At 43.3% G+C, this 558,489-nt stretch overlaps 3 protein-coding genes and 1 long non-coding RNA gene across 13 annotated transcripts; 2 read left to right on the forward strand and 2 right to left on the reverse strand.

Annotated features, from left to right (window-relative positions):
- The first annotated feature begins 1,957 nt into the window (after positions 1–1,957).
- ARHGAP32 (Rho GTPase activating protein 32) lies at positions 1,958–383,549 on the forward strand. 7 transcript variants are annotated; one of them, XM_044997056.1, is made up of 24 exons: positions 1,958–1,991; positions 171,024–171,132; positions 198,506–198,597; positions 199,647–199,688; positions 200,071–200,155; positions 254,704–254,790; positions 279,283–279,420; positions 282,087–282,179; positions 283,913–284,035; positions 286,024–286,101; positions 297,024–297,105; positions 339,518–339,667; positions 359,477–359,579; positions 361,199–361,343; positions 362,149–362,231; positions 365,292–365,399; positions 366,796–366,941; positions 368,570–368,626; positions 370,337–370,538; positions 371,256–371,401; positions 373,067–373,141; positions 377,294–378,157; positions 378,824–379,773; positions 381,019–383,549. In XM_044997056.1, exons 2-24 carry the CDS (start codon positions 171,025–171,027, stop codon positions 383,263–383,265), a joined length of 6,204 nt encoding a protein of 2,067 aa, XP_044852991.1. In that variant the 5' UTR covers positions 1,958–1,991; position 171,024; the 3' UTR covers positions 383,266–383,549. The 7 variants fall into 7 exon arrangements, with proteins under 7 accessions (XP_044852991.1, XP_044852992.1, XP_044852993.1 ...); XM_044997057.1 differs by lacking the exon at positions 199,647–199,688; XM_044997058.1 differs by lacking the exon at positions 368,570–368,626 and having other exon boundaries at positions 1,960–1,991.
- On the reverse strand, positions 352,434–438,796 carry LOC123354801. 4 transcript variants are annotated; one of them, XR_006574886.1, is made up of 5 exons: positions 438,687–438,796; positions 438,280–438,384; positions 427,862–428,002; positions 353,473–353,681; positions 352,434–352,907 (listed from the first exon to the last, which is right to left on the reverse strand). It is a non-coding gene; the product is annotated as an uncharacterized LOC123354801 (long non-coding RNA). The 4 variants fall into 4 exon arrangements; XR_006574888.1 differs by having other exon boundaries at positions 438,608–438,691; XR_006574887.1 differs by lacking the exons at positions 352,434–352,907; positions 353,473–353,681 and adding exons at positions 375,196–375,288; positions 376,536–376,752.
- Positions 438,797–459,714: 20,918 nt separating this feature from the next.
- Positions 459,715–547,643, reverse strand: KCNJ5 (potassium inwardly rectifying channel subfamily J member 5). The gene is made up of 8 exons (XM_044996921.1): positions 547,119–547,643; positions 510,484–510,675; positions 504,823–505,014; positions 500,367–500,538; positions 489,603–490,549; positions 468,689–469,011; positions 466,201–466,287; positions 459,715–460,495 (listed from the first exon to the last, which is right to left on the reverse strand). Exons 5-8 carry the CDS (start codon positions 490,540–490,542, stop codon positions 460,418–460,420), a joined length of 1,428 nt encoding a protein of 475 aa, XP_044852856.1. The 5' UTR covers positions 490,543–490,549; positions 500,367–500,538; positions 504,823–505,014; positions 510,484–510,675; positions 547,119–547,643; the 3' UTR covers positions 459,715–460,417.
- KCNJ1 (potassium inwardly rectifying channel subfamily J member 1) lies at positions 526,200–550,866 on the forward strand. The gene is made up of 2 exons (XM_044996922.1): positions 526,200–526,539; positions 549,545–550,866. Exon 2 carries the CDS (start codon positions 549,566–549,568, stop codon positions 550,682–550,684), a length of 1,119 nt encoding a protein of 372 aa, XP_044852857.1. The 5' UTR covers positions 526,200–526,539; positions 549,545–549,565; the 3' UTR covers positions 550,685–550,866.
- The last annotated feature ends 7,623 nt before the right edge of the window (positions 550,867–558,489 follow it).

The following is a 558,489-nucleotide window of genomic DNA, read 5'->3' on the forward strand; positions in this document are numbered from 1 at the left end:
ATACAAAATGAAGAGGTGGCAAGATTGTGAACGTAAATCTTTACTGCAGCACGCCAGGAATTTTGATTTAATAAAATACTTGCCTCCTATTAATTTTGCATTGAGATGGAAGATATCTGGAGCAGAGAGGAGGAACGAATGCATTTGTTTAATATTAAATCAGGCTGACCTTTATGACTAGACTGACCCTGGGCTTTATGGCTAGATTTCTTTGATAATTAGGTGGAAGACATTTTACTTCAAAGTTTCATTATAACCCTGGTGCAAGTAGTAAAAGTAGGGATTAGTGGCCCATAATTCAGAGAAAACAACTGCCAAATGATGGACTTACTTTCTGATCTCACTTATACAAGTTTTATGCTGGTGTAACTTCATACATTTTATGGATTTACACCAGTTGTAAGATCTGAATCAGCCCCTTTGTGATAGAGGGAACAGTACACTCCATCTTTGACAGCAAAACAAACAAACAAAAACAAGCAAATCCCAAAACATTCCATAGTGCCAGATTTTCAGATGTTTAGCAGCCACAAAGGGGTAAGAGTTTCCAAAGTGTTCAGTAATTAATGTGTCAAACTCTTTTTGCAAACCTGTCCTTTATTTCTCTTCCTCAGGAACTAAGGGAGATCTCTTCTTCTCTTGTGTATTCAAAACAGCAGCAGCCCAGGCACTCATACACCAATAACAGGTACCAGTTTATAATGTGTATTACTGTAGTGCTAGGTGCTGTACAAACAGAGAGCAAAAAGACAGTCCCTGTCCCAAGAGGCTTACACTTTAAGTATAAGAGAACATGGATATAAACACATGGGGGAAACAATGAGACAACTTTGGTCATCATGATAGGCAGTCTTCTCTTTACATGTCTTAGCGGCCCAGGTTAGCGGCACTCTCATGCACAAAAACACCCGTTGTTGTCCACTCCCAACCTCATTCAAACTCGCGGGCTGACCCCCAGCACCTCCACCACCAAACCACACCCTGTTGCCCAGCCCAAGCCTCACAAAAACAAACAGCCCCAGCTGCCCAGCCCCTCCCATACAGCCCCACAACACCCCAGTGCCCCCAGCCCCCTCCCAGTGCCCATACAGCCTCCCACTTCCAGTACCCAGCCCTTCCCATACAGCCCCCCACCTTCCCAGTGCCCAGGTCCTTCCATACAGCCCCCCAACTCCCACCCTATAGTGCCCAGGTCCTTCCAGACAGCCCCCCAACACCTCACCCCCTCCCATAGACCCCCAATACCCCAGTGCCCAGCCCCCTCCCAGTGCCCACACAGCCTCCCATTCCCAGTGCCCACCTCCCCATACAGCCCCCCCCACAACTCCCACCCCATAGTGCCCAGCCCCTCCCATACAGCCCCCCAACACCTCAGTGCCCAGCCCCCTCCCAGTGCCCACACAGCCTCCCACTCCCAGCTCCCCATACAGCCCCCCCCACAACTCCCACCCCATAGTGCCCAGCCCCTCCCATAGACCCCCAACACCCCAGTGCCCAGCCCCCTCCCAGTGCCCACACAGCCTCCCACTCCCAGCTCCCCATACAGCCCCCCCCACAACTCCCACCCCATAGTGCCCAGCCCCTCCCATACAGCCCCCCAACACCCCAGTGCCCAGCCCCCTCCCAGTGCCCACACAGCCTCCCACTCCCAGCTCCCCATACAGCCCCCCGGAGACCCCCCCATCTCCGCAGTGCCCGGCCCCCAGCGCCTCCCGCGAGGGCTGGGCGGGGCTCCCGGCCCGGAGTGCGCATGGGCCCCCTCCCCTGGCGCGGCGCAGCCCCGGCTCCGGCCCCTGCCCCTGCCCCTGCGCCGCTCGCAGCCCGGACGGTCCCTCGGGCGGAGCCGCCAGCCGGGCTCGTTCACCGCCTGCTCCCCCCCGTCAGGGTCCAGCCCGCGCGGAGCCCGCCTGGCCGGGGCGGGAGGATGCGGCGCGCCGGGGGCCCGGCCAGGCCCGGCTGCTAGGCGGGCGGAGCGCGGCCCGGGCACCGAGGTAAGCGAGCGGGGCGAGGGGCCGGGCGCTCTGCAGCGGGCGGGGCTGGTGCATGGCCGGGAGGCGGGGTGCTGGGCGCACAGCGGGGCAAAACGCCGCTTTATGCCCGAGCGAGCCCTGAGATTGCTCCCGTGCCGCGTCCGGGGGATCCGCGGGCGGGAGTCCTCGGCTGCGGCCCGCGAGCACTTTACGCGTTTCCAGGGGCCCGGCGACCAGCCTGCGGATTGCAGTGATGCCGGTTACCGAGCGGTGGGACGGGAGTCCCTGCATTGTATCCCTCGGCACCACCGTGTAGTCTGCACCGGGCAGCCCTAGCTTATACCGGGATGAATGGACGTGCTGGATTGTTCCAGTGCATCGCGAGAAATGTGCCTGTGGCAGTGCCGGTTGTAGTGGGAAAAAGGGGTAGGAGTCCCGGCATCGTAGCCCAGCGCATCATGTGCCAGGCAGCCCTGGTTTATGTAAGCGTGAATAGAAATCCTGAATTGTTCCAGTGTATCGCAGGCAACCTGCATAGGTAGCACAGGGCTGGTTGCAGTGAGGAAAGGGGCAGGAGTCCCTGAATTGTGTCCCTGCCTTGCTCATTAGTGTGCACTGAGCAGTCCTAGTTGACTGCAGAGCGGAAGGAAAGTCCCTGCACTGGCAGCCTGCAATCTGCCATTCTCGTGCTAGAATTTATTCTTTGAAGGTAAGAAAAAAGTGACTTCCCTTTACTAGGGCTTCCGTGCGATTCTTCTGCAGTGAATCGGTGCCCTTTGCCATGACTCAGTAATAAGTTTTCATTGAATTCTAGCTTGTTTGTTTTGTTTTGTTTGCCCTATTGACTCTGGGTAATGTAAATATTTCTTTTATTATTTATAAATAAATCTGAATGTTCAAGCACAGCTAGTGCATTGTATACTTCCTTCTGTTTGTAAAAAAAAAAAAAAAACCAAAACAAGAACAAAGTTTGTTTTGTATTTATGTTCAACTCCTGGCTCTTGCTTTTAATTTTTTCCATCTAGTCCCCATCCTGTGCTCCTCAGTAAGCAGAGGAGCAGCATCTCTAGGATGCAATAGAATTATAAGCCCCAGGAGTTTATTTGTTAAGAAAGGGATAATTGGGATTTCAAAGTGCATGTGTTTAATTTTAATGATTTTTAAACATTGGAAGACAACATTGTACTCTTTGGCTAGCACGCAGCTGGTATGTAGGGTTTCTACATAGCTCTTCCTTTTTTATTGTTTAAAGTGTCTTTTGTGATATTTTTTAAATTGGTTTCTTCTGAGAGCCTTTTTAGTTCTTTTCAGCTGCATTCAACATCCACAAACTGTTTTGGATTATTAGGGCATTTTATAGTCAAGATCTGTGCTATGAAAAACACACGATATGGAAGTGCACTAAATGGGCATCTCACTGTTCACACACACACACATTTTTGAGACAGAGAGAGAGAGAGAGAGTGTTAGTGTGTGTGTGTGTGTGTTAAATCAGTAGACATTTCTTAGGGTACGTCTTCACTACCTGCCGGATCGGCGGGTAGCAATCGATTTCTCGGGGTTCGATATATCGCGTCTCATCTAGACGCGATATATCGATCCCCGAACGTGCTCCTGTCGACTCCGGAACTCCACCAACGCGAACGGCGGTAGCGGAGTCGACATGGGGAGCCGCGGACGTCGATCCCGCGCCGTGAGGACGGTAAGTAATTCGATCTAAGGTACTTCGACTTCAGCTACGCTATTCACGTAGCTGAAGTTGCGTATCTTAGATCGACCCCCTGCCCGCCAGTGTAGACCTGCCCATAGTTAGCTTTCATATTGAATTTGAAGCACTTCTACTGACTTACAGGATTTGAGGAAAAAATAGAAATTTACAGCTCAGTCATTGAAGATGCTGAGCACTTTCAGCTCTGGGTGGAGTCAGGCAGTTGCTTCTGTCTGAGCATAAAGGAAATTGGGAGTTTAATTGCCATTGAGACCTCTACTGAGCATTTTTAAGGCTGTCGTTGTCTTCTGATTCTTTTGCTGGCTTTGGCACTTACCCAGACTTAAAGTCCTATCTCCCGCCGCTTTGAGGATTTGCCTGGAGCCCTGCTCTGTTGCATCAAACTGAACATATGTGCTGATACTGATAGACTACAATAATTTTTCTTCCTCCCCCATTTCTTCCCCCCTTCTTTCCATCTGAGCCAGTGCAACAAAACAGCACTTTGGACAGAGACTCACGAGGCCTTAGCTGGGGATAGGAGCCCAGTTTATTGTAATGGCTAATATTGTGTATGCTGGGAGTGCTATTAAGTGGAATGAAGAAATGACAAGTAGAAAATTCTCTTTAGTTCTATAACTGTTGCATTTTTAAAGAAGAAGGTTAAAAATACTACAGTATTTTCCAGTGTGGTTACAACATTCTTCTTTCACTGATACAGGCTCCTGAGCTTGGGCTTCCAAGGCTATTGTAACAATACCTATTCAAAATATTCAAATCATGGTAATGTACTTGAGGATTGAGCATGAGATAAATGCATCCATTTTCTTAGGATAGACACAGAGCTCCTAACATGCTTATTTAGTAACATACAATTTATTTCCTTCCACAGAGATGGCTTTTTATTCCAGTTTTGCAAATATGTGCTGGCTCACCCTAGGCAATTTATTTTGACTGGCGAGTAAAATATCATACTTTTTTATTATTATTATTGTACTCATTGTAGTAAGGAGCAAGCAAGCAGATTTTGAGCCCGGGCTGCTAAATTTTCATGACCATTTTCCAAGGCCACTTTATGCTATATCACAATCTACTCTTGTCTATTTGATGGTTTTATAATGTTTGAACATATTGTAACCATCTGGAAGAATGAAAATTTATTCCTTTGAGGTTATTTAATGATTGGGAAGATAAAAGGAGAAAAATAGAGTGACAGTCTTGCAGTATGCATTGTGTAAGACCTAGTGTTTGGGGGCAATTACATAATTAAAACAATGTGATGTACATAATGTACTGGAATATTGCTGCATTGACAGAAGCAAATTAGTTTCACTGAATTAGCTTGCAGTTCAATATTGCAGCATGCTGTCGTGATCTGAAAACTGTGTGCTCAAAATAAAGTTGCTGGTCAAGTGTCTGAAGTTGCCAGTGATCTGCACAATTGTCGCTAGGGCATCTATCTTAATCCGAATGGTCACTAACTTTACCTTTATGCATGCTGTTAACAAGACATTGCAGTCTAATATGTCACCTGAAAATGGATCATAAACTGTCACGATCCTTCCTGGATTTTAGATTTGAGCCTTCCTCTGATGAGAAGTAGGCATAAATACAATTGTCATTGAACATCTGGGAAAAAAAACACCTTGACTGTGACAGCAATTAGGTTATGGAATAGACTCCCAAGGAGAGTGGTGGAATCTCTTTGCTTGGGACGTCTTATGTCTTTGCTTGGATAAAGCACTAATAGGGAACAGTCCTTTGTTGACTGTTATCCCTGGTGCTCATATAGCACAAACATATTTGAGAAGCAAATATTTTGCCATTTGAATGCACCAGATTGCACCAAATGTCAAAACATATCATGAGGGAGGATCCCCATGACTTTCACCTCCATTTCAAAACATGCAAGTTGAACACTGCGCTATGCTTTCAGTATATTAATTGTATCTTTCAGGTATAATGTTTCCAAAAATATATGTTTGCTGGGTGGTGCTCCCCTCTTGCTTTGTTATGGTCATGAGAGAGATTTTGTTTAAAGGAGAAAAATAGGAATAGATTCCCCAGGCTATCCAGTCCTCATCAAATTAGTGCCCCGAGGGTGCTGGTTTCATTGTGAATGGGGGGATTATTTTAATTGCAGTTGTCTGCTAAAATATTGGCAGCATATCAGTGTGTAATAGTTCTTTTCCATCTCCAGTGTTCGTGAGGTTTGTAAGAGCTATGGATCTCGGTTGTTAGTTATGAGACATTTAAGATGATTCAAGGTCTGCCAGCACACCTCTGAGTAATGGAAAGGTATAAAATGGTGGAAGGTTTAAAGAGACATGAGTACATTTTTCTTTTAAAAACCTGAGTGGATTTTCTTTTAAAAACTTGAGTGGTTCATGTGGGACTATCACCGTGTGGTTTCAGCCAGGGATAACATGGACATGTGCTTTATAAGCTCCTCACACAGCTGTACTCATGTACCTCAGTCCTGACTCTCAGTGCTTCCTGCTATTCCAGTCATGGGACTCTAGTGAGCTGAGGCAGTCATAACATTATATTGCTTATTTGGTACCTTTATGATGGGCTTGAATGGGGTGAGGGCTGGGATGAATCCCACCAAATTGATGTTTTCCCCACATGACCTAAGTAAGAACTTGAACTCTGCATCAGTAACTATATGCTAACCCAGGGCTCTAGTTGGTTGAAATGATTCATTTGTAGTATTAACATTTAAATTTTTTTAAAGTAGGTAACGGAGAGAGGTGAAAACAAATAGGTGTGTCTTTTGATTGTCTGGATGTATTAGGCAGAACCAGTAAAATGACTTAATTATTGTGGAGGAAAAAAAATCAATTTTAAATACTCATAAGTGGAGGAGTAGGAAGGCAGAGGAGAGCTAGAGCTAGCATTGTTCAGTTCATGGGGTACTGCACTGCTAGTCGGGAGACCTGGATTTTATTCCTACCTCTGCCAATAACTACGAGTGTTACTGCCTCATCCTGCCTCAGTTTCTCTATCTGAAAATTGGGATAGTGCTATTTACCTAGCTGTGTAAAGCACTTTAAGAGGTACAGATGAAAAAAGCTCTTAGGTGTGTGTCAAAAAACGAATATAAAGTTTGAGTAGAATTTTTATTTCCAAGAGATAAAATTTCAGTTTTAAAATTGAAACTTGTTAATAGAAAAGTCTGAGTTTTACTTATTAAAGCTTTACGTTTCACATGTTACACAAACTTTTATACGTGGTGTAAGCCCCTTGTGAGTTGCCACCTACATGAGCGCAGAGATCTGCACCCATGGATTAAGTTACCAGATTGGGACCACTGGTTGTTTGTGGGACTATTACCAGACCTTTTTGAGTTTTATTTAAGTTGCTTTCTCTGCTGCTGGGATCCATGGGTACTTTACTAGACCATTATATCACATTCATGTACATCTTGTGTTGTAATATGTTTGACCCTTGAGAAGTGAGTATGAAGTAAATACAAACTGCCCTTTCAGATAGTTACCAAATTGGAAAAAGTCAACACAAGCTTAAACATGATTATCTTCCTGTCCACCATTGGTGAAGTAAATCCAATCTGATTTTCTCCAGGAAGAAAAATTGTTACCTAGTCATGAAATGCATTGTTAATTAGCTACTGATTGTTTAAGCTGATAAACACTGTAATCAACCCAATAAATTCTCCATATATACTGTACTTGTGTGCTTATTTGTCTATCTAGTTTAATTTAAGCACAGCAATAACTACCAAGAGGTTAATGATTGGGATAGAATTGATTTTTTTTGAATATTCACATATTAACCATAGGTTATAGCTATTACATGCTCACTGAAAATTTACTATTGTTGGGCAGGGTTCTTATTTCAGTTATGCAGGTGTATGTGTGAAGTAGCTATGTATTTGCAGTGGTGAAATTGAGATCAGAAACTATCCCTGTGGCTTTCGTCGATGAATAGTAATAATTTTATTGCTTTAGCTTATTTTAAAAACCCACATTTGTATTCCTGTCTGGCTTCTGTGGCTGCACAGGCTGTGGCTTCTGAGCAGTTCATCTTATTGTTGGTGGTTTGTGGTAGGACTGCTAACTGAAACAATATTTCAACATACATTACTGATCAATGAACTGCTGTGTTGCTCCGTATATTGTTCTTGCAGCTTCTCTGTTATGGTAACAGTAAAACAATTAGAAATGATCATTCTTTTGTAGCTGTTACAGTAATGATAGAAACGGGAAGATTATGGATCTTGGCGTCACTTCAAAGAGCTGAATTCTGTTTCAGGTTCTGCCACTAAGAGATGTTAGGCAAAATCACTTTGCCTCTCTCTAATGCCGTTTCCTCATCTATAAAGAGGGCAGATAATGATCCGTATCTACATTTTTGTAACATGCTTTGAGATGTCTGGAAGAAAAATGCTATGCTATGTGTTTACTTAGATTTGCCAATTAGTATATAATAATAAATCAGTCTTGTTAAAAGTTACCCTTAGTAGTATTAGCTTCTGAGCAGTTTTAATATTACCTCCTGAGGAAAACAGTGTTTAATCTTCTATGTAGCTCATTATTGGAGTTATAGTGATCGCTTGCTAAACAAATGTCTAAGTTTTAAAATTAACTTTTCCATTGGATTGTAAAGATTTCTGGGGCTCACTTAAGCAAGATACTTAGGGCTTGTCTATGCATACAGCGCTGCAGCTTGTCTGGTGAGGACGCTCTGTGCCAGCGGGCGAGAGCTCTCTTCCGTTGGCATAATAAAACCACCTCCTGAGCGGCAGTAGCTGTATTAGCGGGGGCAGTTCTCCTGCTGACATAGCGCTGTCCACATCAGTGCGTATAACTTGTATCGCTCGGGAGGGGGGTGGTTTATTCACACCCCTGAGTGACATAAGTTCTGCCGACATAAGCTGTACTGTAGACATAGCCTTAGACTTTAAATTGCCTTGATTAGCACAGCAAATAGCCTCATAGAATCCTTGCTGCTAGTCAAGAAGCAGTTTTCTCTGATTTATTTTGCTAACAGTGTTATCTGAAAATGATCAGATGAATTCTTCAGTCACTGTGCAATGTCACAGTCACATGGGAGCATACTGGAAAAATAGACACAGTGCTTAGTGTTAGAGAAGTAGTTTGATGTCTTTTGGCGCCAGTGTGAAAACAAGACAGGCAGCAGGATTTTGGAGAGGGAACTGCCTTGATTTTTGCAACTGGAGCTCTCGCGTTGCAGGCTGACCTCCTCACACAAGGGGAGGAGAAGAAGAGAGGAAAAAAATACAAGTAAAGCAGGTAGGAGAAGAAAACAATATAGATATAGAAGGCAGGTCTGTGAGGGGAGGGGAAGGAACTTATTTAGTTTAGGGAAAAACTCACTGGGAAGAGACTTTGGGGAAATTAAGATCAGATTTTCAAAGTTTTATTTAGTCATCTAAGAGGCAGTTAATTTCCCAGTGGGATTTTTGGAAGCGTCTAGGTGCCTAATTCATGTTAATGTCAACAGGAGTTGGGTGCCTAATTGCTTTTAAAAATCCCACTTGGTGCTTATCTAATAAATGAAAATCTAGCCCTTAGTGTTTCCTGGAAGTGAGATGTATGTCTAGTTATGCAAGTATAAATATTGCTCACATCATCCTGATGCTGAAAAGAAAAAAAAATACAACTGCTGTAGGCCAGGTCTCCTCTAGGCACTTTGCCTGTTCCTAGTGTAGACTCAGTTTATACCAGCACAACTGTGATTTTTGCCAAGATAACTTATTCTACATTTCCTCTCCTCTCCCCCCCAATGAAACAAACTATACTGGCAAATGTTTTGTTTTGCCAGTATAACTGCATCTATACTGGGTGCTTTTGCTGGCACATCTATGTTGGTCAAAGATCACATCTCTTCACACCCTTGACTGACATTCCTATTGCCAACAGAATTCTATACCTCAATCAAAATATGACTTGATCGTGTTCTATTGAAGTTCTTGGGAGTTTTTTTTGTTAACTAAAGTGGGAATGGAAGCAGGGTTGCAGTGAGGAAAATGTACTTAAGGCAGTTTTCAGAAAGGATTTATTTACTTGTTGGTAGAACCCTTGAATGTTTGCTGGGCTTTACCCTTTTGCTTATGAATGCTTTCCTTTGATTTCATAATAGCTAATCTATATGCTCTAGCTCCGAGGTATGATTTATTTTTAAAATTGCTTTGATATCTTTGTGTTGTACTTCGTGGGAGATGCATGTCTAGAGATTTGACTCACATATGCTAGGAACAATTAGTCTTTTTAAAAGTGTAGTCTGAATATATTTTTTTAAATTCAGGAAGCTTTTTCTTTTCCTTAGAAGTGCAGTTTTTTTTTTTAAAATATCAATTAGACTTTAGAAACTGAGTAAACTTGTTTGTTTCCTTTAAAAATTGCAATCGAAATGACTGACAGTATATTTCAAAATATTGTTAAAACTTCCATATCTGGAATTGAGGAAGTGTGATTATAGTTGAGCAACTGCTTGCAGTAACTTGCAAGTATGGTTGCTATCCTCCCAGACTCAGACGTAAAATAAAAAAATAAATAAATCGTTTTGAGTTACATTATTTATATACATTTTCTTTTCTGGTGTGTGTGTGTGTGTGTGTGTGTATATGTGTATATCTATAATAAATGTAATAGAACAGTTGCATTTTTCTTTAATATTGCAAATATGCTATTTAAAAAGTCACTATGAGAGCTTATCACTTTATTTTTTTACTCTAAAACAAATGAGATTTATGGTATAAAAATATGAATGAGTGAGCAATAATTTAAAAAATGTGTTCCAGAAAAACAGCATCTCTCAAACACCATGTTGTTAAGCATTTCTTAAAAAAGAATCTACAATAGATTCTTCCTTCACATTTATGTTCATGTAGAAATGTATTATGTGTTCTTGCAGTTGACTCAATAAACAATAATTGATTTTATTTTGTAGAGTATTCTGATGATTTATTGCTGAAGTGTAAATGAGATTCCAGAGTCCTTCAGCTGAATGATGCACATGCAAGCCTCAGATGTAAAGTTCAGTCGTTGTAACTGCCGCAGCTTATTTCATTGAAGAAAAAGGAACAAAAGTTTGTTTGTAACTGCCATAGAATAGAGTACAAAGGCTCCAGTGACCTTTGAACCTTTGTGGCTGTGCATCTGAAGGAGGATTGTTAAAGAATGGGAAAAGCTGCCAGGAGACCAGAGATCTGCTTTTCCCGCAACTTTCTATAGCACTGTTTAATTATCTTATACTAAGGAAAAAAAATGTTAATTGGACAAAATTCTTGGTTTTCATACAGAGTCAGTACCAACCACACTTGAATTTGATATTGACATACAAAAACACTGTCCTGTAAAATAGTTGCTTCTGTTTGGGGCGGGGGGGGGGGGGGAAGAGGAGAGGAAGCAAAACAAATGGCTACCCTTTTGTCTGCTTTAAAAGACGTTTTGAAGACTGTGGTTACATTTCTAATATTCCCACTTTTATTTTTTTGCATTATGTTTTTTGCTCAAGTCCTGGTCATGGAAACTGTTTTTCCCCTTGTATATTTAGCTCATGTTAATTTCTTAGCTATTCTATTTTCTCGAATATGGTTATCACTCATAACCCGCAAGGGGAAACAGGAATAATCAGTGTTCTGATTACATCACTACCTTTCTATAACAAGAGCTGGCTGGCTCATTGTCTGTGTCCTGTCTCCAGCAAATGGAAGCAGTATCTTGGCTGGCTGTAAGAGATAATTTGTAGACTACACAAAGGTAAAGTATGTCATACAGGTTTCAGGGTAGTATGGGCTATGTTGGGGCAATAGGAGCTTCTTTTATCACGTATTCATGCAGAGAGAGAACATCCCCTTAAGTGTGCAACAGTGTAGGGTTTGAGTAAGGAACTCATAGTAAGACAGATCTTGAACTAATGTACTGTGTGTTTTTTGATTGCTCACTTGTAGTTCTTGGCGTATATTTGCATGTGTATACGTACGCATGTGTGTATAATCTATCCACCTTCTTCAGAAGAAATATTAGATTTTCCCTGGACTGTTCAGACATCGGGAGGAGGGGTAGGATTACCCCCTTTAGCCTTTGAGAGATGGAGAGCAGTTCTGCTCCAGAACTCGTGGCTCTTGAGATCTGCAGAAGGCCAGAGCTGTCTGAATGGAGGCACTGTGCTGGTTCTGGGGTCCCCTGCCCATTCCTTCATGGTTACCTGAGAGTGTAGCTACATCAGAGGGTGACTGCTTTAGTTCACAGGGGTGTGGTGCTCAGGCAACTGCAGCTAGATTAGCCCTGGACGTCATCAGTCTGGTATTTTTTGGAATTTGAGCCAGTCACCAAGAGACTTTTAATTGTATCCTCGCCATGCTCCAGAAATCTGACAAAAGAACAGGAGTGGCAGGCAGAAATATTTTAAACAACAGATCAGCATTACAAGCACTGGTTCCTGTTATTGCTTCAGAAGGCATGAATTGCATTTAGTTCATGGGCACAAGTTGTTGGGAATTTTTAGACCCATTGCTCCTCGAAGGTGTGGACAGAACTTTGAATGGTAATTTGGAGAAAGTATTTAACATCCATGGATTTGCATGATAATTGCCTCACCATGCCTGTCCTCCTTTAGCAGGATTTAAAAAAAAAAGAAAAAAGAAAGGATTAGGCAATTCCATGGTTAACAAGAACATCCAGAGTTGCTATAAGAAATTATTTAAACAGTCGTAGAAGGAATATAAAGTCTCTTGTTTTAGGGCATAAGTCAAGCTCTAATTATTGGGATTTGGAGGAGACTTTCCCTGGGGGCAGGTTATCCAATAATTGGCTATTTCTTCAACCTTCCTCTGAAGCATTGTAATGGTCAGCATTGGTGTACTGGACTGTAGTGGATTAGGTGGACCGTTGATCTGTATAGGCCTGCAAATCTGTGGACCATTTTTCTGGATCACAGATCGGTTGCAGATACAAATTTTATATTTGTGCAGGGATCTATTGATCTGACCCAGTATGACAGTTCCTTTGTTGAATAAAAAACAACTCACCAAATGATAACCAAGGATCCAAGATTCTGTCTTAGCTACTGACCTCTACAGATGCCAGAGGAAGGGGCTGGATTTTACAGCATGTCCAGAAAGCTATTTCCAGACCCTGACATACCAAGACAAGAGGGTCAGTTCCAGAAGCCACCTTCTTGATAAACCCAAGAAGCAGGTGGTTGAAGTTTAAAAAAAAATAAAAAATTAAAACTTCATGCACCCAGGAGGAAGCAGCTTGAAAACAGAAACTTTAACTAGTCTACATTTGACCAGAAAACCTGCTAGACAAGTACAGAACAAGTCAAATCAGAACCTGAATGAAACAAGCAAACAAAATAAATTGGACGAGTATCAGATAAGAACAACTGACAGTATGCTAAGCGAAATAAAAGGTTCCAGCATTTTGCCCTGAAATTTCCAAATCCATTCGGACTCCAGTGGGGAATAAATTTCAAAGGTGGTACTTCAACTGAGAGTGCCATGAGCCATATGAACATCTGCCACATGAACTGCATAAAAAACGGTCCTTAGGATTCTTGGTTAATTCTTTCTGTGGTAAATGTTACCTTATTCCAATGAGTTGTCTGAGGTTACTGTTTTGCACCTTCCAGAACATCTTCACCCAGCCCAGAAGGAAGCTTGTTCATTGCCTCACCCACTTTCATCTAATGTGTTCCCTGCTCCCATTAAATACCAAGTTTCATTTTTTTAAGCACAGTTAAATTTTAAGAATTAAAAGTGGAAAATTATGAAAAATTATAGGCCTCTGGTTTAAAAATTAATGTCAGCTCTTATTGCTAGAAACCACGTGTGTGGAGGAGGGAGACCGTATGGCTGCTAAATATAATACATTTTTCTCTTGAAAGCGTTCTTAAAAGTACAGAAGTTCACAATCTGGTATCTGTTTTAATAAGACAATGGCACACAGATCATTGAAGAACCTTGTGTTGTGGCAAGTAGGAGCTCAGGTAATTGGATGACTTTTTGGCCATGAGCCTATTAGGTTTCAAGTACTTCCTGTGAGGAAGTTGAGGATATCCATTGTGTCTGATGAAGTGCTCAGCGCCTGGATTGGGGCCTGTGAGAGCAATATGGGTGTAGACTAACATTTCTATCTTATTTATTTTGTGCATTATTACATTCCAGTTCTGAGATGCTAGGGAGCTTGATTCCTTTATACAGTTGTTTGTCTCTATTTAAATAAGGTCAGGTAAACATGATGGTGGTAGGGCCATCAGGAGGGCTTTGTGTGTTATGTATATTGTGCTTTGTGTGGAGTACATTTTGTTTTGATGCTTTTAACCTTACATATTCTTGGAGCAATATTGTCAGGGTACAGCTCTCCAGTGGCTGATTGGAGGTTTAGGAAAAGAAATATAGTTTAACCAGGGTAGTATTTCTGATTTTAAAAATCTTCTAAAATACTGTAGTAACTACTTGCTGGGAAGGAGGTGAATACTAGCAAAATGTATTGGTGAGTTATTTTTCCACTTAGATTCTAACAGTGGACGCTTCTGATATGTTTTGACATGTAGATCAGCTAAGTTCTGGCAGGCAAGGTTGGGAGGAAAATAAGTAGGTCCAAAATAAGAGTGATCTTTGTTTCCCCATTCCATACTAACAGTGCCTGCCTCTTGTAACTAACCCATGTGTAGTCGGCTAATTGAAGATCGTCTGTGGAAAACCAATATTGATAGTTAAATTTCCTTTTTGAATGAGGTTTTTTTAAATTGCAGTAAAGAGAAAAAGAGCCTCTTAGAGTGGCCATGGAAGAATCCAAAATAAGAATTCAGATCCTCATTTTACCAAAGCACTTCAGTCCATATTTAAATTTTACCATATGAATAATCCCTTTTGACTTCAGTGGGACTACTTGTGTACTTTAAGTATGGGCTGAAGGGCTTTGCTGAATCAGAGCCTCACTATCTGATAAGGAAAGCTTACCCTGGAAAAGAAACAACAAAACAAAAAATAGTGCTTGTGTTTCTTTGAGAATTTTAGAATTCATCTTGAGGCATGTGTCTACAGTTATCACCTCTAAGGTACAAAAGGGGACATCTGGGATGATCCTGAGCCCATAAAACTGGATAGCTAGCAGTGTGTGTTGAGCATCCTTATGAATTTCCCGGGACAGCTACCTCAAAAAAGGGGTCTACCCTGGAAAAACCTGGACAGGTGACAACCCTAGATGGGTGCAGAAATATTGATGGGGTATTGTTAACTTAAAAATTACGGTTAGTAAATTCATAGCTTTATGGAGCGCTGAGGATTAATTTTATGCACCCTTGCACATGTCCTTTCTTACAGGGTCCCATGTCATGTTGCCTTATAGCCTCCACAAGTGTGGTAGCTAAATATTAACCCCATTTTGTAGATGAGGAAACTATATAACACCGATTTGCCAAGGACCAAGTTGCAGGTTTTTGCTGGGATGGTTGCTCAGAAGTTCCTAGCAGCTAGTGATGTGACTAGTTCATTCACTGAAATCTCTCATTTAACTTGAGAAGAAATATAGCTCCAAATTCTTAAGAAAAAGAGTGTGCGCAAAAGTAGGTATATGACTTGCATATATGTTTAGCACTCATGTATACACAGAGTGAAGTTACTCTTGTGCATAGCTCTGTGTGTGTGTGTGCGCGCGCGCACAACATTTCATGCAGTTCTGAAAACCTTGGCCACACCAGTTGGATTACCTGATTAGCAAATGCATGGAGCATTCCAATGGCTTGGAATCTAAATAACCTGCATGACATTATATATTATTGTATTATTTAATGTGCATTCGGAGACATGAAGTGCCTTGCAATTCAATTTAACTAATACTTGTTAGTGTAATATCCAGTTGAAATAACAGGGAGAGCAAGAAATGATACAGCTGCTCAATTTTCAGAGTTGCTTCTAGGTAATCAGTTGTTAATTTGCACTGTAGAACAGAGATGTGGGGACCTGCAGTCTGCTTGGGGAATATGAAGTAGGAATAACAGAATAAAAATAAGATTGTTCAGTCCATCTGGAGAGATGAATCATCAGTGAATGGTATTTAAAGGCAGTGATCATTGTAAATAACTTTGTGCTGTCGGTGTCTGGAAGAAAACAGTTTAGCTTCTTAAACAAGGGTATTTTTCACAAGCAAAGGGAAGAGAAGTAGTATTGTATAATATCATTGAGTGGTTTGTTGTTCCTGAAAGTGAGGGACTGAAAGCACTGGCTAGGGTAAGAAATACTATGGATGTGCTGCGGAAATATTTTCTGCTTCTCCCCGCGAGTTCTGCCCCAGCAGGCCAAGATCAAAGTGTGTAATATTCTTTAAAGGCTGGAACTAGACACGCATCCCAACACACTCTGGGACACTCAAAAGTATTTAATAGCAGTAGATATACACAATAAATATACAAAACTCACTTTCATCAGTGCTCTCATCTGTATCTGGAAACTAATTCCAGGGGCAGTTCCAGCCTTGGTGTAAGGATGTGCAAACTCATGCTAGAAGTTGCATCTGTTTAGGCCGGGACTGAATTAGGTACTAGGTCTCCAAGGTAGAGAGTTGCAAGCGGGACATCTAAATCAGCTCTTGCTCTGTTAAATTGTGAACCTGTTTTAATAACCACTTCTTATTTAAAAACTGCGGTGTCAACACATTGGACAAAAGCCTTTCACAGATGCCAGAAACGCCTGTTATGTTTAACCTTGGTGGCCTTGTCCTTGTGGAGAGACTTGGCTAACCGCATGATGCCGTCAGCATTACTTAGGTGAAGTGGTAAAGGGGCCTTCACCTTGCTGTCATTCCAGAGCAGCTGATCATGTGGGCTGTGGAGGTCTCTCTGTGGCACCTTGTGATTTTTTCCCCTTTGGTTATAAATGAAATGCAGTTTCATTTGGTTTAGCTTGACTTAAGGACACAATGCTAATTTGACCATTTGTTTTGGGTACAGGAGGCAAATGATGTTCCCACCTGTGAGATGTAGCGATGACGTTCAAAGGTTCTGAACTAGCTGATTTTTTTTCATTGTTTTATGTTGCTTTATTGAGATTCATAGCCCACAAACATGTTTGGGAATAACTCATTGGAAAAATGAATTGCGAGCATAAGTCTGACTACTTGTACATCTTTCCACATCTATGATGGCAGCATTCAGGTTTGGCAACTCAGTTTGGGTATGTCTGCATGGCAATTAGACACCCATAGCTGGCCTATGCCACTGACTTGGGCTTGGACTGCAGGGCTGTTCAATTGTGTTGTAGACTTCTGTGATTGGGCTGTAGTCCAAGCTCTGGGACCCTGCACTCCAGCCCGAGCTGGGAAGTCTACACCGCAGTTAAACAGCCCCTTAAGCTGAGCCCCACGAACCTGAGTCAGCTGGCATGGGACAGCCGTAGGTGTCTAATTGCTGTGTAGTTATACCCTTAGTGAGTGCAAAAATGTACATTCAGACTTTTTCTGGTGACACTTGCACCTGCCAAAGTGCTGCCTGCATTCTGAAAATGTATTTCTTCGTGTTGCTAGGTGAGAAACTTCATTTATTCTGTACTTGGACTTCACAAGTCTAGACCTACGTGACCCTGCGGTGAGTGTCTCATTAGATGTAGGTTTTATTTCACTTTATATATCAAAGATATTACTGATACTTCACACTCCTACCCAAAAGCTTTTTTGAAATTAGGAAATATGCATTTGGTGTGTGTGTGTATGTGTATGTATGTAAAGTGAAGCAAACAAATATATTTTCAAAATGCTCTTGTTCTTGTTTTAAACTTGCTGGATTGTACACCAATTTTTATCTGCTGTACAAAAGACAAGACAGTAACTAGGTTTTAAGGTGAAATTTGAAAGGACTTTGCAATGACCATTCAAAATGCCAGTACAGTAGAATTGCTCTTTTATTCCAGAAGGTTGCATATACTAAAGTCAGCCAGCCTGTCTTATTTTTAAAGGTTAAGGGATGAACATTTAATTTTGGGCCAAATGTTGCCTTTTCCTTCTGTAGGTATGGACAACTCAGACTAAGTGCAAATTCAAAACACGGGGAGAGGAGTCAAAGATTTGGGAGTCCCACTAGGTCCATATCGCCGTACCCACCTTGTAGCTGGTTAGATGCATGAGGGGAAGGCCTACATCCGGCTCTGTGCAGCAGCTCTGCATCTGCTCTGTGAAGGCTGGTTCAGCTGAAGTAGCCGTCAGCTACCTCCCATGTGGTGGGATATTGTCTAGTATGATCTGTGGGACATTGCTTTAAATCTGCTAACAGTTTAGATCTGGTTATCTCTGTAACTATCTGGAGTTTTGAACTTAGCTTCACGTTATTTTTGAACCTGAGAATCTGGACCAAATGGTTAAGCTAGTAATGTTAAGCGATCATTAGAACTCTTTCACATTATTTAAATCACATGCTCCACAGTCCTAAAGCTAAATATGTTACTGCAGTTGTTCTCAAGCTTTTCAGGTTCTAGACACTTCTTGAAATACAGATGCTCTTGTACTGCAGTTCTTGTTCCAAGTTCTTCAGGTTTCTTTGGTTAGGCTCTGATCCAGCAAAGTACTTGAGTCCTTACATAACTTTATGCATGAGAGTATTAAGGACTAAGTTGCCCAGGGCATTAATTGGACTGCTCACACACTCACTTGTGCGCACGCTCAAGTGCTCTCCTGCAGTGAGTCCTCATTTTATGTGATTTACAGTCTCAAGCATGTTGGTGCTTAACAAATAACCTCCCATTCCTGATCTTACATCTTCCCTGTGGCAATTGTTGTGTATGTTTTCAAGAAATAATATAGTGATAGTATTAAGGAGATGAAATAATCTCTCGCTAGTGCTGTGGGGTGTTGGATATTTGGTTAGGTTCCATCACCATTGTGCATTGGTGCTGTTCTTCCCTTGTTTGCATTCAAAATGATGCGTCCTTTTAGGACTGAATCCTAATGTCCATGCCTTTATTAGGGCTGTTGCCTGCTTGCCAAGACACATTGCAGCTTGGTGCTCTTCTTCTGTGTTGGCTGCTCCTCCTATTTGGCTGTACGGTAGTTTTTAAAATTTGATCATAATTTCTCTCTCTCACACTCGCACACGCACACACAACGAATGTGTAGGAACACTACATAGTTGCAGCAGGACGCCTTATGAAAAGGGTTTCACTTGTTAGGAGCATATGCCCGTCAACATGGGCTAAATTCTGTGACATATGCAGTGGTTCCCAAACTTTTTACTAAGGTGACCCACCAACTGAATTTTCTCCTGCCCCCTCCCCCTTTTGCATCCCATCATGAAGTATATGCACCCTCTGACCTGGCATTGCGACCCTAATCCCAGCCCGCTGCAGAGAAGAGGCACAGAGGAGGGTTGAGGGGTAGAGCAAGTCTGCCCTTTACTCACCCCGTAGAGAGAACTCCTGTCCCATGGGATGGCTGGGCCTGGCTCCCCTGTCTGAGCATCATGAGTGGTGCTGCAACACCAAACGCCAGGTCAAGTTGGGCCCGGCCACCGTTCTGTCGAGATGGAGGCGTGGCCAGGCCAAGTCTGAGTGGTGCCCAACCCCATGTGCCAGAGTGGGGAGACGGGGCCAACCCCATGGGACAGGAGCCTCCATTGCAGGGTGAGTGTGAGGAGGGCTCACTCTCCAAACCTCTTCTTTGCCCCCCTCACATACCGTTGTCTTCCTTCCTCACCTGGCCGGGAGGAGTATATATTTGTTTACCTGAATGTCTGCATGTGAGCAGTAGCTGATTATCTTCCATCAACATCCTGGCCAAATCTGTTTACATTTTACTTTTGTGTTTGTCTGACCTGCTTGTGATCCATTTTGTTGGTATTTCAGATACCTTATGGTGGCTTAAGGGTCCTAGATTCTTAAGAGTGGCTAGAAGCCATTTTAGGGCAGCGTAAAGCTTTCGTTCTCTTTAACTGCTTCCTTCAAGGTCCTACATCTGACTGTCTTTTATTTTCACACCAATTGTAAATATGGGCTGGGAAGATAATCTATACATTTATTGGGAAAAATAAATAATCATGAGACAAAGTCTTAAGAAATGTTGGGTTTCTAAAGATTAAGATAGATTGGGTTAGTGGAGCTTCTGGAAAAACTGAGATTGGTGATTGTTTGCTTTTTTATTATTCCCTAGACACATGAACAGTCACAAGATTTAAAAGCATCAAAACAACAACGACAAAAAAGATCAAATATTGCTCCTATCAAAGACTGACACTAAAACAGCATAAGAACGGCCCCTGGGTCAGACCAATGGGCCATCTAGCCCAGTGTCCTGTCTTCCAATAGTGGCTAGGGCCAGATGCTTCAGAGGGAATGAACAGAAGAGGGCAATTGTCTAGTGATCCATTCCCTGTCATCCAGTCCTAGCTTCTGGCAGTCAGGTTTAGGGACACCTGGAGCATGCGGTTGCATCCCTGACCATTGATAGTCATTGATGGACCTATCCTGCATTAACTTATCTAATTCTTTTTTGAACCCAGTTATACTTTTGGCCTTCAAAACCTCTACTTGCAGTGAGTTCCACAGGTTGATTGTGCATTGTGTGAAGAAATACTTCCTTTTGTGTATTTTAAACCTGCTGTCTATTAATTTCATTGGGTTGACCCCTAGTTCTTGTCATATGTGAGTGGTAAATAACACTTCTTCATTCACTTTCTTCACAATTTTAGAGAGCTCTGTGATATACCCCCTTAGGTGTCAGAGTAGCAGCCGTGTTAGTCTGTATCCGCAAAAAAAACAGGAGTACTTGTGGCACCTTAAAGACTAACAAATTTATTGTAGCATGAGCTTTCGTGAGCTAAAGCTCACTTCTTCGGATGCATAGAATGGAACACACAGACAGGAGATATTTATACATACAGAGAACATGAAAAGGTGGAAGTATGCATACCAACAGGCAGAGTCTAATCAATTGAGATGAGCTATCGTTAGCAGGAGGAAAAAAAACTTTTTGAAGTGATAATTAAGATGGCCCATAGAAGGTGTGAGGAGAACTTAACATAGGGAAATAGATTCAATTGGTGTGTCTCTTTTAATCTGAACAGTCCCAGTCTTTTTAATCTCTCCTCATATGGAAACTGTTCTGTACTCCTAATCATTTTTGTTGCCCTTCTCTGTGCTTTTTTCCAATTCTAATAGATCTTTTTTTTTTTTTGAGATGGAGCAACCAGAACTGCACACAGTATTTAAGGTGTGGGTGTACCATGGATTTATGGCATCATGATATCATATTGACTTTCCTGGCCTGGTTAAAATCTTACCCAACTGAAACCCACCTTCCTCAGAAAAAAGCTTGACTAAATAGATGCACCTTTTAACATGCCTAGAGGATCAGATAAATCTGGCTCATTCAGACCAAGGGGAGGAAGTGCATTCCAGAGGAGAGACCCTTGGCCCTCTGCTGAGAACACTGCCTCTAGCCTCATTAATTACACATCTTGTGACAGTCCGCTCTGCTGTTTAGTCTGATCTCAACTCTCAGGTCAGAGTATGGAGAGGTGGATCTGGAGGATCTCCAGGATACATACCATAAGGGTTTTAATGGGATTGCACCTTGAAACAAACTGGGAACCAGTGCAGTCTGTAGAGCACTGGTGTGATATGCCCCCATCTGACATGCTGTTCAGAAACGGGCATTGCAGTTTCCCATTCTTGGGGAAAGGTTCATTGGGCTACGCTTGGTACAGAGCATATATCACAGTTGTTGAGTTGTGGAATTGGGAGGATAACAAGGAAACTGCTGTGAGAATACAATTTCAACTCTATTACGTCCCACTGGTAGAGTCAGAAAACATCTGACTGGTGAAAGCTGGATTTCACCCTGCTAAGTTAGGGTCTTACTTTGGAAGTCACATTTCTCTAATGGATACTATAATCCTTCTGTATCAAGAGGAGACTAGCAGCACCTGAACAGCTTAAGAAATTGCCTAGGAGGGCCTAGCTATTTAGCCTGATTCTGCTGTCACTTACCATAGTGTAAATTGGGAGCAAGCCCATTGAAGTGTGTTGAATACATGCTGGTATAAAACTGCTGGGAGATCAGGATTGGCCCTCTTACTTTTGTATCTAGCTCATTGGCTCCCTGTAGTTGGCTGACCAAACTTCTAACGAGTCCTTCGTTTTAAGAGACAAGAATAAGTGTTCATCTTTTCTATTTTATCTTGCTCGTTTCATTGAACAAAATGATGATAGCCTAGTTTAAAGTAATAGATTAAAAAACCCCTCGTGTTTTAAACATAACGGTGGCAGTAGATAGCTCCAAGGTGAATTTGTAAAGGGTCCCCACCCACCCCTCAAAATATATTAGAGGGAAATGGGGATGTTATCTGGACTTTTAAGGCAAACAGTAAGAAATGCCTGGAGATGGGCTGTGTTGTTTGTTGTCTTTTACTCAGGTTGTAAGCTCTTTGAGTCAGAGATTTTCTTCTTGTGCTGTTCGTACAGTACCTAGCACGATGGGACCATGGTTCGTAATGAGGAGTCTACCGCAATACAAATAATAAGTCAGATACACACCCAGAGGCACCCAGATCTATCCCACATTCCAAAATGAAGCCAGTCACAACGTACAGGCGAGGAGAAGGTGGGAAAATAAAATAAAACTGAGCTGATGGAACTATGAATTAAATGACTTAGATATTTAAAGCCAAGTCTTGCAGATCTTCCTTAAAAGTCCCGTTGGTGGTGCTGCCCAGCTAACGCAGGCTAGTGCCTACTTGTTCCGACATGGCGCTGCGCCCCGGAAGCAGCCAGCAGTGGGTCTGGCTTCTACATAACGGGGCCACAGGGCTCCGTGCGCTGCCCCCGCCCCGAGCACCAGCCGTGGGGGGCGGTGCCTGCGGGCGAGAGCCGCGCGGAGCTGCTTGTGAGCCTTCACCTAGGAGCTGGACCTGCTGCTGGCTGCTTCTCGGGCACAGGGTGGTCTGCGGTGCCAGGACAGGTGGGAAGCCTGTCTCTGCACCCCGGCTGTGCCGCTGACCAGGAGCCGCAGGAGGTAAGTCCACACCCCAACCCCATCATCCCTGGCCCCATCCCAGAGCCTGCACCCCCATCCCAGAGCCCTGACCCCCCTCGTACACCTCAAACCTCTCATCCCCAGCCCCACTCCAGAGCCTGCAGCCCAGAGCCCTGATCCCCTCCTGCACCGAAACCCCCTGCCCCAGCCCAGAGCCCCCTCTTGTTCCCAGAGCCCCCTCCCACACCCTGAATCCCTCATTCCTAGCCCCACCCCGCAGCCCTCACCCCTGTACCCCAACCCTCTGCTCCAGCCCTGAGCCCCTTCCACACCCCAAACCCCTCATTCCTAGCTCCGTTGGATCACGGGCATTAACAATTTTCTTCAACTGAGTCCCCAGAAAAAAAGTTTGAAAACCACTGACTTGGACTGTATGCTCTTTGGAGAGAGAGGCGTCTCCAGTGGTTAGAGCACTAGACTGGGGCTTACGCGCTCTGGTTTCAACTCCATTCTCCACCAGAGGCTTTCTGTGTGACCTGAGGCAAGTTGCTTAGTCTTCTCCATCTGTAAAATGGGGATAATAGTACTTTGCTACCTCACGGGGGTGTTGTGAGGATCAGTGTATTTAAATTCAGTGTGAGGTACCCAGATACTACAGTAATGGGGGCAATAGAAGTCCCATCAATAATGTTTGTACAGTGCTTTGCATAATGTGGCCCTGAGCCTCTAGATGCTACTGTGATACAAATAATAATAGACTGCAGACTTTTTCTCTTACTGAGAGGAAAGGGAATGAAGTAAATAATTGAAAAATGTTTAATATTTTATAGACCTGGGTAAAGATCAGAGGGTGCAAAACTGAGAAATCATAGAGATTTGTCATTTATTCACATATCTGTAGGTATTAAAATCCTTCTTGGAATAAGGAGAGAGAGTTTGAATAAAGGACCCTGTCAGATATGGAAACAACCCAGATGACAGCTGCTGAGCCTTTTATATGGTTTTAAAGACATTAAAGCAAAACCTTAGAACCAGATTTCTCCTGACACCTAGATTAGTGGGTGATTTCAGCTTCCCCTCCCAAACCACAAACACAAACAAACAAATGTAGACTTGTTTCACAGATGGCAAGGAGACCCACACAGTTAAGGAGGATGTCACTTTAAGGAATTAGCAAATAAAGTTTAAACAAATGGGAGCCTCTGTTTTTCACCCTCCCTCCTAGGGGCAGACACAGTCATTTTGATAAAGCATAAGGAAATTTAGTGTGACAGAGAGGGAGCACTGAGGTGGAAAATGTGAGGGGGTCAGGAAGGTTATGAGGGCTGTAACAGATGAGTGCATTAGCCCACTACATCACCTTTTGACCCCATATTTAGGGCATTTCTACATCTGTTTCTAAACTCTAGCACTTCATCAGTTCCATATATTGAAAAACAGCAAAGATGAATATTATATTCAAGGCTTTTGTTTGCCCCCTCATGTGTGCTATGCTCCCAAGAAATCACATTACTTGATGAGGGTTGTCAAGTCAACATGTGAGTGAGCATCTCATCTCCAGCATCTCTGCCAGCCACCTGACACTGCCGTTAGTTTCCTAGTATCAGTGGTAAAATTCCTAATTTTGAAATTGGTATTTCAACCAAGTCTGCTTAATAGCAGCTGCTGTCTGAAGTGGCAGAAGGCATTCTGGTTTTGATCTAGGAATGTGGACTCATTTTTCACCCCGCTGACCTCATGGCCAGGACATTATACAAAAGAGACCTTGCTTATTTAAGGCACTGATTTGGCATATTGTTCCCTTGTCCTTAAGTTTGAGTTTAATATTTTATGATGTCAGGTTGAGATTTTCAAAGAAGTCTAGGGGGGGTTTAGAGACACATTTTCTAATACAATATATAGAAAATGTTTAAAATTTTCCATTAAAACTTATGGAAGATGTATCTTAATTCCATAGACCTGGTGTAGGCAACCTGTGGCACATGTGCCAAAGGCAGCACGCGAGCTGATTTCCAGTGGCACTCATACTGCCCGGGTCCTGGCCACCGGTCCGGGGGGCTCTGCATTTTAATTTAATTTTCAGTGAAGCTTCTTAAACATTTTAAAAACCGTATTTACTTTATGTACAACAATAGTTAAGTTATATATTATAGACTTATATAAAGAGACCTTCTAAAAACATTAACATGTATTACTGGCACCCAAAACCTTAAATTAGAGTGAATAAATGAAGACTCAGCATACCACTTCTGAAAGGCTGCCGACCCCTGCCATAGACTGTCTTAAAATCCAAACCCAAGTCTATGCCAAGAATCATTCCTCACCCTTGTTCACAATAATGATAGAAGCAGGGCTATCTTTTGGTCTTGTGTATTTAAAGTTGTATGTCTAAATGGGGTTATGTTGTGAATCCCGTTACATGTTGTGTTTTTCTAGGGTTTGTTTTTCCACTCTCAGTATAATTTTGTTCTGTTGTATGGTTGCCAAGCGACACCTTTGACTTTGATCAGATTCAGAGAAATCGTAGTAATATGAAATGCCTCAGTTAGTTTTATTTGTGTACTTAATCACACACTCCCAACTTTGATCACTGTCAACCCCCCAAAAATACCTGCTACTATGATAAAATAAACAGTGCACATGCTTCACAATATTTTCCACTATAGTAATCTCCGTAGCCACCCCCACAGTCACCAACCTGCTCCCTCCCCAAATGCTAGAGGACAAGTATTTGTAATATGTCCAGAAAGTTAGTTAAGGGGGACATGGAGTTCCACAGCGGAGGGACCTTCCCACAGACGGCCTTGCTAGAATCCTCTCCTGTTTTTAAATTGAAGGTGCAATATAGCTCAGGAGGGGAAATTCACTCCTCTGTTGAGGACCAGCACAAGCCTTGTTTGCCACTTTGAGTCCAACTGACGCCATATTTTCATCACTTCTGTGTGATAAAAATGGTACGTAGACTTTGTGCTTGCCCTCCATGCAGGGGTGAATTCCAGCCAAGGATGAGGCTTTCTCCCAGGTGACCAGCATGGTCGCTAAACCTCCTAGGTCTTTATGGATTACTGTTCCAGGTCTGATACGTTTTATGAAAGCATGCATTGACTCACTTATTTTAAAGAAGGATTAATGTGTATGAAGTGACAGAGAAAAGGTGTCGTGAGGCTGAGAATGCTCTGGTGCTTACCCTTTGTGGTTTGTCTAAAATATTTAGAGTTAAACTTTTTTTTTTTTTTCTGCTCCACCTGATTCTTTTTCTGGAAACCTTTTATCTCCCAGAAATCTCCTTATTAGAACATAAAGGTTACAATAAAACATTCTGATCTTTCTAATGTAGTGAAAATGACCTTCAAAGCTGGTTGGTGAGCTGCATTTTTATGCTACGTATGTGCGCGCGTGTGCATGTTATAAACAGACTCCTTTTTTTTTCTTTTTCCCCTCTCTTAATGTAGAATCAAGAGATGAAATAAACTGATTCTGGAACTAAATCTCTCTGAAGTTGCATTAATAGAGCTTGATTCATTTTTGATGTCCATCCTCTGGAGGAAGTGTTGACAGAACAGATGAGGGTTTCACCTCTTTTGATGTATGAGAGATGTGAGATCTCTTCAAAATTATTGTTGCTTTGAATAGCTCCAAAGGTTACTATGGAGAGAAATGAGCAGAAAATGTGAATAAATGTGGAGACAAATCTACTGAGGAACTTCACATTTAAACTGACAGAGAAAACTGATTTTCATCTGTTAACTTTACCTAATTTTACAGTAAGATTGATGAACAGGAAAAAGATATGTACAAGCATTCTTGTATGTACAGAAAAAACTTAAGCTGCACTCCATAAGAAAATAGTTTTTTAAAAAAAGCATATGTGCTGCTGTAGATGAAAATCTGTGAGGATTTTTTTTTGTTGTTGAAAGGGCTCATGTAGATTGAAATTTTGGTTTTTAGGAAAAATTGTGTGGAAAATATTTTCTTAAACTGACCTCTTGTTTCAGTACTACTGTTTGTTTGTTTTTGTTTTTTCAATACATGCTGGTGAAGAAACCTGGGTGAAACTGATAGAAAAACTGGTTATATTGCTCAGTTTCCATCTTCTTGTGGCAGTTCCTGCTAGATTAAAGAATCAACTCAATTTAGGCAAATTGCCATATGGTAACATTTTACTGTGTTTTAAAAACAAAATGCACTTGTGTTCTACCTAACCTTGCATTTGTTTCTAATACCAATATCATCTCCAGCAAAATAATTCGCGTTTATCTGATTAATTTTGAGAAATAATATTCTGCGATCGCTTTGAGAAATAAGCTATGATTATGCAAAAGACTTATTTACATAAAAATGTTCAGAAATCACATTCAGAGTTTGTCTGTAAAATGCCATTCTAAAAGTTAAGTGCATTAAAATGTTGGGGCAATAGACTTTTGCAGTAATTTCATTTACTGCTTTTTAAACTATCTTGCCTGTTTGAAAAAGGAATTTCAAACAGATTATCTGGAATAGTTTGCACAGTACCAGAGTAAACAAACTATTTGCCCATTGATTTAATCCCACAGATTTAATTTTGGGGGCAGATTATTCTAAATGGAAAATTTGCAGGCTTTTTTTGCATGTAAAGCATCCAAATAATTGCGCAGGAAGTATTGTGCCTGATTCTCTGTTAACTTCAACGGAATTATTTTAGATTTACACCTATTTCATTGAGATTAGAATTTGGCTCAGTGTTCTTTGTGCATTGAAATTTTTAGTAGGATCTTGCAGCACTTGGATTTGAGTTTTTATAAAATCTTCAAAGAGTGCTGATCTGGCCAAATTTTTATTATGATAAAGGTCTCAAATCACCCCTTTTCATGAAATGTGCCATGACCTTCAATGTAATCTTAAAATAATACAACACCAATATGAATATTTAGGTTAAATATCAAACCTCTTCCTATGAAGCCTATACTGATGGGTAGCTTTCACATCTACCCCCATCTTTTTTCTTATTAATTTTAAGTTGTTTTGGGGACAGGGGAGTGGAACTCTGACTTTTTATTTTCATTGAGTAGATAAGGATTTTCAACTGTGGCTCAAAAAAAGCCCATCAATGTTGCTTATTCAAAGGAGTAGGTTATTGCTTGTACCTTGCTCATAAGAGTTTCATAAAGCTGTAGCTAATTGAAGGGTAAGGCACTCTACTGACTAAAATATAACTGTCACAGTAGAAGGAAATAGGGCAGCTTCACTGTAGAGAGGAGAATTAACCCTCTAGATGTTTTGTTGGATAGCCTCTCAGTTTTTGTGATTATATTATACATGCTGTGGAGGAGCTGAGCTGCCATTTTGACTCTTTAAAGGCCAAGTCTTGGTCTGTAAGTACAGAGCCAGAGTGAATAGGCTTTGGGTAGGGGAGCATATATGGGGTTGTATGACATTTAACGCTGTGGTGGGGTTCCTAAACTCCTGCAAATTCACTATTCCATTCACTTCAACAGAGAAGTGGCAATTTACGCCGGTTGAGGATCTTCATCTGTATCCTTAGGGCGTGCAAAGCCATGAGCTGCTGCTGCTATGATTTGCTGTCCATTTACTTCCTTTGTCACCGATGTTTTATCCAGCCTGTTGGAATAGTTGTGGACTTTCTGACCGTGCTCTCCCCATAATCCCACTGCACAGCCCCGTCAATCTTTTCTTGCACCTTGAATGGTGGAATCATAGCAGTTCTACTACGTTTAGTGTCTTCCATGCCCATAGGTGCTGTGTGGGGAGGCAGGATTTGGCCGTATAAATGATGATGATGATATTTATCATTAGTTGTATTGCGCTAGCACAATGGTTTTCAACCTTTTTCCATTTGCGGACCCCTAAACATTTCGAATAGTGATGTGGACCCCTTTGGAAATCTTAGACGTAGATGTCTGCGGACCCCAGATTGAAAACCACTAACACCTGGAGGTTCCAGTCTCATTGTGCTGTGCATTGTATAAACATAACAGCAAGACAGTCCCTGTCTCGAAGAGATACCTGGTAACCGCAGTTTCTGCATAAATGTAGTTGTAAAGAAGTGCTTTGGGTCCTCCCCCAAATCTTGTCTGTGAGGCTGAAGCTTAAATTCTCTATTGACTCCTTCTAAAACTCCAACTTTCTTGTAGCTGCGCGTGGCCAGGTTATTTCCTGGCTACCATGCCTCTTCCTGAGAATCACAATCCTGCGTGAAAATGGAAGCACTTGCAACTCCATCTCGTTCTGCCTTTTTAGAAACCAAATTGTTTCTATGACTGCTGATACCTTACTTCTGAATAACCTGCATACAATGTGATTTATTTATTTTTAAATCCTCAGCGAGAGATGTTAATTTTCAGTGAAGTACAACTTAAAATAGTACAGGATGGTAGGGTAGGCCTACATTTGTTCTACCTTTAATATTACATTTCTGTTAGGAATTTCCCTCCCCAGCTCGCCCCACCTCAGTGTCTATGGGTGAGAATAGACTTAACCATAAGTGATGCCCTAGGAGCATCCCAGAAGAGAGAATTGTGATTCAGAGAGTCACAGTTCCTCAGGCTTTTCCATTCTTGCTGTGGAGGAAATTGTTGCCCTTTGAAGGGTGCAATTTACTTCCCTCCTCTCTCTCCCCTCGTCACCCCCCCAAACCCCTGGTTAGCTACCCCGTAGACCAGGGGTCGGCAGCCTTTCGGACGTGGCGTGCCGAGTCTTCATTGATTCACTCTAATGTAAGGTTTTGCGTGCCAGTAATACATTTTAACGTTTTTAGAAGGTCTCTTTCTATAAGTCTATAATGTATAACTAAATTATTGTAGTATGTAAAGTAAATAAGGTTCTTAAAATGTTTCAGAAGCTTCATTGAAAATTAAATTAAAATGCAGAGCCCCCAACCCCCCCCCTGCGCACCGCTCCCTCCGCCCCCCCGATTGGTGGCCAGGACCCAGGCAGTATGAGTACCACTGAAAATCTAGGTTGCCTACCCCTGCTCTAGACAATGAGTGTAGGGGTGGGGCCAAAGCTGAGCCCACTTGCTCATAGAGGGAAGAAACTGGAGAATGGGGGATGTGCTCTGCATCACATCGATCTGATCGTGGCTAAGAAAGAAGGTAAAGGGGAAGGGCTTACTCTTCTGCTTGGCTGAGTTAGAAAAAGGCACAATCTGACCCTAAATATCTAGTTTTTTGAAAAGTTTGTTTTCCACTGAAAGGTATTTGCTTGTTAACTGCTACAGCAGAAACTGAGCAGTCTGATTGTTTGCTCCCATGTTCTAAGACCTTGGGCAAGTAGCTCGTTGAGTCAGTTTCCCCATGTGTAAAATGGGACCATAGTACCTACAAGCTCAAAAAAGTGTTAAGGCTTATTTATTATTTTGTGTGTGCACGCATGTGTGCGTCGCAGCACTCAGAGATCCTTGGATTAAAAAGTCCTAAGTGTTATCTCTAAGACTTAACAGATTCCATAAGGAGACCTTGATAGAAATATCCTATAGCACTTAATGGGGGTGAAACAGATTTTTATAGAAATTAAATAGGATTCTGTAGAATTACTATGAGAACCTATAGAATTTAATAGAGGAACAGTCTCCTTCCTATAGAATGTTTAAGGAGTACTGCATATAGGATTTCATAGAGAATTATATGCCTGCTGCAGAATACTTTTGAGTTGGCTTACAAAATCCCATACAAAGATTCACATTCTCTGTTTAATTTTATAGGGCTTATTCATTGGCAGGCAGCAATCATTGAGGATGTGTACAATCAAGAAAATAAGAGAGAGCAAGGATGGTTTCAAATCTCGGCAGAGGAAAAAAAATATTATGTTTGCCAAATGCAACAGGACAATTAGTAGATTAGCGTTTCTCTCCTGTTTACCTCTCTGCTGGAGATTCCTCCTCCATTTTAATTTTTACTGCTTTTGGCTTGTCTTGACAACTTTGGTTCTCTAGCCTTGATGGACTAAATACAGTTCTTTCAGTTTCTTCCTCAAGCCCTGTGGTGCTCCCAGACTTGCTGCCAACAGAGGTTGAGTCAGAAACTAGTGTGTCTTCAGGACTGTAAAAAGAGTATTGTAAAAGCTGCTTTAAAAAAAAAACTATTTTAAGAGAATAATTGGTTCTTGCTTTAAAACAGTTTCTAATTAATGACAGTTGTAGAATAGAGAATTTAAATTGTGGGATGATTTGTGTAGAGATAGCAAAGAATCCTGTGGCACCTTATAGACTAACAGACGTTTTGCAGCATGAGCTTTCGTGGGTGAATACCCACTTCTTCGGAAGTGTAGAGATGGTTCTCAACCCAACCCCCTGGCGCATCACTCAAGTTGAAAGAAATCTGTATCTAGATCCAATTCCATGGCTAACCCCTAATTCAGAATAGGCCTGTAGAGAGTCTTCCAACATAGAAGAGACAGGAATTGTAATAAATATCAGTGGGATTCTTACTGAGGCTGCTGGACACAGACCGGCTCTGTGGTTCTGGCTTGCTTGCTCCCACACCCAGACAGAATCAGCTACCCAGTGTCACCATATGGGGTTTCCTGAAGTCCTGGCTTGGACTAGTCAACTGTAGAACGGGCTGAAGGGAAAACCTGGATCCAAGCACTCGCAAGTATTTGAAGGCCAGACCTGAACTTGTTGGCTTGGGCCAATCTCTAGTTAATAGGTGTAATATAGATTAATATCCACACTGACCAATTTAATTTATATAATTATATTGGTAAAAAAAATTCCCTGGTTATTCAGGGCAGTAGTGCAAAATTGCATTAGAGTGACATAACATAGCATCTTCGACAGGATCTGGGGGGAACATTTGCACATCTTGTGGGCTTGTGAGGTTCGGTTCAGCCCTCAATATGATAGTCACCCATGCAGAATCTCAAATATTTTGGCTCCTCTGAAATCAGTGTGTAAAAGGGAAGAGAGGAAGCACGTAACATGTGATGTGATTGCTGAAATATAATTTCTCAACCTCAAAAACGTATTTCCTGTTTTCACAATGATAAGCTACTGCTGAAAGTGTAAAGATTAAGTAAATATGTGAAAAAAGCACTTAAAGGAGAAATGTGTTTTACTTTAAGTTTTTAGGAGCTCATAAAAGTTTAGTTTGTTTTGTTTTACTTCTAGATTTGTTTTTCAAATGAGTTTTTCTTGTGGGAAAACTGCATGGCTTTGTATGCATTTTTGGTTAACTTTCAACTTAGTGGTCTTGTTGCTTGTCACTGCGAAAACTGGCCACCCAGTTTCCTTCAAAGATTGAAACAGAAGTATTGTACTTAGACTGTAAGCTTGTTGAGCCAGCATCCGCCTTTCTGTTCTTTGTAAAGCACCTCAGACAGTGGGGGCATAGTTAATTTCTGGCGCTCCAGGATGCTACTGGATACAAATAATATCTGGAGTACCTTTCATCTCACACAAACTGAATTTGTTGGTGCATCCTCTTGTATTTCTTATATCAGAATTAATGGGAATAGACACTGCAGCATGGCCAGTAGGTTATAATAAGATATTTTTCAAGGATTTCTACTGGTGTGGCTCACTGATCTTCTTACAGACAGTGTCTGATAACATTTTGCTAATATGCTTTATTTATTGCTTCATAAAATGGAACAAGATAAGGTCAGTGACTGAATCTAACATTGGTGAGAAGTATATCGACTATTTCCTTCAGGGTGAAAGTAGCTAAAATTCTATTACTACTGGGGGAATTTCAGTTGCTGAGCAGTGCACAGGGTATCTGCATATTAAGGCAAATGATTAATTCTCAGTGCTGTTTGCTTGTAGAGGATATTTGTAATGTTAATTGTTTGTCTACAGCTAAATGCGTTTTGTGGCACTGATTTTTCTGAATTGACTCTTTTGGAGGAAATAATTTCCATCCTTGAAAGTTAAACTGTTATAATAATTAAAAAAAAAATGCTTCCTCCAAGAATTTATTTTTATTGCTCTGAGTGACCCTTTAATTTTTTCTGTGTTTATGGGAATTAATTTTTTTTTCCTAGAGGAGAATTTTTTTCAAATTGAAATCTATAGTAGGGCAGGCAGATTTCTGGTTAACAAAAAGAATTGAATGTATGCTCCATGTCTAATTCCATTATGTGATGTGCCCTTGGCGAAACATCACATTGTGACAGTCATACAAATGCATTTTAAAAGCAGGCTATTATTATGAATCCTTCCCCCTCCATTTTGGTTTGATCAGTCTTGCCACACACATTGGGTATTTGGTTGGTGGGCGTTCATTTCCAACAGCAGGGTTTTTATAGAAAATCTTTCTTTTAACGAGTTCAAAGTGATGTGCAGTTGTTGCTTGTTTGCCTTCTGCTGCAGTGGTATTCAACATTATCACTGTGTAACAAACCCATGATCTCTGATAGCATATAGGTTTCTATTAGAGACCCAGAAATAACTAGCGAGGGGGAGGGAATAGATCTGACCAGCAGAGAAAAGCAGCATAGGTCAGATGCTCTTACTGTTGTTTCTTTGCAGGCTCCTGATAAAATGAACACTCTCATTATTGGCTTCTTCAGCAGATATGCAAGAATATATTCTTCTGCATCCTTGAGAGCCTAATTAGTGTTAAAGTCAGTAGCAGTCTGCTGTGCATCTCTCCACTAAGCTTTTTAATGTTGGAGAGAAGAACAAAAAAGTTTGCCCAGCAGTTGAGAGTCAGTGTTAATTCTCCCTCTGCCATTCTCTCACGCCAGTCATCATAGTATCTGAGTGGTAGTATAGGATCTAGCCCAGGGGTCTCAAACTCAAATGACCCCGAGGGCCGCATGAGGACTAGTGCATTGGCCCGAGGGCCGCATCACTGACACGCCCCCTTGCTGCCCCTGGCCCCACCCCCAATCCACCCCTTCCATGAGGCCCCGCCCCTGCCCTGTCTCTTCTCCACCTCCTCCCCTAAGCGCGCGGCTCCCCGCTCCTCCCCCCTCCCTCCTGGAAAGTGCTAAGCGCCACCAAGAGCTGTTTGGTGGCTTGGCGGCGGGGCACTTAGGCGGCAGGTCCCGGAACAGAAGGGGCCCCCCACCGCCGAAGACCGGGCTGCACGCCAAGGGGATCTAGTCACATAGGGTGTTGGGTTCTTAAAGATTGGCTTGTTTTAGCCTCGTTTTGAAATGGGATTAGCTTGATTTTTGGTTTATTGTGAACATCGGGGTGCTTATTTACCACTGAAAGTTGGCAACGGTGCTTTAAGGCAAGCGCAGTCACGTTCAGAGGCAGTAGACAGCAAGAGCAGCAGCCCTAGATCTTGTACTGTCTGCAACTCTTGTTGCAGCTGTAACCCTCTGCCACCCCTGCTGCGATCTGTCTGGTGTACACTGTAAGCGCCTCCGGGCTGTGGCTTGCCAACGGCATTTGTAACGTGACACGCACACCGGGCCTGCAGGAACAAACGCTGGGGGAATAGCGGCGGCGGAGGCCGAGGGTGGGGAGCCAGCAGGGCAGAGCATCTGCCCCACGAGCCTGCCCCCCCCGTCTCACGCAGACTGAGGCCACTGGCTTGCGGGGTGGCCCCATTACCCTAGAGAAGCGCGGCTGCCCCTGCGGCTCCAGGAACGCGTGACTGAGGCGGGGATCAGCTCCCAGGCCCCACACCAAGGTTGGTGGGGCCCACAAGCCCGACTCGGCCGCTGCCCCCAACAGCCAGGGAGACACTCCCGGAAAGCGGCCGCTGACAAGCCAGGCTCCAGCAGCGCAGCACAGTCCCCCTGCCGCTGGGCCCGGCTGCATTCCCCCTGCTAGCGTGACGGGCGCCGGCGTCCGGCTCCATCCTGAGTCCTGCTGTTCCCTCGGCTTTCCACCTCCCCCCGCCCCCAGCGGCTCGCTCACTTGGCGGGCTCGGAAGCCGCTGGCGGCTGCCGCGCTCAGATCGGATTCGGGCTGAGCCCCGCCTTCTCGCTATGATTGGTCGTGGCGCCAGAGGCTCTTCCCTTGGCCCCTGCCCCCCAGATCTCCTGGGTGACAGGGACGCTATTAGCCGGAGGGGCCGCGCTCCCCCTGCCCTCGGAGTGGCAGCGCATGCGCACATGAAATATTGACTCGGGAGGCCCTGGGGAGCTCCTTGGGCCGCAGGGAAGAGCTCCATGCGGCCCGCGGGCCGCATGTTTGAGACCCCTGATCTAGCCTAAACATTATAGTAATCTTAGCATTGCAAAGTGTTCCATGAGCTTTAAAACGAATAAATAAATAAAATAAATGTTTCATTATTTTTATTTACCTTCTGTTTTTTGAGCCTTAGGGTGTCCTCGAGTCATGTTTTCAAGCTTTTCTCCACAAACCTGAGAGCTAAAACTTTTTAATTAACTTAGATTATTATGTAATCACAAGATTCCAGGAACTGGGCTTTAAGGAAAAAAAAACAGATATCACGAGACTTGTGATGAAATTGAGAGTTGACCACATTATAATCTGGTCACAATTGGCCTGATTCAGTGATTCTGAACTTGCTTCCACTAGTGTTGATCAAAAGTAAATCCACTGAAATCAGTAGAGTTACTAGGGGTCGTACCAGAGTAAATGAGATCAGAATCAGGCCTGTAGTAGCTAATTACTGCTGCGAAAAGTTTGTGTAACTATTTGCAAAATTGACCTTTCTATAACTAATTCAAAATGCACACAAATTTTAGACCTGGGGACTTACACTTTGTTTTTGTCAGGCATGCAGAGAGTGCTAAGGGAAGTGAAAGAGACAGTACTGCTTTCTAAGATGTTTGGAGTAGTGGTAGTACAGCTCAACAAAACAAGACAAGGAGCAAAGGGTTTATCTTACTGGAGCCCCTTTTTGTTTTTAACAGTACACTTTTTCTAAAAAAATCTCCAAAGTATTGGATGGTCCTAGGTGGATCTCGATGTATCAGATAAGACAGAAGAATAGCGCAGAGAAAGATGCCCTAACCATCTATTGTATTTATTATGAGTAGAGCCCTTCGGTTTCAGTTTTTATTTTATTTAATTTTCCCAGGAATTTATCAGTGTTTTTTATCACAATGAAAAACAGGTGAAAATCAGTGCAAAAAACTAAATAACTTTTCTGGGTAAATATCGGGGTTTATTTTGGTGGATGGAAAGATGGGGTGGGGTGGGGGAAATGTATTCACTGGATTAATGCTTTGAATTCCACTTATCAATGTGGTTTGCTGCAGAACTAGAACAGAACTCAAAACACAATGCCACCTCTGAGTTTAAGAAAACAATACATCTCTAGTCCCCAAATAACACTTTTTATTTGAATAAACAGTTTACTGTTCTAGACTTAGAGCTATAAGCCTATAAATATTTACATTTAATAATTGGGCGATACCGTTTGCAGTGTATACACTCAACTTCATCCTTTTATCCTGTTTTTGTTTTTTTAAAACTTTTGAATACTTCCTTGTGTTCAGAAATGTATTCTGATACAGATTTTTGTTTTCTTCCCATTTTAGTGTGTCAAATCTTTAAACCGTTATCTGCTAACAGCTTGAAATGTGTACATGGTGGGTGTGAGATTTATTAGTATGTTCAGATGCGCACGCACTTCAGAGCTTGCGTGCTGCCTTTTATTGTATGCATCTTCTAGACTAATGCATAGCCTTACTTCAACACGCTGCTTTGCATATTCACACAGACTAATGTATTACTGTAATACATGCATCTCCTGCAATGTATTGTATTTTCCTAATAAAACAAGGTTTTTTTTCCCATTATATTTGAATGATACAAAAGTAGGATGAAAATCAGAAAAAACTAAACAGTACTTTTTGTAAAACCTGAGAATTTTTTATGGTTTAAACTGAAAATGAAGGGATTTATTTATGAGCTATGTTTCATCATCATCATCACCACCACCCGCTAGCATTTTCATCAGCAGATTTCAAAGCACTTTACAAAGGAGGCCAGTATCACCACCTGATTTTACAGATGTGGAAACTGAGGCATAGAGATGGGAAGTGACTTATCCAAAGTCACCCAGCGGTCCAGTAGCAGAGATGGACCCAGAGTCCAGGTCTTCCAAGTCCCAGTCCAGTGCTCTAGCCGTTAGACCACAATAACTCTGCATCATTATCTGGCTATCTATCATACTTATATGGCTCCCATTACTGCAGTATCAGAGCACCTCGCAATCTTTAATGTATTTATCCTCACGAGCTCCTGTGAGATAGGGAAATACTATTGTCTCCATTTTACGGATGGGGAACTGAGGCACATGGAGGCTAAGTGACTGGCCCAAGGTCACACTGGTGTCTTGTTTCACAACAGAGAATTGATCCCAAGTCTGTTGAGTCCTAAGCTACTGCCTTGGCTACTGGAGCATCCTTCCTCTCTAATCTTCCTTACACTCTTATTCTGGTTTTTAGTATTCCACCTCAGTTGTAGTAACCTATTGGTGGGAGCTACCGTTGCTCCCCTAGAAACTGACCAATCCACAGTGAAACTAGGATTATTTCCACTGATCTCAATAGACATGGAATTTGGATCTTGGATACAAGTCCTCTAAAAGTGCTGTGCACCCATAGCTCCCCTTGATGTGGAAGAGAATTGAGGGACCGCTGCACTTAACAAGCACCAATGTTTCACCTTGCAGGATCAAGCCCTAAAACAGCAACAGTAGTAGCCGTGATGTTTTCCCAGCTTCCACACTGAAGATCAGAATAGAAGATCAGCTGCTTTCCTCAAAAGCTTGGGGGAAAAATAATGAAAATAATCATGAAGATTAAGATTTTTTTTTAGAAGTGAGGAGTAATTTTGGGCGCTTAGCTCAAGACATTTTAAAGGGGCCTGATTCTCAGAAGGTGCTGAGAGCTTTAAGATGAGTTGACAGTTTTTGCAAATGCTTGGCTGCAATTAATGAATTAAGAAAATAAAATAACTTCTTATATATTTTTCTTTATAACTACATGGTATATTTCTGCAAAATGAACATTCCGTTTTGGACCATTGTTTTCATATATGTTTAACATATTTGAAAAGAGAGCTTTCATGTTGCTTGGCCTTTAGTAGAGTGAGTATGGTAGAACATGAAATAATAGGATCGAAAATAAAACGGTCACAGTGAAGTCTTTACGACTAAATAATTTACTCCTGTTGTGTGCTACCTGCTATGGACCGTGTAAAGATAAGGTTATCCTTGATGATGAAGATATTTTGGAATTCCTAAGAAAATATGATTCTGTTGTATGTTTGGTTTACTCATTTTCAGGTTAGCCTGAGGGTGGATGAAGGTTTAAATGAGATTGACTTTTTTTGTGGGGGGTGGACAGACGGAGGGGTTGTAAATATATACTACTTCCTTGATTAGATGTAGGGTCTTGCCTTTTAAAAGGTGAGGTCAGGCAATGTTCTGTAGCAGGCTATATTTAGCCACTGAATGATTCATTCTTAAAAGTTTCCCATATAACTTAATATCAGTAAAAAGCAAAATGACAGCAGGACTCTGTTAGATGGCAAAAAAGATTGATTCAGACCCATCACCTCTAAATAATAAGGGATTGTTTGGTGCTATGACTCAATGAATTTTTTCACGACTGTGATGGGATTTAAGCTCCAAATACCCTCTTCAAACGCTGTGCATACTCATTATAAAGTTGTTTGTGATAAAGGTACCTCTGACAACAGGCTGGTGTATTTTCCTCCAATCTCCATTACAGTTCGTTGTGAACACTTTAAGTCTGCACTTTGGTATAATTTGTACATTCCTTGACTTTGAAAAACAGCTCAATGGGAAAACAAGCTGTACTTAAGTCAACGGCAGTTAAGAAAAGAAAAAACCCTTGTAATCAAAGCATTGCTTATAAATCTGATCCTGTAACTCAATAGCTGTTACTAATGGGCAGTCTTATCAAAGAATGTTTATAGTCCATATAGATATATTTATTTATATTTAGTGAGTAGTCCCTTCCAAGACTTTATTGTCCAGGCCAGGACACAGGGAGATCGTGTTTGGCAGCACAACCTTTGTTTAGCTAGTCTGGGAATTAGAGAGCCACGGTCTGAATGTATATAGCAGCCTCAGTGAAGAAGAATAATCTTGATATTCATTCCTGCTGACTTCTGTCTCTTATATGCTGTGTGGGACACCACAATATTCACATATCAATGTGTCATTTTTAAAATCAATGGCTACAAATTACTGGAGTTCTTGTATGTTGCATGTACTGCACCTGAGTCTTCTATTATTTGTATTACCATTGTACCTAGGAAGCACCAGTCAAGGTCCAGGATGCTATTGTGCTAGATACTGAAACAGAACATACACACAACACAACATATGCACAACAGAAAGACCTCTGCCCCTAACTTAGTGTACAATGTAAGTATAAGACGAGAGACAACAGATGGGTACAGACAGATGGGGGAGTACAAGGAAACAGTGAGACGGTATTGGTCAGCATGATCGGCAGTGGTCTCACCATGCCAGCAGCCTAGCTTGTCACTTGTTTTGTAGGAATCATGGCTAAGGAGAGATTCAAAGCAGAGTAATGAGGTAGCTTTGTGGCTATTTATGGGAGCTCCTCCCAAGCGTGGGAGAAAGCAAGAAGATTCTTGTTTGGAAATTTAACCAGTGGGTGAGGGAGGCTGGCTTCATGAGCCGACGTTAACATCCTGATAGCGATTGAGAGGGTGGGGATAGATTAGGGGTCTGCAGCCTTTCAGATGTGGTGTGCCAAGTCTTCATTTATTCACTCTAATTTAAGGTTTTGTGTGCCAGTAATACATTTTAATGTTTTTAGAAGGTCTCTTTCTCTAAGTCTATAATATATAACTAAACTATTGTTGTATGTAAAGCAAATAAGGTTTTTAAAATGTTTAAGAAGCTTCATTTAAAATTAAATTAAAATGCAGAGCCCCCCAGACCGTTGGCCAGGACCCTGGCAGTATGAATGGCACTGAAAATCAGCTTGTGTGCCGCCTTCGGCACACGTGCCATAGGTTGCCTACCCCAGGATAGCTCATGAAGAGTTTTGAAAGGGAAGAGAAGCAGCTTGTGCTTGATGCGATTTGAGAAAGGGGAGCCAGTGGAGGGAGTAAAAAGGGCGGAGGGGTCACGTAAATGCTAGGAAAATGATCTCTGCATTAGCATCCTGAATGGAGATGAGCAGGGCAAGATGCGTGTGGGTGGCTGTGATGAGAGGAAGAGAGAGAGAGAACCAGGAGTCAGAATTGTAGAAGCAGGTGTTGGAGGGTAGAACCTGACCCCAAGATGGGAAGGGGAATAGAGAAGAGGCAGATGGGATGCTGTTTACAAGAGGGGAAAGACTGGGAAGAGGGAGAAGGAGCTGGAAGCAGCGGAAACAGGAACACGCCTCCACCATAGTATAATTCAGGACGGAGCGTGAGAGAAGGAGAGGCCTCCATAGGAGAGGCAGCTGCAGAGGAAGTGCCTCTCTCGGTAAGTCTATGCTGCATTGCTGTGAGACCTGGGCTTTTGGACTTGGTGTTTCTAAGCCTGCACTTGGGCATCCTTGACATACTGTAAACCTGGGTTTACAGGTGCTGGACCTGGGCTCACAGCCTTGCTAAAGCATCCATACTGCACTATGCAGGCCTCCTGAGTTGGGTCTGCAACTTGACCTGCATCCACACTACAAAATGACAGGGTTTTGGCTGGGTCAGTGGGACTAGGGCGCACCCCCCCCCCCCCCCCCGGTGCTTGCTGATCCAAGTCAGACTGATTTGTGTGTGGATGGAAGTGGGGCTTGGGCTCAAACTTGAGTTTAGTGTGCAGTGTAGACATACCCTGTGAGAGCCAGGAGGGAGAAGAGGCAAGTGTGAAGAGGTTGTGTATAGCTGGGAGCATTTCAGGAAAAGGGGAGGGCAAAGGGAAGGTGGGTAATGTGCCTTGGATTAGAAATGGTGGCATAAGAGGCATGGAGGTGAGTGGGGGGCAGGTGTGGAAAGGGAAAGAGAGAGAGAGAGAGAGAGAGGTGGGAAGGAGGGCGGGCCATGGGTGGGGTAAACATCACCAGAGGTGGAGAGGAGGATGCAGACTTGGAACCTAGGTTTGTGTTGGTGAGAGAAGGGGGGAGATTGGGGTGGAGAGCCGTGAGGAGTGGGGAGGAGGAGGATGGATTCTGTGATGAAGAAGAAGGGGTAAGTGGCCAGTAGACAAGTTCAACAGGGCTACTTTCTCTGCCCTTTGGACCATCACAAAGAAGCTGGACGCTTTCCAGGTTTGTAAACACCAGTGTGATATTTATTAGGTCCACTCCACCAGTTCATCTGGACAGCCTTGTGCAGCAACATACAAGTGGACCTAAACTTTTTCCTTAATCCCCTCTCCAGGGAGCGAGAAGGGAAGATCTCCTCATCCTGCTGGACTGATTGCTTTTGTTAGCCCCCTGCCTAATTAAGCCATTTAACACCCATCTCCCAATTAAGTCCACTTCAGGGGGGGAATAGCTGGTCCTTAGAGCGCATCTACACTGCAGTAAAAGACCTATAACATAGCCGAGGCTGGCCTGTGGGGCTATAAAATGGAAGTGTAAACGTTTGGGCTCAGACTGAAGCCTGGGCTCTGAGACCCCATGAGTGGGAGAGGGTCTCAGACCTTGTGCTCCAGCCGGAGTCCGAACATCTACACTGCAGTTTCATAACCCCACAGTCCGAGCCCTGCGAGCCTGAGACAGCTGACCTGGGCTCTGAAACTTGGTGCCGAGGATTTTTTTATTGCAATGTAGACTTTCCTGTGTTGTGTTATCACTAGGCTCCTTGGTCTCTGTCAAAACAAGGTTACCGAGAAACCCTCAAAAACCGTCCCAGGGAGGGTCTGAAGGCCTGTTCCTGGCTCCTGCTTTGAGTCTAAGCTGGCTGGGAAGTGCCCCCATTACAGGCAGAGCCCTCCAATCATATTCGCTGTCTGAATTTGTAGCATTTTGCACCTGTTTTGTGCTTACTTTGCATTGGTGTAAATGGCTACAAAAGGTGCATGGCAAAACAGACTGGCCTCTGTTGACTAGATTGAACAAACAAAATGTCCTCTGAAGTACAGTGCTGAGTATTCATTATCTTTTCTGCTACAGTGTGAATCCATGTATTGTCATTTGGCATCAGATCTCTTAACTGCAGTTATCTGGATGGTTCATCGAAACCCTTGTGATAGTTTTTCTTAATTGGGTTTCATTAAATTAAAAGTAAATGATATAGGTAACTTACTAGAAGCATAGTCAATTCTGTAAAATCCCATGCATGAACCAGCAGTAGTTTGCCTCCTGAAAAGACAGGGGTCACAATCTCAGCTGCCATGTCGGGGCAGTTCTGCATTGGCCTGCACTCTATACGCTCTGGTGGGATTACATTGTAGGTCACTGGTGACTGTGACGGGTTTGGTCCCTTTGGAGTGCCACCTGATGTGCTGGCCTGCCACTGAGTCAGCCTATTCTGCCAGCCAGGGTCCCCTGGCCTTGCTGGGATAGGCTCACAAACCTCTTCCAGCCAAACACACAGGCAGGGCCTCACCCAGCTACACAGAGCAACGGACAGCCACGCTGGGAAGCTTCAGCCTTAGGGGCTTTCTCCAACACTCTGGTGCCCACTTCCTTTAAGGGGTGGGGTGGGGTACAAACCCCAGACAGAACAAAGCAGGTTACTGACCAAATAAAACAACATACGCAAACTAAGCTCAATATACTTAAGAAACAGGTTACAAAATGTAAATTCTCACTCTAAATGTTGTTTTAGGCAGGTTGTAAAGTTTCTGTGGTTCAGAGTTCCAGTTATATTTCCTTTCAGACTGGACCCCTGTCGCAGTGTGGACTCCCCCCTTGCCTTCCCTTCAGGTGACTTTAGCAGTCTGTCTTCTTGGGCAGGCAGCCATGGAAAGGAGGAGCCCTGTTTACCTCCTCCCCACCCATAAATAGGATTTACATAAGGCGGCAATCCTTTGTTTCCCAAACTTGACCCCTCTTCCAGTGGAAAGTTACAGGAAATCCCAGGTAATGTTCGGTATTATCCGGTGGCCAGACCACCTGACTCTGTAGTATCACAGCGTCCATGAGTCAGTCTCCTTGGATTTCAGTGCTGTAATATGTGGGATGGGAATAAATGGGACTTTCTCCATGCTTATTTTATAACATCATGAATCAGGTTTTCCTTTTTAAATTAAAAAGTGAGTCTTGAACTTCTTCTTCATCCATATCCAGAACACTTATCCATAAGCTTAAACAGCTACATACCAAAGTGCTTATCTACTGAGATAAACAATCACTTCAGAAAAAGTAAGTATAATTTGGGGGGCGGGGACGTGGAGGGAAACAAAGAAATTCTCACAGCCAGACAACTTACATTGTTAATGCTAAGTTAACACACAGAATTCAGGTACAAACAAGTCAGGAAATTCTTACTTTAGGTGCCTCTGTTGATTCGACCTTCTGTCCCCTCCTTTGCCACCCGACCTCTGTACACAGGCTGGAGAGCCCTTGCTTCTGCCCGTCTTGCAGTACCAGAGTTTCTCCTTACCCCTGCCCGTCCTTTCTTTGTGCCCTCAAGGTTTCCTTCTGCCTCTGGTTGCTTTTGCAATATAGAATGGTGATCACCACCTATGTCCTCAAACATCTTTTTCCCCACCTCAGAACATCTCTTCCTATATAGATCAAAGCTCTCCTCCTAACACTTAAATCCCATGAGTTTGCTGGAGACCCTACTGCCCTGTGATGTTGAAGGTGATGAAATGGTCAAGCAGTAAGAATCTACTTACCACACAATTGGAAGGGCACGTAGCACAACTCCCAAATGTGGTTGTGTAGCACTGTGTGTACACACAGACTCCAAGTCTGGGAACTGAAATTTTGTTTTGGTGGCTGTAGATCCAGCATTGTTGGTCTGTCTTTATTTTTAAATTACACTAAAGCCTATGGGAGTATGGGAGAAATTCTCCATATTTTTAAGGGCAATTTTTTTGAGGCCTCTAGAGTTTGATTGTGTCCCTTTAAATGTAGATTATCAGAGTTGAAAATCCCTGGGTTTTGGCTGCATCTTCTCTTTGGAGGCTTGTGTATTTAAGAAGAGGTCACCACTTGAGCGTGAGAAAAGGGGTTTATTGAATTGCAAAAGAGCGTACTTGTCTCTGTGAATTCCTTTGAGAACAGGCATACATGATGTGTAATGCTCTTTTGAATGGGCTCCATGCATTTGGCAAGTACGAATGGAAACAGATAATAGAGGTAGAATATTGTACTTTTAGGGCCAAGTTCTGAGGTGTTTGGCTCATTTTGAAGTCAATAGGATTGACAGATAATAGGAAACAGATAATAGAGGTAGAATATTGTATTTTTAGGGCCAAGTTCTGAGGTGTTTGGCTCATTTTGAAGTCAATAGGATTATTCCTCTCATAAGGAAAGGTGAGAAAACTCGTAATAGCCAGTTTTCTACATTGACCATTTTTTGATCATTCATAATTTCCATCCAGAATCTCTCATTAAAGGTTCTAGCAGTAAAATGCTTTGACTCAGCTGCTGTAAACCATCACAGCTCCATTGGAGTCAGTGGGGCTACGACCATTTATGCCTAATGAGGATCCTGCCCCTCTATTTTGGATGATTGCCTTTTATTTTCCATAAAATGTTTCACCAAGAGTGAATGGTCTCGTAGTTTTATAAGATATGTTAACTAAAAATGAAGTGTATGATCACCTTAGTTACAAAAATAACTGTCTTTAGCAGTAGAGGAAAAAAACATGTTCACCTGGGAACCTTCAAAGTTGTTACAACACTTAAGGCCCAATCCTGCTCCCATTGAAGTTGGTAGCAAAATTTCTGTTGATTTCAGTAGACCATAACGTGCTGACAGAAAAAAAGATCAAATTGTTGTTTGTAAAGTATTTCCTTTCCTCGCTGGCTCCCTCTCACCTTCTGTCAGTGAGAGTGAAATGGCTTCACTTTTGAGGTGGAGAAGGGAGTTTAAGGTTGTCAGGGCTCCCTCCCCACTCTGAACTCTGGGGTACAGATATGGGGACCTGCATGAAAGACCCCCTAAACTTATTTCTACCAGCTTAGGTTAAAAACTTCCCCAAGGCACAAATCTTTTCCTTGTCCTTGGACGGTATTGCTGCCACCACGAAGTGATTTAGCCAAAGATTCAGGAAAAGGACCATTTGGGGTTCCTATTTCCCCAAAATATTCCTCCAAGCCCCCTTTCCTGAGGAGGCTTGAGAATAATATACCAACCTTTAATAGAAGTACAGACTAGACTCTTTATCTTTAGGGCACTAAAATCAATCAGGTTCTTAAAAGAAGAACTTGATTATAAAGAAAAAAGTAAAAGAAGCACCTCTGTAAAATCAGGATGGATGGTAATTTTACAGTGTAATAAAAAGATTTAAAACACAGAAGTTTCCCCTCTAGGCTCAACTTCAAAGTTACAAAAACAGGAATAGATCTCCCTCTTAGCATAGGGAAAATTCACAAGCTAAAGCAAAAGATAATCTAACACATTTCCTTGCTGTTAATTACATCTAAAATTACAGAAATTGTATCATTTCAGTATCTTTTTAGGAGCTGGTTTACCTGCTTGGTCTGTCTCTTTGCCCCGAGAGGGAACCAACAAAGAGAGCATAAACAAAACCTTCCCTCCCCAGATTTGAAAGCATCATCTTTCCCCATTGGTCCTTCTGGTCAGATGCCAACTAGGTTAATTGAACTGATTAACCCCTTACAGGTAAGTGATTCTGTACCTCTGGTCAGGAGGGATTTTATGTTACTGCATACATAAAGGGAAGGGTAACAACTTTTATATTTATGACAGAGGTTTTGATCACATGCCTTCTCCAGCTGCAAATATATATGTGTTAGTAACTTCCCCTTTTTGATTTACTGAGTACAGTTGCTTTTTCTGCCTTGATCTCCAGGACTCACCATAAATGTTGGTTTAAAAGAAAAACCCCAGAAACAAACAGCCATATACCCAAGCTCTTCTCTGCTTTAGTTTTAATCATTAATACATCAACATATACAAACGATCTCACACGTATATCTTGGGAAACAGGGCCTAGAGGTTTAGAAATAAAATAGTTCTGTGCATTAGCTGAATTGGAAAACCTGAGCTGTACATTCTTATAATCTCTGTATGGCAAGCTTTCTGCCTCTTAAGAGCTTCAAAAGATACGGTGGCATTGTCACGATTGACAACCTAATCAAATCATCCTAGTAAGTGCTGGTCTTTGAAAGGCTTTATCTGATTAGGCTGGTGTACAGAAACAGCATTAATAAAGCATTCCAGCCAAGACAAGCATCTTTTAAAATAATGGCAAAGTGCTATGAAATATCAATACTGTTGTGGGAAAGCAGGTGAACTATGAATTTGATCACACTGGCACAGTGGAAACCTATTCTGGAGTGTAAATAAAATCATAGGCTAATAAAAATGCAGGGCTGGAAAGGACCTTGAGAGGTCATCTAGTTCACTCCCTCTCCCCCCTTCTCTGAGACAAGACCAAGTATACCTAATCCATTCCTGAGAGGTGATTGTCTAACCTGTTCTTAAATACCTCGAATGATGGTGTTCCATAACCTCCCTTGGTGTAAACTGTTCCAGTACTTAACTTTCTAACTGTAAGGATAGTTTTTCCAAATATGTATCCTAAATCTTCCATGTTGCAGATTAAGCCCATTACTACTTGTCCTAACTTTGGTGGACGTGGAGGACAATTGATCACTCTTTATAGCAGCCTTTAACGTATTTGAAGACTGTTAGCAGGCCCCCCCCCCCCCTCCCGGTCATCTTTTGTATTCAAGGTCTGGGCATACCATGGATTTATATAGAGGCAATATGATATTTTCTGTCTTATTATCTATCCCTTTCTTGATGATTCCCAACATTCTGTTTGCTTTTTTGACTCCCGCTGCATATTGAGTGGATGATTTCAGAGAACTAGCCACAATGACTCCAAGATCTCTTTCTTGAGTGGTAACAGCGAATTTAGACCCCATCATTGTATGTGTATAGTTAGGATTATGTTTTCCAATGTGCATTTCTTTGCATTTATCAACATTAAATTTCATCTGCCATTTTGTTGCCAGTTTTGTGAGATCCTTTTGTAGCTCTTCGCAGTCTGCCTGGGACTTACCCATCTTAAGTAGTTTGGTATCATCTGCAAATTTTGCCACCTCACTGTTTACCCCTTTTTCCAGATCGTTTATGAATATGTTAAATGGGACTGGTCCCAGAACAGACCCCTGGGGGACACCACTATTTACCTCTCTCCATTCTGAAAACTGACCATTTATTCCTACCCTTTGTTTCCTATCTTTTAACCAGTTACCAATCCATGGGAGAACCTTCCCTCTTATCAATTACCCTCCCATGTTTTGCAAGTGACACTCCATTTAATAGACCCCAAAATGATACTAGCCCTTTCTGCAGCTGCATCACACAGTTGACTCATATTCAATTTGTGATTTCCTATAGCCCCCAGATCCTTCTCTGCAGTACTATCACCTAGCCAGTTATTTCCCGGTCTAATACTTTGCATTTACCTTTATTGACTTTCATCTTGTTGATAGATCAATTCACCAGTTTATCAAGGTACTTTAGAATTTTAATCCTGTCCCCCAAAGTGTTTGCATCCCCCTCCGAGGTTCGTGTCATCCGCAAATGTTATAATCATGCCTTCTGCTCCATTATCCAATGAAAATATTGAATAGTACCAGACCCTGCAGAACCCTACAGGCTCCCTGCAGATGCATCTTATAATTTTAATATACTGTAGTTCTGAGTTGTTCTAAAAGTGGAAAACCATTACATTAGTTTGCAAGCAATTTAAATTTTGCAGTCCCTCAGGCCATATGACCCACTTGAGTGGGAGGATGTGAAACTCCTGACAGTCACTAGACCTGTGGAGGCTTTCTGGTCCTTGAAAAATATTCCAGTTACGTAAGAAAGATGCTACGATAGTTCTCATGGATACACAGGGCTGGCCCCAGGGTTTTTGCTGCCCCAAGCAGCAAAAAGAAAAAAGAAAAGCTGCGATCATGATCTGCAGCTCTGCCGCTGCTGCTTCAGTCTTCAGCGGCAATTTGGTGGCTGGTCCTTCGCTCTGAGAGGGAGTGAGGGACCCGCTGCCGAAGACCTGGACGTGCTGCCCCTCACCGTTGGCCGTCCCAAGCAGCTGCTTGCTGGGCTGGTGCCTGGAGCCGGCCCTGTGGATACAGAAGCATTTTCATTTTCTCTTCTAGTGGAGCAAAACCTTACAAACACTTTCTGACTGTCTTGTCAGTTCAGCGTTACGCTAATAAAACTTTGCTGTAACATACATACACTCAGAAGAATCAGTTTAAAGATGACTTCATAAAATATGTGAAGTCCTTCACTTCCCTTTCCAACTCAGTTAAGCAGAACTAACTTCCTTTAGGGAAACCGAGAGCTGCTTTTTCTGTGATGAGGTAGGTATATTTTAATTTATTATATTTTTAGGTGAAATCAAATAGGAATGAATGTTGAAGTGGAGTAATCTTTTTGGACTTGATCTACTTTGGATTTGCTAAATGGTTAAAATAAATGATGAGAATTGTAAGGTAGACAGCAGTTGCCACAAACCAAGTACAAATAAAATGTGAGAATTTCCCTTGCAAAAATACATTTCCAGATTAACAAACTCCCTTTCCCACCCCTACCTCTTCCTAGACCTATGTTTAAGTTTATTTTGTTTAACTGAATAGCATCATTTTTGTTTTGAGTTATCTGCCAAATGTTATCCAGAAGTTGGTATAGACCCTTCACTGAAACTTTGATATTTAATTAAAAAGCAGTACTTAATTTTATGTATAAAATAATGTTTTGAAAATTGCTCCCTAGAGCAAAATTGTTGACAATCTGTCTCCCAAGTCCCTTCCCTTTGGCTTACTCTAGAATAGAAATCTTTTGGTTTCAAGGAACCAAAATCCTTTGCTGTACTTACAATGACATGATCTTAAAAAGAAACAATCAAAACCATCAAACAAGTATCTTTTGGGTGAAAAACATTTTGCCTCAAAACTATGTGGAAAGTAAGATTATGAATTAGTGCAGTGATGGCATATTTTGCCTGGTAACTAACTACTAATTCTCAAAAAAGAGTCTGAAAGAACGAAGGAGCATTCTCTAAACTTTTGCAAATGGAAAGGCTGAAATCTGTCTTTTTTTTTTAAATAAGGATAAAATGTGTCCTGAAACATATTTTACTCTCTCTGAAGAATTGGAATTTAATGGTGCTGTAAATGAAGTGATAATTGCCAGTCATGTAGAGAGCCCAATATTTTAAAACTCTTTAATATTGGCCTATGAATAATTTAACAAAATAAGGTCTGTTCTCTTCCATTAGCATCAAATGATCGCCAGGTGATGAGTTTAATGTTTGATGACAGGAAAGAAACTTGTTGGACTGAATGCTAAGAATAAATATTTTAGCTCTTTGAAATACCTGTTGCATTTATTTGAACTCTGGGTACATGTTTGCATTAAATTCAGTTTTCTGCTATGCTGAACCATTTTAATTATTACACTTGAATATAGACTTCAACATTTTCTGTTGAGGAGAGCTTGGAACATTACTCCAATGTGACAATGTTCTGAGTTCCGTTGCCTATTAATATTAATCTAGTTCAGTGCACTGATGCATACTGTAACTGAAACCGCATGAGTAATCCTATTAGAAGCAGGGGGATTGTCCGAGCAGGGCACTTGGAAATAAAATGTGGTATCTGATCTGTTTTTGTGTGAGTACGTTGCTGTATGCAGCACAAAGACTGAAGTTTTTAACCCTTTGTAGGCATCGTTATCATGATTTCTGAGGTAATGGCTAAAATGTTCAAACTTGGGAGTGGAGCCTGAATGTAGGCACCTACATCCATATATCTGCATGCATTCCCATTGTATTCCGTTTTTAGAGATAGTTGTATGCAAAAAGGCTGCAACTTATGCTCTGTACTGAAATGCAAAGAGCAGTTATTAAACATCTCTCTGAGCAGATATGTATTTAACTTTTATACAATGTTAAAAATTAAGTGTTTTTTACTATAGTAAAAATATCTGAGGCATAGAATATCAGGGTTGGAAGCGACCTCAAGAGGTCATCTAGTCCAACCCCCTGCTCAAAGCAGGACCAACCCCAACTAAATCATCCCAGCCAGGGCTTTGTCAAGCCAGGCCATAAAAACCTCTAAGGATGGAGATTCCACTGTCTGTTCCCCCCCTCCCCCCCGGTAACCCATTCCAGTGCTTCACCACCCTCCTAGTGAAATAATTTTTCCTAATATCCAACCTAGACCTCCCCCACTGCAACTTGAGACCATTGCTCCTTGTTTTGTCATCTGCCACCACTGAGAACAGCCGAGCTCCATCTTCTTTGGAACCTCCCTTCAGGTAATTGAAGGCTGGTCTCAAATCCCCTCTCACTCTTCTCTTCTGCAGACTAAACCATCCCAGTTCCCTCAGCCTCTTCTCATAAGTCATGTGCTCCAGCCCCCTAATAATTTTCGTTGCCGTCCGCTGGACTCTCTCCAGTTTGTCCACATCCCTTCTATAGTGGGAACCCCAAAACTGGACTCAGTACCCCAGATGTGGCCTCACCAGTGCTGAATAGAGGGGAATAACCACTTCCATCCATCTGCTGGCAGTGCACCTACTAATGCAGCCAAATATGCCATTAGCCTTCTTGGCAACAAGGGCACACTGTTGACTCATATCATCCACTGTAATCCCCAGGTCCTTTTCCTCAGGACTGCCGCTTAGCCAGTTGGTCCCCAGCCTGTAGGAGTGCATGGGATTCTTCTGTCCTAAATTCAGAACTCTGCACTTGTCCTTGTTGAACCTCATGAAATCTCTTTTGGCCAAATCCTCCAATTTGTCTAGGTCACTCTGGACCCTATCCCTACCCTGCAGTGTATCTACCTCTCCCCACACCTTAGTGTCACCCATGAACTTGCCGAGGGTGCAATCCATCCCATCAATCCAGATTATTAATGAAGATGTTGAACAAAAACTGACTCATGGGGCACTCTGCTTGATACCGACCTGTTGATCACTACCAGTTGAGCCCAACGTTCTAGCCAGCTTTCTATCGGCCTTATCGTCCATTCATCCAATCCATACTTGATTAACTTGCTGGCAAGAATGCTGTGGGAGACCGTATCAAAAGCTTTGCTAAAGTCAAGGTATGTCATGTCCACTGCTTTCCCCATATCCACAGAATTAGTTATATTACCATAGAAGGCAATCAGGTTGGTCAGGCATGACTTAGATAGCGCCTGTTATGTTGAAGGACCCCTAAAACATTTTACATGCTTAACAAACAGTTGTGCAGATGCAAAGATCACTTGGTTCATCAAGGAAGTGCATCCCCCCTCTGAGATGGAACGTGGCAGCTGTTGAATAGCGCACAGCAATGCTGTGTGTATGCTCCAGCTGAAGCACCAGAGGGAATTTAGGGAGGCAGAATGTAATTATTAATTTATCTGTTTTGGCACTGTTCTGATTCTGATAACTTTAAATTGCAGAAGTTAAATGTGATGGCACGCTCACGCTTATTTTTAAAGAAAACAGAATGCAGTTGATGTCACTGGAACAGTGTTTAACTTACTCCTTTCTCCCCTGCCAGCATGCCTTTCTGTAGGGAATATGCTCTCCTCAGCTCCCACTGTGGTCTGGACTCAGAGTAGGAGTTAGTGCCGCTCATGAGTCTGTGGTGTGCTTCGGGGAGCAGCTGTTCGCCAGTGCCATTCCCGTGAGGAGTGTTAGGGGGTTTTCCCTTCACCCCCTCCCATGTTTCTTGTCACAAAGACAGAAAGCAGAAATCCGAAGTGCAGGCAATGCAATGTTTATTGGGGTTAGTTTCAAGCAAGCGTATCCATAGCTCTGATGCTGCAGAACCTTTACCAGGGTCCCCATTTCCTCTTCCTTAGCCGGCATAATTGTACCTGTAGTGCACGCCCTTGCAATTTCTGGTCATGTTGTGTTTTGGAGGGCTGTGAGTCGGGGGGCATTGGTACCACCTCTTTTGTATCCCATTGGAGGGGTAGGGAGTGAGGTTGTGCTTTGGTCAGGGACAGGCATTTCTTTGGGGTTTAGTGTTTCTTATACCTTCCCCCCCGCTATTCCTCTCACCCCTCCCAACTGGTTGCTTGACCTTTTCTTGGGAGAGGAGTTGAGGCAGGACTGTTCTTCACGTGTATGCTCGTATATTACACTGCCACCATACCCAGCAACACTTGAGCTCTGTTCCTTTATCTTTTCTCATTATACTAACAAACCCATCTGGCCAGGCAGAAGCAATACAGTGTCAAAGAGAGACTGCTGAACTTGAATTAATATGCCAATTAGACACAGTTAACTCAGGCCTAAACAGAGACTGGGAATGGTTGGGTCATTACACTAATTGAATCTATTTCCCTATGTTAAGTTCTCCTCACACCTTCTATGGGTCATCTTAATTATCACTTCAAAAGTTTTTTTTTCTCCTGCTGATGATAGTTCATCTCAGTTGATTAGACTCTTCCTGTTGGTATGCATACTTCCACCTTTTCATGTTCTCTGTATGTATAAATATCTCCTGTCTGTGTGTTCCATTCTGTGCATCCGAAGAAGTGAGCTGTAGCTCACGAAAGCTCATGCTGAAATAAATTTGTTAGTCTCTAAGGTGCCACAAGTACTCCTGTTCTTTTTGCGGATACAGACTAACACGGCTGCTACTCTGAAACCTGTCTTTGTTCTGTGTTCACACATATTAGTAAGGATATAAGAGTATCAAAAATCAAACCCAAAATTATATCTCAGGCTAACAAACAGGCCTATATTCTAGCAAGGGGTCCTGACCACGCAGAGTTTCAGAAAGGAACCTCTGTGTGGGCTCAAAGGCACATGGGGGAACCTCAGGTGGAACTGATGTTCTCTCCCTTCTGTGACCTTCACTGCAGTTATACTACTACTGTTCTCCTTCACCAGTGGAAATGGCAGGGAGCATCAGGCTGAACAGAAGTAAGTATCCAATAGCAATATATGTAATGGATTATCTTCAAAGATTATGCTTTTTGGCCTAGCCTTGGATATACTGGTAGCATGTTGCCCTGGCACTGAACCACAACTGAGTTATGGGGGTCCCGGTCCATACTTTATACTCTGAGCTGAAGGGGTGGTGCACATTCTATCTCTGGATTGTGTTGCTGCTGTTACAACTAATGCTCAGAGGACAGCGCTGTCAAGCTGCAGCGGGAGCAGCATCTGGTCCACTGTGGATGAATGGAGGTGCAGCTTGGAGTCCTTAGTGAGATCCTTAGCTGGTCTAAATTATCATAGGTCCTTGAAATCAGAAGAGTGGTGGTGGTGGGCGTTAAGGGCAGGGGTTGGGGAAATGGAGTGTTGTGGAGGGTTCCCCTTTCCCCTAAAAGGAGTGGCTTGATTATACATTATAGTCACCATCTGATTTGATTTTATTTCTCTGTGTATTTCAGAAGTTTCACTTGGGCATAAGTTTTCATGGGCTAAAACCCACTTCATCAGATGTAGGCAGGTAGAACTCCTTGCCTGAGGAGGTTGTGAAGGCTAGGACTATAATGGGGTTTAAAAGAGAACTAGATAAATTCATGGAGGTTAAGTCCATTAATGGCTATTAGCCAGGATGGGTAAGGAATGGTGTCTCTCACCTCTGTTTGTCAGAGGGTGGAGATGGACAGCAGGAGAGAGATCACTTGATCATTACCTGTTAGGTTCACTCCCTCTGGGGCAGTTGGCATTGGCCATTGTCAGTAGACAGGATACTTGACTGGATGGACCTTTGATCTGACCCAGTGTGGCCATTCTTATGTTCACGTATATATACACAGTACATGAAAAGATGGGAGTTGCCTTACCAGGTGAGGGGTCCGTGCTAATGAGACAATTCAGTTAAAGTGGAAGTGGGCTAATTTCAACAGTAGAATACCAAGGGTGGAAAAATCACTTTTGAAGTGGTAATGAGGCCAGTGTAAACAGGGTGGCCCATTTCTAACAATTGACAAGAAGGTGTCAGTAACAGTAGGGGAAAATTAGTATGGGGAAATTAGTTTTTGTAGTGACATGGCTACCACACTGAAACCTGTCATTCAATTATCTGTATGTGGTACATGTAAGAGGCTTAAGAAAAACTAGTTAATCTTAACATGGACTCAGGGGCGGCTCCAGGCCCCAGCACGCCAAGCGCGTGCCTGGGGTGGCAAGCCACTGGGGGCGCTCTGCTGGTCGCCGCGAGGGCGGCAGGCAGGCTGCCTTCGGCGGCATGCCTGCGGAGGGTCCGCTGGTCCCACGGCTTCGGGCGTGCCGCCAAAGCCGTGGGACCAGCGGACCCTCCGCAGGCAAGCCGCCGAAGGCAGCCTGCCTGCCTTGCTTGGGGCGACAAAATGCCTAGCGCCGCCCCTGCATAGACTTACTTTGTTTTACTGTTGCTCCGTTGGCCAATACAGCTTCAAATGTTAAGGAGATGCAAAAAATAAACAAATCCTTGGCTTCTGTGAAGCTGCAAGAGAGCCATGTATCTCAGTTTTACATACATATATGCTGCAAAATGGTCTCTCTTCCACAACAGATGCTCTGCTTGATTCTCAAATGCTTTGCACCTTGGGTAGTCTTTTACACCTATGCAACGTAGGTGTAAAATGCTACCAAATCAGATTTCTCCGTTCATGGAAAGGTTGGTGTTTTTACATCCACTTTGCACAGGTATAAATGACTTCATATGGTGCAAGGCTGGGGAATCAGCCCCTTTGTGCCATCTTCCACATCATCCTTTCTGCATCAAATGCCCTCCCTACTCCAGCCTGCCAACCTCCTTTCTTATTTCAGATTCCTTCCCTCCGCAGCACCCACAAAAAGGTAAATCACAGTCACAAATAATAATAAAGTAATCCAGCCATTCTGTACTTTGACTTTTCCAGTGTGATTGGTTTATCTACTCTATCTTGTTTGTTAGAATGTTAAGGTCTTTGGGAAAGACTCCCCTGTATTTTGTGGCTTGTTTAGTAGTGAGTGCATTGTTAGGGTTTTAATAAATACTGATGAGCTATAGCCATGCATATTTTTTATACCTTACTTGTAATCATTCACTGAAATCTGTCTACTTTTGGCCTTTTAACGCAGGAGCAAACGATACTGCTTTGTGACTTAAAAAGCTGCTTCCACAAAATATGCCTCAACAAATCTGTATTTACTTATAAATAAGGAAGGTTTTGCTTATGAAAGCATTGACTTAGAGGTCAGATAATAAGGGTTATATTCCAGACATGGCCATTGACTTGCTTTGTGGCCTTAGGAAAGTTACTTAACTCCTCTGTGCCTAGGATTCTCATCTGTCAATCGGGCGAGTTAGTAGGAGGGTGAGGTTGTGACACTCATTTCGTTAATATCTGCAAAGGGTTTTGAGATCCTCAAATGGAAGGTGATAAATATTATTGTAATATTTATTTTATGATATTTATAAAATGTTAATATTTAAAAAGGCTTTTTCCACAGCACTGGTGAAGCCTGCATGTAATATCTAATACTTTAAGAAAGGCATCTTGATTGAACATTGTTGGAGCTGTTACTACCAGCAGTACATGGGCAGTAGAATGAAAGTGCTTTGCATGATGTGATGCTTTATCACTGATTTTATGCCTGTCTTTAAGATGGAGTTTCTTTATATTTCCTTCCTCCACTGTGTCATTAGCTATAGTGTTGAGAAATAGCATAATGAAGCAACAGGAGGTATGTATAATGCGCTGAGATTATCAATAACTGTTACTGTACCTCATTGGAAGGAATGTAACAAGTGCCTCATGTACTTTATTCCCAGTTTTGTAGCGGTTGTGATTCAGTGTGGCTGCCTGTAATGATCTGTAGTATCAGGGTATACGTGCACGGGCAAATTTAACAATGATACAGGTGTTAGTTGAGCACGTCTTTTTGTATCTACAATCCAGACTATCCAGTTTTTCTGTAATTGGGTGATGGCTATCTTAATCTTTCTTCCTTTACTGCTCCCCAGTGGCTACGTCTGTCCTCAGGCCAAAGAGAAACCTAGCAAGAATGGGATGTATTGTGATCAAAAGATTGCAGAAGAAGAAATGGTAAGCTGAGCTGTGTCCTATCTTGTTTCCCTGAGCATATATTCAATAATGTTGGAGTAGAAAGAAGACCCGAAGGAAACAGATGCCTCCACATTAGACATTAGGAATTTGTAGCTTCCAAATACTAAACTGCAGTTTTGAGGCATTTGTATCTTTCTGCTTGCTAGACACAGCAAGCCAAACAGCACTGATGTCGGTTATTGAGTTTGGTGAGAATGATGGAAAAGGATGTGGAGGCACAATTCTGTTCTCAGCCTGCAGAAATAACCAAGCCAGTGAGGGCAGAGTTTATGGGCCAGAGCCCACCTGATGTAAGTAATTGTAGCTCTGTGGACTTCAGCAGAGCTATACAAGTTAACACCAGCTGAGGCTCTGGTACTGTGTGTTTCTGGATAGAATATAGCCCTTTACTCTGATGACACAAAGATCACTACCGAAGACTTTCATCATAAAGAATACCATGTGGCTATATTAATATTTAGTGCATGCATAGTTATACATTCTGCATAATGTGAAGATTCTGATGAATTTGTAATCTTCTATAGGCATGCAGACTTGGAAAGGTGCTTTTTGTTTGTTTAAAAATTGAAATAAATGGAGAATAATTAAGTTAAGGAGAACATGTGACATTTTTTCTACTATGTAGAAGTGAAGTTAGAAAAGGGGAATGTTTCTAGTGCTGAACTAGGAATATTTTATCTCCTAGAGGCATGTTGAACGTTTCAGGTGGAGTTATTAATCATTTTAACAGCCACTGGGATTTGATTGGATTATTGTATCCATGAATATTCCTGATGAGTCATAGGGTTGAAAATGTTGCTTTTTGGACAACTGTAATATTCATTTCACGTTTGAACTAACTTCTAAAATATATCATCAGTAAGATCAGAAAGAGGTTAATAATGAGTTCAGTTTAAAAAATAATAAAAATGCCTTCGGACTTCCTTTTTTAGGATAACTTCTAGACTTGAATACAGGTACGTGAGATACATACAGCATATGAGGCCATGAATAGGAAACAAGGCTGGATATCTACAGATGAGTCTGTTCGTAGTTCTGCCCACTTACTCAGTCTGAGCCTGGACAAGTTAATTAACTACTTTGTGGCTTATTTTATCCTGCTATAAAATGTAAATAAAAATATTTATCGGTCTTTGCAAAGCACTGAGAGATCTACCACTTAAGTGGTATTCAGTCTAGTGTGGTGTGTAAATACCATGCAAAACAGGAAGGAAGATAACGTAGGATCCTTGCCTCCAAAGACAGAAGATGTTTGTTTAAATTGGTGTATAAATACACTCCAGGAGCCATTATTATTTTATTCTAGACATTAAACTTTCAGAATCTGTAAATAATTTTTGCTTAAAATAACCAATTCTTAATTGGGGCATTCATTTGCATTTGGTACATAGTCATCAGAAACGTCTGTCCTAAAATTCTAATCAGCTTTGCTTTTGTAAGAACAAAGTTCTCTAGTTTGCTTTCCCTCTTTCTTTCACTTTATGAAGTACACCTCTACCCCGTTATAACGCCACCCAGTAATAACATGAATTTGGATATAACGTGGTAAAGCAGCGCTCCGGTGGCACGGGGCTGCACGCCCCAGCGGATCAAATCAAGTTCAATATGACGTGGTTTCACCTATAATGCGGTAAGATTTTTTTGGCTCCCAAGGACAGCATTATATCGAGGTAGAGGTGTATATGGTTGACTATGGCTTTTCAGTCTTCAGCCTCTGACTGTAATGCTCCTGTTCACTGTAGCAAGTCTTTTTTCAGTTATCTAGCGGAGAATGAACAATCATTCAGATTGAGTTGGAATTGTATAATTTTAACACCCCATGGTGCATATTTTGACCCATTTTTGGGCATCTGAACTGTTTACAGAAAAAATGTGAACTTTTAATTTGACTGCCTCACTTCCCTCTGCACTTAAAATTGGTACTCCTCCCCAGATTTACACATTTTCTGAATCGTCTCATTTAAAAATTAAGTGGATTTTCTTATTTTTGCTACAGGAATTCACATTCTTTCACAGAGTAATTATAAACCTTGAACACTTGCAGTGGGGGAGAGGAAAATGAAATTGGTCACGCACAAGGGAGAGGAAATGTTGGTAGGTAGGGCTTAAAGAGAAGAGTTTCTCAAGCACCAGTAGCATTTTAAGTATAACTTGTGTATCACCTTGCAGAAGAGCCCATCAGCTTTGAAAAGCATAAGCAGTATATGTGTTAATTTTCCTTTTTTGCAAAGCTGAAATTCACAATCAACAATCAATCAACGAGAGATGCTGCTGAATTTGGTTTGAGAGAAGCTGCCTTTGGTTAATCCTAAGACTTTTTTTGCAAAGGAAAAATTTTTTTTGTAGTGCACCCGCTGAAAATCAGAATTTCATTGCTGTTGATCTGGATATCCATCACTGTGAGGTTGAGGTCATTGTTGTTGACAGCTCCTACTCTTCTACCTATAAAAGTCTTTTGTTACTAGCATGTTATGCTACTTCATAGCTGCTATGGTAACAGATGAGAGAAGACACTGCGCTTGCATACTAACGCTTAACAGCACAGATGCAGAGCGTAGCTGTTAATCTAGCTGGGGGGAAAGAGTTCAGAAACCCACCAGTGATTCTGGGAAATGAATCACCAGTGAAAACCTGGGTAGGGAGGGATTTCCATATTTCCTTACTAATAAACATGTGTCGAATCAGATTTAGGCTGTTAGGAGAGGAGAGCATGACAGATTGCAGCCCTGACATACCATAAATTAGAGGTTCCTCAAAAGTGAGACACTTTCCCAGAGCCACCCCCCACCAGGTTTCAAACCCTGGGCTCCTGCTTGAGCTCAAACACAAGCACAGCTATTTTTAGCCCTGTAGCATTAACCTCAGGAGCACAAATCACTTGACCCAGGCTTTTTGACTTGCTGTTGCAGGTCCTTTTTTGCAGTGTAGTCATACCGTTAGTGACATGGGAACTTTTGAAACTCTCGACCAAAATCACAAGTGAAATGGGGAGGTGGGTTGGGGGCAGAGAGAACAGGGTGAAGTGAGGGTGGAGTTCAGCGCGCTGGAGGGTTGTAGGCGGAGATGAGGGGTTAATGAAGATGAGAGGAGAAAAAGGACATTGACCTTTTGGTGGAAGAGGAGATTGGTGATTTCAAGTGAGAGGAAGAGTTGGTCAAGGAAGACCTTTTTCCTTGCATTTTGGATGGAGTGAATGAGAGAGGTGGAAGAGGGGAGAACTGGAGTTGTGGAAGATAATGGGGGAAGTAATTAGAGCCTTGACTGGTGTGTTGATTTGTGGAGAGAGGAAGAAATGAACACATTAGAGAAACTGCTGAAATTGCTCAGTGCCTACACAATGTATAAAAGTAGTGAATGTGACTGTCTCCATGCGTACTCTAAAAGGGAATCCTGATGTCCTGTCACTCTGAAAGCAAAGGGATAGCGATTTATTGCATTCATCTCTGCCCTAGCTTTTCTCTTTATTTTTTCTTTTTATAATTAGATAAAATGAAACTGCATAATTCAGTCCTTCGAATGACTCGGTCATTCTTCTTCCTGCCTGTAATTGGGAGTGCGCCTGTAGGAGATTGCTAGGTTATGATGGGAATGAGTGTTAGTAGATGAGAGAACAAATAACGTGATAGATGTGTGGTCTTGTTGCTTAGTATCAGAGGGGTAGCTGTATTAGTCTGGATCTGTAAAAAGCGACAGAGTCCTGTGGCACCTTATAGAGTAACAGAAGTATTGGAGCATGAGCTTTCGTGGGTGAATACCCACTTGTTGGTTAATGCACTAATAAAAGGCATTCAGATCCTACCATGATGAGTGTGGTATAAAAATCTGTTTCCAATAAATAAATAAAAGGGACAGGAATGCAGCAGAGCGGGCCCTGCCCTAAAAATATTGTTTCATGTACTCTTCAAATTTGGAAGAAGTTTAAAAATAAAGTACATAAACGAAAGATGCCTGTTAGCTTCCATATTTTGGTGTGAATTTATTTAGTCATAACTCTGTACCCTCAGCCATCCTCAGCAGATCAATGTCTTTTGTTAGCCTAAGACACTTTTGTTAATTTCAGGAATCAGAATAAATATTTGTCATTGTTAAAGGGTTTTAGTCATATTAAATGATGTATTTAAAAATAATTTGCTGTATAAACTAACCTCATAGATTATTACAACTGAAACTCTAATTTAGTTTGAAGTGGGTATTCACCCACGAAAGCTCATGCTCCAATACATCTGTTAGTCTATAAGGTGCCACAGGACTCTTTGCTGCTTTTACAGATCCAGACTAACACGGCTACCCCTCTGATACTTTACTCCCTTTGTGATCGTTTTCCCATCTGTATTTCACTCTGTATAAAGACACAGGTCGATTCATAAGCATCTTTGCTTCCTGGTTCTAATATGCTGGTGTAGCATTGTCAGTGGAGGTGAGAGCCCCTTGTTAAAATTCTGCTTCTGAATTGAAAGAGTTTAGAATGATTTGCCCACCTGTGATGGAATGACCCCCTTTCTAGGTATCACTAAACCAACCCTGTAATGGATGACTTCCTCTCTGTGCTTTATAAAAGAAGAATACTTCTGAAGATATTTCTGAACCCTCAAACCATTCACCCACATCCAAGCCAAATATTGATCCTGTTGATTTGAATGGGATTGGGATAGATCCCTACAGATTATTTTTGGTATTTATCTGTTCATTTCAACATCCAGCTGATGACAGTTACAATCTGTTCCTGACCTAAGGCCATGTCTACACTATCACTTATATCAGCAAAACTTGCGTTGTTCAGGGGTGTGAAAAAATCTCCCCTCCCCGCCCCACCGGGCAACATAAATTTTGCGTAAGTGCTCATGTGCACAGCTCTCCTGCCAACATAGCCACTGCCACTTGTTGAGTTGGTTTTATTATGTCGACAGGAGAGCTGTCTCCCATCAGCATAGAGTAGCTATATGAGTGATCTTACAGCAGCACAGCTGCAAGCTTGCTAGTGTAGACATGGCCTAAGGCAGGAGCGAGATAGAGAAAAAGAAAAATGCTTCTTGAAGCTATTTTTGCCTCTGGAATAATCTAAATGGTACGAAATGGCAGGTGTTTTCGAAAAGAGCTATCTTCACTTCCATTCCCCATTAAAATGATACAAGCGGAGCACTCAACTTGCAGGCCCAGTAAACATGCGATGCTCTGGATTCTGCTCCACACTGATGATTTCATGGTGGAAGGGCTTCTTTTTCGTTCCCAAAGCTCCAGAATCATACAGGAAGCTGAAATTCGTGAGACTTTGCACAGCAGACCCATACCTTGCATCAGGAAATTGATTTCTTTGTTTGGGTACACAGGTTCCCGTAAGAGCAGTGATTCTCAAACTTTTGTACTGGTGACCCCTTTCACATAGCAAGCCTCTGAGTGTGACCCCCCCCAATACATTAAAAACACTTTTTTCTATATTTAACACCTTTATAATTGCTGGAAGCAAAATGGAGTTTGGGGTGGAGGCTGACAGCTCGTGACCCGCCCATGTAATTACCTCATGACCCCCCTGAGGGGTCCCGACCCCCAGTTTGAGATCCCCTGCATAGCACTATCAAGAAAGTGCGCTGAAGCAACAGAGTGCTCCAGAACAGTTGATGAGCTTCTGCAGAAGAACTGGCAACGCTGGCTACTTCTGGAAGGACTTTGATGTGGTTCTTCTTCCAGTATTATGGTTTGATAGTGTTCTTATTAGTTCCTGGTATCCAGTGTTTGTTTACAGATGATAGAATATTGAAAATCACTGCATGTACATTTAGCCTAAGACGTTAAAAGGTTTCCCTCTGACTACATTAATTGAAATGAAAGATTCAGCCATTAAACAAATCCTTATTATCATTTGATTTTCACCCTCAACATAGTCTTGAAACTAGACTCTTGAGTGTCAGAATTACTCACGATTGTGCACTTTGGAAGGGCATATCAAGTGGGATCCTGCAGGGGGATCAGTTCTGGGTTCAGTTCAGTTCAGTATCTTCATCAGTGAGTTAGATAATGGCATAGAGAGTACACATAAAGACGATATCAAGCTGGGAGGGGTTGCGAGTGCTTTGGAGGATAGGATTAAAATTCAAAATTATCTGGACAAACTGGAGAAATGGTCTGAAATAAATAGGATGAAATTCAATAAGGACAAATGCAAAGTACTCCACTTAGGAAGGAACAATCAGTTGCACACCTATGTAATTGGAAATGACTGCCTAGAAAGGGATTGGGGGTGATAGTGGATCACAAGATAAACGAGTCAACAGTGTAACACTATTGCAAAAAAAGCAAACATCATCCTTGTGAGCATTGTAAGCAAGACACAAGAAGTAATTCTTCCACTGTACTCCACTGATTAGGCTTCAGCTGGAGTATTGTGTCCTGTTCTGGGCGCCACATTTCAGGAAAGATGTGGACAAATTTGAGAAAATGCAGATATCAGCAACAAAAATTATTAAAGGTCTAGAAAACATGACCTATGTGGGAAGATTGAAAAAATTGGGTTTGTTTAGTTTGGAGAAGAGAGGACTGAAGGGGGAAGTGATAGCCGTTTTCAAGTACATAAAAGATTGTTACAAGAAGGAGGGAGAAAAATTGTTCTCTTTAACCTCTGAAGATAGGACAAGAAACAATGGACTTAAATTGCAGCAAGGGTGATTTAGGTTGGACATTAGGAAAAGCTTCCTAACTGTCAGGGTCGCTAAGCACTGGAATAAATTGCCTAGGGAGTTGTGGAATCTCTGTCATTGGAGATTTTTAAGAGCTGGTTAGTCAAACACCTGTCAGGGATGTTGTAAATATGAGCGCAGGGGACTGGACTAGAAGACCTCTTGAGCTCCCTTATAGTCCTATGATTCTATGATTATTATGTATTAATATTGTATGTGGTATTTTTCAAGCACAAGTGACAGCTCCTGTCCTCAGGATTTTATCATGTAAGGCTTTGAACCTGGGAACACTTAGCACGTATAATTTTACTCATGTGAATAGTCCCATTACAATCAATTGAGACTGTTCATGGAAGTGAAGTTATTTACATACCTAGTTGTTTGTATGACTTGGGGGCTAAATGATTCTGACTGTAGTCAATTCAAATAATCCTGACTGTCTCCTTGTGGTTTTTTCAGTCTGTTCTCAGTTTCTATTAAAGCATGATGTTCCATGATATGTTCAGATGGTTTTAATTAGTGGTTTAGTTAGCCAATATGATCCAGTCTAGAAGTGTTATGTAATTGAGCAATATCATCTTATGTAGATAGTCAAAACATTGGCTTGATCTTTTTGTCATGAAAATAAAACTCCAGGGTTCTAACCCTTGTTGTGTGTCAGGGAAAGATCACAGTAAACTGTATCCAATACTGGGACCTATTGTCCTGTAGTCTAATTCTGTGGCTGATCCCAGTCTCTTCTATAAGTCTCTGTAACCTTTGTAGAGGGAATCAAAATATAAACGATTAATTTTTCTAAAGAATGCTGTCTCGGCATGATGGCAAAGTGCGATTGGTTGAGAAATGCCTCCCAGCTTTAAGAGCTCATTCTTCCTTCTTTTCAAAATGTCCTATGTACAGCATGCTGTTGTTTTTCAGAGACTGTGCTGGGCATTTCAATCCTATTGAAGCATTTCTTTGACAAAAGCTGCAAGGGGAGTAAAGATCGGCACCACATGAAGCCATTCCTGTGACAGTAATTTCAATGAGGCAGAGAAATGGAAAAACTTAAAACGGTTCTTGTTGCACTCCTAAAACTGAAACTTTGTGGCCTTTCTTGTTTGCCATATTTGATTCTCTAATTCTACTGCATTCTTTTTGGTGCTAGATTTCTGCTCATTTTGAGCCTGATCCTGCCAACTTTCAAGTGCCTGACTTCAGTGGGAGTTGAAGGTGCTGGCAGGTTTAGGTTTTTTGTTTATGGCAAACTAGTCATGCCAGATGTTGAGCCCATCTTGGGAGGATCAAACCCCTTTATGCTCAGCATTTTGCAGGATTGGGTCAGTCATTTTCCAGAACGAAGGTGTATTGTGCTAGGTGTGGGCTAGCAATTTGAACTCAGGACCGTTGTAGCCCGGGGTGAATTACTTAAACTTTCTGTGCTTCAGTTTTCCCATCTGTAAAATGAGCATGGGAATACTTCCCTACCTTACAGGGGTGCCGAGACGATTTATTCATATTTGTAAGCTGTGAAAGCCTGAGGTGGTATTAGTTGCCTCATCGAGACAGAATGATCTTTATCTACAAGCATCATTAAGAACATGACCTTGAGCATTGTTGGCAAACAGAGTTAAAGAGTTGAAATTATTTTTGTTTCTGCTTTCTTTCAGAATTTTTCTTTTCCACTTCATCCTGCAGGATCAGAAGTGGTATGTTTTTTGTTTTGTTTTGTTTTTCTTCTTCTTCCAGTGTGGAATTATTTTGTTTTAAGGAAATTGGGTTAATTTTAACTGACATTCAGTTACTTTGTGGATTTGAAACAAAAATGTTTTTGTTTAACTTGCAGAATTCTCCACAATCAAATACAACCTAAAGAAATCAACTAATATTTTTTAAAGGATGCCTAGAATACAACACTAAGTAATGGTGCTTTAATTATATGGCTGGGGAAGAAGGTTAATTCAAGCTATTCACTTTACAGAAGATGTAGCAACTTTTGGACCTAGTCCTTTGGAGGAAGGACTTAACACCCACTTACTTCACTGAATGTTGAGGGGCCTTTTGACGGCATAGGATCAAGCTTGACTATGTCTGCCTTTGATTTAAATTAAGCCTGGTAATCCTCTCAGGAATGCAATTTAAGCATGAAGTCAAAATTAGTGTGGATAAGTCTAACCTCTTTAACATCTCAGCTGTTCTCTTAGCGTATGTCTACACTATGAAATTAGGTCGATTTTATAGAAGTTGACTTTTAGAAATCGATTTTATACAGTCGATTGTGTATGTCCCCACTAAGCGCATTAAGTCTGCGGATTGCGTCCTCAATACTGTGGCTAGCATCGACTCATGGAGCGGTGCACTGTGGGCAGATATCCCATAGTTCCTGCAGTCTCTGCTGCCCCTTGGAATTCTGGATTAAGCTCCCAATGGCTGATGGGGCAAAAACATTGTCGCGGGTGGTTTTGGGTACGTGTCATCAGTCTCCCCTCTCTCCCTCCCTCCGTGAAAGCAACAGCAGACAATCGTTTCGCGCCTTTTTTCCTGGGTTACCCATGCAGACGCCGTAGCACAACAAGCATGGAGCCCGCTCAGCTCACCACTGCTGTTGGTGAGCATTGTAAACACCTCGCGCATTATCCTGCAGTTTGTGCAGAACCTGGCTAAGAGACGCCAGCATGAGGATGATTGTGAGGAGGACATGGACACAGATGTTCCTGAAAGTACGGGATGTGGCAAATGGGATATCATGGTGGCAGTGGGGCTGGCTGATACAGTGGAACTCCGATTCTGGGCCTGGCAAACAAGCACAGACTGGTGGGACCGCATAGAGTTGCAGGTATGGGATGCTTCCCAGTGGCTGCGAAACTTTCGCAGGCGTAAGGCCACTTTCCTGGAGCTTTGTGAGTTGCTTTTCCCCGCCCTGAAGTGGAGGAATATCAAGATGAGAGCTGCCCTGACAGTTGAGAAGTGAGTGGCGATAGCCCTGTGGACGCTTGCAACACCTGACTGCTACCGGTCAGTCGGGCATCAATTTGGAGTGGGCAAATCTACTGTGGGGACTGCTGTGGGCCAAGTAGCCAATGCAATCACTGACCTTCTGCTATCAAGGGTCGTGACCCTGGGAAATGTGTAGGTCATAGTGGATGGCTTTGCTGCAATGGGGTTCCCTAACTGTGGTGGGGCGATAGATGGAATGCATATCCCTATCTTGGCAGCGGACCACCTTGCCAACCAGTATGTAAACTGCAAGGGGTACTTCTCAGTGGTGCTGCAAGGACATATGCCCAACGGCAGCCCGGGCTCGCACATGTATTTTAGATAAGGGTGGTCTTTTGAAGGATTTATTTAAAAAACGATATGTTGGAAGATCCAAGCATTTAAGGCTAAAGATGTGCAGATTGTGCATCTAAAAAATCTATGCAATTATTTTTTAGAGATGCAATTTTATAATCTTCAGCAACACACTAATGAAATATTTTTAAAGCAAATTTTAAACTAAGGTGCTGTAGACTAACATGTTCTGAGTAAATATTACAGTAATACACAAGTCTTTTGGTCAGTAAATTCAGAAACTGACAATATATACCTGCGGGTTGGCAAATGCCTGTTAAGAGGCTTCCTTACCACTTGAATGGCTCTTTAACAGTTTCAGGGTTGTGCTAATAGGTCTGGCCGGCTGGAAGGCTTTTTCACTTTTAAGTACTAGATCCCCCCTGGAGGAAGACTCACCAGGCTGCAGCAGTCAGCTGTGGTAGGAGCCTGCAGGAAGGGTCAGATTAGAACAGGGATAGGAAGAGGGAGGAGGGTGGAGACTAAGACCAGGGATGCCCCAAATTTTCAGGTGCCCTATGCAGTGTATGCCTAAGGGCACGTCTTCACTGGCAACGTTAAAGCGTAAAAATACCATCTCCACGAGGGGCGTAGCTACCTAGTGCACTGTCTGGTGCACTGGTACCTGGTGCTCTGGTGCACTGTCTACACTGGCACATCACAGCGCTGAAACTTGCAGTGCTCAGGGGGGTGTTTTTTCACACCCTTGAGCAAGAAAGTTGCGGCGCTAAGTGCCAGGGTAGACAAGCCCTGAAGTCGGCCCTGAAGCGCACCTTTTTACTGAAGGATATTCTGTAGCCTGTTGCTGAAGGCTCTTGAATAGCTCAGTGAGGATTACTGGGTGAAGAGGAGGCCCTTTTTATATCTAGCGATAAGTAGTCAATCTTGAAAAATGAACGCCAGCTTGCCTCCTCAGGAGTGTCTGGAGTGCAGACAGCTATAGATGATTTAAAAAGCAAGATATCCTCTAATGACGCTTGTATCTGCTGCTTCTGATTTGTCAGAAGTCACAGGATGCATAACTCCATGTTGACCCACTTCTGAAATCGAACCTCAAAAACCACATTTCGTGTGACTGCAGTGGCTTACAGTTATTTGTGCTACTGTAGCAAAATTAAAATACCCATCTCGGTTAATGAGCAGCTCTGTGTCCTTCTTGAAGCACTGAGATTCTCTTCAATTCCCCAGGTTTTACCCTCTTCCCCACCTGATCCCTGGAGGGCCTGTCGCATAGCCACTATCTTCTATCAGAAGTAATTTTCTTTGGAACTTGTGAATCCTGCTCCTTAATCAGCCAGAGGGGCCTCTCTTGGTTGATGAGAGGCACTCTCTTTAGTCCTTCTGGTCCCTGCTGGCTCAGGAATGAAAAATCCTTTTCAACCAAAAACTTATGAAAAATGGATGATAGTTAATGTTTGTCATCTATGCATATAACTTTTAAGGGAAAAGAGGAGGGGGCGGAAATCAAACCTGGAAACATAACAGCTGCCCTTAATTTAGCACGGTATAGAATCTATTTATCTCTTGTACTTTCTTTCCTAAGCAGTTTAGTGAAGCGGAAGTTTAATGGCTCCTGGAAGCCTGAATTTTTAAAACACTTTATCTTAATAGGCAGTGAACCAGCGATTACTGAACTTGTCAGCAGTCTGATTCCTTAGGGGTTCCAGTTACCTAGCCAGTGTTTCCTGCACCATAATACCGAGATGTGCTTCTGGTAACTCTTCATATTGAACAAGTTAGGAGTGAGGTAATAAAAAGACTAGGAAGGCACCGTGGTCCAGTGGTGTGGGCATCAGCCCATGAGTCAAGGTTCTACTTACTACTTTACCTGCCACTGGAATTCTGTGCGACTGCCCTGTGCCTCAGTTTCCCCCTTCTGTAAAGTTGAATTAATGCTTATTAAAGATCACATATTCAGCACTGGCTTAAGATGTTGGCATTGTGGCTGCCTTCTCCAGTTTGACACCAGGGCCACTTACTTTGGATAGGCTAGATGTACAGTATATAAAGCAATGCATGTTATGAAGACCATGGAGCCACTCCTGTTTATTTTGTCCCAATGCTGGAAAAGAGGGCACTTTAAATTAAAAGGTAATGAAGTAACATTTTGTGTCAGGCGGGCATAATTAATGTGTGGAATTTGCTGTTGCATGGTGTTCCTGAGAATGATAGTTTAGAAAGGGGTTATCAGTGATTCTTTAGCTTTTAACAAAGGTGGGCCACATTTTAATAGAGAGAGAGAGAGAGTGTTTCGTGGACACACTGCCCTCTGATTGAATTTTCCCTCACATAACATCCAGTGGCAGTTGCACTAGTAATTGTTCGACATACAAAAGCAACGTTAGGAAAGTACTGGATGCTTTTTTTTAGCAGCTTTTTATGCAATTTAATATCTGGAAACTAAGATGAAATGGCAGCACCATGTGACCAGCCAGCTCTCTGGGAATCACCATCAAAACCACAGTCTGGGAACTTATGGACAAAAGGGAAGGAAGAGAAGATATATGAAATAGCCAGAAGCTATTGGGCAGAAACTTAAATATAATGGAGGTTGATGGCAGAGAAATGGGAGTTATCCATAAATTATTAACAATGCATAAATTACACTTCCAGTAGGGTGGTTAATTAGCGGAGAAACAAGTTTCTTGATCTTATCGGTTCTCTCGTGCACACCAAACAGAGAAATAAACATGGGAATAAAAGCGTATTGCTTGTTTTCAAAACTAAACAATAACAGAAGAATTACTTTGTATACAGTGCCTAAAATTAAATTAGGTGCAAATAAAAACACATGGGCATTGGTCCTGCATTTTGTTCTGTGGAAGCAGACTGCTCTCTTGTCATGTTGGGCTGGGCATGAGTGCAGGGGGTCCCATCTGTGTGAGTTGCAATGCAGGAGTGTGGCCATGGTCCCTGCTTTGAGGAGCTTACGTGCTAATTTGAGGCACAACGAGTGGATGGGAGGGGGAAGCAGAAGAGTTACAGAAAGATCACATGGCAGCTAACTTACGGAGTGCATCCATCTTTTATCCAGTGACCTCTGTGCTGTATAGATATTAATTCACATAACTCTGCTCTGAGATACTGTAGGAAATCGTTATTGTGTCCAATATGGAGATAGGGAAACAAAGGCACAAAGAGGTTAAGGGCCTTGCTTCAAGAAGTGCTGAACATCTAAAATGCCAATGGGAGTTGTGGGTGCTCAGTAAAACAGGCCTATGGTGACTTGCCTGGTGTCAAACAGGAAGTCAGTGGTAGAGCCGGGAATAGAACCAAGGAACCTTAACTCACAGTCTTGTGCTCTGTTCATTCAGCCATGCTTCCTCTAGGATGTAATTAGAGTGTTACTAGGAATGTTTTGGACTAGAAAACATTAATTTCCTGCTTTGCAGCATTTTTCATTTGACTCTGCTTTGGAGTAAATATCTTAACAGAAGAATTATACCCATGACTCTTACATCGGCCACTTTTGTGAGTTCACTCTTGCCACTTTATCCTCTAGAGAAGTAGCTGATTACTAGTGATTTTTTTTTTGGGTGGAGGTGGGGGAGGGTGAACTTCCACTGATAGGTGCTATGCTGTTCATCAGAGGAGTTTTCTGGGAGTTGAGAGTTAACTCCTGACTCTCCCAACTACCGGAAACCCTCTATGTCCGCAACCCTCTTCCTGTGGGGTGTCAGTATTAGAACTTGTATGTCCCAGAGTGGTACATGGTTAGGTCCTATGCTTTGCGCTTGCATCTCTGGCGTGACCTGCCTCTCTAGCAGTTCTTTCTTAGGCTAGACGCCAGCACTTGTGAAGTGAGGCCAGGTCAACAGTGCAGGTTGGTGCATGTGGGAATGAGTGATCTGGCAGGGAGAATGAATCAGCCATTTGAAGACAGGAATGTGGGTGTGATGAGAGAGGCTTTATTTGAAGAGGGAGGCTTGGTCTTGTCTCTGAGATGGGAGGGAGACAGACTGCAGTTTCTTGATCATCTAAGGGTTGAGGGAAGCAAGAGGTACAAGGTCAAAATGTGATATAATATGACAGAAATGTAAAGGATTCTCTTTTGGTTTCTGTTGAATTTGTGACCCTGTCAACTGGTTTTCAAAGGTGCTGAACACCCATGGCCCCCATGACTTCACTTGGAGTTCCAGCTGCTGGGCTCTTCTGAAACTCTGCCCCAAAAGAGTTAAATAGATATTCTTTTCTGGCATTTCCAAAGGGGTTTGACAAAATCAGAACTAACTAATACTTGCAATCTATTCAAACTGTATGAAATGTGGGTGGACAACCCAGTGCCTTTAATAACCATTTGTTTTCTATAGAATGAGAATAGAGTTATTTTAGGTTCTTTGATGTCATTGTCTTAAATATTAGAAGATGAAAGCTATAGAGAAGCAATTTTGTATACTACAGTACAAACATTGTTTATTGTCTGCATACAAAGGCATTTCCCTTTACCTGGAGATTGCTTGAAACAAGCATATGACATCAGGCCTTGAAGGTCCTACAAAGATTAGGCTTGATGCACATGGGAAAAATAATTTTCTGTCTGAACGTGTTCGCAAATTCTTTTTTTAAGAGAAGCTGTAAGGCTGACTCTCTTGAAAAACTTTAGCAGAGTGGTACAGTTCCGACATCTTTTAAGCAACCTTAATGGGATTGCTGATTCCCAGTGCTCAGGTGGGCTGCTTGTATTTTTTTTCTTTTTTAGTACCACTAGGAATGCACCCTCTTTATCCCATTTATTTTTGGACTTCTGTTTCTCAGGCAGGAGATATTTACCGACAAGTAGTAAGGCAAGGTGTTCTTACTGAAGCATGCACACTAAATGAGGCACAAGAATTTTCCCTGAGCAAACCATATATAAATCAAATGGAACACGCTCTTGCACATACACTGGGCCTACGAGAACAATAATGACCATCTGGGAAGACATAAATTCCCGGCAAATAACTACAGGCTGGATGGAGTTAGGACTTACTAGTTGCCTGGTAATGCTTCATCCCCCATGATCATTATTACTGCTATAAGAGATGAAAACATTGGGATCTAAACTTCTGAACACTGACCTCGAAAAGGTTACTGGTCTTGCAGGCATTTGAACAGGTCCACCAAAGTGTTTCTGGCCTTGGCAGATATATGGTGCCATAAAATCACACTATATTGATTACTATTTTGATTCTTCTCCCACTACTTTGATTTTAACATAACTGTAGCTAACACTGTCATGGGCACTGCTAGAAATCAATGCTTTTTATCTGAAAACCTGGAATCCCAGATTTCAAATGATGTGAAGCGTTATTCCCTAACTCTAGCAGCTAGTGAGATACTGGTTAATAAAATTAACAAGATTGTTAGATTTCCAGTACCATGAGATGTTTATACATACATCTGGTGTTTCACGAGATACTGGATCTTGAAGATATCCCTGGTCTGTTGTACTGTTAGTACTTTGATTGGCTGTTGTGGTTAGATGTTGATAGATGTTGGCTTCGTGTGTGTTCCCTCTGTGTGCCGCCCCAGCCTAGCGCAGACAGCTGGCATGGCAGTCCTCGAGCAAACTGCTCAATAACCACAAGATCTGTTAAAGGTCGAAGACACCCAACCATGTTTATTGTCGATGAAACACGGTACTAATATCCTGCAGACTCTACTGGACCACTAATGTGTACCTGTAACAGTGGACCAGCTGAGCAAATGGCAGGACTTTCCATTCCTTCCTAGGCTAGACAAAGATATTCCCTCTGAGATGTATCTTCATACCCTGATACAAACAAGTTAGTACTGCCTCTGAATTAGTTAGTTACTGCCCCCTGACAAGGCTAGTTATTACCCATTACCTTGTACATGTTGGTTCGATCAAACCATCTGTCATCGTGACCTTATCTTCTAGGAGGGGTCAGAGTGTTCCTGTTATCCTTGGGGAATGTTTTTGTATCATCCTTGATATCGGGATGTTTTGGTACCACTTGATATCGGTATATGTTTGTTAGTACTCTGTGACTAGCACTTCTTAGGAATATGTGTTTTTGCAATATCAGCCCCGTTCTTGTCAGATTCTGTGAGCAGGTCCTGCCTCATACCAGGCCTCTGATATATGGGCTTATATTTCAGGCTCTCTTCCTACTACAGCTGTGATCCAGGAGGGAATATCAAGTCTCAGTCCTTGGATCAGTGACATTTTCAATCTCTGAAATGTGAAGAGAAAAATAAGTAATGGGCTTTTTGTGCTGGAAAGTTATTGCATTATTGCCATGGGTAGAGCTCTGTTTTTCCAGTACAGGTATTTTGGTCCTTATGGGAAAGTCCTGTAGAATTTAATGGATAATTTATATCACTGCTATAGAATTGCATAGGGTGATAGAAAGTTCTGTGGACATGTTGTTCTGTATTAATTTCTCTAGGTCTTCAGAGTGATTTTCCTTAACAAAAATATTCTGTCATTATTAATTTACAAGGACTTTCTATAAAAGTATTAACAAATCTTATGCATAGCATGTACTTGTTACCTTTAAAAGACCTGTTTGTGTTTTGTCAGCCTTTTATCATGATCTCTGTGTTTTATTTTGTTCAAGTTCCTGATTTATGTAAGATCCTAGTGATGACTTCATCTTTCTTCACTTCTATAAGGCTCTTTCATTAGCATGGCTCAATCCTATATTTGATTACTACCAAATACAGGATTTACTGCTATGAGTAATACCCATGAAGCCAGTGGCACCACTCACAGGGGTGAGCCCTCGTTGTGTATGTTGCAACATCGCACTCTAATCAACGGAAGAGCAAGATTACATTCTCAAAATTCTGCTAGGCTTGGAATTTTGGCTAAAGGTATGGGGCACAGCTGGGGAACCATTGCAAGTCTTGCCAGAAACGGATAGGAGTGCAGGAGCTTCAGCGCTGCCCTAATGGGAACATGATGATGATGATGTATAGGAATGTAAGTGTTTAAAAAAATTCCATTGTCATTGTAGAACGGGCAATATTTCAACATCTGTCAATTATAAAACAAGTGGAGCTAAAAAGGGGAAACAAGGAAAGGAGATGAGCTCTAACCTGCCTCCAGAAAAAGATTTTTAAAAAGGCTCATCAAACACATCCAATATACAATACATCTAGAGGCTGTCAACTTGTTAAATGCAAATCTCAGATAACCTCAATGTGATATAAAATAGAAGCCTTTGAGCTGACATCTGTTTCTATTCTTTTTCTTAAATGTTTAATCTCTCATGTTTTGTTTTTACTTTTTCTGTAATACCTTCCTGAAAAACATTTCCTTCTTTGCTCACTTTGGGTGAAATTCATCCTCGTGCAGCAGTACTTAGGTGGTGCATAGGCCAGGTACTGGCAGTCCGTACTCAGGGAGATTTCACCTTAACTTTTATGTAGGTGGCAAACTTTTTTTTCTCTTGCCTACTTCTGGACTTCGGATGGAGCTGAAGCTAATGTGGCTCTGTCCTTGTTTGGACCGGCAGCATTGTCTAGTGATTAGCACAGGTGACTTGGGAGGCACGAGTCCTGAGTTCTTTTTCCCAGCTCTACTACTACTCCCAACTGGAGCCCTCACCCCCTCCTGCACCCCAACCCCCAATTTTGTGCACACTCATGGCCTGCCATACAATTTCCATACCCAGATGTGGCCCTCGGGCCAAACAGTTTGCCCACCCCTGTTCTAAATGATGGTTATTGTCACTGAAAATAACCTGTACCATCAATTTTCAGGGTTTGGGTTTTATATGTATATGTATCAGGGTGCCCTGCCCCGTTGTTGCAATTACAGTCTTGCTTCTCCTGCCCCCAAGCACCCACAGCCCCTTGAACAATTTCCTTAACAAAATAATAGTGTGGTGAGAAAAATAGTGCATTATGCAAGCCATAGTGGTTCTTGGTGTCTTCCCCAACAGCTAGGGAAAGATCTTTGTAATTCCAGAAAAAGACAGGTAGGGGAGCCCTTTATAAACATACTGCAACAACCAATTTTCATTTGAGAGAAATTATTCCAGGGTTTGTATGCACTGGAGGGAGGAGAAAGGAAGATTAATGTAATTGTAAAAATACACTTTTAGAATCTGCTCCAGCATAACACTTTAAACATGTGGTAGCCCCATGTGGACTACTCGCATACTTAAAGTTAAGCATGTGCTTAAGTGCTTGGCTCGATAAAGGCTTTAAAGTCTAGTAACTTGTGAGCTGCCAAGGATCCAAGTGTTAGGGCTGTATTTCCATCAGTTTGGTTAGGCGAATCATTAAGCATCAGGTGTTTTTCTTCTAATATTAAATTTGTTCATGGTTTGCGGAATTAGTACACCAAGTAAGCATTTAAAATGAGTGTTTCTTTTTTGATCTTCATAAAGGGATGTGAGTTGCTGGCCTCTGGGGAAAGGAATCTTTCCCAGGCCTGGCCCACTACTGCTTCTCTGGGGGCTTGTTTACACGTCAAGCCAGGGTGAGACTCTACAGTGCACTAGCTTGTTGAGCACTAAATTCACTGTGTGGGCCCTGTTGCTACGCACTAAGAAGTTCCATAGTACATCTTGATATACTCCCATTTCACAACGTAACAACTCCCATTTCACATGGGTGTACAGCAAAGCGTACCATGGAACTTGTAGTGCGTGGTAGCGTGGTCCATGCAGCAAGCTGGTGCTCTAAAAGCTAATTTGTTTCAGGATCTTGAGCCGAACCTCACTGCCTTGAGAAACTGGGAAGTATTATCACCCCCAGTTTACAGATAGAAAACTGAGGCACAGATTGTATTTAACGTGTGCATAGTCGTCTAGCCAAGTGGTGGCATCTTCAGCGGTGTGATGCAGTTCTTCTAGGACGTTAGTCATCAGGCATTCCTCAACAATGTGTATCCTTGTCTGTGTTGTGCCGCAGCTTCACAAAGGGCTGTCACAAAGCCCCCAGTGATACTGGTTGGCTGCAAAGAGACCTTGCCCGGTCCGGAACCTGTTCAGCTGGGACTGTTGGCGATGGGGCAGGCCAAAACCAGGTGGGCAAGTTATGGGGTTGGTGATGAGGGACTGTTTGGGGATTATAACAGATATCTATTCCTCTCGCCAGAGTGTTTCTGCCCTAACATCCTGGCATGGTGTAAGAGACCATAAAGGGTGACGTGATGGCAAACGTGCAGCTGGTGGTTTAAAAAGGTCATTGTGCAGCGGCAGGCTTGAGTTGGCACGTACTTTCTCCAGTAACTTGCAGTGGCAACCTCTCGTCTGATATGAGATGGAGCAATATTGCTCAGAACTGGAAGCCATGGGAGTGGAGTCGAATGAAAGGTGCCGGAGATGATATGCATGGTGGCATGTAACTGCGTATCCACCAGTTTGGTGTGTGACGGTCGACTCCAAACTGGGGCGCAGTACTCCGCCACCGAATACGAGGTGGCAAGAACTGACGTCCGCAAAGTTGGAGCACGAGCACTCCATGATACACCTACCAGGCACAGAGAGACAGCATACCTTGTCTAAGGAAGTGTGTCGCAGAGCTAGGAATTGAACTCTGATCTTCTAAGTCTTAGTCCAGTGCTTTAAGAGTGAGATTGATTTTTCTTTTCTCTAAATATCAGCAAACCTATGCTCAGTAGTGTAGCTGTCCAGCACTGGTTTGTTCAAACTGGGATGCGCAGAATTTTTAAAAAAAGATTTCCCTACTTTTTCTTATGACAAAACCCATCCCTGTATCGGATTGATTCCATAAGGTATGGGCTATGCATGTTTTAGCAAGGTGCTTATTGTATAAAAAAGTTTGAAATTGATTCTGGTGGGGAGTTAGGAGCATACAGTAGACTTCATCATGGAGATGTGTAACAGATGATTTTGCAACATTGAGGTGTGTTATACAAAAGAATAGTTATCCATGGAGTCAACAAGCTGGAACTAGGTAAAATCCGTCTGTCCAGTAACAAAAGCAGAGAGTCTTTTGAGGTTAATATAGCAATTGAAAAAAATGAGTTTGCAGGTGAGGAGTGGTTGGGCGACACTGGTTAAGGTTTGTACAGTACCAGTAGTGATCAACTTGCGGGGGTCTCTTTTAATCAAGAGAGATGACAAAACAAGAAACTATCCTGAAAAAATTATTCTGCAAATAAATCATCTTTTATAGTAACTGAGAGTTGGTCACTGTCTTAATGGGACTTAATTTCAAATTTTGAAAGCTTCAGGCAAAGTGGAAATACAGGCTCCTGAAGAGTTGTTTCTTCTTTAACAATTCCAAGGCCATGAAGATAAATCTGTACTCACAAAACTAGACTGATAGGATTGGTTTGCTTTAGAATAGTTGAACACATTTTGCAGAGATGTACTAACAAATCCTAAACAGCGTTTCAATCTGTTAATCTTTCTATTGGCATGCTTTGTCCAATCACAGACTAAAAGTGTGCTAGGATAAGAAAAAAAATTAATGATCTGCACAGCTGCAAGCTGTACGTTACTACAAGATAAAAACGGACTGATGAGTGACAGTAACTCCTGCAGTCCAGAGTTAGGGCCTAGTGTCCTATGAGCACTATGCACAGCAGGAAGTGTCTACAAGATTGGGTCCTTGGTGTATAAAGTTAGAACCCAGATCTGCAAAGAGAACACTACAGACAGACCCCCACACCTCACCAAAAGCCTGTTGAGGTCAACAGGACTCAGTGTGGGCACAGAGACCTGCCGACATGCTTCTCTTTGCAGGATCAGGGCCTTAGCTTGTTGGATTAAGTTCAGTTGTCAACCACAAGTGATCAAAAATCACGAGTCGGCCCCCCAAAATCATGAGATTTAAAAAAAAACAAAAAACAGAATAAGACATTATTAACTTACATATTTTTATCTGAGTGAGCAGAGTGTCTGCATTTTCCTCTTGTGGTGAAGATGATTTTCGATTTGGAAGCCGTTTTAAACTGTAGCAAAGGTTAGTAGCTAGGTCAGGTTTTATATGGATCTGCTTTGTATCCAGGCATAGCAGCAAACAGATGTTAAGACAGGAAAAGCAAGCTTTCCTTTGCATCAGATGCATTGATAAAAGGTGGTCCTTTCTGATATTGTACAGAATTAAAGTTTGTCAGGTTGATGAAGAGACATTCAAGGAGGTCAGATGTTTAAAAAAAGGTCTGCTCTAAAAAAAAAATTGATTGTGTTTTTGTCATTCTTTCCTCAGTTTTTCATTTTCCATCAAGGTTTTTTGATAAACCATTTCCTTGAATTTCTTTTACATGGACCTCCCCTGGAGTGGGTGGGCTGGTTGGTTTATTTATTTGTTTTTGAATAACTACCTTGCTGGGTAAGATTGTAGACCACTGAGATATTGACATTGTCATAGTAACTAGAACTGCAGCACTGGCAGGCAGCCAGAAATCCTGGTGAATCATGGCTTGAATGTGGATGTCTCTGCAAATGGAATAACTTCTGCTTCTTTCAATAGGATGAATCAATGAAGTAGTGTTTTTTCAGATAATTTGAACATCTTATGTCCCTCTCCCCTGGTGCCCCCATTTTATTTCCATCATTTTAAAACTAGGATGTAAAACCATCTATTTTCCTCCATGTTTCTGAGCAGTAAATACACTATTGTGCAGAAAGTGTTGCAAGGGAATATCTTTTTCTATTACCATTGAAAGATTAATTAAGAAAATAAATGATAAAACCTTCCAACTGGAATTTTGAAATTGAATAATTTGACTTCAATTACTTTTGTAACTTTATAAGAACTCTGTGTGTTGTACGTTTGCATGTGGTGTTACGTAGGACACCAACATGATAATTGCAGGCCATATTTTTAAAGCGCTTCCACCCTTTTTGCAAATGCTGTTTGTGCCCACGATCCCACTGTTTTTGTGTGTCAGCAATTGAAAGTATGAATCTTAACACTTGAATGGCCAAGAACTTGACTCTGGACACACATAAACAATTGTAATGCTGAGATTGCTCAAGGTGTGATTTGCACGCTCACCAAAATGAGGCTGGAGTAGAGGTTTCCTTTTAAAAATCTCCTCCTTCAGGCTTCATTCTGTGGTAGTGTAACCGAGTTACTTGGCTGGCTGGCTGGCTGATTGTTTGGTCCATCTACAGAACCCCTGAAAGGTTTGTGATCCTGTTTATGGGGAAAGGACGTCCATCTCTGGAACTAGTTCTGAGAGGATATTTAGGGGTGTGTGTGTGTGAGCTTCATGTAGGGTGACCAGACAGCAAGTGTGAAAAATGGTGGCAGGGGGTAATAGGCACCTGTATAAGACAAAGCTCCCCAAAACTAGGACTGTCCCTATAAAATCAGGACATCTGGTCACCCTAGCTTCGTGTGTGTGTGTGTGTGTGTGTGTGTGTGTGTGTGTGTGTGTGTGTGTGTGTGTGTGTGAGAGAGAAACTGTACCAACAAAACTGGCAGCAGGAGGACAGCTGCCTTTACCTTCTTTCGATAACACATGGATGTGGTTTTGTTGTTTAACTGACCTTATGCCAGTGTCGTCATTCTGTGTACTCTGCTTTGCTCACCCACCAATACGTAGACTGCAAGCTTGTATAATAATACCAAGGCTCATGTGAAGGATACAAGTTGGTGGTAAGTCTTAGATATTGAGGGACATGAGAACAATACTGCAGAAAGCTTAAAATATTGTTTAATTTTTTAAAGTTGTAAACACTTTCTACAATCTCAGCTTCTTGAGTTACTATGTCATCTAACAATTTGCAATAATAAAAAGCAAGATCATATGATTGTGTGGAAGAGATAAAATGAGGGAAATGTATTTCTCCCCATGAGGAAGAATGTTTAACACCTGTTCATATCATAAATTCAGGAGTCTCTATGCTTAATTATCTTATAGATACTTGGGAGATGCTGTATATTTTAATTTTCTAAACATATATGCAGTAATTTGTGAAAACTTCAATGGTTTGGGTACATCTTTTTTTAAATTACTTTAATGCTGAATGTAAGGGGTGCATTTACAGCATATATTCATGCAGTCTAAGGGCCAATCCTGCAAATGCTGATTCACATGGGTATCCCTGCTTGCATAAGGAATACTCACTGAATGACAATAAGGGTTTGCAGAATGAGGTTCTAAATTTGCATTAAAGACCTGATCCGAATCTCATTGAAGTTTGTAGGAATCTCTGCATTGACTTCAATGGGATTTGGATCAGGCTCTAAGAACTTCATGCTGCATCAATGGAAGCTTTTCTGTCAATTTGAATGGGAACAGGACCGAGCTCTAAATTCATTAGCTTGAGCAAACTGTCAGTGGGTCTCCTTGAGTTTTATTCTGTGGATTTGATGGATGGCTTTTGCTAGGGGAGGAGGAGGAGGGAAGGAAGAGGTCAGGGAGGCTCTGAAAAGTAAAGTCTCTAGCGTCAATAAATTGCTTTTAGATCACATTCGTCAGGAAGGGAATTTGTGGTTTATCTGCTCTATTTTCAGCTGCTGTCACTGAGGTTGAAGAATTACATTGTCGTGTTTTCAGGCTTTCAAGCGCTGTGGGGGTCAGATGGAATTAAGACAGAACTACTTACTTAAAAAGCTTTGAAAGAAAACCTCCCTGAGATTAAAACTTTCCATTGATATGAGTTTTCTGTAAGGATATCGAGACGCGAATGAGCTTTGCCATTCAATATAAAATCACTGCTTTGCACTAATTAAAATTTACAGTGAACTCCTTTTTGTTATAAGTTTTTAACAGGACGTATCAGTTTAAAAATCACAGTCCTCTGAGCTTTCTTTAACCTGCCATTGTTACAACAATGCATAAGATTTTTCCTGTATTGTTTGTTTTTTCTGCTGTTTGCATTTGACAGCACTTTGTGCATAGTCATTTTCACGATTTCTTTTACGTAGTCAGTTTTGCCTGTTTGTTTTTGTGGGTTTTTTTCACAAGCAACAGGGAAGAGAACAAATTTAAAAAAAGAAAAAGAAAAAAGGCAAATGTGATGGGCAGCGAAGCTCAGGGATAACCATAGAACCTGGAACGATGTCTAACTTTAAAAAAAAAAATTGACTTATTTTCTTTATATGGTAATGCCCCATTGGGCTCTATTATTTTTATTATGTTAAAGATCCCCATTGAGGATCCATTGTGCTTAGCACTGTACAGACAGATAGTAAGAGATTGCAAATTCTGTGGGGCAGGAACAGTGTAAGTAGACAAGAGAAACAGAGGCTCAGAAATGCCAAGTGACCTGCCTGAGGTCACACAGCAGATCATTTGCAGGGCTGGGAATAGATCTCAGGTCTCCTGGGACTTCGTGCAGTGCTCTCTGCATTGGAACAAATAGGTTCTCTAGGGCTATGTCTACACTACAACCTTTGTTGTCATAACTTATGTTGCTGAGGGGTGGGAATAAACCATCCCCCGCGCGACAGACATTACACCGACCTAAGCGCTTGTGTGCACAGGGCTGTTGGTGGGAGAGCTTCTCCTGCCAATGTTACTTCTACCGCTCGCAGAGATGTGTTTTTTATGTCGATGGGAGAACTCTCTTCCATTGCCGCTGTAGTGCTGCACATATAGACAGGGCCTAGATTTCAACCAGTGTTATGTAGTGAGCTGCTTGGCGGAGGCTGTGGAGCGTCTCTTTACTCTGTACCACAGTCTTGGGGGAGTCCTTAGGTTTTTTTGGGGATAAGCAGTGCTTAAAACACTCTTAAGTGTTACAATTTTAAAAAAAATCAAGTAGAATAAATGCAGATGTGTTGAAGCCTTTATTGATCTGTATACTTAACACCCCATATTAATTGTGATTCTTGGTAAATGAAGGATAGAGTGAGCTGCCCTATGGGATTGGCTTGTTATAGGTGTCAAACTACGATAGTAAATAGTATCCGTTTGCTAAAGACCAAATTCTAGTCCCATTGAAGTCACTGGAAGTTTTTTGTGACGAACTTCAGTGGAGCCAGGATTTGGCTGTAAATGATGCAGGAGAAGTCCAATAAAAGATAGCCGTCCCAATCTGCTTTCTGTTTCAAGTGTAAACCTGGAGAGGAGAGTCTGAACATTAAGAGATTAGCCCACATCATAATATTCCTATAATTCTTCTATAATACCTTCTCTCTGAGAATCTCTAAGTGCTTTATAAACATTAGGGGATTATACCGTACAACTCTGCTCTGTTTCAGCCCTCCTCTAGGTGGTTATTTTGTTTTAACAGGTGTAAAGAGGTTATGTAACTTACTCAAGTTCACACCACAACCTGTTGGCAGAATCCAGACTTCTCCTGTCTCCCAGTGCCATGCTTTAACCACTAGACTATGTTGTGTTTCATTGCTGTCACTTCCTCATTTGTACTTGGTATTCTGTATTTGACAATTTAACAAAGCACAACAGGAAAAGGCTTGATTTTCAGATTGTACTTTTTTCTGATCAGGTAGCATATTACACTCCAGGCCTGCATAATTTATCTCACTTATAGCCTGATCCTGCAGTCATCATTCATGTTGAGTTGTACTTTACTCTGTGAGTGGTCTCATGAAATCAATGGAGCCTTCACTCACAGAGTCAGATACTATTCAGCATCACTAATAATAGCAGAACTGAGCCCTTGGGATAGGGACCATGTATTTATTCCCTGCCAAGTACACTGATGGATCTCATCAAATAATAAATAACTGCGATTTTAGTCTCCATTAAAAATGTTTAAATTCAGCACAAGGAAGAAGACTGAAAGCAGCTCATGTGTTTTTGTTTTCTTTGGAGGGGGATGTTGATTTATTATTTGATTTCTCCCCAGACTCTCTCCCAGAAAAACAGCTTGTGTTTTCTTTTGCTTTGCAAAGCATGTTCCTAGGTTCATTGAAAAGAAGGTTAGTTAGTTGAAATCTGGTCCTTTTGAAAAATTTGTAGAGACCCTTAAATATCAACCACCTCAGTCCCATGCTCATCCAGCATTGTGGCAGCTTGGAGAGAGAGAGGTATATTTGTCAATTTGCATGTGAAATTTGATAAGTTGTTCCAGCTGTCACCTGCTCGTGAATAATGAGATGAGGACCACCTGGCTGTATATCTATATAAAAAGTACTTGTTCTTAGTTATTTCACATTGCCCCATAAAGTTCACAGATTTGTCTAGATGACTCATTTCACTTGTCCTTTAAGCAGGTATGTGCTAGCTCAGAGCCTTGATGAGCAGTAACCATAATCAGGAATGTCTTTTCTTCATCCTACCTCTTCCTTTGCCCCCCAGATACCTGCCCAAACGGGCAAGCTATGTGGGTTGTCTGGGAAGGAAAACAGTGTTGCATCTTTCAGTGTGTTTCATTGATGGAGAACTTGTGAGATGGACAGAATGGAGAATGTGAGAAGAACATTGCACTGTAAATACAGTCTCTGGTGATGGGCACCAGATGTACATGCCTTCCTGCCACCCCATAACATAATATATTACTATTTTCTAGTAGTCTTAATGAGATAACTGGGATTTTAATACACTCATCTCATATGGAATCCTCAGTTTTTAGAGGTGAAATTTCTTCCTTTTGCCAGAAGTGCTGTAAATTCATGGCTGCATGTAAACTTTTGGAGTAGCTGCTCCATTGATCAGTGTTTTCAGTGACATCCTGTCACTCAAGATGTTTTGATATTTGACATTTGAGATTGTTGCTGCTGAAGTTGTTTATCCTGTGGACATTTGTAACAGGTTTTTTAGTGCTGTCCTGTGCATTAAAATACCACTCTTGAGAAATAATACTTTTAAGCCCACGTTCCAGCTGTGTATAAATGGAGCATTGACATCACAGGTTCAGCTGGGCAATAGACTCGACACGGGTATATTTACTACACAGCTGGAGCGATACTGAGAATGTGTGGAGAAACAAGAAATTTGTTATGCATTGCATCAAAAATGCTCTATTGGAAGGTCTCTCTTGGGCCAAACCGTGGTGTACTTTTCTCCCCCCCTCTTTTTTTTTTTAAGAAACAAAAGAACAAATTTTATTCTAGAACACAATTGCCTCATTATATGCTGACGCTGGCACACTTACAACATTCACAAGTGAGAGATTAGGTGTGGGAGAGAGGGAAAATGAAAACTGCATAGTTTTCGTGCATATTCAAAAGCATCTTTCTCTCCAAAGTGCACTGCAATGCTTCCTCTCCAGCATGAGTTATTCTGTGTGGGTTTTGCCCCCTCTCCTGTATATATTATTTTTTCCATCATTTTTTCCTCCTTAGTTAAAATAATAGGTGTTCGTGTTGGAGTGAATATCTAATAACCAAGATTAATGCCAGCCTCTGAATCTATAATTCCTTTTCCCTCTCAGGCTATGCGTTATGGAAAGCCTCTTGCTTTCTAGGCTGTCAGAAGTTGGTACCCTTATGGATGTAGTTAATGCAGAGGAGAAGAATTTCTTATGCCACTTGTACAGTGTCTCCTCTGACCTATATAGGACCCTGATACAGCTAGGCACTCCGCATTGGGGAATTCAGTGAAGCTTACCGTGCTTGCACAGATTCTTGCATGAGGATCTCATGGCAAGGTCAGGGCCTGTAATGAGATCCACATGAGTGGATCCCCGTTGACTTCAGTGGGGCTTTGTATTCACACACGAGGATATTTGTGATGCTACCCCCCATATTCGCGATAGTAATATTATTGATATGATTATGGCATGATTACTATGCATTTTGTACAAGATGGGTCCTGTAAGGCATCATTGGAAAAGTTATGATTGGCTGAATATGATTACCCTATTTATATGTATGTATCTTTGTATCTGAAGTTATGAATATGGATCTGTATTTCAAATGGGCTTACTCTGCAAAACACCCAGAGCCAGCCTTTCCGGTACAGCAGTGAAGAAACCAAACAGTGCTGATAGCTCATCAACAAAGACCATGGGCTGTGGAATAGTTTAGCCTTCCTGTGGACGTTTTGGCCAGCCTGTAAGTAATGGCTGCTATGACTCTGTGCGGGCAGCTGACCAGACCACATGTCTCTGGTCTCCATTTTGGGTACCTGTATTTTTCCACAGTCTGGGCTGGGAACTGGTTTTGGAACAAAGGGTTCCGCCATATGCTAAAGCTATAGAACACATAATCTGTTGTTCTTCACTCTCCCATAACTCAACACCTAAAAGAAGCTCCTAAGGAAAAGGACTTGCAACAGGGGTGGGGAGCCCAAGCTGCAAAACAACTGCCTCTTGTGCCTTGAGAATCTGCAAGCCTGCTTGTATCATCAGTCCAGGTGAGAAATTGCTAATTCATATTAGGGCTGTCAAGTGATTTAAAAAAATTATCGTGATTAATCACAGGTTTAATTGCACTGTTAAACAATAGTGTATCAATTGAAATTTAACAACTATTTTTGGATGTTTTTCTACATTTTCAAATGTATTGATTTCAGTTACAACACGGAATACAAAGTGTACAGTGCTCACTTTATATTATCATTTTTACAGTGAAAATATTTGTAATAAACAGAAGAAATAGTATTTTTCAATTCCTCATTCAAGTACCACAATTCAATCTCTTTATTTTGAAAATGCAACTTATAAATGTTTTTTATTACATAACAGCACTCAAAAACAAAACAATGTAAAACTATAGAGCCTACAAGTCCACTCAGTCCGACTTCTTATTCAGCCAATTGCTAAGACAAACAAGTTTGTTTACATTTACGGGAGATAATGCTGACTGCTTCTTGTTTACAACATCACCTGAAACTGAGACCAGGCGTTTGCATGGCACTTTTGTAGCCGGCATTGCAAGGTATTTATGTGCCAGATATGCTAAACATTTGTATGCCTCTTCATGCTTTGGCTACCATTCTAGAGGACTTGCTTCCATGCTGATGACTCTAGTTAAAAAAGTAATACATTAATTAAATTTTGACTAAACTCCTTGGGGGAGAATAGTATGTCTCCTGCTCTGTTTTACCCACGTTCTGCCACATATTTCATATTATAGCTGTCTTGGATGATGACCAAGCACATGTTGTTCGTTTTAAGAAGGCACCAGTGTGAGATTTCTAAAGATAGCTGCAGCACTCAACCCAAGGTTTTAAGAATCTGAAGAGCCTTCCAAAATCTGAGAGGGACGAGGTGTGGAGCATGCTTTCAGAAGTCTTAAAAGGGCAACGCTCCAATGTGGAAACTACAGAACCTGAACCATCAAAAAAGAAAATCAGCCTTCTACTGGTGGCATCTAGGGTGACCAGACAGCAAGTGTGAAAAATCGGGACGGGAGTGTGGGGGTAATAGGAGCCTATATAAGAAAAAGACCTAAAAATCGGGACTGTCCCTATAAAATCGGCACATCTGGTCACCCTAGATGCCACCATCATGACTCGCATGATGAAAGTTAACATGTCGGTCTGCACTGCTTTGGATCGTTATCGAGCAGGACCCGTCATCAGCATGGACGCATGTCCTCTGAAATGGTGGTTGAAGATGAAGGCACATAGGAATCTATAGCACATCTGGAAAAAGTACAGAGAAGGCCGACAAAAATGATTAAGGATATGGAACAGCTTCTGTAGGAGGAGAGATTAAAAAGACTGGAACTTTTCTGCTTGGAAAAGAGATGACTAAGAGGGGATATGATAGAGGTCTATAAAACTGTGACTGGTCTGGAGAAAGTGAATAAGGAAGTGTTGTTTACTCCTTCACACAACACAAGAACCAGGGGTCACCCAATGAGATTAATGTGTGAAGTATTTCCTTTTGTTTTAAACCTTCTGCCTAACTCACATTCAACCTGTGCAACTCGTTCCTAGGGGATGTCGTGATGGCCAAAAATATAACTGGGTTCAAAAAAGAATTAGATACATTCATGGAGAATGGGCCTATCAATAGGTATTAGCCAAGATGGTCAGGGATACAGCCTTGTGTGTCCCTAGCCTCTGACTTCCAGAAGCTGCGAGTGGACGACAGAGGATGGATCCCTTGATGATCGTCTGTTCATTCCTTCTGAAGCACTTGGCATTGTCCACTGTCTTGCAGCTCCTGTCTTTGAGCTTTCTTTCTGCCTTAGTTTCCCCATCTGTAAAGTGGGGACAATAACATATTCCAACTTCACAGCAATATTGCAAAATACTTCCAGGTCCTTATTCCAGGGCAACTTATTCATATATTTCTAAGCAAACATTTCAGTGTGGGGGTTCTGGACATTTGGGAGATTTTTTGGTATTTATTAACGGAGGTAAATTAATATAATTTCCATGATTCATATGGGCAGTTAATTTGCTTTTTTTTAAAAAAGTGACAGAGAGTCCTGTGGCACCTTATAGACTAACAGACGTATTGGAGCATAAGCTTTCATGGGTGAATACCCACTTCGTCAGATGCATGTAGTGGAAATTTCCAGAGGCAGGTATAAATATGCAGGCAAGAATCAATCTGGAGATAAGAGGTTAGTTCAATCAGGGAGGATGAGGCCCTCTTCTAGCAGTTCAGGTGTGAACACCAGGGGAGTAGAAACTGCTTTTGTAGTTGGTTAGCCATTCACAGTCTTTGTTTAATCCTGAGCTGATGGTGTCAAATTTGCAAATGAACTGAAGCTCAGCTTTTTTTGGTTGTTGTATTTTGTGAATGGTGGATTTTAACTGCCTGCTCCAGTTTGGGAGTAAGCATAGAAGAGAGGGAATTGGTCTGTTTAGGAATTTTGACTGCACTTAGAGTAAGTTTGCTACTGTGCGTCTACCACCCAGTTGAAAATCCTGTCCATCATAGCTGCAGTGGTCAGCTCCTATTGAAGACGTATTCTAGACATGGATTGCTGTGGGTTAGTTATTGACTCGGGCACTGTAATAGAAGCACAGAGTTGATATAGTGGATTTTACTTGTGTCCTTGAGGGGGTGTGAGAATATTTAACAAGCCTAGTCATGAAATGGATTTATACTTGCCAAAGGGGACATTTCTAAGGGATAATGTCTGAGCTGAACACTGTTTTGACTTGGAGAGAAGGGGCCGCACAGTGAGTGTTTTTGCATGTTTCTACTTGGGCTTGTTAATGCTGGCTTTAAACACTGCAGATGAGAGCAAAATTAATCATCATTTTTACTCTGGAAGTAAGTGTAAAGATCAAGTAAACAAAAGATACAATTGGGGTGATTTTACTTCTTTCCTGCAAACCTTAGAGATATCTGATTAACATGTCTTGCAAAAAGTAAGCAAATCAGTTTAACTGCATAAAACATTATAGGGTAGGGGGCAGAGATGGGCTGATGAGAACACCTGGTAGATTTTACAATTAGGCTGAAGGACAGTATCATGAGGCATAGGTTGAATCGGTTTGTTCCTTGATAACCATCTGAGAGAACATAACAGATGTTCTGGAAAGAACTTGTATGCAGAGAATTTCTGGGAAGTTGTGTTTGTGCCTAGGCTTTTGGACTCTGAGTCCTCTTGATTCAGCTGTTCACAGCTTAAAGAGAACGCTTCTTTTCCTGAGTGTGAAAGCACTGCTTTATGGGTTTAGGCTGTGGTGATTAAGTTGAACATTGTTGGGCTTTTTTTTATTAGCCTGAATCTTAGATTCTCACCTTCAGCTCCATCTGGTATGTATTAAAGGACTTGAGTGATGCCCATGCCTTTTGTTGGTCCTCTGCACAGGGGTGAACTCAGTTGGGTAGAAAGATGAACATTGCATCCTGTCTCTCGGAACATTGGGGTAGAAAATTCCAGAAGCGAGGACGAGTTGCCTCCAGTCCTCAGCCTTTCAAACCCAGACAGAGATCAGCAGAGTCACTCTGGCTACATCTGTCTAAAGTATTTATCTGGTCCAGAGGTGGGCAAACTATGGCCTGCGGGACCGTCCTGCCCTGCCCGTGAGCCCCCGGCCGAAATTTCCCCTGCTGTTCCCCCTCCCCCGCAGCTACGTCGCCGTGCTGGCGGCAGCGCTCTGAGCAGTGGGGCTGCGCGCTCCTGCAGGGCGGCCAGACATGCTGCTCTGAGTGGCATGGTAAGGGGGCCAGGGGGTTGGATAAGGGGCAGGGGGTCCTGGGGACAGGGAGCAGGGGGCGGTTGGAGCGGAGGTTCGGGGTGTGTGTGTCAGGGGACAGGGAATGGGGGGAGGAGGGTTGGATAAGTGTGGGAGTCCCAGAGGGCCTGTCGGGGCGGGGGTGTGGATAGGGGTCGGGGCAGTCAGGGGATAGGGGAGGTTGGATAGGGGGTGGGGTCCCGGGAGGGGGCCGTTAGGGGACAAGAAGATGTGGGGGATGGATGGGTCGGGGGTTCTCAGTGGGGCAGTCAGGGGGTGGGAAGTGGGAGGGGTCAGATAGGGGGCACAGCCTTCCATACCCGTCCCTCCATACAGTTTTGCAACCCCAATGTGGTCCTCGGGCCAAAAAGTTTGCCCGCCCCTGATCTGGTCCCGTTACTAAAGTAACAGAGAATCTCACAAGTTTTAATGTGCTTATCCTCACAACACGCCTGTGCAATAGAGAACTGTTGTTATCTCCATTGTACAGATGAGGAGCAGAAGCACACAGTGAGCATTTAAGGTCGCAGAGGAAATTTGGTGGATGAGAGAATTGAACCAAGTTCTCCAAAGTTTCAGGCTAGCATGCTAACTACAGGACAGTGCTTCCCCTTTGGGTCTGTTATGATGGCTTATGGGGGAGAAAGATGGTCTCTTAAGACCCAAAGAATAAAAGGCTTTCACAATTAATACTAACTACTTGAATTGAAGTTACAAGCAAACAAGGCAGTGTAGCCTTCGTGGAACTGGTGCAATAGGCTCCTGGTGGCTAAGACTGCTTAATGTTAATAGTACTTACCAATTTAAAAGTGTTTCATACATAGCTCTCCAAACCCTTAAAAGGTGTATAGGTGATATTATCCCTATTTTGCAGATAGGAAAATTAAGTTGCAGGGAGATAAGTAAGTTGCTAAGTAATCAACCCTAATTTTCCTCCTCTCTAGCTTTTTTCCTTTTGCTGAACTGTGGAAGCTTTTTCCTTGTAGTCAAATGTGAGGGGATTAAATGGGAGTACAAGGGCTGGGATGCACTGGACCTGGATTGGTGCTGCTGCATGTGTCTCCATGTAAAAAGAGAACATCTTTTCAAGTCACAACTTGTGCAGGTGAGTTATGGTGAAGAAAACAAATCAGCAAGTAAGGACATGGTTTTGTTTCCCCCTCCCACTTTCTTGAACTATGTAACTGGTCAGTAGAGTGCATCTGGTTGTCCTTTGTCCTCCCGAAGCATACCGTAAAGGATATCCTGAAGAAGTGGAGGTGGAATGTATGAGTGAGTTTGGAGCTAGGGTGACCAGACAGCAAGTGTGAAAAATCAGGACGGGGGTGGGGAGCAATAGGCACCTATATAAGACAAAGTCCCAAATATCAGGACTGTCCCTATAAAATTGGGACATCTGGTCACCCTATTTGGAGCCCCTTATTCAGGAGCAACAGCAGATCCTGAGTCAGGTATTGGAGTACCCAAGACAGCTTGGCAGAGATGACTCTATGGATTGCTAACAGTAAAAAGCTTTTTTAAGTGGGTGTTAGCCTTTGGTTGTTTTTACTTTTTCAGTAATGGGTCTTGGAATTTTATTGTGATCGTCCTAAATATTGCTAAAGAGAACATATTCATGGGTAAATACAATGAGGTTTCCTTTAGCTGGATTTGAGCCAGGAACCAGTGGGGGTGAGAATGGGTGGGGTTACTCTACTGTGCCTCGAAATCTGATTAACTGCCACTTGGCTAGCATGTGAGGTGCTAAAAGCATTTCTTGAATTGTTACACTAAATTATGAGGAACCCTGGGTGACTGCAGGCTGTTACATAAATACCAACAATTGATCTGTTTGATACTGGGCAAATTTAACAAATTACTAAATATGGGGCAACATTTTATTTTAAATTTCTAGGCCCAAGGTTTTCATGTGGGTTTTTGTCATGGTTTTGAGTGAAATCTTTGGGCCAAGAGGAAATGACACAAGGAATCTTCTTTGCTGTGAAGCTTTGAAAAAGCTGCTCAGTTTCTAGGAAGTGGGGTAAAATCCTGGTTCCAGTGACTTCAGTGGGGCCAGGTTCTCAACATGGGATGCCTTTTAGAGATTATTTAACATTCATTATAGAGCTCCTGCTCCATATTTGGCAACGGTACTTTAGGAGCGTGGAGAGGAGAAGGGAAAGAGAAGGTAGGGAAAAGCAGCATATCCCACAGCCAGCAGCCCCCATATCTCAGACAGAAACAATTAGTGTAGCATGAACAATGTATGAGAGGTTACATGCATGGTTTATTTTTATATCGTATACAAATAACAATAAAATATAAACATTTTAGTTTGGAGAAAGAGCGCCTCAAACTTTTACGTTCTTAAACTAAAAATGTCTCTCTTTTTAAAACCCTAGGTAAAATTGTAATACAAGTTTAGTTAAAGAGAGAGAATCCTAGCAATTCAAAACTTACATGTCATTGTAAATTTTCAATATAGGTGCATTTCATGTTTTAAAATCTTGCTTATTCTCACAAGTTGGGAAATTTTCAGAACCTTTTCTTCTTGAATTGCATAGTATACTGCATGTTTTAAGCTAAAATGGCTGAAGTCTTCATGCTGATTAAAAGTGATGCCGTTACTTCAATGGGACCAGTCATGGTAGGAGGCACTGTGCTCAGTAGCATTTGCAGTATCTAGTCCACATTTAGAAAGCCCTAACGTTTTGTATCAGTTTGCAAAGTCCATCTGTTTTTTGTTCCTTCCTATAAAGCCAAATGCTTCGGTATTTTGATTTCTCAAAAAGATAGCAGGCCAGCATTCAGAACATTCTTTAATAACAAACCAGCGTGTGCTTATACTTGAGGGCCTGGTGAATATGTTTGATGAATAAAATAGATTTCAGTTTTAAGCTTTCGTACGGAGGAGTTAAAGAGCAGAAATGATTCTGCAAATATACTGTCATTGTTACTTTTAAGAGGAACTGTGTACCTTACTTTTATTATTTCCTAAAAGGATGTTTATGAAGGTGAATTTGTTTTGCATCATTTAGCCGCAAACTCAGTGACATGGTTAGTGTGGCTTAGGCAAAATCTGAAAAATGAGAGTAGTTAAAAACCAAATATCTGGTTCAGTTTATAAGAACATATCATTTTTCTGTGGTGTCTAAGAAGGGAGCCTTTCTGGTGATCGACTTCATGTTTAAACATTAGTGGCACTTCTATTTTCCACATGGCTGCTGTCTAAAATCTGAATTATCTCAGCATCTGTATGACATGCAGAAGTACATAATATAGAAAAATACACTGATGAAGAAGATCTGGTTTCAATGAAGGGGCAATTTGGTTGTTTTTACTTTTAAGAGTTGCGAATGTGTAAAGGGGTAGCAAGATAAAATTGTTTTGGTTTTCCTCAATCCAGATAAGAAGTGGGTAGCTACACTTCAGTAAAAACCACAGTATCCTGTTCAATAGTCTGAAAGTCAAAACTGTGCATGACACTGCAGGATTCAATGTGATGGCCGCTTTTTAATCACTATCTTTATTCTGTGCTTTTATTCTAAAGGAGAAGCTACTAGTATGCCAAAACCGTTCTCTGTTTTACCAGTGGTTCTTGTCAAGTAGCAGTCTACATTTCTAACAAAATCTTAAAACTAGCCTTCTGGTTTTGGGGTGAAAGGTGGGGGTGGGGATTAGCAGAAACACAAATCCCACTTTCTGGTAGGGGGAAGATTAACCCTTAGGATTTATAATCTCAGGTTGTAAATCAGACAGGCTCTAAAATAGTCCCCACCAGAACAAGAACAAAAATTGCAGATCAGAATGTGTATTAGAAAAGGGTGATGAAAACCTGACTTCTGCTACCATTTCTTCCAATGTTGGTAAACAATTGACACTCCATTTTGGAACAACACAGTGGCTTCTTCCAGGAGAGGGAGAAATCTGACTTTTATCACTGAGTAGGCCCATAATGTTTATGCTTGGTTTTCAAAGCTTCTAAAAACTGTTCTGACTCCCAAAAGAGCAACATCTGATAGAAAGGATTGAACCTTGAGCACCAGACAGAGAGGAACAGGCCAATTGTAAAGTAACCCTCCTCACCGTGACTTTTTCACTCCCAGTGAACGTTACGTTTTACATGCACACAATGCACCTTGTGAACTGTTGCTGGATTATACCGCCTCCTTCCCCCTCCCCCGGCCCCCCAGGTCTCTGTGGAATGGCATCTTTTAGAGAAGTAAGTTCCAACCCTTTTTGTGTTGGACTCCCAACTGCAGTGGTTTGTTGGATGGGGATCCCAGACTTCCCATCTCACCTTGCTGCACAGATGTATAGGGGACCATTACAATCATCATGTTTGAGCTCCTGCATAACCCAGACCATAACATCTGGTTGAGCGTAGAGTATATATTTTGGAAAGATATCCGATGGTTAGTTACCTGTAGTTCCTGACTTGTTCAGTCCCATTTTTCCTTTTGTTATTTTCTGTATCTTTTTGTTTTCATGGTATTTTTTTTCTTACTGTTTTTCCCCTCGCTGGGTCCCCACCCACTAGAACGCAATATGTGTTCTTGGGATGATGATGGAGCAGGGAGGTGGATGCTCCTTGGTGGCGCCAAGAAGCCAGGCCCCCACATGCTACTGTGGCTGAGTGAATTGAGTGGCCTGGGAGCAGAGAGAAAGCTGGGCCAGATGCTGTCAGAGCCCTAGTGCACTTTAGTTAGCGTCAACAGAAGCTGCTCTGGGGACAGGGGGGAAAAAAACCCAAAAGTCGTGATCGGCGGCACTTCAGCAGCAGCTCTACCGCTGCTGCTTCATTTTTTGGCGGCAGTTTGGCGGCAGGTCCTTCCCTCTGAGGCGGACCGAGGGACCCACCGTCGAAGACCCGGACGTGCCGCCCCTTTGCGTTGGCCGCCCCAAGCACCTGCTTGCTGTGCTGGTGCCTGGAGCCGGCCCTGTCTGGGGAGAGGGAGTAGGAGGAAGATGGGTGAGAGGTGGGGCAGGGGGTCATGCAGCTGTTTTTGCTCTACACGGTTTCTCACCTGAAGCCTCACTTAAGCTAGTCATGTCTTTCAACCCTGAACCCAGCACCCCCGTGTTGGGAAGCGCTGTTTGAGTGTGTTCGTTGTTATCAGTCCTCTTCAGGACCTTCCTGAGTCCTATCTTTTGTTTCCTGGGCATCAGGAACAGCTACTAATACTGCTAACAACTTGGAATTTCTTTGTCTGAGGTTGTCAAGTCAGGATGGTTTCTTGTTCCTTCTGCTATCTCTGTTCTTTTAGTGTAGTGTCACAGCTATTGTTTCTGCTCTCTCTTTTTCTCCAGTCTTCTATTTATTTTTGCCTTGCCAGTCTGTGAACTAAACCTTTTCAGACTTGCTATCTGTTGAAGTCATTTTTGCTCCAGTCGCATCCAGACTTTACAGTATTGTTCATGGGACATACATGGCAAAAGTCTGACATTACTTATGTGACTTCTGAAGCAGATCCAGTCCACCTCCCCCAATCACTCAGTTGTTTATCCACAGAGCAGTAGCTTCAACGAGAAATTGAGGGAACCCCAACATCGGAATATTCCCTAGCCCAGTGGTTCATGTACTCATCTGATTGTTGGCAGATCCCAGTTCAAATCCTTTCTCCCTCTCAGGTGGAGGAAGGACTTGAATTGGGGGTCTCCCACATCCCAGATGAGTACCCTGTTCTATGGGCTAAAAATTTTGAGGGACTCCCTCTCGCCTCTCCCCAAGGTCTTTGGCTAAAATGGCATTGGTGCATAACCTCCCTGCAGCCTGCACTTCACTATCTTCGAGAGAGAGGTAGGGCTTAGCACACACCCCAGTTGTTGGCATTTTTTTTGTAGGGTATTTTTTTTAGTATTTCAGCTTAAAAACATCAGTAACAATGATTAAAAAAAAGCTTCTTAGTTGAATGGGGAAAAAAGCTCAAGAAATCACTCAGCTTTCCGTTCTGGATGAGTTAATTCATGTATTAAATTGAAATCTGTACAAATTACTATTAATTATAATCATACTGGAGTGAAACCTAAAATAGGTCACATGTCTTATCAAATAAAACACACAGAAAATTATTTTATTTGCTTGAATGGGCTTGCAAGATATTCTGCAGTGTTTCAGCCTCCCTAGGCTGCTGTTCTTCCAAGCCAGGCTCTGATGCTTTTCTTTATGCATTTTATTCTTGTGTGTTGTGGTGGGCCGAGTCTCAGTGGATGGAACATTGGCTAATTTCCATATCGAAACCAAGAGCCATGTTTAAATGTTCTAGGCTGAATGCTTTCTGTATATTTGAGACTTAAGCTCCTCAAGCAAACTGAGGTTTTTGATAGCGATTTGTGCTGTCTCCTTCTTGGAGTTCAGACAGCATACCATGGGGGGAACCCCCTTTTCCAGAATTTAGACAGCGATAATGAGGAACCTGCCTTCGTGAGTCAGCAGAACCCCAGTGATCCTCTCTCAGCAGGATTCATATCTTCTAGTGGGACGTAGGGTTCTTCAGGCAGATGGACAGTCAGTTATGTACTTTTGTTGTATTTCATAGTATTCATTACGGCAGAGTAACCTTTTTATTTTCTGAAAAATAGGATTCCAGATGCTATTTTTGGGAACATTCATCTGTGGCCAGTGAACCACTTCTATTGCACAAGAAACAAAGGCAAACACTTACGAGCTTGAGCTAAATCTAGTTCTATATCTAGCAACATATCGATTGTATGTTTATGCGGAGTAAATAATGCCTTCCTGCTTCCCCAGGCAATTCTGCATCACATACCGTTGTACCTGCCTATATCTAAATCCCCATATGCAAACTACTTGGGGATTTAGTGTTATACAAAAGTATGCATATGTACCTCTGCATTTTTTTGGAATAATACTGCAGTAGGTATAGGGTGACTAGATTTTTCTCAGAGGGAAAACGGGACACCGCACAGGGCTGGAACTGAGGTCCCCCTTTCCCCCCCCCGCACGTGGCCCAAGCCCTTCCTGCCTCCCGCCCACGTGGGGCTGCCCCAAGGTCCCCCGACAGTGAGTCCGGCCCGAGTGCCCCCTGCCCACACAGGGCCATCCTGAGGCCCCCGTCTCTCCCCCACATGTGGGACCGGCCTGAGCCCCGCAGTTGCCCACTCACACAGGACTGGCCTGAGGCCTCTATCTCCCCCCAGGCCCGAGACCTCCCTGCCGCCTGCCCATCTGGGGCTGGCTCAGCCCAAGCCGCTGTTCTGAGCTCTCCCGCCTGTGCTCAGGCTCCCTCCCCGCAGTTCCTTCGTGCCCCGCTAGGGGGTCACACACCACTTTTTTGGCAAAACTGTGCATTTGTTCCATTTGTTTTTGCCAACTGATTGGCAAGAGCAAATGGGACAAATGCCCACTGCCCCCCCCCCCCCAAAGTCAGGACATCTGGAAATGACTCTGAAAATGACCTGGTGGGTTTCTGTGTTGAATGTATCTTTTTGATTTCCACATCAAATGTGCTCAGTTTAAATACGCTCCCAGTAAAACCAAGTTTGGTTTCTTCCCCACACCTTCCCCTCCACAGCTGGCAGCCCTGCAGATTCAGTGAGGGCTTTGAGAGCCAAGAGGTGTTCTTTCTGATTGGTACAACATCAGCAGCAATAAAGATTCTGCAGGCCAGTTTCACGTTACCCTGCTCTCCTCAAAATCTGTCTTCAGTGACTCTAGTGCAGCCCCTGTTGCTCTTGGTGGATTTTGTCCATTTGTAATTGATTGAAACGTCGTAAACAGTTCTGTTGACTATGCCCAAGATGCAGCATTAATAAAGCAGCACAGCCTTGTTTTTGTCACTAAAGTGAGCAGATCTGACCCTAGGGAACAGCTCTGAGTCAGAAGGTGCCATTTGTACACAGTTGTATTTTTTAGAGTAAAGCCGCAGTTTAAGAAAACCCTCCTTTCCTAAGAAGTCTGTTATAATCCTGTAGCTGCGGAACTCATGGTGTAACACACTGTAACCCTGAAGGAAACTGTTCACAAGCGGTGAAATTCATCCTGCTGCTGCATAAGGCCCTGCGTTCCAATTAAGCCTAATTTATGCCTTCATGTGGGGCTTAAATAGAACATAGGGGTTTGTGCGTTCTGCCTGTACTGAGTTGAATTCCACTCAGTTGTGCTCACTGAAAATGTAGCCTGAGTCTTAGAGAATGGTAAGAACAGAGGATTAATTGGATCATACACTTTCTGATTTGTATAGGAAGTCTCTAAGGATACTCTAGCTTTAAAATGAAAAACAAACAACTCAGCTTTTCTTTCAATAATTTTAGGAAACATTGTCCACCAGCGTCCTGCACAGCAAAAGGTTACAGGTGTCTCTTCTATTCAAGCCTAGCAAAGCTGTTAGGAAAATGCGCCATTTGGAGTGATGAATGAAAATAATGAAAGAGAATATTTTACTTGCATAACAAAAATTAAAATCAAATGACTGTACTTGCGCACTTACTTGCTTTGTTCCTCCCGGATTCAGTTCATACAGTTTCAAAACCACAGAAAATCTGGCATTTATTACATTTGGTGTCTTCTGCGTCCAGTGGGGAGATTTTGCTGTCAAATTGCTCAGCACTTCAAGTACTAGACTTGGAGAGAAGGTAGGGATCAGGCAATTGTATTCCTTTCCTTGCTGGAAACAATTTACATTATCAGCTAGTTTACATTACCACGTGGTTCTCTTAAAGCCTGAGTGGAGATCAGCGGAGAGAGGGGCATCCTAAATTTGGTTTGCTTAAATTGTCCTTTTTACCTCCATATCTGTCAGCCGTGCTTTCAGGAGACCCTTTGGGAAACTATATGGTGCAAGGTACTGCATTTTACATTAGAATTCCTAATGATGCTGTAACTGATAAAAAAAAAAAATCCTCCTAGGTTTAAGAGATTACACAAACTGAGGTCCCAACCCTGCAAAGACTTAGGCGTGTGCTTAACTTTAAGATCATTAATAGTTCCACTGCTCTTGATATGGGAATACTCACATGCTTAAATTTATGTGCAGGATTGGGGGCTTTAAGTATTCTATGTTTGGTTTCAAATAAATAAATCAAGGTTATAATCCTACAAGTCATTTCTGTTATGAGCAGTCCCAGAGAGGCCAATGGGACTGCCTTTGTGAGTAAGATTTGAGCTCCCCTTTTTGTGCTTTGAATTTCTTCTGCCATTCTTCCAGCTGTTTGTAGGTCACAGAGAACTGACCCCATGTTTTATAGCTAATACAATTCTGGAAGTGAGCACCTGATGAGACAACTGGTTCAAGAGAAGTGTTGCTTGTAAAAAAGAAATAATTCATGGCTTTTAAAGCCAAATCTCAACACCCCTGCCAGGCTCCTTTCACTGTGAGTAATGGAGAGGATTAGTCAGCATCATCTAATTAGGCAGCAGTAAAATAAAATGATTGTTTAAGGGAAGAAAGGCAGAGTCAGTTTTCTTTCATGGGGTTTGACTGTTGAAACCCAAGTGCAACAAGGGCATTTTGACAAGGGTGGTATATGAGCCATCAGAACAAGTACAGGGCAAGCTTTAGTTAAATGAGCTTTGCAGCAGATAAAGGTAGTCCAAAGTGATGCTTATATAAGCTTTGCAGGCAGCTTATGTGAAATCACTGGGCTGGATCAGTCCTCCTTGTGTTTTGTGTGGGTCTCTGAGAAAGAAAGTGCACCCCTGGGCCTATACTGGTGAATTGGAAGCAGTTGTTCCTCTTCCTCCTCCCACCAGCGTTTCCCACAGAGGAATGCTGTTGAGGAGCCCTCCCTTGTCACCAGCAAGGGATGTGTGGTGACTTTGCTTCTATTCTGTTCTGTGTATGGTGCCTATCCTTGTTTCCATATCCAGCTGTCTTTATGGCTGTGTGCTACTTCATTTGATGTCAAAGTAGCTAGCTGTTTGAGGACTACAGGGATGATCTACTTGCCAGGCAGTATTGCTGAGCAAGCAGACTACTGGATTCTGAACAAGGACACACTTCAGGGTGTGTGTGTGTGTGTGTGTTTTTTGTTCCCAGTTATAGGACATGGCAGTAATGCAAGTTGGAGGTCAGAGTGTGGATGGCTGTGAGAAGCTCTGTTTGTGTCCATATTGGGCATAGTCTTCTGGTGAGGAGGAAGAAAGTGTGTGGAGCAGCAGTTGTTACTTGGGTTTCCAGTGTCAGGCACCCATTCATGAAAGCACGTTTTGAAAACACTTAAGTTACGTGTTCTTCCTGAACAGGGATACTTTTCTGAATGAGGACCTCAGGGAGGAGTTTTGACATTGGGTTCATGTTTTAGGTGTAAGATTAGGTTGGTTCTTATTTCATCCCCGGTGGTTTACTCAAGCCTCTTTATTGCTTAAGAATCTTAAGTGATTAAAATTTTTTCCCTAGGTGTAACTGCTTGCAAAGTTCAGGAAATGGCAGATGGAAAGGTTGGATAAAGAGAGAAGAAACTCAGTTGCTTATTTTTGAGTATCTCTTAGTCGTCTCCTTTCTCTACTTAGATTTTTAAAACATAGTTGCATCATTAAACATTCTCAGTTTAATTACTATGATTGGTGTATTTGAGCTGCGAAGTGCTAGCTTGCAGTGTGATGTCAGGACTGAGACAGTATATGTTTTGGTTGAAGGAAAGAGTTCACTCAGAACTAGAGAAATTCTCTCTCTCTCTCTGGCCAATTTTGAATTCTTAAGAATTTCTCTAGTTCCTTATAGATGTAATTTTAAGCAACTTTCAAGTCTGTAAATGACAGAATGTGATATTATGAGAATGAAGAGAAATCTTGACCGTAGTTACCACTCTGCACACATTTATTCTAGTTCTCACAGTGAATGATGTAGAGATTCAGATAAAGTACAGATTAAGAACTGCATTTATGTGCCATTTGAGGGGGCGTAAGAATGAATAAGATGCCCACACAGAGACAGATCATTAATCGAACCCAAAAGAAAAATGAGACTTGAATAAAATAATGTTTGCTTAGCAAACCTTGGCATGACTTGACCACTGTTATAATTAGTAATTAAATGGAATGGTTAAGGCCTCACTGAACACATGAGAAGAGTATCATCTTTGTGTGCAGTGAAACTGATTATTAGTTCACTGGGTTAGTTATTTCTCTCCATTTCCTTCCCAAGATGATAAATAGTTCTGGGGAAATTCTCAGTAGGATAAAGAGAAAACAATTAAGTATATTTACCTTCAGCCACTGCAAGCCAAGTTAGAATGCCCAACCCTTCTTAGGTTCCCAGCTTCAGCCCAAGTTCTTGTTCGTGTTGGGAACTCCACTGACACAAGCATACGTCCCTCGAGCCCTGACTGCAATTCCACTTCCGTTCCTTGGTATCCATTTGCTGCATTGAAGGGGGCGGAAATAAGATCCACATCTTGCTGCAGAGCTGATCGGCGTCTGTTGTGGTGAAGGAGTTGATGAGAAGCAAAGGCAGTGCTGGCCTGGATTCACTGCAGCCCTTGGATGGGGACACGGAGAAACCTTTTCCCATGATAAGCTGTGTTGAGAAGTGGAGAGACTGGGATTCCAGGCGCACAAGCGAGAGGGCTGCTGGAAGGTGTCTATGAGAGAAGCAAAGTGGGGAGGCAGGGGAGCTTAGTTCTTGACTTTTACCTTTTTGAGTACACCAGGAAGACTGAGTCTGGAGGTGCTTCTTAATCCTCATTCCTGTCAGGATCACCATCTGCAAAATACTTGTATCTTTCACAGACCATGGAGTACCAAAGTAGATTAGATGCTACGTTTTCCAGACTTTAGAAGGGAGGTCTCTCGGGATATGTCTACCCAGGCCTCCAGCCAAACTGCAATGCTTCTCTGGCGCTTTTTTTTTTTAAAGACTATCTTCAGTACAAAAACAGCATCTCTTAAAAAAAAAAAACACAAAAAAACAGTGTGACTACAGGTGTTTTGTTTTTTTTTAAAGTAACTGTTCTGCTTGCCTGACCGTGGGTGTTGCCTCTGAAATTGCTGCACTGCAGATCAGGACTTGGATTTTCTTATTTCCATACACTGCACCTGAACCATGCATGTGTCAATAAAAAGATGAGTCAGGATGAGAGGTTAGCAGATCCAGTAGTTTCTCCTCCCTCCCCCAATGATCCTGAAGTGCTGATTGAACATCCTTCTTAGATAGCTGGGTGTCTTACAATGCACTATTTCCAATGGCAAGAAGTCACAAACAAACACCTTGTGAAAGACCCGACACAGAAGGCTTCAATCTTCGGCAAAGCTCTTGGGCAACCCTAAACCGCATCCGCACAAATCATGGCAGATGCAGATACTTGCTGCACAAATGGAAAATTAGAGAGTCTCCAGGGTGCGACTGTGGTCACCCAGAACGGACCATGCAACATGTAACAACTCAGTGCCCGATTCACAAATACGGAGGAGGCACCACAGCAATACACTCCGCTACTCCAGATGCAATTATCTGGCTTAACCGCCTGAATGTAAAGTTGCTGTACATCTACATCAGACATGCAAAGAAGAATTTCCAACATTCTGAGATGAATGTTTGAAGGGGCCTGGTTCCATTTTATCATCTGTGGTCATGGTTACAGGACAAACTGCGCTGTAGACCCCCTTTTAGTTCCCCATGAGTGCACTGCTTTGGGGATAGGCCTTACTATATGTATCCCCCTCTGAGTGGCAGCCTCCTGGGTCCAACCATGTTAATGCAGCAGGCCCAGCTGGGTTTGGAATCTGTGAGCCCTTTCATTTGGGGGACCTCTGACCAGTGAGCTGATTAAATTGACTCAACAAACCTCTTCAGAACAAAGCATTATGTATTCATTCATCCAAAGGTACAAAGCATATAGAGCAGAGGGGTAAACACCATAAAGTCAGTATGCATATTTTACCTCATTCGTAATCTTTCCTTGAAAGCTTTGATATCTCACATCTTGAGTACTGCAAGGTTCCTCTTTCCAGCCTTGACAAATGCAATCTTACTCCACTCAAATCCATTCAGAAGGCTGCTGCAAAGAGCAGTTTCCTAGCCTGTTGCCTTGACTGTGTCCGCTCTCTCTTTGCGTCCCTCCACTGGCTCCCCCTTCTCTGTTGCATCAAACACGCGCTGCTTATATTCACTTTCAAGGTCCTTCACCGTCAATCCCCACTGTATCTATCATTTCTCTTTTGCTTTTGAGCTCTCAGCCCTCACCTCTGATTGGCCCATGCTGCCACCTCCGATAAGTTTTCAAACAGGCGCTTTCGTGCGGTTTCTCATGCTGCCTCTCATGCTTGGGAGGGGCTCCCTGTAAACAGCCGCAAAATGACCCCTTTCTACTCCTCCAGATCCTTCCTCAAAACTCCTTTGTTGTGATGCCTACAAAAAACTGGACAGCGGTTAGACTGCTGGTGTGTGTGGACCACAGCCTGTGATGCTGAGCAATAACATTGTCTGCGTCCAGCTGTTGTCGCTTGTCAGATACGTAGATTGTAAGCTCCTTGGGGCAGCGACTAACTTTTTATTCTGTGTTTGTACAGCACCTAGTACAGTGGGGTCCTGATTCATAGTCTAGGGCTCCTAAGCGCTACATTAATAATAATTTTCATCTAAGCCAGCTGCCTCCAGCTCTGGATCTGGAGAAGGAAAGTGCCCTTCTGCAGACTCTCTCTCCTTGTCTGCCTGTCAGTTCCCATTGGCACTTCCTGGCAACTTGGTCCCTTTCCTTTTCTAGGCCCCAGGGCCCTGTAATGGTTTAGTATCCTTCTTTGATCCTAGGCTTAGCTTTGGGAAGAGTAAACCATTAGTCTGGAAGGAAACTTCTTCCCAATTGACAGCTTAGTTACTGTAATGTCAACTCCCTTGAAGCTGTTGACCCCAGGTGTCTTATCTTTGCTATTGTTTCGTTTCCTGTGTATTTCCCCCTTACAGCTTCCTTTTGATTTAACTCTGCATTCAGACAGGATAATACTGCACAAGCTGAGGTGCATGTGATCATTACAAAAAATACATGTAGCTCCCTCGTTCTCCATAATGAAGGCAGAAAAGCAGAAATTTATACGCAGTCGTGAGGTGAGTCACACACACATGTATAAATAGTATTGCTGAGAACATAGGATAATCTGAGTTGTGCTGTTGCAGAGAAGTGGAAAAAATGCTTTGGAAGGGAAAAAAGGTTCCTTGTTAGAATGGTTGCATCATTGTAAACGTCTATCCTTTAAGGATGCTGCCAAGGGTCCCTGCCATGTCCCCATTTATCCCTGTAGTGAAGAATCATTCAAAATTATAGGTAATACATTTGTTAACCCACAAGAGTGTCAGTGGTTGGGGGATTGTGGGATAATGTCCGAGGGACCCTCTCCTGGTTCCCTCCTGTTTTGAAGCATTTGCTTGTATATGTAGAACATGACAGCGATGGATAATTTAGTACCTGGAGTATTGCCAAGATAGCAAATACCTTGAGAGTATCTGGTGCTGCTGCCATTAGTCCAATTCTGCCTTAGTTTGAAGGCCTGATTCTTTGGTATGGCAAGTGCCTCTGGAGAGGTGCTGGGCTCCTGCATCTTGCAGTGACATCAATGATAGTTGTGGGTGCTGAGCACCTCTGCAATTCAAGCCTGGGGTTTCTGTTGAGTTCAGGGGTGCAATCCAGACCAGCGAGGTGTTGTGATCTCTTACCCTGTAACCTTTATGTGCTTTAAAAGTTTTGCTACTGTAACTCCCTATCTGGGATGTGTACAGTCAGCAACAAGCGTGCACTGAGTGTCTGTGTATAACTTCAGAGTAGTTGGGAAAATATTTAGAAAGGTGATCATATTCTATTAAATTCTGTAGGACTTTTTTTCATAAGGGCCTGCTTTTCAGGTTTCCAGTATTTTACACTTATGCTTAACAGACACAGTCCCAAGAAAGCGTAGGCTTTTCCTACATCAAATAGAGTTTTTGCCGTGCTCTGGGTGTCCCTAAGCTTCTGACTGTGAGATGCTGGGACTGGATGACAGGGCGATGGATCACTTGATAATTGCTGTGCTCTGTTCATTCCCTCTGAAGCATCTGGTATTGGCTACTGTTGGAAGACAGGATACTAGGCTGGGTGGACCATTGGTCTGACCCATTGTAGCCATTCTTCTGTTCTTATGCTTTCAAAGTCAACATAAAAATGAGGAACTCTGGCACATGAATAAAAGTGCTTTCATGGTAGCAATAACTTATAAGTTCCCTTCTGCTTAGTTTGCCAGGAAAGTTTTCACCACATTGTCTTTTTGTTCATGTAATTTTTTCAACCATAGAAGCCTTTTTTCCTGTGTATTCAGAAAACCAGATTCCATCTTCGTAAGTATTAGATCAATAACTGCATCTCTGATTTCTCTGTGACATATCAAGCTGCCTCCTCAGTATGTTGAAACTTAATGCTTAAGGCACTTTCTAAAATGAGCAGAAGTAAGATTAATTGCTAGGGATAATTAAAAACTTCCATTTTCATGAGATCATTGGGTGAAATGAAAAATATTGTTCAAAAATAGAAAACCTTTTCCATACATTTTCAGTGAAGTTTTATCCTAAATTTAAAACTCCAGGTTAGGCAGAAAGTTGATGTCCCAAGAATTATAAGCTGTTCAGGCCCACCTGTCACAAATAATATTTCTGTTTTAAACAATAAAAAGTTTCAGAAGGGTTGATCAGCTTAAGGTTATCACTCTCACTTTGGGTGCAAGAGGCCCAGGTAAGAGCTACAAGAATGACTGGAGGTCTGGAAAATCTGCCTTACAATGACATATACAAACCTCAGTCTGTCTAGTTTATCCAAGAAACGGTTAAAAAATGATTTGATCACTGTCCTACCTACCAGCTATCTATACGGGGAGAGGGTCTTTGGTAACAGATGGCTCTTAAATCTTGCAGACAAAGGCATAACAAGACCCAATTGGAAGTGTGGACAAATTGAGACTAGTGATAAATTGCAAATTTTTAACAGTGAGGGTAATTAACTATTGGAGAAACCGACCTAGATATGGTGGATTCCCCAACACTTAGTCTTTAAATCAAGGTTGTCGTCATTGTAAAAGATGCGCTCCAGCGTATCAGTGTCCTTGAACCTGATTTCAGAGTAGCAGCCGTGTTAGTGTGTATCCGCAAAAAGAACAGGAGTACTTGTGGCACCTTAGAGACTAACACATTTATTTCAGCATGAGCTTTTGTGAGCTACTGCTCACTTCTTCGGATGCAACTTGATGTTGATGTTGTTAAACCTGATGTTTCTTGTTGTGCAGTCGCCGGATATATTAGTCGCTTCTCTGATCGGTAGCATATTGCACATTTCAGTCTGGTTCTCAATCACCTAACTTAGCTTATCATAGACTCTTCCCTGATTCTCATGAAGGTTATTATGAGCAAAGGGAATAATCATTTTAAAAAAAAGTTTTAATTTATCCTACTTAAGACCAACACTAAGCTCTCCATGGATGACAAAACACCCAGGTGCATAATTAAGCCCCCTTCCTCACTTTTTCCTGTTATGACGTGTCAACTTGCATTATGTGAACAGCCCAGAAACATGAAGATCTACTTGCCTTCCAATAAAATAATCCCAGTCACAATGGAAAGATGTGTGTAACAGCAATTATATAAGTAGGAGAGGAATAGCAGTAATATCCAGCATGAAGGGATGGAGCCTACCGGCTAGTGTTGGGGACTGGGAGTCAGGAGATCCCATCCCTGACTTGCTGTATGATCTTAGGCAATTTACTTCATCTCTTTGTATTGACCTGCTCTAAGACCTTCTGCATGTTACTTCTCTCTTCCTCCATCTGTAAAATGGGGGTAATGATTCTATAATAATCCTTCAGACACCCAAGGTGTCACAGCTGTCACTATGCTGCACGTTTTGGCCATGTGTGGTTGTAGTGGGGATAGCACTCAGATTTTCCTGCTTTGAGACTGCAGGACCTCTGCTATAGTTGAGCAATTTTCATGACATCCAGTAGGAGATGATGGTGCACATACACAATAGCTAGTTTATTGCAATAGTTACCTTACTGGGGAATGTGTGAGCCTTAAATAATGTTTGCAAAGTACTTTGCAATCCTTAGACAATAGCCACTCGGATTGTGCAAAAGATCAATTTAGAAAGCTCAGTGACAGTAATACAGAGGAAAGCGAGGAAGTTAGAGCTAATCAGAGTTGATTGGGGAGGGTGAGGTTAAAACAAAAACTCTAGTGTGTGTCAGTCTTCTGAATTCATGCAGTGTTGTAGCCATGTTAGTCCCAGGATATTAGAGAGACAAGGTGGGTGAGGTAATTTCTTTTATTGGACCATCTTGTTGGTGAACGAGACAACCTTTCCAGCTCAGACAGAACTCTTCTTCCCAGACCTGAAGAAGAGCTCTGTGTGGCTCGAAAGCTTGTCTCTTGCACCAATAGAAGTTGGTCCAACAAAAGATACTACCTCTCCCACCTTGTCAGCCTTCTGAAGTCATTTGAGTCCTCCATCATAAGATGCTCTACTAATAGCATTTGTGGAAGAATGAAGGCATCTGTTCTCGTTAGCAGACTTTCAGTTTGACAAGATAAAACATGTATTTCAAGTCTGTATTCATCATCCTATTTTTAATAGCCATTGATAACTTCCAGTGCCAAACAACATGGTTGCAATCTGGGTGAATTGAAAACTTGACTCATGTTTGCTCATTTAAAAAAAGGGATTGTTATGTCAAGAGTTGCGTGTGCTGGTTGCTCACAAACTGTGGGGTGTTGCTGAAGGAGATCTCTCCCTCATTTCTGAGGAAGGTCAAAATTATTAATTTGCTGCATGCTTTCAGGAATATTTCCTTTAACCCATATCAAAGTGATACTTTAAATCTTAACTTATTTTCTGACTTTTCAGCTGGATGTCCCTATATTAGCAGTTCTTTAATGGCCTTAATTAGAATACAACCATATTAAGGCAGCTGTCTATTTTCTCCCAGCCCCCTGCTGTCAAAAACACACGCTTTTTAAGCTGTTCTCCACAGCAACCACTTTAGTCCGAATCTCCTCCAACTTTTTTTTATTAATATGCGCTGAGTTGTTACTAAACAAATCTGACATTGTTTGATAAGTCAAACCTGTACTTCTGGATTGTGTGAAAATGAAAGTAGACTTGGCCAATCTTGCAGACAGCAGATGTGTCAGTTATGAAGCCACTGGAGCAATTCAGCTTTTTGTTGAGTCAATAATAGTAGAATTTGGGTTGACACCCTTACTGACTGTGGTTTGTTTTTAAATATTTCAATGGTAGCTATTTTTTTTTTAAAGGGAGAAAAATAAAACCACATACCTTACAAAGGAATAGAAACCAAACACAGTGACTTTAAAAATTGTCCATGTTGGCTTGTTGTCTTTTCTGCTGAATGTGGGATGGAGGAGTAGGGCGTGTTGCTAACTCTCGCGATTTTATCACAAGCCTCATGATATTTGATTTTTCCCCTCTCTAAGTCCCAGCTGCTGCATTCATGTGATTAGGTGACAATCTCAGTTTATATTTTTAAAAAATCTAGCCCTTAGTTCCAGGCTTGAAAACATTACCCATTTGCATCCTAATGGCTCACAACCAGAAGACCAAAAAGAAAAAAGTTAATGTATTAAACCCTGTGGGTAAGGTAGTATTTTTATTGGACCAATTTACAAAAACGTAAGTTGATCCAACAAAAGATATTATCTTGCCCACCTTGTCTCTCTAATATCCTGGGACCATTGGAAAATGTATTATTTTAAAAAAATGATTTAAGGTAATCTAATGATTATTTGAAGCCTTTCTTGTGATTTTTAAATGCTGGGGGTAGCAATACTGAGTAGGCTAACTTTTTTGGGGGTGAAAATGTGACAGACCCAGGGTATTTTCTCCCAGTATACTGTTTCTTATTCACGAGTGAAAATTGCTCATGGGCAGTGGGCCAGCATAGTGCACATGCACTATTTTCATCCCAGTTAAGCCCCGTTTGGTAGTATTAGTGACGCTTTGTACTTGTATTGGCCCTCTGCACAGAGGCAAATTTCACTGAGCATTTTTTTTCTTGTTTACTTTGAACACAGAAGGTGGCAAAGCCAGCAGTAAGTCTTGAGACAATTTCTCCTTCATGGCTTTAGGACTGTGTACCAGTTGTTTTTCCAATAGCTCCTCTAACAGGACACCTAAAGTACTATCTTTTAAAACGGACAAATTAAATACTAAATCAATTACTAGGTGAGTCTTCAAAGATATTAATATTGTAACAAATCTGTGGCTACCTTGCACTTCAGTTGTCATGAAGACACATACCATGACTATTCATAACTTCATAGTGACATCAGGATTAGAGCTCAGATTCAGGCCACTTGAGCTAAAGGAGAATCTCTGAACTGTTAGCTGTATAGGGTCTGTGATACAAGTTGAACAATTTTGATTCCATCCCATAGAAGTAAGACGTGCACTTATACACGCTAACCAGCACAGTTTTTGTATGTTTCATCATGAATTTCCTATCCAATTATTAAAATTACCTGGAAAAATGGATAGGTGGAATACGGTTTTCTGACTAGCTTTAATACTTAGTAATTATGTGGCACTTCTCCTTGTAGGTCTTAAAGTGCCGTTACATGCTGGTCTAACATGTATGTGTAGTTCATTTTCCCCCAAGCTTGAAACCCACCCTGTTTCCGCAATCTGGGAAAAAAGGATAGCTTGTAAAAGTAATTTGGTCTAGACGTATATTAGGTTTTGCACTGCGATTCCAAAACCTGAACAAAAATCTGTACTGATCCAGAAGTAAGGGAAAGCGTCTTTTAATCTCTGAAGTAGAGGGCATTCATTTTATTGACCTTGGGGAAACCTCCTGGGGTTGACATCATTGTAGACAAGTTCTACTGTTAGAGAGGTGAGAAACATCGACCAAATTAGGCAACATAGGTATATATTTTCCTAAGAATATTTGGAACTATTTTACTTCATTCCTCATGTGGCAGTTCAGAACAGAAGAAGATGATTCCGCCTCAAAAGATTTCCACTTGACCTTAAGAACATGCAATATCTTCTAATTAAGTATTCTCTCGCTCTAACTTTACCTGCGTTGGTTCCTCCATTTCACGTCAGAAAATGGAATCAGTGTTCTTCAAAACATATCTGTTCAAAGCCTTAAGCTACTGCATATTAAAATTTTGCAGAAAAATTCTACTTTGGCCCCAGGCCTAACCTACCAATTTTGAAACTGATCTGTTTTATAGTTTTCTTTGAGGGCTGGGAAAGAGAAAATAAAACTGGCTTTAGAATGGAAACTGTTGCAGTCTTAACTATGACTGCCATCACTCCATAATTCATCAAAGCTGTGTTTGTGTTATTTATTGAGAAATAAGCATACTGCAATAGACTCACAACTACTATAGTGACTCTCCTGTTGCACCAGATTCTGAAGTTTTTACTTAACCCTTACTGGGGTAGAAGACTTGTTGAAAATAATGGAAACTTTGCTTACATTAAACCTGTTTAAAAATAGTAGCTTGGTATCCTTAGCAAATGATAAGGGGCTTGTCATCAGGTAAGCCGTGGACCTGATGGGGGAGTGACCGGGGGGGAAGGGGGAGGCAAGCTTGTGGGTTCAAAGATGGGGACCCGCAGGTATTCTGCCACCACCCTAACCCTTAGGGTGGGGTTCCTTCTCGCTGCCACCACTCAATCAAGAAATGTGGATTGAGACACAGTCCTTCCCCTAAAATCCTAGGGGATTCCAAGAGCCCCAAATCCATGGAGTTCTTACACCCAGGAGAAACAAACCATTCCCCCTGCTTCCTCCCCCCCCTCCCTTTTCCTAGGAGAGATACCGGGATCCAACTACAGAGGGATACCTCCCCCTCCCCTTTCCCTGAGAATCCACCCAAGGGAAGACCAACAAGTCCTTAATAGAAAAGAATTTATTAAAGAATAAAAAGAAAATACAGAATCTCTATGAGCCCAAGCTGGACACTCATAGGGTCTAACCTTATCAATCTCTGGAGAGAATCCCCTCTCCCCCTTTTCTCAGTAATAAATAAATTTTATTATGGTTGGGTCATTACACCAATTGAATCTATTTCCCTATGTTAAGTTCTCCTCACACCTTCTATGGGCCATCTTAATTATCACTTCAAAAAGTTTTTTTTCCTCCTGCTAATGATAGCTCATCTCAATTGATTAGACTCTGCCTGTTGGTATGCATACTTCCACCTTTTCATGTTCTCTGTATGTATAAATATCTCCTGTCTGTGTGTTCCATTCTATGCATCCGAAGAAGTGAGCTTTAGCTCACGAAAGCTCATGCTAAAATAAATTTGTTAGTCTTTAAGGTGCCACAAGTACTCCTGTTTTTTTTGCGGATACAGACTAACACGGCTGCTACTCTGAAACATTACTTGTATAGACTCACCTGGTTGCATTCAGTCACATTTCCCCATGCCCCAGGTTATAGTGCTTAGCATACTCTGAATCTTTTTCTTCTGAGGTGCCTAAATTCTCTTTAAGTAGGCAAAATGCTGGCCTGTGTCTTTGAAGTCCACAAGTTCTAGTACCTTCTTCCTCTGATGTTGCCTCTTCCAGCATACCTTTTCCTGGCACTGCCTCACCTCACACTGATTGAATAAGAGCCTGTATTTATATGATCCCAGACTCCTCCCACTCCCAGCATGCTTTGCTAAAAGGATACTAATAGCTTAGACTCCCCTTCTCCTCTCCATCAGTAGCAGAAAATCATCTGGGAGAGGGCAGTGCTATGTCCAGACAGACAGATTTTCTAAAGCCTGCTTCCTGTTAAATCCAGGTTTGGGTTTTTCCTTGTTCCCATATGATAGGCTACTCTAGTCACAGTGTTAGAAGAAAAAGAGACTAGAATAATGAAGACAAGTAGTGTGACCAGTGAATATTTTCTTTAAATCTTGGTTAAAACTACATGGTAGTAATAGCTTTTTACATTGTTTTAAAATGTGTTTTTGTAAGTAATGGTTACTTTGAACATTGTCATTTCTCCATTCACAAAGGAGCTAAATGAAGATTATGAAAATGAAATGGACATTTAGATGCATTCCCTTGAACAATACAGTTGGTAATTGGACACACAGTTTACTAGTACTCAAACACTGGATATTTAGCACTAACAGAATTTGAATTAAATTAGCCATGAATTTTCCTTTTTGAACTGTAAAAAACATGTTTTCAATTAAGCATTTCTCTATCCATTTAAGATTGTGGAATGGTCTCTTGATCTTGATTTAATTAAAAAACAAACCAACCAATCCCAGGCTGCCTTGTGCCAAGCTTTGGTTAGATATTTAAAACAAATTCTTGAGCAGAAGCTGTTCTTCTAACAGGGCTCAGAGTGAAATTCAGAGTCCTGTTAACTGGAGTTGGGTGTGGGTCTTACTGATGAAATAAGTGAAGAATGCACTGTAAAAAGCAGTGCTTGGACTTTCCTTACTTTTGACTACCTTAGTTTTTGAAATAATCCAGGACAATAGATGGTAAACCCTCTCTCCCTCCATAAGATTTGGCTTGCAAGTTAGTGTCATTGTGTTTTATAAATTGATGGTCTTCCACAAGTGATTAATAAATAATTTGAAATGCACTAAAATGTGTCTGGCATGTTCCTGCACAACCTGTGGTCAGATCAAACTGGATCTAGGTTTGTTAAACATTAACTTCAAAAGTGCACATGCTTCTATGGTAGACAGTCTGACTATTACTGATATTTTGTGTCTGACAGTATGTGGTGTGTGTGTGTGTGTGTACTCTTTCTTAATAGAAAGTATACAGTGCTCAGCAGGGCGAAATTATCAGGAAACTCCAGCTAACTAGTGTTTTTAACCCCACCTTATATTTCCAAAGGACTCATCACCAGGGAGTTGTTCACATTGTTTGTTCTCTGATGGGAGTAGGAATCTATTTAGTAATTGCACACTACAGGGTTGTGTTCAAAGCACTGTACAAACAAGCTTCATAACACTCCTCGGATTGATAAATTGTTAAACCATTTGCTAGCAGTGACCAAGCCTTTGTATCTTGAACACCACAGTAATCTGCCTATTGTACTGTTTAAAGTAAGTGGATAGCTATGGTTACATAAACATAATGATGGTCATGTAAACACCACCCTATACCGGAAACCTACTGACCGCTATACTTACCTACATGCCTCCAGCTTTCATCTAGACCACCGTCATACAATCCATTGTCTACAGTCAAGCTCTAAGATACAACCGCATTTGCTCCAATCCCTCAGAAAGAGACAAACACCTACAGGATCTCTATCAAGCATTCTTAAAACTACAGTACCCACCTGGTGAAGCAAAGAAACAGATAGACAGAGCCAGAAGAATACCCAGAAGCCACCTACTACAGGACAGGCCCAACAAAGAAAATAACAGAACGCCACTAGCTGTCACCTACAGCCCCCAACTAAAACCTCTCCAGCACATCATCAAGGATCTACAACCTATCCTGAAGGACCATCCCTCACTCTCACATACCTTGGGAGATAGGCCAGTCCTTGCTTACAGACAGCCCCAACTTGAAGCAAATACTTACCAGCAACTACACACCACACAACAAAAACACTAACCCAGGAACCAAATCCTGCAACAAACCCCGGTGCCAACTCTGTCCACATATCTATTTAAGGGACACCATCATAGGATCTAATCACATCAGCCACACCATCAGGTGCTCGTTCACCAGCACATCTACCAATGTGATATATGCCATTCTCTCCCAGCAATGCCCCTCTGCCGTGTACATTGGCCAAACGGGACGGTCTCTAAGCAAAAAAATAAATGGACACAAATCTGACATCAAGAATTATAACATTCAGAAACCAATAGGAGAACATTTCAGTCTCCCTGGACACTCAATAACAGACTTCAAAACCAGACTCCAACAAGAAACTGAACTGGAATTAATTTGCAAATTAATTTAATTTCCACCATCAAATTAGGCCTGAATAAAGACTGGGAGTGGATAGATCACTACAAAAACTAATTCCCCCTGCTGATACTCACACCTTCTTGTTAACTGTTTGAAATGGGCCACCTTGATTACATTGCCCTCATTAGCACTACAAAAGTGATTTTCACCCCTTCTTATCAACTATTGAGGAATTGCCCACTTCCACCTTAATTGAATTGGCTCGTTAGCACTGACCTCCCCACTTGGTAAGGCAACTCACATCTTTTCATATGCTGTGTATTTATATCTCTCTACTGTATTTTCCACTCCATGCATCTGATGAAGTGGGTTTTAGCCCACGAAAGCTAATGTCCAAGTAAATTTATTAATCTCTAAGGTGCCACAAGGACTCATAGTTGTTTTTGCTGATACAGACTAACACGGCTACCACTCTGAAATATGGTACTATGGATTCTAGCGTAATCACTTTTAGTATTCAGCTCTTCAGAGGCTGTCTTACGACGACATCTACTCTATGAGCTAGGCATGTGATTCTCAGCTTGCATACACATACAGAAGAAATCTGATGCCGTTCAACAAGGACAAGTGCAGAGTCCTGCACTTAGGATAGAAGAATCTCACTGCTACAGGCTAGGGACCGACTGGCTAAGCAGCAGTTCTGCAGAAAAGGACCTGGGGATTACAGTGGATGAGAAGCTGGATGTGAGTGAGTCAATGCACCCTTATTGCCAAGAAGCCTAACTGCATATTGGGCTGCATTAGTAGGAGCATTGCCAACAGATCGAGGGAAGTGATTATTCCCCTCTATTCGGCACTGGTGAGGCCACACCTGGAGTATTGAGTCCAGTTTTGAGGCCCCCACTACAGAAGGGATATGGACAAATTGGAGAGTCCAGTGGAGGGCAATGAAAATGATCAGGGGGCTGGGGCACATGACTTATGAGGAGAGGCTGAGGGAACTGGGCTTATTTAGTTTACAGAAGAGAAGAGTGAGGGGGGATTTGATAGCAGCCTTCAACTACCTGAAGGGGGGTTCCAAAGAGGATGGATCTCGGCTGTTCTCAGTGGTGGCAGATGACAGAACAAAGAGCAATGCTCTCAAATTATAGTGGGGGAGGTCTAGATTGGATATTAGGAAACACTATTTCACTAGGAGGGTGGTGAAGCACTGGAATGGGTTACCTAGGGAGGTGTTGGAATCTCCATCCTCAGAGGTTTTTAGGGCCTGGCTGGGATGATTTAGTTGGTGTTGGGCCTGCTTTGAGCATGGGGTTGAACTAGATGACCTCCTAAAGTCTCTTCCAATCCTAATCCATGATTATATGATTTTTCTACATTGAACTCGTGTGAATATAAAGAGTAGTGTAGCCGTGGTAGCACGGGCAGTGACAACAGCTGCTTACAAACCTGCCTGAACACTGTGCTGGCACTGCCTCTGCCTGTGCTGCCACAGCTACACTACCAGTTATACTTCTGCTAGCTCTCATCTAGTTAGTGGAAGTATATCTGTGCAAGCTAGGAATCACTCACGTACCTCGTAGACATAGCCTATGTATAGAGCCCTGCATGGATACAAAATTTTTCCCCGCATCCGATCTATGATCCATAAACATGATCCATGGATATCCACAGATCTGCAGGGCTCTAGATATAAAATTTGGATCCACAAACATGGTCTGTGGATATCCGCAGATTTTTGGGCCTCTACCTATGTGTTTGTACAGTACCCAATGCAGTGGAACCCGAGTCTCAGTTGGGGCCTGTGAAGGCTTTTGTAATACAAATAAATAATGATTGTGCTCAGTTCCTTAGACCACGTATGAAAGGAGAAATGTGGCTTCTCCTTCTCTTAAGTTCTTATTGCCCAAAAAGTATTTTTTTCATTTAAGGCAGCAAATGTCAGTCCATAAATTCAGGTCTTAGGATTTAGGGTTTTGTTTTTACGTTGAGCTGTTGATACATATATAGTCCAAGAGGAACTTCCAAATTCTTTTCATACTTTCGTGTTGACAAGTGTAAGTTCTCTTTTGAAAAATAATGTACATTTGGTAAATATGATTACGATAACATCTTTCCATAAAATTACAACTTTCTGTGTGCCAGGGGCATGATTCACGCACCTGGTACGTAGCACTTGTCACCTAGTAGTCTGATGCTCTTATTTCTTTTTATAGAATTAGACTTGGGAACATGGTGAATCATATTTTTACAGCTAGACATTAAAAATGCAGATCTTCAGACCTCTTAAAAATAAAACCTGTCACATTCTTCTCCTGGGAAAAAATCATCCTGCTGTGGACAGGAGCAATATTCACCTCTGTCAATGATAAACAGCACTTCTGTGAAGCAAATGCTTGTTTGCTTCCAGTGCACATGTGCAAGGTATAGCTGCATAAGGCTAAGTGGATACACAATGACGTGTCTCTCTTGTGCAGCCATAAATGCTTGGCAAGTACAGTAGAAAACAAAATAACATTCTAGACTTTAAAAAGGTGTGGTATAATGTAGGGCTAAGTTATATCCAAACCCTAGCACATAGACATAACCTGTGTGTTTGTAGAGTACCTAGCAGAGGGACCCCACTCTCAGTTCAGGCCTCTCAAGGCTTCTGTAGTACAAATAAATAATTGTGCTTGCCCTGCTGCATAGTATGTGTGGAAGTGGATAAAAGTTGTTCGCAACCATTGAAGTGTTTTTGTTTTTTGCAGGAAGTAGGGATAATGCAAAAACAGAATCCCTATGTTCATAAATCAGGGGAAAAGAAAATGTTCTCTTCTGGATTGTGTGCCCATTCCACTATCTTTTCTGCCTAGGACTCTGGGCATCAGCCCCTTCTCTGACTGGTAAAATCCTGAACAATTGTAGGTTTTCACTGCCTTCCTAGTGATGCTGTTTCTCAGCTCTGTTGACGATCCCATCAGCTGCTGGTTGGATAAAGAGAATCCCGACGTTATTTGATGTGCTGCTGACAAAGGAAAACCAGTAATATTCCACACCAATGGCAGATGCGGGGACAGCACTACAAGCTTGTCACTCTCTGAAAGGTAGATGCAGAGATGGGCAGATGAAATGGGGATGGGTTGCACGCACACAGGTAGATAGAAATTGCTTATCACTTTCTGTGGGTAAATTACACCTGCCACCAGACTTGAGAGGGGACATGTCTGGCTTAGGGTGGTGGTATGGTCATGGTCTTACTCCGCTGCACGTTGGCAAGTAGCAGGTGGGCTGGACTGGAGGTGGGGTTGGAAATGTGCCAACCTGCTGAAAATTTGTATTAACTGCTGCTGTTGCGCATACTCAACCCAGGGCCCCTGGAGACATGCCTGCTTGGATCCCCATGGGATCCACTTTCAGATACTTTGCAATTCAATCGCCTCACCTCTCAAGCACGACTCCTGCTCTGAGTCATAATTGAGCCCTAGTGTGGTTAACTTAATGTCAAATCCTCCTCCTTTTACAGAGATCATGATTTGAAATGCAATTGCAGAGACAAGCTGGGTATTAGTTCCGTGTCCTTGTGGTTGATGTGAATAGTGTATCTGTTGTTGGAGGTCTGTATTCTAGGGCACTTTTGATTCTCGTTTTCATGTAGTTTACCTATGCTCCAGTTAATATTTGCATCAGTTATGTATGGAACTCTTGGACAGGGTTGCTTTGTCTTCAGCCACTCCTTGGAGTTTAGTGCAGAAGATCACCTATTTCTCAGCTGAATGTGTCTCTGATGATGCTAATGTTTCGGTCCTATTAAATTTACATAATGTTAAGTGATTCTTAATTCAAGTTGGATGCAAACATTCTTCCATTGGTGGTGAAAAATATCTGCGTGTTTCTGATTTGTTTTGTATTAATTTTCAGAAAACAGAGTGAGTTTTCTATAGGGCTCACTTATTTTACTTTGTAAGGCTAAAAAGAATCTTTTTGTTACTGTATATATCTACTTACAGTGGGAGAGACTGGAAAGTCTGTATTCCTCTCTGCCACCAATGAGTTTTTCTGCCATTTAAAAAAAAAAAAAGAAATTGTTTTGCGGCAGCATAATCCGGTGTATAGAGGACTGGGGTGAGTGTCAGGAGAGCTGGGTATTATTCCCAACTTTAACAATAACTTGATGTATGACCTTGGACAAGTCAATTCATTCTCCATCCCTCTGTTTCCTGTCTCCCTTTGTCTTGTGTTGTCTAGGCAGTTTGTAAATTTGTTTGGGTAGGGTTTGTCTCTTAATTTTAGGGTGACCAGATAGCAAGAGTGAAAAATCAGGACAGGGTTGGGGGGGGGGCGGAGAAGGGATAATAGGCACCTATATAAGAAAAAGCCCTGAATATTGGGACTGCCCCTGTAAAATCAGGACATGTGGTCACCCTACTTACTGTGTTTCTCCAGTGCCTAATACAAGGGGGCTTTGATACCGTTTTGGATTGCTAGGCACTACCATTATGCAATTAATGTTTGTAATTGGGAAAATACATATATTCGGGTTTAAGTGAATCTAGTTGAAGGTAGGACTCAACTCATGGCCGTGGAATAGATGAAAGACCTGATATTTTTAGGCAGTCAGAAGAGCCTGAGAAATCCCTTTCCCTACACCCCAAATAGCTGGGGTCTTGAGCTAAAAGCTTGAGTTTAGGCAGGTATAGTGCTTGCTAAGACACCGCAACATTGCATCAGGTTTTACCACTTCACTTTGATTCATGACACATTTGGAAATGGCTTGATTCATGCCAACAGTAGAATTCAGGTGATAATGAAAGGAAGCCTAAGCCAAGAGAGAGGTCGGTTTAACCAGGAAGTTGGCTTTAGGGAGACACCCCACACCTGTCTACAGTCTAATGTAACTTTTTTCCAATGGTAACACACATTACTGCAGTGTTCTCAAGTCTTTGATTTCAAAGACATGTTTAATACTGCTGTGAAAGATCCATTTTCTTTCATGATGGAGTAAAGAATGCTATAATGTGTTAGCCAGCAATAGAACCTCTCTGTTATATGTGTAATCCTTACCCTACCAAGGTCTCTTCTTAACATTGTCTCTTGCTTGCTCTGGGAACAATAAAAAGGTCAGAAATGAAAAATATCCCATTTTATCTTTAACTCAATATCAGCAATTAGATTGGGTTAGCAATTTGTATTCTAAAGAGTTGTGCTAATAAAAAAAACCTGTGTAGCAGAAATTGGGGCATGAAGCAAAGGCTCGTTCTTTCAGTAGCTGTGAAATCCTCAATTAGTTCCAATTACTGGTGAAATATGGTAAATACATTTTCCAAGTTTGTGTTTAATGTTACCTATGGATTTCTGCATGTTTGTAAATAGTACCTTGTAGGGATGAAAGGGGGTGGATATATTTGCTTCTTAATTGCTGATTTTACATCTTTCATGCCCATTAAACTGATTAAATTTAATCAGGAAACAACCTATTGGCCTTGTGGGGGCTGTTTCGACTTTATGTGTTAGATCTTTGCTGTCTTTTCAGTGATGAAGGTTCAGGAGCTGAAGGATCAGTAGAGCCTTGAAATCTAAGGACCCATTGCTACGAGATGTTGAGTTTCTGTGGCTATTAACTGAACTATTTTGGAGGCAGCCTATTAACAGATTTCATGGCACGCTGAGTTTATTTTTCTAGTGTCAGTTCTCTGTATTCACAAATACAAAGTTAAGGCTGATAAAGAAATCTTAATAGAGGCACAAGGCATTGGCACCACTAGTGGAAACAAGATGTACATTTTTAACAGCAGGAGTAATTAACCATTGGAGCAACTTACCAAGGGTCGTGGTGGATTCTCCAGCACTGACAAATTTTAAATCACAATTGGATGTGTTTCACAAAGATCTGCTCTAGGAATCATTTTTGGGAAGTTCTTTGGTTTGGGTTATACAGGAGGTAAGACTAGATGATCACAATGGTCCCTTGTGGTCTTAGAATATATCAGTAAGACTGTCAGCCTTACTTTAGAAAGTCACTGATTGTTTTTTTGAGCGTGTGTGTTTTCTTTCCCCCCTCCCTTTTTTTTTTCTGGTTGGGAGTGTTTCACTTTGTGCTCAGTGCCCTATTACATGTAATTGTGTTTTTGCTTCATATCTCTTTCATCTAAGGTCATATGTTGCATATATCACTAATCTAACCTAACAGAGGGTGTTAGATTATTCACATTTGTAGACCACTGAGGGAGTGCCAGCAGTGTAGGAAGAGCACTACTTCTTCCAGCCAATTGTAAGTGCAGGGTCTCTGTGTATTACTGAGTGGAAGGGGGCAGGAGGTTACATGGTGTTGCTGTATTAGCTTGGGAGGAAGGATGGGCTTGTGGTTAAGGTGTGGGGCTTGGGAGTCAGAACTGCTGGGTTCTGTTCCCAGCTCTACCACAGACTCACTGCGTGATTTTGAACAAGACATTTTACTTCTCTGAGACTGTTTCCCCATCTACAAATTAAGGATAATGCTCAGTTCAGATGTGTGTTGGGAGGCCTATCTCATGGCTTGTGAGATATGATTCTGTGGCTTCTGAGATATGATTCTATGTCTGCGGATTGGTCCTGCTTTGAGCAGGGGGTTGGACTAGATGACTTCCTGAGGTCCCTTCCAACCCTGGTATTCTATGATTCTGTGAGCTCAGATACTCATAAAAATGCCGGTACACGAAGAATCCACCATGGCGCTTCTCCTGACACGCGAGCAGAATCTGAATGGCCTTCAGCAAGCCCTAAAATCCATTTTGGGTATGGGTTTGTGACGTGTGAACTAGTGAGGGTCTCTGCTGTATTGGATTGAGATCAGTACCTTTTTGTGTTTGAGGGTGTTAACAGAGTTTGTGTGTCTATAATCAAATACAGGAGTTGGTATGGTTTTAAATCTAGAATTTGCAGTTAGTAGGAACATTTCCCTGAGTTCCATTTAATTATCCAATGATCTAACTGGCAAAGTTTTCCATCATGAAAATCCCCACAAGTCAACACAGGATTTTATGGGGGAGCATGTCCCTAACCGGCAGGAGGATCTACACAGGACTCAGTAACATGCTCCCCACATATGAGTTCTGTAGTAGCATTGCTCTTACCATTGGGAGTAGGGGATCGCATTTTACTTTCTAGTAACTCAGTTCTTCCAGCTCATGAGTAGCTTTGATAAGATCTGGATGACGCTGCTACCGTCTATCAGAACAAAGGACGGTGGGCCATAGGTGAGGGAGGCTGGGTCTAAAGCTAGAAGATGTGGTTGAATGGGTTCAATGGGATGAAACAATCCTGATCTCTGTATGCAAATTTGTGGGAAACAATATTGTAGCTAAGTTTAATTTAACCTTAAAAAATACAGTGTCTAAGCCATACTATGGATTATTTAATTACTAAATCACATTTTTTAAAGATGTTTTGGAAGAGAGTGCGAAAAGTAATGCAAAGCCAGTAAATATTTTTCTTGGAAAAACTGCATTTTTAATGAGCCTTTCTTGCACAAAACTGAAAAAATGTCTAAAAATAATGTTCCTGAAATAAGACTTTGTATATGGAATTACAGCCCTGAGCAAATGTTTATGCGTTTTTCATAAGCTCTGGAAAATAGGATTTATGAGTCTCAATAAAACCTTATTTATATTGTCATGAGACTCACAACTGAAATTATGCATTCTATTTTTATAAATCCATGTATATGTACACTATCTGGGGAGTGTGGGGGTAATACATATATACACTCATTGAAATATGCTCACTCAGATTTCACCACCCTTTGTATTAATATTTTTCTGGTTTCCTGGGTACCAAAACACCTGTGATTTTGACCCCTTGTCTGTCCTGTTTACTTAAACCCAGGGAGGTGTGTGTGGTATTTTTGAGAGGGGATTATCAATGCTTCGGCACTGGTGACACCTGGAGTATTGTGTCCAGTTTTGGTCCCCCCACTACGGAAGGTATATGGACAAATTGGAGAGAGTCCAGTCCTTATTGGGGAAGGCCCCTGGTTGTATTTGATACCTGCTTGAGCCTTGGTTGTCATCTCTGTATTTAAACCAGCATTTAAAGAATTTTTCATGTAGCAATTGCTTTTCTAGGTCTTGGTTCTGCCCATGATGCATTGGCACATGCAGTATCTCATAAAATTAACTACTGTGCTGGTGCACAAGTGACTTTGCAGGATTCACAGCGATGTGCTTTGCTTATAGGACAGAATCCCCAGAATCTTATTAAAAAAAATCTCAGGGAACCATCTGTTAAATCTTTCGTAATGGCTGCTTGTGCTTTATCTGAAGCATTCTGGGCAAGAGTGTGTGATGGTAAGGAAAACAGTTTTGCATTAATAAGGACCTTGACTACTTGACTTAAAATTTAAATCTACTCCCACTGAAAGTTATTTGTCTATAAGGTACCTTTGCTTTTAGACTATATCTTTCTGATCCCCTTAGCCAGTGATTTGAATCAAAGATACAACCAACAAGTTGGCAAACTGGTGGTCTCAACTGAGAACAAGATAACAATCTTGCAACAAAAAAGATGAGAGATTTGCTTCACTAGGAGTAGCAGCATTTGGGAGAGGAAAACAGAAGTTCTGAAATAATGAAGTAGGTCGTAGAGATGGAAAGAAGAATTTGCGGCTCAGAGAGAGACAGAGAGAAGTAGATATTTAGGAATGGGAATGAACAGTAAAATAGTGAGATGATGAAAGATATAAACAGGAAAGTGGAGAGTAGTAAGAATTATGGCATGAAATGAAAGAGTGAGAATTTTAAAAACGAAGTGCAGTTGGGTAGGAATCCAGTGAGGTATAGTGAAGAGAAGGAAGATGTGAACAGAAAGGAAGATCAAATGGGCTGCCTGGTTTGTGTCAATTGAAGTGTCTGAAGATGAGATTTTTGAACTCCAGCATAGGTAGATACTGCAGCAGGGCAGGGTTTTGTTTTCTTTTGTGGGTGAAGATTTAGGTGCTCATCCTGCAACTGATCCATACAGAATCCAACTGAAATGAGTGATGCATCATGCAGGCACAAGGGTCCACCTTCGCAGATCAGATTGCAGGCTCAGGGCCTTAGTTTGTATAAGCTCTTCAGGGCAGGGTCTTTTGTCCTCCTCTTCTTCTTCTTTTTTAAATTGATGTTGTTTAATCTCTGGGAAGCACCATGTAATGTTATGGCACTATGTAAGTGGTGGTGGTGGTGTTGCTAATTATTATTTATTTTATTTGTTTGATCATAGTCATGGACCAGAATCCTATTGTGATTGTATAATCAGTTAATACTAATTAAAGATCTTTAATGTATTGAAATTTGGAAACCTTTGGATCCATGAGATATTTTAAACGATAGTATCCGAGAGATTGAGCATTGAATATAGAGGCAAAACAGGTGGAATAGTTTTATTAGTAATGGCTAAAATTTATTTCAGTGGGTCAAATATTGGAATCATAGTTGGTTAATGTATGAAGAATAACTGCATTTTGCTGGTGTGTGTGTGTGTGTGTGTGCGTGCGCGCTAGAAAAAACTAAAAACCAAACCAACCAACCCTCAAACACCTGAATATCTGGGTGAATGTTGCATTATAACCACATGGGAGCTACCTTATCAAGTTCTGCTCTCCCTTCCCCTTGTACTTCATTCTTTGGAGGACACCTCTTTCCTGCCACAGCAACTGCCTGACAGCCTTCCCCTCCTCCCAGCTCTCTTCCCCACCACCTGCTCCCCAGGGCTCGGGGGAGGTGGCTGGTGCCCAACCCTGGCTCTCCCTTCTTTCTAGAGAGAGAGAGAGAAAACTAGCAGCGCTTTGAGGTCTCTGCTTCCATATCTCAATGCCCTTTCTAAGAAAGAGTTGTCTTCTTCTCTCAGCCCTCTAGCGGTTCTTAAATCTTTTTCTTCATAGAATCATAGAATCTCAGGGTTGGAAGGGACCTCAGGAGGTCATCTAGTCCAACCCCCTGCTCAAAGCAGGACCAAACCCAACTAAATCATCCCAGCCAGGGCTTTGTCAAGCCTGACCTTAAAAACCTCTAAAGAAGGAGATTCCACTACCTCCCTAGGTAACCCATTCCAGTTCTTCACCACCCTACTAGTGAAAAAGTTTTTCCTAATATCCAACCTAAACCTCCCCCTCTGCAACTTGAGACCATTACTCCTTGTTCTGTCATCTTCTACCACTGAGAACAGTCTAGATCCATCCTCTTTGGAACCCCCTTTCAGGTAGTTGAAAGCAGCTATCAAATCCCCCCTCATTCTTCTCTTCTGCAGACTAAACAATCCCAGTTCCCTCAGCCTCTCCTCATAAGTCATGTGCTCCAGCCCCCTAATCATTTTTGTTGCCCTCCGCTGGACTCTCTCCAATTTATCCACATCCTTCTTGTAGTGTGGGGCCCAAAACTGGACACAGTACTCCAAATGAGGCCTCACCAGTGCTGAGTAGAGGGGGATGATCACATCCCTTGATCTGCTGGAAATGCCCCTACTTATACTTGCTCACAGTGAGTGGGTTTCTCAAGCCTGGATGGAAAGATCTTGAAGAAAAGCCAGTGTAAGGAACAAAATACTCCTCATTTTTAAAGCTGAAGATCCATTTCTGGTCATCAGATTGCTTGGTGTTTAGATGTGAAGTAAAGCTGCATTTTTACTATGATAACACAGAATTCTCACTGTGCTAATTAGAGAGACTTATATGAGGCAAATGTGTTTCAAACATACACCCTGTTATGGAGGATAAAGAAACATGAATCCCTGTCTTCAGTTCCCTAGAGGGCAGGTGGCTTAAGACATTTTATAGTACTAAGCAGGTGGATACCACAGACGCTCCTTGAACACAGCATTACAAAACACACGAGTATAGACCTGCACCAAACGGCCGCTCATTCAGACTGCGTTGCTGGGAGAGAAAAGTAGTGTGGAAATAATGAAATTAGTCATCTAGTTAGTGTCTACTTTACAAGGCTTGGTCTCTCTTTGCCCTGGAATAATGTTTCAGCAGCAAAATGTTACAGTAGCTGTTTCTCCAAGGCCCCAGTAGTGGTTGTGGCAGGAAAGATTGTTTTCTTCCTTTAACAATTCAAGTCAAATGCCTGGTGCAGGATTGGTAACCGAACTGGCTACCTGCTAACTCTATTTCCACGTGCTGGTTTTAGTCCAGCTAAACTAAATGTTTGTTGTTTTAACTTGTTATATTTTTGGGAAGTACGATTTTTAACATGTTTTTTTTTTTTCTTTTAAAATACTTTCACTTGCAGCCAGATTGTGGCTGCACAGCTGCTTTCAGCTTTGCAGTGCTGCAGAGGCCGGGCATCCCAGTGGAAGTTCGCACAGGCTGTATGCCTCAGGCAAGCATGATGCCTCCAGGACTGCAGCTGTTGCTACAAGCACGTGCTGTCTGGCTGAGAGGGACCCAACCTCCAGGGCAGTTAGGAGTGATATGTGTGTCCCATCACTTACTCTGCCCACCAGGGGGAAAAGCGTTTGTGTGTCTAGCACAGTGTTTCTCAAATGCGACCGCACGTGGCCACCAGGGGCTTTTCTTCTGGCCACGGCCTCCTGGGCGGTGATTTGGGTGAGGGAGGCACAAAGCGCAGACTCTTCCGTAGGGCCACCAGCGTTGGTTGGGCCCTGCCTCCCTATGGAGGAGCAGGCAGCAGGTGTGAGTTCCCCACCTTCCCAGGGATGGTATGGTTGGACTTCAGCCCTGGGGTGCTGGGTGGCAGGCTCCAGCTGTGGGGCTTCAGGCTCCATCTCTTCCCTCCCCCTGCCCCATCACTCCTGGCCTCCGCTGCCTGGCCCTGGCTGCCTCCATACCTACCTCCTTACTCAGCCCCGGCAAGCCCGAGGACAAATTAAGTCTGCGGTGAAAAGTGATATTTGTATGTTTGTTAATATCACTTTTCACAGCAAACTTAGCAGCTAGCAATTTTTTTTTAAAAAACGCAACCAAAAAAAAGCAAAAGAAACTACAAGAAAAAAGACAAGAACGTGCAAAGCACCTTATTTGTGTTTCTGTTCTATTTAGGTCCAGTAAAGAATAGAGAGCAACTGTACATTATTTTTATATTGAGTCTGGGGAAAAAAACAAAAACAAAAAAACTTACATAAATAAATTACAATGATTTGGATGTGTGTATGTGCATATTTATTTATTTTCCTAAAGTTAATTAAGTATTTTAGGAAAAATGTCAGAGCGGCCACCAGCAAGAGTTGGCGGCCGTACTCCGAGGCCACTAAAATTTTTGTTGTGAGAGCCCTTTAGCACCAGCTAGATTTGTGAACTCCATTGTCCTCTTTGGGCCTCATTCTCACACAGGTGCTGAGTGTCCTCAATTACCACTGACTTCTTTTCAGTCACCAAGGAGCGCAAGGGTGATGGGGAGCCTCCTGCTGTCCTTGGTTACACATTCATTGCTCCATCATGCACCCAAGCAGAGTTAAGCATATTCTGGTCCTAAGTGTTGAGAAGGGTTGGTGGGTTTATTTTCCTACTCTTTTATTTAGATTTATTAACAGTTTCTTTTGTTTTTTCAACAAATCTGTGAGACAATAATAGGCGCCAGTAAGTTTGTTTGTTGCATCGTAGAGGTGATGGAGACTATACCAAGGGGATACTTGTCTTGGTGGAGTAAAAATAGAGAGTGGGAAATGGCTTTTGAAGGTAATTAATTGCTGAGGTCAGTGATGATGGCAAAAGCCGGATGCTCTGGGCAACATTCTTATTATATGCCAAGATGGGAGAAGATCCAGAAACTCAAACCCTCTTTTGAAGGGGCTGAAAGCTTTATGTTGCTGCTTGCTCAGCATTTCCATTGTCTTTGGGCTGGGGATGTGGCTTATGTGAATTGTTGAAGGGTGGGGCTAAAATGTAATCATCCAAAGGAGTGGCTGGCATCCTAACGAAGTGAGGTGATTGGACTCAGTCTGTGTCAATCAGAATTTCAGTGTAGCTTGTCAGAGGCTAACTTTTTTTCTCTTCCTGTAATGCAAGTAGCTGAAATCCGTCCATTGTCATGTTTTAGGGGGCACGAGAGACTGAACAGACCATGAGTGACTATGTGCTTTTAGCATGGTTCAAAATAGGAAAAATGTGGTGTTATGTACTCTCCTAAGAGAGATATTTTGTACCTCTGTCACCAGTTGACAGTGAAATTTTCTTTGATGTTCTAGACGACTAAGTAGATTTTCTTTGAAATATTTAGCTTACATCTGTTCTAGCTGGCCAATTTATTGTCATGTTTCCTGAAATTGCTTCTCGGCTCTATGAGCTAAGATGTGAAAAAATTATCTACGTTATAGCAAAGCTAAAATCGAAGTTGGAATGTGGAATCAGAGAAAGCTCTACTTAAAACATTTTTTAAAATATCTACTCTGAAAATTGAAATATTTTCCCATTAAATTTGGTTTGCGTTTGGTATCAAAAGCAGTCTTACATTATCTTGCCAGGCATAAATTATTAATTACAATCCACTTTTAATTTCATGAAAAATTATGCAAAGAGCAAAGCAGGAAGCTTGTCTTTCAGCATTCTGCTCATTTGTTGCCTAGATAACCTCAGTGATTGCTTGAGGTTAAATTTAAAATCTGGCAGACTAGCTCTGGGTTTGTATCTTTTTAAATGGAGCAAGATTTAAACTCATGGAAATTATCTAAGGAGAGTGGATGTATTGGCAAAGATGACAAATGCTATTCAGGGTTGATAATCCCATTCTTCATGAAGATGACAGGTGCTGTTTTTAAGAATGAATTCTGTGTGTGATAGGAGCACGGGTGCAGTCCTCCCCTCAACAGTTATTGAAGTGGTAGAAAGATGAATAGATATGGAACGCGGGAAACTATCATTCTTGAGAGATACAAATCCAGAAGTTGGGCATGAGTGTGACTGTGTCGGAAAACTGCTTTCTGGGTTGGAGATGAGTTCTTAAATTCTATGTTTTCTCCCCCTCAGGATTAAAAGATGAATGGTTTCCCAATCTGTTGCTAATTTAACAGCAAGTCACAGCCTGCAGTTAATTACATAATTCTGATCCTTTCTTGAGTTTCACATAATACAGTCTAAATATGCCTTTTGAATGTAGCACAGTGGTGTGCTCAGAGTTAATACTAATACTTAGCTCTTACGGTGCTTTTCATCCATAGATCTCAAAGCGCATGACAAAGGAAGTCAATATTTTTTTTAGAGATGGGGAAACTGTGGTACGCAGAGTGACTCTCCCAGAGTCACCCAGCAGATTAGTGGCAGTTAAGAATAAAAGCCAAGTCTCCCGAGTCACAATCCAGTGCTGTAGCCACTGCTTCATTCTGCCTCCCAACAATTCACAATTTGGGATACTTCTTTGAAGCCTCCATAGGCAATAAGCTTAGCTTTGTTTTGCCACCATGGTAATTATTTCAGCACAAATATAGGTGAAACACAGTTGGCCTGCAGCCAAGGCTTTGTCTTCACGGGAAAAATGATCCATTGCAATAGGGATAGTCGCACCAGTGCAGAATGTAGTTTAGCTTCACAAATATATAAAGGCAGACAGAATTCAGTACCATCTTGGAATTGGAGTTTGCACCTGGCTTTCCCACAAATGTTTTGAAGATCAGTCTTAGGCATTGTATTGAGTATTACCAATAATGTCTCTTCATAATTGGTGGCTTGTTGTGTGAGCAGTTCAGATGGAGCCAAAAAGACTGAGATGTGAAAACAAATAGTTGCCATACTCTGATGTCCTCCTAGCATGAAAAGGGACATTAAGGTATAATCTTGTATGTTGAGTGACCAGATGCTACCATTAATTTATTTCAGACTCGCATGTAATTGGAATCTCTCTCAATATGTGTGCTCAAATTAGTTGGCAAGAGCCCCTGGTGGTGTCTTTGCAAGGATATGTTTGCTAAAAGTTCTGTGGCTACTTCTACCACAGTTTCAACTCTACTAGTGAGAGATTCAGAGATTATAAAGCCCGAAGGGACCATTGCGATAATCTAGTCTGACATCTTGCATAACACAGGCCATAGGATATCCCTGAATTAATTTCTGTTTGAACTAGAGCCTACATTTTAGAAGAACATCAGTCTTGATTTAAAAATTGCCATTGATGGAGAATCCACTGCAAGTCTAGGTAAATTGTTCCAATAGTTACCCTCAATTAAAAATTAGCATAATATTTCCATTCTGAATTTGTCTATCTTCAACTTCTAGCCATTAGATTTTGTTATACCTTTATTTGGTAGATTGAAATGCCGTTTATCGTCAAATGTTTTTTCCTCAAGTAGGTACTTTTACACCATGGTCACGTCACCTCTTAGTCTTCTCTTGGTTAAGTTAAACAGCTTGAGATCATGGAGTCTATTGTTATGAGGCATGTTTTCCAATCCTTTAATTATTTGTGGCTCTTCTCTGAATCATTTCCAATTTATCAATATCCTTCTTGAACTGTGGACAGCGGAACTGGGCACAGAATTCATATAGTGGTTGTACCAGTGCCAGATGCAGAGATAATATAATCTCCCTGTTCCAACTTGATATTCCCTGTTCATATATCCAAGGATCGCATTAGCCCTTTTGGCCACAGAGTCACACTGGGAGCTCATGTTCAGCTGATTAGCCACTATGACCCCCAAGTCTTTTTCTGGATCACCACTTTTAAGGATAGAGTCCCCTTCACCCTGTAACTATGGCTTGCATTGTTTGTTCCTAGGTGTATAACTTTATATTTGGCCATATTAAAACACATATTGTTTGCTTGTGCCCAGTTTACCAGCCAAAAGCTCTATCAGTGATCCGTTGTCTTCATTATTGGCTAGACCCCTACACTTTATGTCATCTGCAAACTTTATCAATGATGATTTTGTTTTCTAATCTAGGTCATCGATAAAAGTGCTGCATGTTATAGACCAGGAACCGATCTCTGTGGAACCTCAATAAAAACACACCCATTTGATGATGATTTCCCCATTTAAAGTTATGTTTTGAGACCTGTCAGCTAGCTTGTTTTCAAGCCATTTATTGTCTCCCATGTTAATTCGTTTCTGTTTTCCCAATCAAAATGTTGCATGGTGTTATGTCAAACGCCTTATAGAAGATATTACATCAACACTATTGCCTGTAACGACCAAATTCGTAATCTTATCAGAAAAAGATATGAAGTTAGTTTGACAAGATTTATTTTCCATAAACCTGTATTGATTGGCAATAAATATATCCCCCTTCTTGAATTCTTTATTAATGAGTCAGTCCCATACTGGCCATTCTGTTGTTTTGCCTGGGATCGATGTCAGGGTCACGGGCCTATAATTACCAGATCAACCTGTTTCCCCTCTTAAAATATTGGCACAAATTAGCTTTCTTCCAGTCTTCTGGAACTTCCCCAGTCTTCCCAGTGTTATTGAAAATCAACATGAATGGTCCAGAAAGTTCCTTGAACAGCTCTTTTAAAACTCTAAAATTCAGGTTGTCTGGACCTGCTGATTTTAAAATGTAATGATGCAAATGCTGATGTAGATTGGCTTTGGCTGACATTTTAAGCAATGGCCTCTAACCTTGTGCAGTGCAGGCGTTAACAATATGGTGCCTAAAACACTAGCAGCCACTGACATCTTGTCTGTAGTAGCAACACTATCATCAGGGTAACTATGGTAGCAACACTGGGGAATTCTAATAATGTAGTGTGGACAAAGGTATTTGAGTACCTGCTGGCTGTTGCTATAACTTATCACTTAATAAAATACACATTTGTTTTCTTTGCTTGGTAGTATTGTTATTCATCAGCTTTGAATTGGAAATTATAGCTGGTTTGACAAGGTGGGTTTAGTTTCACTGATATGAGTTCCTCTGTAATCCTTTACCCAAAAAAACCTGTTCTGCAGCTACTTTGAGGTGCAGAAGAGTATTCTCTTCTAGCTTCCAGTGTACTTGTTTGCTGAATCTCAACAGATATTTTCACCTCCTTCTCATTGTACTCTGACTGATAGGGGACTAGACTGTGACCTAGGACAGTGGAGCCCAAACTTTTTCACTAAGGGCACTGAAACTGCATTTTGCCTTTATTATTTTATTTTATTTTGCGATCCACACAGGGTCCAAATTTTTTTTGGAAGGGAGGGGGTGTTGTAAAAATCATAGGCAAGAGCCCTTCTCCTTGCCCCAGTGAAGGGGCACTGGCCACTCCCAGCAGCATCCTCCTCTCTGGCACTGGAACCCAGTGCGGAGGAGAGGCCCCAGAAGATGGGGTGTTGGAGAGTGACCCCATCACACACTAATCCTGCAGTGGTGGCTTCTGTCCTGTGGCGCTGGGTCTGACTCCCCAGTCTGGGCATTGAAACCTGGCACATGGGATTGCAGTGCCCCTTGGGTTTGTCTCCGCTACCCCTCTCAGGGGGATGGCTGGGCCAAGTGCGAGTGAGTGATGTTGCGACCTAGTGTGGTGTCACAACACCACTCAGGTTTGGCCTGGCTTGGCTTGCTCCCTCTATGATGGAGGGGTGGCCAGGCCAAACCTGAGTAGCACTGTAACCCTGTGCAGTTGATTGCAATGGCCAGAAAGGGGAGCTGGGCCCAGCCCTCTTGGACAGGAACTGCTCCTGTGGAATGAGTGCCGTGTGGGCTTGCTCTCCAACCATCCCCCACTCTGCACTGGGCCTGTGACCCATCTACAGCCTTCCCATGACCCACTGTTTGGGAAACGCTGACCTAGAAGACTTGGGTTCCATTTCTGGCTCCGTCACGACTTGCTGTGTGAATCTGGGCAAATCTCTTCACCTTTGCTGTATGCCTCCCCCCCCGCCCCGCCTTCATCCATCTTGCCTAATTAGGTTGCAAGTGCTTTGGGGCAAAAACTCTTCTTCTTAAAGGGTTTGCACAGTGCTTATCACAATGGGGTCCTAATCTCATCAGAGGTCTCTAGGTGATACCATCATAGAAACAAAGAACATTTCCCCTCTTTTTGCAGTACCGGCATGTACATTACAATAACTACAAGCTGCCTAAGGATCCTAGCTTTGTGAATACTGATAAGTAGGTGAGGAGTGTATGTTAAGGACCTAAGAGGTAGTTAAGCAACAGATGGGATTTGTGTGATTTAATCCTTTCTAAAAGAATCCATTTTTGAAAACTTGAAATCTGGCTTTCCCACCACACCCCGAAAGAGATCACTGATCACATTCTCTCATCTCATACAGCAGGGGTCAGCAACCTTTCAGAAGTGGTGTGCCGAGTCTTCATTATTCACTGTAATTTATGGTTTTGCGTGCCAGTAATACATTTTTAATGTTTTTAGAAGGTCTCTTTCTATAAGTCTATAATATATAACTAAACTATTGTTGTATGTAAAGTAAATAAGGTTTTTAAAAGGTTTAAGAAGCTTCATTTAAAATTAAATTAAAATGCATATCTCCTTAGATGGGTGGCCAGGACCCGGGCAGTGAGAGTGCCACTGAAAATCAGCTTGCATGCCACCTTCGGCACACGTGCCATAGGTGCCTACCCCTGCCATACAGTCTATGAAACCATTTATCTGACATCTTCAGCTGAGCTTGGCGAGGCATTTCTCTGTTTGGATGTAATGCAATAACTTCTAAACACTACATCATATCCATTCCAAAATTTCAGGGAATGCTCTAGGGCTCAGTGGGAAGAATCCTATTCATTTGGGGGAAAATTGGAATACTAGAGAGGGGCAAGTGGGGCCACACGGACAGAACTCTCTTCAAGCACCTCTGCAAATGTCTGTAGATCAAAGAACTGGCTGATGGCACTAAATACAGTAATACTTTCCAGTGTAACAATACCCCCATCTCATCTCTGCCCAATCCCCCAATGGACTTTAACATGTTGACACACTGAATGACTTATCTCCCGGACAGAATGAAGATAAATAATAATGGTGAAGAACGGTGGGGCACACAGCACCCCTAGCTTGAGGGTGTTGTGGGTGGGTGGGGGGTGTTGCAGAGAGTCCCTGAAATAGAACGGGATGGTAGGGGTCACATAGAGGGAGCATGTAGGGGATGCAAGGAGCCCCTGATATGTGCAATGAAGCAACAAAGTGTGTAGTCCCCTAGTCTAGGATTCTTTATTTTCATTTATATCACATCTCTGTTTTTTTCCCTCTCCTAGGCATCCTTTGTTTCTCCAGTGGAGTTGGGATTAGCCTATCCCACTTTGTATACTTGCTTTGGTGAGCAAAAATACGTTCGTATTGGTCAGATTCTGGAACAAAGGGCCCTAAGAACAATAATCAGGCTCTCTAAGCACTGAACCGGTCTAACCCGTTTCATTGTTTTCCCCTGTAGCTGTTCACCTCTGCCAAACCTTGCCAATGTACTAGCTAGCCTCCATTCTTCCTGCAAACGATTGAACTAATGCTTATGAAGACCATGCTTAGATATGGGGATTATTAAAGAAATATTTTGCTATTCATTTACACAACACTTAGCAAACATCAGTCAATCTTGTTAATCCTTACAACTGAGTGTAATGCTTATTTCCACAAATAGTCCTGTTGCAATGGTTGCAGTGGGACTGTACTCTGTGATCAGATCTATGATCAGTAATAAGTATTTTCAAGCCATCAGATTCATAAATAAGACTTATTTCCTTCCCCTAAGAGCCTAGAATGGAAGGACTCGGACCTGCAAAAATAAATAAATAAATACAGTGTGAGGACTGCTCGGGAATATAGTTGCTTGTCTCTTTGGGGGGTTAGGGTTCTTAGATGCTAAATAATTACTCTTCTTACACAGTACTTTCACTTGGCTCCCAAATATCATGATGGCAGGTGTATTAAAATGCCTAGATAGATGATGACCACAGTGCCCCCCATGCATTGAAGCAACCCTGAATTTATTTTTTCTGACACTGGGTCTGGTGAGGTTGACTTTGACTAGCTTGTAATGAGGGTGGGGGGAAATCATTAATACTTTCTTATGACTGACTGTTGTTTTGCAACTCTGGTTAAACACCTTTTGAGGTTCTCTTCATTTTGCTGTGATGTGACAACAAAAAGGTGATACAACTTACAAGAAAGGGCTCAGAAATATCCATGGAAGTAGCTGTAGCAGCATGCGGACTCAGAGGTGCCTGCTTATGAGTGTTCTAGCAGTATTCATTACTTGGCTCACACTACGCACAGGCTTTTCATTGCAAGATGTGATCTCCTTCCATGTCGCCCTGTAGTTGACTTTGAAGATTTACCTGTATTTAAATCGGTGAGATTCCATGAACCCTTTGAAACAGACTGGGGGAGCTGTAATTTCTTTGGTTTCAGGCTAATAATTTAAGGGGCACCTGTAATGTTACGTTATCTTCTTGTCTTTTTATGAATTTTAGCTGTCTCTGTAAGGGTGAAAAAAATATAGAGAGTGAAATCCTGGCTCCACTGATGGCAATGGTCAAACTCCCGTTTTATCTGGAGTACCTTCTCAGTCATTTATTTAAAAAATGGCATAGTAGAAATACATTTTTCACATTTTCTAAATTGCATAGCCCAGGAATGGGTAGGCTCCCACAAGGATGTTTGGAGGGCTTTTAACCCATGGAGGTGATTGGTGTTTTTTTGTTTGTTTGGTCTGTAAATCCCTCATTTTTCTAAACTTCCTGGAGTCCAGTGACCTTTGGGGCACCTCTGTCATAAAATATTGCCAAATAAAATCACATTACCTCCTCTAGATGAAGGTCAAGAAGACTCTGGGGCATATTCTGGTAAAGTTTTCAAAGCAGCGGTAGGATTTAGAAAAGATGCCTGATTTTTGTTCCATTGGACCATCGTGGAGAGCAATTTTTAGGGTTAATCAAGTGCTTTGCAACATGGAAGGAGCTGGGTGGTATATGATTGGATCTGTTTCATTCTCTGTGCAAATGCAATATTCTGGTGCATGCGGGTGTTATAATTCAGATATCATGGGAGATTATGCCCTCTGAGGACTCTGGTTTTGGTCACCTGACGTATGTTGTAAACACCTTCCTTAAGGGCAGTTTCTGTCACCACTGTTCACACTGAGTGACATTGTACACTGTGAGTAATCCCATTGAAATCAGTGGGGCTATTCACCAGTGTTAATTGCCATGAGTAAGAGAGGCAGAATGTAGCCTTTAGATTGTAAACTTTGCTTGGAAGAGGATACATCTTTGTATGTGGTGTGTACAGCCCCTGGCACAATCAATGTTTGCTCCTGATTGCAACAGCAACCAGAAGGTCCAGTGTAAACACGGACTATTTGTTAAAGTAATCGCTTGCAGTTTTGACCCAGAGTCTCAGACGATGATGGTAATAATACGAGGAATTCACAGCATTTTACAAAGATAGGAATCAGTCTGCACTTTGTACCACTGGGGAAAGATTAAACAACTTGACCAAGATCACACAGAAGTTAATGACAAAGCCAGGATTACATCCCAAATCTCCAAAGTCTCAGGGCAGGTGTACACTGAAAAAGCTGCACCGCTTAGTGCTTTAGTGAAGACATTTCTGTGCTGATGGGAGACCTTCTCCCTTCGGCGTAGTTAATCCACCCCTGCGAGTAGCTTTGTTGACAGGAGAAGCTCTCCCGTCGACATAGTGCTGTCTACCTGGGGGGCTATAACTGCTTCACTCAGGGGTGTGGAGTTTTCACACCCTTGAGAGACATTATACCAATATAAGTTTGTACTGTAGAGCTGTCCTCAGTCCTATTCAATAAATAGACCGTGCTGCCTCTCATGTATATTTAATCACCTTTTAGAAGATCACTTTCCCGTAGACAATGGTCTGTCCTCACTCTTTTGAATGGATTTGCAAGTTAAGCTCTAAATTAAACTCATGTTTGCTTCCTACTTCATGGTTCAGTGTTAAATTAATAAATGTAACAAAACTGTGCTTGTCCACAGTTCCTTAAATTTAGGACGTCAAAGTGCTTTACCAGTGTCAGTGAATGAAGCTTTAGAGTCGCCCCTGGGAAGCAAGTAAATATCCCCAAAACAGAATGGCAGAGAAGTTATGTCAGTGTGTGGCAGAGCTGGGAATAAAACACAAATTTCATAACTTTTAGTCCTAGTTAGCCATTTTCTGCAAAGTTATTAAAATTATTTAGGAATCAGAATGTCCAACCCAGGTAAGCACATCTCTGCTACATGGCACAGAAACTGTCTGTTAGCCTTTCTGCTTCAGCTTGGAAAGGGTTACAGCTGGAAATGCCTGTATCAGCCTCAGGAAAACATGAATTGGTATGAGTGAGCGAAGAAAGAATGGGAACCCGGGCTTGCAAGCTGCTTCATATTTCTCATTGCTGATTTTTCCCTCCGATGTTTTGGGAGGTGCTTGCACACAGCTGACATTTCTGAGCCTGCCTGAGGTGGAAAGCAGTCTGTGTGTACTGTATCATTAAAGAAGGGGAGGGGGGTTGGGTGGGGAAACAATCTCAGTTTTTAGCCCTTGCTTTCTGCCTCCTCCGCGTTCTCCTTCTCTCACTGCCTTTAGCCAGCCAGCTGCTCCTGCAGAGTGTGTGTGTGTGTGTGTGTGTGTGTGTGTGCGTGTGCGCAACATGGAGGGAGGGACTGGAGCTGCTGCTGCTTTTACCAATATCTGTACAGCTGCTTCCTTTGCAGGGACGGTAGGAACTGGAAGCAATCTTGATGAATCCGAAAGGTCAGTACTATCAATAAATCACCCACAGATTTATGTTCTTGAAAGAAGCTTTTTTTTTTTTTAACCCTCATCTCATAAAAAGAATATTAAGCGGATACCTTAGCTGCTGCAAGGAACAGAATCGTTTCACGCTGTGTCTTAGCCAACAATGTCTAATAAAAAAAATTAGAGCATGACCGTGTTTTTAAAAAAAGCAAGCATGTCATTATCACTTAAATAATGCAAGTTCCTTTACAAATGTATAGAAAGAGCCTAAATTTAAGACTATATAGATTTTAAGTTATAGGATATTGGTATGGAAGAAGGGTAAATTATGTCCTGCAGTCAGATTTTATTATAGATTATACTAGCATATAAAAAGTTGTCAGGTATAATAATTTGGTATTTCTTCATACCTCACCCTTTATATGATAGTCTCTTGTGAAGCATTTTCCAGGAAAATTGGTATCAAATGTAAGAATTAGTATAATTGAAACTTGCATTTATTTGATCGAAAAATGAAATGTTTTGTGTGATGCTATCTTAAATAGGATAAAACACATAATCCTTACCCTGGCTGCATTAAAAGAGCAGTAGTCGTTGATGTTGTCAGTGTACTTTTAATGCTTTTTGTGGTTAACTAACTGCCATTGCCACTGTATGGAAACCAGCTTTGGAGGTCCAGGTTATCATGTAGTTAAAATTCTTGTGGAATGAGGCAGTGCTGATTATCTTCAGGGCAAATCTTCTCCTTCACCCTTGGCTTTATACAGTGGCTGATATGAAATAAGCCTATTGCTATTCCAGTCCAATTGGGCTTTTGTACTTCTGGGCTAAGAGCACAAAAATATTTTCTTGCGGCGAAAGAGGGGTGGAAAGGCAGTTTAATTTAAAACTTGCCTTCTCTGGCACGGCTGTCACCTCCTACCTGGTTTGCAGATTGTTTTGCAAAACCAAAAGTTATTTACGAACATAGCTCCAGGAAGCAGAAGACTGACTCTCCTATTTCAATGTATGATGCATATAAATTAAGTTTAGCTATTTTATGCTGACTCCACCCACTTGTGTTTATACAGCCGTAGGGGTGCGGTGGATAATTCCTACTAGTGTTGCAAAGGAACCCAAATAAACCCAGATATTTCTGAATTTGTTTTCTCTCTCTCTCTCTCTCTCTCTCTTTTATTTTTTTTGTCCTGAGGGAACTGTTAATGTGGTCTCCATACAGTATTGAACCATCCAGGAACTGAAATACCATGAGAAGATTGGATGTTGTATAACATTGGCCCTCTTATTTATTCACTTAAATAGAAAAGCCTGGCAAAAACCTAAACACAAATACCTGAGATAAAAATACTAGAACCCACACACTTCCTAACTTCCATTGGCCATGCAGTAATAAATATGCAGTATTTTACATATTCCAGGTTGCTGTGCCCACACCAGTGTGCAGGGCTTTGTGAATAGGAACGTCATGGGATTTTTCTTGTTCGGTGTGAATTCCTTAGGAAATGCACGTGTTGGGTGCATAGGTTTGTGTACTAAATGAGGCGGCCATTGTTTGCAAGCAGATAACAATGTTATGTTACAATATACTGTTTCCATTGCTTAAGGTGCAAGAATGTGGTTATTTGCTGAAAATCTGTTTTTCCTTATAGAGAATGTGCAGAATTCATCTAAATGGATTCCAAATTTCAGGGTTGTCTAATTCCAGGAGTGCTAGCCTTTTTTCCCCTCCGTTGTGCAAATAGTCCAAGATGTGATGAAATTAGCGTTATTGGCCCTTCAGCATCCTGCTTTTCAGAGTATAGGTGAAAATCTGCATTGATTTTTGGTCAGGATTCAATTTGAAAGGATTATGGGAATATTTTTAACTTTTTGCACTGCCCATCCTGTGCTTCTGACACTGACATCTTGTTTTGCTGTAGTGTTTGTCAGGGAATTCTGATTGTACAGAGACGTGATGCTAAATAGTGCAAACTCAGGGCCTCCCTTACTAGGGGGGGGGAAACACTCCTCCTTTCACGAGTCAGGACTGCAGGATTGGGTCCAGATGTAGCAATCGTTTTGAATATTTTCTTTCTTTTGGGTGTAAACTTGGTGCTGGTGAGAGTGGAACAGCTATTAAAAGATGGGCCAGACAGTAGTGCAGGCAATGATTGCCCAAGTTTCTCTCTTGCAACAAAGCAATATGCTTTATTTCTGACTTGAAACACCTCACGCTAATGCCAGTCTTTGGCATTTCATATTATATATGTGCCAAGTTGTGGGATGCTTTGTGTGATGTGGCCTTGTGTCCATGAAGACCACCCTGAGACCACAGAGCGTGCTTTTATTTGTGACCTGAACATGTCCTCTGCTCCTCCTTACTTTATTTTCTTGCATTTAACTAGTGAGAAGTACCTACACATTCTTCTGAGTTCCCCCTCTCAGGATCTTTGTGCTTTTCTTGGAAAAAGTATTCCAATATCATCACTAGTAAAAACAAATATTGAAAGAGAGGGTAACTTACTATTGTTATGGATCAGTAATGTGAAACGTATACCTTTTCAGTGTGTATGTGTGTGTTTTAACATATTTTGGCAGTCAAATGTATACTTTTTGCAGTGAACAATCAAATGGTTGTCTTTATGTGGCTTAAAAATTCCAATTTAATGTAGAGAATAAAGAAAACTAGTAATTTAAAACAAAATTATGAGTTTACCAATTTAGAATTTTTTCTTTATTAAACTGTATTGTTTTATTACATCTGAAAAGTTTAGAGAAACACAGGCGTTGGCTTACAGGAATAGAGCATGATATTCCAGCATCTCCGAGAGTGGTCAGTGATAGATATTTTAAAGGAAGGTATAAATCTACAAGCTTTCACCTATTTTTGCACTCAGTTTTACAGCACTTGTAACACAAAAGGAAATTTCTTCCTGACCCCAGCTAACGATCGGTTTAAAGCCATAAGGATTGGTAGTTCTTGTGCCTTTTTTCTAGCTAGTGAGAGCAGATGCTATTCTTATTCATAGGTCCCTAATCCTTGTTTTAAATCTTACTAAACCATTTGCTTCAATATCCTGCAGTAGTGAGTTCCATGGGTTAATTATAGGTTTGTACTTTTAAGCGGATACTTGCCCTATATTTGATCTGTAATACCGTGTCCTTTCAGAGGGCTGAGGGCAGAAGGCGCTAAATAGAGGTAGATGGTTGTCCTGGTTGGTAGCAGAACATCCAGCAGAGTATGATCTCCATTCAGCCATTTGGGCCCACAATAGCATGTAGTTGCATGATCTGTGTTGCATTATCATCTTGGTTTCCACTTTGACATATCAGGACAGAGAATGGCGTAGTCCTGCTCTGTTGATAGAGAACACTTTTGTTCTGAAGAATTCCCTTTTATTAAGCAGCATGGTTGGGTAAACTTGTGAAGCATCCTGAAGATGACTGTGCATTACTGCTTGTTAGATTACATGTATTTACAAGTACTGTAGGTTCAGTTGAATACTCCCTGGAGGATTAAAATCTCTGGCTAATCAAACTTAGAGAAGGAAATTAAACCTTTTAACATGACACTTGTCATAACATTAAAAAACGAAAAAGCCCTCTTTACGACAGCATGCTGATTGTTTCACATCACATTTTGTTTTTTAATTAAGACAATTCAAGCTGGAGGCAGTTTTACCTGGGTGATCTCAAATGTTCCTTTTCTTTTGCTGAGATAAGATGATGGCTTAGATGGACACTGAGCGCTCTCTCTCGCACTCTCACACATACACCATTAGCGGTTTAGTTTCTCTTAGCAAGTGAATTCAGTGCAGTGTCTAACCACACTGGAATATACCGCTCTGTGATGGAGCCAGCTCTGTTTTCGTGATTGTCCACTTGATCTGAATCTCTGGGTGCAGCTTGTTTTCATAAACTGAATGTGACATACTAATGGACTCCAGCAACATGTGTTTCCTTTTTTCATTATTTAGTATATAGTAATTTTCCTACTCACAATGCTGCTGAATAGTCAGTGGTTTTTCAACCCCCTCCCCTCCCAAGGGCTTATAAATTAGTGCTAAAAACCTTGCTCAGGACTTGAATGTAGCGGATGAGATTTGAGCCCTGAAGCAATTAAAAAAACCACTAACACACAAAATTGTTTCAATTTCTGGTGGCATTTCTTCAGTTGTGGTACTCTGTGTGTTTTGTCTTTAAAAAGTGAAATGTGACAAGGGGTTACTCATATCACCTTTCTGTATTTTAAAAACACAAAAAGTGTGAAATAGCCAATGTTTCAAAATCTGCTCTCATTCCTACGCTAAACATTTAGACCCTAGAGACACAAACATATTTTTGTTAAGCACTTCACTCTATCACAGCCAGTAATAGTTATTGTATTGGCTAAATATAATGTGTCAACACACATTGTAGTGAATCCATGACCACGTAGGGCTTCAGAATTGTCACTGTGTTGAAAGCCATGGCCACAACAATAGCTGTGTTGCAACTCTCATGACTTTATCGTGAGTCTTGTGATATTTGATTTTTTCTTTAAAGCTCCTGCTATTAAAAACAGGTGATTATGTAAAAAATTCAGTTTTCATTGAAACCCCCTCCCCCCCGCCCCAACAACAACATCAAGTAAATTTCTAGCCTATATGTTTGTGGAGAAGGGCCATAGTTTCAGCCTAAGTGTATCCTGCAGAAGGCACATAAAAAGAACCCCAAATTTATTGTATTTTAAAAATCTCATATTTTAAAATCAATTTCAAAATATTCTGTCTCATGGTTTTTAAATGTTTAGGGGTTGACAGTACTGGTAGAGGTATATCTCAGACACTCGTGCTCTACAGTATAGGTCTTTTGCTCCTATTTGAACTAAAGGGGAATCACAACTGTTAACAATATAGGGCCATTGACACACAGTTGAGCACTTCTGATTCCCTCCAGTATAATATGTTACTATATGAAACACATACCAGCAAGTTCATTAAGATATTTTCAAAAGTTAGAAGTTCTTTTTTGGAAATGTTCTGATCTGGCCAATAAACTGTTCCAGCGTCTCAAAACCTACGTTGAATATGAGATTTCCCATGACCCATTTTATACAAGTTGCTGAGTAAGCACAGTGCAGTTTAGAAAGTATGTGATTGTGTACCGTACTTCCTCAAAGAAGGTTGGAAGGGTTAATATTTTGGGTGGACACAGTGTATCAGAAGTTCTGAAGGATCTTTTAAAAGACTTGCAGAATACCACAAGGAAGATGTGCCAGGTGAAGTGGTTTTTCAAAGGAGGAAATGCATATCGTATTGAAGGTAAAAAATAAGGAGGGGAATTACTGGTGTTCACAACTTTCTGTAGAAGTTTATTTACTATGTACTGTGGGCGACTTTTTTTTTTTAAGGGTCTTACCTTACCTTTATATTTTCTTGGCTTAAAAAAACTTCATTCATCAGCAGTGAGTGGGAAAACTTTACCTGATAAATGAAGGGGGTCATTGGCTTATGTGATTGCAGAGCCATTGGCAATTATCTTTTGAAAACTCGTGGTGATCGGGGGGGGGAGGTCCCAGACGATTGGAAAAAGGCAAATATAGTGCCCATCTTTAAAAAAGGGAAGAAGGAGAATCTGCGGAACTACAGACCGGTCAGCCTCTCCTCAGTCCCTGAAAAAATCATGGAGCAGGTCCTCAAGGAAACCATTTTGAAGCACTTGGAGGAGAGGAAGGTGATCAGGAACAGTCAGCATGGATTCACCATGGGCAAGTCATGTCTGACCAACCTGGTTGCCTTCTATGATGACATAACTGGCTCTATGGATATGGAGAAAGTGGTGGATGTGGTGTATCTTGACTTTAGCAAAGCTTTTGATATGATCTCCCACAGTATTCTTGCCAGCAAGTTAAAAAAGTATGGATTGGATGAATGGACTATAAAGTGGATAGAAAGCTGTCTAGATTGTCAGGTTCAATGGGTAGTGATCAATGGCTCGATGTCTAGTTGGTAGCTGGTATCAAGCGGAGTACCCCAGGGGTCGGTCTTGGGGCCGGTTTTGTTCAACATCTTTATTAAACTGAATGATGGGATGGATTGCACCCTCAGCAAATTCACAGATGACACTAAGCTGGGGGGAGAGGTAGATACACTGAAAGGTAGGGATAGGGTCCAGAGTGACCTAGACAAATTGGAGGATTGGACCAAAAGAAATCTGATGAGATTCAACAAGGACAAGTGCAGAGTCCTGCACTTAGGACGGAAGAATCCCATGCACCGTTTCAGGCTGGGGACCGACTGTCTAAGCAACAGTTCTGCAGAAAAGGACCTGGGGATTACAGTGGATGAGAAGCTGGATATGAGTCAGCAGTGTGCCCTTGTTGCCAAAAAAGCTAACGGCATATTGGGCTGCATTAGTAGGAGCATTGCCAGCAGATCGAGGGAAGTGATTATTCCCCTCTATTCGGCACTGGTGAGGCCACATCTGGAGTACTGCATCCAGTCCCCCTCCCCTTCCCCCCCCCCCCCTCCAAGAAAGGATGTGGATAAATTGGAGAGGAGTCCAGCGGAGGGCAACGAAAATGATCAGGGGGCTGGGGCACATAACTTATGAGGAGAGGCTGAGGGACCTGGGCTTATTTAGTCTGCAGAAGAGTAAGGCGGGGTTTGATAGCAGCCTTCCAACTATTTGAAGGGGGGGATCCAAAGAGGATGGATCTCGGCTGTTCTCAGTGGTGACAGATAACAGAACAAGGAGCAATGGTCTCAAGTTGCAGTTGGGGAAGTCTAGTTTGGATATTAGGAAAAATTATTTCACTAGGAGGGTGGTGAAGCACTGGAATGGGTTACTTAGCCTTAATGGGAATCATTTCAAATAACTCCATGTATGGACACTATTATTCTGCAGTGAAGGTGCCTTGTTCCTGTTAAGTATAACCCCTTTGAAAGTTAAATTAGTGGGTTAAGCGTAACAGGAACAAGGCACTGTTATTTTGGAATAAGAGTGTCTACACATGGATTTATTCAGGAATAGCTGTTCCTTAAGAGCTCTAGATAAGCCCCGACTGCAGTTCAGTGTACTGCATCAGACATCCACAGGCCGACCTTGGTTGTTATCTGTTTAACAATCTTTTCTGTTGGCCTTGCTACCTTGAAATCACACTCAAGTCATTTTAAGGATAGAATCAAGTTATTTCTGCATAGGACTAGAATTTAAAAATCTGAAGTTTAATTTCTTCAGTGTTCCATTTTTCAATACAGAATGAAATCCCTCTTTACTCTCCTGCACCCCAAATTTGACGGACTCTCTCATCTCTCCTGTTGACTGATTTTAAACTTACATAGATGAAAAGTTCTATTTGCAAGTAACTTAGCTTTGTTGCCAAGTTTTAATCCATTATTTGGAACTGCAATTAGTAATTGTATACTAAAATATCTTTTACAGTTAAAACAATTTTTTTCTTGTATATGGATTTTATTTCAGTATGAAATACAGTACTCAGAACTCTGCAAGTTAAGCAAAATGGCTGTTTTCTGCTACAAATTATTTGTCTTATGGTCATGCCTAAAGGCACCGACTGATGTCATTGGGCTAGATATTGTACATATTTGTACTGAGATATAGTTCCTGCCCTGAAGAACTTACAGTCTAAATAGATAAGTCACTGAGTGGGAGAAAGGAAGCATCAGTATCTCCATTTTACAGATGAGTAACTGAGGCACAGAGAGATTGTGACTTGCCCAGAGTCACAGAGGAAGTTTGTGGCAGAACAGGGAACTGAACCCAGATATCCTAAGTCCCAGTCCTGTGCCTTAATTGCAAAACCATCCTTCCTACATATTTGACCAGATTTGTATCTCTATTACACCCATATACACTTAATTCCAGTGTCACTCCACTAACTTCAATAGGTATTCTGTGTGTTGGGCACCTCTTAAAAACCAGATCATCTTCAGGTGTCAACATCTAAAATTTTGACCTGGCAGGACAGGTGGAATTCTAAAACTCCAGGCCTGTCAGCTACCATGATGGTTTTAAAAATTCCCTTCAAGGGATATAAAACTCAGTTTCTTGAATGTGAGTGTTCCCTTGTGGGCTTATTTTTTGGCAAGAGGGTTTTGGTGCAAAGATAATTATTATCTGAATTATTTTCAGATGAGTCAACATGCTATAGGGTTTAGTGTGGGAATGTATCGCTGACCACACTTAGAACAAACAAACAAACAAATAACTAAATGATAGAAAATAATAATTATTATTCCCTAAAAACAGTGGCAATGGAGTAGCTTAGGAACCTTTTGGCTCCCTGTTCTGCATGAAAGAATATATATAGCCCATGCCAGCTGGAAGGCCGCAGCTCTTCAAATCTGGCATCATGTTCTCGGTCATGTCAAAGTACATATTGTCGCTGCAGTCCACTCTGATCATCTGGTGCACTGCAAGGCAGTTTTCGGTGGAGGTTTTACACAGGTGGAAACTGGCATGACTCCAGTTGTGTGTCCCTTTTTTTTTTTTTGGTCAGTTCTGGGTTTGTTTTGTGGAAAATGGAATTTTTCTGTGAAGCGACATGTGGGCCTAAAAAGCATCTAAGTGGGAAAACATACCCTGAATCTCTGAAGTTGAAACAGATGGAGGTTATTTGAATCTAGCAGTGGGAGAATCAGTGTTTAGACATTAACGGTGATTCCAATTCCACCAAAGTCTGTGGCCCACTATTTATCAGTTACCCAAGTTGGTTCCTACCATCCAGCAGGCAGAAGTTGACTAGCACTGTGATGAAGGATTTGTCATGTCTTAGTGATTTTTCTATTCATTGTTTGCAGATGAAAGGTACTATATAAACGCAAACTTACTTAATTTCATTAGCAACCGCTTTTTAAGACAGGACATTAGGTTACGTTGGGGAATTCCACTTGCATGCATGTTAAATATTTTTTGCTTCCTTCAGTCGGTACTAAATAGGTCACAAATACACTTAGGTTCTAAAATGATTTTTATCCGTGATGCTAAATTGCCAGGTGTTTCATAAAAGCCTGGGATTGAAATTGGCCTGATAAACCAATATTTTGTTTTCCTGTGATTTGATTCTTCATGCTTAGCATGTCTTGAAAGATACCGTGGTACATATTTACAACAAACTGCTTCCATTCATTTTCAATGACCTGTTACTTTTTGTGTCAGTGGAGGCTGTTGCTCAGCCTAGTTGAACAATCCTGCTAATTTGTCTTTCTACTGTTCACCTTAGCAGCTTTGGTTCTCCATAAATTGGGGTTAATGAGTAGGGTGTCCTGAAAAGTAATACTACCAAACTGCCATCAGGGATCAGATTGGAGGGGGGAAAGAACTGTAATATTGTGGTGGTAAATAATCATGTGTTTTACAGTTTTTATTTTTCTGACAACTGCTTTCTTGGCTGTTGCCCAGACCTTGGTCCTCTTTTCATGTACAGATGTTGCACAGATGAATGAGATGCAGCCACGTGAAAGGGAAACAGGCCTCTCTTAAAGCTGATGAAAAGATGTCAGATGCATACATACAATACCTTTTTAAGGGTGTGTGTGTGTGTATACAGTACACACACACATACACAAAATATGAGTGAATTGAAAGAGACAATACCCACGCATTTGACTTGTGTCCGCTCCTTGTTTTCTCTCTCACTTTTGTGGAAGGGGCAGAGGAATTTTGGGTTGTGTTCAGTTAAAATAGTACAAGTACTTTAGATAATGTATTTGTCTTGGCATGCCTGTGCAGGAGAATAATTCTAAAAGGTCGATACTGATTTGAGACTTACATCTAAATTGTGGTATACACTCAATGCTTAGGTGCTTTTCATTTAATTTTCCTTGAATTTTGTGTGTTTGTTTTTGACTTCATGGAAGTCTTAGTTTCCTTCCTGTATGTGCTGACACTGATCATGGCATGTGCTAAAATGATGAAATTAAATGTGATACCAGCTTCCCTTCATTTGGGGGGAGGGAGGAGATAATTCATGATTTTATGCTGATTCACAATCCCATGCTGTGAGTAAAATGAGGATAATACACAACCTCTGTCAGGTAGCTGTGAAAAATGCTTTGGGATCCTCAGTAGACAGTTCTGTTTAAGGTCAAAAAATGGCATCATTAAATGTTATTAACATGTCTAGACTAATTCTCATGAATCACAGACTATTCAAAGGAAGATTTTAAAGGAGTATAGTCCAACTCTTTAATTCTGGACTCTGCCTATTTCTTTCCAGTCATAATTCCCACCCTGGGTATGCAGAAGAGTGGCACTCAGTGGTAGCCTGGTTTAGCTCTCATGGAAGTCAGTGAAAGTTTCCCTGTTCTGTAGTTGCCTAATATTCCTTTTAGGAAGGCAGCTGATTTGGTGGCTGCGTGGCGTTTTACCATCAACTCCAATGGGAGCAATTAGGTCAGTGATGAATGCTTTTTTAAAATCCCATCTGTAGCATGTACATGTTGACTGGGAAGGCAAATATCCTCTTGGGGCTTCCCAAGTGAGACTAAGGTCTCTGTGTGTGCACAATCCCCCAGGAGACCAGCAGTCTCATCTGAAGTAAATGAGGGTCTCCCGAGGTTGCTTTTTATCTATAGTATTGATGATCTCAGGCATTAAAAAAAGCCATGAGTTAGGATTCAAAAATCATTATTATTATTTTTTAATTATAGAATTTGGCTTTATTTGTCTTCTGGTTTTTGAGTCTTTAGGGTGCATTTGAGTCACGTTTTCAAGCTTTTCTCCACAACCAGAAGGGTCGGTCTGTCTGTCTCTCTCACACTCACACACACATCACATGATTCTAGGATCTGAGGCTTTTAGAAGAATGCCAAATATTGTGGCACTCTCAATAAAATAATGAAATCCACCCCTTGAGACACAACAAATAAGATTAACAATCTTGTTCCAGTTTATATATATATATATTCTTTTTCTCCATAGCAGCCAATGGAAGACAAGATGTCTCTTGGGTTAGTGCTGTAGGCTGTGCAAATTAGATTACATATCCGATTACTGCTAACAAAATATTGACATTGGATATGGAATTGATTACAAATACCAATTGTGATTAAAAATATTTTGTTGAACACCAGCAGATGTTTACACAGACTTTGAAATTAAAATATGGCTTGTTTTTGAATCAAGTTGGTTTTCTTTATAAGATGATGTTTCTGATGAGTCTCCTATGGCCCGCAAGGGAATACGAGATAATCCCATTTTTCTTTTCTTTCTCACACATACACATGTTGTTCTGGCATTGTGCTAGAAAATGCATTACCATAGACTGAAATCTCCAGAAGCTGAAAGTCGTACTGAGGGATTGTCTACATATGGAAAAAGCCCAAAATAACTAGTGCGGATCAGAAGAAGAGCTGTGTGTAAGCTTGAAACGTGCATCTCTCACCAACAGAAGTTGGCCCAACAAAAGGTATTACTTCACCCGCCATGTCTCTAGTTATCCCTCAGGAGTTTCCTGTGTGGACACTCTTATGCCACTTCTGGAAGGGGATTAGGTGCAAAAAGTCTCTCTTAGTGTGAAATAAGCATGTCCATATGAAGAGTTAGTGCAGAATACCTATTGCACTTTAAATTCACACCTTAGCCTATTTTGCATAGCTTCCCTGTGTAGACAAGCCCTAGAAACTGCAAACTGCTACTTAATGGAAGAAAATGTTTATGCATCTACAGGCAGAATTTCACAAAATGGCATTGCATATTTGGGGTTTATGGAAAAAACTTCTTTGGCAGTTTACCCAGATGCTGAATTACTGATGGAATCCACACAACAACCAGACCAGCCACCTTCCTGACAAGAAAGACTAGGAATATTGCAAATAATGAACAGATGTTGCTGGCTGGTTAAAACAAAACCCATTGGAAATTATGGATTTGTTCATTTACCTATTCATTCTTGAGAGCCTGAATTAAACAGTAGTGTGTTTAAAATTGCAGGATTTTTATTGACCCAATACACACTTGTATAAAATAAATAATGTTGAAATGCAAAGTTGAAGAAAACCAATGAGGAGACTGCTCAACCATGTTGAGCAACAATCCAGGTGCAATGGAGGTTCCTGGGTGCACATGCTAGACTTTCATTTGCAGAGATTGTATTAATTTAGACACCCTGCTGTCACTATGAACAGAAGTTGAAGGGGTTGCAAACATCCTGCCCATCCCATACTGCTAAATGAGGGTGTGGAGTTTCAGGTAGATGGGAGTAAAGCAGCGGCAGGGTCCCGATAATGAGAACTCTTGAAATAGCATATAAATACTCCTGAAGTGCGTGCCTCATTAACGGTCAGCACTAGGGGGAACCAATATTATGGGCAGGTGCAGGAACATGCTGCTTCGCAGTTCGCTGAGGTCAGAAAGCCCTTTAGCTGTAATAATGTGCCCCCAGGTCTCATACCAGGAGCTTGAATTGAAGAGTTGGGATCTGTGACAAGTGCACCCTTGGGGAAATGTCTGTTTAATCTATTTTATTTTTTCCTCTGTCTCTCAGCGCTGTTGCGAAGGTGCTGATCTGTAGATGTCACGGTGATGTGTGTAGTATAAATGTATAGAACAGAACAGGAAATACGGGTTTTATAAATCATTTTCTGTGTCATCCTCAATGCTGTTGTAATAGGGAGTTAATTAGATAGCCACAGGAATTATCTGCCAGTTATTTATTATACACCCAGAAGAGTCACTTAGCAATAGTGGGTTGAACGTACAATATATATTTTGTAAAGATCTAAACATAATGCTTACTTGGAACATTCATTTATGGTACTAATCCTGAAGGAAGCAGGTAAACATTGTTTAGGACATTTATTTTTTAATCTGGTATATACTGCCCCAGAACATGTACAGCTCTAACTATCCTATCAAGCAATATCCTTACTTCACCGATGAGGGTACTGAGGTACGTATTGGTTCAGGCCAGAATTTTCACAATTGTCCACTCATTTTGGGTGCCTTAGTTTTTAAATGCCAATTTTTAGACACCGACGGCCCAAATCTAAGGCAGTCAAAATAGAAGACACTTGTGAAAACTTTGGCCTAAGTCACTTGACCAAAGTAACATGATGAGTTGGTTGCAGAGCTGATAATTTTGAGCGCCACTCCCATGCTTTGTTCGGTTGATCTTGCTTCTTTCGTAGTAATACTTTGTATTTGCTTACAGTAGAACTTACTGTGCTCAGTAGAAAAATAAAATTATATCATTTTAATTAGCACATCCAGAGGCTTCTATATTTATTATAAAACAAGACCAGGTAGAAGGTACTAATTATACACTGTAATGGTAATGGAAGGCAGTATCAATCTTTGTCCAACTAAGAGGCAAGATGATATGCCAAGAAAAGAAAATGTGCTTCTTGACTAAACTTGCTCCCCTGTAGGGTTTTCATAATTTGGTGATGAGACGGCAGCAGATGACATAAAAGTGCAGGATGGTATTGTTCACTTTTTCATTAAAGAGAAAAGTAAAGCGTAACACATAAATGGGTGGTGTTAATGAAGTTGGAGGGCTTTTTAGATTTTGCTTGAAAAGCTTTCAAAATTAGCCTTGAGAATCCTAGGAAATTCACGCTAATTAACGCTGAGAGTTCTTTTGCAAAACTTGTCACTAAATCTTGCGTTTAATGTAAGAATCTGTGGATAATTATCTGATTAACATGATAAATTGCAGAGATTAGGTAAGAACAGAGCAATAGCATCTTCATTCATGTTCCATTTGGTCTTAAAGGAAAGCTGCAGTAGATAGCTCAATATTTTCTAAATAAGAACGGAACCGTTAAACTTGAGTTTTCAAAACAGTGTTGTTGTTTTTTTTAAATACTTGTCATGGGGCCAGATTGTTCCTTTGGGTGGAAAGACTCCAGATAGGAGATAGGAAACTCATGTTTAGATTCTGCCACCTCCTTAGGCCGAGAGCACCTTATTCTGTGAGTTGCGCATTAAAATCATGGGAAATATTCATGGAGGGTAAGTACTATTCAGAAAGAGTTGAGGATGACAGGCTCTTCTTCTCTCAATGGGATTCTGTCACTGACTTTCCAACAGGTTATTCTGTGTGTGTATATGTGCATAGGAGTGAACAGGAGGGGGTGGAGGGTGGGGGTGAGAGATCTCTATCAAACAGTCAGGAGATACAGTCCCAGATCAAAGGTTCCTAGATTTTAAGGCCAAAGGGAAGCATTATGGTTGTCTGGTCTGACCTCTTGCAGTAACACAACCTGAAGAATGTCACCCAATAATTTTTCACCAGGCTGAAGTGCCTTTTTGGGAGATGCAGTTTGCTGAAGGCCTAGGCTGTCCGCTTAACTGGGCCACGCAGACTGAGCTTCCTCTGTGCATAGCTGTCCCCAGGCCCTCTAAAGGGAAGGAGAGTCCATAACATAGAAAGGGGGTGTGCATAAGTAAATACAGCCACCTGCCCATGTGAACCCTAGCACGCCCTTCCCCCTGAGTGTTCTGCCTGGGGGCTGATTTGGGAATGGTGGTATGTTCCTCTTCTGTGCATGCTGGGACAGAGCTGCACAGGAAGGTCCCCAAGGAAACAATCTGGTTTACAGTACCAGTAGCTCCCTTCAGTGGTGTTTGGTGTATCTCAGGGTGGCAGTTTGCAATGGGGGAAGATGTCACCTGAGTGATCCAGCTTTGTATTTCCCTGCAAGAGACCCTGTTTCCTGATGCACAGGGGAAGTGAGAATATTCAAGACTCATTAGAATCCTTTGGAAATCAGCCATTTCAGAGTTGTTTCTTTTTCAAAGATAACTTTCAAACAAGATATTACATTTTTGTAATGTAATAGGGGGCAGGGGATAGCTCAGTGGTTGGAGCATTGGCCTGCTAAACCCAGGGTTGTGAGTTCAATCCTTGAGGGGGCCACTTAGGGATCTGGGGCAAAAATTGGTCCTGCTAGTGAAGGCAGCGGGCTGGACTCAATGACCTTTCACAGTCCCTTCCAGTTCTAGGAGATTGGTATATCTCCAATTATTACCTTAACCATTAAAAAACAACCAAACAAAAGAGTTAAAATTTACCTTAAAAAACTACAACTTTGAGGCCATGTCTACATTAGGGAAATTTTCTAAATGTTTCCCACCTTTGCTAACATCTTGCTAGCATGAGTGTAGATAAGTCACTGGTTACCTGCACCATTTTAAGCACAGTCACTTAATATACTCTGTGCCTTTAACGCTGCTCAGTGTTAAAAAATACTGGTTCACGTGTATGTAGGTGGTCCCAATAATGCTAACACGGAGTAGAATAACAATTTTCACTATGAGAAATGTTTAGACTATGGGTATAACTTTCAAAAGGGACTCAGACATATAGAAATGTAAGTTCTATTGACTTTCAGTGAAAGCTAGGTCTTAAATGCCTCAATTCTTTTTGAAAATGGGGACTTAACATAAGAATGGCCATACTGGGTCAGACCAATGGTCCATCTAGCCCAGTATCATGTCTTCCAACAGTGGCTAATGCCAGGTGCCCCAGAACAGGCAATCATTGAGTGATCCATCCCCTCGTCTACTCCAGCTTCTGGGAGTCAGAGGCTAGGGACACCCAGAGCATAGAGATGCATCTGTGCCCATTTTGGCTAATAGCCATTGATGGATCTATACTCCATTAGCTTATCTAGTTCTTGTTTGTACCCTGTTATAGTTTAGGACTCCTGGCAACTTAGTCTTCTAAGTCACTTGGGTAAAATTTTCAAAGGTTCCTAGTGCCCTTAGTGTAAACAGGGCCTGAAATAGTCTAATTTCCATTGACTTCTAATGGGTCTTGAATTTCCTGTCAGCCTGATGCCCTCCCCTTCGGTTATTAAATTTTTTTTTTTTAGTTCTATTTCAGGCTCTTCATTTTTCTCTAGAGCGGTTTCCCTCTCTCTTGTAATCAGATTTAGTGTTTAGAATCTCTTTTATATTACGCTAGAGTTTTTCCTTTGACTGGCTTGAGACCTGCTGACAGGATGAGTTTTCTTTTCATAGCATTATGGTAATGGGGCTAACAATTCAGGGAATGAGTGGCAGTTGACTCACTTTCCAGAAGATTTTGTTGGCTGTTTGGCTGCTTTGTAAGCATTATTCTTAGCAGAAATCTTTTGCAAGTGTGGTCTATCATGCATTATATTTCCACTTTCTATCACTTCATTTCATTATCTTTTTAACTTTCTTTTGTAAGCTCTTATTTTTGGTGGAGTTGAGTGTGCACAGCATTTTTTTTTTAACCTTTTCAGTTTAAGCCATTACAGCTCCTCTGACCCTTTTTAGGTCTTTAAAAATAAAATAAAATAAAAAAACAAACAGATTTGTGCCGTAAAATTATGGCACAAAACTGTTTTCTTATTTTATGCCCTTTGGCCAGATCACTCAGCTTTTTAACACTTTGTTCATAAAGGCATTTTATGACTGACAATGTGACTCGGGACAATTAACAGTTTGCAGTGAAATATTCCAGCCTCTGGATTGGACAGAAATATTAGCTTCACTTAGTCATTGTGGGAAAACAGTTGAATTGCTGTATGCTACCCATCAGACAGCTCTCTGTTTGCAACAACATTTCCCTCTCGCCTCTCATTATTTTTTGCAGGCTGCCACCTAAGGGAAAATTCGCACTTCTGCATTACGTCAGTGCTGCTCTTGTGTGCAATCAGATTATCAGCATGAAGTTGGGAGAGAGAAGTTATTGCTCAAATCTTATGAAAAAGAGACTGCTCTATGTGAGAGAAGGGAGTGTTCTTTAATGGTAATAAGGAAAGGACTCCTGGGTTCCTTCTATTCCAGACTCTGACTCGGTGCGGGGAAAGGGGAGGGTTAAATCATTTAATCTCTTCTTGTGCAGCATTTCCCCCGTCTACACTACTGCGGTAAGTTGACCTGTGCTACGCAACTCCAGCTAGGTGAATAACGTAGCTGGGGTCAACTTACCTTAGGTCAAGTTACCATGGGGTCTAACGGCCAGGACTGCTGAGCCTCAAGAGGATTACACCGCCAGAGGAGGGCAGGGAGCATTTCCACCTATTCTGTCCATTGGGAAAATGCAGAAGGAAGGGAAGCTTTAGTTTGGGTCTGTTACTCAACAGAGGACCCCCATTGGAGAAGGCTTCAGCAGGAGTATGAGGAATTGGCTGGTTATTTTGCTGCCCTGACAACACCCCCTCTCTGGCTTGATGCCCCCAGGAGAAAGGAGACTGCTGCATCCTTGTTTTGCTGCAACCCCACCCTGTTGCTGGCCTGTGGCCTGATTTGTGCCAGCTCCTCTGCACTAGTGCATGTCTCCTCCGTGCACTCATCTAACTGCTCTCAAATAGCTTTTGTGGTTCAGCTGCTGTATCTTCCTAGCCCATTATTCCTCAGTCAAAGCTTTCTCTGTGTAGAAAAATGCCTTGTAAACGCAGTGCGTTTCCTCTATTTGCTCAGGTATTCAGAGAAGAGCAGTAAGAATGGCTGCTTGGGAGACAGTAGGTCCAGCTGCTCACACAGGAGTCCATAGGGCTGGGTTGAATCCCAAGCTGGGCACTATTTCTGTTTATCTTAATTTATTTTACTTTCTTGTGATAAATACTGTCGGTTGGGGAAAAGACCACGCTGTCTGCAGCTGGCTTTCTTCCTGCTGAGTCATTCCACCACCCTTCACTTATTTCTACGATTGGTTTCCTGGAGTCCTTAATCAGTTTGCATCCTGCACCTTTTCTGTTCCCTTATACATGTAATATAATTGCACTGGTTGCAAATGTCTCTGCATAGCCAATCCCCTTTGATGATCTCTGGTATCTGTATTTATTCGGGTTGAGTGGGGCATGCAATGGTGGCAGACTGTGGCCTGTTCTCAGTAAGTTGTTATTCCTGTAATAATTTTAAAATGATTTTTTCTGGCATTCCCCATGCAGAAGTAGCTTATTAATGCAAATGTATTCTCTTGGGGGAGAAGGAAATGCAAACCCCTTTTGCTGGAGCTTTTTCATACATTCCACCACTACCACCTACATAGGTAATTAAAATTATACCTTTCTCCCCATGAACGCTTGTCAAAGGTGAGCATCCTGTTGTTCTTACCATCACTCTTGCATAGTTTGTGAATATGCAGTTCACCTTTTTTTCTTAAAACCAAGTTGGTGTTTGGAAAGTAATTCAGGGACACTTTCTTTGCCTGCCTGTGATTTAAAATGATAAGGCTTGCAGAAGAATGTAATGGTTTAAAGCCCTCTGTTTAACACTTTTGTTTAATAATGGGTGAAAATTCCTGGTTAATTTTTTCATGGTGGGATTTTAAAAAACTTTTGGGTTTGGTCACACTTTTCTGGAATGTCTGAACTAGTCCCAGTATGCTTAAAAAAAAAAATCCCCCAAATACCACACATCTTCATCTTTACTCAAATGGGTAGCTTTTTTTCTTGGAGCGAATCGAACAATATAGAGATGCTTCATGGACACTGGAAATTATGGTCTTTGGCAGTTAGTAGGCATCAGATGGCCACAGAGCTAGATGAGTGTCCTTGGGATATATGGAAGATATTTCACGATGTTCACATAGATTTCTTCATGAAACCGCCATGGATGTGGTTGACTGAAAAAAGGCAAGTCTGTAGCGCAGTTTGTTTGGGGCCTTGGTGAGGCAAAGGCGAAAATCTTGTTTTCAGCTACTTGCTATATAAAATGTATATATAATATTGATTATTTGGCAAATGCTTCTTGAAAATCAAGAATGCTCTTTGTGGATAAGGCTCTGACAGAGACTCAGGAGATCTGGGTTCAATTCCTGCCTCTGATACAGATGTCCTTTCTGATCTTGGACAAATCACTTGATCTTTCTCTACTTCAGTTCCCTATCAGTAAAATGGAGGATAAATATTTCCTCTTCCTCATCTTTTGTCTGTCTTGTCTATTTAGCTAGTCCTTGCCTCAAAGAGCTTACAATCTCCTACCATGTGTAAGGGCAGTGCTTAGCACAGTTGGGATCCAATCTCAATTTGGGCCTCTCAATGCCACATTAATGTGTACAAGACATAACAGTAAAAGGAATATGGGTCAAGAAGGGATTTTTGAATTTCAAAGCATGCTTTAGATTGTGAGCCCTTTGGGACAGGACTTTCATGTTTATACCTGTCGATAAAATTCCTATCACAAAATGAATACTATACAAATGTTGTAGTAGTAGTAGTAGTAAATAATAGTAATAATAAAAGACTTATCGCAAGGTAGCAACCCTATCCATTTTGGAAGACCTAGAATGCTCAGACAAAATGGCAACAACTTCATGTTGAAGCTAAGTTAATTCCATGGGGGGGAAAAATGCTTTTGCTTTTCCTCCCTCGACCTCCAAACAAAAAGCAACGCTGCCACCACCACCACCAGTGCTCTGGCTTACAATGCAACAAACGAAGTCCCCAAAAATCCTCCAAATGGTTTTTGGAGTTAAATTTTATTTTATGATGTAACTATCCCTTTGTCTCCTCAGCACCACCTCTACCCCCTCCCCCCCCAAAAAATCTAAATTAGATTGAAGCCTTCGCTAATTGTTCTTCTCCTATTTGTCTCAGGAAACATAGCAGCAGGGTTCCATTCACAGCAGACATGAATGCCAGCTTGAATGCTTTGTAACACAAATGCGTGCGTGGGTGTTGAAGGTGAAATGATTGGATAGTAGTGGTTCCAGCTGTACCCTTGAGAATATTAGACAAGAGGATCAGAGTTTCTTTTGTGTGTTTTTCTTTTAAAATAGATTTAACAATAAAAAATTATTCCAGAAGGACAAAGTAATTGCTCTTTGATTCTCTGAGGGGCAGTTGATACTGGAATATTTGTAGTGGTATAGCTATTATTCTGTATTGGAGTAACATAGGAGTAGCACCAGTAATCACACTGGGGCAGCATGTTTGGTACTGGGTCAGCATGGTTTTGTTAGGGGATTTCACCAGTTCAGCTGCATTTGTACAAATTTTCCTGAAGTACACCAGTCCTTACACTATGGCTTTGTCCTTGTTCAGTTACAATATTGAGGTTTGGTTGGAATTAGCTAACAAATATTAGCTGACTCTGACATTTCCACGCCATTTTACCTAGGGTAGACACAAGTTAACACTTTTTCTTCATTTAGTTGGTCAAGGTCAATGTGTGTGCATGATTCTTTAACAGTGCGGAGTTTTAGTAGTAATTTCCAGATTTGGAGAGTGCCAGATAGGTTCCCCCCCGCCACTCCTTATCCAGCAGCAGAGTCACAAAATTCTGCTGCTTTAAGCTTCTCTAGACTTATATAGACTCATAGACTTTAAGGCCAGAAGGGACCATTATCATCATCTCTGACCTCCTGCATGTTGCAGGCCACAGAACCTCACCTACTCACTCCTGTAATAGACCCCTAATCTCTGGCTGAGCTACTGAAGTCCTCAAATGGTTTAAAGCTCAGCAACGTGCCAGCATCGCACAAAAGTCCTCAAATACAGATAGTTCCTGCCCCCCAAAGTATTCTAAGCAAGACACAGACAGCATTTTTTTCCCTTAATTATTTAGTGGCAAATTTTCAAAACAACTGAGTGCTTAACAGCTCCTAGTTAGGCACCTTAACTAAGCAGGGGTATTTTCAAGGGCTCAGTACATAGCAGCTGCTGTTGCTCTCAATAAGAGCTGAGATTTTAAAAAAACCTGGCCACAGGAACCTAGGTGCCTAAACGGAAGTTGAATTCTTTGAAAATTTGGGTCCACTTATGGATGCTAAGCCTTCCCCTGGATTTTAAGTACAAAAAGGCACCTATACACAAACTCTCAGGGCCCTTACTTTAAAATCAATCCATGCAGAAGGAAACCTGGAGAGAATTACTAGTATTTTTTTAACTTTATATATTAGACTATTAACTAACTTCTTATGGGCATTATTTCAGTAGAACCTGCCCTACATTTAAATGAAAGCTCTAAAAAAGAATGTCTGGGCGATCTTCCTTCCCTGTGCAAAGTGATCTTCGAGAGGTCTTTTTTGCAGATTGCCTAGTGTGCACTGGTAACAGTGACCCCTTGCTTTAAGAGACAGTCTAGAGGAATTATGGCGGCTGTCACAGAAGCTGTGATTGTTGGTATGCCACCTTCTTCTAGCTTTGTGCATTAGGCCCAAGCTGACAGCAGTTTTATTTCAGTGTTCGTGAAAGTGATTTCTCCCACCACCGAACTGGCACTTATCCCATCCAGGAATGTGTACCATGCAGTGTGAAAGGTGGTATCTCTGGGATTTTCTGTTTCTCCAGGGTCTTCCAGACTCTGGTTCCCTTAATGTATTCTTTTAAAGCAAAGATTGAGACATGTTGAGGGCTCTAATGCAGTTTTCTTGGAACATTTGTGGATGAGAGTGGGGAAGCGAGGGGAGAATGTCATAATCATGGTTTAACCTGGGTATGTACCAAGGCTAATGTGGTTCTCTAAGGTGGTGCCTTTGCTAGACTTTTATGCTCTGTAATAACATGTTGTGCTGCAATAATGGTGACAAGGGTGGGAGTGCAGGTGTAAATAGGATGCCTGCGACCACGGAAATTTAAACCACCATGCCATCCAGGATGCTACTGCATAGACAGACCACATGGTGGTAAAAATGCCGGAGCTCTTTCTATGCTATAGCCTTCAACGTTGGTTCCACCAGTTGTTGCAATGGGTTGATGACGGGCTCTAAATTTGCTAGTGAATAGGTGGCCTAACATGATTGTCACATTTGATTTTTTCCTCACCATCTCCAGGCACAAAAAAAAATTGGCATGGTTTGCCATAACCCTGATAGAGAGACAAGATGGGTGAGGTAATATCTTTTATTGGACCAACTTCTGTTGGTGAGAGAGACAAACTTTTGAGCTACACAGTGCTCTTCCTCAGGTCTGGGAGAGATACTCACAGTTAAATATAAGGTCAAACAGATAGTTTAGCATAAGTAGTTAACACATATTCTAAGGGGCCATTCAAGGTGAAATGGCCCACTAACACCCCTGTAGTCATAGGACAAAAAGGGTGGTTAGTGGGTTACAGATTGTTGTAATAAGCATTAAGTCCAGTTTATTAAAACATGCTTTTTACTGTCTAGCAAAGTTTATGAATTTAAGTTCCCAGACTCATCATTTGAAAGTGTCGTGCAGGTTTCCGTTGAGGATGAGGACTGAGAGGTAAGATATGGAGTGATCTCTTTGTGAAACAAGTTCATCCACAGGTGACACGGTGATTTTGACGTTTATCACTTTCCTGTGTGAGTTCATTCGCTAACACACTTTTTTGTCCTATGACTGCAGGGGTATTAACAGGACACTTCACCTCAAATGGTCCCTTACAATATGTGCTAACTACTTATGCTAAACTATCTGTTCGACTTTGTATTTAGCTGTGACACTTGGAGTACCGTTTCCAAACCTGAAGAACTCTGTGTAGCTCAAAAGCTTGTCTCTCTCAACAATAGAAGTTGGTCCAGTAAAAGATATAACCTCGCCCAAATTGTCTCTCTATATTCTGGGACTGACATGGCTACAACACGGCTTATAATCACGATACACAGACTAGTCTAAACATGGCTATTTTTGGCTTTGGCTACACTTACACTTCAAAGCGCTGCCACGGCAGCGCTTTGAAGCGCTAAGTGTAGTCAAAGCGCCAGCGCTGGGAGAGAGCTCTCCCAGCGCTGTCCGTACTCCACCTCCCTGTGAGGAATAATGTACAGCGCTGGGAGCCGCGCTCCCAGCGCTGGGGCTTTGACCACACGGGCGCTTTGCAGCGCCGCAATTTGCAGCGCTGGAGAGGGTGTGTTTTCACACCCTGCTGCAGCGCTGCAAATTTGTAAGTGTAGCCAAGCCCTCAGTAGTGTTGATGGGAGCTTATCTGCATAAAGATATGCTCGGTTAAACAATTGACCCTGCAGGAATGAATGAATGAAAGTAACAATACAATTTTTTTACATGGTTTAGTTGGGGATTGGTCCTGCTTTGAGCAGGGGGTTGGACTAGATGACCTTCTGAGGTCCCTTCCAACCCTGATATTCTATGATTTGGTTCAGCTGGAGAGAGGCTTTTTCTGCTAAACTGGCTAGCTGACTGAACATGTTTAAGTGTTGTCTCATGTTAGGAACAGTAATTGTCATTGTATGGCACACAAGGCTAATTGTAACTGATTGCACTTGGTTATTCAGTGTGTTGAAAGCATCTTTTCCCAGTTCACTTTTGGGAAGGCTAAATCTGTTGTCATAGTTTTGCGTTGCCATCAAATGTTTAGTAAACATTTCAAAGTAGAGATGGGCCTGAATTAATTTCCTGTAGCCCAGTTCAGGTCAGAGTTTGCCATTCGAACACATCTTGGACCAAATCTGAATTTTCCCAAATTTAAGGCAGTTTGGATTCAGATTCTTGTTTTGTATTAAGGTAGCACCTGAAGGCCCCAATAGAGATCAGAATACCTTTGTGCTAAATGCTGTGGACACATAGTAAGAGAAGGTCCCTGCCCTTCAGAGTTTAGTATCAATAAACAAGACAAGGGGTAGAGAAGGCAGTAGTAATAGCCTCATTTTATAGAAGGGAAACTAAGGCACAGGATAGATTAATTGACTTGTTCAAAGCTGCTCGGAAAGTCTGTTGCAGAGGCAAGAATTAAATCCAAGAGGCAGCTCTTCAGCTGCTACAAATTACCATGGCTCAATACTTGCCTTGGATCTCCTGAGTCCCAGCCTAGTGCCTTAACAACCAGACTCTCCTTGTTTTGAATCCCCATGCTCAGATGCTGTGCTCAGTTGTGCAGTTTTAGTGTGAGCCCATCCCAAATTTAGAGGTGCCTCACATAAAAAAATGTTATGTTGGGCTCCAATCCTGCAAACATGGATGATTTCAGTGGGTCTACTCGTGGCTGAGGGATGAAAACATTATCTAAAGTAAAGCATGTATGTAAGTGGATTGGGGCCAGAATGATGATTTGTGCTTTGGAAGTTCTAAGGGAACACTCTGGGGTGACAACTTATATTAAACAAAAAAAAAATCTTGACCTTTGTTACTCCGTAAGGCCGTAGATCATTAAAACTGAATTGTAAATATCTATTTTATTTTTCACCATTAGTGCAATTGTACCTTTTGCACTACTTTCAACATGCACAGTGAAATGCACTAGGGAGCTTCACTTGGTACATTCATTTTCTCTCTGACTTAAACTACTCTGAGTTCAGCAAAGCATTTACGTGCAAATGTCAGTGCTTTGCTGAAGAGGGAAGTACTGTTGAATTAAGGCCTAACAGAGCAACAGCGTGAGAGATTAAAAACAGTAAACAAAGCTTCCAAATCTAGGAGCGGTGAAGAGTACAATCCACAATGGACAGCTCTATTGAATCTCAGCCACTCTGGCTCTTTCGTAGCATGATGATGAATTGATTATAGCTACGTCTACACTACAGACCTTATAGTGGCACAGCTGTACTGCTGCAGCTACGCCTGCTGTAAGGTCTCCCGTGTAGCCACTCTATGCCGATGGGAGAGAGCTCTCCCACCAACATAATTAAACCACCCCTAACGTGCAGCAGTCGCTATGTTGGTGGGAGAGCGTCTCCCGCCAACATAGCACTGTCCACACTGGTGCTTTTGATGGTGAAACGGATGGTGCTCAGAGGTGTTTTTTTTTTTCCACATGCCTGACCAACAAAAGTACTAGCTTAGTCATAGCCTATTTTAGATGGTGAAGTGAATCTGTTGCTTTGGGATTAAGATTACAAGATTACATTCTTCAACACAACTTTAAAATTAGGAGTGGTGGCTTTGTTTTTATTTTTATTGTTGGGTTTTTTTGCCTAGTGGACTTGAAAGGCATCTCTTGAAAAATTGGCCATTTGATACCTTGAAGGCACGTGCAACCTGATCAGTGGTGTCAAGGTTCTTCTGGCAGAGCTGTTTTAGCTGACTGAACAAAGTGAGTCACTTTAACAGCCAGTCCAAGTGTATTTACAACTGAAAACATATGACGTGCCAGCCAGCATTGGAATGTGTGTTTTGTTTTTTGTTTTTTTGTCAAGTAGGAGTCTCAAGGAATTCAGTGGAATAAAGTGTGTGTGTGTGTGTGTGTGTGTGTGTGTGTGTGGAGAGAGGGAGTGTACGTATACCTGGAAAATGTGTAAGACCATTACAACGATGACATTTTGCTGCTGTACAGCCTTAGCAATGCTTTTTGCTAAAATACAATCCATCGAACAATAAACGTTGCCCATAGCTACTGAACCCTGAGTGATCTAGACTTCCAGTACAATTTTTCTTTAATGGAAGCATAGAAACTGCCTTTTAAATATTCATGCAAATTAATAAACACTTTAGGCAAATTGATAGATACTTTTGAGTCCCAAAGTTCAACTGAAACTCGGCAGAACATTTAACTAGGTTGGTCGCATCACAGCCTGTATTGAAAGCTTGTCCAGAGACTAAAGAGAGAATGATCATGGTTTCAGAGGGCAAGGAAACAATACGTTGATTAAATGCTGCAATGCTGCTAGCTTACTAAGTGCAGTCAGTAAGGGGTATATTAACAATGGTAGGAATGACCTATTCACCGTGGCATTTTCTAAAATTAATTAGAGTGCCATTACTAGTCTTTAAAAGGGTTTATTTAAAGCTTCTCGTTTTTCTTTTTAACAGCTGCTCTTTTCTAAGAGTTTAAAGTCTCAAATGAAAAGCGAATGCTGGAAAAATAAGACACGCTTTTCCTTCTACAGGAAAGAGATGTTTTCTTATGACAGTCTGTTTGTAGGGAATCTCATCCCTTTAACAGGTGGTGATGCATATGAAGTGAGAATGATTGATTGTTTTTGATTACACAACCAAAAAATAAAAATGTGCGTAAAGCCTTGTTCTTGAAACTTTCACTTAGGGTTTGTCTACGCTGGCACTTTGTCCGCAAAACTATTGTCGTTCAGGGGTGTTAACCCACCTTCCCATCCTCTCCCCCCCCGAACGACAAAAGTTTTACTGATGAAAAGCGCAGTGTGAACAGCGCTTTGTCGGCAGGAGTAAAGCTGCCGCCATTCGTGGGGGGTGGAAGTTTTTTTTTTTCCAGCAGGAGAGCTCATAGTGTAGCCATAGCCTTAGGCCTTGGCTACACTGGTGCTTCACAGTGCTGCAACTTTCTGTGTGAGCACAGCAAGTTACAGTGCTGTAAAGTCCCAGTGCTGTAAGCTAATCCCCACGGGGAGGTGGAGTACCTGCAGCGTTCTTATCTTAAAACATTTATTTGTGAAAAAATTCTAGAAGTACACCAAACTTCTGTTTTCCAGTACATAGTAATGGTAATGATGGAAATAATGCTTGTTCATCTAAGGCCTCAAAAGTGTGGAAGTATCAATATCCCTATTTGACAGAGGGCGAAAATGATGCACACAGTGGTTTGTACAATTGTTTTGATTTCTGATCCCTAATATTTGGCCCATGGCAGTATTTTTTTTTCGTTAGCTTTCATTACTTTATAACAAAAAGTGGCTTTCTAAAGAAATGAATTTGAGTACAAGAGCTGGGGTTATAGTTTGTAGAGCATAAACTTTGTAGAGCATAAAAACAACCAAATTAAATAAAACAAAAATACAACTGAAACAATTTGTTATTCCAGTTTCTCATTTTATATTTTGAAGATGAAATACAATACGTCTGTTTGTTTGTTCTACCTGGATTGGGGGACGCATTAGAACAATTCTGCATTGGCAGGGAGATGGATTAGCTGACCTACTACGTCTTTTCCATCTCCAGCTTGCACGATTCCTCGAGACAGACTTCAACATTCTATTTCACATAATGCAGACAGACATAATGTGATCAGTAAGGTGTTGACAATGCTGATTTAAAATACTTGAAATGAATTAGTCTCCCAGGTCACTAGTCTGAGCCTCCAATTCCCAGCTCTTGTTTCACTTTTTCAGGAGCTATTGTGTTGGCTCTTCTTTCCAAAATGCATGATTATTCCCCGTAGACTAACTGTACTAGTCTTAGTTTTGTGGGGCAGAGGAGGCTCAGGTGTGTTTGCTTGAAGAAACGTTTGTCTTTCCCCCGGGGTCTTGGGTCTGGAATAAAGATAGGTTGAGTACTTTCTAGTTTTCTGTTTAGCTGCTTTGAGAATTGCACCAGCATCACACAAATCATGCTGTAGTTCTAGTTTTCCAGTTTTCTCTTTTCCAATTTTCCTCCTCTTGGAGATAAGTTATAAGCATTTGACATGAAGAGAGTTCTTTTCACTGTACATAGTATACTTTGCATTAACATCTCCATAATTTTTACAGTTTCACCCGCCATGTTGGTCAGCCAGCCCAGGACCCTGATGTTACTGTAACATTGCTCATTTACCCAATACTCCAAATATGTTTTGTTTGCTGCACATGTTATAGTTTGACTCTTGTGATCAGGAGAATGAAAGGCATAGTCTGAGCAAAGGTCTGGAAGCCAGGAGCTCTTGAGTTGTGATTGTGTCTCTGGCACTAACTCCCTGTGTAGCCTTGCGCAGGTCTCTGTATCTCTGAGTGCCTTAATTTTTCCATCTGTACAATGGAAATAATACTTACTTTCCCTGCATAAGTGATAGAAGGATTAATCAGTTAACATTTGCAAAGCACTGGGGAGTGCTAAATTCATCTGGTTTCACTACTTTTAATGTTTGTGCTGTCAGTCTGCTTGTTAATCCCCTCCATACTGCTCTATTCTTGGTCCTGAACTTGTAGAAGGCAATGGTGTTAATAGAGACTCCACAGATCTTTTATTTTGCCCTGATAGGTTTGGCTATGGAAAGGGAGTACCGGTCATTTGAGAGGATATATTTTGTGATATTCTTGTGCTGCCTGTTTGCAATGACCCACAGTGGTAGTGTGTTAGCAAAGCATTGCTACGTTACCCTCATCTTAATGACTCCTGCAGCTGTAGTACAAGATCATACAACCCCTCTAGGTTAGGGAGACCAGATTTTAAAGCTTTTAAGGTGGAGAAGCCAAGATGCCTTAATTACTACTGTCCTCTGGTGTTGAAGATTATTGGAAGGCTTGGGAACTGAGAATGGCACCTGGTGTTTCTGGCTGGTGGTGGCGGTAGATGTCCACCTGGCTTCCTTGGCAGTGGCTTTGCAGCCTCCTTCCCTCAACAGTCACCATGGCCTTCCTTGGTTCCTATCATAAAGGATCGTAAACCCCAGCAGCGCATCCAGTAAGCTCTTATAGCACCTCCCCTGCTGAATTGTGCACTCAGTGTATGGCGGTATTGCAAATCCCACTCTTGTGCTGTCTGGTGTGCTCAAGGATTTGGAGAACTCCTGGCTCCAACATGAGTTGGATCAGGCACAAGTTGAAGAGGGATGAAGCTCCAGTGCAAATCAGAGGCAGCTAGGGGCCTTAAGGGAGGGAAAAAAGCCTGATGGGGAGAATTTGGCCAACTGCCCGGTTATGTTTAAACTGGCACATTTGGCCTCCTGAACTGAACTAACCTTCAGGTTTGGATTGCTGCAAAGCCCTAGGCCGATGGTTCGCCTGTAGTGCAGTCCTGATGGCTGAAATAAATCACCCCTCAGCTGTGACCGGCACAATGCCCTGTTAATGCCAGTTCTGGGATGCCTCACAACTCTGCCAATGCACCTCACTCCTGTCTTGTAGGCCCCACTGCTATTTTAGCCCTGGATCCCTGCTCTGCCAGTTTACCTTCATCCTAATCTGCAACACCTGTGCTATTCTGTTTTAGGCCTCTCTTTAACAGCGACTGTCAACTGTGCCAAATTACATACTAGAGTTATTGTGTGGATGGACATCTCCAATGAGCAAGGGAGAGCAATCAGAAGGAAGTGGAAAATATGTTTCCAGCAAGCAGTGCAAACAAATTCCTTAACACACCATGCTTCTTAGCACTCTGATCAAGAATATACTATCTATGCCTACTATACTGTCCACTTCAACAATGCCAGTTCCAATTCCTATTGAGTAGCATTTGTACTGGCATCAATTTGTACTGGCAGAGACTTTATTAAAGGAGAATTCCTTGGGTAGTAATAAGATCTCAAGAAACATCACTGTCAGTAGAGTTGTAAATCCACTTGGATCATAAATTCCCCAGTGCTGGGGGCCGTGCTTTCTCATTAGGCCGAGAAGTCCCAGGCACAACAATGGTGCTCTATAAATACTAAATACAATAATAAATCAGTTATCAGCAATCCTCACCCCCTAGATTGAGGTCAGAGAGAAAAGTCACCGGAGGGGAAAACAGCATGGATGGCTGAAATGCCTAATGTCTCCTTGGGGGAGCATAACCCAAAGTTCAGGCATGGCATTTAATTAAAAAAAAAATATAGCCACCAAAGAATGAGTATCTGTCAAACAGACAATTAACTGTCTGATGTGAGGAGCCTAACTTTCCAAATGCATAATGCTTCTATGCTAGCACAGAGCTTCCAAACCATCAAACACCTAGGAGTCAATTTGTCATCTCCCTGGGAAAGGAGTGCCATCAGTCTGAATGTTGTCAGCATGCAGTAGTCCATGACCACGATTATGATACGTCTCAGCCCACATGTGTGACAAAGACCAGAGTGTGGCTATTCTGTTAGGAGACTTAAAATGCTGTGGGATTTCTACTGCTAGTTTAAATGACTCTATAACCCCAGTTTCATGAATCTTTGTTTCCAATATAAATAATTTTCAACAACAGGAGTGAAAGGACACCTTATTTGTGTGCAATGTAGGTAGTGCCTAGGACCCCCTCAAAATGGGGGGCATTTAAGATGCATGATGATTTGCCACCCAATGGAAGTAGTGTTTGCAGTATTTCCTGTAGGAAATAAAAGGAATACTGCAAAATCTGGTGCAGTTTCTGTCTTGCCTATCTGTTTGTTAGAGCATCTGTCCTCATGATATGTAAGTGCTTATTGGCTTGTAAAATTCTAAGAGTTAGATCCTTGGTGGGTGTAAATTGGCAAAGTTCCGTTGAAATCAGTGGAACTAAGCTGATTTTTACTGGCTGAGGATCTGGCCTCAAGTATTAAATAAATAAGGCCTTGTCTACACTACAGAGTTTTGTCTACACTCAAAAAGTGCTATTATAAAAATTGGTATTACATGTTCACACTCACTCTGTCAGCAGAGCACGTCCACACTTGGGGCACTAGCATCAACAGTGTGAGCAGTGCACTGTGAGTACTTATCCCACAGGCCAGCTTGACACCTTCTGCCGCTAGGTCTTGTGGGATGGTGGAGCGGATCATGGCGCATCTTGGGACCAGGCTAAATGTCCCGTGATGCATTGGTTTCTGTCCCAGCATTCCACGGGCTTCCAGCTTTCCTTTGCGGCATTTTTCAGTGACCCTTCTTTGCTGCGCACCTCAGCATCTTTGTGAGAAGGGATGGAGCCCACACTGCTCTCCTATGCTCTAACTGTCATGAAGACATCGCGGATGGCTGTACAGTTAATCACAAAGTTCCTAACTGAAGAAGACTTCCAATTGCCTGATATGCGGTGTGATATGGATAGGAGAAACTTTAGATTGCTTTTGGCATTCACAGAGCAGCTGCAGAGGGTGGACCATCACTTCTGGGCTCTGGAAACAAGCACTGAATGGTGGGATCATATCGTCATGCAAGTGTGGGATGACGAGCAGTGGCTATAGAACTTTTGGCTACGGAAAGCCACCTTCCTGGAACTATGTGCGGAGCTCGCCCCAGCACTGCGGTGCAAGGACACCAGAATGAGAGCTGCTCTATCAGTAGACAAGTGTGTGGCAATCGCTGTGTGGAAGCTGGTGACTACAGACTGCTACCGGTTGGTTGTGAATCAATTTCAACTTGGGAAGTTGACAGTTAGGGCTACATTAATGCAAGTGTGCAGGGCAATTTATCGCATCCTGCTACGAAGGACCGTGATTCTGGGAAATGTGCGAGAAATAGTGGATGGCTTTGCAAAATTGGGTTTCCCTAACTGTGGAGGGGCTATAGATGACACACACATTCCAATTTTGGCACCAGACCACTTTGCGGTGGAGTACATCAATAGGAAGGGGTACTTCTCCATGGTGTTGCAGGCTGTTATGGATCACTGTGAGTGTTTTACTGACATCAACGCAGGGTGGTCCGGGAAGGTACATGACACACACATCTTCAGGAACATTAGTCTGTATAGAAATCTACAAGAGGGGACTTTCTTTCCAGATCAGAAGATTACAGTGGGGGATATTGAAATGCCCATAGTGAACCTGGGAGTTCCGGTGTACCCCTTACAGTTGTGGCTCAAGAACTCTTGTATGGGAAACCTGGAAAGCAGTAAGGAGAGGTTCAACAACAGGTTGAGTAGGTGCTGGATGACAGTGGAATGTGCCTTTGGCAGACTAAAGGCACACTGGTGATGCCTTTATGGCAGGTTAGACCTCAATGAGGATAATATTCCCATGGTCATGCTGTACATTGCATAATCTTTGTGAAGCTAAGGGTGAAAGGTTTACTCGGGGTGGAGTGTTGAGGTAGACTGCTTGGCTGCTGATTTTGAGCAGTCAGATAGTAGGGCTAACAGATGACCCCCTGGCCACACAATAGCAGATCTTAAGGTGGCCATCCTGCAGCAAAAAAACTTCAGGACCAGACTTCAAAGAGAAACTGCTGAGCTTCAGTTCATCTGCAAATTTGATACCATCAGCTCAGGATTAAACAAAGACTGTGAATGGCTTGCCAACTACAGAACCAGTTTCTCCTCCCTTGGTTTTCACACCTCAACTGCTAGAACAGGGCCTCATCCTCCCTGATTGAACTAACCTCGTTATCTCTAGCTTGCTTCTTGCTTGCATGTGTGTGTGTGTATATATATATATATATATATATATACATACACACCGCCCCTGGAAATTTTCACTACTTGCATCCGACAAAGTGGGTATTCACTCACGAAAGCTCATGCTCCAAAATGTCTGTTAGTCTATAAGGTGCCACAGGATTCTTTGCTGCTTTTACAGATCCAGACTAACACGGCTACCCCTCTGAGACTTGTCTGTAAACAATCACACTCCAAACTGATGACATAGTTACATTGGTAGAAAAATTGTGTCTAGACCAGAACTTAGAGTAACGGAGTGACAAGACTCTCACCAGTACTATTTCAGTTCATGTTTTGACCCAGGCAGCATCTGTAGGGGAGCCCAAGACATTCAGATGTAATCATGAAAAGGAGAATACTTAATCAGAAAACTTGGTCTATGTAAAGAAGATCCCATGACGATAGCATGTTGCTGCGTAGATGTATGTGCTGCAATAGCATCAAATCCTTGGTCATGCAGCATAGTAAGTGAACCCTGCCAGCAGAATATTGCAGCTGTTAAATAGGAGTGTTTAATTCCTCATTGGGAGAAATAGAAATGCAGTACTTGACAGGATAAGCAAATTAGATTTGAGGATCCCGAAAAGGGCATCACAATGTTTTCCTGATACTGGTGTTAACGTGACATGAAATGTATCCAGCTGTAATTTGAAATTGATAAACTCACGCTACCAGAAATCTTGAAGGTTACCAGAAATAGGTGCAAATGCAAGCTGTGAATTTAGAAAAAGGTCCTGTAAATATTTGTTCCAGTACATTTGATTCTCAATTTACAATGAAGAAGGGTTCATTCATCTGAAGAGAGATTTCTTAATGGCCTCCTACACAGACAGAACTTTTTTTTATTAATGTAATGGTGCCAGATTGCATTTGAAGGGCATTCAGAGATACTAAAGAGACTAAGAAATGCCATTTTAAATAGAAAAGGTGTTTGTTTTCATTATGGGTAAATGCCATTTTATGTTTTGATGCTTTTGAGGCACCTGTAAGACTATGAGGGAAACTTTTTGTTTTGCATTTAATATCTACAATATGTCTGTGTTAAATATTTTATGTAAAATAACACTGAGACTTAATTTGTTCCCCCCGTGTGTAAGAAATCTGTGGAAGGGAACAAGCTAAACAATCTTCCTGTTCACATTTCTGATGTGTGGCAGGTAAGACGTGCAGATTGTGCTAGGTATTCTTAGGTTATGTCTACACTACAGCCTATGACCTCACACTTGGTAAAACAACACCCATTCTTTCATGTATTTATACCTGCTCCTGTATTTTTCACTTCATGCATCTGATGAAGTGGGTTCTAGCCCATGAAAGCTTATGCCCAAATAAATTTGTTAGTCTCTAAGGTGCCACAAGGACCCCTCGTTGTTTTTGCTGATACAGACTAACACGGCTACCATGCTGAAAACTGTGTGGGGCACAAGTCTCCTCCCATTAGAGTCAATGTCAGAACTCCCAGTGACTTGACTGAGGTCAGGAGCAAGCATGCAGTTTATACAGTGTACGTATATTTTATTATCCACCATCTGTAAATCCACTTCCCCATTTTATAGTCTTTGTATGAACTTACTGTAAATTAATTCCACACATTGCACAAAAACTAATCATCTTCTCAGGACTATATTTTTGGTCACTGAAATCAGGAAACCAGAGGGCTGAGCCTCCTGCCAGCTCCTAAATGACACAAGGTGCGTACTGTCATGCCAACAGGAATGTTTTTCTCTCTGTTCACCTGGAACTATCCCGTCATAAATCCTTGCCAAACAAACAGCCAGACCTACAGTGATGTGCCCTGGGTTCACTCTTTGCTCGTGGAGTGTATGCAGTAATTAAAGGGTGGGGTAAGTGATCTCACTACCGCTTGAGGTCTTGAGCAACCAGTGATAACTCATACTGATGGGTCCGTTGACTAATTCCGCTTCCAAGGTTCAGTGACCTGCTACTATAACAATGTAGGTTGGTGGGTTTGGAGGGAAATCACTAGTTAAGCTCTCCTAAATGCTGTGTGTGTGCTAGTTACAGTGGGAGAATATATTCAGTTTTTGTAGACTGGCTCTTTGGTCAAAGTTCCCCATTGATTCCTGTGTGTCTTTATATACCCAATTTGGTTCCTTCACTAGCCTGAGAAATTCCCTAATATCTGTGATTTTTTTCAAGGTAAAATTGCTATTTACTGACTGCCTGCAGACTTCATTAAAACGCTTGTGCAAAATGCGCAAAACCTGCCATGCTTAGTCACTGGAGGGAACTTGTCCTTGGTCTCATATTGCAGGTGAAATCTCAGGCATGCGAAAAAACAAAACACAAAAAAAGAAAACCCAACATTTTTTTTGGCTGGAGCATGATCGTACTAAGAAACCAGCTGTCTGATAAGAAATCAAAGGTGGGAATTGCCATCAGGTCTGCGGAATAGCGTGGTAAACACATTTGTAATCTGAAGTGATCATAAAGATGTAAATTCATACTGTACTTACAAAATGGCCATTCAGTATTTTGCTTGTTTTTAATGGTGTAAGATGACAAAATGCAGTTGTGAAGCTAAGTATTAAATTACACAAAAACTGTCTACAAACAGGACCACCCTATTGCTAGAGGTGTTAGTCATGCACTCTTTACCTCGTGTGTACAGTATGCAATCCACTAGTATGATGTGTGAAGTGTGCCGCAAAACCCGTGTGCAAGCTTTGGAATGTTTAATGTTTAATAGATCTAGATCTGAGGCCAGTGTTTCATTAGCTATCTCTTCTGGCTTCTTCCCTGGCTCCATGTCTGGCAGTTGTGGTTATGGAACAGTTTATGGGGCATTGTGTATGGTGGCTAGGTGGCTTCTGAGATGTTTTGTCCTCCAGGATACCTTTTTATATGGTCTCACTTCTGAAGCAAGGAATTTCCGCCCTCATGAACTTGGGTCCGGGGGTGTGAGAAGGACAAGGGAAGAGAGGATGAGATCCAACAGATATTCGCTAAGATGCCCATCCAAAGCCTAGACGCACAATACAGCTAACCTTTAAGTCTTACTGCTGCTCCAGCTGTAGTGTAGCTGGGTTGTTGGCAACTCTGATAAAAGAAACCAAGGTTTATATTGCATAACTGGTACATGGTGTGTAGCAAGAGGGCAAATAATTGAGCTTTATTCCATGTTTGATAGGCTGTGGAAGCCAGCACTAGCGTAAGGCATTGGTATCCTTGTGTGGTGCATAAAGCACAAGTTAAATGGACATTTCATACATGTGGCAACCCAGTTGTTCTGTACTCTGCATCTGCTCTTACCATCATCCATTGTAAAATAAATACGTTTGCCACCCTGCTTTTATATGCATTCGATGAACCTCTTAGAATTTGTCAGCCCTGTTTTCCATTTCCCTGTACCTCTATTATCTTGCAATGTACACCAGATACAAAATGCTACCAAATCAGAATGGGAATGATTTACACACTCTTTGCTCTGGATGTAAATAGCTACATAAGGTGCAGGACAACGGAATACACCTTTACCCCGATATAACGCTGTCCTCGGGAGCCAAAAAATCTTACCGTGTTATAGGTGAAACCGCGTTATATTGAACTTGCTTTGGTCCGCCGGAGTGGCCAGATCTCCTCCCACCCCCCCGAGCACTGCTTTACTGCGTTATATTCGAATTCGTGTTATATCGGGTTGCGTTATATCGGGTTAGAGGTGTATGTCCATGTGCATGGCACAGTGCTGTGTATTTATGAAAGCTCCTGTACAATGGATTTCCTTTGTTAGATGAATCAAAAACTGGTTTGCCCAAGTGTTGGAGCCATAGGAGCTATAGAATTAGATTATAAAAGTAGATTGCAGTTATTGAATCTGGCTATTGATATCATACGCTTATTTGACTATTTTTATCTTTTTAATGGAATTGTAACTAAAATGTTTTACTTATTTGCATTCTCTGCTTAAATGATCTGCATTGCAAAATCACTATTTATGGAGTGCTTCACGTTTTCAACTATATACATATATATGCCTTTTATAGTTTAAGTTTTTACTTTAGGAAGCTAGCAATTAAGATTGGTGATCTGTTCAGGAAAAAAGGTGGAACATCACTAGCAAATCTTTCTTGATGCTTGCTTAGCAACATTTTAAAGAATTGCAAAGTGCATAGCAATGCTATGTAAAGACTTTAAATATATTTATTCCTTCAGTCAAACTAGATGATTCATCGTAGCTAACATTTGGCTCACCTTTCCTTACTTTGGGTTCATGTATATGCAGTGCTGATTAATGAAATGGTTTGCCTAAATAAATAAATATATGGCAGCCTATTAATAAAGATTAGCTTTGAATTGTGCATGTTGCTAATGAAGCTGGGATGGATCACACTAGACTCAGCAGGATTTAGTGCTTTAGATCTTTGCCGCTGTCCCCTGCAAAGTATCATTTATATGGCCTGCTTAACTCAGTTCATAACAATAGCGATGCCTTAAAAGTGAACTGAAAAGCTTTTGTAAATATTTTTTTTTAAAGAAGATTTGAGCTCGCAGCCAAGTCCATAATGGTCTCTGTGTTGGAATACAAATAAACTGTGTAAGGTGTTTGAAAATGAGATCCTCCTTATCTGCAGAAATTTTTGGCCTGAGAGAGTTAGGTGCTGAGCACCTGTCAAATACTATTGAAATGAGTGAGAGTCAAGGGCACTTCGCACCACACAGGGTAAGGACAAACACTGCAACAACTGATGACCCAGACCTTGTGCTGTGTGTCCAGAGCCAGATTTGAACTGATTTGTTCTCCACTTTTTAATAAATGTGTAGAAGCAATTAAAAAACTCTTGAAACAAGTTGGATTTACAGCAGATGACATTAACAAGGTAGTTAATGCGGTGATTCTGCTCAAATCCCAAAGCTACAACAGCTGATTAAAGACCTCCCAGCTATGGAGTTGCTGAATTCTATCAGTCTTGATATACTGACCTTGCTGGTATGCTGCAAGGGCCATCTTTCCCCCCCTCAAGCATCTGGGGGAAAAGTGGGGCAGGAGATGGTAATAGAAGTGATTATTGACAGATATTGTTATTCATGTGGTTCATTTTGGTTGTCTGGCCAGTCTGTTGAATTCACTGAATCTGCTGAATGTGTTAGAAAATTTTAATTTGTTGTCTGTTTTTTTTAAAAAAAGTTTTTTCAAATGTCCGGTGATTAGGATGAAGGCTTAAAAATAATCAAAATAAACCAATAATTTAAAGTTGGTTTAGGAATGCAAATTTCCAAACTAGATTATGTTCTTGAGCTGCTGGTATTCTCAGGAAAGAACACAAAAACCCACGAATACCAGATATTTAAAACCCTTTGCATTTTGATGTGTGAGAGTATTTCATACATAAGTAAACAAGCATGTCTGTCTTTCTCTCTAGAATGATGAAGTCCTCTGTACATACAGAAGAGGATGACTTTGTTCCAGAGCTTCAGAGAAGCATTCATCCCCGAGAGAGGCCCGATTGGGAAGAGACTCTCAGTGCTATGGTAAAGCATTGTTATATTTTATATATGCCTTGCTTTCTGTCTTGATCAGTGTTACAATGAGCTGCCCATTGGTTCTTTTATAATTATAGATTTTGACGTTATGTTCTTCTATTTCAAATCATTATGCTGATTACACAGGAGTCTGAAGAATAGTGGGATGTATTCCTTCCGCTTGCAATTCACTGATGGGAGAGAAACACACGCATGGAGGTTCTGTCCTATTAATACATGCCCCTAAGCAGGCCTAATAATCAATTAAATGGTCCATAATGTCACAATGATTTTCAATCTGCATTAACCTCTTTTTCAGCAACTATCTCCAGTCTGAGGGGAACATCTAGTAAAAACATGCTCTTTAAAGCCCACAGTGTTGTACAGAGAAAATTAGCAATATGTTGGCTGCGTCTACATAAATGAAACATTGGCTTGAAAACTAAACCCCCACAGTTAGTAGAAAAGTAACCAGCTAGTGCATGGTTTCCATGCTCAGTGAAGCCAGTGGAAAGCGAGCACTGAGTCGGGCCATTAGAGAATTGTGGCCTGATTTTTTTTTTTCAAATGAGCTGAGCACCTTGAGCTCAGGTTGACTCTAGTGGAAGCTGAGGTTGCTCAGCTTTGGAAATCAGGCTGTTACTCTATTAGCAGCTTCAGTGGGCTTCCTTACTTGGTGGCCTTGTTAAGTGATCTTACATCACAACACCATGGCCTGACTTCTGTTAGTGTAGGACTAGCTGGAGCTTGTAGTGTGTGTTCATTTTATAAATTCTAATCTGAACCAAATCGCCTTATTACCCAACTAGTCTGGTGGAAAAATTCTATTCCAATGACTGAGATATTGATTCTTTGTGTGTGGGATGGGTTTTTAATCCTCATGCTTTAGAAGAGCTGGGTACAACACCCTTCCAAGTAAACACCTGGTAGTAAAACATTCACCATCTTCATTTGTGATCAGTAAGTATTTTGTGCTTTTGTTGTGTCCCCTTTGGATTTGCAGGGCTCATTTTGCATGAGTGTCAAGGTGGGACTCTTTACCAACAATGGCAAAGATAGGCGGGTCAATATTTTAAAAGTAAGCATCATGCCCCAATCATTTTCTTACCTTTTGGTCAGATGATTCTGACTCAACCGTGTCACTTATGTAGCTTCCTGATGCCTGAATTGGCTTTTCTGGAGGAGCCGGTGCTTTTTGTCTGGAACCGATAGGCGATGCTATTGCTGGCAGGATAAATATTCTTTGTCTTCTAATTTTTCTCTTCTCTTCGCACGGTGTCATTCTCATTCTCTCTCCTTTCCCTCCCTCTGCATGCTCCTCCCCTCTCAGCACACTTCAAGCATTAGTTGATAGCAGCAGTTCTGACATCTAATAAGCTCTTCCAGCAGTACTTATCTAATGCTATTAGAGCTTCTAGTTGTCCCTGCTGAGAGAGCATGCCATGCTGTCTAGGGGGAATTTGCATTATTGCAGAGGGAGTCTGTATCTAAATCCCACACTTTGAAATGAAGAGTGGGCTTAGAAGTATATTAACTCCTCCTCCGCCACACTAGGGTGGGTGTCCTTGGCTTTTCCAGTGTTTCAGTGACCAGGACATTCAAACAATGACCTTTCAGGGTATTTCTCCATGTAAGGAATCATAATGTACTGACAGGAAGGAGTGAATACTTTGATTGGTAACACTGCATTGGAAACATGGTTTCAGATACTTCTGTGGAGGTCTTGCAGATATATCCATTATATGTTCCAGGCAACAACCCAATGAAGGTCAGAACTCTAAATCCACTGGGCTCTTCTTTAGAACTAGAACCTTTTGTCACTTGAAAAGATTTCTTGAGGTTTTCTTGGTCTGTCTTTGTGGCAAGATAAAGTCATCAGACTCCCGACAGAAGATGTGAGTAACGATGGAATTGTCCCCATCCATAAGTTATAACCCTGTCACATATGCAGCAGTATTTATACCACAACACCTTTCCAAATGACCTTTAAAGCAAGGACATTGGATACCCTGGATTCATTCTGTGCCCGACAGTGAGAAAGCATGCTTTTCAACATCACTTAGTTTCACAGAGCCAACAAGCTTTGTTGAGACTCAGTTCAGGTGAAACACAGGGCTGCTTATGAAGCCATATAAGAATCAGACAGACAGAATAATCAAGCAGGGCATTTTGAATTCAAAATCATATTTGCTAGAAGAATTGGAAGAAGGTATACCTACATGGATCACTAAAGCATGAAAGGTGATTTGATATCTGGTGGTGGTAAATTTTTGTGTTGACTGTTCTTTTATATATCGTTCAGAAAATGTGCAGATAGCAAGAGTATGTAGAAAAAGAGTTGCCATCTACCTCATAGTGGGGTTGTATCTTCATTTTACAGACAAAGAAAGAGAGCACCATGCACACTTAATATGATATTTTGTTCCAAAGTTTATTTTCAAGCAAAAACAAAAATGTTTTGGGTTCAACAGTGTTTGTGCCCCCTATTGTTTTCCTGTATCGTTTTGTCTGTTTGTGACTCTTTACCTCTCACCCATACCTGTCTCCAATCATTCCCTCCTGGATTGTTCTTCCTCTGTATGTCTCTCTTTCTGGTCTGTACCTCATACTGCTTCTTCACTGTAACTTAGCAGGTAGCTGTATAGGTACACCTTTGATACTGCATGCATGAGAACAAGGTCTGCTCCTAATCCATCTTGTTCAGCAAGCAGTGCATGCTTGTGTCCTTAGTTAGCACCATGCTTCTGAGTGCTTCCTGAGACCTTAGAGCTTGGTAGTCTTGCGTATATCACAGGTTGGACGACCCATTGCCTGTAACCTCTAGATGTGTCTCAGGACTGCAGATCTCCATTCATCGTGGGTGGGTTTTCACTTGCGATGCATAGGTGTTTGGCCTACAAAGCCTTTAGTCCTGCTGAATGAATCACAAGCCAGAAAACACACATGTATGCACATGCACGCACACACACAATTTGAATTTCAGAATCCTAGAAAAACGCACTGCCATTGCTTCAGTTATTTTTACAAGTAAATTGAGCAGATTTATTCTCTAAATCATTGATGGGTGATAAATGCAACCTCATGCTGACACTTTTAGTTACTTTTCAGAGTATGTCCACCTTTAGGTATTTGTAAAGTGCTTTGTGATGTAGAACGTGCTATAGAAGCTTTAAATATGCATGTATTTATTTGGGCTAAATTCATGGTTGTCGAATTCTGTTGATTTCAGTTGAGTTTCAACCAGAGATTACATTGACCCATTGCCATTACTGTGTTCAATCTGTGCCTTTGGTACTGTAGCATACTTGTCGTCTTGAATGTTTATGATATTCCTGGGGTGCCATAACAGGGTGACTTCTGGAGGATAGTAAGCAGCACATTTTCAGAGGCTTTTGCTTGAGGCCAAATTATCTGTATGGTAAGATTAATAATGCCAAAGAGTTGTATAATGTTCCATTCATTGAGATGGAAAGGTTGTTTTTTCAGGGGGGAGAGGAGGTTTGGGCAGAAAATCTCCACGTGTAGGAAGCAAAGCAAGCCTACTGGCATACTTTTGCGACTGTTTTTTTTTCTTCCTGCCACTGATTTACAGTGGACTAAAAGATTCACTTTTTCGAGCTTGATACCCTGTTATTTGCACCATGGTTGTTGTCTTGGCTTCACTTTTACTCATGGATATTCCTTACAGCTTGACTGTCTAGTAATTTGTGTTTAGGTAGTATCTATGCATTTTGAATGTTGGGGTGATTTTTTCCTCAGCATGCAGTGGGTGTTCTGATCTCTTGATACATGTTGCAAGGGCTTGAAGACTAGGCACATTTAATTTTAATATGGAACAGACAAAGCCGGTCTTTTATGTCACCTCTCTGTGCCTTAGTTTCCCCACTTATAAAACGGGGATAATGATACTGACTTCCTTTGCAAAGCACTTCGCCTTAGGCAGTTAATTTTTATTTGCTAGGTGAGTAAAATATCATTAGGATTTTGTTTTTCATGATCCTCATCCTGTGACAGGATTGTTGAGAAGATTTTTGCACCTGAGCTGGTAAACTTTCATTACCATTTTGCAAGGCTGCATTAACGTCTAGCATCCAGATGATAATATTACTCTTGCGTTCTTGGAAGCCATGCTCTACAAAACCCGTTTATTTCCCCATCCAGTAGTTTGCATTTTGCCTAAATTTGCAGTGCACTCAAGTACCCATATGGTCTGGAAATAGAAACCAGCAGGGATTATTTGCCCTGAGGTGGCTTTATGATAAGCAGGAGAGGTTGATTTTCATGAACCAATAGCACTAGACTTTATGACTGGCTATTTTTCTTCCTGCCTGGAATGTACCATTACTCACCACCTGACAATTCCCTCACTGCCAGCTCAATGAATCTGATTGAGGTGATCACATCTTCTCTTTGTCTAGCAACTGAATCCTTCCAGCTCAGAGTGCATTACCTACTCATTAGACCATAATGGCTGGCCATCATATTGGAGCAGTCTTTAGCATGGAGCTTTTAGCCTTACCATATAATGTAGAAATTCTGGATGTTTGTATGAAAGTTCAGACACTAATTCCTTTTTGGGACAGGTGAATTTTCCCTAGATTCGTGACAGCATCTTTCATCTAATTTATATGCTTGATGTTGCAATAGTTTGGTCATTCTTAATACACCTGGGATTCCTAGATCTATTAACATAAATATTGAGTGCATATTAACTTGCATCTTTCACATGCTGTTCTCAGCTGCCTTGATAAGACACCAGCCTGATTCTGATCTCGCATAACTTTGATAACTTCGGTGGAATTACACATGATTTACTTCAGGTGTGCAATAAAAATCAGGCCCCTACTCACCATTCAGATTACACTATGATCTTTGCTATATAAAATTAGACATCTGAGCTGGAATGAAAATCCTATCAGGCCCTTTACTGAAGCAGTGATTAGAAACCTGTGAAATCTGTCAAGTGGCTGTCTTAATACTTCCACAAGCGTCAGCTATTAGGGAGAGTATATGTCATAGCATCTGAGGCCAGATTGTTTGACATGCTGAGGCAGCTCTTCAAAGGTGCTGGACACCCCCATCTCTTAGTCAAAGCAGGTTATAAGATCAGGCGGTCTCCATGGGTCCCAGCCAGTGCCCACTGAAGTCAATATACGTGCTCTTTGTTGAGTTAAATAGGCCTTGTGTTCCCGTTGCACTAGTGAGGATGGGAAGGAGGGAGCAGGACAGAAGAGAAAGTGAGGCCTGCTAACAAAAACCTACGGCAGCAGTCCAGGTCCTTCAGCTCATAGCAAAGCTCCTGCAAAGAGCAGTTTTAATATGACACAGAAACATAAAAAGCGTGGAAAAAGCTTAGGGCACCAAAACCCTGAAATTTTCATCTGCTGCTGTAGCTTTTGTAGGACATGGCTGGTCCAACCGTCAGTCCCCAGACTAGAGGATTCCTTCTGGGTGAGAGAATACAACCACCATTGCAGACTGCAAATATATGAGTCTGCTGTTCCATGTTTTTAACTTTTGTTTTTTGTTTTTTAACACAGGAAAGGTTTAGGATGAATGTACGTTAGTAAAGAGAGTAATGTATAAAAGATGCATGTTACGTCACAACTATATTAATGCGAACTGAATTTTAGTGCGTGTTCCTCAGTTTTGCATAGTGCAAAGTTATTTTTCCCCATTTTAAGCTGTGTTTGATTCATTCAGCCTTTCTGAAAGAACTATCTTTTTCCTACTAATAAAGATGTCAGTGCCCATTTCCTGGTGTTTGCTGGGAAGTTTCACTTGAAATCATTGTTTTGTATTTCAATGGCATTTCCTCCAGCTATAGCAATGGTCATAGAAACATTTTTATATGGTTTGACTTTATCTCTCTGAAAGGCCTATTTGTCACTAATGGGTCCCCAGCCGTCAGTGCCATGCAGTGAGCCACGTCAGTCTTGTTTGGCGTGATGGCTGAACTGGCATGACAAATTTTGTTGCACTGTGGGTGATGGTGAGCGTTCATATCATAGGTCAGCATCCAGTTGTGTTTTTCTCAGTGTGTGGAAGCGACAGATGACAGATTATCTGTACGTCCAATATCTGTTAGTGGAATACTCCCATGAAATGCTCTTCGTCCAATGTTATCCAATGTGGGTGAACTCCCTGGGTGGCCATGTGACATTGTTGGAGTCCTCATTGTCTCTCCCCCAACCCAGACATGAGTTATTTCTTGCTAGGACTGAAAACACAGAAGAACAGATTTTCTAAGCATTAAAACTGAGGCTTTTCTTAGAGTCTTCACAAAAATCCAGCATATGATTATGGCTACTCCCCAAAACTAAAACCAAATCTTGTTTTAGTGGGTAAGCTGCAGATTTGTACTTTTTTAAAATAAAATCCACATTTAAGAAAAAAAAATGGGTTAAATTCATCCCTCTGTTACCTGTCTGTAACATCATTCATTTCAGCAGGGTTGCACAGAGTGCCAAGAATAGCAGCATTTGGTTCACTAAGATTATAGAATGTGTTAGCGTTAGGTTTTAGAAAAGGCGATTGCTTCCTGGATATGGTGGAGGCAGACTGACCTGTTTTAAAAAGAAAAGTGTCGTAAAGCCTGATTTCTCAAAATTAAAAATAAATAAAAATAAAAAAGTTGCCTTTGTACTTAAACACCTCCCTCCAACCTTTGCAAACATTGCAACATTGGGCATGAGAATCAAAACATGAAACTGATGAAAAGCCCAACTTTTTTTTTTCTTCATTGTACAAGGTGAGTGAAATTAAAAATTATTCTAGTTTTATACAGAGACTAAAAGCACAGTGGGGTCTTTAGACAAAGGTGCAGATAAGCCCTTGCACTGAAAACCTACCATCTAAGGAACTAATTCTGTAAACTCTTATGTACATGAATAAATTTACTCACATCAGTAGTCCTATTGACTTCTATGGGACTGTTCGTGTGCTTAGTTATCCATGGGCTTAAGTGCTTTGGATTGGGGCCTAACTAGGCAATGGAGGGGATCCAACAGCTGGCAAATGATTTAGTAGTGAAATTTATCTTGTATGTTGTTAATTCACTGTTTCTTCTGTCAGTAGATCTATGTTTTAATCCATTCTGTTTCCCAGTTTATAACTTCTTTGAGGCATTATCTAGGTGTTGGAATTCTTTTTGTTTTATTTTCTATTTAAGAATTGTGTTTGTAAGGAGAGATATGACGGGAATCGTTTTTAAAAACAAGTATAAACGGGAACCATAAAAAGTGAAGAGTTTATATAAAATTATTTGTAGCAGCCTGGGAACACGATCCTGTTCCCATTAAAGTCAATAGAAACTTGACGTCAGGGCTTGAGGTAATAAAACAGGTGAAGACTTTTAAAAAAAATATATATCCTATTTAACCTGTGCTCCATCTGAGAATGGTGAATTTCCAGAAAATGTTGATTCTGACTCTTTTCTTGTTCTAGTGCAGGGGTTCTCAAACTGGGGCTCGGGACCCCTCGGGGTCGCGAGGTTATTACATCGGGGGTTGCGAGCTGTCAGCCTCCACCCCAAACCCCGCTTTGTCTCCAGCATTTATAATGTATCAAAAAGTGTCTTTCGTTCTAGTGTCTTTTGTATGTACAGTTCTCTGAGATCAGGAATAACTATCATTTTCTAATGATCAATCTGAATGATTAGCCATTTGAATCGAAATATTAATTAGCAAGTAGTTGTGAGTTCAGGCCACTGATGCTACAGGAAATGATTAAAAATCCTATAGAAATAGCCTGTAAATTCTGTAGGGATTGTCTGCCTAATGTCACCAAGAACACCCCCCAGGCTCTCCCCTGCACTGATTCTTGAGTAAACACCTTCCCCTGACAAACACTCCAGATGCCCTCCATTTCCTCTACTTCTTATCCCTGCAGGAGAGCTTCAAGATCACATACCTTGCAGGAAAGGAAGGAGCATACAGATGTCAATTGTGGGAAGGTGGAGAAAGAGAGTGACTTCAGGCTAGGCAGCCAATAATCTTGTCACAATGTGTGTCCTGCAGCTAAAAGCTCAGGAAAATTTGGGTCGAAAATGTTGGGCCTCCAGGGTGAAATTCAGAAAAGGCACTAAATGCTTTCAGCTGCTCGCAGGACGTTTCTAGGGGCCCGAGTCACAAGTCCTTAGCCTAAGGAAATGGATGCGGTTGAAGTTTTTGTTATCGTGTTTTTCCAGAGGTGGAGTTGGCTCAATTAGAAAATTAAAAGTTAACATTACTAATTACATCAGTGGGTTGGGTTTCATTGTTCTCTTGAGCACACCACGTAGGCTCCATATAGGGGAACAGGAGTCTACCTGTCTGGAACAACTTGCATGATCGGAGCCTCAAGCATTTTCTCTTAAAACCATTACGACCCTTACTGCATTCACCATGGATTCACTCCCTAGAACCTGGCCTCCTGGACAGCCAGAGATTCAAGTGTCTGTAACAAATAGTGTTTGAGAAGGATGAAGATGAAAATTTGGCTCTAACATTTCCCACTTTATTGCACTGCCAGGTGTGATGCAACCTGGGACAGACATAGGAGGCAACTGAAGCTGAAGCGTGAAGTCTTTGATTTGTATTCATGATGTACATTTCAATCTGATGATCACCTGAATAAATTGTAGACAGGTAGAAGCAGTTTCAGTTACTCATATTTACTCTGCTTGGTGTATAAATTCCCTTTTCCAACATTCCTCCCCAATTTCATCTTAATGGTAGAAGTATATAGAGAGAGGGGTTAATGTTTTCAGGGTGTTTGATTTAGATGTCCTGAACTGTAGATTTCTGTCATCTGTTTAGACGGTGCCATTTACCATATGTTGTATCTTTCAGGTAATATTAAGCCTGGGATTTCCCCCTTTGCTCTTTCTTTTTTTAGAAAACATGTCTTATGAAGAAAGGTTGAAAGAATTGGGCATATTTAGTCAAGAAAAGTGATGACTGAGGGGAGACCTGGTATGTCTTCAAATATGCTAAAAAGGACAGTGATGGATTGCTCTCCAAGTCCACTGAGGGTAGGACAAGAAGTAATCAGCTTCCTTTGAAGCAAGGGACATTTGGGTTTGATATTAAGAAAAATGCTCTACCTATAGAGATAGTTAAGTACTGGATCAGATTACCATGGGAGGTTTTGGAATCCCTACCACTGGAAGGTTTTAAGAACAGGTCAGACAAACACCTATCAGGGATGGTCTTCTAGGTTTACTTGGGTGGTGGGGCAGGGGGGTGGACTATATGACCTCTTGGGGTTGCTTCCAACCCTGCGTTTCTTTGATTCTTTCACTGCATTCCTATCAGCCATTCGGTCTGCTGACTCCTCCAATAGCTGGTTCCTTATTTTATGCATGAGAAGCTCATACTTTCATAAATTAAGATTTATTTTTGGTTAGTATCCGCAGAGGTCACAAACGACAGGTTTTGCTGTTTCTTAATTTAGCCCATGGATAATGGAGGTGCTAATGGATGGCTGTTCTTTGGGAGACGTATTGATTTTTTTAATTTTTATTTTTTTTCCCACCCACTGCTTCCCATGGGTAAATAGCTGGCACAGATATATACAGGACTGTGTCATTGTAAGCAAATTATGCATTCTGCCCAGGTAAGCAAATGCTGACCCTAGCAGCAATACCAAGGGCTTGGAAGGTGCTGTCAAAATGGGTCTGCAGTGCTCACCCATTAGTGCGTCGGACTGTGCTGTTTGCGTTTGTGCATGCATTCTTTTCTCTTGGAATAATTCACGTATTTCTTTACACTAAGATGATCACAATAGTTTTTTTTCCCCCTTCCCTTCCAGAAAGTAATAATAAGCACTTACAAAGTGATTTGTTTTCAAAGTGCTGGACTAATACATAATAAATAACTAAGGGTCTCTGTAGGTGTTTGTAGATTGCGAAGAGGTGGTGGCTTGAGATGCTGTGAACACCAAAAAGAGCAGGAACTGTCTATTTTTAAGGCACCTAACACCTTAAATATAAGTTAATTTGGAGCACCCCAGATACCTGCGCCATCTTTCATTGGAAATTGTTTCCTCTCTCTTTCAAAATACAGTAGAATCAAAGAGTTACGAACATAAGAGTTACAAACTGACCAGTCAACCACACACCTCATTTGGAACCTGAAGTATGCAATCAGGCAGCAGCAAAAAAACCAACCAAACAAAAAACCAAACCCTACTAATACAGTACAGTACTATGTTAAACGTAACGTACTAATAAAAAGGGAAAGCAGCATTTTTCTTCTGCATAGTAAAGTTTCAAAGCTGTTTTAAGTCAATGTTCAGTAGCAAACTTTTGAAAAAACAAGCATAATGTTTTGTTGAGAGATACGAACATTTTAGGATTGCGAACAACCTCCATTCTGGAGGTGTTCATAACTCTGAGGTTCTACTATAGATCTCAAAAAGCAGTCGTCAGTCTTCATGTTTGGATAGAAAGGTAAATGTTTTGGGTTGCAGGTGAAAGGTAAATGTTTTGGGTTGCAGGTTTGGCTGGTTTGCAGCCTTTTGTGGTCACTCCACAATGAGTTTGAAGTCCTGCAGGGTAAATATAAGAGCCCAGCTGAATGAGACCTAGCAATAGGGTGACCAGGTGTCTGGTTTTCGACTGGAAAACCCCATCAAAAAAGGGACCCTAGTGGTTCCGGTCAGCATCGCCGACCAGCTCTTAAAAGTCCAGTCAGCGTTGCTGCAGTGCTCAGGCAGGCTAGTCCCTACCTGTCCTGGCTGGCACCACGCTGTGCCCTGGAAGTGGCCATCAGGTCCAGCTCCTAGGCAGGGGGGCCACGAGGCTGTGTGCGCTGCCCGAGCACTGGCTCCACACTCCCATTGGCTGGGAGCTGGGGGGCCGGGGAGAGTGCCTGCAGGCGAGCGCAGCATGTGCAGAGCCGCCTGCCGCACCTCCGTCTAGGACCTGGGTCTGATGGCTGCTTCTGAGGCGCAGCACAGTCCGCAGTGCCAGGACAGGCAGGAAGCCTGCCTTAGCCCCCCGCTGCACTGCTGACCGGGAGCTGCCAGAGGTAACCCCGTGCCCCAACCTCCTGCCCCAACCTTGAGCACCCCAAACCCAGAGCCCCCTCCTGCACTGCAAATACCCCATCCTCACCCCAAAGCCTGCACCCCCAGATGAAGCCCTCATCTCTTCCTGCACCCCAAACTCCTGCCCCAGCCCACACCCCCTTCCCACACCCTGAACCCCTATGCCCCACCCCCCAACCTGGAGCCCCCTCCTACACCCCAAATCCCTCATCCCCAGCTCCACCCCAGAGCTCGCACCCCGAGCCAGAGCCCTCACCCCCTCCTGCACCCCAATCCCCTGCCCCAACCTAGAGCCCCCTTCTGCACCCATAACCCCTCATTTCTGGCCCCATGCCAGAGCCTGCACCCCCAGTTAGAGCCCTCACCCACTCCCATACCCCAACACCCTGTCTCAGCCCAGTGAAAATGAGTGAGGGTGGGGGAGAGTGAGCCACTGAGGGAGGGGGAATGTAGTGAGCAGGGGTCAGGGCCTTGGGGAAGCGGGTGGGGCCTCAGAGAAGAGGGAGGCTAGGGGGTTTGGTTTTGTGGGATTAGAAAGTTGGCAACCCTATGAGGATGAAAGAGTTTCTGTGTGTTGGATTTTGTCAGTGGGGATGTTGTTGTTTATTTTGGCTGTGTGTTTAGAGCATTAGAACAATTTGTTAGTATCATCAGACGAAAATTTTTGAAAGCAAATGATGTAAGTAAACTCTGAGAGCCTTGTTCTCAAAATAAAGATAACACATTTCTTAGTTTCAGAGTAGCAGCCGTGTTAGTCTGTATCCGCAAAAAAAACAGGAGTACTTGTGGCACCTTAAAGACTAACAAATTTATTTTAGCATGAGCTTTCGTGAGCTAAAGCTCACTTCTTCGGATGCATAGAATGGAACACACAGACAGGAGATATTTATACTTACAGAGAACATGAAAAGGTGGAAGTATGCATACAGAGTCTAATCTGTATGTATAAATATCTCCTGTCTGTGTGTTCCATTCTATGCATCCGAAGAAGTGAGCTTTAGCTCACGAAAGCTCATGCTAAAATAAATTTGTTAGTCTTTAAGGTGCCACAAGTACTCCTGTTTTTTTTACATTTCTTAGTGGATATTTCACATGCAGGTTGAGGTTAGGGTCTCTGTCGTGCTATCCAGGGGGCTAGCCACTAAAAGGGGATCACTCTGGCGCTTTTGTCCAATAAGACTTTCATCTAGACTAGAGAAAGCACATGTGTATGTAATATACTGGTGCGGTGGGGTATACAAACTCAACACTGGCCCGGAAAAGGGGTAAGGAACAACTGTGAGTTCAATCAGCCTCCTCTAGCTTCATTTGCAATAGGTGTCAGCAGGGTAAAAATTCTTACAGAGAATTTTCTGGAGCTTCCCACATCTCCCCCCCCCTCCATGTATAAAAACTCCAGGGCCCAGCAGGGTTGCGAGGGTGTACTTGGGGCTACAGGCTTCAGCTGCAGGGCTGGGAGGGGGAGCTCGGGCCTTCTGCTTGAGGCAGGGTGATGGGGTAATTGAGCTAGGGCAGGGCTTCTCAAACTGGGGGTCGGGACCCCTCAGGGGGTCACGAAGTTATTACACGGGGGGTCACAAGCTGTCAACCTCCACCCCAAATCCCACTTTGCCTCCAGCATTTATAATGGTGTTAAATATACAAAAAAGTGTTTTTAATTTATAAGGGGGGTCGCACTCAGAGGCTTGCTATGTGAAAGGGGTCACCAGTAAAAAAGTTCGAGACCCACTGGTCTAGGGGCTTCTGCCCTGTGAGGAGGCAGGACTCTGGGCTTCAGCTGCACGGTGGGGGGATCTTGGGGCTTTAGTACCGCAGAGGGGTGTGTGTGTGCTGCCCCACAGGTTTGAAAATATGTACTTTCCCTTCTCTGTGCTTTTGAAAAGGCTTTATTTCTCTGTGCATAGTACTTTGCTTAGTTTTAAGAACAGTCCATGAAATAAAAATGACTTTCGCCCAGCATGGAGCATCCCTGGGAGTCTCTGATAATTGGGACAATCACTTAATTGGCACATTGGCTTCCACTGGAGTTTGCCAATTAAAAGGATTCAATTATACCAGAATGGAAACTGTATCTTGGGTAGTAGGCATTAATTTATGACAATCGTTTCATTTTAATTTGCAGAGCTGGAGAACTAATATTGTTTGTTCTTTATACACGCTGAAAAGAGAGCAAACCCATCTTGCAGTGCAATTTGTCACCAAGAGGAAAACTTACCAGTCGTCCAGGATTCCCTTGCATCCTTAGTATGTTGTGGTACGTAGGGTAGTGAAGAGTTCAGGATTTACCCTACGCATCATATTGTTTGAGTGCACTCAGACTTTTCCAACATGTGTACCCAGAGGAGCTGCCTGCCTTCACACATCCTCTTAGATTGTTTTCAAAAGCCCAAAGCTCAGCAATTAATAAGGAATTTCCATTCAACATGGAAGTAGTTTGTTAACTTAAGTTTTGTCCTGCTGACACTGGCAGGATCGTTGTTAAGAAGAAGAATTTGACTTGGAGATGGCTGTGAATGTGAAATGCTTTGAAAGGGAGGGTGTAAAGGAAGGCTTCTGTGATTAGGGAAGGTACCCCCTTTAAAGGTAACAATGTCTATTAAAGTTCTGCCAGAAATGTTTTTCTTTTTCAGATGTTTTCTCTTTCTCATCTGTCTTATTGCTAATGTGCTGGTCACCTATCTTTTGTCATTTGTGTGGATCTTTGCACCTAGAAATAAGCAAAGCTGGGTGGCCATTCAAGGTCTTTTGCCCTCATGGACATGTGCTACGTAAGCCCATGGTGCACCAGTGTCTGTCTTGGAATGAACAACCGTGCACTGCAGTAAATGCAGTCTCTTGCAATGTGAGATAGTTGGGGTCATGTGTTTGCATAACAGCACCGGCAACTCTTCCCTTTTAGTTTTAAAGAGGCAAATAAACAAACAAATGATGGTACTGCGCTGAAATTTTGAATGCACTCTTATAATTCAAAGCTAAGGTTGCCACGGCACCGATAATCCTCTGCCACATTGTGTACAAAGGTATAAAAGTGTTTTAATGTGCATTATGCAAAATGTGCCTATGCATATGGTACTGTACATATACTGCTCTACTAAACGGCATGCATAATTTCCATATTAACTGTAATTTGGCAAAGAAGGCCAAGTTATGATTAGTGTGGGAACTGAGGCTCTGAATTTCATGATGTTTGTGTATGCAGTGTAGTTGTAGCCATGTCAGTCCAGAGTATTAGAGAGACAAGATGGGTGACATATCTTTTATTGGACCAACTCTCACCAACAGAAGTTGGTCCAGTAAAAGATACTGCCTCAACCACCTTGTCTTTATGATGTTTGTGTGTTAGAATCTTTGCATTAAAATACAAATCCTTTCATAGGTCTCTGTTGTATATTGAGCATCTTATGGTTGCTCTCTGTGTCTCAGCCCAGTTTCTTACAGGTGACAACAACCTGAGTTGGGACACATCTGTCATGATTCAAGGTGCAAAGGATGGGATTAACATTGGAGAATGAACTATCCTCTCACCTTTGGAGATGGTCCCTTTTTAGGCACCTTGTAATGCTGCAGTGTGGGAAATGCTGCAATTGTCTAAGAAGCTGTGCTTCCTTGCTAGGTAAGACTCTAGATTTCTAGGGCTGTCAATCAGTTTTCACCAGCACTAGATTGCTTAGAAGAAAAAGAAATCTATGTGGGAGTTGAAGAAATTGGCTTCTTTATAAGGAACCTTTTTAAAAATCAACGTCCTTTGACAAATCATGAAAAGGTGGTGTTTAACTTTCTCTTATTTATTTTCCAAACCTAGGGATGGATCTTAATTGCAATTCAACTGTGGTGGGGAAGTTCAGTATTTTGTAATGGCTTCAAGCTTGAATATTCTATTTAGCACTTGAAATACATCCAGAGAGTGCAGAAAGAGGCAGAGAGCAGTTTCTGTATCACTGTTAATACATTTGCAGCATTTACAAAAAAAAAAAAAATCAATAAACCACTCGTAGTGGGAAGAATTCATTCTCTGGCATGATTCAACAACGGTCAATTGTAAAACAATTAATTAGCCACTGAAAGTTATGGAGACCTTTAGTTTGAACTATTGTCCAGTACATTCAGTTTAACACTCCCTTATTAGGTTTTTGCCAGTTGTGGTGGTGGTGTAATTTTGCATAGTGGTACATATTGTAAAGTGGGCAAGCTATCTTGGTAGGTGTTTGTACAGATAATGTAGTTGTGGAGGATTTTGAGCACAATTCCGGGGATAACTTTCATTTAATAGCCTTAATTTCTTTGTGTTGGTCATAGAGTTTTAGTAACAAAGTTGGCATGGACCGTGCTGCCAGGCTTTTCCATTCATCAGAGTTTTTAAGCTGCTTGATCAGATTCACCCTGCAGACCAAGTTGTGTATCATTTAGTTCCTTTACCCAGGTCTGTATTAAGGCATAGGCACTACATGTTTGGAGGTGTTCTGAAATAATAGCTCGGTGAGGTGTGAACTGCCCTTGCATCTAAGTGGAATGCTAACTCTCAAGAACCCATGCTCTAGCGGAGCCTAGCAATATCGCCCACCAGAGGACTCTGTGTGTGTGGCCGCAGGGGGGCCCATCTCATGGTACGCTCAGGATTCTCTTAAAATTGCAGCCCTGCCCCTTTACCTTTGGCTTTCCACTTGGTCACTTCCCAAGTGGAAATCAAACCATTCACATATAAAGTGTGGGATTTTTGAAAAGGCTTGATGTTTGACTAATGCTGCTGCTGTTGGACTCAATGGTAAAAATCCCACTAATTTCAAAGTGCTGAGCACTTTTGAAAATCTCAGCCTAAAGATCTCATAATGATCTTGTATTGGTGTATCAGGAGAAGAGTTAAATCTAATTTACACTGGTATAAGTGAGATCAGAAGTAGGGCATATGAGTCAAATTTTACTTAAAATTATGCCAGTGCAAATCTGGAGTAACTCCAGTGGTTTAAACGGAGTTACTCTAGGGTTATATCAGTGTACCTCAGAACAGGGCCTAAGATTTTGTCCTACCCCAATACAGTCATCTCTCTCAGACACTCATACTACAATCTGGCCATACATCCTCACAATTGTCTTGATCATTCTGTTTCAAACAAGCTGAGAGCTAGAGAGAAGGGGAACTTTTGGTTCTGAATTTCCTCTTGTTCTAGTATGTGGCCTAAACTGCAAACAAGAAATTACTGCTCTGCTTGAAAGCATCTAGTGAGACTATTTGGCATTGTTAGAGAACAATTGTAACTATTAATTCTTAGTTTGTCGTACAGCATTTTTCCTTCTGTTTATATGTGGTCAGCTGAGTACTATTGGTTACTGAAACTGGATATGACGTACTGTATTACAGCTACATACATTTTAGGGATAGCCTGGTTTTACCTCAGCCTCTTGGTGCTGTAGTCTAAACATGTGGGAGATGCATGGTCGAAAAAGTCCATGATTTAAAACTCTTAAAAATCTAGTCTCTGCAGGAGAGAAGGAGAATTTCCTTGGAGGATTAAAGGCTAAGCCATCAGTTTCTGGAGAATCCCAGTTTTCATTTAAAAAAAAAAACAAAAAAAACAAATGAACAAAATGTTGCTAGCTGCCTTCCTGATTCTGCTGACACCACTACAGCCTCTGTTGCTGCTCTTAGCTTTCCCAAGCAGCAGTAAAATTAAGTTAATTAAACTCTGGTCAGTTTAACTTCTGCTATTCAGAACCTTGTGGATGGTTAATGGCATGTTATTGGTGTGTGTATATAACTTACGTTGCTGTGACATTCAGGTGTGCAAAATAAATGGATCTTACACCAGTTGTACATTCAGAATCTATTTAAAGTGCCTGCAACTCCCATGGAAGTCAAAATCTGGGCCCAGTTTTGCTCTCAGTGGCAGAAGCATATGACAGGGTTGAGTATCAATTGCTTTTCCTTCTGCCATCCCAGCTTCTGCCCCTTCTCTCCCCCTACTGCGTATCCAAATCACTTGGTTTGTAGACACACCATTTATGACCATCTTACTCATTGCCATTTACATCATCACTGAATACGACCAAGGGACATCCACTAAAGTTTCAACTGTTTGTTCTGAGCTGACTTCAGCCCAGTAATTTGATTCTTTTTCCATGTAAAAGAAATTGTATTTCAGCACAACAACCCAAAGCCTCCCTTGTTCTTTTGTATTTAAACTGAAGTAAATCAATTGACTATAGAAATTGTCCTCTTAACAGCGTTTTTTTTATTTAAATAGCGAGTAACTGAAATCAAGGCATGATGTTCATTGGATGTTCTGTTCCCTGTGGTTTGTTCTCAGATACATTCTGTAAGCTGTACAGAAGACTTTAACCCTGGCTGCCTTTCCCACGCATATTGTATGTGAGGTTTTTGTTTCTTAAAGTACATTCCTTAGCCAATATATTGTTAAGTAGGGCAGTGTACTGTATGCAGCTCCCTGTGTTAAACTCTTCTTTGTGAATGGTAATAAAGGGTTCTCACTGTAGCCTGTCCAGAGCAGTGTCAGATCCAACCTTAAGGCTCCCAGGTAGTTATCATGCTCATGTTGTCCTTAGGAGCTAACCAGTCATTTGGCTTGGTGCATCTGTTGTCTCTTTGAAAAAACAAACCTCATCTATGAAATAACAGATAGGAAATGCAAGTGTGGGACTTCTTGTTGGGAAGAACCACCACAGTACAGATGAAATTCACCCCCGTATAGAAGGCCAGCAGAAAGCCTATGCATCATTTGAGTCCCACTAAGTGGGACTTAAATTTTGTGTAAATCTTATGCTTGCCCTCTGTACAAGGATGAATTTCACATACCGTGCAAGGGTGTGTTCGGAGGTGCTGCAGCATATGTCACTCTGCATGACAGGCTCCATTTCCAGGACTTGTATTACATACTATCCTTAGGCCCAGAGCACTGGATCCTTGCTTTTAGTGACATATATGCAGAGCAGATCAATATATGCTGAAAACTCCAACTGAAGAATGAGATGAATAACCATGAGTGAGTGTGAGCTACGTTTTTCATAACCTGTAGAGGTACATGAGGCCAGTAAATGATAAATGAATGACCCACTCCTCATCCAAAATACTACTGCTGCTCTGAAGATAGGCGCATTCCTTAAAATTTGCCTGCTCGTGGTAGTATTTAAAAGTCTATCTTTGGAGAGAAGATGCTAGGAATGGGAAAATGCATCCTGTGTAGTCCTTGAAAGAGAATAATTCACTGTAAATTATACCATGCAATAATTATTGGCTAAAAAAATTCAACCACAGTGACAAAGAATGTGAAAAATGCAGTTGAACATTCTAAACTCCAAAAATAATACAAATCAAAAAAATTTTTTTTTTAAATCTTAGTTTCTGAGTGCCAGAATTGGCAGTGTTTAGAGTTGATGCACTGTACTGACAGCAGGCACCACCCCTTCTTTCACTAGCTCTTTTCTATCATATTTCTCTCATCTACTACGAGCTTTAGAAGAGGCACAGGCAGCTGAATTGCTCTCTTTATTCTCTTGAGCAAAAGGGTTGTCCCATTGTAGGAATAGCTGTCCACAAATAAATAGTAATATTTGCATTTCTCCAGTGCCTTTCATCCAAAAAGAGAGTGACCAGATGTCCCGATTTTATAGGGACAGTCCTGATATTTGGGGCTTTGTCATACATAGGTGTCTATTTTACACACACACACTCTTACACTTTTCACTTTTCACATGGTCCCGCGAAAGTTGCTGCGAGGGAGCTTCCAAGCGTGGGGCCTGGGGCGGAGCTGGAGCCAGGCAGCGACGGGATGAATGAATGGTCACTCTATCCAAGAACTCAAAAGTACTTCAAGAGACTTCGATGACTGTGACCCTATAACATCCTTGTGGGGTCTCTTAGAGCATGTCTACACTTACCTCAGGAGCGATTGATCCAGCAGGGGTTGATTTAAATTGGCCGCCGAGTGCTCTCCCGTCGACTCCAGTACTCTACTGTAGCGAGAAGTGTAGGCGTAGTCGATGGGGGAGCGGCAGCATTCGACCTACTGCAGCGAAGACACTGCAGTAAGTAGTATCAGAGGGGTAGCCGTGTTAGTCTGGATCTGTAAAAGCAGCAAAGAGTCTTGTGGCACCTTATAGACTAACAGACGTTTTGGAGCATGAGCTTTCGTGGGTGAATACCCACTTCGTCAGATGCATGCAGTAAGTAGCTCTTAGTACGTCGACTTCAGCTATGCTATTTTCGTGGCTTTCCCAAGGTGAGGTAATAATTCTGTGACAGAACTGAGAACCGATCCCATGTCTCCCTGAATCTCCAGTCTTGTGTCTTAATCAGCGAGACAACACATTCTCCAATTAAATTGACAAGAATTTCTCGCTCTGCTTTAAAAAACACAAGAAACATGTGGCTTCCCAGTGTGACATAACTAGACCTTTTCATGCCTTTGTGCAGTGGGGATCAAAGAACTCTGCATTGGGTGAGGAACAAGGAGAAGATTTAATAATACTGATTTTTTTTTTGTACAGTAGCTTGTTTTTTGGTAACAGTTTGACAGAGTTCACAATCCTTTATTCATTCCTGAAAACGCCTTTGTGACCTGCACTAAGTTCTCACGGCTATTTCTCTGCACAAAGTGGCATGAGTTGCTGTAATTAAAGAGTATATCAGGACCTTCAGTCCCTACTTGCTGTATCTGGAATGTGAAATGTATTTAATCCTTTCTAACTGCAGTGTGGGGCCCCATTCTTTTCTGTGTGAGGGTGCACTAGATTACACAATTATGCTCCTGTACCAGAAGAGAGCCCTTGGTTAGCAGTTCTGTATAGCTGTAGGTGATTCTTCAGTGTGCAACTGCTGCACTCTGCTGATCACGCCATGAATAGCATCTAAATCCAATGAAGTTTTGCAAACAGACTCAAGTTGGAAATCCATTTTTCCTCCCCTTTTGGAAGCTGCACAGAGGATCAGCTCAAAGTGGTGCATAGGGCTTGCAGTGAGCTCTGCACAGGTAGGAGTAGCTCCATGGAACTCAGTGGGACTAAGACTATGTGTAGTTTGCAGGATTCAAACTTGACACTGCAAGTTCAGACTGTAAAAGAGAAAGTGGGGACAAATATTCTGATAACAGGATGGCACGGTTACTTGGTCATCAAAGTAGACTAACATTCAAAGGTAATATTTACAATTTTCTTTGAAGAACACACGTCACAATTCCACCTTGAGGTTACACTGTTCACAGCAGAGCGTGGAGTGTGGGAGGAGCAAATCTTAGGAAGCTGGTTACCCCTCCCTGATTCTCTGCTGAGCAAATCTCAGGAAACCAGTTACAGCTCCCTCATTCTCTGCTAAGCCCCAGGATGGCATAGAGTAGCCTGGAGACAATCTGCCCTAGGCACCAATACAGCAGCTGACGATTCCTGGAGAGCTTTGTTCTCCAACCTTTCCTCTTGCCCTTCCCCTCCACACCTGCAACATGCGCCTGCACCAGGGTCTGCAGGGAGGGAGATGTAGGAGCTGCTTCTGTCCATGCGGGGCACTCCCATATGCTAGGGGAGGCTTTGAATCCCTTTGTGCCACCTTGTTAATTGTTACCAATGCTGAAACGCTTTTATCAGACTGTTCTCTAATTTTACTTGTAATAGCAAATCGGGCGTCTTGTCTTCTGTGCTTGAAAGGAACATTTTCTGATAAACCTAGTCAGGTTTGTTTTGAGCGAGAACCCTTTCATGCTCTGGTATGCTGTGAACTTGTTGGATTTAAATTATTTATGCCTGAGAGATTTTGTGTCATTTAAATTTCACTTCAGCTACGCTAAATAACGATTGCAGATATCAAGGCCAAACATTTCAAATCTGGGTGCTGAAAATGAGGCAACGCAGGAAGTGAATATTACAAGTGCTGTAACCCCACGGTGCTCACTGAATTTAGGAGTAACATTTTCCAATGCACCCAAGTGACCTAAGTGTTTAAGTCTCATTGACTTCCAGGTGGATTTAGGCATCTAAATCACATAGGTTAGCCTTTTCAAAAGCATATCTATGCCTAAATATGGCCTTAAGTGCCTAACTTAAGGCACCCAAAGTTTGAAAATATTGGCCCAGTTGTTTATGGTGAATGCATGGGTTTTGAGTGTATGAACATCATCTTATGCCATGTGAATGTTTTAGTTCTGGGTTTAACTTAAAAAATGTTATTGGTAAAAAATTTCAGTGTTGGCTTTTGTTCTGCACCAGGATGAAACTGAGACCTCAAAAATTGTTGGGGGAGGGGGCAGGGGAGAGATGCACGTTCCATTCTCCCTCCCAACAGCCCTCAACTAAGTGGTTAGGGCACTTGCTTGGAATAGGGGGACCTCAGGTTCAAATCCTTGCTTTCCCTGCTTTATCCCACGTGAGGGAAGTTCCCTAACCCCCAAGTTGTAGTCGCTCCCTCAATCTCTCCTGTTGTATATAAATAATTAACTCTTCAGTGGGCCAGAGAGAGAGGCAGGCAGAGCAGGGACTTGCACCTGTCCTGTCCACATAGTAGCTAAGTGCCCCAAACTGCTTGGGCTATTGGCAGGTCTGGCAGGGTCTCTCTGGTTTTGACCAGAAATTCCATCCTCGACCTAATGGAAAAATGTTTGTTGGAAAGTTCCCGATTGCCTCTAGTTAAAACCACTCTCTTGCCATGGAAAGGCTTGATTCAGAACCCATAGAAATCAATAGAGTGGGCTTTGGATCAGGCCTTAACTTGTTTAACTTGTTTTGGACCAATGCAGATTGAAACAGCAGTGACATTTAGCCATGAGAATTGGAGTAAATAATTTGCATAAGCAGATTGATTATGCAGTTCCTAGTTTTCCACAGGACACCGATGCATAAAAAATAAGAAATGAAAAGTAGCAGCTGCAGCGGGTCGCTAGCTAATTTTCAAATGTAAAGAATTCAGCTGTTTCAAAATGATATTTAAAAACAAATTACTGTGACAAGGAGCAGAAAAGATGACAAATTCCTTTGTAGCGGATTTTGTTTATATTCGGAGAGAAAAATAATTTAGGATGACGATTTCCATGAAAGGTTTCAGAGCAAAACAAGTGTAAACTGATAATGGGAACTTCAATGTGTGCATGTTTGGGATGGAAAGTAATTGCATTTATTTGTGAGGCACACAGTTATATAATTGCAATAAGTACGTGCTGTTATTATTTATCTCCATTTTTCTTCTTCCATCAACCAAACTTTCTTTTTTCTGGCAGTACTTCCAGTAGTAACTTCTGACATGGATGAGAACCATCATCCCACTAATGCTTCCTGATTTAAGATTTCTCTGTGAGCCCACTGGGTTGCTTTTCTGCAGCAAACCCTTGATTTTAACACTGAAAAAAATATATATTGTATCTCATTGTGGACCATCTAAATGAATAAACACCGATGGGATAGAGAGAGACATGGATCTTTTTCCAGTATGATTTGAACATAATTCAGTTGGGAAGGGAGAGCGCAAGATGAGTTTTCCAAAGATAAATGCTGGCTCTGAAGTGTTCTGTGCTGTGCGCTTTGCCTACTCTGCTTTGAGTCCGACACAGGGTGATCTTTATCTACTGCTGTTATTTGGCTCTGAGCACATCTTTTCCTGTCAGTTTCACTTACCTGGTTTCACATGGCACCAGCTTCTACTGCGAATGGGAGATGGAAAATTATTTTTCATCCCAGAAAAGTTCCTTTCCATGGAAATCAAGGCAGGCAATATATTTCAGGCTCTACCTAAAAAATGCTTACAGGAATGGCTCATTTATTGCTGTAGTTAGTTATTGTATTATGTAAAAGAGCGATAACACATATTGCATTGGCTGTCTTCTTAACACTGGAATTCACGAGACCCTCAAGTGTTTTTTTAACACTATTGACCAAATTAATTGTAATTAAATGCAGATAGGTCAGGGATTGCCTTATTTAAGGAATTAAATATTGTACTTGTTTTTCTGCGATGTGTACTGGATGTTTTACACATAAACTCTTTGTGAGACAATGGTGTTAAAATATTGCTTAGGCTATCAAAAGCTCAGTTATGAGAAGAGCTGAATGTCTTCAGCTCCAGTTTAAATCAATAGTGCCCAAAGGTGGAGGAGGCGTCGTTCTTAATTGCAGTAACCCTTCGCTTTCCAGGGCAGTGCTTAATGCAACTAGAGTGGAATTTGACTCTGTGGGGAGAACCTGTACAGCACTTAAGTCCTACGTGAGCCCTCAGGGATTTCACCCCGTTGCTTAAAGTCCTTATCCTTGTTGCATAGACCTCTTATTTAAAAAAAGAAACCAAGTAATGGATGGTGGATACTTCTGAGTAATCATTTTTCAGCTGTTCGCAGAGGCGATCAGATTTTATCCCCCTTGGTCAGAGATGATTGGTTTCTTGAAGGGGACAAGAACGATCCCCTTTCCCACATCCCATTTATGGTACTGCACAATTTGACAAGGTGCTTCATGGAGGTTGCCTGCTTTTTCTCTGAAGTTTCAGGTGTTGGCGAATGGTAGCTGCAGGGTACTGTGCAAGGGTAGGCCCCTAACCTGATCTGTAATGGCAACACCAATGTTATTGGGAAGATTTGTCTGAAACTGAGTCTTGCGTGTTTCGTATACCATATAGTGTGCCATTACCTTGTATTATAATGGTCTCTTTGGGGCAAAGGCCATGTCTTTTCCCATGTTTGTAAATCACACTGTACACTTCCTCTCTATTAAACTTAACTTCTGGCAGCTGTTCAGCTCTGGTCAGAGACCTCTCTGCGGACATGTTTAGGAATATAAGAATGGCATTCTGGAGCAGAGCACTGGTCCGTCTACTCCCAACATTGGTGAATCGGTTTCACTCAGTGTCCCCGTTGTTCTTGCCTTATGAGAGAAGGTAAACTGAAGTGCCTGCTTTACCATCTCTATGCCAGCCATTGTTTTGGACACCACTCCTGTTTTATAGTTTTGTATGTGAAGCAGGAAATACTGTATCTGACGTCTGCATTCTGCACTGGGCTCTCTCCACTGCTCTTGCCATGGTCACTAATGAGCTGCTCCTGGCCAAGACCAAGGATCATTGCTTTGTCCTTGCCCTCTCTGCTGACTTGGACATAACTGGTTCCCTCCCCTTCCCATTATGGGCCCAACCTAAAACCCATGCAAGTAAATTGAAACACTCCCATTGGCTTGTACTTATATAGACCTCATCACTGTGGTTCCTCACCGTTTTTAATGTGTTTATCCTCACAACACCTCTAAAGTAGGGCAGTGCTATTATATCCATTTTACAGATGGAAACCTGAGGCACAGAGAGGCTAAGTGATTTGCCCAAGGTCACACAGGAAGTCTCTAGCAGAGCAGGGAATTGAACCCAAGTTTCTCAAGTCCTAGGCTGGTGCCCTAACCTGTGGACCATTGTACCTCTCTTATATAGATATATAGCAAATTCTATGTAACAATGAGCACCACTCAGGCCTGATTCTCCTCACACTTAAACACATATTTTTTCCATGGCCTTCAGTGGAGATATTCCCAATTTAGCCTGCTGCAAGTGAGGAGGAAAATTGGGCTTCTCATGACCTTTTGCTGTTGTAGCCCCAGTCCTAGCATTGTTTATTGCCATCCATCACTCTGTTACATCCTTATTTATATGGGAAACTGCTCAGGGCAGGGACATGTTAAATGGGCTGTAAGGTGCTGTGTATGTCTGTGCCACTTCATTCATTTTTCTGCAGTGAAAATAATTTTTAAAGATTTAAAAGCTAGTCATAGAATCATAGAATCTCAGGGTTGGAAGGGACCTCAGGAGGTCATCTAGTCCAACCTTCTGCCCAAAGCAGGACCAATCCCCAATTAAACCATCCCAGCCAGGGCTTTGTCAAGCCTGACCTTAAAAACCTCTAAGGAAGGAGATTCCACCACCTCCCTAGGTAACCCATTCCAGTGCTTCACCACCCTACTAGTGAAAAAGTTTTTCCTAATGTCCAACCTAAACCTCCCCCTCTGCAACTTGAGACCATTACTCCTTGTTCTGTCATCTGTCACCACTGAGAACAGTCTAGATCCATCCTCTTTGGAACCCCCTTTCAGGTAGTTGAAAGCAGCTATCAAATCCCCCCTCATTCTTCTCTTCTGCAGGCTAAACAATCTCAGTTCCCTCAGCCTCTCCTCGTAAATCATGTGCTCCAGCCCCCTAATCATTTTTGTTTCCCTCCGCTGGACTCTCCAATTTATCCACATCCTTCTTGTAGTGTGGGGCCCAAAACTGGACACAGTACTCCAAATGAGGCCTCACCAGTGCTAAATAGAGGGGAATGACCACATCCCTCGATCTGCTGGAAATGCCCCTACTTATACAACCCAAAATGCCATTAGCCTTCTTGGCAACAAGGGCACACTGTTGACTCATATTCAACTTTTCGTCCACCGTAACCCCTAGGTCCCTTTCTGCAGAAAGGGCTTAGGGCTACACCAAAGCCGTGGGTGCCAAACCTCCTGAATTATGGCATATTTCCAGTCAATCTGGATTTTGAGAAAGGGACCCATCTCTATTAAATAGCCAAGGTGGGAATTTCTCTTCTTGATAGGTTGCAGAGCATACAGGAACTATCACGGGGGTGGGGGGGGGGGAATATACACACAGGTATAATTAAAGCTGGAGTAACCCATTTGCCCATGGCTTGGTACATAAACAGTCTTCCCTATAGTGAGAATAAAAAGGTTAATATGAAACAGTACTACACAGAATGATATAGACAGGTACATGTTTTAATTTTATTTTTATCTGTTAAATATAAAGAGAACACGAGAAGAAAACTGGAATGTAAGGTTGAAAGAGAATTTGGTTCTCTGATAATGCTAAAAATAATTCCAGTTTCTCCTGACCTCATTGGAACTCCTTAATGTCTGTCTAGCATCTAGCATTAAAATATGAACAAAATCTATTTAAAAATGTATGGACGGTTATTGCAAATAGCAAAATGAATGTGTCAGCCCTGTTTCCTATGTAAATTTCTGGACCAATGAACATCCTCATGGAGGACTTTCTGAGCACCAGGTCTGTGAGTTAAATGTTTTTGATCCTGAGATATTTCAAATAATCAAAGCCACAACACATAAAGGTGAAATTCTTCCCCAGGTGAACAACTTTGTGACTCTGTGCTATACATTTGTATCTTACTGAAATATAAATTAAATAGAAATCCCACCCACAAACATACCTTTTGATCTGTCTGGGATGTAAAAGATCATTTATATAGTATACTTCTACCTCGTTATAACGCCACCCAATATAACACGAATTCAGATATAACGTGGTAAAGCAGTGCTTGGGGGATCCGCACTCCAGCGGATCAAAGCAAGTTCGATATAACACGGTTTCACCTTTAACACGGTAATATTTTTTGGCTCCCGAGGACAGCATTATATTGAGGTAGAGCTGTATTAGAAATCATGTAAAATTGGCAAACCATTATGGAAAACAGCTCTGTTAAAACAAAATGATTTTAATTCCTATATGTATATACCCAGGAAGCTCTTAATTATTCCAGTGTAAGCTATGTGATGTATCGAGAACTTGCGAGATAACTTAGGTCTTAAATAACATCAACATTTTTTGAGGGAGGCTAAGATGAGAACTGAATGGCACAGATACAACTCACATTTATCCGGATGAGTGGAGCAAAATATTACATGTACATTTCACTCTTTCTTTTCAGGACTGAAATGCCATTAGATGACAGAGTAGGAAAATTAAGTGTCTGGAATGGGTATGGATAGAAGATTATGAATGTTAAACCATCACATAAATTGAAAGCTTCTGCCACCCACAGAATAACACAGATGTAAATTTTTTGATGCCTTTTCATTGCCTCTTTTATTATTGATTCATGGAATTTTTTTAAATATATTTGTTTGCTTAGGCCCAGATTTTTTTTAAGTATTTCAAAAAATTCTTCCATATTTAGGCACACAAGTAGCTAACCTAATTTTCAACAGTGCTGGGTACCAAGCAGCTTCAGCGGTGTTGGAAGTCAAGAAGCTTAATTAGGAGCCTAAATGTGGTTTTGGAAGCCTAAAGTTAGGCTGCTAGTTTTGAAAATCTCATCCTTTTCCCTCTTTTTCTTTGGGTCTATAATGCATTGGCTCTCCCAGTAATTAGTGAGAATTAGCAAGGTTGTATGTAAGCAGCTAACCATATTTTAGGTCGGAATCCCTGGATTCATTCTTTCTGTGCTGCAAGTTACTAAAGTATGTCTTGCATACATACGTGAGAATTGCACAGACAGTGCATGTATTTATCTAGTGTTGGAGGCACCAAAGTGTAATGTTCGATCAAATGTAACGTTTCTCTTTCCTCCCCCCTTTTTTTTTGTGTGTGTATGTGTAGGCGAGAGGTGCAGATATCCCTGAGATTCCAGGGGAGCTGCCACTTCGGACGTGCGGCAGCACAGCGAGCATGAAAGTGAAGAATGTGAAAAAGTAAGAGCAATGCGTTCATTTTGTGAGTTAATTCTGTAGCTTTTCTGTCATCTGTGCTCTAACTTCTGTGATTCTAGCTGTGCTCAAGACTGTCATAGTGCAGTAGAGCCCCAGTGCATCCAGAAGCCAGGCCGTAAGCACTAAAGGATTTCTGGTAGTCTCCTTATCAGAGCAGTGTGGACCTGCTGCCTGTGAAAAGCAAAACTTCTGGTCGGCATGCTCTAAGTATTAAGGCTTGGGATGGATGAAGCTTATAGAGGTGGAGGTTTTGTAAACCTTACACACTTGCTTTTGGGGAGAAGGGTTGCAAAGCTAGTTTGAATTTTGAATCTCACTCTGGCTGTCATTTAAACCGTGGGGTTTCCCCCTAAAAGATGATTCATTTAAAAAAAAAAAAGCTCAAGGCAAGCCTGTGCAAGGTACAAGTGTAATACTTCCCCTGTACTCCTGACACAGAGGAAAAGCTAAATTTTTCTCTCAGTGTCTCTGCTCCGTTTTTCAGTTTCTTTTTTCCACTGTACCTGCCCACTGCTGTTTTCACGCTACTTTTTCCACTGAACTGTTTTTTTTCTCTCTGCCCTTGTTCTGTTCCCTTTTTATGCTCATTTGCCTTCCCTCAGCATAATTCAAACCAATGATCTGTGAATAGGGTCCAAATTAGGCAAAAACGGCTCGGCCCATCCTTATTTAAAGTGCTGGCAGATGGTCCAGAGCTACCAGCATTGGTCTGTGCATTCAGAGCTATCATGCTCTGATGCTGTTAGGGAAAATGGCTCTTTGTTCTATTTCTGAGCAGCGAGATGCTGTATCTCACTTCCCACTTATATTCCCGTGGGAAGAGTGAGCCGGATAAAGACAATCTCATTGGCTCACAACCAGAAGTATCTATAGGAGTCTGCAGCAGCTTCAGCAGAAGGAAGATCCTGTTGCAGAACCAGAGCATCTCCCTGTCAGCCATTGCTGTAGTTGGGGATGCTTGGAGATGATTGTGCCTCACCGCTGAATTTTAAAAAGCCAAAGGATAAATAGCATTTGTTCTGCACCCTCAGATCCATCAACCCGGAACTGATGGGCTGTGATGCCTTTCACAGGTAAAGTTTGACTTTCATACGTCTCTTGTGTCAGGCTGTTTACAGATTAATTTCCCCAATGCAAGTACAGGTGGAACAGCTTGTCCCTGCATCCTTCCCTATAGACACTGGCCTTGGTGGTGATGGAATGCACGTGTTTCCCTAAAAAGACAATGATAAATGTCACTTCGCAGTTTAGTTTACCTTCCTCACCAAATCCCTTTCCTCACTGCTTTAGTGCATCAAAATAAGCAGCACTGTATGTTACCTTAGCTTCAGGATGATGGATGGTCTTGGTCAGGCGCTTAAATGTAGATGGTCTAGCTGCATTTCATCATGCCACGCAATTCTGACAGTTGTTTCAGTGATGTGCATCTTATGGGTTGCTCTTGATGTACTTCAGGTTATCCTTTACCAAAGGCCACTTCCCGAAGATGGCAGAGTGTGCACATTTCCATTATGAGAATGTGGACTTTGGCAACATACAGGTAGGTTTCAGATTTCTTTTACATACCAATTTGGGTTGTGTTTGTCTGACTAGCTAACTAAGCTGACAAAGCACTGAGCAAAGAGCTCCAGATAGGTTTGCTTTGTTTGTTAGAGTGTCTGATAATAAGAAGTTGGAGCAGAAAGGGTCCCTTTTTGGGAGCTGGTTTGATAAACCGGGCTAGTTCATGCCCTCAGTTACATTTGTGCACTCCCTTGAAGTAAACGATAGTATATATTGCACCTGGGTGAGTTGATGGCAGTGTCTGTAAAGACTGCAATTGGCACAGAACTTGAATGTTTACAGACAACTGATTGAATAATGAGGGTGTTTTTCTGTGTGTGTGTGTGTGTGTGTGTGTGTGTGTGTGTGTGACCATATGTATGTATGGGAATAAGCATGTGTGTGCATATTAATGTAGCTCTCGTATACGTTGTAAGAACAGATTTGAGTTCAGGTTTCCCTATTCTGTTCACGTGACCCTAGGCCTGGGTCTTATATTCCAGCAGCTCTGCCCTCCTTAAGGCAGAATACAACAAGGGGCTGCCAGTCAGGTTGAGTTGCAGTCCGTTTGCGATGCCGGTTTACCTTCCTGTGTGAATCTGTAGTTCCCTCCAGGCAGAACCTCCCCTTATTGAACTGTACCTGAGACTTGTCCTGGACCAAGAAGCACTATCAGAGGCTCATAAATGGTACAAGCCTTGTTCTCTGCCTTCAGAGACAGAAAGCATCATTAATGCCTTCAGCATGTGCCAGCCAGAGAAGCAGCCTTATAGATGGAGGGAGGGTAGAATCCTCAGGCCACATCCCTTTGGCATCTAAACCATTTTCTTTCATTTAAAGTAATTTAACGACTTACTTTGAGAGTTGAGATTCTGCTTATGTGCATCTTCTGAGCCTCCGCTGTTGAATGTTCTGACTGCTAAGGAGTGTGACAGCAGTCGAGTCCCATGTGGGAGTTGATTTCTCAAAGGCAGCTGCTGTCAGGTCACAGGGTTGTCCCATTATCATTGGTTGGAGGGACAAGGTGAAATGGTCTTGCAGGAGATGACTTGTATAAAAATAAGTCGTCAACGTTCAGGATTTATTGTTGTTATTAGCACCTTGAGGCCCCAGCTGAGTTCAGAGCCCCATTGTGCTAGACACCGTATATGCGCACATTAGAGCTAACAGAAAAAACAGGCAAAGAGTGTGAGAGGAAACAGGCAGAAAGGTGAAGTGACTTGCCCATAGTTACATGGGGACAGCGGTGAATCAAGGATAGAACCCATAACTTCTGAATTCCATACCAGTGCCCTCTCCCCTCAACCATACCCACTCTCCATGCTATATGGGTACTCCATCTCCATTCTCATTGGTCAGAGGGAAATGTGCCAACAGGAGCAGGATCCAGTCCTTGTACTGCATTGTACTTCTGGAAAAGTGTGGCTATCTCTGCATTCCTACCTATGTCTCCTTTTATTTTTTCAGAAGTGACACTATTAATCTTTTAGTCATTTAAAAAAAAAGGTTTTGTAATGGAGTAGGTGCTAAGTACATCTCTCTCCATCTAGATTTATATTTTACTGCATTGTGCATTCCTCTGAGAATTTTCTTTTCTCTTTTGTCATTCAAAGATAATGAGTACCCGGTCTTCACAATGCATAATACATGTACTTGAGTGAAATTGCATCCTATTGCATATTATTTTTGCTTAAAATATTTTGAAGACAAATGATTGAATTGCATTTGTGGTTTAAGTATATATTGACTTTTCCTAATGCTGCAGGCACAGTTACAAGACTGATGACAGGGAGATGCTATCACAGTATGAAGTGAGATAGATGTGTTCAGTACAAATTTTCTTCATGTTGTTCTTCCAGTGAACCCGAATCCTGATCTAGGATAAAATTTTCAAAAATGAATTTAAGGCTTGTCTACATGTGGAGTTTAGAAATGTTAATCTGAATTCCCTTATGGTGTGAATTTAAAGTGGATTAGGTAAACGGAATTAAATACTTGTGTGGATGCTTTGATTTAGAATTAAAGTGCCCTTAATTTTGTTTATTTTAATTCACTTTGGAAGTGAATTGAGCTAAACTGATTTGAGGTCACTTTAATTATGAATCAAAATGTCCACAAAGGGACTAAATGCAGTATAATTAATCCACTTAAAATTCATACCTTTAGTTGATTTGGATGAACTTTTCTGAGTATCCTCGTGTAGACCGTAGGCTCCTAAGTGCCTACGTTATTTTTGAAAATGGGATTTTGGATCGCATAACGTAGGTACTTGTGAAAATTTCCCCCCATGGTTCTTATTTAGAAAACAGTTAAGCACATGCTTAACTTAACAATGGGACTACTCATATGCTTAATGTTAAGCCCGTGGTTCAATGCTTTGCTGAATCGGGGTCCTAATTACCTGCCCTATTCCTCGTTTGTGCCAAACAGTGACTGCTATTGGAGTCAAGCCGTACAGTGATTTTGTAATGTGAGCAAAAACACATTCAGGCACAGGTTGAGATTCATTGCTCTTGTGAACTAAACCACATTTGAGCCCGGGTCTCTAGCTATGAAAGATTAGGGGCATTATGATGCTTCCTTGGTAGCAGAAGACTGAGTATTAAAAGGCCAAAGAAGAAAAACAAATTAAAACCATTAGTACAGCATGAATATAGTTCCCTGCTGTAGAGAATCGTGTTGGATAGAGCTCACACGTCTTAAGTGGTGCATTTGTGCTAATAAATTGAAGGAGACTAGACAATAGGAGTAGGCTGGAATGACATACTTTTAAATGATAGTTTGACACCTAATAGCAAATTACTAACTTTAATCTGAAGGGCTAGTGGGTGTAATTTCCTTTGAAGAACTATTCACGCTTAAAATTTGCATAGCAGACAGGCAGTATTTTATGGCGACATCAGTAATTATATAAAGGTATCTAATAACAGTTTGGCCAGCTTTCAAATTGATTTTTAATGTTTATGTTGGCTGTGGTAGGGGTTTGGTGGAGCAATGGGACTTGACTGCTTGGAGGCTCACTTCTAGAGAGGCGGTCCTCTCTGTCTCATGGGATGGGTGAAAATGGATTTCCTCTCTTCTGACCATAGTGCTGGATTAACAAAACCATGCTCATTTCAGTATGATTTTCCTGTTGAGAGAGACCCAGGAGTGATATATCTGGCAATAGTACTAAACATTGATTGCCTGGGCGGTGCTGGTCAGCATTCATGTGGCACTAGATATATCCACTGGGTTTTAGGGATTTAGATGTTCAGCCCCCAATGAAATTAATGGGTGTTGGATGCCACAGTACCTAAGGAAATTCTCTAAATCATAGCCGGAAAAGGGTTTTTAAAAACTTTTCTGGCTACTTTCCATAGAACACAAGCCAAGTGAAATTTATTATACAAATGATGATGAATTCTTCTGAGGACTGAGTCACCAGAGGGCAGTAGAGCTGACCATTCATGTAGCCGCTAAATCCAAACAAGGTGCTACAGTTTATTGTTACTGAAGAACAAGCTGCATTAGTTTATTGGGGGTGTTATAAATAATAAATGGGTTTATGGATTGTGTATGTCCAGCCGATGCCCCAGCTCAAAGAGTTCTATGACACCAAGACCCACAGTTACAGGGGAATCTTGTTGCTGGATGAGTTGCTTACCATAGTACTCATAGACCAGGTCCCATTGTGCTGACACTGTACAAACACACCAGCTCTGTTCTGTCATTGCGAGAGGTGGCCTGATAGCTTTTACACATGGTTTATTTATGCATGTTCCTCTGTGGCTGGATTAGCATGTTCTGTCCCAAAGGCTGCGTGGATTAATGGACTGAGCACAGCCCTGGGTCCAAGAAACGTCTGAGTTCTAATCCTGATTCGACTACTTGCTTATTCTGGTCTCGAGAAAGTTAATTTAGCCTCTCTGTGCCTCAGTTTCCCCATGTATAAATAGGGATAACACTTCCCTACCTCATGTGGATGTACTAAAACTTACTTTGTTCATGTTTTCAAAGCTCTGTACAAACCTTAAGTACTATATGAATGTTAACTATTGTCATCCCACCTATCCACTGAAGAACAGGAGGTTCCATTAGTCAGCAGTAAATCAATAAAGAGCCTCTGAAGCATTGCCTTGCTTAGTAACATTTATATTTTCTTCCACATTGAAGCCATGCAGCAAATGCATATTCAGTCTTGATTTGAGGCACTGAAATGAAGGGTGGAAAAATCCTTTCACAAATACTAGTGCTATCATTAAAAAAACAACCTCACAAATCTTTCTGCAAGATTTCCGTAAGGCAAAATGTTAGCTCACCAGGCAACTAATGGAATTTATTGGCACACCCAGTTGGGATCAAAACTTTAGTAATGGGATGCGCTTTGTTGATCTCAACATTGTAAAGAATTTACTGGTATATTGAGGAAATAAATTACATTTAGTATTTCATTTATCCTACAGGTCTGCATCATTGAATTTTTAATTATATGCTGAAAGGTCAGGCTCTGCATCTGAAGAAGTGGGTATTCACCCACGAAAGCTCATGCTGCAAAACGTCTGTTAGTCTATAAGGTGCCACAGGATTCTTTGTTGCTTTTACAGATCCAGACTAACACGGCTACCCCTCTGAGGCTCTGCATGATAAATTTTTTTAAAATCTAACAATGGGTGAGCTTTCACAAGTCTGACTGGTTTTGGTAGGGGGAGGAGGGAAGATATATGTAATGCAGCCCTGTCTGGAGAACATACCTTCTATACCAAACGTTATTATGTGGCAGTCGGAATGTACTGACTCAGTGTCATTAGACTGGTCTGCAATCTCCCCCCTCCCCTGCTTAGCTCCTCTTCCCTTTCCACCCTTCTGGCTCCCTGTCTGTTAATTGTGATGTGATCCCTTGCACATATCTACAGCCCCTCAAAATTCAATTGATGGCACATGGCGAAAAGACTAGCAGGTCTCCTAGCCAACATTGTTTATAGTATTAGGCAGTAGTGGAAAGCACTGAGCTGGGAGTCAGAAGACCTGGGTATTATTCCTAGTCGTTCCACTGACTGACTGTGTGACCTTGGGCAAATCATTTAGAAATCATTGAGTGTGTACTAAAACACTTTAGTACACACTCCATTTTAAAGGTACACGAGTAGTAGAACGTTTAGGGGGTGGCCATTTTCAAGAGATGACTTAACCAAAATTATCCTGTCACTTATCCTGTTCACAACAACTCCACATTCCCGCATCACTTTATCTAAAACTGTACCAACTCCACTTCTCCAAAAGAGCACCTGAAGTTCATTTCTAAAAGCGACTTAGGACTCATTGACCCCGAGTAAAACCTAAAGCTTGACTACACACAAAACCGTGCAGTTTTAAACAATTAATAGCGTGGTGAGACACAGTCCTCCTAGGGTGGATGCAGTAATACTAGAATAAAGGTAAGTATATCAATATAGTATATTCTCGTAAGGCACAGAGAGAGAGAGAGAATGGGCACTGGAGGTAACTTTAATTCTTGTTAGAAATAAAATTCAATTTTATTCTTGATTTTTCATGCTCTTTGGTTGAGTGTGCATTAGAACTGCAATATGAACAGCTGAGCAGCATAATGGTTAGTCAGTAACATTTTTTGTTCTTTCCAAAGGGTTATGATCATTCTCTTTCCTCAGGCGCCCTATTATTTGACAGATTACCCCTTCAGGCCATATGTTCAGTGTGAATATTTATATACCAGCACAATGACTGATTAACTAAAACCCCAAAAGGGATTGCTGCGCATGGAAGGTCCACTCTCTCCCATCCATCAGCCCCTGGCATTGCAAGTGGTATAAGCGTATTATAAGTGTATGATCAGTGGTAGAGGAAGTATTTGAACTCAGAATCACTTCCTCCAGTCTAGGCAGCAGCTGCTAGGAATCTCTATTATAAGTTGAGCAGTTTTGCGGCAGAATGCCTTCAGCAAGCTGAGACTTTGGAGCCAAGAAGACATGCCACGTTTCTGCTGTGGCTGTAGTTGGAACCTGTAAGCGTCTTTTCCTGGTGCGTCTTAGGAGGCAGACCCTTGTAGAGATCAACTTGGTTCTCTTTGTGCCTTTCGTGAGCAAAGCCTGTTGTTAAGGGGTTTTCTTTGTTTTTGTTTTTAAATAATGTTCAAGGGGGAAAAAACCCCAAAACTTCTAAATATATATTTATCTAAGGGAGAAAAAAAAAATCTCCAAAGAGCGTGTGAAAGATTCAAAAGGAAGTACAAATGTTAGGCTTGAAATTCACTCTTAATCTTACATGCACAAAACAGCCTCTCTCTTCCTTCCCTTCCTAAAAAGAAAAGGGGATGTGCACAGTAGAAATCACACAAACAGCCATAATTCTGCCCTATATCATTACCCACAGGAGACTATAAGCCCAGGAATTTGCTTTAGGTTTTGAAAAAAATGTTTGAGAGGCTGAGCAGCAAGAATCCCTGTCGAGTTAGCAAGCTGTGCATGGATGAGCCCTGCTACTTGCCAGTCTGCAAAAGGGATTTCCTCTCCCCATAAGACTTCACCTTGCCTCTCATCCTCTCTGTGGTGCTCTATTCTGTTTCTTCCAGACCAAAGTCTCCTGTCCCTTCCATGTGCTTGCTTCCCTGTTGTGCTTCCCTTCTCAGTGGAGGCCATTGGAGACTTTGCAAGGTCTTCTTTGACAGCCTAGGAAATGAAGAACAGCAGAGCTCACAGTGAATATGGAAGTGCTTCTAATAACTAAATAATTCCGCCAGTGATTCTCCCAAAATTGGCACCAGCTCTTGCCAATGTAAACAGATTATTTTTTTTAAATGGATTTCTAGGCCAAGCTTCTGATGCCAAAAAAGTTAGGAAAATATTCAAGTAGTAAGTTCACCTCAGGTTTTGGATCCTTGTATTTCCCACATGACTTATGCAATTTGCCACAAACACCTCAGAAAAAGTCTACGCTGGAGTAAGCTCACACCTGTGAAATTTCAGCCAGATTGGTTTTCTTCCAGCAAATTGGGGAAAAATCAAACGAACTTATTTATGAAGGAAGGATAATTTAAATCGTAACTGTGCAATGATTGACGTCTCTCCATAATACAGTAAAATTGTTGCTAGTACCTGTACTTACTCTTCTGGGGAGCAAAGCAAATTGACATGTTAGGATCTTTGTCCCTCTCTAGTGGTTTGTCCCCATAAGAGGTTCACAGAATCTCTAGCTTCTGGAAGAGTTAGTCCTCTAGGTCAAGCCACAGTGGCTCATACTTTTAACTCCAAATCCAGGTTCAAATCCTGCTGAAGGCCCAAGTGGAGCCGGATAGGTTAACATTTTTTATATAGCCTTTTACAATGATATTTTTCCATCTGTAGGAGACAATCAAGTCCCTTCTGTTGTTGTACATGTGTAAATCCTATTGCTAGAAATAGGGTTAAATGGAATATGTGGGTCAGATTCTCCAGTGTGGTGGAGCTGATCTCACGGTGTTGCACTGGAGTAATTCAGAGCAGAATGTGGCCATCTTTAAAAGAAGTAAAGGGTGTTTCTGCTTGGCAGTTGAAGATATAGTACTGAAGTGTATATGAATCACCAATTTCATTCTGTTCTGGGTTTCTTTTGAAACCTGAGTATGTTTCCAGCTGCCTAGTCTTCTCTTTAAATGTACTGTATACAGCACCTCCTACCAGACTGACAGGTCCTGGAACCAAAGTGCTGCAAAACCTGTTTATCTTTCTCTTTATAAAAGAGGGATTCAGTTTTCTACCAATACTAAATCTAATGTTGTATGTGGCTACTGAATTCTCTCTCGTAGGAGAGGTTCACTCTGTTACCTTCACTTGGGATTAAATGCCTATATCTGATCCTAAATATCCCCTTCAGTTTAGCCCAAGTTGTTTTTAAGTTTAAATTGAATCACGATGCAGTGTAACCCATGAAAATTTATCACAAGTGAACAAGGAAACTTTAGCTGTTGAGTCATATGACCATAATTCTTCCATCTCTTGCCATGAATAGGATAAGATCATTGGCTAAATACTAGACATCATGAGCCCAAGTTGCAAGGTTTTTGATGTGCATCTGAATGTTCTCAGAGGATCAGGAGGTGATTTCAAACAGAGTTTTGGCCCACCTCTAATAAATATCTATATTTCCTGATGCCCATGTTCCTGTTCCACTTGGTTTGGGTACTTGCAGTTGGTGGTGGCTGAGTATAACAAATATTTAGAAACAGACATTTCTTGGAAAAATACTGCCAGACTTTTTTTTAATAAGATGGTTTATAGGCATATTTAAGACATCAAATCTTTCTTCCAAGCATTTGTAGTAGGGCTGTCGATTAATCACAGTTAACTCACGCCATTAACTCAAAAAAATTAATCGTGATTAAAAATAGTAATTGCATTAAATTACAGTTTAATTGCACTGTTAAATAATAGAATACCAATTGAAATTTATAAAATATTTTGGAAGTTTTTCTACATGATCACATAGATTATATTCTGTGTTGTAACCAAAATCAAAGTGTATATTTTTTATTATAAATATTTGCACTGTAAAAATGATAAACAAAAGAAATTGTATTTTTAGTTCACCTCATATAAGTACTGTAGTGCCGTCTCTGTCCTGAAAATACAACTTACAAGTGTAGATTTTTTTTTGTTACATAACTTCACTCAAAACCAAAACAATGTAAAACTTCAGAGCCTACAAGTCTACTCAGTCCTACTTCTTTTTCAGCCAATCACTAAGAGAAAAACAAGTTTGTTGGAGATAATGCTGCACTCTTTTATCTACAATGTAACCTGAAAGTGAGAACAGGCATTTGCTCAGCACTTTTGTAGCCGGCATTGCAAAGTATTTACCTGCCAGATATGCTAAACAGAAGTCTTAAAAGAGCAACACTCTGATGTGGAAACTTCTTTGGATTGTTATGGAGCAGAACCCATCATCTGCATGGACCCATGTCCCCTGGAATGGTGGTTGAATCATGAAGGGACATATGAATGTTTAGTGCACCTGACACATAAATATCTTGCAATACGGGTACAACAGTGCCATGTGAATACCTTTTCTCACTTTCAGGTGACATTGTAAACGAGAAGTGGGCAGCATTATCTCCCGCAAGTGTAAACAAACTTGTTCGTCTGAGCGATTGGCTGAAGAAGGACTGAGTTGACTTGTAGCCTCTACAATTTTACATTGTTTTATTTTTGAATGCAGTTTTTTTGGTACATAATTTTACGTTTGTAAGTTCAACTTTCATGAGAAAGTAATTTCACTACCGTACTTGTATTAGGTGAATTGAAAAAGAATTTTTTTTCTTTTTTCTCAGTGGAAATACTTGTAATAAAAAATAAATATAAGGTATTCTGTTTTGTAATTGAAATCAATATATCTGGAAATGTAGAAAACATCCACAAATATTTAAATAAACAATATTCTGTTAATGTTTAACAATGTGATTGATTGCGATGATTTTTTTTAATCGGTTGACAGCCATAATTTGTATCAGGATCAGGGGAGAATCGAACCCATGCTGTTTTCCTAAATCTGGGACACTTTGGTGAATTCTGTACCTTTCATTAATTGACTTAATTTGAATCTGCTGTACATGAGCATGCTCCTGCTTTCATTGATAACCTAGAAAATGCTATGCATGCAAAGATCTGGGTGAAATTTTTCAAACTTGGGTGCCTAAAATTTAGGATTTAAATCCATGTATTGAGCCCCTGATGCTTCAGATGTGCGGAACATGCACAACACAGATTGGTGTCAGTGAAATCTGAGTGCTTAGCATCTCTTTGCAAATTAGGTCATTTTTATTTAGGTGCCTAACTTTTGGCAGCCAAGGTTGAAAATTTTGGCCTGCAACATGTGTACAATTTCTTTTCTTTTACCACCAAAGGTATATGGAACTAACTTGAGCAGTTCTTGTTTTTTTTTTCAGCGTGCAGTGGCTATTCAATGACCTGAGTAAATCTTAAGAACTACTAATGCTGGAACTAGCCCAGCGATTAACTTTGGCAATGACCTACAATATTTGCCTTCATCATAAATCATCGTTAATGGCATATCACCGAAATATATATATAAAAAGTTCTAATTAGCGACTGGAGCATAGAAGTGTTGGAAAATTGTTCTTCGCTAAAAGTTAATGACCTGGAAAAACAGAAAAATGTATAATTAAAATATATTTTAAAAATATTTATAAAGAACCCACATACTCCAGAGAAGGAATCATTATTTCATAATGTTACATAGTTTGAGAGGCAATTAAACTTTTGCATATTTATAAACAATGTCACTCTTTTAAGAAGAACATTAAAAATACATTGAGTGACACTTTATGGTGTTTTAAAAATATGCCAAGCTGATATGTTTTTAATATCTAACAAACTTTCTATAGATGTGATCCCTGGCTTTTATAGTAGCAGGTAATATTTTCATTCTCCAGTGGAGACTTGACATGCTGGTGGATGTATTAGCTGTTAACTCAAACATCATTTGGAACATTTGCATTGTGTGTTTACTTTACCTGCTTGCATAAAAGACAGCTTATTTAGTTTTGCTTATGTGCCAGAAATTCTGGTTTTAACGACACAGTTGGCAGCTTAAGGGCCAGCCAGTTAATGCTGCTTTTAATTAGCTTTAGATTTCCAGTGGTATGTAGGTACCTTTATAGTGCACTTCTTGCTCAAGAAATCTGGCTAACAAATGGCCTAATCCTGCAAATTTTGTTCATATGAGTAACTCCATTCACATCATTGGGACTACTTGCTGGTTAAGGGTTATTCATGTAAATAAGGATTGCCAGATTCCATAGGTTGGATCTCTGGGGAAATTATTGACTAGCTATAGCAGTGTAATCTAGTTTCTAGGTTGTTTTCACTTTTAAAAGTCAGCAGTCCCCCCCCCCCCACTCAACAGTGTCATAATCCATTTTCTCTGATGTGTCAATCAAACATTGGATTGTGGTGTCACTGTAAAAACTGGAGGGAGGCAGGGCCTTTAGAATACCAAGAAGAGAGCTGCTCTTTGTGCACACACATTGATAATCTGCACCATACAGCAAGGAAATACGGAGAAAGAGGCACATGAGACTAAAAGGCTGTATTTATATATTGTACATTAAAATGTTTGCATGTATGCCGTGGGTAGGGCCCTACCAAATATGCGGCCATGAAAAACACATCATGGACCATGAAAGGTGGTTTCCCCCTGCGAAATCTCGTCTTTTGTGTGCTTTTACCCTACTATACAGATATATTATACAATACCATACCGTGCCACCCTTTACTTCTGCACTGCTGCCTTCAGAGCTGGGTGGCCGGAAAGTGGCAGCTGCTGGCTGAGGGCCCAGCTCTGCTGTCAGCAGCGCAGACGTAATGGTGGCAATACCATACCAGGCCATCCTTACTTCTGCGCTGCTGCCGGCGGTGGCTCTGCCTTCAGAGCTGGACTTCTGGCCAATAGCCGCCGCTCTCCAGCCGCCCAGCTCTGAAGATAACGACCCTCCAGCAGCAGTGTACAAGTCAGGGTAGCAGTACTGCAACCCCCTCTACAATAACCTTGCGACACCCACCGCCCAACTCCTCTTTGAGTCAGGACCCCTACAATTGTAACACCGTGACATTTCAGATTTAAATAGCTGAAACCATGACATTGATGATTTTTAAAATCCGATGACCGTAAAATTGACCAAAACGGACAGTGAATTTGGTAAGGCTGTAGCCATGGGGGAATCTCTCTCTATGGCGCAGCTATGAATTGCCGTCTTAATAGCTGCACATATCAGAGAGGTTGTTTATAAGATCTTCAGAGTTGAGCTCCAGGGTTTTGTTTTAGCTCTTAGAGATAAAGAACTGTACAGAACTTCTCAGGGTTCCTGAGTGTCGATATATGGGTTTTTGATTTGGGCCCTTTTCTAGATTTAAAATGACACGCACACATGACCATGGAGCTATATGCCAGAGGCATTCTTGCAAGTCTGCTGACTTTGATTTTTTCTTTGTTTTAAATATGATCTGCTTTGTTCCCAGTGTGCATAGGATGCGAAGGCTCTTGTTTCTGGGTTTTTCCTGCATGAAGGTTGTGACCTTAAAAGCCTAAGGGACTTAAGTATTAAGAGGCAGCTTTGATCTCTGTTATAGATTCCACAAGTATCAATTATCGCTCTCCCTTGCTCACTCTTACTTCTCCTTTTACTCCTGGCTATTATACCATCAAGTACTTAATTCAGGTTGCAGTCATGGCGCTAAAGACATTTGAAGCTGAATGCTCCCATTACACACCGGCTAGAAGTACAGTTTATCAATGCACTCAGGACTTGGCTCTGTGGCTCATATTGATGTAATATTTAAACTGAAATGTGTGATGCTACCTCTGCAGGACTCTCCATCTTCAAGCTTTCCTCTGCTAAAGCATTGCTCTTCTCTAATTTCTAACTCCACTAAAGCCCACATAACACATCCCTTGCTCCTGATAAGCAAGCTTCTTGGGGTTTTTTTCCTCTGCCCCTCCACCCAATTAACAGAACTTTAATAAACAGCTAATGACCTATCAGTGTGGTATACATGTTTTCAACACACAAGATCTACCATCTTACCACGTTGACAGACTGACGGTTCCCTATATATCTCCTCGCTATATGTTCCATTCTGTGCGTCCGATGAAGTGGACTGTAGCCCATCAAAGCTTACGCTCAAATAAATTTGTTAGTCTCTAAGGTGCCACAAGTACTCCTGTTACTTTTGTGGATACAGACTAACACGGCTGCTACTTTGAAATCAGTTCCCCAGATGACTTTTACAGAAAGCTGATTTGGAGAGGCTGAGTAAGAGCCTGAATTTGATGTGGTCAGGCACTGAGGTTAACGTGCATACCCTTCTGAAAAGCACCAAAAGCATTGATTCTCAGTGGTCAGGACATACGGTTTTTTTTAAGCCTCATTCAAAGACTCCAGCAACAGAGTAAACTTCTGCATCACTATACTGAGGAGTGATGCCAGTAATAATTCAGAAGTAAGAATGTTAATGAATCACCAACCAACCCCGTGAGTAATGAGCTATTGAAATAAAAATACAAAATGGCATATGCTTCAAAATGTATATGTTCATAATCCATGTGCCTGCCTTAAAATTAACTTTATTGGGTGAACGATAAAGCTTATTAATGTGGTCATAAAGCAGATGATCTATCAGAAAACCTCATTTTCAGGCAGTGTTTATGGTCTTGTCATGCCAGTTTGTGTTTAGATATTAATAAAAATCCTCCCAACTTGCTGTTACACTCACTAGATCTGCATAGCTGTTGAATGTGGGGCTTTAATATTGCCTTTTTTATTGCAAATATGAAACTTCAAAAGGGTCAAACTTTTACAAGCTGACTTAAAAATGATTGTGGGCTAAGTTCTTATTTATCAAATTTCAGCTTGGAGTGTTTTAAAACAAACAAAAAACCCAAACCTTAGTTTTACAGTTTGAGGTCTGATTACCCTGAAAATAGGACTTTATATTGGACGTGCTGGCCGACAATATATGACTTTTGTATGTGGTGAGCGCAGTAATAACTAATTACCGGGACAGCTTGAGGAGTGAGCATTAGGGAGCTGACGCCTGGGGGTCAGAAAGGTTTAGGTGTAAAAGCTGTGAGTTTTATCAGGATGGGGCGCTCTGATAAAGGAGCAATGGGGACCATAGGAAGCGGGGAGGGAAAAGGAGTGCAGGTAGCAGCAGAATCTGCTTCATGAGCTGCCAGCTGTCTATCTTGTTTTGTGGTTTGAAGTTGGATTTCATGTCACAGGTTTTTGACCAGTTTATAGTGACCCCTGGTGCTACTGCACTCACTTTGAATTATTAATGCATGTGCATTTTCACCATATTATTAGAGCTGTAAGTAATGCTTTGAATACACCGCATACTGGTTTTTCTCTGTCCCTTGTTTTTTACTTCTCCTGCTGTGGAGTCTTTGCATCCTGTTTTGAGCTCTTGCGAAACCCCTTCCCCTGTATACCCTGAGTCAGCAGCCATGTGGCTGCTTTCCTGTTAATTCCAGCTGAATGGAGCTTCCTGTAGTCCCCTTTGGGTGCAGTTCCTTAATCAGACAGAGATCGTTTCTGCTGGTCAGGGCAAAGCAGTCCCTGAGCACGCTGCTTCTGCATCTCCAAACTTGGGGAGTTTAGAAACCAGGACTGGAAATCAAAATAAAAGTTCTTAAGCCAGTATGCTAGTTCTTTTTTTTCTTTTTTTCCGACTGAATGAGTGATATACTGCCACCCTCTTCTCCACGGAGGCACATACAGTGTAGCTGCACTGGCAGGAATGTGTTTGTTTCTCTAGGTATTTACACTGCATCTGTCACTGTGATTTGAGTGCCTTCCATGTTTAAAGGTGACCTGGAAAGTAGAAAAAAAAATGGGTTTGTGTCCTGTTTTGCTCATTCCGCTTGTTTTTATGTAAGAAATTCAGGTCTTGTTCAGCGTGGAACTCCATGTCGCAGGAGGCAAGAGTCTGAATACTGAGCACTTGAGAGATGAGGGGATTTTTGATCAGGCTATTTAGAACTCTCTTCTTTTTGTTTGCACCCTTTTAACTGAAACGTCTAAGAAACGTTTGGCAGAAAGGACATCTTTGTGAAAGACTCAGCACCCCAGCCCCTCCAGTTAAGTGGTGAAAGAGCTCTTCCACCAGATCTGAGGCCCCCAGCTCCTCCAGTAAAACCCTGGAAGGGTCAGGCTTGAAGTTCCTGATATTTTGAAGCAACAAAAAAAAAAAAAAAAGGGGAGGGGGGAGAGCAGAAAAACCTAACCTCTTAAAAACAACAGCGAAAAGAGCAGATCCTTCTTAGTGAATCAAAAAGAAGCAAAAACGGACAGAAAAATATTGTGCAGATCATCTTTAAAGAATAAAATATCTTTCTTTTTTCCCCCTTATTGTTCCATAATCTTAGTCCCTGACCGATGTTAATCAGATTGGTAATGAGCACGGTATAAGAACCTGTGTTGACTAGAACAGAACAGAAGACTTGAGTCTCAACTTAGCATCTGTGGGAAAGACCCAGTTTGGTAACTTTAAAGCATGTGTCCCAAGCAAATTTTTTTTCACCTGATTTCTAGGCGTTTTTCTAGAGCTACATGATTGGAAGTTAAGTCAGGCTTGCTAACTTGTGAGTACGGCAAAATTATGTCTCGGAGGTCGTGGAAGTCATGGAATCCATGACTTTCAGAGACCTCTGTGACACTGAGGACCCCTCATCAGCCCAGCCTCTGTGAGCCGCCGCCTGCCGCCGCCAGCGACCCTTGAGTTGCCCAGCTGCTGCCGCTGGCAGGGGTCCTCCCTGCAGCAGCTCAGGCGCTGCGAGCAGCTGGGGCACCCATAGCTCCCAGCCACTGCTGCCAGCAGCTTCAGAGGGACATCGGAGCTGCTCAGTGGCTGCGGGTGGAGGGCCCCCCCCCCTGCAGCTCCCCTGCCGTCGTGAGCAGTCAGCTCCCCCCCACAGCTCCCAGCCACTGGCAACAGCAGAGGGACCCCAGAGCCGCTCAGCAGTGGGGAGTGAGGGGGGCCTTCGCAGGTCCCCAGACTCGGACGCTGGCAGGGACATCCCCCTGCCCCCCTGCAGCTCCCAGCCCAGCAGAGTGGTGGGGGACCCCTCCCAGCCACTGGGCAATGGGGTCCCTGCAGCTCCCAGCTGCTGCGGAGGGTGGAGAGAGGGGCAGCAGGGTGCCAGGTCCTCCCTCCCCATTTTGCCAGGGATGTTTTTAGTAAAAGTCAGGGACAGGTCACGGCTTCCGTGACTTTTTGTTTATTGCCCATGACCTACCTGTCCCTGATTTTTACTAAAAATATCCATGAGAAAATCGTAGCCGTACTCATGAGTAAGTCACATAGAAACTGTTTTTTATTAACAGGCATATTGTTAAATTAAAATCAGGTCCCTTAGTGCTTCATTCTTTTTATTAAAAAAGTCCTTTCTTCTCCAGAATGATGCCATGTCCTTCACTGCCTGCTGTGCTGCTGGAAACTCATCATGAGAACTATGATATTTTTAAGATTAATTATCCATAATTCCAGTTCTAGCCCAGAGAGGCCAAAAAATGATAGCTTCCTCTAATTAAGGCTGGTTTTGAAGCCCGCTAATTAGTAGTCTACCTAACTGCATCCAAAGCTTTACCACCTGTGGGTGTGATCTTGTCAAATGTCACAGGCGAAGCAGGGTTGGACTTGGTCAGTACATGAATTGGGTACCACAGGGTCTGATGCTGTTAATTTCCATAGGTCATGATCTTCCCTCGGAGTTAATGCTCAACCGATGCCCAAGCATGTTGCAGCTGGACATAATGGCCAAGATTTTCAAAAGTGTCTAGTGATATTGGATTGCCAACTTGTGACACCGTAAAGAGGTCCGATTTTCAGAATGTGCGGAGCACAACCCTCTGAAAATCAGGCCACTGTAAGGTATCTCAAGTTGGGCCCTCAGAATCACTGGTCACTTTTGGAAATCTTGGCCAGTTTCTTTTGGACAGACGATATAAATCAGAGACCCCAATCAGTGTGTTCCTTGAAGATCCTGGACCTGACTCTAATTTACATTAAGGCTCCTTTACAGTAAATTACGTTTTCACCCACTTTAAGGCTCCTTTACACTGCCAGAGTGGTGTGCCAGGAGCCTTAGTATATTCTCTAATATCTCTTCCTGCAGGTGTTAAAATATGCTGCTCCACTTCCAATTTTAGGTAGCTAAATTCTCCTTTCTTAAATTCAGTTGATACCGTATTCTGCCTAGTTACCCATCCTAAACTGGTTAGTGTTGATGTGAGTAGTTGGACAGCTTTTGTTAAATGCCACAGATGCAGGGCCGCCCAGGGAGGGGGGGCAATTTGCCCCGGGCCCCACAGGGGCCCCCATGAGAGTTTCCGGGGCCCAGGCCCCCGGAACTTCTTCTGCTCTGGGTCTTCGGCAGCAATTCGGCAGTGGGGGGTCCTTCCGCTCCGGGACCCTCCGCCGAAGTGCCCCGAAGACATGTGGCGGGGGGGGTCCTTCCGCCCCGGGACCCACCGCCGAAGTGCCAGGTCTTCGGTGGCAATTAGATGGTGGGGACCCCCCGCCGCCGAAGACCCCAGGCCCCCTGAATCCTCTGGGCAGCCCTGCACAGATGTGGCTGCCATTTGAGGGTAGGTGAAGTGATTCGTGTGTACAGTGAAATTAGTTATCTCAAAGGTATATGAAGTGGTGTTTGTGCCCTTCCTTGCTTCTCTCTGATGTATATGAAAGGTGGTGTTTTGGAGTGTTTTCGTTCTTATGTGAAATGTCAAGTCTGGTTTTTTACTTGGTTTTGCAGAAGGACTCATTGGAGGTCTTAGCTGTAGATTGTGAGCCTTCTTATCCCTTACTTGAAGGGGTAGTAATGCTGAATCTTTAATAATGACATTCTTTCTCCCAAGTTATTCTCAGCCGTGTTAGTTAACCCCCTCCCCCCCAAAATGTTTTAAACAGTCTGAATAAATATCACTTTCCTCTCTCAATCAGGTTTCACTAGCATAAAGATGCTATTTCTTCAGTCATCCAAAGATCTTTATTTCTATGATGATTTAAAATAAAAAGAGAGAAAGAAAATACATTTTTTTTAAAAACAGAGCACACACACACACCTTTAAAAGCCTTCTTTATATACCATAAAATACTAAAAAGGGGTCAATCCAGGCAAATTTTTATTTTTTCTTTGTAGCTCACTTTTAAACAACCATCTAAAGGGATGAGCCAAATCTTGTTGGCTTGTTGTGTTTTAACTAAAAAAAAATTAACAAAATTCTCCTGGAAAGCTGGGGGATATTTCAAAGTGGCTGCTTAAGATGTGCTGGGGGAAGGGCTGTTGTAGGTGGTCCTCAGTGTAGGATTCACACTGTGTGTAGCTTGTGAATTGCTTGGAGCATGTTCAGGATGAAACAGCTTCTGTCAGCATAAGTTATAGTAGTGATAGTATTTTAAACTCCACTGTCAACATAACATGCCTTTGAGTTCAACACATTAGGGCTGTAGCAGTAGACTTCATAGAATGCTTACACGGTGTCTCCTGATATGCTCGCTCTCTGTTGTACAACAGTCATAAATTGACTTAAGAGACTTCTGCAGTATTTGAATACACAAAGGTCAGTGGCTGAATATAGTCTGGCCTGCACATAGGAGTGTAGTTCTTTTATGTCTGCCACACAGATGGAGGGGCGTTTGTGTCTACTTTCTGGCTGAGATTTACTAAGTACCTGAAATTAATGGGAATTGGCCATCCACATCCGCTGGCTTTGAAAATCTCAGCCTATAAAAATGGTACACCTCTACCCCGATATAACGCTGTCCTCGGGAGCCAAAAATAGGTGAATATAGCAATATAGGTGAAACTGCGTTATAGCGAACTTGCTTTGATCCACCGGAGTGCGCAGCGTGACCCCGCCCCCCCAGCGCTGCTTTATCGCGTTATTTCTGAATTCGTGTTATATTGGGTCGCATTATAACCGGGTAGAAGTGTACATAAATAGGCTTGGCAGAACTTGATTTTTTTTTTTAAATAATTTTGGTGGATAACATAGATGTTTATTTTTAAGCATTTTTTTCTATTTTTATGAGTTAATTTTTCATGGTTGTGTAAAATTATCAGTTTTAAACTTTTTTTTATTTTAAATTTTCACATTGTGGGAAGTGATGGGAGGGGTTCAGACAACAGGGGGATCAGACAATAGTTATTCAGTGACAGTAGACATTGAGATTAAAAAGGTAAGCTTTATGACTGTTAAAACACAAATTGTCAAGATCATGTGCAGTGTAAGCAGCCTTAAATCAGACTCCAATAGGTTCTCAAGCAGCATTTTTCTCCACGGCAGTACTGTTATTTATTTGTTATTATGGTAACGTCTGAGACCCCAGTCAAGCTCAGGCCGCCTTTGTGCTAGGATCTGCACATATTTATAACTAAAAGGTAGTCCCTGCCTCAGAGAGCTTGCAATTTAGTTTAGAACAGGAGGACTTGTGGCACCTTAGAGACTAACAAATGTATTTGAGGATGAGCTTTGAAGTGGGCTGTAGCCCACGAAAGCTTATGCTCAAATAAATGTGTTCGTTTTAAAGGTGCCACAAGTACTCCTGTTCTTTTTGCGGATACGGACTGACATGGCTGCTACTCTGAAACCTGTAAATTCAGAGTAATTCCATTAACTTCAGTGATGTAACTTGAGATTTACACTGCTATAACTGAGAGCAGAGTCTGGTCCTCTGTGTGTCTTACAAGATATCCATCCACACACAAACATTTTACATATGTAACAGTTTCATCACTTTGGAGATATCAGGATGTACTCATGACATACTCCCACCGACGTCAATGGAAGAACAAGTTTCTGGAGATCATGCTACATAAGGGCAGGAATATACCAAAAATCTTTTTTGTAGAAAGCTCGATTCTGCAATACATTGACACTGCCCATGTAAAGCCTGTAGGACCGAGACCTACATATTCACCCTGACCTGTGTGTTGTAATACAAGATCCTCTTTCCCTGCACTGCCTGGTACCTTAATGAAGTGACATCTCTGAACATTAAAGATGAAGTAGAAAAGATTGGAACTGAATATTTTATTCTTCTGCCTTTGAGTGTCTTAGCGGAATTTCCAAGAGCAAAAATCAAAATGGAGCTTCTGATCAGACCATAACCTTTTATAACCACAGGTCGTCCTTTTTGTAGCTATTTAAATTCTTGCTTTGAAGCCAGCCATTTATGGGTTTGACACTTAGATTAAAGAGAATGGGTCAAACAGATGCTTGCTTTTCAAAGACCATTTATCAGTTGACTATTTCCACACATAATCCAATATATTATGCTTTTTCCTTGGCAAAGTTTTCCTCAATACTGAGGTTTCTCAGGGTTTTCCTTTTTCCAGCGTGTCCTTCGCTGTGTCTCATACAGAATTTATCTTTCTCCTTTTTGCTGTTTATATCTGCAAAACTGTCTATTTTTCCCCTTCTTGAATTTCAGAGCTATATACAGTATAGCGCTTTTGCCGTGTGAGATAAATAGTCTGTGGCAAGGCAAGTAATGGGGTGACGTGTGCGTGCCCTTGTTTCCTGGGGATTACAATGTCATGATTTCTTGTTGGAGTTTGTGTCTGAGTATGTAATGTGTATTTACATAAACCCATAGAAAAACACTCATGTTAACAGAGTGTTTATGCTCTCCAGTGACAGGAAATGTCAAAGTTTAGGTCACATGCCCCCCTCGTGCATCATGATACAGTATTTACATGATCACATGCTATTTCTCAAATAATGCAGTATCAGGCAGTTTTCTCTACTGCCCTTTGGATCCGTTGTGCGCGTTAGCAGGTCTGCAGCTGTCTACAGGGACCTAGCAGAGCCTCTCTCTCAGCCCCGTGTGCACCTTACAAAGTGCCATATTGTGGAATCCTCATTCGCCCAAGGCCAAGACTATAACAGGGTTCAAAAAGGAACTAGATAAGTTCATGGAGGACAGGTCCATCAATGGCTATTAGCCAGGATGGGCAGGGATGGTGTCCCTAGTCTCTGTTTGCTAGAAGCTGGGAATGGGCAACAGGGGATGGATCACTTGATGATTACCTGTTCCGTGCATTCCCTCTGAAGCACCTGGCATTGGCCGCTGTCGGAAGATACTGGGCTAGATGGACCTTTGGTCTGACCTAGCATGGTCGTTCTTATGTTCTAGCATGCATTTACCCACACAGATAATGCAACTGAAGTCAGTTGGGCTGTTTGCGTAATCAGAGCTCCCCGGGGTGAGTGAAGGCTACGGGGCTTTGGTCCCTTCTACCCGGGGTGGTGCCCCAGCCCTGAACCCCCCCAAACCTGGAACCCCTTCCTGCACTCCAAACCCTCCATCCCCGGTCCCATCCCAGAGCCTGCACCCCCATCCCAGAGCCCTGACCCCCTCCCGCACTCCAACCCTCGGACCCCTCCCACAGCCCCCTCCCACACCCTGAACCCCTCATTCCTGGATCCACCCCACAGCCTTCACCCCTGCACTCCAACCCTCTCCCCCAGCCCATAGCCCCTCCCACACCGCAAACCCCTCATCCCCAGCTCCTTTGGGTCACGGGCATCAAAAGTTTTCTTCAACTGGGTCCCCAGGAAAAAAGTTTGAAACCACTGCCTTAGGATATCTTGTGTTATGTTTTCAAGCTTTTCTTTGCAACCATGAGAGCTAGATTATAATTTTTTAATGAAAGCTGAGATTCTTGTGCAATCACATGACATGTAGAGCTGGGGCTCTAAAAAACCATCAGATACTGTAAGACTGGTGATAAAATCATCAGAATTGGTCACACTGAATGTAAGGGCCATTCCATATTATGCCACCCGTACTCCCTCTGTTGGTTTCCAATCTGTTTGTTTCCAGTCTGGAGCAAAGTATCAGACATTCACAATTTAAGAACACAAGATAGTTAGGCTCAAATGGAACATATAGTTTTCAGCAAAGTCCTTTTTATTTTTTTTTAACTGAGCTTCTTCTCTGGGTTGGCTAAGCAAGACAAGCAAATCACTCAACTCAGTGTCCAATAGTGGCTTGGCTGGAATAGAACTCAGGAGGCACCATGGTACCAGGACTTTGAGCATCTCTGTTTTTTGTAATTTCCAAGAGAAATTCTAGCACCAGCTGCAGCAGTATAAATCCAGAGTGACCCTATTAAAATCGATAGTTACTCCAAATTGGTACGAACAGAACTTAGCCTTTACTCTCTTCCTTTCTCTCTTTCTCGCTCTTATTCCTTTTTAAAAAACAATTACTGTGCAGCATTAGCATAATTACTGTAAATGTGCTAATAGGCATAACTACAGCTACACAATGTATTCTGTAATAACGTCTTTTCATGTATTGAGGCTAATTTCTTCAAATGATAGAAGTGCTGTAAATGTCGTTGGATGTGTTTATCATAAATACACAAAGGCCTCGCTAGGACATCTAATTGCGTTGTGTAACTATGTAATTATGACATAATGTAAAATCTCTTATAGAAATATAGTGGAGGGGGGAAAAGTGTGCTGCAACTGGGAGACTTTTTAAGTGCCGTGCCAGCTGATTTGTCTTCATCCTAAAACTAGCATAAATGTCTAACTTGCATTGTAAACGAACACTTGATTTTTAAAGAGTGAGGGCTTGATCTTCAGAGGCACTAAATATCCCAATTCTGGTTACAGTCAACAGGAACTGTACGTGGTTGGGACTGAAGCTCATAAGAATGAGAGGGGCTTTCTGCAGGGAATTTTAATTCTTCAGTGGAAATTCAAGTACTGAAATATTTTGGTTTTGGGCATTCTGTTTTTCAAAATAAATAAATAATACATTTTGCATAGAAGCAGACACGTTTTATGGGAAAAAAATGGTTTTGTTGGAAAACTTTCAGTTCGCCCTATATAAGCACATTTGAAAATCAGTTCCATTTTAAAAGCTTCAGTGGGGCTTCGTATGGATACAGTGGGTCTGAGCTAGCCAATCCGAATGCATGTTCAGGGCCTAATATTAGGCATGGTGCAAAGAGTGAGGGTAGGTAGCAAATTGGGTGATGAGGGAAATGGGCTGTAGCCAGACATAACAAGGTTATTTCTTGGTGGTATAATATATTCCATCTTCTGTTTATAATTTAAGTGCTGTAGCAATCAAAATTCATAAACAGTCCATTAATACCTCAGTATGTTTAGTTGAAAAACATAAGTTGACACACACAAAAAAGGAAAAATGTGTGTGTCACTTGAAAATAAGTGACATTTTTATCTGTGAATTTCATTTAATTCATTTTTATCTGTCAACATTAATACAAGATTTTTTTAAACCAAACCCTTTGTTGCGTGTGAATAATGAACTACCTAAAAAACCATAAATGGCACACCATTAGGGTCTGATCTGACATTTACACATGTAAGCGACTTTTCCTGTTGACTTAAGTCGGGTTACTCATGTGTGTAAGTATTATCAGTAAGAGGCTCTTACGAAGTACCACAGCTATAGCAAGAAGTTTGTTCAGCACAAACCCTGCTATTTTCTGCTTCCTGTTGTGTGTCCCCAGCACACATTACAAATGGGAAGAGAGTCTTATGGCTTTATTTTGTCTAGCGATGCACTGTGCTGATGGATGGATTGTCTGTGTCCCAAATCTACTGATTAAGGATGATGAATCATCTTTGTGTTTCCTATGTAAATGTTATAACTCTGGTATTAATGGCTGAGAGAACCAGTGCAGGAAACATTTGGGTAAGGTATTGGAAATCTTGTTTAATGGTTTAAAAAGAAGGGGAGAGGGGAGACAGAATTTCTCTAGATACATGTTGTATTGTCTCTAAGCTTGGAGTTAGAGCAGGGGCTTTGTGCTCTGCTCTTCGACCATTTTCATGTGTGTTTTCTCTTAGCATAGAAGCAATGAGACCGAGCTAGTTGTGCTCTCCAGAGACCACTGGAAGAGAGAGCCCTGCTTGCTTTGTCTTTTACTTGACCTAATTTCTTTCTAGAGGTGAAGAAGACTAGAGCCGTATTAGTAGTTTTCAGGGTCTCTTGGTGCCTGACACACAAATCTCTATTACAGGGGTGTGTCTGGGCTGGTAGTGATATCAACAAGAGGTGGCACTGGATAAGGGTCAGTGGGATGCAAAGTTCAGGGACAAGTTTTTGGCAACATTGCCCATTAGGGGTGTCATCCAAAGCCCATTAAACTCATTGAGAATCTTTCCACTGAGTTCATTGGTTTTGATGAGGCCCTGAAGGCATGTGGCATGGTGGGAGGAACTCGGAGCTGGAATTGAGGGCGCCCTCAGGTCTAAGCCAAGCTCTGCCACTGACTCACCGCATGGCCTTGGGCAAGTCACTTGACTTCTGTCTCAGTATCCCCAACTTTAAAATTGGTGCCCAGCTCATAGGGGTGATACGAGGATTCATTAGATAACGATGGTGCAGTGCTGTCAACATGTCCAGTCCTGTATACTGATGAAGTGTAATTATTTTGATATTTCATTCCACTTGTTTCAGTCCCACTGTTGTCAGATTATTCTTTCAGTCACACCTCTACCTGTAAGAAAACAGGTCTTGGTGGCGTTGGGGAGCAGAACAGGGCACAGTTTGCCCTGCAGATTCTTTGATAGTGATAGCCCAGCTGGACATTCAGAGCACAGGGCAAATATGTGGTGCTGGAAGTGTGTGTGTGTGTGTGTGTGTGTGTGTAGACACACAGGAAATATGGGGCTCTTATGCCATTTTCACATAGTCACATTTTTGGGTAGAATTGCAATTCAGCCCTACCCTGGCAGGTGTAAGTGGCACAACAGCCAGGGAGTAGGGAAAGGAAAGGGACAACACAAGCCCACTTTTAAGAGTTAGGGAAGCCAGTTACTGACCGATACAGAGGCCTGAGTCCCATGAATTGCTGCTGAGGTTATGGTAGCAGCCAGCATATTGCTGCTCAGCAATGGGAAGGATAAGTGAGCCCACCCCAGATGACAGAGAAAAGGAAAAGCACAATAAAGCCCGGTGTTTTAATCTCGTTGAATTCATTTGTCCTGCATGCTGCTTTAGCGGGGAAAGTCGTTTCATTTTCTTTCCTTTTTTCAGGACAGCAGTTAGTCCATGTCTTCCCCCTCCTAACCCCATAAAAGGTGTGGGGAGAAGACTCCCATCCAGTCTCTTCCATGTTCTATCGCTTGCTAGAGTTTCTGTATAGAAATTGGTGCCGTGATATGAAACACACAGCAGTTTCTGCGCACTAAGTGGCTTGGCAGTGTGTACACCTCGGAAGTTACGACGCAGAAAGCTGGTTTACTGCGCATAAACTTGCCAGTGTAGAGAAGGCCTTAATAACAATGAATTTCTTCTTAGTGTAAAGCAGAAAGTCTTGTGTAAACTATAGGCAAGGAGGAAGATGGTGCATAGGGATCCTGGTAACGAGCCTAGAATGAGTGAATACATTTGACAGTTTAAGACCTCTCAGGGCAGGTCTACACTTTAAAACGCTGTACCAACACAGCTGCGCTGACGCAGTGCTTACGTGAACATGCTCCTATTCCAATGGGAGAGAGTTCTCCTTTGCCGTAGTTAATCCATCTCCCTGAGATGTAGGTCTATAGTGTAGACCAGAACTTAGTGTTTTCTTCTTCTCACCAAAACAGTTCTATGCATGTTGCCTCCCACCAATGTGCTTTGCCTGAGCTTTCAGATCTATAATGCCAAATGGAAACAGGTATTTTCCAATGACTTCAAGTCTTGTCAGTGTGAGAAAAGTTAATATTGATTTAAAAGTTAATATTGATTTAAGAAAATGGGGAAGAAGAGAGACTCGTAACCTAGAATGACAAGATGGGTCAGTCTTCAGTTTTCTCATTGTGATAATATGCTTGTTTCCAGAAAATGGAAAACTGGGCTGTGACTAAAAATGTCCTTGGCCTGCCACAGAATGGAATGGCTCCTGGAGTTTAAAGGAAAAGGCAGTCATACTTGAACTCAGTGATTTTAATCCACTTTCCTTTGAAAGTCAGCCGTTTTATAGAATGCTGTATGCCGGAGGAGAATGTATATATCTTGTGGTGCTGTAAATAGTTAGTATTTACTGGCTTTCTTTTTTTGAATATGCAGTTTCTCAATGAGGGTAAACAATTACTGATTATATTTTGCTGGCATATAAAATATGCCCCTTTTTTAAAGGTATCACCAGAAAAAATAAAGCGGTCTCATTCTTGGCCCAGTCAAGTGGCTGCTATAGGCAAATATTTCGGAATGCTGGAGTAACTTTAAAAATGATCACTTTTGTGTGAGGACTAGACTATTGCATTCATACAAATAAATTGGCAACAACTAAAATAAGTACCCTGTCTTGTCCAGAGAGAGACAGAGGCTGAAAAAAAAGGATGCTTTTTTCTTTGTGGTGAAACCATTTAGGGGAAAAAAATCTAGCTCTTAATTTGTGTCTTTGTTTTTGCCCAAAACCACCAAGTGGCTGGTTCCTTTCATAGCTCTGTCTACATTGTCATGACACTGTAAATATTTGCTCAGTTGTACTCAGCACCCCTTTTGCTAAGAAATAAGCATACACGAGCAAGGAGATAAACTTCTGGTGCAAAATGTTAGATGAGTTTGCATAGAAAACATGTCATCTAATATTCCAGGGCTGTGCTCTGTAGCACAGCACCATCTAGTGTTCAAATCTATGAAGAGACTAGAAGCTGAACTGCCATCATGTATTTCTCCTTAGCGTCTGGTTGGTAGCTGTTTTCAATTTAGTGTCTTACATATCTCTTTGGTAGGCTATTGTGAAAGTTAAAAAAAAAAAAAAAAACCTGACAGGAATTTAAAGGAAATTTCTCCGACACTGTGTTGAGGAGCCTCTAATTTGGGTCCTGATCTCCCAGTTTCCAAAACTCCCTCTCTGAACTAGACTTAAGAATATGTTGTGCTCTTTTGTGGGTGAAGTGGCAACTTACTTAACGTGGGTAAGCTTTTTCTCCTGCTCATTGGAGGATTTTGCATCCTTATATGGTTATTCATTGCCGACGTTAGATAGAATTTGATAAGTAAAATGATTTTTATCCAATCAAGATGATTTTAAGCAGCAATGCTGTTTGGTGCCCTTTCCTAGAACTGCATAAATAGATATGCCTGAAACTATTATTCTAGCAAAACAGCCAATGCCGAGATTGGGAATATATTTATATTGGCGTAATCTACAAAATTAATATCTGGATTTCCAAACTCTCCACCTTCTACCTTGAGGATGCTTGTATCTGGTTGGGTTCATCATAAAGATATGACCTACCTGTAATCCATAGCTGGGTTCGGATCCCAAACCTCCCAGAATTTGGAGGTATTTCAATCTGATTTTTTTTGATTCAGGCTGATCTCTTAATATATATGATGCATAAGGAATACTTTTCAGGTCTGATGCTAGCATCTTTCACTTTTGTATGTGTCTCTTTGTTAGGTCCTTTATATTCCATATAAGAAATGTCACTTTTGTGCCAGTGGGATAAAACAAGAGTTCTCTATTCTTTTCATTCTGCATAATACTTCACATGAAAGACCCTCTCCAACCCAACTCCCCTTCAAACACCCCTTACTTCCTCTGCTTGATTCCCAAGCTGTATAAAAATCTGCACATCATCAGAAGGGGCGCCACAGCTCCCTAGCTAGAACTTGGACCTAAGTCTGAGAATCACTGCAAGAGAAGATTAATTTATGAATAATCTCATTTTATTGTCTGTTAATTGGTAAATCAGACTTAATAGGATGTGAAATGGAGCTAACGAGTTATAACACCAGAGGCCTTTATTTACACCTGCATTAGTCAATTGCAGCCCCTACCAAAAATACAGGATACAAACTGAGGGTGCAGTTCTGGTCTTTAAGGTGATTCATGCATTGTTGCGAATCTTGAAAAATCTGCTATTGTGCAGAAGTGTTCAAGGGCAATAGCTCTTCTTCTAAAATGTAGCCAAGGGCAGGATAAAACCCTGAAGCAAAGATCCCAGAATCCTATCGGAACACTGAAGACACCAAATGATGCTATGGAAACCCATCATTACATTGAATTAGTTTCCCTTTGAACAGTAACATGGAAAATATTTTCTTTTCCCTTTCTGAGCATAGTCTGTGGTGAAACGAATAACACGCAAGAGCAGGCATGTGTACTTCATATATCAAAGTGCCTATTTCCACATGTCTGGTATTATATTCACCAGGGTCAATTAACTAGTGACTAAAGGTGGTTTCCTTTGGAGGCAGACTGGGGTTTTTGGCTGCTAGTTTTTCTTCAATGGTAGGCATCAGAATTTTATGGAAATATGTGTTGGAAACATTGTTTGTTACATAGCTGAAAAAGGTTTCCAATTAACTGTCTCAGCCCATTAAGCCATTTAAAAAAGAAGTCCCCTTGTTATGTTGCTGATATTATATAAGTAATGGAAGATTCCTGCAGAAGTACATTTATATCGATTTCTGGCGAGTTTTCTTGGTAGCTCACAAGGCTGATTTAGTTTGTGTTCCTGAAGACTCCAGTTCAAATGTTAGTAGCCTGTGGGCTCAAGTGGGAGATTTATGGATTCTGATGCTGCTTGAAAATTGGTCTCCATAGTGATGAGGAAGGTGATTGACCTAGGAAAGGCTCTTAGTGACGGGAAGGGAAGGAAGCTTTTTACATCAGTCCTGTAAGACCTTCACAATTGAAAGATGCATGCTGGAAGTGTAAAAGCATCTTCTGTGCCAGGTTCATTTAAAAAAAAAAGCTTATAGTTTATTAGAGGTAGGCTTCTATGAGTCATATGACAATGGGAGAAATATTTCAGTGATTATAGGTGTGTAATATAAGCAATAAAAATGTTTCTCCAAAGTGTCTCTTTAGACTTACAGACAACTCCCTGCATCAGAATAAGCCCATCCTCTGGAACGCTGCCTGTGAAAATAGCACCCTCTAGTAAAATCATGGGAAACTGTTTGCTTTTTGGCGTGGAAGCAGCATATTGGGTGGATCTATCCATTCAGCCCATGGACAGCTTTCCCTGGCCCCAAAACAGGTCCAGTCACATGAACTGTTGTTCATTTATTCATTTTGTTGCAATGATGCCCACGAAATGCAAGACACAGAAAACACAGTCCCTGCCCCAAGAGTTAAGGTTAGTGTGGCCCAAGGACTTCTTGATGCCAACTGTTAGAGGAGCCAGGGATACGCATGATAACAGGGATGCCCTGAGTTCACTAAAAAGGGTCATGTCATGTAAGCTGTCTACTGCAAATGTGTCATCATCATCATCATTGTGAGATGTATGTATGGAAAATATGTAAGGAGTTATGTCTATAAGCTGAACATTGTGTTCTCTAGACTGTGTAGTTAAACGTAGGATGCTCAAAGGTAGCGTGTCTCGAGACAAACTTCTTCACACTTGTCATCATGGTGAACCACTGTGTAGTGTGTCTCACTATAGGCGTCTGTTAGCATACTGAGTCAAATGCTAATGAAGAGTTTGTGGAGTCTTCAGAAGAAAATTAACGGGAAGAGACACACAGCAGGGGAGGGAACCCTGCTTTTCAGGCTAAGATCAAAAGATCTAATCTGGTACAGCTGGGGTGCAGATGAACCACCCTCCCAGTCGGTGAGAACAAGCTGCTAGTGGGCTTTATTTTATGAAAGGGGGATCTCAGCCAAACTGTCTGAAAATGCAGGGAAAAGGACTTGGGGTAAACTATCCTGTAGGAGACAAGGAACGTCTTGTGACTTAGGTTTAGGCTCTAACAAGTGTATTATGAGTTAGTTTTTTACATGTAACCATTTGCTTCTAGTATTCTTACTTTCTACCATTTGAATCTCTCTTCTTTGATAATGAACTTGTTTTTGTTTTCACTATCACTCTATCTGAGTGCTGTGTGTTAAGTAGAGTGGTGATCTTGAGTTAAAATTAGTAAACTGGTGTGTGCTGTTCCTTTGGCCATACTGAGTCTGTGAGTTCTGTGAGTGTTCAGTGGAATGGGCTGGCGCTGCAGAGGCACTCTTGGGGGTTGGCGTGTGCCTATCACTAACCTGTACACAGAGAGTGAGGTCTGCAGAGGCCTAGAAGGCAACTTTTGTGATCAGCAACAGTCAACATGGATTCACCAAGGGCAAGTCATGCCTGACCAACCTGATTGCCTTCTACGATGAGATAACTGGCTCTGTGGATGAGGGGAAAGCAGTGGACGTGATATAACTTGACTTTAGCAAAGCTTTTGATAGGATCTGCCACAGTATTCTTGCCAGCAAGTTAAAAAAGTATGGATTGGATGAATGGACTATCAGGTGGCTAGAAAGCTGGCTAGATCGTTGGGCTCAACAGGTAGTGATCAACGGCTTGATGTCTAGTTAGCAGCCGGTATCAAGAGGAGTGCCACAAGGGTCAGTCCTGGGGCCGGTTTTGTTCAACATCTAGTGATCTGGATGATGGGATGGATTGCACCCTGAGCAAGTTCGCAGATGACACCAAGCAGTGGGGAGAGGTAGATATGCTGGAGGGTAGGGATAGGGTCCAGAGTGACCTAGACAGATTGGGCCAAAATAAATCTAATGAGGTTCAACAAGGACAAGCGCAGAGTCCTGTATTTAGGACAGAGGAATCCCATGCACTGCTACAGGCTGGGGACTGACTGGCTAAGCCACAGTTCTGCAGAAAGGGACCTGGGGATTACAGTGGATGAGAAGCTGGATATGAGTCAGCAGTGGGCCCTTGTTGCCAAGAATGCTAATGACATATTGGGCTGCATTAGTAGGAGCATTGCCAGCAGATTGAGGGAAGTGATTATTCCCCTCTATTGGGCATGGTGAGGCCACATCTGGAGTATTGCGTCCAGTTTTGGCCCCCCCCCCCACAGAAAGGATGTGGACAAATTGGAGGGAGTCCAATAGAGTGCAACAAAAATGATCAGAGGGCTGGGGCACATGACTTATGAGGAGAACCTGAGGGAACTTGGCTTGTTTAGTCTGCAGAAGAGAAGAGTGAGGGGGGATTTGATAGCAGCCTTCAACTACCTGAAAGGGGGGTTCCAAAGAGAATAGATCTCGCCAGTTCTCAGGGGTGGCAGATGGCAGAACAAGGAGCAATGGTCTCAAGTTACAGTGGGGGAGGTCTAGGTTGGATATTAGGAAACACTATTTCACTAAGAGGGTGGCGAAGCACTGGAATGGGTTACCCAGGGAGGTGTTGGAATCTCTATCCTTAGAGGTTTTTAAGGCCTGGCTTGACAAAGTCCTGGTTGGGATGATTTAGTTGGTGATGGTTCTGCTTTGGGCAGGGGATTGGACTCCTGAGGTCTCTTCCCACCCTAATCTTCTATGATTCTATGAATGTGAGCAACTCAGGTACTGTGATGATGAGTGTCATATAGGTACTTAGAAAAGAAGGGGTGCCTAGAGATTCCTGCAACGTGCACTGACATTAATATATATTTGTATGGTAATACAAATCAACAGTGCTACAGAATATTAAACAACCGCCTGAAGATTCCATTGCTGTCAACCCTACTTTCTGTTTAGAGGCAGTGAGTTCTTACAGAGTTGATAGGCCTTAGTCAAGGGTAGGAGTGCTGGGGGTAGTGCCCCGGTGAACATAATGCTGAGATTGCTCTAGCGTTGCTGCATCATAGTCTCCTGATTCAGGTTTAGAGCTGCAAAATGTCATCACATCGCTTGGTGATCACATTTTGCTACACTGTCATCACCGCATCACATTCCTGTCGAGCTCCAGCATGTGGTAATTCTAGCTGCAGAGACCATGTGCTTAGTGCATGGTTGGGAGCAGGAGGGTTTTGCGTGCTAATCTGTTAAGGAGTGCGTTGTGATTGATGGAAGAAAAAAAGAGATCCTCCTAGTCATGGCTGTGACATGGGGCTTTCTGTGTGTGTTCAAACCAGGATAAATGTGTGTGTAAGAGAGAGAGAGGGTGGGAGGTGTTGAAGGGAGGAGAGCCTCAGACTCCTAAAGGGATGTGTAAATACCCTGAGATACAGTTTGTTACAGTGCTCATCATTAAATACCCAGCATATACCGCCCTACGGTACTTGAGATCCTGTAGTTATTTTCTATTCTTTACATAAGCAACTACTTTAGTGTCTGAGATCCCTTGGGGCCTGGTTCTCATTTGCCTTAAGGCCTCTTTATACCACTCTGGCTGTGTAAAGGGCCTTAGTGCAAATGAGAATCAGATCTTACTGTGTGCGTGGGTGTGTACAGTAACTGTTTACTGATGGCTGCTTGTACCTCCAGGGTATAATCAGAGTAGTATATGAGAGTCATGTTATTTGCCTAATTGGAAAAAGGTTCCATTTTTGTTAGTTTACTGTCCCTCCTCCTCCTCCTCCTTCCCCCCCCCCCCCCAGCTAGAGGGAAAGAGGTGTGGTATTAGTTATAGGAATAGAGGTGAATGGGTGATATGGTCAAGTGTTTATTCTTTTCTCTTTTCAGTTTTACTGATTAACTCAGAGCACTGATTGTCATAGCATTCATATTTCCACTCTGACCAGAGAGATTTCTCTTCACTACTTTGTGCCACAATCTCCCCTTGCAGTTGAGAGGCCGGTCTACAAATCATTATAAGAGACAGCAGTTCTGCGTGAGGAATTATTTCTAAATTTTATCAGGGAGGACCAGATGCGCTGGAGTGAGCCACATAGGGGAATTGAGAATCAGCTTCACAATGGAGGAAGAGGATGGATAGAGACCAGGAATTGGAAGTCCAGTGCTTGTTGAATAATACCATTTCTTGCACAAAAATAAGACTGTTAGCAAGATGGCTCATGCTGTAATAACTTAAAATTTCAAGGCAACAGCTTTATTCTCTCATGTATATTTGCTTGGCATGGTGACAGCACCCACTAGTCAGACTGTTTCATTGAGTATTGTGGGGGAATTGTCCTGTAGTGTGTGCCAACTTGGCATGCTGTCATTGTTTGTTAGTTTATTTCAAATAGTAACTTCTCAGAAGTTCTCCAGTATAAAAAAATGGCCTGAAAGACACATTTTTGGTGGGAAAGATTTTTCCCTTCCCAATTTCTCCTTGTAGTGAAACACTACATTGTTTCTTAAAACAACAACCCTGAATTATTTGTTACTCAGCTTCATGGACTGTTTGCATTTTTGTTTTTCAGTCTACAAACAAATGCGATAAACTTCACTAGTTCCTAGCTCACATTGAGAGCTGTATATACCGGAATTCATTGGAGTATTTTGGTGTCTGGTAAAATAAAGAGAAACTTCTAAAGGAAAAAAAAAAAAAGCCCAGCTAGTGAAGAAAATGTGGCTTTTTATTATATTTTTGTAAAGAAACAGATCCTCTTTGGAGAAGAGGCACAGTAATAGAGTAACATACGATACATTGAGAACAGTGAGGTGTCTGATGGATTGTCTTTGCAATGAAGCCATTTCAGCTTTGTTTTCCACCCCAGAATTAGCCTGAGTCACAACAATTAGTTTGCATTTCTAGATTATAGAAAATTGATCAGGTTAGTATGGAAGGTTTTGGGGTTTTTTATCCAGTAACTTCAGGGAGTGCAGGAAATGCTCATGGACACTGCTGGTAAGCTGGGGTTGGAAAATAAAACGATGACTTTGACCGCAAGGTCAGTTTTAATGTTCCATGTGTGACACGACTGCATCTCTGTGTGTGGGAGGCAGGATTCCCATGAGAGTTGGACACTCTTAGAACAAGGGGGTAGAGAAAAAGTATAAGACTAACCAATTGCAAAATTTGTTTAAAAAAGCAAGTTACCGTTCAAATATAAATTGAGTTAATTAGGGTGGACAGAGGGAACAAAAGAAAAATGAATTCATATTAAGGGTGTAGAAATGGTTATGGCAATAGTGGCTGTTCTGACTTGTATTTTCAGGTCTGAAAATGGTAGCATTTTAGAGGGATATTCTGCAATGCTTTGATTGGGGGGGGAGTGATTTTTGTGCTGAAATGGCAGCTCTGAGTCACACGGTATTAGACCGAGGAGTTCAGCAGGAAGTAAAGGAATGTGAACTCAAAAAAACAGCACAAAGGTTTCAGACCACAAGGTTGTATATGACATGTCACCACAGAATTTGAAACACTGGAAGTGAAATGGACTGAATCAGGCTCATGTGGCTGTAGTGGATGCAAAAGTACATGTACCACAGGGGCAGGAAAATCAGGTGGCCAAGGATTGGGTGAAGGTGCTGCTTATAGGTTCAGTTTGGATTATTGGCGCATGCTCCATGTAGCTAGGAAATGGGTACAAAGTGTGTGAAAGGAGAGAGTTTATTTGAAATTCATAGTCCATAGAGTTAAGAGCCCTAAGACGTGACTTTGTGGGAAGTTTCTTGTGTGAGTGGTTAGTGAAACAAACTACTATGTTAATATATGGAAGGTGCTTATGTGATGTATTGCCACCATGTACCCTGCCCACTAGCCCACCTCCCCAGGACTTATCCTAACAGTCCATGTGCCAAAGCAACCTCAAACAACCCATCCATACTTGCAGGACTAAAAATGGGGATTTATCTCCTGGAAAGGGACATTTTCCATGTTCCACATTGGAACATACAGGGACTTCAAAGTCATGACATTTTGTGATACAGCAAAGATGCATATTTCTTGATTTAGTCCTAAGTGAATCACGGGAATTGGTCCAAGAGGTGAATTATAGTATAATGTAATTAAATTTTACATCTGTCTGTGTGGATACCTAAGAAACCCACCACACTAGCATTTACCTTCAAAAAAGGGGAACTACATAAGAAATAAGAATGAGAAATTTAGTTAAATGGAAATTAAAAGGAACAATCACAAGAGTCAGATGCTTGCAAGCTGTGTGGTGACTATTTAAAAACACCATAATAGAGGCTCAAACTAAGTGTATACCTTGAATAATAATAATAATAATTAATAAAAAACAGCAAGAGGACAAAAAAAATTGCCACAATGGCTAAACAGCTAAAAGAGGCAGTTAGAGGCAAAAATTTGAAGTCAGAAATAAAAAGGAGCATAAACTCTGGCAAATCAAGTGTAAAAATATAATTGGGCAGATCAAAAAAGAATTTGAAGTCTAACTATCAAAAGACATTAAAAACTAATAGCATTTTTTTTAAAGTACATCAGAAACAGGAAGCCTGCCAAACAGTCAGGCCATTGGATGAAAAAGGTGCTAAGGAAGACAAGGCCATTGTGGAGAACTAAATCAATTCTTTGCATTGGTCTTCACTGCAGACGATGTTGGGGAGATTCCTACACCTGAAACATTCTGTTTAGGTGACAAATCTGAGGAATGTCCCAAACTGAGTTGTCAATAGAGGAGGTTTTGGAACAAATTGATAAATTAAACAGTAATAAGACACCAAGACCAGATGGTATTCAAAGAATTCTGAAGGAACTAAAATATGACATTTCAGAACTAACTTTTGTATGTATTCTGTCGCTTAAATCAGCCTCCGTATCAGGTGACTGGCAGATAGCTAATGTGATACTGATGTTTAAAAAAGGTTCCAGAGTTGATTCTGGCAATTATAGGTCACTAAGCCTAACTTCAGTAGCAGGCAAATTGTTTGAAACTATAGTAAAGAACAGAGTTATCAGACACACAGATCAATACAGTATGTTGGGGGAGAGTCAGCATGGCTTTTGTAAAGGGAAAATCACGTCTTGCCAATCTATTATAATTCTCGGAGGGAGTCAGCAAGCAAGTGGACAAGGATGATCTAGTTGATGTAGGGTACTTGGACTTTCAGAAAGCCTTTAACAAGGTCCCACACCAAAGGCTCTTAGGGAAAGTAAGCCGTCATGGGATAAGAGGGAATGTCCTCTCATGGATTAGTAACAGGTTAAAAAATAGGAAGCAAAAGGTGGGAATAAATGGTCAGTTTTCACAATGGAAAGAAGTAAGTAGCAGGGTCCCCCAAGGATCTGTGCTGGGACCCGTGCTGTTCAACATGTTCATAAATGATCTGGAAAAGGGGGTAAACAGTGAGGTGGCATTTTATTAAGAGTTAAATTTAACTATGTAAGCAAATTGGGAAGAGGCCAACTCAGCTTTATTCCAGAACTCAACTCTGCCACAACATATTAAAAAAAACAACCCAACAAACTCAGCTAATCAAACACAAGACAGAAGAATATCATCAGAAGAACCTTGCAGTAGCTCATGTATCGGGCCCTACCAAATTCACGGCCATGAAAAATATGTCATGGTCCATGAAATCTGGTCTTTTGCGTGCTTTTACCCTATGCATTACAGATTTCATGGGGGAGATCAGCGTTTCTCAAACTGGGGGTCCTGACCCAAAAGGGAGTTGCAGGGAGGGTCACAAAGTTATTTTAGGGGGGTCACGGTATTGCCACCCTTAGTTCTGTGCTGCCTTCAGAGCTGGGTGGCCGGAGAGCAGCGGCTGTTGGCCAGGCGGGCGCTCAGCTCTAAAGGCAACACCCCACCAGCAGCAGCAGCACAGAAGCAAGGGTGGCAATACCATACCTTGCCACCATTACTTCTGCGTTGCTGCCTACAGAGCTGGGCAGCCGGAGAGTGGCGGCGGTTGACTGAGGGCCCAGCTCTCAGGCAGCAGTGGAGGAGTAAGGGTGGCAATACCATACCATGCCATCCTTACTTCTGCACTGCTGCTGGCAGCGGCTCTGCCTTCAGAGCTGGGCTCCCAGCCAGCAGCCGCTGCTCTCCAGCTTGCCAGCAGCAGTGCAGAAGTAAGGGTAGCAGTACTGCAACACCGCCCCGCCATAACCCCCCTCCCACCACCACTCCTCTTTGAGTCAGGATCCCCACAATTACAACACCATGACATTTCAGATTTAAATAGCTGAAATAATGAAATTAACGATTTTTAAAATCCTATGACCGTGAAATTGACCAAAATGGATGGTGAATTTGGTAGGGCCCTACTCATGGATGATCATGAAGGAAGACACTGTAATCTAGCAGCTTCTGAGTGCTGATTTCACCCTTCTATAGATATCACGGAACACCAGAGATTATTTTGGATTGAAGTGGAAGAGTCAAAATCTAATTTGTCCAGGATGCTGCTTGACTAGAGTGTTGAAATTAAGGAATGAAGTTGTGTCAGGAAACCTGTGGTGATCAGGTGATTGTATTTTAACCTGGGAATTTATAATTGCCACAGTAGCAGGTGTTGGAAGAGCTAGCTGCGTTTCCGTCCCTTTCATGGGGTAATAAATAGGTAATGCCGTGCAAGACTGGCTTGCTAGTGCTGCTGCTCGCTGAATGGAAATGCTGCTAAGAGAGTATCAGAGAGCTCATTTACTCTCTCCTGATATCCTGGGCCACCAGCAATGCCATGAGATTGCATCAATATCTGTGTACTGCAGTCTTCAATAGAGCCAGTGGTTCTTTAAACAATTAACTTGTAGTGTACACTTTAAAACTGAGACCAAACCTGTGGGACAGCGGAAGGAAATGATTCTCTTATAATAATTTTATCTGCCAGCAGGTTCTGAATGATACAGTCCCAGCAGTGAATAAAACTCTGTATAATTTGATTTCCAAGCACTTAGGTATCCCCTGCCCCCCTATGGTCATAACACAGATCCTTTGAACAAACTGACATCTTAATATAAACACATTTGGGTAATTATTTGAATGGGACTGTTCTGGCTGCTTCTTGTTTTTTCGATAGCAGATGCTCCATCATTTGAATGCTGTCCATTTTCTTTAATAATCTGTGTAGTGAACAGAGCTGTAATATTGTAAACATTAGAGGGCAGATTCTGTTCTGACTTGCACTCTGTGCAGCACCATTGACTTTAGTGAGATTTCATGAGGTTGTGAGTCTGGGCTGTTAGATATCAGTAGAAATGAAAGAAGAATCAGAAATCAGCTGGAGTTGAACCGTGCTCATGTGATGGCAGTTTGCTGTCACTTTTTTTGCCTTTTGAGCTGTAGCAGCAGACTTTATGCCTACTCTGAACACAATCCCCGCACGCATTCCCTCCCTCTCTGTTTCTCTTGGCTCTTGTTAAGCTCCACAGCTTGTCTTGTGGGACCTTTCCAATGAGAGAGCGGGAGAGAGGGAAAGGAACACCACTGATTTTTCTACAGTGCAAATTGAGCATGAAATGGGCAGTGTGGAAACGGCTAACAGGGCTACAGAGGGAGATCTTAAACGCTATTCATAGGCACGATCATCTGAAGGAGCAGCAGCAGGAAAAGGGGAGAGCAAGTGAGCTGAATGTGGGGAGTTTAATTTGATTTTTTCTAGGCTGGAGTTCTTGTATTTTGGAGCTGATGCCTGGAAGGTTTTTTCAATTAGCTGCTGGGAAACTAAGGAGAGACCTGGAACTGCTAGGCCTTGGCTAGGGATCTCATCCATGGAAAGAATAGATCATTGTAGCAGGGGTAAGTAGAATGCGGACTTGCAGCGATCTTACACATTGTACAAAGGATCTTTATTGTTTATTTTTCTTTCACTGTTGCAAAATCTTAAAATCTAGATCTACAACTAGTGGGCAAATGCATTTAGCTTGGCACCAAATGTTAACAGGAAAATAAAGCAAATGAAAGAGACTACAGCTTAACAGGCAGCATTTTCCATGTAGAATTTTCAGATCTAGCTGAAAGGGGATTTTGAATAAAATCTCTTTATAGCATTAAATCCAAGGATGAAGAAAAATGATCAGATTTCCCTCTCCCTTTTTCTTCCTCCCCCATATTAACCTTTGGCTTTTGGCAAGGTTTATACACGGAGGAAGTCAATGTGAATAACAAGTTATTGCAGTATAAAGGATTTATCTTTAAAAACAGCCTTGTGTTTTTTTAATTTCCCACCCTGTCCAATAAAACTGAATAATTTTTAATTATTATTTTGTTTTTACATTGTAGTACATTCACTAGTATTAATTACAGGAACTGCATTTGCTGCGTTTTATATTGATGTACTTCTGCTCTTAGTTGTTGCTAATAACACACAGAAGGTGTCTTTATTGATGATACTGGATTTATTAGAGATTTTGTGTTTTAATTGATTTAAATGTTAGCAGTCTTTTTTTCCTCCCTACACTAATCCTTTCCTTCCCCTTTCTCCTCCTAGAAACAATCTTTGGAGTAGAGGGTGAGAGGGAGTCCATATACACTCCAAACTTTAATACTCATTAGGAACTTAATTAACATCTTAAGGTTCTCAAGATACAGGTGATACTGAGTAATGCACAAGGGCAACTAATTCAGGGCTTAGATGCCATGCTACAGGACCCATAGAGAAACCTACAATGGACAGATAAAGCTTTCCAGAGGGTTAAGCGCAATTTTTCATTTCATAGCCAATAAATAAGTAGCTCAACAGGATCAGTTTTTGCTTCCTGGACTTCTCAAGAATGAGGCTTTTAAAAATCACGCTATATATGGCTAATTTGGTGCTAGGTAGAACTCTGAGTAAGAGGGCACAGATCGGGGGATAGCTCAGTGGTTTGAGCATTGGCCTGCTAAACCCAGGGTTGTGAGCTCAATCCTTGAGGGGGCTATTTAGAGAACTGGGGTGAAAAAACTGTCTGGGGATTGGTCCTGCTCTGAGCAGGGGGTTGGACTAGATGGCCTCCTGAGGGTCCCTTCCAAGCCTGATATCCTATGATTAGGTGCACTGCCCCAGAAGGTGTCCCGCAAGGAATTGTGGCTCTCTGAGAGTTACCCTTTGCCCTGGGGCAGGGAGGGATAGTAAGTTACTGCAGCTTTTCCAGAATGCAGCTTACTGTCCATCTCCTCCCCCCAGTGCACACACTTTGCTGGGGCTTTCCCTGGAGCCTGCTCTCCCCCTTCTCCATTCCACCTGGATTTGTGATCCAGCCAGATCACACAAGGACAGGGAAAGGCCCTTTACTTCTCTGCCTGTTCACATAGGGCTGAGTGACAAGTGAGCCCTCCACTAGTAGCACCACAACAAATGAAAAAAATCCCCTGTTATCTCTGTCTTAAAGGGACACTGTGATGCAAATCACATAATAAGGAAAAAAACACCTGCCTTCAGATCAGAGAAACCGATAGAACTTTAAACACTGAAGCGCCTTGTAATCCTTTCTGGGGTGTGTTTACCTTTTTGCACTTTGCTCAGCAGTGGGAATGGTGCCAATAGACTTGGCTGATCTAGCTGCTTTTACTCTCACTTGGTTCTCATGCAAGGTTGCATTGTCTGCAGTGTTGCTAACCCCTAAAGTTCCAAAATCATGAGGTAAGTCTGAAAAAAATCATGAACTTGGCTTAAAAATCATGAGGGTTTTTTTTAATTAATAATAGTTTGGGGTTCTTTTTTATTCTGCTTCTGGTTCCTGAGGGTGCACTTGTGTCATGTTGTCACATTTTGAAAGCTGAAATTCTTACATAATCACTTGACTCGGTAAGCCTTGGCCTTTAAGAAATGTACCAATAGTTTACTCATTTCATTGAAAGGGCACTTTCCATTAAAAGTGCGCCAATGTGTGTTTTTGGAACTCTTATTTAAAAACAAAACAATATGCCCCCATATTTGGGGCCTAACTTACCCTGAGGTGTCTTTTTCAGGAAGTGTGGCAGTGCATGTATCTAAATCTTTGTCACTCCTATAAAAGTAATGAGATCATATCTCCCTGAAAGTTTAACGTGTCCTTGCAAATGCTTTTAATAAGGAAATATTTAATTTATGTGATAACTGTTTTATGGGAAATGATTTGAAATAGATTACCCTTGTTCCTCAAGATCATTTTAATTTCCTTTTGGCTGCTTTACTCTTACTGCTTTCTTTGCTTTATGGGTAAGCCGTGATGTCTGCACAGCAGAGCACATGAGGGCTGCAGGCGGTGCAATGAGCACTGCTTTCATCCAGCAGAAATGACCTGTGGTCTTTCAGCGGGTGTCAGCGCTCAGTCACACTCTCATGAAAATACTGTGGCTGCAAAGTAAGACATCACGCACCCCTCCCTTGTTTGTGAAATTGGAATGTTCCATTTTCTTGGCAGAATAAAATGCTTATGTAATCAACAGCATGCCGTAGTAGTGACAGTGTGTTTGGATGTCAGATACCTACCTGACATCTAAAGGTCAGGTCACAAACTTGCCAGCATGGCTGTGTCAGTCAGGGGTGTGATGAGGTCTGATTTGTCACGGACAGAGCTGTATTGGCAAAAGTTAGATTATATCAGCAAAACAGTGCTTTTGCCAGTATAGCTTATTTCATTTGGGGATGGTGGAATAAGGTATGCTGGCAAAAGGAGTTTTGCTGGTATAAGCTATGTCCATGCTACAAGTGCTTGGCTTGTACGAGCAAAGCCTTCCGAATGTAGATCGAGCCTTAGTGTTGAGAAATAACAGGCTGACGTATATTCAGCAAATTGAGGGGTGATTCCTGTATCGCCACATGTCTTACTTGGCACTTACATTATTAAATGGGAATATGATTAAATATAAAGATGCCCAGGAATTTGTGTGCATTTATTTTAAAATTCTACCTCACCCCTCCAAAAATACTTATTCTATCTATATCTCTATTTTTATTTGTTTATGATTTATGAATATCCCCAAAGGTGGCCCCATCTTAAAATCTGGGCACTCTTGCTTGATTTGCCTGACGCAAAATCACACAGTGAACAGCTCTCCCATGGAAAAGTGGTCACTAATAAGTCCTCTAAACATACATGATATTGCCAACCCCACACATGAAAACAATGATGAATCATGCACCCCAAAATCATGAAATTTAAAAGAATAAAAAATTGATTTTTTTCATGGTTTGGTATTTGAACCTTTAACACTCATGTCATATTTCCAAGCTTTTCTCCGAAACATGGGGAATAGAAACTAACTTACTTTAAAAAGGCAGCGAACTCAGATTTTCATGTAATCATAGGACTCCAGGAGGTGGATTTCCAGAAAAACACCAAAAACACATTCATAAAAAGGACCCCCACCAAAAGCAACTAACGACAACTCCTTCTTCTCCACCTCTTCCCAAATTCCCTAGAGAAAAGGAATTCTGCAAACCTAGAATGCTAACAAATCCAAGTGTTAGCATCCCAAGGTAAGAAGCAAAATACAGCCAGTGCCCCTTATAGAGAATGCCCTACTGACATCCACCTTCTCTCTGATACCGAGTAGGCTTCAGCTCCAGCATCTTTGCTGATCACAAGTGCTATAACCTGGCATGGGGAGAGGCAGTTAGCTTCTCCAATAGCCAAACCATTTAAGGTTTTAAAGAAAAGTAATACCAATATATTCCACCCAGAAAACCCGCAAGTGGCAAATGCAGCTCATGGAGCACTGCATGGTGTTATGTACTCTCGTCCAATCAGCAAATGCAGTGCCCAAGGCAATGGTCTGGGCACATCCCCGTGGAAGGCTTGTTTTGAAATGTCACCTATATTAACTTTATGAAAACATTCTGCTTTCAAACTTTAAAAAGGTTTTGATGCTCAATATAGACCAGATCTTGATTGACTGCAGCTATGTAATTAGAAACGTGCATATAAGTGCCTGTGTCTGAAGATCATTCCTCTCACACATTTAAAATGAATGAACCACTAAACCAGGCAAAAAAGTCTACAACTTAGTACAGGTCTGTTCTGAGAAGGGACGCTATAAGGGGGTTCTGTGTTTGTCTCTCAATAACTTTGAGATCAAACACCCTCGGTTTACAAGTAATGTTATAAAGCTGCCAGCACTGATAACTCAACCTGGGAACTGAGAGTCAAGATGAGTTATTTCCAGCTCATGCATCATAACCAGCAATGAGGGTTCTTCAAGTTAAAACATTCTGTCCTCCTCTGTATAATTCCATTTTCTTCTTCCAGTATGTGCCAGTGTGTATCCTGCCATAGGTGCACATTAGCCTTATGCACATGAGATTGGATTTTTTTAATAACTGTGCTACCCTGTGTTCCCATGCCAGGACATAAAGGGCTGTGTGGGAGTGAAAATAATAAAATTCGAAAGATAAATCCAGGTAAATAAGTTCATGCATCATTTCTTGGAAAGCTTTCCCCAGTACAGAAAAGACTTTCCCAGCCAAAACTGCGCATATAATAAAACAGCAATGGCAAATTTACCAAAACCCACTTTTAGGATGATCATCATTTATAAGAAAAATAGATGGAGCTAATCGGCTCAATGCACTCATTTGAGATTAAATAGTGTCTGAGTCACTGGAGTAATTTAGGAGATAGTTAAATTACTGTCTGGTGTCCTTGAGTAACTTGGAATTTGAAAAAGGAGGGAATAGCTCCTGTTTCTAATGTCACCCTGTTGACTATAACATTTGTAATAAACTGAAAGAGTACATTTGCCTTCATGTCTGTGTAGCATTAAAGCTTTGTTTCAATTAATTTTTTAGGGCCTGATATTGAGAAGTGCCAGGTAGTACTGGTTGGGACTCCTTCAGCTAAATGTCATTTCACTGGAAAATGTTGATTTGTTGAAACCAAATCTTTTTGCAGAAACATATTGGTTTCAGCATAAAGTTTTTGGGGAATAATTCTCAAGTCTGAGATGGAATTGAGAGAGCCTGATTATATAGCTTCTTGGGAAGGGAACTTGCCTTGAATGAATCATGCAGAGTAGGGATTTGCACCTGGGATTTCCACACCCCAAGGTGAATGTCCTAATTGGGTGGGTGGGTCTCTCTCTCTCAGAATGAAAACACATTTTCAGGTTTTGCTGAATGAAATTCTTGGTTTTGGCCAGCCCTAGTGCCAAATGCCCTCACTCCAATTGACGTGAATGTAAGTTGAGGGTACTCCGCACCCTACAGGGTGCTGCGATATTACATAAATAATTTAGTTTCCTTTTTAACTGAAATGAGGCTTTTAGGACCATAGTGTATAACCAAGCAACATAGTGTAAAATGAAAATGATTCTTTATCTTCAACAGTGGAAATAAATGAGAAGAGGCCAAATCTTGTAGTGCTTTCTCAGGCCAGCTCTAGCTGGACTCCCCTTGAGTTTTTTGTCTGAGTAAATACGCTGTGTGTGACAGGATTTGGCCCTGGATATTTTTTAACTAGGGATAGAAATCGTTTGCAAGAAAAAATAGCCTCATATTTCTTGCTTTTGGCCATCAGACATAATTTTCACCCAATACGTACATTCCACAGCAGTGGATAAAGGTGGCATTTGTACTGTGGTTTCACTCGTCTGATTTGCTAAGTTGCACAAACATCATAAATTAATGAGAGGAGGACTGACTTCAAGGAGGCATTAAAAGTGTGGTGGTTTGAAAAGGAAAAAAATTAGTTCCAAATATTGTCAGAACAATTATCAAATGTAATAGTGGTTTAGACATTTAATGAGCTTTTTCTATAGCTGAGCATGAGCAGCTGCATATGTCTGGCTGCCTTTGCCAGGGAGTAACCTTAAATTCCATTTTGGAAAAATATAAAAAGGTTACCAGATTTCCTTGGAACAATGACACACTCTTAGCCAGGAAAAGTATCAACCTTTCCACTGACTTATAACTCCTGGCAAGAGACAGTTCATGGTTCTTAAGCATTCTCCCCATCTCTTCTGACTTGATAATTCTATGTTTTGTACAGCAGTGACTAACGGCCGAGTTTCTGAGATGCAGCATGATTGTATCTGGATTGGTTGCCATTGTTGAGAAGGGGAATTGATGTATTATTTGTGATAAATGCATTGCAGTACTTAACCAGACATGTATGAGACCTCCTGAGGGCTATGTCTGCCTTACAGTTAACTTGGCTGATGGTTTCTGGGGTTGGAATAGCCCTGGCGTGAGCAGCCACACTGCAAAGTCATATCCTAATCACCGTGTGCTCACTGGTGCTGCACTCCCCGATGTGTGTCATCCCGTAGTTCCTTGTGCTGCAGCAAGCTGAGCTGCTCTATTCTCTCTCAGTGACTTGTGGTAGAATTTGTCTGTCCTCTCAGCACATGGGGAGCGTGGAAGGAAGAATTGTGGGAAGGCACTGGAGGACTATCAGTTCTGAAGCGATTTAGCCTGAAGTCCTCTTTGGAAACTGGCCCTGATTGAAAGCATCACTTCACTCAGGTCAAAGGGTTTTGTGTATAGACAAGAGAGAGACTTTAGGAACAAACCCCTGGTAAGAGCCCAGCCTAACTCTGCAGTGAAGACACCCGGGGTATGTGTCTGCATAGGCTGGAGGTAGGCTGCCCCTCTGTAATATGAATGTCTGCATCCTCCACTTTCCTTTGCTTTTGTTCTTCTGTGTGGCTCAGCCATTTCCTAATGATGCCTTCCTCAATTTCCCCATGCCCTTCCCGTTGTCCTAGCACAGGTGAGAGGTCACCAATTGGGAGCTCTCTCTTGTGGGCCACTTGCCTTTGCCTTTTGGAAGGGCTGTCTCAAAAGAAACCAGTATCTCACGTTGCCAGGAAATATCAACGCCTATCCCCTTGTGTACATCCATTGGTCGTGTATTAATACAGGTAGTTAAAGTTAGATGAAAGCCAGTGCTACATTGCTTTGCAAAATTCGGCTTGTCCCCTCTTTTGCAGAGAGCGACTTCTTTGGACAATTACGATCTGGGTGGGTGAGTGTAATTTGTGCCTTGCCTGCTAAATCTTCCTGGCACATTTTCTGAGGGTGGGTGCCCAGAATATTGTCTAGTATGTAGATCAAACCCAGTATTATCAGAAACAGAACAGCATATTCAGCAGTGTGTCAATTGATGCCCTTAATGTGGAGGTTCAGGGACAAGGGCATGCTCTGTCAATATCTTGTCCTGAAATGCAGAAAATGGATTTGACCGCATGGGTTGGTAGCAGTTCTGTGATCTCGAGTACATATTCTGCCGAACGATACAAAAGTCAACCCCCTGTGACCCAGGTCATCAGCACCAGAACTTTTCCCCGCAAAGGTTCTGTGAGTGGAACTTTTTAAAGGAGCCATTCACCAGGCCCCAAATACAATAGTACCTCTAAGATACAGGCGTCTCTGCTTATTCCGACCCACAATCATTGCACAGTTACTACAGACATTGGCTTGAGAGATTTACCGTGAAATGCTCCATAAACTCCATTGCACTTGGTCATAAAGATATTCTAAGGTCTTGTGAGAGCTCACACAGTGACTGTGCCGAGGGTCAGATCTTCCCAGGGCTAGTCCGGAGTCAGTGTAGGTTGTGTTGCCCCCACTACATGATGGGGCTTGGCAAGTAGTTCAGTGTATTCAAAACACCTTTCTGTGATGGGACAGGTGAATGTGGGGTTCAGGAGGTTTGATCTTGCTTTGGTTAATTTCAGTGGAACTGGATTTGGGTCTGGGGTAGGCTTTTGGGGTCAAGCGTGCTTTCAGCAGCTTTTTGTACCTCAAATCGTTGTCTTTCCACCCTAATTATGATTACTTAAAGGTAACCTGGACATGTTTTTGAGTAAAATGCAGGTAAACCTTGCTAACTAGGCAAAGCTTTGTTTACTGCTGCATGCAGAAGGATTTATGTCATGGAAATGAAGGCAATCGTTTACAAATTACATATGGTTTCTTTGGCAAAGCTCTTGAAACCTTTTCCTTAATAAGCTCTGTTTTCCATGATGACTCTATGCCAATGGTCCTGTATTATACACTTGCTGGTATAGGGTGTGTGTGTGTGTGTGTGCGTGTGCATCAGACCAAGATGAGCAAAGAATATTCCCGGCTTTATGAAGAAGTTGGAATGAACAAGTTTAACACACAGATGAACCAACCCTTGTTTCCTAATTTTGGCATGAAATATTATTTAATCATGACACTTAGATGATGTGGTCAGCAGTGTGGAATGTGGCAGGTCCTGTGTGCCTTGCGTACAGCCAGCTTCTCAGCCAGGGTTTGTGATTGCAGAGTTCCAGATAAATGAATGAGACTGTAAAATGCCTGCCGTTTAGTCCAAATGCTGATGTGCCACAGATCAGTACAACAACGTACTCATGGAGAGCTACCAGGATCAAACTTTCCAAGTCTCTTCAGAGAGGGCAAATGACTTTTTTTGTCCCATTGCAAGAAAAGCAACATAATTTAGAATTTGTGTGTGTGGTAAATTATTTATAGTATTAAAATACATAATTTCAGATCACACTTCTAGACCGTGTTGTACAATAAGCTGTGAACTCCTGTTTTTTTTATCATCTATTTCTAGAAGAGAAATCCAGAAAGCCAATAAATTCTTCTCTGCAGGTGACTCATTTAATCACTCTGTTTAGCTGCTAGCTTACTAGAGATGAGCTGCTTTCTCCAGACAATGAAGGGGCCAATGAAGTAGAAAGTTTTTTTTTTAATTTTTTCCCCCATTAGCCTTGTCTGTATAAATGATCAATAAAGTCTTGGCTGGCAACCATAATTTTTTTTCTGCAAAATATATGCAAGCAGGCTATATAATTTGGTGTTGCCTTTCAAGATACCAAGGGTGGAACTATTCCCATTAAGTGGACTGATGCAGTGAGATAATGCTTGTTGCTTTGGCTGGTCGTCTAGTTTTGGAATTCTTTGCTGCTATTCAGTTTATTATAGTTAGCTATTGTTCAGTGGATCGTTAAATTAGGAACTGTGGTACTTAGGAACTATGGTACTTAGTCAGCTGTACAGGGTGACGTGTGAATTTGAAGGCAGAAGAAAAATGAATGCCAGCTCTCTGACAAACTACAGCTGAAGCAAACAGAAATCTAACACAGGTCTATAGGATGTTTGCCCTCTTTCATCCTTCATTGGCATGTTCAGTAATGCAGAATGGATGCTCAGAAACTTGTCTTTGCCTGGGTAGCTGATTGATACTATGGCATAAATTTATAGCACTGGGAGTTTGCTTGCAACTGTCAGTGCATAATTTATTCCTAAGGCCATCTTTAAAGTGTGTTCTTGTAGCGTTCTCTTAGAATTCCATTGCTATTGTTATCCATTTCACTTTCTGTAATTGAGTGAGTACCATATTCTGCAGTTCAGTCTTCTCAAGTGTTTTCTTTACAGTTTGGCATCTATTTAAACATTTTGCCCCTTTTATCTGCAGCTCTAACTTTTTTCTCACATGACCTCATAATCTTAGTGTGTCTCATTATAAAACACTGCCATTGCAACGATTATGCTGTCTAATCAAAAAGATTAATGAAGTCAATCATATCTACTTATGTTAGCTGAGCACACATCTCTCAAACATAAATATACCACTACCTAATTGTTATTTTCAGGAAGCTCTAGACTGTGATTTTTGAAGGTGAAAAGTGAGCATTTCAAGTGATACGAAAAATGTTAAACTACCTGTAAATTGTTGGAGACTGCTGTTTCCATTCAGTGCTTGCTCAGGTGATTCAGCTGAAGTCTGGGGCCGGGCTGGGGAGGAGAGTACCCTTTTCTTGTAGCAGTGTCTGTCTCTGTCGTCTTTTCTAAGAAGAATAAAACAATTTGCCCAGATTGGGGTCAGTCAGTTCGGCGCATAGGACCCGGTCCAAAATCCACCAAGGTCAATGAGTTCAGTGGGCTTTGGATCAGGCCCATAAGAATACTGAGTGCAATTCTGATCGCCCCATCTCAAAAAAGGTATATTTGAATTGGAAAAAAATACAGAGAAGAGCAACAAATATGATAAAGAGTATGGAACAGCTTCCATAGGAGGAGAGAGAGAGAAAACACTGGGACTGTCAGTTTGGAAAAGAGACAACTAAGGAGACATATGACAGAGGTCTATAAAATCATAAATGGTATAGAGAAAGTGAATAAGGAACTGTTATTTGGCCCCTTGATATAGCACATGAGCCAGGGGTCACCCAATGGAATTAATAGGCAGCAGGTTTAATACAACAATAAGGCAGTATTTCTTCACACACCACATAGTCAACCTGTGGAACTCATTGCCAGTGGATGTTGTGAAAGCCACAAATATAACTGAGTTCAAAAGAAAGAATTAGATAAGGTTCATGGAAGATAGGTCCATCAATGGCTATTCGTCAAGATGGTCAGGGACACAACCCCATGCTCTGGTGACCCTAAACTTCTGACTGCTGGAAGGAGGGATTGGGTGACAAGGATGATTAATCGATAAATTGCCCTGTTCTGTTCATTCCCTCTGAAGCATCTGGCACTGGTCACTGTTGGAAGACGGCATACTGGACAGGATGGACCATTGGTCTGACCCAGAATAGCCATTCTTACGTTATGTTCTTTCTGCACATGTTCTCTTTAGACAGTTGTGTCTCCAAGAAACACTTGGAGTGAAAAGCTCCTAAATAGGACAGAGTCAAAGCTAATATGACATTTAGTAACACTATTTAGCGAGTTAAAAAAAAATTGTTCAGCCTAGGAAAAGAGTATACAAAATATTGTTCATACTACTAGAATGTTTTGCTGCAGAGCAAGGTACAGTAAAAGATAAACAATGAAACATACTGTAACAACTTCCTGTTCGGTCATCTATATGGACTGAGACATTTCTGCCATAATTTCCAGATTTTTTTTTGGCAATGAGGTATGGGGTAGGGTTTTGCATGAAGAAGCTGCTTCAGAAGCAACTCGTTTTTCCTTACCTCCTATCCTGTTCAACCGGTTCTTCTGCAACTCCAACTCCTTTTCTTTTACCACGAGATGTGGGATTGGCTGCACAGAGAGGAGCATGGCTAGTTCCTATGCCAGGCATTCATTTTGTGAGTTTTTACAAACCAAAATTAGGGCGTTCGCCTATATGCAAGGGAATATGGTACATTTAAAATTTCACTTCTCATTAGAGACACAATTAGAAAGAAAATTACTGGGGAATGACCCGTCATGTCACATCATGTCATATCAGGTATTAAAGAGCAGAAATAATCTGCTAGTTGCTAACAGTATGCAGCCTAATGCACTATTCTGTGCATGCTTTGCTCTATTACCACAGAACATATAAAAACAGCTGGGTAGCTTGTTTTCAGAGACCTCAACACTGGCTCATTGTTCTAATGGCACTAGGAATGGTATCTAGATGACATGCTTGCTCTCCTTGGAGGCTGGATACTATTGCTAAACAAATTGTTCTTAGATAATCCCTTGCCTGTTTACTACAGGGGCATCAGCAATTCAGCAGGCCCTTAATTAATAGACCAGAAGTGAAGTTCAGTAGATAAAGGGCCAAATTCAGAGGTGATGTGAAAGGGAGCTGTGAGTTAGATACATTTTTCCCTGTGACTCCCACCCACCTTACTCTACAGGTGCCAGTGTATGGCAGTCTAAATGGTTGTAATTTAGGGCTTGGCTACACTTACAAATTTGCAGCGCTGCAGCAGGGTGTGAAAACACACCCTCTCCAGCGCTGCAAATTGCAGCGCTGCAAAGCGCCAGTGTGGTCAAAGCCCCAGCGCTGGGAGCGCAGCTCCCAGCGCTGTACGTTATTCCCCACAGGGAGGTGGAGTACGGACAGCGCTGGGAGAGCTTTCTCCCAGCACTGGCGCTTTGACTACACTTAGCGCTTCAAAGCGCTGCCGCGGCAGCGCTTTGAAGTGTAAGTGTAGCCAAAGCCTTACACTCTAAGGCCTGGTCCACACTGGGGGGCAGTGTCGAGGTAAGATACGCAACTTCAGCTACGGGAATACTGTAGCTGAAGTCGAAGTATCTTATCCCGACTTACCTCCCGTCCTCACCGCTCGGGATCAACGTCCGTGGCTCCCCCATCGACTCCGCTACCGCCACTCGCTCCGGTGGAGTTCCGGAGTCGACGGGAGCGCGTTCGGGGATCGATATATCGCGTCTAGATGAGACGCGATATATCAATCCCCGCAAAATCGATCGCTACCTGCCGATTCGGCGGGTAGTCTGGACGTACCCTAAGGAGCAGAAAGAAAAGGTAACGTAAAGTAATCCCTAGCTTAATTTGATTTACCAGGGGGCAGGAAGACACACCAAGTGAGGTCTTATCTACATTCAGAATATGGACACTGATGTAACTGCACCAATAGTTACACTGGCGCAATCCCCTCAAAGTGGAGCATATACTGATGTAGCTTAGTATCTACTTTCTTGATGTAAGCAAGGCCTGAGCTTCCCTTATACTTTGGTAGAATGAGTGTATGTGTGTCTAAGCAAGACTAATTTGCACCTCCTTTTTCTCATCACACTTAAATGTGGACCAAAGAATGGGGAAGGGAAGAATTTCTCCATGAAAAAGAAACCCACTTTTTTAACCGGACTGGAGCACGTATTTTACAAATGTGGAAAGTATTTCAAACTCTTTGGTTTTCCCTTAATTGTGTGTTTTTATTTCTTTGTTTTTGCTGTTACCGTTCAGGTGTACTCCGTACGTTGCAGCACTTCAGATGTTAAATTTTGGCTGCAAAATAAAATGTTAGTGGGGAAAAACCTGGGCACGAATGAAGAACTGAATAACTTTATCATGATATTCAATCATATTAACAGGCAGCAGGGCATACCCAGTGCTGAACAACCTCTTTCAGACAGGGACAGAACTGTTTGAACATTCTTGAAGTTTTACAGTTCCATCTATCCTGCTGGAAGGAAAAGTGTGCTTTGCAGGAGGATTTATAGCTGGAGGTTGTCTGGAGGACAAGAGGGAGATTAGCCCAAGTATTAAGCAGTAGCAGGGAAGAGGGTGTGAGGAAGAGAAAGGGGGAGAAACTCAAAGCGTTTTTTAGGAGCAAGGGTTGGAAAGCAAAGGAAGTGAGACAATAAATGAGGTTGGAGTTGACACCAAGATCAGAATTGTCTTCACCTTCAGGAACTCTCTGAAGATTCTTAGCCTTGATGTGACCTTCCAGCAACAGGAAGAGCAGCTGCAATGCGAGATCTTTTAAATGTCCCTCGTTTTAGGAAGGTTGTTTTCCTAAATTGTCTATTCACCCCATCGGTCAGGCACAAATCCTGGCCCCCCCCCTTTTTCTGATACAAATAATCCCTTAATGGACACTTTTCATTTGCTAAACAGGCTAGACTGCTTAAGAGCAGCAGAAATTTTGCCCTGTGCAAGGGACACGTGTGCGATGAACTCTGTATTTAATACCTTGAGTATAAAATAAATGGTCCAGAGCCTAAGGTGTTTCTTGGCCCAAGACACCTTTTTGTTGCCTACTATAATGTATGTAGCCAGCAGAAGAGTAGTAAAAATTCAGGATGTTATGTCTAGTTAAGGAAGATGTAGAATTTGTTTAATATCTTGGCCCATTTTGTGGATTTTGTTTAATATGTTCTGTGGCTGCCTTATCTAAAAATGCAAAGGGAGCTTGGTTATGGGGAGAAACAAGACTTCATCTGCTGCTGTGAACTGATAGGCCACTCATTTGCTTGATCTTCTCTTTCACTCTTGTCTCTTTCAGTTTTTGCCCGGATTAGTTTTGCTCCTGACTAATTTTGAAGTATTGTAAATGGATCAATTATGTGCAAATTTCCCAGCAAGCAAAGTTCATTTTAAAGATTTTTCTCTTCAAGCCATTCATTACTTTTTTTTTTTAAAGCTGAATTTATTTTTGCTTGAAAGAGGAAGCAAATAATTCTTCTGGCAAGTACAACTAATGCTTCCACTGTTCAACTTAATTACCACCCTGTGAGCCAGCCGGATTATGAGGATGGGCCTCTCTTCCTGGAAAGCGTGTGCATGTGTGGGTGAGAGGATGAGCTATTGCATTAGATTCAATGCCCCTTTCAGAGGAGGTGGTATTGGTTTTTCTGAAGCTCTGTGATTCTTTTATTAACCATATTTTTCAAGGGGTATATTTTGGATGTCTCAAGTAATTGGCCTCAACTGTGGATAGTCTTAAATTGTTTGGGTACAATTTTAAACTTTTATTTTCTCAAAAAATATTTAAGCCATCTTTATTATGGGATATCAAAACCAGTAAAATATACTGCTATTTCTCCCCTCCTCCCAACTTTCATTAAGATTTAAAAATGACCTTTTATTGGCAGTGACTAATTTGGATAAATGTGCAGGAGGTATTTGGAGCAAGCTGGTCTATTGGTCAATGTAAACCTCCTAGGGTTCTATTCCTGGGTCTGCTGATGACTCACTGTATGACACTGGATCCATTCCTTGCCTCAGTATTCCCATCTGTAAAATAAGCAAATAGGGTAAAATGCTTGCACACCTTATAACATTTTTGAAGGAAAATGTTCACGGTACACCTCTACCCCGATATAACACTGTCCTCAGGAGCCAAAAAATCTTACTGCGTTATAGGTGAAACCACGTTATATCGAACTTGCTTTGATCCGCCGGAGCGCGCAGCCCTGCCCTGCCAGAGCGCTGCTTTACCACATTATATCCGAATCCGTGTTATATCGGGTCGTGTTATATCGGGGTAGAGGTGTATCTTGGTGTAAGTGCAAAGTGTTTTCAAGCAGAATGTTTATACGTAAAAATGAATTACCAAACATGCATCTTATGATTTTCTCTCTTTTTCATTATTCCTATTAAGTGAGAAGTTCTTTGATTTTCAATCACAAGCGCTTATTGATTTAATCAGGAGTTTAAATACCAAAGGGTTTTTGTTATTTTCCAACTCCCAGGCTAACAGGCTTTGGAGAAGAGCACAAAGGGAACTGATAGAGGAGTCAAGAGGAGAGGGTTGAGTAGAGATGTCTGCAGAGAGGGGCTTATTGCAGTGTTGGTTGGAAGTGCGAGAATGTTAAGTGAAGATCAGATGATAGGGCCATATTTTGTGCTGTACAGTCAGATTGTACTTGGAGTTGCATGGTAGCGCCTGTCGTAACAGAATTCAGCCCATAATGAGGAAGCTGAGAGACCATCCGTTTGCCATGGGAAGTTGATAGAACATCTCAGATCAGCTGACGGCATTTTCATACTGCATGGCACTACTACATGCTATTTCTATTGGAGCCTCCTGCTTACGTTTTAGAGAGCAGTGGATTGGGAACTGCCAGTGAAGCCAATAGTGGAGAGAACTTCAGCATCTCACTTCCCAGCTTCGTCCATGCAAATGTCTCTTATGAGATTCATAAGAGCTAAAAAACCCACACCCGAACCAAAAATCCAGTACGCCAAGATTTTGACTTAAAACTACTAGATGGGGAATTCAGGCGTGTAAAGTGGCTGCTCCATAGCTTGCTCCTCTGTGGAGCCTAAGTATTGCATCTCCTCCACCTCATTGCTCAGGAGACATTGGCCTTGGCTAATGTTCCTGAGGATCCCAGATGGGGGACCATCGTCCTTGCTATACTTAGGATTGGGTGAGTTAAATTAGATGGAATGTAGTGTGGTGCCATGCAAATCCAGTTCCTTTCATGGTGTTAAGTCAGAACCCTGGGGTAATTTTCAGAGTGGAAAAGAATTTTGCTGGCATAGCTATGTTGTGATTTTTACGGGGGAGGGGACGCAATATAATTATGTTGATAAAAGCTCCCCATTATACCAGCAAATAACGTTCTTGTACCAATATAGCTTATTTTTCTTGGGGAACTGGTATAGGAAGGACTTTTTTGCCCATATAAACTGCATCAATACTTGGAGGGTTTACTTGTAGAGCTATACCAGCAAAGCTTTTAAGTGTGGCAAGGCCTGAGATTTAGATACTCCACCTCCTGTGACATGAACAGGAATGATACGGTTAAATTTCTGCGCACTGCTTTGAAAAAGCTCCTGGTAATATTGTGCTTAATGGATCTTTGTATTTGATGAATGATGTTGTAAAGCACTCTGTTGTGGTAAATTACTTGATAATGTTGAAATCTGGAGACATGTTTTATTATCTAATGCCTGCCCCAACATATAAAATAAAAATAGAATAAAGTGGGTAGTTAGAAAAAAGATCACTGGTATCTGCTGCATGAATATTTATGGGGATATTTCCCGTGGACGTTCAGTTTTACAGACTTCTAGAGATTTAATCCTGGGCTCTCACTCTGTGCTTGCTGACAATTGTTTGATTGGTGCACCGTATATTTAAAAACCTGTCAGCTGAGATAAAAAATCAAATTGTGTTTTGCAAAGTCTGTATATCTGGTGAATACTGAATATTTTCAGTCTCTCAACTCCAGTCAGACAAACACAGTCCTGGTTCCTGATACCCAGCATGTCTCGGAGCAAGTTGATGTGAATGTGATGCTTCAGGCATTATTACATGCCTGGCTTATCCCTGCTCACTGACCTGGTCTCTGTCTCTCTTTCTCTTCTACCCTCCCCCTCCCTGCTCCTTGGTGTAGCTTTCACTCCCGGAGGAACAGAATGAAGTAACAAGGAACGGCTGTGAATCCAAGGAACTGGTCTACCTTGTGCAAATCTCTTGTCAGGTAAATGTCATGGTTTCTTCTCTCCCCCACACCCTTGCATTGCATAACTATTGCATTATGTTAAATAACATGGCCTCATGATATTTTAATGTGTTGCTACTTTGGTGTGCATTTTTTTACATCTTCATTGGCGTAGGCCCCAAAAAGATGCTTTGTGTTGTGCAGCAGATGGATAATTTTTAAGGAAAGAAATACTGAGCTTGAAAAAGAGAGATGAGCTTGTTCAGTGAACAACCCTAACTACAGTATATGGAAAGCTATAACATATTTAGCCTGGAGGTATCTTATCTGCATGCATGCTTAGAGCGTATGCATATATGTGCATATGTATTAAGGATGTGTGCATACGTTAGGTGTACACACACAATATGAATAAATAGAAGTATATGTGTGTGAACACGGAGGACAGTATATTCTGTTGATAAAAACTTGCAACTGCGAATCAGGAGATTGAGGTTCTAGTTCTTATATGGCACCTATTACTGCGGTATCTTAAGTGCCTGGGACAGGTAAATTCATCTCTTTGTATGCTGGGTTCCCCTTCTGTTAGCATAGGGTTAGGAACTCTTCCCCATCCTTGTAGATCCTCGGGTGCAAATAGTGCAAACTATTTTATTATATTGACTGGAATTGATGCTTGTGGGGAGACCTATTGCACTTTGGGTGGAAGTAAATTACAGTGGATGTAGTGCCGGAAGGTATTGGTTATTTTTCTACCTTGTGTCTAACATTTTCCCCTAACATCACCCAAGTTGGCCCTTCTTAAGCACACAATTTGTTGACTCAGTAGTGGGCATCGGGGGAATAGCTGCAGTTTCTCCCTCTCATTTTGAATTTCTATGTTTGGTTTTACTGTCAGGTTCCTGAAGACTAGGGCTAAGTGTAAGTTGTAGGCCTATTGACAGTAGGTCACAGTTTATCTTAATTGTGGTTATGTGGGAGGGAGCTGTTTTCCCACAAAGTTGGAAGTCCATTTTCAATAGTATGACTGCCTTTGGGAGTGAGGGAAGGGGCTGAAATTTTGCAGATGAGTAGCTTTTAAAACTGCTTGTTCTTTGTGGGCATCTCACAGATACCATATCACCCTGTTGTTGCCAGCTGGAGACTAGGCGATAGATTAAAAGAGCAATGCAATTGCTAACAAGACAAGACTACGAATCGAATTGAGGTTACACGCCCAGGTCTCAGCCAACTGGATTGTGTTTAACAATCTAAGGACTTAGGCTGAGGTTTTCCAAAGGGCATAGAGGAGTTGAACTTCAGTAAATTTTGGGTGCCTAACTCCCTTAGGTCTCTTTGAAAAGCCTAGCCTTAATTAAAATATATGGCATTACTATTACCTTTCACATCGGACCATAGCACATATGCACTTCGAAATTGTTTGAAGACATCAAGCATTATTAGCTCAGTAGCTATCTCAATTAAGGAGCCTGATTCAGCAGATAAGCCTAGTATCCTTCCCTAAAGCTCACCCTCTCAAGTGGGCCACCAGGACGTTCCACTTCAGTAGACATCTGTGAATGTGCTGCCTGTGGTCCTGAAAGGTACAGCTTTGGGCCCTGCTAGGCAGAGCTCTCTTTAAAGGTGATACCCAACAGCTGAGATCATACTAAAAAATGGACCAGTAGCTAGTACAGCATGCATGACACTGATGCTATATGCCCATAATTACACACCAAGGAGGAAGGCTGCTGTTTCTGCTGAAGCTCCAGGACGCTTTTCAAGGGTAGCCCTAAGGAGAGCGCATTTCCGAAATCTGGCATCTAAATGGCGAGGAGGTGGATCACTGTGGGCAGTTGCACATTGGGCAGAAGGAGTCACCACCTTCCAGCTAGCCATCCCTGAGCCTCCTGATGGATCCAGAAGCTGCAGTGAACCCCAAGACTGTGAACCATGGGCCACCTGCTGAGAAGTTCTGTGCCCCTGAATCTCCCACTAAAGTGTTTCTCTGAACTAAACTGACATCACTGGGTCCATGGCACTAAGCGATGAGATATAACCACTCACCCATTCCTCCCAATAATTCCTCCCAACCCACCTGACTTCCTCCTTATGCAGACTCAATTTCAGTTCTCTTGCTTTAGTCCACGCTCCCATCTTTCAAACACTTAGACTCCGTCTATACGGCTGCACTGTAATTCCCCCGTGTGGGCCCTGCAGGTGCAATCTAAAAGGTTCCTAGTTCGCATTAGCATAGTTCTGTTCGAAGAGCACTACATTAACACGCACTAGGACCCTTTTAGTTTGCTCCCACGGCATCCTTATGGGGGAATTACAGCTTAGTACTTTGGGGTGTGCTCCTATTCAGGGCCCCGTAGTCCGAATTGTGGGGCAGTGTAGGCAAGCCCTTAGAAAGCAGAGAAACTTGCAGCATCTGGATTCAGTGAAAGAGATGGAAAGATCAGCAGAGCTGAGTATTTTTTTCCTGCTGGGGAGATACCGAAGGCCCTAACTTCTCACATACTCTCCTGATCTCTAGGGTAGGGTTCCATTCTGTCACCTGGGATACTAGGTGTCAGAAAGGATTTGACCCTGTGTTGATGTTGGTGTAGTTTAACAAGACGTATAAAATAGTGTACAGAATGGTAGTACTGTGGGGAGATATTCTGGCAGGATATGTCCATGTCAGGCCAAAACATTGAAAGGGGGAAAAAAATATGAAACAGATTTCACTTGGCCCTACCTTGGATTTGCTACTAGCATTGATGCTGAGCTAGTTACAGCAGCTTACAAAAATCTTTTAAAATGCCCACTAAAGGAGAACCAGTCATAATGTTTAAAAGTCAGGTCCTGAAACACAATTGTTTAGTTTGGTCTAAATCCACATAAATATAAGAGCTCTGAAATGTTTATAAGTATTCTGTTGCAAATGTGAATAATGTGGTAGAAAGTGAGAGAGAAATCCGCTATCTCAGCAACTACAGATTAAAGCTATCGGATAAATGGGCAGCAAAAGCTCGCTCTGGTTTGTATTGTAGCACTTGTGCAGTCCAAGATGGGCACAGTATAGGGATACAGTTTGTGTTTTTTGTGTGGCTTGTTGAAAAAACATTTATTTTGTCATTTCACTTTGCAACTGATTACCAAACAAAAGCTTTTGAACACTAGACCTTTAAAGTGGCTAGCTCAGATTCGGCTGTGCTTGGCAGACTCCCACCCAGCAGTTGCACTTAGGAAATTCTATTCCCCCCCTTTCCCATCTGAAAATATCATTTTATGAGAGTAAAGAGAATTATTTCCCAGATAAGATTAGGGGTTTTTTAAATGATCATTTGGGGAAAACTTTCTGTTTGTCAGTATATAAAATACTCTCTTTTGCTGATGTTCAGATTTTGAAATATCTCTTTATTTTTGTTTTTATCTTAGGGGCTATACAAACTAAGACAGATTAATAGCCCTGAAGCAAAAGAGTTGAATGTAGAGAGACTTATTAAATTTTATTTAAAAAGTTCAGCCCAAGAAAGGTGATTTTGGGTAAGATGGCTCCATTTTAAAAATGTTGCTAGATAAATGGTTGGTATTTTCAGGGCATCCAGTTACTGTGGTAACAGTATCACTGTTGTTAAACACACACACACATTCTCTCTCTCTCTCTTTGAGAAAGAAAGGGGGCAGATAGAAGCCCTTAGAGCAACACACAAATGCTTGAGATCTGAGGAAGCCTTCTTGGGGAATAGTGGATGCTGCATCAAAAGCAAGTAATGTCTAGTTTTCCTTCCACCAAAGCTAATTTAGGTTTCCACCTTTTAAAAATACTGACAATATTTAACATGCATTTTACTAGAGAAGGAGAGTCTCTCTAAAGATAACAGTGGTGGCTTTCTTTTAGGAAACAGACTAGTATAAAGTCCTCAAAGGTGCCTGTGAACCTTGCAAACTCTGTAGACAGTACTGGAGTGGCAAACCATAGCGATAAGCACAGAGCTTTAAATGACCACAGGAAGTGGCTGAGGCTTCTGGAATGGACAGGGTGTACCTGTGCACCGTCCAAGTCTATGGACTATACTTGAAAACCTTTTTAGCTCCATAGGGGTAAGCAGAGAATGTAAAAGTTCTGCAAAACATTTAATGCGGATTATAGTGTACCCTGAGAAATAAACAAAAAATAGGGTCTCCAAGGGGGCTGAATGAATCCTATCCATTGTTTTTTGTTGGGCTGTAAAGCAGATTTGAAATCTGTAGGCCAAAATCTATTTGACTTACGAGTTAGAATAATTTCCAAACTATCAATATAATTTAAAATCTTCTACCTCAATAATGGCCCATCTATTTTATTCAAATACAAAACCAAACCTATTCTAGTTTAAGGTTAAACAGCATTTCAGATTTAAAGTAGCCCTGCTTTATAAAAGCTGGGGGGAAAACAGGCTGTGAAATAGAAATTGTCACAACTTTGAAGGGACACTTTCAACTCCAAACATCACTCTAGTGCAGTGGTTTTCAAGCTTTTTAGAGTGCATATCCCTCTCCAAATAATGTAATCTAAACCCATCTGAGATAGTCATAAAATAGTATGATTAGATTGCCGAGTCTTACTAAATAAAATGTGTTGTGTGCCATTACAGGGTTTTTTTTTTTTGCATGCCCCCTGATGAGAGCTGGCATGTCCCTAGGAGTATGCGAACCCCAGTCTGAAAACCACTGCTCTAGTGCAGGAGTAGGTAACCTATGGCATGTGTGCCAAAGGCGGCACACAAGCTGATTTTCAGTGGCACTCACACTGCCCAGGTCCTGGCCACCGGTTCGGGGGGCTCTGCATTTTAATTTAATTTTAAATGAAGTTTCTTAAGCATTTTACAAACCTTATTTACTTTACATACAACAATAGTTTAGTTATATATTATAGACTTATAGAAAGAGACCTTCTAAAAGAGTTAAAATATATTACTGACACGCGAAACCTTAAATTAAAGTGAATAAATGAAGACTCAGCACACCACTTCCGAAAGGTTGCCGACCCCTGCTCTAGTGTCTGAAATCATTTCCTACAATTGTTACAAGAAGCAGCTATGATTATTATAATTGAAATGGGCAAGAAAACAGATTTTTGTCCATTTTTTTTAGTTTTTTTTTGTGTGTATTTGACATCACTTTGTGTATAGTCGTTTTCATGGTTTTCCCCTGTCAGTTGCTTTTCTTTGTTTCGGGTGTGTCTATCAGGGTCTGCTGTGAAAGGATCATATCTGAGCCTTTGCTTAGATGCTTTGCTGAATTGGGATGTGCTTACATGCATACTTAAGTGCTTTACTGAACTGGGGCCTTACATAGCAACCGTAGAAGGAAAAATCTTTTACATTATGAAAATGGGGTTGTGACACCACAGAAAGTCATAGGAGAAGCACCTGGAACTATTTGTTGATCCTTTTTTTTTTTTTTTTTAAATTGACTAGCACTCAAATTGATGCTGTCCCTTTAATTGCGGATTCACTATAATAGCCCTTTACCCATGCAGTTCTGGAGCATTCACATTCCACCTGCCCTGCAGGGTGGGTTCCAGTGAATAACACAGTTCCTGAGAAAAGAGCCTCCGTTTTGCACAGCAGGTAAAATTTCAAGACTAACACCAAAGTGAGAAGGCTCCATACCTCCATCAACAGGAGTTCCCCCATCCATATAGTATCAGAGGGGTAGCCGTGTTAGTCTGGTTCTGTAGAAGCAGCAAAGAATCCTGTGGCACCTTATAGACTAACAGACGTTTTGCAGCATGAGCTTTCGTCGGTGAATACCCACTTCTTGCACCCACGAAAGCTCATGCTGCAAAACGTCTGTTAGTCTATAAGGTGCCACAGGATTCTTTGCTGCCCATCCATATAGGTAGTCCACCTCCCCAAGAAGCAATAGGTAGGTTGACAGAAGAATTCTTTCATTGACCTAGTACTGTCTACACTAGCGGTTGGGTTGGCTTAACTTGGCCGCTCAGGTGTGTGGATTTTTCACACCCTTGAGCGGTGTAGTTAAGATGACTTAATTTTCTAGTGTAGACCAGGCTGTAGACTTCACATTGGCAGAGAATGAGCTGTATGCTGTGATCTGTAGTGTGTTAGCAGCACAGCATTTAGTCCTGTTCCTGTGCATTGTGCAAGGCAGCCGATGCTCTTTAATGTGCGTTTTATTTGAACGAATAAGACTCCTGATATGGTGGAGAAAGGCAGTTACGCATGTTTATGCCAGTGGTAGTTCTCTGAGTTGCCAGATTCAATATCTCCTTATAGAGTGGATTTGGTTCCAAAGGGAATTCCATCCCAAATCCCAGAGACAGAAGAGTGGGGGCAATAATGTGCTTTAAGGGGAGTGTAAAGAGAGAGCCAGTAAAAATGGGATCTGAATGTGATGAACAGGCCGGACTCCCTATCGTGGGTGGCTTGTGGGAAGAGGAGAGTTGAAATATATATTTACAGAAGAGAACATCTTACTCATGCTAGAAATGTTGTGAGCCATGCTTTGCTGGTTCCATTGGTCAGTGATAACAACCAAGCACTGAAGCTGCTACTGGGTGCATTTGTCATCACGCTCTCTCATTCTTTGCATAGGATTTTCTGTTGCTACTTTTTAAGATAATTTTAATAAACCATTCACTATCTTAAAATGTCAGCATATCCAATTTGTGGTGACAATTCCCGAGCAACTCTTATTTATAAAGATGCTCATCTCTCTCTCCCTCTCCCGCTCATCTCTCATAGCACATGTGAAAGAAGAATACAAGAGTCTGTGGTCAGCATATATTTGATTGTGATCACCCTGCTTGGTTAAGTGCTGTCAGAATCTATTGTTACTTATTTTTTCTTGTGTCGTCATAAAATCCACTTAGAAACTAGACAATGCAGTTTCTTTTACTATTATAGCTTTTGACCTTTTGCATTTGGCCAACACCGAATTTCTTGCAAATATTGTCCTCTACCCACCAAACTCCTCCTCCCCCTCCTCAGCCTGTGGCCAGTGCAGAAGAATCTTATCATTACTCTAGTTTTGTTACCTCATTAGTGGATTGACATCATCAACAGTGTCATTAGGGATAAGCCCAGCTCCAAGAATGTGTTTGATATAATTACTCACTGTTTTTTAGACCAGGCCCATGAAATCAATCACAATTGAGTTTTGTAGGGGGTTGCTTTTGGTTGGGGTGCCTGCTTTTAAACATAGAATTTACAGAATATCCTTTATGAAATCACAGCAGTTTTAGAGGAGGGGTAAGTTTTGGACCTGAACTACTAACCACTATTAATTTTCACAAATATTGCAGGTTTATACTGAATGAACCTTGCTTTGTTCTTACGGGTTCACTAAGGGGTTGTTCATAAGAATCCGTAGTTGTTAGAGACACTGAAACACATGCTCTGTTCTGTTCTTTTGTATAAGGAAGTGTTTTACAGTGCAGAATGGCAATACAGAATCCTTACCTTGTACTACTTGACAAATATATCTAGTGACCCTCCCATGTGGATTAGACTAATGCAGGAGAACAGACATGCCTCTCGCATGATAATTTCCCATTGCTTCTAAACACCGGACATTTTTATTGTTAGTATCATAAGCAGGGAAGCAGCAGGCAAGGGGCTGTGTTTCACATGAAGAATTCTGAGTCTGACACAGGCTGAAATTTCTCTGCTGGGAAGATAGCACTCACACAATCACTGAGGGCCATGTTGGCAAACAAAAATTAGCATTGTCTATTTTTTGGCCATTGCTTCCTCCCTTGTAGTCTGCAAAAAATGATGCTTAGCGAGTAGTAAGAAGTATTGTGCTGATACCTTAAACCAGTGATACTCCAGCCTCAGTGATTCAGGAGCCAAATTAGTGATCAACATTACCCAGAAGAGCCACAGTAGTGTGAACTCATTGTTTCTTTTACTATATATATTCTCACAGCAAAATGACTGACCAAGTATTGTTATTTTATTAACTACAATTGGTTAATGACTTAGTAAAGGCATCCTGATTGGTTAATAACTTAGATTGGTTAATATCATGTGCTGCATGGAGAGGCATTAAAGAGCCACGTGTGACTCTCGAGCCTCAGTCTGAGTATCACTGCCTTAAGCAATCATCTGAAAGGCAAACAGCATTTTTTTCTCATAGCAAAGGGACTCCTTGATCTGTTCTGGTATCTCATTTTTCTATTTTAGTCTTAGATCTAGTCTACACCTAAAAATTAGATCGAACCATCTACATCACTCAGAGCTGTGAAAAAATTTGCACCCCTGCAATGTAGTTAGCCTGGCCTAACCCCTAATGTAGATGCTGCTAGGTTGAGGGAAGAATTCTTCCATCAACCTATCTCCTGTCTCTTAGAAAGGTAGATTACATACCTGGATTGAAACCCTCCTCCCCTTCCCCCCGTTGATATAGAAAGTATCTACCCTACAGCGGCACAGCTGCAGTGCTCTAGCTGTGCTGCTGTAGCCGCTGTGGCATAGATATGGACTTAGAGTGTTTTCTAGGAATCACAGTTCAGCTACTGCACAGTGCAAATGCTTCTGTGCCTTCACTGTGGCATTAGATGGGTAATTTGTTGACTGGAAGTGCGCTAAGTGAAAGAGAAGTGGGAAGCATGTGAACACTGCATGTGAGCTGAGGTTGAGGGCTTTGTGAATGGAAATATGGCTGCTGTTGGAGGAGATAAATTTGAAGAGCAGTTTATAGGCTGAAAGTGTTTTCTTCATGGAATTGATGAGGAATTTGGCACTTTCCCCTAGTTCTCAGTTGGTCCAGTTCCTTTGGTGGTAGCAAGGATAGGAGCATTAATGTAGACAACGTAGCACTGGTGTTTTACCCTTCGTGTCATCTAGTCCTGTTGTCTGCAGCAGGAGTTGCACGGGAAGTAACAAAAGCATGGGATTTTAAGGAAGAAAGTCCAGAGTGGACACAGCCTTCACCTTCAGTTCTTTGCAGTGCTCTGCTTTGGGCTAGATCCCCATTGTCATCTCTAGAGGTGGGTGAATACCTGTTGGTTCTTTTTTTGGTTAGGTGGCAATTCTGAAAAATGAAAATTGATTTGGGTCGAACTGAATCTGAAACTTTTCAGTGCTTCCAAACAGGCTGTTTCAGGCCTGTTCCAGGACAGGGATTCAGTAACCTGCTTCCAACATCCCAGGTCAGTGCTCTACCGCTAACTCTTATGGGGGTGATGACAACACCGCCATATCCTCCTCCGGCCATGTTGTGAGTGGCTGAAAGTATTCGTCTCAGATTTGCTAATGTTTTTGTGTTGACCAAAACTGCATTTTTTTATCACTGAACTATTTGTCTGAAAAATTTCACCCCACTCTAGTCATCTCTTCCTCATATCCCCTTCCCTTTTGCTTCATTCAGACCTGTAGTTACGCCTAGTAAATGCTGATGACGACAACAGTGCCCAAAAGGGCCTCAGGAGTGGGGGGTTCCATTGTGCTGGTCAAAAACCATCCTCTTTGCATCTTTCCCCCTCTGTAATCATCAGGAATATGGGGGCCAGATATTTAAAGGTCTTTAGGCACCTGAAGGATGTAGATAGGTGCCTAGTGGGATTTTCAGAAGTGCCTAAGCTGGTTAGGTGTTTTTGAAAATCCCACTGGTCACCTATCTACATCCTTCAGGTGCCTAAAGACCTTTGAAAACCCAGCCCTTGGTCCTCATAGGTCGAGGATATATCCAACCTCTCCTTCCAGTTCCTCATCAAATGCATTTATTGCCGCTGAAGTCTCTCAGTTCCAACGCACGTCTCAACGGCTAAGTGCTGTTTTTCATTAATGCATCTTCCCCTTTCCCCAGCTCGCTGTGGTTGGGTCGCTGGATCAGTCTTTCCAGGTTTGCTGCCTCAGCGCTCATTCCCTTTCCGCTTTCTCTTTTCCACTAATGTAAAGCAAATAAAATCCTTCCCCGCACTATACTGATCCATCACCTAAAGTACTGTGTCTGAATGGTTGTCTGTTGGTCTTAGCTCATGAACTCTATAAGGTAGGTCCCTGATGTACTCCACGCTTTCAGCTCCCAACACACAATAAATTAAACTAAAGTGACAGTAGTAATTGAGCTTAATACAGAATCTATGAAGTTGGCAAGTATATTGAAAACCGCTTTTTGGGGTTTACTGGAAGTTAAGATGATGCCAAAGCACTATGAGTTAATGTCTTTGCAAAGTTAGTGGTTGTTCCATGCTTTTTAAATATAAAATCTCACCTGTAAAGGGAAGGGGACGAGATATTAATAGAGAACAGAGGTTTGCTAAGACAATTCCAAGAACCACAGATTCTTGCCCACAGAGAAGGTAAGTGGCATATCTAATCATCTGTAATGTCTGTTACTCTGCAGCTGTGATGTTGTTCTTTAGGACAGGCTAAGTACATTCATTAATCTCTAAATAATGATCACTAGAGATAACGGAATTGATTCACTGCTATCTTCACTTCAGTTTCATATGGGTGTAATGCCCGTGATTTCATTGCAGTAACAACCACGTTAAACAGGATTAACAGTGGGGTATCACGCCCTTTTGCTTTTAGATAGAAACCCTTCTCCCAACCTTCCCATTTAACCAGGGGACTCAGGTCTAAGTTCACCAATAGTATCCTAGGCTTATGGTTCAATGTCCTAACAGATAAAGCACAAGATGGAGTACTGGTGTCTGCTAACGACCACCATTACACACGAGGGAACAAGACAACCACAGCCCTATGCACCTATCTGTAATCATAGAATCATAGAAATGTGCACCGAGGTAGGACTCAGTATTATCTAGACCATAATGTCTAGGAAAAAAGCTGTGTGATCATGGGGGTCTTTAATGTGAGTGACATATGGTGGAGGTCTCCTGCTGCCAGTACAAAACATTTCTGGAATTACTAAATGTTATAGATGACAATTTCCTAACTCAAAAAGTATTGCCGCCAACACGGGGGAATTCTTTATTAGACTTTGTCTTAACAGATGAAGAGGGAATGATCACAGAACTAAAAGTTAATGGTAGCTTAGATACAAGTGATTATGACTTGATCACATTTATAATGTGCAAGTAGAATTAAGTCCAGACCAGTTAAAAACACACACACACACACACACGCGCGCGCCAATTTCACAAAATTGAAAACAGTTATATGCCAGATCAGCTGGCAGGAAGAACTTAATCAGAAAATTGTGATTCGAAAATTGGGAATTATTTAAGAACACACTACACATTATGTTGGCTGGTATGAAGAGATCAGGTAGTGACACCGAGGACCCTCTTTCACCGGTTACAACGCAAATGCATTTTTAGAAACTGACATCCTGTGGAGCAGGAGTCCTGAAGTTATTGCTCCTCTCATCTCTCCTATGATAGGATGCATTGAATCCACTGGCAGTGTTGTACTGACCTGTGTTATTGAAGATGTACTAATGTTTTCCTGTACCCACTGTCCTCCACATCAATTATTAGATCAATATACTGTGTGTGTGTGTGTGTGTTATCTGGGATTCTAAGGGCTCAGTGCCTAGTTGCTAGTGTCCATTGTCCCCTGCTTCCATCCCAGCCACTGAGCAACTGTTGCCCTCCTGGTTGTAAACTTGTCAACTTGCAGAACTTTCCCCTCTTTCATTTTTTGGTTCCCAATCTCTTGCAGTTAACTTTTCCGTTCATGGCTTCCTTTGATCATTTCCCATTTAAATATACATTGGTGAAGCAAAGGGGACAATGTTGCCTCCTGCTATTCTTGGCTTTTGCACAGCTCATATTTAATGACAGGATCGTAGTTGCACTTGGTTTTGGTTTGAATGGCGTATAAATGAGTGGTTGAGTATTTATTGATTCAAACTGCTGCGATAAATACAGTTTCATGGAACTGCCTGTACTACAGCAAATATTTTCAGTAGATACAAAATTAGGTACACTTTTAAAGCTGTCATTTTGGCTTACCAAACAAAGGCACAGGCCAGCAATGCTGTGAGCTCATACAGTTTTAGCTTCCAATGCTAGTGTAGAACTTATCCAATGGATTAGTGAAGATGGTGGCATTGGTGTCTCGGAAGGGATGATACCCAGGATACAAGCTGACCAGTTCATAAGATTTACATTGGTCTAAGCTGCTGTCCAAGTGTCCAAGGATCGAGATTAATGAGGGGCACACAACCCCTTCTGATTAATGTGCACTGTGTGCATTGTTTTGTGGATGGCAACCTGCCAGAAGGGCTGAAGGAATACCCAGGCACAGTGCTGGTCAAGAAGGGAAGATGAGCAAGAATAAATAAAGAATAAATTTCTCAGAATAAAATGCAAAATCTTGGAAGTGTTTTTTTTTTGAAGCACTAAAGGCTTTGACAATTATATGGTAGCTTGTCAATGTCATGTTCCTTGGACATTGTGCCAGCAGAGCAAACTTTGAATTGGAGAGATCAATCTTCTTGTATCCAAATGTCTTCCATTTAGATCTGGAGCAACAGTGAAAGGACAGGCTAGTGATTATGATTTCTTTCTGTGAGTGATGCCTTTTGGCAGGGCTTCTGATTGTAATGTGCTACTTGTAGGGCAAGGCTGGTCTCAACCACAAATTGAAAAGAACAGTTGGCTTTAAGTGTTCTGAAAAAACATTGATTTCTGCCCCATAATTAAACAAGTGTAAATGCATCACAGCACAACAGCTTCTCTACAATTTTTCTTGTAGTACAGCTGTTCCAAGACTTGGTTTTGGTGGAAATCCAAAATGAGAAGAGGTTTCTGGTGGGTATTCCTGCTTTTCTTAGCTGTCTTGCTGTTTATCATCTATGGATGACTTTAACAAGAATGTATCTGTAAGAACAGTATTATAGGGTAAGTCTACACGAGGAAATTGACCCGCATAGCTGTTCTTGAATATCTATTCTACAATAGCTAATTCAGAATGACTAGTTTTCCATATGGACATTGTATTCTGAAGGAAGTGACTTTATTCAAGAATATTTACTGCGTTTATGTAGCTGAGTACCTAATCTGGAATAAGATCACTTTTATTCTGGAATAAAGTGTCCACACAGGATAGTTATTCCAGGATAGCTAAAATATACCGGAACAGCTGATACTGATCAATTTCTCCCATGTAGACAAAGCCATAGTGGTCCTTAAGATATTTAAAGTGTGTTGATATGCATGAGATTGCAGGTAAAATATGTATATAATTAAAAATTAATTCTTTTTATGTCTTCTGTTCTTTGAGCTGTTAGGGGTCATGTTTTTAAGCTTTTTATCCATAACCATGAGGGCTAAGACCTTAAATTTCATTTTTTTTTAATGAAAGCTGAGATTTTCATGTAACTGCCTGATTCCAGTAGCTGGGGCTTTAAGAAAAACCACCAGATAGCCCGAGACTTGCAATAAATGGAGCTGTAATTTTTTTTGGCTGTTATATCAGGTGGCCACTATTGTGTTGTGATTAGTATTGAAGAACTCCCACGCAGACTGAAATGTTACTGCGAGTAGCAGGTAACACTGTATTCTTGGGTTGCATGCAGTGGGGTCTCTACCTTCTTCCTTTTGACTGCACGAGGGAGTTCTTGCATCATGATGTGCACCAAGTGCAGTTGATGAGATGGAGATGTGTTGGCCCCAAAGTGGATTGGTGGCCCACAGCTTCCAGGACAAGGTTGCAGGATAGAACCATCAAAGTTGGGACTGTTCCATGGAATCAGGAAGAGTTGTATATCCTAGCAACTGTGCTGACCTATAGGAATGTTTCACCATTGTACAGAGGACATGTTACTCCTGGCAGCTTGCACTTTCTTCTACCCTGGCTGGCAGGTCAACGAGAGTCTTAAACAGTGTAACCAGTTTTCTTTCAGGTAAATGTCAACATTAACCGCTTTCCAGATAGTCTTGCAGCAGCCTAGCTTGAGGGTTACTCTAAAATGTCTATTTATGCTGTATAACCAAGAAATCCCCCTTGGACATCACAATTTGGCTAATCACAATCAAAACCACAAAGGAAATTATTATGGATGTAGTGACTTTATTAATGCAGTCGGTCCTTGTTTGAGAAAAACATGCCTGTCCTTGAATGAGGAAAGGGAAGAATACTGGTGTGATTGTCATTATTGCATTCCATCCATTCCCCATAGCTTATTGGATAGGAACTTACCTGTTCAGAAAAGCACAGGGAAGTTGTGGGGCAGTCACAGGGTGTTTAGTTGTAACTTGGCGTCAGCTGAGAAAGAGAGGAGGAGAAAAGTAGCATGAATCTGGCCACCGAGCAGCATTGGAGGAAGAATGTCCCTCAAATGGGCTGCTGCAGGGCTACTGGGATGTTCGCAGTGGTAAAGAAGCTAGCTGGTTTCAGAATAAGCCCTCTGAAGGGAAATGAATTAAGCCTCACCTTACCATGGGGAGGAAGTGTAGTGTTCTATTCCCATGATAAGGTGAGATAGCTGGAGCACAGAGAACTCTATAGCTTGTCCGTAGCAAAGCCAGGGATAGAACCCTGGCCTCCTGACTCAGGGTACGTCTTCACTACCCGCCGTAACGGCGGGTAGCAATCGATTTCTCGGGGATCGATATATCGCGTCTCATTTAGACGCGATATATCGATCCCCGAACGCGCTCCTGTCGACTCCGTAACTCCTCCAACGCGAACGGCGGTAACGGAGTCGACATGAGGAGCCGCGGACGTCGATTCCGCGCTGTGAGGACGGTAAGTAATTCGATATCAGATACTTCGACTTCAGCTACGTTATTCACGTAGCTGAAGTTGCGTATCTTATATCGATTTTCCCCCATAGTGTAGACCTGCCCTCAGTACTGGTGCCTGTCGATAGGGACCTAAGAAACATTTAATGAAAACATAAAGATCTAAATAGGGAATCGGCTAGCACAAATATAACGGCATCCTAAACCTAAAGAACTTGTGCAAGGACAAACCACTTGGGCCTTGAAATATGTTCTCTCCCCTTCCTTTGACTCCCCTGCCCCCTGAAAAATCCAATTAATACAAAATAGAGGGGTAAAAACAGGATCGCAAATCTGAAAAGTACAAGTGAGGGAGCCCAAAGCCAGTCATAGATAAGCCTGAAAAAATAATAATAATAATGGCACATGGATGTTGAAGCTTTGGGAATACTCTTCTGACAGCTCAGGTTTAAATAGATAAGGGGAAAATAAATTGATTTTCTTATATGTTTGTTTTTTAAACAGACATTTTGTGTTGATTTGTGGTCTTAAGACATTTTTTATTTATTTGTTTAAAGCTTTGTGTCTCACCTTTTAAAAAGCCCCCATTTGTGGAGTTAGTCGTTAAAAATACCATACCTTAAATGTTCCATCTTTTAGGTCTTGGTGCCACTACTCAGTCTGTTTCTTCTTAAAAACCAATGTGTGCGGTTGCCAAAAAAGAAGCTATTTTTCCAACTTGGCTACTGCCCTGGTTACAAAACTTCTGCAAATCTTCCTGGATTTCTTCTGATGTGTGCACTGTATTTAATGTCCTACCCCACTGTCTCTTTTTTTGACTTCTTATCATGTACAGCTTTGAAAGAGCTGTTAGTCGGTGATGCTTTCTGGCTTTTAAAATGCCCTAGAAAGTGTTCATTCTCTGCAGCATCTCTCATAAATTAATATGGGTGCTTCAGAAGATTTATTTATTTGTATATGCTCAAAAAATGGCAGACAAGATGGGAGAAGTATCTTTTATTGCACCAGTGTTTGCTGGTGAGAGAGACAGCTTTCAAGCTACACAGGGCCCTTCTTCAGAGGACACGGCCACTGCTGTGACAAGTTTACCATCCAGTCCTAGAGCTCTGTTTCTGCAAGGTGTGCTTTACAGGTGAACCCCTGAACCTGCCTCATACCCAGTGATGAGCTGCCAAAATATTAACAACGGGTTCCCTCCTCCTCACCCCACGAGGGGTCATGCCCCCACCCGGGGACTCCTGCCCCATCCAACCCCCCTCATGTTCCTTGACAGCCCCCCCCGGGGCCCGTGCCCTATCCACCCCCCTTCCCTGTCCCCTGACTGCCCCTTGCCACCCCATCCAACCCCTTCTCTCATTCCTGATGGCACCCCGGGACCCCTGCCCCATCCAACCACCCCTTCTCTCTATCCCTGACTGCCCCTGGAATCCCTACCCCTAACTGCCCCCCACCGCCCCATCCAACCCCTGCTCCTTTCTGACTGCCCCCCCGGGACCCTTGCCCCTGTTCAGTCCCCCTGTTCCCTGCCCTCTGACCACTCCGACACTAATCCACCCCCCCAACTCCCCTGCCCTCTATCCAACACGCCCTCCCTGCTCCCTTACCCTGCTGCCTGGAGATGGGGGCCCAGCTGGGCTGGGGCTGGGACCCGGGGGCCGGGGCAGGAGCCGCGCCGCGCCGCTGGGCCGGACCCGGAGGCCAGACCCGGGGGCCGGGGCAGGAGCCGAGCCACGCCGCCGGGCCGGACCCGGGGGCCAGACCCGGGGGCCGGGGCAGGAGCCGAGCCGCTGGGCCGGATCCGGGCGCCAGGGCCGGCGCAGGAGCCGAGCCGCACCGCCGGGCCGGACCCGGGGGCCGGGGCAGGAGCCGAGCCGGACCCATGGGCCAGGGCAGGAGCCGAGCCGCGCCGCCCAGCCGGACCCGGGGGCCGGGCAGGAGCCGAGCCGCCCGGCCAAATTCGCTGCCGGCCCGGGGGCCGGGCAGGTGCCCAGCCGCGCTGCCCGGTCAGGGCCGGACCCGGGGGCCGGGCAGGAGCCGAGCCGCGCCGTCCGGCGAGGTCGGGGCCGGACCCGGGGGCCGGGGCAGGAGCCGAGCCGCACCGCCGGGCCGGACCCGGGGGCCGGGCAGGAGCCGAGCCGCCCGGCCAAGTTCGCTGCCGGCCCAGGGGCCGGGCAGGTGCCCAGCCGCGCCGCCCGGCGAGGTCAGGGCCGGACCCGGGGGCCGGGCAGGAGCCGAGCCGCGCCGCCCGGCGAGGTCGCAGCTGGAGCCCTTTTCCCATTGGCACCCCCAGCCCCAGCTCACCTGGTGGAAGGCGCTACTTCCTTCTCAGCCCTCCTAGGCTTCCCGTGCGAACAGCTGATTCGTGGGAAGCTGGGGAGGGGGAGGAGAAGCCGGAGGAACTTCAGAAGAGGAGGCGGAGTGAGGTGAGCTGGGGCTGGGGGAAGGGCAGGGAGCTGCTAGAGCTTTAGTTAAATTTAAAAGCCCTTTTGGAACTAGTTGTCCCTCCAGGAACAACCGGTTCTAAAGGGGCTTCTAAATTTAACAACCGGTTCTTGCGAACCGGTGCGAACCGGCTGCAGCTCACCACTGCTCATACCCCATTGACCCATTAGGATTCACTCAGGCAGAAGATGTGGGATTAGGGGTCTCTGAGTGGCCAAAACAGAAAGAACAACAACAAGGAAAAGGAGTGGATTTTGAGGAAGGGGAGGACAGTAGTTGCACAAATGCTTGTTCTTGCTGTTCATGCTTCCTAAATGCAGATAGAGGCAGGTGCTCACTGACTTCAGACTGTGATGACAGCACACTGTGTTTATTTCAGCCTAATTTATTTATTATTTATGCCCTTAGCTTGTGAAATATCTTTGGGAAATCAAGCTAGAGGGATAATGGTGGTAATGTCTGGCAAACATTTTGAAAATCCTTGTTTCCCATTCTCTTATAATGAAATGTGCACTTATTTGTATTTGACAGGAATAAGTTGTGTGTTTGTGATGTGAGCAGTGTCAAATATATCATGTCTAATCATTTCTATGTATTTAAGTGACTGTTTTTTGTAACTGATGTGATAAGTGACAGCAGTGCATAAAGCTAGCAACCGTAACTGATTTTTGAAACAAACGTTTTTTGAATGTTCAACTATTTTTAGTAGATTTTCTCCCTGGAAATTAGTTTTAGTAAATAATGTGCTTCAGTCTTCCATTTAAAAAAAAAGAAAATATGGGAGACAGCTTGGTTTAGTGGATGAGATGTGGAAGTGAGAATCAAGAAACCTGAGTACCATTTCCAGCTCTGCCACAGTCTCTGTGGGTCACCTTGGGCAAGTCACTTTCAAAGTTACCCATTTGTCAAATAGCCGGTAATGGGGCTTACTTCACTTTTTGTAAAGCACGTTATGAAAAGTGCTTTACTCCTGTAGTATCTGACATGTCCAGGAGAAAAGATAGGGTAAATGCATTATTCTGTTTAAATATATGTAATAAAAATGTGTGTGTAGTAATCTATAGGTAGATATCCATTCATTCAGTGCCTTGATACCTTTAGATGGGTAGGGTTTTCATTCCCATTACTTAGCAGTCAGTCTTATTGGTGGCTTTGAAGCATTTCCTGTGCGGTGCAAGCTCACATTGGGTTCTGAGATAATTTTCTGATGTGTAGAAATGCAGTCTCCTGCCACAGCTTTCTCTCTTCCCTTTCTCCCCTATGTCTCTCTGACCCATTGCTCTTACCATATAATTTCACTAAGGAGATTATTGGTATTGGATTATTTAAATTACAAGTCGTAAGGAGGGAAGGGAGTTTTATTAAAGCGTTGAGAGATGTAAATCTAATTTCAAATTGCAAGAGCTTTAGGTCTCTGCCTTTTCGAAACAGGCTTATTCAGATGACAACATTTGAGCATCAGAGCTTCGGATGCTATGCATTGTTTGTATGTTCCACTGTTTATATACTCCTGTTCCTTTGCAGCTCTGCAAAATAATTGCCCCCAGAAAACACTGGACAGAACATTTGCCTGATAGCTGGATATTTCTTGCAAAGCTTATTCCTTTGAGTGATGAGAGAACATTCAAAAGGTTCAGTTGCTCATTTCAGATTAGCACACCCAACTCTGCATACTAATCCTAACTGCTTATCTGACCCTGTTTTTCTCCAGAATGGGTTGGAACTCAGAAGAGAACAGTCCTCAGTAGATTTCTGTTGCTTTCATTTGGGCCAGAAACAGTGGGAGCCTAGTTATCCAAGTACAGTAACTCCTCACTTAAAGTCGTCCCGGTTAACGTTGTTACATTGCTGATCAGTTAGAGAACATGCTCGTTTAAAGTTGTGTAACGCTCCCTTCTAAAGTCGTTTGGCAGCTGCCTGCTTTGTCTACTGCTTGCAGGAAGAGCAGCCTGTTGCAGCTAGCTGGTGGGGGCTTGGAACCAGGGTGGACCGGCAGCCTCCTATCAGCTCCCCCTATCAGCTCCCCACTCCTCTAAGTTTCCTGTGCAGCAGCTGCCTGGTGGAAAGGCGGTGCTTTTATTTTTGGCGGTATATTTCACATAACTGGAGAATGGGGCAACCGGTTTTCTTTCTTGGTGGTTCACTTCACCTTAGCATTCAGCAAAAGCAGAACTGATTATAGAGAATTCAGAATGCAAATGGGGGAGTGCTGCTGCTTGCCAGATTCTAAGGGTAGGTCTACACTTACCTTCCGGGTCGACGGGCAGCGTTCGACTTCTCGGAGTTCGAACTATCGCGTCTAATCTAGACGCGATAGTTGGAACTCCGGACGCGCTCCCGTCGACTCCGGAACTCCACCGGAGCGAGTGGCGGTGGCGGAGTCGACGGGGGAGCCGCGGACTTCGTTCCCGCGGCGTCTGGACGGGTGAGTAGCCCGAACTAAGGTACTTCGACTTCAGCTATTCGCGTAGCTGAAGTCGCGTACCTTAGTTCGACCCCCCCCTTAGTGTAGACCAGGCCTAAGTGAAGACAGCTAAGCCAGCACTAAAACTATTCCTGTATTTAACTCTCCTCAGGCTCGTGAGAGCTGCTCTCAGAAGTGATCAGACCCTCAGTGGGAAGGAGACCAGCCATATGGTTTGAAGTGCTGCTTTAGTGTGGGGTGCGAGTGAAATGGGCTTACAACTAAGAGAGAAAAAGCTCATTTGCTTTTTTTCCCCAGACAAACAACAGGGAGGCACAGCAATGTAATTCCATCACTAATGAAGCCAGCTGTAAGGCCCCTCAAGCTTTGTCTGCTCTTAAGTTGCTACTGTGTGTTGACATCTTAGAGGAAATATCACCAAATGAATTGGGTTATGAGAATATGCACAACCTCTTCTGGCTATAGCCACCTGTCATCCCTCTTATGCCATTGAGCCGAGGAGCTAAAAGTATTGGTTTGAGGGGCGGTGACTATGAATCTTTGTCCCTCTAAATGTACAGCATGAATAGCACCTTATGAACTTCATACAGCATAATGGTCTCACTAATGGAAGGTTCAAGTCTCTGAGGCAGTGGATATTAGAGTCAGTTCAGTAATCTATAATCATGTTTAGCATGACATTTCTTCTCACTGAGCTAAAGTGTGAGAAATAAGCTTCATGCAATGCCCTGAAATTTTACCCTGCCCTCGGAGCAGAGAGTATTATAAATCTCACACAGCAGTGAGTGGGGAAGGGCGAGGTTGCGATTTCTGAACAGGCATGACTCCTTGGAAGTGAACAGTCCCTGGATTCGCAGACACAGGCCCTGATCCAGGAAAATACTTAAGCACATGCCTATGTCCCCTTAACTTCAGTAGGACTCAAGCATGTGTTTAAAGTTAACCATATGCTTAAATGTTCTGACCAAAGAAGCTTTTCTGAATCTGAGTCAGCCAGAAATCAAAGTGAAAAACAAGAAACAAACAAAAGCAGGCGATGGGGAAACTCGCAGGTGAGTAGGAATTGACATCGAGGAACAATTTAGGGAGACCAGCTACAATGAACAGATGTCACTCTTACTTTTCAATGTGTATTATCAGCACATTGCTTAGCTTTGCTATAAAACCTGCCCTGGCAAACATGAAGTCGGCACCGTCAGGCTGCATTAATAGTTATTTTCTGTTTCTCGTTTCTGTGGTTTCAATAAATTGCTGAATAAAAGAATTTACTTCTGCACACCCTTTTGGCACTTTGGAAGCAAAGTGGAATAAAACATACAACTTCTTTTGTTGTTGTCAGTATCGAAGAGTGTGATGCTATTTTTGATGTGATTAATGTATCACTGGTTCACTATTGTCTTGTAACTCTAGAAGTCTGTCTGAGAGCTTAAGTCAAATACCCTACTACTTGTTTTATCCTGGGAAAACGGTCCAGGAAGCTGATTTAATTTGTATTGACCACCCACTGGAGATGTGATCAGATGCGGTAATGGCACACAGCCTCCCTAAATGGTGTCCAGTTCCTTGCTAGCCAGCTGCAAAGATTTCCTGCCTGTGAAATTAAACTGTATCCTGAAGAAACATGCCTCTGTACTTTTTTTTCTTAAACTTTAACTATTTAGGCCTCAATCCTGCAAAGAATTACTCATTGGAGCTACTCATATATGTAAAATTAACATGTGTAAGTTTTTGCAAGCTCAAAGCCTTAGAGTTTAAGGATATATTTGCTCTTACTGCATTGGAACAGGTTTTTCGAGGCAACGGTTTGTGAAGCACTGCCCTGACAAACCTTTCTGTATTTACACATCCGAGTCACCCTTGTTCTGTCAAAGGGGGGTGCCCATTGTTCTGACGGAGGTTGAGGTTAGAGAGAGTCCAGTGAGTGTAGACTCCATCCATCCATTAATCTGTTAAATTTAGTAACTACCAGTAGCCTAGTTGCTCTCAGGATGTAGAATCTGTTCCATTTAAAAAAAAAAAAATTCTCTTCATTTGTTCTCTTCCAATTCAGCGCACACCACTGCTCAGTACAGTAGTGTTTGCTGACCCCAGCAATTCCTGTCTTGTAAATTCATGTCTTTTAATCTTAATTATGGCTGAGAGACACTGCATACCTGCAGCAGGCCAGTATTTAAGGATAAGATCTCAGGGAGGCATTGTCATTAATGGCACAGTAATGATCAAGGGGTGAGGCGTGTTGGGATGACTTCTTGTCCTTTGAACAAGTAGCCTTCAGGACTTTATGGGAATGTCCTGTTAAAATGCAGCTGGCAGAAATAAAATGCAGCAGTGCAACAATTTCTTGATTTTCTTTTTTTAAATTTTTTTTTTTAAAAAAGAACGGGGTGACCAGACATTGCTCACTGAGGGTCATGTTGTTAACTTGCTGAGAGATAAAGAGCCACCTCTTTGGGCTTCTGAAATACTGACTGATGCTTGTGGTATGAAAGTGGAGTTTTAATACGATATTGGTTGTCTGGAGCTTTGAACATCATAAATGATTTAGACGGAAAATAGCTAGTGCTATGGATGAGATTAAGGGGCTGGATTTATGGCTTCTGTAGAACCTCTCTGTATTAACTAGCATAAAAGTGATACCTGCACTTCCTTGCAAATAAAATCTGGATTTAACAGCTAAAAATAGCAAATTATGATAGTGAAAAAATTAGGCAAATCCCAGGTTGCAGAGTGGACATTTATCCTCAGCTGGCTCAGTAGCATGTGAGACCATCTTAATGATCGTCAGGATAGGATGGGCTGTTTTGAGGCAATAAGGTCTCCTTACGTCACTTACTTTGGCTGAGATAAAACACAGCCATAAATGTAAAATTTTTTGTCTTATTTGAGAAAGAAACTTTGAAGCGGTGGGCATGATACTAGTAAGTATTCAGTATCTTTTATGGATTCTTCATTTTGTTTTACCCATTTCAATCTTTAAGTAGAGAGCTGCTGGACCTGTGAAGACTGCAGATCCTTGCAGGCGGTCCTCTGTCTCGGTCTGAGCAAAAGGCTGTTTATATGAAGTTGTCTGTATTCTGCGTTGGCAGCCCCTTTTGTGCTACAGGGGAAAGAAGCCACAGTCTAGAATCTAGATCTCCATGGGCAATCTTTGGCCTATTGGCCGTATTTTGGACACTTAATTCCAGCAGATCTACAAATGTACCTCTTTGATTTAAAAACATAAATAAATAAGGTGACAAGTTCTGATTTTCTTTGGTGGTGGTTGAGTCTCAAATCCCATTTCACCCACTGTACCATATATCTTGCCATTGTGTGTATTGACTGTTCTTATGCATCTTTCTCCAGTTTTAATCCCTGGCTCTTTCCCATGGGCTTGCTGGTTCAGTGTCTAGGATACTAGTCTAGGTCTTGGGAGACCTGGGTTCGATTTCCTGCTCTGTCACAAACTTCCTGTGTGACCTCGGCTAAGTTACTTAACCGCTCTGTGCCTCTATCCCTCACCTGTGCAATGGGGATAATAGCACTCCTTATATGAAATAAAGTGCTTGGAGATCTGCTGATGAAAAGCACTATATAAGAGCCTGGTGGTGACCTTGAGTAAGTCACTTCTCCTCTGTGATTCTATTCTTCTGGAATTCTTATACTGCCTTCATCACTGTAGTATGCGAGCACTTTCCAGTCATGCATTAAGTGACGAGAATAACATCTGCCATATGTTCGTTGTTTTTTCTCCTCATCTCCCCTGGGGGAGAATTACGTGCTCAGTGTAGTTTTGTTTTGTAGGGATTTTTTTTTTAAACGTGTCCATGCTGCTTTTTGTGTGCATTGGAAAAGGCAGGTCAAAGAAGTGTGGACATTGTGAGAGCTGGGTTGGTCCTTAGTTCCTGCTTCAGTTTTCCTGTCTGTAAACTGGAGGTAACATAACCTTACCTCCCCCAGAAGGCTGTTGAGAGAATTAATTATGGTTTATAAAGTGCTTTGAAGCTGTAAACCTCTGTATGAGTGCAGCAGTTGTTATTGATTGTAATAGGCCATGAAGCACTTGGAATATGGGACTTGTGTATTAAAGGTTTCACAAAAGTAAAGTACACCTTGTTGCTATGGTAGCATTTTGCTTCCTTGTCTCTGGATGCAGCAGAATGAAAACTTAACCCTTTGAACTGTAGTTACCCAATTTACTGCATGGTTATGAAATGTATTTTGTCAATATTTTAAACTGGGAAAATGATGTACTTAGGGGCAGACGCGCAGCTCATGTAAATTATCGTAGCTGCACTGATTTCAGCTGAGGCTCTGTCCCGTAAACTCTGCCAGAAATAGTACAGGCCCCAATCCAGCCATCAGAGCTGTGCTGGTGGACTCTTGGGTTTCTGCAGAGCCCCACTGCAGCCACTAAGCTCTAACATTTTTGACAGCGTCTTGTAGTTTACATTTTCACTGGCACATAGTCATATCCCCTGGGGGGTGGGCACAGTATGAAAACCTTGTTAGGTAGGCAGAGGGAACAAATGGGTTTTATGTAGGTCTTTTAGAGTTAATAAGGCAAATTTAGCCCTGGTATAACATTACTCGCCTGATCTACACTAGAAAATTAGGTTGGTTTAACTATGTCAGTCAGGGGAGTGAAAAATCCACATCTTTGACCAGCATACTTAAACTGACCCTAAGACCCCGTGTAGACAGGCTAGGTTGACATAAGAATTCTTCTGTCGACCTAGCTACTGCCTCTCGGGGAGGTGGATTACCTACACCAGTGAGAGAACCCCTCCCATTGGCGTAGATTTTGTGTACACTGAAGTTGGAGGAATAATACCAGGGGTGAACTTGTTTCACTCTGTTTTTAAACTGCTCCATGCTAAAGCTTAAAATAAAAATAACTGGGCACCCTTTATTTACACCCACGTATTGCATAAGGGAAGACTGGCAGCAAAGAAAGCAGTGTCTCCCTTTGCTTCTGCTAGGATTGTCATTGTATGCTCCTGATCAAAGTGGTCTGATGTGGTGCTTTTCTCTCTCTATGCAGGGCAAGAGCTGGATTGTGAAACGGAGTTATGAAGATTTCAGAGTACTTGATAAACATCTCCACCTATGTATCTATGATCGGCGTTTCTCTCAGCTCTCAGAGCTACCCCGCTCCGATGCCCTGAAGGACAGTCCAGAGGTAAAATGTGATCCAGGCTCAGAACTACTACAAATGAACAGAGGATGGTTTGGGTTTTCTTCACAGCTTTTAAAAAGCAGAAGTTTTTGGATTCAGAATTAGATTTTGGGAGTTGATTAGAAAAGTAATTGGAACAGCACGTTCCTCCTCACCTTAGCAAAGGAAAGTGCTTTGCAAATTAGTATAAATTACTGCACAGCTAAATGCAGAATGGTTATGGAGAATGCAAAGAAAGGAAAATCAGACTTTTAATCTATGCTGTACTGTCAATTACTTAGATCAGAATTTTACTGTATCTTTGGAAACATTTTCAATGACATGGACATTTGCTGACTTCAGTAGTGATGATTTCTAGGAATATTGAGTGGTTAAAGGGCTGTAATGTTTTAAAGGAGGAAATAGTATTTGGGATAGTAAATTTATACCTATAAACCACAAATTGCTTTGGGTTTTAGAAAAATAAAATATATGTGCTAGTTACCTGTAAAAACTCCTTGGAACTGAAATCTGGTTGGTTAGAATACTTTTACCCTGGCCTTTTTGTGAAAGCAGATAGTATTCCTCTTCAGATTTCCAACCTCATATGCAGTCTTTGTTTATCATTTCAAGTGTTTATTTTGTGTCCAAAATCATCTGCTTGGAAGAAGCAAGTGCATCACTTTGGAAGCTTGGGAGGGAAAAATAATATGTGTAGTTTGCAGGAGGTTATTTGATTCAAACAAACATAACCAAACATCTCTGTTAAACCTCAGTGTCTGTGTGAAGAGCATGCATTACAGTGGTGGACAATGCCTATTGCTTCATTTCACAGGTCACTTTTCCCTTAGGCCTGATGGCTGCAAGCACGTGTCCCATTGCAAAGGCATGAGTGCAGAAAAATCCTGACGATCAGAGTCAAGAGGCCAGTGTTGCCTACCCTTAAGCCCTGTGAATGAAAAAGGAGTGAAATAAGAAAACTCAAAGCCATTTCAGGCACACAAAGCAAAGTCTATTCTATCTGTAAATCTGGATCTATACTCCTTTTAAACCAAATGGGAAGAGGGTGGAGAAAGGGGGGACAATGGGTGAAATCATTGCTCCATTGGAGTCAGTGGTGAGGTTTTGACACTGTGTTCAGCGAGTCTAGGATTTCACCCAATATCTCATCAGGGAACCTACACTGGTTGGTTGGTTTTGTATTGGATGCAAGATATTGCTGAAGACAGCGTAAAAATAATAATCTCCTCAATGTGACATGGGAATGGAGCAATTAAACAATAAATAAGTAGAATAACATGCTCCAAGGTTAATTTTGTGGCATTCTCATCCTGTAGGCATTGGCTCCACTGGCCTTTCAAGACTCATTATTTTCTGCATCAGTTGCTGGCAGTGGAATTTGTACATTTTTTAAAGTAATTCCCAGCATTGGGAGGTTAATGTAGGCATTGGGGAGAGGAGGTGGGAATTACACTCTGTCTGTTGCAAGCTTGCCTCGTGTAAAATATTGTGGAAATTACTGTAAAAAGGGCTCAGAAACTACATATTTAAAGACCAGTCTATAAAACTACTCTTGGTAGCAATTTGGAGTCAGTAAGAGCCTGGTCTGAGGAAGGATTTGAGGATCTACTATTTGTGATTAATAGTCCTGCAGAATGCTCCATATGGGTTAGATCCCTGCTCCCACATAGAGCCCTTTTGACTTCATTGGGGCTCCATGCAGATTTAGAAAGGTCCATTGGGTGCAGCCAGCAGAATCCAGGACTGTTATCTGACAGCGTGGGGATACAGAGCCAAATTGTTGTCCCATTGACACTGATGGAGTGTTGACATAAGTTTCCGTGGGATCAAGGTTTTGAGATTTGTGTTTGGATCATTGTCTTTCCAACACATCTATTGTAGGTTTTAAAGCATGAGGTTGGATACAAAATATCTATGTGCACAGGAGATGCTGTGACATCTAACATGCTGCCACACCTCGGAATGTGGTTTTGCAGATGTCTGGTGTCTCTCGTTCTTTCTGATTTATTTTTATTTCAAATTAAACAGCTAAAACAGATGTTTTGGGTCAACCGTGTTTTATTTGGTCTTGGAGACTCTAGGCTGTCATGGAACTTCTTAATACTATCTCCATAGCTTAGATCAAAGTGACCCAACTAGGTGGTCTTTGGTGAAAGTCATTTTACATCGGCGTAAGGGACAGTCCTAAGGATGTTTTTTAAGCCCTCGTTTATTGTTTGAAAAATGAATGTTTCACCACTCTGGCTTGCCACGTTCCAAAGCACTTTACATCTGTGGGGAAATGGCAGCCTCTGTTTTGTTTTACTCAATGGTTCTCAGATGTGTAGGATTGTCATAATTGAAATAATCTGTTTGGATGTGAAATGCATAGCAAACAGAGGACTTCGGGGCTTAAAATATTTTGGCACTGGCAATTAGCCTTCACTGAGAAACCTTTCTCATCTTACATATATAGAAATGTGTAATTCCTGGAACAATATTTGCACTGATTTCTCTCCTTCTCCAAACCTTAGAATCCCATTGTATTAGGAACTAAATCAGTATCCGTGCAAACTGCCCATACCTCCCTCACCAGTTAATTTGCCAACAACTATGCCAGCTTGGAGAAAGGGGCTCTGCTTTTGTATATCAGCAGAATAATTATACTTGTTCTTTCTTTTCCTCTGCAGCTTGTCACCCAGATGCTGATGGCTTACCTGTCACGGCTCTCAGCCATCGCAGGCAACAAGATCAACTGCGGGCCTGCCCTCACATGGATGGAGGTAGGATGCAGTGCAGAGCACTGCTTTTCATGTCAACCGCCCCCTTCTCCGCAGCCTGCCTCTTGCGTAGTCCTTATGCCTGTGCAAAGTGAGTGGAGAGAAGCTGTGTAGTCCAACTTTGTGGAATCACATCCCGGTAACATTTTACACCCACTTTGCACAAGTGGCAAGGACTACACAAGGCAGGGGAGAATCAGACCTCAATGTTAAGGATCAGGGATTTTTTCCTCCTATTTGGATTTTGTCAGCTGAAAGACATGACAGTCTTACATTGTTTGATTACAAAGTAATAGAAGGTAGCAACTCAGGTGATACAGCGATAGGGTCAGTGTGCTACCTCGATAAGCCAAGTTCAGCAGTGGACTGAGACTCCAGGTCATAGGCTGCACTAGATGCACACACCTCTTCCTGCACTCATTTCAGTGGGTATGTATTACTCTTTAAAAGCTGCGGATGTTGATACCTTCTTTGCTATTTTTGGCTCTATATTTTTTAAAGACAGCTGCTTCGAAACAGCCAATATTATCTACTCTGCCTTGCCATCTCTGCTGTTAAATGGCTCAACAGAACTTGTGTCGTGTGCTCTCAGCAGTCCTGTTTATGTACTATGAATTACAGCTGTAGCACTGCCTTCTCTGTTAATTGTTTTGTGCCACCTCGAGCACTAGTACTTAAACCACCAGCCTTAGTGGGTAGAGGGAGGAGGAAAGAATAGGATTAAGCAATCAAGACAATCTGCTCCCTTTTGTCAACAGTCAGGCAGAGTAGGGGTGTATGTCAATCTTCCCTGGTGACATTACTGTATCACACAGGAAGAACTGTTGTTAGACATCACAAATCTTGAGAAATGCACCAGCTAGCATGTTCATGTAGCTACATTTTAAATGTTTGTAATAGTTTGGGTGCGTGGATTCTTCAAGAAAAGAAAACCCTTTAGGTTAAGATGAGGTGTGGCAGATTTTCAGCACAAAAGGAGAAATGATCCGCGACTTTTAGAGGTGAATGAAACTGGAGAATTTACTGGAACTTAAGGTTACAACTCAGCAATTATGTGCATTAGTGAAAGTGCTCTAATAAAACTTGAGTTCTCCTGAACGACCTTTCCAAATTAACTGAGACTCTTACAAAATTGCCTTTCAGATGGCTTTCCAGATGGGGACAATAATCTGAGTTTTAAAAACTGACTGGGAAGTGTAGCAGAGGGGGGGGAAAAACCAGCAGAACCATAATTTCTTACTGGAAGTTCAGATATTATAGAAACTGGTAGAGGAGTAGCCTAGATTTTTATATTTTCTCTGTAGCTTTGTCATCCTCATTGTCCCTCCTGTCATTAAATTCCCTGCTTGTAAAGCATTTTTGTCATCATTCCATTATTTTTCTAAGTACTCGAAGAAAACGAATACGATGCCATGACAGAGTGGGGGGAGGCATACACATTCATTGTCATGTTAGTGTTCTATACAAAAATGCACAAAGACTTCATCCTCAATGAATGGATGGGAAGGGGCGATGTGACCTTCTGAAACTTAATTTATTAACTGTCCTTCCTCTTCATTTCTATGTATTCTGTGCCCTACATTGTCCCTCCACGCTGTTCTCTTCAGGGGCCCCCTAAGCTTTGCTGTCTTTGTGAATCAGCTTGAAATCCCTGCCACGCATGAGCACCAGTCAAGTGCATTCACAGAGCCACATGTCCTCAGCTGCCTCACAATCTTCCGTGCTCTTTGTTGCAGATTGATAACAAGGGGAATCACCTGCTAGTCCATGAAGAATCATCCATTAACGTGCCTGCCATTGCGGCTGCCCATGTTATTAAGAGATACATTGCTCAGGCAGCAGATGAACTGTCCTTTGAGGTAAATAATTAGAGGAACATACATTCCTCATTGTCAAATGTAGAAGAGGAAATGCATCTGGTACGGTGTGTGTGTGTGTGTGTGTGAGTGTGAGGGAGAGGGAGAGGGAGTGAACACAAAATAAGGGGACAGGGTTTCAAAAGAGCTTGGGTATATGTTGGGCTCTGCACTCTTTTGAAAATCCAGCCAGACGTGTCCCAGTGGAGCTGTTGGGTGCTGAGCCTTTCTGAAAATTGAGCCCCGATTGTAGGTGTTGATTGCTTGAAAATCTCTCTCTCCATTCTCTGCTGTCCATTGAGCTGTGCAAGTATGCGGTGACAGTTTGCTTGTATGCATTATTATGATGTTTGGAGCTTTGAGAGCATTGCACACAAATATAAAGGGCAACACAGTCCCTGCCCCCAAGGTGTTTCTTTGATTACAGCTTTAGTCGTGCCACTTTGCAGGTAATACGGAAATTTAAGGTGTGTTGGGGGATGTATTCAGATTCACTACTCAGCACTCACTACTATAAACAAACAGAAAGATGCAAGTTAAATAGACTATATCCCTCTTAAGTTACAGTATATACAATTTAGGGCATAGGCTATTTGGCAATGTTTCAGTATTAATAATAGCAGTAAAATGGTTTTCACGAATATGGCACATTCTGTTTATCAGTCTCAAAGCCCTGTACAAGCCAATAATTTAGCTTGGCAACAACTATCGAGGAAGGTGAGTTTTTGTTACTAGTCTCATTTTGCAGATGGGAAACTGAGGCACAGCACATTTGCAGCTTGGCCAAGTTCACACAGTGAGCAATGTAGAGCTGGGATTAGACTACAGATCTCCAGTCTCCCAGTGTTGTGTTCTGACCCCTAAACCAGGAGACCATGCTCCCTTGCGATATTAAAAAGATTTTTATTGTCTAATAAACATTTTAAAGAAGCTAATTCCCAAGCCAGCCTCTTTTGTTTGTTTGTTTCTGAATAGTAAAGAAATCTGGCTAATTTCTGGCTTCTCTAGTTTCTGGGGCGGTAGTGTTGCCTCGTGGATAGAGCACTGGGTAGGGACTCAGGAGACCCAAATTCTGTTCCCAGCTCTGCCATTAACCTACTGAGTGACCTTGGGCAGCTCACGTCACCGCTCTGTGCTTCAGTTTCCCGACCTGTAAAATAGGAGTAATGATGCTCATCTCTTTGTGAAGCATTTTGAGATCTAGTGATGAAAAACACTATATGGGAGCTACCTTATCATTTATTATAGTATTCAGTGCAGAATTGACTCAATGTCAGAAAAAAGTATCACATGCTGCGGGACACAAGTCACCCTCCCACCAAACTAGTATAAGCATCTAGAATGAGTTCTGCCAGTGTCATTTGCAGCCATTGAAGCATCAGTGCAAACCTTTTCTCTGGTTTTGTGTTTGTTCTTTTTGAGAACAAGTCCCAAAGGAATGAGGAAAGCTTCAGAAAGCCTCCTCGGCCACCTTGTCCCCTTTGGTCTCTTCCCATCCTGCTGCAGTAACATCACACTGCCTTATTACTTCATTAGCTTCCTGATTCAGAGGAGAATGTCTTTGTCAGGTCAGGAGAACTGAGTGCAGTTCTTGACTTTGGGAGGGTGAGGAGACAGCAGCAATGAGAGATGCAAACACATAGAGTACAAGGGGAAAAACGAGTTCAGCTGTGTGAGAACATTTCCCAAGGGATTTCATGCTTTGGGGCTTATTTACTCCGGTGCACACTGCACCGCTTAATCAGAACACACCTGCACCATTGGCTACTTTTAAAAACTCCTTATGAATACATTAAAAGGGTGCATCTTGTAGGATTTATAATGCATTAAGTCTTATACTTCAGTGGTAGATTATACGAGGGTAGATGCCTCAAGGCAGATAATGGCTTTAGGATTTCATGCAGTGCAGAAGAATGTGCAGTCACTCTAGCAGTGCCCTGTCTGTCTCCAACTACATTGGGGGTGGTATTTATGTTGCAATTCTTTTCCAGGTGGGAGACATTGTGTCCGTTATTGACATGCCGCCAAAGGAGCTGACCACATGGTGGAGGGGTAAACATGGATTTCAGGTATGCACCAGGTGTTAGCTTTGAGAGAGCAACATGAATGGAGGTTTGAGGATCTAGTCTTTGGTGCCTGTAGGATTTACACGGAACTGCCAATGCTGCTGGTATTGCTAATGTCCATGACTTTTGATAGGGCTACACAGTGTGTGTCCCTGTGTTGGCTCCCTGAGTGAGGAAGGGAAGGTGTAAGGTGACTTCCCCACAGTGAGCAGGGGCTGGGAACAGTCCAGCTGGGAACGGAGGGATTGTTCCATAGGAGTAGTGGTGCCACCTGCTTGAAATGGTCCAAGATAAGGATGGAACCATGACCCCATAGTCTCCCCGCACTGTCTGAGCTGGTCTGTCATTGGTGGGGAGTCTACATTGCACCCTTTCAAAGACCATTGGAACTACTCCGCCAGCGCCAGGGTGAATCCTGATTGAGTCCTCACATGTTGCCATCATTTGGACCAATTACATCTAGACTTGGAAAAGCAATGTACAGGATTCAGAGTGATCCAGTGCATAAAGCATGGGACTGGAAGTCAGGAGACGTGAGTCCTTGTCCCAGCTCTGTGTGACAGTGGGCAAGTCACTCAACCAAGCTGTGCCCTGGTTTCTGTGTCTGTAACAGAGGTAATGATTTAGTCTTGGCTGCCTTTGTAAAATTGATGAAACATGCTACAGAAGTGATGCTTATTGTTTTGTTACTTTGAGGATGAGTTGTTGCCAGGCAAGGGGATGGGGCCAGATGGCTGAATTTTCTGATCTATGTGACGCTGAGAATTGTGTGCATAGTTTTCTCTTTGTTGACGGTAGAGCCTCTTGCTTTGTAGGAGAGATTTAGCCTGAATTTTCAAACTTCCCGGGAGTTAGGCATCCAAACCCTATTGAAACTGAATGGGAGTTGGGTGACTAACACTCTCAGGGTATGTCTACTTGAGAAACACTACAGCTGCAGTGCGGTAGTGTAGATGCTCACTACCGAGATGGAAGGGGTTCTTCCATCACTATCATAAATCCACCTCTCCAGGAGGTCAATAGAATAATACTTCCACTGACCTAGCACTGTCTATACCAGGGCTTAGGTTGGCTTAACCGCATCTCTCAGGGCTGTGAGTTTTTCATACTCCTAAGTGACATCGCTAGGTTGATCTACCATTTAGGTGTAGACCAGGCCTTGAAAAAGACTCCCTTGAAAATTCCAACCTCACAGCAGAACTCCTGCCCTTGCTTTCCAAACGCTGGCACAACACTCCAGTGTGGACTTGCACGATATGAAATTAAGACTATGGTGTATGAAAAAGGAGAGGCTTCGAAGGGGAAGAGAACTTACTTTCCATCTCTTTGTGCTGCCTTCCTTTGAGTTTCATCCTGAAAGCTTCATTTTAAACAGGTGAGTCCCCCATCCTGCAGTTGTTTTACATTGTAAACTGGCGCAGTTCCCCTTTGCTCTGAACAGAAGGCACACACACTGAATAAGGTCAAAACTTACCCACTTCCTGAGGTTTGCATTTATTGTTAACTTAAATAACAACAAAATGTAAACACCAGCATAAGATGTCTCCCCCCAGCTGGGCAGTTCATTGGGTTTTCCCTGCAAGGGCTTTCTAGTTCACACTGTCCCAGAGGGAGACTCTAGTCTAAACCCTATCATAGGAATGAAAGGACACACCTCATCTAATCTCAGAGAGAATCAGCAAAAGTTCCCATTAGCTGTACACAGAGTTCAAACAGCTGACATTAAGCTGACTCAGCAGATAAGCACTGTATGCCCCTGAAAGGTCCTGGAATCTACCACCTTTTTTTACATCCTTCCTTTCCCCCCCCCCCCCCCACACACACACCAGTTAAAATTGGGACCATATGCAAAGAGTATTGGTTATGATTGTTTGCATCTCAGGGCTCCTTGCACTCCTCTCTCTACCCCCACCCCTGCCAAAATCAGAATAAATTGTATTCTGATTTTATTGTAGCACACAAGTAAAAAGATATACTGCGGAGTAATCCCATGAGAGTGGCTTCATCTGTGTGCACTTGCAGTCAGTTCACAAACACGAATAGCGGATGCCAGCAGCTGCAGAAATATAGCATTATAGTTAAGGTTGGTAGAATTAGGATTTTTAATTGCACCTTCTGTCCTCAGCATACCCCAGAGCTCTCCGCGAAGCAGTGAATTAGACACTGACAGTGGAATTATTATGCAGGCAAATGCAGCAGCTGTCACACATGCTCAGTAGCTTGCTCGCAGCCGTGAAACCGGTTTACTGTGGGATGCAGTTTTCTGTAGGACCAAGCAGGCTTTAGTCTCATCTCTTTGCAATGTGCAGATCTTTCATTTCCATCAAACACCATCTGAAACAAACGGTCACAAATCCCGTAGTTGTACAAAGAAAAGGATATTTCTTTTTAAGTGTAAGACCTATTGGTACGAGTGTAGGAAAAAACAGTTTATTGAATTAGCACAGCTTTTGACACTGCTGCCCACTACAGGGAAAAGAGAGGGGAAAAAAAATCTTATCCTGCTGTTGATATTGTAGGCCTAGAGGTGTGTTATGCTCGGTGAAGAGTATTGTTGTAACATGCTACCAAAGAGTGTAGCAAAGCAAAACTGGCACTTGTAGAAGCTATGTTTAAACCATGTAACCTTTTCCATATTTACAGATAAACAAACACTTTCAGTTTCCCGTTTCAAATTAAAAACTGTGGTGAAAATAATGCTAATCTGTGTCCAAGTCATTTTAATTATGCAAATAAATCAACGGAGATCCGTTGGCTCTTGCCAGTTCATTATGATTCTGTTCCCTGTAGGGCAATCACACTTTTTCAGAGATGTCTCTCTAATCTTACAAACTGTATGAAATACGTAGTGATTGATTGTTTATTTCAAACTAAGATTTGCAAAGTGGGTCTCACTTTAAATCTCTTCTCATTTGTTTTTTCAGAAATATTTTTAAGCAAATTGCCATTAGCACTGGTGGTAGCTGTCTTTGATCCCAGTTTCAAAAGGATCATTGAGGTTGGAAGGGACCTCAGGAGGTCATCTAGTCCAACCCCCTGCTCAAAGCAGGACCAATCCCCAACTAAATCGTCCCAGCCAGGGCTTTGTCAAGCCTGACCTTAAAAACTTCTAAAGAAGGAGATTCCACCACCTCCCTAGGTAACCCATTCCAGTGTTTCACCACCCTCCTAGTGAAAAAGTTTTTCCTAATATCCAACCTAGACGTCCCCCACTGTAACTTGAGACCATTACACTCCTTGTTCTGTCATCTGCTACCACTGAGAACAGCCGAGCTCCATCCTCTTTGGAACCCCCTTTCAGGTAGTTGAAAGCAGCTGTCAAATCCCCCCTCATTCTTCTCTTCTGCAGACTAAACAGTCCCAGTTTCCTCAGTCTCTCCTCATAAGTCATGTGCTCCAGCCCCCTAATCATTTTTGTTGCCCTCCGCTGGACTCTTTCCAATTTTTCCACATGCTTCTTGTAGTGTGGGGCCCAAAACTGGACACAGTACTCCAGGTGTGGCCTCACCAATGTCGAATAGAGGGGAATGATCACGTCCCTTGATCTGCTGGCAATGCCCCTACTTATACAGCCCAAAATGTCATTAGCCTTCTTGGCAACAAGGGCACACTGCTGACTCATATCCAGCTTCTCATCCACTGTAACCCCTAAGTCCTTTTCTGCAGAACTGCTGCCTAGCCAGTCGGTCCCTAGTCTGTAGCGGTGCATGGGATTCTTCCGTCCTAAATGCAGGACTCTGCACTTGTCCTTGCTGAAGCTCATCAGATTTCTTTTGGCTCAATCCTCTAATTTGTCTAGGTCCCTCTGGACCCTATCCTGACCCTCCAGCGTATCTACCTCTCCCCCCAGCTTAGTGTCATCTGCAAACTTGCTGAGGGTGCAATCCACGCCATCCTCCACATCATTAATGAAAATATTGAACAAAACTGGCCCCAGGACCTACCCTTGGGGTGCTCCACTTGATACCGGCTGCCAACTAGACATGGCGCCGTTGATCCCTACCCGTTGAGCCCGATGATCTAGCCAGCTTTCTATCTACCTTATAGTCCATTCATCCAGCCCATACTTCTTTAACTTGCCAGCAAGAATACTGTGGGAGACCGTATCAAAAGCTTTGCTAAAGTCAAGGAATAACACGTCCACTGCTTTCCCCTCATCCACATGATGGTGGATGGTGACTAAACTAAGGAGCCAGCCACCTTCATTCTTCTCCTGCAATATACTCGATGGCTTTGATTTTTAAAATATCTAAGCTCATTATATGTTTCAGAGACGGGCAGTTTTTTTTAAGGAGTCTTTACTCCGACTCTAAAGAGGGTGGTCTTCCCTGGCTGATCCTACTGCAGGGAACGCACACTGGATAGGGACTAAACATTGACCTTGTTTCTATAGAGTAGTAAGTAACAAGAACCTAGTCCAGCCCAGTGAGACTACTTATGTACTTGAAATTAAGCATGTGCTTAAATGCTTTATTGGATCAGGCCCTGTTGTTTAGCCCCTGGCAGATCAAGTTCTGACCCCTTTCTGGGGTTTTCTTTATTACTGTGGCTGTATGTAAGGTTGCACTCTTGTTTAGTTGTCTCGTATCTGAGATATTGACTGCATAAACATGTTGCCTGTCTTTACTGAACTCATCTTATTTCCCTTGATTGTTCTCTCTTTCTCTAGGCGATAAGGGTTTTTCTTATTACAGTGTTTTTCCTTGTCCTTCTGCTAGTCATTTGTACCAGGACAAAATGAGAAATCTAAAGTGAATACAGAGGAGTTGGTTGAAAGATTCTAGGGAAAAGGAAGGTGTTGTGTAGGTAAGGAAAGAGATTATGGAACTAAGAATCTGCAGAAATGACCTGTGGACACATCAGGAAGGGGAAGAAAGAAGAATAATTATAAAATGGAAAATATTCTAAAATTTAGTTGTCTTGAGGATAAGTGAACCTGGATGAGATAGAGATGTTGAGGAAGCGAAAGAGAATAAGATGAAATTTCAAGGGTAGCATGAGTCAGTTACACTTGAATGATGATCAGTAGCAGGCAGAGTTATCTGATGTGTTAAATTTCTCTTTGCTGTATCTTGTACCACTGCTTCTGTGTTAAACATTCCACTTACACATTAAGGAGTCTGGAGGAAACTAGCTCATGATTCACGTGCACAAAAAGATCAGCTACATTGCACCGTGTCTGGAAATTTTGAAAGGGAAAGTCCAGTTTGACAGCGTGTGCATTTGTGTGCAGATAACGTCTGATAAGTTACGTCATGTCTGGTGGAAGAGTCAACAGTCACAGGATGAAGATAAGATCAGAAATAAGATCACAGGCAGTTAGGAGTAATTTCAGGAGTGAGGGAGCTGATTCCACATGCTCCCTCTGAATATCATAAGGCAAGTGTCAAGGTTTTATTACTTCACTTGAGGTGGCTAATTCCTCCCACTCCCTAGTCTCCATCCTGAAAGTTTAGACTGTAGATGAATTTTCATGTTTGACAAGGAATGTCGTGTTTCATTGTTGCCAGAATTATACCTAAATACAGTGTCACATAAATCCCAGACTGAGCTGTCATGGGGCAGTTGTGGAGAAGATTGTCATTGTGTTAGAGCTTAGAAGCCCCCATCTAGCAAATGGACTCTTGTTAGGACCACTTTCCAGGCCTGGGTATAACCAGACAGGATAAGTAGAGCAGAGTAGCCAAAGACCAGGCTGACTGGATTATTCATTGCAAACTGTCACATTTCACATTGAATTTTTACATCCCCACTGAGTGTCCAAATGTCTGTACTTCCATTGCAGCAGCATCTTTCCTGATAGATGGCAAAGATGCTCTAGTGTCTGTGATGCAACACACCTCCGTCCGTGGAACAAGGCGACCACTTAGTGTTTGCTTTTAAGACAGAAAATAATGTAAAGTGGAGTTTTTAATGACATTTTCACTGATCTTTATGTTCAGTGTCCTTAATGAATCACAACATTCACTATAAGATTATTCCCCAAACACAATCTCCTCCTCATTAAGTGTCACCCTCCTCAATCTCTTCAGTGTGGTGTTTTCCTTCCTTTCTTTCCTTCATCCTCTGTTCTTTCAGTCTTCCACTCCATCCCTACAGCCCTCAAGAACTAAAACCCTGGAAACAATCATTTCTCTTTGCCGCTTTTGAGATGCAGTGGCACATTTTGCTATTCTTGATAAGATCTCTGTTGAAAGACAGACCCATGAACCCCTGGCCTTTCAAATGTCCCCTCTAACCTGTATTCCGTACGGAGCACAGTTAAAATTTGCTGATTTAAATCCTAATCCTGTTTGGGATTTCAAGAATGTGTAGCATTCCCCCAAAGACCCATAGATCTGCCTTAGATTGGTCTGGATAGTGAAACAGACTATTAGTTGAGAGTGTTTTTCTTTGTGCATAATTTTGCAGTGTAGAAGTTTTCAGAGTAAAATAAAATGTTTGAATGCGAGAGAGCAAAGCATGTTTATGTGAACTGAGCACAGGTTTGCAAACTCAAGTCTTTAAAGGAAAAATTGTAGCTTCCGTTTATTGCTTTGGGAACCCAGTGCTGGAAGCAACCATCTGGCTGGAGAGAGACGTCACTCGTGACACAGACGTTGTGAAAGAGCCTGCTGGATGCATCTCTAGTGACGACATTTCTCAGCCAGACGGCCACCTCCATCTGCAGGATCTGAGGTGCCAATTGCCATAACATCTTAGACAAAATTGTATCTGAGTTTATTCCTGGCAACAAAAAGTTTCCTACGCTATGAGCAGTTGTGCTGCTTTGCTGAGTGGAAGGGCTGCACTTTACCTGTAAGTATGTGACAAAAGTGTGTGTGTGGGTGGGTGGGTTGGTGCCATTCCCTCACCTAGCCCTGCGTTTTCTTGCAATGCTGTTGACATTAGAGTCCCTTGATTCTTGCATGCCAGTAGTATCAAGGCTAGGACTGTGCCTTGCCCTTCTGTCAGTGGGGAGATACGTTGTTTCCTCTTTTTCCTGTCTTGCAGCCATGCAGGGCTGAGCACCATGAAGCACAAAGAAAACTCTAGAGGGGAAAAATCTGAGTCCTCATGCTGCTAACTCTGACTTGTGCCCACAGTCAGTGTCTGGAGTATTTACTATGCAGATTGATGTCCGTAATTCTTTTAGAAAATTGGCCCATATTGTCTGTTGTAGGTTGTGCCTGCCCTGTCGTGCCCCCTGCTGAATTAGTGTGGTGCTGCATGTATTCCATGTCTCAGTTTCCCTTCTCAGGAAGCCCGTAACTCTATTTCAGGCACTCTTGATGCTTGACTTAATATTCTCCTTGGGGCTTGTTTATTATGAAACCTCATACAAAACCCCATAACAAAAAGTCCCAGATAAACAAAAGGTCCTTCTGGCTTTCTGGAGCCTGCCCTGGAACCTCTGTTCCCAATCACCTCAGGGTTATCTTCTCAGTCGTTATGTCTGTCTTTATGGCAGGAGCCCAGCCCTCCTCTTAGAACTTAGGTAGCTCAAGCACTTGTTGTCCCTCTCCCTTACCAGGAGTCCCCAGCTCTCCTCCTGGAGCTGGGTTGCAGTTTACTTCTATTCCTGTGTCTTCTCCTTACTGCAGGAGCTCCTGCCCACCTCCAGCAGCTGGGTAATTAAAGCAGTTGTTGTCGCTCAGCTGGCTCCACTTAGTCCTCAGGCTGGTGATTCAGGATACCTGAGCTGGGGTTGGTCCTGCTTTGAGCCGGGGGTTGGACTAGATGACCTCTTGAGGTCTCTTCCAACCCTGATATTCTGTGATTCTATGACACTGCAGGAGCCCTCTCTTACTCTCTTCAGTGTCTGCAGGCATCTGCCCTATGTGAAGGAGGGGGCAGCATTTACGCTTGTCCCAACTCATCCCCAGTTGGGAGAGAGGGGAGCCTTGCCACAGGCCTTTAAAGAAGCAATACCAGGGTTTCCTTCCAAACCCTGCTTGCACCCGGGACTGTTTCCTCTCTCCCAGTATCTACCAGGTCCTTGTATCTATAATCAGGCCTTACAACACTTGAAGAGACAGACCAGGAGTCAGGGTGGACTGACCTGCAGGCAGTACTTCCCTTAAGGGGCAGATTATGTTCCAGACATGACACTGTGACAAGGTAAAGGAGGATGATTATATATTATAAAGCAACGTTTCCAAACGGCTGATTCAACTTGGGCATTGGGGGTGGTGGTGGTAAATATTGTAGCCAACAAATTTGTTGAGCTCTTGTTGCTCACCATTTTTTTTTGTAATGGTTCATTTTTATAATAGCACTAAGATACATCCAGGCAATGTAATACTGCCCTATATCTGTATGGTAGAGTGTCTGAAGACACAAGGTCTTTTCTCTCCCAAGTTATCCTGTGATACAAGGAAATATGGTAACACCCTGGAATGTCTTCATAATAATTTCTTTACCCTTCTGTAGACCCTTTCACTGAATGCTTTGCAAGCATTAATTAAATGTCAGACCTCGGCTGCAAAGAAAGAATCATTACACCCATTCGAGGAAATCGCTTAGGCACATGCTTAACTATAAGCATGCACTTACGTACCCACCTTGATTTGCTGAATCAGGGTCTTACAGAGGAGTAAACTGAGACGCTGAGAAGCAAGATAAGTGTATATTTTTTTCATGTAGGTGTTGAAGTACAGCAAAACCTGCAGCAGGTCATTAGTGCAAGGGCTTATCCCAGCATTGTTTTTTTCAAGCAAATTTCATGCATGGTGTGAAGGCTCCTAAATTCAGCTTGCGTTATGCCCTTGAAATGTGATAGAAAATAAAATTGAAGATTGTCTTTAAGCCACAGTATGAATCTGTGCAATCAGCGGTGCTTCTCTGCACCCTGATGAAGGGTCTACTGTTGTGATGTGGTGTTTGGCAAATGCTAGTGGGGGAAGATGACTCTCTGCATTAGATAATGGATGATGATGCTTTTGATGCAAATAGAAAATAGAGGGTGGGGTTGATTAGGTTGTCAGACTTGAAGTCCCTGTTTGACACTGTGCAAAGTAACATCATCCTCTTGAATTCTGTTACCTGGAAAGGTGTTTTATATAGTTTATCTGTGGCTTAAATACAGTTTTTTAAAAGAAGTGTTGGGGACCCCAGAGAGGGAGAGAGAAGGAAATGTACACTCTTCTGTCTGCCAAGAAGCAAATGCAATACTAACTAGAGGTGGCAATGGGAACAGAGTAAGTAAATTAAACTCTTCCTGGACTTCCTGATGTTATATTAGTGAGGGGCTTTTCTCTCCACTCCACCTCAGTCACTAATGTAATTATCTGGCAAACGGCATATGTGAAACCAAAGATATTAACTTGTCAGTAAGCCAGTAAATTATTATAACGAAACCCAAACTAGCAGTGCTGTTTTAAAATTGCAGCTTGCTTGCCTATCATTGTGTAAATTGTAAAGGGATGTGCATCCATCGGATGAGATTGAGCCTGTCCATAGCCTATGAAAAAGAAAAGTTTTCATTTTGTTTGGTAGCTGCTGTTAGAGCAGCAATGCCTCCTGTTTGCTTAGATTCACTAAGGTGTGAACAGTTTCTCCATAAAGATGCTTAAGAGCTTCGTGTGTCTTCCCGTGTTGGCATCATGAGATACCATGGGTCTGGCATAAACACTAAGGCTGAAGTATAATTACAGTGGTAATAGAAACATTATTTATGATTGTGTCACAATAACCCAACCTCTCCCTGCTTGATTTAAGATGTGCGGCAATCTTTACCTTTAGATGACCTTGCATTTATCTAAGTATATATCATCCCCGCTATTAATTTTAGTACATTGCCAAATCCTTTAATCCCGGATCATGCTCTAACAGTGCCCTGCTGCATCTGTTGAGATTAACTCTTGGACTGAACTCACTTATTTATACAAAATCATGAAAACTTTGTATGGAAGGCAAGGAAGCAGATTTAAAGTGGGTCAGAGCAAGACATAAGGGGTTGGTTGTGACCCTGAAAGAATGATCTCTTGAGAAGCTGGGAAGAAAAGGTGACTCAGTTACAGAATATAAGTCTTTAGAACTAGTACCAGCAAAATGAAGTCAGGAACTTGTTGAGACAAGTGCAGCTAAAAATTATCTCCTTTAAATGGCAGTTAGTAATGTTTGTTGTTAACCTGGCAAGGTGGAGATGTCCTCCTGAGCATGTGCTGTGTTTTCTCTGGAAAGAAACAGCTGTGTGGAGTGTGTCCTGAGATGTCTAGAAGCAATGATATAGCTATCTTGGTGTTTGCTGTAGAGACTCTGAAAGTAAACAGTGCTGCATCATTCATTCCCTAATGTGTTCCCTGAGCTGGAAGCTGCATTGTTTCTGTAATAGGGCATTGTGAAAACAACTGCGAGAGAAAAATGCACAAATATATTAGTCTGCATTTAAATTCATTTTAAGAAAAGCAATAAAAATAGAAGATATCTGTGAGTGGAATGTATCAGCAGTGGAAAAGACATCAGTATTGACATTTTGAATTCAGCTGAGTGATATATCAAGAGCCGAAGAGTGTTTCCCCTTTCATAGTATGCACAGTGTTTGAAATTAACCCCGGTGTAGACTAGAAAACACCTTTGCACCCCTCAAATTTCACTTGAGCCTGCAGGCCATCTCATCTGTGTGCCCAAATGCATAGTTTGTTGCAAGCTGAAATATTTATGGAAAAAGCTTTCAGATTTTTAACAAAGTTTAGTGTATTGCACAACACTAATTACTCGGCTTATAGACTTTCTGGTTACATCATTTTTGAAAAATTATAGTTATACTAATCCATGTGTACGTTTCATACAGTTGTGGAGCAGTATACAAACAGGCTTAAAAGAGAAAAGGTAACTAACACATGGCTTCTCTCACACAGTAATTGGCAGTATACGCAACTTTTAACTGTACTATCTTAAATATTTTGCATTCATACCCTGTTTCTGTTTTTCTTGTCATACAGGTTGGATTCTTTCCGAGTGAGTGTGTTGAGCTAATTAATGACAAAGTTCCTCAATCTATGACCAACTCTGTGCCAAAACCAGGTAGGTGTGTGTGTGCAGTTATTCAAAACATTTTATGGAAGTTCTCTCTTCCATGCTCCACATTTTATCACTTCTTTTACACTTCTCATGATCTGTTTTTCACTGCATCACCCATATGTTCCACTGTGTTGGGCGTCTTGCATTCTCTTTGTTTCGTGAGCTAATATCAATGGGCATTTCATGTGTGTTCTGAAATATTTAGACTTCCAAGGTTTTGGGGTCCCTTCCACAACCTCTGGGTACGCTCCCTTCACCAATCCTGCTTTTGATGCCTTTGTCAGAGTGTAGTACGTTGTTGGGTTTTTTTGTATGGAATGTAGGGATAATCCAAAAGCTGTTATGTCCACTTTGATACAATGGGGAAGATAGATACAGTGGGACCTGGGGATGGAGTAAGGTCTTGTCTACACAGGGACACTCAGCAAAACTTGACTTTTAAAGTGGATTAGTTAAACCTCATTAAATCCATGTGTGGGCACTCTTATTTAGAATTAAAGTGCCCTTAATTTGATTTAGCTTAATTCACTTAAATCAAATTAAACAGAATTGAGGCCACTGTCACATTCTGAATAAAATCATCTACACAGGAATTTAATGTGGTTCACACTGTTAGTTAATTTGGATTAATTTTCCTGATAGCCCCTATATAGACAAGCCCTTAGATACAATAGGACTCAGATCCTAATCACCCCTGATTCTGGATCTGCAAATCCAAAACCCAAGCCCACCTTTCTCATCCCACTTCTCTTCTGGATAGCTAGGTGTTGTATGAAGTGCAGGACCATTATTGCGGGAATGCATTGATCAAGGAAAAATTAAACGGAGAAAAAGATGTTAGACCTGATTCTGCTCTCAGTTCCACTAGTCTAGTTCAGGGCTAACTCCGCTGACTGGTGCTTGTGCATGCACAATCAGTCCTCATGTATTTCTGCACCTCCTAATGATACTGAGATAGTTCTTTGCTCTGTTTTCTTTAAAAAAATCCTGCTTTAAAAGGTCACCCTAACTGCTGTCTCTGTGTCAAGGGGGAAACATCTTGAAATCACTGATCTGACTGCATTAAAATGGTGCAGCGCAGCAGCGAGTAATCCCTCTAGAATAATTGAGTGATAGGGAATGAAAGATTTTCCCCTTTTCTGGGGAATGCCTGGGAGAACACCCATCTTAATGACGCGTTTTATCTGCCAAGAGTGCAAATCTGGCAACACTTCTTTAAAAAATTGTGGTTCCAGGGATTGATTTTACTAAGTGACATTCCTTTTGGCAAATTCCATTTTAGTGCTCGGGGCTTGTGGCTCACCAGTAGAGTCATGAACGCTAAGGTATCTATGCAGTGCATCAATCTGCATGCTTTGAATGGCTGAACATTCAAAAAGAATATTTTCCACTGTTGCCCCAGTCTCCCTGCCCTGCCTTCATCCTCTCCAGGAACGTGGGAATGCGCTTGTGTTAGCTTCTCTGTTGCACAGCTCATCAGCAAGTCAAATCATTGCAGCAGGTGTGCACTTAGTAAATCCAATATGCTTTCTCGAAGCTTGAACTTGATCTGTAAGTACTGCAGTCATTCACTTCTCCAACCATGTTTTTATCAGTCCAAACGTAGACAAAGGCAACTTTAGACCCTAATATAAGCTGGGCTGAGGAAGACAATCACAGTCACAAGTGTTTATCGTTAAATACGGCTCAGGCAATTAAATTAAATGTCATGAATTGCTGTTAAGTAGTTTCTTACTAAGCCTTAATGAGAGATAATGAAGCAGCATAGATTAATATATCGTATTTGGCTTTAACAGCACACTAGAGAGGTGTGTGTTTTTCACAATCAAAGAAAACATTTGCTTTAGATTCAGTATAAAAAGCGCAAGTTCTGTTGCAGTTAGTACATGAACGAATTATTAGGTCTCAGTGTTAACTTTCCATATAGTTGCCCCATAAATACAGTAGGCCCCAAGGATACAGGATTTACTTAAGGCTACCAAGAAAAAAACCAAAGCCATATCTTAAGCCTACATTCAACAGAACCTGCACATTAAAAATAGAATCTTGATTTACCATCTGTCCCATTGTAAGCAACCTGGTTTGTGAATGGAGGTATTTACATTTATAGTAGGCAGCACAGCAGCCTGCATATCTGGAAAATCAAAAAATATTTTTAACCATGGTCAGTTTTTTAGGTTCTTCTCAGAAATGACCTAATATAGAAGAGCTGCTTAGATAGGACAGGCCAAACTAGTGCCTATGGGTAACATTGTCAAAAGAGCCTAAGTGCCATTGACTTTCAGTGAGACGTGGGCCCAGATTTTTAAAGATATTGAGGCTTTGCTGTGCTCAGCGTTGTGACACCTAACTGATTTAGGAGGCTAAGCCTCATTTTCAAAAGGCACCTAGGAGCCAAAATCCCATTGACAATCGTTGGTATTTTGGCTCCTATGTGTCTAAGTCCCTTTTGAAAATGAGGCTTAAGCCTCTAAATCAGTTAGATGTTGCAATACTGAGTGCAGCAACCCCTAAATACCTTTAAAAATCTGGGCCTTAGGCTCATAAGTAGCCAAGTCCCTTTTGAAAATTGGACGTAGGCTCCTAAATCACTTAAATGCTTTTGAAAATTTGCTCTAATAGCCTTTTATCCAGCATCACAAAGAAATGCATCCGAGTCCCAGTTCAGTCAGGCACTTCTGCACATGCTTAACTGCCTTGTTGAAAAGGGATTGAATTAAGAATGGGCTTAAAGTAAAGAATGTGCTTAGGTGCGTTGCTAAAGTGATCCCCAAATGAGCACCTGCTCAGCACCTTACTGGCAATCTCAGCGGAAAAGACAAGGCATGGAGACTGAACTGTACATGCAGTTTTAGAAGCGGTCTCTCCACAACATGGTTAAAGTTGTGTTGGTGGGACAGTGTGGGGAAATCTATATTTGTGTGTGTGTTCTGTGACTATGATGTGGGCCTCAGGCTTCCAGAGCAACTTCTAAACACATGAAAATTCATATCCGATATCTTTTTAATTATGTATATTTTAGTGTTACCAGGGAACAGTAAGATGCTTTTCCAACAGGAATTGGTTGGGGCCATGTCCTTACTTTACAGTATTCCAACCAGAATCAACCTAAGGTTTTAGATTTGGACTCAATAAGGCATATTTAGCAAAATGTGACCTTTGTTTCCTTAATCAGAATGTTGTGTGTGAAGCATTCAGGTTGTTTTGTATCTACAGCATTGAGTTGTTTGCCATGAAGGAATTTACAAACATAGAACTGATTGTCTTGTTTAATTGCTCATAGATTTTGCTGAATTAAGTAATCTAATGAAAAGCAGATGCAGAGCAAAGAATTTCCTGCCCTGCTATTTATTTATTATTCATAATGACTGAGATCTTGATTTGCAGAAGTGATGGGAGTAACACTTTAATAGACCCATAAAATACTAGGTTGGGCTTAAATGAAGTACAATTAATGAGTGAGATTCAAATGAAAATGAGATGTAGTAGGCTAAAGAGGAGAGGTGGGACTAGGTACAGGCTGCATTTAGGAATAATATTTCTTTAATTATAGAGGTCTTTGCTAACACCAGAGATGTAAGCTGAATAACTTTCTAAAGAATAACAGGAAACCTGGATTTAAGTGAAAATTGTATCCATTTTATCCAGTTATTCTGATATTCAAAGGACTAACAAAAGAAAAAATGCTTCTTGCCATGAGTTTGCTTTAAGATATATTTGACAATAAAGCTTGTAATTTAATTTCTGAACATACTGATGGCATCATTTGTGAAATGAAAGCCCAGTGTAACACTTTAAATCCATTTCAATTCTGCTTTAATACAGAATTCGTAGTTGTGTGTAGATGTATATGTAGACCTATATCTTCTTAATTCAAAATAAACAGCCCAATTTATGATAGTTATAGTGGATTCCTATATTGCTTGGAATGAAATGGCTTTTTATAACCATGATCTCTGTCACCAACATCAGGCTTATAAATACCAAGCTTTAATTTCAAGTGTATTTCAGTATTTATTCCGCAAACATAGCGTCTCGAGTCATGATCCAGTGAGACCTCACAAGCTTAGCTAGAGAAGACTCAATCAGTAGCTCCCTGGGGTAGTACATAGAAAAGCTAGGTGCTTCAGGAATCGGTGAGAGTTATTCTTTGAGTAGATTTTCCCTTTTTAATTTACATTGACCAGTGCCCCAGATTATTTCTAGTGAGCCCAATACCACAGAAGTAGAGCTGGGCAAATAATGGAATTTTTGGTTCACTGGCAATTCTGAAAAATCAAAAACATTCATTTAGGGGCAAACTAATAATGGATTTTTTTGAAAAATTTGGCTAGCCAAAAATCAGAAAATATTTCAAGTGGAATTGAACTCGACACAAATTCACGAATAATTTTGGGTCGAGTGAAACTTCATTTTTCAGCGACTAAACTATTTGCCAAAATATTTTGCCTAGCTCCATGCAAGGCACCTTTCTCTTTCAGTTGAGACCCACAACCGATGACATGTCTCTGTTTATTAAAAACTCCATAGTACATAGAAAGAGTGTTAGTGCTGGCCAAATTCCCATTTGTCTGAGTAACACTAATCTACCTTCTTCAGTTCCATTTCATTTGGCAGTGGAATTCTAATCTTCACTTCCTTTCCCAAATGATTATGTAGTGTTGGTGTGTACTGTTTGATAACTAGTACGTCCCACCCCAGAAGTGACTGAACTTGAGTGGCACTGTAGATGGAAGTAGTTCCTGTCTGTATGGTTTTTAAAGAGTTTTGGGACACTTGGAGATGACAGGTGAGACACAAATTCCAGATATTCTTCTTCTTCCTGCTGGGATGTGAGCCTTTTCAGCCTGCTGCTTAGCTGAGGGAAAACTATCAGTGTTTTTCCTCTAAGTGGAATGTTTGGAAGTGCCTTTCAAGTGTTATTTACTCCTCTCATCCAGTGCTGTTCATTTCTGGTAGGTGTTGTCTGGGAACAGGATGTGCATTTGTTCATATCATCTCAGTTTGTCAGTTTTTCATTAGAATGATTTTAGGCATCATCTCTTTTTATGTGTCATCTTTGGTCACTAACCTTTGGATGTCAGCTATGGTAGTTAAATGTCATTTTAAAAAGGGTATCATGCTTATCCTCATGCATAAACTCGTCGTATGTCTTGCTTGTTAACATGTAACTTGTTACTGTGTGTCTCATCCTGCATAAAGCCTTGCTTACCAAATCTTGTCTCAGAAGAACTTTGGCTTGACAGTTTGTTGGAAGGGTTTGAACATTGTCACCTCTTAAATTGGGAGAGATTAGTGCCAATATGAAAACAACATAAATACAGTTTATGGCATGTTGACAGCATGAAATTCTGAGTGTAGTGGAGAAGGGGTGGGTTGGTGCAGAACATCTCTCTCTCTCTCTCTCTCACCCATTACTCTTTCAAAGCCCTGAACTTGTAAAAAATTCCAGTGGGGCTGTGCCACCACTAACCCAAATAACAGCCTTGTTTATGACCAAGGAATTCATTTTGTTTAGATTTAACGGGTATATTTACTTATCTACTATCTATATGCACATATATACTAGCAAAGCCTCATTAAGGCGTAACACCATATATATAATATTTATTGTAATTATTTATAATATAATATATAGGATTTTAAGTCTTAATGAGGATTAGCTAATATTTTAATACATGTGTTACAAGTTGTAACATTTTTAACATAATGATGAAGATGAATCAAAACTCCAGATTCAAATAACCCACTGAACTTCAGAGGTGTTTAAAATCCAGGTCTGCGGCATGAATTGAGTATTGGAAATGAATCGGTCATTTTAAATGCAAAGATGTAAAACTGAGTTGCGCCACTTGTCTAAGAGATGGTTGCTAACAAAACAAATGCTGAAGAAGTTGAACCTCCATTAAAATAAAATCGTTGTAAACTCTGGAGACAAGGACAAAATGTTTTGTTTAAGATGTATTGTAATATGCAGGTGAAGGGAGCAAACAGCACAGGTTCAGTAATGCAGATCCTGTATTTAAGCAGACCAGTTAACATTGGTTAATGCCCATTGGAAATAGATTCTAGCTGGCAGTTACTCTAGACAAAATACAAATTGATTGTTAAAAGATGTATAATTAGATGTAGTACCATTTTTGTTAATCCTCAACCATGATTTAAAAATAATTTAATTATTGAGTTTTTAATGTATAACTTTCCTGTTAAAACTAAATTGAATTGGAATTTCAGTGAGCCAGCTTGAGGCTAAACTTTCAGTGTGCTGCTGGAAAGGACCCAAATGCACTAATGTGCCTGGGGCTGATACATGTAGTTCTCTGTGTAGTAGCCTGAAAATGTTCTCGTAATATTGACAAACTTAGAGACCAGTTCTACAAGATGTTCTGTAGTCTCAGATCCCCTTGAATTTAATAGGTGCTTCAGGTGGTCAAAACCTTGCAGTACTGGGGGACCCTCTTCTACACGTGCATCTTGTTGTTAAATTAATTGATTTTTTTTCCCCAAAGCATCTTCCATGTGCATGTCTCCGTTGTTATGGGCACCACCTGTCAGTCAGACTTTAACAGGACATAGTCAACTTGTTTTAAGACCCAGATTTAAAGTGATCTAATCTGGTGCAAAATTACTTCTGGATTCTTATTGGCATTTGGTTTTTTAATTAATTATAAAAACAAACCAGCCCTTGGGGCTGACACATCAAATACGCTCCTCTCACTATTCTGCAGTCAGTTAATAGCGTAACCCTGTTGTCAAAGCCCTGCATTTTCCTTCACATCTTTGCAGGCCATAATGCACAGACTGAGAAGTAAGTTAAAGCAGCTTTTTGCTTTTGCGCCATTAGAAATGAAGCAAAATAAAATGTAAAAGGGGACCCAGTCAGGTAGAGAAGTATATTATTTTAGTAAATGTCATATTGCAGACTCCGGAGATGATTTCTGTCCTGGTTGGAATTGCCCATCTTTATAGAGACGATACAGCTCCCATACTTGGCTCTGATTCAACAGAGCAAATGAGCACATGTGTGACCTTAAACACAGGCTTACGTCCCACTGAAATAGTGGGACTAAATCATGTGTTCAAGTGTGTTGCTCAGCAGGGATGGGATAAAAGTTAAAACATAGGCTCAAGAGCTTTTCTGAATCAGGCCCCATGTTAGGTGCTGAGTCCCTTGAACTCCTGTTGACTTTAGGGCACTCGGCACCTCTCGGAAGGTTTCCAGCACCTTGCAGGATTGATTAGGTCCATATTAATGTACATCCATATGTGGGTTTGCGAGGAAATGGCACTGCATGCAGTCTAGCCACGCTTGAATTGAAATTGACCCATTTTGAATGGGTGCATGTTTTAACCATTTCTTTCTTTCTTTCTTTTTTTTTTTAATTGTACCTTCCCAGTATCCCCTGCCCATGGAGCCCGTCCAGCGTCTTGGAGCTACTTCCCCCCTTGTACGTTTTCATTTATTCCTCTTTTTTCTCTTTCTCTCTTCCTTTTTGCATACATGCCAGTCAGTAGCTGCGATGCTTTGAGGGATGTTCAAGGAAGCCAAAGCCAGACTGTATTGCAATGTGGAGACTAAGGGGGGAATATGATAGAGGAATATAAAATCATGAGTGGTGTGGAGAAAGTGAATAAGGAAAAGTTATGTACTTGTTCCCATAATATAAGAACTGGGGACCACCAATGAAATTAATGGGCAGCAGGTTTAAAACAAATAAAAGGAAGTTCTTCATCACAGCGCACAGTCAACCTGTGGAACTCCTTACCTGAGGAGGTTGTGAAGGCTAGGACTATAACAGAGAACTAGATAGATTCATGGAGGTGAAGTCCATTAATGGCTATTAGCCAGGATGGGTAAGGAATGGTTTCCCTAGCCTCTGTTTGTCAAAGGGTGGAGATGGATGGCTGGAGAGAGATCACTTGATCACTACCTGTTAGATTCACTCCATCTGGGGCACCTGGCATTGGCCACTGTCGGCAGACAGGACACTGGGCTCGATGGACCTTTGGTCTGACCCAGTATGGCCATTCTTATGTTCCTTTAAGATCTTTAAACCTAAAACAAATGCAGCTGGGGAACAAAGACAATGATAGTTCTAACCCTCTTCTGCCAAAAATGCTAGGGTCACTAAATGGCATTAAAACCATGATCAAAGACGAAGAAAACACCTTCATAACCCCCGTGCAAACAAAATGAGGGTGTCAGCTGGAAGAAAGACAGGCTAAAAAGTTGGGAGACGGAAGAGAACTAAATATAGCTCGCACAGCACATTATATATTTTAAAACAATCTTCAGGAGAAAAATAATTAAGCTGATTTCCTTAAAAGTGGGTAGATAATTTTATTAGTACCCAGAATGACTCTGAGAGGACCTGAGAGTAGCATTCTTTTGGTGCCTAGAACAGCCTGATTTTGGTTGGGGCCTCTAGACGCTGATGCAACACAAATAATAATCAGTCCAATATCAGTAAAATTATACCCCCTTGTCAGAGATTTAAGATCTTAAAGGTGGAAGCCTGATATGTGTTGAGCCTCCATTGTACATCCCCCACCGTAAGATGCTCTTTTTATTCTTGGGTTTCCATGGTTCAAAAAATAAACTTTTAAACATATTGGTTATTTAAAAAGTCCCCCTCTCCTGCCCCACCCTTCCCCAGCAAATTGGTCTAAAGATGGCGCTTTGCACTGCATGATGGGGAATGGGAATGTGGTTCCTATTCCCGGTATCTTCCTATGTGGATCAGCAGGGATTTGGGGACCATTGCAGAGACATCTCTAGCTGGAAGGAAGGTTGTCATTTGACAGCACTCGTTCTGTCCGTTATGAGGAGCTGCTTTGCTGAATGCCCCCTGTGAGGCAGTGGGGGCTCACAGACTTGGCAGAATGATACTGGCCACTCGTGAGGCCACAAAGGAGAGCAACAGAGTAGTACATGGTTGTGTCTCTGATAGGGCCATGCAATAGGCGGAGGCTTTCCTTCTTTAAGTACTGCCAGAAGTGTCAGTAATCATAAAGGATCTGTTTTCTTTGTCATCCCAACTTTCAGTGACAAAGCAAAGAGCCCCGGGTATTGATATCGGGGCAGAGACTCCAAGAATGAGGGTAAAGTTGATTGACACGAGGCCATATTATTGACATACAATGCAAACAAATTTTGCAGTGAGGGTAGTGAGTACTAGTGAGAGCCAAGAGGGGGTTTGGTTTTAAGTTTTTTGGATGTGTGGAAAAAACAGAGAGAGGAAGAATCTTCTTCATTTCTTCTTGTACAGAAAAACTTTGTGGGAAAGAAGTAAACCTTGATCCCTCCAGAAATGCCATTCGTTCTAGGGTTCAGCAGCAGTTAACCTCAGATGACGTGTTTTTTTTTTTCTCCTTTGTAACATGAAAAAAAGAATGGCTACATCTCTGGTTACTTAATGCAGTCTGAAAGGTCAACACTCACTCACTCTGCTTTAAAACCATTTCGTTAGAGGGAAGAGTTCAAACACTCAATCAAGTATAATATTTCTGCTCAAAGGTATAAAGCTTATTAGTGGTTTTGTTTGTTTTTCATGTGAAATTAATTTCTTTTGGCAGCCATGTCCCTTTCTGAGTAATACGATTGAAGCAAATAGATTAGAAATTTGGCTGCCACCGTGCATGGAACACCAGTACATACCATGTGCAACTTCATTGACATGGCTTAAGTGTTCATCTGAGCTCTACACCGGTGGTTCTTGTTTGTAATATTTCCCTACATCAAAGGGCCCCAGTTGCACATCTCCTGTTTCTAGTAATTTAGGAAGACTTTGTGTGTGTTTTATTTTTTAATAGAAGTTTCCCTCCTCCCCGCAGACTTTGCCAGTGTTAGGGGGTGGGTATCTCTCTTCTTTGTTTTTCTGCTCATGTAGCTTTCTTTAGAGTTAGAAGGAGATGCATGCTCATCTAGGAGGAAAGGTTTATAGAGCATGAGCCTAATTTTAAGTTTTGCTGAGCACCCCTGGCTCCCGTTGACTTCATGGGAGTTGAGCACCTCTGAAAATGAGGCTGTATATCTTTAGGGTCCTGACTACACCTGACACCGGGATTGTGCAAGCTACAGCCACGTTTAAACACCACCGGTGCTAGCAAGGTTCTAGCACTGCCATTATCAAAACCATGCTGTAAACTCCCTACTGAGCTATCTGCAGCAGTTTTCTCTGGGATGAGGAGAGAAGAATCCTTATACACCAGTGTTAGGAACCTGCTGACAACAATTGTTTTTCCATGTGGTTGTAGCTAGCCCAGTTCTTATCAAAGGATAGGCTTGTGGGTAATGTGCCTATGTCTAGTTTTGCCCTCATAAGTGTGTAGAATGTATGATGTGACCTACAGAATCTATGCCTCAGAGCACATCAGATCAGAACCCAGACTTTTGACGTGTTCTGTTAATACTCTTTCTGCAAATGAAATTGTTAGTCTCCTAGAGTTTGTTCCATTAGCTTTTTTAAATTAACCATGTTTGTCCTTTCTCTTGCCTTGTCCCTCTCTGCATCCCTTTTCCTCCCAATTGCATGCAGATTTGGAGATGGCTAGTGTAAAGCCAGGTTCTGCATGTGTCACAGAGACTCTGAACCAGTCCCAGCTGAGCTCAGGTAGAGCCATTATGGACAATTAGCTTCTCAGTGTCCTAACCCAAAGTCTAACACTGTACGTGATAGCAGTAGCTATGTACTAACACCTTAGGTTTGGTTACAGAAGCTAGATATAGTTGAAATAGATTATGTTGATTTTTGTTTCTTTCTGAAGTCTGGAAAAGCAAGAGCCTGATCCTGAAAATCCTTCTTCATGCAAGTTTTCCCATTGAAGTCAGTGGAACAGTATGCTAGAGTAAGATCAGCAGGATTGGATTTTTTAACATGGCAGTATTGACGCTATTCATTTGCAAAATGGGTTAGCTTAGAAATCTCCTCACCTGCATAAGCTCTGAATCTAAAAGACGGTTCCTTTTATAGTGCGTATAAAAATACATGGTACCAAAACCATCTTGTTCATACACCACAGAGGAGAGTTTGCTCAGACAGGAAAGAGAAGAAATGTGGTTTAAATGCTGTAGTTTTGCAGCAGCCTAAATGGCCATGGTGTGTGCACCGTTATAGTGATAGCTAAGAACCGCTGTGTTGTCGTTGTCATGACTACATTGCAACAGCCTCTCAGGAGAAACAGTAGATAAAATAAAAGCACTCTAAGGGAGCTAAGGGACCGTAGTGTGCCAGGGATAGATCCAGCGTGCTCTAGCTATCCATTCGGCAGTTACTGCGAATGACTCACTAGCGCACATTTTAATTTCTTGTTTTTATGAATGAATATCTGGAGTTCTGTCTTTAACATGGTTTTATAAAAAACTACGGCTGAAGGGAGGTGAGTGGCAATGGAGTATGTCGCCCTTGTTGGCATTCTCAGCAGAGAGAGATCGATGATGAAATGCATGCACAAAGCAACCATCAGGTCAGCAGAAGTTGTCCCTCTGAGGGAGGGCTGAGACACGCAGGGGGAGCCTTGCATCACTTCTGTGCCCATTCTGCTGGTGAACAGATTTCATTTTCCAAAGCTGTCAGCACAGTGTCTTTCCACCACCACTAAATTCACCTTAAATAGTTTTTAAAAAAGGGGGAGGGGTAATTAAAAGTGGGATTTTCCCAAAGGACTTAGGAACACTGGTGTTCCATTGGAACTCATGGGATTTTGTGCTCCGGAATTCCTTGGGTGCACTTAAAAAAAAATCTTTGTAAGCTGAACATAATAAAGAAATGAAGAGACCAAGAGCCATGAAGTACAGTTATCGGCGTGCTGGATCAATGCTGTGCGGTGACAATGGATTAATTTAATATCTTGTGCAATGAGTCATGGTCCCACAGAACTCAGGGCTGTGGATCACATGCTGTCACCATATATTTCTTTGAAGCACTTGACTCTGCCCCCTTGAATTGGATCAGGTACGCTTCAGATCCTCCTTTTGCCTGCTCTGTCCACAATATTAGCATCGTGCTTCTTTCTTGCCCACATATGAGAGCTAATTAATGAGCTGAAAGTTTGTACAGTGCTTTGATGGAAAGTGCTTCAGAAGGGCCAAGTGTTATTTTCATTCTCTCTCATAACTGGACATCTCCCTATTGCCACCTCTTCAGTATTGCCCGTGTATGCCACTGCCTCCATGCTACCTACCTCCGCTGAAATCCTCCTGGGTACTCTTAGCTTCTCACTTCAGAGGGCAGCAGCAAAGGGATTTTTTTCCATTGGGTCTTTGCCCTCTGTTGCTTCTTTATAATGGATAAAGAGGGGCTGGGTGGTTTTTTTGTTTTCCTCCCTCCAGTTCTTTCTCTATTATTTTGCTGCTATATTGTACTTGGGAAATATGAGCAGAACTAAGGCAAGTCTTCCTTAGTTTTACTGTTTGGGAAGTTTCAGGACGTTTACTGTGAACTCCAGGCATAATGCTTACCATGAGTGGTTCCAATGACTTCCTATCATTAGAAGATTGGGATTATTTGGGGGACAGTAGCCGTGTCTGTAAGTGACTGCCCAGGACCATAACAGAGGGGTGGGATATGGTATCTCATTGGAAACACTTGGCTGCCTTTTTTGCTCTTTAAATTCACGTTCAGGGTTACAAAAATAGCAGTAACATTTTCCTCTCAGACATCAGTTAACAGCACCCATGTTTCGCTTTCACTCTGTGCCTCTTGTCCAGTTCCATTTTCCCCTTTCTTGCTGCAGTAAATAAATAAATAAAAAAGTAGGGAGACCAGAGCAGTGTGCTGACATAATGGGGTGCTGCTATATGCAAGATTCACCTGCTCTGCATTGAATTCCAAACCCTAAAACCTGTAGCAGACCATGTGAAGTTGGAAGGGTGGTTTCCCAGAACTTCAATTTTTAATATTCTAGGAACAAATATTAATAAACTGTGGACATTAGATGCTCTCATAAATGTTTATTGTAGAAGATCTGACGTATCCGCTGCAAACTAGTCTGTGTGCTGTTAACAATGTATAAGAAGTGTTACAAATTGGGTGTGGGAAACATCCGATGTCTGTTCCTTGGAAACACTATCAAAAGGACATCTTTGCACCCCTCCTCACAAATCTCTAGAAACTGCCTGCCATGAAATTAGTCACTGTGCTTTATATGCAATTCAAAGAGCTTCCCAGAGGATTTACAGGAGCGATAAATCCCCTCAGAGCATGTCCTCCATCTGTATATCAGCCACAGTCTAGATCGAAATCTCAAGCTCTTTGCAGACATGGACCCAGTGAAAAGTGCTGTTTTAAAGGACGAGTGTCTCAGAGTTTGATGTGACCTGGTAGGACATTTGATGCAACAAATGAAGGAAAAGCTGTCCTTGAAATAGACTGAAGGTGGACTATCTCCCTCTTTGGTCTGTGTTGGCAGGAAGCTGGGATCCAGGATGATCTATCATATGTCTATAGCTGCAGTTGATAACCTACCCTCCACCCCAACCACCCAAATCAGCTTCAGAACATTGCACGCATTGCTTGACTTCCTATCTAAAGGCCATATTTCCTCATCCTCCTGTGGGATTTTCCACTGGAAGGAGTGCGTCAGTGCCAGGAACAGACATCACCATTTCTTCATGGAGTTATGTCCAGTTAGTTCCATCAGGCACTGTGCGGTTTGCCTGTTCACCTTCATGGAACGAGCAGGGTTGGGGGTGGGTGAGGAAAATACAGTTCTGTTCCCAGAAAACACAGATATCCAGAGATGAGGGTGACAGGTTATCAACTGGGCCGGGGAGGGATTCTGCATAGTGACCCTCTATGCACCCATCCCTCTGGCTTCTGGCCTCCCTCTGGCTTCCTGATGGCACAGTTCTGTTGGAACCCAGAAGGGGGCGCTCCTAGCACACAGGTTGACTCGCTTCTGCAGACTTTGCGGGAGAGACATTTAGCCTCCCTCCCGGTCCCATCTTTAACCGAAGCCTGCCTGCCTTCCGCCTACAGAGAAATAATGCCACATGGATGGCTCAGCCCCACCCAAAAAGGGCAGAAGGCTCTGCACACAGTTTCCAGGTAGATGATCTGGCCCAAATTCTTAATATGAGTAAAAGTCTTGAACATGAATACACCCCCCGCACATTAAGATTCTCCTGCACCCCCTTTTTATATTACCATACAGTCTTTAATAACATGATCACATGCTGTTTTTTCCACTTGACCCCTGCCAAATTCAGTGCACAGAATGGATGGTGCTCACTTACTGAGCAGTTATTCAATATATTTTTTCCTCTCGATTGTTCAATGTGTTACCCCAGGCCTTATTTACTGCATATTACTCAAACCGTCCTCTGAAGACAGAGGGTACGTCTACACTACCCACTGGATTGACGGGCAGTGACCGATTCAGTGGGGGTGAATTTATCGCATCTAGTGTAGACGCAATAAATCGACCCCCAAGTGCTTTCCTGTCGACTTCTGTACTCCACCTCCGTGAGAGGCGCAGGCGGAGTCGACGGGGGAGCAGCAGTAGTCGACTCACCGCGGTGAAGACACCACGTAGCTGAGGTTGCATAACATAGATCAGACTCCCACCCCCCACCAACAGTGTAGGCCAGGCCAGAGTTAATAATTTTGTCACGGGCATGTCCATGGAGTTCATCACAAACACTAATGAATTTATTTTCACAACACTGCTATATCATGGCTCCAGGGCTAGCTGCACCTCTGTTCCCTCTTTGGTCTCTCTGAGTGCACTCCCTTCGGTCTTAGGCCTTGTGCCTTATCCCTCTCCTGGGGTGAAAGCACATGATTCTTTCACTCTTAGACCAGGTACATGGGATCGACCATGGTTTTCCAAGCAGATCTTCCTGGGTTTGGCATCTGCAGTTCTTCCCTTTGGGATTCTGTGACACATGGTGAATACAGTTTTCAGACAGCCTTCTAAAACGCAAGGTACTGTTTAACCTTAACAGCAGGAAAAAAGCATAGTAGAAGAAAAAGGGTTTTAAAACAACCAAAAGTCTATCAATTAATATTTTGCCTATCCTTGGTAAAGATCCTAGTCAGGCCTCACTTTCCCAGTCACCCTGCACCCTAGTTCTGGGTGCCTGTCTGATTCACTTTACTGGCTCGCCCCTGCTTGTCTGTTTAAATCTAATCATGGTCCTTGTTCACCTGTGTTCTCAAGTTTGTACCCTTGACTCCCTTGACAGACTAGTCCAGTGAGCTCAGCATTGCACAGAGATAGAACATCCCCAGGGACAATGCAGGAGACTTTCTCGCCAAGTGTTGGCAAAGGAGTGACTGTCTCAAGTTGTTATGCTTCTGTTTGTTTCACCAACAGCTTGCTGTTGACCTAGACCAACACATTCCTACAGTAAACATCCTACACTGTACAATAAACATCCTAATAGCTAGGTCAGCATACAGCATTCATAAATTATTGCAGCTCAGCCCTGCCCCATGAGGTGAAGGGGATATTATTATCCCTGTTTTACAAATGGGGAACCAAGGCACAAAGAGATTATGGTCAACAATACCCACTAATTTTGGGTGCCCAATCTGAGATGGCTAGGCTTTGACATTTCAGTGCACTCTAGGACTGGATATGTTTAAAGCACAGCTCCCATGGACTTCAGAATCAGCTGTGAATGCTCAGCACTTCTGCTTGTCAGACAGATGCCAAGGATCTCAGGTTGGGCGCTCAGCAAATGAGGAACACACCATTAGTGACAGCCTGTGAAAAGTGTGGTTTAAGTGACTTGACTGGTATCGCATCGGAATTCTGTGGGACAGAATCCAGTTCTCCAGGGCAGAACTCAACTGTCTTAACCATGAGTCCAGCCTTTCTCTTCCAGCAGTCACCTGCCGTACTCCCTCTGACAAACGAGGCAGTGGTTCCACAGATAACAGCCTCCTTTGCTGCACAACCCTGATTCTTCCTCACAGCGGTGCCATCCTGTGCAGTGAATGATGCAGGGATACTGTGGAAAAAATAGGATGTGTTCATATAATTAAAGACTATCATCATGTGCCTTCAGAAAGGGACTGAATTAGGGTTGCCTAGGAAACCTTAATTCTGGCACTTAACGTTTGAGTGTTTGATTTTGCAACCTTAATAATGGTTTTAATGTAGTTCATTTGTGTATTTGCCCCAAGGCTTTTAAAAAAGCAACCTGAAAAATAATTTTCATCATGAGGCACGATATTGACACTCCCATGGGTCATCAGCAGGTTGGATCCTTTAGATTGGCCCCCTGAGTTAATGGAGTAACTGATAGAAGTAGAATTCTGCCATGTGGCTCAGCACTAGAGGATGTGGGATACCCACTTCGCCAGTAGATTTCACAGAGTTTTGCTAAGAGCAGAGGAATGGTGAGACTCAAGAATGTGGCGTTCCATGTCAGGCCCTGCAGGAGAGTGTTCTCCAGTGGCACAGACTCTTCAATCCATTCCCTCCACGTATGAGCCCTTCTGCCCTCTCCCTGTCTCCGTCCTCTCTTTTTCCCACCTCTGGCTGCTCACTCCCGTCTCATTTTGCTCACCCAGCCACTTCCAGTCTCCTCACCTCAGGCTTTTTATCCCAGTCTCTTCGCCCAGGAAGTCCTAGTCTCGCATTTCAGGATTCCCTGTCTCAGTCCCAGTTTTCTTGCCCAGTCTGGCCCAGTTCCCATTCTTGACTCCTCATCCAATCTGTCTGTCTCCTGCCGCCCTGGCCTCCAGTCGTTCCCTCCCACCCACATTCCCCTTCCCCGCTAGCTCCCAGTCCCAATCGCAATCTCCAGACTCGTCATCCAGTTTCAATGACACCTCTCCCCAGCGCCCCCAGGTCTCCTCGTCTCAGGCTCATTGCGCAGCCAGTCTCAGTTCTCCCCCCACGTCCTGGCTCCTCCTCAGATCTGTCTCCACCCCACTGGTTCTCAGTCCCAGTGTCTTTGCCCTGTCAGCTCCAGCCCCCTGAGCTCTTCATCTGATCTCAGTCTCTCCCCACTGCGCCCCCAGCTTTTGGCTCTCCTCTGCCCCATTTACCTGCCCAGCACCCAGTCCCAGTCTCTCCACATCTCAGTTCTCAGACCCCATTTCCCCCCCCCCCCACACCATTGCCAGCCTCCAATCCGCTCCACCAGCTCCTTGTGCCAGTCTCACCTCCTCCCTCCACCCCTCTCTGCCCCCCCCCACTCAGTTCTGGCTCTTGTCCCCTCTGCATCCCCCTCCATGCTGTCTGGGCCCAGCAGGGGATCATTGAGAGCACCCTGATCTCAGTTCGGGTGCCCAGACCTGGACCCGGCATGGCCTGCAGCAGCCCACAGCTACTCTTGCAGGAAAGTCCCATTGACTTCAGAAGATTGTGTGCACATAAGGCTTCCAAAACCAGTCCCTCTGCCCTTTGGTTTCCTCACTATTAATTTTGAGAGGACAGTCCAGCAGGATACCAGTCATCCAGCCTCAGCCCAATTCTGCAGTGCCTGCACCCAGCAGCAACACAGGAGCATGCCATGGAGTAGTTTCCTTCCACCTCGCCAGCACTCAGGCCCATATCTGCTCTGCTCCATGTGAGGAAGCAGACAGGAGCATAGGACTTCCCCAGAGCCAGACAGTGATTCAGTGGCAGACCCAGGGTTAGAACTGCACAGCTGAACTCGACATGAAGTTGTGAAATGTGCCCTGAATTCCCCTCTTCACCTCCTGCTGAAAAGGGCAGTTATTTAAACATAGATACCAAGAGTGTCAGCGGTTAAAAGAGGCTTTTGGTGTCGATCGATGATGGTTTAGAGGAGGTCTCTAGCAAATGAGGAAGAGCAGTGGATTTTCAGGGAGCATGAAAAGAAGTTTAGAAAATTGTAAAACTGTATGTGCTGAATACTCCCTCCACATACAGCTAAGAGTCTGGGGTTCGGAGCATATATTTCTGAATTTAACTCCGTTTTGAATTTAGTTTTTGCTGGGATATCTAAAAATAGTCTGCACGTGCACACAAATAAAGTCTGTAAATCACTGGCTGGTTTAGCAAGTCAGAGAGAAGCAATAATTTAAGGCATTTCAAATAAATTCCTAAGAATACATAGCATTAGAATGTCAGTGCATTTTTTCCTCCTTTCTAATCCTTTAATAGTGTAGATATTTTCCTGCAGCAGTAAAAAGAAGCAAGTACAAATGTTGGCAGTGCTGAAAAGGCTCTTAGGCATTCATGGTGGTGTTTTTTAGACACAAACTACACAGAGTCATGGGTAATATTTGCAGTCAAATAAATATTATTTGTAATCTAAACAACATCATATTTTTGTAGGGTTTCCAAGATGTTATGGAAAATTATTACCAGGTTCTTGTGTGTAAATGGGTTGCTCTCTTTGGAAGTGTACATTTTGGTATACCCAGCATTAACCAGGCCTCCATTTTTGAAGCTCCAGTGATTAGGTCCTGGACATGTATCTCTTCCAATAACTTGCGGAGTAAGGTAACATGAGCAAGGTGGTAGAACTGGGCCATAAGCAGTGCTTTTTGCAAGCACCAAAGTAGTAATAATAAAACGTGCCTTTTTTTCCGCACACTATTTTCTTTTTCACTCTGCCTGCTCTCTGTTCCAGTTTTCAAGATGGTCTTTTAAACTGGATTTGTTTTTCTCACCATTTGTGTCAAAGAAAGACTTGAACCTTAAAGCAGTCAGTTTGAGCTTTCAATCCACAAGTATTACATTAGGCAAAGGGCAGATTGCCCTTCCCTGCTTTTCCTATTCTTTCCTTATAGCATTGTGCACCTGTAAATTACTATGGGAGTCCAGCTGTGGAGCAGAAATACTTTCAGGTAGATTTAACCACAGATGCGTGGCACATACCTCCAATCTGTTCATGCTTTTGCATGTGGATTTATCAAGAGTCGTGCTGCTGCATACCTTGAATCTCCGATTACACCCTGGCCCCATGAAAATTCACACAGGCAGCAGAATATCTGCTTAGCCTATCTGTCAGCAGGGGGTGGCACTTGGGCTCTAAATGTACATGCCTGCGGCTCTTGTGCTCTATTGGTTTAACATTAATGTTGCTACATCTCCAGGGAAAGTGAAAAGAGACTTAAACAGCAGGGTCAAAAAGGGGACATCATGTCAGCTAAACCACGTGGTAGTTAATAATCTTGGAGGCGTTCTTAGAGCAGTTAATTGTCCCTTGGTTTGTATGTGCCATTGCACACGTTTTGGGGAGAATCCTTAAATTATCACAGAAGAAAGCATAGTTTAGAATACTTCACAAGGTCTCCTGCTCCAGTCAATGACAGATCTAATTGTTTCTAGTAGAAGGCCCAGACACTGCTGAAGCAGGGTTTTCCTCTCTTTTCCAATGAGTTTAAACTTGCTGCAAGATGTAGTTTGGACATTACTCTGGCTTTCAGGGCCTGCTTCATTAGCTTGGGAATCTACTTGCGCTTGTGATTAATTCAGAAGGCTCTGCTGATTTGAAGCTTCATTTGCAGGGTTTTATTTAAGGCCTGTGTCAACCTCACACTCATTCTTTTTCAGGATTTAATCTTATAACTACAGTGTGAATCTTTTCATTTAATTCTTTGAATCAGTCTCTCAGGAACTTGCTGTGTTCAGGAGAAGGCAGATAAAAGTCTTCAGCTGTCTGCTTGATCCACCATTGGCCATATATCTTCCCAGACTACTTTTACCTTGGTCAGTGAAACACATATGCACTGATTCATTTTTTATAAACCTGGGCGTGCAAGGCAGGCTATTCCACTTTATGGCTCCAACCACAAAGGGAGAATATAAGAGTGAGGCGCTCCCATCAATCCCAAGATACTATACGGCACCCAGACATCTTTATGGCAAATCTGCTGCAGGGGCCCTGTGAGTAGGAATCCTGATTTTTGTTCCCAAGCCTGCCTCTTCCTTAGTAGTGTGATGTTTTGCTTCTCTGCCTCCCAGCCAGCTTTCAACTGTAATGTTAATGTCTCCCAAATTAGCTTATAAACAGGCTTTTTCAGAGGACTTGATTACAGGATAAGTGTGGCAGAATGTGAAATGACACCGCAAAAGAAGGTGCCTTCCTTCCGTGGTTGAATTTGCCAGTTTGGAAGATGGAGAAAGTTACAAGGTGAATGGATAGGATTTGTTTAGCCACATGACTGCTGTTAACATTAGCCCAGTCATGAGAATGAACCCCAGACTGATTAATCAAAGCACCTCTGCAGATAGCTCAGAAGTAGCCTCAGGAAAACAAAGGACAAAGTTCAGGCTAAACTGTACAATATATGGGCCTGATCAGAAACCTATTCAAGTCAGTTGTGACTTCAGTGAGCTTTGGATTAGGTCTTAGAGTCTTTAATTTGTTGTTTTGTATTTGCGTATTAGGTTTGCGCCATATACTAGGCGCTGTATATGGTTATGTCTACACAGTAGCTGGGAGGGCACTTTCCAATGCACGTAGACAGACACGCTAGCTCTGTTTGAGCGAACATACTGAAGATAGCGGTGTGGCCTTGGCAGCACAAGTGGCGGGCGGCTTGGGCTTTCTGCTGGAGTATGTATCCAGGGGGTCAGGCAGAACCCTATTCGGACAGCTACTCCCATGCTGTCACACCATGCTACTGTTTTAAAAACACTAGCTCGAGCAGAGCTAGCACACATCTGCCTGCCTGCGCTGGGCAGCACTATCCCAGTTGCTGTGTAGACATAACTTAGGGGAGACAGTCCCCGTCCTGAAGAGTTTTTATAGTCTAAATAGAAAAGATGGACAAAATGTATAGCATGTGAGAGAGAGGCAAAGTGACTTGTCTAAGGCCGTGCAGCACCTCGGTCATGATGAAATCATGCAATGAAATCCTGGCACTATTGAAGTTGGTATTAGTTTTGTCATTGGCTTCAACGAGGTCAGAATTCCAACCTGGGTCTCCTAACTTCCAGTCCCTCATCCTAGCCACTAGACTACACTGCCTTCCCGATACGTCACCCTGTATCTGAAGTAAGAAGTTATAGGGTCTGATTTGTCTCTCATTTATACATATTTTACATTTGTGATGTATATCCTGTGCCCTTTGTAGATGTAGCAGAATATGAACCATATGCTTCTGGTTTCATTTCATGCAGGTAGTTCATGTGTACCACCATCAAGTATTATGATTCATGCACAATAAATTGTCAGAGGAAAAATATAAGCCTTGGAAAAATTGTGGAAAATTAAATCAACCCAATTGTGCCCATGTTAAATGTAATAAAAACCCTATGCCATGCCATGTCGTGCCATGCGGTGCTCATTTCAGAGGTGCAAGAATTTAGACTTCTTTGCAGTGTGAACATTTTGTGAGGCATTGCCTGTGGCATGGAACCATGTTTCTTCAGGGCTGATGGCTCCACCTTTAAAGCACACATTGTAAAACACATAGTAAAATCTTTTCTCAAGCACCGTGATCATCATCAGAGCGATAATCTCCAGCTAAGACCACCATTGTAAATTAGGAAAGGAGTTAATGTTGTTTGTGACAGGACCCTTGCATTCTCATTCCAATTATCGGGAAGTAGGAGCACTTGTAACCTGCAGCTTCACTTTTAAATCAAACTGTGCAAAATGGAATGTTTAATTAATTCAGCCTTGCAGAATTCTTGCCTAAGGCAAGCTGTGAGTAATGTTTTGTTTCAGTGCATCATAGTTAAAGGGGATGAGTGGAGTTGAGGGCCAGCCAAGTATGTTTTTCTGAATACTTGTGTGACTGATATAACTGTTCTGTGTTTCTGTATTTCCTATATTAGCCTTGCTGATCTGAATTTGTAACTGAATTTACTTTTGTATGCGTTTTCTACAAATGTTTTAGCAAATTAATTTGATAGCAGGAATGTTCATGTTAATTATAAGTGAATATTAGACAGTATTTGCAGGAAGAGAATTTTAAAGTCAGCATCATAAATATACACACAGGAAACCTCATTCTGTGAGTTAAACTCATCCAGGCAGGGAAAAGAAATGTGATATTGTAATCTGCTTCCAACCAAAACAGCTCGAATTATGAATATCAAACTGAGAACAAGCATCATCAGTAGGCTTGACTTGGTGAATGATTTTGAACAAATAAATTCAAGAAAATTGTGAGTTGTTTGAGGACCATCTGTGAACAGTAAAAGAAACAAAATGTGTTGAACAAATTATTCATTGTGAATTGCTCACCCAGCCCTACTGTTTGCCAAGATGCCTGTGTAAACAGAAGCAGATTCCTCTTTAATCCTTCTGGCCTCCAGTTTGCTTAATTTATCCACAGATTCTACAACTCAGTTTGTGACCTCACTTACTGTGATGTTAGACATTGCATTGTGTGACATCCCTGCATAAATTGGGTACATTCAGGAACAGACTGATTATACACAATAATAGTAATCAAATCAAATTTATTACTGTAGTGTGTTAGCCTTAAAATAATAGTAGAGTGCGAAGACTACAGGTGACACACTGTGAGTAGTCCCATTGGCTTCATTGGAATTCTTGGAATACATAATGGCCTTGGCACTTATTCAGCAGTTTTCATCTGTAGATCTCAAAGCACAAAGGTTTGTATTTGCCCCCGTTTTACAGATGGGGAAACTGGAACCATGGGGACTCTCAGGAAAATTAATTCCAATTAACTAAAGGTGCAAATTTAAAGTGGATTACTTAAACCCCATTAAGTCCCCATGTGGATATTCTTATTCAGAAGTAAAATTTGGAACTGAATTAAGACCACTTTAATACCCCAGCAGGAATTTTTCTGCCATTGTAGGAATACCACCTCCCCGAACGACATTAGCTACATCAGCAGAAGCCCTTTTCTGTCCATGTAGCAGGGTCTACACTGAGGGGGTTAGGTTGTTTTTGGAGGGGTGGGGGAGTTGTCATAGCTGTATCACTAGGAGACGTGGGGTGGTTGGGTGTGTGTTTGTTTGTTTTCCCATCCCTGACCAATATAGCTATGCTGGTATAAATTCTTAAGTGTAGACCAGGCCTGAGTAGCCTGTATAGACAAGCTCTGAATGAGTGTGTCCACAGAAAGGTAATGAAGTTTAACTAATCCACTTTAAATTCACACCTTCAGCTAATTCGATTGAATTTTCCAGAGGCCTGAGTTACTATAAATCATCCAGAGCAGTGGTGTGAAGAATTTAGAGTTCTTGGATCTGACTCGATAACTGAAATTGGTGGATGTGGCCAGGGCCATATTAAGGAAATCCAAGGACCTGGGCACGTCCCAAATGGGGCGTCCTGTGGCACGGCCCCTCCTTGGGTTAGCAGTGGCAAGGGCCAACCATGACTCCTTTTTGGGCAGCGTGCTCCCTAGACCACCATTCTCTGATCTTCAGATGGGCTAGGGCAGTGGTTCTCAAACTTGTGTACTGGTGACCCCTTTCACACAGCAAGCCTCAGAGGGTGACTCTCCTTTATAAATTAAGAAAACCTCTTTATATTTAATACTATTATAAATGTTGGAGGTGAAGCGGGGTTTGGGGATGGAGGCTGACAGCTCACGACCCTCCACATAATAACCTCACGACCCCCTGTTTGAGAACTCCTGGCCTAGGCTCTGTTCTGGAGAAGGGAGAACTCAGTCCGCATCCCAGAAGACGACTTGTGGAGGCCCCAACCACCACCACCCCAGCAGAACAGTGGTGAGGCGATGACAACAAAGAACTTCCATCCATTGAGTCCTCTGCTGAGGTGATATCTTACGTGCGTCCCTCCCAACCCACCCCCCATTGCAGCCAGGTATCAGAGTTAAAAGCTCATTTTGATGAGAGGGGCAGTTCGCACCTCTCAGAGCCATTGTTTCAGGCAGTCTCCAAACTTACAGCAGGTCTGCGCTATAAACCTGCAGTGGTGAAGCTGTGCCACTGTAGTGTTTCTGGTGAAGACACTCTAAGCCGATGGGAGAGAGCTCTCCCGTCAGCTTAATAACTCCACCTCCACGAGAGGCGGTAGCTGTATTGGCAGGAGAAGCCCTCCCACAGACGTAGCGCTGTCTACACCAGCACTTAGGCCGGTGTAACTATGTCGCTCTGGGTGTGGATTATTCACACCCCTGAGCGACAACGTTATACCGAAGTAATTCCGTCGTGTACACCAGGGTTCAGATCACAGTTTCAAGGCTATCTCCACGATCATAAGGGCTAGAAACATTTTGTTTTTAAAAAATGAAAGCTGTGATTCTCATGTCATCATGTGACTCCAGAAGCTGAGACCCAAGGCATGTGCCATGTGTTAATCTAGCCCTAGGTGCAGCCATGTTTTAAAACTCCTTTTCAAGGTAAAAGCGCTTCCTTTTACCAGGTTATTACGGTTTGCCAATGCTACTCAACTTCTCTGGTACATTTTTATGTTCTCTTTAAGTAAGTAGAGGCTCATGTTTTCTCTAAAGTATCGTTAGTGGCCATGGGAGAATCTCCATAGGCAGCCAAGAACAGTAAGTAGGGTTTCCCATTTGGGGTTAAAGCTGAAAACATCTGACGAAAGCCAACATTAGTCCTGGATCCGGTACTATTCAATATTTTCTTTAATGACTTGGATAACAGAGTGGAGAGTATGTTTATAAAATTTGCAGATGACACCGAGGTGGGATGAGTTTCTAGCATTTTGGAGGACAGAATTAGAATTCAAAATTACCTTGACAAATAAGAGAATTGGTCTCAAATCTACAAGATGAAGTTTAATAAAGACAAGTGCAAAGTACTTCAGTTAGGAAGGAAAAATCAATTGCACAACTCAAAATGGAGAATGACTGGCTGGTTGGTATGTACTGCTGAAAAGGAGCTGGGGGTTATAGTGGATCACAAATTGAATATGAATAGGCTTCACAGAATTCTATTTTTAATTTTGTATCACTTTGATAGATAATATCAATATTTATTTTAAAACATTTTTATGGTATTTTTGCAGTTGTGGGAGATTATGGAGGGTCAGAAAATAATTATTTAATTACAGTAGATATTGAGAATCAAAAAGTTAAAACTTTATAAACCACTAAAACTCAAATTGTTAACATCATATGTCAAAATTTTAGTCTTAAATCAGATTTAAGTAAGTTCTCAAGCGGTATTTTTCTTGCTTTGCCTATATGTAAATTTTACTTATTATCAATAGAAATACTTTTTTGTCAGTTTGTGTACAGTGAAATCAATGTTTCAGTGTTTACCAATAACAATCTAATCCTTCCAAGCCTAAATGAGAATCAACAACATGATTTGGTTGCAAAAAAGAGTAATGTCATCCTGGAATGTATTAACAGCAGTGTCATCTGTAAGACACCTGAGGTGGTTGTCCTGCTGTACTCAGCACTTGTGAGGGCTCAGCGGGAGTAGCGTGTGCAGTTCTCGGTGCTACACTTTTAAGAGGGACATGCATCAAATTGGAGGGAGTCCAGATTAGAGCAACAAACATGAAAAAGGTTCAGAAAACCTGACCTCTGAGGAAAGGTTAAAAAACCTGGGCATGTTTAGTCTTGAGAAAAGAAGACTGAGAGGGGAATGATAACAGTCCTCAAATATGTTAAGGACCGTTATAAAAAGGACAGTGATCAGTTGTTCTCCATGTCCACTGAAAGTAGGATAAGAAATAGTGGGCTTAATCTGCTACAAGGTTAGATATTAGGAAAATATTTCTAACTATAACAATAGTTAAGCTCTGGGATAGGCTTCCAAGGGAGGTTGTGGAATCCCTATCATGGGAGGCTTTTAAGAACAGGTTAGACAAACGCCTGTCAGGGATGGTCTAGGATCTCTCGAGGTCCTTTTCTACCCTATGTTTCTATGATTTTGTAATAGCTTTTCATTAAAGCATATGCTGAAAATGTACGGAATTTACTACTATGCTGATGTGCCTTCTAGCACCCATGCAGTGACACTGCTCATGGGTGCATGCTAATGAAAGCTGATAAAAAGAAGTCTGTATAGAGTGTGGATCTCAGGTTTCCGAGGGCCAACAGCCAGTGGGTTAGGTAATGTTCTGGTCACCTGTTGTTTTAGTCCCAGGAGCCATGGATTCCTTGATTTTCATGTTGTGTTTTACTGTATGATGTTTTAATAGGCCTGTATCTTGCTATTTTGGAATTGAGGATCAGTGAATGTGGTAGTGACATTGACTCAGCTATTTACTGAAATCTTTGAGAGCTGCCCAGTTAAACGGGAGGCTATGGGCCATGTGTTCATCATGGCTGGTGTAAATCAGCAGTACTTTTAGTCGGTCAGTCAATCAAACCTTTGGAAAGAGCCTGCAGAAGCTCAGGGTTTGTCTACATCAGGGATCGGCAACTTTTGGCACGTGACTCGCCAAGGTAAGCACCCTGGCGGGCCGGGCCGGTTTGTTTACCTGCCATGTCCGCAGGTCGGCCGATCGTGGCTCCCACTGGCCACGGTTCGCCGTCCCAGGCCAATGGGGGCTGCGGGAAGCGGCGTGGGCTGAGGGACGTGCTGGCCACCCTTCCCGCAGTCCCCGTTGGCCTGGAGCAGCGAACCGTGGCCAGTGGGAGCCGCAATCAACCAAACCTGCAGACGCTGCAGGTAAACAAACCGGCCTGGCCTGCCAAGGGGTTACCCTGGCGAGTCGCGTGCCAAAGGTTGCTGATCCCTAGTCTACATACAGTGGCATAGCTGTACCGTTGCAGCTATCCCTCTGTAGCTTCAGTGTGGACACTACCTACACCGACAGGAGGGGTTCTCCTGTCGGTGAAGGTAATTGACGTCCCCGAGAGGCAGTAGCTAGGGTAATTCTTCTCTTGCCCTAGCGTGTCTACACTGGGGATTAGGCTGGTATATCTACATCTCTCAGGGGTGTGGACCAGGCCTCATTCAGAGAATCTGCACTAGAGAAGAAGAGGCAGCTGCAGTTTTTTCCCCACCTTCCTATAGGCTGCTTCAGAGCTAAACAGGCAGGCAAGTTTACTTCTATCCTGTCAGAACATGATGGAGAGGGAAATATGAAGAAATTTTTGTTTTAGTATTTTATGTAAATTTTCCAGCCAGCTTGGGTTTTAACCTGCTACCTAAATGCTATTCAGTGGGTTAAAAAATGGTGGTATTGATGTCACAGAGAGTTGGCCCTATTTGTTTCCTCTTCTGCCCAGTAGATCCAAACAGCTGATTAACTGCAGAGCAGAAACCTTGGGTTCCCTGCTAATTGGATTAACAAAACCAGATCATCCATGGGGCTTGTCTATATTAGAAAAGTTGCACCAGTGTAACTAAATTGATTTAAATCAGTCTAGTTACACTTGTGCAAACACCTAATGTAGACCCACTTAAACTAGTTTAAACCTTGCTTCAATCTGTTTAATTTGATTAATTACCTGGTTAAAGTAGTCAGAGGTGTGTTTTGACTTGGTGTTTGCAACCTTTTGTGAACGGCTGTTCTCTTTTGTTTTTTAAAACAACTTGCAGGGTTTCTTTGCAAAGGGAAAGTTTAATTTAAAAAAATGATCCTACCCCTTTCTACTCACAAGCCATCTTGCTTTATGAGCTTCAACCATGTAGGAATTAGGATTAGAAAGAAAATTCCCCTCTGGGCAGGTTATTCTATAGCTGCCTCCATGGCTGTAAAGACTCTTGCCCCATCCTCTGAGGGAGCTGGAACTGACCCCTGCTGAAAGCAGGATTCTGATACAGTGCTGCAATGTTTATGTTCCAGTGGACGTTCTCCATTGCTAGAGTAACATAAGACATGACAGTGACATTCAGGAAGTGTGTGTGTGAGAGAGAGAGAGACACTGACATCCAGTGTGTGTGTGACACCGACATGCAGGAAGTGTGTGTGTGCGCCCACAAATGAGAAAGGAATGGGGAGATTTTTTTCCTGACTCATATTGTTATTACTGACTTATTTATAAATAAGCACCATAGGTATGCCTAACACTTTAGAGACGAGCAGAGGATGAAATCCCTGCCCTGAGCGATTTACAGTTTAGGGAGGAAAGGGGATTAGTTTATTTAGATTAGATTTTCCACCCAAGACCACGTGGAGTGAGAGTCTTACTATTACACCCTGCAGGACTAGAATTCCTCTGTGTGAAAGCATGAGTCAGCTTTTTATTGCCCTCCCTTTCTGTTGATTCAATCACTTTTCTTATCTCTGGAGCCAAAGGTATTGTCCTGTCAACAGGCCGCTCCTTGTGCCTTACAAACCTGGGCCTGCTGGAATAAATGAAAAGCGGCAAATGAAGCGAAACCAGATCCAGGAGGAGGTAAACTAGAAATTCAACCACTTGGGGCTGTTGTCTGAGTAATAAGCAGTCACCTGAGTGAAAGGGTGGAGCTAGACTAGTGTAGCTTGTTTCACAAGTGGAGCTTTGGGAGGGGCCTCGTGTGGAGTTTCAATCACAAAGCAGAGCGTGTACTGCCTGAGACAGTGTGTGTGAGCCTCAGGATCAGAGGTTTTGCTGATCAGGAGACAAAAGCCACAGCTTGAGAAACTGGACTGGGAGCCTGCGAGGGGATCTGAGTGTGGTGGACATTTGAACTGGAGGCACTGTGCAGTGGAAAATGACCTTTCACTCTGTCTGGATCTAATCCTCGGTGGCTGGACTAGAGAGCTGAGCTGATTAAGAAACTCCATTGCTGTGTTAATGAGTTTTGTGGAGTTAGCCTGCCACTGCTGAGGTACTGATTTTCTGGCCTGCAGCAAGGACAAGGTAAGAGGCGCTTTTTGCCTTGCTTTGGTGTCTCTCTTGTCTAAGACTTGCAGGGCTTTTTTGGTTCCCTTCACTACTTGTTGCTTAGTTGCTTGCTTGTTATTGTTAGTATTGGTTGTATTAATATTTACCATCTTGCAGCACAGTGTTTTGAAAGAAGCTTTTTAACAACGGCACATCAGGAATGAGAGTCTGATTGGCCTAGGTGTGAGTTTAAAATACTCCGGCCATTTGAGTCATTTTACTCTGTAAATACCAGTTTGCTTTGTAATGTTTTCAAGGGACTGGGATGTACAGTACAGAACACTGTGGCAGGAACTGGCCATCCAGGATTTGGCAACTAGAGAGAGCCCCGGTGCCTTATTTCAGCTGCAGCAGCCGTATCTTTCCTGACTATCTCTTTACCCTCCTCTGCTAGATGAAAAATACCTGTTACTCAGGAATAGGTAGTGACACTTGGTTGTCTGTGCCGTAACTGCTGTATCTCGACAAACTTGTTTTTAAGAGAAATAAGCTCCCCTGGGATCCATGCCCTTGGGCAGATTGCTTGGCTCTGGAGTTCACTTGTCATGCCAACAAAATATTTTATTAAAGCATACGTGTGTGCGCATGCACACACACATACAACAATTAACAGAAGCTATGTGTGTAACTCTGTTTTCTCTTCTGCACATATCCCTTACTGGGTCCCTAATGGTAAACAGAATTTTATTATTCACAGACGTAGGGTCATGAATGCACTAGAGCAGTCCTGGATACAGGAATCACATTTCCGACACTCATGAAAGCTCTCACTAAAACCCTAGAAGAGAAGGAATTTCAGGACGCGTAAACTCCCACGCCATACTCAGTTTCCCTCCTTGTGCGTATTGTTTGGATTGCAGCTATCTGAGATAAGCCCTTCCTGCTCCTACCAAATGTGCAGCTACACCTGGATGCAAAAAAGCCATAAGACAGATGGGAGTGTCTAAAATTTGAATTTCTATAGACTCTGCATATCAGTTTCACCGTTTTTTCCTCGTCTCCTTTTAACTGCAACTTGAGGCAGGCAAATCGCCTTAGGGATCCCCTGTCCTTCAGCCTACAGATCAGTGGTTCTCAACCAGGGGTTCACGTACCTTTGGGGGGCACACAAAGGTCTTCGAGGGGGTACATCAACTTGTCTTGGTATTTGCCTAGTTTTACATCAGGCTATATAAAAAGCACTAGCGAAGTCAGTACAAACTAAAATGTCGTACAGACAGTGACTTGTTTATACTGCGGTGTATACTATACACTGAAATGTAAATATAATATTTATTTTCCAATTGAGTTATTTTATATTTATATGGTAAAAATGAGAGAGTCAGCAATTTTTCAGTAATAGGGTGCTGGGACACTTGTACATTTGTGTCTGGTTTTGTCAGCAAGTACTTTTTAAGTGACGCGAGACTTGGGAGTAAACCAGACAAATCAGACTCCTGAAAGGGGTACAGTAGATTGGAAAGGTTGAGAGCCACTGCTACAGATCACTGATACTACTGTCCCTATAGGGGCTTGCATATTCAAAAATACTAGTCCACTGTGGCTGTGTCCCTAGCCTCTGTTCGTCAGAGGATGGAGATGGATGGCAGGAGAGAGATCACTTGATCATTGCCTGTTAGGTTCACTCCCTCTGGGGCACCTGGCATTGGCCACTGTCGGTAGACAGATACTGGGCTAGACGGACCTTTGGTCTGACCCGGTACGGCCGTTCTTATGTTCTTATGTGTGCTGCAGCTCTTGGGCAGTGAATGTAATCTCTCAAAATAAAATCCTCATTGAAAGCAGTTAGCGTGTGCATAGCAGGCAATCGCTTGTCTGTTTTTATTTATTCACAATACCTCAATGAGGTTCTAGTCCAGTGTGCCCAACCGTATTATACAGAACGGCCATATAAACCTAAGCACAACCGTGTGAGGGCCAAACCGATTCTGTTCTGTATGTATTTAGATAGGCTGTGATGTACAGCATTGTCTGTTTAAAAACAGAGATCAGTGCATAGAATGTGTATCAGAATGAGAGAAAACAGTAAAGAAAACATAACTAAACTAAAATGATGTCAACAGGACAACAGAACGCTAATGAGTTGGCTGTTAGTATGTTGTGTTGAAGCAGGCCCCAGCCCTTCTGAAATGCTCTCCTGAGATGTAGTTTGGGCACCCCGGCTCTAGTCCATTTTAAGGACTAAATGGCCTGCAGGGGGTTGTGATTTCTGACTGCAGTGCCCCGATGCCCCCAGTTAAGTCAGGGTTCCATTGTTATAGACACAGGACAAACATAGTAAGAACGGTCCCTTTTGAAATTAAACCTGTGTATTGGTAAGATAAAGGAAAGCAGAAATCGTGTGAAACAACTCTACAATGTAATGTGTTCCTAGGATTTATAAACCAAATTGAACCTGTTGCCAGTCACAAACATACTGGGCCTGATTCTCAGGTACTCTTAGGGCCTTTTATTCCACTCTGGCATTGTAAAGGGGTTGTAAAGTGAGCATAGAAGTAATTTGCATCAGCTTTAAGACCACTTCAGGCTGCTAGTGTGGTGTAAGGTGCCTTCGTGTCTACACTGTAGCTGAGAGCCAACCTCCCAGCCTGGGTAGACAGCCTCCTACTAGGAGGGTTTGCATTAGCTCACTGCAGTCAAGGACCTGTTGTTTTTTTTCCATTCTCTACCAGCATTCTTCGGGGTGACTATAATTAAGCCATAATCACTTTACTCAAGTCTGGCATATCTGACCTAAGAGACACGGAGCTCCCATTGACTTCAATGGGGAGGGTTTGAGCTCGCATGGCTAGACTGAGCCTCCGACAGCGTTGCTGTCTACACCACTCCTTTTAGAGGTTGGCTACATTTGAGAGTTGCAGCGCTTGGAGTTTACAGCGCTGGTCATCCAGCTGTGTAGGAACAGCGCTGGTGTGTGGCCACACTCACAGCTACCAGCGCTGGTGTGTGGCCACATTTGCAGCATTTGCAGCGCTGTTGGGAGTGATGCATTATGGGCAGCTATTCCAGCGTTCAAGTGGCAGCAACGCGCTTTTCAAAAGAGGGGGGTGGGGTGGGGTGTAGTGTGACAGGGAGCGGGGGAGAGAGAGAGAGTGGATTTTTGGAGCCAACACTGTGTGTTTATTCCACTCTGGCTTTGTTGTGTCTGTAGTAGTTTAAGGGCTCTCCCCTCCCCGCCGCCACACAAGTACATATACCGTTAAAAAAAATCAACCTGCAACTCTCACTAAATATTAAAAACTATTGATTCAAACAGAACCAATGATCCATTTTAATAAGAGCAAAAGCCAAACTGTGATTGTGGTTGATGCTTACAATGAAACGTGCACAACACGTTGTAGCAAACGGATTAATGTACAGATGGCATTGATTTTGTATAATGCTATCCAAGCTTAACAGAAATCTGTCAGAATTCAGTGTTATCTGAGGACCTGATATGTCTGGAGGAATCAGCGTTGCTAGTTATTCGTTGCTGTGGGTAAATTAAAATGTGCACAGTTTCCCCCTCCCCCAAAGCCCCCCACCCCCCTGTTTGAGAATCTCTAGACTAGATAATCTAATTGTCCCCTCTGACCTTAATATCTATGAACAGGAATAGATGACACAATGTTTAAAACCGCAGTACCTGGTTGACGTTGGCTCTCCCAGCATTGGAGGTGGTTTGGTGGGAGATTTGCTGAACAATAGTAGTGGTGACAAGGCTCGGTGGAGCACATTTGGTGTTGTCCCAATATATGCCTTCATAATATCTCCCCAAATAGTTTGTGACCTGAGTATCGATTAGGCACTGGTTACTGTATTGTGCCTCTTCAGTGCAAATAACTTCACCATTAAACCAAGACTTGAGCACCCATTTATCTGAAGGGTTTGTTTATTGATATAGTGCATGCCAGGGCATATTAAATCAAACACTGATGCACTCCCAAGGTGAACACTGGGGATAGATCGACACTGTCTCCCTGATGGATGGATCGGGCATTCAGTTGTGCTAATCATACGGTTATCAGAGGCTCAGAACGCTTTCAGGTGGATCATTAGTCTCCAAGCTAACAGATACAATGAAAAGGGGTGTAACAAAGTGCAGCAGGGCTGGGAGAGGCAAAAATTGGACATCTGCAGAATCTTCTTTCTCTAGTCCTTTTGTCTCCGTCCCTCCTTTGTCTTTTGCCCTCTTCCAAACCATCCCTAGCAGCCACTGTGTGCTAAATGCCCTCCATAGCCTCTCTTTAAATCCCTCTCCTCTGGCAACGCTTTCCTGTGCTGGTCTCCCCACTGATGCCTTCTTGCATTTGAACTGCTGCTGTTTATTTGCCTGACTTGGATTGGAAATCCTTCAAGGTAGGGACTTTGCACTAGCTAGGTAAAGCCCCATGGTGCTGCCATATAAGTAAACAGGGCCCTGTTTGTCAGCACCAGTTTATATTCATAGATATATAAAAGTGGAGTAGGATTTAATGACCTAACCTTTTTTGCCCACATGTCTGTTGGAAGGGGCACATTTTAAGCTACCCCTACACCCACCTTCTTCCCTTCCTTTGGACCTTGGCTTAGAACCCCTAGCCATGAAGATCAGATGCGTCTCTGGCACGTGAGAGATCGCAGTTTCCTCTTCCAAGTACAGATTGGTGACCCACCTTTCTGACTCACTAACCTTGAGGACACTCTTCCCGTCCTGTTACAAATCCTCAACCAGTTCTGCAGCATCTCGATAGACAAAGTAAATAGGAAGCATCTAAACCAGCATCCTTGCCCAGTGTAAATAGATCTGTCAGTTTTCAACAGCACTCTTGGGTTAAGTTAATAATATGGGCCTGATTTCCAGAGGTGCTGCTGAGGTTGTGCAGAAGTCAGTGGGAATTGTGGATGCTCAGTTCTTATGAAAATGAAGCATGCATGCATGCTTAAAATGTATGTATGTCTATATGTATCTGTGTGTATGTTAGCATATATCAAAAGAAAGATGTTGAGAGAGGTTGCTGCTGGACAGATAAAACATTAGTTTGCTGATTCACAGTTTTGGCTCTGATAGGGGAACAATGCGACCTTAATATCGGGGAAGTTGCTCATGTTCTCTGAAAAATCTGGTGTTGACTAAGTGAGGAGTTAATGGCCATGGAGAGGATTTTCTGTGCTCATGATGGAGCTTCATCCCCAAATAATACCCTGACACTTACATCCCAGCCAAAGGCTGAGGAGATAAGGATATGACCAAGGAGAGCTGTGGTTTTGCTGAGGTAATTGCACATAGACTCTGCATCCGAAGGAGAAGTCTAACAGCAACTTATAAATAAGTGCAGTCATGCCATTTATCATTTGTAATGACCTCATTTCCTCTTCCTGTGCCCACTTAACAGCTTGGAAAATATTTATTCCCAACTGATTTTTTTAATCTCTTTCACCATGGTCTTTATTTATTTTATTTAATGACACTGCAATGAACAATCTTTAAGATATGTAGCAACTTCTCCAGCCACAAGGTCCTGCCTTAGCAGATGTCTGCCCAGCCCTGGAGAAGTGCTGCAGCAGCAAGCAATACACAATGTGTTTTTACTGTGCAATAAGTAAAACTGGTGAAGATTTTATAATTGGAGATGGAGGATTATTTTTGTAGGCTCCTGTATCTATGGCATTTGAAGAATATATAGGGAAGTGATCCTGCAAATTCTTCAGACTGAGCAGTGCTCACTAATGTGAGTAGTGCCATTGTATTTATTTGTATTGTATTCACTTCCACTTGAAGTCTGTGGCACTACTCAGAGTAGTAAGCACTGTGCTCAGTGGTAAGTGTAAATGTTTGGTTCTATAAAAGTTATTTTTAGTAAGTCTTAAGGGAAAGAGGTCTTATCTCCATTTTACAGATGGGGAAACTGATGCACCAAGCAGGGTTGAGTAATTTACCCATTGTCTCAAGGAGCCTAACTAAAGACCATTGAAGTTGGTGGGAGTCTTTGGCGTCAGTTGAAGTAAATGGGACTACTCGACAAGTAAGGTTAAGCACTGCCATAAGTGTTTGCAGGAACACAGTGAGTCTTGGAATAGAAGAGCTAGGAATAGACCTCGTAGCTCCTGACTTCCTGTTCTTGTAGCGTGGTGCTACTTCTCCTCCTTCCACAATAAAGTCCAGTTTGAGAGTAGAAACAGTCTTATTTTGAGGGCCAATAGCCATGACGAATATCCCTTTAGCCTGACTTCCTGTAAACTATCTCCTTTCAGAGAATGGATTTTCTCCCTGGTATATGATATCTAGCTGGACCTGAATGTGCTTTTTAAGGCATCTTCCGCACTCCCTCCTTTCTTTGATTTTTTTGCTACTGGAGTTTGTAGTTTGTTATATATTTTAAACCATGCAGCTATGCATGTTCTAGTTTTTGACCTTAACACAACATTCTCCTCACAGCAGGGGACAGCTGTGTTCTGTAGTGTGTAAAATCACTGTTAATAGGAGAAACTAATGCACCGCCAAGTACTGAAAATGTGGGTCAGCATATATGGTGTCAGATTTTCTCTTTCAGAGTCAAAGTTTACTGATCCTGTATTAGAGATCATGCTGCCATTAGGAGTCTTGGGAAGAACAGTCTGTCTGTTTTGTTTTAAATCTATCCCTAATTATACACATACTTATTAGTGATAAATATTAAGACAGATATTTCCATTCTTGAACTTATTCTTGCTCAATGTAATTGGATTGCAGTTAGACAAACCGTGAACATGTGAGCACTGGCTTTATAATCTTACCATCACCACATTTGTGTACTGTCAATTTGTGTGGCTGGTGAATTGGGTGCTGTATATACCAACAAACCCTCCTCGCATAGCTTATGCTGGCAAAGCCTGTGTAACTTATACCAGTTCCCTGAATGAAATAAGCTATATCACCAAAAGCAGTTTTTAGCCCGTATAATTGCATCTACTCTAGGGCTTTTGCTAGCGTAGCTAAGTCTGTTAGGGTTGTGAGTTCCCTTTTTTCATGCTCCTAACTAGAGATGAGCAAATAATTGATTTTTTGGTTCAGTTGCAGTTCTGAAAAATTGAAGAAAAAAATCAGTTTGGGTTGAACAAAATATAAAATGTTTAATATTTTTTGGTAATTTGAAAAAGTCCATTTCATGTCTGTTTCAGAGCAGAGATTTGAATCTGGGTCTCCCACATTCCAGGTGAATGTCCTAACCACTTAGCTAAAATTGTGGTAAGGGACTGCCAACAGCAGCCGCGGCACTACTGCCTCCACTATCTCCTCTTCCCCTTCCTCCTCTGGCTGTCTTGTAAATATTTAATTAACATAAGAACCTAAGGTAACCAATGGGAGCTATAACCCCAATATCACCACCATTTTTAATGTATCCATACCTCAGATGGGTTTAATGTACTGTTGATATAATCGTGCCTCACCAATCCATTGAGATTCTTTGAAGGTGTCAACAAGCATGCGGCAAGGGTGATCCAGTGGATATAGTGTACTTGGACTTTGTCTGAAAACCTTTGACAAGGTCCCACACCAAAGGCTCTTAAGCAAAGTAAGCATGGGATCAGTAACTGGATAAAGGGTAGGAATAAATGGCCAGTTTTCAGAGTGGAGAGAGAGAAATAGCAGAGTCTCCCAAGGATCTGTACCGGGATCAGTTCTGTTGAACATATTTATAAATGAACTGGAAAAGGGGGTACACAGTGAGGTGGCAAAGTTTTCAGACGATACAAAGTTATTCAAGACAGTTAAATCCACAGCTGACTGCGAAGAGTTACAAAGAGATCTCACAAAACTGGGTGACTGGGCAACAAAATGGCAGATGCAATTCAATGTTGATAATTGCATAGCAATGAACATTGGAACACATAATCCCAACTATACATTAAAAACGAGAGAGGTGTAAATTAGCTGGTGCCACTCAAGAAACAGATCTTGGAGTTACTGTGGATAGTTCTTTCATTTACTCCTTTATATAACACATGAACCAGAGATCAGATCACCCAATGAAATTAAGATGCAGCGGGTTTAAAACAAACAAAAGGAAGTACTTCTTCACACAATGCACAGTCAACATGTGGAGCTTGTTAGCAGGGGATGTTGTGAAGGCCAAAAGTATAAGTGGGTTCAAAAAAGTATTATATAAGTTCATGGAGGATAGGTCCATCAATGGCTAATAGCCAGGATGGTCAGGGACGCAGTCTCATGCTCTGACTGCTAGAAGCTTGGACTGGATGACGGGATGGATGATTCGATAATTGCCCTGTTCTGTTCATTCTCTCTGAAGCATCTGACACAGGCCAGTGTCAGAAGACAGGATACTGGGCTAGATGGACCATTGGCGTGGCCCAGCATGACCATTTTTATGTTCGTATTGATGTCAAATTCACAAATAGCTTTAGGTCAACTGAAACTGCATTTTTTGTGGCATAAACTATTTGTCCTAAACATTTTGCCCAGATCTACTCGTAACCTGCATAGCTATACCAGCAAACCTTTTAAATGCTGGCCGGGTCTCAAGTTTCTTCTCTCAGTTTTCCCATTTCAAGGAATGGATTTACCTCTGTTTCTGCTGGCCAGGAGGCAGAGCTGGACCTGCCAGTCAGAGGAAAGGCTCGGCCTACCCCTTCCAGGAAAGCACTGATATGCTGGCAGATAATTTCTTTAATGGTGATTAGCTCTTGAGTTGAAGAGATATGAAGAAATATCTAGAATTTTCCTTATCTCTGCTTGTCAGCTTGTGATCCAGGTGTTAGCATCTTCCCAGCTATAGAAGCTGCATATAATTTGGACAAGAGATGCTAGTTTTATGCAATATGTTTATTTCTGTGGCACTCATCAGTGTGCTATCTGAGCACCTTACATGTAGTAATTTATTTCTCCTAACCTGTGTGAGAGAGACAAAAAGTATTAATATCCTCCTTTTAAAATGGGGAAACTGAGGTATAGAAAGGCTAAGTTACTGACCCAAGGCCAGACCGGAGGTTTGAGGAAAGGCTGGGATTATATTTGTTCTAATCACATGACTGATTGGGGGTTTTTGATAATTTTTGTCCAGAGGGAGTCTGATTTCTCTGATCAGTGAGTCATCCTTGTATATGTAAAAAGTATCAAATCATTTTAATCCAAGAAACATTCTTGTCTATAGTAGTGGTGATTCATATGAGAACAGCAGAGGAAATTGTGTTTAACTGAAGGATAGAAAAGAACCATGTAAACGTTATAGCAGGCTGTTGATAATTGAATATCTGGGCATCTAACTTGTTCAGGTGTTGGCAGCTCCTTGGATTGCCAAACAGGTGTAGCATGGGAACATATTTATGTCTATTTAATGGGGCAGAAAACAAGCAATTATTTTAGCCTATACTGACTGAATGGCTTAAAAGCACCTGACATTTATTTTGATTAAGAAACCCAATCTAGTGTAAATATATCCAGTACACTTAGAACATGTTAATGACTGTGGTGAAATGTGTGCTAACAGACACCTGCCAAGTGCTGTCACCTTTCCCAGTGACCAGGGTAATCTGTAGAGATGATGGAGTTGTATATAATTTCTCGATATTTTGAATACATTACTTGATTATTTTGTTGTTCACCCAGAACACCAGGATGGGCTACTCATTCACAATTATATACCCAGTTTGTGAAATGATTCAAATAAAAATATTTACAATACTTTTTTACATTATTTATCAAATAGCAGCAAAAGTTTTTAGAAGAGTTTCCTATATTTACTAATTATAGCTAGGATTTTCAAAGGAGCCTCAGGGAGTTAGGCACCCGAGTCCTGTTGACAGTCAATGGGTGTTAGGTGCCTGTGATTCTGAGGGGAACGTCTATACTAAAGCCACTACCGCGGTACAGCGACAGCACTGCAGTTTTGCTTCTGTAGTGTAAATGGTTCCTACACTGAGGGAATCTAGATTTCCAAGAGTTGGTAGCTAGGTTGGTGGAAACATTTTTCCATTGACCTAGCCCTGTCTACACAGGGGCTAGGCTGACCTAGCTACAGTGCTCAGGGTGTGACATTTTTCTCAGCTCAGAGAAAATCGATCAGTTTAGAGATGTAGACCAGGCCTTTGCCTACATCTCAGTTTACACGGCTGTGATTCAACCAACTGGTATAAGACCAAGAAATATAGCTCCTTGGTGGCTGCAATTTGCATGTGGGACTTTCTGAAGCACTCAGCATTGTCCTATGTCAGCTCCAGTTGCAGTTGGTGGGGCTAACTGCAGTGAGAGCAGACTTAGGCCAGAACTTTTCAGATGCCCACCCTGCAGGTTTCACTATCTGGGCAGCTCAGTGAGAAATAGATATATGGCCCAAAAGTTTTATCACCTGCTCCCACGAGGGTTGGGACCATGTCTGTCTCTCTGCTGCACAATGCCTAGCATACTGATGGTGCTCCGTAAAGTCATAGAGAGGCTCAGATACTCTGCGGTTGGTAACCAAAATACAACTCTATCCTAATCCTGGGCTTCTGTGTTAGCAGGGTATGTTAATTTATTCCTTAAATTAAAAAATAAACTGGCATGGAACCAAAATCACAGTTTAAGGCCCTCTCGGTGCTTCAGGTCGCTATTAAATCATTCATTTTTAACTGTGGAAGGTGAAACTGCTGCTTTTGTTGGAGATATAAGAAGCTGCATATTCAGATCTACTAGTGTTTTGCTGCCGTGCCTTTAAAGTCTCAGGGAAACTAAATTTAATGCACTTTGCATGTGTATAGTGCATCTTTGAGAGTTTGTGCTTGTAGCTGGCATAACATCCAAAAGCACATGCTTCCCAGGGCAGGTAGACAGACACGCACTAGCTCTGCTCAAGCTAGTGTGATTAAAATAGCAGTGTGGCCACGGGGCTGCAAGTAGTGGCTTGGGCTGGTCACCTGAGTATGTACACTGGGGTCAGCTTTGTCCTTGGGGAGTAGCCCAACCTGCCCCCTATGCCATCACAACCATGTTGCTGTTTTTATTGCACTATTGCACCCTTCCAGCTGCAGTGTAGACAATACCCCCAAGTCTCCAGCTAGAGAGGGAGTGAAGCATGGTAGACCAGCATTCCTTCCCTAACCCCTTGCTGATCTTTGCATGTGAGCACCAGTGTTTCGCAGAATGTAGCGCTCTTACCAAGGAGCCAGAGCTTCCAGGGCTCCCTAGCTTCTACTCTACCCCTTTTCTCCTGGTCCAAAGATCTGAGAACACAGGCAGGATCAGGGTGTGATGAGGCTGAGTGGGCATTCTTTGGAGAGTGGAGTTACCGCTATTGGATCCCTTATGCCATAGGTAGAATTTTATTGATAATGTGGGATCCCTCATAACACCTGCCTTAATTAACCTTACTATTGTGTAATGCTAAGTGTGACACGGGAGCTGTATCAATTACTCTCACAGGTAACTGGGTTCATCCATCTTAAAAGGGCTTGCAAGGTTTTATAGAGAAAGCCAGGAAAGAAAACTCCCTTGCCTCCTTTACTTCTGTTGCTGCTTTACCAGTATAGTAGACACCCAAGGCTAAAGGCAGTGTTTACGGTCTCCCAGCAGGAAACAGCATTGTATCAGCAGCCTGCCAGGCTAGTAGTGACAAAAGCTTGATGTACTTTGGGACCCATTCTGACTTTGGTTCTTTATAAATCACGCTGTAAAAAGTTAGATCATTTGGATACAGAGCTGCAGAGTGTTTAAAGAGCTGCTCCCACACGTAGGCTCAGCTTTAAGTCTAACTAGTTTTTAAAATTAAGTTAAACTAGCTTCAGGTTTTATTCCTGCCCCTGAGTCCCCTAACCAGTTTTTGTGGTTTTACAATCACATTTTACAACTGGTTTTTCTCCCTTGTTGGTGCGTGGAGAAGCTGACATCAATGAAAGGAAAATGATTGACCAGATGCCGAGTGTATTATGTGATCGCTAGCAGGGATTCTTGCACCTATGCTGAGTCTCACTTACTGTACAGATGAAACAGTGAAACTGATGTGAAATGTTGTCATATGCATTTGGGCCCAGATTTTGAAAGTTGCTCAGGTGTCATGTTCAGCGTTACGATGACTGATTTAGGACAGTAAATATTTTCAAAAATGATTTAGGCACTTAGGAGCCTAAATTCCATCAACTTTCCATACAATTTGGTCTCCTAAGTACCTAAATCCTTTTAGAAAATGACATTTAGGCTCCTAAATCAGCTGATGTTGCAATGCTGAGTGCAGCAGTGCCTAAATATCTTCAAAAATCTGAGCCTAAGTAATTAAACTGGGAAAAAGAGAGAAAAATGTATTTTCCCTAATATCTTTTATATATTCTTAATCATGGGTGTAATTTTAACCAGTACAAGGCCGAAAAGAATTTCAGACAGAAACGTGATTTTTTTTTTAAAGTTGATGCTTGATAATAAAAAGGCTACATTTTGCCATTGAATGAGTGTAGTTTAAAGGAAAAGAGGCCTGATGCAAAGCCCTAAGCCCAACCCTTAAAAATTAAGATTTCCATTGATTTTAAAAGGCCTGTGAAAAGTAGAGGGAATACTTCAGTATTCAGTGAAATAAAGGGAAAATATGCAGTTGTTTAAAGGGGTTAAAATGTAATTACCCTGTGCCAGGGGTTCTTTTGTTCTGGGATGAGAATTTTCAAAGCAGCGAGTTGGAAGTGACTGGAAAAAAACCCACCTGCCTAGGTGAAGCACATCCCGCCGTTCTGGAAAGTCCTGAGTCCAAAGCAATGCAAGAGATTTCAAACGTGAGTGTGATATCATGCAGCAGTAATGGCACTGTGAAGAAATACACCTTTGTCATTCTGAGTGAGCAGAAACCAAGGCTCGTGTTGCCTTGCTTTGTTCAAGATGACGTTACTCTGCTGAATTTTCATGACTGTAGTAACTGTTTTAATGCCAGTAAAATATAGGTTTAGCTGCCTCATTGAGTCACAGGAACGCTAGGAGCCTAATTGCTAACATTGCAGCACAGTGCTGCAGGGACCTTTACAACTTCCTGAAACTGTAAAGGCTCAATGACAAAGCAAGTCCTTTTATGCCTTTTGGTTTTTTTACTGGGACTCCTCTGTTCAAGCTAAATTGCTTTTAAATCATGTCTATAAAGGTACTTTTGTCAGGAAAGCCAGGAGGGCTCTTTTGTGCTACCTCATTGCTTTCGGAGGGAGCTGCGGGAAGGGAGGCTGTCATTGCAGAGCATTGTCTTGCTTCCTGACTCAAATGTATGCCAGATCTGCTCTCCCATTGACATGCAGGCTATTTGTGTAACTCCTGCTTCTCTCCACCCTTAGAAAGGCAGTAACCCATATAAATCTCCATGGCACTGATTGCAGATTTAACTTCTTAGTGGAATTGGAAGGTCTTAACAAACTGACTTATTTTCCCAACTTGATACAGAGCTCAAGAGAAGCAGCATTATCTAGAGGAATTGAGCAGAAGGTTGAGAGTCAGCACTCTTGGGTTCTGTTCTTGTCTCTGCTACAGACTCAACTTTGTGGCCTTGCGGGGCAAATGGCTTGAACTCTGAATCTTCCATTTTCTTTTCCATGAAATTCGCCTACCTCCCAAGGAGCTGGAAGAAATTTAGTTTACAGATAATACTTAGGGTCCAATCTTCAGCTGTGACTGGAGTGCTCAGCACTTCCAAAGTCAGCCTTTTATTCCTGTACTGGACAAAAATAAAATCAGAGCCCTTTTTTTAACGTTGGAATTGAGTGCATATGCTTGTGTGAATAATCAGTATTGGTGTTACTCTGAGCTTCTTGCTCTCATTAGGATGTATTATGTGTTGTCTTGCCTGGTTACCCAAACCTAAACGAGGGGATTGGTTTGTTTTATTGTGCAGTGTCAAAAAAACACGGCAAACTCATCACTTTCCTGCGAACATTCATGAAGTCGCGCCCAACGAAACAGAAACTGAAGCAACGCGGGATCCTGAAAGAGAGGGTGTTCGGGTGCGACCTGGGAGAGCATCTCCTCAACTCCGGCCATGATGGTAAGAGAGAAACTCCTGAGTTCATCATTCATACTGATGCTTGGGGCTTGTTTAAAGGGTGATTTTTATCATGGTGTTTTAGTACCTTCGCAGGGAGAAAATACCTGTTCAGTTCCCAAGGACTGTTAAATATAGCAGCTAATGGCAGAACAAGAACCAATGGCTGGACTTTGAAGTCTGACAAAATCAAATTAGAAACAAGGTGCACATGTTTAACTGAGAGTAAATAGCCATTGTGACACACTGGAAGGGGAGCGGTAGATTCTTCTGCTCTCGAAGTCTTCAGTTTAAACCTTTATGGAAAATACGCTTTAGTTGAACGTAAAGTACTGGGCTCTACACAGGAGTAGGGGGATGAAGATCCATGGCCTGAGTTACAGAAGGTCAGACTTGATGATGTAACAATCGGTTCTGACCTTACAGTCTCTGAATCCAGGGGACCTGATTCTCTTTTCATGCCTGTGAACGTGAGGTGAACATGGAGTCAGTGGAGTTACACTGTTATGAACGAGATCAAACTAGGCTCCCATTTATTGCAGTTCATTTATTCATGGCATTGTCCCTGATGTGCTAGACACTTTCCAGCAAGGACAGTCCTTGCTGCAAGAAACTCGCAATCTAAGGAGACACAGACAAGTAAACAGAGGATGGGGAAGCGTAACCACAAACAGATTGTTGTTTGTTTTTATACAAGTCAGAATCCCTGTAGGCAAATGGTAGAGAGGGTTAGGAAATAGACTTGGAAAGAATAAGTGGCATTACAGTGTATCTGATTTCTTAATTTCCTATCAGTATCTCTCTCCATTATCTTTACATGATTCCAGCTCAGTCTGCAAACTGGGGTCTTTCCATCTGCCTTCCCCACTGGTCCCATAAAATACACAATGTTCCCGGATCTAGTTGGATTTTACTTTTTACTTTAGAAATTTGCTTCCCTCAAGTCCATGACAAGCCTATTGCTCCTCCCCCTTCCCTCCCTCCCTTGTCTCCCCAACAGCTACTAAAACAAAGGGTCAGGGAAGGGATGTCCAGTCCAGGAAAAAGCCACACCTACTATTTCTCTTCTTAGGATAGGTTTGTTTGATGTGATCTGCTCTCTCATCTCACAGTGACACCTCTGATCAGAGGCTGGTGAATCAGGGAGGCACCAGAACTGCTGATTACCAAGCCAGAGAGGAGGAGCTACTCAAACCAATTCTTTCACAGTTCAGCACTAGTCAGAAGTTGTTCATGTACACAGCCCCTTCTGGTGACAGCTGTTTCGGAAAGCAGCAGACCAGTATGTAGCAGAGCAGCCAGAGTACCAAGCAGTTAAGGGCATCAGGAAGGTAGCAAGGGATACAGCATAATTTCCAGCTATGTCAGTTGTTGTTTCCTTCATATTTTTCCTCTTGCCTAAGCAAATAGATTGTGAATCTGGGCAAGTGGTTGACATCGTATGTCAAAGTCCATGCTGCCATGTCTTAGAGCTTTTGCCTTGAGGCTGAAGGACAAGGGGGCAGAGAAGGGGGGTTTCTCTGCTGAGTTTACTCCAGTTGTACTTTAGACTCCTTGCTCATACAGATGGCTTGAAGGGTAGGGGCTGGTGGAGGGCAAGCGATGGGTTGCCTTAAATGATTCCATTTGGGGAACAGCAGAATTTAATCTTGTCGCTGCCAGTTTTTACCGCCAGTTTTGGTGGACAGCATCAAATTGTACTTGTGAAATCAGGACTGTGCCAAAGCTCATTGCTTTGTTAATTGGAGCCAGTGAAGGTCCTTATAACTGGGGCTGGAAAAGTCTGAGAGAGCCAGAAACTGGATGGTTTGGAAGCAGAAACTGTACTAATGTCCCATTTAAGAAATGGATCCAGGATGGCTAGTTTACGCCACCTCGTTGCTGTAGAATACTTTATATTATCTCCAAGTGGGAGAAATCAAGGCAATCAAAAGGCATGCAGAGAGCGTGAGCTCGCGACAGGGCAAAGCAGGAATTCTGTTTAATCCCCAAAGTCCCCTCTTGTTCACTTGAGTTGGGCAAGACTGAAGATGATTTATTAAGTTTCATAAGATACAAGGGACAGATCCTCAGCTGGAGTAAATTGTCAGAGCTCCAGTGATGGTTCATCTGTGAGAATTGACACCATCCCAAGACCTGCCCCCAGGGTTTTGAACACACACACCCCCCCGAACCACTTCTCCATGATTATGGCTGTGCTGCATTCGTGAGGTCTCTTCATCTATGCAGTTTCCAGTTCTTTTCAGCCTGGACTTAATAACTCTTTCACAACACCCTGGAGCAAAGCTGATCCAATCGGGATGTTGCTAACAGGGGCAGATCTCCATTTCTCACAGCAGGGTTGGTTTTTTCCTGTGTGATTCAGCTCCCTGACCCGTATTCCAAATGAGGTAATTCTAGGGATTAGTTTTGCAGAGACATTTTTGTGTTCTGGTGAATCAAACTATGCGTACACACAGACAGCATTTTAAGTACCCTTCATTCGGAAGCTCGGTCTCAGAGCAAATTGTTAAGCAGAACTGGTTGATCTGCTTAAAGGGGAATTGAGATATCACATGAGAACCTAGATGAGTTAGATGGAGCATGGACACAAAAATATCCTTTCATCTGTGAGATCAGACAATAGCTCATGAATGTTTTCAGAGTAGCTGCTACCCTGCAGTACTTCATACGTGTGTGGGTTTTACCTGATGCGACAGCAAGGGACCTGTTTACATCCAGAAAGCATTTGATGGTGTCTCAGTTCACACAAAAATATCATTTTCGCTACCCAAAAGTGTCTGTATGGCTTAAGCAAACGTTTTGGGACAAAATATCTTCAGAACAGGCTACAGCACAGTCACATTCTCTCCAGGAGTGCAGAATTGAGCTACTGTTGTGCTCTGCATGTTGAGAATTGTAGAGTCGCTGCTGCTCAGCTGACGAAGCCTTGCCTTTCAAGAATTTATCTTGGGACAATCTGAGCAGTTCCAATCCCATGCCTCTGAGATGCTGCAGGCTGCCCTTTGTATAGGTGGGTCCTATTTTATTTACAACACCCAGAAATGTGCTAAATGCTTTGTAGTAAATTGGCAATCTGCTGTCCCAATCCTACAAACACTTGAGTTACTTTCCTCATGTAGGTAGTTCCTTTGAATCCAGTGAGACTGCTTACATGATTAAGTGTAAGTATTTGCAGTTCTGGGCCTTAGTTTTTTGACATGGGATGATGAGAGAGAGTAACAGACAGACAAAGAGGAGCAAAGGGTAAGGAAGATGAAGGTTGCAATAGGTTACTTGGTTTAGGGAATGGTCACATCTTGATGGTGTGTGTATTTAGTGTTTTAAGCTTTAATATTAAACAGTAAACCTTGGTACATTGAGCGTAGCCAGTGCAGATGGCTGTGTTTTTATTAATGAAAGTCTAGAGTACAACTGGTGTAGGGTAGTGGTGGTATAAAGCATTAATATAGCACCATCAATTTATAAGGGAGTTTGCAAACAGGTGAAATACGTTGCCTGCCACAAAAAGTTTACAATCTAAATGAGGCAAAGAAAAGGGTAGAAGTGTGGTTCAGTGGACAGGGCTCTGTTCCTGGGGCTCAGAAGACCTGGGCTCTGTTCCCAGGTCTGCTATAACCTTTGGCAAGTCTTTTAATTTCTCTGCCTCAGTTTCCTCTATCTCTAATTATACTTACCTTCTTTGGTAAATTGGTTTGAGATCTAGAATGAAGAAGTGCTGTGTAAGAAGAGTTAAACAACATCTTATTAGACAAGTTATAGGACAACAGACCAGCTGTGGAATGAACTTGTGGTCCCGTGTGCGCTGGAAGAATGTACACTTCCATGTACACTGGAAGAATACCTGTCTGTCCACCATCTCTACATTTGAGACCAGCAACAATGCTTTAGCAGATATCCCTAGATTTAGGGCACAGAGCTCTCAAAAGAGAGCCCTTGAGTCTGCCAGTTTTTCTTGTTGGCATGACAGAACCTGTCTGTCACCCTTCAGGGCATAATCCAGCTATTTACTCTGACTTCTTTCTAAGGGAGGTGTCTGTGTAGTGAGTCTGTGTTGCAGTTGGGTGGAGTCAATAGTTGGTGGTGGTTGTTGACTTTATCGGTTTAGTACATGGCTGCAATTTGTGGTTCTTGTATAATTGGGTTTGGACCAGCAGGTTACACTGCACACTATTTGGGCAAATTGTGGTGGGAAGTGAGAGAAATAAAAATATGTTTGTAATAGAGGCAACAGAGGAATATTTTAATATTGAAATAATTGTCCCCCCTGAATGACAAATGAGTGCTAGTAATTGTATGGGAGACAGTGTCCTGTTTGTTTATCTGTTTTATATTAGCACTAGATGGATCAACCAGTATTAGGACTCCTTTATGGTAGATGCTGAACATACACTTAGTGAGAGACAGCCCCTGCCCCAAAGTGCTTATCTAACTAAATAGGCAAGAAAGACAAAAGGTGGGAGATGAACATAATTTGTTGGGGAAGAATCAACATGTATTTTGTAAAGGGAAATCATGCCTCACCAATCTACAACAATTCTTTGAGGGGGTCAACAAGCATGTGGACAAGGGGGATCCAGTGAATATAGTGTATTTAGATTTTCAGAAAGCCTTCGGCAAGGTCCCTCACCAAAGGCTCTTAAGCAAAGTAAGCTGTCATAGGATAAGAGGGAAGGTCCTCACATGGATTGGTAACAGGTTAAAAGATAGGAAACAAAGAGTAGGAATAAATGGTCAGTTTTCAGAATGGAGAGAGGTAAATAGTGGTGTCCCCCAGGGGTCTATATTGGGCCCAGTCCTATTCAACATATTAATAAATGATCTGGGAAAAGGGGGTAAACAGGGAAGTGGCAAAATTTGCAGATGATACAAAACTACTCAAGATGATTAAGTCCCAGGCAGACTGCAAGGAGCCACAGCGGGAGCTCTCAAAACTGGGTGACTGGGCAATAAAATGGCAGATGAAATTCAGTGTTGATAAATGCAAAGTAATGCACATTGGAAAACATAATCCCAGATATACATATAAGATGATGGGGTCTAACTTAGTTGTTACCACTCAAGAAAGAGATCTTGAATCATTGTGGATAGTTCTCTGAAAACATCCACTCAATGTGCAGCATTAGTCATTAAGAGAAGTATAGATAAGAAGACAGAAAATATCATATTGGCTCTATATAAATCCATGGTACGCCCACATTTTGAATACTACGTGCAGATGTGGTCTCCTCATCTCAAAAAAGATGTATTGGAATTGGAAAAGGTCCAGAAAAGGGCAACAAAAATTATTAGGGGTATGGAACAGATTCCGTATGAGGAGAGATTAATAAGATTGGGACTTTTCAGCTTGGGAAAGAGACGACTAAGGGAGGATATGACAGAGATCTATAAAATCATGACTGATCTGGAGAAAGTAAATAAGGAAGTGTTATTTACTCCTTCTCATAACACAAGATCTAGGGGTCACCAAATGAAATTAATAGGCAGCAGGTTTAAAAGAAACAAAAGGAAGTATTTCTTCACACAACGCACAGTCAACCTGTGGAATTCTTTGCCAGAGGATGTTGTGAAGGCCAAAACTAAAACAGGGTTCAAAAAAGAACTAGGTAAATTCATGGATAGGTCCATCAATGGCTATTAGCCAGGATGGGCAGGGATGGTGTCCTTAGCCTCTGTTTGCCAGAAGCTGGGAATGGGCGATGGGATGGATCACTTGATGATTGCCTGTTCTGTTCATTCCCTCTGGGGCACCTGGCATTGGCCATGGTCAGAAGACAGGATATTGGGCTAGATGGACATTTGGTCTGACACAGTATGGCCGTTCTTATGGGGGACAGGAGGTATCATTATACCCATTTTGCGGATGTGGAGCTGAGGCATGGAGGGATTAAGGGTAACATTTTCAAAAACACCTAAATCCCATTTTCAAAAGACACACTTGGGAGCCCAAGGAAATCTCTTTGAAAATCAGTGGGACTTAGGCTCCTAAATGATCTGCCCAAGGTCACACAGGAAGTCTGGGCAGATTCTGGAATTGAACCCACATCTCCTAAATCCAGTGTTTTAGCCCTAAAATCATCCTTCCCATCACTGCTAAGAATCCAGCACAAACATTTTCTAAATAAAGGTTTCTGCCCCTTTAAAATGCAGAACAAGGTCTTATGTGGGTGGTGGCGGTGATGTAAGATTTACCATTTATTGAGCACTTCATATGCTAAATGTGTGTTACAAACATTAACTAATAACTCCTCACAACATCCCAGGTAGCATTACTCCCATTTACCAATGCGGAAACTGAGTCAGGGAGATTAAATAACTTGTCCCATGCTATAGAGTAAGCAAGTGGAAGAGCCAAGAATCCAGGCCTTCCAACTCCTATTGCTGCTGCTTTGTGGGTACAGACTTGAGTATATGTCAGTGAAATAACTGCAGATAATATCTGTTAGTGGTTTCCACTTGTGATACTAGATTATGGCGATACACACGTTTCATACAGATACAAAGGCTGTCTCCTCTCTGTCCTTTTTCTCCGTCTTTAACTTCAGCTGTCAACTTTATTGATTTGGGGGCTGTTGAGTTCAAGGTTTCTGTTTCAGGTTTCTCTCTACAAATAATGAATGTGTTGAGGTATATTGGTTTTTATTGTGCGGATCAATTCAATTATGGTCACTTCCATGCCAATGGGATGTGTGTCTCCATTTAATTCTAGTGTGCGACTACTTTAGCTTTTAAATACCTTTCCCCACTGATGAAGTCATTTGGAAGCAGCCCAACCTTGTTAGGGAGTAGTTCTTCCTTCATCAGCCAGGAGACCCAATTTGTTCTGCTCTGCTGACATCTGCCATGCTTCAGTATTTTATGGAGTGGCAACCCACAGAACTCTGAGCATAGTATAGTCCCTGATAAGGAAAGCATCTTCATTCTTCCCATTATGGCACAGGTAGGGATGGAAGTGAAGTGTGTCTTTCCAAAAGCACACCTACCAAGTGCCTCTTCAAAAGTGAAAAATCCTATTTACAAGGGATACATGTGTTCAGGAGGGAGTTGAGTATGCTGTGCATTGCAATGCCTATGCAGCATACTTATTTGCTCTTAAGGAGAATCAGGGTATGTCTACACAGCTGATGTTAAAGCGCTTAATAAAACCACCTCTGCGAGGGGAATAGCTACCAGCACTGGGAGCCATGCCAATTTACAGCACTGTCTACACTGCCACTTTACAGCGCTGAAACTTGCATCGCTCAAGAGGGTGTTTTTTCACACCCCTGAGCGAAGAAAGTTTCAGCGCTGTAAGTGGCAGTGTAGACAAGGCCTTAGAAATTAAACTTCCTGTGTGAATCCTAAAATTGATTGTAAATGTGGAGAGTTCACACTCTGTGCCTCAGTTTTCCCATCTGTATAATGAGGATAATGATCCTGACCTCATTCAAAAAGCACTTTGAAAACTCAAGATGAAAAGTGCTCTAGAAGAGCTAGATATTTTTGTTTATTTTATTATTAAATATGGATGAAAGGTTGTTAGGAACTCCTGAACTGAGGCTAGATAGATAGGTTTACATGGGCGGCCATCCTTAGTTCCTTCTCAACTGCCTTCAGCCAGAGACGGAGTTTAGTGTATGCCAGTTTGTCTCTTTAGAGTTAGAATATAGTATATAGAGTTAGTTCTTTAGTTAGTTTATAAGATTCCTATTACTTTATAGTTGTTGGAACTGTTGATCCTGTTTTCTTTTTTCTTAAAAAAAAATAAAATTGTTTTTTCTCCTATTGTGGGGGGTCAAAAACAATTTTTTTCTTGTATCTGGGATGCTGAGCTCCCTGGGTTTTAACAGGTCCTTCTCCTGTTGAGCAACAGGAATAGGAATTCTCAGTGTGTTCATTGCTTGGGAGACTTGCATATGCCAAGCAAGTGCAAGATTTGCACCTCTTTTAAGAGAAGATCCTGAAAAAGAGGGAAATTAAATATAGATTTTATTAATGAAGGAGCAAGCCTTAAAACTGACTTTGGATCCAGATGCACAGAACCCCCTCGAACAGGGGCCCACTGCTTTTGTTAGTTCCCTGTCTGCATCAAGATCATGGTCACCGAGAGCTTCAAGTGAAGGCAGTGTTGAGACCCTGGTCTCTGACGCTCTCCATGAATGAGGTACCTATAACCGCTCCTTCCGTACCAAGGGCTTCCCACTCAAAGACCATGGATCAGAATAGCGAGTTCCTCCTCCAAGAAGATTCAGTCACTGGAGACCTCAAGCCCAAAAAGAGTGCTTTTGAGGCTCCAAGTATTTCAGGTACTGTGAAGCACTCTAAGCCTTCATCTAAGTCCCATGCCTCAGCAGTAAAGGGCACAGTACTGAAGACTACTACTATGACTACCATCAGAGCCCACGGTAGCAAGAGAGCAGCCTCACTGGTATCTGTGGTACCCTTGATACCGTCATCAGCACCCCGGACAGCAACATCGGGAACAACCGCAGTGCCTGTACCAAAGTCTGTTGTTTTCCCGGTACCACAGGAGTTCTGGTACCCTAAAGACCTCATGGTCCCGAATGAGCCTGAGTCTCCCCCACCCTTTGCAACCTCCAGACACCTCTCGGAACCGAGATCTGCGGGGTTACTGAATGCACGTATTGTAGTGAGATTCACTACTTCCCGAGCCTCTACAGGGAAGAAGGATTGTCACCTCCTGTACAATATGTGAAGGAGCATTCGGACTGAGACTCAGAACTGTCAGTTCAAGGCGCTCCAGTTTACTTGAGGAGATGTTATTCCCCTTTGCAGATGCAAGGAAGGTGGGATACAAGACCCCTTCTTGTTAATACCTGGGAGAACCAACAATGTCTGCCCGCGCCCGCCCCGCTCCGCCCCCACCCCCCATCAATGCCTTATAGTCCTCCTCATTGGTCTTCAGTGACCCCATGGGCAATGTACTGCCAGCAATTTTGAGGGCCCCGATTCAGTTTCATAAGGAATTTAGAAGACCTCTTCTTTGGTACCTTCGACCTCTCCCCTCCATGCCGAATCAGTAGAGGAGACCTTTGAGGAGCAAGAGGTGAAGGTGGACAAGAAGGGCAAAGCCCCGCCCCTCCCCTTACAAATATTGCTTCTTCATAGCCTGATAAGGCAGTAATGCCATCATTAGCTGATGACCTTTGGCAATTCCAGACTCTGGAGAAGTAGGTCATGGACATGCTTCATATTCCTCTGAAGGAAGTCCGGGCTTCCCATCATGGACATGTTGCATACGTCTGCTTCAGCACAGTTGGCACTGCCGATTAGTGATGCTCTTGTTGAGCCAGCCAAGACCATGTGGCAAACTCCAGCAGCGGGACCCCTACATGCCAGTGTTCCAATAAAAAAAAATACTGCGTCCCAGACAGAGATTGAGTTTTTGTTTTCACATTTGGCACCAAATTCTCTGTTTGTGGATTCAGTTAATAAAAGGGGGAGATGGCATATTCGTAAAGCTACCCCATATAACAAGGACCAGAAGTAACTGGACCTTTTTGGTTACTCTGCAGCAACATTTACAGTTCAGGATTACGAATCATCGGGCACTGATGTCAAAATGTGACTGTCTGAATGATGAGAAGTTTAATAATGCTTTTATTGGCCATTTATCGTAGGAACATCAAGATCAGTTTAGTGTCATAATACAGGAGGTCAGCTCTTGACGAAGACATCTTTGCAGGCTTCACTTGATGTGGCTGACACTGCAGCCAGGTCTATTTCTGCCACAATAGCAGTGAGATGAGCTTCCTGGCTTCAGCTGTCTAGTTTCCCCCAGGAGGTTCAATCAACTATTGAGGCCTTACCATTTAATGGCCACAAGCTCTGCACGGACGACTCATTTAATGCCTTAAAGGACTTTTGGGCTACACTTAGATCCTTGGGGATATATATATGCCTGCAAATAAAAGGAAATTCAGCAGTTCTTTGTCTTCACAAAGATTCCGTCCTACTCAATTTTCTACCTTCTATAGACCATCTGAACTGCCAGCTAAGTGGTTGAGATTTTTATAAAAAGACTACTACCACCTCGACTGCTTTATCCCAGCCGCCAATGTCTTCCAAACACTGGTTTTGATGGTTATGTCAAGAGTCTCAGCCACGCAGTAGTCAGGGTGAGTTTCTGAATTCGATGACGGGCAAGGCTTATCTCCCTTCTGACGGGTTTCTCGCTCTAAAGAACCTTTTCCAAAGAATGCTGCTCAGTCCTCAAGTCCTAGAAAGGCCATGTCTGAACCGAAGATGACAACTTGCGTTTTTGTAACACAGAAGGTCAGGTTATCGATGTCTCCAGGCATGGGCAAGGATAGTTTACGTGCCCAACAAACAGGTTTCTGTACTCAGCTGGGTCCTACAGTCAGTCACTCACCTGGTGAAAGGACTTCCAGGGTTTGTGCAGGAATCCTGTTCATCCAGAATACCCCTAAAAGTCATTATAACAATGGACACTTCTCTCTTGGGATGGAGAGCACATTTGGGCCCTCACGCAGTCCAAATGGTCACAAGAAGAACAACGCTTGCACATCAATCTGCTAGAACTGAGGGCAGTCATAAATGCTGGCCTCCACTTTCTTTCCCTAATCAAAAACAAGTAAATCAAGTTCATGAGGGACAACATAGCTTGTACGTATTATATCAGTCAGGGAGGAGTGTGTTCCCCCTCGCACTGCACTGCAAAAATAAAGCTTTGGAATTGGTGCATATCCAACCAGATAATCATTTTGGGTTCTTACCTCCCAGGTAAGTTCTTAACCTCCCCTACGAGTGGCTGCACATTTTACTAGATCACAGTCTACGCCTGTAGCCCTACTCAAGGACATTCCAGTTGCAGAAATCTGCAGAGCTGCAACATGAACCTTGGTACATATGTTTTCCAGCCATTACACTTTGGTTCATGCTGCTAAATCAAATGCTGCAATAGGCAACACAATCCTCTCTTCAGTGCTGGACTCTGTTCTGAACCTCCCACCTTGTTAAGGGGATACTGCTAGGGAGTCACTGGAAGTGGAGCACCAACAGGGACACGACTCGAAGAAGGAGGAGGAGCGGTTTCTCACCTTGTGCAGTAACTGGAGTTCTTCAAGATGGTGCCACACTACCCACCTTCCTTCCCCACTGCTTCAGAGTTTCTCTGTGGGACTTTGCGGCAGAGAAGGAACTGAGGGCAGTTTGCTCACACAGCCTTATATAGCTTCAGTACGGAGCAGTGTAGGGCATGGGCTGAACGGACGCAGCTACCAAAAATCTGCAATCAGTGGTGCAAGGCACACACACATCAAAGAACTCCAGTTACTGCACAAGGTGAGTAACCTCTCCTCGACCTTACTGCTGCACAATGAAACAGGGCGAATATATATTGATGCAGCTGATTTGTCTTTCTTCTATTTGAAACAGTTTTTGAGAAGGAAATGTATAGGGTTTAAAAATTTGAGACTACAGTTTTCAAAATCTCGTAGAGGATTTAATTTTAGCTGGAACTGGATATCCAAATCGTATGGTCTTGAAAGTCTCAGCCTGAACCTCTGTAGGAGACAGGGTCCTTAGCCTGCCATATTCTAAGCCTTTTCAACTCCATTCACTTTCAAGGGAAGGCTTTGTTCCCTTGTGCTCTTAAATAACTTTTAAACCAAGACACTCCTGCCTCCTTGGAGTTTCTGATGACATCACCGCCTGTTCTAGTGCCGTTGGTGGTTTATCATCACCAGGGATCCCAGCTCCCTTATGATTTGCCAGATCCCCATTGTTTATGTAATATTTTCAGTGATAAATTGTTGCAGGCTTCCAAAGGAGAAGAATATGGTTAGTAAAACAGGTTAGAACAAGAAAGGATCATCTGAGGCAACATTTCAGCTGGGACGCTCTGTGTGGGCAGAGTAAAACCAGCTCCATTCTCAATTTTCCTTTAGCTCAGACCTTGCAACCTATGTGTCACCTCTTTGGTTCTTCACGTTCATTTCATTAGTCCCTTGATTTTGTTAATAATTTTTAATTACAATAGATGTCTGGCTGGCTGCCCTTGAATCTTGGCCAGCTTGAGGAAAACCACAATTCGGGGCCTTGCTTTTAGGGGTTAGAATAATCTAACCCTACTTGAAGTCTGGCTTAATCCTTCCTTGAGGTCCTAACACTGATGACCTGCATTGGCCCTGTTTACTCTGCTTCTTCTTGCTTTTATTGGAGAATAAGAAAACAACGTGGAAAACTGCAAATAAGCAATAAGGTAAAAATTAATTTAAAAAATAGAAAGCTATGTAAAACCACAAATGTGTCTGTCTTCTGTTTTCTTTCTCTTTTTAAAAATTGCATAAATATATTAAAAATATGAACAGTCTGTGAAATTCATGTGCCCAGTGTATCTTTGAAATGCTACAGAGGCCCAAGTGTAATCTTTACTCACAAACTGACCTTTATGGCTAATTGTTTTCAGTCTAGAGATTTTCTACGAAACTGCCATTTTAAAGATGAATGCATTTAGATTGCAAGGTCTTCGCTACAGAAGCTGCCTTTTTTATGTTTGCAGAGCATCCAACACATTGGGGCTGTGGGTGCTACTGTAATACAGAGAGTAAATAACACTAATCATGTGAAAGTGTAAAAATCCTGGAATTTAGTTCCAAAACACTTCAGATTTGAATCTTAGCAACCAACATCAATAGATTTGTTTAAGCAGCAACTCTTTTTTTTTTTTTCTTTTACACAAAGAAAAGTTTTGCCCTGGATGCTTTCAAGTGGGTTTTCCGAGACTGAGAAGTCATTAACCAGGACACAGGGAGATTGACACGTTTATTCTCTGTGACTTGCACCATGCATTTATCAGACCAGACTTATTCCATCTGTCTCTTATGACCCATTATTACTCATGTCCTGTCAGTTTTACCTGGCACACTACAGAAATGTTGTCTTGTTTATACAGTTTTGCGTAAATCTGTTTGAGATGGTATTTATCACAATTCCACATACACTTTGTAAACTGGAGGAAGTGACTTGTAAAGGTGCATTATGTGGCAGTTATATGGTGAGGCTGTTTGGAATGGTTTTACAGCCCACTTCAGCTTTTTTCTCTTGTGGGTTCTAATGTCTTCCAGCCCCTTTGTTTATATTGCTGTTCTGTTTGGCTAGATTTTACTGCTGATTTCAATGTGTGGCCTGGTATTTTGTATCCTGAAACCTGCTGGTTGACATCAGATATATGCAAATCTAAAATCACATTTGTTGCAGCTTGCAGTCATTTGGGGATGATCTGTAAAGATTATAAAGGGTAGACGTGATCAGAGAGAGATTGACAAGAGTTTAGTGAAACATAGGTGTGATCTTGTGGTCTGAACAAAGAACTGGGAACAATGCACACCTGAGCTCTAATCCCATCTCTTATACTTCCTCTGTGACCTTTGGGCAGGTTCCTTAACATTTCTGCTTCACTTTCCCAATCTTCACCATGGGAATAATCATATTTTGTGTGGCCTATTTTTATTTATTTATATATATTTGCTTCCTTAGATTGATAGGACTGTGAAAGCGCATTTAAGCAAGTTAGGAGCCTAACTCCCATGGAAAGTCAATGTGAGTTAGGAACCTGATTCACTTAAGCACCTTTGTAAATCCCACTAGGTGCCTAGCTGCATCTTTGGGCACCTGTGTCACTTTGGAAATCTGTCCCTAAATCCACTTTGGATTTCTGCCCTTGACCCAGAAATCATAACCTAGAAGCTGAATCCAGCAGCAAACTCCACCCTATGATAGCAATAACCAGCTAATACATACAACAGAAAATTGGTGGGGACTCCACCTTGCACAGGCGCACTCACCTCTCCAAGGGCACCACTAAAAAGGTGAGCGTTGGTATCTTTGAAGGTCAGCGGTTTTGAATTATTTCGGTCCAGTTTCCATAGTCGATGGGCACTTGTGTCCTTGCCCTCTTCCAAACCAGTGCATCCCATGCTCCTTTTGGCTCAGCTTAGCATTGTGACGAGGCCCCGCTGTGGCTTTACTGCTCTTCGAGAGGGGATCCTCCAAGCTGTATGAAAGGGGAATTGAGAAGGACACACAAGCTATTAAAATTGCTAAAAGGAAAACTCTCTCCACTCCTTTCCAGCTTGCCTCCTTTGGAGCGGCTGAAAGTAACAACCTTGATAAGAGAAATTCCTTATGCCTCACCTACGCAGAGGACACAAGGGGCTTGGTAATTAATTTGCATTTTGAAATACCAGTGCCACGAGGAGAATAAAACCCGAGAAGAAATATTTCATGCTGTACAGCAACAGCTCGTATGTCTTCTCCTCTGTTTAGATGTCAAGAATGGTATTTTATTTCTCTTCAATTAATTTTTTTTGTGCAGTAAGTTTTAGGGACCTGTCCATGGAACACTAAGGCCTGGCCTACCCTTGAAAGTTTTACTGGTATAACTATTGCTGTTAAAGGTGATTTAAAAAAAACAACAACAAATAGTTGTACCAATAAAAGCCCTAGTGTGGACACAGTTATACCAGTCTAAAGGTGCCTTATACTAGTGTTATTCCCCTTCCTGTACAAAACCACGTTGTAACTGCATCCATACTCAGGGCTGGAGAGGGTTGCACTGATTACTGTACAGTTAAAGTGGTACGACCGTCTAGTGTAGACACAGCCTGAGGCTTCAGGTAAGCACGTACAGCACATGCTTAAGTCCCATAAATGTCAGTGGGACTTAAGCATGTGTGATTAAGTGCTTTCCTGAGTGGTGCAACAAGACAATCCAGCCTTAAGCAGATTCCATTCCTAGGCACCACAAGGTGTCTCTCTGCTCTTGTAGCTGTCTCATTTATATTTTATAACCCGCTTTACCATTACCTTAAGACCTACAGTACAAAAGTCACTCTGTCAGATAAGAGAGAGGTATTGCCAGGAAGTAGTGTAGCTCAAGATAGTTGACTTAGGCTTTATCTTCACTCTTTAGTAATATGTGTATATGGAACGAAGGTCATTTCTTGCAAACCCTACAGCATGTTGAAGGAAGTCCATGTTTGTGGCTTGATCTTTTATTTTTAAGTTTTGGTAGCTCATGGGAGGATGTTAGGCTCAGGATTTAGGAGTGAACTGCGGGAGGAGATGAGTGAAGTTATCTCAGTATGCAGGAGTCGAGGTGGTGGAATGGGGCTGCATGCTTATAAAATGTCACCTGCAGGCCACTTTCTGGCTTGTCATGAATGGGGTAATAAAAAGGAAGTAATTCACACTTTCAAATCTCACCTTGGGGAAGGACAGCTGGGAGGGCAGGTTTAAAGAAGGAAAAATAGGCTGCTGAAACCAAAAGGGCTAAACAGCTGAAAAGCAGAGCTAGTTGCAAAATGGTAACAATTTTGTGAGAGTGAGTTTGGGTTTTTTGACGATTTTTAAAAATTCTGTATCTTCCAAAAATTTCAACCAGCTTCAGTGAAAAGCACACAAAGTCCGTGCAGTAAGTTGTAGTTAGAGGTGAGTCAGCTGGCACGGGCTACCTTTGGGTATCTTAATTGCAGTGTAGACATACCCTATGATATCAAAAATAAGATGGGGAGGGAAGTGGGGGTAAAAATAGCTGTAGTATTTCATCAGCGGCTGGGGATGTATCTACCAGTGGTATGCGAGTTCCTATGGGGGCTCACTGGTTATACTGGTATTCTTTTAACGCAGAACAATTATTAGTTGTTGTTATCTTCCCATCTCACTGCCTTACCGTCTTGCTCCTTCATTTAATTGCTTTTTGCTAAGCTTCTTAGACAATATTGGAACTTAATGACATCCATAGTTTGACAGCGTTTGTTTAGAAGGTTAGCTACAGTACGTACAACCGTTCAGTTTATATTCATTGTTCCTGTTCGAGTGATCATTTAACTTTTTACGGTCATTCGCTCTGTGTGGAATTCAGCTGAGCAGCTGCAGTTCTATGCGATATGGTCCGTTAACCAGCAAAAAGGCCCTGGCTTTTGCAGTAGTTCACGGATTGCTGAAATACTGTAAAAATGACATTGCTGCAGGGGAACTCGGTGGGAGGTCTCATTCCCCAGGCTGAACAAATAATTCAGATTCCAGTAATGCGCACACAAAAAAACAACACCCAACAACAACAAAAAGACGGCCGCTAAGGTTATGAAAGATTAAAAGGGGAAAACAAAGCAAAGGTAGAGGACTGTAAAGGGTCTGATTTCAAGATGAATTAAAACACCCTTGAAAATGGGAGCTATAAAACTTTCACTTCATCCTGAGGGGAAGAATTAACCCTTTTAGTCAATGAGTAAATAAAATAAAAGCCTAAGGAGAGATGCTGTAAAACTCTCAAACCTGCTGGGAGATGCTGAGGAACGAGCTGAAAAATTCCTTGAGTCACCCCAGTGATAAAACATGCTGGGGTCTCCTTTGGTAATGCTTCCACATTCCCGGGCTTCTACGGTTCAATGCCTGGAATGTCAGTCACTTGGGGCCGGCAAAGGGAGGGAGAGGTGGGAATGGGAGGCCTGATCCGGGAGCAGGAGATACACAAGTTGCTCAGGGCCTCACAGGATGTGGATGTTTAAATGGAGCAATTATCAGTTAACTCTAGCACCCTGAAGTGCAGGTGAGGTGGTTGTTTCTTCGAGTTTTTTTCCCTGAAGGGGAATTATCTGGTGTCCAGAGGTTGGACATGATATTGCCCAGAAAGGAAATAAAAACAACAGTGCACATTGTTAAGCTTTTCTTATTATTTATTTGAATTATGGTGACGCCCGGGAGCTCCTGTCATGGATCAGGGCCTCATGGTGCTAGGTGCTGTACAAACAGATGGTCCCTGCCCCAAAGTGCTCATAATAAGTATAAGGCACGAGACAGATGCATACAACAGAAGCCCAAGCACTCAATGAGACAGTAGTAGTCCTCGTGATAGGGAGTAGTCTCAGGACACCAGCTGCCTCTCTGTTGTCAGATTTTTTGGTAGGCAGCTTTAGCACACCTCTACCTCGATATAACGCTGTCCTTGGGAGCCAAAAAATCTTACTGCGTTATAGGTGAAACCATGTTACATTGAACTTGCTTTGATCCACCGGAGTGCGCAGCGCCCCCCTCCTCCCCGGAGCACTGCGTTACCGCGTTATATCCAAATTCGTGTTATATCGGGTGACGTTATATCGAGGTAGCGGTGTATTAGCTTTGGCTGTTTTTACTGCAATTTCATATTTCTTGTTGGTACCAGAAACACGAAGCTACCAGGGGCTGAGGAAAGTTGGGGGTTGGAGGGGAAAAATTAAAAATGCTCATGTAATCTTCCTGTGGCACCCCCCCACACACACTTTTTTCTTTTTTTAATAGCTAACTAAGGTCATCCTGCCAGCAAAAGACCCCTTTTAACTACAGCTATGTCCGGGGACCCAATTAACCACGTGTTTTTAACCACATCTCTAAGCCATGCTGCATCTAGAGCTTTAGCACAGTTCAGTACATGCTCAGCGTCCCATCTCTGCTACAGGATGGATCAATGTGATAGCCAGGTCAGGAGATGAACATGTAGCCTGATACAGTGGAATTTCTGGTGTGGATGGGCCCATAGTATTTTTGATTTTGTCTTTTTGTCCCATGCTAACTCTAACAGCGCTATCCAATCTCTTGGTCTGGTGAATAAGCCAGTGCAGTAAATGTATTGCTATGACTATATCCCACTTTTTGCATCAAGTCAAGGAAGGGAAAAAAACAACAACCCAAATTGTCAGAACAATTATGACTTACATACAATACTCCTCAGGAGCGCAAAGCCATGGAAGCATGCCATGTTTGTTCTCTGTGACACAGGACTTTGGTTAGGCAGCTTGGGCCGGTGTTCTACGTCAGGGTTCTCAGCCTGGGGTACGTGGAGATCTTCCGAGGGTTACATCAGCTCCTCTAGATATTTGCCTAGTTTTACAACAGGCTACATGAAAAGCACCAGTGAAGTCAGTACAAACTAAAATGTCATACAGACAGTGACTTGTTTATACCATACACTGAAATGTAAGTACAATATTTATATTCCAATTGATTTATTTTATAGTTATATGGTAGAAATGAGAAAGGAAGCAATTGTTCAGTAACAACGCGCTGGGACACTTTTGTATTTTTGTCTGATTCTGTAAGCAAGTAGTTTTTAAGTGAGGTGAAACTTGAGGGTACACGAGACAAATGAGCTTCCTGGAAGGGAGACCGGAAAGGTTGAGAACCACTCCTTTAGGTTGCCCTTCAACGGCAGGTGAGGATCCCAAGGCACTTGCAGGTTTGAGCAGGAGGTAACCAGTTCTGGTCAATGCCTTGCTCTGAGGAGAAGGATTTTATTTCCAAGGCTCTATGGGGTAGCAGGGGGTCCGTTTGCCCAACAGTCTCTGGAAAGCAGCTTGAGATACTGTGAATATAGAAGGTAAAACACCAAATTGCAGACTCTCCTATGTTTCATGGTACATTAGTCTGAGATGCATCTGCGTATTTCTAGGGAACCACCGAAAGTGTCTGCTCCTTTCCTCGCTCAGGTTGTTCATCTGCTTCTGTGCCTGATGAGAAGCAGAACAGCAGTAGAGTGGATGGGGTGGGGAGGAGGAATAGGGCATCCAAGTTCAACGGTGTTCCTGGCAGATGGTATATGTTACTTGATATACGGGAATTTGCCACATGACCTATTCACAATCGGTGTCACATGCCAAATTGATAAGCGTTGGCATCTTGTGTAAGAATAAATCTAGATCATTGTAGGAGCTGTGGCAAGAAAGTCTCCTGCAGAGGAATCCACAAAAATCTGAGTTTTTCCATGAGGACTTGATGATGCTTAGACGGGTCTGATCCTAATTTCCTGTCTGGGCTCATCTCAAGTCTCATTTCCCTGTTAAAGGGGATCAGCGTTGCGCCTCCCTTAAATCCATCGGGATGGATCGCTAGATCACCCGGTGGAAGTTCAGTTGTATTGGGAAGCCATTTGGAGAGAACTGGTTGGTGAAATGGCCTGAATATTACTGTAAACCTGATTACATCCACTGGGTCTTACTTTCAGTCCAGCCTTATCTGGGTCTTCCTTTGTACCCAGTTTTGCACTGCGGTTTCAGTGGGTTCATTGTGTCATGTAGCTTTCTAAATCCAGGGACGCTCAAATGCATCAGTGCTCTGCACATACAGAGATCAAATTATCAATTATAAAAATACAGGTAACCCTGGGGTAGAATGTGGTATTTCTTTAACAGCGTACAACAGTTTAAACCAAGTAGGGGAGGAGAATTTCATGCTGAATTGAAGCTGCAGAAAGAATTTTGGCTGGACAGAATGAAATTGCTCAATTTCAGATTGGCCAGGATAGTGGCGTTAACACCACGGCTCGTTTGTAAGCGTAGATCTTCCATAACCACAGTTGGTGAGAACCTGTTTTGTATCTCAACTGAGAAATGGCATCTCCTGTGACACAGTTCCCCCTAATACCGTGCTTCAATACTCACTTAAAGGAAAGCATACCTGCTACCATGGGAGGGATAGCTCAGTGGTTTGAGCATTGGCCTGCTAAACCCAGGGTGGTGAGTTCAGTCCTTGAGGGAGCCACTTATGGATCTGGGGCAAAAATCAGTACTTGGTCCTGCTAGTGAAGGCAGGGGGCTGGACTCAATGACCATTCAAGGTCCCTTCCAGTTCTAGGAGATAGGTACATCTCCAATTATTATTTATTATTTACCAGTTACTAGCACTATTTCGTACACCTCCTTGGTTTCCGATCCAAGTAGCAACTAGGGAAGCAGCCCATCTGTGCTTAGCTTATGAGATCTGACACAGGCCCTCAGTAACATGGTCAACTAAACACTAGCCCTTTTTTCTTTTTAGTCCCCCAGGTCCTCAAGAGCTGCACCGAATTCATTGAGAAACACGGCATTGTGGATGGAATATACCGCCTGTCGGGAATTGCGTCAAATATCCAGAAGCTACGGTATGATTGCATTGTATTCGACGAATCCCAGCACATGCTCATTTAAATGCTCTGGTTTCAGAATCCTAGAGTTCAGTGATGATAAGCGGTGGGTGTCTTGGAGAACAGATGGGGAGGGACCATCACAGCAGCTCTCCAGTGCGCGCGTCTGCTTCATGAACAGCGTGCTGTAGCTCTGGAACATTTAAAATCCCACCTCTCTCTTTTTCCACAGAGGTTCTGAAGTAAAATGACAAACTTTGTCTACATGACAAAGTGTGACTGGTTTAACTTAAATCACCTTTTTAAACCAATTTATTAAACTGGTGCAACCCCCCTGTGTGTAGGCCCTTACTTCAGTTTAAGGGCAGCATATTTTGATTTAGCTTAAACCTGTTTCCAGTTGACTTAAATAAAACTTTAAAAAAAGGCCACTCTTAGTCTGAAATAAGTGGGTCCTCATGGGCTTGCATTAATTGTAACTATATCAGTTTAAATTCCCATCTTAGTTTATACCAGTGAAGGTTTCCCGGTAGACAAGGACTTGGCAATGCTTAGACATTGCCTGTCTTTCTAGAATACCATCAGCCCATCTCAGATGCGCAAGGAACCCCACACCCTTGCAGTGGAGGTTGCTAGCTGGAAGAACTCATTCTCCTTTGCCTTCACCTCACTCCATCCCACTTCTCTTTTAAATAATATCTTAAAATTCTCCCTGCTCCTTCCCCAAAGAGCTTATCTACACCTGGAGTTATTCAGCAACAGCTATTCTGAAATAACTATTCCTGAATACCTCCGTGTTTGGAGTCTCTTATTCTGGAATGAATGTCTTGTTCTGCATAGGGGATCAGCAGTTCGATTTACATCTCGTGGAGAAGTGAGCTTCAGCAACAGCAATCCTCTGCTCACCCCTCCCAGTGGCCTGACTCACTACGCTAGTCCCTGGCTAATTGGAAACAGGAATTTCCATGCACATACTCTAGTGGGAAGCAAGGCTTGCCAGCCCTGGCCCTCTGAGTGCAGCTTTTATTTCATAAACATTTGTGCTTTGGGTTTCTCGCTCTCTTTTCCTCTCTGTGTGAAAACCAAGGGAATGCACACGGGTTTTCTTCATGTGGTTCCTGGCTCTGTTCATTCTTGCTGGGCTCTCTAGCTTGCCTCCAAGGAATTTCGGCACACAGTAGTTTTGATATACAGCAGCTGTTGATAGGCCCTGATGTTCAACGTTGCTTATAATTTCAGTTTCCAGGCCTTTGAAATTTAAAGGGGGTAAGGTTTTCAGTTTGGCCCAGGACGAATTTTACCTAGGCAGCTCTCAGTCACAATCACTGGGGTCAGAGATATAAATTGTCTGCAACCGTGTTGAGAATAGACAGTTTAAAATACAAGGCTGTCTGCCTTGTTATGGGAAATCTGATTTCTGGGCTAGCCAGTTAGATGTAAACGCAAGCGACGATGCCTCATAAGAAACCATCCCACTTTGGAAAATCGTGAGTTTGCAACAGCACAGGCGTGACTCTTGTGGCTTTGGCCCTAAGCCATTTATTTCTTCTGTGAAGCATGCTCTTGTGTTCCTTTGACTCTGATTTGTTTTTGGCTTTTCTCCACTCCCACCCCCGGTCTGCCTTTCTCATCTCTAGCCACGAGTTTGACTCGGAGCAGATCCCCGACTTGACTAAAGATGTTTACATTCAAGATATCCACTGTGTGGGCTCCCTCTGTAAGCTCTACTTCCGCGAGCTCCCCAACCCCCTGCTCACATATCAGCTGTACGAGAAGTTCTCAGTAAGTACAAGCCGATATCTCGGTTTCCACGGATTAGGCAACGTCACTGTGGGTTTGAGCAACAGGAATAGCAGAGCCACCTGTTTTGTAAAGCCTGGTAACGGGGGCCATATAAGATAGACAGATTCTGAAATGAATCCTGCTGAAGATCTTTCTTTCCCTTTATGTTTACAAAGGGTTCCCTGTGAAAACGGGGCTCGCAAAAGCATTGGCTTAGGGCAGATCCTGTTTGGGCTGGCGACTCCAAAAACTCTGCTGCTGAACCCAAACTAGCAGCCACACACTGCTGTGCTCGTGTCCAGCACGCCAGGCTCACAGCGCCCTTTGCTGTTCCCCTACTGGGATCCGCGTGCCGTTAACGTGGCAGGGCACAATACCCTGCTCTAGACTTGCAGCACCAGGAGGGAGGCACGTTGGAGGTTTGAATGATTGTGTGACTCCCCATAGCATTTGAGGAGTCCCCAGCAGAAACCACCAGCACAGCAAGGGAGGGCACTGGTGGGAACATCGGTTGCTGCCCTCCTTTGGGATGAATGTCACCCTCCCTGCAGCACAAGGAGTCACTCTGTGCCATCAAGGTGCAATGTACAGCTCCTGGGCCAGCTTCATTGAATCTTGCCTTTAATGTTAGTTGTATGCAGGCCCACCTCCTCAGTACAGATACCAGGGTGAAGGGTGCAGCCTAAAGGCTTTGGTGGGAAGGTAAATCCTACAATCTAAATGCCAGCAAACTGAGTGCCATCCAAACTGTTTCATTTGCATTAGCAAACGCCCAGTGTTAGCATCTTAATTTGTTTTGTTCCAGGATGCTGTGTCCGCTGCTACAGATGAAGAGCGATTGGTTAAAATTCATGATGTCATCCAGCAACTACCCCCACCGCACTACAGGTTAGTGTGCTTAGCTTTACCCCACCACACGCATTCATTCTTTTTCTGCTCTGACAGTGCACCAGGGCCCTAGCTTTCCATCCTCAGCCTGTCCAGGACGAAGGTCACCAGTGCAGACTAAACCGAAATCACGTTATGCTAAATATTGGGACTTGGGCTGCAGCACGATGGTGTCACTAGTTTGGCCGTTATACAATCATCACTTATGAAGGGAAGGCTGATATTATTGTGTGCTTTCTGATTCCGCCCCCCTAAGATGGCCGCATTCTTCCTGCATAGTTGAGCACACTTGGAAGGATTGCTGACTGCATAACCTTGACTTATATTTTAATTAGATCAGTAACAACACATACTGCACATAAATCTTATTTGCCTTACTCTATACAGTATGCCAGGAGAGGATGAATACAGAGCCCATCACAGCCAAGTAGTCAGATTTCATTATGGAGAGGGGAGGTGGGTGGTGAATCTTTGCACAAGATATTTTTAATGAGGACAAAAACCGTAGGTTGCAGTAAGAGGGAGAGGAATGAAGCAAGTAGCAGGAGAATCAGAACTTTGTGAGGGGTTTGCCCAGCAAGGCCAGTTAATCTGGTGACAGATGCAGATGCTGCATCTGAAATAATGTGAAAAAAGCAGCACTGCAGAGGTACAAATGTAAGTTGCACAGAGTGCAGCTGTGGCAGCACATCTGTTTAACTAGCAGAGTTGGCAGGGAAGGTATTCTGCTGACACCAGAGAGGAACTGCTCTCCCACATGCATTACAGAAAGGGAGGGAGCATTTGGGAATTGGGCAGTCAGAAAAGCAGCATAGGAATCTGAGCCTCTTTTTTGGTCCTAGTGAACTGCCATGCCATGCTGCAGACACCCAACCCCTCTCCTTTCCCCCGGGACTCTCCCCGGCATGGCCTCAAATGCCCTCAGTTATATCGTAGACTATCCCCACACTGGCGTGTGCAGTAACTGGCTGGACAGTGCCTGTTTTACAGAGGCAAGTTGTTCTGTCCTGTTGTCTGGGTGGGCAGCATGGCCTTTCTGACGGTTGCTGTGATGTCAGTGTGCCGTAAAGCAGTCTCAAGGGTGACCCTAACTACTTACACCATTGCAGGACAACCTTGTACCCTTTAGGCCTTAATTCAGTTTTTTTTCTATTCTGTGCCTCCTTCCGGTTTACCTTCCTCATGTGCCCCAGCTGCCTCCCCTGTCATTTATGGCAGGGGGCTGGGGATCCCTCAGCTGACAGTCTTGCTCCTGTTCTGTGCCCATTGACCCTGGCCAGTTAGGTCTAGGAATGGCCAAAGTGGAAGGTTTAGATTTGATGGCACCAAAATATCGCGGGCAGCTGAGCCAGGAAGCAGCCCCTCTTGTTCTGGGTCTGACTCTGGATCGGAGCCTTAAGGGCAAATTTGGCTAGATTCAACTCTGAGCTTTCCTCTCCCTGCCCTCCTGCTGAAATTCAGAGTGGGTTGGACCTGAGGTTCTTCCTTTGACCCATCTCAGTGCCTGGGCTTTCGTATTGCCACCCGCTCCCATCTGCACTGGGAGGACATAGGGACAGAGTAGCTCTGTGATTAAAATCTCCCATGAAAAGCCCCTTTTAGGAAATCCCCATCAATCTAAAGCATGTTGTTGTCTTTCCCAGCCCTGCCTCACTTATTTAAGCTGTGGCTGGTAATGCTTCCGTAATCACTCTCTGCCCTAATGTCTGATTTTGATGCATCAGCCTTGTTCTCAGAACAGAGAGGGGGCTAGGAAAGGATAAAAACCCAGGTGAGAGCAATCACATTTCACAGGAGATAACTCTGCTGCAAGTGTTCCCCCTAGTGGTGGTTCACTTGAGGTTTCCTCCTAGACGTTCCTGAGGTTTGGCTGTGCAGCCTTTTTGGAAGAAAAGAACATTTTTATTCTTCTAATAATCGTCAGCCAAGCAAGAGTTTCCAGGCTGCTGATGGTGGCGCTTGGCAGCACAGGCTGTGGAAGGGCAGTGCATCTCCAGTAAATGCAGACTTTTTAGCTTACGGCTTTATCCCTATGTGTCTCTGCACAGGGCACGTGTGCAAAGAGAAACCAGGCAGGGGTGCCAAGCAGGGAAGAAGTGAAGACAGGACAGGTCTGGGGAGACTTGAGATCCTGCACTCACTCACCTCGTAAAGTTTATTGCTGTTAGTAAGTGATTGAGCAGACTTAACTTGGGGGCTGCACATCAGCACTTGTGTTAGTATGAGAGCAGGTTCTCTTGTACCCCCATCAGCTATACCCTCAGTGCTCCACACCAGCACCATGGAGCACCGACTGCTGCCTGTAATAAATACAGGGAGCTCCTGAAAATTTCCAGGGGTGCTTGCCATCTGTGCTGCTGAAAAGTAATGGTCTTTGAGTGTGTGAATATGGGCTTAGAAAGTTTCGCCCTGTATCTTATTTAGATGTATAAATATATATCTGCAGGTGTCCGTCCCATAAACACCGTACAAAACGTAACAGAGATCATCCTATCTTGGTTCTTAAAGCTGGGATTTTCAAAGCAGCCTCCTACCAAACGCCACTCGGGTTCCTAAATAAAAGCATCCTCCTCCTTACGCAAAAAGAGAATAAAATAAACCCCTTCCCAAAAGCCCGAGATAACTTCTTGGGCATGCTGCAAAACCTATCCGACCCAGGCTCTGCCTGAGCAAATGTTTTATTTCTGTTGCACAACATTGTGGTAGAGCAGCCGAGTAATGAACTCCAGAGTGACTAGCTGGTTCTATAGCCTGTTAAGCTAGTGGAGTTGCCGGTATTTTTGCCCACATCAAGTTTTGTTTGCCTGCCCTTGTGTTCTGTTAAATCTAACAAGTGCATATGTTTCTTCAATTGGACAGTCAGGAGACCCTGCTGTAATTATCTGCCTGAGGCAACATTTTGTCTTGCTTAGGGCACATCATCCCTTCTTTTGCTTCCAAGCAAATACCAATTAATTCATTGTGTTTTTTGCCAATTGCAGCAAGGCTTGCCAATGGGTGTTGAATGATTTATGATTTGAATGAGTTAACAAATTTTTGCATCTCGTTCTCATTTTTCAGGACGCTGGAGTTCCTAATGAGGCACTTGGCTCATCTAGCTGATTACTGCTCCATCACAAACATGCATACCAAGAACTTAGCAATTGTCTGGGCACCAAACCTACTGAGGTACTTCCATTGGATTTTCTCTCACCTTTACATTTGAAACACGCATCAAACCTGTTCCCCCAAGTAAACGCTGCACGCTGAGGTTATTTCGTGCTATGTTCCCAAGAGGATGCTAAATGTCAACACCCAGAAAACCCCCTATGGTTTTGATTCTTCAATTCTTATTCAGGCACAACTGCTATTGGTTCTTCTATTGGGCGATTTTCCAAAGAAAGTGCTTTGAGACTGGGCAGGTTTGGACACGTTGGGCCAGGTCTTCTTCCAGCGTAAACAGCATCGTTCCCATTGACGTCAGTGGAACTACAGCAGCTGCCTTCTGAGCCCACTGGGCCTGTTTCACCATTATACCTCCACTGATTTTGACAGAATTACTTCTTATTGACAGTAGTGTACATGAATGGAGAATTAGGCCTAAACTTTTCCCTCTCCGTGGATACTATGTCCTTTGGTCATGCAGGAAAACTGGGTCCATTCTGTGGCACCACTGACATCCCAGTGCAGCAGTCTGTATAGTTTGACGTGATATATATGGCTAGTAGGTTTTAGGGGTGCTGAGAGCCATTGAGCCAAATGGTAAACCCTATATATGATGGAAACCACTTCAAGCCAGGAGGTGAAACAGCACCTCTGGTAGGTTTCAGACATATGGAAATGATCTTGCCAGACCCTTGGATAAACGTTGTCCTCTGGAACGTCCCATGTCACATGACCATCTTACAATGCCATCACTAATTTCAAAACCTTACTTAAAAAACAACCAACCCTCCCTCTCCTCGTTTTATTGTGCTAGTTTCTGGACTGTCCAATTACCATCCTGAGATATCCGAGTCAGAGAGTCCCTCACGGGCAGTTAACGTGTGTGAGCCAGTCTCTTCTGCCTGGCCATTTTCTCTCGGTTGAGGCTACTTTTGAATGTGAGGGTCCTGGCTGAGCAGGGCTAGTTGGAGATTTTCCTAGCTCATGGGGAAAAGTTTATTTAAAAGGCTACAGTGAGCTTGTTCATGTAATTGCATTGTCAACCTTCAAGTGCACATGGAGAGAAGGGGACAAAACAGGCAAGCCTGCGATATTCAGCTCTATCACTGACCTCAGTCTGGGCCTGCAACAGCTGCTCCTCCCTCCGCTAGGGAGACACTGTTGCTGTTGACATAGAGTCAGATCCAGACTGAAGTCATCACAGCACCAAATTCAGTGTGATGATTTGCACCGCTCTTTGAAAAAAAAGGCAGTTACACCAGCAGAGAATCTGTCCCTTAAAGTGCTATCTGGATCCATTATGGAATGTGGCCAAAGTGGTGTTATATACCTGGTCGCAGCAGTGCAAGCCACTGTGTTCAATGAGCCCGTACCCATGGTGAATTTATATTGAAGTTTAATCCGCCGTGCATTTCCTTAGATCGAAACAGATAGAGTCTGCCTGTTTCAGTGGAACAGCTGCCTTTATGGAGGTCCGAATCCAGTCGGTGGTGGTGGAATTCATCCTGAATCACGTCGATGTCCTCTTCAGCTCCAAACTCAGCTCAGTCATACGAGACGGGGCAGGTATGTACATTCCTTGGGGGGTTTAAATGTAGCAAAATTAGGGAAAGATTTTAGCAAAAACTCTAGCCTCTCCAGTAGAAATGTGGAATAGTGTTTACAGTAAAAACAAAAGGCCAACATTTTCAGGGATGGGGGCCTAAAGTTGATAGATGTGGCCTGAGTTTTGGGGGTCTTGACAACCTTCCTCTCCCATTGATGTGAATAGGAAGCAAGGGTGCTCTGTAGAATTGAGCCTAACAATTTGACATCGGCACTTACTGCTCTTTATTCCTGCGATTCACGCGTGTTTCTCTGTCTTGGCACAGTTGTAGCTTTTCCCTTGTGGAAGGTCTGTGATAATCTTTAAAGTTTTCGCTCCTGCACACTCCTCCCTTCAAGTTGTCTTTGCAGCACAGGCTTGTGCGGTCTGACACGTGATGAAAGTGCGGCACCCTGACATACTGAGCAACCACAGCTCCCGCTGACCCTAGTGGGAAGTGGTGGTGCGCAGCACCCCTAATAATGGGGCCACTTTAGTAGGTGCCTAACTTTAAACACCCACATTTGAAATTTTGGGCCCCACTTTTGATAAGAAACATTTAAAATCTTAGCCACTAAAGGGTCCATTTTCCATGGAGCCTGCAGGCATTTATTAGCGTGGCTCCGACTTGTTAGCCACGCAACTCTACCCATATTCTTGTAACTAGTGGCCAGTTCCCACCTTTGGCAGGGGCTCTCAAACAGGGGTACTTCAACTCATCCAGATATTTGCCTGGTTTTACAACAGGCTACCTAAAAAGCACTAGTGACGTCGGTACAAACTATTATTTCATACAATGACTTGTTTATACTGCTCTATATACTATATCAATGTTTCTCAACACGGTGGGTTGTGGGATGGGTTTAGGAGGTTCTCAAGTGCAGGGCTGGCCTCAGAAGGTGTCAGACAGGGCCCCTGCTGAAGCCGAAGACACATGTGGCAGCCCAAGCCCCACCCACCCGGGGCTCAAATCAGACTCCTGAAAGGGGCACAGTAAGTCGCTTGGAGAGGTTGAGAACCACTGACCTAGGGGGTGAGGCTACGAGGCACCCAATGAGGTTGGAGGGCCTAGCACTGAACTGAACCATATTGTACAGGGCATTGGAATGATTAAAGCATTACTCATTTATTTAGCCTGTAAAATAACTGCTAACAGCTCCACACAGATTTTAGGCAGAAAGTTACAATTCAGCAGAGATAGATGATAGTCCAATATTGAGTCCTTAAAGGTATAGCTCCACTTGGACAGATGAGTTCTGCATTCACTCCTCTGCTGCGTTCACCATGCAGCCCAGTCTGTGAAGGCTTTTCTTGGTGCAGAAAATGGTCACAGTTCAAAACTAAAATTCCCATTTCTTGCAAATGCCTGCTATCTATCTCCCCGCTGCAGTCAGTAAAATTACACCAGGGATGGATTTAACTCCATTTGTTAGATACATGTATGTTCAACCCCCATGCGGTATTACTAATAGATATTAAAATGTCAAGTAGCTGATTTAATGTAGCTCATCCTTAGTAGAAAATGGGCTTTTTCAGTGCAGTTGTCACTAACTATGGGCAGAGTTAAGCTGTTTGCCAGTGTATTTGATGCTTTCCATTTCTGTGTTAGGGCCTCATTGTCTTCAGCAGAGTAGATTTGCTGTCAGTCCAGCTTTCCATCCAAGAGGCAAGTATAAAGCAGTAGGAGTGAGGGGTTTGCTCAGCTGTTATGATAAGAGCCCCAGTTCAGCGATACACCATGAGTCTAGCTGATCTTTCAGTGTTAATTATACCTGGTCCAGGCTGTTTTCTTCCAGGGGGAGACAATTATTTGGCTCAAGTTCTCAGCATGTTTGTCTGAGTGAGTTCAAAATGGTCTGTGTTTAATTCAGCTAATTTACCAATTACCAAACCAGTCTGTTTTGATTTGTTGGTTGCTCTCAGCCATGTGTCTCAGTGGCAAGCAGGAAGCTGGGGCTTGTCATATGGTAGTAGCAAAGCTCAGGGAGGAACATTCTACAGGAGCCAGACAGACAGCATGTAGCATTCTGTAAGGGCTGTCTGCACTGCACTGGGCAGGTATGATTACAGCACATGTAGGCATACCTGCACTAGTTGTGATCTAGCTAGCTTGAACAATGGCAGCTCGAGGACATACACAGTGTCCTGGGTGGGGTCGCACAGTCTGTGTTGCCGGCCCTGCTGCTGAGGCGTCACTAGTACTGTTACTCAAGCCAGCTCCAATATGTACCCAGGATCTAGCTTGAGTGTGTATACACAAGCTGCAGTCACACCTTCCGCTGGAAGTGTACACATTACTAGTGCTTCGAGCGTGCATCTCTTTAGGTGATTGTTTCTAACACGATTTGAGTGGCCACTGCTGATCAGCCTGAGGCAGGACATGTTTTCTATACCATTTTTCCAAGCCCGTGTGGCCACTGTTCAGCATAGAGTAACTTTTAAACATGTCTCGAAGGCCAGTGCGGACAAGGGCCTACGTGCACATTTTATGCGGAGTTGTGTTGTTCAGTAAGCTGGCAAGGGATAATCATGTTAACATTGGCAAAATTCATACTCGTAGGCACAGGAGGGCTATCGTAACAGGGTTGCAGTTGATTTACTAAACCACTGTATAAACTAGCTCTGTTGTAACAGGTTCCTCTGGACGGAAAGTTGACATACAGGGTTGTAGTCCTGGGAAGTAATTTTAACTAGTTTTGGTCTTATTGGGGGAGGAGGTGTTTAACTCACTGAAATAAAGTTTTGGGGTTTGTTTCTTTAAAGTAGCAATAAAGAAAAAGGGGGAAAAAACACAACTACAGCCATAAAACTGCTTTGTGTCCAGCTCCTAATTTATTACACTCTACCCCAGGATTTGTTGGGAGCTATTTAAAATGTTACAAACATGCTTGCAACTAGTATGTATGATTTAAATCACTCCTATTTAAAATGTTTAGATGTTCCCCACCACCACCCCCCGGGCTAGAACCAAGGTTGGTGAGTACAAGTAAAACCAGCAATTAGAAAGAAAACAGGCACCTTTCTGTCCAGGGTTTTGAACCATCCTGTAGGAGAACTGAAAATATTCTAACCCTAGAAGTCAGAGATGGTTAAAAGCAAACCCCTGTAGAATGGAGATCAAGTCCTGGAGGCTTCTAGAGTAGTTGATACAGAACCCTAATGGTTTTCTCCCTCCCAATTACATCCTATAAGACTTTGCCAATTATTAATTCCACTGTTACACCCCACCCCCCCGCTATGGCAGAGCTAATAGAAGCTATGTTGGCCTTTTCTTGGGTTTCCAAGGGCTCAGGAAATGCTGTAATCTATCCACGGGCCTTATTTTTCCTACCGCTGGTCTCTGATCTTCTTCCTTGTCTCTGGTTTTCATTTGCAGGTCACACTTCCTTATCACGCCCCAAATCACTGCTGGTGTCCTCGCCCTCAACTAAGCTGCTCACCCTGGAGGAGGCACAAGCAAGGACGCAAGCCCAGATCAACTCCCCTATAGTGGCAGACAGTAAATACATTGAAGTGGGAGAAGGCCCTGCTGCATTACAGGGGAAATTCCACACCGTCATAGACTTTCCATCTGAAAGGTAGAGGCTTTTACTTTCCATCACTGTGTGTTTCAGCAGGCTTTGAACAATTACAGCCATTTGAACTCAGCAAGATTTGCTTACAATGCATAGTCAGCCTGCCACCCCCCGTGGGGATGGGGTAGTTCTGTATCCATGAGGGTGCAGCAGGACACACGCAGAGACATCTTAGGTGTAAACTGAGCCGTATGTTTGTTGTATGCCTTGAGCGAGCTGGCCATGCGACTCCCTCCATCCCGCCAGAGATTCATGTACGTGGGCATGGAGACTTAGGAGATGCGGTGTGGGGTCAAGTAGTTTTTATAAATGCAAATGAAAATCTCTCAAATCCCTTTCCTGATTTGTTTAGTTTAGTTATAATTAAGGGAACAGGTCCATTTGCCTATAAAATAAGAGACAGTCTTGGTTCAGGCCTGGTGCCTTAAAAATTCCAACTGCCCTGCTACGAAAAGGAAGCGAATGTCCTTTATACAGGAGCTCAGTTTTGTTCAATGGACTTGACCCCACAAGTTCTGGGACTGGACCTTTCCAGGTAGAGAAGCGTAAATATCCTCTGCTGCTGAAATATACATGTCTAGTTTTCTCAGCCTTGTTTCAGCACCAGGTTCTCTGGCAAAGCCAGCAGGCCAGGTGCAGAGAGAATCAGGTCTGGTTGGTAAGACTTGGTGACTGGCAACGTGTCTCGAATGCAAACCCCCTTCTGCTTTCTTGCTCCAGAAAAAGACCGCCCAACAAGATGAAGAAATCCCCTGTTGGCAGTTGGCGCTCCTTCTTCAACCTGGGAAAATCCTCTTCTGTCTCCAAGCGGAAACTGCAGCGCAATCCAAGCGAGCCCTCCGAAATGAAAGCCATAGCGCTGGCAGGTGAGTAGGGTGCCCTGGGGGAGGGATAGCTCAGTGGTTTGAGCATTGGCCTGCTAAACCCAGGGTTGTGGGGCAAAAATTGGTCCTGCTAATGAAGGCAGGGGGCTGGACTCGATGACCTTTCAAGGTCCCTTCCAGTTCTAGGAGATTGGTATATCTTCAATTATTACCTTATTACCCTTTGTTCCTACCAAACAGGGTGCTGCTGGGAAAGTAACCCACACTTAGTATGCGTCTCTGTTCCCCTCCAGTGCTTAGGCCATAATCCATGAATAGAGGTTTGAATCTGGTACAGCCTTTCATTAATGGGACCTGAGTTATTTAGCTGAGGCAGTAGAGGTTCATGCATTTAGATCCAGACCTCATCCAAGAGGTGTCATTGTTACAAAAGCAACCCAATGGATCCATCGCCTCTAAGATGGAATATTCAGGATCGATAACTCAGTGTTCTTGGGAATATTTACTGACATTACTAAACAGGTACAACTCTTGTTCCACAATAAGAGCATGTTTTTCTGGTTTAGCTTGTGTCTGTCTCTTTGGGAGCAGTATAAACTAACCTGGAAAAGGACCTTCATTCCATAGGTAAAAAAGGAGTTTATACTACTATAGGTATACCAGTATAGTAATGCCCGTAAAATTCCCCATATAGACAAGCACTTAGAATCTGTGTGTAATAGAGATGCGCCTCTCCCTTACCCACAACCCCCTTTTATGTATAGCCATCTAGTATCTCTCTCCAGCTGCTCTTAAAATACCACCTTATAGTTTTCAGTAACTAACTTCTGAATTATTTACAAATTTTCCTTAGTATAAAATGAAATGAGACAAAGTCCCAACTTGGCCATATTAGGGAACCCTTGTATATTTCATGGCAGTGGTTTCAGAAATATCCACAGACTTTCCCAGTACTTCAGGGTTAAAGTTAATGCTTATTCTGCGCCCACAAAATACGCAGCCCGAGTTCTTCCCTGCCTTTGGCCGCTTTGCATTGTGCTACCACCACAAAGCAATAGTAAAAACCGATACAGCTAGTAGAGGGGCATCCTTTGCTTACCATGCTAGAGTACAGGGGCTGAGGGCTTCCAGTGAGCCTCAGCTACTGTAATGGCCCTTGGAGCCACTGGTAGATGGTGAAAGTTAGAGCAGCCTTCAGACTACTCTGAATTACACCGACGGATCAGCGGGATACATTGCCATTGTCCCGATCGAGGGCTATCATCTTATGGGGCTCCTTACCCATTCCTCCCATTTCAGATTCAAGCGAGCCTGCACCCTCTCCTCCAAAAGAAATCAGGGCTGGGGACCTATGGCCAGTTTGCTTCCCACCCCCTCCCTCTGCAGAGATTAACAGCTTGTTTTCAGTTTCTCCCTTTGTAGGGGAAAATATTACCACCACCTAACCCTGGCGCCTTTATTAATTCACTTGTGTGCGTAAAGCTCCTTTTTGACGGAAGACACTGTAGAAATGCCCAGTAGTATAAATTGTGGTACGGGATACAAAGAGCATACAGTTGCGACTGGAGCTTTTGTGCGTGCATGTCGGAGAGTAGAAAAGCTGCTCAGATTCGAGCGAGCGGTACGGCTGGCAGAAACCCATCTATCTTCACGCCACGAGCACGTGGCAGATTATAAAAAAAGCTTCTTTTATGTTTGGTTCGGTAGGTGGGAGAGGAGATAGCGGGACCCTGCGCTCGGCTAAAAGTGAAGAGTCTCTCACTTCCCTGCATGCTGTTGACGGTAAGATAGAAAAACAACTGGCTCACAAAGTGTAAAAGGGAGCGTGACGTTTCTATAGACCTGTGAATGTTACAGCACTTCATAAAGTAGATGGTGGTGTCCGTGACTAAGTCCTACGGCTTCTCTTGTAAAATCAGTTTTAGCCAGCAACGGCCCAGTCTTCCAGGAGACATCCTCTAATTTTGGAGAATCTGTGTGGTCTGTGCTAGGACAGGTCATCGGATGAGATGATCGCATAGAATCATAGAACTTAAGATCAGAAGGGACCAGTATGATCATCTAATCGGGCCACAAAAGCTGACCCACCCACTCCTGAAATAATTCTCTCCCTCGACTCAGCTGTTGAAGTCCCCAAATCCTGATTTAAAGACTTCAAGTAGCAGATAATCCTCCAGCAAGCGACCCCCTGCCCCATGCTGCGGACGAAGGCGAAAAACCTCCAGGGCCACCGCCAATCTACCCTGGAGGAAAATTCCTTCCCGACCCCAAATATGGCGATCGGCTGAACCCCGAGCATGCCGGCAAGACTCTCCAGGCAGACACTCGGGAAAAAGACTTTCAATATCCCAACATTGACCCTCGGTACTAATTACCAGTGGCGGCACGTTATCCTATCAAACCATTCCCTCCATAAACTTATCAAGCTTAATCTTAAAGCCAGAGAGGTCCTTCACCCCCACCGTTTCCCTCGGTAGGCCGTTCCAGAACTTCACGCCCCTGATGGTTAGAAACCTTCGTCTAATTTCAAGACTAAACTTCCCGACTGCCAATTTATATCCATTTGTTCTCGTGTCCGCAGTAGTACTGAGCTGAAATGATTCCTCTCCCTCCCTGGTATTTATCCCTCTGATATATTTAAAGAGAGCAATCATCTCTCCTCTCAACCTTCTTTTGGTTAAGGAAAACAAACCGAGCTCCTCAAGTCTCCTTCCGTACGACAGGCTTTCCATTCCTCGGATCATTCTAGCGGCCCTTCTTTGTACCCGTTCCAGTTTGAATTCGTCCTTCTTAAACACGGGAGACCAAAACTGCACACACTACTCCAAATGAGGTCTCACCGACGCCTTGTATAACGGGACTAGCACCTCCTTATCTCTACTAGAAATAACAGTTCTCTGTCCCCGAAAGCCTCCCAGTGCCCATACATCCCAAAGCTCTCCTTATAGCACCACTCCCCGAGCCAACTATTTATCATCACAATCCTGTCACCCCTTTGTCGCCCTTCCCTAGGGACAGGTAGAATCCCACTGAAGATCACCTGAGCCTCAATTTCCTTGAGCGTCTTACCCAGCCTGGCATAGTCTCCCTTGATTCTCTCCAGCGGGAATCTAGCCGTGTCATTTGTTCCTACGTGAAGGATGATGGATGGATTGTTACCTGCTCCTTTTAGGATCCTTTTCAACCGCAGGTCCACATCCCGTATTTTAGCGCCCGGTAGACAGCGCACCCTTCTGTTCTCCGGATCGGCCCTGGTCACAGGCCCGTCCAACCTTCTCAGTATGGAATCCCCAATCACGTAGACCTGCCTTTGCCTGGTGACAGTGTGGTCTGCTGACCTATCCCCCGTTCCCCCTGGTTGCAAGCTCCTTCCATTGCCATCCTCCCTTGTAGTCCCCCTTAAGCCATCCGGCATCCTCCTGGGGCCCAAAGTTGGCGCCGCCTCCATCGACTCCTCCTCTCTTTCTATTGGACTAGCCGCTCTTCTCTTCTGCCTTGCCCTCCCACCGTCAGCTACCACCTGCTGCACCCCTTCCTCATTCTCCAACCCTGTTCCTTAGCTCTATTTCTCCTTCACTGGCTCTCCTTTTCCCCCGCCTGCTTCTCATGGTCACATGCTTCCACCGCCCATGTTCCCCATCCGGCATTCCCCCTTCACAGGCATTAGCCCCTGCTTCCTCCTGCACCCCTGAGCATTCCCCCTCAGCCACAGCTTGCCTTTGCTCCATCAGCTGCTCAAACCCCCTTCTACACTCTACCAGGGTTTCTACCTGCATCTCTAGACCTTGGATCTTTTCTTCCAGCAGCTCTATTAGGCGGCGCTTCATGCATATGTACCGCAGCTGCCGCAGGCAATCAATCATCCTCATTGTCTCCTCTGCTGCTTGGCTCGTGGCTGCTGTTGTCTCTGCCTCTATCAGCTTTCTCACCTGGGGAACACAGCACGCAGAACCATAGACCCTCAGGGTTGGAAGGGACCTCAGGAGGGCATCTGGTCCAACCCTGAGGTGACACAGGGCCCCGCGCCCCCTGCCGCCTCCCCCGCGAACTCCCATGGAAACTCCCCTGTTAGCAGCCCTGTTGGCCCGCTCCTGGGCCGCTGCTCGCAGCTGGGCCGCTGCCTGGTTGGGCGGCCGCTTGTATAGGCCTCCTCCTCAGCCTAGCTCCACCTCCTCATCAGGGCTCGCAATGGTCCCTGCTGGCCTTGGATTCTGTGCATCTGTGGCCAAACAGGGGCACACGGTGCTCAGGTTTCAGTGTGTCTGCCTTCCTTAGGGCATGTAACTCATAAGCAGTCATGTGCCAACGATTTACTGGTGCCAATCCAGCGTGACTGAGGTCAATCACGGGAGGAGTCGCTTTAGAGCTAAATGTTACAAAGTAGAGTTTTACATGACTCCTCTGATGTTTCAGCCTCTAGTTCACTGCAATATTAGGGTATAAGAAAGAACTACCTCGTTAAAGTCAGAACGAGGTTCAGGTAATTCCCCTTCAACGTACATCTCCATAGGAGTAAGGCAGCTCCTCTGTAGGTCAAAAGTGAAATTAGCTTGGACTCGCCTAGTTTGTACTGGAAGTTATGTAACAACTGACAACGATGGATGTTTGCTCCTTGGGACATTTCTAAAGGTGAAGTACTATTATATAAGCTGGGAAAACTCAATGCGCTTCATTTCACGAGCACTAAAATTTAGGGCAGGTCTACACTAAAAGCACTATGCCGGTATGAGTATCTCTGCATAATATACCAGCGAAGCTCTGCTTCTGCTCACATAGCCGATTCCAGCTTCCTTCCTCCTCCGCTCCCCCAGCATGGCTCTGGCTGTCAAGGGTGACACCCCCGACAAACATAGGTAGGGGGGGCAAAGTTAGTAGCCCTTGCCTTATGCTAATTTAAAAAAAAATAGGTATAGAGAGGTTGATCTATAGTAAATAAAATGTAATACGGCACTGACCGAGAAATAGCATAGCTAAATTAACCCCAACCACAGCGGCGGGGAACCAAAACGAGCTATCTAGTAAATGTGACCCCGCCTGGCCTTTATATAACAATCATTCAATTTTAAAATGCATTTGAAATCTGAGTGTTTTACTGCCACTTCCCACCATAACATCTGAGTATCTGATAAAGCAAAAATCTCTGAAGCGTATGAATACATTTGACAAAGTTACTCACCGTCTGGATCCCTGACTGAAGTGCAGTACTCAATGTAAGCTTAAGTTTGGCGGTGCCTCGGCGCCTTCGGAGCTATAGACCGTAGAGCTTTCTGGATGAGGTGACTAAATAAAGGTATGCGGGCATGCTTAATGGACTAGGTTTGCTTGTGCATTCCTGTGGCACCGTGGGCCGAAGCGGTGCGCTTCAGAGATCTTTACTGCATGTTATTTTCCTTCTAGGATCAAAAAGTAAAACCTGCTTTTATTAACACAGTGCTTGTATCGAATCTGCTTATGTTTAATATTCAACTTTTGCGGTACTTGTTGGTATGTGACCGCTTATGAGTTACATGCCCTAACGAAGGTAGACACACTGAAACCTGAGCATGGTGTGCCCCTTTTGCAACTCGACCGTATTGGGACTTTGACTGCATTTGTTAACTAGTTTTGGAACCGTTTTCTAAAATCCTGTTTTCATCTAAAAACCGTACGATCGAGCCTACGTCGTTCAGGCAGACTAAACTTAAAGAGTTTTAGCAAACGGTTTGAAGTACCTCTACATTAGTTTCCCACGCTCCCTTTAAACCAAGTTGGCCTGCACTGGTTCATTATTATTTGTATTACTTTAGCGCCGAGAGGCCACAGCTGAGATCTGTGTCCCGTTGTGCACAGTTTAACTAAATCGACAAAAACGGCTAGTAAGTCATGGCCTCGTGGAGTTTTTAATGAACATTGATCTAGTGCCCTATTAATGCTTATCTGTCTCCTCGTTGCTAGGTGAATCTAAACTGTTCCGGCCTAGAAGACCCAGGTCCAGTAGCGATGCGCTGTCTGCTTCCTTCAACGGGGAGCTCCTGGGGACCGTGAACCGCTGCAATTCTTACGATAACCTGCCCCGTGACGATGAGAGCGATGGGGACGAGGGGCTGATTCACGTTCCTGCCCTCATCTCTCCTAGGTCGGCGGAAGATGTTGACCTGAGCCCGCCGGATATTGGAGTAGCTAGCCTGGATTTTGATCCTATGTCTTTTCAGTGCAGTCCGCCCAAGGCAGAGTCTGAGTGCCTGGATAGCAGCATCTCTTTGTTGGAGTCCATGGGTTTTCACAGGGACAAGCCAAGTGTAGCTAAGAAGGACTTGGAGTCTGGTAGCCAGAGCCAGACCCCTGGCAGTGCCACAAGCTCTGAACCGGTGTCCCCCTTCCAAGAGAAAATGAGTCCCTTCTTTACTCTGGACCTGAGCCCAACTGAGGAGAAGGCATCCAAAACCCACTCCTTCTCGGAGAAGGTCACCCGTGCCTTCTCGCCTAAGACGGGGCGAAAGCCGATCGAGTCTCCGCCGGTGACTATATCGGAGCCGGTCTCTTTGACGCCGCCCAGACAAGCGTGCGAAGGGATGCCTGCCGCTGCGGGGAGTGCGGCTTCTTCAAACTGGAGCAAAAGCATCAATGAAGCCACAAACAGGTCCCCGACCCAGACGATGTCTTTGCCCCTGAAAGCCAGCGAGGTGGCAGCAGGTGAGGGATGCCACCGAGAGGCCCAGACCCAGCTGACTGCTGCCAAGCCAGAGTTGCGAGAAGAAGGGGAGCGACCCGTGCCGAGCGGCCAGAATACGACTGTACCTTCTGGACCCACTCAGCCAGGTACAGTGCGTTTTCCTCCATTCTTTCTTTAAGTTCTAAAGGGACCTGCTCTCGGAAACTTCTCTGCGTGCCTTTTAGAAGAGGGCAATACGCCTCGATTCCAATCCTAAATCGGAGGGAGTATCTTGCAGGGCGATGCAGGTTGCTACGGTCTCGGTAGAAACCTCTCTGTCTTTTCCCTCCGCCACAGAATTCTTGGATACTTTCCCCAATACCTTATGTGCCCCCTCTTTGTCTTTTTTTTTTTCATCCTATCGTAAAATGAAACTCTCTGTAGCGTACCCTTGCGTATCGGTTAACGAGTGAATTGACCGCCTAAGACGCTCAATGAAAAAAAACCCACCTGACGACGCTTGAAGAAGGGTCTTTTTTTCAGCCCCAAAGCATGTGGTCTAAATTGGTTATAAGGGGGTCTCGTTCTCTGCCTTACCTACTTCCTACCTCTCTAGAAATACAAGAGGAACCGTTAGACAATCTCTTGGTGTGGTTTTCCTGCTGAACGGCTGTACTATTCAGCAACATTTGCATGTGGGACAGAAGATACAGTATTTCACATCGAGGAAATGCTACTGTGAAAAGCATCTATTTTGATAATGGTCTATAGGGTTAGGTCACTATCCTTACAGAGTAACAACTCTCTCTCTCTCTCAATTTTCCCCCCATTAGGAGCAGTTGCCCTCGACTCCCCCCAGGATCCCGTTCCTGTCAGTTCTGTGTCTCTTGTCCCTCCTCCTCCTCCGAAAAATGCAGCACGCATGCTGGCCTTAGCGTTAGCCGAGTCCGCGCAGCAAGCGTCCACTCGGTCCCAGAAGAAGCCAGGAGACGCTCATTCTGACTGTACAAATTACGGAGAGACTGACATTGGTATAGCTATAGAAAAGGGCCACCTCTCTGCTGGGGCTGCTCCAGACAAGCTCCATCTGTGTACTGGTGTTCCCGAGAACCAAATCCACTTCCAGAGCGGGGCACCTGTAGACCGGGCCCTCACTAGGACACCTGGGGACTGCAATCATCTACACAGTAGTACACCTGGAAACAGGGACCAGCCCCATCCGCATACTGGCGTGCCTGGGGACCTGCATAGTGGCACAAAGGTGGACTGGAACCACTCCAACTTCCATACCGGAACGGTGGGAGACAAGGACCGCTTCCCCTCCCGTCCGGGTGGCCCTGGGGATTGGGCGCACGCTCCTCTCCATGCAGATGCTTTGCTTGGCCGGGAACCATCCGCAACAGATGTGCCTATAGACAAGCCACACCTCCATACTTGCGTATCTATGGATAAGTATCACATCCCTGCGGAGAAGCTTCATCTCCCTGCCAGCACAGCCGATGACAAACTCCAGCCTCCTCCTGTAGCTGCCAGGGAGAAAACCGCCATGGCTACAATGACATACATGACAACTATCCAGGCATCGGCAACTGAGATGAATCATGGAACAGCAGGTCAGCACACGGCCCCTGAACCCACCGCTCAGGCAGATGTTACTGTCACAGCTGCTCAGCGCATTCTTATGGCCAATTCCCTAGCACCATCTCAGAGACAAGCAGACCATCAGCCAGCCATGGGACAAGTTCCAGCCGTAGCCACCGGAGGATCGAGTGGTTCCAACCAGGTAAGCGATGCACACGTACACCCCCTTGTATATATATTTGTACATGCAGCATCTGTGTGTAATAATAGTAGGGATGGAATTTTGAGAGACAAAGTATGGGCTGTATCCACGGAGGAGCAAGTGAGATATACTTTCTGCTCCAGATGTAATAAATACAAAGGAGTGGGACAGGTTCCCAGGAATTATTAGTGTATGTATAATATATATACCCACTCAGAGCTATGCTGGTGCTTTCCAGGGAATACCTACCCCAGCACACTCCCTCTTACGCTAGTTTTAAGAGAATCAGTGATGCCAACATACCATTATTCTTATCTTCCCACATTGTTTTGCAAACAAACAATGACTTGGGTCTTGGTAGCATAGTGATTTAGGAAAGTGGGCTAGATACTGGACTGTATGCAATGAGGAATTTAGACACAGCTTTGAATACAAGACCATGCCTTCGGTGTCTTAACTAGCATTCCCTATCTCAAAGCCATCCCTCAGACGTGCTCGGAAATTCCAGCAGAAGCGGCCCGAAAAAAACCTTTAATTTCACGTCTCTTCTTGAGGATGGTATTTTTAAACAGCGCTGGGCTCTCCCCTTGGCCAGTTACTGGTACAGTTGAGTAACAGCCCTGAATCCTGGGATTTGGATGTAGGCTCAAATGGCTTTAGATATCACAACGCTACACGCTACCAACTTGAGCCATGCCGACCGAGCAACTAATAATTGTCTGAGACGCACTAAGGAATAGTGTTGTTAATTCAGCGGAAGCTAAATATTTACTTGTACGGTACTGTTATGGTGCTATAGATCGTGCGTTAACTCAGAGCTAGGTATATGGATTTGAAACAAGGTTTGCGTGTGCTAAAATACGTACCTTTATAAAGGCCACCTGTCAAAGTGTTTTAGGCTCTGTACAAAACGTTTTGGCCACTTGGTCTTCTCCCCACAGTTTATGGTTACAGAAATAAATGGACAATCTCAGCACTTCCCAGCCCATCCACTAGTCCCCATTAAGCCTGGGGGGGGAAAAGGTGCAAACTGTAGCATGTTCCAAAGATCACTAAAAAGGCAACATTGCTGCCGTGTTCAAAACAAACAAACAAAGCTCTGCACAGACTGAATGGCAGCCCGGGCTGTATTGTAGGGGAGCGTGATGCCTTCTGTAGAGCTAATTATATGGGTAGGTAGTATAGAGAGACTCAGCGGGTGAGGGATACTCGCACACTAACCTCCACGTGGTTTCTTCATACTAGGTACGAGGAGCACCGCCTCCAGAGAAGCCGCCTGAGCCTCGACTAGCGGAGCCTGCTCCGGTTTTTGTCACCGAAAGTAGCTCCGCTATCCGCTGTACCTCATCCACCGCTGCGTCCCACCGGGGCCATTTGGAAAAGTCCCGGGAGAACGTCAGGGCTCCCTCTTTGCACCTGCGTTCCGAATCGGTCCCCGCACACTCCTCTTATGGCTTTGCACCCCCCATCCCGCCCGTGAGAACGCTGGAGAGTAAGATAGCTGCAGCCATGCACTCCAACAGTATGGATGCAGGGAATACCTCCAGTTACCATTCCTTCCCGGCTTCCGCCGTTCTGCCATCGTCGGGGGAGGAGGCTTTGCCCCCGCCGCCGCCACCGCCCAAGCACGCCTCGTTGCAGTCTGCATACCTGCCCCATCCCAAGCCAGAGAGCACCCCCGAGCCGTCCGTGCCAGAGAACTATCTGCACCACAAGCCAGCATCCGTCCATCAGTACAGGCCGGAGAGCGTCCCGCCACATCTCTCCTACCACGGCAAGTCCGACCAGCACCAAGCTTACGCCTCCAGGTCAGAAACGCCCGCTTCCATGGTCCCCCGCTACCCCGCCTACGCCAGCCAAGGGAAGAATACGTCAGCCCATCACTCCAAGCCTCGCGGCCGCGTGGAGTATGCGTCCTCCATGAGCCCTACCGCCCTGCGGAGCACCGGGTACGCTGAGGAGGCTCCGCCCTACCCCACCATCCGCAGGGTGCAGTCCCTGCACGTTTCCGCCCCTTCCGCCATCCGCTCCGTCCCCATTTCGCGGACAGAGGTGCCTCCCGACGACGAGCCCGCGTACTGCCCGCGGCCCCTTTATCAGTATAAGCCATGCCAGCCCCACTCGGATTATCACGTCACTCAGCTACAGCCTTACTTCGAGAATGGGCGCGTGCATTACAGGTATAGCCCTTATTCCAGCTCGTCTGGCTCCTCCTATTACCCCACAGCAGCGGATGGGGGCTTTTATGACCTGGACCCCTACAGCACGATGCGGCTCAGGCATTTCCACCCCCTTCCTAGCCGAGACTTTGCATCCTACACCTCCAGGCTGCAAAGTAAGAATCTGTACCGCTATCCCGGCCTGCCTGCCTATCCTCGGGGAGGCCTGATGAGCCACCTGGCAGGAAAAGAGCACAGCTTTATCAGCAGAGATGTGCCCCCAGCCCCGGACATCAAGGACACATACATGTCATGGGATCTGGAGGACATGGAGAAATACCGCCTGCAGTCCATCCGCCGGGAGAGCCGCTCACGCCAGAAAGCGAAAGGGCCGGTGATGTCCCAGTACGACAACGTGGCTCCTCTGCTGCAGGAGGAGCTGGTGGGGCTGGACATCATCCACCTCCGCAGCAAATCGGATCCTGGGAAAACTGGTCTCCTGACTGTAGCCGAAGGAAAAGAAGGGAGATATCCAACCAAGGCAGCCACCCCCGAAGGGGACGAACGTTACTATCTGCAGCGCTCCGAGCCGGAGCCGGACAGAACCTATTACCACGGGGCCTATGGGAACGGGCAGTCAGAGAAGCCTTCCCTTCCCCAAAAGCAGAGCAGCATCAGGAGCAGAAAGCTGCACGAGCCAGAGCACAGGGGACACCCGCAGCAGGAAGCAAGCCATCGGCAGCCTTCGGAATCCAAAAACGGGCCCCCTTACCCAGACTACAGGCCAAAGGGTGGCCAGGAACCCATGGAGCTCGTTGGTTTCCAGCACTCGGGTGGGAAGTACGTCACGGCCGGCCAGGAGGCCCTGCGACCTAACCACAAGGAGGCAAAGCTGGCAGAGGACCGGCCAGACTCGGAAAGGCCTCGAGCCAGGCAAACAGCCCCTGGCGAGAAACACACCAGAGACTGCTATAATAAAGAGGAGGAGCACCACGTCCAACCCATGGCACCGCCTCCCAAGCCAGAACGGAGCCACAGCCTCAGAATCCGGCATCCGGAGAACATGGACAGGGACCCTGGCCTCCCGTACCCATACCAAACCCTTGGCAAACGCCAAAGCAGTCTGACAGTGGTGTCACAGTATGATAATTTGGAGGATTACCATACCATGCCTCAGCACCAAAGAGGGGGCTACCTTGGAGGAGGGGCGTTCATGCCCCCTGGCTTTCCCCATTCACACAGTAGGACATATGCCACAGCATTGGGCCAAGGGGCCTTCCTTCCTACAGAGCTGTGTTTGCAGAGGCCGGAAACAGAGATCCATGCCGAGTGAGCTGGGGGGAGGAGGGATAGAGCCTAAGCAGCCTCTGCTGGACAGTGGACTGTTTTATTTTTTCAATGACAAAATTAAAAAAAAAAAACCCCACCCCCCTGAGCAAAGCAAACCCACTCTCAGCCCTGCCACCAGCTCACCACTCAATGTTTGTCCTAGGTGTATAGTTTTCTTTCGTGTCCTTTGAAGGTTGGAATAATCGCACAGGCTGTGTTGGCATGTGGAAAGATGAGCCAGGACCCAGAGAGGCAGAGCAGATCTGAAAGAGGCATGGTGGGGAGGGGAAAAGGCTCATTGAACAAGCAGCTTCTAACTAGAGAATGGATATTTACTGATACTATAAATGGAGATGGGTTTTGAAAGCGAAGCAAACCAGGGCAGCACTTCTACCTTTGAAAGTAAAAAAACCACCCTCTCCCCTCCACACACACTCCTGGGCACAGGTGACTGAGCAGCATACACATTTCATTCTAATTCCTCTTTACTTACAGGCTACCAGCTCTTTAATTGCACGTCCTAGCTGGCCAGAAACTACCCTCTATTTACAATGTCACTAGATGATTGTGTCCAGCTTGTAAACTAGAGCACAGGTTCCCTGCTGGGAGTGACTTGCATGACCATGGAGTTGCTCTGGGCCCAATAACTCGGTACTTACTTACTTCAGGGAAAACTCCCGTTGACTTTCATATGTGGCCTACAGGATGAGGCCCTCTTTTTAGTACTGTCTCACTCATGAGATCACAGTGAGTTGCTGTAAGTACAGAGCAGTTATGTGCTGTGCGTGCTATGAAATAGCATTGCCTCCCTTACTGCAAGTGTTGTTCACACCAGGATTCAGTCATTGGGGCGGGGTGAAGGGATGGGACAATGCACCTCTTTATAACGCACCCCTGCTGTTGCCCTGCCTATTTAAAATGCTCTCCCTACTTCATAGAAACAAGTCAGCGTTTCATCTGCAGCCTCTCTGGATTCACAGCCATTTTAACCCCACCTTAAAGCACATACATTTTATGAGACAGGGCTTCCTAGAAAATACTTGTGATTTAGCATTTAAAATATTCAGCATTCACCCATGCTACGGGGACCTTTTATGTACTGTTGGATCACACAACTTCTCTACCTGTTTTGAAATTCAGAGGGTTTACTTAAAGAACGCATCTGAGAAGTTCTCTTAGCTGAAAGTCCTTCAGCTAACATAGCTAAGATTATTAAAGGAACTCATGTCAGAGCCTCCTAGAACAAGTGTTTTAGTCATTGCTATTTTTGGCTTTTAAAGTAATAATAAAAACCTGTCAGCGCTCACAGGGGAACACACTTCTAGTAGGTACCTAGTCATTAGCAGTTTGGTTCTTTTAATCTCAGCCTTTTCTGGGTCTGTTTCAACTAGGATAGCCTATGGTCTGATTTTATTGTGCAATGCATTGTTTTAAGAAAAATTTGTTTAATATAGAGAGTGTTTCCTAAATGTTATGGAAATAAATTTAGCTGTCAGGAAAAAAGCACTGTGATCCAGGTTACCTCAATATCATTCACCTTGTGACTAACTAGAGGGTGTGTTTTGATTTTTGGAGGGGATGGGGTGTGAAAGGATAAAGCATGAAAGGGCTGTTAGCTGAAAACACAGAGCCACTTAGTGGACCAGCCATTCTCTTTGGGCTACTAGCCAATTCTTCCTGATACAATCTGTCCAGGGGAGTCTAGCTATAGTACTCGGTCAAGCTACATTTAGAGACTAGTATTGGGACTTAGCACTTCATCTCCCCTCTGCTGCTCCAGAGTGTCAGCCTCCCTTGTTCTGGATTTGGGGCAGGAACAAAAACTCATTGGTTCAGGCTATTCAGGATTGAGGTGACAAGGACAGCCTGTCGAACCTCTCTCTCTCTCCCTCCATCAATGCCTTAATTTTCCCTCCAACCTCTCTGTATTGGCCTTAAGTTACCCAAAGAATCCTCCCTATGAGACAGCTGAACTGAGCTCCCTCGAACACTGAACATCTCTGCTCATTTGCCTGCACTTGTTGCCTATCTTGAAGCTGGCCTGCTCCTATAGGGCATAAGCACCATCTCCCAACTATTTCCACTCCTTACAAACAGTAGCAGCAAGAGACAGAACCTGGGATCTCTGCTTGCTCCATTGTTCACAGCATGACAGTCCGCTCAGCACCCTACCGTCATTGGTTTCCGTGGAAGTCAAGGCCCCTTAGCACCATACAGGAATGGCCCCGTAAGTGAACCACCGCCCCCATCATTAAGGCCTTGTCTAGACATGAAAATTAATCTGGAATAAGGTAGGGTGTGACTTTAGAGCAGATCAGCTATTCCTGATACACCTCCATGGATGGATGCTCATATACCAGAATAAGAGTGCTTTATTCCAAATCAGATTAATCCCTGGATTAAGCTAACTCAGGCATTCTTATTCTGGAATAAGAGCATCCACCCCTGGAGTTAGTCTGAATTCACTATTTCCTGACTAACTCCCTGTGTAGACAGACGGATTAATGGCTTCACATCTCTCTGATAACAGCCCTCTTAGAGATCAGGGATCTTTCTTTTTCTGTTCCAGCATGAGCCATTCATTCAGCCACTTCCCTTTAATGTACTTGGGAACAGTTTATCCCTAGTTTCCTCCCATGCCCATCCTTACACCATGCAATTGGAGGGCCAGCAGCCCTGTAAGAGCCCAACCGGTAACTCTACTCCAGTGTTAGGGCAGGTGAGACTAGAGCAGCAAGCAAGGAACATGAACCCTTCACAGGCACTCCACTGCTAACAGCCACTAATATTTTGAACCTTCTTTTTCCCTTAAAGCCATATAGTGAACTATGCAGTTCTGCTCTTGTACTGTGGTTGAATTTTGGAATTTGATGGCCCTTAGAGAAATGGTCCCACCTCATTCATTAGATTATACACCCAACAGTGTCCATTCTTCAGGAAAGGGGACCACTGCAGAGGGGGTGGGAATTGCCCCAGGTCATTCAAGAACAATGAGTCTCAGGTGGCCCTTGTGCATCATACCCAACGACTACTTGGCCAACATGGCATGTAGGGGCATTATTTAGAAGTCCTATCAGTGAATGGGGTAGGGAGGGGAGACCCCTGCTGGGGAAAAAAATTAGGATGATAAATGTACCAACTATGTGCCAGGTTCTGTTAATCTGTAGTAACCTACTGTCTAACTATAACCTCACTAAGAATACATGAGCAGTAGCAGACTTGGCAAGTTTCCTATACCTGTATCACTGCCTGCCTGCCTCTTTATTGCCACTTGCTGAGTTTTCAGCTTAATTTCTCATTACCATGTGAGAGAGTTTGGGCCCAGTTCTGCTCTGGGAGCGGTGTAGAGATCTCTGGATTTACACCTGCAACTCAGAGCAGAATGTGGCCCATAAAGCTCTCTGTGACTACAGATGTTGAGATCACAACCAAGGTGTGGGCCCTGTCACATCTACTTCAGTTCTGATTTTAAAATGTCTGATCAGGTTTAAACTTTATGCATATGACAGTAAAAACTTTGTGCCTACAGGTCTTTACAGAGGTAATAGGCTTGTGCTTATCACTTGGGGGGAGGGGGGGGAAGATATCAGTGAGGATTGCACAGGTGTAGCAAATTGCTACACAAAACCAAAACAAACTTGAAAAATGTATTGTTCCCTTTAGCTATAAAAAGGGACACACCCTTGTGTGTAGTCTTTACCATTCATCTCATTGGTATGTAGACAAAGCATTGACTGAAACAGCGTGTAATGTACTAGAAAATCTGAATGAAAAATTGCGTTGAACATTTATTTTTTAAAGGGCCTGTGACACTTTTCCAGAACCATGTGCTACAGAAGTCTGATACCACAGACATGGTGTAGTTTAAAGAGGTGTACACAGTAACCCCAGTACGTGCAACCATTCTTGCAAAAAACAACACGAATGGTGACTTTTGCAGTTCATTTTCTTGCTGTAAAAATGTGACCCTTTTTGCCCTAAGCCGCACGAGAGAGAAATCCCAGAAAGCCTTAGGATTACTTTCAGCGTTCCCTTCACTTTAATTTATAGAGTGTCTTATTTTCATGTTTGGGTTTTTTGTTTTGGGTTTGGGGGTTTTTGTGTGAGAGAGAGAGAACTGGTGTAAAATGTATATGCTGACAAGCTCATGTATTTTTATGTAAATATTTTTGTGGTTTTCCCAGCCCCGCTCTGTAAATACTTAGATTCTCATTTTCTTCCCACTTTGTATGATGCGGATGTGGTTTTGTTTTCTGTTTTTATTTGTACTGTAATGCCATGATCCAGACTGAGATGTCTTGTGGTATTTAAAAAACAAAGTCAGCAGTCCCACTGAGCTCACATTCAGATGTACGACTCAACAGCATTAATCGAGCCTGGTTGAAGCCACCTCCTTTGCATTCGTGTGTGTTTGTGCCTCGGCCAGGTTAATTAACAATATACTGAAAAGAGCTAGGGCGTGGAGAAACTAGTTTAGAGCCATGAGGTTGTGGGGCCAGGTACCTTGGAAGACAAGCGAGGTGATAAGTGCTGTATTTATGTGCCAAGCCTATTGCAAATTGCTGCCTGTCAGTCTGTCCCGGCGCTTATCTGTTCAGTTACACCTGTGGCATAACTGTTCTGAAAAGAAAAAAATAAACCAACCTTGGCTTTCCTAGTCTCCTTTTCTTCTCCTCCAGAATTACTAGGCAAGGAGCAATGCTGCAGGAATGGCACAAAAGGCAGGTGGCAGTTTCCTAACAGTGAGATTCTGAAGTTGGGTTCGGCCATTAAAACAGGTGTGTGTGGAGAGGGGGGGGGGTGAACTCTCTTGTGGGCAGGAACTGTCTTCTTGTTCTGTGTTTGTACAGGAACTAGCTGTACCCTATGACTAGGGATCCTGACTACTACTGTATTTACAGGTATTAACAAAATTCATTAAACAGCATCAGATTTTTCCCCTTCAGACATCTTTTTCTGCCATTAACATGGTCTAACTATTTCAACTGGTACCACCAACCTATACATACACACACTGAGATCTGCTCTTGAAAGTAACCACACAGACTTGATGTATTAAAGCTGCCCTCCAGACTGAATGCCATTGGATAACACAGCCTCTTTTTACAGAGAAGCTCTCCCTCCTTGCAAGAGAGAGCATTTCAAAGGGCTGCTTTATGACCATTTCCCATCTGTTTTAGAGGTTTTAATGCTGCTCCTCTCTCACAAGTCACAGTGTTTAGGGTATGTCTACACTGCATTGTAAACCTGGGTCTATGGGAAATGGGCTGAGTGTGCATACTACACTACACAGACCACCTGACTCAGGTCCACCATTTGACCTGTGTCCACACTGCAAAATGACAGGGTTTGGACCCGAGTCACAGCAGCACTCGGGCTCCGACCCAAGCCCTCGCATGGTCCTAGGACATGGGTCCTGAGAGCTTGCTGACCCAAGTCAGACTGATATTTGTGCGTGGACGGAAGGGGGAAAGGGAATTAGGCTCAAACCTGAGTCAGAGCCTGGGTTTTGTATGAAGTGTAGACACACAAACTGTTAAGCTGCAGACAACCATTGTGAGCCTGCCCATACCTGCCTCTGGCTTCAGTCTCCCACAATCCCATGAGTCATTGTGCACTAACACTAATAATAATTATACCACCTAATAATCTCACAGGCTAGTAAACACCAACGTGTTAGTATTGTGGTGTAAATCCAGCATAACCCCAGTGACTTCAGAGGAAGCCCTGGTGTGTGTGAGTGGAGTTACTCGGGTTTTAGCTGTGGAAAGAGCAGACTCTCCCAGTATCCCGTGTCCTATCCCTCTGCCATTCATCTGACACTAGGCTCTGACTGAAGGATGTTCCAGCCTGGAGTCTAAGCAGCCTTGCAAACTTACTACTAGCCTAGGCATCATCTACTCAGCCATGGTGATTGGTGAGAGAGCGCCCACCCGCTGCATGAATGTACACATTAAAAAGTTGTATAATAAGAATCCTGCAAAATTTTAAAGAGGCTCATTGGAAAACTTACCCTGCTTATTATTTGAATTTTGGTAGAGCCCAGAGGCCTCAAATCTGGATCAGGTCCCAGCACCTAGGCATTGGACAAACACACACAAACCCTACCCCTGGAAGAGTTTACATTAGCCAAGTCTGTTTATCAACTCATCCTTCAAACACATGCTGTTTCTCTGCACCTCATTATTGGAGTCACTTGCATAGGAAGATTTGTGTCTTCTGGGCCCAATTCTGCAAGGGGCCTTGTAATGTCTCAGATGCTCAGCACCCTCATCTCTCATTGAGGCCATAGCCAGAACACACAATGCTTAGCATATCCATTCTGAGGATCAGCAAGAAAGTTGCCATTTAAAATACCATAATTCATTTCAGTCTAGAAAATTGAGACCACCACCATGTCCCCTTACACAGCTATGTATTTTGTGTGAGGGAGCACATTGTGTTTACCTCTGCGTACCACCTGACATTGCCACAACTGGAATCAGACAAAAGGAAGTACTCACTAGGCCAATAACTTCCATAATGCCTGCATTGTGCAGGTCAGGCTAAAGACAATGGTCCTGAACGGCATTAAATCTGTGAATTACACCTACATACAGTGGCTTGCTGGGCGTGGGACATGTACTGAATGGACGAGCGGCAATTGGTAAGGGGTCGGATGACAGCTAACTCCCTGCCAGAATGCACGTAGCTACATGTTCAATAATGCAACACTCAAAATGAGAAAAAGTCAGCAACAGTGCGCTAGGACACTTGTATTTTTGTATCTGATTTTATAATCAAGTAGTTTTTAAGTGAGGTGAAACTTGGGGGAAACACAAAGACAAATCAGACTCTGAAAGGGGTACAGTCATCTGGAAGGGTTGAGAGCCACTGGGCTAGAGCCATAAAGGGACAGAGGTGCCCAAGTCCCATATTTAATTGCCACTGACATTCACAAAACTGCTCCGCTGCCACCTAGCTCTGGAGAATGAGGATTCTGCCAGTGGGCACGCGCAAAGTCACCTAAGTCCTGACCTGGCCGAACTGCTGGCCGCCTAAATCCCAGCAGGATTCTCACACTCAGCACTCCCCTATGTCTCTCGCCTGCAGAGCCCAACATAGTAGGCATGCTCTGAGCACACCTCACCCACAAACACGATAGATTTGGCCTGTGTCCCTGTCCCCCCTGCCTAGTGCCAGGGTGCTCCCCTGGGATAGGGGAGACCCAGGTTTGAATCCCTGCTCTGCCAGATTTGGAGCAGGGACTTGAAACCAGGTCTCCCGCATCCCAGATGAGTGCCCCAACCACTGGCTGCAATAGGCTGCCTGAGCAGCTGACCTGGCTTAGGTGCCTAATGCCAGGAGAGGCCTCACACGGTTGAGAATCCCAAGCAGAGGCAGGTGCCTCCAGAGTTACGCACATCTTATTGGCTAGCTTAGGCAGCTCCTCAGTCAGCTTGTTGGCTTCTGTGAATCCCTTCCTGAGGTGTCTAACTCTGCACGGCCCGGGAAGCCGGAGTAGCTGTCAGGGCTGAGAATTCCACCGGGTGGCAGGGCTCAGCATTGCAACCCACTGACCTCCCCTGTGTGAATCGGGCCCTAACTGCTTTGCTGCACCAAGAGATTCTGGGCTTCTGTGGCTCACATCTTCTACAGTCCCATTTCCTGAACACCAGCATTATTCCACCCTGAATGCAGCAAAAAGGGGAGTCAAACTAATTATTTAGGTTAGGGAGCTGCATGAAAGCAGGTGTCTAGTGGTTAGAAACGCTGCGGTCTTGTGCACATAATGGACTAGAAGTGTTAGAAAAAACTGGCAAAGATGGTGTGGAAGACTGGGGAAGAGGAAAACCACCTAGCAGCCAGTGGCTTAGCTATAAATAGAAGTGCCTGAAAATGAAGCGGCACGTAAATACCATATATCTGGGGGCCTGTTTTAAGCTATTTATAAAGCTGCTTTTCACCTGAGGCAATAGTCCATGTGTGTCTAGGAGCATCATTTGGGGTTTGGGGGAGTGTTTTTAACCCTTCTGAGTCACAACCAGTAATAACAACGTGCAGGCCAAGTGACACCCTTGGCGATCCCTGTCTGCCGCATTACCTTCAGGTGTAACTAGGACCCAGTGCACAATCCTGATTTGGTTCTCGGTGCACAAAGAGGAAGAGACGCCCAACTCAGCTCACAGGAGTGAAAAACTAGGTGCACACACAAATTCAACACATGTACACACACAGCAGCTCTGACAGCACAACTTTTAGTGTCTTTTTCAGACTGAAGCCATCCTTTAGCCATTTGCCCTGTAGTTCATTATCCGAGACCTCCAATCAGGAAAGGCACACGACACCACGTCCTTTCTGGAGCTACTCATTGCTCATTTTACTATCTGGAATTTGCTTTTGGTGGCTGTCGGAACATGTGGGTGAAACTTGATCCCCTTAGCACCAAGTATTCATGCTAGGAGAGCTCCTACGCTCAAATGTTTGCATAATGCGAGCAGTCACATGGTGAGGTTACCCTGATAGGAATGAGGAGGTGTCTCAGGACCAGTTCAGACGTTGGACATCCAGGGCAGCGAGGTGCAGCTAGGCAGCCCTAGCCTGTTTGAATTAGCAAATGCCTCATGCACAATCTGACTGGGGAACCCTGAGGTGCTCACCGCTTTATGGAGTGTGTGAGAGAGCTCCAGAAAATAAAAGTGATCTCAATTGGTGGCTTTCCAAGCTAAGCTGAAGGTGATCAAGCCCAGATCACATCAGGAGACAAGTGCCTTTGACAGCTTTTTGTCAAGCCATCCAGCCTTCACCACCTCTAAAGATTTCTGTTCAGCCTTAAAATGATTGTAAATTAGATTGCTGCTGCTCAGCTGTGCCTTCCCTCAGTCTGAATAGCTGCATCGAGTGCTTATTATTTCTAGAGTGGCTTTCCTCCTGAAAGATCCCAAAGAACTTTAAACTACCACCACATAGGAACCACTGACACAGAAAAACAGCCACCTCTGGGATGGAGAGCAGAGACTACATGTCCTCAGTGAGTGGGCCAGACCCACCCAGGCCAACCCATCCTAACCAACGGGACCACAGAAACTTGAGTGTCCACAGCAAGCTGACAGCATCTCTCCTTATCAAAGGTGTCACTGAAAAGACCCACAAGGATACAACTAGCCCAGGGGTTCTCAAACTTCATTGCACCGTGACCCTTTTCTGACAACAAAAATTACTACACGACCCCAGGAGGGAGACCACAGCCTGAGCCCCGCTGCCCCAGGTCCAAAGCCCAAGGGCTTCAGCCCCAGGCAGGGGGCCTGCAACCTGAGCACCCCCCCTCCCCAACACACACACACACGCCTCAAGCTTTGGCTTCAGCCCCAGGCGCCAGCAAGCCTAAGCCAGCCCTGAAGACCCCATTCAAAGGGGGTCAAGACCCACTTTGGGGTCCCCGACCCACAGTTAGAACCGCTGAACTAGACAATCAGTGTATGTGCCACATGAGACCTGGGCCAGCCTTGCCAAGATTTGTCTGCAAGATCTTAGGAGTCATTTCAAAAACATGATGTTTAGCTTAATGACGCCATTGTTATGGCCTGTCGCCAGCTGACAAGAATGGTCTGAACACTCCAATCAAGTTATTTCTCTGGCCTAAACATCATCAACATTCTCCTGAAATCACAGGCTGAAGCACTCCCAAGTCAGGAAGCACCCACACTAAAGTCACGACAACATACTGTTTTCCCCCCCACAGGACCCCTCTGTAAATATCAAACGCACTCCAGCCATGTTAGCCAGGCATCCTAGCTCCATGCAGGGGAACTAAGGAAGTGAAAGCTACCCTGCAGGCCTCCTGGCAAAGGCCATTTTCAGGAAGGGACTTGAAGACAGTGGGCGATGGCAGGCTGGATCAGGGGTTCAGTGTAGGAGGTGGCACAGGCACGTGGGTGGAGACCACCACAAGGGACTAAGTTATTTGTTTGACTTGGGCAGAGCAACGGGGGAAAAGGGCAAACAATAAAAGATGGAGGGAAGAGAAGAGTGCAACCGAGCGCGAAAGGGCTTCTAGCTCTACGTGGGCATAAGCTTTCATGGTTTTAGCCCACGAAAGCTTATGCCCAAATAAATTTGTTTGTGTCTAAGACAGGTGGGCAAACTACGGCCCGCGGGCCACATCTGGCCCACGGGACCGTCCTGCCTTGCCCTTGAGCTCCCGACCAGGGAGGCTAGCCCCCGGCTCCTCCCCCACTGTCCCCCCTCTCCCGCAGCCACGCCGGCAGCACTCTGGGCGGCGGAGTGGCGCACTTCTGCCGAGCAGAGCAGCAGCGTGTCTAGCTCTGGCCGGGCAGTGGGGCTGCCAGACATAGTGCTCTGAGCAGCATGGTAATGGGTCTGGGGGGTTGGATAAGGAGTGGGAGGTCCCAGGGGGCAGTCAGAGGACAGGGAGCAGTTGGATGGGGTGGAGGTTTTGGGGGGGAAGGGCGGTCAAGGGACAAGGAACTGGGGGGGGGAGGTTGGATAGGCATGGGAGTCCCGGGGGGCCTGTCAGGGGCCAGGAGTGTGGATAGGGGTCAGGGCAATCAGGGGACTGGGAGAAGGGGGGTTGGATAGGGGGTGGAGTCCCGGGTGGGCGGTTAGGGCATTCAGAGGACACACAGAGGTGTTACTGGAAGATATTCAGGGTTCAGCTGGAGATGTACATTCCAGCTCCGGTAGATGTACACATGCCAGCTTTGATCAAGCTAGCATGCTAAAAATAGCATTGTGTGGGCAGCAGCACGGCTGGCAGGAGGGGCTACTCATCCATGAAATTTTAATTTTGGATTCCAAATATCCCAAAGCTACTCCTGCAAAAGGTGGTTAAAATTTCATCCTGAAAAACGTTCAGTTGCAGTCAGTCACACAAACACACGGCCTGCATCCAAATATTAACGAGCCCTTCATCATCCCAGCCCAATAAGGTACCATTGTATAAGACGGCACGAAGGGCATTTCAGGCCACAAGGCAAGGAAACCAAAGTTTCAATACAATACGAGTAAGGATCTTCTAGACATTATTAAAAACCTGATACCACCCACCAGGGTTTTGGCCCCTTAACTCCAGGCCTCGCCATCAAAGGCTGCAAACTCTGCAGGTCTATCTATAGAGATGAAAAATGTGTCTCAATCAAGTTAGCTCAATCAAGTCATCTTAGCCCCCATCCTCCTTCAGTACCCACAGACACAACTAACATTTGGTCTGGTCATTTTGTAACCAGGGTGGGAGAGTACAAGTGATCCCAACCAGCACAAATGATCTGAAAGCTGTTCGACTGGGTTGACACGACTACAAAGGGGAGGGCTAACGCGACCGAGCCTTTATGCCCACGTAGGACAAGGCCCTTTTGTTTTCCTTTGGCAGTGGTCAGCACTGTGGAGGGAGCTCTAGCTTTGGATAACTGGAGCCACGTGTGGGTGATGACAACCGTTCACTCCGTTTCTATATGGACTGAGGATAGCAAAGACTCATGGCAGAAAAATAGAAAAGGCCTCCAAGTCACTTGAGAAACGTGATCCCTGTACACATCACTGGGCTTTTGCTGTACATGAAATAGGACACCCCATATGAGCATGGCCCTCAACCCATCAAGCCCTAAGAGTGCCATAAGGGAGGAAGGTTTAACAGGGTTCCCTGCTACAGACACTTGCAATGTTAGTTCAGCCTTTCCTGACGCCAACAGTTTAGAAGTGACTGAGCGGCGCTCTCTGCAGAATGGAGCTCTCTTGAGTGAAAGGAAACATGGAGCAGCTGCTAAGACGGACCAGCAAGATACCTCAGAGGAGACCTGGATTGGGTTTCTCCCACTTAGTTGCATCGGACACCTAAATCCACAAGCAGAAAGATTTGGAGGTGTCTGGCTCGGGGCCATAATGGACTGGATTCTCTACAGCAAGCCCCAGAAGTGTACATTTTCCATCCCTCCGTGGGCAAGGGCCTTGGTGCCCCCAAGTGCCATCTCCCCCCCGGCTCTATACCTCTGGCACCAGGTGCATTTAAAGCTGCTTCCACAGTGCCCCACTTTCCCTTTAGACAGTGATGTGTCTCTAACAAAATAGTCCATTCCCGCCCAGCGATAACATGTAGCTTGGCAATTGTGCTGATTTATTGCACATTGGAACAGGCCATGCCTTGGGCAGGTCTGAGCTTTGTACCTCATTTTGCAGAAATAAGTATGTTTTACTTGCCCTATTACAAAACAAAACCTTCTCTGTGACAGCCCCGCCTCAGCTGGTGCCCACCTTTCAGGACAATGGAAATCCAGACAGAAAAGGGGACACATGAGGATTTTAGAAATGACTGAGAAACCGGCAAGCCATTTAAACAAGGGTGATACTTGGAGACCGGGAACTCCTATCCACCAGGTAGCGCTGTTGAATCACATTTGTTCAGTTGAAACAGGATTTCTCCTGCAGCAAGAGATTGAGCGTCTAGGCCAAAAGATCTTCAGAAGTAGCCTTTGATTTCTGTGGCTCTGTTGTCTAAGGGTTCAGCGCGAGGCACCCGGGGGCCTGATTTTCAAAAGGGCTGAGCTCCTGCAGCTCCCACTGACTCCAACTGGAATTGAGAGAGCTCAGCATCTCTTTAAAATAAAAGCAGCTCCCAGAGGCCAAGCAGGGCACAAAAAAACAAAAACAAAAAAACAAACCCACAGCCAATTAAAAGTGTCCACTTCAAATTTTTTTACCTGTATCCTTAAGACTGAGATAGTTAATAGAGTCATTCTTCAAAAGCTAAACCAAGGAAGCCATGGTGCCAGCTTGTTTCCTTTGGCTTTAAAAAGACCCAGTTGCCGCTGGGTCACTAATACATGTGCATGTCAGCAGGGGCACTGGAGAAAACTGTGGTGGTGAAAGGAAGTCAAAGAAATGCAGGAGCATCTGTGAATGCAGAAGGAGTCTGCACTGGATGTTAGCACTAGATAATATACTGCAGAGAATGGTCGTGCACTAGAAGAGAAAGGGAGACTCGGAGCCTCGCTAGTGTTTTCCCCCTCTCATTACTGGGATTGGATTGAATGTCCCTTTATTACTCATTACCAAGCTGAGCACCTTAGGTTTGAAGCGGAGAGTTCCCAGATGGGTCAAATGTACGCGAGTGCGACAGGCTGTCAAAGCAGATCGTCCCAGGTGTCTCTGAGCACAAGCCAAGAAAACTCTGTACCTGGATCTGATTCACTGATCAGAACCTAGCACAGGGCTGAGCAAGAGCCGAGATTCTGCTTCCCTCCTTCACCTTAATCCTGAGCCGAGCCCCCTCCCAGCCTCCCGAGGACAGAGCTATCTCATTATATATCAAATCAGCGAGAGGAGATTTCAAAAAAATTTCCAATCACAAAACAGTGTTGACCAATATATGCTGGCTAGCGTGCATATTATTATAGATCATATTAATAATATGTATTATCTTCACCATAAATATTGTAAAAGCAGCAAAGAGTCCTGTGGCACCTTATAGACTAACAGACGTATTGGAGCATGAGCTTTCGTGGGTGAATACCCACTTCGTCGGATGCATGACCATAAATATTGGTATGCATTAAGCACAAATATTATAGCAGTTATATCGCCTAACTTGGCCTATTCCTTTACTATAGTTTCATGCCCTTATGCTAACTATCCCAGAATACCTTGCATCAGCTGAAGTAAGTTTCGGCTTAGGTAGACAGGAAAGCTGTCAGGATCAGGACATATGAGTATTTTACCATGGCAACAGGCAGAGTTATTCTCACAGGCCACTACTGGAGTGTCCCAAAGGAAAAGGACAAGCGATATGATTGTTCTACCATAGTACAAACCCAGAAGATGCCTTCATGCTTGTTGGTATTTGGAATGCATGTTTTCAGAACAAAGAGACACCAGAAAAACAAGATAAAAAGCTGATTGGTTAAATGTAGTTTCATATGATATATACAGTATGTTGTACTTGTAAACAAGTAAAGGTATAAAAAGATAGCTTTAGAGGCATAACTTTGGGAGCACACCTTCTGCGTAAGATAAATGTAACAACGCTTTGTGGAGACTGGTATCATATCGAACCTTTTTCCTATACTCATAGCAACAAACCTGTCTGACTTTGGTTATGTGATCTCTTGAGTATATTTCATAACAAACCAAAGAATGGTCAAGCAACTGAATTTATCAAGAACAGGATGAATAAACAATCTCAAAATTTTTTCATGAACCAAAAAATGCAAAATCAGGTCAATTGAAAATTTTCATTTCAATTTTGACCTGTGTGGATGGGTATTTATGTATTTTGCTATAAATTAACTTACATTTCAGACCAAAAACTTGTTTCAGAATGAGAAATGGAACTTTCAATTTGAAAAATGTTGAAATGCCCTATTTGGAGGGAAAAAAATCCAAACTCGTTTTGAAACAGGAAGCTCATCAGAACTGACCCTTTCCCATTCAGTTTTGGCTTTGACAAACTGACACTGTCCAATGAGAAAAAATGCTTTGTCCAAAACTTCCCAACCAGCATTTTCTCTCTGTCCCTAGAGAAAGGCTGTGCAGAGAGGAATGCACCCGTCAGAGCAGGTGGATGTGCAATTTGGCACAGTGGCATGAGGTGGCACTGATGGGGCAGCATTTATTCCACACACTCCCTTAGCCCTTAACATTTAGGAACAGGATTATATGACAGGGTTGCCTGTGATAGCAGGGGCTAGAGTTGATGACCCATGAGGTCCTATTTTAGAGTTCTTCCCTAGGCACCAAGATATAGCCATTGCCTGCTAGGGAAACATTTCACCTGCACCTCCACAGGCAACACCATGTGATTGATTCTCCACGTTCCCTCATCCTGCTTGTTGTTGGTGTCTGCCTAATGGACTTAGAGGCTTTTAAGGTCAGGCTTAACAAAACCCTGGCTGGGATGATTTGAGCAGGGGGTTGGACTAGATGACCTCCTGAGGTCCCTTCCAACCCTGATATTCTATGACTTTTCCTCCTAGCTAGTCAGCCATTCACTCAAGCCGGTGTGTATCACACCTCTTAGGTGCATGCTTACCATAGAGGGATGAAATTAAGGGATTCTCGTCTAGTTTTAGCTTCTCTGCACCTCAATCTATAGACAAAGAGTGTTACTCTAACAATCTAGCGCTTCGTTCTTTCGCCAACCAGCCTTATCTTCCCATCCATCCGCAGTCTGCTTATCTGGCTATTGTCCAGCAGCATCTAGTAAGGGATTCATTATTTCGGAATAGCTCTCTATTATTCCTTATCTACCCATGGTAGTTTTTTATTTAGATCCATACAATGTGGCCATCAGAGATGCTGGGAAACATGTGAGAGGCATTTAAAGTGATACACACCAAAAATTGGTCACTCCTCCTTCCACTCAAGCAGGGCTAAACTGTCCCCTCTCTCCAGCACCAGAACCCAGATCTCTTAACTCTCAGTCCCACGCGCTAACCACTAGGCCAGGCTGTCTCCCTAATGAGGAGGAAACGTTCTAGGATTTTTCTTTCCCTGCACTTTGATCGTGAATTCAAACACAAGATGAAAAGCCAGACGGGGCCAGATTTTCAGACAGGAACACAGACACACAGATCAGGGCTCGCTCTTGGGGATCGCAAGAGGTCTGCCTGGTCCCCTCCTGACACACAGACATGCCTCTCTAGGTAGTATGACATTTCAGTCTTTTTTAGCATCAGTGTTTCCTTCAGAGTCCATTCAATTTTGTCATTTTCCCCAAGAGGGTTTTCCTTTCCTTTCCTTTATTTGTTAAAATAGCAATTCTCTCCCATTCTCTGACCCTCTATTTGCCAACCATTCTCCCTTCCCATCTCTAATCTTATTTGCATGGGGCGCAGAACACAGATCCTTCTAAATGAGGGTGACAACATTTTTTGGAGAGCGAGAGGCTGACAGAAAATACTCAAGGATGACCCCATCCAAACACCAGTGAGTAATAGATCTTAGCAGTAAAGTTTCACAGCACAATTTGCTAGTAGGGAAACTGCAAGTATACAAAGGCAATACAGTGGTTTCACTGGTAGTGCTCAGCAGAGGGAGCAGTTACTTAGCACACAGCAAGAGCACTACAGTGCAACCCAGCCCTGATTACTAGCCTATCGGGCAGTTGCAGAGAAGGAAGGGGCTGATTTGAGCTTTTCTCAAATGAGAAGTTTTTCCCCCCAGCACAAAATGGTCTTTTTTGGAAAATAAAAAATCTTGAATTCATTTTGAGGGAAATTAAGAACATAAGAATGGTGATAACTGGGTCATACCAATGGTCCATCTAGCCTAGTACCTGGTCTTCTGACTGGCTGGTGCCAGGTGCTTCAGGGGGAATGAACTGAACAGGGTAATCGCAGAGTGTTCCATCCCCTATTGTCCAGTCTCAGCTTCTGGCAGTTAGAATCATAGAATCTCAGGGTTGGAAGAGACCTCAGGAGGTCATCTAGTCCAACCCCCTGCTCAAAGCAGGACCAACACCAACTAAATCATCCCAGCCAGGGCTTTGTTGGAGGTTTAAGGCCACTCAGAGCATGAGATTGCATCCCTGATGATCTTGGCTAATAGCCATTGATGGACCTATCCTCCATGAATTTATCTAGTTCTTTTCTATACTAATTTCCCTATCATCAACAAACCGCTGAAACAAACAAACTTCCAGCAGCTGGGAGTGGACGACGGGATGGATCACTCTGTGATTGCCCTGTTTGGTTCCTTCCCTCTGAAGCACCTGGCACCAGCCACTCAGAAGACTGGATACTGGGTAGATGGACCATTGGTTTGACCCATTTATGGCCATTCTTATGTTCCATGGTTTGATTTTTACTTTCGTTTCCTATTCCCTCTCTCCCGTTTCAGTGGCAAAATGCAAAAAGGGAAACTGAAAATGAAAAAATAATTGGTGATTTCACTAAGATTTTCAAGCACATGGGTGAGGTTCTGTGGTCTGTGATGTGCAGGAGGTCAGACAGGATCCTTCTGACCTTGAAGTCTATAAACAAAAGCCTCTCCACTTTCTAAAACCAGTAAATGAAAATTATTTCACACACACACACACACACACACACACACACACACACACACACACACACACACACCCCATTTCTCTGTAGCAGCAAGGTACCAGCATTTTAGCTGATCTCTGAAACAGTGTCTTTATTCAGGAACAGCGACTACCACGAGCACATCAAACCTGTCCTCTGCTGGCTTTACACACTTCAAGATCTCCATCCTTATTTAAGCCCCTCAATATTCTGGGATCGGGATACCTCAAAGGTCGCCTTACACTCCAGGAGGAGATCTCTGATTGAGAACTCCGCTCCTTAGGCACAGCGGAATTGCCTGCTACAAGGATAAAACTGGCCTGTTCAAGAGACAGGCCTTTCTCTCAAGGCTGGTCCAAGGTTGTGGGACCAATTTCCCCAGGAACTCAGAACCACCTCCAGCATCACCACTTTGCATTGCAAGTGTAAGGTTCATGTCTTCAATTTCAATAACGAATACACAGCACAGCAAACCTAAAATTAACAAAACCCGTTGCCTCATAGAATTGTCCATTTGGCGGGGTGTGTTTGTGTAAACCAAACAAATGAGAAAGTGAATCACATGTAACAAGTGCTAATTGTGTCACTTACTGCTTGACTGGAAGGTGACCTAACATACAGCAATGAAATGCAGTATAAGAACCCAGCTAGAGAAGAAAGGAACCAGTCTGCAAAACATGGGTCTCCTATATCTTTTAGTGCCCTCCTGCGTCAGCCATGCATCTGTTTAAATTAAACCCTGGTCTTCATCAGGAGACTAGGATCCGCTTTTCATTTCCTTGCTAACATACCCACTAGCACTTCTGTTAAATCTAGCTCTTAAATAAGAGGCAGTAGTGCATCACCTGAATATTAAAGAGCATGATTAAGGATTAATAAAGTTTGAGACAGAGCTCTCCTTGCTGTTACACCATTAGAAGAGATTTAAAATAACAAAAACTACCATTTAAACACACAGTGGCCACCATTATAAAGTCATTTGCTCTGTTATGACACATTTTCAGAGATATACCAGTAATTAAAGATAAATACAGATTTTATGTTATCTATAAAACAGTGGCAATTGTGCAACCTCTGTTGGTATCATGCTGCCTCGCTAGATCTAGCTACTTACTACAAAGCCCTCATCACTGTAGCATCCAGGTCCCTCGCAAACCTTAAATAATTTATTCCTCTCAACGCTCCTGAGAGGTAAGGAAGCATCCTTGTCCCCATTTCACAGATGAAGAAACAAAAGGGAGATTAAGTGACTTGCCAAAGGTCCCTCAGGAAATCTGTGAGACGGCTGGGAATTGGACCCCCATTCTGTAGATTTTAAGATCAGAAGGGACTGTTGTGATCACGGAGGGTAGAATTTTCAAAAGTGCCTCAGGGACAGGTGTGCAAAGGGACTTGAGTGCCTGAAGATGCAGAGAGGTGCCTATTCGTTTTTCCAAAATGCCTAACATGCTTAGGCTAATTGATCTGCATCTTTAAGCACCTAAATCCCTTTGTAAATTTGGTTCTAAGTAACTTAAGAGCCTAAATCCCATTTTCAAAGGAACTTCAACACTTCTGGAAACTTCTACCTGTAGTCTAAGCTGACCTTCCCCATGTCCCCTGGGCTGAGCCCAACAACTTGTGTCTGAACTAGCGCATCTTTTTCTTTTGAAAGATGTGCAATCCTGATTCAGGCCCTGATTCAGCGAACTACTGACTCATGTGCCTAACCTTAAGCTTGCAACTAGTCCCACTGAAGTCAGGGGACTGAGAATTTACCTTACCTATTGGAACCAATTACCAAAAGATAACCGCCTTCACGGTTAAAACTGTGTCCTATTCAGATCTCCCAACTCCCAGGCCTATGCCATAGTCATGAGAACATCCTTCCTTCCTCAACTACCATGCGGTATCTGTCTGTCTAAATCTGGTTGGGGTTTTGTTTACAGAAAGCAATGAAAAGCTTAAGTTTGCTGCACGATTGACGCTTTTAGCTGGAGGGCACTAAGCATTTTCTAGGAGGCTCTCTGGGCAGGATTGACAAAAAGACTTCAGCATCTAAATCCCAGAATCATTTGGTATGCAGATTCATAAAACCCCCATCAGCTGCTGCTGAACCCGTGGGCTCCTAAAAATCACTCAGCGCCTTCGCTTTTGCTCAGGTGCCTATGGTCCTGCCTCTTCGCACATGCGCTGCAGCCCCACACCAGGCATCTGGATTCTTAAGTCCCAGAGCAACACATGAACCAGGGTAAGAGAGATGCTCCTCTGCCTAACTCACCGCAAGGCCCAATCCTGTAAGCATATTCAGACCTTGCCTACCAGATCGGCCCCTATAGACCAGATTACCCAAAATGGCCAGAGGAGGGGGTGCTGCCCAGGGGTTAGAGCACTCGCCTGGCAGGTGGGAGATCCAGGCTCCAGTCACCCTGTGCCAATGGCCTTTTCTTTCTTTTTTTTTAAATCCACAGTGGAGCAGCTTCAACAGGAAAGATGGAGGGATCCCCACATCAGACTGTCTCATAGCCTGGTGTTTAGGGCACTCATTTGAGAGATGGCAGAGCCCAGTTCAAATTCCTTCTCCCCATCACACAGAGGAGGGGCTTGAACTGGGGGCTGTTTCCCCATATCCCAGGCGAGTGTTATGACCACTGGGCTAAAAGTTACAAGGTGGGTCACAGCTCCTCCCCTGCCACAAATGGCAGACACACCTAATGCCCAGAGTGGGTGTGCAGCAAAGAATCCCAAGCAGAGGAAGGCACCTCCCTGCAGCCTGGATTTAGGTTCCTATCTCCCAGAGAGGACAGCTCTGAGCTGGGAATCTGCCATTAGCTACTTGAGGCGAGGAGCTGCCTCGTATGCTGCCTTTTGTGAACTGCAGTCTCAGGCACCTGCCTCTCCCCATCACTGTACAGGGAGCCCAAGCACTGAACTCAGGCTTTGTGACTTTCTAGGCACCTAAAAGTTAGCAGTGATGCTGAGGGTCACCAGGCCTAAGGTTCATTGTGACTCTAGCCCTTGGCATTCTGGTTGGCTCCAGGTGGGGGAGAGGGTGTTTGGCCCCAGCACAGTTGAGACTAGTGTTCGTGTTCTGGGCCATTAAATGCTTCAAGAATCTGCGGCACTCTGGGAGGAGAGCTCCGAGTGCCCAGATGCCAGCAGCAGCTGTATGCCTGACTGATAGACGCCACAGGGGAGTGCTGCTAGAAGGAGCTGCTATTAGCCTTCCTGAGGTATAAGTGGAAATCAGCGAGGCAGGAATGTGTGTCAACGATCTGGCAGTTTGGATTTAAAACACAGCCATCCGCCAACACCCAGGGCCAGATTCTCTGCTGGCTGTAAGTCTACATAGCTCCCCTGAACACAATGCAGCTGCACCATCTCCTGCCAGCTGAAGATGTGGCCCACGATTCAGACTGATGCTGCATCTTCGGATGTCTCCCATGCACAAGTGGGCAGCATCCCTGGAACAAGTCCAGCAGTTCCCTGTATGGAAATGGACACTGTAAATAAAGAAAGGCCTTTCCTAACTATAGGATGCAAGAGGCACTTGTGCTTTAGGGAAACACTTACACACCAGCTTCTTTTGCTCTTCACTTCTTTCCTGCTCTCACCTATGAGATACATCTCTCTTCCTGGTACATACACATCCCCACGCCTAGCCAGCCTTCCCCACAACATGTGCTTCCCCAAGGACTTGGACCCCACTGCATGCTGGCTAACGGCTCCCCATGCGGCAGCGTGTGTTACAGGTTCCCCTCTGCGCCAAGCCACAGAGTTGATGAGACATACAACTCCAGCAGCTTGGCTCTTTAGCTTCAGCTGTTGGCGAGAGTGCTTTTAGCTCTGGAGGTCCCTGATTCAATCTCCAGGATGGGGGGCAAGATGGCAGCCATCACAGATGTGCTAGTCTGGATTGGCAGCATGCCATCAATGCTCATCTGTCAAGCAGGAACAACAGCCTGGTGGACCCAGAATAAGTGTCAACCAGTCACTGGTCTGCTTGCTGAGGCTGTACCACAGGGAGTTATTTAGGGGCCTGATTTTGGCACCTGTCCTCATGCTGAGTAGCATGTACTCATATGGTAAGTCCCAGTCAATGGGATTATTCACCATGAAGTAAAAGTGGAAGAATAAGGTCCATATTTATACCTAAGGTTGATAAAGTTCAATGCACAGGTGGCAGATTTGGAGGCTGTTTCAGCATTACTCCAGCCTCAGTGCAGTCACTGCACAAATTCAACCATCAGCCCTTATAGGTGTTCTGATTCCAGTAGGACGAATGAGGGTTTGGGGGTGGGGGTGGAAGGGACATGTCCAAACTGGTGCCATGAAGAAACTAAGATATATTCAGTAATAAAACAACTGCTTTCCATGGGGTAAGGTGTCACAGAGAGTGTGCAGTACCTATTTACAATGTATTTATCCTTTTCTAGCAGTGACACACAGCATCTTCCCTGCACAGAAATAACATCGAAGCACAAGGATTGGCTTGCAAGACACTGGGGAAGTAGGTATCATCTCCGTATACTTCATTAGTGAGACCATTTCTGGAATACCCTGTCCCCTTTCAATGGGTACCCTTTAATAAAAAGGATGCTGAAAATATGGAAAGGGATCAGAAGACAGCGACAAGAATCAGTCTGGAACACCTGCCTTACAGCATGAGGCTAAAGAAGTTCAATCTTTTGAGTTTGTTCTAGAGAAGGTCAGGAGGTGATCTGATCACGTTCTACAGTTATCCACACAGGCAGAGGTTTCTTTAATGTCACAGACAAAGGCAGAACAGGATCCAATGGCTGGAAGTTGAAGTTAGACAAATTCAGACTAGAAATAAAGGCACAATTTTCCCCCCCCCCCAAGACAGTGAGGGTAATTAACCAGTGGAACAATTTACCTAGAGACGCGGGGGATTCTTCGTCACTTAAAGTCTTTAAATCAAGATCGATGTCTTCCTAAAAGATACACTCTAGCTCAATTACAAGTTACAGGTGTGATGCAAGCATCACGGGGTGAGAGTCTATGGGCTGTGATATTCGGGAGCTCAGAACTAGAAGGGAGTGTTTCGATCATCTAGGGCTTCAGGAAAACAAAAGCTCTGAAAGCCTCCAGCGTGGTGGCCACCCAGCCAATCCACTGCCGGTAAGAGCCGCCGTAAAATAGCTGGCAAGAAGCCATTTGCAATGCTTCTGTAACAGAGCAAAGCAGCATGCAGAGTTCTGAGAGTGCCTCCTGCCTGCATGTTAATGATGTGGCAGAATGGTGAGAATTCCTCATGTTCATACAGCACCTTGGTGGAATGATTCTCCAGAACATAGCATCTATTTGCAATTAAAATCAAGGTCAGGGAAGCGGTCAGCTCTGAGCCACCCTGAACACACAGTCCGGGAAATGTCACTGATGCATGAGAAGTGACGAATCTGGCTGGGAGTCACGAGGACTAGCAAATAAATTTCCTAAGTTTCCAGGGCAGCCGAGTTCTCTACATTCTCGCTCAGCTCTCCACTCCCGTGCTTTACTTTCCCCCGGCCCTTCTCTTTTTAATCATATGCAGTTACAAGAGCCACACTCCCAAACTGGTAAGTGTAACTGAAGTTCCAAAAATCGTCTCCATGCCAGCGCTTCCGTAACATGCCCCATCGCTGGGGTAATCAACTTTCTGCCATTGTCAGCCGCAAGCGTGGAGTCGCACCATCATCCCAGGGGAATCCAGCTTCATAGAGCTGGAGCTGACAACGCAGCCAGCCTGCTGACATGTCCCCTGGACTGACTCGTCAGGGCACCACAGGAGAGATGAGCATGTCCTGGTAGCTAGGCTGTGTGGAAAGTAATTGGAATCATGCAGCTAAAACTCAACTGGCAGGTTTGAAGAGTCTCACCAGGCCAAAGAGAGTTTGGCCCTGGGGTGGGGGAAGGGATTTACTGCTCCTGCATAAGAGCTGAAGGTCAGAACAAGAGTGATGTTTCTCCTGCTCTACTGTGGTCTACTGGTTGTCCTAGCAACTGTTATTTTTATTAGAGTAGCACTGAGATCTATCTTAGACACTTATGCCCTCCCCCCGCATTAGCAGAGTACCTGAGCATATTGATCTTTAGCAGATTTACCCTCGCAACCCCCCCGTAAGGTCCGGCAGTGCTATTATCCCATTGTACAGATGGGACACAGAGACACCAAGCAGCTTGGCCAAGGTCACACAGGGACTCAAACCCATGTCCCCCAAGTCCTAGGCAACTGTCTTCACCACTGAATCATCCTTCCAATCTACTCCTTGCATTTCCACTGACACCTCTTCCACTTTGCTCCTCTCCAAGACCTTCCCTGTTAGCTGCTGTGTACGCCAAAGTCTATCACAGATAGAAGAGTTCCTGTCAAGATTAAGCAGACACTGCATAAGAAAACTCCAGTTTGTACCGAAGGGGCCAGGCAGTTTTGGAAACAGCTATTTGATTTATATATGTTCCAAAGTCCAGAGACTTCTCTGGGTAACCTTTGGCTCAAATGGGAGAGTCCCCTGACCAAGAGTAAATGGCCCCTATTTAATTACAGCTATAGTGAGAATAACGAGAGCACATAATTAGGGCACCCGGCATTCATTTGGAGCCCAAAGCCCTTGAAAAATCTCACAGCTGCCAACCAGAGAGAGGAGATGCGCATGAAAGCCTGCTCAGTTGATGCAACCTTGCTTTTACACAGTGTTAAGCTCTCTCTGTATTGTGTCTATTAGCCAGGATGGGTAAGAATGGTGTCCCTAGCCTCTGTTCGTCAGAGGATGGAGATGGATGGCAGGAGAGAGATCACTTGATCATTGCCTGTTAGGTTCACTCCCTCAGGGGCACCTGGCATTGGCCACTGTCGGTAGACAGATACTGGGCTAGATGGACCTTTGGTCTGACCCTGTACGGCCTCTCTTATGTTCTTATGTGTCCAGGACCGATAGGAGGAAAAGGGGGGTGGGGTGGACAATTGTACTAGGGGCTCAGGGTGTGGGGGTGGGCTCACAAGGTCTGTGTAAATAAATTTGGAGGAGGTGGGGTCTCCGCAAACATGATGTACCAGGGCCCCAAATTTCTCTCAGTGGGCCTGGTTTCCATGCAAGTCTCCAGAAGCAGCTCCACTTATGGGTTGCTGATGCCTGACGTGCATCTCTAACAATAATGCTTGCCTTTATACTTTATAAGAGCATGCCTACCACATCAAATTTCAAAGCATTACACCAGCATCTTATTGACGAAACCTCGTAACAGCCCCAAGAGTAGGTATTATACCCATTTTACAGATGGACAAATCAGTTCATGTTTGTGCCTCAGTTTCCCCAAGTTCACACTGCAAGCCACAGAGACAAAATGTGCTTAGGACCTGGATTTCAGAGCCAAGTCTTGACAGTACAGTGCCCAGAGTAAGCCATACGCCAGAGTTGGGTAATTCTGCATTAAAGACCCCCAGCTGCTATGATAATTTACTCTTGGACATGGATGTAAAATGCTTAAGTCTACAAGAACCTCCAGTTACTCTGTAGTTCCACAGTATTTAACAGACAAAACCTGACTATATAACGGACTCTGGGATTTGAACCTGGGACCTTCAGAGCTACATTACCATACCTCAAATGGCAGAAAGGACTAAGGGCCAGCTTTTAAAAGATATTTAGGTGTCTAACTCCCTTTGATTTCACTGAGAGTTAGGTGCCTAAATACCTTTAAAAAGCTGGCCATAACTCCTTTAACTGGAAACCTTAGAAGACTTAAACCTCTTATATTTAGCAACCACTAGAGGGGAACAGAGTGCTAAATTTGCATACAGTTACCGAGAACACGTACTCACCCATACCATGCATGCCCTGGAGTTTCGTTTTGCTCCAGGCATACAATATTTATGCTAAAATGCATTGAGACAGTTAAACAGATCTAGCTGAACTGCTCTGCACCTGAGAAATTGTCAGTTTAAGACTTTTGGTCTGCAAGATTTTTTTTTTTTTAAATGGAACAATATGAACATTTTACTGTTGGAAATTTTTCATCAACACAAAAACGATTGCATATTGATTCAATACAAAAAGTGCCGAGATTGTTTCCCCAACCCCTTGTTGTCTCCCTCGCCCTACATGGCTCCCAGAACTTCCCAATTCTTCATTTGAAATGGAAAACTTCATTAAAAAGTATCAGCAAAAGCTTTCAAAGAAAAAAAATTAGTTTGTGAAAAATTCCAAAGGGAAAATGCTATTTCTGAGCAGCCCTCAGGAGCAGCACAGTCACAAGGCGCTCCATTCCTTGCAAGGATGTTCTGCCAATATTTCAGCAAGGGGCTCTCAGAGTTTCCCCCTCTCATCTGTGAGAGGGTTGTGCATTGACGCAGTGGACGGAGCCCTGGGCTGTGACTCCAAAGATGGGGGTTCTGTTCCAGGCCTTGCAACAGGCCTGCTGGGAGAACCTTGAGCAAGTCACTTCCCCGCCCCATGCCTCAGTTTCCCCACTTGTAAAACAGGGATAAAGCACTTTGCTATCTACTGATGAAAAGCACTTGATAGAAGCCAGTTGTTATTATGAAGTGATGTAACTAAAGTTTGTCACATGCTGCTTTTGTCTTCTCCCATATACACCCACATACAATAAATCTCATTAAAATGTTCTCTTCTAGCGATAACCAAAGAACGAGGCAGCTCCACTTCCCTTTACAAACAGACTTATACGAGGTGCCGAGAAATTATGCCATGTCTATTGACAGCAGAGCATTAAACATGTGTGACTTAAATGTGCAATTTAAAGCCAAAGTGTTGAGCAGCTAGGCCCAGCTGAGCAAGTAAACGAACATGAAATCTGGCCCACAGCCAGTCAGGGACCACGCTAGGAACAGAACCCAGGTGTCCTGACTCCCAGAGTTCCTGCTCTCACCACTACACTGTACTAGCCATGATTTTGGCTGGAATCAGTTACATTATCTACTCTGGTCTTTCAAGGATGAAGTCTGCAGCAAATGTTTTCTGCACAATGAAATCAATTATGGATCCTTCCCAGAGTACCAGTGCAAAGTAGCTCTGATTCCTCATGGAGAGGTAGGAGGAGGAGAAACAAGGAACTAGCCTGCCTAATCTTTCTGCAGCCTTTCAGGCTGCTCTTTGCCTGGCCCCTGTGGCCAAATCCACTCCAATCCCTCCCCCACCTACCACCGAATGTTAATTACGCAGGTTGCTAGGGCAGGCAGCTTTGCAGCTGTTTTTTCTTGGGCCTTCTGTGAGCTGCCTGCCTGGCATGTTCTTGACCAGCTCATTGTGAGTCAACACCAGTCCTTGCAAACTCCGAATTATGAAGCCACTCAGGAGACAGCAGGGTAGGACTGCATTACCTATTACCCCTCCTCCTAGCACCACAGAGACAAAAGGCTCCCACGTCCTTCCCCTGATCCCCCACAGCAAGCCTGGTCTAGCATTACAGGGACTGAACATGAGTAGACTGTGGGGTTGGGACACGTCCCTGTCTCAATCTCCGTAGCCCTTCACTTGCGGTCTCCCGGTCAGTGTAACAAACTGGCATGCTAAGTGACCCCCTTCAGCCTAGGGTGACCAGACAGGAAATGTGAAAAATCAGGACAGGGTGTGTGTGGGGGCGGGGGGAAGGGGTGTAATAGGAGCCTATATAAGAAAAAGACCCAAAAATCAGGACTGACCCTATAAAATTGGGACATCTGGTCACCCTACTTCAGCCAGGTCTGTGTGTGGCGGCGTGTTTGCTGCAGTCTGGGGTTACCTCTATTCCAATCCCAAGACCTAAGAAAGGCAACAGGCTGCCTGCCTGCTTGAGCTGTGGTTTTCTTCTGGGAGGGTTAAACAGTTGAAGTGAGCAGACTAGCTGGAGAAACAGGTTTCATTGTTACCCAGTCCCAGGGTGTTTTCTCCCCAACCCTACCACAGCTTGTATTACATAAGTGAAACAAAAGAGATGGGGGGCTTCAAACGATCAGAGAGACAAATCATTTTTAACTTTGCCCCCAGGGACTCCAACTAACACTCAGAGCCTCTGGGTTTTCTCCCTGCTGGCTCCAAAGCTGGTAGCAGCAGATCAATCACTGTATCTTCCTTCCCTCTGACAAGGAGCGCTGAGAAATCAAAGCCACTGGCAGCAGGTACCAGTGGAAGCAAAGGCTGTGAATGAAACTCGCCTACCTGGGAACATTCAGAGGCAGCCCTTGTTTCTGCCTCTTGGGGGAGGGGGGGCAGTGCAGCAGAATTAGGAATAGAAATGAAACTCGTTACAAAGCTTGTCTCTGCCGCCCTCGCTGTCTAGCGCATGCCAATCAGGCTCCTGAAGAGGTGTTAGGAAAGTCAAGCCAGACTACCCAGTGTTGATGGAAACAGACATTCGGTCCCCAGGGAAAGAGCAACAATACGGGATCCTTCTTCCCTTTGAAATAGTGAGCTGAGCAGGGGGTAAGGGGAGTGAAGAGAAGACCTGCCAGAGGTGCGGCAGAGGTGCAGAGGAGAAAGGAAAGGCAGAACACAGGCTCTGCGGGTCCCTTTGGGCACATCTGCACCACAGCTGGGAGCAAACCTCAATCTAGTGAGGCTTGAGCTAGTGTGCTAAAAATAGCAGTGTGGATGGCTCAGCTCGGGCTGGAACTCAGGCTCACAATCCCACCTGACCCCTATAGGCGTGAGAGCCCATACTCCAGCCTGAGCCACAACATCCACACTGCTGTTTTTAGCCTGATAGTGCTAGTTTGTCTACCTCCTGATTGACAAGGGACCCTGCCAGATCAGCCAGGCCCTAGCCAGCCCTAGGCAACTGGGCTCTGTGGTTAGAGCACCAAGTATTCTCAGGGGATGTAATGTGACGGGAAACAGCTTGGCCAATACACCAGGGACTGACCCAGGGATGTCCAGAGCTAAAAACGTGAACTAAGCCACCACAGCTCTGCGGATAAGGTCTGTAATGACTCTCGTCCTCTGTGGATTGGCACAGAGCAGGACCTGTAAAAACCAAAAACTCTGCACGCATATGAGTTACAACAACATTCCACAGTTCCCTTTCCCCAAGGGTGGATGTCAGGTGTTTAATGGGGCAGGATGGGAGCAGTTACTTGCCCTTCCCACACGAGTCTTTTTACCCCTACCCCAGGTCTAAACTAGGGAGAGATTTGTCAATATAGCTATACCAGCAAACCCTTCTGATACAGGCATAGCTCATACTTGCTAAAAAGCCAATACCTTATTTTGTTTGGAGAATCAGTATAAACTGTATCTTGGCAAAAGCACTTTCATGCCAGTATAACTTTGTCTACACTAGCGATTTTTGTCCATATAAAAATGTCACCCCCCCACCCCCTAATCAACATTGCTAGACTGGCAAAAAATGTGTGTATGGGGGGGGAGCTGGCTACAGTTAAAGGATTGCCAGTTAAATCAAAGTAATTAATGCTTTAGTCAAGGCTAGGCTGGACACCCCCTAATGTCTGTTGCAGGCTACAAAGTTTTGTGGCTTTTCCAATTACCTGAGTCCTAGGATATCAGATGAGTGTAGCGTAGAGAGATACCCACAATATTGGCCCCCCCCCAGTGCTTTCCAGTTGAGGAGTGGTTACTGAATAGGTGGGTCCTTTCTAGTATGTTCTTGCCAATCCAATGGGTGACCTTGCTGAATGCATTGGTCCCTGCATGCTGAGGAGCCAAATTTTCACAAGAGCTCAGAGCCAGATGTTTTGGGGCAGTGGAGGGAGCACTCAGCACCTACAGCTGGGACCAAATTCTCAACAGCTTTGTTCCCATTTAGACACCGGAATAAGGTGCAGATTTCCGAGGTTGTTCAGTTCCCAGAAACTGCCATTGTGATGCTTCTCACCAGATTTTTTTTTAGAATGACTCTGCACATTTCTGGCCACTTATGGTGCTTAAAAGGGAGTATTTGACTCTAAATCAGCAGATTCTGGAGTCATGTAGTCCTGGGAAGGAGCATTAAAACATACTTCCAGCCCAACCCTCCACTTCCCTCTCTCCTTTCATAAAAGGTGCATTAATTTCCTGCAGTTAAGGTTAAAAAAACAAAAACAAAAACAACCACCCATCAAACAAATCCACACTCAAATCGGGACACCAAGAACTTAAGGTTTCTCCAGTAGTATCAGTAATAAATTCCCAATTCTGATATAGCACTTTTTTTTCTGTAGCTCTGAAAGAGCTTTACAAAGGAGTTCAATATCATTATCCCCATTTTGCAGATGGGGAAACTGAGGTACAGAGAGAAGTGACTTGCCCAGGATCACCTAGCAGGCCTGTGTCAGAGACAGGACTAGAGCCCAGGTTTCTTGAGTCCCAATCCAATGCTATATCCACGACCATGCAGTACCTCCATTCCTGTTTTCCCTGGAACTTGGGATATAACTCAATTTAGAAGTTAAACTTCTGATAACAAGCACACAGGATGCACAGGATGAGAGTTAATGCCAAAGAAAAATTTGGGCTGAATTTAGTCCCGTTTATAGTTTACATCAGCATAATGTGGGATTTAGCCCTACATCCAGCTTTCATTAGCTTAATTTCTCAACCTTAATGAGCTAGCTATGCTGCTTCCCAAGACAACTGGTCTCCAGACAGATGGGGGTTCTGGGCCCACCACGCTACTACCCAAGATGCTACCTGAGAACATAGGAATTGCCATCTCAGGTCAAATAAGTGATCCATCTAGTTTAGCTTCAGAGAAAGGTGCACAGTGATCTTGGGCAAGTCACTTAACCTCTTGGTGCTTGTTTCACTTCCCACACTTAGTTTACCTTGTCTATTTGGATTGCAAGTTTTCCAGGACAGGGACTCTCTCTCATTGTGTGTTTGTAGAGCACACAGGGACCCTGATCTCACTTGGAACATCTAAGGTGTGACTAGAATACAAATCACTAACAACTCTGGATGTTCTGGTTAGTTGGATAAATGTCCAAACCCCTTTTCCTAATTCTGCCAAGCTCTAATGGTATCTTGTGGCAACAAGTGCCACTGGGTAATTGTCACTTGTGTAGAAAAAGCATCTGCTTTGACTAGTTTTGAATTTGCTCCTTTTTGATGCCATCAAGTGCCCTTTGCTTTCACATTCTGTATTGCTTGCTGGCTCAGAGAAGTGACTTTTCAGCATCATAACTTCAGCTCAGTTCTGTGGAAGCCGAAACAATTTTCCAAGCTGTGGCCCTTCCAGAGGTAGGTATCTGGGACCAACCTGGCTATATCAGAGAAGCAAGAGGCAGGTAGCCATGATTATAGATTTCGAGTTTTCATTAAATCTGCATTTGCAGGGGCAGTGACCATTGCTGCTAGTCCCAGAGCAAAGGCCAGTAGTGGAGGAATGCTGCTACCCTTTCATTATCATGGCTGTGACGTACTGCTGAGATTGAGGGGGTATTTTTAGACTGGAGAACTAGAGTTTGAGTCTTATTAAAGTGGAAATGACATTTATACCAACAGCATCCCTCCCCCTGCTTATGTAGGTGTTGCTCATTTCCTTTTTCTCTCAGCCTCCTTTAGGAAAGGAATTCAGTTCTGTTTAGTCATTGCATGGGCTCTGGTGAGACAGAATGTGACAGGCCTGCTCTGGCAATGTCTTCATGCAGCTGTTGCATTTTCCAGGCAGACCAAGCCATGAGATTGTAGGAGGACAGGGATGTGGGCTACTAGAAGCCAGGATACAATTTACCAGCATGGCTGGTTTGCTGATTTGGACACTGCAGATTATGCCGTTTAGAGAGAACGCTTACTACTGCTGCTGATCATACAGCCTGCCACGGATATCAAGCCTACAATGCTGTAACTAAAAACAAGAGGGACAGCGACAGTGGGAGGGGGCAGATTAGAGGAAGGGTGATCCAGTGGTTAGGGCACAAGTGTAGAATTCAGGAGACCCAGATTCAACTGCCTGCTCTGCCACAGACTTCCAGAACAAGTCATTTTGGGCCAGATTTTGAAATCAATGGGAGTTAGGCACCAAAACACCTTTAAAAATCTGGCCCTTTGCCTCCCTAGGTCTCTATTCTCCAGCTTTATAACAGGGATAACACACTTCCCCCTACCTCACAGGAGTGTTCTGAGCGTAAATATGTTAAAGATTGCAAGGTGCAGGGGGGCCATATAAATACCTAAGATAAATAGATAGGAATCAGATCCTTCCTCATTCCCAGTGGACACAAGAGTCAGGGCTGGGGTACGTTGGGAGTTCTGCATGTCAGCAGGTTGAAAATTTCTCAACCAAACCAACACCTTTTTTTTGGTTGAAAACCAGAAACGAGAAAATTCTGAAAAATTTGACTGTTCCATGAAAAAAAAAAATCAAAATTTTCAGTTGAAATTTTTCCTTTACTGAAAATGAAAGTTACCAAAACTGGTTTTGAGATGATTTCAAACCCTGAAAAATGGAAAAAAAGAAACTTTTAAAAAAAAAGTTATTAGTTTTCAAACAAACCAAAAAAAAAAAACCTTTTGGTCAGCTCTAGCATGAAGCCACTGGTCATTTCAGGTGGAGTGGGGATGTTCTGCAAAATGGAGCCCAGAACAGCAGCTGCTGTGACGTAGGCAGGAGTAATGTAGAGGACATTGTAAAAGTTTTCCGAAACATCGAAAACAAATCCCAATTCTGGGCGCGCGCGTGCGCACACACACACACACACACACACACACACAGGAGTTTATTATAACTATTGATAGTAGTAATAGGGGACCCTCTGGGCATTAATCAGGATCTGTTATGCCATTTTAGATGGTGTGTTGGAGGCAATCCAGAGCAGACTTGGGTCAAATAGGCTAGAAAGCTCCAGGGAGCCACAAGAGCATGAACTGGTCCATGTTTAAAATGGCAGGTGTGCACCAGTTTAAACTCTAATGACACTTAAGTTTAGCACACAACCTGCACAGTATTGTGTATGTAACTTTAAAGTGATCTTAATCCAGTCAGCGCAGATTTCCTTCAGATGCTGCTCAAGGGTTGTAGTGAATTCTCCATCACTGACAATTTTGAAATCAATATTGGAAGTTTTTTCTAAAAGATCTGCTCTAGAAATTATGATGGGGCGGTTCCATGGCCTGTGTTGAACAGAAGGTCATAGAAATGTCGGACTGGAAGGGACCTCAAAAAGTCATCCAGTCCAGCCCCCTGCACTGAGGCAGGATCAAGTAAACCTAAACCATCCCTGACAGGTGTTTGTGCAACCTGTTCTTAAAAACCTCCAGTGACAGGGCTTTCACAACCTCTCTTGGAAGCCTGTTCCAGAGTTTAACTGCCTTTAGAGTTAGAAGGTCCCCCCCCCAAGTATCTAATCTAAACCTTCTTTGCTGCAGATTAAGTGTGGCCCCAGAACTGGACACAGTGCTCCAGCTAAGGCCATGCAGCACTACTGTTAATGCATCCCAGAATGGTGGTCGCCTGTTGCAGAGTTGCATCACACTGATGACTCCTATTCAATTGGTGACCCACTACAACCCCCAGATCAGACTGGATGATCACAATAGTTCTTTCTGGCCTTGAAATCTTTGAACAGCAAAGCACATGCTAGGGAGGATCCCTGCCCAACGGGAGCTTACAGTTGGGCACAACACCAAAGCACTTCATCTTAGAGAAGAGCAAGGTATGTTGCAAGAGGTCGCACTGAACAGGCACGTTCCCCTGTCTTATTTAGGCTCACAGGCATCTTCAGACTTCGTTGCCAGTGTGATATTGAGGGAAACCCACAAGATGAGGCCCTATCACTACCTTGCTATACAATTAAAGTCCATCCAAAAAGGAGCCATTGGACTCAGTTCGCTGCTTCCGGTCTCTCGCTATTGAAGGGGTGTGTTGATTCCCTACTGATAAGAGGCTCCAGACCCACACATCAGCCTGGGCCCTGTCAGTGTGAGCTTCCCCCACATTGTGCTCTGCAAACATAGATCTGGAGCGGCCACCTGATGGGGTTAGACCATGGCTCACTCTCAATAGCTTTTCAGTCCTTGGGCCTCTTTGTCAAGACTGGCAACAAGAGCAGAGCTAGTGCCGGTTCTGGTGGCAATTTTTATGATATGGGCATGGAACAGAGCTCTCCAGAATGTGTTTGTCATAGGCCTACTGAACCGCAACTTCTGCTCTCTGACACAGCCTGGGAACAGAACCAGCGACCTCCCAGAGAGAGGGTGCACTTCCCACCCTCAGCCAGTCTCCCAGTTATCACCTCTGATGCCACATCTAGGATAGTGACGTGGCAAGGGAGAGGAGATAGGGGGCCCCCACCGCATCACGTTTCCCGATGGGTATCGCCACCTGTTTAGTTCCAAGCTAGCCACCAGTAACGGGCAACGTGGCACACTGCTTGGCACGTTCATTTGGATGTCCAAGCAACAGGGACTGTCCCACAGCCACGAACCCTCCTACGCTCACGAGGAAACAATCAGCCTAGTGACGGTAAAGCAACTCATTTACGATCACATTGACATGCTATGGGAGGAAGGCACATCAGCAGCAGATCTCAGGCAAACGAGCATTTCCCAGTGAGCTAGCTACGTATCCCCATCTTGCAGCTGAGTATGGAAAGATTAAAGGAGTTGCTCAAGGTCACCGAGTTTAGTACAGCACGAGTTCCGATTGCGATCACTGGATCACCCTGGATTGCTTTTCCCCATTCTCCTGGAGTAACATGCTCCCCAGGCGGAGACATTGTGCAAGAACCGCCTGTTTACTGGATTACCCCTCGGAGCAGCCTCTGACAGAAGCACAGAGAAAGCCACTTTGCCTTGACACAGCCAGAGAGTAGCAGGATCAGGCTAGTTCAGGGGTGATTTTAGCTCCCCCTGTGATCAGGTGGTGATGATTCGCTTTCAGTTCTTTGAGGTGAACTGAAGCAGCAGCAACATCATCCAGCTGACAAAACAATTGCCCCAGATTTGCTGCTCAGAGCTAGCAGCGAGGCAGCATTTGGGCTCTCGGCTCTCTCTCTTCGAGAGCCATTTTGGCTAGGCTACACGGGCAAAGTAGTTAGGAGCAGGAGGAGAGGGGATCAGGGGCTTTAATTTCCTCCACAGAGGCTGCTGACAAGGACCAAAATACCAGAGAGTGCCTAACAAGAGACTAAGTCATTGGAATCGCTTTATTAGCATCACAGGTGTGAGCTGCCTGGATTGAGTTACTGGCTGACATTTGAAAGGGAAAAAGCTGAATAGACACTGCCGTGTTAGCAAGGCAATGAATGAAAAAGGGAAGGTTTCATACATGACTAGACAGACTGCTTGCACTGTGATAGATTATCATCTGCAACTGGGCTGACGGGAGAGTGACTCCAAAATAAAAGGATCCTGGTTCATCCATTAAACGTCCTCTCCCCACAAGCCGGCATTCACATCACACGCATGTGCTTATTTCATCAGGGCTGTTGTCAATGCGAGTCCCTTGTGGTGACAATAGCAAACATATAACATACTAGGAAACACATTGTTCTGGAAAGATCCCTTGTTTTGGAGCTAGTTTAAGCAAGATGAATTTAGTCTAATCAGCCGGAAGTTGGCTGAAGTGTTGCAATTTGATCAGGATGCATGATTTTGTTCTCCCCTTGAGTAAAATTTATCCCTGGTGAAGCCAATAGATTTACATCTGGGACAAATGTGTTCCACCCTCCCCTCTTTTTAACAGCACCGCAAATACTAACAATAGTTTAAGATTAAAAATAAAGAATCTGATTAGACCTTAACCTCACTGATACACACATTTTTAGATAGAAACTATGTTTTTACTACAAGAATGCATTGATTTAACTAGAGCTGATTTTTTAAATTGATCTAGTTCAACTTGTGCGAACCCCTAATGTAGATACACTGCAACCAGTTTATAAGCAAGCATGAAACCAGTGTAAATGCATCTACATTAGGAATTTGTACTGGATGAACTAGATCGATTTTTTAATTGATTTAATTAAACCAGCATTTTCTAGTGCAGACATGATCTTGGTCTGAGAATAGTTGCATCAGGAACTTCAAGCAGTTATGAGAGAGTTTTGTCTATTAGTACCAGAGTTAGTGGAATAATTAATTTAACCTTTTCCAGCTCATTGATGGTCTGGAGCAATTTATACTATTCTTGAGTTTATTCATAATGAAAAATTTGCAGAATATTTTCTACAGATAATTAGTTATTGATCTCTAAGTTTACTCATGACAAATTGCTCCTGAGTAGTTAGTGTGGGATTTATTATTTCTTGACTTGTATTTTTGGGCTATTACTGAAGGAGCATAACTTAGAATCAGGTTCCGGGGGAGGAAATACACCCTGTTAGACGATCCAAAGTTTCCAAACTTTGTTTTCCAGTGAGTTTTCTCCAATGTTTGCTTAAAATGTATCGAACATTCTTAGCAGTAAGTTCAACAATTTTATAAATTAACATTCATGGAAAATGTGTCTTAAGTATTCATTCAGTTCGGTCTAGTATTGTGGTAGCAAAATACATTGCCACTTCCTCCTGAACGGGCAAACACAGGTCTATGTTGCAGTTTGGCAAGGCGGACAAGTAGCCAATAGGTTGAGAACTCATGTTGCCTACAGCCCATTTTAAATCTAGCTCACCAGATCTAGAAGTCTGGTGCCAAGGGGTCAGTTAACTCCCATCCTGCCTGCTTCCCACCCTCCCACCTATTTCCATGTCAGGCAGAGATCTGGTAACAAAGGGGATCTGTCCTTCAACAGCAGAAAGATTGTTCTCTCCACCCACTCTCATACAACTCTGGCCTAGTTTTATGAATTGCTAATCTAAGCAGACGTAAAGGAATGAAAAACAAAAACAAGAGCGTGACGGAGAAGAAAGGGGGCAGCAAAGAAATATGGAGTTAGACAGCAGCGCAACTGAGTACATGCTTCTTCCTGCAGAAAGCAAAGCATTTCCCAGCATAGGTACCTCCAAGGACAAGACCACAGTAAAAGGCAGGGAGAGGTCTAGGATCTGAATGGGGAGCTGTCAGCTATTTCTGTACTGCATTGTTCTAAGGGTATAATAGCCCCCTCAGCAGATGCCAGGCTTCCACTTTCAGAAGCCTGCCAAGCAGACATCAACTCTTGTGTCTTCATTAATAAACCGAGAGCTCTTTCCTTTGTTTGTCTAAGCGAGAATGAGTGCACTGGACCAGCCAGACACTGCTGAGATACATATTCTCAGTTGCTTCATCTGCAAAATGGGCAGAAGACACTTATGGTCTGTACCCTAAAGGCTTAAATTGCAGGATTTCCACTGGGGCAGTCATCGTTGCACCCACTCCTCCCATTTTACAGCCAGGTGACATAATTTGCCATTGGGCTCTATGTTCTTGCAAAATAATCATAGACCAGAAATCACAAGGCTTTGATTGTAAGCCCAGTTTGGATGCTGATTTGCTGTGATGCTTTAGATTAGCCATCTGTAAGTGACTTAACAGAGGCTCTGAGTGTAAAGAGGCCAGCGATCATGAGCGCACTTTTCAGGGGTTTGGGAAGTCTGACTAGGTGATAAGAACACAAGAACGGCCATACTGGGTCAGAGCAAAGGTCCATCTAGCCTAGTATCCTGTCTACCAACAATGGTCAATGCCAGGTGCCACAGAGGGAATGAATAGAACAGGTAATCATCAAGTGATCCATTTCCTGTCTCCCATTCCCAGCTTTTGGCAAACAGAGGCTAGGGACACTATTCCTGCCTATCGTGGCTAATAGTCATTGATGGACCTATCCTCCATGAACTTATCTAGTTCTTTTTTGAACCCGGTTATAGTCTTGGCCTTCACAACATCCTCTGGCAAGGAGTTCCACAGGTTGACTGTGTGTTGCATGAAGAAATATTTCCTTTTATTTGTTTTAAACCTGCTGCCTATTAATTTCATTTGGTGACCCCTAGTTTGCATGTTATGAAGAGAAGTAAATAAGACTTCCTTATTTACTGTCTCCACATCAGTCATGATTTTATAGACCTCTATCATATCCCCCCTTAGTCGTCTCTTTTCCAAGCTGAAAAGTCCCAGTCTTATTAATCTCTTCTCGTACGGAAGCCGTTCCATAGCCCAATAATTTTTGTTGCCCTTTTCTGAACTATTTTCCAGTTCCAATATAATATGTTGTTTAAGGATCAAAGAAATCAAAGGGAGTTTGGTACCCAGTTCCCATTGGCTATTCTATGTCTAACTCCTTTGGATCTCCTTTCCAAAGTCAGGCTTTAGCACAAAGTATTATTAGGGCCAATCAGGAGCAGAACTGAGAACAGAATTCGAGACCTCGTGCACCTGGCCCTATGCCCATTCACTGCAGCCAGGGGGCCTCAATGGACTCTTCTGATGTGAATTCTCTAGTGAAGCATCCAGAGGAAGGGAAGGCAAAGTATCTAGTCCTTAGGTGAAAACTTGATCCCACTTTTGCAGAAGTCTCATTACCAGGAAAATTTAATTAAAAGGAAAGAAAAACCAAACCCAAACTCAGCTCCTCTCAAAACATATAAATTTCACCAGCTTTGCTGGCCACATGCTATGCGACTCATCACCACTATAGGTATAGTGGGGCCTATACCCCCTCCGCCCTGCTCAAAAGAGAGAGACTCAAAAACCAGCATTGTTCACTTAGCCTGATTTTCAGAGGTGTTCAACGCTCCCCGACTTCAGTTTGGATCATGGGCATTTAGCAACTCAGGGCGTGGGGAGAATAAAAATTGAGCCTGTAGTCTTCAATCCGTGGCTCTTTTTAAATAATTAAGCAAATTATGCAGCCTCTGAAGTTTGATACGCTTCAAGCTTCCGCATCCTCCACGGGCTGTGTCTAGCATCAGATGCTGACACTTTGTTAAAAGCTTTTAAAAAAAGTAGCTTGCGGATAAGCTGACACTATAAGGCTGTTGCGTGTGCGTGTGGAGAGAGACCGAGAGAATGTTCTCACAGAGGCCAGGAGTGCACAGGTGAGTTACTGGAAATCAGTAACCAAGGAAACTAATTGGAGCTGACAGGAAGCATATTGTGCCTCATCACCAATGCTAGAATAGGCTGTGAAGAGGAGATGCTGTTCCCTGCATCCCCCAGTGTGCAGGGGAATAAAAGAATGACCAGTCCAGCTGCAGGCTGGAATTCTGGGGGGTCAGATTCCAGCTCAGCTACACCAGTGAGAATCCAAAGTAAGTTCACTGACCATAAAGGAGTCACTCTTGCTTTTCACCAGGACAAGAGGGAGCAGATCATGACTCAGAGGGATCATGCCTTCAATGTTGAACCCACTGAAGGACTCCAATTCGCAGACATAAAAAACATCCCTCTCTGTTCACGAAGCTCAGCCAGTTTTTAGCACTGCAACAGACATGTCCTGGCTTGTTTAACGTCGGCACTCAGATTGGCACAGCTAATTCAGTCTGAGTTCTCTGCTGTGCATTGAATTATACCCTGCCAGATTCTGAGTTTGGTGACACGTGCATAATGCTGGAGAAACCCCGTTGCATCAACAATGTCCACCAGATTTACCTGGGTTGGGAGTAAGATCAGAACAGGCTTTAGTGATGGCTGCCCCAGTGTGCAGATTCTAAGAGGAAAAATGTTGGCTCAATATAGAGAATGACTCTGCTCTGAAACATTTTCTCATTGGACCAATAATGCACCTATCTGCCCCAGGAAGGTGACTGCCCCAGTGCAGGGCTGCATACATTTGGGGTTGTTAATTATAGCCCCATAAGATTATTTAAAAAAAAAAGTGGGAAGGAGGGAATAGGGCTTTTTGTCAGAAACAGGAATTAGTGCCTTTTAGTTGTGACTCTAATGTGACAGTACTTGTTCTGGAGCTCCAGGTGACGCTGCTTAATAAGAGACAAACCTCAAAGTGACTTCACATCAGTCACTTCAGACTTCACCCAAACTGCAGAGATCTGCCAAACAGGTTTGGAAGCCCGAGAACTGGCATGTTCTGCTTCCTGTTAGCCTGCCCCTCTCACTGGACTCTCCCGCCACTGAAGCTCCACCTTAATTTCTTGGGCCCTGCTTCTCAAAGATATTTGGTGGCTAACTCCCATTGATTTCTCTTCACTACCTTTGAGAATCTGGGCCTTGGAGCCCGATTTTCAGAAGAACTGAGCACTTCCAGGTCCTAGTGACTTCAATAGAGCAGGAGCAAACCCCATGTGCATGGGCCAGTCAGTCAGCTGCATTGGAGAGATTTTTTTCACCCTGCTCTGAAGCATCAGACAGGAGCCTGAACCAGATGCACTGCTGTGCTGATCTCCTATGGCAAATCTTCAGGTTTAAGGTAGGTAAATGCAGGCACATCTGCTCTGAATGAAGTTTAGTGAAAGAATTTCTATGGGGAGAATTGTGTGAATTTCACTTGTAAATGACATCCCCATCCCAGCTCCCCCCATAAGGGAAGATTCCACACACAGGGCACAGGACAGCTCTCCTGCCTCTATTTTAGTTCCTGAGCTAGAATCATAATTGCAACTCTCCTGCAACCCACTGCATGGGTTTTAGTAGGCCTGAGCTGTGCAATACAGATTCAGTGGCTACCCCACCGTTTCTCAATGCAAAGGTGTAGCCCATATGCTGCTGGCATGGATTCCACCTTCCTGCTCCATATAGGATGGCAAATAGCCCCTGCATCTTCTCTCCTCCCTATGCAGCAGCATCACTGCATTAAGGGCTTTCCATGAGCCCTAATCACTTGGGTGAAGATCATTTTTAGAGACCTTATTAACCACTCCCCACCCTGGTTACAGATCTCCTGCCCTTCATGATTTTTGTGCCTTTTTTAAAAAAAATACAGATTCCTCAATCCAACCCACAGTATTTCTCCAAACATGTAACAAAAGCCTTGAAAATTTTTAGTCCATTGAGTCCATGATTGAAAGAAACATGAAGTAATCTCCAAAAATACACTTCACATTGTGTGTCTAATAAAAGTTACGTTTGTAAGGGGGGGAAAAAAGCCTTGAATAGTTCTTAGCACTCCCAGCTTGCTCTCCTTCACACAGCTGTATCACCACTCTCAGCCTCAAGAGAGACTTCAATACACCTTCTGTTTAACAATTCATGCAAATCAATATTTCCCTGCCATGATAAGTTAGAATGAAGTCTGCATTTGCTGTGCAGAGGAAATAATTACATGGTTTCCCTTTCTGCTCCATCTTTAAAGGGTGTGCAGTGAGGAACAGAATGAGCCAGTGTTGGAGAGAAAGGAGATAAATATGCTTTTAAGGGAACATCTCCTTTGCAAGTCAAATGGAAAAAAATATGTATCACTACATAACAGACAGAGGCAAACTGTGCTCTCTGTTAAGCCAGTGGTTTCCATTGGCATTTATCCAATGTTTGGCCCTCAAACATTGGTCTCTTTTTGTGATACTTAACATATGCGGATCCCTTTGGGTCATGATTCTTACCATGGGTCATCAGCAGGATTTGAACCAAGGATTTTTCACACCGTAACATTTACCTGTTTTGTACATCCACTAGCTAGCAGCTATAGCAAGTTGTTACGGTCTCTTGTGCACTGCCAGTGACTTGGTATGTGACCTTGAGTGAGTCATCTCACCTCTTCATACCTCCATTTCCCTCCTCGCTTGTTGTCTGTCTTATCTAGACAGATTTTAAGCTCCTTGGGGAATGGAATGCCTCTCACTATGTGTTTGTACAGTGCCCAGCACAAAAGGGCCTGACCTTGGTTGGAGTCTTTGGACACTACTTTAATAGTTATTTTAGCTTTATTAGAGGTGGGCTCAAACTAAAATCCTGGCTCCAAAACACCCTAAAACTAGTGGGTGGGGTGAAATCCAAACCTAGATCTAAATTTTGGATGTGGCTCTTTTATAATGGGGTGAACCCAGACATTCAGCTTAATTCTTATATACCCCTAGTAAGGTTTTGTAAGATGCTTACCTTGTGTAAAGGTAAGCAAGTATCATTATCTCCACCGTACAGCTTGGGAAACTGAGGCAGGAAGTGGGGTAGTGATTTGCCCAAGGTCACACACAGGCCAGTGGCAGAACTGGAGGTAGAACCCAGGGCTGAAGATTCCCAGTCCAGTGCCCTATCCATTAGAGAACACTGCCTCTCTTACCAAAGTCATGTTTTAGATCAGACAAAAGCCAGGATCCCCTACAGGAATCTAAAGGGTACAAGATTCCTCAAGTGCACTGTGATACAAGGGTATGAATTAGTAATTCTGATGGCAGTACAGCATAGCCAATGAGGCTTAAGAGTCAACATTGTCCTTCAGCACCTTGGACAACTCCCATTGCTGGACTCCATCACAGTGAGTAGTAATGTACAATGAAAAGCCCATTGAAGTTGATGAGTGGTGGTGTGGGACCTCCCATTGATGTCCGTGGGCTTTGTATCAGGTTCTAAAACTGTCTCATAGTGACAGCTTCCAGGGGGTGTGCAGAGTTGCTTGGCATTATGATGCAGCATTGGCACATCTTCCACTGGTGACATTTTCTGCTATTTGTATCCTTGTCCATAACTCATAGGGTTTCTTGCAGGTTGTTTAGCCACCTAAGGTCATTAGTAGACCCTACTGCAGCTCACGTAGCTGCTTTACACCTTCACTGTGTAATGTTTCTTGTGTATAAATTCAACCACACTCAGATTTGTGGAGGACACCAAAATTAGAGAAGGGAACACACACAAAGGGATAGAACCAAACTGGAAAAAGCAATCTGGGCAGATGAGATTAGAGTGTCAGGGACAGCAAGTTGTCACAGGAAAGTCTGTCCTAATACATGTAACATGCTACAAATAGACAACATGAGGCCGTTCCCTCTTTAATACTGTCCCTGTTAGAGCCAAGCAAATAACTCAGAGGCAAAATTGTCATCCTTCTCCATTCAGGAGTCATCCATGAACAGCTTCCAAATCCCCTGAACGTATTCATTATGCAGTTACTTGCTGAACAAGTTCTCGCTCCGTAGACTGTTCACAAGCAGTTGGTTGTAAGTAAACAAACCTCTAAGGTGCACTGGCTAGTTTTGATTGGAGACACAGCTCACATGGCGTGTGTGTTTTCCAATTGGACAAACATCACTTTGAAATCAGGTTTAACGTGAGATTTCAAAGTTCATTGACCATGGAAATTCTACATCATTTACTGACAACGTGCTGTTCCCAGTCTGGATATCCTTTGATGCACTGAGCTACTCATCTACTGTTAAGATAAATGGAAGGGGAGGTGCTCAGGACATTGCTCCCTTACGACTCCATCCTCCATTCTCATCCATAAACTCAGCTGGAGTTGATGTGCAATTTGCAACTTCAAAATAGCAACAATAAAACGATGAAAATTCATGGAATTTTCATCATCACAACTAAGTCCTGCTTTCTAACCAGCTGTAGTTAGAGCACCTCTGGTAGTTAAGTTAGCTTAGAAGTTTGAACAAATATTTGTGGAAAGATTAGTTTTGTTGCACATGCTCTGTTCTTACCCTAATATTGATGTTTCCTGTAACCAAGCAGTGTAATTGCTCAGAGAAAAACAAAAGATCAGGGCTGGAAAGTGGAGGGGTGCTCTCAAGCAATAGTCTGTAGATGTGGAAGAGTGAGAGAACCATTTCCTAGAAATCCAAAGTCACAAAACCCAGTTGACTCAAACTAAAGAAGACCTCACACTAAGCTAAGAGGCATTGTGCATGTTGCTTAGCGAGGTGGCAGTTTATAATCTTTAATATGCTTCTAAAACACATTCTGTTAATTCTCAGCTAAATAGAATGGACTTAGCACTTTACAACGAAAAATAAATAATGAACTGCTAAACAGAGATGTGCCACTCCTGTGCCCCAGATAAACTTGTCACCAGCGATTTCCCCCCCCACAACCTCCTTTGTCATGTTAATATCCTCTATCATAATAAGGATTCCTAGCCATGGCTGAGACTCAGTTTATGCTATTTATTTTAATGACATTGTTTGTCATCTTAACTAGCTTGTTTACTGCTGGGACTCTATTGTCATTTTGCCAGAAGTCCTCATTTACAGTTTCTTTATTATTATTTTAAAGATTACATTGTTTGGAATTTGATGCAACCAGTCTATGAAACTCCCATGGCAAGAGGACACAGATGTATTTGGAGTTTTGATTTAGGGGATGTTTCTCCCCCACCCCCTGTCAACCTCAATTAAGTGTTCTCCCACCCCCATGTGATTCTGCATCACTGTTCTTTTTTCCTTACTTTTCACTTTGTCTTTTAATCTTTCAAAAGATACACAGCTGGTTATGACATTGTAATGTTGCCATAGATTTCAAGTTGTGGGAGGAATTTTAATTGTGAACGTTTTTTTGGGAGGCAGGGGGCGGGAGGGTAGTAATAGTTTTTCCATCTGTATCAGCTGATTTGGTCATTTTAAGCTCATTCCTCATCTCTTGACTCGGCCATATCTGAGAGCTCTCTACCCTTGGATTAGATTGCATTTCATTTCTCTTTCTTAGGAGATGTCTCCAATCTTGACATGCTCGGTAAAAATCTGATGTTAATTAAACCATTTACATAGGTTTGGAGAGAACATAATATTTCATGTTTCATTATACTGTGTATTATGTGGAAAAGCTAGAGTAAGATAGCAGGACACATTAAAAACAAACAAAAATCTTTGACACTCCAAACAACGAGGGAGCCATAGAGACTGGCCATGTACAAGATTCAATTACCAATTATCTGTTGGTGATCTGTTTCAGCCAACCGTGCTCAGTGTAACTAAACCCAGGAATGAGCTATTTGCATCTTTGGGGAGATAGCAACTTATTTTTTGCCTTTGACTGACCTTCTCCAGCTGCTACTCCCCTCCTGGCTTGGCCTCCCTCCTCTGAGGTCAGAGTTCAGGCAGCTGTTTGCCAAGGCACCTGTCCTCCTGTGAACACCACAACAGTCACACCTCTCTGTTTCCAGTTATCTTAAACAAAAGCCAGCTGCGTTGGGTATAGGTCAGATGCACGTCCCAACATCAAGGTTAACCAGAATAGACAAACATAGCTGGATAGGCTCCAGACTTAGAGTCAATTTGATTAAACAAGATGAAGACACCTGATAGATTAAAACATTCACTCTCTCAGGCTGGCCGGAGCCTCTCTCTTTCAGCATCCCAAAAAGGCAAATCTCTGACTAAGGAAGTCTGCATACCACAATAGCCGAGGGCCATTTTTCTCCCCAACACCCCTTATTGAGGGGGTCCCAATACTCATTAGCTCATCAAATTAACATGCACATCTCATCCCTTCTTCCAATTCAGATGATCAATAAGCCACCTCTTTTTACACAGTTCCTTTGCATGCAAGCACATTAAAAACACCCCTATAAACCCATCAGCAACAGGCCTTTCCTCCCCACCAATGATCCCCAATGTACTAAAAGAGACACTTGTTTACTAGGCAAACCTTTGAAGAACTTAGTCTAAAACTTATCATACAAGTTATTCATACATTAAAAGTGACAGAGCGTTGGGTTTTGTTTAATATGACTTTAAACGAAAGAGCTTAAGGAATTGCATCACTTCCTTATAAGTTTGTCATGGACAAAAATCCCCATGTATTTCCTACATGAAAATGCGCCCCCAGCTTCCAATCAATTAATACTTTTGTGTGCAAATAAACTTACTAACTTTAACTGGCTAATTTTTTTATAGGTTACGTGGAAATATGTGCAAGTGTATACTGTACTTACTGGCAGGACACCAAAGAAGTTATTAGCATGTAGGAAAGGGATGCAAGATGACTCAGGAGTGTCCCCAAATGGTTCTGTTTGAGTCTTGCTCTGGAGGATCATGCCTGGGCAGTCCAGATGACAAAGCTGATAGAGATCATGCTGTAAAAATAATTTAAAAACTTCAGTTAATTACAAGATTACGAGCCCAAAGAGTGACAAGCACATTTGTGAACCTTGCAATCATCTTATGCCCTATTAATACAGCAATATAGAAATGTTGGAAACATTGGGAGTGTAGGAATCAAGCCATCTGTATTCCCCAATATACCTAAACACTTCAGAAGTTGCATCCAAATGTTATGTTTTTTTCTATGCACAAAGAATAAAATGCTCTCAGTAACAGTTACCTTTATTTTAGTCCAACAACAAAATAGAACAGGAGCAAAGTGTCTAGGAGGGAGTGCAAGGTGTGTGCCTACAGCATTCTGCATTCAACTGAACATAAAATGGCTCCCTATTTCCGCAAATAGCAAAATCTTTTGAGATTTAAAGGTGCAGTAGACAAGATGTTGCTTGACCATTTACATAGTTAAATATGCTACCTGTGTACATGCATTTCCAAGAGAATGTTGGTCCATCTCTGAATTAGTAGCATTTCTTTCTTGTGCTGGCTTAAATATCTAGATTCCCTGTTTCAAGCTCAGTTATCGGGAAATGATTAGAAGCACAAAATCATAGTCCCTGCTCTCCAAAAATCTGAGCACTTTACACACGTTTGTTAAAACTCACAGTCCCTCGGTGAGGTAGAGAAGTACTAACCCCATATTACAGACGTGGAAACCGAGGCACTGAGTGGTGAAGTGATTTGCCCAAGATCTTATAGTGAGTCTGCAGCAAAGCTTGGAAAGAACCCAGAACTTTCGCTTTCCAAACAAAGGCCATCCCATTTTTAAACTCACTCTCACCCACCATCCAGGCCTCCCTACTGGTAATTTATTTCCAAGTAGTGACTCTCCCTGCACCATTTACACCCAAACTTGCCATTCCCTCCTTTATTTATTTATTTATTTATTTATTAGGGGGTGGGGGAGAAGAACCACACAGATCTTGCAGTGTTTACTACAACACTATTGCTTGGCTGAACAGTCAGCAGAAGCAATTTCCAGAGGCATAGCCCTGTACTGCTATCTATCAGTAAATGGGTTGGTCTCATACCTGTGGCTCAGTATTCTCCTGCAAAGCCCTCTGGCTAGCAGCTGGCTGGTGAGAAGATTAATGTGGGGGCTATATTTTTAAAAGTACAGTTCAATTCATGTCAGAGGCGAGTCCAAAACAAACTCACATGGCTGAGCACCTTGTAAGATACATTGAGGAAGACTGAATCTGAAGTCAGATTCAGACTTTTTGGGTTGTGCCTCTGTCTACATGGGCTTGGAAGGATTAGAGATTTTAAAATTGGTAAATATAAATTTCACTGTGTACTCAAACTGATGAAAAAAAATATTTCCATCTGTCAAGGCTATTTCCCCACTCCAGCAGTTTGCGTGCAGAAGGTGGGGCCCCGCAAGGATTCTAAAAGTTAATACTGGCCACTCCAGGCTTGTATTAAACCCCCAGCTTTTCTCTGACTTTAAATTGGTAGATGTTGCCACCACCCAAGTGCAGAACTCCTTTGAGAGTCCAGGAAGGCGCACTTAGGAATTCCTTCCTGTGGAGTTCCCTCAAGCCCTTTCACCCCCCATCCGGGGAAGAGCTGAGAAAGAAAAAAAAGGAAATCAGCTGTTGCCACCACCTAATTAAATAACGTGCACAAACCTCTTAAGACACAAAAAATCCAATTCTGTTCTTAAAAAAGGAGTAATAAAAAAATACATCTGGGAACTCAGGCTATTGCTAGATTTTAAAAGATCAACTACAAGGATTAAGCACCAAGAATAGCTTTCTTGAGGTCCAGCTTAAAGGTTATAAGCAAAACAAAGCACCTAGGGTTAGCACAGAGGCAGTGGCGTAGCCAGGTGGAGGGAACATGGGTAGCGATAAAAAAAAATAAAAATAAAAAAGGCACCACCCACTGCAGCGCTTTTACTCACCTGGCGGTGCTCTGGGTCTTCGGCAGTGGGCCCTTAACTCGCTCTGGGTGTCTTCAGTGGCACTGAAGGACCCCGCTGCCAAAATGCTGCCAAAAACCCACAGAGTGTCTGAAGGTCCCGCCGAAGACCTGGAGCGCTGCCAGGTGACTAAAATAAAAGCGCTGCAGCGGGTGGCGCCTTTTAAAAAAAAAAATCGCTCCTCCAAGTGAAGTAAAAAGGTGCCAAGAAATTGACAAGGCTCAATGGGGGAGCAGCCGCTGCCCGCTCCCCCACAACTATGCTACTGCACAGAGGAGTCCACAAGCCATAAAGAAATAAAGACACAGAAACCTAATTGTGTCTTCCTTGACATTTCCTGATCTACTGAGATATCTGGGTTTCAAATGAGTAGTTTCTAGGTGTGATACTGAGGATTTTTCATATCTGGCCCCAAGCATCTTACAGCATAGCTCTGCCCTGTCCACCTCTTCCTGGGAGAACAGACAGATAGACAAAAGGGGTCTTTGTTTCAAATTTTAAAAGTGCTAGCCTTCCCATTGGCTTTTTTGGCCAGGTGCCCACTCACTTTCTTCTGCCTATGCATAGCAGTCAGACGTTTTAACCCTTTACAGGTAGAGCAATTAGAGAACCACTACTAAGAGGGATTTTATAGCTACTGGCTGGCTGGGTGTCCATAAAAGGGAGCTACTCCCCTCCCTTCATTTATCACACCATCATAATAATTAAAATTTACAGAAAGGCAAAAACTGTGCTGCTTGAGAACTTAAGAGTTTGATTTAAGGATATTTACTTTGTATATTTTACCATGTGATGTTGACAGTTTGTGATTTAATTGTTATAAACTGTTAACTTTCTGGAATCAATGTCTACGGTCATTAAATAATAATTGTCTGACTCTCCCATAATTTCCCACAACTAAAAAAAATTAAAAGTGGATACAAATTGAAGAAAAAGAAAAGAAAAGATTATTTTTAATCAGTATTATCCATTGACATCCTAAAAAATAAATGCTGAATTCTGCCAAACCTATGTGTACATGAAGGAATGTGGATGCCATTTCATTTCTGGACATTTGATTAATAGAAACACACGAGTCAGCTCCGCATTGTTTTCCCCAACCCTTCACCCCATCCAGCCATGCATCGAGTGGTACAGGCGCTTCACGATGACCACTAACTCTCTGTGCCTGGTGGATTATAACATATGCTGTCTATGGAGAGAGAGGAATATCTGTAGTCACAGCGGGTAAATGAGTGCTGGATGTAACAAATTTAATAGCATGAATTATTTACAGATACAGTCAGGATTGCCATCTCGTTACACAACAGTCGCAGCAGGGGTTATTAATTTATAACTACAGCTAATGAACTTTTATGGGAGCCTTGTTTGGTTAACAGTGGAGATGCTCTGGAAGGCTCCTCGGGAACCCACTGCCCCACCCCTACAGTTCAACCCTGAGACACTGAACTCGGGTACCAAACCCCTCAGTTGGCTGAAGATGTACTCTCCCCTCTAGGGCTGGGCAACGAAGAGGTGGCACTATCAGCCGGCTCCTTTAGGCCTGAATCCTGTATCAGGATTTGCTTGTGTGGGCCTCTGCATCTGTACAAAGAGCCAGTGGGATTTTGCAGCTGCAGATCCCAACATAGGATTAGGGCCTAAATTTGAATAGCTTCCAAACCACTGTCATCTTCTGCTCTACAAGCATGGTGAAGACAGCACCAATATGCTGTACACCCAGGCCTCTTTAAAGGTCTTTGCTCTGACTAGCTTTTACAGGCAGCTCAGAAAGCCAGATGAGACTTGCTGGACCCTGCAGCTTGGGAAGCAGGAGTACAGTCCTTTGGGAAGGCCACCATCAGGAATCACTATTCTGGAGTAACTCCCACTGTGGACAAGCCCTAAAACTTGTATGAGAAACCGGAGGCATGGAGACAGGGGCTAGCTAGATGAGGACCATGCTTTGGGATGAGGAACTTGGAGTGGGGAAAGATACAGAACTAGGGAAGGTTGGAGAGGATGCGGCAGGGAACAGGCAGAAGTGTCTGGGACCACTTTGCCCTCTCGAGCCTGTAATGGCACCCATGTTTCCTCAGTCTCACCTTCCTCTGTCATCAGCAACATTCCTTGTTTATTACAGGCTGGGTGTTCTGAGGATTTCCCCAGCAAATATCTGTGAAACCAATGGGCAATTTGTCCCAACCCCCTTGAGTCCTGGTCCACATTGAGGATGACAAGTTACTATTGTTATCAATTACTCCAATAGCTCAAGGAGCAGAAGACTGTGCAGTAGCACTAGAAGGTTCCAGCCCAGCTGATGATCCATGTAGGTGTCAAGATAATCATAGAAGATTAGGGTTGGAAGAGACCTGAGGAGGTCATCTAGTCCAACCCCCTGCTCAAAGCAGGACCAACACCAACTAAATCATCCCATCCAGGGCTTTGTCAAGCTGGGCCTTAAAAACCTCTAAGGATGGAGATTCCACCACCTCCCTAGGTAACCCATTCCAGTGCTTCACCATCCTCCTAGTGAAATAGTGTTTCCTAATAACCAACCTAGACCTCCCCCACTGTAACTTGAGACCATTACTCCTTGTTCTGTCATCTTCTACCACTGAGAACAGTCTAGATCCATCCTCTTTGGATCCCCCCCTTCAAGTAGTTGGAAGGCTGCTATCAAACCCCGCCTTACTCTTCTGCAGACTAAATAAGCCCAGTTCCATCAGTCTTTCCTCATAAGTCATATGCCCCAGCCCCTTAATCATTTTCATTGCCCTCTGCTGGACTCTCTCCAATTTGTCCACATCCTTTCTGTAGTGGGGGGACCAAATGATGTGACATGATCAAATTTCTGCTCACCCCACAGGGATTTTGTGACAATAAATTCATTAAGATTTGAGAAGTACTCAAATACTACAGTGCTGGGCATTGTAGAAAAGTTAGTGAGGAAATTAAGAACTATTTTTAGGGCACGATTTGAATTTAGTGCGCAATCAATACAACGTGTGGCCATACCTTGAACAATGAAGAGAAAACAAAATATTGAATAGCTGCTCATTAAGTGAGCTCTGCCCATCGTGCACATTGAATAAGGCAGGAGGCCTGTGGTAAAGATAATATGAGACCCTGTAATTAAAAGTAATCTCAAGACAAAGAATAGCTGTAACATGGCAAAAACCACAAAAATGTCCAAAAAGTTCTTTGAATGTATCAGGGACAAAGTTTTGTTTCAGTTCTGGTTCTAACAAGGAGTAATTTGCCTTCAACCTTCAGATTTGCATCAATCTGGGTGAAAGTGATCATGGAATAATAGATTTTGGGATTCTAAGGAAAGGAAGGAGTGAGAGCAGCAGAATAAGGACAATGGACTCCAAAAAACGCAGACTAACAGAACTCGGAGAACTGGAAGGAAAGGTCCCATGGGAAGAAAATCTCAGAGAAAAAGGAATTCAGGACAGCTGGCAGATTCTCAGAAAGACAATATTAAAAAGTTGTAACAGCAAACTATCCTGATGCAAAGGGAAGACAGGAAGAATAGGAAGACTCTGATGTGGCTGTACTAGGAGCTTTCTGATGACCTGAAGATCAAAAAGGAACCCTATAAAAAGGGGAAACATGGACAAATTGCTAAGGATGTGCACAAAAGAATAGCAGAAACACATAGGGACAAAAATCAAAAAGTCTAAGGCACAAAATGAGTTACATCTTGCAAGGGGCAGTAAGGAGAGATTCTTTACATACATTCAAAGCAAGAGAAAGATGAACAAAAGTCTAGAACTCACAACACATGACATCAGGAAGGCTGAAGTATTTAATGCCTATTTTGCTGCAGTCTTCTCAAGATCCCCTCCAGCCCTACATTTCTCTGATTCTAGACCGCTTACCCACAAAGGGGGCAAAATAAGGTTGTGCACACAACTTTAATGTTGGCATTTACTCTCTTTTGAATGATTGACCTTTGCAACTTGAATAATGTTCTTTTAACTCAGTTTGTGTGCACGTAACATATTTAAGATGAGAGCTGAGATCGTCATATGACTCCAGGAGCCCTATGCTTGAGCTTATTGTGCCTGTACTTTAACGTGGCCCTGGCCAGAGACTCCATTTTAATGAATTCCTGCTTGTGTGTATCTCACCATCTGCAAAAACAATTGAGGTTACTCCTACAAATTCCTGTTAAAGCATCTTTAAGTCTCTTTTGAGCATTTTTACAGTACACTGTTTATTCTGATAAACAGGCTGATGGCTAGAGTGTATGCATCTTCACACGCATTATTCACCCAATAGACGGCTGATGCAGGAAATCAATCTTCATACAGTAGGAACTCAATTCACATTAATGACCGCAAGGTCCTTTATAATGTACTCTAATCTATTTTGTAAAGCTATTTCAGATGGAGTAATACCAATCCTTGTAACAGACCTAGCTCTGCTGTTAACTCTTTGCTGATATGTGGGGAGATGCTCAAAATTGCAAAGAATTCAGGTTGGGGAGGATCAAGACCAGGGTTTTTGAGAGCGACTAGTGATTTTAGGTGCCTGGGTTTGAGACATTTTTAAGGAGCCTGATTTTCAGAGGCCAGGTACTCAGCACTTCCCCCAAATCTGGCCCCTCTAAGGTGTCTCAGGTTGGGCATTCAAGAACAGAGGCATCCAAAAATCATCATTGGGTTTTGAAATCCTTGGTACTCATACGTAGCAGAGAGAGGATGTGTTACTGACCCATCAAAACAGCTATCCCTCTCTGTCTGGTGAAGATGCATTTCTGGCACTTACAAAAAGTCTGTGTTTGACCTGGTTAGAAGCCACTTTGTGGTACAGCACAAATCACTGGTTGGTGACCCAGTTTGGGTCAGTTTTGCTAACAATCACCTCCACTAAAACATCTCTGCATGCCAGAATGAAGCGAGCTGCAAACTGATACATCCCCCCCCTTTCCTAAGTCAGATAGAAGAATTTGCCTTCCCCAGTTCTTAGCAACATTTAACCACACACTAGCTGTTAGCAAACAGCATTGACAGCTGCCATCATGACTCCGGCCATTAAGATCATCACTGCACAACTGGGGCTAGAGTGACCAGATGTCCCAATTTTATATGGACAGTCCCAATTTTTGGGTCTTTTTCTTATACAGGTTCCTATTACCCCCCACCCCCGTCACGATTTTCACATTTGCTGTCTGATCACTCTAGCTTCTGCTACCAATGAAATCAACAGGAATAGCAACGGCCTCCTGATTAACTGCATTTTGGACAGCATGTCATCTTCCTCGGGCCAGGCCACACGTCCTCAGTAAGCAGGGACTTCCCCACTTTCAGGGCCTGTCTCTTGTCCCTGTTGATTTTTACTGCAGCAGAGTCAGGCCAACTGAATCCACGAAAGTAACACGTGTGCCCCTAGGACCATCCATCTGCTTCTTCCAATCAGGTGTTGCCACTAGAGACTACGTCCTCCCAATCACGTTGCCACCATACCTTTCCCCACAAGTCCGCCCAATGAGACTTCTCCCTATGAGCCCCTTATAATAAAATAATAAAAATAATAGGAGATATACCTATCTCCTAGAACTGGAAGGGACCTTGAAAGAGTCCAGCCCCCTGCCTTCACTAGCAGGACCAAGTACTGATTTTTGCCCCAGATCCCTAAGCGGCCCCCTCAAGGATTGAACTCAGAACCCTAGGTTTAGCAGGCCAATGCTCAAACCACTGAGCTATCCCTCCCCACAGCTGCCTAAACCCACCTGTATATCCCACTCAACCCTTCCCCTCCTCCCCCTGCCACAGCTGTCCTTCCCTCCCCATGTTGACCGCCCCCTACCTTTCCTTTTCTGTGCTGAAAGGAAACACACATCACTATCGATTTAACCTTATGAAAGAGCTAATCCAGGGTGCTGACTCTGCCCCTGGAATTACTACGGCTTTAGTCTGTTTTCCTCCAGCATTAACCAAATAGTAATTTGCAGCTGTGTCTAAAGTCATTTCCTTCAGTGCAAGGAGAAGTATTTGTTCTCGCTGCCTGGATTTGGCGAGTGGCGTGTGTGCAATGAACCAGATGCGTTTGTGTTTTGCTAATGCTACATGTGGTTTAAAGATACACATCCCCCTCCCGATTCTGCAAATACCAAGAAAGCGAGAAGATTAATGAGCTAGCCAGGCCGGAAATTCCCCATGTCAGGGCTTTTAGCCATATGAAAGGCAGTATTAGCATTCAATGCTATCAGCAGGCAGGAGAAGTGGAGAAAGTGACTGTGGTCAGCATCTAGGTGAGGAGGCAGCAGTTGGATGGGCAAGACTCACTGCTGAATTGTCACCTGCAGAAGGTGCTGCAAGAAGAAACATAAGAATCCTGCTCTTCAGGGAGATGGGACTCGGGGCATTGGGATGGCAGTGACAGTGATCACAGGCCTGGCTCTGCTGCAGACTAAGGGTCTGTTTACACTGCGGTCAGAGGTGTGACTGCAGGAAGTGTACCCAGGCTAGCTAGCTCAAACAACAATATCAGTGAAGCCATGGCAGCATGGATGGTGCGTCACTTTCTGGGACCCTGGGTTTGTACTCAAGTGGCTAGCCTGTGCTGCCTGGCCTCACTGCTATTGTTATTTGAGCTAGATCAAAACTAGCTCAGGTATGTCTACATGTGTTGCAGAGGCATTTCTGATTGCAGTATAGACAGACCCTTCCATGCTCCGTCCATGACCTGCCTCTCTCTGCCCTGTCACAATCTCCCCAGCAGCCTCCTCTAAGTTCTGTAACCTGAGTACGAAGGAGTTGGGGCTCCCCTCAATAATCCACACTGCATTGTAAACCTGGGCCCAGACTCAGGTTTGAGCCCCAAACTCCTACTGTTTAAACGCAGTTTGTCCGATTCAGGTCTGCAAGAAGCTCAGGACCTGGGCCCTAGGACCTGCCCAGGAGGGTGGATCTGAGCCCGAGTCCTGCTGTGACTCTGGTCCAAGCCTTGGCATTTTGCAGTGTGGATGCTGCCCTAGTCAGGCCTGCATAGTGCAATACGGATGGATTAGCACAGCTGTGAGACCTGGGTCTGGCCATTGCAAACCTCGGCTTACAATGCAGCATAGATGCTCAAACACAGCCTTGGAAACACCAAGTCCATAAGCCCAGGTATGTCTACAATGCAGTATAGACATACCCACAGAAACATCCAGCTCCCACCCTGCCAGGCACTGAGGTGAACAGGAGACAAGAATACACCCCTCTCTGCCTCACTCTTACCATCACCTGCCTCTCGCTGCACCACCCCACCTCCCACGCCAGCCCCCTTTAAGTTCTGTAGCCTCAGTATGAAGGGGGTGGGGCTTTTCTCAAAACAGGCACTAGTTGCACTGGCATATGATTAAGGACCCCCTTTACCACCCAGCACATCACACCAAAACTTTGCTGCTCCAGTACCCAATTCATGTTGCACAGCTATCCTGAAATTTGCAAGATTTGGGATTACATAGGGACTTGATCAAGTCATTCAATCTCTCCATGCCTCAATTTCCCCATCTGCAAAATGGGTACAACAGCACTGCCATCCTCCCATCATTTGTTTGCCTTGTCTATGTGAACCCCTATCCTGCAATCAGACCAGCTACTGCAATGACCTGGGCCTGTGTAGAGGCCCCTGTTGAGGTCACAAGTGCAAGAGCTTGTACGAATGAATCTCATTGCAGTTAGGTGTCTCAGCCCATTAGGAGGCTGGGATTGTCTTGTACCATATTTGTACATTACCTAGCACAATGAGGCCCTGATTCTAAGTGCTATTACTTGTGTGACAGTGAGCCTAGTCAGGGACTTGTGGGGTAAGGAGGTACTGCTGGGCTGAGATCTGTACACATGCGTGCGTGCACGCACACACACACACACACTCCTTGCCCCATAGAGCTTAACAGTCTACTTGAGAGGGGTGCCTTTAGGTGGTACCATGCTACTGATGAGTTAATATTAACAAGAACCATAGCTTGTGGATATGCAAGTATCATTTTGTTGTGCACTGCACCTTTAAATGTAAGGTTCCTCTGCTGGGGGAATAGCATGGTGAGGGGGTTTGGGAAGGGATCTCAGAGGAACCCATGAGCCAGAGCAGAAGCCCTCTAGCTGGAAAGGACATGTTTAGCTCTAGGACAATCAACAGTTCTAGAAATGCACCATGACAATGTAACCAACACCTAGTGGTTATGTGCATCAGACTAGGGGATACAACCACTTCCTACAGTACAACTAGGGTAGGGGGCTGCTATCTGGTGCTCCAAAGCCTGGATTTGGCCTCCCACTTAGGAGGTGTCTCTCCCTCTCTGCAGGCAGCCTGCAAAGGCAGCATTCCAGCCCTTTCTATCCCCCTTACCTCCAAGAGAAGGTCACGGTCTTCCTTGAGGCCATCTTTGCTTTCTGGAAACACAGAGGCTTTTCCTCTTGATCTGTCCTTTGCAAAGGGAAGCCAATCATCTCCCTAAAAAGAAAGACAAAAGGGCATATAGCTAGGGGAACTCAGAACGGCAGGCAGACTAGACAAGGGGCCAAGAGAGCACAGAACCAAGCATTCTGGCAAAGAAGTGACTACCCCTGCTGTGTAACCACAGTACACAAGACCTCAGCTAAGCCTGAAAGAATGGTTCTCTTCTACCCAGAGTTCAAACTCACTCAGCTTTCAACTGAACAAGCAAGAAACTCACCCCCAAAATCCTTTAGTCCCTGACTAGCTGCTCCCTTCATTGCAAATAGACATCAGAAATCACCAAAACAGGGCTATACCTTCCACCTGCAGGCTCACCGATGAGCTCTGTGCAACTCTGTTCCCTCAGCAGCAATCAAGGGATAATTCTCTCCAGCTGAGTTACTTGGCAGAGGGGATAAGTGCCACCAGCCAGCCCTCACTACTTCTTAACCCCTTATTGGCCCTGAGTACATTCTTGGGGGAAGCTAGCTGAAAATTAGTGTGGTGATTTTGTGAGAAAATTTCAAATTAATTTCTAGAGAAAGGAGGTAGGTGAGGTAATATTTTTTACCAACTTCTATTGGTAAGATACAAGCTTTTGAGCTTACATAGAGCTCTTTCCCCAACAGAAGTTGGTCTAATAAAAGATATTACCTCAGCCACTTTGTCTCTCTAATTTTCTGGGACCAACAGGGCAACAACAATGCTACAAACTCATTTCTGGGCTGTGGCTCTCAAAAGGGAGCTTTTGTTTACTCCAATATTTTTCCCTCACAAAAACTTGTATTGAGAATTTTTGGTCTTGAAAATCTTCCATTCCCCCTGGTCTTTTAGTTTTTCTCCTTTGAAAAGAAAAGGGAGGTGGAGTGGGGGCAAAACCCCATTTTTTTCATGTTTGGCTTTGGTTGAAAAAAACTGAAAAAATTGAATCTATTTTGGAAAAGGGAAAACTGATTCATTCACAAAAAATTTAAGCAGTTCTATGGAGGGGTATTAGGGCCATTGCCTGTGACAGTCTTGGGCAGGGTGGCTTCTCCCCTGAATCCCAGTGGGCCCCACAGTAAATGGGCAACATGGCAGAGTGTGGAATTTCTATGAGCAGGTTCACTGAATGCATTACACAGAATTTTCATTTTTAATGATTGCTGATGACCTCACATTGGATCTAATCTATTCTTCCAAACTATCCATTGTAGCTATTCCTAGTGCACCCATCACTGTAATAATACTTGGCCTTACAGAACACTTTTCATGCATAGAGCTCAAAGTGCTTTACACAGGAGATCAATATCATTACCTCCATTTTACAGATAGAGAACCTGAGGCACAGAAATGAAGTGACCTGGCCAAAGTCAAGTAAAAATCCAGGGACAAAGTTGAGAACCCAGGTCTCCTGAGGCTTAGTCCACTACTGTAACCACTAGACATCACTGCCTCCTTAGTTTGTGTCACCAGATTATCTTGTTAAATCTGCAATGCCACTGACCTCCCAGATGTTTGGTATTAGGGTTTTGTTTTTGTCTGTTCCATTGGAAGACATGTTCTTCTGTCTTGCACATATTTTGTTCTCTTTCTGTTGACCCAATGGGATCTCGTTAGTTTGACAGAGAGGAGAATTTGGTTCATTAATAGAAGGAATATTTGCTCCTCCTATTCATAAGCAAAGTTTGGAAGGTTTAGCAGGGTTTTCTGACCTATATTCCAGGCTTTGGTGTCTAGAACTCTCAGAACACCAGGGTCATATGTGGGTGACCCCTGCTCAAAAGGAGGAGCTCAATGACAGAGGCCCCATTGTGAAAGGTGATGTGTTGTATCCTCATTAGAGATGAACAAATAATTCACTTTTCAGTTTGAGGGCTGAACCAAAATAAATAATTAAGTTAATTGGTTCATTTCAAACCTAAACTGATTTTTTTCTCAGCCAAATGGAAAAAAAACAAAAACAAACAAACAAACAAAAAAAATCATCTTGGATTAAAAAAAACCACCCATAAGGAAACAAAACACCACAACAATTTCTTTTTAATTTTGTTTTTTAGTTTTTGGGTGTCTTTCACCTTTTAAAAAAGTAAATAAATACAGCTACATTTCTAAATGAAATGTCATTTGGAAACAAACAGTCAAATGGGTTGTTTCAAACTGGCTGAAATGAAGCATTTTGTCTTTTTAAAAAATCATTTTTTTTCTGCAGAAACTATTCACCACCTTCAGCCCAAATTCCCAGATAATTTTGGTGCTCCCAAATATGTTTTGGTAAATTTATTTTTTACCAAAGAAATTTGCCCAGCTGTAATCTTTGATTCCCTCCAAAGTCACGACTTGGCCAAGTCAGAGCAGCCACATGGGTGTTGAGGGTACTCAGCGTCTGGTCTGACCAAAATCCAAACTTCCCCAAGTTAGTGGGAATTTGGACCTGGTGTTCTAGTTCATGCAGTAATGGAAAAACGGCCAAGTTGCACACATCAGATATGGATCCAGATCCAAAACCCTTTGATATCAGATTTCCAGTTTAGGCCCTTCCTACTTTTAATATTGTGAACGTGACCATATTCTGAGTGATTGCCGGTGGTTTAACTCTGCAGTGCTGGCTGTGCTCGTTTTGGGACACCAACAACATACTTGCAAATGAACAAAGACTCCTAGGAACCCCATTCCTGGGGCATTTGCAGATACTGGTGTATCACAGTCAGCAGTCTGACCAAAATTTCCCTGCATTTATTTAGCTGGTGTAACACAATGTAAATTCCTGGTTCACCACTGAGCTACTGTATGTCTTCTTTAAAAACAAACTTGCATGTTTAGAAATTCCTTAAGAGTTGCATCTCCTAGCATTTAAGTTTTCATCAGCACTTTCCTGGAGCCTTTTGTTTTGTCAGCTGGATGCTGACAGTACAATTGTTCTTGCAATGTGCTGCTCTGTCAGTTTGAGAAGTGCTGATCTCCCTCTCTGGTGTTTAAGTTCCCCTAGCCTAGAGGCCCAGCTCAGACCTCTATCTACCTGTGGCCCACACACAAGCCGCTAGGAGCGCCCTTGTGCTAACTGAGTTACGTGGGGATTTACTCAGTGATGGTGCAATGTACAACAGGGAGTGGTTCCATCACAGTCGAAGGGGAACAGGCTAGATAGGACCCTCTCACTTCTGAATCCATGACCAGCCCATGCAGTCTGATTCTCAACTCCTCAGACTGGCTAGGACTCTGCAGACTGCACTTCAGACCCGAGGGACTTTATGCCGTGTGCGGAGCAGCCTGGGGCACAGAGATTAGCTTTCAGTGTCACGTGCATAACAAGTGAATATGTTTAGGAATCCCTGAAGCCCCAGAAATCTCTGCATAACTCAGCCCAGGGGACAAACTCTCCAAGGTGCTGGTGTGGACTCTGAAGTGTGTTGGCCATGATGGAGTGGCGACTCTAAGATGCAATAGCTAAGGGCTGCAGTGCATTTGGAGAGTTGTGTACTCACTAAGCTCCAAACACCAAAGGGGGGTTGCAGGTTCATTACTGCACATGGGCACAGTGGAGTGGGTGGAAGGCCCTGTCTGAACTCTGTCTGGTTTTGGTCAGTGCTATTAATCTTTGAGAATTAGTATTAAAGATAACAACAGAGCAACCATTATTTCCTGGCACTGAAAATGCCTTTGGGCACCACTTCCACAGCTGTTTCCTTGAATGGAAGTTTTTGAGTCTAACCACACCCTTGCAAAATAGATCTCATTTGCCTTTACATTTAGGTGCAAAAAAGAAAGCCTATAGACACCTGGGTGCATGCAGATCTGAATACATTGCCTGAGTAGCCAAGCCATTCACACTGTGTATTAATGGTCACTCCATACTCCATATTGCCATGCAAAGCTTAGGAAGGGCACATGCTGTATCAGCATAGCTCCTTCTAGTGAATTTAGCTTCAGGCATCTGTACAAGGAAGATAATTAAAGGGATCCATAAATCAAAGGGAGAAAGATTTTGGAAGGACAAAAAAGACCTAAAAACCATACACACAGTACAGTATAATATCCAGAGAGTTTCTTTCCGAGCATTGCAGCACATCACAAGCAGCATGCTGAGACTCGACTAGAGAATCCAAAGGGGAGATGGTTAATCTCTGGGTGGTGGCATGGTTTTGGATTGCTCAGCTTGACATCTAAATATCAGCTCTACCTCCCTGCTTGGACTGTGAGGGAAGAGGCAGACGAGGCCAGTCCACTTGGGAAAAGCTGCTGAGCTGAGGGGGACATGACTGGAGTTGAAAAAAATGTCAAAGGAGAGAGTCATGCGCTGGCAGGGAGATTTCTCTCTGTACAGGGAAAGATCTAACTAGTAACAGCGTTCCACTGCTGTCTCTGCGGAGGGGCTCAGGGCAGTTCATAAGCGTTAATGAAGCCCCATCCTGGGAGGGAAGTATCCTTGTCCCTGTTGTACAGACGGCTCAGTTGAAGCATAAAGAGGCACAACATCAAAGTGTCCACTCAGTGGGAGCATCTGCAGGTGCTAAGCATCTCTGCAGAGTCATGAGATGTCTCATGTTGAGCACTCGAAATGAACGGGAACGTTTGAAAGTCTCAGCCAAAGTGACCTGCTCAAGATCACTCTGAGCAGGTATTAGGTCCCAGGAATCATGATTTCTAGGCTCTCAGCACTAGTCAGCTCTCCCTACTGCAGATACATTCCAGACATCTCTCCAGCCGCTGCAGTTACCACTGAAGTAAAGAGCCAGAGCAGCTAAGATAGGAAGGAAGCTCTGTGAAGTCCAATGCAATGAGTTTGAGGCACTTTTGAGAGTCCTTGGAGAGAATGGGCCTGGGTAACCCAGGAGAGCTCTGTTAAAGGACTGCTGTATATTAGAGAGAAGGCTGTTGTTATTCCGGTTTTTCAGAGCATCTCAGCTCATCTCTAGGCTCTCACACTGGGGACTTGGTAGTGCCTTTTGTTAGTCATCTCCCACTTTCGTTTCCATGGAAAATATGAAGTCAGACGCACAGATCTTTTTGTAAAGGGAAATCATGCCTTACCAATCTATTAGAATTCATCGATGGGGTCCACGAACATGTGGACAAGGGTGATCCAGTGGATATAGTGTACTTGGACTTTCAGAAAGCCTTTGACATGGTCCCACACCAAAGGCTCTTGAGCAAAGTAAGCTGTCATGGGATAAGAGGGAAGGTCCTCTCATGGATTAGTAACAGGTTAAAAGATAGGAAACAAAGGGTAGGAATAAATGGTCAGTTTTCAGAATGGAGAGAGGTAAATAGTGGAGTTCCCCAAGGATCTGAACTGGGACCATTGCTGTTCAACATCTTCATAAATGATCTGAGAAAGGGGATAACTAGTGAAATGGCAAAGTTTGCAGATGATACAAAATTACTCAAGCTGGTTAAGTCCAAAACTGGCTGTGAAGAGTTACAGAGGGATCTCACAAAACTGGGTGACTGGGCAACAAAATGGTAGATGAAATTCAATGTTGATAAGTGCAAAGTAATGCACATTGGAAAACTACATAATCCCAACTATACATACAAAATGTTGCGGTCTAAATTAGCTGTTATCACTCAAGAAAGAGATCTTGGAGTCACTGTTGATAGATCTCTAAAAACATCTGCTCAGTGTGCAGCAGCCGTCAAAAAAATCCGAAGAGAATGTTAGGAACCATTAGGAAAGGGATAGCTAATAAGACAGAAAATATCATAATGCCAATATAAATCCATGGTACGCCCACACCTTTAATACTGTGTGCAGTTCTGGTTACCTCATCTCAAAACGATGTATTAGAATTGGAGAAAGTATAAAGAAGGTTAACAAAAATTATTAGAGGTCTGGAACAGCTTCCATATGAGGAGAGATTAAAAGATCAGGACTGTTCAGCTTGGAAAAGAGATGACGAAGGGGGGATATGATAGAGGTCTATAAAATCATGACTGGTGTGGAGAAAGTGAATAAGGAAGTGTTGTTTACCTCTTCACATAACACAAGAGCCAGGGGTCACACAATGAAATTAATAGGCAGCAGGTTTAAAACAAACAAAAGGAAGCATTTCTTCATAGAACACACGGTCAACCTGAGGAACTTTCCAGGGCAGGCTGTGAAAGCCAAAAGTATAATGGGGTTCAAAAAAGAATTAGGTAATTTCATGGAGGATAGGTCCATCAATGACTATTAGCCAAGATGGTTAGGGATGAAACCCCATGATCCGGGTGTCCCTAAACCTCCGACTGCCAAAATCTGGGATTAGATGACAGCAGATGGATCACTTGATGATTACCTGTTCTGTTCATTCCCTCTGAAGCGCCTGGCACAGGCCACTGTCAGAAGACAGGATACTGGGCTAGATGGACCATTGGTCTGACCCAGTCTGGTCGTTCTCATGATCCCATGAGTTCCTGTGGCTCTGACAATGCTGTTGATGCTTAAAGGAAAAATAAGGGGAAACAAAGCAATATAAAATATACTGCATCTGGGCCTATTAATGCGGACAATACCACCACCTGTTTGAGTGTGCTCTGAACTGAAACTCAACGAAATTTTAACCAAGGAATGTGTTTTAGAAAGTGGTTTAGAGAAAGACCTGTTGGGCTCTTAGAAGTCTGAAAGGGCTAAACTCTTCCCTTAGAGGTCCATGTAGTTTCCCCCGGAGCCAAGTTCCTGCACAAAGAGGCATACATTTGCCCTAAGATCATAAAAAAATTCCATTAGAAATTTTTTTGGGAGAATAAGACTACCATTTTGTCACAAATATTTTAAGCAAATTTCACCATAGAGGTGTGGGAAAAAAAAGATATGTCAAGGAAAGTCACCAAATAATATAGTTCTCACTACAGCAACATACACAGGAGTAAAGTGGGGATGCTGAAAGATGAGGGTCAGAGTGGGTGATGAGGGTTGGAGACTGGGGTGTCCTACTGGCCATGAGCCTGTCTCCCTGCTCCGGGCATTACAACCCGGCACATGGGGTTGCAGCACCACTCAGGTTTGGTATGTCTGCCCCTCCGTCTTCATCTATAAAGGGACAGACAACTAAACCTGAATGGTTCTGCAACTCTATGCACCAGGTAGCAACCCCACTCAGTATGGGGGCCTAACCAAATGAATTTTTACAAGCACTTCCAAGATTTCACAGAGTTTATTCAAATTCACAATTTCTCCAGGACAAAATCATATCCCCGCGTATACTATATAGTGGCATAAAATGCTGGATGAAATTTCCCCCTAGTTGCTGGCTCCCTTACTAATGCAGCCGGCTACTTACCACTAAAAGAGTTACTCCTTCAGCTGAAGGTCAAGGGGCTTGTGTTTTGGTGCTGAAGGTCATTGATTCCCACTAAAGACTGGTGTCTGTATGTGTGTGTGCATGGTCCATCACATTGCACTCGTCTGTAAGAGTTACTGCCCACGGTCCTGGAAATCTACAAATGCACCCATCATCTAACAATATTCATCCCCTTTTAAGCACAATAAGCAACAGGAAGGATACACTCAGAACCTTTAAAAGATGACTATGTCAAAGTGGTTGTACAGCTTGCTTAAACTATACTACTTGAAACTTAAACTACTTGAAAATTTCTAGATGGAGTCATTTTTTAAAGCATGCTCCCACAACAGCTGAATGGCAAGTATAATACAAAGCTAGGAAGCTCTGCTGGGTCTCATTCAGCGTATGATCCATTAGAAAGAGGCTCCAGAGAGTTTGGGGTCATGGAGGCAACACTGTTTCATGGTTAGAGAAAGGGGTGAGGACCACCAAAAATCAGGACTCCTGGTTTTCATTCCTAGCTCTGCTAATGATTTGCTGTGTGACCTTGATCTAGTCATTCAACTTTTGTGCCTCAGTTTCCCCACCTGCAAAACATGTATGATAATAATTCATACATTATAAGGCCAGAAGTGTCTTCCGTGAGCATCCAGTCTGATAACACAAGCCATATAAGACTTCCCTGTTTGCATCTGGGAGTCTTTGGAGGTTCAAGTTTCTATGCATGATAACAGATGCCAGAGACATTGTCTTGAGCACCTCCAGGTTAGATAAGGTCAAATTTAAAAAAAAAAAGATTTGGCTGCTTTGTGCAACCCACAGAGCAGAGCATGGTTCTTTTTGTGGGGACAGATTCTGTGAAGTCTAGCTGGAATAAAAGTCAAATTTTTAACGAAACAGAAGTGCAGCATTCTAAATTTAGAAGCACTACTAATGCTTTTAAAAAATTTAAGTGCATCTATAGCCACAGGGTGTCTGATGTTTCACTCTGAGTGTTTGTTCCCAGTGGGCCAAATCTGGAGCCCATTGAAGCCAATGGCAAAACTCCCATTGAATTGCAATGGGAACCGTGTTTGACTCACTGTCTTTTTTAACTCCCCCTTCTGTTGCCCATTCAGTAGAATGTTACAGATGCATAAATAAGCTATGCCGTGTGCATTTGATTTGTTGATGCTGGCAAGTCACTTTCCTCCCTGACCCTCTGCAGGTGCAAAGTGGAAAGGTTAGGGCTTGCACAACATCTGATTGACTGAGATGGCGGCCAGGTCCTCAGCTGGTGTATATAGATTGAACTCAATGTAGCTACACTGATATACATCAGCTGAGTCTCTGGCTTAGTAGTTCTAACACTCTTCTGTTGCAATACAGCCCGTGCAGTGCAGACATTTCTACTATGCTCTCCAACTAGAGCGCCCACATCTGCACTGCCATCCAACTCAGTGAGACACCATGCAGCGACACAGCAAAGAACTGCAACATGCCTTGTAAACCATGACCTGTTCGTGCTGTGCTGATCACCATTAGTTGAGAATGCTTTGAGATCTTTGGACTGAAGGTGCTATAGAAACACAATGTATGGTGGTTACGTATTAAGAATGCTCAGACTAAACCCATGCTGCAATTGATTTCTTACCCAACAAAATGCTTGAATTGTAAATAATCCACCTACAAAATCCCTTCCACTTTCCAACCACGTGGAACACAAATGCTCACAATACAATCCCAGCGTTGCCAAGGGAGGATGGATAATGCCTTGTATTGTTGCTAGGTGCTCAACAGCTAACAGTTGCTTCTATCAGTCACTTGGGCCCTAATAAAATCTACCTCACATCAAAGGCAAGAGGAGTGGAGCTGTATTGTGCTAGTAACATGTTTATGGGATAAGCAGAATTTGGGGATTTTTCATGCACTCTTACAGGACATTCCAATTCAATTAAGCACAGGAGGTGACAGACTGGGGGTAGCACTCTCTTTGTTGTCTTGTATAGAATCAAGAGAGCTTAATTTGTGATAACACTGTATTAAAACACAATCCCAGTGCCCCAGCTCCTGCAGACCCTTTCTATGAGCAGCAGAGGCTGTTTGGGTCCATTGTTCTCAGTCTGTACATGCTCTGAGGCTGGAAAAAGATGCAAGAGGTGGCCTGTCCTCTCAGATCCCACCGGGAGCACTATAAGAAACACATCCAGTTTGAAGCCAGTTTTTGTTACTCATCCCCATTAAGCCGTGCCAATGAAATATGGCAATTTCCCGGATCGGTCTGGAAATCCAAATGTGCCAGCTTCACTTTATAGCACAACAACACTTCACGGATCCAGTTGAGGGTCTCAAAGCTTTTTGTAAACATTAATGACGCCTCATAGCACCCTGTGATAGAGGCAATTCCTTGCTCTGACACTAAATCACAGGTATTCCATGTGATCATGGGTAAATGGTTTGATCTCTTTGTACCTCCATCCCCCATTTGTAAAACTGGGATGACAGCACTGCCGTGCCTCATAGGGATATTTGGAGGGGAAATGCCTTAGTGCACAGAAGCGGCTCAAACACTGTGGTGATGGAGGTCATAGGTATGAATCAGTCTCTTTTCACACCTGAGATAGCAGGCACCATGAGGTTCAGTGACATGACCAAGGTCATACAATCAGTGGCAGAGCCAGCTATAAAATGTTAAAGTCCCTATTGCAGTCCTAATGTCTCTACAACACACTCCTCCAGCTGAGAACGGACCCTGGAACCCCAACTCTCAGTTCTCTGCTGTAGCTACTAGACAGCTGTAACACAGCACTGACTCTTGGAGCAGGTATGTGTGGTCCAGTGCTCTTGTTACAGCCCTTGGGTCCCTTAAAACTGGGAGCAAGCAGGTGACTAACAAGAAGGCAGATATAAGGGTTCCAGCCTGGTAGGCCAGAGAGATAGAGAGTCATGGATGGGGCTCTCCAGAGTAGCTAGAAAGTGCTGTTAAGGGTTGGGTGGGGAATTATCCTTCCCCTCCCAGCTTATGGAGAGTGGGAGAATTTCTGCTGCTGATTTGAGTGCTTGGGCTTCATTTGAACTGTCCTGGCAGCTGACTCTGCCCCCCTTGGCTAACATAACACTCCCTTCAGGCCCCAGGAATCCTGATCCCAGTGACCGGCTACTGAAAGCACTAGCAGAGACTCTTCCCTCAGAGCTGTCTGAGAAGTTTCATATCTTAATACAGACTAAGATCAACAGCCTCTGTGCTTCAGTGGAGGGATATGCCTACTCCACAGAACCCAGCCTGAGATCTGAATTTCCCCAGAGGCTGGGGGTGTTTGGATTTGCTCTTCTTATTTGGATCCATATGCTGTCCAGAACAGCGCAAATGAAGCTGGCTGTCATGTAACACTGGCGACGCACACAGTTGCTGCACAGCAAAGGAGACTCCTCCCCACAGCTACGGCAAATATGGCACGACGACTCCCTCCTGTTCCATCCTTTACTGAACTTAAGACTACCTGAGGTTTGGAGGGGGCTCTAGACTTCCCCAAAGATTGGAAGTGGTTGAATTCGTGTTTTGTTTCAGGTGCATCTTTGGAACAGAAGGGGAAATCTGGCTGGGGCGAGGGGAAGTAGCAAGCAATGCTTTCAAAGGTACTAGAGCCCATTCCAATGGGAATGGGTGCTTGACGGTGTCCCTTATGATTGACAGGAGCCATGAGACTGTCCCACATTCCCTGAAAGGTCAGAACACCAAAGAGATGTGTTAACGTAAAGCAAACCCAACCCATGTCAAACACCAATGCCAGGCTTGTGACCGAGGGCACCTCTCCCTGCCAGCCCTGTAATCACCTCTCGGTGCCTTCTATTTTTACTAAGCAAGTGATTAACACCTCAGGCCTGGTTTGTGTGCCCACTTCATATATTGTTCACACATCATTTACTCTTAACACCTCTCAATGGCTTCTAAGATAGGTGTGAAAGGATTCCTAATTTAGATAACCACATGCTCTGATAGGAAGAGGGTAAAACAGGGATGCTGTCAGCACTTGGGCCTATGGAGGGGAAACCAGATGGCCCCCATTGATTCTGCCATTAACAGGCAGAAGGATACAGTCCAGTTCCCCAGTTCTTCACAATTGCTGTTTGGTTTCTGCCTTGTCTCTCCGCAGCCCCAAACGTGTGGGGGTAAAGCCGGTTGAGAAGAGAACCGTGTAAGCACAAGGCCCTGTTCTTTTGGTTTAGAGCATGCTGCTTGTTTCCTGCGAAGTGCCCTCTTTCATTCAACTACCGGCAGATACTTCCTGCTTCCAGCACATTGCCAATGTGAGCCTCTGTTCTACCTACTTATGTAAAGCAATCTATCATTACACTCAGAGCACCCATGGGAATGCAATCCTAACTCAGCGCCTGAACCACAAGAGCCTCCCCCTTGCACTACCAGATCAGCTGAAGACAGGCAGCTGGGGGTCACACCTTGCCTGTTGTCTGTGCATCAGGAAGCACCAAACTGTGCTAAACTATCCTGAGAACGGAGTTAGTTAGGACTGTTGCAGGGAACAATGAGTTTGTATTCCACCCCCCCTACAATAATTGCTAAGACTTTGAATACAGATGACCAACGTGAGGTTACTGGGCCTGATAGCGGACCTGAAAGTATTTCCCCAGGTACCCATCTCAGTGGCCTTTGGTCTGAAACACAAAGCCCATTGATTGCTTGATGATTGCCTATTCTGTTCATTCCCTCTGAGGCATGTGGCATTGGCCATTGCCAGAGGACAGGATACTGGGCTAGATGGACCAGTGGTCTGACCCAGTATGGCTGAGCTTATGGTTTCAATAGGCTTTGGATCAGGCCCAGGTCATCCTTGGAACCACCAGCATTTACACCAGAGCCCACATTGGCAGGAGGTGGGCCACACGTCCAGCCGACCTTGGAAGCTTCTAGCTGCGATGGAGACATTTGACATGGAAACCTAGGTGCTGACTTTACCTGGATCCTCGTGTTTATGGACAGTTACAATGAACGTCAACAGTTTGCTTTCCTCTCCTGCTTCACACTGGTTATTAATAGTCCCACATGGAAAATAAACCCCAGACACTGTTTCTGCGATGAAACATGCCAAGAAGAAGTTGGCCAACTTATATCCTAGATATTGTGTTCTTGAAAGGAATTTCGATGCTTACATTTTGGAACAACATGTACAAATGCTTTGCTGGGGCCATTTGGGATGGGATTTAGCACTTCCTGAGAATAAACATCTCCTTTCCCAGCCCTCACTCTCTCCATCGTCTGGAATTTTGCACTTCATTTGGACCTCATAGTCAAAAAAAGTTCTCTCCTCGGAGGCAGAGTGCGACTGGAAGCCTCCTGTCAGATAGCATTACTTATGATCGAGTGAAGCTCACTTACCCAAATTACTGACAAAAAGACTAAAAAAATGTATAAGAGCCAGTTCTCTGTTCTCATATAGATTAGCAGATATTAAATTAATTGATGTGAAGTGACAATAATTTAGATAAATCCCTTGATTCACTACTCCTGTTGTAATCAGAACCTGTGTCCCCTAAAGAAACCCTTTTCCAACCTCAAACACCACATTATTCTGGATAAACAGGGGTCAGACAGCATAAGGAGAACAGAAATGAACCATTGGTGTAACAATTGAAGTTGGTAGGATTACATCAGGGGGCAGCCACTGCACTAAATTCAGTGGGTTTGGATCAGGGAAAATCAACCCCCTAAAATCAATAAGGTTTAGACAAGGAGTGAATTCAGACCAATGTTTTTAATAAACAAAACAAATCACCAGTTTAATTGCCCCCGCTCGCCCAAAAAAGTGAATGCAACTTTTTTGACAATTTGTTTGATGTAGTTTTTATGGCCTTGAAATCTGTTTTCAAATGGCAATTTTTTGTGAAATTCCAGGGAACTGAATGTTATTCACAGTGAAGCCTGCGGGGAGCAGGGATGGGAAGAAAGGAAAATCAATGTCACGTTTTTGGCCTGAAGATTCACACTTGTGAATTTGGAAAAGCCTGTGAAAGATGGAACTGACAGCTCATTTCCCTGAAAAATCACATGGCACAGAGGAGTGCAGAGCTGGGAACCAGGAATTGCTGTGTTCTGTCCTCAGAGCCCCCCCTGCCTGTATGATTCTACAGAATGTTACAAACATGAGTTAGTATCAATGCCTCCATTCTACAGGTGGGGAGACTGAGGAAAATACTGACCTGTGCTGCAGACAGCTTGAATCCCATATATTTTCAGACATCATTGCTCCCATTTGACGGACAGGCCTTGTGTACAATAGAAAAGATTTGCTGGCGTAGCTATACCAGCAAATAAGCCTAGAGTGGAGACGCAACTAGTATAAGCAAAAGAGTGCCTTTGCTGGTACAGCTTATGCCAGATGCCCCCACCCCAAAAATATGAGTTATGCTGACAAAAGGATGACTATGTCTATACCAGGGCTTTTGATAACACAGCTATGTCTATTAGGGGTGTGATTTTTTTTCCAGTCTCCTAACTGACATAGTCCTGAAACTATGATGGCAAAAATTCTAAGTGTTGACCAGGCCATAGGGGATGAGATATATAAAGAGATTTAAGCAACTTGCCTGGGTGGACGGGCAAATGTAGTGGTTTCCGAACTGACCATTCACTACCGGATGCTCGCTGGGTGGCCCATGGACGAGTGGCTGGATGCATGGCGCTGGTTTGCAGCTGTCCAAGCTTATTAGAGTAGTGACAAATATTTTCCTGTCAGTGTTGCCAACCCCAAAAGTTAAAAGCAAAACCCATGAGTTAGACACCATCATCACAAGATTGGCCCCCAAATCTTGAGATTTTTATAGATCATGTTGCATTTTTTGGTCTGTCATTTGATTTTTGAACATCCTCTGCTTGTTCTTAGGTGCTGGAGCTAAAACGGAGGGACACCTTGAAGTTATTGGCATCACATAGAGGGTTTACAGTTAGGTTCAATGGTGCTCAGCACCCTCCCCACCCTATACAAATTGTTCCAGCACCCCTGTGCTTGTACCCTGTGTGTGTGACAAGTGTCACTTTTCCACATGGGCACCTGCCCTCCTATTGACAATCTCAGAACGTCTGCATGGCAACTAATGCCACTGCTGATGTGGGAATTTCTGTAGATGAGTTTGCAAACCTCTAGTCTAGTGTGTCAGGTGTAGCCTGTTCCTAGACCTGGAAGCTGAGAGACTTGGGTCATGATTTTCAAGGCCCAACTTGGGATATCTTAAAGGACCCTGGATTTCAGCAGATGCCTCTGCACTCTCTGAAACTCAGGCCTCTAAGCTGTCTCGAACTGGGCACCCAAAAATGGAGACACACAAAATCACTGGTCATTTCTGAAAATCATGACCCCTGGGTTCTGTCCCCACTATCTGGCTATATTTGGTTTATGCACAGTAAAGCCAAAGCATTGATAGGCTAGCAGTATGGTGCTTATTTCTCGCTCTTTATTTTGTATTTGGATTCTGTTCTGCCTCATGCAGAATGACATTGGTCTAAGCGCTATGGCCATTTTTCCTTTTCTTTTTTTAACTAATGTCACAAACGTGGAACTGGGTGGAGCTACAGAATGCTCAATTCAAAGAGGTTATTTTGTTGCACATTTCCAACTGAGCTACAATTTTCATAGTATTTATTCAGGACACCCACCTTAAAGAACTGACACTGAATAATTTAATCTTCGACGGGTTTAGAATTAAAATGCAGGTTCGTTAATTTCAAAAGACCATCCCAGATTGGGATTGGAGGCTCACATTAGGGACTGAACATATTTACCAAGAAAGCTTCTGTTTCAAGCAGTAACATGAATCTTTGCCACACTCTTTCCTCTCTGGGTTCTGGTAGCATGGGAATTGCAGCATTTATGAATGATTTTTGTGGAGGGGGTTTCAGCTGAAACCTGAAAGCATTTTGGTTGTTCAGCTTTAACAACAAAAAGTCCAATTTTTTTTGCAGAAGCCAAACTCTACAAAAAAAAATATTCATTTTGCAAAAAAATCCAATTTTCCATTGAAACAGATTCTAAATATTCTTATATTAAAATCCAAAGGCCAAACTCATCCTTGGTGAAGCCTGCAGTGACTTTCCATGGAGGTACATCAAGGACAAATGTGGGCTACCAGATTTGGAAAGTATGTCTGTATTCAGTATTGATATAGCATTGTTTTCTGTAGAAACCAGATGCATGGCTGGTGGAGCTATGCTGATTTACATCGAAGTTAGTAGAGTTACACTGATTTACACCAGTTGAGGATCTGGCCCAAGGTAGGTAATTGTAGGGTGACATTTACCTGAGGGCAGAGCAGTTAGCACAAGACCTGTGCTCCGCTTTAGTCCCTCTAAAGTCCTAGTTTCAGAGTTGCTGTGGAATTCAAGTGATGTCCAGGCCTGCACTGGTCATGTGGGTGAATTTCATCCTTGTTGAGTATCCATTCCACTCAGGTGTGTTGGAAGACTCAGAGCTGAGGGCCAATTTCTCTCATTCTCCCACCCACTCAGAAATGCTGGGTCTCCAGTATAACAGGAGGAGTGCGTCTTTGACTTCTGTTATGTATCTTTTATTAACCATTGGCTGAGTACCAGCCAAGAGGCATAGCACTAGACACTTGCATGGGCAGTTCCCTTTCTTTTTCCTCAAGACCCATTTTATAGAGAGCAATATGCCTGGGTATCTATTGGGTTAACAGCCTGATCTGCAAATACTTCTGATCTGCAGTGGAATTATCTAACAATCAAAACTGCTGGGTTTTTGCATTGATCTTATCTTCCTAGTCAAGAGGTCACAGATTGGCAGCTTGGTTTTAATGAGCTGTGTCCTGTGAATTTCACAGTTTTGTCAAGTCTAAAAAGGGAAACCCACAGGGGAAACATTTTCATTTTGTTCCTCTTTCCTGGAGAGTTTGTCCCACGCATTTCATGTGGCAGTTTGCAGCTGGTGAAAGGGAAAGACAATTAACTCATTCCCTACACAGGCTTTTTATAATAAAATATTTATTAAGATTGGGGGCTCTCCTCATTTGAAAAAAGGAAAAGTTTGCTTTAGAACATGCATGAGATGTTATATTACACAAATATACTGTAGCAGCTGCCTCAAAGAATTAAAGTGGTGTCTGTCTTAGAAAGCCACAAACACAATGAAGATATTATGAACAGATAAGAATCCGTAAATGCTCTCTCTCTAACCCAGTCTCATATTTGCATATTAAATATATGCAGAACTACTGTCTACTCACTTTGCCCCAACAAAAATAAGGGCGAAAACACATCACAGATGACACCTAAACCTTTCCATTTCAAAACCACTTTATAAAAGTGCAGCTTGACTGTGTTTTTTTTTAAGTTATGAAAAATGCGTAGTGAGTGCTTTTAATTTTGCATGGCCAAAAGTAGCTGTTAGACCAAAATCATCATTTGTACGGTAGTATTTCTTAAACATATTTTAATGCTGTCAAATGTGGAGCAGATCTGATGTTCCATTCAATGTAAACTAGCAGTGACTGGAGTGGGTAGAAAATTGGAATTTCTGTCCTTGCAAAATTCCAGTGTTTCAAATATTCACCCACTTACTGGTGACAGAGAAATTTTAACTGGGGGTATTTGGAAATGGCACCTATAATTGATGACTAGATCCTCAGTTGATTAAATCAGTGTAGCTCCATTAAATGCCAGCTTACATTAGCAGAGGCTCTTGACCTATATTAAACAGCCAAATCCAGAGCGGTGCGAAGTTCCCTTTTTTAGACCATAAACTCTTCAGGGCAGGGACCATGCCTCTCTATATGTCTGTAGCGCACATAGCACATTTTGGGTGCTTTTGTGGTATGGCTAATTACTCCCTATAAAGTCAGTGGGAATTGAATTGCTCTTGACCCCTGAGGATTCCTTATTAGGATGAACACCGTTGATTAGCTGTCTACACCTGAGATTTCCAAGAGTGACTAGTTACTTCATGTGCCTCCATTTTTGGGTGCCTACCCCGGAACATCTGGAAAGGGCTTGATTTTCACAAAGAGCTTAGCAACTAGCCTCTGAAAACCCAGGCCCTGCTGTAAGGAGTCTTACACTAAGCACCCAAGAGTGTGAGTCGCTTCATATAACCTTGGTTTACACACACCTTTAAGGATAAAAATTGGTTTGAGCTGACTTAGGGCCAAATTCAGCCTAGCTTAAGCAAATGGGACTCTCACTGAAGTCTCTTGGCACATTAGTCAGTGACAGATGGCAGCATTAATTACACAGCAAAAACTCAATTCTTCTCTCACATGTAGTGGTGTAAGCCAGGAGTGACTCTGTTGAAGTTAATGGAGTTGTGTTGCTGTGGAACTCTTGTAAGTGAGAGGAGATACAATTTCCTTCTCTCTGTCAAGAGAGACAGGTGGTAGGAGGAAGAGGAACATCCCCTGGGCTATCCTGTTGCTGATGAGGAAAATGGCCATAGGACTAGAGATCATCCACCACGTAGGTGGGAACAGATTGCAAGCCTTATGGAAGGAGCTAATACTACAGAGCATAAGGGGTAGGAGCCAGTTACATATCTACTTGGGATGCCCTTACCCTGAGGGAATCACTTGCAGGTGATTTTTACTTCCTTTGCGCTCTCCGGTTGGATTACTAGTTCGGTTTGTGGCTCCTTGACCTTTTTGAAATAATATGCTCATCTCTCCAGTTGGAAAGGTTTGATACCCCTGCTGTAAAGTAAGAGGGCAGAAGGATGGCTTGAGCTGTGAAAATTACTGTCCAGGGTGCTGAAAGATCTAAAACAGATAAATCTTGCCCTGACAAGAAGTTGGTGTCCCCGGCCTATTTTGGAATCTTGAGTTGAGGCATGGCTCATCTCATCTCATCTCATCTGAATCCTATGAAGGTGCAAAAATTGAAAGGAAGGGTTGATTTAGGTTGATATAAATACAGGGCAGCATCATGGCTGGGGCATGTCTGTGGAAGTCATGTTGGACTGAGTCAGGACTCTGCGTTTCAGTTCAATTGACTTGATATGTGACCTTAGCCAAGGCACTACACTTTGGTCTTTTCAACTGGCTGAGCTGTCCACCACGTTTATCTACAGGCATGTTGAACAACCTGCACTGGTCAGAACAGGTTGACGTGATCATATATCAACTCAAGAGTCCCAAGGATATAAAGAAGGCGCCGCCTTGAATTCCTTTTTACAAGGCTTTCCTGGAAATGATGGAATCTTCTCTATTTTGATTTAATAGGGCATGCAAATTATGCTAATATTGTCAAAGTTAACATGGATGCAATAACAGTCCCTTCAGTGACCCACAAACAGCCTAGAGACATTTTGTTCCATGACACAATTAGCCTTTTTAGGTGTGTTAGTTTCATTAGCATAACAACAAACCAAAGAGGAGCTGAACAGTTCAGACACAATAGTCCCTACTCAATTATTTAAGTAGTCATTGTTTGCTCTGTGCGTATATGTTAGGGCTCAGTGAGGCTAAGGGATGATAGGATATTTTCTGATGGAGCTCTGTTTATGGTTCACATGGGTAGCTCCTACCTCCAAAATGGAGCAGAGGATTGAAATGGGAACCATTCCCCCCTACCCCCTTGCTGGTTTTCCATTGTTCCCAAATATTAGCATCTTCTTGGCAGCATGTTACATAAGATCAGGAGGGTAAGGTAACCCACTTCCACCTTGACCCACACTTGCCCTTTCAAAAGTTAAATAGGAGGAAGGGAGGAGGGTTATGATCACCCACATTACTGACGTTCATGTGCATCAACAATAAAAGCAATGCTGGCAAACTCTAGGATCCCATATAAGGTTCTTCTGTGTCAGCTTGTTGTGGGCTTGAACCCTGCATGAAGATGCAGAATTGCTGCTGAGTCATGCTAATACAAATTGTCTCTGAACTGAGGGACAAGGGCAGAGGAAGCCTAATTAAAGAGAGAGGGGCTTACTCCACAAAGTTCTGATCTAGATCTGGATTTTCCCAGTATAAGAATGTTTGGGTCAGAGTTTTGGTTCATCTTCAAGATATTTAGCCAGAAGCACTTGCTTGGTTCTCAAGCAATCTGAATATTATTAGAATGACTGTAGCATCTAGCAGCTACGGCTGAGATCAGGAGCCCATTGCATTAGGCCCTGGACAAACACATTGTAAGAGACAGTCCCTGCCCCCCAAAATTTACAGTCAAACAGACATAACGAAGGAAGTGGGGGAGACTTGAAATATTGGGGCTTCTCTGCACAGTACACTAGTCCACATCAGCAGGGTTTAAGTTTAAGTCTGCACCAGTGTGGTTCCCGCTAACTGGGCCATGTGGATCCTGCTTGTGTGCATATTAATGTAATACTGTAATTAGCGTAATACACAATAGGGAACTTTCAGTACATACCAGCAGAGTCCACATGAACTATTTAGTGTAGACTAAAACTTACACCCCCATTGGTGCAGACTAACACATTGTACAACAAGCCTGTACTCTCGTTTAGAGGCGAGCTGAGGCCCTGAGATTAAATGACTTGCCCAAGGTCACACAGAATTGTGACATAACTAGAAACTGAACCCAAGTTTTCCCCAAGTCCCAGTCCAGGGTCTTAACCTCAAGTGCCTCTTTCCCCATATGGAGATTTCTGAAGTAGCTTCCATTAGCACTGTAAGTTACAAGAAATATTACAGCAATATGAAATTGATAAATGTTAATGAGTTACTGCCCTAGTCTGTTTTCGTCCCTAGTTCTGCACCATTGTTTGCTCACCATTTTTATGCACCCATCGTTACGTACACATCTCTGGTCTCAATTTTTTGTTTCTCCTTTTCAGGTATTTGTGGGTAGTCGCATCGGAGCAGGTGGACTGTTGTTATTGTCTCACTTCACTAGTCTGCCAACTAGCCTGCATCTGAAGTGTTGAAGCTGTCGAGTACAGCAATATGCACGGTGCACACAGCTGTGGTGCTAGCAGAATGTTTACTGTGCCCTGCATTAGTATCGCACCCATGTGGCTTTGCACCTCCTCTATTAAGTATCTGCACTCTTGTCACTTCTAGAAGTCGCACTTGAAATCGGTGCCTGTAGCAGAGACTTATCCAGTCTGGCCTCAGGCCTCTTCCCAGCCTCAGTTTCTCCTCTCAGCAGTCATTTGTGGGCTGCTGTGGTGCTCTTATGAAGGAGCTTCAATGTTTTACTAGCACTGACTTAGCCCCTTCTTTCCTTGTTCACAGCCATGGCTCCCCTACCCCCTACAGTGCTAGCATAGGGGAATCTATATCTACCCTGCACTACAGGTCACCAGCCCTGCAACTCTAAACAGTCAGGCTGTGCACCTCATAACCTTTCCTTCCAGAGGCCTCTTCCTGGCCGAGCACCTGCTCTCTACCAAAACACTCACACCCAGACCTGCTCTCCTTTGCATCTCTCTCCTGACAGCCTTCAGGCTGTCCTTCTATCTCCCAGCAGGCCTGGTTCTTAACCACATGCTCCCTTATCACAGGACACGCCTGCTTGGAGAGGTAAACTAGTCACAGGTGAGGCTCAGCCCTTAAAGGGCTAGCTTACAGCCCTTAAAGGGCTAGCTTACAGCCTGGGACACTGTCCCATTTTGCTAGGTGCTGTACAAACACCTAATAAGGGACAGATCCTGCCTCAACGAGCTTACAGTCAATGGTCCGAATTCAGGAAGGCTTAAAACTAAACATATGTTCATGTATTCTCCTGACTCAGAGCCTAAGTAGACATGATAGTGAACAGAAAGGAAGAGAAATAGAGGCACAGAGAAAGTGACTTGCCCAAGGTCACACAATAAGTCAGTGGCAGAGCCAGGAACAGAACCCAGCTCTCCGGCTGCTGGCCTAGGCACTGAGGCACACAGCAACCCTTGCCTCTACATGTAATCAGCTGTAGCACCCTGTGCTAAGTTGGCTATTCAGTCATACCACCACATCAAATTCATCATTAGTCTAAATGTTTATTATTTATATTGCAGTAGCACCTGGACACCTGAGCCCCACTGTGCCGAGTGCTGTACAAAGGCATAACAAAGAGACAGTCCCTGCCCCAAAGAGCTTACAACCTAACTGTAAGATGGCAGACCACAGGTCGGTAAAGCAGACAGACAGGAAGAGCACAGGGTAACAAAGAGACAATTATGAATCAATAAAATTAAATATTGTGAAATTAAATATGCCACAATACAATCACATGCACTTCTCTCTGCTACTGTTTCACGCAGCATTTGGGGAGTTGCTCCTGCCTGAATCATGATCTCTGAGTTCCCACTTCCTTCCTGTGCTAATCACTGCTTGAACTATGTGGCCTGTCTGGTGATGAAAAGATGTCACGTTCTGGGGAGAACAAAACCCAAATGAGCTTCTATTTGCTTCCTTCCATCAGGAAAAGAATCTCCCTGTCTGTGCCTGGCATCTGTCTCTCCTCTTTCTATTCTGGGAGGAACAGAAACAGCTGAGCTCAGATGCTGTATGAGAGGGAGGCAGATGGGGCATGAATTCAGTAGTGATTGCATTGCTCACTTATCTGGCATAAAAATGATGGACAAATAATGAAGAACAGTGAGAGATGAGCATAGGGAGGGGCTATTGTTATTTAATATTTCTCCCTTTAATATTTGTCATATTTGTTTCTATTGTGATTTTCACTGTCATTCAACTGCCACTATTACCTTAATATTTAGTCTAATTTTGCCATCTTGACACATGCTAAATAGTACCTTACTCAATGAGCAGTTCCAGTGAAGTGCTTTCTCATGGTGCATTTCTCTTGCCTTGAGGCAACGAAAACGACCGATCAGTTTCGCTCTCCAGTCATTTCCACACTTAGGTTCTCATGTACTAGCTCCATGCTGCGATGTTTGGGTTGCAAAAGCAGCGGGGCTAAAGTATTTGGTTTCGAATGGTCTCCACTGGAGTGAGAACATAAATTTGTGGAATGTTTCATTAGCCCAGGGTTCTGTAACAGTTTAAGTATGCAAAATCTAAATCAAAGTGGCAACTTGTGGACTAAGACAAGCAAATGTGAGCACATTTTTGAATAAGTTATTAGTGCCTCTCATTTGTGACCAGAACCTCAAAATGCCTTAGGCCACAAATACAATGAGTTTGGTGGTTTCTTAGCTATCGTCCAGATCCTCAAAGGTATTTAGGCTCCTAACTTCCAAAGAGCTCTGTGTAAACTCGAAAGCTTGTCTCGCTTACGAAAAGAAGTTTGTCCAATGAAAGATATTACCTCACCCACCTTCTCTCGTTGAAATCACTGGAAGTTAGGAGTCTGAATATCTTTGAGGATTTGACCCTATTTGCGCATGTTACTAAAACACCACATCATTTGAGCTGGTTAATATTCTCCTGAGGAGAAATTGCTGGAGGTGCTACAGGTCAGAGTGGCAAAGCTGTCTGGGGACACAAGACTGGAATATCAGAAGATGCGGCAAGTCAGTCATGAGCAGGGGCGGCTCTAGACATTTCGCCACCCCAAGCACGGTGTCATGCCACGGGGGGTGCTCTGCCGCTCACCGGTCCCACGGCACCGGTGGACCTCCCACAGGTGTGCCTGAGGAGGGTCCGCTGGTCCTGCGGCTCCACCGAAGCCGTGGGACCAGCGGACCCTCCGCAGGCACGCCTGCAGGAGGTCCACCGAAGCCGTGAGACCAACGGACCCTCCGCAGGCATGCCGCCGAAGGCACCCTGCCTGCTGCCCTCCCGGCGACCGGCAGAGCGCCCCCCGTGGCATGCCGCCCCAAGCACGTGCTTGGCGTGCTGGGGTCTGGAGCCGCCCCTGGTCATGAGGAGCATTGGCAGAGTTATTAGGGGTGGAAGGGGAGCAGGACCAGCATAGCGGTGGGTGCAGTAGGTCAGGATTGAGGAGCACTGGTAGAGCTGTGTGTGGAGCCAAGACTGGAAGAACAGAGAGTGTTGCAGCTCAGGATTGAGGTGAATCGACAGAGCTGGGTAACCTGACAGACAACATAAAGACAAACCCTACAAACATCTGAAAGGAACAATGATATGTTTTTAACGAGGAAGGTGCACCTTGGCCAATATAAGATGGAATCTTGGCCGCAATGATGTCAATGGCAAAACTCCCATTGAGCTCAATACGGCCAACATTTCTCCCAGAGGATCTGATTTTGCACCACTGCACACCAGGGGTGAATCAGGACTAATGTCACTGAAATCAACGGAATTGCAGTGGGACCAGCGTGACTGAAAAAAAGAATCAGACCATTTAATATTCCAGTGTGGGTTTCATAATTGGTAGGAGCTTTATACGTATTTCAATAAAAAATTTGAGAGCCAAAGAATGGAGCAGTTTAGGTTTGGATTCACCCCGTGTTACAGTTCTTTCTTTTCAATGTTAAATGAGATTCAATTAAATTCAATAGATACTCAATAAACCACTAGCAATTGTGCTGCCTCTTGCTCATGACCCCATCCTTGATCCTAGGGCCATTGCTTTGGATGCATTCTATACAGCTTCATTCAGGAGCTTCTGAACATTGCCATTTCTCTTGGCAAATGGAAACTTGTTTATTTAGGTCTGTGCTACTTTACCAGTGGCTCAGGCGAGACTGTTTCTTCCCTGCTATTTCTCTACGTGTTTGCGTAGCACTAATTTAAAGGCTCAGCTTTCTACTGAGTGCTGCACCTGCCCCCAGTCACTGTCAGAAACACTAATGTGGCTATCCATCTGCTGTGTCTGCTGAGCTAGTCCTGTCATTCCAGGGGGTAGTTAGACTGACGAGTAACCTGGGCATTAGCAAATGACCATTTCATGTGTAACTTTATGTGCAGAGATGTCCCTGACATTCCCTTTTGCCAGTGCCCAAAGGTAGGCTGACATTCAAATAGCATGTAAACAGAACAGCATAATTGTACAATCCTCTCCTCACATGAATAAGGCCTCATTCTTACTGGTTTATACTGGTGTAAAGGAGCTCAGGATTTGGTCCATAGTTTTTACTCACGTGAGTCATCCCATTGGGCCAAATTTTGCACTCAGTTACACCAGTGTATATTCATTTGGAGTAACATTATTTGCCCTGGTTACCATCATTATCTAATGCAGTGGTCCCCAACCTTTTCGTCTGGCGGGTGCCAAACGAAGGACCGTGGCGGTGGTTGAGCATCCGCCGAAATGCCGCTGAATTTCTGCAGAAATTCGGTGGCATATTGGCGGATGCTCAACAGCCGGCCAAGATGCGGGTGCATTTAGATGTGGGTGCACCACGTTGGGGACCCCTGACCTAATCTAATATACCCCCATACACACCATCTATATCTATCCAATAAAAAATACCAGTCTGTGGTTTTCTGTGTACTTTTAATAGGTTCCATTAAGCTGATGAGATATATAAGAACTACTGAGACAACAGATTTATAATAGACCTATCTAAAGCAGGCCAAACTTTTACACTTGAGCACAATGGAAATATCTAAATAAACTTTAGAGAGAGAACCAATTTTTGTTGGTGAGAGAGACAAGCTTTCAGGCTTACACAGAGCTCTTCTGGGACCACCAGGGCTACACCACCACTGCATACATAAACACACTTTGTAATTTGAGTAATTTGTGTGCAAAAACTTGGTTGTTGCACCTACAATGTGGGTAGCTTGGTATTTCCATGAATAATTAGCTGCTTGGCAAATGCAAACGCAGAGCTTTGGTGTGTGCAAGCATTTCTGGGTTGTAGGTACCTTTTAGGGCAGTATCTAAGGTGCATGTCATGATTTTATAGACTTCTATAGTCATCTCTTTTCCAAGCTGAAAAGTCCCAGTCTTACTAATCTCTTCTCATGTGGAAGCTGTTCCATACCCCTAATAATTTTTGTTATATCTTTTCCAATTCCAATATATCTTTTTTTGAGGTGGGAAGACCAAGTCTGCATGCAGTATTCAAGATGTGGGCATATCATGGATTTATATAGAGGCAATATGATGTTTTCTGTCTTCTTATCTATCCCTTTCCTAATGATTTGCAACATTCTGTTAGCATTTTTGACTGCCGCTGCACATTGAGTAGATGTTTTCAGAGAACTATCCACAATGACTCCAAGATCTCTTTCTTGAGTGGTAACAGCTAATTTAGACCCCATCGTTTTATATGTATAGCTGGGATTATGTTTTCCAATGTGTGTTATTTTGCATTTATCAATACTGAATTTCATCTGCCATTTTGTTGCCCAGTCACCCAGTTTTGTGAGCTCCCTTTGTAAATCTTGTAATTTCTAATTTGGATTTGTCTAGCTTCAGCTTCCAGCCATTGCAAGAGCTGTCATTCATTTTTAGACCCAGATCTACCCCCTTGCTGTTATCTCTCATTTATTATTATGAATTTATTTCCATCAGAAACACTGAATTATGAAGCTGAGATAAGGGAGAATGTTATTTATGCTCAAGTAATTAATATCATATGATAAGCTTCCTGCATTGCCAGCCATATCTGCTACAATTCATGGAAGGGAGGATTGTTGCCAGAATGTATTAAGCAGCAGTTTGGCAGATGATGGAGAGGATATTTAATTAAGTTACAGAGAAACTAGACGAGCTTTCAATCCATTTATAAAAGTGGTAGCAGTTCCCATTTCAAGGCCAGTGAAAGGATGACAAATATAGAGGGCCCTGAGTCTGATCTCATGCATGATGACAAAATCGGGAATAACGCCACACTTTGACTGATGTAAGCTAGAGGAGAATTGGCCACTGGTATTTAGTTATATAAAGTCAAGGCCGAGTTCTGCTCTAGGTTATGCCAGGGCCAGGTAAATCTGGGGTGGCTCCAATGAAGCATAGTGAGTCACTCCAGATTTGTACTAGTGTAACAGAGCAGAACTTGACTCTTAAATAGCAAAGGATGGGAGAGCATTCAGAAGAGGATGGTTTCATTTGCGCACATTATTGAAATATACACAAAATATACAAAAAGCTGGTTTGAGGCCAACAAGAGGGTGTTGATAATATTTCTTCTACTACAATTAGGACCTGATCTTACAATTCTTGCTCAAATTAGTATTATTATTATCATTCATTGTTTGAATTACGGCGGCACCTAGAGGTCTCAAATGAGACCAGGACCCTGTTGCGCTAGATGCTGTACAAACACATAGTGAGAGACAGTCCCCATCCCAAAGAGTTCAGTGTAAAGTCTCAGTGATGTCAATAGATCATATTCTGCTCTCTCTGCAATGACTGCAATTCCTGAATAACTCCTTTCAAGTCAATGGAATTACACTGTCATAAGGGAGTGGTTTGCAGATACTACATTGACAAGGGCTACTTTAGTTCCTAGACAGATAGATAGATTAGATAGATAGATGGAGTGTATGGGGTTAGATAGATAGATGTACTTATTTCTATTGTGTTCAAGTGTGAAAGTTTGGCCTGCTTCAGATAGGTCTATTATAAATCTGTTGTCTCAGTAGTTCTTATACATCTCATCAGCTTAACGGAACGTATTAAAAGAACACAGAAAACCAGAGAATGGTATTTTTTTCCAGTATAGAAATCAATGAAGCTCTCTAATAGCAGAAATCACACTGATGAGGCTTGGGGCACCAGTTCAGCAGGGTACTTAAGCATGTGCTTAATTTGAAACCCATGAGTAGGACCACGCAAATCAATCATCTAAGGACCTTGCTGAATAGCAGGGAAATTAAGATGCTTGTGTCATCAGATATGCTAAAAGGCCAATGCATTCTGAGGTAGAGTTATGCCATCACTGGGCACAATGCTACATTTAACCAGCTTCAGAGCTTGTCTACACTATGGACGCTACAGAGGCAAGGCTATGGTGCCACCGGTATTCTGCTGTAGAACCGTAGTGTAGACACTTCCTACACTGCCAGAAGGGGTTTTCCCATTGTTGTAGGAATCCACCTCTCCAGGTGACAGTAGCTAGGTTGATGGAAGTATTCTTCTGCTGCCCTAGCTTATTCTACACCAGGGGTTAGGCTGGAACAGACATAGCTTTGTTAATCTACATTTTAAGCGCAGACCAGCCCTTTGTGGTCGATGGTGTGGAGTGCTTGATTTTAGGAAGAATCCTAACAGCATAAGATGCACGATTTGCAGGTTTGACACTATTTTCAAAAGCAGTTTTCCAGGACACTGAGCCCCAGGAATCCACAGGGTTCTCTCCTTACGAGCTGCTGCATGGGAGGAGAATGAGGGGACCCCTGGACTTGATGAGGGACAAATGGGAGGCCTCTCCTGCTGGAGAATCAGTGGTGGACCATTGTACTATCTGGGAAAAGCTCACTGAGCTCACGAGTTTGGCCAGGGAGAACCAAACCTGGGCCCCAGGGAAACAGAAGGTCTGGTATATGGCACAGGGGACCAAGTGATGGTCCTCATCCCAGAGTGGAAGAATAAGTTCCACATTGCCTGGGACGGGCCCTTTATGAATTGGCCAGTTTATCTCAGGAGGGTATAGAACAGCAATCAGCTTGAGCTGAGGCCTCAGGATCAAACCCCAGTGCAATCTTTGCAGCTCCCCATCCCTATAATCACACGGGAAGCCCCAGCTTCCCACGACTTGAATGCTGAATTAAACTGGACAGGTCAGTTTGTCATGCAGAGCTTAACTGCTCCTCTGCGAAGGTCTGAAATTACCTCTGCCTTGCAAAGATCAGCTCTGGTTTCACTTTCCATTATTCTCCCTGACATCAGGAGCGCACTTGAGCCATGGACTGAAGGCTCCTGGAAAACAATTTTCACAAATAATTATTTCTTAGATGTAAGCAGCTTTCCCCTGTCCCCTAGTGGGTTTAGTCGTTTTTCTCTCCTGCTTCGTGGAACTAGAGCCCAACCCTGCTCCTACAGTAGTCATGACCAAGAACTCCCAGGGGCTTCAGGAGCTATTTAACTGGGGGATAACTGATCTCCAAAACAAAGCATTCCTTCTATACTGGGAGATGTAACTGGTAGGTCAATGGTGAGCCCACTGAGATGTTACCGAAGAGTCCTTCATGAACACCCTGGGATGGTGTGGCTTGCGAGTGCTAGGACACTGGCTCTGATTGTCCAGTTAGGGCTCTTTTTCCGAGGGAAATACCTCTTTATATCAGTGGAAATACCTGGATGTAGTTAAACTGGTGAAGCCACCTAATGTGGACACATTGAACCTGTGATAAACAATGCAGCTTACTGGGGTAAGTCACACTCACGTGAGCCCCATTCTGAACCAGTGCAGTGTGTCTACATTAAGGGTGAAGTCAACCTGGGTTTTGCCATTGACTTTGGTGGAGCCAGGATTTCAACTCATGACCCAGATCCTCAAAGGTGTTTAGACTCCTAATTTCCATTGTAAGCCTTAAATACCGTTGAGAATCAGGGCCCATGTGTTTGCACTGGCTTCACTATATGGCTGTACTTATGTGAAAGCAAATTTCCACTGTCTAAAGAAACAGTAAGGAAAAACAGCATTGAAACATTTGTTTTAAAGAAAAGCAGAGAACTTTGCATACAGTGAAGCAGAATAACAAGTTCACCTTTGGCACCGTTCTGCCCCTAACTGGATCCATTTGATGTTCAGCTTTCTGGTTATCACTCCAGAGATTATGTAAAACAGATTTGTGTGTGTGTGCATGTGTTTAATTTCTAAAGCCTCATGGACCAAATTCAGAGCTGTTGTAAGTGGATGCAATCCCAATTATTTCAGTTCTATCGAAGCTGCTTCTGCAAGAGCTGAATTTCACCCAGTGATTACATATAAACCCAGCATCAATGCCAGATGGGCACAGAAATACAGATTAAGGTTATACCTACATGGCCCAGCAGTTCGGACTATGTGGGGGGAGGGCTGACTTGCAGCACGCACTAGCATGCTGTAACTTCCCTGTGTGTACACTGCAGGTGTGAACTACAAGATACCTAGTTTGCCTTCATGTCGCCATCTTTAAACAGGACTAAGTTAATGGGAATGAGCTACCTGTTAGTTTGTGCCCATAGCATACGCACAGGGGAGTTATAGCATAGAAGGAGAATGTATGCTACAATTCACACCCCCTTTGTCTAAACCATGGAGCTGTGTAGATAGCCCTGAGTTTCCTCCTCCCCACCCCATTTGCTCGCAGAAGCAACATGTGTTCAGATTCTATTCTGTTAACAGTTCTGTAAATCTGGAATATCTCCACTGAAATCGATAAGCAAAAGGGATACATCTTAACTGGTAGCAGTAGTATGCTTTTATCCTCTAAATAGACCAGACTTTAGAGAGGGACCTGGAACTCATTGCCGTGGATCAAAAGTGGGGATTGAACCTGGGACATGCAGGTCCAAAACCCATTATCATGGGCAAGATCTAAACATCCCATGATGACAAGCACTGAGCAGCATGTTTGTCCAAAACAATTACACCAGAGATGGCACTGTACCAGTCTGGGGAGAAAGCCTGACCAGTAGGATGCATGTGATAAAGAGGCCACAACACAAAGCCAGAGTGGGAAATGCCTGATTTATCTCAGAAGAGAGACCCGTCATCCCACTTTTAGATTTTTCAGCCTGTCGGAAATGAATCATGGTGGACACAGTTCAAGAGGAAAACTCTAAAACACCATGTGCAATCACTAGGAAGCTGGATACAGGAGGGGATTTTTCTTTCCTCTCTTTTAATTTAGCAGTAATAATGTCTACAATGCATTGACTTGTAAATTAAGTGAAGGTACGAAACTACATTCTTCTTACTGAGATGAGAGATTGTTAGGTTGTTTTATGTTTTCTCTTTTTAAATATCCCCTGAAAGGGAAATAATTTTGACCAACCAAGGAGTCTCTTCCAGAGCAATCTGTGGGGGAACTTCAACAGTAATAACACCTCTTATCTAGCAGGTCTTGTCCATAGACCTCAAAATGCTTTGCAAATGTGGATAAAGTACCATTACTCTGGTTTTACAGATGGGAGAAACTGAGGCACAGGGCTATGGAGTGACTTGTCCAAGGCTACCCAAAGGTGGGTAACAGAGCTGGGAATAAAACCCATGTCTCTTGACTGCCAGGCTAGTACCCTAACCACTGCATCCCACTGTTTCTCCAGTAGGAGCATATGTATTGTCTATTGTCCAGTACAGATCCACGTGTTATACAGACATATCTGCCTTCACCTCTCCTGCTGTTCCATTGGCTCCATTCAGCCCAGCCACCTCCCTTCCTTCCTCTTCCACCTCCTGTTCCTCTTTTGCTGTCTCTGCTTCCTCGCCCCCGCTCAGGAGGGTGGCGCTGGAGAGGTGGCGGAGGAGCCGGCCCTCTTGGAAAGACTGGGCCAGCTCCTTGGCACAGCACGTGGGGGTGTTGGTTTCGTAGGTGCAGTGGAAGCTGTTGTAGTCGACTTCGTAAAAGTCTTTCTCGAGGGTGAGGACGGGAGTGAAGCGGTGTCCCCATAGCACCTCTTTGTCCATATAGGAGCTCCGGGCCTGGCAAGTCATCCCTGCGTCAGGAGAGGAGAAAAAGGCATATTAAATGCAAAGCTCTGTTGCGTGCCCACGCTGTCCTGCTGCTATTTACAAGTGCTTTGGTGGATTTCCATACCTGCTGGCTCTGGGACATGGAAAGGGTCTTCTCTTAACGAGCCTCAGAAGAGGCTGTAGCACAAAAAGCCGAGTATTCGAACACAAGGAACTGGACGGCCCCACTGCAGCTTCTGCAGACAGATGGGATGTTTGCAATCCTGAACCTGGGTCTTACGGAGGGATGAGGTTTGATGGCACTAAGAAGTAGGCCAGAGTGGTTCTGGCATGGCCCCGTGCTAGATTCCCCTCTCCCCTCACTGCTCTGCTGATGCAGGTCAGTCTTGACCTTCTGGTTAGTCCAGTGCTAGGATCACACCATCCCCGCAAATACACCTCATCCCTGACCTGCAGTGTTCCAGCTGTTCCAGCCCTGAACTCCCCCCGGCTCTGCCAAAACACATCAGGCCTGGCTTATACAGCACCTTGTTAATCTAACTTTGGTTCCCCTGACTACTCTGTTGAAGTCCCTCAGGTCAGACCTACACAGCCCCCTGCAATTCTAGTTCTCCATGATCAAACTCAGCTCACCTGCAGCAACACCTGCTCTGCCATTCCACTATGGCACCTACGTGTGCTAGGCACTGGGTGCCCGGAGCTAGCTATAGGAGCCTGAACCAAAGCCCATCGAAGACAATGGGAGGATTTCCACTGAATGAAACTGAAATTTGTCAAGCTTGTACTCAGCCCAAGGACGAGTGCTTATTTTACATATTCATATATTTTGGGGAAGTTTGAAGAAACCCTTTCAAGGGCAAAAATTCAGTCTTGGAATAAGTGAAATCACCTGCCTATTGCAAGGCTGAATTCTGTCCAAAATCTTTGCCTTTTGTTTGGTTTACACGGGTCATGCTTCTGGAATTCATTCCAGGGAGATGTGGAAACTTCGACCTCCCGACACTCTCATTGGTGCGTGAGAGAGGCCTGTGTGGAATGAGATCAAAACATCTATTCAATTCAATTCCAAGCTAATGCTCCCCAATCTCATTCTCACAACCCAAACGACATTACTATAAGATGAAGGCTGTGACGGGGGAAAATGTTAGTGCCGGGGCATTTATGGTTCAGGGAGAAATATACCATATGTCCTCTAACACCTGGGCACAACAGGGGACAAACAAATTGGGTTAGGAAATGTCTTCATCCTGTCGAGCTCAGGTGTGGGAAGACATAAGGTACCTCTTCTCCCAGAGCTGAGAAGAGCCTTGGCTATCATTCTCTCCTCTCACAGCCTCAAGGGTCCTTCTCCTTTGGAGGCGCCTGTGGAATTCACATTAACATGACTGAGCTGTGCCTGTCCATCAGGACCCCATCCGTACTGTTTTATTTGTGGGTATTCCCTGTTGGTTTTCTTTCCCTTCATCCATGGATTGGTTTCAGCCCCTGGCCTGGAATGCAGCCAGAGAGGAGTACGGTCACTGGGTAGAATATATGCCGAGTCCCTGTACTGAAAGATGGAATTGACTGCAAATGAGGGAGCTAGAGAGGTACCCACAACCACAGGGGGTAGCAGTGAAGGAGAAAGATTTGTAGATCCAGGGAGATTATATAGGCAGAGGGAGACTCAACTTGCTTTGCTCACACAGGCATTTCCAGGGGGCCTTCTCAGGGAATGCTCCATATCCCAGTCTACCATGGTGGAGGGAGCACCACTATGGCAGGTGATAGTACCTTATACTATGTAGTAATGCTTGGTAACTTCAATTTGGGCCTCTCAAGGGCTATGAAAACATTAGCTATCCCCTTTCCCTCCCAAGTAGCATTATGATCTGTGGAAACTGAGGCATGGAGAAGTGAAGTGAATTTGCCACATAGCAAGTCAATGACAGAGCCAGGAAATGAAACTACGTCCTCTGGTTTCCAGATCTGTACTTCAAACATGAGACCATTATGGCAATTAGGGGGTCAGTCATGGACATATACAACTGAAACAGGGCCTGCCTTTTCTGTATAAACTCTTAGGGCCTGAGGCATTGCTGGTGTAATTCCGCTGAATTCAGTCAGGTTAAAGCTTAGTTACATCGGGGACAAATTTGGCCAGCTTAAAAAAAAAATAGAGAGAGAGCGATCTTAAACTGTCTCTGTGGCTGGCAATATCTAGCAGTGGAAAAACCTTAGCAGATCAGTGCAGACGCTGGTTTCAGATGTGTATCCTGATCTGTATTGTGCAGGGATCGGCAACCTTTGGCATGCAGCCCACCAGGGAAAGCCAGAAGCGTCTGCAGGTTCGGCCAATCAGGGCTCCCAGTGGCTGCAGTTTGCTGTCCCAGGCCAATGGGGGCTGCGGAAAGCGTGGCCAGCTCATCCCTCAGCCCATGCTGCTTCCCACAGCCCCCATTGTCCTGGAATGGCGAACTGCGGACAGTGGGAGCCGCGATCGGCCAAACTTGCGGACGCTGCAGGTAAACAAACTGGCTCAGCCTGCCAGGGGCTTTCCCTGGCAGGGGCTTTCCCTGGCAGGCCGCAGGCCAAAGGTTGCTGATCCCTGGTGTAGTGGATACAGTTATGACAATGATGCCTTCATTTTCTGCACACTGCACTTTTACATTTGAAATGTATCATAGGAACTTATATGGTCCCAACTACCATAGTATCTGAGCACCTCACAATCTCTAATGTATTTATCTTCACAACCCTCCTTGGATGGAGGGAAGTGCAATGTTACTATCATACAAGTGGGAAACTGAGGCACGGAGAGGCTAACTGACTTGCCCAAGGTCACAGAAGAAATCTGCGGTGGAGCAAAGAACTCAACCTGAGTCTCCCGAGCTAGTACTAGCCACCGGAATAGCCTTCCTTTGTAGTAACTGTGCCTGTCTGCACATCTTGTTCTCACAGCTGCTGCTACCTGTTAGAGAGCATGCACACACCTCCACCCCCTCTCCTGGAGAGTCACACACACCGCTCTTGCCTGGAGACTTTACTTTTGTTCTTTCTTGTTGGTTTCCTTAACCTAAAACAAAAGGCATTCAGGCCAGTAGTATATAGCTGCTATCTGTGCTTGAGGGAAGAATGTAACACTTTGGGCTGCAAAATAGGTCTGGAAATTTCTCACACAGTTCTTTTCAAGAAGATTTCCAGAATTACTTGCTTCCAGGCAGGAACAACAAGTACAGTGTTAGTCACAGTGTTCTGGCACTTCTGCTTCCTGGACTGGCAGGAACCAGGAAGTGCAGAGGCTGCTGTGAAAAATAAAATAAGGAAGGAAGAAAGTTATCCCAACTGTTCTGAGCTTTGAGGAGAGGGTCTGTTTGAGATCTGGGCAACCACTCAGGAACAGGGCTGCCCTTGCTTTATACAAAACAGTCTGCAGATCTCTAGTAACAAGCTTCTTATGGGCAAACCAGCGAGTGCCCAGACATAGATGCTACCACACTGCGCCATCAAGGATAGACAGTGCTTGACATTCATTCCCTTATGCCAGGTTGGCATACAGCAGCAGAAGACTTATGTAGCTCTCAGGTCCTGTCATGCTGCTGAGTACCCACATGGTTTTCTCTAAGAGACGTGAGTCGCTCCCCCGTCCCCACCCACCACCAGATAACACTAGCTTCTACCTACCCTCCTTATCCCTTGGTGAGAGGTTTTGTTGAGAGCCATTTTAAAACCTGGTGGTACATATTTGAGATGCCAGGACTGGCTCAAAGGTGCCTTTTACATATCTGGCACATCATGCTGGATTTTGATTTCAATGGGAGTTAAGTACATAAATACCTTTGAGAATCTGAGCCTTAGAGGGCTGAAATTGGATCTAAAATGAGTAATGCTCCTCCTCAGACATAACTAGAATCTGCTAAAGTACCTAAATGCTTCCGCCGAGCTGCTTAGTGCTCCAAATGCCCAGAAATGGTAGTGGGAGAAAAGGGCATTTTGTCCCACACAGGATTAGGCACTATTAGTGGATGAGCCATCTCCTAGCATGGCTTTCCCACTGCTGAGCAGATGCACTGTGTTCTATAATAAAATCTCGGAGCTCTTTGAATCACAGAAATGTAGGCTCAAAGGATCACAATAGGTCATCTAGGCCAGCCCCCTGTGCTAAGCCTGGACAAAGTAAGCCTAGACTATCCCTGGCAGGTGTTTGTCCAACCTGTTCTTAAAATCTTCCAAGGATGGGGATGCCACAGCCTTCCTTGGAAGCCTATTCAAGACCTTAGCTACCCTTATAGTTCGAAAGATTTTGCTAATATCTAACTTAAATCGCCTGTGCTGCAGATTAAGCCCATTACTTCTTGTCCTACCTTCACTGGACATAGGGAGGACAATGATCAACTTCTTCTCCATAACAGCCCTCACTGTATTTAAAGACTGTTCTCGGGTCCCCCACAATGTTCTTTTCTCAAGGCTAACCTTGCCCAGTTTTTTTAACCTTTCCTCATAAGTCAGGTTTTCTAAACCTTTGATCACTTTTGTTGCTCTCCTGTGGACTCTCCAATTTGTCCCCATCTTTCCTAAAGCGTGGTGCCCAGAATTGGACACAGTACTCTAGCTGAGTCCTTACTAGTGCTGAGTAAAGTGGGACAATTACGTCCTGTGTCTTACATTCAACACTCTGTTAGAATCATAGACTACCAGGGTTGGAAGGGACCTCAGGAGGTATCTAGTCTAACCCCCTGCTTAAAGCAAGACAAATCCCCAATTAAATCATCCAACAGATTTTTGCACCATATTCCTAAATGGCCCACTCAAGGATTGAATTCACAACCCTGGGTTTAGCAGGCCAATGCGCAAATCACTGAGCTAGCTCTCCCCCCTTATTAGAACCCAGAATATTAGCCTTTTTTTGCAACTGCATCACATTGTTGCTTTATATGCAATTTGTGATCCACTATAACCCCCAGATCCTTTTCAGCAGTACGACCACCTAGCCAGTTATTCCCCATTTTGTTGTGCATTTGTTTTTTCCTTCCTAAGCGTAGTACTTTGTACTTGTCTTTACTGAATTTCATCTTGTTGTATTCAGACCAATTTTTCAAGGTTGTTTTAAATTCTAATCCTGTCCTCCAAAGTGCTTGTAACCCCTCCCAGCTTGGTGTCATCTACAGATTTTATAAGCATACACTCCATTCCATTATCCAAGTCATTAAGGAAAATATTGAATAGTACCAGACCCAGGACTGACCTCTGTGGGACACCACTTGATACGTCTTCCCAGTTTGACCATTGATAACTACTCTTTGAGTATGATCTTTTAACCAGTTGTGCACCCACCTTATAGTAATTTCATCTAGACCACATTTCCCTAGTTCGCTTATGATCAGATCAGAAGGGAGTGCCCCTCTTACTACCAGAGAGAGTCAGCCTCAGACATGTAAAAGGAACTTCTGCCTTGCAATCAAGGTCTTGGAATAGCTCCTTTATCTGGGGGAATACCTCATCCTGATCCTGAGCTCCACAGAAACAATCACATTTATCTCCTGTTGTAAGTATTCAATTAAGACAGGAACAATGGAAACCTTTCATCCATCAAGGACTGCATACTGCCAGCTTCCTGCAGTAGCTGCTTTTTGTAACCCTAGGGGTGCACAGATCCAGCACAATAAGACAACTTGCAATCACTCCATAATCTCATTCAGATATTCCTTTTTTTGCACATGTGCATCGGAATTTAATTGCATGGGGACAGACTGCCTGGCAACCTCTACACCACACAGCAAACAACAGCATTGTCAAGTATCAGAGGGGTAGCCGTGTTAGTCTGGTTCTGCTGCAAAACGTCTGCTAGTCTATAAGGTGCCACAGGATTCTTAACAGCATTGTCACGGCTGCATGTTCCCTTAAGTGCTGCTCTCCAGCCTGGCTAATTAATGTGTCTGTAATGGCCCTAGCTAATTATTGCCTTTAGTTGAAAGAAGATGACGGTGAAGGTGCTGAAAACAATAAGCCTTATTTTCATTAAGAGAATGGGGTGCAGCTGCTTTCCGCTCTCACACAATGCGTCCTCGGCCCTGTGCATGCTGAACATTCAGAATCCAACTCCGCAACGGGCAGTGTAGCTCACAGGACCAGTCTCTTTCCAATTCTGCAGTGGTTATTAGTAGAAATCAGCAGTTTCACTTCACGGGCCTTATCTGTAATAAAGACCTAAACCTTCACCAGCATGATTACCCACAATGCACTGTGTTCACCGTAGACAAGGACCACAGCCGGTTTGCCACTGTTGTACGTCACCTCTAAAGTATCACTGCTTTCAAAGTAGATACGCCATAGCCCCCAGTACAGTTGCTTGAAGCACTAGCTCTTGGGAGATTTCAAAAGGCCTTTTGAGCATGCAGAGGAATTGTGGGAGGCGTCAAACTTCCAGAATTCCTTGGGGGGAAAATCCCAGAAGGATAGTTTCCTAGCCCTTGTTCTCAAAATGGAGGGTAACTATGAACTTCTGGATCTAAGAAGTTTCTAGTAAAGCTTTGAGAAAGTAATTTTTTTGCCCTTTTAAATTTTGTTTTTGGGCATTTTGTGACCCAGAAATTTCATTTCAATGAGAAAACTTTAATGAAAAAAATGCTTTCATCAAATGCATGAACGATTCAAAATGTGGGAAAATCCATTTTCATCTGGAATAAGTTTCAGAAAAAAAATACTTTCTAATTTTATTCATTTTTCTGGAACATATGACCATATTTTCCATGGAAATGGTTCACAAATGGTCCTATTTTAAAATGAAAAAAATTATGCTTAATTTTTAACTGCAAAATCAGTCGATTTTAGACAATTTGAAAGGAAATGGGAAAACCTCAAATTTCAGGCTTCTCAGATGTAAACTTTGGATCTTTCGTCTCTCTGCAGTCACCAGCTTGAGTTTCAATACAAATAAAATTGAAACTAAGTTGAAACCTGAATAAATTTTGCATAAAACGGGGCCCAGATGCATCACCTTTACAAAGAGGCTGTATTCTGTCTCAGGCTTGTAGTAAAGCTAGAAGCCAGAAGAGTATTCCTCAGTTTCAAGTTCTGTAATAAGACTTTCACAGAGGTTTAAATTTTTAAGTGCACTGTCCTGCAATCCTCAGAGGTGAAGTTTTAGTCAATTGGGCTGGAGTCTGACTTCAGAATATTAATGTCAGGGATCGAGAATGTTCCTACATGGGGCAGCCATACATGCTTTGTTTTATAAACTGCTGGATTTCTGGTTTCCAATAAATGAATGAAGACAGGTTTCTTTCATTACATTCAAAAGCAGGGAAAATCACAGAGAAGCAATTGGTGTGTAAAATAGGTGTCAGGGAACTGTACCAAGAAGACACTTTCTTGACATCAAAATCAGTCAGAATCAAGCTGCTCACACTGTTTCAAAGAAGGGAGAATGTTAATATGGAGAGAAGAAAGGGAATCTTGATGGCCCCCTCAGAAAGAAGTCTGTTTTTTCCCACTAGGCACTCAATGGGGGCTGCAGACTTCAGAACCTTTCACTGATTGCAATGCCACTGATTATGCAGCTATAATAGAAGCCTCTGGCTCTGTTACATTGCTAAGAAAACAAAAATTCTGCAGGAGATTGCTCATGAGTGACAGGCTTTTATATAATTATTAGGTCACAGTTCAAATCCAGCTCCATTCAGCAACAGCCAACGTTGCTGCTATCTCATGCGCATTAGGTTGGCTACAGATTAGTTGATGGGTTTAGTCTAGCTGTTGGAGGACATAGATGCCTGTATCAAACATACCATCGCAGATAGCAACCTTGTTGGCAATTTCATTACAGAGGACAAGTATTGAATGGATCATGGAGAATTAACTAGCAGTACCCTAGATTAAGAAATTTAATTTGAAGCACATCAACAGGATGGTGGTAGGGAAAGCTTTCACTACTGCCACCTGTCTAGACCTGCTCAGTGGATATAAACATCCAGCCTCTAGGGCTGTCAAGCCAACATTTTTCACCAGCATAAAATTAACTTTTTTTTATTTAAATGCCATAGAGCTGACTGTGACGTTCCCCTCTGGCGTTATCTAGACTGGTGATCTGTTAGGTCACTCCAGTCCTTGACTCTGGGGGCCAGCCTTACCCTGCTCTGCTGTGAGAAACCCCCCATTCCTGGGCTGTTTACGCATAGCCTCTGGCATGTAAGTTGCTCCTTGGATTGTGCAACCGAATGACACTACTAGCCAATATCTCCAGTCCCAGACACAACCCTCGGAACCTCTGTCTTGCAGTGTCCAGTTATGCCTGCTGGACACTGCAAACTTATCTGAGTTCATCAATTTAACAAAGAAATCAATATGTATCAGGCTTGTTATCCCAAGGGGAGCCTCTGACACACTTCAAACCAAACACTGCTTCAGATAAAATATATCTTTATAGTTAATAAATTTGTTTATTTATTCTAAGTGATTATAAGTCAAAGCATAACAAGTTGGATTTGGTCAAATGAAATAAAAGCAAAACGCATTCTAAGCTGATCTTAACACTTTCAGTGCCCTTACAAACTTAGATGTTTCTCACCACAGGCTGGCTGGTTGCTCTTCAGCCAGGCTCTCCCTTTTGATCAGTGCTTCAATCACTTGATGTGGTGTCTGTAGATATAGGTGGAAAGAGAGAGGAAGAGCACGGCAAACGTCTCTCCCTTTTATCATGTTCTTTCTTCCCTCTTGGATTTGCCCCCTCGCTTCAGAGTCAGGTGAGCATTACCTCATCTGACCAAAGGAAAGGGGGGGGGTGACTCCTTTGAGAGTCCAACTGATTCTTTTGTTGCTGCCTAGGTCAGTGTCCTTTGTTCCTGTGACGCTGGACTGGGTTTGTCCCATACATGCCCTGATGAGGTGTGAACTGCCTCTCAGCTCTTGGAGAGTTTTGTCTGGGCTTATTTTAAGCCACGAGGATACATTTTCAGCTTCATAAGTACATACATGAAATTATAATCTATAACCTTACTATAACATTACTGTAACAACAATACTCAGTGCATCATGAGCCTTCTGAAGACACCCAACATGACAAACTTTGCATTGGCTATCACACAATCATTGGGGTGCTCCCCCGAGGTACAGAGCATCACACTGAGCTCTAAGCTGTTATGTGATGTCATGTGGATGACAATTCTACGCTTGCGATGCTAGATGGGCTCTTTTTACAATGAAGACTCAGGCATTAATGGTAATCCACCCCCCCCCACACACACATACTGAATGAATTTCCCAGCTCCGTCCATTCCTCTCTTTTTCCTGTACAGCAAATTGACGACAAAGTCTTTTTACACATATGCAGAGTGAAATTGACCACTGTTCAGAGGGCTAGCGCAAGGCCAATGTGCCATTTAAGTCCTCAGGGGTGAATATCACCTACAGTGGGAATGGACAAAGCATGGAGAGAGAAGATGGTGTGGAAATGGACAGTGATGACTAGCTAGGGTGGCAGGGAATAGTTTTCAATATTTAAAATCCTATTATTCTAATTAAGCAATACACTTCCTTAAATTAGCATCAAAGATGCTGAAGTAGCTCTCAAATGGTTGTAGAAAGTGCTGGGCCATTTACACTAATTAGTCCAAGGAACACCCTGGCCTATGACAAAACCAATATTGTTCCTCTGACTTCAAAAGGAATATTAGAAGGTGGGAGCATGGTCCCCCAATTATTTCTGCGCATCATCTTTGGAGGAGGACACGTCCGTACTTGATTCACTTTGATTTTCATGCCAGAGGGGAAGACTTTGAAATTTTAATTTTTCTGAATGCTCTCCAGGCCTGGGAATGCTCCTGGGTGTTGGAAAGTCAAAAGAGGTTAAGGTTTAATGTAGGCAATGAAATGGAATATGCAAAAAAGTTTACACAGATAGCAAACTTGGCAAACTAGAGAGAGAGAGAGATCGATCATATTCACTTCTTTATATTATGATTCCACTTTATTAAATTACTGATGTTCTACTATATCATTTAATCAATCATTTCTTGCCTTGATGTGTTTCAGGAAGCGGTGGCACAAGGTTGACATATCGCCTCTAAGATCAGATCCTTGGATTTGTCAGAGGAACAAATGAATTGAAATTTCAATTGCACTGAAATGTGTTGCTCTGTGAGAGAGCAAGGATGGGTCAGGGGTTAGGTGAGAGACCTCTGCTCTGTCACAGGTGTCACTTCTGTGACCTTGTAAATCACATAGTCCCAGATTGTCAACATTTATTTAGGTACTTTACTCTCATTGAAATCAATGGAAGTTAGGTGCCTAAATACCTTTGCGGATCTGGACCTTAGGCTCTCAGTTCCCCATTGGTAAAAGGGGGATCATGATACTATCCTACCTCCCAGTGGTATTGGATGTATTTTAAAGATGGGGAGATGCTCAGATACTATGATAAAAGGGAGCCATATAAGCACCATTAGGCATGTTAGTGATGATAATGTAGTAGTCAGGCCTATATATTTGCCTGAGATCAAATTTTGGGTCTTGTTTGCCCATTTAACTTTTAATATTTTTATATTCTTATTAATATGTGTAAACAAAGAACAAAGAACTGTGTGTTGCTTCTGCCCAGACAGATGTGTTTGTTAGTACGAGAAAAGATAAGAGATAGAGCTAAAGTGTTGCTGGTTTTGGTGGGAATTTAATATACGACTGCCTTGACTCCTATCTCGAGCCTAGTCAAGCAACTAGTCAGGAGGGGCGAGGGGATGGGGGGAGGAGGTATAAGAAACACTAAAAGCCAAAGAAATGCCTTCCCTGACTGAAGTACGACCTCTCTCCTTACCCCTCCCATGGGATACAAAAGAGGTGATACCGAAGCCCCCTGACTCACGACCTTCCAAAACGGAACATGACCATAAATTGTAAGGGGTGGGACCAAGGGCAGGCACTACAGGTATAATTATGCCTGCTAAGGAGGGGGGAGCTGGGACACTGGGAAGAAAGGCTGTCAGAGCTATGGATATGCTTGCTTGGAATAAACATTGCATTGGCTGCACTTAGGACTTCCAGTCTTCTGCTTTCTGTCTGTGTTGCAAGGACCAGGGGAAGGGCAAAGGGAAAGCCCTTAACAAGCACCTGAAATAGTTCAGCAAGAGCACTCCTTTCAGGGCAAGTCAGTGGTAAACTAGTTCTACTTCATTCCCACACCTCGAAGCCAGGGATATCAAAGACAATTACAAATATGAATTAGTTTACATCACAATACCCACTTTGTGAGAGGAAGGTACTATAATGCCCTTTTTACTGATGCTCATTTTTAAGAATGAAAATGATCCTTTGGCTAAGCAAAAGCAACCAACAAGCTAGTACTAATTTTACTGTGTTTTGCATGTAAAGTTTGATTACTTTCAGGACATCAGACTGAAATGCAAATCCCTCAGATTTCAAGCTTCATTGTGATTATTTCACACTGTTCTACCTTGGCAGGAGGGGAATATTATTCTATCCTTTTTAAAAATGGATGAACTGGGATGCAGAAAGGGTGTGATTTGCCCAAGGTCACACAGCAACAGCATGAGGAATAAAAGCCAGGAGTCCCAAATCACAGCCAATTGCTCTAATCATTAGACCATCTTCCTTCCAACTATGTCTAAGTATAGTTTTGGCCTTTTGAAACCATGTGCTAATAGTGTATTGGGTCACTGGATTAACAAGTCAGTTCTATTATCTCCAACTGTCTATTTAATGTAAGGGTGGGGGAGAGTCAAAGAAAATCAGTGAACACCAGTGGTGAAATAAGATGCCTCCTGAATGCCCAGTGATCACCTAGCATCACATTAAGGCAACAGCACTGGTAGGCAAGGGGGCATGGATCAGCGTTCATGTTGCATTCCCCGTCAGTACCTGGACCGCGGAAGCTAATGATCCAATCAGCAGACCAAATTCGGAGATGAATCCTGGTCATGAGCCACCTGAGGCACATTGCGAGACGCTAAGACGACGATGACTGGTAGGCACAGAATGAGGTTTGCAAGGTAGCTATATTGATAAATCAATCTTTGGTTAATTGTCAGCAAAAGAGGAGAGGAGGATAAAAAACGTAAGGGAAGCAAGACTCAGCCAGAAAGACTTATAAAGATTTGCAGACTCCTTCATCATAGGGAATGAAGGCTTAAGGGGAAAAAGCTGGGCTCTCTAATGGTCTCTAATTGAATCAGCCAAGTCGTTCATCTCACAACTCAGATGAATCTGACTGCACGTGCGGGATTGGCTTTCGACTGCTTTTTAGTCTCTGGCAGCATTGCTTCATACGCTCTCTCTTCTATTAAGCAATGAAGAGGTCAGTGGCACATCCATGTTTATGGCTCACAACAGGCCAGCCTAATTCTGTCAGTGGACTGGGGCTACCAGCTTTGGATTTTTGTTGCCATGGGGTGGGGAAGAGAGAAAGAAAGAAAGAAAGAAAGAGCATTGAAAGCAAAATTGCATGGACTTTACAAACAGATTCCTTCCCATTTTCTTCTCTTGCAAGTCAAATTTGGACCAACCAATCTTGACGAGTATACCTTTAAGATAAGGCAAGGGAGAATTAATTCCCTAAAGTCATTGCTGTGCCCAATTCATTAAGCTGGTACTGAGTGTAAGTGATTCTGTGGCTTTCAAGATGCCCATAAAAGCAGCACTGGATGCTGGAATGCGTGTCACTTGTATTGATTTAGCCCCTGCTGTAGTCATTTCACTCAGGGAATAATCAACATAGGTCTCCCCAGAACTGAGCCTTTCTCAGGTGTTTTCAAAGCTCTGGAGCCAGTAGTGCCAAGGCACACATACTGATCTATTGTTTCTACATGCTGCTGCTTTAGATAGGACTAATGCTACAGCAAGCGAGTGTGTCTGATGGAAATGGGGCAGGGATGAAAACTGGAGGGTGAGTGGGAATTAGTGGTTAATTTTTTTCCCCTACAGCTGGTTGAAACTTTTGGCAATTGCAATAAACATTTTCCCCACAAAATGTTGATGAAAAAATATTCACTGTTTTTTGACCAGTTCTAGTTATGTGCTTATACCTCTAGCCATTTATACAGTACAGTGGTCAGGCTTGAAGGGCCTGATTGTCAAAGGTATTTAGGATCTTAAAAATTCAGCTAGGCACCTACTGGGATTTTCAAAATCATCTCATAAAGATAGGTACCTAAGTCTCATTGACTTTCAGTGGCAGGGAGGTGCCTAACCTGCTTTGGGGTTTTTGAAAACCCCATTAAGTGCCAATGGGCATCTTTAGGCACCTAAATATATTTGAAAATCAGTCCTGAAGTGCTTTGAAAAAATGACTAAACCAATATTACCTTCTTCCTCACCCGGTGAGTGTATATTCAGATATGTTGGTGACTGCAGTGACCTGAAGAAGAGCTTAGTGCAGCTGGAAAGCTTGTCTCTTTCATAGAATCATAGAATCTCAGGGTTGGAAGGGACCTCAGGAGGTCATCTAGTCCAACCCCCTGCTCAAAGCAGGACCAAACCCAACTAAATCATCCCAGCCAGGGCTTTGTCAAGCCTGACCTTAAAAACCTCTAAGGAAGGAGATTCCACCACCTCCCTAGGTAACCCATTCCAGTTCTTCACCACCCTACTAGTGAAAAAGTTTTTCCTAATGTCCAACCTAAACTTCCCCCTCTGCAACTTGAGACCATTACTCCTTGTTCTGTCATCTGCTACCACTGAGAACAGTCTAGTCTTTCACCAAGAGACATCGATCCAGTAAAAGATATTACCTCAACCACTATGTCGCTCTTGCAGGGACTAAAGTGCCACTAATTTGTACCCATGCCAGCCAATGCAGAACCAACCCGGTTCTGGGAGAGTGAGCTGCAGTCTATTCCTTCTTCTGCATCATCAATACAATGGTTTAGTTCTAATTAGCTACATCCCTCCCCCCTTGCAGGCTAATAGGATAACACAGGTGATAACAAGGGCACAATTTGGCCTGCTGCACTTCTAGTGCTGACAGCCATGTGTGAGAAGGAAAGAACCCAGCATTGTTCTCGGATCCCAGATAGAGTAGGTAGCACTGGCAGTTAGAAATAATGGGGTGGGATTTTAAAAGCAGGCTCAGGGTGGTACACACTCAGGCCTAGATCCTCAGAAGTATTTAGGTGCTTAAGATGCAGATAGGTTTCAGAGCAGCAGCCGTGTTAGTCTGTATCCGCAAAAAGAACAGGAGGACTTGTGGCACCTTAGAGACTAACAAATGTATTTGAGCATAAGCTTTCGTGGGCTTGCATCCGATGAAGTGGGCTGTAGCCCATGAAAGCTTATGCTCAAATAAATGTGTTAGTCTTTAAGGTGCCACAAATACTCCTGTTCTTTTTTTGAAGATGCAGATAGGCATTTTTGAAAATCCCATTGGGCACCTATCTCCCACTGAAATCAATAGGAGTTAGGTGCCTAGGTGCTTTTGAAAATCCTACTGGGTCTTTAACTGCTTCTTCAGGCATCTAAATACCTTTAACATTTGGTCCTCTGCTCCCATTGACTTTCAGTAGGAGCCGTGTCTCTAAATTCTTTGGTTTTTAAAAATCTCAACCAATGTTTTTTGCTCTTTGTAAATGGAGTGAATTGCTCTGCAGTGATTGAGAAACCATAACCATTGAGCCCCATGGGGGTGCCATTTTTATAGTTCTCTGAAATGTGACTGTAGAAATGAGGACTAGCAGCTCTTCCCATCTAGTCTAACTGGAGCAATTTTGTATTCAATAAGCTTCCATGTAAACCAAAAGTAAGCTAATTATTAATATGCCTGTCTGCAGTGTTCTTTTCATTAGGTCTGGTCTCTTCAACATCAACCTACCTACCACTGACAGGTTCTAGCCTCATCTCCAAATATCAAGCCACCTATATAAATATTGTACCTAGCAGTCAGCTGTAACAGGGCTAACTTTGTCACTGCACTAGCTTAGAATGCCACCCATGTCAAGCAAAAGAAGTATATCAGGAAATAATTCACATAGCCAGCAAAAGAAAGGGATCCAGTTACATTAACAGGGACCAAGTATTGTTCATTTGTCTATGCAATATTCTAAATTGAGGACCTTCATTCAGTTCCTAATAACAGGAGTTCATCTCATGTAAATCACAAGGATGACCATTCCTGGGCAAAGAGAACAGGAGTATTTGTGGCACCTTAGAGACTACACATTTTATTTGAGCATAAGCTCATTCCTTGGCAGTTTTAGCAAAGGCCCCAAACTAGAGATACACACTGCATTATTTCAGGACACCCTGTTCTGGTGAGATGTCTCCCCGCCACTCTACACATGAGCCATACAGAAAGCCACCTGGATTCTGAATGCTTTAGTCAAACCTTGGCGCACTCTGACATCTGCCCAGCCCTAGACCCAGCGGGAAGGGCTCTTCCAGCTCCAACTTTTGGGTTTAACAGCAGATACGGCACTGTCTCCTGAGACGGGGGTAATTAATTTCCATAGATCCAAGCTCCTTAATGTCATTAAACCCAGGTCTGGGCAATCCCACTGGGAGAGGAGTCCATTTGTAAAGCAATCCAATTCCTCTGCCATGCTTTTCATTTTGAGGTTGTTACTGGTAATGACTTCCTTTTGCACATCATTAGCAGTGGCTGAGTTTTTTGTCAGAGGAAGTACAGTCTAAAGCCGCAGGGTATCTATTCAACCAGGACTTCATGGTGCTAATTTGTGATGGTGAAATGGGCCCTGGGCCACTGAGGTACTTCTAGGTATTAACCTCCAAGTGCAGTGCAGGGCTCTCTTTGATATCAGCGAACCCAGGGCTACCAAATAAAATTCCATTATCAATCTCTCTCCTCTATAACACCCTGAAATTCTGTTATTTTTTATAATGCCCAAGAGTGCCTAGGCGTGGCACTTGATTTGCGTTTTGTTTTACACTGCTGTAACTGTATTGACATCAGTAGAGTGACTCCTGATTTACATTGCTGTAAATGAGTGGAAAATTGGGCCTGGATTCCTAGTAGCTATAACACAGTGTTATTCTATGGCACTCTTACACCAATGAGACACACAACTAACACACTACACTACAGCCCAATACACTAGATATGGTCCCTAAGCAGAATCTGCCATTCCAATTCTCATGAGCTTTGGTAATGTTTGAATCCAGATCTGCATATTGGCCTATCTCTACAATATACTGCTGGTAAAAGAATACACCCTAGTAATGCTCCATTAGCCCTTGCATGCATTGCAAATAGGTTACACGACTGCCAAGTAATCTATTCGGGACTACCTTCAAACTCTGCTTGGAAGCTGCAGCTATTGCTGAGGGCTGCTACCCACCCAAAAGCCAAGGAAAGAAGCTGGGGAAATCATCTATGCTTGTCTTTGTCCTGGTGTCCTGTTTGCTTCTGAGGTGTGGCTGACAATTTTGAAAGCCAGGGATGGTCTGGGACCCAGCGGTTTGAGGGATCGTCTTCCTCTAGGCCCTGTTGCAGCAAAGTCTGCCCCGGTAGGTGACAATTGCTGAGTTCTTGGAGTAAAACCTTCTAGGCCAGCGATTCTCAACCTTTTTGGGGCTCAGGATCCATTTGTAAATGTTTAAGGCCTGTTGCGACCCAGCAAATAGTCTGGGGTTGGAAGCCCTGGTGTGGTTTTGGTCAGGTCCTGTCCCTGGTGCGTGTGTGTGTGGGAGCAGGGGCTTGCATTCTGCCTGGCACTCACCCCACAAAGGTGGCTCCTGCAGCTCCTGTGCTATGGGGCTGACTGGGCTTTGCTCTCCGATCCATGCAGTGCAATCCCCATGGCTGCACCGCTGCTCAGTTTTGTCCCTGGCACTCTGATTGGACCGAATTTGTGTGAGTGGAGCTATGACCTGGCTGATGATGTTGCAGAGCCACTCACTCAAATTTGGCCTACGCAGGCTCCCATCATTATGACAGCTGGGCCAAACTTGAGTGGGACCCAAGAGGTTGCAGTGCCTGGAGTAGGGAGGCGAGTCCAGCCAGCCTTGTGGGACAGGAGCTGCCACACGCCCCTTTGAAACATTCTGGAGACCCAATTTTGGGTCCCAACCCATGGGTTGAGAACCCCTGTTCTAGGGAATTATGGAGCCCACTGGTGGTGAACGGCATGATAGCCATAAACGGGAAGTAATCAAACTCGTTTGCAGATGATTGAGTGGGATGGTTGGAACTCTTGGACCAGCTCCAGTGAACCCCACATAGCTCTGCCAATTTTCACCAGCGGGTTGCTTGCATCTGTGCTAAAGCACACTCTGAAATAGACAGCCAGTGCTCTCCCATCTCTGGGACTGTCTGTGCTCAGAGATTTGGCAGGGTCAAGGCACAATGCAGTCATGTTTAATTAGTGTTTCATTGGTTAAAAACCTGCATATTTGTCCATTTGAGTATTCCCAACACAATTATGGTAACAGGCATCTCTGGGGGCCGCAGAAGTGGCTCTTGAATGCCACCAGGGAGGGAGGGGCGAATTTCATAGAAGTTAGGTTTTCTACCCCTAGCTCCCTTAAACTTGGAAGCTAAAGCACCAAGTGGTATGGTGAAGGTTGTTTTAAGAGTCGGGAATAACTGCACTCCATTCAACATCACCAGTAAGGCATGATAGTAACACTGGGGCAAGGAGAGAAACTTTGCAGGGGACTCAGGTTAAGTTAAAAAGCCCTCTCTGGCATTTCAGAGTCCATCTGTACAGGGCTAACCCTTCCCCCAAACTCATCCCAGTCACCAGCCTCAGGCCTCTCCTGTGGCTTAACCCCTTAAACACCAAAAGGCTGATCTTCCTATAAACACACAATATTAGCAGTGGCTCTTCTGCCTCCAGAAGGCTTGGTCCTTGCTTCTAGATAACAATGCCTTCCTCTCTCCTGATATTAGGCCAACCACACTCTAAGGCCCTGAACTTACCAAGGCTCAGGTGCATCTCTGCTTCCCAGCCTCATTGAGCCAACTCTGAATTTCCCAGCTGGGACTTAATTCCTAACCCCCCCATGCTGCTGGCTGGGTAATGCCCCCATACAGGCTACACTGAGGACAGACATGGCTGCAGATACCCTATTCCAGGGAGCATTGAAAGATCTGCCCTGCCCTTCACAAACACTTTAATACTCAGAGCACCCCTGGGGTGGGGTAGGCAGGCATGTCCCCCATCTGATACTGGATCCCAGAAAGGTTACTTTATGGACCAAAGGTTATACCGAGAGTCAGCAGAACAGCCAGATATAGAAACCTGGGCTTGGAAGCCTCCAGCAGAAGAATGCCAAGACTCAAACCCAGGTCTCTTAAAACCCAGTTCACCACTCTAACTATTAGGCCATGGTGCCAAACACTCAGTTAAGAAGAGAGTGTTGGGTAGAGGACCCCAGATGCTCTCCTCCAGCTCCCTCTGGATGGGAGATGAAGATGGGCCTTTAGCGAAACACTTCAGAATGTTGAAAGTCCAAGTTTGCTTTGACAAAGCACACGGGAGTTCTTCTCCCCCTACTGGGTCCCCCTTCCATGCTTAGTGTGATGCCAGCTATTAAGGTGAGGTAGGAAGAAAATGATCTGGAGACAACTGTTATGCAGTATTGTAGTTGTGTCGGTCCCAGGATGTTAGCGAAACAAGGTGGGTGAAACGACGTCTTTTACTGGACCCACTTCTGTTGGTGAGAGAGACTACCTTACACAGAGCACTCCACAAAGAATGTGCCCTAGCAAACGGGTGCGTGTATATTTAATGTTGCATAGGGAATCATCAGGAACAGATGTTACAGAAGCCAACAAGTAGTCACTTCCTGTGTCCCAGGGAGTTCAGACTCTTTCCAGCCCCTGTGATCTAAAAGGACTGCATCTGCCTTCTCATACTTGCTGGAAAGTGAGACAGGGATTTAAAGACACAGAATAATTTCATGTTGTGCTACAAATACTTTTGCATTCCAGTTTTGGGAAGAAATGGCCAGGAACACCTATCCATGGGAGGACACTGGGACTCAATTGATTGACACTGAGTGACACCCGATGACACTGCATGACACTTGTCTGTTTTCTGTCTCACTGCACCCTCTTCAAACTCCCCTTGAGAAAGTCAGCGCTGCTTTTAGCTGCAGATTTGGCACCACACATCCATGTGCAATGAGGCTTTGGCGTGGAAAGAAAGCTCAGCCAGCCATATCTCTCCCATCCTATCTGTTACATAGTGCTGTTCTGTGCTGTTTAACGGCTGCTACATTCCACCTAGAGGTGGTTGTACTGTAGTAGGGGGGAAATGACCTGTACATACTCTCTCTCTGATCCTCATTGAGATGTATTTTCTGCATAATTGTAAAGAGGTTTGTGAAGAAATCAAGTATCTTTTATCACATACCTATAATGTATCATGAGATATACTACATACATGCAAATAAAGTAAATACAAATTAATATTCATTATGAGTGCCATTTTAGACTACTGACCCTCAATCCAGACGGAAAAAGACCCATGAAGTCAAAAGATGAGGTCCCCAACCAAACCCTCAGCTCCAAAACAGGCTGAACATGGGAGTGTTCAAAATCAGGACTTTGTGGCTGTTGGGCCCCCTCTCTAATTAGGTCACGTCTCGCTAGCGCAGAGTTGATGGTTTCCTATAGCGTATTCCCCTGTGCTTTGCTCAGTCTGGTTTAAAATGACCCAGGCAACAAACCTCCCACCAGTTCCCTTGGGAGACTATTCCAGACTAGAACATAATAATCCCCATTTAACTCCAGCTCTGCACCTGTTGTTCCAACACACCTAATGATTATGCTTGACACACACAAGAAAGCTGCTATGCTTCTGAGATGTTTAGTTTAACCCAGCTGGTGAAAATGTAAAGTGTAACAAATATCTACCCTTCTCATCCTCCATCAGAGTGGTGACTGACGGTAGAGGGATCATCACTGAACAGTAACACTATAGACCTAAAATAGCTCAGTCATAGCCTATTTTAAAAACAGGATAGAACTGTGACAACAGTTGGGGTTGAACCCAGGACTTACAGAACTAAATGCCTCAGTCACAACTACTTGAGCTAAAACATAAGAACAGCCATACTGGTTAGAGCAAAGGTCCACATAGCCCAGTATCCTGTCTTCCAATGCTGGCCAATGCCAGGTGCCCCAGAGGGAATGAACAGAAGAGGTAATCATCAAGTGATCCATCCCCTATTGCCCATTCCCGGCTTCTGGCTAATGGCTTCCAGCAGAAGAATGTCAGGAATCAAACCCAGGTCTCTTAAAAAAATCAGTCCATCACCCTAACTACTAGACCACCGTACCTACTACACAGTTAAGAAGAGAATGTTGGGTAGAGGGCCACAGGAGCTCTCCTTTAGCTCCCTCTGCGTGGGAGCCAGAGATGGCCTTTTAGCCAAACACTTCGGAACACTGAAAGTCCAGGTTTGCTTTGAGTTGTGGACAAAGTACATGGGCATTCTTACTTCTCCCCAAACTGGGTCCCCCTCCAATGCTTAGTGTAATGTCACACAGAACCCCCTCTTGTATTTAGAAGCTGTATAAGACTCATCTCACTTATATGGACCAGCCCCTGGGAGGAGCAGGGGACAAAGACCCATATTCTTAGCCTAGGTGTCATTGGCAAATGTTGACATTTTAATGCCAGCTGCATTGTCTTTTTGCTCTGTGCTGGTTATTTTTGGCAAAGCTTACCTGTTGCTTCGACCATTCCTTCCAAGATGACCACAATTTCAAACTCCTCCTTCTCCAGTTGGGCACGGGACATCTCCCAGAAGGGGCTCTTCTCATTGATTTCGTGTGAGATGATGAGTGGTGAAACCAGGAATAGCCTGTCGTCCCCCGTATCAAAGCCCACATTGATGTCCGTTTGGTTCAAGGGGATAAATTCCCCTTCTTTGGTCTGTTTGGACTTGATCAACTTGGCTCTAATGGAAGCCTCAACAATGTGGGAATTCCGGAGGTCCCCGACCCGGAACATTAGACAGAGCTTCTCATCCCTGATAGAAATCACTGCATTGTTGGAAAACATGAGGGTCTCGGCCCTTTTCTTTGGTTGGCTGATTTTGACAAACATGCACCCTACCATGAACGCATTGACAATGGAGCCTAGAATAGCCTGAATCAGGAGCAGTATGATGCCCTCGGGGCACTTTTCAGTGATAACCCTGTAGCCGTACCCAATTGTGGTCTCAGTCTCAATGGAAAACAGAAACGCGGAGACAAATCCACTGAGATTTTCAACACAGGGGATCCAGTTCTCATCTTCAAGATGGTCCAGATCTCCCCGGATGTAGGCAATAAGCCACCAAATGAACCCAAAAAACAACCATGTGACAGTATAAACCATGGTAAAAACAAGGAGGTTAAAGCGCCACTTGAGGTCCACCAGAGTAGTGAAGAGGTCGCTAAGGTACCGGTAGGTTTCATGGACATTTCCATGGTGCACATTGCACTTGCCACTCTTCTCCATGTAACGCTGGCGCGGCTTCTTGATTTCTGCTGCCAGGAGACGGGTTCGGTCAGTGGCGATAGGGACATAGTCCCGCGGCTGTCTGGGAAACTTCTTGGGATCCATGGGTGTGACTCCAATTTCCATGTCCTGGTTCATGAAGATCCTAGAATCTCCAGCCATAGTTGGGCTAGGGCAGGGTAAAAGGAAACAACATTTAAGACATCAGGAAAATAGCATTGCCAAACCAGTGCTCCTGTCAGATTACACAAAGGGGTGATAGCACATTGTGCAACATTGACACCATATTGAAAAACTTTGTCTCCTAATCATAGAATGCTGGGCACAAGTACATCCTGCATTAGAAGAGCTTTTTGGTAGGGCCATTCCCTTCTTCTGGTATTTTTTATGCCTCTTTTAAGGTTAAATAATGATAAGTAATTATTTAACACCTTTATCATTACCTAACTTATAGAGAACGCTCACAGAGTGAAGCAGGAGTGGTGAACTACTTGCTTTGAATGGCCCCGTTCCCTTGGTAGTAAGTTTGCACGTACCTTGTTACTGATTTGCGTCAATACTTTTAATAAAAGCTCTTTAGGCTTCTTTTATGTAAGGCAGGGAGGGATGAGAAGTGAAGACAATTTGGACATTTTCCAAAGGGACTAGTGATTTATGGTGCCTCAATTTTGGGGGGGTCAACTTAAGAGACCTTGAAGGGGCTGGTTTACAGAAAGTGCCGAACGCCAACCCTCGGCAAAGCAGACGTCCTTGAAAGCAAGTCAAGTTAGGTACCCAAAATCACTAGTCACTTTTGAAAATCTAGATTCTTAGATCTCTTCTAAAAGGCCCATGGTCTTTGTCAAAATCTTTTCTTGACTAATTATAAATGGATGATGATGTGAGCACCCGTCACTCCTGTCAGGTTACAATGTAAAATCATCTTCACCGAACATTAAAATTATAAAGTAGATATTGCTTTCTTTAATGGAAACTATTTCTTCTATTGAAAATCAAGAATTCCATCTTCAAACTCAGGGAAGAGAAAGTGTTTCCTGTGCAGAGCTGCCTAAGGAAGCCTTCAGTATATCAAAGAGAAAGAGTAGCAACGTTCTCCATGATATGCGCTCTCTGCAGCGTCCTTAGCAAATCTTATTAAAACCTAACCAAATCTATTACAGTTCTATCTTTAATCTTCTTATGCATCTGCGAATGGGAAGAGGTACAGAGATACAATTAAGAGTGTCTTGGGAAAGACAAAGCTTAAGGCTGAGCAAAGTGGTTTCAGTTTTTCAATATAAAAAAGTGGATGGGAAGGCAGCAGAAAGACAAATAAACGAGGCAGCAAATTTCTGCTTCCACTGTATTGCAGCCAGTTCTTCAATTCCCAGCAGGGAATTTCTTACACCCCTTGTATCAAAGCTACGTAAATCAACCAAAATCAGCATTTCCAAAAAAGCAGCCAGAGGTTATTGATGGAGCCATGTCTACTGATTCACTACAGCATGGGTGCCAGTGCTTGACCAGTCACCTGAGTCAGGATAGCAACCTGCCTTTGTAGTTAGAGCAAGAGACTGAGAGTCTAGACCTGGGTTCTAGTCCCACTGACAGCAAGTTGGCTCCCTCAGCAGAGTTCTTCCTATACGGGAGAAGGAGGCACATGAAAGGGAGATGTTACTGCCACCAAGTGTCCCCCTCTGCAAAGGGGTAGAAGATAAATACTCTTATTGCAGCTATAGCCAGTCAGCAGCTGGACCCAACTTCTCCTCTGCCATCATTTACCAAACTCTCCTTCCCTCCCAGCACTGAAGCATCAGAATACCCAGCATTTCATAGCCTGCCTGGTGACAGCCCCCGAGTGCAGGGATTGATATGACCTTTGGGGGGGGGGGGGAAAGCTGTGGTGTGAGTGAGATGGGAGCAGTAGGGGGTTGGCAGCTGATAGGGACAAGGGAGAAATAGTGTTTTGACTTTCTGTTCTGGAGGGAGGGGGACTGGGTAGTGATGACTGGTGGCAGAGTGAGCTATGTAGCTATTAGCCTAATGTTTTCTGTGTACTGCCTCTTTAACTCTCTTGCAATGTCAGGTCTGATTCTCTGCCGCCTTGCATAATGCGTGTCCCTTGATATCTGTGCCCAGTGTGGGTGTCAGAATAGCAGGGTCCATTTACCCTCCCCTTGTAAATGCCAGTGCCAGGTGCACGTCTGTGGAGAATCTGCATAGAAACAGAGGTTCAGTGCAGCGGAGATAGGTGCAGAGGAAACACACTGGATAGAGACTTTCCCTTTATTCTTTCTTTGCTTGCCCTCTTTTTTTTTATTCATCTAAAAACCTAATTATTGAAATTCACAGGTTCTAGTTGCTTGAGGGGTGTGGAAAGGAAAAAAAAGTGTCCATATTTGTAGGCAAATTTGTGCATGATTTCAGTCAAAAAAGAATCTGTACTAAAGACAATACTTTTAGTTGTTAAAGGTATGTGAAGTGAAATTCTGCTGTCAGTGACACTGAAAGAGAGCACAGTATAGTCCAAGACTCACAGATATGAGTGATCAGATTCTATACAATGCAAGACAGGAAAAGATCAAAACCTGGTAAGAAATCAAAAATCCCTGCAACCCTGTCTCATGAAAAACAGCCTGGAGAGACTAGCTGTTAATGAAAGGACATTGAAACCTGCCATAAGCAAAAGCACCCAGGGGACTGGCAAAAACTGGTTGCTAAGACAGCTGGTCTTTAACTACAGGTCAAGTGAAATTGTTCGGGAAATCTTGGGGATACTTAAAACAGAGCCCTCAAAGCAGAAGTGTTGCCTGTTGCAGGTGAACTGTACTGCCCATTTCATTGTAATTAGAATTTGTCCTAATATTTAATCTTCATTTCCTCAGTTGCAGTTTAAGTCTCTTCTAGCTGAGTGATACAAGTAATCGATCACAGTCCTCTTCATGTAGAAGATTAATTCCTCTTCTTAAAGGAAGAAGCATGATCTAGCAGTTAGAGCACAGGGTTAGGAGTCAAGAGACCAACCTGGGTTCTATTCCTGACTCTGGCTCAGTTCCCATCTGTAAAATGGGGGATTAATGCTACTTCTATTTATAAAACTAGGCAAATATAATTGTAAGTCTTGTAGGGAACCTCCCCTGACCACAGAGGTTTGAAATTGCCCATTTGTCGACAAAACATATAGCAAAAAGGGAGAACGGTACAGATGTAAGTTTGAATTCCTCCTTTATTCCACAGACATAACTACCCTCACCATGCACACACATCCCCCCTGGTTAATGGTAATTGAGTGCAAGCGGGCAAGGGAGAATTAGCCTTCAGTTTGTGAAGCACTGCTCTCTCTCTAGGAGTAGATTCAGTCCCAGGTACCACTATGTTTCACTGGCACTTACTGACCTTGGTTAAACAAGGCCAGGGTAATAAAAATGTCACTTTCGTACAAAGCCACATGCTCCTTTTAGACAGGCTGCCGAAGCTGCTGCAAAAGGAGATGAGAGTCGGTGCATTATCAGTTCAGCAAAGAGGCCTTTTATCAGGCTTCTCAGTATCGCTCAGCTTTTGCACAGATGCCAGACTTGAGGAGAGGAGGGGGCACTAAGGGAAAGGATCTTAGATTTGCTGAAATAAAATGAGATGGATTTTAGCTGAACTTCAGAGGGCATCATTTTTCCATGGCTGCTTCCATACAGAGTCGATGTACCTCTTGCACCCCCCGAAACAAACACCCCCAAAAAGTCAAAAGCGGATTTCTGTTTTCTTAGCAGGGTTAATTTTTTGTGTGTGTAAAGACTTAATGTCAAATTCAGATTTCATTAATGGCAATGGGGATTTCATCATTAACTTCAATAGGGCCAGGTTTTGACATTTTTCTTGGAGGGGAAGGATGGTTAAGGCAAAAAGAGTCAGGACTCAGGAGAGCTAGGTTCAATTTTTACCTCTGCCAGAGGCTTCCTACGTGACCTTGGTTAAATCACTTAATCTCTTTGTGCCTCAGTTCCCTCTTTATAAAGTGGGGATTATACCTCTTCCTTTCTTCCACCCTTTCTTCTGTCTTCGCAGTTGGACTCATAACCTTTCGGGACTGTTCCTTACTGGGTGTTTGTACAGTGCTAGCATGGTGGGATCTTAATCATGGCTGGTGCCTTTAGGCACTGTGGGAATTATTTGTATAATATTAGTATTTATTATTTATTATTATTATTATTAATAATCTGGCAATGTATTGTGTGAGAATCCAGAGAATCATAAAAACAGAAGGAAAATCTAAACAAATCCCTTTTCTCACCTTATTACAATGGTAAGCCAAATTGGTTTTTCCTTAACAGAAACACATCATTCAAAACTTTCCACAGCCATGTGAACCGTCTGTCCACTAAGAATAAGATGTTTATATTTATAAAACTACCACCCCTTAGGGAGCAGAACTGCCAATCTCTGTTCCAGAGGGGTTTGGAATAGTGGGCTGGGGAGCTGCAATGTAGATCAGGACTGAGACGCACTGGTAGCTGCGTGGGAGCTGAGGGCTGGTTCTGCAAGTTTGGATTGACATGCATTAGCAGAGCCGTGTGGAGCCCCAGACTGGAATGTCAAGGGGTTCTGCAGGTCAGGACTGTGGTGTACCAGCAGAGCTGTGTGGATGCTGCACCTGTCTCCGCTATGCCTCTTTCTAAATTCGATCACTTCAAAGCTGTAGAAGCTAGGCAGCACAATAACAATACAGGAATGGAGTCTGAGAGAGAGGCCAGGGCAGAGGGACAAGCAGCCAGTCAGGTACAGTAATAGATTGCTGGATAAACACTCTGATAGAATGATTATTACTGAAAGAGCTGTTCTTTTGCTGCCCCTCTGCCTGTGCCACATCAAATGCAGCCATAGCCCTCAATCCATAGACCCCACTGAGATGCAGAGTCCCTTCTTGTTACATCACAGCCATCGAATTAAAGTACCTGACTGAAGGAGGCCCATAGAGGTGGATCCCTATCATCAGGAACAGATAACAGACAGATTTGCAGGCAAATGGATTGAAACAGAAGAGTTCAGAGAAGGCAAACTGAGCAGAAGCCAGGGTGGAATGGAGGAATGCCATTAGGGAGGGATGGCCCTTGCAAATCTATTGGGTAGTGGATGCATGCTAGAGAGATGATTATTGCCAAATGGGGCTTTATTTCCCTGAAAGAAGGTAGCTTTCCATTTACTTATTTCATTTATTGCCTGTACTTCATGAGGGTGAATCTGTCTGTGGCACCTAAGTGAAAGTACATGGGAGAAACAGACTGACCTGACCGACCTTGGGCAAATCAATCCTTTTCCCTATGCTTCCATTTCCCTATCTGTAAAATGGAGCTAATGAGACCTGCTTCCTTTGTACAGTGCTTTGAGATCTATGGATGAAAAATACTGTGTAAGAGTACTGTGTTATTAATAGACAAGGCAAAACATTGAAGAAAAAAACATATAGGAGGGAAACTGACAGCACTTCAGTGATAAACATGCGGTTCAAAGCATAGAAGCTGAATTACCTTCTCTCTCTCTCCTCTCCCGCCCAATAATTCCTTTTCAAAGTGTAATCTCACCCAGCACCAAAGTATCAAGGTTCCTTTCATTTCCTCTGAGTTTTCATTAGCTTGGCAGGATCACTTTTCTAACACATTGACAAAACTGAGTGCCGACTTACAATGAAATTCCTCTGGGGCTGCAGGAGAGACCTACCCACGGAAACAAAAAGGGGGCTGATTGAGGATTAGTTGGCCAGCTACCAAAGGAAGTGAGATGGCTTTGCTGCTTGTTACAGAGCCAGGTTGATGACTGCTTGTCTGCTCAGAGTTTGTTATGCTTAGGAATATTGTAACACAGGCTGTTCGGGCTTTCAGAAAATGGGTGGTAAGGAAATTTCTCTGGGCAGAAAGTTGGCAGAATATGGGGAGAGACAAGGTTTATGGGTAGTTACACTTCTTTGTCGGAATGCTTCCTGTCTGTCTAGCCCTTGCCCAACACTGGATGATCAGCATGCTAATATTCCAGAGCTCTTTTGTCCTCAGTCAGGTTCCAATATGGCCCCGTTGCCATAGTGTTTGAGCACCTCACCATTTCAAAGCATTTATCCTCCCAATACCCCTGTGAGGCTGGGAAATGCTATACATCTCATTTGACAGAGGGGGAACTGAGGCACAGAGAAGCTAAAGGACTTGCCCAAGGTCACACAGGAGGCCTGTGTCAGAGCAAGGACTTGAACCCAGGACTCCCAAATTTGAGGGTAGTGCCTTGAACACTGGCCCTCTCTCCTTTCCTTCCACTAAATAAAAGCCCCACAGTTTCTTGTATGGCTGAAAAGTGTTTTGAAAAATCAAGGCAACATCTCCTGTACCTCATGGAGAAGGGACCTCTCTCCTGTGCTGAGTCAGGACCACATAAACCTAGACCATCCCTGACAGGTGTTTGTCCAACCTGTTCTTAGAAACCTCCAGATGATGCAGATTCTGCAACCTCCCTTGGAAGCCTATTCCAGAGCTTAACTACCCTGAGAGTTAGAAAGCTTTCTCTAATATCTAACCTAAATCCCCTTTGCTGCAGATTAAGCCCATTACTCCTTGTCCTACCTTCAGTGAACATGAAGAACAATTGATCACATAACTTCAGCTGATCATATATTATCTTCATACAGAATGCCCAATGGATTTCAGTGTTGTACAAATACAGCTCTAGCTAATGATCTGTATTCACACCATCTTCTGCAACGAGCCCCTTGGCTCTCACCTGCAAGCAGGGTCAGGACTGATTGGTCTTGGTATGGGAGAGCAAGGGAATTCCAAGTGCACATGGTCACGGAAATTGCCCACGTTGCCATGGGAAGCAGTGTTGATTGTTGAATAGGTGACGCTTACTCTTAAGTCAATACTGAACCAACGTCCCAGATGGCTAAAATGGAGGCACAGAATGCCTGGCCCAAGACCAAACAGTGATTCAATGGCAGAAAGGTTTTCTGAACTATCCTATATAGAATTGAATTGAGTTATTCTCTTACTATAGACAACTTTAGTTGCTCAATGAAACTTGTAATCATTTTCTATGAAACCCTACAGATTTTTGGAGTAATTTCTATAGAGCTTTCTACAGCATCTCATACCCACTAAATTAGATAGGTCTGTTTCACCAGAACTGCTTCAGAAAATTTTACACCAATAATGGCCTCTGCCTAATTAGACTAGGGGCCCAATCCGCAGCTGATGTAAACAGTTGCAGCTCCATCAGCTTTAACGGAGTCAAGCCCATTCACACCAGCAGAGAATCTGACCATTGTTCTTCTATGAGGCAGAACAAATTAACATCTGATTTTGATTGCTAGGGGTTAAAAATTCTGTTTTTACTGATAGCTTTTTGAAAAATGGAATAAACTAAAAAAATAAAATCTGTTATTTTATTTCTATTTATGCCAGCTTTGTGGAGAGTAGGAGGGGGCTGTGAATGCATTTTTCCAGCAGGAATTAAAGCATGAAAAATCATATGTAAAATACAAACTTGTGGGTGTATTACAAATATACTGAGGTTACTCTAATAAAAATACAGCGAAAGGAGCTAACATTTTAATGAAAAACAAAATAATTGTATTTTTTACAAAAGATAGAGACTGGGAAATGCTTTCTGAGCTGTTCTAATGACCCTGCAAGCAGCCTGTGAATTAACAGAGCGAGTGCTGTTTTATATAAAATAATGACCGGAGAGCATGTCGTTACCATAATATAAAGACCAGGGAGTGTATATTGCCTGGTATAATGACTGGCTCAGTGGGAGTGTAAATATTGCAAGGGGTGGATGGGGGAATGTAATTAATACAAAATAGCTAAGTGGAGAGTGTGAATAAAACACTGTATGATGAGGGATGTATGCATAAGCTGATGTTCAGAAATCCTTAACTGACTCTCTAATATTCAGTTGATGATTGGCTCCCCATAAACCAAACCTGAAAATAAGCCTATTTGATCCAGCGTTATTCCAAGGAAGTGGCTCTCCCCAGGGATGGGCTCTCCCTGGAGCAGCTCCGCTTCCCATATACTTGTCCCACTATCTACTTCTGGGAATGCCTGTTGCCCTTCTGATGTCTTTGGGGGGCTGCTTTGGCAGTGCCAATGCCCATCTCCCAGCTCATCATGAGTTACTGACCATCATTCTGTTACTGGCAGTTCATGTTCTCTGGATGCCCCAAGAGAGAACCGGGTTAAGGAGTTCCCCTACCCAGGCTATGGGGAAACCCAGGCCAAAGGGCACAAATACTTCTGCTGTTGAGCACATATATTATTCAATTCTCCCATCCCCAATAGTAATCAAGAGTCATTATATAATCCTGCACCTGATTGGAAAACGGACAATAATATGACCGCTGCTTAGCACTTCTACAGTACCTTCCTTCTGAGGACTTCAGAGATGAACTGGCTAAGCAATGCCTCCACCCCACCCCCCCAGTGAGATAGGATGGTATTGTTATCCCCGTTTCACAGAGGGGGAAACCGAGGCACAGACAGTTGACGTGACCTGTCCAAGGTTACATAGCTGGTTAAGTGTCAAGGTGCAGATGGGACCCAGGTTTCACTGCAAATATCTAGGTGGCTCTTTAAATCAACAGGAAGGGGCTGTCTCTAACGTTAAAAGGTTCAGAGATTTGGCTTGGATCAGCACTTAGAATCCTGCCTGCTTCTCTGGACTCTTCAAAGCTACTGGGGCTGTGCAACTGGGCTGGAAGACTTCTGAGACTGGGATCACTGATGGAATTCAGGGCGAGGGGGAGGAGAATTGAGCCCCAGAAGTTAGACAGCCTGCCCCGCTTCTAGACACGCTTATCTGAATGACACGAAACTTACTTGGATCCTCCCTAGCTGTCTGGACGGGCCAATTCATGGTGGAGAGCTAGTGCCAAGATCCAATTTCACTTCTCCCCACCCTCAAGCTTATTCCGCTACAGTCCTAGCACAAAATAATTTCCTTATCTAGGGCGCAGGCTCCGTTTGCTAGCAGGATTTCAGAGCTGGGAAGCCAGATTGTCAGCTCTTTAGGGGAAGGACCATCCTTTTGTTCTGTGTATGTACAGCACCTAGCACAATGGGGTCCTGGTTTATAACCAGGGTCCCTAGGAGCTCCAGTAATACAAATATTGAATAATAATACTAATTAACTAACCCAGTAAAGGCCAGCTCAGACCCTGGCCCCTGATGTCTCACCCTGGGTCAACCCCAAACAAATCAAGCTGGCTCTGACTGCTGATCACTCAGTCCTGTGATTAGCCCTAAGACATGATTCTGCTGGGAACCGGCTCAGAAGTGTTAGAGCTTTGCCGGTTCCCAGGCGGCTCATGACACTCAGTTCACCAAGGAGTGAAAAATAGATGGAATAAAAGTTAGGACGTTAGGTCAGTCCAGCATGCTGGAAAACAGCCAAGCCGGAGGAGTCAGAGTGCCCTGGGCAATCACCTCAGACAGCCAACAAACAGGCCACCCTGATATGTGGCATAGTCACATACGTCCACAGAACCAACTGGGATTCCCCAGGCACTAAACAGCCTCATGCACTTTAACAACAACAACAACAAAGCAGAGGCTAAACTCCAGCTGCTCTTTGAACCCCAAATGAAACAGTAAATGCCCTAAATTTACAGTTTAACCTTTAACCCCAGGTGCAAACTCAGAGTCGCTCCATTGGCTCCCAGGGCTGGGCAGTTCCTCTCTCTCTGGTCCTTATACAATGCCTCACAATTTACTCTCACAACACCCTTGTCAAAGCTGACAATGGCGTGTCCAAGATCAGAATCCGGCTCCCATCTTCCCCAATAGTCCCCTGGCAGCGAGACAGCACCTATTTACCTGTTGTCTCCCTCATGCGGCTGGGTAGAGCATCCTTGTGCTTAGCTGACCTAGGAACCGGTCCACTGAAGTCCTCCTGCCTTCTGGGCAGCAGCCAGAGAAGAGAGAGAGAGAGAGAGAGAGAGAGATGGGAAGCAAACAAACAATAGCGTAACTTACTTGCTAACAATGGCGCTGCATCAGTCTTGCTCCTTCATGCTTTTGGGGGACCCGGTGGAGACAGAACTGGGAGGAAGGTAAAAACAGTCGCTGGAAGGGTGTCCGGTCCATGCCATCACCAGAGCATTAGGGTCTTCTTATCCCAGGCTCTTCCCTCCCTACCGCCTCCTTCCTGGCATTACAGAACATTTATGTTGTGCTGTGGATTTAAGTGCACACGTCCTCTGCCCCTAGCCATCCCAGGCCTTTGCTGGCTCTGACAGAGATGCCATGGTTCCCCAGACCACGGTGCTACTTTTGCCCGTTAAATCTCCCTCCCTTGCCTGCTCCCTCTCTCTGGCTGTGTGTAGTACAAATGAATTCTCCGAGTAATAAAGCTACTTAAAGGGCCGGGGAAGGGAGGAGGGAGAGGAGCTGTGCACATGTGATCAGGAGCATCATCTGTTCTGAATGAACAGGAAAGGGAAAGGTGGCTGAGAGTGAAAGCAGCGAGGGGAGGGAGGGGTTTGGGCCACGTCTTTGCACAGAATAGGCCAGTCTGGGGAGGGGCTGGGGGAAATAAGAGGCTCCTTCATTTCCTTGGCAAAATGCAAAGGATATTGTGCTCCCCTATCAACTGCATGGTCTTTGCTCTCCCTGCTAATTCTGTGCGTGTCTGCGACCCAATGCATCTGCATCACTCCTCTCTGTCTGCAAGGTTCTGAGCTCCCCCGTTTCCTGTGCCCTCCTCTGTTGTGATTTTTCTTTTTTTTTTAAATCATGCAAACAAAGGCAGATCTTAAAAGTGAAGGGCAGGGGAAATGCAGTAGCTGGAGCGCTGCACAGCTATCAGAGAACTCGTGGGTGTTGATCAGCACTGTGAAAAGCATAGTGGGTTTCTCTTCTGGGATGGATCAAGGAGCGCAAAGGGGAAGGAGGCAGAGGGAGAGAGTGATTTCTCTGGAGCTTGTCTTTTGCATGTCAACTATCAGATTATTGCACAAGGAGTCACCCTGCAGCGGGGGTTCCCTCTGGCCAGCTGGACCAAGAGGCACGTTCCCCATGCTCCCCCTGGCCTGCCTGCTTCCTTGGCTTTGATTTGTATAGCCTTCATTTGAGAATATCATGAGCAGTCCCACTAAGTTTAATAGGAGATTTTATCTTCTGGCAAGCAAATGTCAGGCCCGTTGCAGGTGTCCGACTGAGGCCTGGAGACTGAAGGGTAGCCACAGAACAAGTCATGCCAGCACAAGCTTCCCCATTGTGCTCCTCAATCCTGGCCCCAGAGCCCCACTTCATTTTTTCAGTCCTGGGCTCACATGCTTCTCTCTAAACGCATCTCCTGCCTGAGCTTCTGCACTCACTGTTATTCCAGTCATTCTATCCCCACATAGCCCTGCAGCACCCCTTGTGCTGCTTTCGCACCGAACTTGCAAACTCCCCTGAGCAAAACCAGGGATTTTCTCCAGTGGAAAGTCAGTTCATGTCACCACGTTTGCAGCAATGAATAAAAGTTGCGCTGCTCCCTTCCGCCCCATGCCCAACTTCCCTTTTTTTCCCTGCAGAATTGTTGAGGCAGGATGGAAAAGCATTTTGCTCTGTTTGCAAACCTCCCAAACCTTGGCCATTGTTTGTTGGTTTTGCCAGCAGTGAGAATTTTGTGTGGGCGTGTGCTACTGCTGCTTGCCAGAGCTTAGCTGCTGGGCAACTGGCTCTCAGTCTCCCAGTCCACGTGGACACATTTCCCTTGTGCTGTTTAACTCCTCTTTGTTGCTGCCAAATGTCAGTGGGCACCAGAAAAAAGCGCTCCCTCATCCAAAGTGTAAATGTCACGTGCAGTAATCCCAGTTTCAATGGCATCATAAGGAAAGATGTGGGCCTAGACAGTCTTGATGTGAAGAACATGCCCAGGAGATATTACCTCTGGAAGAAAATGCTGATCTCTTGTTTTCTAGCAGGTGAGACCCGCAGAGACTAAAGGCCAAATTCACATGTGATTATAAGTCAGTCTACAGGGAGCTCAGGATGGAGCAAAATAGACTTTCCCTGACACTCAGATGCAGTAGGCCAACTTGAGACATGTGCTGAGTTGTAAGCTACACATTAGCAAGTGGGTGTGAGTCTAAGGGAGTTGCGTAGGAGTCTAAGCTGGTTAAAGGCCCAGGGAAAGTATAAGATGGTGCAAGGTAAGAATCGCCATCCTACTTTCAGTTACACCTTCTTATATCTTGTATGTAAGTTATACCAGCTGAAACTCCCTTACACCTTGGTAACAGCTAGTAAGTGGTCTAAGAGAAACAAACAGTGGAAGGGCAGGTGCATTTATTTATAAATCAATCCTGAATTTGGCCCCGGTCAGACATTCTCCAACAAATGTTTTTCCTTTGGAAATTGCCAATTCCTTAAAAGCAGAACATTTTGCAGAAGTATGTTGATTTTAACAACATTTCATTTAGGAAAAATCCCGGAATGTAATGTTCCCATTTTCTGTTTTGAAACAACCTTTGGTTTCAATTGCTTAAAATTTTGTATTTTATATAAAACAACATAAAAAGTCAAAGTTGAAATGAAACATTTCAGTTTTACCAAAATGGAACAGTTTGATTGATTCAAAATGATTCCCCCCCAGAATTTCAGTTTGTGGGAAATTTCAATATTTGTTTGTGTTGTTTCAGACCAATTTTTTTGTGGAAGTTTTGGAATTTCTTGCAAAATGGAAAATCCTGCTGTAGTGTGCAATGCATAAACACCCTTCTTATTCAACCCACAGTCAGCCTGGAATACTATCAGTTTTGAAACTTCAAGAAGTGTTGGCCACACTAATTAATAGGAAATACTCGCAGCTTTAAATAAAGCTCAGTAAAACATGGATCAGCGGTAAACTCACTTTGTTTCCAGCTTTGTTACCAATGTTTTAGGACCAGTAAAAGTGAAAGAATGTTACATTTTGCATTTCACAGCACTTAGACAATGAGACTAGTCAGCTGCACCTCTTGGTTTTCATGCACTAGGCCAGTGTTGTGATGTCTGGGATGCAAACACTGCAGAGGACTCTTTAAATCCATGCACCACCTATAGCAAAGCTGTTTCCAGAGAGGTTTGAAAAGCACTGTTAATGAAAATTCTCTGGTTATTATTAGGCTAGAAGTTAGAACTCCCACCTGTTAGAAAACAAGAGATCGGCTGTCCCTTCTGAGATTTAACATCTGCTGGGCATGTTCTGCACAGCAAGACCTCCTTTTACCATCTAGGTTCATGTCTTTCCTTATGATGCCATCAAAAATGGGATGCATGAAGGTTATTAGCTTACAGAAACCTTTGTTTGGGGCCTAAATTATCTGATTACCGCATTTAGAGTCAAACTTAGCCTATTGGAAAAAATGCTGAGCAACGATACCTAATTTGACATGTTTGGGAGACATCAAAAACTGGATTAAAAGAAGTGGGCCCAGGTATTTGAGAAGCAACTATGAAATGATTCCTAGGGAGACCTACCCACACCGTTCAGTTTAGGAGAGGCTTTGGTTTAAAGCAAATGGAGCGGATACTTTGGGGCATTCACCTCTGTAAACATCGGCCTCCTTTGATGGCATCTGCCTTCAGATTATTAACATAGTCCACAGCTTCTGGATATATAAAGTGCCACAGGTGTGAAATGTCTTTCTCTCATCTACAGCTAGCACGAGGACACTGCCCCCTCCTGTCTGATTCAGACTGCTGCCTGGAGGTGGCAAGTGTGCGAATCGCCATGGCTCGTCGCCGAAATGCTCTGTAGAGGCTGCCCACTTTTATTACAATTAGTGTAGACCACAGTAACCCATCCACACAGCAACATAGGCCATGGAGAACCCATCTGCCCAGCGCTCCACTCTCTGCACTGACTTACCATTCAATACATAGCTGAATTCAAGGTATCAACCGTTACCTTCAAAATCCCTCCATCAGACTGGTTCAAGTTCCAGTACCTGAGCATTGCCCTGCATGATCATAACCTCCCCACCCTCTCCATGGCAGCTACATTGAATTGGAACCATCAGCCCTGGGAGTAAGAAAGCCACGGGTGCAGAAGACAGAGCTTTCCCACCAACAGGCTGGAGTAGAGCAACCCCGCCCCCCTCCAACCCACGTACCAGTAAGAATGCAAGTGTTGTATATGCAGGGATCAGTGCTCATTAAAGACAACCTTTGCACATTCCTTGCATTAACACTGAATAGTTTGCATTATGCATGTGTGACCATTGACTTTTGATGAGAGAGGCCAGCCCACCCTGGCTAGATATGCTGCAGAAAGAGGCAGCTCCTCTGCAGGTAGGTGGAATGTCACAGACAGCGTATCAAAGGAGCGGGACCCTCCTGAAGTCTTGATACAGGTGAAGCAAGATCTCACACCAGAAATCTCACAGACAGGATATGCATGTATCCAGCTGACCCCACATTCATAATCCGATGAGATTTTGTGTAAAATAAAATCACTTACCTTTGCAGTGCCTCCCCTTTTCTTCTGTGGCAGGAGTTGTTTATGTTCTCGGAGAGCAAGTTCCTAGTGGGGATGGAGTGTTGGCTCTGCCTCTTTTGGGACCAGGACATGGCTCCGGATGCTGTTGCCAGCACAGCACTGAGGATGGTGTCACCTTCACACAGGCATCGGCTCTCCTTCTTTCTAAAAAACCTTTCAATAAAATTTGAAATGACTTTTCGTGCTAGGGAAAGCTGCCAGACTGACTGCTGTGGAGCGCGGGGTCCTTTATATCCACAGAGCCAACAGAGCATGTGCAGCATGAAGATATGCTTGCAACATGACATCCCCCATCAACACACCTCAACTCTGAACTGAAGGGACCCCCTTTAAGGGTGAGAGTGGGCTGCAGGCTCGATGGCCCATTCAGTCCTCGGGTTCTCTGCTGAAAATGCCGACAACCGGACCAATGATAGAGCTCTTTCTGGGATGTGGGCCCCTTCCCACCTACAGCTGGACTCCGACCAGCCAGCCTAATTCACACTGTTTTGCATGAGCGATGTGTGACTGCTTTCCAGACAGTTAAAATAAAAATCTTCCATCTTTCGAGCTGGTTCCCACCTTTTCCCTGTCCAGAGACTGAAGCTCTAGTGATTAACAGGTAGCGCCATCTGCTGGTGCTATGTGGTGTTGACACTCATCTTTGCCCACAAACAGTGATGGGGTGGATTGGGGGGACGGCGGCGGGGGGGGGGGGGAACATAGGAGTTAAAATGAATTGGAGCATGAACTAGCACAGCTCCCGCTCTTATCTCTGGCTCGGGGAAGTCACACTGGCCCACAATTCCACCCACCCCATTGCTTTATACAGTCAGAGCTAAGTGTCCTGTTTCAATCCACATTAATGGCCTTTCGGCCTCACCCAAGGCTCAATCACACATACACCAGCCACCCCCCTTGATGAGGATAGACTATCTTATTACCCATAAGGGATATTGCTCAAATCTGTCTCTTTCATGGGCACCAATGACAGGATCTATAGCTTGCTCTGAGTCAGCTGCATCTGTCTGCGGCTTCACATCTAGCACAGGGATAGGAGAGTACTGGTGCCTTCAGGGGGGCACTTTAATTTGTTATGCAATTTGGTCTCCAGGAGCTAGGGATGTCACTCCCCATTTGTCAGCTATTAACCTGGCATCATATTGAAGAAAAAAAAAGGGTCAGAAGAATCAGCACTGGACTCTTAGATCATCATTTCCAACTCTCATCTCCCTCAATGCACTTGAATGAGACTGAGGTTTCAATGAAGCTCATAGGAATCTCAGCTAAGTGACTGAAAACTAAGTGGCAGTCAACTTCTTTGGCTCAAGTTTGCTCCGTGCTTTGGGACTCCTTCCATCCTCAAACTCCAAGTGAAACTCAGAAGACAGGAATGTGAGCAGACCAGGGAAAGAAAAAAGTTTCTGTAGCAAGCCCCGAGAATCAGAACTCCCAATGTTCCACCCACCTCTGCTAAGGAACAAGTGGAGGAGTCTGCCCGCACTGCCTTTGATATGGTAATGAGAAGCTAATGTTAACCTAGGGAAATAGACAGTTCTTAAAGATATACAGGACCATTGTCTGGTGTGCATCCAGACCAAACAACAGTGATCTAAACTTACTTGATATTTTTTAATGGTTTTAATGGTTTGTTAGTTTCTGTCCAATTCCTAACTCAACCCCCATCATGATCAACTATTGGATCCTTGTTTTGCTCACTTAGCAGAGAAGTGAATGGAGCGTGAGCTCCCCTTGCAGCCGTAGTGGTGTCCCTATGGCCCGGGGCTGAGGCACATTGTGTGGGTGTGTAAGCTTGCACTGTTTGTGTAGAACATATTCTATGGATAAGCCATGACTTTGGTCTCCAGGGCTGTCTAGGTGTCAACATTTATGAGTACAAAGACAAAAACGCATTAGCAGCAGTGCAATAAGGTAAACAATTTTATGAAAATAGATTGAATTTCCTCCCTAGGTTGCCAGGATTCAAAGCAATCACTGACAAGAGGAAGTTTGTTGGTTCTTTCATCGGGGTACTTTATTTGCATAAACGTTCACCTTCCAGCTTACCCTGGGTTCTCCTCCTTGACCCGCTCCTCAGATCCAACCAATTCCAGCTCTTTAACCACTTCTTATAAGATGGGTTCCACCTCTGTGTCCTGTCTATATGAAGGTATTTATATGGACATAATTCTTGTAGCATGTAGAGTCCCTTCCAGTCTGTAATGTAGTTATCCTCACAACACCCTTCCGAGATAGGCTATTACTGCCATTTTACAGATGGAAAATTCCAGCACAGACAGACTAAGGCCCAGATCAAAGGGATGTAGACGTTTTCACTGGGAGTTGGGCACCTAAATACTTTTGAAGGTCTGGGACTAACCAAGGTCACAGAGGTTGTAGGAGAGTGGGGAACTGAACCCAGCTGTCCTAAAGCCCAGGTAGTGCCCCAGCCACGGGACCATCCTTCCTCTTTTCCTTAGGCCATCAGGTGCTACATATAAAGTACATTGGTTACATTTTTAAGCCCCGTTTTACGCTGTTTAAGGTTTCAAGTATCAGAGGGGTAGCCATGTTAGTCTGGATCTGTAAAAAGCGAGGCAATGCTTTTCAGTCCTAAACATGGCACAGCTGGTCCATTTAACCCCTCCCCCGGTGCTGTCTGCAGTCTACTCTCAGCAATTCTGGGTGACTCAAGATGGGCTGTAGTAAGCCCTGGGCACCAGACTGGCAACCATGGAGCTGAAGGCCTCAGAAAACAGCTCCAGCAGAGACAGAGCTTCCTCCACACTGCACTGGTAGTAGGTCCCAACCTTATCCAGGAGACTGGACAGGACCAGGTCTAGATTCAGGAGAGCCCAGACACTAGGGTGGTGGGCATGATGTGCATAGATGAGCTTACAGTGCCTGGCCAATAAATCCTTGGCTTCTCTATTGCCATTAGTGCCAGTTTGCCGTGGTGGTTTTTGGAACATGGAGCCTGGCCCTTTGAGCTCTGTACCGAGGTCACTAGACATTGACCAGAGATGGGGAAAGAGTCACTCATGACTAACCAAGCTTGATCTGAACTAGAGATCTGTTAGAGAGGGCAGGCTCCATGGCCCATTGCCACTTCCCAAGACATCCATCTCCCTGTTAAGAAGAAAGGCCAGTTTGTGTCTCGTGCCAGCTCCATTTGGTATAGGAAGGGTTTTGGGGTGGGTGGGTCATCAGGGAGCCACTTATGTCCTCCCACCCCAGCATCAGTTAGATCAGTCTAGGGGCAGTGAACCACACACCTGCTGTGAATTGCAGCAGCAGAACACTCTTCTTCCCTATCTCCTCTCCTTCTGCTATATGGGGACAGCAACTAGCTCTGCCCAGAGAATTCTCAGCTGGGCAGCTGTGGCCAGATTCCAGCTTCTCTTGCATGTACCTGAATTTCAGTGCAATTTCTCAACTGAGTGTCTCAGCACAATATATTCCTGGGAGCCTCCAAGAACCAGGACAATTGTTTAACTGACATTCCTGTTCCTAAAAGAAGTCTATATCCATTAAACAGCTACACTTCTACTGTATAGATGCTATTTTAGGTGCAGGGCCTATGACAGTTTCACTGGAAAAACCCAGTTACACCAGGTGGCATGCGAGCTTCCTGCCTTCCACAGCATCAGCAACCACTGGGAACATTCCCAGCAGTTTTTCAAGCAACTTGGGACTTAAGGGAACCATTTCAAGAATTTATTTCCAGGCCATGCAGCAAAATCTAACATTTATAAATGCATGAAAGAATCCCCTGCCCCAGCAGCAGCACATAAATGACTGTAAAGAAGAAATAAAATACACAAAAATACATTAATATTTCAAAACTACCAGAGACTGATGAATGTTTCCAGCTAAGTCATTCATACATAGTTCAAATAAATAACAGTCAAAAGGAAATTGATGGGGGGGGGGAGAGGAGACAGGACACCATGTTTCCCTCACCAATGAGGCAGTGGTGCCCACTGAATATATGTTGATTGTGGGTGAATTTCACCCAGCACAAAGATTAAGCACTACTGAAGTCCCTGGTTTTAAGGCCAGAAGGCACCAATAGATCATCTAGTGTGATCTTCTGTGTAATACAGGACAGAGAATTTCATCCAGTTATTCCTAATAGCCCTATAACTTATGTTTGACTAAAGCATATTTTCCCCAAAAGGCACCAGGTGCCTAACGTGAGGATTCAAGTGGTATATAGACCTTAGGATGGTCCTCTGCACACAGGTGAATTTCACCTTAAAAGAACAACAGTACTTACCAGCATACAAGCATTAATTTTTGCAACACTTGTGAAGTAGTGGTATAACTACAATCTACACCCGCTCAGTTTTGATTAATACTGTAGTATTTATGCTATGTGCTCTATATTTAGCCTTTCCTTTCTGCAGATGGGGAAATAGAATCAGACAGACTAAGTGATGTGACCAGGGCTAAAGAGGAAAGACCATTGCAGGGTTGGGATTGGGACTCAGAAGTGCTGGCTGATAGATCTGTGTATTGAATGCTATGTCGTGCTGCTCTCTGGAGTCCCAGAGACAGAATGTGAGTGGAAGAGGTAGAGGACACCATATGGGCTAGATCAGTCTCTGTGACTTCCACCCTATGCACAAGCCAATGCACCCACCCACATTTTTAATGGGATTTATGTGGTGCATACACCTTGCACTGGAATAGGGTGAATTTCTGCCTCAGTGACAGCCACTAGTACAACTGGAAAAGAGGAATGCTACCAGGGAACAAAATGCAATGTATTTCCATAGTGAAGTTCTGTCTTTTACTACAGGAACTGGTGATCCCCTAGGGCACTTGAGGTTTCTGAAGAGTCAGAGATTATTTCTGCCCTTAGCGAGCGTTTCTGTCTCTCTCTCCCTCTCCCCTCCCACCCTCCCAAAGTTGACAGGAGCTGTGAATGCACTTCAGGAAAAGATTGGTTCCTAAGCCAGTTCTTTATAGATGGGAGGCTACCAGATGCAACAGACATTAACATTACCATGTTCCTGGCCTTTGGCACATGACGGCCTCTGCTAGGACACAGAAACTGTTGCTTGTGAGTGGAACTTATCCATCTCCTAATACATCTCTGGAGATATTTGAATGCTCTGCTGTCCTGTTAGCTTGGATCCTTGAATCACTGGGCAGGCTAATGCTAGCTGTCAAGAGCTACAGGATAGGTTTTGTTTTGCAACCATGGTTCAGTCTCCTATTAACCAGCAGCAGCATAGTTCAGATCCCTCCCCCCCCACAATAAAAAAATATATCACACCACATCCCTACGACATCCTATAGTGAAAAAGCATCTGAAAGATTAGACCAGCTGCACGTGAAAGACTAGTGAGGACCTTAAGCACATTCATTTATGTGAATTAGAAGCACCAGCTGACTTCTAACAGGGGCTAAAGAGTAAGACTTTGTGGAGTTCCTTCTCAGACCCCACAAAGATCTGGGAACTGACTGTCCTAACTGTAGGATGGTAGACTGAACAGAGCATGGGACTCCAAAGGACAGGCAGCTGGAACTACTGATCCAAGAACCTCAAGAGGTTGGAGACAGGGTTTGCTCAGTTCCCAAAAGGTTAGGATGGCTGGAATAATTTCTAAGGTACCCATCACTGGGCATTCTCACCTCAATATAATCGAGTACCAGAGCATCCTCAAATGAAGCACAACTCTCTTCTCTCCAAACCTCTCAGGTTAGCAGATTCTCATCTGAGATTTTGGTTATGTTACTGCCTGTGGGTGGGTTATTGATGACTTGAGAATAGACTTTTCCAGCACAGTCATGTCTGGTCCTGACTAGAGGCAGATGTTGCTGAAACTGTAAGTAACAATGAAAGGAAAGCAAACAGTTTAGAAACATAGAAAAAGCTCAGCTCCAGAAATGAGCAGGCATTTAAAGAGTAGGAGGCAGTTACTCTCCTACTCCTGAAATCAGCATTCCCATCCCTGGCAAAGACCTAGGTCAATCTCTTTAGTGCTCAGCAGTGAAGACACTACATTAAGGAGACTGCCCATCTTTATCAGGAGAGCAGAGCATTCTACAGAGAAGCCGAACCATAGACCGTAAGACCCTGTAACATAGGCAGCCAGCTCCTGAGCCCCCTCTCATGGCCAGAGGTCACTCTACAGCAACCCCCCCCCATTTCCTCCCCTTTCAGGGCTCCTTTAAGATCTCAAACTTCAAAGGTAACTCAAACCACCCCCACAAGGGGACCCATTTATTTACATCTCAGGTTCATACTGTCCCTCCAGACTCCAACCCTAGTTCAGTCTCTATCTCCCCACCAGTGATCCAAAATAACACAATCTTTCAAACATAGAATACAAACTCCCACAGCCTTCAACCCAGTTTCTTCTTGGCACAGCCCCACCTCCCTGAGAGACTGTCTTTCTGCTTCCTAGGATTTCCTTCACCAGAATTTGTTTTCTCCACAGGTCTTTCCAGTTTCTCTCTGTTTGGATAGGTTCTCTCCCCTGATTTTCCTACCCGGAGAGCATTCTTCACTCTGTCCTGCTTCTTGGCTTTTCCTCAGCTAATTCCAACACCTTCTTGTTCCCTGCAGCACCTACCAACATTACCAACCCCCCCTCTTCCTGGGGCTTTCTGCTCTTTCTATATTGGAATCATTTTGTAATCAGGGTTGGCTTAACCTCAGGCTCTCCAGTCCATGGGGCAAGCCGCCCTGTTCCAAATCCAGTGCCATCCTGAAGAAATCAGGTGTAGCTGCTCTAGAATTTGATATGGCTGCAGCCACGTTCCCAGGTGAGCAGCTAAGCCATCTTTTGTACCGCTACAGCAGTGTAAAGGAAACAGATGGGAACCCAGAATTGGGACCACTTCCTTTATATTCTAGCACAAGACACTCAGTAGGGCTGGTCAGGGATTTTCCATCAAAACGACTTATGAAAGGAAAATGTTTCAATTTGACCTTAATTGAAACATTTTGGGTTATTGAACTGAAGCAAAACAAAATGTTTTTGACATTGAATTGCATCTGCCTAAGGTGTCACAGTGCCTCCTGGGAGACATAGTTCAGGGGCCTCATTCCCCCATATGGGCCGGGCTCATCAGTCTGATCTTTTATAGCAGTCAGAATGAAAACGAAACAAGATCAACCTGTATCGCCCAACACCTGCACAAAACACAACCAAGATGCAGGTTCTGCTCTCCATGTTGAGTCCAGTCTAGGCAGAGGTTTCTTTTGATTGTGTCACCCTGAGACATTAGGGTGGAGTTCAGCTGAGCTCGCCTGGCCAGGGATGTTCAGCTGACACAAGCTTGGGACAGTTCCTGCCATGCTGGCCAGGAAGAAGCTATTCTTGACTGAGAAGCCCAGCAGAAGATGAGCTCAGTGGAGGAGGTATCTGACTTTGCTTGATCACTGAGACCTGGGTCATTCAGCTCTCTGTGCTGACTCAGTTTTCTTTTGCTGGATATTAGGATCTGAATAACTTTAAAGGGGCTGAGGAGGGGAAGCATCTGTGCTTTCTGCCTTTGACCTCAGATGGAGACAGCCGGTTTGGGTTAAGGCAATCTGGCAGCCCAGGCACAACGCAGCTTGGACTCTCCATGGCTCCACCCTTGTGCTGTGTCCCTGTTCCCCCACCTGGATTGGCATGGATCCACACTCCCCTCCCACAGAAGTGTGGGAATCTTTTTTTCCTCCCTAGGACCAGCTGCAGGGGTCTCTTCTCCCTGCTGGAGAGACAGGTGTTGCAGCATAGAAAATCCCAGGGTTAATCTCAGCAGCTAGAATGTATCTGCTTGGAAACACAGGCCAGGCCTTGTATGCTCCTCTCTTGCCCCACAGAGTCCATTGCTGGGATGGTGATTGCTACGGCCCCCCAGAGCAGTGAGATTTGGAGTTAACACCCCACTGAGCTGCATGGGGCAGTTCACACCTCTATTGTTTCAGGCAGTCTTCACACTCTGGCAAATAGCCCTGCTTCAGATCATACTTTCAAGCTTTTCTTTGCACCCACATGGGTGAAACTCACTTCTGAAATCCTGCCCTTATCACATGACACCAAGACCTGGGCCCCGAATCACAGGTCTCTAGTGCCTATACCTTGATTTGGCCCTTGGAGATGGTAATCCATTCTAAAGATAAATTGAATACAGACACCTTCTATATGGAAAGAAAGGCATCCAAAACTCATCTGCTGGAAGGATAAGTGGGCTGATATAGGCATAATGGAGGGAATTAGAGGGCAATGAAATATTAGGAATTTTCATGGCTCCAACATAATTTAGCCTTTATTAAAAGGAGAAAAAAATACTATGATATTCTGTAGAAGTATTTCTAATGCACAACAGTAAAATCAATTCTAAACTTAATCTAACTATATATAATGCTCCCATTCATGCTGGCATATAGATGCAAATAACCACTGTAAGATGTATTATTTATTAATAGTAGCATATTCATATTGCTCTAAGCAGATAAAGGGTGTGTGTGGCAAACAGGCACAGAGACATGAAATGATTTGCCCCAGGTCACACAGCAGATCAGTGGCAGAGACAGGAATACAATTTAGGTTTCCTGATGTGTAGGCCAGTAGTCGATTCACTAGGCCTACAACAGCCTCTGATCACTGCTGTAGGAATATGTAGCACTTTAATAAGAAGAGTCTTCCCTCCCTCCAACTAAAATTCACAGTCTGCTGAAGCCAGGACTCCAAAATGTCAAATGATGCAATATAGTGTGAATTCTGATAAAAATGTGCTTTGCTGCACAGATCTGTGAACCTTGCTGTGTCTTCATTGCTGTCTACCTTGGCCAGGATCCAGGTCTGTTGATGATGCTAACATGCCTGGGTCCCTGCCTCCCAGCACATCTCTGCATCTTGTTCTTGGCATATTTGCATCTGCAGCGCCAGCTGAGCTTGTAACAGTCTCGGCAGAGGAAGACTCTGCAGCTTGAAAGCCTCTCCTCCCACACAGAGATATGTCATAGCTGCGCTCGGAATGTTTTCCCTCTGTTCAGTCTGCAGTGAGATGACATCTAATAACACTGGGAATATTCTCCCTATCCCTCATACAGAGTAATCCTGAAGGCAATTACAGACCTATCCAGCAATCCCCCAATATGAATTCATAAATGTAAAATTACAGTCATTGTCTGGCTCAGCAAGAAGGACAAAACGACCTGTGGGTTCCAGCCTTCCCATTTCTACCTCCTCCACATTCCCAATACTCTGGGAGCAAAGGGGCTTTCCCCACCACTTATTTTCATTGCCTATCTGCACAGGATGGAATTAGTCATGCATTTGCTATGAGGCTGAACTGCCAATAGTGTATTGCTTGCGTAATACATTTGTAAAGTCACGCTTTGCATCTGCCTTTACTGGTACACAGAGGATGGCAGCCTCCTACTGCTACTGCCTGCTAAGGGAGTAACTCCTTTTTGCTCATATGGTAGAGTTCTGTGCTTTGGGACCAAACATCTCAAGTTCTTTCAGTGTATCTAAGTGATTTATCTGGGTAGAGCTGAGTGAATAATTGATTTTGAATTCGGCAGCTGAATCGAAAAATGTGGAAAAAAATCCATTTTGATTCAAACCCAAACAATTTTTTTTCATTGAATCAAAAAAAAAAGTCTTTGAATCAGTTGAAATAGATTCATAGATTGTAGGGCTGGAAGGGACCTCGAGAGGTCATCGAGTCTAGTCCCCTGCCCTCATGGCAGGACCAAATATTGTCTAGACCATCTCTGATAGACATTTATCTAACCTACTCTTGAATATCTCCAGAGATGGAGATTCCACAACCTCCCTAGGCAGTTTATTCCAGTGTTTAACCACCCTAACAGTTAGGAACTTTTTCCTAATGTCCAACCTAAACCTCTCTTGCTGCAGTTTAAGCCCATTGCTTTTTGTTCTATCCTTAGAGACTAAGATGAACAAGTTTTCTCTCTCCTCCTTATGATACCCTTTTAGATACCTGAAAACTGTTACCATGTCTCCTCTGTCTTCTCTTTTCCAAACTAAACAAACCCAGTTCTTTCAGCCTTCTTTCCTAGGTCATGTTCTCTAGACCTTTAATTATTTTTGTTGCTCTTCTCTGGACCCTTGCCAATTTCTCCACATCTTTCTTGAAATGCGGTGCCCACAGCTGGACACAATATTCCAGTTGAAGCCTAACCAGTGCAGAGTAGAGCGGAAGAATGACTTCTCATATCTTGCTCACAACACACTTGTTAATGCATCCCAGAATCATGTTTGCTTTTTTTGCAACAGCATCACACTGTTGACTCATATTTAGCTCATGGTCCACTATAACTCCTAGATCCCTTTCTGCTGTACGCCTTCATAGACAGTCTCTTCCCATTCTGTATGTGGGAAATTGACTGTTCCTTTCTAAGTGGAGCACTTTGCATTTGTCTTTATTAAACTTCACCTGTTTACCTCAGACCATTTCTCCAATTTGTCCAGATCATTTTGAATTATGACCCTATCCTCCAAAGCAGTTGCAATCCATCCCAGTTTGGTATCATCTGCAAACTTAATAAGCATGCTTTCTATGCCAATATCTAAGTCGTTGATGAAGATATTGAACAGAGCCGGTCCCAAAACAGACCCCCGCGGAACCCCACTTGCTATACCTTTCCAGCAGGATTGGAAACCATTAATAACTACTCGCTGAGTATGGTTATCCAGCCAGTTATGCACTCACCTTATAGTAGCCTCATCTAAGTTGTATTTGCCTAGTTTATTGATAAGAATATCATGTGAGACCGTATCAAATGCCTTACTAAAGTCTAGGTATACCACATCCACTGCTTCTCCCTTATCCACAAGACTTGTTATCTTATCAAAGAAAGATATCAGATTGGTTTGACAGGATTTGTTCTTTACAAATCCATGCTGACTATTCCCTATCACCTTACCACCTTCCAAGTGTTTGCAGATGATTTCCTTAATTACTCGCTCCATTGTCTTCCCTGGCATGGAAGTTAAACTAACTGGTCTGTAGTTTCCTGGGTTGTTTTTATTTCCCTTTTTATAGATGGGCACTATATTTGCACTTTTCCAGTCTTCTGGAATCTCTCCTGTCTCCAATGATTTTCCAAAAATAATAGCTAGAGGCTCAAATACCTCCTCTATTAGCTCCTTGAGTATTCTAGGATGCATTTCATCAGGCTTTGGTGACTTACAGGCATCTAACTTTTCTAAGTGATTTTTAACTTGTTCTTTTTTTTATTTTATCTTCCAAACCTACTCCCTTCCCATTAGCATTCACTATGTTAGGCATTCTTTCAGACTTCTCGGTGAAGACCAAAACAAAGATGTCATTGAGCATCTCTGCCATTTCCAAGTTTCCTGTTACTGTTTCTCCCTCCTCACTGAGCAGTGGGCCTACCCGGTACGTGGTCTTCCTCTTGCTTCTAATGTATTGATAAAAAGTCTTCTTGTTTCCCTTTATTCTTGTAGCTAGTTTAAGCTCATTTTGTGCCTTTGCCTTTCTAATCTTGCCCCTGCATTCCTGTGTTGTTTGCCTATATTCATCCTTTGTAATTTGTCCTAGTTTCCATTTTTATATGACTCGTTTTTATTTTTTAGCTCATGCAAAATCTCATGGTTAAGCCAAGCTAGTCTTTTGCCACATTTTCTATCTTTCCTACCCAATGGAATAGCTTGCTTTTGGGCCCTTAATAGTGTCCCTTTGAAATACTGCTAACTCTCCTCAGTTGTTTCAGGTCAACTCAAAACAAAAATGTTGGGGGTTTTCGATATGTTTCTAGTGAAACAAAATGTTTCAGTCAAGTCATCATGTTTTTTCCCCCCCTAAGTGTTTCATTTTGATTTGAAAAATTTTCAGCTGTTTTTCACCCCCTTTTGGGGGCTGTGTGTTTAAATTGGCCAAATTTGAAAACAAAATGCTGTCTTGAAATGAAAACCCGAAATGAAACATTGAGACTTCTTGATTGTTCAGGTTTTTCTGTTTAAAACTATTTGTCACATTTGACCCAAATTCATGAATAGTTTTGGAACTCCCCAAAATAAATTTTCAGCTAAATTTCTATTTGCTCCCCACCCATATGCATCCAGCTCTGTATACAGCCTCCATCTCTGTAGTATCAGAGCACCACACAATCTTTAATGTATCTATCTTCATATCATCCCTGTGCAGTAGAGAACTCTGCAGCCTCAGAAACTCAGGCCAGACAATTCCTTTAACATAACTGTTTGAGCAGAGGTCATTTGGACTGTGGGCAGCTGGCTGGAGGAACTGTTTCCAGGACCCAATAACGAAGAGGATGCTTAATGGTGACATCCTATTAATATACCAGCTGGATAGTGTACAAGCTTCCCCAGGGAATCCTGAAGGCTTTCAAAATGGCAGAGGAGGAATCAGTTGTGGGGAAGTGGCAGGAGAAAGATTTGACTTTGGGGAGCATTTTTTTAAATAGGCCAGCACCTAAGTGATCACTGCAAGATTTGGGCAGGCACTTTCTTTGTTCAGAAAAACCAGCTTTGCAGGTGCAATGTGCCATGCAATGGTGCCAAGCAATGGTGCCAATAAGCACTTATTTGGATGTGCAGCAGTATCTAATGGAAGGAGCATGGAGCTTGGAGCAATAAATCCCCTTGCTGGTGTTATAGGCAAGGAGTCACTGGGGAAGCTTGTCCAGCACTTGCTTAGCTCAAGGCTGTTCTTCTCTTGGCTTAGCTCATCTCTATCCTTTTGGGGGCTAGCATAACTCTCACCTGTTCTGAACATGGAAGTTTAAAAGAAGCAGACTGGGCAAAATGTTGGCCAAGAGACAATGTGGCTTTGCTGATGTGTCCCCCATAGTCCCCAAGATTCTGTATGTCACAACATCTAGAGAGATTGTTGAGCTGTGTCGTCTCAGCACTTAAACTGCCCCAGGGTATGATCTTTCCACACTAAAAATACCATTGAAACCTTGCAGAATGAACACAGGAAACTGATGCATTCACTCTGACAACTCTCATATACCTTGTCACGCCAATTCAGCTATTGAAACTGAATTGTTGTACTACCAGATTGGCTTTGATGTATGATTATATATCAGTGACTCACCCATCTGTGCCAAGAAAATTCCTTTGTATATTTGGGCCAGATTCCCATCTCATTTAAACCATCTTCAATCAGGGATTACTCTACTGAACTCAGTGGAGTCACCCCAGATTTACACTGGTGTAACAGAGATCAGCGTTTGAACCGCATCCTCCTCCCATTCTTAAAGCTTTAAATCAGAGCCAAAGGAGCAAATGTAACCCACTGGTAAGTGCGTGGGACAAGTTCCACATGGATCCCAAACTAGAGCCAATAAGTCTGACAGAGCTATAGAAACTGATTCTTCAGGTCAAGCTGTTGCAGTTCCCACTTTTAGATTGGCAGATCCCCAGTTCAATCCCCAGCACGTCAGCCAAAGATGGTGGGTGTCACACAAGCTTTCATTATGTGTGCTTCAATTTTTGGCAATGTCTTACTATCTTCTCAATGCCTCCCACCTTATGCACTAATAGTTAATGTATGTAACAGTCTATTGCAAAAAGGACACTTTTTTGTTGCATTTATTTGTTTTGGGCCATTTAATTACCCAAAAATGTCTTCCCTCCCATTAAAAGCACTCAGTCTATCCAATTCTGCATGTTGACAGGGTAAAGGATTTGGGCACAAAAGGAAATTTTGGATTTCACATTTTTGACTTGAGAAACTCTTTCTAATTTCAAACCAAAACCAGGAAGTTTGGGGTGTTTTTTGGTCATCAGACTGGACAATTTGTGAAAATGCAAACCTCTTAGGTGGAGGATTTCAACTTTTTGTTTGCTGGCAAACAATTATCTCTAGTGGTCCCTGCTTTAACCAGCAGAGGGGGCTTGGGTGCCATGCTGATTTCATGCTATCCTGAACACCTCCCAAAACAAAGACACACATCCTATTCCAGTGTTTTAGAGGGGAGGCTTTAAAAAAAATGGGGGGGGGGGATTGAAGCACTAGCTAGAAGCCTTATTGAAAAAGGATATTTGCCCATATATCACATATGGATATTTTACATAGTTCTGTGCATGGAGCAGACTTTGGATGTATGTAGAAACAAATCTGATGTAGGATTTGATGCTGTGCATTTACTCCATTCTACAATAGGATGGATTGCTGCAATAAGTAAGTATATTCTGGCATATATTGTCCACAAGATTGTCTGTTTTTGAGGATGATCACTCCTTCTGACGGTGGCAGCTTCCATTCTGCATGGAAAGACACCTGTGAGTATGTGAAACAGAATTTTCACAGGAGTCTGATGTGGACTGTGGAACTCCCTGCCACATGAGATAAGAATGACCATCTGTCTCATGGCAGTCAGTACTCAGGCCCCAATTCAGCATGGTAGTTATGAAGTCAGGGCCCCTTTGTATTAGGCACAGCACAAACGTATAGTAAGGGACAGCTCCTGGCCCAAAGATTACAGTCTAAGTAGACAAGTGGTGAGAGGGGTGACAGAGGCATATAGACTTGTTCCAGGTCACACAGCAGATGAGTAAAAGAACTCAGATTTTCTAACTGCCAGGATGGTGTCTTATCCCCTGGGCCACACTGACTCCAACAATAGAGCTGATTGGGAATTTTCTGCTAGAATAATTTTCCAGTGGAAAATGCCCTTTCGCAAAAATCAAAATTTGCTGTGGGAAAATTTTAATTTTGTTTTAAAATGTTGACATTCCCTCAGGCAAATTGAAATGATGGCTCCCTGACTGCTGGGCTGGAAAGCACTTATCCTTCAGTCAGAAAGGCAAATTGACAAAAACCTGCCAGGAGGGCTGCCAAGGCTAAGGGCCTGTATTCTCTACCTCCCTGGCTCTCAGCCTCCCCTACAGCTCCAGTGCCAAACAGACAGCGATCCCAGGTGCCCAGTCTCTCCACTTCCCCGGGGCCAGAGAGGCTGAGCACCCTCCTGCCTCTCCAGCTCCCAAGCAGGGAGCCGCTCTGCCTCTCTGGTTTCTGGAGCTAGAGGTGAGGCAGGGAGGCTGAGTGCATCTCTGGGAGATGGGGTTGAAGGCTCTTGTCAAGTTCACTTTCTGCCTGCAGGCAACTGGGAAGCTGAAAAATTCCATTTCAGTTCTCCCAAGATGGGATTTTCCTTGAAATCCCTTCCTGCTAAAAGTTCACACTTGTGACTTTTCATCCTGGTTTGAGGGGAATTTTTTCCCCCTGGAAAACATGCTTTTTTTTTTTTTTGGGTAGAAAGGGATTTCCTTGTTCTAGCCAGTTCTATTCATTAACCACTCTCTTTTTATAACAAATTTACAGGGTCTAATGTCCGTGAAGCCACAGCAAGTCTTCCATCTTTTCTCTAATACTGATGAAAGGTTGTTGTATAACAGCTGGTATTTCTCTCTGGCTGATTTTTTATTACCTAATGTGGTCATACCTGCCATCCAACCTGTTCTTACTGCCTTCCCTACCAGCTCTTTTTCACATGCTCACTCAGCTGTAACACTATAATTCTTTGAGTGGCCATTTCTAATGTCTGTGACCTTCAGAAATAAGGCTGATACAAAAGATACCAAACTGGCCACTTCCCATGATTTTTGCCAAACCCTCTGCTAAACACACAAGTTACTATGCAGCATGTATCAGAAATATCTGCAACTCTCAGCTAGGAAAATAATGGGATATTTCAAATCAAGGCTTTATTTGATGCCAGTTACATCACACAAAAATACGTCTTTTTAAAGAGTAATTAATCTAATTTTCAGTGAGTCCTGCTGCCCTTGGAATTTATTGCAAGGCTACCACTTAAAGTCTATTATTCAATGAATTACTTATTAGTATTGTTACGATTTAACATTTATATTAAAGTACTGCCTAAATGCCACAAGCAGGTCAGGCCCCATTGTTCCGTGTGTTATACCAATGTATAATCAATGACAGTTGCTTTCCAAGAGAGCTTACAATCTAAAAGGCAAAGCAGAACATCTGGATGGGCATGCACAGGTGGGCTGCGGAGCAGGGTAGAGAAGGTAACAGAATAGGAGATATGGAATTCTTAGCCATTCAGTAGCAGTGCACCTCTAATTGTGCTACCTCTGGTATAGGGTGACCAGATGTCCCAATTTTATAGGGACAGTCCTGATATTCAGGAGCTGTGAATTATATAGGTGCCTATTATCCCCCACCCCCTGTCCTGATTTTTCACACTTGCTACCTGGTCACCCTGCTCTGGTACCACATTCTCACCACCGAGAAAATTATATTTGCTCAACCTGCAGCTCTCCTTGGGCTCAATCAAGCCCATGACAAGCCGGGGGAGGGGGGGGGAAAGAGGGGACTTTCCATTGGCTTCAGTGGGAGTTGCATAGGGCCCCGAGTGATACTGGGCAAGACCCTGATAACATGCTTTTCAGCTCCCCCACAAATCATATAGGAGAGCAGGGGTGGGATTGACTTCAGTGGAGCCAGGATTTCAACCCAAGCCTTTCACCTTTCTTTGGCCTTCTGTGTCTCCTTGCAAAACAAGGATAATGACATTCCCCCACCTCCTTGGGGCATGATGGAGTTTCATTTATTAATGGGGAGACAGTGCTTTGAGATCCTCAGCTGAAAGGCCCTGTGAGAAGCATAATGTAGCAATCTACCCTGGGGAAGGATTCTGCTTTATTAATGCTGTTTCTAGGCAACAGGGATGTTGTCCAAAGTAAAAATAATAAATAATAATACTGCTAATAAGAAATGCTAATAATACGGCTAATAACGCCCCACCTCTCCAAACTCTGGGTCTAACAGCACAGAAGATGCCACTCTACGAAAGCTAGCAGGACAAGCGGCAAGGAATGGAATAAACCCCCAAAGTAAGAGCTGGTGAAAAGGGAAGGTCAAAATGGTCAAGAGTTGGCTGAGCTGAAAAGAGAGGCCTTGAAGACAAAAACAGACACACTTGGGGGAATCCACAGGGAGGTGAACCCCTGATTCAAAAGGCCCCACCCCAAATTTGATCCATTCAGAACTTCCAGATGGTCAACCATGACAATCCAGCCTATTGTCAGCTGCTTTGAAAGAATTGTAAAATGACAGATGGCTGCAGTGAGATGAATAATGCTTTGCACTGAACGTAGGTGGAATTTTTCATTCCCAGCTCTGCAAGGACTTTGAAAAAGTGGGTTATGATCTCAAGTTTACAGATGGGGAAACCGAGGCACCGAGCGTTAATGTGACTTGATCAAGCTCAAGTGACAGAGTCAGGAATAGATTCATCTGTAGATTTATAAAGCCAGACGGGGACCATTGTGATCATCTGGCCTGACCTCTTGCATAACACTGGCCCTACAACTTACTGACACTTACTGCTGAATACTACCGAGTTTAGATCATTTTTATACCATCTACTATGACTTAAACTTCTGCTAGCTATCAAAGTCTATTCCTCTTTGTCTGTGTGTGGGTATATGGGAAGGCAGCAGAGGGGAGGGAGAAAAATGCAGTGTCTGAGATGATACGCACCCTTCTCTTGGGGCTTGGTGTCATTTTAATCTGTCTCAGCTCACGAGGTTTGGTACGGGATGATATGTACTGTGAGGAACAGATGCTTTGTACTTGAACCAAATTAATATGCATGGTCACTGGGCTGTAACTCATTGCTGACTTTAAGCCCTTCAAAAAGAAATGAAGGATGTGAACTCCTATGTCTCTCACGGAAGCCTGACTTGACCAGAGATGAACCTATATCAAAGCATAACGCCAAAACTTCAGTTGGGGTAAAGTGGAGCTGTGTCGAGATACACTAGTTGGAGATCTGGACTGTACAGTCTAAACATCCCCAAATGTCATGGTTGACTCATTTCTTCAGCTATCAAACCAAAACCACGGATCCAAACACCTACATTGGAGAAGGCTGGAGTCAGATCTAAACTCGGGGGGGGGGGGTTGTAATATCAGCCCTAGGCATGGCAGCCTCGGACAAACGAGTCACCTGCAACCCAGAGCCGATATCGCTTTGCTTAGGACTGAACTGGGAAAGTAGCAGGGCTGTGCGGCTGATGTGTCCACAGCTGTCAATATAAGAAAATCCCACTTGCTGCCAATGAAAGGCTACAGAGGAAGTATCGTACTTTCCCCTTCTTCTTGCCTCCTATTGTATGCCTATATTAACCCACAGAATGAGGGCTGTGTTGACTGATAATTAGAACAGGGGAAGGGGATTCAGGACTCCTGGGTTCCATTTCCCTGTTCTGCCACGGACTCTTTGCCAATCCACTCTGCTCCCAGGTCCTGCGACAGGTCGCAATCAGCTGTGCTGCTCACTGCTCTGACTCAGACTCATTGCTCCATCACCTGTAGGGGCTGGATTACCCAGAGCCAAGCATTATTCATTAATCCACCCAGCTTACAGTGAGTGGAAGGAGAAACTGCTCTTGGCATGGCCCACCAGTGCCCTACATTTTCTGGTGAACCAAGCAACTCTGGCAGTCACCTTTCCTGCCCCTCTCACTTTGTAACAATCCTTGATCACTGATCTGGCCAAAGCTGCTAAAATCGACTAAAGTAATGCAAGTAATGAGCTTTACTCCTTCCAGTGAGAATTCAGCTTTGTTTCCCCTGCTGTCTGAGTCACACAACAGACAACTTCTTCTCAATGTGGCATTTTCACTGCAGGTGTCTTACCCTGAGGGCTTGCCATAGGGGAAGTATTGGGCTATCCGGTTACAGGAAACCTCCCCCACCCAGCAATGTTCTTCTTGTCTGCAAGTCTCTGCCCTGAGAGGGGTCAGGAAGAATTTGCAGAGCACTACATGAATACATACCCTAAAGACACCTAGACACCAGAGAAGGATGGTCTATGCATGACTATGTTCTTCTCATTTTGGGACTTCCAAATTCCCCATCATGGGATTGTCCCTGACTGATGAGCCACCAACACCCTATCAATTATCCTTCCAGCCTCTGCCACTTATGGTTGAGTTGGTGGCACATGTGAAATCTACTGGTGGATCTCAGTCTAGTTCCCAGTTGACAGGGGTCTACATAGGGAGGTGGTGGAATCGCCTTCCCTAGAGGTTTTTAAGGTCAGGCTTGACAAAGCTCTGGCTGGTATGATTTAGTTGGGAATTGGTTCTGCTTTGAGCAGAGGGATGGACTAGATGACTTCCTGAGGTCCCTTCCAACCCTGATATTCTATGATTGAAAAGTTACCACCACCATAAGTGGCATTAATTGGCTCCTCATCTGAAGAGAGGCCAAGGACTGACCAGATACAGCTGCTACACTGTCCTCTTATCCTACTATGCCTCAACCTCTGACTTGGAGAGCAATATTGTGATGAGTCAGGCACTGAGGCATTTTAGGATGAGAGAAGAGTTTAGTGGCCAGACATGGTCAGTCCTCAGAATCTTTGCGGAAAGGAAGCAAGTTTGGAGTTGAGGCTTTCCACGCTATTCTATGGAGAAACAGAAAGCTATGGTCGCAGGGGCTGTCAATCGATCACCTTTTGTTGGTATTACACTTCACTTGCAATTTTCTTCATTTAAGAATTAATCAGGTGGCCCCAGCAGTGAAATCACATAGCTTCACATGTGTCATGTGCACCTACTGACTGTTTAGCCTATGGAAAAGCACAGGACAACTGCAGATGACTCCACCACCTTGCTTGATGGTGCTGGAATGCCACTCAACAGGGCAGAAGAAACAATTGGCCCAACAGAACAGGCTATTGACTGAGGGTATTAAGCTTATGGGCCCATGAGAAGGGAGCTTTCACCACAGCTACTGTGAGCTAGATGGGACCATGAGACAGCTGGTTGCTGAAAAGACCACTCAGGAGGCCTCTTTTGCTCTTTTTTTCAGTTTCTGTGTTTATGGGGAGCATCTCTTATTCTGGAACTCAGCTGCAAAGCTTGTACCAGAAACAGCACAGAAAGGGGAGATGATCGACTGAAGGAAGGGTGCTCACTGTGGTCAGTTCTCTGAGAGACATTCAACACCATGGGAGATTGAGCATGCAAGGTATGATGCAGCTTTATCTTACACAACCCTCTGGTTCCTGGGAGCCTTCCACACAGAGGTAATGGCAGCTTCCTCCACATGTATTTTCCCTTGGGCTAACTACTCTGAACAATATCCCAGAGTATTTGGCTTTCCTTTTGCAATGGGCAGACTGGGCTTTCTTGAAGAAATCCATCCAGATGCCTCTTTCCAGGGCCATGGTGGCAGCACCTTTCTGGAGCACTAGCACTCAAGGAGACCCACCTATTGAAAGAAACTGGGGAGCAGAAAGAGCCCTACTTGGAGCCCTGGCAGAGAATTTATTTACCTGCCTCAGAGGGGTGTTGGGAGGAGTAGATGATGGATTAGCATGCGTTGAAGTTGAAGAGTGCTGCAAAAAAAAGTGTTGTTAGATCGATTATTAATGACTGAGCCAGTAAGACAAGGGGATGACCAATACGAATGGTTAAGCCTTTATATTGGTGCTTTTCCCTCTTCAGAATAGTTTGGGGCAGATGCTTCTTTCACTAAAGTGAGCGGCAGAACTCCCATTGGCTTCAACAGGAGTAGGATCTGTCCCTTCAAATCTGTAGTTCCATTATGCTGTTGTACACCAGCCGCTGGGAAATAGCCGCCATCCACAGATGCCGCACTGCCACTCCATCAAAGAGTCATAACAAGAGGGGAAATATCTTCTCCAGCATGACTGTCCAGACCTTGCAGGAGGCGATGCTGGACTGGTGTCTCTCAGTTTGCTTGAAGCTCTGAGTTCCATAGATCCATGAATGATGGGTAACCTGGGTGTTCAGATGGGGAGCTTCTTCTTGGAGATCAGATTGCTGTCTAGCCAGAAATTTCAACTGAGTCTGCAAGGCTTGGTCAGCTGCTAACCCCTGAGAGTGTTTCAGTTCCTTTAATCCATGTTAGGACCAAGGGGATTGGGACTCCTTAAACCAAAGCCACAAGAAACACTGGAGATGTACATTACTATGAGCTCCAGTGACTGTGTCTGCACTGCATGGCAATGATAGCAATCGCCCAGCAATAATCAAACTCCCAGAATCCTCTCCCAGGATGCACTGGGCTCAACGTAAGGCTGTGCTGGGGATGGTGTCTCCTTTGTTTGTCCCCAAGTCCTAGTCAGGGATCAGGAGGGGAGGGCAGAGATGTTCCCATTACCCCATAGATCAGATGATATGAACCATGCGGAGTACGAGCAGCCCTTCCTAGAAAAGAGGCAGGTGTCAGGAGATCCCTGGCTATTCCTTAACCTGCTGAGCCCATAACTAACATAGGTCACTTGATTCTAACAAGTGCTGAGTAATTTCCACTGTGACTATCCTGAGGGTGCAGGGGAGGGAGGCTTGCACCTTCTTTCAGCCCTCAGAGGTCCTTCTGCACAGGTTCCTTTAGTTAGCTTTGCCAGCTCAACACCTCTGCTATATCTAAACCATTTAGCCGCCACTGTTGTGCCTTTCTTGCAGAGTTTATAAATTAAAGCACAGCCTTAAATGTGCCATTGCATATAGATGAGCTGTCAACCAGTTTGAGCTGACACAGTGACACATAAATACCAAAGGAGACCTTGAGCTCTCTTCCATCTGATACAGGACCTGCAGGACCAAAGCACTGAAGAAACCTACAGCTCCAGGGATATTGCGAGTTACTCACTGTGCAAGAAGCAGGGCAGCCTTCTCTCTCTTCTGTGGCCATTCTTACTGCTTAGCAAACAAGGTAAGGGGTGAAATTCCAGGTTGTCTTCTTGAAAGCTGATGGAGATGAATCTTTACCCACCTCAGTTCCAGAGGGGCTTGCCCAGCCATTTCTAGGTTCATGTATCGGTACAATTAGCCATACTGTACCATCCAGATGCACCCTAAGTGCAACGTGCGGACTGCATCCTTTGTGCCTTATGTCCTCCCACCTTCTTAAAGTCAAAGTGCAGCCTAATGACTGAAACAGGAGACCTGGAGTCAGAACATCTGGGTTCTAGTCTTGGTTTGCCCGCTGACTTGCTCTGGGACTTTGGCAAGTCTCTAAAGCTCCCTCTGCCTCAGTTTACACATCTGTGAAATAGGTATAAAACACAGTGGTGCTGCAGGGCTTAACAAGGTGCTATCAACATGGACATTTTGCACCTATTTTAGTTACATGTAAACATCTAAAATTACTAAGATTAGAGAGGCAGGATGATCCACTGGTCAGGGCACTAGCCTGAGATTTGGGAGACCTGGCTACAATTTCCTGCTCTGTCACAGACTTCCAGTGTGATTCTGGGCAAGTCACTTAGGCTCTCCATGCCTCAGTTCTCCATCTGTACAATGGAGAGACTAACACTGCCTTACCTGACAGGGTGCAGTGAGGATAAATACATTAGAGACTGAGGTGCTCAGATACTAGAGTGGTGGGGTATGTAATATAGATGAATTACTAAAACTGAAAGAAATTGCAGAAAACCCTTTAATTCTCTACTTGTTCCATTTTGTGCCTATGACAGCACCTTGTGCATAGTCAGTTTCTTTGATCCCTGGATAGAGTCAGTTTCCTTTCCACAGCTGAAAGGAGCTTTATAAATATCAGTAGGGAGGCAGAAAAATATGTATACACGTTAAAAATGAATTTAGAAAGCAGGACATCCTGTTTAAAAAGAGTGCTTTGTCAGAAGCTGGTAATTTAAAAAAATATTAAGTTTTTAGAATTCCAGTTTAAGGTGACCCTTTAATGAAATATTTGTAACATTTCTTGAGATCTTTTGATGAAAGGTGATATAAAAAAGGGCAGAGTTCTTACTGGAAGATGGAAAGAAACCAAAGGATCTTTCTTTGCATGGTGACATTCCACCAGAGAAAGAATAAAACATCTCTTCTACTAAAAGTTCTAAGTTAGAAAATAACCAAACGACAACTTGAACTGTCTGCAAAGGTAATAGGCATCCTTTGAAACTCCTAACTGACTCCTAATTTGCAATATCCCAAGAGACACGAATCCCAAGAGACACGAATTGTCAAGCTACCAATTTCTAGCCATGTTAAAGATCTTGTATAGTATTTTTATACAGACTTACAAAAAACAAAAACAACCAAACAACAACAACAAAAAAAGACATAACGTTCAGAAAGCTTGTGTTTGCTAATACCATGTTGCTTTATCCATGGTATCACGTCTCTCTTATGAAACCTCTTCTATTCCCAATGACCAAACCTTCTCTCAAAGCACTTACTGGCTAATGAACACAACTGTTTTCTTTTTAATTTCTATCCTGAACAAATAAAAAATGACCCATGAAATCCAAGTGACATATAGTTTGTGGTCATCACACACAGTGTTTGGTTGTGCCTAAATATCACAAAACCATAAAAAAAGAGTGAGACACAAGATTCGGTTTATTATTTAAAAGAAAACAAAACAACCCCCTAACAAACCACTTAGGGCCTGATTCTCATTTCCACAAAGGTCCCTTTACACCACTCTGCAGTGTAAAGGGGGTCTTGAAAGGAAGGTAAATTATAACACGGCTACCACTCTGAAACCTGTCACATTTAGACTAGAGTGATGCAAAGGAACCTTGTTTTAAATGAGAATGATGCCTTCACAGAGTATTGGGCTGAGAGACCTGGATATCATTCCTTTCTCTGACACTGACCTGCTGTGTGGCTCCGAGTAAGCCATTTTGCTGCTCCATGCCTCAGTTTCCCCAACTTTAAAAAGGGGCTGATGACACTGATTTTGCTTTGCACATTGCTTTGAGGCAAATGAATGAAATACTCTGTACAAGAGCCAATTACTACTTTTGCGTCTGATAATATTTTATCTAAAACTAATTTTGATTAAAAGAAGTCAGAAAGCAATAGTAGCCAGATAAAAATCTTGTTTTGAAATGCTTTGAAAGAATCTTGAAAGTCCCTGGAACTTTGCCTTGTAAAAACAAGTATACATTTTTAACCTAAGCCTGGCTCAGAATTTGAATGAGAAAAGAGAGAGGATGGGGACTAGTAGATACTCTTTGAATGGATTTCATAATTGTTGCTCATGTGGGTGTTTTATTTCTGATAATAAGCTCAGAACTGCCAGACGGGGTTTGCATGTCCCTCTCTTGTTCTTAACAAAGTGTTTTTCCTGCTCTTGTGCAAGATCAGACAGATCACAGCTTTGGAATGGCTGAGTGATTTGTAAAGCTCTTCATCCAGGTCCCCAGCTGGTGTATGTGTGTGTAGACATTGGAATGATGCTGATTTATATCAGCTGAAAATCTGGCCCCTGCAACACCCCTCCTGAATTCCCAGAAAGAGACACCATCTCGGCTGTTGCTGGTGGGGTGATCCCATTTTTCCAGTTTCTGCCCCAGGCATTGGACAGAGAGCTTCACAGTATAAAATATTTCAACACTAGTGTAGAGTGCGGTAAGATACCAGCAGGCAACAATCCCATTCCAAGAATTTTCTTCTGTTGGATTCCAGCCTACTTCCAAAATTCTCTTCCTTCTCTGGATAGCCAAGAATTTTGCTGCTAGGCTGTGCGAGAACCTTCCATATCCTATTGGATTAATTATCTACCTCCACAGCAGGGGGCAACACTTGAGTCCCCAACAAATCTAAATGGCTGAAGTTTGTTTGTTGCACCTGTAACAACATTACTACAGACCTGCTGACTTCAGTGGTGACAGGATCAGCCCCAGAGTGCAGCATGGTCTTTGGAGCTCATGTTCTTTGGGGAATAGGTAAGTCTTTAGGAATATTTTTCCAGAGGAGACAGAGCATGTGTGATGAGAGTCTGTTCCAAGCATAAGGAGAAACGTGAAAGAATTCCCAGTGATGAGGCTGGGCAAAGGAGATAAACAGAGCAGTCAAACCTTGTGATGAAGCACTGGATTGAAACTCAAGAGATCTAGGTTTGATTCCTTGCTTTGGCAACATTTTGAAGGACTAGATGAGACTTTAGGCAAACAAAAGCAGAGCATCAGGATCCTTCCAGAGCTAGAACTAACCCTGGATGATCAGGATGTGACAGTGGTGAGCAAAGCCTGCAGCTGCCTATGAGGTTTTGCCCCTTCCTCCTGGACGAAGACCTAGCTACAACAATCCATATATTTGCCACTTCCAGACTGTATTGCTGCAGCTTATAGTATCTGTGCCGTGCATCCTCTAATGGATTCTACCCTACTTACTTTGCCGATTCAAAGCCCTGGTCCTGATCTTCAGAGCCATCAATGGGTCAGGACCTAGGTACATCAGCAACCACATCTCCACCTATGCCCCATCAAGATGGCTTCATTTCTCCTCCTAGACTACGCCATGAACAAAACCCAAGACAAAGGGCATGGAGCAGAAGACAAAGCATCACAGATAAGAGGGTTTTGAATGTGCTGTTGAGGAGACCACATCAGCTTGGGAGTCATGACCTCTAGAGAGGTCATGAACAGGTATCAGGGTCATGACCACCCTGCTTTGACTGTATTTATTTTGGGAGGAACTAGATCCTGGCTAGATGGGAAGGGGGTCTAGGTATGGGAAAGAGGGTTATACTATGGAAAAGGTTGAGAACCACTGAGCTAGATGAACCTAAAATGGAAGCATTTTCCACTGCAGCTGAAGGGTCTTAGATATGAAACATAGTAAATAGCTCAGAGAAGAATCTCTCACAGCCAGGGAGGCTGAAAAGTCCATGATGGGCCTCACTGTGTATCTCTAATTTACCTCCTTTCTTTTAATACTTTGATGAGTCCTATAGAATCCCCTAACACAGATGAGATAGAAGCCTTACTTCTGCAGGATCTAGATAATGGCGTGGGCTTTAAAGAGGAGAGAACAAAGCTACACACATACACACACACTCTCTCTCTCTCTCTCTCTCTATATATATATATATAAATGAAACAATGAATTCACACTACAGTGGCTCTTTTGGGGAATGTTGATCTCTAATTTGGCTCCTGACCCACTGAGGTCTGAGCATCACTGATCTAGAGGTAAGAGTGGCAGGGCTCAGCAAAGGCCCAGATGGGAGGGGAGAATTCCTCATTGACAGAACCATCCCATGTGCTTACGCAATGTAAACAATAAAAATAATAGGCACCCAAGAGCAAAGCTTTTCTGTTTTGTGGTTGATGCGATCCACAAACTCTGATTGATTATTATCTTTGTAGTACGTGGATGTTTATCAAATATTGTTATCCTGCCTGTAAACATCCATAGAAAAGAAACAGACAAGGTAACTAATGTGTATTGGGTCAGGGACAGGTCTGACTGATTACATGACAGCTTGTAGGGTGAGCTACAAAGATTTTTTTTCTCTGAATGCGTGCCCTTTTCTAGCCAAAGATGTTTTTATTTACCTAAATGTTTCTGTTTCCTGCTTGGTTTGCACCTTAGAATTATTAAGCATATCAAGATTGGTCTCTCTGGAGGACTTTCTGGGGGTATTGGGGAAGTTTAAGGTGTGGGAGCTCACAATAATTGAATGGGTTGGAGCCTGGATTCTTTAACAAAGGCTTCTTTTCTCCAAAAATATGAATTAGTCATTGAAGTTAATGAGATGTCAGCAAAGAGCTGGTTCACTGCTTCATTATCCCAGTTTAATGCAGGTGTCACTCTGCTGGTTTCAAGAGAGTTATACTGGTTAAAATTGGGGTAACAGTTGTGAATCAGCCCCAGCACATGTCTAAAGATCACTTCCCTTCTCAGTGGCTCAAATTTTCACCCTCTTGGGTTTTTTTTTTAAATGTTATCATTTCACTGGTTCTTCATTCACCATAGAGTCTTCCAGCCTAGACAAGACCTGAATTACAAATGTTCAAGCTGGCTCAGATGCAGGGATTCTAGTTCAGGTGAATATCTACTAGTTTTTACCATTGTGATCAAATCTGCACCCAAATCATGCACAGCACGCCCAACAAATTCAGCAGGAAGCAGAGAAGTTCTGTGATGGTGAGAGAGATGGACTCCTCAAATAGCTCCTCTGGGGTTTGTCCTTTCTCCAAGCAGGTGGTTGACCAGGTGTTCTGCTCCAGCCTCCCAAAGCATCCTCATTGTGATGCACATGCAGATGCTCCAAGGACGCAAGGCATCTGAAATCTCTGTTCATGGGCTCCCAGATCTTGCCCTTTACCATGCTTCTTACGCTGCTAATGGGGCCTTCTGCATTTGCAGAAAGATGCAGCTCCTGCCCCATTAGAATTATTACTGATAGTGCACAGAGCTTTACAGACAGCCCTGCCCCAAGGTGCTTATCTAACTACCATGGAAATCATCCCTAGATACTACAATTTATCTGGACCATTGCCTCCTCCCCCTCACTCCCTGGTGTTCTACATCTCAGCAGTATTTATCTTGGCATCAATGCACTTAGTCCAGCCTCTAGTATTGAAGTGCAAACCCTGCATTCCTACCAGCAACAGGCTAACCTTGTTTTCAGAAACTTCCAAGGTGCTTATTGAGCTTTGACTTTCACAGACTAACCAGATGACCGTCCCTGGCCTTCAGACCCCACTGAGGGGGGGAGAATGAGGTAGGTGGGAGGAAAGAGGCTCTCATGCTTCATTTCCCCTGATTAAGTTACTTGCCAGTTTCCAGCTCCATCCAGATTCGTCATTTGTCCTTGACCGTTTGGGGAGAGATGCAATTTACCATAGCCCTGGGAGTTCGTGTTCATATTTCTTGACAGCCAAGACGCCTGATGGAGCTGCCCTCTGTGCAAACCAGGTAGTCATTCCCACAAATACACTGGTAAGTCCTGATATTCTGGGGCAACAGGGCAGCCCACAAGACTAAGTGTGATGGAGCCAATGGATCTGTCTGCGAGCTGATCACCTTTTGAGGTCGTGAAAGAACTCCCTAACTGTACAGCACCTTGCACCTGAACCTGCAAGATATTGAGTGCCTCCTGCAGGATGCTGTGTGCAGCTTCAGGAATCTTGACTCCAATAGGAGTGGAGGGAACTCAGCAGCTTCTAGAAGGTGCTTAGTTTTAGGTTTCCTTATATGATGAGAAACAAAGGAACAACTCGTATGAGAGATCATTGTGTGTGCCACCCCTCTGTCGCAGGGAAGGTGCGGTACAAGCATGTCCCTAATGCTTTCTGTATTGTGGCTCCATGCTGTCCACAAAACAGCCTGTGCTCACCAGTATAAATATTATTCATTTCAAAATATAGCCCCTTTTCTGGTTAGCAAAGCTGCCCGTAAGCCCATCCTGGTCTTCAAAAGTGATCTGTTATTCAGAACAAAATCTGGACAGTGAATGTTCAGACCCTGAGTGGCTCTTGGATTTTCTATTTGTATGTTATAGAAATGATTGTTCACATGCTATTGTTTCTGCTCCCTGATCGGATGACTGAAGGGTCCCCCCAACCCCCAACAGAAGAATAATCAATATGAATTTTTGGACAAATCATCATTTGTGCAACTTTTGAGATTCATGGACATTTTCAAAGCTACCGGGTTGTCATTCAAATACTTGCAAAGAACAAATGTGGGAGATAGAGGATCTTGTGCTTAAGATATTTGACTGGGACCCAGAAAATCTGGATTCATTTCCTGGTTCTGCCACAGACTTGAATTGTGTGTGAACTTGGACAAGTCTTTTATGGTAATACGTTCAAAAGCAAGTAAGAGACTTAGATGCCTAAGTCCCACTGATTTAGACTCTTAAATACCAAAGTTACATTTGAAACTGGGACTTAGGGGCTTGATCTCTATAGGCCACTTCTTAAAAGAGATTTAGGTGCCTAAATATGCAGGTAGGCACCTGGTGGGATTTTCAAGAGTACTTGTGCAGGTAAGGCGCCCAACCCCCTTTCCTTTCAGCGTGCCTCAATTCCCCCTCTGCGACATGTTCATAAGCATACTTCCTTTCTCTAACCCTTGTTGGTCTTGTCTCTTTAGAATGTAAGCATTTCTAGCAGGAACTCTCCCTTGCTATGTATAGCACCCAGCAAAATGAGGCCCTGATCTCAGTAATATGAATGATAGATTCAGTATGATCATATTATATATAACTCAACCCTTTTATTTGTGAAAATATCTGCAACTCAGCTTACTATTAGTGCAGGTCTACAATCCCTTTCTCCCCCAAACCATGGTGTATTCTCTTCTGTATTTGTTTTGCTGGGTGTTAAGATATTAGTTAGGGACACAGCAGATTTTCTTACCTCTGGAGACTGTACAAGTTTGCATTGAGATGGTAGACAAGGGTTTTTCTGTCTAGGTATTTTCATAGTGTCAGAGCACCACGAGAACTATGGCAGTTCCCAGACCAATGGTATTTTGCCTCTCCACAGCAACCGCCAAGTGAGGATCTCTGAGCCTTTTATAAGCAGTAATGAACATATTCTCCTAACTCCCCTAATGTAATTATTGCCATATTACAGATGGGGAAACTGAGGTACAGAAAACAGAAGTGACTTACTCAAGGTCACACAGAAAGTCTGTGGCAGAGCCAGCAATTGACCTCAGATCATGCGACTCCTAAGTCAATGCTTTATTGTTAGACTATGTTCCCGAGGCCTACAGGAAGATGCCTTCTTGCTAGAGGAAGTTGTTTTTGTGTATAGGTTAAGACAGACCATGCTCAGTAAGTTTGTTTGTTTTAGAATAGCAAAGAAAACAGCGGTGCTGGATATTGCTTGCTCACCTTGCTAATATGTCCAGTTATTTGGATTTGATTTTCTAATGGGTTTGATTTCAAGTCAGCTGTAAAAATTCTGGAAATGAGCATATGAGGTCTTGCCATGGGAGAGATTTTAAAGCAGCTTACAGGGACAAATCAATGCCTAGTAAAACTCAGTGGACTTCAGCAAGGTTACACCAAGGATGAATTTGGCCGTATATTTTTAAATTAAAATTGAGCAGGCACTTAGTGCATTGTTCAGCAACGTTATTAATAGCTACATCTGTTATGGGGGAATGCAAAGCATCTTTTTTGTATTCAGCTTGTTCATATGTTTCTTCACATCGATGACCCAGGTGACAGGTCAATAATTCACTCAATGCAAATTGAAAGCCAGGAATGTCTTGCAAGTCAATTACCCTTAGACAAATAATTAGGAATACAAAAGGTATCCAAAGGACTGGAATGGAAGTGGCTCTGCTGGTGAAAATTTAACACACATTTCAAGAACAGTAGGGCCAAGTTCTGCATATAGATCCGCACATAGCACTCCACTGGTCTTCAAAGGGAGTTGGGCAGGTGTACCTGAAAGCCCTTAAGAAACAGACAGACATATAAGCAGGGACACCCTGGATTCCGAGAAGGGTGAATTCTAGTGAATAATATTGATTTCTTGTAATAAAGACATTTGCTTCCTGGAGGACTAGTGAAATTATAGAAGACCAGGATGACAGATTAGACAGACATGGGCCTAGTGTGAGGCTTAATTCATTAATGATTTAGTGCCCCATCCTGTCCTTTATGGTAGAGAAGAAACAGGATTTGGTTGTAACAAATAGCAAGGGGATTCTTTAATGAGGCTGCAGGACATAGATGGACCCTTTGGCTCACAGACTAACTATACCAGCCTGGGCTGCAGAAGGGGATGGCATTTGTAGAAGTGCCAAGTACTTATCACCCCAGTTGAAATCAGAAATCTACACTTTGGACAAAAAAAATCAGGCTCTACTGTCACAACACAGGGTCTCCACCTGTCCTGGCCTGGACCTAGCAGTCCTGGGAAGCACTGCTAACTATGCTACCTGCCCCTTATGAAAGGTACGATAGCAGTGCCAGCCACTATTCACCTTGTCATGATGTGGATTAAAACAGTGATTCCCGCAATTGGTGGTGAAGCAGAGTTCAGAAGACAAAGAATAAGGGAAGACAAGTATAGAGAGTACAGGCAATACCTGAGTACAACAAATCAGGGGTTCTGGAAGCAGGACAAGGATAAAGACTGCCCTGCTCTGGATTGTAATGCCAGCAGCTGAGTGGGTTGCTCCAAGACTCCCCCACATACACTTGCAGGTGGGGTGCTGGAACATGAAAAGAAATCTTCCAACTTTCTGGCCCACAATGCTCTTACTGTTGCATCTCAGTCAACTAAGTGGTCAAGGTAGAATTGTACAAATACAAGCCTAAGCTGCAGGTCGTGTAGAGACGAGGTTGTAGGCCAATTTAGCAGAGGAAAGAAGCACAGAGATTTGTTGACAGGCAGCTGACAGGCTTTATCTCTGCATGGCATATTGTGGGCTTACGAATGTGCATGTTTGAGGGATGGAAAATTACTGAATTTAAAGGTGAAATAAGCTTTGCACTGTTACAACCTGAGCTTCTCTTGCCAAAAGGGACTGTCTTTGGGACCTTAGCAAAACCAGGGAACATTCCACAGAGGGTGTGAGATAGTACATAATCTCTCAAGTCCCAGACACGTGCTAAAGTGAGACCTAAAGAGGAAAAATTTGTATAGAAGAGAAAGGACCTAGAGTATCTGCAAAGGAAAAAAGTGTGTATATGAGCATCTGTATGTATTTGTATAACCACCTTTCAAGAATGAGGTGGATTAAGTTACAGTTATTTACAAGAGCAGTTGATGCCTGAACCATTGACCTTGTCACCTTTAGACTTACAGCAAGAAATAACTAGAGGCCATAAGCTCTTTTCCCAGATACTCTCACTCATTTGGGTACCAGCTTTAGCCTACCCTGACTTGGTCACGGTCAGTGACTTACAAATCATGTGACCAAGGAATTGGAAAGAATAGAATTAAGTTAAAAATGAAAATTTTGATGGTTGTGGGATTTTTTTTTTTGGAGGGGGTGGAGGGAAGGGTCAATTAAAAAAAAAATCAGCTGAGAGTGGTACAGGATGGAAATGTCAGCAATGGAGACTTGCTGGAAATTGGCCAGCAAAATTCTAAATGTACAATCAAATGGGAAAGGCCAAGTTCTTCAGGAGATCATGAGAGGGATAGTCTGTGAGCAGGGCTGGATTTCCAATTAGGCACAGCAGGTATGTGCCTAGGGGCACCAGCGTTCTAGGGACACCTTACTTCTCTAAAACTGTGTGCAACACGAAGGTCAGCTGTAGCCAGGGGGAGGGGCGCTGAAGATGCTGTGTCTAAGGGTGCATAAAGTGTAAATCCGGCCCTGCTGCTGAGGTTTCTGCTCCATGGGAAGCCATGTTCCTGGGCTAATGCAGTTTCAAGAACCAAAGGAAGAACTTGATGGCAACCCATTGTATGTTCAAAAGCATCAGTAGCGAGTCAGTAGATGGGGAGGTGGGGGTGGGAAAGAGAGAAAAAATGAAGTAGCTAATAGGAAGAACAATTAAGAAAAGAACTCTGCAGATTCATTTTGTGGGAATTCTGATGAGGATATCAGAAACAAACACAAAGGGGACTCAGAAACAATTGAAATATTACAGCTGAAGATCAGAAATTGTGCTGTATTTAGCTATGTAATTAATGCTGTTTTCTGTGTACTGTGCCTTTAAACTCTAAGGACTATTATTTAATTGTATTAACATCATGCCTAGGAGCCACAGTCATGGGCCAGGACTCCCTTGTGCAAGGTGTTGTACGAACCCAGAACAAAAAGGGACCTGACCCAAAGAGTCAGAGACAGGCAGCCATTTTGTGCCTAGCTCAGTGGCATAGACTGGCTCTGGAGACACACACTCACATAATGCCCTCAAGGTCAGACTTTTCTTGCTCTTTTAATACAAAATAAAGGTATACATGGATGCCTTTTGTGTATGGAAAAATAAGAATTGCTTATATTTATAGAGCATCTTTGCTCTGAAGGATCCCAACCCACTCTAAATAGTTGGGTATAGAGCTCATGCCATGGAGGTGAAACATGGCAACTGGTTAACAATGAACAACAGTACGCATACCACTTAGCAATAAAACAATATGCTGCATCAAAAGCACTATACAGACATCAATACTCCTTGCAATACTACTGTGAGACAGCTAAATTATTATTATTCCCATTCAAGAGAGGCGGAACTTGAGACAGAATAGCCTTGGGATAATCCCATCACCACACAGCAAGTGAATGGTAGGGTCAGGATTATAACGCAATATTTACCTCCTCCCAGGCCATTGCTTCTGGTAGCAGTGTAGGACAGGAAGTGAAGAAGAAAGATATATCCAGTTGAAACTGCAGGGTAAATTATAGAAAGCTGAATACAACTACTAAGGTACTTATACGTGAGTGTCTGAGCATGTAGTCACCATCTTTAATGTGCTTTTTCTCACAACACCCCTATGAGGTAGGGCAGTACTGGTATCACCCATTTTACAGGTGGGGAACTGAGGCAGAGAGACTCCTGCTCAAGGTCACAGAGGAAGTCAATAGCACAGCAGAGAACAGACCCCCTATCATTGGATGGAGTAACTTTACCAGCTTAGGTTCATAACACACTTTGGGATGAGAGGTTCTATGTGACTCTAAGCTTTTCTATGCATAGTAGCCCTGAACATGGGGTACCTTGAGATTTGATGCTGAAGCAACCTCAACCATGTCACTGTACTCAAAGCAGCAATGGTCTCAGGCAGTGGCTGTCTTCTAGCTGTGTGAGGCCAGCTGCCTCTCAGCCCTGTTTCTGTAGGAAGCCCTCTCAGGGTATGTGTACGCAGCAATTAAACATCCGTGGCTGGTCTGTGTCAGCTGACTCAGACTTGTCAGGCTCAGGCTGCGGGCGTGTAAAATTGCTCTGTAGAAGTTCGGGCTGGAGCCTGGGCTCTGGAACCCAGGCTCTGACTGGAACCCTCCTGCCTCATGGGGTGTCAAATGTCTATGTTGCAATTTTACAGCTCTGAAGCCCAAGTCCTGCCAGCCCAAGTCAGCTGACATGGGCCAACCAGGGTGTTTAATTGCTGTGTAGATATACCCTCAGCGCACTGAGCCAGCCACTGAGACGTGACTTTGGTCAGTTCGGCAGTACCAAATTTTAGATTAATGATTCACTCTTAATACTTCAGAGACGTAAAAAATAAATAAAAAGGGAGAAGCACCAGACTCATGTGACCTGCACTTTGTGCATTTCCCTCCTGACTTTAATCATTAGCATTTTATGTGGGCTGTGCCAGCTCATCCTCCTCCATCCCCAATTCTCACTGAGTTCTTGGGTTATTTGTGACTTCTGTTCTCAGTTACACAGGGGAGACTCCTCCAATTTCAGTGTCTTTCCCCCATCTCTTCATCTTGGCTATGGTGCCTTTTCCTAGCAACATGGAGATGAGGAGACTAGAGATGGTTAGAAAAGGTGCTTCTCCCTTCCCCCCTCCCCTCCACAGAAGAGGTCTATGAAAAGGAAAAAAATATATATTGATGTTTTCCATGGAAAAGTGACTTTTCAAAAAAAAAATCAAAAACTGAAATATTTTGATTTGGAAATGCTGCCATGGTGCCTCATATTCCCATTCTCTATAAGCTAGGCTCCTTGCCGGACTACATCACTCATGATGCACCATGGTCTCCCACTATGGAAGTCTCTGGCCAGGTGCATCGTGGGAGGTGTAATTTGTCTGGGGATCCCAGACCATAGAGGAGAATGGGGACATGAAGAAATCACACTACAAACTCCCAGGTGGCATCATAGTAGATAGCGGAATCCAAATTTTTTTTGGCCAAAATATTTTGTTTTCAGGCATTTTTTTTTTTAAATGAAGATTTTAAATTTCTCATGGAAAGCAGGCACTTTGTGAAAAAAGTATTTGGTTAAAAAATCTCTTAAGAAAGTTTAGATGGAAAATTTTCAGCCAACCCCAGAGGAGACACTTCAGTACAGTAGGTGAGTGCATAATCACCTCAGGCTGCAGCACCGCTAGAAAAAAAAATCTAGTCAATTAAACTGAAGCACTCTGTTCATTGTATCTCACACTTTGAGAACACTTGTTTCAGTGTATCCTCTTTTGCTGGTTCCTTTATGTTTCTAAAAACTTATAAAGGACACAGCAACTCATATGGACTTCAGTGTGGCCAGGGAATTAATTTAGCCTCATGCATAATAACAATGGAACCCCTTTATCGGCAATGACACCATCCTCACTGAAGAATACTAGCAAATGATTGTCTAGACAGAGCCATAAGGAGACGATAAAAGACCAGCCATCTCTAGGAGCCCACACAGATCTCTCGTCCCCCTGTGGGACACAGAGGAGAAAGGAATGCCACCATCTATAAATTGCCTCCTGCTCGGGAGTTGTCTGCAGCTATGAGACGTGTCAAATTCTGTCCATTTGGTTCCAGTCATTAAGCTGCCACGCCCAATGAATGCAGTTATTGCATTTACTTTGTGTTGCAGTATTCACAGCAAGAATATTCATTACTAATAATTGTAATAGTCTTACTGCTGTAGACCATTTATACATCTGCATCTATGCATTTTAATCCGTGGCTCTGCATAAGCATGCCTACCCTTTCACAAAGCATTATTTGCTGGAATCTCCATTACTATGGCATTTTTTTGCATGGTATCCATTTGGCAGCTTTCTTGCGAATGAATTATTCCTTTAGTTAGGCTGCAAATTTCCCCTGCCAAAGCCTGTCTCCTCAACCAATATACACTGGGCATATTATGAATTGCAAATCCTCATATTGCTCAGCTCATATCTCATATTGCTCATCTCCTCATGTTGCTCAGAAGGAGAGAAATCAGAGAAGCAAACCAACATGATGTTTTTAAAGTTATGATGCATGTAAATAGCAAGGAATGATGGTCTAGGAAGTACTAGGCTGGGACACAGGATACTTAGTTTCCAAGCTTTGCCACACACTCCTTGTATGACCTTGGGCAAATCATTTAACCTCTGTGAGCTTCAGTTCTCTATCCGTAAAAAATAAAGATAATATATTTCTCCCATCTGTTGTCTCCCTATTTAGATTGTGAGATCTGTGGGGCACTGACTGTCTCTTAACATATGTATGTTCAGGGCCAAGTACAATGAGGCATCTAGGTGTCAGTGTAGTAATAAAAATAATGTAAGACAAAAGCTTGGATCCTCAAAAACTGTGCTTTTTAAAAATCCTTTCCCCAAAAGGTACATGCATGAATTTACAGTAATGTCCACTTGAATGAGGATGAAGGCATTGTACTTTAATATAGACTTTCATCCCAGGATCTCAAAGTACTTTACAAATATCAGTCAGTCCAGCCTCCTACTTCACTTGTTGTGAAAGTATTTTAATCCCTGTTTTACATAAGAAAAAACTGAGGCACAGATCGTTTAAGTGGCTTGCCTCAGGGCACGCAGTAAGTCTGTGGCAGAACCGAGGCTAGAAACCAGGTGCCCTGGCTTCCGGTTCTCTGTTCTTACCATTGAACTCCCACAGATGATGGGATCATGGGTTTCTGGTAGTTAGAGATGGAAGATGCCTGCTATAAAGAAAATGGTTTATATTTTTTGTGGATGTTTCATTCAGGAGGATGCTTTACAAACCAATATGAAAGCTATGTATAGGAATCACTTCACCCACCACTGAAGTGCAGCATCACTGGAATGGAAAGGGGCGGCTCTTTAACAGCTCACAGAAACACTACATGACAGAGCAAGGGCAAGGCAGGGAATAAAGAGCATTGCTGTGTTCATCTGAAACTACAAGGGAATTTAGGATGGCAGAACATAATCACCCAAACTGGAATTGGGCCAGGACTCCTGGCTTAGCAGGCTGAGCTGAACTGATGGATCACATTGCTCAGGCAGAACTAGCATCTCTCTCAACACTAAGGAGGTAATGCCACTGCACCGATGGTCTTGGGAGTCACGGTCATGAACACATGCTTAATGGTGATGCTCCTGCTTTCTGCTGGGTCCTTCAGGCATGGCAGGGAGCACGGCTGGAACAGGAGTCAGCAGCTTTTCCAACATTTGCAAGTTTTCAAAACATGCTCCATCTATCCAAGTAGGGCTCAACTGGGTCTCATATGGAGAGGGAGCTCCTCACACTCCAATTCCTGAGTGTGACATGAGCTCCCTGCCATGAGTGTTCAGATTCCTCTCACAGGCTCAGTTGGGCTCCAATGCTATGGGCATGCACTATCCTTTCTGGCGGCCGTGTGGTCCTCTTTGGTGCTGGCCTAGATCATTTGTCCATGGACCCTCTCGGGTTCCTCTGCACATACACCATTCTCAGTGTCCCTACCTTGCACATACACCATCCATCCAGAGGGTCACTCAAGTGCCTCTGTGTGGACACACCATCCACAGGACTTCCCAGCCCACACTGCCAAGGTCATCCCTATTCCATCCACAGGGGCACTTCAGTCCAGCCTGTGCCATTCAACTACAAGGCCACACACATACACGAACCATCTCAAGGTCCAGTCGAGCCCTGCTGCTGGGATCAGACACCAGCTATCCATGGGACTTCCAGGACCTGATTGGTGGCACCTGAGCCAACCACAGGGCACACAAGTCGAACAGGAAAGATTTAGCAAAAGGAGCCCCTCTGTAATACTGTATTTTAAGCTATCATCCCCCACTTCCTGCTCCATTTCAACCCTTGATTAAGCTGCAACACTAGTGCTAACTAGGTTCCCAAGCCTGAAAACTCAAATCCTGATATGAAATTCAGATGCACCCAAAAGTACAGCAAAGGACTTTGAATCTGGGATTTAAGTCCAGCACAGAGCTAAGAGTCAGTTGGAGAATTAATCTCCAGAGCTGGGATGGTATTACACCCAAACAAAGTTTGGGGCTGGGGGCGTAGAAGATCCAGGTTGCAGGTTTTTGTTTGAAGTTACCACTATGGATGTAGCCCAACAGGCTATTTTAGGCATGATTTATATTCTTACTGTACTGGTATTTGTTTCAGCACAGGGCCACCTCACTCTGGCAGCCCTGACATACTTACAACATCTTAGATCACAAGTTTTACAACAGTTAACCTGCTGCAACAGGCAAATTCCTAGGCTTCCCCGGACAGCGAGCCAAGAGCCTCGTACCTTCCGAGGGTCTCACAGCCATCTAGCATTTACTCCCTGACAATGGCAACTGATGGACAATGAACAACATGCTCTGCTTCTGAATCTCACAAGCATTTTTTAATAAAAAAGATTTTGGAAGGAATTAGGACATGGGTATTTGGCATAGTTTCTTCAGAGCATGTTCAGCAAAGGAAAACAATAGACAGAAGGGGGCAAAAAATGTTTTTGGAAAGATAAGACCAAGGCTGTAAAGAATAATCCCTTAATAATGTATCCCCCTTATTCTCCCTAAGCTTCCTAGAACTTCATTGGAGCCCCTCACAAAGGTATGTAGACATCAGTTACCTGCTTGTGAGTGGGCAGGACTTCAGGGAAAAGAAGTGGGGTGGGAGAAGTATCTGTAATAGCACAGAGGGTTGGAAGAAAGCCATACCATTCTGGGCATTTGTCAGAGATCCTAGATGGAGGGAGGGATGGGGGAAGAGATTGGCAATTAATCCAGAGATCAGGAACCTTAATTCATAGATTTATAAAGGTTTCTGCTTATTACACTGATCAAGTGTAACATGAAACCGGAGCACAGCTGTGGAGCTCTCTGGTTCCTTGGAAGCTAACTACCTGAGGGGTCTACATAGGGTGATGGGGTTTGTATTTTTTAAATGCCCCATTGTTTAAGAGGCCAGATGATGCAGTGCACCTTCTACAGGCATTTTATGTTCTAGGATCAGACCGAAACTTACACTGATTAGAGCAACAAGGATTTCCCATGCAATGAATAGAAAGACGGCAATATTTCCACATGATCTGCCCAAGCAGTAAATATGCTCTGGTAAATATTAGCTAAGACAGACTTGGGTTACTAGTTGCTGATTTAAACCAAAGGGATCTTGAGAACCCGGTATATTATACAACATGCTTTACGTAAGCTTCTCTAGATGAACTATGACATATACTTGCAATGTACTTATAGAGAAGGGAACATTAGCTCTTGCTGAAGTAAATCAGTGCACGCAAGTTGTGTGTGGGAGTGAAAAGGTCTGTTGAAGGGTGAATTCCTTTGTCACCTTTCTTAGAGAAGGCTGTGATTCTTCAGGCTGTTTGATCTACTTGGGATTGCTTGAGCTAGATTTGTAAAACAGTCCTAAAATCGTACACATTCCCAGAACAGATTCAGGCAAAGGTATTTTGGGATTTATTTTCCAGGCTTTGATTCTAAAACACAGAATCTAGTCGGATGATGTTACTCATTACTTCTTACACGCTCATTCTGTTGAATTGAGGGCCCGATCCTGTCCACTGGTCAAATTCCCACTGGTTTCAATAGAAGCAGGATCCTGCCCTTTATATGTTCTTTGGTGGCTATTTATGTAACATCCCACGGTGTGGTATGACTGTAGGCTCTAACTCCAGGACCTTCATTACAGACTTCTACCACCTAAGTGAAAGGACTACATCCTTTAGCTAGGAGGGGTAGCAGGTGGGTATCTTCTATGGCTCAGCCATGTAAAGTGTGTGTGTGTATAAAACAGACCTTGAACAGTGAGTAATATTAGGCCATTTTGCACACCCAATAAGTGCAGATTAGTGAACACCTGCAATCACAATGCCACAGTGCAGTGTTCTCAAACAAGAGCCAGAGATGGGGGATAGTAATGAGATTTCAAGGCACATGTTTCTGGGCAGAAGAAGAGCAGCAAAAAAGACGTATTTATTGGGAAACTACCAGGAATGGCCTGTTGCACAGGAACCTTTTCTTTTTGTTCAAGCTGTATTTTAACGTGAACACAATAAAAGCATCCAAGGGAAATATAACTGGAGGAGAGTTTGGAAAGTGACCTTGTTTCCTCTTCCCCAGTTGAAGTCTGTTTAAAATTTAACCTGCTTTGGTACCTTCCCCAGCCAATTAATTCAGCAGCAGACGTTTCAAGCAGTAAAAAAGCTACTTTAGTTCTGTTCCTGTTTTAACAGGAACAGGGGGGCATCCATAGAAAGAATGCAGCCATGTGAGACACAGTGGCACGTCCATCATCAGGGGCTAGGGAGATGAACTAGGGCTGCAGAGGATGCCTTTTGCTGACAGCTCTGCAAGATGGAATTGATTTGTAGTTTTTCCATCTTTCATTTTCTTTAATGTGTTTTTCCATTTATTGTTGTTTAGTCTAAGGCACTTCCATTGGCCTCCTCACTGTACTATCTGAGCACCTCACACTCTGATATATTTAGCCTTCCTCATACTTCTGTGAGATAGGGAAGTGCTAGCATCCCCATTTCACAGATGGAGAACTGAGGCACAAAGTGACTGAGGGTTGCTAAATTGCAATCGGGGGTTCCAGGGCAGGGCTGGTTATTGCATCTCATGTAGACATATCCCAGCTAGCTTTAATTTGAGTAATTATCCAGGGTTCCAGGTGGGCTTGTTTAGCCCATGCTGATTGGTACAGTACTCCAGTTCCTGAGCTAGCTAGCTTAAAGTTAGTTTGGATATGTCTCCCTGAGCTCCGGTCACACTCTGATTGCATTGTAGACACACACTAAGTGACTTGCCTAAGGACACCTAGGAAATCTATGGCCAAACAGTGAATTGATCCTGGGTCTGCTTGGTTCCAGGCTAGTTTCCTAACATCTGGGCCACCCTTCTCCATTCTGCAACCTCTCTTTTTCACTATATATTGGTAGAGGCAGCTACACCATGCATACCAATGATAGAATTATAATTAATCACATTTGGCAGTATATTTTGGGGGTATTTCCCTCCAAGAGCCATAATTTAGGGTGTTTCCAGCTGCTAGCTCATTAAAATAAACTAAAAATACGTTAATAGCTTTCTTTCCTACAGAATCAATTGCTTTAGTTGTCACAGGGTTGTTGAGTGATGATGTGGAATGGGAGGGGCAGTGTCCATGAGACAATTTATTAACATGTAGCCTGTTTTATGGGAGTTTGCAAACCCAGGTACATATAAAAGGGCCATATTATGGCTCCTGGAGGAAATGCCCCAAAATACACAGCCAAAGCAGTGTTAAGTGCACCCACATTCTAGCTGGCAGAAGGCTCAGGAAAAGCCACTCATGACCCCAGGTCTGCCCCCCAGCAATTCTGCCCCCCAGGGCAGAACAGTCTATGGGCCCCCACACACGCACAAGCCATGCCCACGCAGACGCGGTCTGCCTGACTTTTGGGCGGTGCTGTGCCTGTGCTGGCTGGTGCCCAGCGACCTGCCGGCTGCACTGCTGGGTGCGCTCTTGTGGCATGGCCAGGACTTCCACATGCCCGCCCGGTAGGGTTGCCAATTGTCTAATCGTGGAAACTCAATGACCTTTGCCCTGCCCCTGCCCTGTCCCTTTCCTGAGACCACACCTCTGTCTCACCTCTTTCCAGCCCTCCCCCGCTCACTCTATCCCCCCTCCCTACATTGCTTGCTCTCCTCCACCCTCACTCACTTTCACCAGGCTATAGCAGGGGGTTGGGGTGTGGGAGGGAGTTTGGGTGCAGGAGGGAGTGCAGGCTCTAGGCTGGGGCACAGGGTTGGGGTGCAGGAAGGGGATGGGGGGGCAGTGCTTACCTCAGGCAGCTCCCAAAAGTGCCTGGCACACCCCTCTGACAGCAGCTCCTAGGTGGGAGGCCTAGGGGATCTCCACGCACTGCTGCTTGCAGACACCCCCCCACAGCTCCCATTGGCCACAGTTCCCAGCCAATAGAAGCTGCAGAGTTAGCACTCGAGGCAGGGGCAGTGTGTGGAGACCCCCTCCCCAGGAACTGGCTGGCCGCTTCCAGGAGCAGTGCGGCGCAAGGGTGGGCAGGAAGCCTGCTGTAGCCCCACTGCGTTGCCGGTGGTGGCGGCCCCAGTCCTTTTTAAATCACCCAGGCCCCTGGGCAGTTGCCCCCTATGCCTCCCCTGTTGGCAGGCCTGCATGACCCCATCTTGATTATTCCTAATAGGAGCAGAAATAACGTGGGTGTAGGTGTGTGTACCTGTAGGTGACATTATAGACCACAATCCATCTTCTGTGCTATGCTCTCTAATCTGCATGGCTCGTACAGCAGAGAGCCTGCGCGGTGGCCATTTCAGTAGGTAAGAGGCTAGAATTGCTGATGGGATTCTATGCCAACAGCCAGAATTTGGGCCAGGGAAAGAGAGCCACAGATTAGGCACTAAAATAATGTTATATCTAAGGATCATTCAGAGACCCAGTTCATCTCCTTTCCAAACCACAGCACACAAGAGGTGAAACACCTAATATAATAGCCTAAAGCACCTCTCCCTCCTTAAGCATCAGTCAACCACCTTCATTAAAGAGCGGCTTCTGCTCCTCTTGAAGCCAATGATGAAATCCCCTCTGAGTTCAGAGAGAACAAGACTGAGTGCTAAGGAACTGAAATGTGACCTTAGCTGTTTTGTAACCCAACAGAGATCAGAGGTGCAGACATCTGTCACAAGGTGCTCCACTCACCTCCAGTCTGGTGCCTCCTCCTGGTCACTGTGGGGATTAGTTCCTGAGGTCAATGCTTCTGTCCACAATTTGGACACAAATTTCTGTCCACCATCGCTCTGACTCAGGTCTGAAGCTCCTCTTGCCCCAGGACCTTCAGTGTCTCCTTTGTGACTCAACCCTCCAGCCAGATCACTCAGCATTCCACCTTCCAGGGTTCAGTCCATCCACAGTCCTAGGCAGTCAGTCCATTTGCTGCCCCCCAGTGGCTGGTAGGGGAACCTGGGCCTGCCCTCTGCTCCGGGTTCTAGTCCAGGGATACTCAACTCAGCAGTTCTGGGCTTTCCCCTTCCAGCCCTCACTGCTCCTTCCCTGGACTGCTGCCTACCACGCCCAGCTTCCCTTCTCTCTCTGAGTGTCCCAGCTCCCAGAACCTTTTCCCCAGGGACTGACTGCTGCCTACCTTCCTGCAGTCTTCCCAAGCACTCCTCCCTCTTCCCAGGAAGCAACGGCCCTCACTCAGCAGCAGTCTAGTCTGCAGCCCACTTTACAGTCCCTGCCTGTTCCTGCACAGGTGAGCCTGTTCTCTAATAGCTGCCTCCAGCCAAAAGCTCCCTAATTTTCAGCCTAATTAGCTGATTGGGCCCACCTGGCCCAATTTGGCTCTTGGGGGGGGGGGGGGCGCTAGTGTGGGGATCTCCCCCCATCACACCATCTCAGACTCCAGTGGGTTTTTTTGGGGGGGGGAGGGTTTAATGTCATTTTCTGTTTGATTTGATACCAGTGATGTTGAGGGATGTGGAACACAAGCTCTGCCTAAGCACACCCATCCTGGCTTGCTTCACCATGCAGTGGTTCCAGCCCTGGGCTCTGCCAAATGCCCCTGAGTCTGATCTGCACCATTCCTACTGTTCCAGGGCTGGGTATCTCTAAAACAGATAGTCAGTCATGCAGGCTCCAGCCCTCTGAAATACACACATCTCTGCACAGTTGGGGACCCAATGTCCTCAAAAGATGCAGTAAAGTTAAACTCGGAACAGCCAGTGAATCACCAGCAAGAGCATTTCCCTCAGGGCCTCGCTTTTTATTTTAATTTATTTTAGTTGTTTTTAAGCTGAAACTCTTTGGCCCCAGGAAACATGATTAGAGCATGAAATGAACCTTGGCCATGTGAGAAGAATGTGGTCCCACAAAGGCTGAGTATATGCACATACTGTACACTCCCATGATAGGTTAGTGTTGCCTGTTAGTCTAATATGTCCTCTCTCTGGGGAACTACATCTTACATTTGCAGGGGGACTGGCTACTGGATCAAATAAGTATTTTTGTAACAAGCCAAATCAACCCCCTGAATCGGAATATCCTTGAATTTTGGGGCGATTCAAAATCTGAACCCAGATCTGCATATGGATTTTGCAGCTAGTCCCTAGCTCTATAAGGGGCTGAATCAAAACTCCATATCTAGTTCTGGAGAGGTTCCAAACCCAGACCCAAATTTTGCAGTTTGAACCCATCTCTACAATTTTCCCATCAGTGACTCTCATATTTCATGTCCCTCTTATTAGTGTTTGCCAGTCACAGGGGACCAAATGAGCAAGAAGACAGAGGAAGGAGTCCAGAATCTGCCTTTTTATTTTAAGCAGTACCTCTTGGGAAGGCAGAAAACTCTCCTTCCCTTCCAGTTTTGTCATTTCTTATTAATGATGGGTCTGAATCAAAACACAAATTGGACTGTGGGAGAATTTGAAACCTGAAGCTGGATCTGAGATTTGCACTCAGGTAGCAGAGCAATGGGCATATTAACAATAACTAAACGGACATTCAGATCTCACATTGCTAGTGTAGGTCCTTCTCCATCTTTCCCCCTACCCTCCCAATGTTCATTATCCATTTTGCATTCCCTCCTCTTCTAATGCTGATACATAAAGATACAAATTGCTAAGACTGGCCCCTCTATCTTTTTAGCAGCTGAATTAAAATCCGCATATCTAAACTTTGCAGTTTCTGAAAACCAGGCCCCTTTAAGGTGTCTTGAATTGTGCACCTAAACTCACTAGTCACTTTTGAAAATTATGTCCATTGTATGACCTTGGAAAAATCATCTAACTTCTCTGTGCCTCACGTTTTTTCATCTGAGAGTGGGAATACTAATACTCAGCTGCTTCATAGGGGGTTGTGAGATGTAATTCATTCATGTTTGCAAAGCTTATTGAGCAAACTGCTATTATTATTTTTCACTGGAATGCTCCTTGGGGCAAGAACACATTTGTTTCCTTATATATGAATTGGAATTCTTCCCAAATGGCCAAAGGCCAATGTGCTAATGTCATAACTTTTCATAAGCAAGTCAGCATCTTAAGTCTTGTACAGGAGTAATTCCTCTCTCTCCAACTGTAAATAAAACCATCACCTGCCATAATGTTTATAAAATGTTGTTCTTTGTCCAGACTACTTTGTCGATAGAGGGAATGTTCAAATACTTCCGGAAGCGCTTTGCCAGCCATCTGACGGAACGCAGTCGCCGAAGAGCAAGGCTGGTATCTAAAGATGGAAGGTGTAACATAGAGTTTGGGAATGTAGAAGAACAGTCACGGTTTGTCTTCTTGGTTGATATATGGACCACCATCCTGGACCTAAAATGGAGATACAAGATGACCATCTTCATCTCAGCATTCTTAGGCAGTTGGTTCCTATTTGGTCTTCTTTGGTACGTTGTGGCATATATACATAAAGATCTTCCTGAATTCAGTCCTTCCATAAACCACACCCCATGTGTGGAGAACATAAACGGCTTGACCTCTGCTTTCCTGTTCTCCCTGGAAACCCAGGTTACCATTGGCTATGGCTTCCGGTGTGTCACAGAGCAGTGTGCCACTGCCATTTTTCTGCTGATCTTCCAGTCTATTCTTGGAGTCATCATCAACTCTTTCATGTGCGGCGCTATCTTGGCCAAGATTTCTAGGTCCAAGAAACGGGCCAAGACCATCACCTTCAGCAAGAATGCTGTCATTAGCAAACGAGGCGGCAAGCTGTGCCTCCTTATCCGGGTGGCCAACCTTAGGAAGAGTCTACTGATTGGGAGCCACATCTATGGGAAGCTTCTGAAGACGACCATCACTCCAGAAGGAGAGACTATCATTTTGGACCAGGTCAACATAGACTTTGTGGTGGATGCTGGCAATGAGAACCTCTTCTTCATCTCCCCCTTAACTATTTACCACGTCATTGATAGGACCAGCCCGTTCTTCCACATGTCAGTGGAAACCATCCTCCAGCAGGATTTTGAGCTAGTGGTATTTTTAGATGGCACAGTGGAAGCCACTAGTGCTACCTGTCAGGTCAGGACATCCTATATCCCAGAGGAGGTACTCTGGGGCTACCGCTTTGCTCCCATCGTATCCAAGACCAAGGAAGGGAAGTATAGAGTAGACTTCCACAACTTCAGCAAGACTGTGGAAGTAGAGACTCCTCACTGTGCCTTTTGCCTCTACAATGAGAAGGATGCTAAAGCCAAGGCAAAGAGAGGTTACGACAACCCTGGCTTCATCCTATCAGAAGTCAATGAAACCAGCGACACAAAAATGTAGCTCTGTATGCTCATGGGACTGGGGCATTTTTTATCGTAACACAAACTCAATACGGAGATGCCCAATAACCTAGTAGCGCAGAAGAAAAATGAACAGGGCTGTTTTGACATGAAAATAGCTCCTGATTTTTCAAAAGAATTAAATCAAATCAGACCACCACACCAGTGATCTCTGGGAGGCTATTTAACTGCACTATATGTATATATATATATATATTTTCATAGAATGTATATTTTTATACCTATGGGATGTTCATTTAAGCTGCTAAATTGGAATGTCCGACTCACTCAATTAAGTTCCCAGAGGCATTTGAGCCATAAGCAAGTCTGACAACATGGCTTAAAAGAAGAGACCCAGGGAGGGCTTCAGATATGCTGAAGAGGAGCAGTTCTTGGGATGAAAAGTGAAAAGATGAGATAACAGGTAAAAAATCGTCAAAAGCGCCTAAAGGTACATCTACAATCCCACCTGACTCCCTAGTTACGTACTAGGGCAGGTGAGATTATTCAAGCAGAACTAATGCATGTACATCTACCCAAGCTGGTAATTACACCAGCTGCTGTGTAGACATATCCTAAGTGACATAGGACCCTAACCTCCATTTTCATAATTGAAATCAATGAGAGTTAGGTGCCTAAATACTTTTGAAGATCTGGGCCATAGACCCTACATCCCACTGATTTTCTCCTAGTAACCTAAGTCACTTTTGAAAATGGGGCAGTTTCCTAAGTCACTTAGGTTCTTTTGAAAATTTGACCCCAGGATCTCTTTTTTCTTTCTCTGTTCAACTCTTGTTAATCTATTGTAGTGAAGCCTTAGTATATTCTATCTTCTTGGAAAGCTAGAAGCAAAGGCAAAGTTTGGGTCATGATGTATTTAGAGCTAGAGAGAAAAAATTGAATTTCCTTCCCATGAAATATTCTGATTTTGTGGAAGAATATTTTTTGTCCCAAATCAGAACAAAATGTCAAAAAATTGAATTTTTTTTGTAGGAGGAAAAAGTCTGAAACATTCCATTTTGGGAGAACCAAACCAGAATTATTTGCCTTGCTCCCAGTTGATGGATTCACTCTCATAGGACTTCCCAGAAAGCTGACTGCGTGGCAGGACAGTTGGCACCATAAGGCAGCTGTCCAGGTGGTCTGGGAGGTGGGGGAGACAGGGCTGGCAGGAAAAATGGTTTGATGGAATTGACGTGTTCATGGAGAACATGTTGATTCTCATGGAAAAGTGTCCCAGTGTACATTTTTTGACCAGCTTTAGATGTATCCTTTCAAGAAAAAAGATACTTTAAAAATACAAAACAGAAACAAAATATATAATTCTCTGAAGCGCAATAGGTCTTTGCCTACAACACTAGCAATGAGGACGTAGAGACACTCAAAACTGAATTTTCTAAAGGCCAAAACCAATTGAATAACAAATAAAGAAATAAGTCAACTGAAAGATTCCCATTGACTTCAATGGGTTTTGGATTAAGCCATAAGTCATACATCTTATTTATGCAAGCAAAACATTCACATGCATGAGACACTGAGCTTTCAATCAGTAACAATCAGGCATGCAAAGTATATTGAGCATAGCTGGTCAACGTTTTTCTAATTTTGATTTTTCCATGAAGTTTGAAATACCAATGGGAAGTTTCAGACAACATTTTGTGAATTTTTCACCATGCCCTCCCTGTTTTTTCAACTGAGTTCTACTGTTGAGTGTCCAAATGATGGACCAAAGAGAAGTGGGTGATCCTGGGGCTTTTCCCCATCAGTTTAATCAACACAAGTCCATGTTGAACATGGTCATGATGCAAATGACATTCTAAATGCTGTTTGCAGTGTTGTTGTAGCTGCATTGGTCCCAAGATGTTAGAGAGACAAGGTGGGCGAGGGAATGTTTTTTACTGGACCAACTTCTTGTCTCTTTCACCAACAGAAGTTGGTCCAAGGAAAAGTATTACTTCACCCCCTGCTAAATGCTGACTGATCTCAACAGTTTGAACGGAAAAGGAGAATTAAGCAGGCAAAATTACAAGAATCATACTGAGAGTTATTTTGAGAATGAGTGGGATGGGGTGTAGTGTAGAGATCTGGGTATAGGACAGGGAGCCTGGAACTCTCATGTCTCAATCCCATTTCTCATAGCAACACTTTCTTTGGCTTTGGGCAAATCACTTTAACACACACTTTGGGGTCTCCACTTATAATATGGGATGACAGCACTCACCTACCTCCCAGGGGTGTTGTGAGGAACAATTAATTAATGCCTGTAAAGCATTTGAAGATTAGTCAGTCCTAAGTGTGAAGAGTGACCAACCTTTCATTGTACATTGTCTCCTCTCCTCCACCCACACCTGCTATGTACAGTGCTTCTTTTCTTGTGGGCAGAAGGGTTAGCATTCCCTGTCAGGGCAGGAGGATACAAAGAAATGTTTGTTTTAATGTTGTGCATCCAGATGCAACAGAGATGAGCACATTGTAAGTTATTAAAATAAATGTCATAGACGATGGCATGCTGAGTTTGTCCACTATCTGGGTCTCTGTCTAGCCTGCTTCCTGAGTCAGCCTCCTTTAGCACCTGCATGGTACTAATTGCCCAATACCTTGGTGTTGGTTCAGTTTTTCAACCTCATAAATGTCACTGTTGAGATATCTAGCTTCATGTCAGTATTGTAATGGTAAAGCTTCCTCTGTCTGTCTTAGGTACTTACATGACACCCACCATCCTGTATCTGAGTACCTCACAACCTTCATCCTCTCCACATCTCTGGGAGGTAGGAAAGTATTGTTATTTCCATTTTACACGTGAGGAACTGAGGCCCAGAGAGGCTAAGTGATATGCTCAAGATCACACAGGAAATCTTTGGCAGAGCAAGAACTTGAACCCAGCTCTCTCAGCCCCTAAACACTGGGCCATCCTATCACTCATGTCCTTTCCCTAGATGTGGCCTAGTCTAGCATCTACAAGCTTCCCATACTGCTACCACTTGCATGGCATCCCCTGAGAGGAATACATCCTATGCCCAAGGAGGGAGGCGCTATACTTCTCTGTCCCAGCAGGAGACAAGCACCAGGCTGCCTTCAGAATTAAAACTAAGAAGATTCTGTTTCCCCTTGAACAAAGGTAAGAATTCTACAAAGGCTGACAGAGCCACTGAAACTCATGAGCCTGAGACAACTCCCAGTAACCTAAATAGAAAGAATCCCATTGCTGGTTCGGGGCCTTAGGAATGGAAACGATCCAGTAGGTCCCATCTACTTCCACTCCAACACCAAGTCTGGCTGGCTCCTTACTGCATGTTCTTCAGATCCCTTTGAAAGATCTCTGAGGGATGGGACTCCCCTCACTGCCCTTAGAAGTCTATCCCACGAGCTTTTTGGGGCAGGGACCATCTTTTTGCTCTGTGTTTGAACAGCACCTAGCACAATGGGGTCCTGGTCACGACTGGGGCTCCTCTGAATAATCATAATTGTAAAAATGGAACAGATCTCAATGTCAGGATGGTTTCCCTTTTGGTTTTTAGGCTATATTTTCTTTTCTACTAGTTTCCTCCCTGCACTGACAGTGGAGCCCCTTCTGTACCAGGACAAAGGACCATCCTTGGCCTTGGTACCCTTCAGCTATCTGTGGGTGGTTATGATGACTCCCTATAGTTGCTGATCAGCCAAAGGAAGGAAATAAAAGTTGGCTAAAAAAAAAAAACAGACTAGAGAGAAAAGAAACCGACAGAAAAAGGGATTGAAGTGGACAAGAGAAGACAAGTTAAAGGCTCACTAGCCACCTCCTCCTGGGCTCGGAGCTCTTCCTGAGTCCTGCACACATGCGCTGGGTGTGAGACCATGTCCCTGCCCCTTCCAATCCACCAGCGCACTCACGAAGGATACATCAGAATTTAGCCCACTGTGAGGCATTTTACCTTTTCTTTTTACCACTTTCCTACTTAACCATCCTTAACCTGCTTAGAGATGCATGAGAGGAAGGCTTGTGCAGTGGTTAGAGCACTGGATTGGCAGGCGAGAGATCTGGGCTTTTTCCTGGCCTTGACATAAGGCGAGGCACTTTACCTTTCTGTGCCTCACTTTTCCCTTCTAAGCAATGGGGCTCACATGCCCTAACTCACATGGCACATGAGGCTGTGCAATTTGCAGAGTGCTTCGAGAGCCTCGGACGAAAGAAGTGCTACCCAGCACCTTGCAGCTGCAAATCTCAAAGTACTTCACAAAAGAAGGCTTAACCCCAATTTTACAGATGAGGAAACTGAGGCAAAGCCACTTGGCCAGGGTCATGGGCAGAGCCAAGAACAGTACCCAGGTCTTCTGACTCCCAGTGTGGTGCCTGATTCCCTACACCTCACTGTCTGGGTGGTATGGGTGTCCATAAGATTATTTTTATTAGCTCATGATCTCTTACCTATATGGCTCCAAGATGGCCCTGCTATATCACAGGAAGTAATAATGTTAGCATACATTAATCAGCTAGGATAATGGTTTTCAACCTTTTCCATCATCAGGAGCCCTTCCCATCTAGTGAGGATTCCTCTCTCACTTGATAACAGGGGAAAGGGTCTCTTGAACCCTACCTCCCCCCCACACGTGAACCCTAGAACCCATGCGCTGGGACAACAGAGAAGAGAATCCTCAGGTCAATGGCAACATGGCCAAAATGCAATAGCAAGCCTGTATTTGTTCCTTTGAGCTGGCTCATGCTGAGATCTAACCGAGAGTCTTGGAATGAAACGCATTCCTCCCACCAAGCCCCCGCTGATTGTCACTGCAGGAAACGCCTGCCAATCCCGGCCTGACAGTAGTGCAGCAGGCAGAAGATAGAGTGTGTTAGTCAGACCCCAGCAGTGGCAGAACAATGAGTGGAATTTCCTCTTTCTGTCCAGTGAGGGTGTTTGTCACGCGGCAGATAAAGTCCCAGGGCAGGGAAGAAAGGTTATCGGGAGACATGCTGGGTACAATGCCACTTGGGATGGAGTCCATAGGAAATCTATTTCAGGGCCTGTCATTTCATTGCCATTAAAAGAAAGTTCAGTTAAGAGGACAAAAATAAATGTAATCTCGTAGAGCAGATGGAGCCCCCTGACCCGGTGCTGGAAAACAAAGCTCTGTCTCTTTTCAGTCAGTGCTTTCATTGCTGCAGTCCATACGCTTCTCTAAAGCCCTTTACAGACATAAATGGACCTTCACAACGCCCCTTCTCCTGACCAGTGAGGTAGGGAAAAAGCATTGTCCCCATTCCACAGGAGAAAACTGAGGCACAGCAAGGCTATCGCACTTACTACTTTGCCAACATTTTCTCACTGTTGCTAGCCCTGGTTCAGCTCCGCTGTCCGCCTGTGATGGTCTCTGACCACTTGCCATCTCCTCCTCCCTTGCCCTGCCCCCCTACACTAGCAGCCCTAGGCTGGCTACTTCTGACCAGGTGCCCTGATGGTTTCCCTTCTCTATACACCCCTCGCCTCTTCTGCAAATGTTCCTTCTCACTCCTGAGGTGACCAGTCTCCACCTTATGCCCCCTGCTACTTCACTCTAGGGACCCTCAATGCCAGGACAGCGGCTGGCACTGAGTTGCTCCTAACAATGCAGAGATTTCACTGGACAAGGCTGTGCCAAGAGTGAGAATGTTGCAGCAAGACTCTGCAAAACATTCCCAGGGGCCAAGCTATCGCTGCTGAGGTGGAGGCATCTGCCCTGGGGAAGTTTACATTTGGAATAAGTTCTCTGCTGCACGGGAGAGAGCAGCGAACCCTCCCCGCTCAATGGATCCAAGCAGGGCAAATCAGGAGAGGCTGGAAATTAAACATCTTTACTTCCTGTTTCAAACCTCCCCTCACAAAGTTCAACACCCCACTCAAGCCTCTGCTTTTCTGAGTCCATGCGTCCCACACATGCTCTGCATTTCACAGGCAAATTGACTGCATTATTCTGTTATTACATCCTACCGCATTAGCACCCCATATCTTACGGAAAGTACCTGATATCTTTATGACCACTTGCAGTTCAATTGGCGAATGCCAGTAGCAAAAATCCCCAATGCTGGAGACTGGACACTAAGTGGGGAGGGCTCTGAGTTACTACAGAGAATTCTTTCCCAAGTATCTGCCTGACGGGTCTTGCCCACATGCTCAGGGTCTAACTGATCACCATATTTGGGGTTGGGAAGGAATTTTCATCTGGGTCAGATTGGCAGATACCCTGGGGGCTTTTCTCCTTCCTCTGCAGCGTGGGGCCTGGGTCACCTTGCAGGTTTAAACTACTGTAAATGGTGGATTCTCTGTAACTTGAAGTCTTTAAATCCTGATTTGAGGACTTCAGTAATTCAGCCAGAGATTAGGGGCCTATTACAGGAGTGGATGCATGAGGTTCTGTGGCCTGCAATGTGCAGGAGGTCAGACTAGATGATCATGATGGTCTCTTCTGACCTTAAAGTCTATGAGTCTCTGAGACAGGCAGGGGGCCTGTGAGGCCGCATAGCGATGCTAACGGAATGAAGGGAGCTGTTCAATTGTGTTGTATTCCCAGTGGCCAGGAGGTGGCACCCGTCACCTCCACATAACAAAGCCAGATCCTAAGCGGACAGTAGCCCTAAACTCAGAAAAATCTAACAGCATGGACACAGCAGTATGTAAAGCGCTAAGCAAGAATTTATTGGGACTGCTCCTTATTTTATTACATAAAGTTGAATGCACTTAGTGACTCTTTTCTGGCATGAGCCAGGCAGGCTGGATATATTTAGCTCCTTCACAGAGGCGCTGCAGCTTAAATCATTGAGACGAATGCAGAGGTGCCGTGTAAGTGGGGCGCTGCTAACCACATATCTGCAACTGCCTCTGAGCAGCCTTCAGGGAGTTTGAAACTGGCAGGGGAGTTAAGTGGCTAGAGCACTGCACTGGGTGTGGGGAAGCCTCTGATCTGTTCCCAGCTCCTACAATAAATTGTTCTGTGGCCTTGGGAAGTCCCAATCCTGTGCTGTGCCTCAGTTTCCCCAGATGATACTAGATCAGGGGTCAGCAATCTTTCAGAAGTGGTGTGCCGAGTCTTCATTTATTCACTCTAATTTAAGGTTTCGTGTGCCAGTAATACATTTTAACATTTTTAGAAGGTCTCTTTCTATAAGCATACTAGATAACTAAACTATTGTTGTCTGTAAAGTAAATAAGGTTTTTAAAATGTTTAAGAAGCTTAATTTAAAATTAAATTAAAATGCAGAGCCCCCCAGACCGGTGGCCAGGACCCGGGCAGTGTGAGTGCCACTGAAAATCAGCATGCGTGCCGCCTTCGGCACCCATGCCATAGGTTCCTACCCCTGTACTAGATGATACCATCCATGCCTCAGTTTCCCCAACCGTAGAAGAGCAATAATGCTGCTTACCTTGTAAAGAGCATTGATATCTATGGCCGCTCGGTACCTCAGTTTTCCCAGCTGTAGAAGAGCAATAATGCTGCTTACTAACCTTGTAAAGAGCATTGATATCTATGGCCGCTCGGTACCTCAGTTTCCTCAGCTGATACTAACCACTTTTGTAAAGCACTCAGAGAGAGATTGAAGAAAAGCGCCAAACAACAGGTAGGTGTTATTATTGCCATGTATCAATATTGCAGTAGTGCCCAAACACTCGAGCCAAATTCAGGCCCCCATAGTGCTAGCATGGATTTGATGCACAGTCCGAGCCTGACTCTGGTGTGCTGAGTAGCTGCGGAAACTGACACAAAAAGACACAACACTTGTGCGCCATTATAATCTCATCCCCCCTCCCTGGGTTTACTCCTGAATTACACCAGTGCAAGCGAAAGCAGACTCAGGCC

Source organism: Mauremys mutica, chromosome 22 (genome assembly GCF_020497125.1).
Source record: "Mauremys mutica isolate MM-2020 ecotype Southern chromosome 22, ASM2049712v1, whole genome shotgun sequence".
Classification (NCBI taxonomy): domain Eukaryota; kingdom Metazoa; phylum Chordata; order Testudines; family Geoemydidae; genus Mauremys; species Mauremys mutica.

Excerpts from the sequence above, each read along its gene's own strand:
- ARHGAP32 (XM_044997056.1), top strand. The coding sequence starts at position 171,025 with ATGATGAAGTCCTCTGTACATACAGAAGAGGATGACTTTGTTCCAGAG. Across the intron at positions 199,689-200,070 it reads GGCTGTGATGCCTTTCACAG|GTTATCCTTTACCAAAGGCC; the intron begins GTAAAGTTTGAC and ends GATGTACTTCAG. Across the intron at positions 361,344-362,148 it reads AGCTGTACGAGAAGTTCTCA|GATGCTGTGTCCGCTGCTAC; the intron begins GTAAGTACAAGC and ends GTTTTGTTCCAG.
- KCNJ5 (XM_044996921.1), bottom strand. The coding sequence starts at position 490,542 with ATGGCTGGAGATTCTAGGATCTTCATGAACCAGGACATGGAAATTGGA. Across the intron at positions 469,012-489,602 it reads AGGAATGGTCGAAGCAACAG|GGATGACTTGCCAGGCCCGG; the intron begins GTAAGCTTTGCC and ends CTCCTGACGCAG. Across the intron at positions 466,288-468,688 it reads CCAATGGAACAGCAGGAGAG|GAGCCTTCAGTCCATGGCTC; the intron begins GTGAAGGCAGAT and ends ATTGTTTTCCAG.
- KCNJ1 (XM_044996922.1), top strand. The coding sequence starts at position 549,566 with ATGTTCAAATACTTCCGGAAGCGCTTTGCCAGCCATCTGACGGAACGC.